Here is a 576,716-nt window from a genome sequence, read left to right as displayed (position 1 = left end):
CTATTTTTTTCTTATATGCATATGCACTATTTTTTTCTCGTATGCCTCAGACATGAATACATAGAATTACAAAGATGATATTTTTTCCAAACAAACAAAAAAAAATGGAAAGGGTACACTATAGAAAAATATATTCCATTATAAATGAATACAAGAATGTCAGATGGGGAGGAATGCAATTTAAACACCTGTATTGAAAAATAAAAAATTATTTCTCTTTTATCATATATAAGTTTATCCATTTAAAAAATATATTTTTTTCTGTAAATTATCATTTAGGCTATTCACAACTAGTGTAGTGAGACATTACCTCAAGGATGATTCAGCCCATCATATCTCTAATGTCTAAAATACATGAGATTAAATCACTTTTCAGATGTTTATCCCTCTCCACTGACTCTAGAGAGTGTCTAGATGACTAATCAAGACCTTTAACTTTTAGATAGCTAAAGTTACACTAAATAAAATATTTTTCCTTCTCACACTAAAATGAATCACTGGGGGGGAAAAAATCTTGAGATAACTCAAAATTAAAAGAAGGCTGTTATATGAAGTGGTTATAGATAACTGCCTGGATACCTATATTTATCTGAAGTAAGACAGCTGAAAACAGATGTTAAGGAGAAGAAAAAAAAAGAAAAAAATACTCTTCAACTTTCTACAGGAAAGTTATGAGACAGATAATTTCTAAGTTTCAGATTAATCTTAATAAAATCAACGGCAGCACCCTTTGCCAGCATTCAATAAAGTTTTATTTCCCAAAGGAGACTATGGAACACCTGGTGTAAAATCTTATAAATGCAAATTTTAAGATAGCTTTAGATTTCATTATCTGATATCTTAACAGATCAGATCTCATCTTTCTACCAGCAAACCTAGTCCTTTAATTCACATGCAGATTCCAGTAATGGAAGCTGAGCCCCACATACAGAACTGGGAATATAGCTCCAGAGATACACGCTGTCCTTGACACAAGAACTCAGGGTCTGTCCATATCAATATTAGGGCCCTGGGGTCATTCACAGGCTTCATCATCCCTTCCCAGCCTCCCCTGGGGCCTCTGCCACCCTGCCCATGGCCCAGGACCCCATTTTGGCTCATCCCAGAGCTGTCAGTCCCTGCTCTAGCAACACCGTAAGGAGCATGGGTCTCCAGCCCTGTCTCTGGCCCTGCCTCCTGGATGGGCCTCTGACCTACACCATAACTTTGTCTCGTGCCCACTCTCCTTTTGCTTCAGAATGGAGCCCCTGGGTGGACTCTGGACCTGGTGCACTACTCGCCATCCCAGGGGCTGTCAATGCACCCTTCTGTCACTACCTACGCTCTGCCTAACGTGCTCAGTCCCTGCTGGATAGCACCCCTTCAGTGGGGGCACTGCCCGTGCTGGGGTCACCCTCAGCTCCCAACTATCCAACTCATTGAGCAGCCCCACTCCTGTGGCTCCCAGAAAATCAGCAAGAAGGGCAGTAGGACAGGAGCAGATCTTAAAGAACAAATCTCGCTCCTTTGAGGGACAGAGCAAACAAAACATGGGAGGCTTGTCCTAGCTGGAAGAAGCAAACATTTAATGTTTTTCCGTCATGTGAGAGGAATATGACAGAGAAACCCGGTGCAAAAACCAGTTTTGCAAGCAAAAGCACTCAGAGGCAAGAAAAAAAGGTTTTGTCTTTAACTTTGATGGGATTCCTATGCTGACATAGCCAAATCCAGGAAGAGTGCAAGTACTGCACTTTGTATCTCAGAACTATGAGTCCATGCCAGAGACATAGACAAAAGAAAAAAAGTTTTGCAGAAATGCAAAAGTATTTCAGAAGAACATGCTGAACGACTAAAATTTTTATCAAATTACTATCTGATTTTTATCAATTTTATGATGCCTGATCTTCTGTTTATGCTAAACTCTTACCTTAACAAAACAAAACAAAACAAGTACTGTCATAATACCGTGACAGAAGCCTTGTTGTTGAATCCTTTATAGGAACAGAATAACATAAAGATAAGAAGGAGCCAATATATCCCTAATTTAACCCAAGACCAGATCATGGCCTGCAGGTCATTGACTGCAAGGAACAGGCTATGAAAATAAACACACACACACACATAATATGCCTGTCAGAGGGCTAGAGTAATGCATATGCATACACATACATATATATACATATTCAAGTAGGCTGCCTTTACTGCAAGTGTCTAGTAGGGAAAAAAGACAATTACTCAGGTACACTGACCACAAATAGCAAAACTGGGAGCAAACAAGGCAAGATTCCAAAGTACAAGTATTGTACAAAGATCCGTTTTCACTGAAATTATATACAGCCTGGTAATCCTCAGGCTCAAGAACTCTGTGAGCTGAGAATTTATTTAAATGATCAGAAGGTGAAAATTCTAATATATTAAAAAAAAAAAATCTCTTTGTAAACTGTAGTGGAATAAAAAAGAAAGTAGTCTATATAAAAAGTTCCAGAAAAACTCATTGGAAGTTTTCATTTTTAGTGTCAAAAATATGTATGACACAACATATATCATGTAATACACTAACCAAAATGAAATAAATGGAAAATATAGAATACAAAATAAAACACTCAGTTAGCAAAATAAGAAAAAAAAAAGTTTAAATTGTTTGTTCAGCCTCTTCCCCTCTTGAAATAGACATGTTCCAATTGAAAGATTCAGTTCCAACAAAGGTTCAGTTTCCAGTAAAAAGACTGCTTCATCAAAAATTTTCAATCACCTTTTGGTGATACAGCTCCAATACTGCCTGGCACCTACTCAAAGGCAGAGGAATTGCTTTTGTCTGGTGCAATAGCATATGGTCATCCAATCTGTCCTGCAACCCTTCTTTGGGAAGGACCTGGGGGTATTGGTTGACAGCCAGCTGAATATGAGCTGGCAGTGTGCCCAGGTGGCCAAGAAGGCCAACAGCATCCTGGCTTGTATCAGAAACAGTGTGGCCAGCAGGACTAGGGAAGTGATTGTCCACCTGTACTCAGCACTGGTGAGCCACACCTCAAATACTGTGTTCAGTTTTGGGCCCCTCACTACAAGAAAGATATTGAGGTGCTGGAGCATGTCCAAAGAAGAGCAATGAAGCTGGTGAAGGGTCTAGAGCATAAGTCTTATGAGGAGTGGCTGAGGGAACTGGGGTTGTTTAGCCTGGAGAAAAGGAGGCTGAGGGAGATCTCATCGCTCTCCACAGCTACCTGAAAGGAGGTTGTAGCAAGGTGGGTGTCAGTCTCTTCTCCCAAGTAACAAGTGATAGGACAAGAGGAAATGGCCTCAAGTTGCTCCAGGGGAGGTTTAGATTGGATATTAGGAAACATTTCTTCACCGAAAGGGTTGTCAAGCATTGGAACAGGCTGCCCAGGGAAGTGGTTGAGTGACCATCCCTGGAGGTATTCAAAAGACATGTAGATGTGGTGCTTAGGGACCTGGTTTAGTGGTGGACTTGGCAGTGCTAGGTGTACAGTTGGACTCAATGATCTTAAAGGTCTTTTCCAAGCTAAATGATTCTATGATTTTATAATTTGTTTACCAACAGCAGTTAACAATTAAATGTACCAATGTACCCCCTTGATAAATAACACAGGAGAACTAGTGACAACTGACAGAGAAGGCTGAGGTACTCAACAATTTTTTGCCTCAGTTTTCAATGGTAATCTCTTTTCCCACAAAAGTGAATGGCTCAATGTCCAAGTGGAAAGATGTAACAAGTGGTGTCCCTCAAGGGTCCATACTAGGACCAATACTATTTAATATCTTCATCAATGACATAGTGGGATTGAGTGCACTCTCAGCAAGTTTGCAGATGACACCAAGCTCAGTGGTGCAGTTGATTCACTTGAGAGAAGGGATGCTATCCAGAGAGACCTTGACAGGCTTGAGGAGTGATCCATGTGAACCTCATGAGGTTCAACAAGGCCAAGTGCAATGTCCTATACCTGGGTCGGGGCAATCCCCAATGGCAATACAGACTCAGGGATGAATGGATTGAGAACAGCCCTGCCGAGGAGGACTTGGGGATACTGGTGGATGAAAAGCTGGACATGAGCCAACAATGCGTGTTTGCAGCCTAGAAAGTCAACTGTATCCTGGGCTGCATCAAAAGAAGCGTGGCCAGCAGGTCGAGGGAGGTGATTCTGCCCCTCTACTCTGCTCTCGTGAGACCCCACCTGCAGTACTGCATCCAGCTCTGGGTCCTCAGTACAAGAAGGACATGGACCTGTTAGAGTGGGTCCAGAAGAGGGCCACAAAAATGATCAGAGGGATGGAACACTTCTCCTATGAAGAAAGGCTGGAGAGTTGGGGTTGTTCAGCCTGGGGGAGAGAAGGCTCCAGGGAGACCTTATTGTGGCCTTTCAGGACTTAAAGAGGGCTTCTAAGAAAGATGAAGACAGACGTTTTACCGGGGCCTGTAGTGACAGGACAAGGAGCAACAGTTTTAAACTGAAAGAGGGTAGATTTAGATTGGACATAAGGAAGAAATTTGTACAATGAGGGTGGTGAGACACTGGAACAGGTTACCCAGAGAAGTTACGGTGCCCCATCATTAGAAGCGTTCAAGGTCAGGTTGGACAGGGCTTTGAGCAACCTGATCTAGTGGAAGATGTCCCTGCTCACAGCAAGGGGGGTAGACTAGGTAATCTTTAATGGTCCCTTCCGACCCAAACCTTTCTATGATTCTATGACTAGTTTTGAAATTAAAAAGTCACTCTAATATTAGTAGATTCAAAATACTTTCTCAGCAAAAATGGGTAAGACTTGATCTGCACACATTAAGATAGAGCAATCAATGTGTCATATTATGACTTTGCAATAATTAAAACATTAAAGCTACAGGGGTAATAGTGTTCCTATGGTATTGGCTGTATTTTGTTCTTAGTGATCCAGGGGTACAATGGAATACTGCTGACAATTATGTAGTGACAATTAAAAGGATGCATTGAAAATGGCATAAATATAGTCGCATTAGTTATCATCACAGAACTAGATGTGTCCTCTCTGATTAAAAAAAAAAATCAAAAAGGACTAATTAATATTAATCTCACCAAAAAATCTTCATACATCCAGCCCAAATGGCAGCATATCGTGTAGCTAGAAAAAATAGGTAAACCTCAGAGGAATCAGCCATACACATCACATCTATCTATAAATGAAACTTTTGTGAGAACTTCTTGCTTTTATCTTATGACTCCCTATCCTTTTCCCCAGTGATCTGAATGCTTTCCCAACTCTGCCACTGAACTACATTAAAATGAAGCCCACAGTGCACAGCCTAGCCCTCATTTTAGCACAATAAAGATGTAAAACTTATTATATATGCATAAGGCAATCTAAATAAATCATGACTTAAATGTCTCCAATCTCCAAGTTAAATAACCTAATTTACTTGGAAACAATGTGTACAACTGAAATATAAATTATATAAATCCAGAATCAGGGATATAAAAAAATCATTTTCGTTTATTAGAGCAAATAGTCTTGCCCTTAAATCAAAGAAAATTAGACTAAACTTCACCCTTCGGCCTTTTTGTATCCAAAATTACTTCATATTTCTCTGATTCCTTTTCTGTCTAACTAAAACTTATTTCACCATTTATTTTCCTCAGTTAAAACTCGTCACAAACCAAGTGCACTTCCTGAAAACCTTCATACTTGCTTCTCATGCCTCATGTCTTACCAGTGATTCTATCAAATTTTAGTATACATGTGTTCTTTTATTTGCCAGCTATCTGAAACCGAGACTAAGGAGTCCAAGGAAAATGCTTACCTGAATTCTGCATTTTCTCATTAAAGACCCAGTTAAATCACATTCATTAACTTCAAAATGTCTTGCAGCCGATCCTCAGTGATACATGAGGTATACAGATTTGGTTTCCCTTTTTCACACCTAATTTTTTTTTCTTAATCTGTTCCTTCAGCTAGCTTTCAGTGTTACCTTCTCACGTTTCCCAACCTCTTTCCCAAACGATGCACTTGATCTTTTCTCCCATTCACTGTCATCTATCTCCATCATTTTCTTCACAGCACTTTCTTCCTGCCTGTGTTTCAAACTGTTTTGACATGCCATACCTTGCAGCTAGTCCTCCTGATGCTATCTATCGCTATCCTTATCTCCCCTCTGAAATCTGCTGCCCTTCCCGGAACGCAATGAACAGCAGATGCAGCATCCCAAAAGGACTGCAGACACAGCAGCCATGCAAAAAGAATAGGACCTGACAGCATTTGAGTGTAGTCATAACCAAATTATGGGGTGCGTTGCATCCATATTTGAAGCTACGTCCAGATTTCCACCCAGGGAATACATGATCTGTGCTATGGTATTGTGCACGGACATCCAAGAGTATGTTCACTCCCATTTCTGGGATACTGGGTTGGAAAGTCAACGCTGGTACTTCAGACTTGCTAGTAATGTAAACCATGATAACACCTAATATGAATACCAAAATATATTGCAATTTTTTTATAGTTCAAATAATAAATAAGAATATTGATAATCTTCCATAAACGAGGGACAGATAGCGTAGGTTATTGGTTTTTAGTATGAAACCTGTTTCATACTAACAGTACTAAGTATTTTGCATTTTCTTTCTCAGTAGAAAAATAAAAATACTATGCATATTAAATTCAACATATGCTTCAGTAAGATTTCACAGTGATTTTACACATTTCAATTATACACAAAGCATGAAATCCCCTTTGTGAAAATAAAAAGTTAAAAACATTATGTAAGCACTGACACTGCATATTTAAGCAATAAAATAAAAATGGAATCTTAGCAAGGTATTGTGTTTCTGGCTACAGAAGTGAAAAGACAGGTTTATCATTGGATTGTGTCACTCTTCATTTGTGTCTTAAAAAGCTTTCTCTCCTTTACTGTTTTCAGTTAGCGGCACTGATGTATCTCAAGCCCACTACAAGGGGAAAAAAAGACTAGGTGGCTTATAACTAAACCATGCCACACTGACCCTATCATGAACTTGGTCCAGTGCATGAAAATAAAAAAACCCATATGGCCGCCGTGGAAATGGTGAACACTGGATTGAATCCCGACCCTGGTTTTGACTGGCAACTTTGCACTTCCTTGCCAATGGAGTCTGTCCACAAAACTGGCATAATCTGCTGTAGGAGGATCATCTCAGGATAGAAACATACTTTGGTTGCATAGCACTTTGGTTGCATGGCACAGGAGGCATTGCTGGACCATCTCTGAGATATTCACCATATCCATTGACAGTGCAAACCTCTTTCATAGTTATTTTGTTTTTGCCAAATGGATATTATTTTTTTCCTAAAAATACTGAGTATAAACTGTACCCAGAGTCCGTGATACTGACATAAGTACCAGCTTCAAGCCTGCTTGTGCTTTAATACAGCTGGGTAGCTCTGCAGGGCACAGACAGGGCCACCTCCAGAATATAGACTTGTGCAAAAAATGACTTGTAACAGAGAGAAGAAAATGAAAATCATGGAACTGAAGTGTAACAGTTCAAAGGATACCCTAACTTCTGGGACATAGAAGATACATAGTTGGTTCTGAAGCTGCTAGTTCTGAGATTAGCATTCTAAGGTCCCTGTATAGTCAAAGGAAAGAGGTGACACTTGACTACATCTAAGGTGACAGGAGAGTGCAGTTACCAGGACCTAATGGAGCTCACCAGGGCTCCTGCCTTATCTATGTGCCTGGTTTCCTTCAGTGAGTTGACTAAAAGGGAATATCACCAGGTCTCGTCCCAAGACATAGTCAGGGTGTGACTGTATTACACACCTTGAGATGACAGCTGGGAAGAGCTTTTCTGTCACATCATGTAGATATAGCCTCTGAAACCTGGGGAGGACAACTCAGACCAACTAAATTAGGCATTCTTGTGCAGGAAGCCGAGCCCTTCTACAAGCAAACTGGACTGCTCTAGGTGACTACCTTTCTTGTTCATGAGTAAAACGTGGGGTATGAACAGGGGTTTATAAGGAACAAAAAAGGTATGCACATCTGTCTGTGCAGTCATACGAATATGTTACTCTCTTTTGAGTATAGATGTTGTTTGAAAAGATGGTAAAATCAGCATCCTCCACATTTTACATAATAGCCTAGATTACTGGCCCAAGAACTGCAAGACCTTGGTTCAGGCTCCTAACTTCCATGCTCAAGAGGAGGGCCATAACCACAGAGACCAGGGATTTCCAGGGAGGAGATGGCACTGTGCCTTCAAAATTGGACCACTGTGTAGCTAATGAAGCAAGAAAGCAGTCAAGAGGGAACCGCAGGTGGCTCTGACCTTGACAGATTAAAGCTAATACCACCTTCTGCTTCTTAATATACAATCCATACACAAGTTGTGACTTGTCACATGGTATTTACAGTTCAGAACTGCAATTTGTTATATTCAGTTCATTCCTGAGATAAGCCTTGGGTATGTAATGATAGTTCAGTTTCATAGTGGCAAACATGCTTCTTTTTTACTGTTAAACTGTTGAAAAAGTTTACTTTTAACATACAAAGCACTAATTCCCTTTCTTAACAATTTTTGGAGAAGCAACTTTTTTATTTTTGTTAGCTAAACTGTTTCACATTGCTATATAATTATTTATACCACAATTTAAATAAGCAGTCTCAACTGAGGTTTCTTATTTTAGAAACCAACAATACTATCAGGTAACTTTATTTATAAATTAACCATCCAACTATTTACAGAAATTGTCTGTTAAACTACAGATATTGCAAATAAACATACCCTAGAAGCTCTTCTATTTCTAAATATTTATGACATAACTAAAATATTTTAAACAAAGTATTTTCCAGCAAACCATATTTTCCTGAATTTTCCAAACACACTCTAAAGGGTTTGTAAAAAGGTCTTTTTCAGTAAGAATGTTCCTAAAACTTTCCATATCAGGTCAAAACAGAAGTTTTCTTTGTGAACAAAGAAGGGCACACAAAAAGGGAGAAGAGAGAAGTCTCTTGTCTCAGTGTTCTGTAGTTTTAGAAAACTCTGTGATGAACATTACTCCTCTCTGAGATCCTGTTAAAATAATGTCATTGCCTGGCCATTTAGTAATCCATTGCTCATGGAAATTTGATTTCTAACTAAGTAGTTTAAAAGGCAGCAATTAAAAGGCAGTTGTTTTACCATAACTCACTCTTAAAAGTTCTTATCAAGTAGTGCATACAAAATAAGTATGCATTCAAGTATTCAGTTCTACTACCCTGTAAAATAAATTGCACAAACTGCTTCAACTAAACAGAGGTTGTAGAACTGCATTCTTGCAACTGCAATTGGACCTACAAGTCAATAGTGTAGATTTATGGGCCAGGACGGCATATTCTTCTTAAAGCTCCACATGTCTTTATTTAACATTGCATGGGAGTTGCTTTTAATTAGGCAAAATACTCCCTTCACTGAAACAAACAGCTATAAATAAATATACCACTATTCTACATGCAGCCTGTATATTAGTTTATTCACTTTTAATAAAGGTTGCAAACAACCTAGGCATAATAGGTGTGACAGCCTAGCAAGATAATTAAAATAAGTTTTCTACTGTCCACGTCTGTCCATGCATGGGAGAATACTCCCCGCACTTCAATGATGTAAGCATTTAAATACACTTTTGATGGCAAGTCTATATTTTAGGGCATGTAATCAAGGCACAGACAACACACATCTGATACCATCACTAAGGAGAAAAGATCCCAGCAGTCACGAAACTTGCTGAAAATCTCTATATCAGTGTATCAAGAAATGGCTAGGGCACAGGCTGAGCACACACCTGTAGACGTCCATACTGCTTACCCTCTTGCTTTCGGTCTCTCACAGGTGTGGGTCCTGGCCCACAACACCTACCTCTTTCCCAGACAATGTCAGGCACAGTTCAAGGACAGCAGAAGACAAGGACTGCTCCATTAGGAGGTTTAGGTGTAGCCACCTTGCTTTGGTGTGATCTTTGGTGCGCAGTTACCACGGTGTGCCATGCCATTTGCATTTGGCCTCAGAGCTACACAAAGAGGGCCTGGACTCATTTATTTGCTGGTACAGGCATAAAGGAGTCAGTGTTTCTCCCTCCCCTCAGCCTTCCAGCAAATATAGGAATCCGAATTTGCTCATCTGTTGCAGACTACTTTGCTTGTCAAAGAAGGCTTGCCTGGTCTGTTTCTGTACCACATCTTCCATGGATGAGTGGTTTTCAATCACTGTTTGGCAGAAATCATATCTCTGAACACAGCTGTCCTATGTGCAGCCACCTGACAACAAGTTTCAGCAACATTAAAGCATTACTAGCCTGGGATCCACAGAAAATGTCCGTCTCCTGTTGCTGAGATGAAGTAATTGGCCCATCAGGGGATGCCTGCCATCAGGGAGATTCAGCTGATACAGCTTGATGGCTTCCATTCTCCCCTCTGCCTCCTTATTTACTCCGAGTTCTTTATCCCAATTCTCCCTCTTTCTCATCTCTGTTTCCCATCCCAGCATCTCACTCTGTTTCTACTCCAGAGTTGTCTCAGGCAAGTGCTCACCAGAAGAAATGGAACAGCTAGATTTCTCCCATCTCTGCACCAGGAGGGGAAGAGGCTGAAGAACTGCATCTGGACATCTCAAAACTCCCAAATGTGTGTTTTGAACCTAGCAGAAGGCTTCAAAAGAGAACAGAAAAGTTTTCTTTTGTCCAAATCAGTTTGTTCATCCTCAAAGTGGAAAAAAAGACATAATTTTATATTAATTATGAACTCTTATTTTTTAAAAGAACAACACCTCAGCTGGAGCACTTGGAAGCTCCTTAAAACTTATTGGATTACTTATTTGCAAAACTTAAACTAATTTGTGTCTACAAGGAGAAATATGATTAAAGCACAAAGCAGCATTAAGTCTTCTTAACAGCTGTCTGCAGAACAAATATATGAGGTGCAGGAGATGAGTTATTTAAAAGTGCCTACAAAGCATAAATATAATTCTTCATGAATCATGTTTAGAATTCTTCAAATTTCATTACTTGCAAGTATTAATCTTAGGCACCCATCTTATTTTTGCATATAAGGCATTGTGGCAAAAAACAGAACTCATATATACAAACATAAATTTTAACATTAAGGATTCTTTCCCTCTCCAAACTTGGTAACAGATATAGCGAGAATCTTACTGCACTTTCATTTCTATAACACAAAAATATTCCAGGCACTAAATTCATACTCACATGGGCTGCATTTTCACTCTACTGTGACAGCTCTGTAGGTACATGCAGAAACAAAATCCCTGGACAGCTCTCAGAAATTCAGGAGGAGGTGCAGATCTTAAGAGAAAATCTGAGAGACAGCAGTGGGTGACCCAGTATATGTATGTGCTGATGGCACATGGCTTTTCTTATATTTGATCTACATCCAGCCATATCTAAGGTCATCACATGGCTGGGAACAGTAGCATATCTGCCCTGTAGCCAACCTCTGAACAGATTAAAAAAGTGCACATCATGTTACAGTGACTTTCACAACTGTCTTGATCTCATAGGCAGCACTAGCAGGTCTTGAATCACCAGAAGGTACGTTTAACAGCTTGCAAGAAAGAATGGTTGAATTCCGTATGAATACTCTGGTCATCAAAGTAGAGACACAGACAACTTGGGTAGCTAGCTGACGTGATGATACAGGTATCCCTACTCAATGAATATTAACACTGTTTGCTGGGAACACAGTGTCATTTTTGCCCTGGAGACAGAGGCTGCAGTTCCAAAACACCTGGCCATCAGTAAGACTGGTGTCCGCAGCGTTTGTGCATAAATCAGCCACAGTCATCAGTGAGGTTTTGAAGTATGATATAATAATCAGAGTAAATCATGAACCCCTCTTAATGAGGATGGCTAAGAATATGTATCGCGCAATGGACCTGAGGAAAACAGGTCCAGTGGGACTGCTTCTAAAAGGTCTTTGCTGCAGATGTCACAAGTTTCATGGGCCATGTCCTGTGTCGAGACTGCTCCATGCCCATGGGCAATACTGGGACAGTCGGTATTGCAGGGTGGGCATGAAGGAAGCAGGCTAGCATACTCGCCCTCACTGCGCTGGCCTACAAGAGTGGCTGAACACAGCAGCACAGCCATGAGAGGCTTTTTTTTTTCTTTTTTAGTAGACTTATTGCCATCTCAATTTTAAATTTATAGGAGAGTGGCTATTGATTTCAATGAAATAGAGTAAATTTCTGACATGCAAATGCAAATCAGAGAACTATATTGTCAGGAACACAGAGAGAGAAATCAATAAGGCAGTGGTGTGGAATGGGCAAAAACATTGGACTGAATTTTGTCCAAATTAAAACCATGCGAGTGCATAGGCAGTGAAAGGCGTCTTAGTGAATTTCTGTTTAGTTGTCTCCAATAGCACATGAGAAAGAAAAATAGTGGCCCACGTCTCCACCAATTTCCACTGAACTAGGCAAATCGTGCATTCAGCAGTATTATACTCAACAGAAGAAGAAACAGGAGGGACGTGGTGACTAAATCATGGTCTCCCTTGAGGGTGCATAAAAGCTTATAGTCAGGGCAGATTATTATCACATACCCTGGCTATAAAAAAAAAACTATTAAAAAAAAAATCTCTCCTCTCTGCTCTTGACTAAATTACTTCCCATGAAAATTCAGCATAAATTCAAGCATTTAATTTCAAAAATCTTCAGAACAGGGTTCCACTCTCATCATGATTGTATGATGACACTAAGCTGAAAATACAAGCAGTACTCCACTAAAAAAAAATATTATAGTGTTTTTATATTCAGGATAATAAGGATCAGTATAACTGAAAAGGAGGCTAAGACATCCAGCAGAAGTGATATGAGGTGAACTCAAAGAGAAAACTGTCAGCGCTTAACTAAATACAGACCAGGTTCCTTACAACACACCACTGCCTCCTAAACCTATCCAGTAATGAGCTCTTTCCTACACTTCCCCTTTACCTTTTTATTTTGTTAACAAGCCCTCACAATTTTTCAGATTATGAAAACATCAAAATCTACATTTCCCTGGCTACTTCCTGTTTGGATATTGCAAAATTCACAGACTATAATCTTGCTCACATGATATTGATATTCTGCTGATATATATGCTGTTTGAAAGCTTTAAGTATACTCAGATGAATTCTTCCTAGAGGCCAGATGACACTTTAAAAAAATCTTTTCTTCCGATAAAACTATCTGTATGTCACAGGCTTTCTGCAATTTTCTTTTTCTGAATCTTTTTGTTATTAGAGGCATTTGCATGAGCTTTGTTTCTGGGAGTTTATGTGTTCGTTCCTCATGTTAAGCCATCATCTTCTAGTTATAACAGCATAATCCTGTCTGCTGAAATGAGGAGTGGTCACAAACATTGTATATCTATTTTACAAAAGAATAGACTTCAAGCATAGACAAACTCTTAAAAGTGGCAAGGAGGGACAGGGAGGGAGGCACTGCAGGGGTGGCTTCTGTGAGAAGATGCCAGACCCTTCCCCCATCCCAGACAGAGCCAATGCCAGCTGGCTCCAAGATGGACCTGCTGCTGTCCAAGGCCGAGCCCATCAGCAATGGTGGTAGCGCCTCTGGGATAACATAGTTAAGAAGGGAAAAAAAAAAAAACTGGGCAACGGCAACTTTAGCCAAGAGAGAGGAGTGAGAATATGTGAGAGCAACAACTCTGCAGACACCAACATCAGAGAAGGAGGCGGGGGAGGAGGTGCTCCAGGCACCAGAGCAGAGATTCCCCTGCAGCCCGTGGTGAAGACCATGGTGAGGCAGGCTGTCCCCCTGCAGCCCATGGAGGTCCATGGTGGAGCAGATATCCACCTGCAGCCCATGGATGACCCCACACCAGAGCAGGTGGACATGCCCTGAAGGAAGCTGTACCCCATGAAGATCCCATGCCAGAACAGACTCCTGGCAGGAGCTGCAGCCCACAGAGAGAAGCCCACACAAGAGCAAGTTTTCTGGTAGGACCTGTGCCCATGGGGGACTGACGCTCCAGCAGTCCGTTCCTGAAGGACTGCACCCCATGGAAGGGATCCATGCTGGAGCACTTCATGAAGAACTGCAGCCTGTGTTAAGGACCCATATTGGAGAAGTTCATGAAGGACTGTATCCCATGGGAGGGACTCCACACTGGAGTAGCGGAACAGCATGAAGAGGAAGGAGAGACAGAGACAAAATATTATGAACTGACTGCAACCTGCATTCCCCATCCTCTGTGCCACTCAAGGGGAGGAGGTAGAAGAGGCAGGAGTGAAGTTGAGCCCGGGAAGAAGAGAGCGGTGGGGGGAAGGTTTTTTTAGTTTTGTTTTTATTTCTCACTATCCTAATCTGTTACAAGTAATTGGCAATAAATTAAATTAATTTCCCCAAGTAGAGTCTGTTTTGCCTGTTAGATTAATTGCTGAGTGATCTCCTATCCTTATTTCGATCCACAAGTTTTTGTCATATTTTCTCCCCCTGTCCCGCTGATGGAGAGAGAGTGATAGAGCAGCTTGGTGGGCACCTGGCAGCCAGCCAAGGTCAACTCACCACAGCCATTTTGATGTCAATAAAAACTGTAAGCTCAAAAAATACAAACCTCACTATTAAAAATCCATTAAGGTTTTTTCATTCTTTAAAAAAAATATATGGAATCTAAACAATACCATGTGTATTGTGGGTACAGCCTTATAGGCTGTAGTTTCTACTTGTTCAAGATAAAACTACAACTCTGTTCATAGGCCTAATCTTTTTTATCACTCATAATTTATTTGTGGATAATAACCTTCTCCTACAACAAAAATATAGGCAAACACCTCTACATTTTGCCATCTTTTCAAACCTGATTTATAAGAAATTATTGAACCTAGCTATGAAATTTGTATCATCTCAGATTATTTTCTTGCTTGTTATACTCATAGTGTCATAATATGCCTGTTATGCTTAGTTTAGTAGCTTGATTTTCATAGAAGATTAGATATTCCCTGGTTCAAAATGTTTCCAGAACAAAATTGTAAAGGTTAGCATCATCCTTCTATACTCATAAGAATTTAGTCATTCCACATTATGAATAATTTTAAAATGTACACAAATTAAGGAAGGATTGTTGGCAGCAGAGGCACGTGAGGGAGAAGGAAGCGGATCTCAAGGAATTTCTTCCCTTTCTCTGCAGGCAGTTTTGCAAAAGTTTTGACCACCACACTTTTACAGGCAGATGGCAGAATGTTCAACAGATGCTTGAACAAATCACTAATGTTAAATGCATGATCAATCATTGGCTACATTTAGAGAACTCAGGACCTCAGGATTTTGCTTAGGAAGTTAGTTGAAGTGGGACTTAAATATTCTCTACATGCTCGGGGAATGGGTATCTGCCAGTGTCAATCCTATTTTTGAGAAAAGTGTTTACAGCTCATCAACTACCTGAACCTATACCCATGCTCAAAACAGAGACCTTTTACTGCTGACTACCTGATTGCTTTGAAACATGACCAAATTTTTTTTTAACCGATAGCCAGAAGTAGGATACTGCCACCAATATTACTCATGGTGATGTTTTATTAGAGAGAGGCTGTGGAAAATTAAATAAATAGAACATTACCACACCCTCCACAGATTGTCTGACCCCATCTGTTTGTCAAGTGTCTCCTTCTTCCTTCCTTTCCTACATAGGAATGTCACCCATTTTGTAACCCCTACCCTCTTTCCACCTTGCCTATTAATTCAGGAAATATTTTATGTAATGATACCTTGATTTTAGATTTCTGCTTTTATTATTGTGTCGAATTTGTTTTAACATTTCTCTGAGGTATTAAAATCTACAGGGTATGGTTATAGCTACTGATCTTCTCCTCACCTCCTATGACACTCATAGCACTTCAGTAACTTAACTAAACTCTTGCAAAGTCTCTGAAGGCTAATAAACATTTTCTCATTCTTCGGATTTATTTGTTTACACTATTCTAAATTTCTAGAGATCATAAAAGATAACCCTTCATCCTCCATACCATCATGACCTTTCTGAATGAGAACTGCCATAAAAGAAAACACTGCAGCATTTCAAATCTTTATGACAGTGTCTGGCTGACTGTTCTTTCAACAGCTTGCTGGCTTCCTAATGATCCCTCTTTCTGTTTTATTTCTTCAAACCCATTTATTTTCAGGTCAGTATTATCTGCCAAGGACATACGCTCTCTCTCAGTACAATATGCCTCCTTTCAAAAACTGAATAAAATTAAATGGTGAGATTTATTAAAATTACTTCTTACAATAAATATATTGATATGTATATGAGCACTTCCCTTGGTAACAGGCAGGGAAATACCCAACGTTATTGCCAAATATTATTGCCCAAGGAACTCAAATGTTCAACCACTTAGGTATAGCATATGTAATATTTCCTTTACAGCAGAGAAATTCAAGATGGACTATGATCCATATTCTCATCTAATAGTTGTAGTCAATGGTGGGACACATCAGGCTTGCTAAACTGAATCTACAGTTTGCAAAAGGAATGTATCTCTGACTTGGAAATTCAGTACAATACCTAGCCAAACCTGGGATATTTGAAGGAAATTATTAGCATGCTAAGAAACAATCTAGTAATGTTATCATAACTGTCTTTAAGCATATAAGTAAGGCCAGGTTTATAGGAAGAAATAACCTCTTTTATTAGACCAATTGACACAGTTAGAGAAAAAAGACACACAAGCTCTTCTTCAAATCCTGAAAATTTGCATGCTTGAAAGCATGTCTGTTTTTTTCCAGCTACATCATCTGGTTTATTAAAGTTTATTACCTTTCCCAAGACAAAATGAAGCATAGGTCAAAGACTGATAATATCTCAAGAGACGGCATTATATAGTTATGGAAGTGTTGCCTGTATTTATTATTTGTCTCTATATATGCATATTTTTCAACCAGCTTCCTGAACTATATTCCTGCAATCACTTATGCCTCTGTTCAACATTCAACACAGAAGTAACGTCAACAATGGCAAGAGCAGGGAAAATAAATGTTTTTGCATTGGAAATGCTACGATTGTCTTAATGAAAGAATCTTATTTCTAATTCTTTTCCTCTGATATCTGTGGGAAGAGAAGGTTCCTTTCTATGACTGCATTATTATTTTGTAATACATACCAAAATGAGGCCCTGATTTCCTTTGGAGTTTCTAACATTACTGTAAAGTAAACCCTAAAAATATAGAAATATATAGAAAGAAAGTATTTTCAAATTAAAAAAAATAAAAAACAGCAAAAAATGAGTACAATGATTCCTCAACCAGGGAGGACATACAATTGTACTGGGTGAAAGAAATAGGTATGCAAATTACACATACATAACTGGATGCCATTTACTTTGAATGTCTGACCTCTAATTTTCAAAAACAGTCCATTTAATTAAGGGATGTTATTGTTGTACTCCTCATTAGATCCACACTCCTAAAATAATGACTGTTCAGAACCTCATCTGTTAGACTGAGCTTCCCATTTGACTTCCTGCTTTTCAGAACTATTTGGTCTATTAGCTGTTCACAAAAATACCTGATCCATTTTGGCATACTGTCCTAAGGAAAGGTGGGCCCCTCTATAAGCATATAGAAAATTTCAACAGCTAACTTCCATCTTTTTTTTTCTTTTGCCTGATGAAATCCTCCAATAAATAGTACTAGCAACAGTAACAAGAGGATATTTTAAAATATGAAAGGAAGTCTTTATTTTAGAATAAAGTGACAGGTCCAAGTTTAACTTACTGTCAGTTACAAAAAACTACCTACAAATTTTGCCTTCATTATGTTTCCATGTCCTACATTTCTTCCTTTCTTAATTTTTTATCCTACTGTTTCTCTTCTGAGAAAATTCAGAAATTATGTCTGGGAGAACTTTGACTGGGAGAATTTTGACTTAGAGTTTTATTCCAATATGGGGTAAAACCTGAAAAAATTAAATTTCTTATTCATAAACTCAACAATTTGATTTGAAAACACGAGAGTTTCTTTTCTGACATTTCTAATAAAAATAAATCTCATCCCAAAATGAAAATGTTTCTTCTTTACTTCCTTTCTAGTCAGTTCAATATAAAACACTGTTTAAACATTCTGGTATATTTTCTCCTGAGAACTTTAGTACGGGAGCATAATTTCTCCATGCTCTTCTAAAAGCCAGGTTCAAAATGTACTAAGAACTTCATGGATCTCCTGACTTGCCCACTTGTGAAAGGGAAGTCTGCATTCATTATGGAGGGATACTCTTTTTCAGGGGCTACAGGTTCTTGAAAAGTACTCATGACCAAACTACAATGTGATTGAGATAAATACTGACAAAGAAATGCAGTTTAATGTTTTGATTAAGTGATTTGAAACAAAATGTTTTGCATCAATTCACAAATCATATTTTTCAGGCTGACATCAAATTGACTGAAAAGAAATATCTTCTAGCAACTCCTGCAGTAGAAAGTTGCAATTTGCTTACCATTTGTGTATGTGTATATGCAGAAACTTCATTTTCCACCAAAATACATTCCTGGCCACCTGCAATAATGAAACTATAAATTAGATAGCTTAACATTACAATGCTGGCAACAGCAACATGAATCTGCAAAAAATCACCTCTGTCATTGGTGCAGAATCCTCCGATGGATAACATTTCCATCAGATGTTCCCTTCCCACTACTGAATCATCACCTAAGAAAGAAATTGAATTACCAAGAGCTAAAGTTAGCAAAGTGAGCTTATATGTACAACAGCATATGCACATCACATTTGTATGGTCTCAGTGAGTCTTACATAAGATAACGAAACAAGGAGATCCTAGCACTGTAAAGCATTAATAATGAAAGCATTTCATTTCAACCAAGTTACTCATTATGTGACAAGCAGTAAATGCCCAAAATAGTACTTCAGAGTTGTCTTTTTTTTTCATATTCTGTGTGATGAGCAAGATAATATAAGTCATCATTACCTATTTAGTACATAGGTAAGCAAGAAAAGCCACCTGGAAATTTAATAAACCAAGAGATACATCATTGGCAGGGGGGGGAGGACATCAGCACCAAAACTGTTAATTATTGCATTGGGTTTCATATTAATTACTTTCTTCATTTTCAATGCAGATTTAGCTGTACTGGAAATTTACCTTTCCATCCTCATAATCTCCAATTATAGCCAACATTAAAAACTCTTAAAAACTATGTCTTTGTAGTAATTTCTGTCTGAGTTTCTGGGATGCAATTTTAGAAGCTGATCTCAAATTCCCACACCTACACTAGCTTAGATATAAGTAAAATGATAACATGAAGATAAATCATCCACTTTATTTTAGAGATTAGAGGGGTTTTTTCTATATTTAAATTTTCTCTGGAAGAGTTATTACTTTATGATCTAAACTACCAAGGCAAATCTCTATTCTTCCACATACCCATATAACCCCAACGGTTTCAGTGCCTGTAAACCCACAAGAGAAGTCTGTCCTTGTGTAATTTATTAGAAAATCTGTAGACTGGTTGATCTGTAGGAGTAAGACAGGTAGACCTCGAGTTCCTATTTCTAGGAAGAAATAGCAGACAGAGAGACTACACCATAGAAATATTCTGAAGAAGACAAGAGCCAGTGTTAGAGTTTTCCTTAAGCAAGGGAACCATAGTGGAACACACATATGGAGAATTCAACAGCCTAATGAGCAGGTGAAGAGCTTATCCAAATCATCAAAAACCACTAACAAATATCCAGCCATCAAAAGTGTTTGTGAAGTGTGAAGTACAGTCTGAAGAATGCTATCCCATCCCTTGAAAATGTGTTATATTATCATGAGTCTAATCAAAATTTATAGTTCATGTTGGATAACTCTAGTGTTTATATTTTTATTCACTGATTTCCAGTAGAGACGCACATTAGCAGAAATAACAATTCATTGCTTACAGTGGAAAGCTGAGCTGTAGGACCACAGGGATCTTCTGCTATTCCATATGCACCCATCTAAATATTTTGAAATTTCATCTAACGATGCACATCATTGCAAGTGTTGTACATCTTGGCAGCCTCCTTAGTAACAACTCACCCTTCTTCTGTACTCATAAGAATATCTTATTAGGGTCTTTTCATGTGCATGTAAAATCTTTAATTATGGATTAACACCAGAAAAATAACATTTTCCTTCTTCTGAATGGAGACATTTATAGCCTGAATCTGATAATACCCACCATCTTGTCTCAGTCTCAGTTCTAGTCACTGGTTTTGCAACTTCATCACATGAAAAAAGCAATTAAGATACATCCAAAATAAAACCATATACATTAAAACATGGCCTATAATGAGACATTATATAATTTCTCAGGAACAATTTCTCACATTCCTTTGGGAGTTGAATATGAACAGAATAGTGATGTTTAGGAAAATTCCCAAAATCAAAGATATATGTGCACTATAGCTCAGAGTTTTCTCCAGTCTGTTTTTCTCTTTGGTTCCAAAGGCCAGTGCCCACGTGCTCCTCAATAACAGACTGCACTGCTTTCCAGCATGATTCACCGATTGCATATGTAATTCAGCCTTGCTAATATATCATTCTTACAGTTGCAGCAGATATCTGTGTTTCTTTCTCTTTTCCTTAGAGGGAGAGAGTAAAGGCCTTTACTCCCATTTTCCAGCCAATTTTTGCGTAACCCATCTCAGAATATCAGTAAAATAGAACCTTTTTTCCTTTCAAGGACAGAAGAAGAAAAAGATGTTTTTGCATGTTTTCTCCATATGAAGGAGAATTTGTGCTCTGCCTCTACCTCTAAATTAATTAACATGCATCACTGGAAGTCCTGAAAAACACCCAAGCCTACATTTTTAAAAGTTGTCTAATACCGATGCCCAGGTAGCTTACTTGAGGCACCAAAAGATCCTGCTGTGTTCATTGCATGAACAGCTGAAGAAAGCCTGTGAGGTCTACAAAATATCCTATTCTAAAAGATACAAGGGAAGGCAGAGGCAATCCATCATGGCCCATAGCTTTGAAGATTTAATAATATTTGACGCTGAGATTATGACACTACAAGGGGATATTATCAAACATTTGGAAGAGTGTGATTTACCACAGCCCTAACAGCATCCCCACCCAGCACTCATTTGCACTTCTTAACTGCATCTCATGACATCTCTGATCATAAGTCATGAGTGAGTCAAATAAGAGCTCTGGAGACATCGAACATACTGAGATTAGAAAGACTAGAAGCAGCTGTGATGTACCAAGTATTGAGTAATACTGCATATTTGACTGATTGTGAAACTTTGTTCATTTACAGCCAAGTTTCTGTTGCATTTCCTTCTCCTCAAGATTTATGTCCTTATTTGCATGTTGATGCGCTTTGAGTCAGAGCAGAGACTCACTAAGCAGATATGGAATTACAGCCCCTTTAAAATGAGACTATGAAGTGCACTGTACACCTGCTTGTATAATCTGTAAAGGTAATGCTGCAGACTATACTCAGAATAAGATTGATTGCGTTTACATATTAAATATTCTTTGAACATGACAAAGTGATAATACGGAGGGCAGTTCAAGCTTTCTAATCTCGTTCTCCCCTTCTCAGTAAGAATCATGAAACTCAGACTTGGCCCTTCAATGGGTTATGTATACCTTATCTGAATATTCAAAGCACTCTGCCAAAGCCAAATTTAAGAGGCCAGGTGGCACTTCATGAAGAGAAATGACATAAAATGTAGCTGAATAAAAAAGGTCTTGACAAGGATATGTATCTTGTGGGAGAATATTAGATACATGGCAAGGACAAGAAAATGGGATGTTAGGAAAGCTTTTTTTTTTTTGTTTTCCTCTGTAGGATAAATTCTGAAGGCGTATCAAGAGCGTTTGATTTCTGCTTTTGAAAGGAAGAAGCATGGGGGGGCGGAAATGGTGGATTATCTCTTGGCTAACTGTAAAAATGGCTTCCAAAACAAATGGATTGCCTCAAATGCCAATCTGATAAATACACTGAAATTACTTTTTAGTTTAAACTTTTCAATGCTAATTTATTCCCCTTTCTCCTCTCACAGATCAATTGCATGTCTCGTTTTTCTCTGCTATTTAATTAGATTTGGGCTTCTCAGCCTGCACAGAAGAAAAAGCAAGATAGCTAAACTGGTCTGGCAGAACAGAAGAGGCATTCAGTACAGCTGTGTCAGAGTCTGGAGTTTCATTCCTTGTCAGATTTTCTCTCTGTGTACTTGTACAAACTGAGAGGTTGCCTTCTAAATGCTAAATTAGCTCTAGCAGAAGACAAAGCTGACTGTGGCCATAGCAGAACAAGAATTCCCAAGTTTTTTGAAATGGAAGTTTCTATTTGTGGAGGAGAGAATATTTTCTTGGAATTCTCTTGGGATTCTTACAATACTGGAAATAACAACAAAATGTAGTATAGCCTTTTGGAGGTAGGAAAATCTTTTTAAAGGGACAACACTTCAAAACACCACAAGAATATTGTGATGGATAAATCTTTCCAGACAGTAAAAGATATTCTACACAAAGATAAATCTGCAGGAATACTTAATCTATAGTCACTTTTGATCAAAAATATTAACAAAATAGTTTCTTTGGCACTGTGATGGAAAAGAAGTCTGATTCAGAAGATAGAAATAGGCTGAGAATTGCCAGGGCTTTTACAAAGAAACTTGGGTTCTTATTCAGAGAGAGTAAACATTTCTGAGCTTCTGGGAGATAAAAAGTCACCCAGAAAGCACAGTCTTAGGAGACATTTACTATTTACTTTGAAACAACCCACCCATATAGCGCAGCCAATAGCAGCTCAGATAAATTGACAGATAAGCACTTCTTTCCCATCCCATCAGGAAAACAATTCTGCCACTGGGTATCAGGTCCATAACACTCTCAGACACTGTTTTTGGTTTCTGTCAATAAGATCTTAAATAAGATAAACTTGTTCCATATGCCTAGGAAATAGCTGCCTTCAAGTTTTCTGATGAATGCTTTTATCAAGTTACATGTAAACAAAGGTTCAGTTTCAGCCTCAGGAAAGAAAAGTTCTCCTCATTTAGGTGCTTGGAGCTGTCAAGAAGGTAGATTAAGTGCAGCACATAAACTGAATTTTTGAAGGTATCACCAGCTAAGGACAAATGTTAGTCATTAGAAAAGCCTTCAGCCTGGTTCAAAGAATCACATTAGACCTTCTCTGCTGACAGCCTCATCAGCTGATGGCAAAGAAAAGTTGCTCACAAAAGAAGAAATCATAGCCTAATCATGAAGCAATGCCAGTAAGCCAAAAATTCCTGATGGCCTTATGGAAAGCCACACCTCTCATCCATCCTTAATGCAAGTTTCTAAGTATGATCTTAGTGGCAAGAATTTTGTGGACTGCAAGAGAGTGAACCCAAGAGTTGCTAGGTTTGATTTTCTTTACATCTGTGGCCAAGGTGCTCTTATCTTGCCTTAGCACTGTTGGAGCAGATTGATAGAGATCAGTCCCTCTAGGCATATAAACCTTGGGTTGCTGCTGGAGATGTTTCTAGTAAGTTTTCCACTGAGTGTGCTGGAACAGATGCACCAAAGACCACCCTTATAAACATGTTGACATACTTAGCTGTGTAATTAATTCACTGTATAACACTGTTATTTGACAAAGGCCCTATTGGGATAGCTGCTTCAGGCAGTATAACTTTCAAAACAATGGCTTTTGTACATTTTCTGCAACTGTATGTACCTTTTGCTGCTCGTGATTCATACATACATCAAATACGATGCCTAAAACGCTGTTCTGTTGACATTGCCAACTTGATTAATCAAGTCTTGTTGATTTTTCAGTCCTTCAAGTTCTGCCTTGAAAAGAAAAAATCAAGTTTAATCTTTCAATTATGGATGCTTGCTCTCTAAATGTCACAGCAACAACTTCTTCACACTGTCAGCAAGCCAGCACTTTAGAACACACTGCAAACTTTGATTTGAAACCAGAGAAAAATCATGAACTTTATATATGTTATATTTTTTCTCCACTTTTCAGATTTTTTTCACCATTCTACTATTTCTTTTTCTATTGTGATCCAGAAATTCCTTCTGGATCCTCTGAAGTGGAGTTCATATAGTATTGCCACTGCTAGCAACAGGCCACAGGCTTTATACTGGGTTTGCTGCTCCTTAGGGCTAAGGTTTGTCAGGCTTGCTTTGTCTGAAATTGTTTTGACCTGTCTGCCACTTTGTTCTAGTTTGTTCAGATACAGCAGATTTTTTTCTAATGAACAGGTGGCTAAGCCTAATTTATTTTACTTTTGTTAATCTCTGTATGGTATAACCATAATTTTATAAAGACAGTAATAACAAGTAGTTATTCTGTGCAGAATGAAATTTATGACACTGAGATAATGGTGGAGTATAGAGGACTATGGGCCTGGTATGGCAGCAGGGGCCTTGACCTGGGGACACAAGATGCACTGCAAAGGGGTTATGGGCACAGGGTGACAAGAAAATGGGCACAGGCTGTCACTGGAAATCCAGAAACTGGAAGGCTAAAAACAACTTGGCAATGGTCAGTTAAAGAAATGAAGACACGGAGCTGGGCAAAAACAGTTTTAGGGGTAACAAAGAGAAGAAAAACCAGCTATCTGACATATATAAAAAACAAGCATGGGATGCTGACAACTGACTGTACACCCCCCGCACATACCAGAATTAAATCATTCATCTTAGGATCCAGAAGAGCTTTGGAAGGGTGACCACACCACCAGTATAAAAACAAACAAACAGACAAACAAACAAAACTGGTGACACCACATCTGAAGTGCTGGGTTCAGTTCTGGGCTCCTCGGTACAAGAGGCACATGGACCGAGAGACAGGACTGAGTCCAGCAAAGGAGCCTGAAGATGATGGAGGGGCTGGAGCATCTCTCCTGTCAGGAAAGGCTGAGGGAGCTGGGACTGTTCAGCCCAGAGAAGGCTCAGGAGGATCTTATCAATATGCACAAATACCTCATAAGGGGAGTAAAGAAGACGAGCCAGAACCTTCTCAGTGGTGCCCATTGACAGGACAACAGACAACAGGCACAAATTGAAATACAGAAAATTGCAATTAAACATAAGAAAAAACTTCTTCACAATGATGGAGGGGAAACACTGGCACAAGTTGCTCAGAGAGGTTGTGGAGTCTCCATCCTTGGAGATATCCAAAACCCAACTGGACATGGCTCTGAGCAACCTGCTGTAGTTCACCCTGCTTTGAGCAGGGGGGTTGGACTAGGTGATCTTCAGGTGTGCTTTACTACCTCAGCTATCCCGTGATTCTGTAATTATGTGTGAATCTATAATGCTATGAAAAGGGGTAGTGTGTGTAAAAATTTTAACTCTTTTCCTTCTATTTTACTCTTTTTTTTTTTTTTGCTTTTTTAAGAGTTACATCTGGACTAATAATAATTCATTGATGAAACTGTTAAGATTTCAAATACACTAACAATAGATTTGTTTACATATGAGGTGTGTTTCTTTTCTGTCCATAACAAGATTTTAAGCATAATGCTCTCCATACTCAAAAAGTACTATCAACACATACCAAAGTGCATATGTAGTATATGTGTAGTGTAGTCAATGACCAGGCAGTGTATTCACCCAGATAGCTCATTTTGTCAGGGACTTCACTGCTTCACTTCTACAGAGTGATTAAATCTTCTTCTAAAAGGGTTACATTTTATTTTGTTGAAGGTCAGCCCAGTCACATACACTGTTCCAGCTCTAATACAATTTGACTAGCTGGCAAAGAGGTTTAGGAAGTTTGATACCCTCATTCACAACTAAGAGCAATCATGGTGATTATCAGGTTACAGCAATAACTGGAGCATACTTTATAAGGTTTCTGTTGCACGTGCAGTAGCCACAGCTTTCAGAGTGCTTGGGATTTTTTGTGGGAGGGTTTCTTTGGTTGGTTGGTTTTTTGTTTGTTTGGGGGGTTTCTTGGTTTTGTTTACTGGGCATGAAACATGTTATTTTCCACTTTATATTTTACAGGTTTTGTTTTGTTCCTGACTTTCTCCATTAGCAGTAATACTCCCCTGGTTTGGAAAACACAAATGTCGATTATTATGAAGCAGCTCTGAGTTGCTCTGATTGTTGCCTTTGGCCAGAAGGGTGGATGGCACCAAAAGATCTCATAGGATCCTCAATGAAAGAGTAAACACAGAAGAAAATGAGAACTTGTTAGTGCCACAGAAAGAACAGAGAGACCCCACTGAACAGGAAAAATAAAACAAAAATTTCCAAAGCCTCAGAACGAGAGGTAATTTTAATTAAAACTATTGCATCCTATGGAGTAGAAGTCAAAGATGTCCACCCAATTTCTTTTTCAGATTTACATAGAAACCAGATGGATTTTGTAGCACAGCAGATATCAGAAGACTGTGATTACAGATGGAAATCTTATAACAGCTCTCAGATACGAAAAGCTCTCTATGACAAGTTCTGGTCAACGGGTATTTTGTTGTGAACTAACTTTAGCCTCAAAGTCATCATCACATATAATTCTTGTGCCATACTGACACATATAACTCCCTTGGCAGAAAAAATAAGAGACAAGGTCAATGAGGATGAAAGAAGAGCTGCAAATACTTATATATCTTGGAAACAGTTTGGAATTGCTCCACTACTAAGCTCAACTGAACTGATCATAATTGGTAATTTCTGATTCAAACAGTAATGTCATCATTTTGTTGGCCTTTGCTTGTGTTGATGATTCCAAATTTAGATATGCCTGTAAACAAGGAACATAACATCAGGGAATTATTTATCAGTCTCAGAGCTTTCTCTTTTTTAATGTTTCATGCATGTATTTTAGATTACAGTTCACATTTTCTATTCAGCAGCAAAATGGGTATGTTTCTCTCTATATACCCATATAAGTGTACAGAACACATACAAAGGCTTGTAGAAGAAATATGGTGCCGTGTAACTTAGCACTGATTCTAAACCCTGGTGCTTCAGTCAGCAACCAAATACCAAAAATCTGTCTGACAAAGGAAGAATTGCAACATTTTCCTGGGGTTAAGTGGGCCAAGACCCACCTGGTTTTAAATACAGCAAGACAATAAAATTTGCTGCTTGTATTGTCATGGAAGTAAAAGCAGATGCAGTGGAAAATACAGGTAGAATATTTTGAGACAGAGAGATTAATCTGGTTGTACAGTGTTGCAGTGTTGCTGTTGAGTCTTCTGAGAATAAAATCAACATGCATGCAGAAGCAATTTCTGACTCTGTCAGTCAGTTTCACCCTGGATAAAGCCAAGCAACGTTCAGAATACTTGCTATTGCTTCTGTCAAAAAAACCCATTGAGACTCAGAATTAATTCTTGTGTTTAGTGACATATTACATGAGTACAGCTACTAGCAGCAATAGTCAAAGATATCAGCTTTGGTTTCTTTCACTGTTGGCATTTTTGTCACATCTCATTAAAGGGAGCACAGTGTCTTTGCTCCCCTGTCCTTCTGTTATAGCTATCATGCTGGATCTCCATGATGAGGATCATACTCTAATCAGTCAGTATCTGTTACTGCTGCTCCTAACTGCAGGAATAGTATATCACATCACCTGTCTTCCTAGTAATTAAAGTGGATCCTGCTTGTGACATTTATACAACAGCTTAAAAGATAATGTAAGAAGAAAAGACTTTTAATCTGCAGTGCTTTTAATCAAGCATTTTACACCTATAGAAGTCCTTCCATGGCTAATGTGCCTGATACTTTTCATGTTCTGGCAGTGAAGCACTAACCCCTTCTCATCTCAACCCAGAGGTGTCAGCATTCTCAAAAAGTTGGTAGATCCTCAACGTCCTGGATCAGTTAACAACCTATGCTGAAGACTTCTGACATTGCATTTCTTCAGATGACTAAAGTCTGCATTTGGAGCACTCTGAGAACTACTTATATTGTGACAGGTATTAAACAAGATTCTTCCCCATGTCAAGTGAGCACTGTAATCACTGAACTTGTGAAAAACAGGAGAGACACTTCTCCCAGGGGCATTTTATGAGCATACCTTGGTACAATCCTCAAGTCTCTGGCCTCCCTTTAAAAGGGATTCAAAGTGGTAAGTCCCAGTTGGAGACAGGCCCCGCTGGCAGTCTCAGAAAATGTGCTTAGTTTCTTGAAAACGAAGAACATATTATTTCAACCGCAAGTATTTCCTCTCTGCTTTCCCGTGGCTAATTAGGAAGTGTCTCATTGGGTGAAGTGAGGCTCCCATGCTTACGCATCTAATTCCTGAGAACTTCTCAGGCAGAAGTGCAATGTACCTAAAAGCTAGGTTTTGCTATCATAAATTCCCCTGGGGATCTTAACCTTAATGCCTGCAGCTGCCTGCTTCATGACACATCTTTGTGGAGACTCTTTGAATGTCAGCAGAACTTGCCCCCAGACAGCCTGGCAAACTATGGCTTCAGAGAGAAGCTCCATCCTGTGCCTCTCTTCAGGTTTGCAGTATCAAGTTCATAACAATGTTCCCAGATTTTTATTATATGATGCTTATTACAGACTGAAAAAAAAAAAAAAATACTAAACAATTTTTAGTAGAGCGGAGTGCAAGTATGGCCTGCCTCAGTTTGGGAGCACACTTGAACTATCCATTTGCAGTGGACAAATTGCAAATTTCTGATGCAGTATTGACTGATATAATTAAGCAGATCTGGTAGTGCTTTCCAATATTTCAGTCACAGTTGAGCTTTACTGAATTTTCTTAAGTATTCAAAAAAATTACTGAAAGCCTGAATGAATGCAAGAAAGCATGAGCATTCCCTAGCAGATGATTACTAACACTGTGACAGATATATTAAGTACAGATAATTACTGTTTCTAATCCAAGAGACAGGATTTTTTTTGTGCATATGTTCGTACATACAATGATTATCATGTATAAGAAAGAGGATACAAGAGAATAACAGATTTCTTCCCTTTGGGAACATTTGTGAGTCATATTACAATAAAAAAGGAGTTCTTTTTGCACATGTACATAAAAACGCCACTTATTATGTAAATTCAGTCTGCCCAGCATTAACTTACCTCTGTTATTCAAAAACACTTCAACAGAAGGCCCCCAAGTACATGCTGCAGGGATGCAGTTGTATGACTTTCCTATCACTTATATAAAAATAAGTAATTAATTAAAATGGGAGTGATCATGAATCAAGTTTATGAACAAATTATTATCCACATAAACTGTCTTAATCTAGCCTTATTTATGCAGAAAGTCTATCTAATTACCATAGCAAATTGAGATTTCTGAGTTGGCACAAACATTCAAAATAAAGCAGAGTGAATATCTAATTAATGTTTAATTCAAGTTACCAGTTACTGTCACCATTCCCAAGCCTCTGGGTGCATAAGCCTCCCTTTTTCTTGCCCAAGCATAAAAGTTCCAAAGTCCTACAAAAGGCTTTTTTTTTTTTTTTAAGAACACAAAGGAAGTCAAGCTCAGAGAAAAAGAAAACCCCTCTTTGTTCTGCTAATCCACAATTCAGTGACTTCTCAGATGTTTGGTTTTATGTTGTCTTTGGAGTGGAGCTGTGCTTTAAAATTTTTAAGTCCTCTTCCACAGGATTATTCTGTTCCTTCACCAAGAATTTCAAACTAAATTTTAACCTTTTATATTTATTTGTAGAACGTGATGTACTTTTTAACTCTAATTAAAACAACTTTATACTGTAATATTTAATTTTGCTGCTTTTTAAAATTCTGTTCTTTTAGCTGTAATTCTATTTCAGAATCCAGGTCTCTGTTGGAAGTAATGTTATCAACCTCCATCATTCAAAAATAACCACTTGGAAAACCCAGACCTCAGGTCCCCTAGGAAAAAAGACACAAGACTTAAAAAGTAAAAAAATTGCTTTCTTTGTAACTAGCCTTAAGATTCCAGTGTGATTATATTTTAGACGTTTCTCTGCAACTACAAGGAATACAGAAAATTCCACAAACTTACTTTTATAGAGTATAAACTGAGAGCATTATAACTCCAGAAACTAGGACTTCATAACAAACCAAACATCATGAAACATTAACTTAAGCAACTAGGACCATTTCAAAAAATATTAAATTTCACTGACTTTATTAACTATGTTTTTTATTTTAATTATTATCAAATATTTTATAAAGTAGAATTTGAAAATAATTTTGGTTTAATATATTATAAAATACATTTAGGTTGGTTTTAATTAATTAACTAATTATAATTAATAACATCAGTGGTTGAGCCAAAACTCTTGAGACTAACAGTGAAAAGAAACTCATGAGACAAAAGTAGAATTCAAGGTTCTATTCCTGGCAAGATCTTGGCTGGTTAATATTAATGCTTCCCAGGTGCACAAAGTTCTATTTCTTGTAAGTGTCTAGACACAGCTGAGCTGCTGTACAGTTATTTCAGGCTTGTACTTTAGGAGGATTTAAAACCTGCATTTTTGCCTGGTCATGCAGATCAGGCACCCTCTGCACAGACTTGCAGCTAGCACCACACTAAGGACATGGTGGCCACCACTTCATTTTAAAACAGTGCCAAGAGTGCACACACCAGTTGAAGGAGGTAAAGGTTTAACCCTCTTCTCTTTGAGAAGATTCATATCCATAGCTCCGTTCCACCAGAAGGAAAGCCCAATGCGTAAGCCCATGAGCTATTCTGGGTTAGGGTATTTTCCATACCCCTCTCATTATGTTCCACCCACGTACAACTGTTGGTTGATTTCTGAGGCATCTGTCCAAAGTGACCTCACGCTCCCCATGCTCATACAAATGGCTGCACCAGGTAGATTAAAAGTCCATCTAGCACAGGAGCCTGCTTTCTGTGGTAGCCACAAACTGCTACCCTGGGAAAAGTAACAACATGAAAAATGTGTAATACTTCTTTCTAATGCTTTCCCAGCTCCAAATATTTTTGACATTATAAAATGAATGTAGGCATTTAACACCTTTTAGATCATGATCAGGGCATTCACTCTTGTGGCTTTAGATCTCTTTAAGAAAAACTATGTAGTTTTTTAAAATATGTCTTACAGAACGAAGCCACTAAGACACTTGAAAATAAAACCCCAAGGGCTCAGTGGGCCCCTCTTTGCTATTCCGATACGTACATTTCCACGCTGCAATGCAAAATTATTGAAGAATGGAAGCAAGCAGTAATTATTCCTCTCATTAAATGAGTAGCTTGAAGTACATCATTAATTACTGATCCATTTCATATTTTACCTACAGCAGGTAAATTATGAGAAAGGTAAATTACTAGAATGCCTCCTCTATAATCAAGAAGAATATTCCTTGTTGACAGTGTTTATTATTATCAAAACCACCTTAATTGAACAACTACAGCACTAGTGACAAATTATATTCATATTGGTATTGATCACATTTATTATTAACCATGACAACAGTAATATTATTAGTGTTAATCACAGCTATTTTTATGCATTTGCATGGTGCTTTACAAACACATACTTAAATACCTTGGACCAGATTTATTCCTTTCAAAAATCCAGTAATATTCAAAATAATCAATCCAATATCTACTCCAAAGAACTCACCATTAGATGAAGCAAGACAAAAACTAGGCACAGAATGATAATTCAGACTAATGGGGGAATGAAAAATTAGGGAGAAGTCCTGAAAGAATTGTGAGATTTAATAGCGAACTGGAGGAAGAGAAACTCACCAAAAAAAAAAAAAAAAAGAAATAAGATAGAGGAAAGAGAATGGTAGAAGCAACAATATCAAAACAGGATGAAAAGGAAAAAAAAAAAAGAGACCATGCAGGAAAATGAAGGTGATAATTTGCCATGCCAGCTAGCCAGAAGCTAATTACTGCCACTGTCAGTGTAAACACTTAGCCCCAGCAAATAGTGGGTACTTTTAGTTCATTCATTCTTCAGTGTATTCACTATAAGCTGAATACACACACACACACACACACACATTGTTGACATGCAGCAGCTTGTAATTGCTGATTAGTTGTCCTGTATCTTGCATGTATGTCTGACCTTTCAGATGCTTCAGATGACCCTTCATGCTGTAGATGACCCTGCAGCATGAACTCAGTGGCCATACACAACTGGTTAATCGATTCATTAAGTAACATTTGGCTAAGATATCACTTACTGATTTCTCTACTGTAGACACGTTCTTAAATCGTTTATATAACCAAGGAACAAATATAGCATTTGTTCAAATAAAGCGTTTGTTTTTCTCAGTTCCCAGCAGGTTTTAGAATATAATACTTCCTAAGCAATTTCATATTTCTCCCCTATAGGATCACATAAGCATAAAGTATATTATATTGGAAGGGATTTCTAGAGGCCATCACCCTTCTGCTCAAAGCAGGGCAACTTAAGCAGGAGGCTCAGGGCCATGTTCAGTGAGGTTTTGAGTATCTCCATAGATGGAGACTCCACAACCCCTTTGCACATCCTGCTCCAGTGTTTGACCACCCTCACAGTAAGAAATTTGCCTCCTACCTAAAAAGATTTTTCTGTGTTCCAACTTGTGTCTGTTGCCCTTTGTCCTTCTGCTGTGCATCTCTGAGAAAAGTCTGACCCCACATTCTCTGTTCCCCCTATTAAGAAGTTATAGGCAACAATAAGGTCTCCCCTTGGCCTGTTCTGAACAGACCCAGCTCTCCCAGTCCCTCCTTGTACTCTAAGTGCTGCAGTCCACTGACCGGCTTGGTGACCTCAGTATGTCAATGTCTTTCTTGTACTGGAAAGCCCAAAATTGGACACCGTACTGAAATGTAGTTTCACGAGTGTTGAAACGATAGAAATAATCACTTGCCTTGACCTGCTGCCTACACTCTTGCTGCCTAATATGAGGTTGGCTGCCTTTGCTGCAAGGGCACACTGCTGGCTTATCTTAAACTTCCTGTCTGCTGGGACCTTCAGGTCCTTTTCTACAAAATAATTTTATTCCCCAGCTGCTCAGGTGCAGGACTTCACTTGCCTTGGTTGACCTTCATAAAGTTCCAGTTGGCTCATTCCTCTAGCCTGTAGACACCCCTCTGAATAGCAGCCCTGCCCACAAGTTTATGAACTGCTCCTCCCGGTTTGGTACCACACACAACCTTGTTGAGCATGTCTCTGCTTCTAGAAAGAGTGCTCCTGGTAGATATTTGTCCTGCTTGTTCTTAAAGGCACTGAATGGAGGAGATGCCACTGTTCTCCAGCTAATTTCTCCGGTGTTTTGACATTCTTTCTCTGGTTGATTATTCCTTGTTCATTTTTGCTTACACTCATCTCTGCAGAACTGCACTCTATATTTAAGGCCTCTTCTCCAGCACTGAAATGATTTGAATTCTAATCTTGTCCTCCAGTGCACCATAGATACTACCCAGGCTTCTATCTCCATAACTGTAATAAGCAGTCTCCACATTCTGCCATCCAGACCGTAAGGAAAATTTTGAACAGAAATGTCTGGGAAAAATTCCTTTCAAAACAGCCTCAATATACCTTTCCATTTTATTTAAATCCATTACAAATTACACTCTTATTAAATTTTTTTGATCTATTTTGCATGGATCCAGTATGTATGACAAAAGCATGCTTCCTTATGAAAATGTCATGACAGACAGTGTCCAAAGCTTTATTAAATTCAAAATAGAAGCTATCCATTCCCTTTCCCTTATTCGCAAAGCCCATTATGTTACCATGGAATAATATTAGTTTGATTTGGAAATATTAATTATTGACAGATTTCTCCTGAGTGTTACTTATCCTTTTAGTTATCTTCCAAATGTCTTGAAATAATTGATGATTTGTTACAGAATTTTCAACAGCGCAAGTTTAACTGATGTGCTTGTCATTCTTAGCTTCCTCTTTTTTTGAGCACTGGCACTACATTTACCCCATTTCCTTTCTTTCTCCATGACTTCTCAGATTTTAGTATTAATGATTCTGAAATTGCTTCAGCAATTATTTATTTTGGGATAAGGTGCATTCTCAAATGGGTTCTTTATTCAGTGCTCTACAGCTGGTTATGCTTTAATATTGTATGCATCAACAACATTCTCTATTCAGGGAACTTTAAGGTTTATACCTTTTTCTTTATGTCAGATTAATACCATTACTTTGTCCCAGTTTTATCAATGAAAGCTAGAACCAGACCATCATGGTAAGTCAAGAAAATTTCTATTGAAGACAGTGAAATTATACTGACCTGAATAATTGGACTCCTAGACTTCATTTCAATTTTGCAGGCTGACTCATGTCATACATAAAAAGACATTTTAATGTAAAGCAACCAAAAATTATTTTATTACAGCAGCTTAATTACCTCTATTCAAAAATTGAGTAATGCATGAAAAACATAGATGATTTACATTTTGTAAAAACTGAAAGTACATTCTATAACAAAAACAAACTGTTCAATTTTTAGGCCTCCTACACAATGTTTAGATAAATTGGTCTCTCAACAGTTAGCAAATGTCTGAGAGAAAATAGAAAACAAGTAATCATCCAAACTCAGCACAGAATTGGGTAAGTATTTCTAGGCAGTCATTTCATAGTGTTTCGAATTGAAAACTACACTGCCATGAGTAGAGTTCATAAGCTGGAAAGAAGAAGTATTTCTAAAGTACAATTTTCATGCCATTAAAAAGACCAGTGGGGTTTTAAGCATGTTTAAGGGAATATTTCGACTTAATTTTCTTTTCCTTTTAGCACTGTACTTAGAAATGAAACATCACAGATGATAAATGAGATCATTAGCTCACTGTACACTGCCATCATTGCCAAGGACTTTCATATCTGTATAAATATAAGTCAAGAAAAACAATGACTTCAGGTGTCTCCAGAACTAAGTCTCAAGCAGGAAAAAAAAAAAAAATCTGTCAGAGGAAAAAAAAAAATCGAAGTATATCACCTCCCCTTGCACACTACCAAAATTCCCAGGCCTGTCTGAGACATCTCTCATTTGCTCTGCTCACAAGATTCAAGATTCTGGTGCAACTTCTTGCAAATTCTTGAACTGGAAGTGGCATCTACATAGCACAGTAATGCTACCTTTCTAGTCTGGTTGTAGAAAAATGGACCAGAAAGTATGAGCTTGAACCAGTTGACCGCCGTGGCACAGATGAAGGCATGGTTTTATCCACAGGTAAATCACGGACATTGGTGACTATTTACTATGTACTGAGTAGCATGACCTAGATTATGGGCTTTGGAAGCAAATGGTTAAGCATTTACACTTCACGTAAGGAGATACTTGAATTTAAGAAGCACCGCTTAGAGACATGGAAAATCCTGCAGGTGCAGTACCCAGCTACAGAATCATAGAATCATAGAATAGTTTGGGTTAGAAGGGACCTTTAAAGGTCATCTAGTCCAACCCTCCCTGCAATGAGCAGGGACATCTTCCACTAGATCAGGTTGCTCAGAGCCCCATCCAACCTGACCTTGAATGTTTCCAGGGATGGGGCATCTACCACCTCTCTGGGCAACCTGTTCCAGTGTCTCACCACCCCCATCACAGAAAATTTCTTCCTTATGTCCAATCTAAATCTACCCTCTTTCAGTTTAAAACCATTACCCCTTGTCCTATTGCAACAGGCCCTACTAAAAAGTCTCTCCCCATCTTTCTTAGAAGCCCCCTTTAAGTACTGAAAGGCCACAATAAGGTCCCTCCAGAGCCTTCTCTTCTCCAGGCTGAACAACCCCAACTCTCCCAGCCTTTCTTCATAGGAGAAGTGTTCCAGCCCTCTGATCATTTTTGTGGCCCTCCTCTGGACCTGCTCCGATAGGTCCATGTCCTTCTTGTACTGAGGAGCCCAGAGCTGGATGCAGTACTCCAGGTGGGGTCTCACCAGAGCAGAGGAGAGGGGCAGAATCACCTCCCTCGACCTGCTGGCCATGCTTCTTTTGATGCAGCCCAGGATACGGTTGACTTTCTGGGCTGCAAGCACGCATTGTCGGCTCATGTCCAGCTTTTCATCCACCAGTACCCCCAAGTCCTCCTCAGCAGGGCTGCTCTCAGTCCCTTCATCCCTCAGCCTGTATTGATACCAGGGATTGCCCCGACCCACGTGCAGGACCTTGCACTTGGCCTTGTTGAACCTCATGAGGTTCACATGGGCCCACTTCTCAAGCTTATCCAGGTCCTAATCAGGTCCCAGGTTCTATATACAGCAGAATACGTCAAAAAATACAAACATAAGCTTAGAAATTTTAGAAGCCAAATACTCATTTCAGAAGGTACTCTGAACTCCATAAGCTATAAGCTTTTATATATTTCTAAGGTCACCCAGCCCTGACACTGTAAAGATCAATAGGTCTTGACTGAGTTATAAATTCACAAAGGTTGTGTACTTATGAGCCATGTAGTTCTTCTATGAAGAGTTAGCATGAGCAATTTCAATTCCTGAACCAGCAGTATAGTGGAACTAACAATAAATGTGCTCCCAGCTGAAGTTTTTTTGCTTTCTTATTGATATGCATTTATTGTAAAAACTCTTGAAGGTCTCCAGCTGGGAACTAATTCCATTCCCCCTCTGCCCCATCAAACCCCTAGCCTATATCTACACTATTCAACTTTTTTAACTCTCACACAGCATTTTTGCCTAAACTGTGACAGTGTCATAGCTGAAGATTCAAATGAGAGTCACAGAAAAGCATATAAATTCCTTTGACAAGCAAAAATAGTTCCTAGAGTGATAGGTATGTCACAAAAGGGTGCAAAAATATTGTATAGCCTTTACACCTCCCCAACATTCAAATGCTAAATTGGTTATAATTATCCGCCAAACACCTTTCTGTCCAGCATGAGTGAGTCATTATTTACCAAGCCAATAACAGATAAACATGCATGCCTATGTCCTCAGTTCCAAGCCTGAGCGTGAGCAAAAATGTAGAAGGCACAGTCGTTCATCCACCTACTAGGAATAAATCACTATAAGCAATGAAATTTCACTGCTATCTGCAGAACCACCACAAAAATTTTGCTCTAACCTTATTGAGATAAAGTTCGTTTTCATGTTCAGACACCTGAACATACATACATGGTATGTACATACCATGCATCTATTTCTACGGTGTCTAGGCTTCCATTATGGACAGTGAAAAGAGTGCTCTCGGAGCCCAGCCTAAAGAAGACATGTACATCTGCCCAGCTGAACGGCTGCCTCAGCTACACTAGCTGTATTAATTAGATCTCCCTTAACTGTATGGGATTTTATATATATGGCTCACATATAGATATCTGCACTGCAGAGACCTTGTAGTCGGGAGTCTGAACCTGGAACTGAACCCCACCTTTTGTCTTCTCTAGCTAATTTTTTCAAACAAGAATCAAACTCCAACTTGTTGGCACTCCTCTACATAAAAATGCTGTAGTACGGGAGCCAATCAACGTTTAAGCAACAGATTAGAGTAGGATTCACCTCACTTTTAATTTTAAATTTATGCTATTTAGATGTCAACAGATGAGCTATTCACCCTAGGCTCTCTTGGTACTCTTACAGCACCATTCACTTCATCTGTTTTAGATAGCCACTTTAGGATGAGATTATGACCTGGAAGTACTTATTTCTTTACATTAACCGTAAAAGAGTTTAGGATACCTAGCTCAAATCTGGCCACCTATAACAGCAGTCTGTCAATCACAAATATGAAATGGCAGAGACATGCTGTAAACATTTCCTCTGTTCTCTGAGAAGCAATGAAACTTTGAGAGCAAGGTCACGTAAAGCTCCTGTGTCTTCATTTTTACAACCCACAAAAGCGTTAATTGTAGCGTCATTGTCTTATTCATAGCGGAAAATAGCTAATCTGCAGCTCCCTGAGGATTTAACATAGGAGATAAAGTGGGATCAAGTCTTGATGTCCTTACCAGTGCTGAAGCACCAAGTGGAGTAGTACTGTGAAATGCTGAATAAGACATGGTTAGACATGCTTTGTGCTCTTGATGAGAGCTTTAAACCACAGTCCTTTAGTTCGGTAGCCAAGCAATTCAAAGCTAAAAGCCTTAATTTTAAAGTAGTACAGCATATATCTAACTAGGGAAGGGCAATACTCTCCCAGATAAGATAAAAGCTAGAAAGAAAGCACAGCAAACTCCCAGTCAACAAATCTTACGCAGGCAAGTCAGCACCCTGGAGCTGCTGAGGAGCCTTACAGAAGCTTACTCCAAAGTGCCCTTTGTGAGAGCTGTCACCTCGTCAGTTGCCAGCTCTGAGCCTTGTATAACTGCATGGGGTACTCCTGGGGGGCGGAAAAAAGTGCAAACCGAAAGCAACATTACTTCCAAGTCTCACAACTACTTTATTTTAGACAACCATAGAGAAAAAAGTCTCCTTGAAAGCTACAGTGCAGAGTGAAATGCAGGTGCCAGGCAGGCATAATTTCATCAGGGAGAGGCCAGAAAGATATCATCTGGAAAGCTGATCAGGTACTTGCCTAGAAATGGGAAAGCAGTTGGATCCTACTTTCTGCTGTGCCTGCCTTGCAGTGGGCACAGTCAGTAATAGGCATCAAAGATAAACTTCACAGCATCCTGACTCTGTTCCTGGGCCAAGCCCCAAATGTGGATCATAGAGAAGCCTGGAGGGAATTCTGGCAACAAGTTGAAAATTATCCCAACAGGGTGCCACCAGCTGAGTATTGCCAGCCTATACAGCATGCCTGTTACCTTTTCTTCTCCATCTTCGACATGCACCTTATGCTGAGTACTGCAGGAAGGAACAGGCTTATTTAGCAGTGTCTGGGCTGCAGCCAGAGTTTTTGTAGGGAAGCAAAATGGAGGAAGCATGACAGAAAAACTGCCACGATTCACCATGGATGGTGGACAGTCATGGCACTAAATGTACATTTAATGCTTTTTACTCGAAAGGTGCAACAATATCTGGATTCCTGGTACACAAGTGATCAAATTCTACTTTGCCGTGCACCTTATGTCCTTGATATGTCTTTGTCTTTTATGTCTTTGATGCTTGTCACAGGATGAGGCATGTCCAACATATTGTTTTAAAAGACTTAATGCATTGTGAGAGGCAGGAAAAAAATTGGTGGGCTAGGGATATATGTTTGGGAAGAGAATGTGAAGATCTGTGAATAAGTGTTATTTTTCGATCCACATCTTGTGCCTCCTCTTCAGCTGTTGAGTTGTGTGCCATTTAACAAAACATCAATGCTTCTGGGACCTGAAACAGTGTCAGTGGCTATAGACTAGTAAAAAAATTAACATATGAAAATAAGAGAGAAGAATAACTACCCTTGGTATGTTACTCTAGGATCTCAAATAAAGACTTGCTCCATGCATATTTTCTCCTCTTCCAATGCACTTTGTTTGACCTTTTGCTTTTCTGAACAAAAGCAGGAAATTAGATTCCTAGGTCACCGTCTTATAAGGATGTGGTCTTCTCAGCAAATACCGTCACATTTACTAAGTTACAAGCTTGAGTTTTGTTCTTGATTGATCCAGTCTTTAACTGTGACTTGATTATTTACTCCTTTCTGGAAAAAGAATAAACAACTGCTTTTGCAAGAACAGCAAAGCAATCACAAATGGTTGAGACAACTTCCTTTTAAATATATTTCAATTTAAATTTGAAATATTTTTACATAAGTGTATTCACAGGCATTAGTAGCAGCATATTTCTTAGGTCTGATATGTTAGATTAATGATGGATTTCCCAATGTTTTCAAGGAGAAATTCAGCTCCTTTCTATTTTACCTGAGCAAGCAATTCAGACATGTGATCACTTGTATATTTCCATTCTAATCTGTATTTAGTTATGTCTTTGAACTCAGGCATTCGTGTCAGAAAAATGTAGCTCAAAGTGACCACACCTCTCAAGCCAAAGACATGTAACTTTGCTTATTAATGTCACAGGGCTGTCCACTCATTTTTAGATGATTAAAGTAGAAAGAGGATTGGCTAATACAGACCTTCTTTTTGAGTATCTTGAGGTAATAACAGTCACACGTTTTGAAGACAAAGTGGAACATCACTGTCTTTTGTCAGTACAAATCACTGTGACATATAAGGTTTTCCCTGAGAATAATTATGCACAAAAAAATCCTTGTCATAGCTTTCTGGAAAATCTAGTTCAATCTCCTGGAGCATTTTTTCTCTGTCATATTTATCACCTTGGTTGGTATGGAATAGTATTTCTCAAGAGTACCCTATAGTTACTATTTGGTCCACTAACACTTTATAGGGAGTTTAAAAGGATACTGTAAATAGCAGATGAAATTTTGTCTTGATAAATGCAAAATTATGCCCATGGGAGAAAAACAATCTTAAATTGCATGTAGAGTGATGAGTTCTGAACTAGTTAATTACAACTGAGGAAAAAAATATATCTTTGAGCTATAATGGATAATCTAAGAAAATTATCAGTAGCTGTCAGACAGGAAAGCAAAATGCTAGACATTATTAGAAAAGGAACAGATAACACAACTGAGGACAAAATTATTTCACCATCCAATTCTGTGGTGCACCTGCATCTTGCAAACTGTATGCAGTTCTAGTTCTCATATCTCAAAAAGGAATATAGTAGCCCTAAAAGATTCATGAAGAAAGGTAGCAAACTTTGCAGAGATAGTTGTGGTGAGTTGCCCCAGCCAGCATCTAAGCACCCACCCAGTCACTCGCTCACCACCCACAGCGGGATGAGGGAGAAAATCAGAAGAGCAAAAGCTGAAAACTCATGGGTCAAGACAGACAGTTTAATAAGTGAAGCAAAGCTGCACGCACAAGCAAAGCAAAATAAGGAATTTATCCACAGGCAGGCAGGTGTTCAGCCATCTCCAGGAAAGCAGAACCTCTGCACACTTAATGGTTACTTGAGAAGACAAACACCATAACCATGAACGTCCCCCTTTGCTCCTTCTTTCTCCAAGCTTTTATTGCTGAGTACGACATCATATGGCATGGAATATCCCTTTGGTCAGTTTTGGTCAGTTGTCCTGGCTGTCCCCCCTCCCAACTTCTTTCCTGCACCCAGACTACTCACTGATGGGGCAGCTTGAGAAACAGAAAGGCCTTGACTGTGTAAGCACTGCTCAGCAATAGCTAAAGTGTTGGTGTGTTATCAACACTGTTTTATCACAAATCCAAAACACAGCACCATACATAAAGAAAATTAACTTTATCCTAGTCAGATCCAATAAAAAAAGAAAAGGCTTCAGTATAAGAAATGACCAATAAACTAGGCCATCAAGTTTAATGATCAAGTAGATGATTGAAAACAAATAAAGGAGGAATGCTTTCAGACAGTATGTAATTAATATGTGGCATTAGTTGCCCCAGGTTGTTGTGGATTCCAAACTTTACATTTATTCACGAAACAATTTTTAAAAAATCATAGAAGAAATATAAATCCAATAGTAGTCAGTAAATGCAAAGGTAACTTGACCAGGTACAGATTTCCCTATACTTGCAGATCTGCGGAGGCAAAGGGAATATACCTGGGAAGAAGAAATCCCACGTAATCTCCATGTTCATATGTTGTCACATAGGTATCTGCTTTTGACTACTTTTGGATACAAGATTCTTCTCACTTTTGCATACTGAAGACTTCAGATTCATTTAAAAATGTGAAGGAAGAATAATTTTTCAAACGAAGTAGTGAGATATCCATTGTCATGACCTTTTAAAACAGATGGGGGTGTTTTCTTTCTCACCTATTTAGCCCATTAGTCTGCAACCTGATCCAGAAACAAGAGTAAACACGTTCATGCCGTTCCCCTTTTACCTCATTCCTTTTCCTCTCCCTCCCTTTCTCTGTGGAAATATCAGCTTGCTATCACTTTTATTTTTACATAGTTACATAGTTACCTGGAGCTAATAGGAATTATGCTCTTGCAGAGCCCAGATGAGAAAGGGCACATGAGCTCCCTTTATAGCAGCATATGACATTGATGCAGTGGACTGCAAATAACATTGAAAAGTTCAAAGTGAATGAACTGAAAAATATCTTAAATTTCTTTCTGATCTGGTGATTTCAGCAGTTAAATGTAACAGGGAAAAGCCAAACAATAAAGGTCTTGGTCCCATAGAAGTCAATGCTAATTAATTCATGAAAGTCCTATGACCTATATTAACCAGGACTTCAAACAGTGACTTCTGATCTTAAAATATATGAAGTTCATGGCCTTTTTTTATTTTTATAAATTAAATTGGCATGATTGTTTTGTCCCACACTGTTTCACCATAGATCTAATTACAGCTACATTCCCTAAATACAGTTAATACATTCCCAATTGACTGACTTTTTAGCTGCCTGAAGTCCATCTATACTGACCTTGTTATTGATGGCACAGATTGAACCCTGGTTACTAGGACAAGTTTGGACACTGGCTCATATCAATGCTCTTTGTATAATGCAACCCTCCGCAACAAACTACTCTTTCTTCCATACCCAGATTTCTACTGCTCAGTTCACTACTTGGAATCCATGACTGAATTAACGTGTGCACTGTGCAGATTATTGGCAGAGCTATGTTACTGAAGTCAAACAAGAAGCAAACCAATTTGACAGTATATATGCACCTAGTGCAATCCCTTTCCTGCTCAGGCCAAGAATGTTGCTATTGATTTTAATAAAAGAAGCAGACTGTCTGATTGCTAGTGATTGTTTGACAGATCATAAGAACACTGACTTTTGAACACTAGCTCATTGGTTCAAGCGTAGCCTTGAGAAATAATGACCAAAAAAGACCGCCTGTATGTAATTTTTTAAACCGATATGCTAACTGCAGTGAATTGGGGCTACCAATCCAGTTCCATGCAAAGGAATGTTCATATCCTGTAAATCAACATTGCAAAGCATGCCTCTTCTACTAGACTCAGCATACAAGCGAAAAATTAAGCACTTACTTAATTCAGCTGTCTCACATCTCCAGGTCAGGCATAGAATATATGCTAAATAAAACCCAGCCAATCATAGCTGTTACCTTACCCTCACTGTAGGAAAAATCCTCTTTTTCGTTGCTGTCAAGTCACTGCTTTCCAAAAACATTAAATATCTTTTAAAATAAGTCCACACCTAGTGTTTTAAGGAGAACACAGTCATAATGCAAATAATGTATTGTCTACTTTATAGAATTATTTTTAGCTCTTCATATATTTAAATCTGTTTCACCTGTATTTAATTGTTATCTAGGCCAATGCAAAGTAAATATTACAGAACTTATTCACTCTACCTGATAATTTCCAATTAATATTAATACTTTGGCATACAGATCCATAGAAATAAAGGCCAAAACGGATCTGTTAGGTCATTTAAACTGGCTGTCTGCGTATGACTGGTGATTATATTTCAGCTGGTCGTTTTCATGACGGAACAAAAAGCTTGCATGTGACTACAGCATATCTTCTTGAAAAGTCTTGATCTGAAGCTACGAAAAGGTGAAAATTCAAGTACTTCCTTTGGCAAATATCAATCTACTCTTTGTTTCATCAGCTTACTATTAATAATTCATATCTTACTTAAAATCTGAGTTAGTTTGGCTTCACCTCCAATAACTGGTTCTTGCTGTGTCTTTTTTCACTTGTTTGTGAAGTCTTTTATACCAGTCTACTTTCCTTCTCTGGATATTTATGCATTATAATCACATAATTTTCTCACCCTCCTTTTTAAAAAGCCAAATAAACTAATTTTCTCAAGTGTTCCACTGATTTGTATCATTTCTGGCTTTCCAACTACTTGACACTTTTTATTAACTCTCTAGAATTATCCTGCACCTTCTTGAAAATATATGCACTAAAATGATCTCACTATTCTAATTAAGGTCTCAGCAGGTGCACCTATATACTGCATTACAGAAAAGAGGGCCAAGGAATGAGCTTGAACGCCAATCATCCACCCTGATGGCTAATTCCTTTCCTGTCTGTGCTCTCTACTGCTCCAATCAGCTTTCTTCAGGACAAACCTGCTGCAGAGAAGGTCCTAAGCATCACAGATGTGAACTTATCATCAGTTGTATTGTGTTTGCATGGCAAGGTTTTGGTAGCGGCAGGGGCTACAGGGGTGGCTTCCGTGAGAAGCTGCTAGAAGCTTCCCCTATGTCTGATAGAGCCAATGCCAGCCGGCTCCAAGTCAGACCCGCCGCTGGCCAAGGCCGAGCCCATCAGCGATGGTGGTAGAGCCTCTGGGATAACATATTTAAGAAGAGGGAAAAAACGTTGCTGTGCAACGGCAATTGCAGCCGGAGAGAGGAGTGAGAAGATGTGAGAGAAACAACTCTGCAGACACCAAGGTCAGTGAAGAAGGAAGGGGAGGAAGTGCTCCAGGCGCTGGAGCAGAGATTCCCCTGCAGCCCGTGGTGAAGACCATGGTGAGGCAGGCTGTCCCCCTGCAGCCCATGGAGGTCCACAGTGCAGCAGATATCCACCTGCAGCCCATGGAGGACCCCATATGGGAGCAGGTGGATGCCTGAAGAAGGCTGTGACCCTGTGGGAAGCCCACGCTGGAGCAGGCTCCTGGCAGGACCTGCGGACCCATGGAGAGAGAGGAGCCCATGCTGGAGCAGGTTTGCTGGCAGGACTTGTGACCCCGCAGGGGACCCACGCAGGAGCAGTCTGTTCCTGAAGGACTGCACCCCGTGGATGGGACCCACGCTGGAGCAGTTTGTGAAGAACTGCAGCCTGTAGGAAGGACTCATGTTGGAGAAGTTCATGGAGGACTGTCTCCCATGGGAGGGACCCCATGCTGGAGCAGGGGAAGAGTGTGAGGAGTCCTCCCCCTGAGGAGGAAGGAGTGGCAGAAACAACGTGTGATGAACTAACCGCAACCCCCATTCCCCGTCCCCCTGTGCCACCACTGGTGGGGAGGAGGTAGATAACTCGGGAGTAAAGTTAAGCCTGGGAAGAAGGGAGGGGTGGGGGAAAGCTGGTTTAAGATTTAGTTTTTATTTTTCTCATTATCCTACTCTGATTTGACTGGTAATAAATCAATTTTTTTTTTCCCCCAAGTTGAGTCTGTTTTGCCTGTGACAGTAATTGGTGAGTGATCTCTCCTTGTCTTTATCTCAACCCACAAGCCTTTTGTTATATTTTCTCTCCCCTGTCCAGCTGAGGAGGGGGAGTGACAGAGCAGCTTTGGTGGGCCCTTGGCATCCAGCCAGGGTCAACCCACCACATTAGTCCAGCTTGATCCCTGGGCACAGGCAAAATCACTGGCCCTCTTTTATTTATCTGCCTCAAGACAGAGGCATTAAAACCACAGACAGAAGTAAAAATCCCTAATTCATAGCATCCCAGGATTGTTGGCTTTTCTCTCCACAGCTTCATAATGGGAGATCAAACTCAGTTTTTTATTTATTATGATTGCTAGAAGACCTTTTAAAAGGTTATATTAGAAACCTTTCCAAAGTGCAGTCTACAGATTTTAGCTAAATTCTGTATTTGTCATTTTGAAAGGGCTACATTAGTATGTGGCTGTACTGAGGTACGTATTGATGGAGAGACCACAGATAAGAATCCAAAACTGTCGAATTTCTGTGTTTTGAGCTCTATTTTCTACTCTGGCAGTTGATTCTGCAAAGTTTATCAGTGGGACTTATATATTTCCTTTTAAATTATTGATGGAAATGTTGAAAACACTGGTCCTATTATTAACATCAATGAAGTAATTAAAACAATTCCTTTCAATGATCTTTCCCCACTGACTACAGCTTTATTGAAACTCAGAATCCACATATGGTGTATTTTGGTGGTTCTGGATAATGATGTTTATTTAATCAGCATGCCAATAATACTAAGTTAATAGTTATACACAACTCTAACTATATTCTATGTATGTAACTACAAATTTCAATCAAATATGTCCACCTGTTGGAACACGAAATAGCAAGACCTAATTTCTATCATCCATCATGTGGGGCTGGCATTAATAACTATTTCCCCTCTTCAATGTCTTATTGTTTTAACAGTTAAATATTTTATCCAATAACTGTTCCATGCAGGTATTTCACATGAAAATAGAGTTCACGATCTTCCTCTCTCCTTTGTAGCTTACAATCCCGACCATTAGATGATTGCTATGCTCTTCATCATAGGGTCATTATCTTTTGCACATCTTCAGTGTGATGGGTGGAAAGCATCTATAGCCTCCCACTTGAAGGGCAGAAGCAGTTGATTTGATCCCCTCAGGTACTACAATGAAATGAATCAGTCTCCTGTTCCCTTGATGTGTGTTCTCACCACAGATATTTGTTAGAGTAGCAGAATGCCACTGTTCCTGCCACCAAAAACGTGGATTTTTTAAAGAAAATTATGAGCTTTGTGTCATCATCATCTACCTGTGGCTCTTCAGTGGACAAAATTATCTTCCTGCGTTGTTATTGAGATATGCAGCAGGTGGCATTTGGGGCTTGTCCCTGTGCTTGGTGTTTAGGAGCTCTCTCAGGACAGCTTTCCCATTAGCAAGCTGACTTCAGGCTACAACCTGTTCAAGGTGCTGGCTGTGTGGATTTCCTTCCAAAGTGCCTCAGAGGGTGTGCACAGGGAGCCATGTTATCATGGGATGTGGGACTCTGTAGGACCATGTCCATAACACCTAGGCATTCCAGAGGTAAACTTGAAGACCAACAGCCCTGTACTGGATCTTGCATGGTGAGCCTTTGCAGTTCTGCACTTTTGTAAAAATAGGACATGCACAACTAAAGCTATGCTTGGACTAGGAAAAATTCAGTCCCGATGGTATTCTGTATCATCCTGCCAAGTCAGTGCCTCCACTAACGTGATCTCTTCCAGCCCTTTCAAGCAAAATCAGCTAATTCAGCAAAAGTTCAGTTTTGACAGTACAACTGTTTGTATAATGGAAGCTTCTGCTGTCAACCAAAGATCACGTTCTTGATGACAATCTCTATGCTGGCAGATGCTTTTATAACAGACACAGAATAAATCGCATACACTGTGAAGTGCTTTGACAAGCGTAAATGGGACTAAATGTCTGTATTGCTATTGAAAGAGTACTTGGGCTTGAAAGGCATTTAAACATTTTCAAAAATTTTACCTGGTATCTCATGACAGAGTAAACAATGAAAAACTGCTAACATTACATTTTCATTTTAATAACTTGTTAGAATATTCCAATTGATTTTCCTTGATTGATTTTCAGCCTGAGCTCACCAGGCACTCTTACCTGGGTAAAAAAGCCAGGGTTTCATTTATCTACTGCCCCGCGGCACTTGATGCTGATTCAGCTGCTGACTTACAACTGTGCAAAATGTAAGTAAAATGGTAGTCACAACACTTGCTGTTTGCACCTGCCTTAACTACGATAAATAACAGCATCAAACGGTAAGCAATAAAGAATCAGATTCGAAGCATCGTGAACTTTCTTTCTGAATGGCAGAATAAATGTGTTGAGTCTTGAGTGTTCTCCTAAGTTTGGGAAATCTTCTGTTCATTCTAATTACTCTAAAACTCCCTGGAGTTAAACATCATCAGTCCCACGGAATTTTGTGATTTCATGTAACACAGAAATTATTGACGGTTTTTCCCTCAAAGATGTTCTTCTAACCTCAGTTTTTATTACCATTTGATCCTAGTTATTTAATGGACTTAGCACGTGTTAGACATAGAGGAACAGACCTTTAAGACAACACTTACTTTACTGATTCTACAAAAGTAAAGGAGGAAAGAATGTGACTTATCACATAGACCCAGCAGACAATATAAACACAAGATCACAACAAGCCAACACATTCTCTTTACTACTGGAAAAAGCTATAGGCAAACATCTGGGAGACATTAAAGGATAAACACTTTATTAGTGTATAGTGCTATGTATACATTCCACGGCCTTACCACTTTATGATGTGATCAAACAAAATGTCACAAGCAGAGCAGAGACAAGCTAGTTTGGTACTTGGCCAAAAGAACTCCAAGGAGCCCATAGCTACGGCGGGAAGTGATGTTAGCAATTCATGGCATGGTATTTTTCTTTGAGCAAGCATCAGAATGTAATAAAAGGGGTGACTGCTTGCAAATTGTCATCAGTATATGAAGCAAAAATTTGTTTCTGAGAACTTACTCAAAGCAAAAGGCTTATCTTAGCACCAGCTTTGCTAATTATTTTCTACCTATGTAAACTTTCATGACTTTTCAAGCAGGCATCAGTTCACATCAGTTCTGATCAAACTGTTCATTTGCAATAGGACCAAATGAATCAAAATCATGCAAAAAAAATGAATGATAATGCTTTTTGGTGAGCTGAATTTATAAAATATTTTGCTGATGCACAGTGGAATCACTTTTCAAAAGTAATAAAATAAGGAAGAGTTGAGCGGCGGGTTACCATCTGCAAAAATTTTGATCACATGGAGGAAAAATGAGCCAATAGGTAGTCTATTCTGATTTAGTATTGCAATATTTCTGACTAATATCATTTTTTTTCATAATAACATTTTCTTCAGTCAAAAAATTTGTGCTTGATCATCTAGAAATTTGGGGGGAGGGAGGTTGGATTCACTGAAAAATGTCAATAGTCTTTTTTTTTTACCAAAAAATTATATATTTAAAGATACTGATATGATGGTTCTGGTCTTTTGTACAGTTACCCAATAACCAAAGCATTCAGCCAGTATATGCAAGATCAAGGTTCAGGATCTTTCCTTGCTTCTTGATGTTTGGACCCACTATTCAGATAAATGCTTTTATTCCTGCTTTTTGGAACATTCTGCAAAGGGTTGTGTTCAATTTTTCCCATGTACAAAATGCAATTGTGTCAATAGTAATTACATGTAGCCTGGAGCAGGAAAATGAATGTAATGCTTGTCCTGACAGGGGAATGTATAGTCTATAGAGTCACTTCTTGTGAGATCTCACTTAACATCTTGCTATAGAAGTAAATAGGGGAACCTCCACAGAGCAATTCATCCCATCTTAAAGTAGGAATGGGATGCAGTTCATCCTATTAGATTTAACTGTGTGTGATGAAAATACAGGATACAGTTCACCTACAATTCATTGTCTAAATACATATGTCAACGAATGAGCTAGGAACTTAAGTTCCCATTTAAGTCAAAGGAGATTATAGCCAATATAAAAAATGAACCTATGCTGTGGTTCAGAGCTAATTAAAGTAGACAAATAGTTTTATTTTGCCATGTTTTAAAATACATCCCCAATATAATAAAATAAGAATAAAAGAAACCATTGTATTCCACCTGAAATCTGTTAACCTTTACATTTTACTAAGAAAAGAGAAATTTTTTGCTTCCAATCAGACTAATTCTTTGATTACAAAACTAAAAATCAATTACTTATGAACCACTGTTCTTGACAGTCATTTATCTTCCAAGATCTCCCATTAGCATGTTATTTGCACCAATTCACTCAAAAGATTGGTGTATTTTGGTTTCAAGATCTTCAGCTTTGAATCTATTTGCAAAGGTAATTTGGATGAAATTCTTGTAATTCTTTAATGCTTCATTGCTAATTGCTATGGATTCACTTTTCACAACTAACTCAAAAGAATACAGATTAATATAACCCCAGCCTTGTAATGAGGTTTTTTTTTAACTTTCACTTTCTTCTAGAGATTGTAAGCAATGAGACTAATTTGATACAGTGCTTTATATGGTTAGTGGAAGTAAATGACAGCTTGCTAAGGCACTTTATGTTGGATTTGAGCTGCATTTGAATTAGGATTTCTTTTTATTAGTTTATTCACTGACATATTAACAAAAAGATGAAAAAAAGAGCTGAGAGATGAAAGACTGACTTAATTCCATGTTATCTGTCAACTATTTGGAGGATAAATCAGAGCTTTCTCATTATATGATATTTCTTTATTAGATGAAATAAACAGTGTTCAAACTTAAACAGTTCTGTTTGCAGAACAAACTTCAGCGATGATGAGCAACACATTGATCTTAGTGAGCACATTTCACCTCATGTTACTTATGGTTCTGTTAAAGACAATAATAGCTGAGTCTGATGATATCTTTTAATGTCAGTGCTATCAAAAAGAATCCTTTAACACACTTTGATTATATGGTAGCTGAGCAGTCTATCACTAGTAGGTTTAATGGTGCCTTTTGACAGTCTTATGTAACCATCTCATTTGTTTAGGACATATTCCCAAACTAAAACAATTTATAGAAAGACCTTTCCTCCTTGTTCCAGCTTGTTTACTTTCATTTAATCACAATTTCTTTCTCCTCAAATTGCATTTTTTCTGTCTTTAGGATCCTCATCATTTTTATTAATACTCAGTAAACATCTCAGCTCTTTTCTTTAGTTTCTTCTGACAGATACTGCTTTTGACATCATGTCACTGAGTACATTCAAAGTTCTGTTTTCTGTGTCTTTTAATAACTTTCTTTCTAATATTAAAATCCTTATTACCAGTATTCCACAGAATTTAGTTCTCTTCATAAACTGTTTTCTATTTTTATTATCTCAGCATAAGTTATTATTGTAGGGCATAGCCTTGTGTATTATGTGATGACACACTAATTCGTTGTTCTTTTTATGACTTGTTGACAAATCCTATTTCCACTTCATCATAGATGAATGCAAATCGCTTGGCCTTAATGCTTTGAAAACAAAATCATTACAGGTTGGCAATCCATTTGAAAATATTATTATTTTTTTTACTTTTCCATTTAAAAAGAAAAAAAAAAGATGATAGCATTTCAAGTTCAAATGCTCATATAAAACTGAAAGATTTGATTCCTCTTGTTTCTTAGTCAGGATATGGGGCACATGTGCATGGTTTCATTTGCTTCTTTGCTACAGCTTATCTCAGAAGTTTGATTCTTTGCTACATTGGCTTGGCCAATTCTTTTATCTTGTATATTGACTAGTAAGCGCTTTCTAATTTGTATTCCTAATTCTATCATTCAAAGACAGAAGCTTTTTCCACATGCAACCAAATGACTTGGCTAGGAAATTTCAATACTATGGTAAAAAAAAAAAAAAACTTACAAAAATATCTAATGACCTATGTTTAAAACTTCTCTTCTGAAATTAGAGATTCAAAATTACAAGTTTTTGATCAAGGCATAGTCAGAGAACACTCTTGTGGCCTCACTGAGAACACTACATGACGAGCGTTCCCAGGATTTGAGACCTGCTTCCTGTTGTTTGTGAACAGAGAAGAAGTTGTGGGTGATGTGATGGTTGGAGGCCATCTTGAGCCTAGCAATCACGAAATGATAGAGTTTTCGATTCTCGGAGAAGTAAGGAGGGGGGTTAACAGAACTGTTACCTTGGACTTCCAGAGGGCAGACTTTGGCCTGTTTAGGAGCCTGGTTGACAGAGTCCCTTGGGAGGCAGTCCTGAAGGGCAAAGGAGTCCAGGAAGGCTGGATATTCTTCAAGAAGGAAATCTTACAGGCACAGGAGCAGGCCATCCCCATGTGCTGAAAGACAAGCCAGAGGGAAAGAAGACTGGCCTGGCTGAACAGAGAGCTTTGGCTGGAACTCAGGAAAAAAAAAAAAGGAGTCTATGACCTTTGGAAGAAGGGGCAGGCAACTCAGGAGGACTACAAGGATGTCGTGAGGTTATGCAAGGAGAAAATTAGAAGGGCCAAAGCCCAACTAGAATTTAATCTGGCTACTACCATAAAAGACAATAAAAAATGTTTCTATAAATACATTAGCAACAAAAGGAGGGCTAAGGAGAATCTCCATCCTGTATTGGATGCAGGGGGAAACATAGTGACAAAGGATGAGGAAAAGGCTGAGGTACTTAATGCCTTCTTTGCCTCAGTCTTTAATAGTAAGACCAGTTGTTTTCCAGGCACCCAGCCTCCTGCACGCGAAGACAGGGAAGGGGAGAAGAATGAAACCCCCATAATCCAAGGGGAAATGTTTAGCGACCTGCTACACCACTGAGACACACAGAAGTCTATAGGGCTGGATGGGATCCACCCAAGGGTACTGAGGGAGCTGGCGGAAGTGCTCACAAAGCCACTTTCCATCATTTATCAGCAGTCCTGGCTAACCAGAGAGGTCCCAGTTGACTGGAAGTTAGCAAATGTGATGCCCATCTACAAGAAGGGCTGGAAGGAGGATCCAGGGAACAACAGGCCTGTCAGTCTGACCTTGGTGCCAGGAAAGGTTATGGAGCAGATCATCCTGAGTGCCGTCACGTGTCACGTACAGGACAACCAGGTGATCAGGCCCAGTCAGCATGGGTTTATGAAAGGCAGGTCCTGCTTGACTAACCTGATCTCCTTCTATGACAAGATGACCCGCTTAGTGGATGAGGGAAAGGCTGTGGATGTTGTCTACCTAGACTTTAGTAAAGCCTTTGACACCATTTCCCACAGCTTTCTCCAGGAGAAACTGGCTGCTCATGGCTTGGATGGGCGTACACTTTGCTGGGTAAAAAACTGGCTGGATGGCTGAGCCCAAAGAGTGGTGGTGAATGGAGTTAAATCCAGTTGGTGGCCAGTCACAAGTGATGTTCCCCAGGGCTCAATATTGGGGCCAGTTCTGTTTAATATCTTTTTCAATGATCTGGACAAGGGGAGCGAGTGCACCCTCAGTAAGTTTGCAGACAACACCATGTTGGGCGGGAGTGTTGATCCGCTTGAGGGTAGGATGGCTCTACAGAGGGATCTGGACAGGCTGGATTGATGGGCCAAGGCCAACTGTATGAGGTTCAAGAAGGCTAAGTGCCGGGTCCTGCACTTGGGTCACAACAACCCCATGCAGTGCTACAGGCTTGGGGAAGAGTGGCTGGGAAGTTGTCCAGCGGAAAAGGACCTGGGGGTGTTGGTCGACTGCTGGCTGAATATGAGCCAGCAGTGTGCCCAGGTGGCCAAGAAGGCCAATAGCATCCTGGCTTGGATCAGAAATCATGCGGCCAGCAGGACTAGGGAAGTGATTGTCCCCCTGTACTCGGCACTGGTGAGGCCACACCTCGAATACTGTGTTCAGTGTTGGGCCCCTCACAACAAGAAAGACATTGAGGTGCTGGAGCGTGTCCAAAGAAGAGCAATGAAGCTGGTGAAGGGTCTAGAGCATAAGTCTTACGAGGAGCAGCTGAGGGAACTGGGGAGACCTGGAGAAAAGGAGGTTGAGGGGAGACCTTATTGGTCTCTACAGCTACTGAAAGGAGGTTGTAGTGAGGTGGGTGTCGGTCTCTCCTCCCAAGTAACAAGCGATAGGACAAGAGGAAATGGCCTCAAGTTGCTCCAGGGAAGGTTTAGATTGAATATTAGGAAAAATTTCTTCACTGAAAGGGTTGTCAAGCATTGGAACAGGCTGCCCAGGGAAGTGGTTGAGTGACCATCCCTGGAGGTATTTAAAAGACATGTAGATGTGGTGATTAGGGACATGGTTTAGTGGTGGACTTGGCAGTGTTATGTTAACGGTTGGACTCAATGATCTTAGAGGTCCTTTCCAACCTAAATGATTCTATGATTTTGGATGCAACTTGCTGTCTATTACTGCTCTTGGAAAGGCACCTGGTCCAGGGTAGAAGTGCAGCTCTCTACTGACTTCCATCATACTCCCAATAACCTTACTTAGGGAGTGAAAAAGAGCAGATCATTTGATTCTATGTGCTATTGCTCTGCTTTGAGAATCTTGCAGCAGGGGATACACAGGAGAAAAGAAAGCATTGAATTCTCAGTTGACATCTTCTGTTTTTAGGGTCAGCTATACCTTCTTTTCTCTCTGATATAATCTGTTTCAGGATCTTCTGTTCTATTCTAGAATAAGGTGCCCTAGTCACAGCCATATGAAAATACTGCTACAAGCTTTGGAACAAACATTTTTTATATGCAAATCATCCCACCACATCTACACCACGTAAATCCATTCCTGCTACTCAGCACAGGAATTCTGGCTGTTTTGCTATGCTCTTTCAATGGCTCAATTCATAAAAAGGAAGGGTCCTGGGACAGAACATGACCCATCAGTGGGCTGTCAGCCCTCCTCACAACACTCCCCAGGAGCCTGCATTTCTGCACAGCAGCCCATACAAAGCAGAAGCGTCAAAACTTACACCCAAGGTTTCAGCCTCTCTTTTTTCCTCTAGACTCAGGGACCAAAGCAAATTGGCATGTGCTGTGGCCTCCCGCTGCCATGAATCTTGAATTTGTTATTGAATCAAGACCCCTGCCCTTGGAGGGAAGCTTCAGTGATGGTCTTGAATGCCCGCAGCCTGCCACTTCCCATGGACACAGAATCCTCAGCTGTGAGAGACAGAAAGGCCATTTCCAAATAATAGTGACAGGAACCTTGAAGTTAAGGCCCTTCTTCAGTGCAAGAACTCAGGAGGCAAGATACACGCCATAATGTCACCCACTTCATTTCCTAGCAAGTGCAACACAACTTACTGTTATCTCATACCATGCTCCTGCAACTCACCTCACCCACCAAGCTCCTGTATGAAAATCAGCACAACCATGATGCCTTGTGGCCATCTAAAAGCCACTCAACTGAGGGTACTCTATCCCAGTGTTGTTCAAGTAATTTGAGGCAGGGCATACAGTAAATGGAGAACAGTGCCTAGACTGCCTAGGCACTGAGAAAATACCCCTATAAAAGAAAGGCTACATCAAAAAAGTCCTTTCATCCATGTCTTTCTGAGGACAGCATCCCTATGGCAACAACATTTGACTTTAATCAACACAGAAACATCACTAGTTTCCCTCAAAATGCATGTGTATTGATGTAGTTGTTAGAGCTAGGCACAGTCTTCAAGAAGCTATAGAAGAAGACGGTAAAGCATTCAGTGTTTCAAATGCATCTGCACCATGTATTGTCTCTTTCATAACCAGTTACCCTCAAGAACTCCTGCAATGTAATTTTGCATTTAGAAAATTCAGCGCTTTCTTGTGTTTAAGTGAAATTTGAGTGATGAGTTTCATTTGACAATTTACAGAGAGCTTTCCAGCCAAATCCAGTTTACTATTTATCAGCTATACCAGTGATATTAATAGTGGTCTGGGAAATGCGTTGCAAAGAAGGAGGAAGCAAAAAATACACTTGTTTGTGGAGGAATTATGTATCAACCTCACAGCTGGCACCATTACACCATTAACTAACTTATTGTAAAATAGCTGTCTGGTTTTTTAATCATTCAGAAAGCATGAGATGAATCACACTCTGCCAGAGCTTATCTTCTTCCTTTGGATGCAGAGGATCAAAGAGTAATGATACTCCCATCTAGCTATTAGGTACTCAAAAGTGGCTGAGGTGAGCACAGCCTTAGTAAAGTCTCTCTAGATTGAAAAAAAATCAAAACCAGTGTCATTGTTTTTTATCATATTTTGTTCACTTTTCTTTAAAAACCATTGGTTTTACTTCTTTAATTTTACAAGTGCTACACTACAGAAGAGTTCATTATCTGCTGACTATTCTCTCCAACCATTTGCAGGAAGATTTATCTCACCTAACCTTTGCTGTCTAAACAGTACAATCTGGTATAAGTGATCATTTAAGCAATAGGGAAGAGATAGGTATCTTCAGACTATGATTCATCTCTATGGTAAGCAGAATGGACACCTACCTCTGCCCATGTGCTATACGAAGAACCTTATGTAGATGAATTCATGACTTACAAATTATTCTAAACCTCAGTGATCGCATCGTGGCTGTACCTTTGTCACCTGTGTCTATAGAGCATAGGTACACACCAGGTGTATTTATTTTACATTCCTACAAGAGAACCATTTCTGGAGGGAAAAACAAACAAATAACAAAACTCCCAAACCCCCAATATTCCATTGCTGTAAAGTTGTAAAGAAAATTTTTTCTCGCTGATGAGCTTCTTAAACTTTTCATATCATTAAATTCATTTAAAACTAAAAAGATTTGAAAAATAAGCCACCTATACCAAAATTTGCTGTCTGATGCTGTCTGTTTTTAAAAGGATTGGTTTAGATTTTGTGTGGGAGAGGGAGCTAAGTATTTTTTCTGCTGAATATAATTGAATAGGAATCATAGCTACAACAACATCTGCCTACTCCAAAGTCTCTTTAATATAAAGGAGACAGTCTTGTTTAAGATTCACTTTTGAACATTTTTCAAAAGTATGCCTTTAAATGATGATGGACTCTTTCAGTGATACATATTTAAGGCCAAATTTGCAAATGTGACTGTCTGTATCATTATATAAACATGCTTAAGTGCATCTTAATTTCAAATAGCTTTCATCTGCCAGTGCCAGTTTCCACTTAGAATTTGTTTGCTGGAGATTTGTATCTAGTTGTTCATGCACCTGAGAGATTTCAGCCAGCAAGAGATGCTTCTGCAGCTTTCAATGCGTAACACTGATTTTGCAGAAGTGACCCTTGCAATTTCTCTGACTTTTAAAAGACTCTTTCTCAGAGTGTCTCAGAATGACAACCTTTCACCAAACTCCCTCATCCCTCTAGAGGTCTCTGTGGTATGATAAATCACACCATTTTCTCGTGGTACAATGTTACTTTGGATTCTTGCTTTTTTGTTGGGACAACCGATTAAAACTACTGATAGCATAGGGTTAACACCAGATGCAAAAAGACATACAGAATAAAAGCAGAACTAACAGCTTCACTTGTCAGCTGCTGTAAATCACTTTCTACCTGTTTCTGTCACACCCTTATTGACTTAAACAAAAAAAAAAAGCTTCACCTTTTTTTCCACTTAGGGATTTTTTTTCCCAAACCCATCACATTCATGAACAAGTCAGTCAAGACTTCCAGTTACAGAAGACATATAGTACTGTAGCTGAAAAATTTGCTGCAATGACAGATTAATGTCAAGAAACTTACGTGCATTTAAAAAAACATAGTCATGAACTTTCTATTTTATCTCTATTCATACCATAGAGACATATATCTCCCATTTTTGATCCTGAAGCTTAGAGGATTAAAAATAACAAGGGAAAATGCCTTTATCTTTCTGCCTCTGAACTTCGTTATTTAAGATTATGGAACTATTTCTTCCACAGAGGTTACTATCTATAGTTCAGTTCTTGCTAACTGGGCCTGCTGCAGTATATTGTATGGGATTTTCAAGGAAATACTTAACAACATTATTTAAGTACACTAGTCTGCCAGCCTAAAAAGTCTAGAAAATGATTGGTGACTACTGAAGTTATTTACATCAATTATTCTGACCTTTACATCATCAAAATATTTAAATCCTAAAGCCAGCATCCTGCTTAACTCAAACTCCCACTGAAGCCAGCCAGTTGCACCTAAAGTGCAGGAGCAGGTTTCCACAGAAGTGCAATGCAGAACTGGAACAGAAGAAAAAGGTTTACTCATTCACCTGAAACGATTTCCCATGCTATGTGGCACTCAAGTACTCACTGATAACTTTTAAAATGTGGAACAGTCTTGAGGAATAGTTCAAAATATTAGTTAGTTGAAAGCTGTTAACATAGTTCCTGGAGGGCCAACCTTGATAATAGAGTGAAATTCATAGTAGCTTTAAAACAAGCAGTTCTGTGAGAACTAAAATAATGAATCCTGGTTACTATGTATGACTGTAGAAGATACCAATAGGATCAAATATTTAAGGATTGAAATAAAAAAAATATATATTTTAAGACCTCTATCTCTTCAAACTAATGAATCAACCAGCAGATTCACACAATGAACATGTATGCCTACCACAAAACTGAAGCATGAGCTTTATTTTTTAGAAAGTTTAGTAATAAAAAAAAGCCCAGAAGTAGCACCTTCCAGCGAAATTATTGTAAGCTTTTCATGCAAGTCATTGTTGGTGATTAAATGGGTGGTATATAATGCAGAGAGGAGAATGGTAGAAAAATGTGAATTGACTTTTCTGATTACCGCCAATTCAAAGGATATATGAAGATTCATTGGAGAAAGGGGAAAAAAAAGCATTTCTAAAATGGGAATGACTAGAGAATGGTTACCTATGAAGTTAATCAGCACAGACAATGCTTACTTGTTCCAGGAAGGTTGCACTTGCTTTCACTGTACCTGTACAGTTTTGGCAAAGTGCTTTACATAACAATAATTCTTTGAAGAGAATAATTTTGAAATATCATTTCTATTCAATAACAAAGCAGCAACTTCTGTTAAAATTGTAAAAAACAGATTTAGTAAACCATCAGCTGAACAAAAAACATATATGTATGTCAGAGTTCAACTACTGCCAATGAATTTTTCTATTTAAAAAAGAAAATAGCAAAATTTTTCTTTCATTCTTCTTTTTCTAGAAATTTTGATTATATTTTGTAACAACAGTTTTGAAAATATCAGATGAACACTCCTGAGGATACATGAGCACTTGTCAAAGAGATTTGCAAGAAAAATCCCATAATGCAGGACATTTTTTTACCACTTCATAGTGAAGTGCAACTTGGCCATCAAAATACTAAAATTGAACCTTCATGTGCACATTATGAGTTACTTGCAATAACTGAATTTTTCACCTACTGGCTAGAAACTATCAGTCAGTTTAATTTCAAAAGATAGGTGACACACTCAACAAATTTTTATTGTTCACTAGATTAGATGAACACACATACTGCTATACCTTTCTTTTTTTTGAACAAAGTAAATACATCTTAGAAGTGTAACTTTTCTGCTAGGCACTTACTGACAGAACACAGTTTTTCAGTTTTTCTAGAACTAGTGCCCTAGTCCATGTCCAGAAAGCTAGGAACAGCAACCACATTGTCTGGCCACCCAGTAAATATTTTGCACTTAACAAAAAATAAGCAAAACAAACAAAAAAAAGATTAAAATAAATAGAATTTATTGGAGGGGGAAAAGGGAAAGCGCAATAATATGACATTTTGGGAAATGTACATATTCTCTGAAAAGCAGAACACCTTTCAGAATACAGGGGGAATACTCCCAGATAAGCCCTTCTCCTTTAGCTGTATGTAACTGCTCTAGTAGCGAGCCGTCGCTGAATCTCAGGCTCTCAGGAGCCCAAATGACAGTGTGTTAATGACATTAAATACAATGTATTCTGGGTTCATGCTATTGGGTTAAGAGGTCACACTAGGGTCTGCTCAATTCGATCGTGTGTGGTACCGCCTGTTCTTCCCCACTGACCAGGTTGAGTAACTCACCCGTGTTTGTCGTATGTCAGCTGTGACTTTGATTAGCGAGGAAGTCTCTCACCATCTCGGCTTGCTGCTAGCTCCTGCTACTAACTGCTTTCTTTGCTAGTCCTTCTCATGACCAGTTTCCCCACCAGCTGTGAGTGTTGCCCAGGCCTGATGAACCGAACACGCTCGCCTTCACAGTGTTTTATTTCTTAACGGCAGTACAGCAGTGAAGGGGGGCCACAAGCAGCCCCTCCTAAGCAAATCTTTTCTTTCCTTTCAGAAAAAATTTACCAAGCTTTCCTTGCCTGAAATTTCTCACACACGGACTACAAAGCTGTGCCATCAGGTTAAGATATCTATTTCTACCATTATACATGGAGAGCAGTTGGCTTGTCTGCATTTCTCCAGCATAATTATAAATCTCACATTTTCTCCAGCTTTTTAACTAATTGGCTTTAACAAAAATGCCTCCAGATGTTTTGAGATCCATAAATCAACCTGTTTCAGTGTGCCTGTTGGATCGTTCTGGCCTGTTCTCCTAGCAGAGCCTGAAAGCCCTTACAGGCTTCCATCTCACTGGAGATCAGGGAAAGATCAACCTTTCTCCTCAGGCTTCAAGCTACCAGGTTTATGCAGGATTATTCTTGCACTCTGTGGGAAAAAATACAGACAATCATTTCAAAACTGGTACTTTCTATGGAGTGAAATGAATAGGTATCAGAAGGTGTTCTCAGCTCTATCCGTTGGCTAGAGATATGTGAGTACTGTCCTGATTCACAACTTGGGATGCATTTCACCATGGAAAAGCACAGGGAAGTACAGTTATGATGAAAGCTGCTCTGAAGTTTGATTTATATCAACTGGGACAAGTAATATGTTCACAAGCTGTGTGCTGTGAGACAAAGTCTTGTTAGGTAGCTGTTTTTTCTCACTGCCATCTTAAGAGTAAGCATGTGAATTTAAAGGCAGTCCAATTTAGTTTTACAAAAACAAACTGAAGGCTGTATAAAGCAATACAAAAAACATGCACAAAATATGAAATCAATTTCTTGCATGAAAGACGACTTACCTACCTCACAAGATGAGTAACACAGTGACTGAAGCAATGAAGCCATACCGTGTTGCTGAATGATGGCGAGAGTGGGAGAATTAACTTCATCATACAGTGTCACACTACCCGGATGGCACAGCAGAAAATTTTCTTCTCATCTTGCACTGAATCTAGACACTCCATGAACATAGTTGATGATGTTTTTCTTTTGGCTTACATGCATTTTTCTCTTGGTTTATGTTTATTATGTGTACAAAAATATTGTGCATGAAGTTTTTTCTTTTTCTCATCTCTTCCCTATCTGAATAGCTGTGAAAAAATAGATTTTACTGCTTCATAGCTTCATGAGCAAGAATATCATTACTACTCCTGCTGCACAGGAATTTGTGCTGAGGGAGTAAAATCAATAACAGGGGGAAAAAAGTGGACTCATGGCATGAAGCGTGCATTTAGGTCATAGCAACAGAAGCTAAAGGAGTACCCTGCAGTATCCACTCCGATACCCAGAACAGATGATTTAGGCATTTTTGTCTGTTTCAGTTAAAATGATTATCAATAGGGCGAGGCCTCTAAACTGAAGAATTGCTTTTGTCCTGTGTGGTAAAACAGGAAAAGGATCCATGCTCTGCTGTTATGCTTTGAGGATGCCTGCTGCACAGTGGGAAAATGTCCTCTTAATCCTCTCATGAGCTCATGCTTTTTCACACAGACCATGCTTCTAAATGTCATCTGCCTTGAAAGGCACTCCCTGACTTCAACATTTACCCTACTCGCTTTCATTTTGAGTTGTGCTTTGTGCAGTTTTTCAGGGTGAGGGAAGGATGGGTTGCCTAAATGAGTTAGGCCTTGAAGTCTTTTTTTTTTTTTTTTTTTTTTTAATACACAAATGGAATTGAATCAATGATTAAGAAACAATAGTTTTAAGCCAGTTGCCCTATGGAAACATGCTTGGCTACTTTTCAACACTACAAGAAATCCTTGCAGCAAAGACTATGCAGCTGGATGAAGACTCAAGCTGAGAGGATGAAGCTTTGAATCCACCAGCTTTAGGAGTACTATCCCAAAATCGGTGAGACAAATACTTGGCTGCACATTTGGTCTGCATCTTTCCCTCTCCCTCATCTGTCAAAGCACAAGCAGGCAAACCTTTTAAAGCTCTCTGCTGAAAGCTTAAATAAGTGCTTTGCCCAAGCCTTTGGCAACCTTTCAGTGAATTGGACAGAGGAGCACCTGCACAGGTTTTGTTGTCCTTTTCCACAATGTACCATTGGAATACTGTTTCTTTTTTACTTGACAATAAAACCAAGTGCCATTCATGATTGCAGGCAGAAAAATATCAGCAATAAAAACTGACTCCAGGTTTTCCTGCCATCTCAGGTATACAATAAATCTGAATAAATCCATGATCATACATTTAGAAAAAATATACCTCCTCATATTTTAATAGACTTACTATGATTCTGTGACCAATGGGATACATGGTAGAGTAGCTTATCTGCAAATGACCGAAGTTTGAAAAAGCACTACATTATAAATTTGATAATTCATCACTTGTCCTCTCAGAGGAAGAATAAGAAAAATATACAGAAGATAGCAAACCTCCATATCCCCTTCACTTTACTCTTTTTCTCCGAACTTCCAATTTTTGCTTTCTTCTTTCTCACTGAATTTCTGTTAGAGAATACTTTCACTGAAGTTTGAAAGCTAGTGACTCAACATTCTTTATCGGTCAGTTAAAGAGAGAAACTTCTCCAAATAGTAATATAAAAATACTTAAATTGGGGTTCCACTATAAATCCTCTGGATTTATGAATAACCACATAAATAAATAGATAAATAAGGTAAACTTGTGCAGAATATATACATCCTGCAAACACTATTTTCTTACCTGTCTCATCCTGCAAAAAAGAAAAGAACTGAAAAAAAAATAGTAATCAAAAACAAGCAGAGGAAGTAATTGCTGAGAAGAGACATTTGGTGTTAAGAGTTCCAAGTTAGACCAGGGCTTTGGGCAACGCTGTCTTCTCAGAGCTGATCTGTATTTACATGGCTTACAGAGGGGTTTGGTGTCCTGGATGCCTCAACAACAGAAATACAATCATTGTCTATACTTCCCTATTTTGTAGAAAAAAATACTGATACTTAGCTCTGGGAGACTTACTCACAAAAAGTTTCAGTAGACAAGATAATTCCCTGAGATTTCTGTTCTTATTCAAATGCAAGCTTTCTCTGATATTACCTAGAAGTATGAACTTCTACTTGCTAACAAAAGTGTCTTTGAAACCTTCCTGATTGCAAAGAGGCCCTAGAATTTGAAAAGGAAGTGCAATCAGCATTATTCCTTTCTCATGTCCTCTGTTTGTGTCACTTGTCTCTGGGTGGTCAGAGCCAGGCTATAACACCTTCTCATCTGAAGAGCATTACCCTCCATAAGGAGTTCCACCAGCTCCATTGTACCTGTTTGCAGAACACGTTCTACACAGCAGAAGTAAGAGCATCACACCTATGCAAGGAAAGCATTATTATTGTTATCTAAAAGATCATAGAACAATAGAATCATTTAGGTTGGAAAAGACCCTTGAGATCATCGAGTCCAACCATTAACCTAACACTGCCAAGTCCACCACTAAACCATGTCCCTAAGCACCACATCCACACATTTTTTAAATACCTCCAGGGATGGTGACTCAACCACTTCCCTGGGCAGCCTGTTCCAATGCTTGACAACCCTTTCAGTGAAGAAATTTTTCCTAATATTCAATCTAAACCTCCCCTGGTGCAACTTGAGGCCATTTCCTCTTGTCTTGTCACTTGTTACTTGGGAGAAGAGACCAACACCCACCTCGCTACAACCTTCTTTCAGTAGCTGTAGAGAGCAATAAGGTCTCCCCTCAGCCTCCTTTTCTCCAGGCTAAACAACCCCAGTTCCCTCAGCTGCTCCTCATAAGACTTATGCTCTAGACCCTTCACCAGCTTCATTGCTCTTCTTTGGACATGCTCCAGTACCTCAATGTCTTTCTTGTTGTGAGGGACCCAACACTGGACACAGTATGCGAGGTGTGGCCTCACCAGTGCCGAGTACAGGGGGACAATCACTTCCCTAGTCCTGCTGGCCACATGATTTCTGATCCAAGCCAGGATGCTATTGGCCTTCTTGGCCACCTGGGCACACTGCTGGCTCATATTCAGCCAGTGGTCGACCAACACCTCCAGGTCCTCCATGGATGGATGGCTCCATCCATGACACTCCCGGCATTGAAATGTGCTCTAAGACCATGTTTCACACTGGTTAATACTGGCTGAGACACCTATATTTCTTGACCAGCAGTGAAAAACCTACATGTAGCCATGTGGTCCTCAATCAGCTATTGAACCGATTCAAGTCCATTTAGTGCATAAGATATGGAACAACAGTGAGATAAGTTTAGGAAATTTTTAAGTTTTATCATTCCATATCAAGCTATGATATCTCTTCTGATACTGGTTAGAATGTGTTTGGTTCCCAGTTAATCCATCAATGACACTTGTACATCACACAGCTCTGTCTGATTAACTAATCATTGCTTCTCAGTCTTTGAACTGCAAGCCTGATTTTAGAGAATCATCAAGTGTGTCTTTCTTACATTCACAAAATAAAAGAAACATAAAGGACACCTGCACCTGTAAATTTCCATTTCTTTTCCTCAGTTGTCTCAGGTTTTAAAGGAAAGTAAGGGGAGAGGAGAGTTTTCTTTGATTGAGTTTTGTTATAGCAGTTGAGAATGTTTAAGAAAATCTGACTCCTGGGAAGATAAGAAAAACTTAATGTTCACAGCCCTTGCAAGAACATAATTACAGTTCCTTTCTGCTACTGTAAAATATGCACACCTTCCACTTCATGGCTGCAGATCAGACACAGAAATGGGCATATTTTAAAGTGACAGGAGTGGAAAATGTTCTTGTTCCATGCACGTTTGCTTCCATCCTTACCTGTTGATTGTCACTGTTGCTGGAAAAACTAAACCAGCCAGGAGATGCCAGCTTGTTTGCCCCAGAGCTTGAAGCTTAAGCTATTTTTTTTCTGAGTTTTAATTTAACTTGAGATGTGTTTAATACTTCTTCATCTCCCCTCATTTCATTACACCAACTTAGATTCTCAATGGTTTGCTAGTTACTCCAAGCTTTTTAAACAACTGTATCCAAAGAGCCCCACAAACAGAGAGTGTCACACCCTTTATAGTTTACACAAAGTTCTCTCCAAGAAGAAAGGAACTTTTATGTTATTGTACTGCATTGGCTCAGCAGTATTTTCTGCTGCTGAACAACAAAACAACTTTCTTGAATCTCTTACCCTGAGGCAAGGACAAAAAAGCTACTTAGACTATGGGATTCAGGTGTCACTGTGCCAGCAGAGCTTAGCAGAGCAGACGGTGGCTGAAGAAATGCTCCTTTATGCAAGGAGGGTTTCAAGCCACATGAAACATTTCTTCTTCTGTTACAAAAGCCTATCCAGTTCCAGAGGCTTTAAAAAGTCCACATGGGAAATTCAATTTATATAGAGGCGTTTCAATCAATTATGTTAAAAAAGATTCCGAAACAATGAAAACATATCCAAGTGAACAATATCCTACACAGAACAATGAAGGAAGCTAAGTACCTGTGGAGCTGCTGGGGCAGAGCTGAAGGTCAGGACTCCTTTGCTGTTGTGGGTATTATTTACACTGTTTACCTAATGCAGTTATGAATGCAGTCATCCAGGCATGATTTCTGAATTAACAGCAAAGAAAACTGGGGGCTAATTGAACGTTAGGTGTTTGAAACAGAATAATAAAAGCTTATCATTACATTCAAAATCTAGGTCATAGTTAATCCATCACAAGCTATACTCCAGTCACAGAAAGTAAAATTTATCAACACTTTATTCCAGTCTTTTCATTGGTCTAACAACAGTACCAAAAAGACTGACTGAGTCCTACTGTTGAAAGCCAGAAAACAAGTTGTACTGAAACTACACACAACAAAAGAGAACTTGGACAATAAGAATGAAGTTAACATCAGAAAAACAACCTAAATCCAGTGTAGAATTTTCTATTAATTGACTGTTAAAATAAATAGGTATTTTTGAATTATTGCTAAAGAGAATGAAAAGAATTGTGAGAGGATTTCTTGCCACAATAAGAATTGCAAATGGAGAGAAGATACAGCATTTTATCTTATATGCAGGCCAGAAGAGAGTATTGATAGACGTTTAAATCATCTCCAAGAAGATCAATAAATACTATGAGAGATGCATAGTTTATCATTCCTCTTGACCAACAGGAGTAATGAAATACACAATAGATAGGTGCAAACATTGAAATACTACTCTTTGAGGGCATAAATATGTCTCCTGAAAAAGAAGAGGTCCCCATTTTAACAAATGGAGTATCAGAAGCAAATCCATTCACTGCAGTGAGTCCATTTTAAGTAAATTATGCATTTTAAATGGGGAGAGGAAGCTAGCAGGCTTCATCTAAACAGGTATTTGAACTTGTATGGGCCACCAAAAGAGAGTCCAGATCTGCCATGGGTGCCTGCATATATGATATTTCACCTAATTAGTATAAATCTGAACCAAACACCAATCTCTGGTATAAAATGGCACATTGGAGTGACATTAATCTTAAGTCTTCTATAGTTATTCCCTTCCTAAGCCTCAGAAGAATCACTTGCACTGCATCAGGTATAGCCTTATCTCCAAAGGCTTGCAAATGCATATGAGCATTTACAAGCATAAAACAAGGATTTGTGCAAACAAATTATTCAGGATTTGTGTACATTTTTGAAATTGTACCAACCATTCTGGTTTCTGCTTTTGACCATTACATAAAGATTTAAATAATAAAAAGCAACCAACCAAAAAAAACCCAAAAAACCCACTATAAAATCCTGGTGTGGGAGCCAGTTACATGCTTTGGCAAAGTATGCAATGAGTCTTTTGAAATTTAATATCTTTTCAATCATCTCATATAAAGGCTTAATAGCACAAGAGATCATAAAGCCAAATTGATGCTGCCTTGGTGAGGTCAAGTTGCCACTGAGGTAGCAACGCAAACTGGCATAAAGTGTCTGAATACAGATGGGCTTAGTCAAGGAGAAAAAGGAGTCCAGGCCACCTTCCATAGCTGGTTTTCCAGTGACGAGAGGGACATCCTCTATAAGGTCTGTATGGCAGCACGGAGTATGTGCCAATAGGAGCTCCAGGCTCCTAGAAAATTCTCCCAGAGCTGGAAAGTGGTGAGGCAGAGCAGTGCAGGGCTGTGGCTGAGCTAGCAGCCTTGCTGGAAAGCGAGTTGTCTTAACCCACGCTCAGGGCTGCCTTGGCCCATGCAGGTATCACACCCAATGACAGGGTGCAGACACACTGTCACAACACCTGTGTCCTGAGCCGTTTGGTACAGAGGCCCAGAAACAGAGTCTTTAGCCCCGTTTCACTTCCAGTACCTGAAGCATATAAAGTAGGAGCTGTAACCATTCCAGCCAACTTTGACACAACCTCTTTGACCCACGGAGGACAGCAAGCATCTCCAGGAAACAATTCACTCACACATAAGAGCTGAACTGCCCTCTGAAGTCATCTCTCTCTCGCTCACTCTCTTTCTCTTCTCCTCCTCCTCAGCCTCTGGGAGACATGACCTCACTTCTAACAAAGATGCCTAGCTGAGGTGGGATAAATGTGCAACTTAGATTTTATTATCGAGTCTGGAAAAAAAACTCCATATTGTTAACTTCCAATCATGGAGGGAGGAGGCAATTCTTCATAATTTTAAAAAAATTCTGGGCTGTTGGCTGAAAGTACACACTGAGCAATGCTGGTCCACCAGGGCAGCAAGCAAACTGCCCTTAACTGACTGTCAAGCAGCAGCTACTGCCAGAGCCCATAAAACCAAAAAATCTTAATGTGCTTGTTATTTAATCAGCAGCCATACACCTTGTGTTGACTGTGTATCACTGATCAACAAATGAACGTTAGTTTTGCCCTGAAGAAAGCAATAAAGTGGGACATAAAATTAATAATGAATGTCAGTGCATATGAGTAATAAATAGATTTTAATGTTTTCAGCTCCTTAGAGGGGAAAAAAAAATCAATTTCTGTGTAAAAGTTTGATACTTTTACACAAAGCTCATTCCTACAAAACCACCCAAACATTTTAATCTAAACCCAAACAACAGCAATAGCTTTTCTATCTAAATTGGCCTAAAATCCTATTATAGACTTTTTTCTGGATTCTTTCTTATAACTTTAGTTTAGCAAAGAACTAACAGCCCTGTGATCAGATGACCTATAAATAAATTAATTAATTAGTAATGCATAATATTTTATTTCTTCAATGTACTGCCTAAATACAAAAGATGCAGGTGTGGGCTTGAGGTTGACTTGAATCGAAAAGCTTACAGATATGGAGCCAATTTACACTTGGAAAAAAAATGGCTTGGCAGATGAGAGTGTGCCCTGGCAGTACAGCCTTCCACCACAGCTCCCATCCCTCTGCTTCATCTTTTGTTTGCACTGCAAACTAAATCCATCTAATTTAGATCTGTCCTTCTCTCTAGCTTAGGTATTCGCAACACACCTATCGTCTTCGTATCCAAACTCCTCAGATCAGGAACTTTGTCCCACAGGGCATCTAATCCAGCAAAGTCATACAAGTATGCAGCTTCTGAATCACTGTAATTAAGCAAAGGCATCTGTTGACTGTGACCACTGGCATAAAGGGACTAGCAAATAGATGTAAGGCAATAGAGACCTACAAGGGGAACTGAACAGAAAAGATAAGGAGGCAAGTGAAATCCGCCTCCCAGAAACAGAAGAAGGGAGACGCCAGGCACTGGAGGCTGAAGTGTTCAGTTCTGAAGTTAATAAGCCGGAGGCAAAGAGCACTTCTCAGAGATGTTGCCTTGGGAAATCTGTGTAAACCCGGTGTTAAATCTAGTCAACAAAGGGCTTTGATAATTGAAGAAAATGTTTTAAAGCTATTATTTTCCTCACTGAGCAGCTGCCAATAGTTGTCAACAAAAGCTTTCCAGATCCATTTCTGTCTAATTTCTGTTAAGCCCCATGTTGCAGCAGAACTTCGGACCAAAATGAACTATTCTTGTCCTCTTCCTTTCTTTCCCAATTATAAACAAGGATGAAAAATCACTAGGAAAATACATGTATAATTGACATATTTGATGGATGTGTTACTCTGCGGTTCCTGATTATCTGTCCAAGAACACTGGTAGCTTATCATCGCGTTCAGTAGTTAAAAAATGCACTGAGGGCTGAGACAAAGACCCTGCAGGAAGAAAATAGAGGAAATGCTAGCACAGGAGAAGATTTTAAAAAACAAGGTAACAATCCTCATACATGATGCAAAATCTGGTCAATTGTAATGTCAAAACATATGTCCTTCAAAAAAATTTTTTTGAGAGCTATGGTTTCATAAACTCTTTGCAGAACAATGTGACATGACTTACCAAGCAGGGCTGCTCCATCCCCAACTTTTACGTAAACAGCTGGTTACAACGCACTTTCAAGGAAGGATCTGATCTGATCTCTTCCCATTTGATTATAGAATTTAAATGTGCCATTTAAAGTGCTTTGGCTTTGTCATGTGAAATTTGCTTAGGAAGGAAGATTAATTTTTGGTTTAGAAGGCTTTTTAGTAGTAACTTGTTTTACAGAACACTTACTTTTTTCCTGAAAAATCTGACTGAGTCTTTCCTCACCTCCTCTTCCTCCCCCCAATTCTTCCGTGTAAAAATAGCTAATAACTGTTCCATACAGCTACAACATTCAAAGACATGTTCAGGGAAACAGCACCTACAACAGAAGGAAAGGCTTGTAATTCTTACATGTTCAACCTTAATATATCCAACAGGCTGAACTCGTAGCAAAGGGGGAGACTTTGTATTTATAGTAACAGAGCTGTCCATCATATATTAGATTGAAACTGATTATTACTCATCCATTAAAGTCAGTGTATAATCTGTTCACTCCTTGCCCCTGGATATCTAAATACATCAGAATCCTTTCCTGGTAAGACAGCAATGAGCACAGTGATAGTTACAAACCCAATGACTAATCTAAATTTAATCAAAACCTTCCCCTCAGCTATCAAGGTAGCAGGAAATAACAGAACGAGCCACATGCTTCATCAATGAGGGCTAGTGACCAACACTTGTTTTCCCAGATGAAATGTCATCATAGGATGAGAAAAACTCAGTGCATACAGTTAGTAGCAAACACAGCAAAACCTTGACAGTATTTCTTTTTTCTTTTTTTCTTTTTTTTTAATGAAACGGTTATCAAAAAATACTGATAGTTGAGTATGCAAACAATAAAAGTTTTCTCATATAGATGATCCCCTGAATTTGTGAATACAATCAAAGAACTGATTTAACCTGATACTATTCTCATTTTGTATGTGTTGGAAGCAAAAAGGAAAGTCAACGTTCATAAGTTGTGTTTCTAATGCAGTTCTATATGTATATTTCCTTGGCTTAATGCTGTTGAAACTGTGATGAACTAGGTAAGATTCATCTGGAGAGGTAACATGTTTTATTAGGAATGGAAAAACAGGTCACTGGGTGAAGAATTTCTGCACAGAAGCATCTCTTCTTCTAGGCGCACCAATTGATCAAACAAAAAACATTACTTGTCTATGCAAATGTTCACCTCCCTGCAAAATCATCTCAAAACAACCTTGTTTGTGTGGCCTGTATTTTAATAATGCTTCTGCAAACTCACTTTTGCTCCAGAGGGCACATAACTTACTCTTACATAGTCCTTTGCTAAATACAGAACAAAGATTTAAACTGTGCTTTTCCAAAATACTTCACCATAAAGTCATAGAATCAGACACATCCATTTTTTTCTGGTAGACCTTCTCTACTTTGAAGAACCACTTGTAGAAATCTTCTTGACTCCTACAATATCTATTTTCCTCAGATCTTCCCTCAAATACATCTGGATACATCAAATCTGTAGCAGATGTGCCAGAAGATCAAATGACAACAATGCAAAAGAGGCTCAAAATATACTTTGTGAATATCAGTACTAACATTAACATGGAATTTTCTCTACTTTTGGAAAAATGCACTGAACTGTGAAGACTTGTTCATTGCTGCAGATTTCTTCTGCATTGTCTGTGGAAACACTTTGTTGAGTAGGAAAAGTAATTTTTCTTCACTCTGAAAGGCATGGTTTATATAGATCTTTGACTATGGTAAATTACCTAGGCTGTATCACCCAAATGAGCTCTTCATAAAAAACACATTTTAGGCATCTGCAATATAGTAAAAATACAAAAAGTTTCTGACAGCTTCCATTTTTAAGAGACATTTTAAAAAATCTATTCCAAAGAATAGCTCAACTACATATTTTGTTCAAACAATTCTTGCTTTAGATATTCATGCAGGACATAGCACTTAAAAGATAGAAAGAAAAAAAAAAGGATGACTATGCTTTTTGCTCATCCGAAACACATTAGCTTTACTTAGAAGATGCCAAATTAATCATTATATGAATTTTAGAAAGTACATATTTGTTCTGAAATTTAGCAATGTTGGGTCTGAGTAAAATTGATACAGATTTTTATAAATTAAACAATGCTCAACCAGTACTTGACTGGTTGTATTGGGTTTGTGTGGTAAGGTTTTGGTAGCGGGGAGCTACAGGGGTGGCTTCTGTGAGAAGCTGCTAGAAGCTTCCCCTATGTCTGACAGAGCCAATGCCAGCTGGCTCCAAGACGGACCCGCCGCTGGCCAAGGCCGAGCCCATCAGCGACAGTGGTAGTGCCTCTGGGATAACAGATTTAAGAAGGGGGAAAATACTGCGCAGCAGCAATTGCAGCCAGAGAGAGGAGTGAGAAGATGTGAGAGCAACGACTCTGCAGACACCAAGGTCAGTGAAGAAGGAAGGGGAGGAGGTGCTCCAGGCGCCAGAGCAGAGATTCCCCTGCAGCCCGTGGTGAAGACCATGGTGAGGCAGGCTGTGCCCCTGCAGCCCATGGAGGTCCACAGTGCAGCAGATATCCACCTGCAGCCCATGGAGGACCCCATATGCGGAGCAGGTGGAGGCCTGAAGGAGGCTGTGACCCTGTGGGAAGCCCAGGCTGGAGCAGGCTCCTGGCAGGACCTGTGGACCCATGGAGAGAGGAGCCTGCACTGGAGCAGGTTTGCTGCCAGGACTTGTGACCCGGTGGGGGACCCATGCTGGAACAGTCTGTTCCTGAAGGACTGCACCCCGTGGAAAGAACCCATGCTGGAGCAGTTTGTGAAGAACTGCAGCCGTGGGAAGGACTCATGTTGGAGAAGTTTGTGGAGGACTGTTTCCCATGGGAGGGACCCCATGCTGGAGCAGGGGAAGAGTGTGAGAGTCCTCCCCCTGAGGAGGAAGGAGCGGCAGAGACAACGTGTGATGAACTGACCGCAACCCCCATTCCCCATCCCCCTCTGCTGCCTTGGGGGAGGAGGTAGAGAATTCGGGAGTAAAGTTAAGCCCGGGAAGAAGGGAGGGGTGGAGGGAAGGTGTTTTTAAGATTTGGTTTTATTTCTCATTACCCTACTCTGATTGGACTGGTAATAAATTAAATTAATTTTTTTCCCCAAGTTGAGTCTGTTTTGCCCGTGATGGTAATTGGTGAGTGATCTCTCCCTGTCCTTATCTCGACCCAGGAGCCTTTCATTTTATTTTCTCTCCCCTGTCCAGCTGAGGAGGGGGAGTGATAGAGCGGATTTGGTGGGCACCTGGCATCCAGCCAGGGTTAACCCACCACACTGGTGCATCTGCTGCAAACTATAAACTTATACTGATGCCTCATTGGCATAGATTATACAACCAAGTAATCTAGGATGACACATCTATGTATTGTCCTTCCGTTCCACACTTTGATCTCTGCAGTAGCTGGCAGTTATGCAAGCTACAGACAGCTGAAAAATTCTGTGAAATCCTCTGGGACACTGATACTTGAGCGCACAACTAATTCTATTCAAAACTGAAACACCCCTGTTAAATCTGCCACATTTTTTTCTGATTCAGTTAACATTTTCCACAGATTTTACCCAGTTTGAGCCAAATATCCCTTCCATGAGGTGCTGAATGCAGGACAGTTCTGCAGATCCCTCTGTATGGGAAGACAACATTTAATTAGTGGGATCCTAAGCCAGACATGGTGCTAGCCTTTTAGCATGGAGATGACCCCATTTGCTCATTCTACAGGATCACACTAAAGTTATCACTAGATGCCTGTGATTTAGTACTGTACTCACCATACAGGATTTGGGTTCTCTGAGTTAATGAGAATGACCACAGAAAAAAAAGGTCATCCATGTATTTATTCAGGTCAGAGACATTTCAATAACTATCTTCTATTTTTTTTAATTTCCAAGAGAATATTACAAAGACTTTGTTTGTGTACTGAACAAAAAAAAAATCCTAACATGCTGAAAATCTCTAGAGTGAGGGGCAGAGTTGTTTGCTTGCTCATCTGCCCATTGGACTGAGAACGTATTACACAAATTTCTGTGCAAGTGGATCTTCAAATATTAGTCCACAGGCACTCCTTCGTTCCATGTTGACTGCATTTGATTGTTTTTACATGCTTTAGGCCAAAAATACAAACATCTTCCTACTAAGCACTGTGTAGCTCTAAGCAGATGTTGCTTTAACCCTGTTTCTAACATAGAAACTAACAGAAACTTCCCAGAATCCCTATGTTTTGCCTTATGGCTAACTTAAATGACTGCAATATAAATCTCTATGTAAGCTTTTTCCTGAGCTTAGTTATTCATTATTGTTTTTCTTACAGGAACCCTCTTTTCCCTTTCCTAATTCCCTTTACTATACAGTAATACTCCAACTCATCTTCTACCCCTGCTAATAAACTCCAGCTGACTACCTATCAGACTGAGTCAGAAAGGAGATGTTTGCTTTTCAAGCATCTTGTAACAAACTCAAATCCTATCATCCTATTATATAGCTCATTAACTCACATCTCTCACTCTTTGTTGTGGTTTAACCCCAGCTGGCAGCTAAGCACCACACAGCCACTCACTCACTCCCCCCTGGTGGGATGGGGGAGAGACTTGGAAGGGTAAAAGTGAGAAAACTCACGGGTTGAGATAAAGACAGTTTAATAGGTAAAGCAAAAGCAGTGTGCGCAAGCAAAGCAAAATAAGGAATTCATTCACTACTTCTCATCAGCAGGCAGGTGTTCAGCCATCTCCAGGAAAGCAGGGCTTCATCATCAGTAACAGTTACTTGGGAACACAAACGCCATCACTCTGAACATCCCCCCCTTCCTTCTTCTTCCCCCAGCTTTGTATGCTGAGCATCATGTCATATGGTATGGAATATCCCTTTGGTCAGCTGGGGTCAGCTGTCCCAGCTGTGTCCCCTCCCAGCTTCTTGTGCACCCCCAGTCTCCTCGCTGGTGGGGTGGGGTGAGAAGCAGCAAAGGCCTTGACTCTGTGTAAGCACTGCTCAGCAATAATGAAAACATCTCTGTATTATCAACACTGTTGTCAGCACAAATCCAAAATGTAGTCCCATACTAGCTACTATGAAGAAAATCAACTCCATCCCAGCCAAAACCAGCACACTCTTCAACTACACAAATTTGGCATCGTTAAAATTTGGTATTACCAAGTGCAATCACCATTCTGATAATTACATAGTATCTCCAGTGACTGAAGATACTTATATGGAAGGATAGGAATAACATATCTGTGGACATCCTACCAACTAGCAATCTCTTCAGTGTCTTCATTTTCATAACATTTTTCTTTCCCCTTTTTCCAGCTCAAAACGCTAGCCAACAGAAAGAACGATGGAAGTAACTTCCAGAGAGGTATTTGATAAAAGAATAATACAATTCATGACGCATTAAGAAAACATGCAGTTCAGAGTTATACAGAAATGTTATATTTGTACCTTCAACAAAGTTTACAATCCATCTAATCTCTTTTGGTAGTTAGATTCCAGACAAATACAAAGTGAGGTTTCCAAAGCAGAAAGATTTACTCTTAATATTCAATCTAATTTTGCCTTTAAGATGTGAACTGTACTGTGACAGGGAGTCATGACTATTGACAACATAGCACAACAGTGCTGACAATGGTGCTTGCAAGGGTCCACTGATCTGAAGAAAGCAGATAGACCTTGACATCATTTATGAAGCATGTGTAAAAACAAATTGATTACTCTTTTTTTTCTTACATATGTTTTATAGGGGGGGGTATTTTCTACTATTTAAAATTCAAAAAAGAAAAGTCACATCATGCATATAGGTTAAGGATAGGGTTTACAGAGTTCCTAAGCCTGCTTATGGATTAACACTGCACAGGAAAATCACAATATAGGTAAGGTTTAGTGTGAGCTCTTCAATCAAGTTAGTGTAATGGATCAATACACTGACCTCTTTTAATAGTACCTAATCTACAATGTCAGACAAAAATCAGATGGACTGATGAGATAACAAAAATGATTGACAGGGAAGTGACATAACCAGAAAAGATAACATACTGGATAAGATGTAGTAACTTATGTAAAGTTATGATTTAAACTGACTTAAAGCCATCTGTCATTTGCCCTCCCAGCCACAAAATCCAACATCCCATGAAGTGAGAAACAAGAAGTGTTTTATAGTCCAGAACCCCTTAATGATTGAGTCAGCAAGCCGCAATGCAATTCACCCATAAGAAAGGCAGAACAATTTGAAGCGGGCTGTTAATTAAGAGCAAAGCACCTGAAGATATGTGCTTTGAATCTCACCAGCACTGAGTGCTAAGAAAACTCTGAAGAGATGCTACTCAGTTGAAAATGTGGCAACTGAATTTACAAATAAACCTTTGGTACAACCACAGTGTGAGAGACAACAGAACTTTTCTAAAAAAGTTGAAAACAGCAGTAGCCAATGATGAATGGAAATTGAAAAAAAATTAAGATAATTAAAAAGGGTATGTTCCTAACTAGTCAAAGAAAGAAGCTAGTGGTTTGATGTAGGATTGATCTAATGAATACACAGAGTCCAATGTATATATGGAAACAGTCAGAGAAGGCTTGAAGTACTCAGAAGTACCACTACTATTTAAATGCTGCACATTCAAGCTTTATCTGGTCGATGTCTTCATATGTATCATCTCTCACTCCTGTAATTTCCCTGTTTCATTGCAAGTAGTATATTCGTAGACCTGTCCCAACTGCTGTTTGGTTTTGTGAAGATTCAAAAAGCCCCAGTCCAAACAGCTTAACCAGAGTGCAGTGCAGCAAGTTGCAAACAAAAGGCAGGCTGGATTATTACAGATAGTAAACTCAGAGAGGGTAACAGGCAAGTGTTGGAACAGGTTGCCCAGGGAGGTCATGGAGAGAGAGAGGTCATGTCCTTAGAGATTCAATAGCTGTCTGGACACGGCCCGGGGCTACCGGCTCTAGGTGGCCCTGCTTGAGCAGAAGAGTTGAACCAGATGACCTCCAGAGGTGCCTTCCAACCTCAACTATTCTGTGATTCTGTGATTCTATGAAATGAGGGGATACAATTACCCCCCAAAAATTGAAGAAGGTACATGAAGCCTACTAATAGCAAAGTGATAAACACTTCCATTAATACTTTGACTAACCTGACAAAAGTCCCTGCAAGCCTGTACACATCTGTTTCACCTCTACTTTACTAAATTTAGTAAGGCTCCTTATGTACATCAAGCTGTCGTATTGAAAACACATTACTGATAACTTCCTTTAACATACTGTACTTCTCAAGGCTGCATGACCATGTTTATGTAGCCTTGTTACCATTTTTCATGTGAATTGCAGAGCTCTTTTCACCATCCCCCTATGCCGTTTACAGCACTGACTGCTCCTGAAGATTTCCCAAGTGATGAGGTCATTTTCAGATTGAATGGGACCACATGCTCAAATGGTCAATCTGTCTGCTGAGGCAGACATAGATAAATCAAAAAGACTCAAGGCCAGTATCAATAAACTTATGTAAACCAAAAAAAGTATTAAAGCCTGATAGGTACCTCTCAGGTTAGCTATACATTCATTTTCATTACAAGCTGAGGAACACTGAGTAGAAACTCACCAAGAACAACATGACAGATGATAGCTCATCACAGTTAGAAAAGTAAGAGAAGGGGAAACAGAACACAGTTCCACTGTCACAGGAACAAACTGCTAGCACATTACATGTTTATGGCCATTTTTCTAATGAGATATAACTTGATTCAATATCCTAGTGAAATTCTATATAGGATATATAAGTATTTATTTAATTACTGGATCTCAGACTGATCTCCAGAAGCAGGACACTACTACATTTCTTTCTTGCAGTTAGTAAGCTAGCTAGAGAGTAATCAACTCAATACCATCCAGGCTTCACAGGACACTTCTCATTTTGAGGCCAATGAAACTGGTCATAAATTATTTCCAAAACCAGAGACACAACAACCACCATCCGTTTACCACTCCAAATACTCTTTTTCTTTCTTTATGTTATTAGTTTTTTTCTTAGGACAGAAGGGTGGAAATGAAGGTGGTTCAAAATAAGATATTATGGTTTGGGTTTTTTTTTAAATCAGTATTATAACTTTGAAATAAATATTATTCAAAGACAGTTCACAAATATTAGATACACTTTCACTGGTTATGGTCATTAGTCATGTATTTCACGATTACCAAGTGCCACCAAATAGCTTTTGGACATTGCTACTCAATTTTCATCCATATTTCTCATTCAGAAGACAACTCACCGAACTACCAAACTCACACCTTGGTAGTCAATATAACATGTTATCTGGCCATAGTTCATTAAATTGGGGAAGATCCGTACCACAAAACCAATCAGTCCTGTGGGGTCAGTTTCAACCCTGCATATAGCAAATTATATAGCACCTATCTCATCAAGAACTGGAGTCTTTTTATTGTTGTTTAGTCAGTGTGTTTCAAAGAACACTGCATTTTGAACTGCAATCTTGCAAGTATTGCATAATTACCTTTACTGTAAACCAAAGAGCATTAAGACAGAGGCCTGCAGGTCAGGGAAATCCATAAGTAAGGAGCACAACAGAGGATGACACACAGGACTAGCACAAAGTGGGGGAAAGTCCCCTTGCAACTGAGCATATAACCTGCAGAAAGGAACCATTCCAGTGAAGAAGCTCTTCAGACAGACATAGCAACCAAAGCCAGCTGTCCCTTTTCTGGGATGAGGTAATCACTAGGCTGTTATAGGAAAGACTGATAACTTCTTTTCCCTTTCCAAAATAAGGAGAGAATGTCTGATTTTTGCAAGGAAAAAAATTTGTGTTAGGCATCCTCAAGATATGACAAGTAGGTCTGGCCCTTTGGGGGACATAACAGGAATGTCTAGTTTCTGGATCTAAGGTAGGAGCTATACCACAAAATGCTATAAATAGAGCATGATGATGCAAGAAATCTGCTAAACTTTAAAATAAATTTTAAAAAAGGATGGCATATAATGACTATGTTTATTGTGAGGCAGTACCTGACAACAGGGTGTAAGGGAGGTGATAGAAATGGTGAGTCTCTGGTAAACAATTTTACATCTGTTCTCCTTCGTTCTAACAGCCTTGCTTTAGCCAGCAGTCCTTTTCTGGATCTACTCTATCATCAATGCAACAGAGGAAGCAGGAGACAGTAGAAAGCAATGCTTTGTCTGCCAGGAACTGAGTTGAAATATATTCATCATCTATGTTCGGATTATGCCTTTCCTTTTACCATTCCATCCTTTAATAAGAATGTCTACAGTTCATATAAATCAACAACATGAGCACCGTCTGAATTAGATAACAATACACTGTGTCTTTCACTGTCATCTGATAGTACCACTATTAATGAGCTGTGCATGTTAAATCCAATTAAAGACAGCAGCAGTCACAATGACCATGACCTCGATAAAGCTGATTTCACTGTACTAAATGAGTTAAAAATTCACACAAATAATTCTGTTTTAACCTAAACTCATCAAGTAATGAAAACCTGTTCAGAAAAGATGTTATCTCTTCTACCCTTACTGCACTATATCTAGAAACTATGCTACCTATAAAAGTGGGTAAATAGACTGGCTTTTCCTGGAACGTTAGTAATAGCAGAAATTGTAATCTCCTTTATGCTCTAGAACAATCTGCTATTATTCTCTCTCTGCTCCTTCCAGGTTCCCAAGGCACAATTGGCAGTCATGCACATTATCTGATGCTCAAAATAGCACACGAGAAAAACTCCCCTATTAATAACAGGTGTCACCTGCCAAGAAATTATGAGGACTTAATACAGACAAAACACTGCTACAAGCAAGACGTGTAGGACTACTGGGTTGAGCCCACCAGAAAAACCCGACAGTGCCCCATGGTGGGGTGAATAATGGACTAACAGAGCCCAGAAATAAAGGAATGACAGGAGGTGAGAAACTGAAAAATTAAAATTAGCCAAGCAGAACAGTGAAAATGCAGAGTCAAAACAAAGTATCAAGACTCATCAGCATTGGGCAGAGAATTCAAACTTACTCCCAGCTCTGGAGTGACCTAAAAAGCATGAGTGGGAGAAATGGGGGAAAAGTCCCCAAAACATCAGACAGCTGTCGTTCTAGCTTCATCCTCTTGGACTAGTTGATGATCATCTTTATTGGCACTAAGACGACGGTAAAGATCTTAAGCAGCTGCAGCCTCCATAAAAGACTACAGAGAAATAGGAAAGCTTCATTTAACAGGAGTGCCACTGAAGTGCCAGTGGCTTTTTGTTTGTTTTTAACCAATAATGCTTGATTTCTGGTCACACAGCTGTGTGCCACAAGAAAGCTCATATGCCTTCTGCTCAGGGCTAGCCTATCTCCCCACCTTCCCAAAAGCAGATTTGACCTGGACGAAGGTGGCCAAGGGAGTCCACAGTGGAGTGAGGGAATGAGCAGCATGGACAATCAGGATCCAAGCACCTGAACATGTTTCCAGCATGCCTTTTTTTATCAAAATGGATGTGCTCAAATGCATGGATAGGCAGGCGCAGAAAATAAAATACCTATTCATCCCTGAAGAGGGTCAGACAAGTACAGGGGAGTGAATGCTTCCCGTGCTTTTCTTCAATGTGTCTCAAATCCATTATGATGGGATCACTTCCAGGAGGATGTTGAAGCCATTCACTTTCAGAATTGCTCACAGAAGATCACTTTTCTCCACTCTGTACATGCAAGAACTTCAACAAACACACCCAGTAACAACTGTGGAGGTAGTTTTATGATGTGGATATCTGTCCCCTGGGAACAGGACTGAAGCTACCAACCCAATTTGCATGGACTACTGTGCAGTCGTCAGGTGGTAATAAATTAAGGTGACTACTGCCAGCTAAAGGCTTGGTATTCTTATCACAAAACCCCTGAGCAACACAGACAGTATATAGCTTTTGAGACTCTAAATCAAACCTGTAACATTTTGTGAACATAGGTCGTGGCATTTTGTATCTTGTGTTGTGTTGGAGAAAGAAAAGGCAGCAGCTTTTAGAAGCTGTTTTGGGGTGGGGAACATGTCAATCAGTATGTTAAAAATTAGCTGAGCATAACACATTATTCTTAATATGCATTCACAACACACACTGTAATGACTGAGAATGCTGCAAATACTGAATGTAAACTATTGCTAATGTGTTTTACAGACCCACACCACGGAGCACATTCGGTCATGTTTCAAGTTTCAGTTGACAGATTGACAGATACCAATTGACAGAATACACTGTAGTGGAATTCTTGACATTGCTATTATCAATCATAGAGTGTAGATGCATGATCACAGTAGGACACATTTCTATGTGAAAGATTAGTCATAGGAAGCGGTGCATTACTATGTTTCAGTAACGCTGACTGTATGGAAAATTAAGGATGATGAAGTTACAGTGACAGTTTTCGCTACCTTTTCATAAAATATTGCTTTAAATGTTGCAAGGAGTAATTAAAAGAAAAATACTGATATGAACTAATCAACTGAAATACTTGATTTACATAATCAATTTGTACCTGGAAAATCAATGGGATGAAAGCAGAAAAGTCAAAGGTATGTTTATACCTCAGATTTTAAAAGTACATGGTTCATTTTAAATTGCAAGGAAGCCACTCTGAGGCCCTATGGCTCCTCCTACTGAAACATAGTGACAAAATAAAAGTTTCATCATGAATTTGAATAGGAATAAGACAATCCTTTAAAATTATTTTCCTTTAAGATACACAGATACATACATTTATATATATGCAAATGTATGCATGCATATCTGAACAAAATGTCCTGAGAATAGAAGTTTACAACACAAACTTCACCATGGTGTAGGTTAGTGCTCTCACCAAAACATAAGACAAAATTCTTAAATGTTTGATTAAAAGTAACATTCAACAGGCAGCATGACAGCGTAAAATCCTAAAATATGCCTGTAAGAATTGTTACTCTCTTCACATATTTTACGTGCCATGTGGATTTTTCTTCTTTGTTAGATGACTCATTCATATTTGTTTACAAATTCTCAGAAACAAATGCCACAGGAATGAATCAAAAGACTAGCTCATGAAGTATAATGTTAGAGGCAAAATCAATAGATTCAAGCATGCACAGAACATGCAGTTCTCAAGAACATTCCCACAGGAATGTCACAAATACAGAGAAACTGAAGGCTTTTTGATTTGTAGGAGAATGAACCTCTAACAATGGAAAATTCAGATAGAACTAAATATATATATATTGCTTTAATAAATATTTCAGCAGATTGAAAAATCTGAATTACGAGACAAAAAATTTTTGAAATTTGAATTAGTGTCATTGTATTATCAATAGAATGATATTACCATAATGTAAATCAGTCAAAATAAACCATAGATTTCTTGTTATTTACCATATTTAAATAAAAATTGTTCTGTGATCTATACTTGTATAATTTCCTAGACCTCCTGTGGCTGCCAGTGACAGTCTACAGCTACAATAGGGAATCAGTTCATACAACAATGCATACTAATGAAGCAACTGATACAACATTCTCTGCCAGCGCAGGAGAAAATACAGAAATGTTTTTGCCTTAATTGTGCAGATCACTGGTAATTATAACAGGGCTTTTTTTTTCTGTACTATTAATATATACTTTAGCGTTCAGCTGCACAGTGTGCCACATCAATGTGTTAATTCCTTGATGCAAGTTTAATCACTTCTCATTGACAGAAAGCCAAAAGCTTCTAAGTTGCTTGCTCTGCTATAATATTATTTCTTTTTTTTCCTTTTCCTCCTGTCTTCTCTTTTCAGAGCACAGTTTAGCATACTCTAAACCTCTGCCAGTTACAGGGGAATTATAGATGTTGCTTTGAAGAAATAAGATTCCTTGAATCATTCTGGGGAACAAAAAAAAAAAAAAAAAAGTAGCTAGACATGTAGAACATTCTGTAAAAGGTCTTAACAATGAATTTACTGTCTGACAAAGAGATGATTCACTTACTACACCTCTGTTTCTTATTACCGTATGCACTTTCACTTCTGGCAGTTTCATATGATAAGGTGGCATCTTGTTTGTTATATATTGAGTATTAAGTACCACAAAAAATCCCCAAACACCTATCAACAAATGTTTCAGCTAAATGATCTTTTTCAGATTACCAGCTGCAGCACGTTGTCAATCAGGTGCTGGATATAAAGCAGTTTAAGGAGACAGAATTTAAATTTACAAAAACCAAAACTTTAAAAAGGAAAGTATAGATCTTCCTGCAATTTCTTGGCATGATGCCTGATGTTCTAGTTTGTCATTCAAATCGGACAGGTCAGTTCTGACCTCTTCCTAAAGTGTGCACAATCCAGCTGATTTAATACCTTTTTACATGAAAGCAAGAGACAACGGAAATGCATCTCTAGCAGCAACTAGATGTTCAAAGATGCAAAACAAATATGGTGTTTATGGACGATAATGTTTTGACAGATTCAGTCCTCATGGTAGTCTTAGTTGAGACGTAACAGTTCCTTATGTGCAGAGCCAATGCAGCAGAGCAGGGGTGACTGAAGTGTGGACAGCGGATCAAACTAGCCCATAAAGCAGTTTTAGATGGTCTCTGGGAAAGCTGCTGGCCAACCAGTCAGCTCACACTGACCAACCCAGAGACGAAGCTCATGAATCTTCAATAGTTCCCGGACAGGTTTTAACTCATCTTTGTTGGAAAATAAGAGCATTCTTCCTTCTGCTTCTGAAGGTTGTCTGTGAGGTCCTATGGAAAGCAAAAGGGCTAATAATGAGGCAAGTGATCGGATAGGAACCAAAGCCGGCCCAAACCTTGGCTCATATTCTTGTTGCTGCTCAACCCAGAAGAGGAGACCTGGCTGAGATAAAGACCACATCTTAGTTTGCTTCCCACTCAAAACCTGGAGTAGGAGGGGGAAGGAAATGCAGGTGTCTCTGTACAGAGTTAGCTTCTGCCTACCTGCACTCAACAGGTCTGGCTTAGCCCCGTACAATCACAAGGGCCACCCTTGTACTGTTAAGGGAAGTTAAGAGTGGTCACATCCTCCAGCCACCCCGGCCAAAGACCCCTCCTGCCCGGCCACTGGAGCCCAGCCCAGCACCCTGGGGACCCGGGGTCTCTGGCCAGGCTGAAGGATGCGGCTTCTGCTGTCCCCTTTGCAGGTTCAGCCAGCAGTGAAACTGAGCACATATCCCAGACACACACAGAGAACACTGACACGGCCGGTCACACAGACAAGGCGCTGCCCCCAGCAGCACCCACATTCAGGACTCACACCAGACACAGGCACAGACAGCCACGTCCCCTCCTCCTCTTGGGCTGGCAGAGGCAGAAGGTCACTAGTGCAGCACACACACCACACTCTCCAGGTTCACAAGCACACGCACATTCATGGGTGCCCCAAGCACCAGCATGGCCCCTCTGCCCACCCGGCACCCCTGCCTGGATCCCAGCCCCCCTCACCCGCCCCACGGGTCCACGACCCGACGGCTGGTCCAGCTGGGTGCTCGCTGCACACACGCAGCACTCACACACTCATCCCACGGGCACCCCACACTTGCAGGTCCCCCCGAATACCAGCATGGACCCTCTGCCCGCCTGATATCCCTGCCCAGACCCAGGGCCTCCTACTCCCCAGCAGGTCCAGCTTGGATTTTGCCAGTGAATCCACACACACAGCCCACACACATCCAGTTTGGGGAAGGTACAGACACTCACACCCAGCAGCCGGCAACCAGCACATGGGTTGTGACCCACGGTCCTGCTCCAGCCGCCGGTGCTGAGCACCTCACTCACCTCACTCATGCCTATACACCCATAACTCGTTTTTGGGACACACACCATTCCCGCCCCAGTGGCTGGAGGTTGAAGACACCCACTGGCTCCAGTAGCTAGCTTCTTCCTTTTCTTATTATCCCTTTTTATCCATTGAAAAAAAGTCCTTGACCAGATACCCTTAAAGGAGCAGACACTCTCTTTCTATATACCTTTACACAAACCAAGTGTGGGTTTTTTTGTGCCCAAAACAAGAGGCATCCTGCAACCCAGAATTCTGGGTTAACACAGAGGTTAGATCCACACGTGTAAATAAAACTGGCCTGTGACAATTCTCTGGCATTAAGGCAATCTGGCATGGAACAATCCACAACCTGATTTTGAAATTGCCTTGGCCTCCAAAATCCTGTGGTTGAATACAAACTGTCTATTGGGAATCGTCATTGGCCTATGCTAGCTCGCAGATTAGTTCAGACCATGCTAGTTGGCACAGGCAAAAAGCACACCACCTTCTCTGTAAAATTGTTATAACAGTTTCTAATGGATCCCCAGTGCTTGGGTATGTTCTTTGGCATTTTTTAATTTACTGGTGTAAACCTTGCCTATAAAGCTCTGCAAGAATTAACTAGGGTTCAGCAAAACCATCACAGAATTAGAAGTCATACAGCTAAATAGACAAAGGTGATGTAGCATGGTCAGACACCTCTCCACTGAGGCCCATAGTTTATCCCATTTTATTTGTATCATCCAAATTGCCACATTACTTCTGATGAAGAATCAACTTTATATTTACCCTGTTTTAGTGGTCAAACCCCCAAGTGTATACCTGAGAAAAAGGAGGACAGAGACATGTAGGCTTTGACCTTCCATGATATATGAAGTCTTTTCAGCTTTTGCTTACACAATTTCAGCAAGGGTTTTAAGAATGGTCAGAACCACAGGTCCAGATCAAATCAAATATAACAATAGCCTACATATATAGGGGTGGGGGGTGACAAATCTTGAGCTATTTTCTGAATATGTTGGTAGCACTTGATTAGTGATGGGGGAGCAGTCGAAATGTCCAGAGTATCAATGCAGTCAGGTTTAAACAGATTGATCTGTTTATTAGTATTGACAATGTTGGAGAACACTACCATGTCTTCTCACACCTAGAAGATCCAAAGTATTATCCAGTACTTATTGACACTAACATAGCAGTGACCAGAAATACCAGAGAGTCTAAGAGCACTAGTACAGCAGTAAGTAGAAAGTGCAAAGGGCTCAGTAGGACAAAGATAATGGTTTGCATAACTTGATAAAGAAATTGAACCAACCTATAGCTTGCTGCTGATAGCTTTTGAGTCATATTTTTCATCTATTGCATTTTATATATCACAAAATTACAAGCCACTTCTACTTCTTGTCTGTTTCCTAACTTTCTTCTCTTGACAGGAGAGCTTTTTTAGTGGAACACACATAGATGAACAGAGTTTAGTTTCTAGCTATTTAGAGAAAAGGTATAATTACCAAAGAAATAAGTTGCATATATCTTCTACTGCCAACACACCAGAATTATTGCCTTCTTGATTTGAGTATGCACCTCATTTCAAAGTTTTATTTCTCAGTGCCTTTCATCAGCTCATCCAAATAAAAATCTATCCCATTAAAAAAAGCCTGTCTGCGGGACTGAGTGTTCTTTTTGGTTTCCTACCAATTGCCCAGTGATTATAAAGGGCAACAAGAAAATTTAAGCTAAAGAGTAAAAATGTGACAATAAAAATAGCACATATACCATCTGCAGCATCACACAGCACAGCTAATTTATGGCACGATGTTGAAAGTCAGAACAAGGCTCAACTGTACTTGCCTAAACTTTTTGTCCTACACAGATTAATAGAGAACAATCAATCCAGTGTACTGCTCTTTCAGTAGACGTAATGTACAGTGAATGGATAGTAATTAAACTTTAAATTTCTATATTGTCATTGTGCTATGATCTCACTTTTTCTTTTTTTTTTTTTTTGGTACCACCTATAAATTACACCATAATGTATCATTAAGAGGATACAGGAGGCAGTATAGAGATTAGAATATCAAAGTACCACAGCAGCAAACAAGTAGGTCTCTGCTTTCAAAGAAATTTTTATCCTACAAGTGCAGTAAAAAAGAGCATATGATGTTTTGCTGGGAGCAGAGAAGAAAGTTATACATGATTAAAGTATTTCAAATGTATACTAACAAGACAGATCTCCTTCTGGACAGCATAACAGAACCAGATGAAGGACTTTAGACATGAAGTCATGAGTTTTTACAGAAGAAGCTGAAAGCCAGCTTTGGTCATTAACATATTAGTAGACTCACTTCCCATAACTAGCGACCTAGCTCAGATAATTAATGTATTTTATAGCTTCCCATTCACTGTCATGGTCAATAGTCCATGTCCTCCCTTGCCCACACTTATTTATGCCTAATTTTAGCTAACAGACTTTAATATCCAAGTTAGTTGTCCAGTTTCCTCACACTCCCTTTATTGTCAGTGGGAAAAGGCAAGCTTCTACAGAGTAATTTGGAACAGAAGCTTAAATATGGGAGAGGTCCAGATTTCCCTTGAGCAGATTATCTCACTCTGCTGACTGGGGAGAGGCCAGTGACAATACTCCTAGTTTAAGTATCTAAAACTAGGCAGCTCAATCCAAGTCAGTCTGGCCTAACACACCCGTACATTGTTTATTTTTGAAGTAACAAAAGGCAAATTCCATTTTAAGTTTCTCTGCTCACAGAGACAGTTTTGCACTGGGAAGGAAGTAACTGGCTTCAAATCACAGCGAAATAACCTGGTCTCTAACAGGGCAGGACCAGCAGCTGGCTCATTTCTCATTCAGCTACCCAGGAGAATTCATCCAGCAGCTGATAGACCAAGGCTTGCAATCTGATATGAACAGATTTGGACAGACAGAGCTGATTGAAATTGATTGCTGGCCACCAAAGCATGGTGAGTTTTGTGTGAAGAGTCCATGGGGAAGTGACGTGTGAGAGCATGTGTGTTTATACAAAGATTGCAGCAGTGGCACAGAGTGTTAAAACTGTACCAAAAGATGAGGTGCTAACCTCCTCAAGAGGAACCCAAGATGTCTGTCAAGAAAGAGAAAAGCTAGTTTAAACTGGAGGTGTCAGAATGAATAAACCACCTTCCTTTATCTCCTGCGTGTGGCCCCATAGTGTAGAATTTCTTGTTACTGAGGGTTGCCAATGCTAAAAGTCTAGGTAGGTTCAAAACTGACAGGACGACACCATGGGAAAAAAAAAAATCCACCAAAGGCTGTTAAATGCAAAGACACCCCTCAATCCATAAGTCTGTCAGTCAGGAACAACTGGAGGTTGGGAGAATATTCTGGAAAATACCAAATGCTGACTTTTTTCATGTACTCTTCCTTGGGCTATTGTTGGATAGCAGATATTCACTCTGACACAGTAGGGACATTTTATGTTCCTTGTCATATTCTTAGATACTCTTACCAGACTGGGGGTTCTCCCTCACTTCCTAGAAAATCTGTCACTGTCTCCCTCTAGAGTGAACATAGATAAAGATGGTGGGAAAACAGGAATGTCAGAAAGAAAAGTCTCACTTGATCAAGGTGCTTCAAAGAGAATAGAAGATGAAGCATTTTCTTCCTTTCATAGGCACAGAGAAGATGGAAAGAAAATTCTCCATGCAGCAAGCAAACAGATCAGCAGAAAGAGATTTAGTGTGTATCTCTTATGCTGACTTTTATAATATGAGTGAAGATACAAATGCAAACCTCTGGATTCAGGACTAGCTACCTAACCTGTTCAATTCCCTGTTAAGCCCTGTTCTTCATCCAGTCATCTAAAATATTTTAAGAAGTAAAAGCTCAGACATTCCAAGGAACTACCAAAAATGCCAAGAGATTCCCGCATCTGTTAATCTTCAGCTATTCTAACCTTTCTTATACAGTAGCTCAATAAAACATAAGCACATCCTTTCATCCTCCTTTATTCAGCAAGCATTCTACTATACGCACATGCTTTAGAGATTTGCAAAGTAAGGATGGTTGGTTGAATCAGGGTTCAAACAGCCACACTTCTTTATAAATCAGAGTTTTACATAAACTCTGAGATTGAGAGAAGGGTAAAAAAGGCACTATTGCTATAACAAAGTCTATTTTGCCGTGTAACTCAGGCCAGAGGTATTAAATTCTGCTTTGGGTCCAATAACTGTGGTTGAGCCACAGCATATCAAAAGGTTTTAGCAACAAAGAATTAAAAAGGAAATGGGGCTAAAATACTAAACTTTTCAAAGCTGCTGGGAAATAACAGTTCCTAGAGACACAGAAGACAATATATCCCAACAAAAAATTCTAGAACATGAGAGAAACAAAACTGAAGAGTTGTAAAGATAATTCAGTCTTATGTGTTCAATCAGACAGAAAGCAATAAAGTACACTAACTATGCTAGACCTAGATATTTCAGTTTAAATTATAACCCTAAATTGGAAATGTTAGTTTCCTTCCAAAGGCAACCAGAATATCCAAAGCATCTGGCTGCTTTGAATAATGCATGAAGAGGGAAAAAAAATATTTTAACTTCCTTAGAAAAAAAAGCAGAATTTTTGTTAGAATTCTAAACTTTACAGTCTCATTTCAGAAAAATAAAAATGCCTTGAGAGACATAAAATATTCTTAGACTAAAGCAATGTATACCAATTTAAACAATTCATTCTGGGTTTATTCAGAAATTATTCATACACCATATTTAATTAAGATGAACTGTAAACACGTGTTCATCAAAGGGTCAAGAGATCTAAAAGTTGATATTATAACATCACTTCTACTTTTAATCAAGATTCATTTTAATAAAAGCCTGATATCACAAACATTTGTATCTGTGCTTCAGTTTATGCACTCTGAGTAGTCCTATCCGACTCGATAGGAATAGTCACAAAGGATAAAACTGAGCAGCTGCATGAGTCTCTGTGTAGGATTGGAGTTTAATACATCTGGGAAAAATAATTTAACTATTAGCTTCTGGGTGAGAAGAACCTGAAAGGCACTGATCCCAAAAGAGATCTGGAGATTTTAATGGGGAATGAATTAGATTACTATGTAATATGACAGGAAAACAAAAAAGGCAATGCAATTCCAATTGAGGTATTGCATCACAAAAGTAGGGAGAAAATAATCCTCTCTGTTTTAGTCAGATAAGAAAAATAGTAGCTATAATTAGAAAAAAATACATATAATCGCATTATTGAAAATGAAAACCTTGAATAATTATTAGAAAAAAATATTCTGATAAGTGGAACTATTAAGCTGTGGCATAATCATTTGGAGAAAAGGATAAAAAGCAGAGCAGCACTTAGGAATTTTAAACTCCACCGGACATAATGTGGGCAGAGAAAAAAGTACTCCCAGGACAAGACTTCATAGGCTGGAAGGCAAGGCAAGCAGCTTCTTTTCTGTATTTCCATTGCTTCTCATTGCATGAGCTTCCAGCTGTGTGAACAGCACCAGTGACTCTGAGCCAGTTTTGGATGCAGTGGCTCACACAAGATATAGACACACTATGTCTGGGAGTCTTCCCTCTCCACGGGCAAGACACCAAACATGTCTCATAACTGAGTCTAACTGTGCTGAATGATGCCATAATTAATTATAATTACTTATATTAACCATAATTTAATATAATTACCTAAATGATCACTGTAAATTTGTGTCTCATATTAGCAACTTTTTCTCCCGTTCAAAGACAGATCTCTTTTGCAGTGACTGTCAGTGCTTTTTTCTTTTGTTTGTTACAACCCGTCTTCCCTTGCCACTTTAACTGAATAACAGGTACCTGCTCCTCGGAGAATTTACCTCATTAGTTAAAGAATTTTGAATCCAACTGAGTCTTAAATAGACATGGAATTACAGCTTCTGCAAGACTGTAACAATGCAGAGGACTCAGGTTTGCAACACTTTCTATTATAAAAATGTGGGGTTTGGTTTTTTATGACTTCAACAAATTGAACAATTCGGGCCAAAATTTTCTGTGTAGTGATTTCAATTTTGATGTTTAAAACCATGAAATACCCTATAAGCACTGAGAAAACTTTGTCACAGTTTCTAAGCCCAAACAGACTTTCCATTTGCCATCCATATGGAATCATTAACTCTTTCCACTCAGGAGATGCTGGAGGTCAAGACAGTTCCTTCCAGGGTGGTTTACGGCATTTGCTGAACAAGAAAGCAAAATTAAGAACAAAGAATCTGGCCCACCTCTAGTATCAGTGACAACCAGTTTCCCCTCGATGCAGGAAAGCATAATGGACAAGGAAACCATCTGATTTGACTGCAAAAGTAAGAAACCTAGAGGGGGCAGTGGAGGGAAAAGAATAGATTGCTGCCAAAAATCTGGTGAGGCTGGAGAAGAGAAACTGGGAGCTTAATGAGAGAAGACCGTGACTGCCTGGTTGATAACTTTATTTCAGCAGGAAGAGGCTAGGCGAGAGAGCTGTGACTAAAAAAATGCAAGGCTGAGGGAAGAGGCAACTATCTCAGCAGAGGTGGTTAAGCACACACACTGTGAAGCCCAGAGGGCAGTGCCATGCTTGCCAAGCTAACCAGCTTTCAGCAAGAGGTGGGCTGTGTTGGCCCAGCACAAGGCACTAGTGGAACAAACACACAACTGCGGAGCAGTTCATTCACATGAACCATTATAAATACTTCTGCCCTTTGAATTGGTGGGAACCAGCGTGCCACAGGGATGAGAAAGTGAGACATGATGGCTTTGACTTCTCATGCAAGGTAATTATTCCTACACAGAGAGATTTCATTAGGAAAGCATGTTGTCTTCAGACCTGTGATTGTGCAAAAGGGAAAAGGCATATTCCCCCAGGTGCCCCAAAGGAATCAGCCAAAAGGAAAAAACATGGTACACAACAATGGCATTCTGGAGGGGACCAAGGCAGGACATTTGAGAGGGGTGGGCAGGGCAGCACTGAAAGGAGAACAGGATCAGGACCTCCAGGCACTACTAGGAATGTTCTCATTTGGCCCTGTACTGTTTGGCAAAGCTTTCTTTGACATCCTGTTTTTCCTGGTTCATACGTTTTTGCTTAATAAACTAGATCAACTGGTCACATCATCTAACAAGCACTACATAGAGCAGATATCACGTACAGAATCATTGCAGATAAGATTTAGAAGCGCTTTGAAATTATATGAATTCACATCACCTGCAATGAATTTCTACATCACCACACTAAATAAAAATACATAGCTAATAGAATCCTCTATATCATGAACACAGCAAGTTTCTTTTACCTCTCTACAGGGGCCAGATCAATCTGCCTATGAAGCCAAGAAGAGGCACTGTCTTCAGCAGTCCTTGGATCAAGTACCTACTCTCTTTACCTGGTAATATCAGTGTCTGGGTGCAAGTAGAGGAAGGGATGTATAATTATACTTCAAATAGAAAAGTAACTTAACTTTTTTCTGTTTCATGGGAACATATGCTGCCTTTAGCCCCAGGAAACACGTAAACTAGCTCCTCCGATTTAGCGTGCAGCCTCCCACCCCATCCCCACCCCCCAAAAAATGAACCTCAGCTAGTAATTTCCCCAACGGCAGTACTAATTTGTAATAGCAAAGTGATCACTGCTATAATATCACACATAAAGAAGTTTTGTTTGTTCTGTTGTTCAAAAAAGGCAGTTTAATAAAGTGAGTTCCCCTATTCTTTATGTTTTATGACTTGTGATTCTTCTGCTTGTCAGCTCATTTTGAAGTCTCCTTATTCTATGAAAATAGCTTGTGACACAATCTTAAGAAAGGAAAGTCTCTAAGGATTACAGAGCAATGTCACTGGATATATGAATGAACCACCCTCTACAAGCAGGAGGTTCAAACCTCCTTGGCAGTAATAGATCCATCTCTAAAAATATGCTTGCACAAAAGGACTTTTTTTTTTTTTTTTTTTTTTTTTTTTAAAAAAGAGTCTCGGTTGCTTAGACTGGAGTTCTCTCTCAGAAGCTGCCAAATCCCATAGCCTAGTAGATGCAAGGTTGCTGCACCTCTGCGACTCTATCTCCAGGCAGTAGTGAGGTTGAGCATTCATTCCCAGTAAGAACACATACATATTATATAGTGTACGTATATAGATATATCCGTATTCACACACATCACACAGATCAACACAGACAGAAAACACACAGCACTCACACAAAGAGGCAGCCTGATCCCTGTTCCTCCTCTCCAGCTGATCAAGATTGAAGTCTGTCAGTAGAATGTAACACCGTAGGTGTCCATACACACAGTTATAAATATGTACATCTGTTTTATCTGCGTGTGCAATATCAATCCCTCTAGCAGCTGGCCTAGATACTCAGTCTATCCCGTAGCTGGTCCCTGATCCTCTGGTCTCCCCAGCTGTGGGCACACAGACCTGAGAGTCCCTGGAGGTTCATGGTCCCACTTCAGCTGCTGGTACTAAGACCTCTTCTCCTACTCACTGCCTAGTCCAGTTTTAAATTCATTAATGTTCACATACACACACAAACACTCAGGATGGAGAGCTCACCCACATAGACAGTAAAAACAGGGTTTAATAAGAAGATATGGCAAACAGTGGTAATTAAGCACAAGGCTCATTCAAACACGTGTACTGACCAGCAACCTGATTACACTCAACCAGGTCCTTTAACCCCTTCTTCTATTTTCCCACACCGTTCCTCCCCAGTCCACAGGTAAGTCTCACAGATTGCCACAATTCCCTTAAAATATCCCATAATAAGTTTTACGCAATCATCAAAATCAAGATCTGCCATCTGCATCCCACAATGGGTCCTATTAGCCCTGTAGACAGTAACATATAATTAAAGAGTAAAGGACAACATTTCCTAAGCCTTACATAACTTCCCCTTGTGCAGGCGACATATAATCCATTACTTTTTTTAAAGAAACCTGAAGCCTAACATAATACAGTAACTAGTACAAGCAAGGAAGGAAAAAAAAAGTTTTGGATTTGCTTATGCACAAGTCATTATATTAATATTAGCAATTCTGTACTCTGTGAGATGGATGAGACAGTGGCTACAAAGCATGTATTAAAATATCTAATGTAAAGAGTTAAACAATTTCCCCACTGAGGGCTAATTACAGACAATTCACCATGCAGCCATGAGGATTAAATGTTCACATTAGCCACAGAGAAATTAGCAGAGAAACTGTCTGTACCAGACCATAATCTTCCTACCTTTTTGCAAAAAGTATCTTGAAAATCTGGACTAATCATTAAGCATCCTCTTGTGAGCATCATGTTTAACTACACTAAAGATGATGTGTAAATGGTTGTTCTATCTGGAGCTACTTCTTTACACCCGAATGGCGGAATGGACAGGAACAGGTTTTTCTCCTGGAAAGAAGAGTATGTGGGCCTTTCAAAACAGAACTTGACTTGCCTCAGAACATGAGGCTAGTCTGAACCTGCAGGTAGTACAGATTACTGCAGTCTGTTTTAAGTGAACTCACTGCTTAGGAGCTCTGCTTTCCAATTTGTTTCTCAGTAAATCTGCTGGATTTTGATGTAAGATTTTTACTTTAATCTATAAGACTCTAAGTGATTACCTTCAAGTGATGATATGAAAGATAGGTTACAGCCACAGCAGAGAGTATCAAAAGGTCTTTATCTGAACCCCCCGTGCTGTTGCCAGGACTTTCTTTGGAAGACAGCCTTGTTTTTTTGAACTCGTTCACCTTTAATCTCTTCCTTTCTCCAGCACACAGATTTGTTTGTTTTCAGACATGTAGCAGAGCCCACCACTTCTCAGGCTATTTCTCTAGAGGAGATTGCAGTGATTAACTTCACGGCCCCTGCTTTTCTCTCTCCTTAACCCATGAGATTGAATACATTAGGTAAATAATAACCAAACTTCATGTTGCAAAGCAACCAGGCAGAGGGAGATTTCATAACCATGGCTACCTGAACCATTCATGCTGGGTACTCAGGAAAATGAAGCCATTTAGTTTTGAATGGAAAGAGAGAGATGCACTATGAGCAGAAATAATTAGTGCTCAATCTTTAATTTTCTTTTTTTTTTTTTTTTTTTAAAGCTCAGTTTTCTGAGCATATATACTGCATAATATTAAAGAGGAAGGAGAGATAAAACTTCCTTAGTCCATCATCTGAGCCCCCCTAGGAAATCATCCTTCAAGTCCATCAAGTGAAATGCATCAAATACATACTAGACTCTTGATCCTGAGAAGTTTACAATTCCGAAAGATCTCTCAGGATCTACTACGGGTACATAAAGCAATAACAGAGAATAAGATTTTTAAAAAGTCACTAAAAGTTAACATTAGGGAAAAATTTCATACTAGAATTTTAAGATTAAATCATAACAGTTCACATACAGATCTCAAATATAACCCTACCAAATACTGTATTATTGTATATGTACAGTAAGTGTCAAAGTATCTCTTTATTTTGAGGTGATAAAAGTCATGTCTCCTGAGTATTTTCCAAGAAATGCTGCTTCTCAAATAGTAAATAAGTCCTTAATTTCTGTTTTAAATTTTTATAGCTTCAACTTCAAAAGATTTAAATTTGTCTCGTTAAAAGATTTACAAAATATTTTTTTCAGGACAACAACTTTGACCATAATATGAAAGGGGAATATACACATTTCTATATATAGTGTGCATGTGTATATATATATACACACACACACAGGTATTTAGAAAATACACACTTACATATATGTGTGTGTATACATATATATACACACACATATACACACTTACACGTGTGTGTGTATACACATCTATACACATATACAAGGATCTCTCTAGTTCATATAGTTTATAATTCCCTCTTCCTTTATGGAAAGAGCCTATCAAAAGCTCCATGAAGCTGAATTATGAGACAATTTTTTAAAAGTAAACAAGCGAACCTTCAACTATTAAAACAATAAAGCTCTAACTGTTTCCCAGAAAAATGCTAAATCACTTTCATCATCATAATGGAATTTTTAATATACTATGGTTTTCTATGAATTTGCAATAAAGCAGTACATAGGACTGTCTTTTCCAAAGGCAGCTAACAAAACTTATCCAGAGTATTCATTGTTTTAATATTCCTTTCCAGACATTGCAGATAGAAGACGGCATCCATGGAAGAGCTGCATCCGTTGTTAGACCACAGATGACAGCTTCCAGCAATCATGGCTGGATTTATTCTTTTTCAATTCTTAAGACATCATGTTCACATAACTTCAGGAAAGCCTTTAGAGACCTTTGATACTTCCAGAATTATATCGTGAGAATCATTGCTTCCAAACACAGTTCTCCCCTTGATAATCTGCTCCCATAACGTTCTGAAGTGCAGTGTGTCTTTTGGAGGGCAGAGCAGAAAACTGAGTGACAAAAAAGACTGGGGCGGGGGGGGGGGGGGGGGGGGGGGGGGCAGGAGGAAGAGATGTGACTTTGAGGTGGGAGGTTGAAGCAAGAGGAACAGACAGATACATTAGAAGAGCCCTGATTTTTTTCCTGCACATCAGCAAGCTTTCAACAGTAGGAGAGGAAATATTGTCTCTTCAGATGCACTATTGCCTAATAGCTAAGGCAATTTGTGGGAGATGCAAATATGATTCCCATCAAATGGAGGAGGGATTTTCATGTTAACTGTGAATCCTCTCACATCATTACCACCTTCTCCTGCTTCTGTTCTCCAATGTTTTCAAAGGGGAACATAAGCAGAAAGAAAGTTAAGTGCCTGGAGTCCAGTCCTCCTTTGGCAAGTGGTAGGTACTAGTGTGAAAACCAAGACTAAGACATTTCTGGGCATTTTTGAAATTTAGGCACTGGCCGAAAAACAAAGCCCTTTCACATCAGGCAGCAGATGAATGAATTACAAGTTTGCACTTCAATGCTGAAATTTCACTGCAGCTTTAGCATAAAGGATCGAGGTTTTTCTCTGCATCTCAACCTTTGGGACTCTCCCACACACGAGCAAACCACAGCATTCAGCAGAACTCTACACTGAAATGCACAGCTTCAGGACAGGGCACCAGGACAGATAAAAGCTAACCATATTGTCAGCAAGTTTAGGTGGTCACTTTTTAAGTCGTTACCTTTCAGGGACATCACATATTAAATATCTGAGTATCCACTGCAACTGCCTAGAGTTTCTTCACAACACTTAAGTATATCGCATGTGTTGGCAACCCATCTGCTCTGTGGCAGCTGACCGGTGTTTTGCCATTCTGCTGCCCTGACAGTGCTGGCATTAAAATGTAATCAATATAATTCTGTATGCGATCTTGATCTAGCTTCAGAAAGGCATATAATTGGATTATCTGTTGAATTGTAACCTCACAACAACTGCAGATGGGGCTTCTTGTATCTTACTCAGTCAAGGACAGGTGAAGTATGAGAGCATGTTATTGAAAACAGGAAATTCTATTAATAAGTCTATGTTTAATACGTTTCAGTATGACCTGAATCTTCCCAAGTCTGGAATCTTAATCTTTCCTTTCCAATTTATTAGCACAGTAGCTTTGAGGATATGAATAAAGGAAAAGAATTAACAGAGAGAATGCAGTCTAGGAACAGTCCTCTTTTCGTACTCTCCCATCCCTATCTCCAGGAATTTGAGTTTTTCCCTCTGCACATCCTACTAAGGACTGAAGAGCTCACTAATTATCAGATAACAAAACCCAGTCATTTAGCCTTTGGCTAAATAAAAATTAGGAACTATGTTAGCACTACAGGTTACAAACTGGCTTTTGTGGATTTGTTGTATTAGTAGCACAAAGCAAAGCACCTAAATTTTATCTGAAGTTTACTTTACAGGCTTGCCAGTCAAACTATTTATGAAGTATTCCTGGCTCCTGGGCTGGGTACAATACCTAAAGTGTGACCAAGGAGTAAAACCTTGTATCTTGATTCAGAATGTTGCTATCCTTGTTTAGGGCTGGGGCAAAACAGAGATCTACTCTCTTTTGAAGGGCAATAGGAACTGCCATGCGATTCCACAGGGACATTGATTTTAACAGTAATATGTACATGAGCTAATTACATAGGACTGGAATTTTCCTGAGTGCTTTAACTAATGTGTTTCCAACTAGGAGAAAGGCAATAGCAGTGGAACTACTACAATTATTTTAAAAGAAAGGCCACACTCAAAGCATTATCCTCCCTTAACCTCAAGCAGCTGAGATTAAAAAAAAAAAAAGGGTTCAGAGCCCTTGATCTGGAGGGGAAGAAGGAGAGAAGTAAGGAGAGGCTTTTCATAGACCAGAAGACATCAGCTAAATGCAAAACAACTTCCCTTTCTTTTGCATCTTTGTTCCCTTCTAAAAAGTTGCTTAAGTTTTGAGAACCCCATTCTTAGGGGGCTGGTTGCACAACGTGTTGTACAGGGAAGCTTAGGTATCTGGTTTGGAACCAAGACTGTCTTTGAGTAGTTACGTGTGCATCTAGTCCAACATGCTCTCATTTCAAATAAGACATGGGCTAGAGGAGGAGGGGAAGAAAGGGGATTGTGCTCTTCTTTAAGCTTCACACTGTGACTTATTAGCACACAGCTAGGCACTGTCACAGCACCTCATGCTGACAAGCCTCAATATCACTGCACATCACAACCAGAGAACTACCTGTTTAGGTTTAATTTAACTATTGCCTTATCTCGTAGCCAGCTTGGGTTTTCTACATTTGTTCTGTTATAAAAGCAAGAGCAGTTAACATCCCAATGTACATTTTATTGCTGGGTTATGGCAGGAGCCTGTGGATGAATAACCGTAGCTTTTGGAATACCCCAGGAAGTATTGCTGTGAAATAGTCATGCAGGCAATTGGACAAGAAATGCAACAAAAGACTGAAATTCCAGGATGACATTCAAATCCACTCTGTTGTTATGTTGTTTATACCAAAGCCCATGGCTCTGCTGTTGTTAAGGGTCTTGTCAGCTTTTCCATTACATGTTCTTATTTTCAGGGATTTGCTGGTCACAGAGGTTCACTCCAGGCAGAGTGAAAACACTAGGAGACTAAAATCCGGCCAAAGGTAAAGAGCATTGTTTACAGTTGATAGATTCACAGCTGGACCAACTCTCTGCTTTAACAATGTCAAAAATAAATGAAGAAGTAAGCATGTCTTCCTATCAAATGAAACACTAATAAGAACAAAAATCTTTAACTTGTTTTTTATGATATCAGAACCTACTAAGCGCTAAAATGTTGGTGAACAAGATAAACTCTAGGCAGAGCTTTTCAACATGGTCACATGCAATTTCATACTCTTCCCCAACTCAGAATTACAGGGTAGGAGCAAGAGTACTTTGACATCTGCATCCATGGGGTAAGACTCTGCCTGCACACATAGGTTGGATTCAGTTACAGACCTGAAAGTACACTTTGACCACCTCTAAGAATCTGTTCCCAGGTCCTCTGAAGCAGCAATCTAGGTAAAATGGATTTTTACCTAAAAATTACAGTCCTAAGTGGTAAACAGAGATCCAAATACCCACAAGCTTTGGATATGGTCACACTTTGGTTCACATGTCATAACTGATATGTACGAAATCAGAAACACCTACAACGCACCTCCAAAAAAAAAAAAAAAGATGCATGATTTAAGCATCACCTAGGTATACCTGAAGATAATAATTCTCTACATTTTTAAACTTAATTCTCTCATTAAAAGGTGAGTATTAAAGTATCTGATAAACACAGATGTATGTTTTGCTTAATTTTTAATGACCATTGAAGAAAATTTTCAAAGAAAATTTAGACTTCCACTTTTTCAGAGAAACTCTTCCAACACTCTCATCATCTGATTCATATCTAGAAAATATGGAAATATTGATTCACATAATCAACATCTGAATCAAGTTTATTCAAAAATAAAAAATGAGAAATTAAGATATATAAAACCCAAATAGCTTTAAAAAAACGAGTGCACATTTCTGAATACCTTCTTACTTTCAGAGAAGTACATATAAACTTAAAAGTCACAGATATTTGGATTTAAGTAGCTTACCAAGATTTCTTTACTTACTCGTGTCCGCGGTACACTCAGCTTGCCAGCAGGGAAAAGAATGTAACACGGGGCTGGGAGCAAGGATGCCAGGTTCAGTTTCTGGCTGTGCTGTTCACTGCCTTTGTGACCCCAGAGAAGGTGCCCTGATGTCCTTCTACAGAATGGTGTCATGAGATGTTCAGAGACAACAGGCAAATCATGTTAAAGAAAAGAAAAGACAAAGCAATGCTAGCTTCTAACATGAAAAGACTTTTTCCCCACTTTGTTCTGTAAATTAAGTGACATCATCAACTCTTGGGGGGATACACAGAACCGTTCAAGCTCTGCAAAGTACATGTCCTTAGTCTGTAAGCACATTAACAAGCATTTGCCTGAATATTTTGATTACAGTCCATTTCTGCAATACTTACAAAGACAAGCCATCCCAAAGCTTTTCTAGAGAGTGGCAAATCCTCTTGGACAAGTGCAGCAGTATTAGAGCACCACAGTCATCCTGTTAGATTTGAAACCTGTGCAGTTATTTACAATATCTTTTCAGCTCACCTCCAACTCCTAAACCTTAAATCTCTGGTTACTGCAGAGATCTGCAAACAGTGGGAGGTCTCGTGTATCATGCTAATGCTTTTGCACAGCAGCAGGAGACACTATAATTGCCTCAGCAAAATTCCTTCATTTATGTGTCTACATCACTGAAGAATCTGCAATTATTTTTAAATATTTGCTGGTGGGTCTTTTAAAATATATTTATAGAGCTAACATTTTGTGCAGCTCAGAAACTATAAACCGTACAGTCTGTTCATTATTGTTTTGTACGTTACACTTCACTGACACTACAATGTCTCTAATGGAAAGGAATTCTGATACTTTTATTGCTGTGTGAATTTTAACAGGGTTTCCAGACCACACAGGTACTCCTCTCCAACTCTGTAAAGGGTCAACATGAGCTGTTGCATTTCTAGGGGCCTATTAGGATGAAATAGAAATTACAAAGCACATAGGGTATACAAACCAAAAAAAGTGCTCTAACCTCCTCAGATGATACCCATCAGACAAGCCACTGTGCTACAATTTCCTTCTGTTTAATACATAATCTTAGTACCTCCATGCTCAGAATAATTAGGGAATGTTCTCTACACTGCTGTCTCTTTCTAAGTGAAGAACATTAAACATTTTGATAGCTTTACTGTACCTCACTGTGCATATTTTCCTTTGTCAGGACAAACTGGAGATAAATAATATCAGCAGAGCATTAAGAAGGATGAACAAAAATTCATTCATATAAACTCACAAAATATCCCTTGGCTAAAAACTTCGCTGAATGGGAAAGTTTCACCAATAATAACAATTTTCCTCACAGCTGAACAACTCCCGGCACAAGTGGAAATTTCTTTAATTATGGTTTGAAGCCCCTTTCAAGTAACACACAATGAACTTAAAAAGGATAATTCTTTTTAAATCTCAGAATAAGCCTCAACATTTGCAGTGGGTTGGGGAGAGGGAAAGGCTGCAGAAAGTTGCTTTGGGAAGCAAGAAGAAAGATGTACCATTGATGGTTTAAAAGAAATTGTCAGTGTGGTTAAAAAGATGCATTTGAAAGCTTATTTCTGGATACCTACAGGCAAATCATAGTAGCGAATTTCTACAGGAAAGAATCATGACTTAGAGTCAACAGCCCCAGAAGAAGTCCTTTTCCATCAGCTGACAGTCAGTCAGCATGTACTGGGCTCAGGTGATTATTGCTATCTTAAAGACAAGACCAAAGACGACCTAGCATGCTATACCAACTCTTGAAGAAGTTGATATTTGCATCCAACTTAAAATATGAGACTTTTGAAACACTATGCAACTGATGCAGGAAAAAAACAATCATTAATTCGAAAGTAACTAGCTACCATCAACTAAATTACAAGATAAGCCAGTATAAAATCCAGTCTGAAAACAGAATAATGTATTTGTAAAGAAAATATAGAAATTGCCAAGAATTAACATTTTTTGAGAGCAGATGAAAAGTTAAAATAGTCATAAAAGTTCATTTACAATTATTGAAATTTTCCAACATGTCCTGCCATATCTAACTTGTTTCAGATGAAATGAAGGGCTCTAGAAAGCTATTCCATTGCTACACACGAAACAGACCACTAACTTGCCTTCATACACTTCCCTGCAAAATCACTTGAGCTTTCTAGTCATAGTATCTTTCTAAAGCACTTGACTCCAAGACTTAACAACCACCTGAAATCTCAACAGAAACTTAAAACTGTTCATGAATTAAATTGAGCAATGATTTTATTTTAACTCGAGATGAGATTAAAAGCAACTCGACTGAGAAAGAGCAAAGTAGCCAACTTCAAGGGTAGTCACTTTCCCTTTAGAGCACTTCTAAGTAGTCGGATTATACTGAAGACATCTATTAAAAATTGAAGTACAATAAAGGGAACAATTCCAGAATAATTGCCATTACCTTTCTAAAGCTGTAATCAGTTAAGAAAGAGTGACGGTGTTTAGCCAGCCTCACTCAGAAATCAACACAAAATTCAAAATATAATGAGCAACACTAAATTCCGCGTTGTATTTAGCACATCTTTTGCTTGATAACAATATTGAGGGCAGTGATTAAAAATACAAAGAGGGGAGTGCAGGAATGAGTCTTGCACGCCCCAACGTCTCTAAACCCATTTCTTCTGCTGCAAGGGAGCTGCTCTGCATTGCACTGCAGGCAAGAGACAGCCCTAAACCCGAGACAGTCATTAAAAAGGAGGGTGTTACTTCAAGTGCTGGGGAGCCCTCCAGTGGGATAGAGTTATTATAGCGATTTCTCCACTGCCTCTGGCTCCAACTTAGAGCGAAGTACATTGATGTTTGCTGTGCAGATGAACTCCCTGGGGAGTCAATCTCATCTGGAACAATAAATACTTTGTTCCAAATCACAGGGGGAATTGTCCAGCACATGTAGAAACCAGCATCGGAAAAAAATGAAACAAAACCACCCATTTACTTTAAAGCTGTGAGCCTGTCCACACGGAATGCAAGCTCTTCGGTTAGAGCACGTCTTTGCATTCATGAGAGCCAAGTTCAAGTCGCTGATCTATCACGGGGTTAAGCAAATCATTGTGTGATCTACCGCAGGGTTAGGCCAGAACCCCCCCTCTCTGCTGAAGGATGGAGATCCAGCTGTACAGGAGAGTTTTTAAAATAAATGCATTCAAGGCAGTTGAAGCTAGACTGCATACGTGTATAACTACATAAATACTACAGAAGTTTCAAAGAACAGACAGACAGCTCTCCTCTGGTTCATCTGTGAGTCTTTGCCTCATTTCTCAGTTACTCCTGCTGCATTTCTCAGTAAAGGCCATTAACTGTAGTGACCCAGAACAGCGTCACAGAAGCTAGAACCTTTTTGTTAGAAGTGCCTGTGGATTAATGCCAACATTGATCAGCATTGATCAAAGCATGGATCAGCTGCTACCCCTCCTGTGTCAGGGCACTTTATGAAGCCTAAGTTGAGGTCCTAAGCCACAAGAGAGATCTCCAGCAACAAGGGAGAACTCCACAAGAGATTCCAAGAGACCATATCGGTCAGCTGGCATTACCAGGTAAATTGACAGTGTTCACAGCCCAAGGGAAGAGCGCTCCTATGAGGATATTTCATCACAAAGCAAATTTGATACTTCTGGTTGCTCAGTCTGTTTCCACTCAACTTTGATTTTGCTTCATACTGACTTTGGGAGGGGGGGCTCTGTCTAAATATCCAAGGACAAACTAGGTCAAAGAAATAGAATTTGAGATTGTTTGCTTTTATGTGTTTGGAAGCATGCTATTTTCATGAAATAGTCCATGCAGTAGCATCAAGCTAGCTTTTTTGTGCTCCATTTCTTCTGTAATTCCACAGATTTCAGTTTGACCTCCAAGTTCTTTAGCCACTTCAGAACATAAACCCTTCCCCTAGTGTACATCACACAACTTTCAGTCCTCATGCAGGTATCCTCTTGACTTCAATGTAAAGTACAGGTATGTTCAAGTGGCAACAGAAGTAAACCTCCATTTTTGCAGTTTAAATAGCACAGTTTACAAAGTAGAGAAGCATATGAAATTATTCCTGAATGCTATATTTCTAAAATGCACAAATTATGAAGAAACTAGGCCTGGCTCAATCATTTGCAATTTTTTGTAAAGCATTGAAAATGTTGTTAAATTGTAAGAGCAAAGCGGCAGAACATTGGCATTTCAAAAAGGCAGCAAAGACTAATTACCAAGCCAAAGGAAAAATATGGTTTTGTTCTGCACTTTCATTCTTTTCCATTCAGCAAGAACTAGAGCTGATTGTATTAAAATATTTCATTAAGCCTTGATTTTTCAAAGGTTGAAACAAGCTGTTCAGTGTTTAAATGCTCACAATAAAGGAAAAATAAAAAATAGTGTAATCAGTATAATTACAGAGGAAGAAAAAAGCTTTTCTTCCACTGATGCCAAACAAAATCTAACTCATGCGAAATGAATGGTTGCATCATACGTTGTTTTAACACTGTATCAATTTACTAATATTAAACTAGAATACATTAAAAAAAATCATATTTATACAATTAATCTCTTCCAAACTATACCAAACCCCAAGGAAATACAAAAATGTAATTTATAGGGGGAAAAAAGAGCCTTATTTCACTGTACAACATGAACTTTCTATTTCTTATCATATTCTCACCACATGCATGCAACAACACTCCTGTCCATAGCTTTAATTTACAGAATAATTAATAGCTATTAATGGATGGTTATGCTGCATAGCTTCCCACTGTTACTCTAACAGAAGAGTACTCTAATATAGAGTAGACTCTTCTAATAGAAGATTATACTCTAATAGAAGAGTATTTAAAACAGAAATTAAGGTAAATATATGCATTATTTAAAGGAGAGATATGAACACACTGACTAGTTGATTTTTAAATTAATCTCACAATAAGAAGTGTCTGATTAGCTTTAAAGAGTGACGTCTCTGTTTGAGGAGGAAGGGGACTAGGGCAGCCTCATTCTGCTATCAGACCCAGCAGGAAAAGAGCACGCACACACAGATAGACTCTGTAGCCCTGGGGCAAAAACCATCACTGAAGCGTGGATGAAATATCAAAACTGTTTAACTTTATTAAGCTACTGAACACACCTGTCATGTGGGTAGAGATCAAGGAAGGGAGATGTGGCACATACTGGTTTGGTCCTTTAAGGACCAACCTGGCATTTCAACATCTTTCCTTCCAAAATTCAGCAGTACCTGGTGAAATCATGTTGTGACACATTCCTGAATGATATTTTGGCCTTACCTGTTGCAGGGTCTGTACACAGAGATGTCCTGCCCCTACAAAATGTAATTACCAGAAGGAAGTAGTTCACCACACACTTAAGGTTCAGACACTCTGCCTGCTGCAAACATAGGAAACAATCCACACTGAAACATTTCTTGCACTAAGTGGAGGAAACACAGGCCTAATTCAGGTAGGTATTTAAGTTTTATAAACTATTTACATGTAAATAATCATTAAAGTATGACTTGCTTTGAAAAAATGTTTCTAGAAGCTGATTTTATTTACCCAAAACCCACCACTCTTTTGGCAAATAGAACAGTTTTGTCAGACTTTGTATCATTAAGATTTAAATTTGAATGGAAGTTTGCAGCATCATTTTTTAAATGTTTTTCAGACATTTAAGAGAAAAATAATTTTGCTTTTTTTTTTTTTTAAACATCTTTATGTTTTAAACAAAGGCATAAAAACGCAACATTGAGTTGAACACTGAGGATGGCAGTCATCTGACAAAGCACAGCATTCCCCACTGGGAAATCTGATCAGGACTTAGTAGGAGCTAACTCACTTGCAGACTGAATGGTTACATCATATGTTGTCTTAATACTTCATCAATTTATTAATATTAAATTGCAGTCCTGTTAGTACAAGCATTTTGGAGATGCTGATGCTTTCACTGGATGAACTGCTCTCTGAAAGTGCTTTAAGGTAGATGAAATGATTCCTAGTCTTGAATACACCAAGTTTCCAACTTTTATTTGCTATACACAGTAATACCATATATGCTACAGTGATTCTGATTACAATTTAATTCCAGATCAGGGTCAGGCAGGAGCAGGAGGGAGGCTGCAGGGAATCGAGTTCTGGGAATGCACGAGGCCATGATTAGGGTATAACTCATGTGGAAAGAGCTCAGAGTTGATCTGTACTCTTATTTTATTCATGACCTACTCTGACCCCCAACAGAATAATTTGGTCAAAAAGTTCACTTGGAGTCCTCTCATTTCAAAATCAGCAACAAAACAAGAAAGAAATGCATAACCTGAGGGACTGTCAGTTGGTTAAACTGCTTTTGCTATACTCACTTCAGTGGAGTGATGCTAATTTACACCAGCTGAGAATCTGCCCTGATGTGTTTCACTTACTGTTCAAGTCCTTTAAAAAACATACCAAGTTCACCTGGTAATTTTGCCCCAAACTTTTGAGGTCAGTCACCCTTACCTACTTCTGAACATCTCTTTGAATCAGAATGGTAATAATACAATTTCTCTGCATTGAAAGAGATCGATTCTTCCTAATTTACACAGATTTCAGTGAACAAAGTGATGGTTCCATCTACTGTGATATCTCATAAATACATGTAGCAGCAGAATCAGTGCTGTTGCCAGCTATTCCACAGGAAGCTATCATCCTTACTAACAATATGTCAATATGCTTAATTAAGGACTAGAAAGCAGATGAAAGCTCAAGTTCATGGCAGGTTTTCAACCCAAAGATCACAAATGCATGTTTGCATCCCAGGAGACAAAGAAATTAATCAAAAGATGGCAAGCCACACACCAAGAAAAACTACTGTAAGACAAACAGTGATATGATCCATGCAAAACCATCTTAAAAATAGTAAGAAGTCATTCTACTAGTACATCCATGGAAAACATATTTCCCTATTGAAGGGCAAGGAGGCAAAAAGAAAAAGAGGATAATAAAAAAATTATAAGCTTAGAAACTCATACAAGCCCAGTGTCAGTGAGACTGACAAATAGAATTCTCTCTATGCTATAAAAATACTTTTAAAGTAATTTGAAATTTTCAGAAAAAAATAGGAAATTATCTTAGGCCTAGAGATAATGACTGATTTAGGCAAATGAACATACTGAAAAGCTTTCTGCCGAAAAAAAATACAATTTTGCATTTTGTATCACCTGTGGTGAATGGCATTTTTACTGCTTAAATCACATCCCCCATAAAACAAATAATGATCAGTGTATCAAAGGCAGGAAAAATCTCTCATATAGACTGAAACTTCTTTAAACTGCACAAGATTCTGGAGAGAGGTAAGAAATATCACACACTGCTCCATACCCTTCTGTAATTCCCCTGGATATGGATTAGAAGGACCTCTTGAATCAAGGCCAGTGTCTCCTAACGGAGCCAATCAAGCTATTTCACCTTTAGTAAATGCATCCAAAGCCTACGCCCTTCTGAAGGTTAGTAACTTTCTTCTAGTTGCTAACCTAACTTTACCCACGGAAAAATGAATACATCTGGCTCCTCTTCTACCATTCTCCTTTAACTCTTGTTTCCTAGCATTTACCCTGGATATGTTTCTACTGTGCAATCAGACCTTTTGCTAGACTAAACAAGCTTGTTTCTTTTAGCTTGTTCTAGAAAGATTGGCTCTCCATTCCCTGATCATGCTAGTACCACTTTCCTGCAGCTTTTGCATTTTGAAATAATTTGAAATCAAGAAGGTTATATGAGAGTAAACCTGTAGTAGAAAGAGATAGGAGATGGTCCATGGGATAGATTCAATGGTACCTGTGTGCCCTAGACTATATTTGTTGCTTATAAGGGGGGGAAATAACACTGGGTTAATAACTTGGCCTCTCTAGTCTCATTGCTTTCCTTTGTTTCCTCTCAAACTGCTTTATTATTAATTGCAAAGAGCAAATCATAATAAAATTGGAATGCAGAAACTCGGCTGTGCCAAAAGAACTCTCCCTAACCTCAAGGACATCTTGCCATTAGCAAATGCCTCATATAAAACTAAAAATAAATGCAAGGACTCAGCTTACAAGATTTTCTTTCTACAGCTTCTCCACACTGCCAAACCACAAAAACCAGACAAGGGCAACAGAGCCTAGGGTGCTCTGTTTCCTCTCTCCGAAGGTTATAATTGCTTATACATTAGCTTATGCTTCAAGAATTTACAGTGTAGAGTGATAAACTCATTATTGCATTATTTCTGCCTAGCTTCTTCATTTTTCAAATTATTCTTAGATTTAAATGGAAATTTATACCAACACATAATTTTATATTTTGTTGGACTGATCCCTGAAGCCTTATAATTTTATATGTGGAAACATATATGTGAAATAGCCTCAAATGTCACAGTCAAAGTCTCAAGTGTCCTTATTTTTCTTGTCTTTTAGAAGACTGAACTAAATTTTGCAGAAAATGCCAAAAAGATCTGAATTAGCTCTGTTACTAACTTGGGTTCCACTGCTAGATCAAAATTTACCATGGGAGAAAGGCAATTTCAACAGCAGAGGCAAAATATGGCAAGAAGACTTTACTGAATTCTTTAGTATTTTCATAGACTGAAGGACTCAGATTTTAACTAGTCTCAGGCTGAATCTTTCTTATTTGTTCCCACGAATATGTGACAGCACAGCCTAGATTCATCCAGTTGAAAAAAATACCATCTTTATCAGTTCCCTCACCACATAGTTGCAAAAAACAGATGTGGTAGGACAAAAACATTGATTTGCACATTAGTGGCAATGACTAAGGAGATAGGGACCACTTATATCAACTTAGACAGCCTTACTATGCAACAGGTAACAGCCCTAGACTTAGAAAAATGTTGCACATTTTTTCAGTTAAAGTAATTTGCTGACTGAAATAGTGGCAGTACAGCCTGAGAAGGACGGCTCTTAGTCAGCACAGGCATCTTGATTATTTCTTGGTGAGTATTTCAGAATCATATACTAATTTAAATTGAAAGGGACCTCAAGAGGTCATTTGGTCTGACCACAGAACAGGGGAAGCTTTGCCATTAGATAAGTAGCTCAGGGCCTTATCCAATTGAGTTCAGAGTATTTTCAAGCATCTTCCACAACTTTTTGAGGCAACCTGTTCCAATATCTGATTGCCTTTACTATCATTTTTTTTTCCTAAAGTCTAATTAGGATTTTCCCTGAGGCAGCTTGTGTCCGCTGCCCCCCATCCTTTACCTGTGTACTATTTAAAAGAGCTGGCTACATCTTCTCTACAGAAGGTAAAAATCCTTCTCCCATTAGATAGCTGAAGACATCAGTTTATGCATAGGAAAAGATGGGGAGAAAGGTAAACATCACTATTCTAACAGTCATGACACTTCAGAATATTGAAAGATTCTGTTGTACAAGAACTGAAAAAGACAGGTTCAACCTACGAATAAAAGCATGTGTTGGTGATTGCTAAGGTAACATCAGTAAGATTAACCTTCTCAAGAATGTGAAAACATTTTGTTGAGATAGGAAGCCCTGTAAAATGTGTTTTATAAATGGGTTTTCTGGTTTAGTCCTGCTGCCTTGCTCTCTGTCAACTCCAAAATGATATTTCCATCACATGAGAAGTGGAAAACAATGAGAAAGATTTAAATGATTCAGTGAACTTTGGCATGCACATTATTGAGATAAAACTCATACTCTTCTTTCAGGCAAGCCTTAATGAATTGCAAATTTTTCCCCTGAAGGAACAGTGATTGGATATTGATTTAGAAAAGGTAAAGGGATGTGATTAAAAAACAAACTACAACAGAATCAAATTACAACAAGGTGGAATCTCATTGTACGATGAAATGTAACCATCCTACACACACTACTCAGCATGGGAAGAAAAAAAGAACCTGCACAGTTCTTTATCTCAGAGGAAGCAAAGTACAGATAGAAAAATCATCATGCATTGCAGAACAGGTAAAATCCATCCCTGGGGTGAGCTACCTGAGCTCTTTCTCAGTCTCCAGATGGATTTTATTAAGACTTCTATTTCATTCTTTCAAACTTGTCTTCATTTTTCTCTTGCTCAAATGATGCAGGAAAAACTTATTTTTTATTCTTTTCAGAACAAGCATTATTCTAGAGGTTCCGCTGTACAAAGAGTAACGAGATTCAGTGTGTGTTGTGTGAGTGGCTTGAATACGACCTCTGTGTCTATATTTACAGATGGTTGGTTAAATGCACAGAGACTGCTAATTGGACTGTTAAATTATGGTGGTAATTTGGTTTTAAGGAAACAGGTAAATTGAGCTGAAGTGACATATGCAAATCTAAAAGAATTTAACTCCATTTTCCTATTTGATTTCAGCTCACCTGTCTCTTTAATGTCCCCCTATCCCTCAGGATACCTCAGTATTTCAGTAGACATGAGTTTTTATGCCATATTGTCCCTATCCCAAACCTGACCCTAATCTTAAAACAACATCCCAGAGCTAACTCTGCCTTACTAGAACATGACTCCATCTTAACCCTGCAAAGCTTGCAGAATCCACCAATAAATCAAGCTCTTCAGATTCTGGTATCCCTAAACTTAATCCCAACCCTGGCTGTTAAACTATTACACTGGCTCCTGTCCATCCCAGGTCTAGTCAGAGGTCATGTGCCCCCTATCCTAGCATTCTGAGTAGACCAAACTTCCAGGCCACCATGATCTCAGGAGGGAGTGAGTGCCACAGTTGGACTAGTCCTTTCCTACTCTTCACGTAATAGCTGCATTTCCCCCTTCCTTCACCCTACAGAGAAGACTCACATGTTCCCTTATTTAAAAAAAAAAAAAAATGTACATATACATCTACCTTTTGTAGAAGCCGAAAGTTGTGTGCACATGTAAACATATATACAAAGGTGAAGCCTACATTGCTGTGGAGAAAAGAGGTCTGGGGACTGATCCATAGTTCTGAAGTCGAACGGCACCGACTGTCTCACACCTACACGCTACACAGTGCTTGTGGAAGAGAGGGTCCACCCCTCTCTTTCTCACACCCATCCCTCCCTGTTATTGTTCCCACCACAAAACCTCATTCTAAGTCACTTGCTAGGTCTCCTCCTCTACAGTTTTCCTTCTCCTATATTCTACAGGTTTACTTCTGCTACCCACCTTCCTCTGTTCAGAGTCCTGTGTTGTTTTTCAAACGGTTTCCCTTCACCTACCCTAATCAGAGCTGATCTACTGAGCTTTAAATGTTTCACACATCCCCTTGATTCCTTTCTTGTTGATCCTTCCTCATTATCTCACCAGGTATCCTTGTCCCATCATTCCTCAGGGCAGCCAGAGGAGCCAGTATCCATTTTCCTTCTCCCTATACCTTCATGGTTATAACTACCTTAAATAATTCTTCATCATCAAACTGAATTATCTCACTAGTCACTCCTTTCTTCCAGATTATTTATGACTACGTTAAACAGTACAGATCTATTTGACAACACTTTATCAGTGACATTTCCCCTTTTGGAAAACTGATTATTCCTGTTCTTCACTTCATAATCTTTTAACCTCTCCCAAAGAGTAACTTCCATTTTATCTGATAGCAGCTTTGTTTTTTGAAAGAGTTTTCTGTTAACAATCAGGTCAAAAGTTTGTTTGAACTCCATGTACACTGTGTAACAGAATGATCTTTATGCATTTGTTGATTTTTTCAAAGTTACAGATGTAGAAGACAATACACTAAGGTAAAAGAGAAGAATTGCTCTGGATTTTGTAGAGGGAGGTTAAGGCTGGGGGAAAGAAAGAAGACAGGGAAAAAAGAGTGTGAAGAGAGATTTTTTTTGCAAATTTTTGAAGACTAGCAATGGATAATGCAAGACCTGCTGTCATAGAGATGCTGAGTTGCAGTTGATCCTGGGGCAGGTAGGGATGCGTAGGTAAGTACAGGGCTAGGGCTATCCAGGTCTTGAGACAGAAGAGTCTGGAAAACTAGCTTTAATGTTGACCATTTGTTGTAGTATCCTACATTGTCCATAGAAGTTGCATAAGGGTCGGAGCTGGTAAAAAGTAATGATTTTTGGTTATTTTTGAGGCAGACCACATTTGCTGGACTATGGCTTTAACTCTAGCCTTCAGCAGAAACTCAGTAATGGTTTGGGACAGGAGGAACTGGAGATCTGTTATTTGTTTGTGGGATATACACATCAGAGAATACAGAAGACCTGAATAGCATATTGATAGTTTTTGCCTTAATCCTAGCCAAGAAAACATGACATTGTTAGTCTGCGAGGTTAGGCTTTTGTAAGGCTGGAATGGAAGAATTAAATTTCCTAGTGAATCATCCACTGTACACAGAGCTAAGATGACTTACGGCACCAACAGGGACAACTAGCTCTGGGACAGGTCAGTCTGTCTGGTCATGGCAGTTGTACTCAAGGAACTGTTAGGAACCTGCTGCAACCTTCAAAAATAACCCAGATAGAAAGAAGGTAACAAATGCCTTATGCAAGGTTCTTCAGAGAATTGCAGAATTAGGATATAAAGATTACAAAATTAGGATATTCAGATTATGGTCAGGATTGTGGCTAGGATTTGTGTTTGGACCAGCAGAGGGAAAGCTGAACTTCCTGCACATCATTAATCTGAGCCAGGGAGCAGTCAGGAGTCTGTATAAGAGAGAGGTGTTCTAGCCAGAAATCTAGCTAGAATTAAGTAAAACTGGGATTAGGAATTGGGCCACTGAGTAAAAAAAGGTTAGGTCCTCCAAGACCAACGTGGCTAGGATGAAAAAAGGTACTGGCAGAAACAAGGCTATGGTTATCGATGTCCTCATCCGAGATTAGCAGATATGTCAAGTATGATTAGTCTAGGGGTTCAGCTGAATGAAGACGAGGGATAGAGACCAAACAGCTAGGTGTTTTACTGAATTGTGCAGATCTTGAAGCTGAAAGCTGCTGCCAGGGAGGGAGAATGGCTGAGATGATTCCTGAGGCAGGAAAGGCACAATAGACCCTAGTGTTAAGCCCTGGAGCCAAGATTAAGTGCATACTTAACCTTCAAGACATTTTGTGGTAGTTCTCGGCAAATTTCACAGGGGTCAGAATGAACTTGAGAACAGTATATTGCTGGGCTGTTTCAAACCTAATTTAGGTAACTCCTAATTTCCAGCCTACATGTATTCATAGCCAATTTATATTAATTTGTTGTTGCATTCAGTTAATGATCCCATGCTACAGGAATCACTATGCCCATGTTCAAATTATTATGCAATTAAAATCAGCTTCTCGCACAAATAACCCTGTCTAACTCTTCAAACCAGATAGAGGGTCTGTGTGGGTCTTACAGTCTGGGAAGGTTATTTTGCAACTGAGCCACAGAAAGCCCTGCACAAGAGTACCACTCACTGGTCACTATCAAAGGCTGCGGGCAAGAGCTCATATCCAGGAGCACAGTTTCTGCCTCGCTTTCTCTGATTGTCCCCATCCCATAGGTAACAAAGGAAGAATATGAAAGGACCTGACCTTGCACAGCCAGGCAAAGCAAACTGAATTGCCCTTCACTTCAGATCAACAGCAAAGAGAAAAGATATATATAGTTACTGAATCTGAGCCTTCTCCTAGCCCAAAAGCTAATACCTTAGGCACCATTCAGCTAAGTGGATCTTTCTTAAAAAAAACCAAATGAACAAACAACAAAAAAAAAAAACCCAAAAAGCGCTTCTTCAGTTCTTCTAAATTCCAACACAAGCAGAAAAAACATAGGGGTGAGTACCCACAACCAGGAACAGCTTCTGGGACAGTTCATTGAGAATGAAGTCCTCTCTGAGAAATGGAATACAGAATAAAGACCAGAACAGCTGGAAGATAAATACAGGACTCTGCCCAAACATGAGAGATTGAACTTGAGTCTGTACATGAGACTGACTCCTTGTTGAAAACTTTTTCTTTCCTAAATGGACAATTGAAACGTGTAAAATAAGTATTTATCCATCTATATTCTCTCCACTATCTATTATCAATTGTGCCTATTCATGTTATCCAGCAATTCCAGATATTTTCCTGGATTTTTAAAGGGCCATGTACCCTATTTATACATCCCAGAGGCTTCTTTCCCTCCCCTCAAATGGAACTGAAGCATACACTTCCTCATCTATGTTTGGACACGCAACATTGCATAACAGGGAGTATCTTGGGGGTATTTAAAGTTACACTGCAACATACAAGTAGGATATGCAGCTTCACAGACCAGGAATTTTTCCTCATGGTATTGATTAAAAGCTGACAAAAGCAATTATACACTTTCAGGTTCACTTTCATCAATAACATCTGAAGCGCTAATGTCCCGATGTGCTGGAACCACCTGGCCACAGCACACTTCACAAGTTTTCCAGGGTTTCATCATATAAATGTGACCTTTTCTCTTTCTCCATCTTGATCCATTCAAAAAGGGTATTTAGTAGTTGAAAAGAAACATAACCCGCAAGTGGGCTGAGTTCATCAACTGTCACTTTTGACTGAGCCAAAATAATTCTCTATGTCCAAAAAAAGGCTGCGCTCTCATGTTTTATTTGCAAACAGATGCCCATGCACAAATTGCCTGCCCCAACGCCTCTCAGCCTGCCTCAGGATTTTATCTACCAGGCCTCTGTCCACAGCTACAAGTTGTTGCTCTCACAGAGCCCCAAGATTAAGCTGTTCTTGAAAAAACACCTGCCTAGAGTTCGTCAACTGTAGAGCCTAAATTTCTCCTGCTACACTGGGCCACATCACCTTACAGCCTCACCACTCCTCCCCTGATTTCTGAGGTAGGAACAAAACCACGGCCAGGTTATGGCAGGCATAGCTTCTAAACTTCTAGCTCTCCTTACCAAAGGTAAGCAAATTATGGACCCTTCCTTTTCTGCCAGTGAATCTTGCCCTTCCTGATGAGAAGATATCTCTGAACTTGCTTCCAACAACCATATAGGAAAGAGATGGTTCAGCTTAGCTGTGAGAAAAAAAAGCAGATGAGAAGGAGTCAATGTGTAAATTTCCTCTTCTACAAGTGAAATGCCTTAGGGTCTGGAGTCTTCCGGTGGTCTGCTGCCTAGGTACACTCTCAGCTGAATTTCTACCAGTACTGCCACCATTTCTAGGCCCAGCATCCAGTTGTAATGGTCCCATTTCCAGACTCCCCTTGGGAACACCCAGAAGAATTGTTCTAGGGTCACTTGTTTTGCTGTCTCTTGAGAGAAAAGTAATCTCTGGTTTCAGCCATAGGGTTCAGGAACGCTCTGTCTCCTTAGCCACTCCTGTAGGGCTAAAATCTGAGATAACTATCTCCTGCTTAATCATCTCCAGCCTTCACAAAAGATTCTTATTTTAATTCAAACCAAACTAGAATAGTTATATAGTCCTAAGCATCTTACGCTTCTCATTAGTTAATGATGTATCCCCAGATGAATAATCCATTCCAGGGCTAGTTATAGATATCACAGCAGGAAAATTTTAAATTATTCACTGTTGTGAACACTCACCCATCTATTGCAGGTTCCTGTGTCCTTGCACCCACTTAAGGTCTCTCTTTTCCAGGAGTTGTTAGGCAGAACAAGAACGGCTGCTATAATTGTTATATAGGTCAAGAGCTGCTACTATTCCTGTCACCAGACACTCATTATTCACTACCTGGCCATTTTGATTGCATTTTACTCTGCATAAACTGGTGCTATTTCCTGTTAACCATCTCAATAAGAAAAGTTCCAAGATACTGTTTTTTCCACTCAAACAAAAAGAGAAAAAAAAAAAAAGAAGGAAAAAAAGGACATTTCTACCACTGTCATCTTGAGAGAAATGAGAAATGAAAAAAGAGAAAGAGAAACCACTTTCACAAAAATCACAGAATGACAGAATGGTTGAGGTTGGAAGGGACCTCTGGAGGTCATCTGGCCTAACATCCCTACTCAAGCAGGACTACCTAGAGCTGGTTGCCCAGGACAATGTACAGGCAGCTTTTTAATATCTCCAAGGATGGAGATTCCACAACTTCCCTGGGCAACTTGTGCCAGTGCTCAGTCACCCTCACAGGAAAAAAGTGTTTCCTGACATTCAGAGGGAGCCTCCTGTGTTTCAGTTTGTGCTCATTGCCTCTGGTCCTGTCACTGGGCACCACTGAAAACAGCCTGGCTCCATCCTTTTGGCACCCTCCCTTCAGGTATTTGCATACATTGATAAGATCCCCCTGAGCCTTCTCTTCTCCAGGCTGAACAGTCCCAGCTCTCTCAGCCTCTCCTCATATGTGAGATGCTCCAGTCCCTTCATCAGCTTCTTCACCCTTAGCTGGACTCTCTCCAGTATGCCCATGTCTCTCGTGTACTGGGGAGCCCAGAACTGGACCCAGCACTCCAGGTGTGGCCTCACCAGTGCTGAACACAGGGGAAGGATCACCTCCCTTGATCTGCTGGCAATGCTTTGCCTAATGCAGCCCAGGATACCATCAGCCTTCTTTGCAGCAAGGGCACATTGCTTTGCCTCAAATGACACAACAATGCACTTCAGATCTCCCTTCTCCACTGACAGCCTCCTTTATCTCAAGGATTATTTTATCCAAAGATTTCTTCACCTAACATGGAGAACTACAAAACTTCTAAATTGAAAATAAGCTCCTCTGGGCTGCTTGCCATCAGCTGTACCTATTTATGTTAGTCAGCAGAGCCATTCACCTTTCCGAGACTCATACAATAGGTTCATATACACTCTGTTCCATAACCCTAATTCCTTTCTGTCATATCTGCGAGGAACAGACCTATAACAATCTCCTCCCCAGCATCACCCCATTCTTACTAAAGGTCTGTACCTTCTGAGTAATTCAACAAGAACACACCTTCCTCTTCAATAGGCTGTTCCACTCATTACCATTTGCCATAGTTACATTAAAGTTGTCCTTGTCTCTCCATTAGAATTGGAAAACTTGACAAACTAGAAAAAAATAACTAGAAGAGAGTTCTAAGCCCTGCTGTACATCCAAAGGAAAAAACAACAACAAATCCACAGAGCTCCTAGCTTGCACCCAATCTACCGACTCACAGCCATGTTGGCTGAAACTGAAGGTCAGATCCAAAGCTGCAAGGGTTAAATGGTAAGGTTTTGCCCAGCCATGCCTAAAGGCATGCTCAGGCAGCAGCTGTTAACAATAAAGAAGAGTAGATGGGCTTGATCAGCAGTCAATCTCAAATGCTTCTGAATTAATTGGAGGCTTTCTGTGTTACGAATGGCAATACCTATGATGGACCTGGAATGGGAATGCATGATCATGCAATTTTCCTTCCAGGCATGATACTATAACCTCCTTTTGTGGACAACTGCCAGTACCTACAGAGAGCTGGGAAGAGCTGGTAGCTCTTGATGATCCTGCTCTGGAAAGAATTTCCAAGATAATGGCTCTCTGGAACCTCCCTTTTGTTCCCCGGTGGAAGAAGCCATATGCCACTCCTGACTCAACCCAGGACTGGCTTTTATTCTCTGCTGGTACTGTCTCAAACAGAGCTTGCAAGTTAGGAGCCCCTTTTTGTTAGCACAGGTGAATCTGACAAGACTCCATAAGAATCAGGGTAAGTTTTTTCACATAAATATGGAGTTTGCACACAGCAAAAGGGGCCGGGGGAGAGAGAGAGAGAAGCAGAAGAAAAGAAGAAAGGATGGAAAGCAAGCAGGTCCAAGCCCAGTGCCAGGGACCTTGACTCCACTCACCACAGAACTTAAGGCAGGTGTAATCCTCACTTTATTCATATAAGAAAGTGAACCTGTCTCTCTCGCACACTTACCCTCTTTCACACTATTTCTTTTTTCCGAATGCTCTCAGAAACTTCTGCCTTTAGTCAGTCATTCTTGCTGTAAGTCTCTTTAAATTGTAATTGCATCATCTCCCAATTCTGGGGGACTCCTTCATCGCAGGAATTCCTGGGGATATGGCTGCTATTTGATTAAATTATTTGTACAGTCATGTTCCTGTATTTTATTTTCTGTCAAATTAGACTCTGAATTTATGAATATTGTGATCTGTGTGTCACATTGCGAATTTGGATCTTAGCCTGCGCACTTGCCACTCTCAGCCTTAGATATCCCACATGTCTAGGCACTATTTCAACTAATTTCCAGAATCAGTTTCTTTTTTTCCACTCTCTTTGTGTACATATGACCCTTAGTCACACACAAAAGCCCTGCACATAACAAAACAACGCACTACTGAAGCCACCAGCACTGTATAAATCTGGGTAGTTTCAAACTAGTACAGCTGCATGGAGAAAATGCAAGATTACTGTAGTATTCTCACGGAACGTATACATTATTTGATTTTTCCCTGCTGAATCTTGCATTGTTATCTACCACAGCAGCAGGGGTGAACAGCTTTGCTGCAAGGTGTGTGGTCTAGTCCTTTCTGTGGTTGCCTCTATCAGGAAGAGACAATGTGTGCAAGGAGCTACTTTGGAGATGTGATATGGAGCAGCAATGGAGCCATTAACGTGTAGGAGTACTACTGAGCTAAAAACCCCACCTTTCTGCAGGTCCTCTCCTGTTCTTGAGAAGAGAGCACAGAAGTTATTCCCATGAACTCGCTGACATTTTGAGCCAAAGAGTGAAAGTAAGCATTAGTTGTGAGAAGTATAGTGCTGCCTGGGGCAAAGGAAACGAAATCACTTATGTCAGTGGTACGTTAAGCAGCAGGGGGATCAAAATGCATCTGTACATCTCGATTTTCTGTTCTACCCGAAGGACTCTATATACTGTGTTCCCCAGACTAACAAGTATTGCCATGTGCAGATTTATACACCTGCTGGTTGCCTTGCTCCCAAGACAACTGTGTTTCTGAAAAGAAACCAAATTATCTGGTAGTGGAGAACCCTGGTGAGAAAGAAAGGAGCTGAAGTTGAGCTCCATCTCATGGCAGTGGAGCTGCTATGGCCACTTTGCAGAGCAGAAGACTATGCCTAGAGCTGAAAAGAGTATGCTGCTAGAGGTACTAATTAAACATCTGGAAACTCATAGCAATTTGTGGTAGTCACATTAATACAATCAACTTAGCAAATCTTCTCTTAGGACTACGCATTTCCAGTCACATGACTTGGTTCTAACTCTAAAATTTATTAAATTCTCTTCCTTTGAATGCAGACAAAAAAAAGGCAAATTAAATAAAAGGTAAGGTTTTCCCTGCAATATAAAAGAAAATTTGAACAGAGAAACAATTTTTAGATGAAAACAAGAGAGACAATGGGAAAAGCAGTTCTTCACTGTTGAACTTCACTCTATTTTATAAACCAATAAAAACACAGATTAATAAGATTCCTTGTGCAATAAAAATGGAAATAGGACAGATATATTTCCTCCTTGCAACCCATTTAACCAGAAACTTCTGCACTGTTCTGTGAGAAGTACCTTCTCTCTAAGGACAGAAAGAGAAGGAATGTAGAGAAAGGCAAAATTTTGTGTAACAGAAAACCAGCAATTTATCCAAACTGTATATGGTTCCTGGAACTAATAATACCAAAGAAAGATAAACGTACTCTTGGAGTAAGAGGTACTGCTCTATTGCTAGAAAAGACAGTGATCTTAAATACAGGATTGATAAAGCAACTAGCAATTACATTGGACTACACTTCCTCTACATCACTTCACAAATAGAATCAGTGTTTAAAAAAAAAAAAACAACAAACAAACAAGGAAAATAAAATGTTCTATGAAAATACATAATGAGCACTCAAACTGAGACCCTAAAGCAGTATTATACACCTTAGCTGGACATAAAGACATTCCATCACAAGTATTTATTCACCATTTTGTCCCTTATTGCCTGCAACTATGGTCTTGCCTTAGTTGATATGTCTTGCCAGTAAGATATGTCACTTTAAGAGGTTAAACCATGCTGGAAAGTCAATTAGCCTCCACTGCTTCATCTTAGCTTTGAGGCTAACAACAGGCCCAGTCACATGAACATGGGGAGTGGGAAGCAGAAAATTCACAAAAATCTCTTGTAAGACCCGCCTCATGGACATCCACCAGGACATTCTGCCCCACAACAGAAATGGCCAGGGAATGTATGGCCTCCAAATGCAACCCACCTGTGAGTTCCCATAGTAACGTCTGGACCAGCAGCAGAAGTCACAAACCACCATACGCTTCTAGCATTCCTGGCTGGACAGTCAATGTAAACCACATTGCTAGAGCTTCTTCTACCTGGAAATTCACAGAACTCTGCTTTAAAAGTTCGAGCAATTCACTCAGTCAATATCAGGTTATGATAAATTTACCTGTGAAAATCCAAGCTCTTCTCCCAAAACTTACACACCCTACAATCAATCACCTTCATGTGGACGCTTTGAGGATTGTTTCTTTGTTGTTAGGAAGTTCTAAAACGCTGGCTTGCACTCTTAATTTTCCCTCCCTGGGATGGGAGGCAGGGAGGAAGAAGGGATGGCCCTCAAAGTAGCCATGCAGTCATGCTCTGTAGCTCAGTGATTCCAACTCATGTTTGCAAACAAACTGTTAAATTTGCCTACTAAATGCAGGTCTGTTAATCAACAACAATCTGTTTATTAATGACAAAAAAGGATACAAAATTTCCTTCAACATAAAACGTTGAAATCAAAACCAATTAAAAAGGACAACTACTGTATTTTAAGTGATGCAGTGAGGACAATGACTATGTTTAGATAAACCTTAAACATAGGCTACAAGGATTTGGGAGGAGCTTTCTAATACAGCAACAGACACAAGCCTACTAAGGTCACAAATTGAATCGTGAGCGTCACTGTTTAAAATATACTGCAGTGCAATTTTAGCCAGCATGGACAGCATAACATGTTGCATTTATTAATGAAGACAAACATAACTGAAATCGGAAATAAATCCAGTTGGGTTTTTTTCATGTTTTTGTACCATCCATTTCAAAGAAGTTTGCTCTAGAAGTCAGATGTTTTTACAGAAAGCCATTACAGAAACATAACAACTGAGGTAAAAAGGAAATTGCAGTTGTCACACATGTTCCTCTCCGTCGTTGTAAGTAACATCTGCTTGAAATTATCTGTTACTCTGAAATTTCTGCACAATCTGAAAAACTTTGATTTAGACATCTTTCATTCAGTACTGGAGGGATTCAGTTTGAAAGACTGCCTGGATGTTTCTCAAAGTAATTATCAGAGAATCTCAAAGCTCTGTCAAGAGGTGCTAAAAAGCCAAGTAATCAACATAAGCACTTTGAAGAACACACATCAGAGACAGAAGCTTAGATATTCTTAATGTGACTGTCACTGAAGAATTAAGATCCAGTTTTTACTGACTCCAGAAAATCCCTTAATTCCCCTTCCCTCAAAGACAGAAAAGTGAAGCATATTGTGTTGAGGAGTTTGAGGCAAAATCTGTGTATTTGCCTGAATATAAGTGCTTTCTGTCCAAATAAACATGATTATCCCTTTCTTTTACCCCTGAAAACATGGGCTACCCTAAGCTCTCACATTAATATGATTCAGCTGTCAAGGGCAAAGGGGTTTTCTCTTTACACGCAGATTCAATGGTATTCATTATGCAGCATTCAAGTGCTCTATTAGAAGGAATTTTAGGTCTGGATCTCTCAAAGGGATCCAGGACTACAATAATTCTTTGGCTTACGAAATCTTCCAATGTAATAGGGAATGATTAAGCATTTAAAAATGAAGCTTTGCTGAAGAAGCTTCCAAGTAATGAAACCTTAACCATGTGAGGAAAATAATTCATGCAACCTGTAAAAGACTTTGTGGTTAGCTTAACTCAGCTGTTTCAGGGGTGTTAACAGGAACAGGCAAGATTCCTTTTCAGTTCTTGGAAACCATACTTTCTAGCAGTAGGCAATGCATACATAAACGTATGTTTAGTCTTCTTAGCTATTCATAATTATTCTAGTCTTTAATACGTACTGACAGAGAATGGTTATTGAGAAATAGAATGAGCAACATTTTCTCAATTTCCCATGTATCTCAGGCAGAAAAAATAAAGGAATTTTGTATGTTTAGATTAAGCACTTCCTAATTAAATATTTAAAAAGAAATTGTCACACAGTGCTTCTCCTTATATCAACAGTAATTTTGAATATTATTCTGTAAGCAAAAGATTAGAAATAAAATATTTCTGTATTTTATAAGCTTATTTAGTGAATCTGTCAGCATTCATAATCAGTGATACCTTTTCACTGTGTTTTGAGCACAGCACAAACAGAAAGCTCATTTCAAATGTTTTACTAGAACACGTATTTTAAAAGCCACAAAGGCAAGGAGGAGCCACAAAAGGACAATGCAGGAAATTGTTTTGGTTTGGTTTTGGTTTTTGGGGGTGTTTCTTTTTTTTCTTTGTTTGTTTTAGGAAAAAAATTACCTACTTGTTACTGCATCATCGAAATGTGAGCTTTGACCTAATCTAGCTCAACATACAAATTCCATGAGCTTCCTGTCATTCAAGCTGACTTCTCAAGTTAAGGAATACAAAAGCCATTAAGATTTCCTTTCAGAATCAAGCCCTATTTTTTACTATACAAATAAGAAAATTTCTAATTAGTGTTTCTGTATATCCTGGACAGACCTAAATTTCTGCTACTTTTAACAGTTTTAAGCCTGAAATTTAGGGATATCAGCATGCAGAGAAATCTTACTCCCTAGGAAAAAAAAAAAGTATCCTATAAACCATAGTGAATATCAGAATTACTGTAACAGAGAAACAGAGAAGCCACAATTCAAAACAAAGGTATCAAACCAGAGCAAAAATAATGTTAAAACTGATGCTAGAACCCCCAAAAAATATTTCTGAAAGCAACAATTTTTATTCTCATGTAAGAAGTGACAATTTCAACAATATATTTGTAGAATTTTTAAACTGGTTTTGAGACCGATGCTTATTTGCAATTGTGACATTCTTTTTTAGTACGTTTTTACATCACACCATATAGCCTTCCAATACAGCAATTTTCCTGCACTACAAAAAAAATGTCTTTTGTACATTGACATAGTGTTCTAGGTATTCAAAACTCTGTTCTGTTTGTAGAGGTTTAAAACATGTTTCTAGTGCAAAAGTTAATCCTCAGTGCTAGTTAGAAGAAATGCAGTTCTGCATAGTTTTAAAAGAGCACTTAAACCCATTAATGCAAATCTAGATTCCTGTAAAATGACCAAGAAAAACGCAAAAAGTGGGCAAAGGCAAGGTACAGAAGTAGCGTAGCAAATCAAGAATATGCAGAGCACAGAGATGAATGACATTTCAGGTCTGGCTGCTCTAGATTTACCATTAATTGCTATAATAAAAGTAGCAGCAGTTTCTCTATTTTCTTTCTCAATTAGAAAATGACTGAAATGCAGCCAGCATTCACTCCTACTTGTTGCCAAGTTATACCCTAATTGCAATGGAAAATCATAACAATTACCAGGCAAAAGGCTTATTGATTACAATAGGCTCTGTTGACTGCAGGATTGTTTCCCTGTGTAGAAGAATTTAAAAAAACACAAAAAACAAAAAACAACATACTAGGTTAGTACAATCCGCACTATGAAACACAGTGTGGGTGGCACAAGACAGACAGAAGGAGGTCAGCTATTCTTAGACTGCTGTTACCATATAGCCAAAAACATGCGGGGTGATGTATGGGCAGAATTTTCACTGGAAAAGGGTATGGATTACTTTGCTTACACAGTAAGGAGGAAAAAGGGAGAGATTGAGATTTTCATTCACTTTCTGTGCGTTGCAGAGTAGCACAGACCCTTGTCTTTCCATAGGGCAGAGGCAGTCATACCCACCGTCTGGGGCAGGGTATCTTCTGTTGCTTCCTGAAGCTGGTGAGCCAGCCCGTTTCAAACATTGCCCAACAAGCTCTCGAGAGCAGGTCCTTACGCTGCTCCTATGACACAGGACATGGACACATGACACAAGGACACAAATAAAAAACATTCTGCTTTGGCTATACTGGTACAGTCATAGTGTTTATACTACTGTCATCTGTTTCCCTAAGGGAAAGGGAATGACTCTTTAAATGATCATAAATCTTTGCAATAGGAGGATTTCTACCAGCATAATTAGCTCAGGAAGGAAAAAGTATACCCTTACATGATCTCATTAGTAGGCAGAGAACACATTTCAATGTATTCTAGGCCCAGATTTACCTGTGCTAAGATATTTATAAAAGAACTATGTTCTATAAATAGCTCTTCTTTGAAAAGGTAAGCACTGCTAGGCCCTGAGTCATGCATTTCTCTAACAATGTAAATATTAAATGACAGGCCTTAGGTGAATGAACAATGATCTTAATCAGCCACGCTCAATGGACCACAGCATTATAATTTGATCTTGTTCATTACATATTACTTGGCATTAGGTAAGTTGGAAGTACTTTTTGAATTTGCCAACCACAGCTGAGGTCTCTCCTCCATAACTCCTTCAATTAATCACATGTAGATGTTGACTTTTATATCGTATTTTGGGCTATTTATCTTCACAGCATATCATAGCTCATAATAAATGAGCTCACAGTATAAATCTCCATGCAAAGGGAATTTTTAAATATGCTAACAACTTTCATATTTGGTACATTCAAATAAGCAGCTGGAGGAACTGGACCAAAAAAGGCTCAATAAGTGTAGACTCTTAAAATTTATTCTCGCATAAATCCTCAGATGATGCTTTAATTCTGCAGTCCATGGGCAAATATAGAGGAAGAGACGTACTTAAAGTGATGTGGTAATCTAATAGAAAAATAAGGTATTTCGATCTTTCAGATTACTCTGTGACCAGCGCAGTCTATTCCAAATTTTATGAGATAAACAGATATATGTTACAGCTCTTGCTAGTAACTGCTAGCAATAAAACATACCCATTGAGAACAAGTCCTGGAGGAAAAGACCATTTATTTTTCATTAAATGAACACTTCAGGATATGCCTACCCTGATGATTTGTACCGTTCCAAGTTTCTTTGGAGGCAGTTTGGAGACCATGCCAGGAGCTCCCTGTTCCTCTGGTCCTGCTGCTGGGAATAGACACATTAGTCCAGCTTCTCTGTTGCCAAGTCGATGCTCGTCAGACTTTGTTAATCTTGTGCCCAAGGCTAGCCCTGCTGCAGACATTGTCCAAGACACTCATTTCTATTCCACATTGGAAACACACGTAGCTAGCACAGAGATTTTACTCTGACAGCATTAGACTACTTTGCTTCCGGGTCCTACCATATCACATAATGTATCGCTGTCAGCAGATGGCTTCCCTGCACTACTTAAATATGCTGTTTGGAATGCTTTGAAGATAAAAAAGTTGCTTCATCCTGGTAATATCAACAACATAATAAGCAACCTCTTCTTCCCCAGGCTCAGTTACTACTGTCTGAGTTTGTGTCAGGTGCGCTCAACTCTTCACCTGTCTTTATATTCAGGGTGGAGTTTAACAACCAGTCAGGTCAACACCTTGTCAAGGAACATCAGCAGGTTGACACAAAACTCCAATATCTGCTAGCAGAGCATGGTTTTGTTCTGTTGAGCGACAGACATCCGGCATACAAGGAGTATGAGTCAAACTATTTTAGAAACACATTAGAGCAAATTCACAGTAGCAGCATTAGAGCAGCCTTCCCATAGGCAGATTTATCAAGATAGAGCCAGGCTCTTCACAGTGGTGCCTGGCAGGAGGACAAAAGACAACAAGCACACATTGAAATAGGACAGGTTCAGACTGTATGTAAGGAAAGACTTTTTTCCCCATGAGGGCAGACAAACACTGGAGCAGGTTGCACAGAAAGGTTATGCATCTGCATCCCTGAACGTTTTCAAGACCTGACTGGATAAAGCCCTCAGCAATCTTAATTGATCTCATAGCTTACCCTGTCTTGAGTAGGAGGTTGGCCTAGAGATACACTTCCTGAGGTCCCTTGTAACCTGCACTGTCCTGTAATACTATACAGTCTTTTTCCCTGATCACTAGAAGAAAGGCATGTGAAACTACAAGTTTAAAGAATTCATCAATTCAATGAAGGCATATACAACTGAACAGAAATTACTGCACACAATATAAGCACGAAGGACCATGTGAGTCATAGAACCTCCTGTGACAGCATGCTACCACACTGCAAATGGTTATTGAACAGGATTCACAGAATCTTGTTCTTCCATGCCCTCGTTCAGCACGGTTTAGAAATTGCCTACAAATACCTCAAGGGTCAGATGAGAGCTCTTTAAAGTGAAGGTCAATGGTGACACAAGTACAAGCGTGTATAACTGAACACGTTTAGGCTGTAATTAGAAGATTTTTAGCCTTCTGAGATATTAAATTCTGGAACAATCTGGTAATAGGAGTAATTGGCAATAACAGAGCTAAGTGCTTTCAAGAGCTAAGGAACTTTATCAAAGGGATAAGTTAATCAATGTCCACAAAACATTAACAAAGTCCTCATATGCAGAGGACTCAGGAGATTCCTATTTGCTATGCTGAAGCAATATTCGAATAAAAGTCTACAGCCTATGCGATGGAAGTCAAAATTGCCTTAAAAATGTGATATTAAAATGTAAAGTAATATTGATAAGCAGTCTTTGATGAAAGGATCCGAGACAAAAGTACATAGTAGTATTACTCCTACCTAGTTAATCCTGAACCAGAATACTTTTGCCTGTTTTACAACAGATTTTTTGCCAGGAAAAAACAACATACCAAAACCAAACATCACTATTATTCTGCATTACACTGGCTTCGAACTGTAGGTGTTACTTTACCTAGGGAAAAGTCACAAAAATGACTAATGCAATGGTTAACTGTTTACAGATTGCAGGTCAGAAACGGCCCAACTGAACAGTGTGGTCCAGACAAACACTCTGGACACACATTTTATTGAGATACATGGATCACCCCACGGGCACTTGTTGCCCAAACAGAACATCATTGTACATAACAAAGAAACAGTGTGACTCATCATTCATGAATGCTTTCTCTACAGTAAGAGGTACAAAAATTACAGGAGCAGACAACAATTCTTTGGTCAAATGAGGACATAAATTCAGTTATACAGACTGGCTGGGCTTCAGCATATGACCCACAATTCCTCTGTAAGAGGCTACACGGCCTGGTCTCACTAAAAGAGTGGCCTCCATTAGTATCAAGGCAACAACAATACGTATCTATCATTATTTCTAACCACCAATGAAAAGAGAAAACAAATGATCTAGTGGCAGACTGTTTTTATTGGCCTACTAGAAAATAACAGCATCTCACCTACACCTCAGGTAAACAGTGTTAAAGGTCTTCTTAACATCCACATCAAAATAATCACATTACTGCAAAACAGACAAGTCAAACAAATCGTGCCGATATGGAGGACACATTCAAAGGATCTTAAATTTGAGATTCTTTCTATAAATACTGTGCATTCTACCCATCAGTGGCTGCATTTCAGGATGCTAAGTACTTTCCAGACGGCATACTTTATTTGGCAAAATTGTTTCCATATCATCATTAAAATAGTTATTTTTTCCACCTGTCTTGTCCTTGTTCAACTATGCACAACTGCAGTTTGCAACACATTAATGACACAGCATTCAACCTTAACAACTATTTAATCACAGTGTCCCAGCTTCTTCCATATTTTCCAAGTATAGAGCACAGCTTCTCATGTTAAGTTGGGAGGAACTCTTAAACCAGCGTCAGTACCTTAACCCCTCTATCAACTTTCATCTGAGACTCCCAACTGTTGTCTGGCTTCTTGCAAAGTGCTGTGAGAAAGCTAGAGTGCCAGAGACAACTAAAGCCAGGTTCCTCATGGGGTATAGAGACTGAATGAAGTGCTAGGGTAAGTTGTTTTCAAATACGACTACTCTGTATCAGAATTGTTCAGATCTTCAATATTTTGGAAAAAAAAGCCAGATTCCACAGCCACAGAATGCAAAGGTTCTCGGCTGATGTGCATGGCACGCTTTCACATTTCACAGCTCTTGCAACTTCTTGTTTCTTTCTAAAGATGTAGTAGGCATCAGCTTCTTGTTTTAAATTCGGTCACATTTTCAGTGTTTTATGTACAGGAATTTATTCTTTATTTTTCCTTCTGAAAATGAGAGTTCAAAGTTAAAGCAACTAAGAAAAATGGAGCAGCACATGCTGAATTCTATTGTCAGTTCTGCAGCTGTAGTACACTGAAACTTAGCTATAGCTCCTACTCCTGATTAATGTCAGCATGACAACTTTGCCATGTACAATGCTAAATCAAGTTTTGATACACATTTTAATCCAACAAATTGGAGTAAAACACACACTTAGTACCTGGCCATCAAGCGTATCTGTTATTGGGACGATTTGATCATAATACACCCAAAGAGACTGATAAGGCAAAAGCAGTGAAATGCCAGAGTAGATCACCTGTCTTATCCTACCAATTAAACTGGGATGAAATCTTTTATAATTAGCAGGGGGAATCAATTTTCACATTAAAAAAAATTTCAATTTTGAGGAAAGCTATTTCACTCATTCAAATAGCACATGGAACACTGACTTTGTATATGCTATTCTAGTCCCACAGTACAAAAAACACTGTTTCATTTGTGGCATGTCAAAATGATAGAGCATCCCTTATTTATTCTGCTTTTTAGTTTTATTATTATTGTAAACAAACCAAGTTCCTTTGCTAAATAGCTACAGAAGAATAATCGGCACAAAATAGATGGTTAATTGAGACTTAAATCTGTGCACAGTCATGTAAGATTACAGCTATTTTAGCAGAGGCATGGCCATTTATTAATGACTAACAAAATATACTTGGGGTTAAGACTATTTTGACTATAAAACAAATATTAAATATTATTTATGTTCTTGAACCTTTGCAGTTTAGAAATATATGGTATCAAATCAAAGCATTCAAGATCCCATGACATACTAAACTGTCTGAAAATGACATGAATCAATACTTACCAATGAATCCATTTTAAGATAGAAATAGATCAGTGAAGTTGCATGAAATATTACAAGGCACTATAATATGACTGCAAACATTTTCCTTAGAAGCAGCTGCAGAATTTTTTTTAGACCATCTATAGTGCTCTGTTGCTATTATACACCTAACCATTTGCCTTCCCACAGTTCCTATTTATTTGAACACACGTAAGATTTATTGTTAATATATACTAGATTCTGGTTTCATTCATATCAGCATAATTTCCAGAATATAATTATGTCCATCAACAGCCCATGTGTTTGTACAGAAACTATTTATGGCCTCTTAATCTTGTGGGAAAATTAAATATTGATGCAATTTCTATCTTTACTTTTTAAACTATTTGGAATCATTCTCAAAACCCCAAAACAAAATTGTAATTTAAAGCCAGAACAGGCCAACATAAGCAACTGATACGAAATGAATATTGGGGGGAAAAAAAAAGTCATGATGAGTCTTTACCATTGCTTTGAAGGAAACCACTAATACACAAAGCTTTTCATATGCATATCATGCTATGAGAAGGTCAGCGCCTACACGTTTGGAGTACCTTCCACAGTTTAGCTGCTCTCCTGCAATAGGTTGCTCTAAAACATTTCAGAAAGGGGAAAAAAAAAAAAAAAAAAAAAGAAGAGAACACTTCAATAGTTGTATAGCAAGTAGAAAGCTAAACTGAGCTAGCTAAATTGTGCAATTAGCCATTCTTGAGGCTTATATAGCTCTCAAGAAAGTTACAGGATTTTAGTGGAGTTGGATCAAGCCATGTGATGAAAGGACAGTTGAACTAGGATTCTTCTTCAAGAAAGCATCTATAGACAATCATTCCGAACGATATGTTCCTGTGTGTGCAAAAAAGCACTGGAGATTTTTCTGTATGAAGTCCCCTCCAACCATAATGCTAGAAAGGGACTGTCTACCCCACGCTGCCAGATTCTTTCAGCTACCTGGCTAACATTAGATGAAACTTCATTAGCTAGTTTGGCTGTTTGGGAGTTCTCTTCCAAATGTCTCTTCAGATGTATCTCAGGCTAAATCTTTATCTTCCATTAAGCTTTTATTCATTCTGTATCTAATGCCAAGTGCATCTCATCGATAAGACTTGTCCTTCCTGTGATATCAACCTTTTGCCACCCAATGGAAATATGTGTTGTTAATACTGCCTTGGAAAGCCATATTCCCAACAAGTTTCATCTGCATAAGGCTCAAGTCATTACAGAGAGATTCTGCAGAGACGATTCCAGCAGTGTGTCCTGGAAGACTGACCTTGACAAGGGATCCTCAGAATGCTTTGTGCAGTTGTTGCCAAAGACTTCATAAGAGAGTACAAAAGGAAAAACTCTATTTATATATATATAAAATATATGTGAATATCTATCAGAAGATGTTAGTCCAAGGAAGAATTTTAAATGAAAACATTGCAACTTCAATCAGATTTTGTTACAAAATTCTGAAAACATCTAAGATAAAACCAGAACATTTCCACTCTCTGTTTCAAAATGATTTTATATCTCAACAATATAAAGGGGGGGAGGAAATTAAAGTTTTATTCAATGATAGTATTACCAACTTGGCATATAACTTTTAGAGTAATTTAAGTCATAAATTCTAACTTTTTTTAAATTTCTTTTAGGTAAAAATGTTTATACAAGTCCATGGCAAGGAAAACATCTCATTAGAATTGCATTCCTAAATTCAAGACAGAAGTTCTCATAAGCTGTATCTATAACCCTAGTAAAGGAGGGCCACGGACCAGGGACCTACTGGTTCACAGGTCAAGAGGCACAGATTGGCTCATGTCCAGCTCGCAAAGAGCAAAGTTTCTTTGTGACAGGTTTGTGTTAGAAACAGCTGGTCAAGAACACTCCAAAATAGAGTCAGAAATCAAGCTAGTAAACAGAGTGGATGATCAGGATCCAGTGCTCCTTATCAGCCTTTTTTGTTTAACTACACAGATGTTGCCCCACAAAGTTCAGGAGCTTGCTTTTGCTGCTGCTTTTCACAAATTAGAAGTTAACTTTTACATCAGCTTTGATAACTGTTTCTGAACATAAAAGCTAAATAAATTCATGTTGTTCCTGTGTATGTAAACTTTACTACATTATGACTGGCAAATTATTATATTTGTGGTTTTGATGGATTATGCAAATCAAGAAAATAATTTATATACATACCTAGTTTACCATCATGTTGTTTCCAGATAGAGGAATCAGTGAGCATGAATATAAGAATTCTTGCTTTTCAGAAGAGGCTGACGCAAATAGTTTTTATCTACTCAATCACTGGTTCTTCAGATCCTAAACAGGCAGAGCTTTCAAAAAAAGTTATTTCAGTCAAAACCAAAACAGACAAGAATCATAAACACACAAAGACAACACGTCTTTTCAAGGAGACTCTCCAGCTGTTTGCTTACTCTGGCTTTCCAGTTCCTTAGCACCAGTGAAAAGACCAGTACATGGTCTTTACTATTTTACAAACAAAAACAACATTCTCAAATATGTTTCATTTGCCTACAGACAGCTGCACATACATGTGGTAATTTCAGAATGCCACAACCACTACAGAGGAATGCTGCATTGCACTTCTAGTCTTCAAATTTTTGTAAGTAGGCTTTATTTTTTACAGTTCACTAAATCAGACTGCAGTTTTCTGAATTTTATGATTTAGTTCACAGCAAGAATGAAAGCTCAAAAGAACATAAAAGTTATTTTAATTTCAGAAATTGCTTTGGTACACCGATTGTAGGGCTCATTTAACGCACAGTCTATTTGTAAAGAAAAATCAAAACTGCTTTTTAAAATGATGATGTGGCTGCATTGCTTTATGAAGCTGAATAGCTGCTATCAGTGGTCTTAGCGATAATTCTGGAAGTAAAGCATCCAACATCCAATGTATCAGATCTACAATTTATTTATTTGCTGGTACAATTTAGCAGAACTGACCAGGATGATTCATAGTATTTGGAAAATGGTTTCTAACTTAAATCTAACAAACTTCATAAAATTTGTTGTGTGTCAGTTGATAGTGATGAACTTAAACATTGTACAGCTCATGTTTTAAGCTTCCAAATTTCTTTAGAATTATTAGTGAGTTGCATTATAATTCTCAAGAAGCTGCTTAGGATCCATTAAGGCAGCAAAACATTTGGTTCTTTACTATTCTGCAAATATTTATGTGATTGGTAAGATCTGACTTCATTTGGACAGTAATCCACATTACGTACTGCAAATACATTCAATTACATCATCAATATAAAACTTCTTTTCATCCAAATAAACCAGGTTCTATCCAAACAGAGTTTTGTATGAGCACTCAGAGAGAAATTCAGTATAATTAATTGTAAAATTTATACCATCAATACATCTCTCAGGTAAAATTCTGTCTTTACAGAACTACCTCAAAACATATGGGCTATTTCAATCTTAATTAAATGATCAGAATAAAGCTTAGAAGGGATTTGCATGGTACATAGATCTCGAGTGCTTCTCAGCTAAAGAAATAGTGAAATCTCAACTATTTGTCATAATCACATAAGATTCAAAGATACAGCTTAAAATGAAAAGTAGTCTGACATCAGATTCTCTCAAGCATCAATGACAACTGAAAAAATTCTAATAATATGAAGCAATAAAAGCAGAGTTTAAAGCTACAAGAAAGTTAGAACTTACTATTCAACAGGTTGCACATGTGTGCATGTATACACATATTGACGATTAAAATACTCATATGCATCTTTTGGTATTTTTTTTTTTAAACTACTTCCCTGTACCTTCTAGAAATGTTTCTATTTCTGTAATATAAATAATCCTAAAAAGAAAATATTTACCTAAAATTATTTAGAAAATGACTATTGAAACTGATGATTTTTTTTCTCTCTTTCAACCTTTTAGTCACAGATCATGAAACACATATAAGCAAATTCGTAATTTGGCCTTCAGCAACTTTGGAAAATAAACACAGAGAACAGTCAAAACCTATTCAGAATTTCACTGTAGAATCATTAGCTGAAAATTTTTAACATTTCACTAATGCTAGCCTAAAATCTAAATTAAAGGCCCAATTCTGTCTGCTTTTCAGAAAATATAAGTTTTACTTTTACTTTACTGGAAACAATATTAGAACCAAAATCAATTCAAAATGAATAAAAATCATGATACATTAGTATTATGTTAACTAACAATGGAGGCTCAGTAAAAAGAATACAAGGCAAAGAATAGAATAGTGCACTGTGGTTTTATTGATGGCAGCAATGACAATTTGCCTCTTTCATATGTAAAAAGTATTCAGCTTCATATAACTAAGAACTTTAAAAAAGTCTCTTGTGGTGTCAGGTCCAAATTCCTTCTGCTCACACGAGCTTTCTTTGTTCCATCCTGTTGCTTGGAAAAAGCCAGAATTTCTTCTAGAAGTCTTCAGCAAGTTGGAGCTGCCAGTGAATTTCCCCCCACCCCGAGAAGGTTTCTAAATGAAAAAAATAAAATACAATAGATAAGCATAAAAACTCTCTGCTCTTTGTGTAACATACACTTTACTGTTATGTCATTTTATTGCTCCAAAAGAGTGGTTATCTGCTTTTCAGTACCTACAGAGATATAAGTCTTTAAAAGAATAAATCAGAAGGTTGCACTTCAATGCAATAAATATGATTGGTATAATACAAGGAAAGAACACTTTCTGGCAATGACTTCTCACAAAAATGCAGTTTCTCCATAGACTTCAATACAGATTTTATAGCAAGTGTGACAAGGTGTAGATTAATTCTGTCACGGAGCAAAGGAAGACCCAAGAAACAGATAATGACCAAGCACTCATAGGTTCACACTCTTCGGTTCTTTCAAGCTCCTCCAAAAGCTATGATCCTTCAAAACACTTCTGATTACTTGTTCCCCTTCTTTTTTGTACTATCATGACATTCTATACAGGAAGTGTAAGCTCAGGATGTATTTTTATTATTGTTAGATTCTAATTCCTATATCTTGATTCTCTAGGAGGAATATCTTCTTTTACAGACCCGTTAAAGCTAGTATTTGACTCCTAACCTAAACAACCTAGAGTGGGTTCAAGGGCTCACAATGCACTGCCCTGATAAAATTCGGAGTGTTCTCTATCTCACACTGCTGGATATTACTATATGATCATTTCTAGGTCAACTGCAACCACAGTTAGGTACTGACTACCCCATACTTCTGTTACTTCACCTTAATATGACTACTCTATCGCTCTGTCTTCATAATAAACACCAAGTCAAGACTTCCTGCAAGTCTGCAGCAATTGTTCTTAATACCCGAAGCGCAGAACAACGTGGCAAGAACCTCTTCAGAAGGACAGAATCATAGAATGGTTTGGGTTGGAAGGGACCTTTAAAGGTCATCTAGTCCAACCCCTCTGCAATGAGCAGGGACATCTTCAACTTGGTCAGGTTGCTCAAAGCCCCATCCAACCTGACCTTGAATGTTTCCAGGGATGGGGCATCTACCACCTCTCTGGGCAACCTGTGCCAGTGTTTCACCACCCTCATTGTAAAAAATTTCTTCCTTATGTCTAGTCTGAATCAACCCTCTTTCAGTTTAAAACCATTACCCCTTGTCCTATCGCAACAGGCCCTACTAAAAAGTCTGTCCCCATCTTTCTTAGAAGCCCCCTTTAAGTATTGAAAGGCCACAATAAGGTCCCTCCAGAGCCTTCTCTTCTCCAGGCTAACAATCCCATGGATTCAAATTCCACTTTTAAAAAACAACTCAGGATTTTAAAGACTTAAGCCTCCTCACACTTAAGACCCCATTACACTGCAGGCATAGATTATGAACTGATATTTGTCAATACTAATTACAGATTCACAAAGGCAACTTCAACATCTAAATGAGTATGCTGAAAACTAATCCAGGAAGCAGTATAGCTTCATTTCTGCATTGTTGTACTGGTTGCTAGTAAGTCCTCCCTGTCAAGTGATGTAACTTTATACAGGTAGGTCTAAGAGCTTTTGGGTCTGAGGTGGTATGTCTACTGCATGGACCTAATGTTTCATCTTTGATACGTCCCTATCGTACTCAATACAAATATGGCCAGCAAACTTTACTTTTAGAATTGTCTAAGTTGCCTTTGAAAACAAGGCACCTTGGCATTTTAAATGTTAAATACTAAAATATCAAAATTCTACAGAATTTACCAATTTATAATATTAAATAATCATCAACAAGGGCTCTCCATCTCTTTTAAGAAAAAGAAAAATTAAGTTACTTTACATAATACAGAGGTACTCCCCCTCAGGGAGTAAAAGTGTCATTAATCACTAATCTGGTAAAGAAGTACAACATCCTTCAGTGGAAAGCTCTGGTAAAATTATGTCTCACTGGATCCCTTAAAACTTCCCCTGATAAATCATGTCTTCAGCTAACAGGTTATCAAAAACTTGAAATAAGAACAATATGTCATGTTCTCAAAAGCTCTAAGGAATAAAAAGGAGGAAAATACATGTAGAAAACCACTTCTAGGAACTGACATTCACTATTCCTGAACTTTTACTTAAGTTATTAAAGCTACACTGTTGTACGAGCCTGGGTAAGCTGAAAGCAATTTAGAAAAGGACTATGTTTGATTTTCTGCCTACATTTAAAATCAGAGAAGAACTGATTACATCTACCACTTATTTTTGGAAAAGCTTAATAGATTTTCATTACTGGTTTCTCTCTAATTCCACTGTCTTCATTCAGTACCTCATTAGGTCAGGTGTAATGCATTTCAAAATGTGACCTAAGTATAAGATATATGGTAGCATGAGATGTACTATGGGGAGCTATAAGCCATACCTGAGAAATACGTCCACCACAGTATCACAATAAATACCTCCTCACATCACTTTACCTATCAAACAAGGCAAATGAGGGCAGCTACCCTGGACTCTACATGAGCTTCAGAAAGCAAACCTAGCAGGCAAAAGCTTGTCTGTACCACACAGAAAAAGCTTGTGGATACAGCACTACAATATTTTTATCCTCAAAAAGATTGGCAATAGAGTGTTCATAAGAATACTGAGGAAGAATTTCTGCTTTTTGACACTATTCAGAGATGACCGCAAATGCTACACTCTTGAAGAGAAAGGAACAAGGTGTTCAGTTTTCCAAATATTCACTAGAACACAGTGGCAGAGGAAAAAATCCATATTACAAATTCTAGACAAAATAAAGAACTGTTTTGCCTGGAACTACTACAGGAGCTAACTATGCTTAAGTAGTACCACCCAACCTCTATATAGAAGGCATCTCTTGCCTCTCTTTTTTCTTTTTCTACCCAAGTGATCCTAGTGTTTCAAGAATCTAAGACCAATTTCATATCTTGACAACTTCTTTTTGGTGTTAACATCCAATAGCTGTTACATTATTTTGTGTTGAAATACAGTTCAGCTTAATACTGGCAATTTTCCAAATACAAACCTAAATCTGATAAAGTAGCTAATTAAAATAGCTAGATTTAGCAAAGCATTTTACTATAAAATACACAAATGTTCTAATTGACTACATTTTAGCCATTTAGAGATAGTTTCCACTTAAAGTTCCAGACAATTCAGTTACGGCAGCCAAAGAAGATGACATTGAATGTTTTGATCTAGAGGGAATGAATCTTCCTATCAAGCAGTAAATTGTATTTTCTCATAATGAATTGCTATGTACAGTGATGACTATTTAAGGTATGTATAACTCCTACAATATTTGCTATTTGTATTGTAGAAAATAAAGTGCATAATATTCCAACAGAGTCAGACTTACAAAAGTAGCCAAAATTTACCAGGTTTAAGCTGCCACTGATTGTACATTGCACTGGGTTAGTAGGTTGTTTTGGATGACAAATCGGCACTATCTATCAAACTTGAGCACATGTTGAAGTAAACAGTCCTGGGCCAAAAGAGGACACAGGAAATACCTCATTTCATGAACTCAGGAAGAGAGTTTTAAATTATGGTGAAGAAAGATATATCTGGAAGTGTTGTCAATAAAAGATGTACTTTTCAAAGCAAAGTAAGTAGTTGCTAAAAAATTATATTCAGCTTCATGACACATTTTCCAAAATATATCTTGATTCCCCCCCCCCCCCCCCCCCCCCCCCCCCCCCCCCCCCCCCCCCCCCCCCCCCCCCCCCCCCCCCCGGATGAGAAGAGTCCATTGCTACTTGTTGACAAATGCTTTTAGGTTTATTTAACTGACACTATTTACCACATGAATCTAACCCCTTTATTTAGAGATGTCTGACAGAAAACAATAGTATTTGAACTGGGGCAGAGGAAGGGCTGTAACTGTTTATTTTTTATGGTAGGTAGGTTTTGATACCAAGTCTGCTGTCCATTTAAATGAGGATCCTGTTAGAATCTTCAAAGCAAGGTGTAAGAAAACCTGCAGGGAACAACCACCTGTGCCTTAGAAAGATTGTTCCTTACTTGCCAACAATTCATTTGCTCTTCTTGAGATACCGGAGTTACTATCACTCTCTCTGGATGTCTGTTTTCTCCCTGCTCCCAGCTGACGAAAGCCAAATATGGTTTTCCAGATTTATACTGTAAAATTAGAGAAATACCAAAAATATTACCTAAAGACAAAAAAACCTCCCTGGGTTTGACTGCTGTCTACACTGAGTAGATTTCATTTGGCTGATCACACTGACACTCCTCTGAGCCAACTGAGCTGGTTTAGAACTCAGCTCAGTGTATGTGCCAGAATTATTTCTGCATAAATTATGTCATGGCATGTTTATTGATAGTGATTGATACACTTACTTAAAATAGAAATCAAATTATATGGGCAAAAATAGAATAATTATCACCTTGGCAAGAGTCAGGAATAGATTTTGCTCTTATATTGCCAGTACTCCCCCAAATGAAAAAGATAGTTTAGCGTATGATCAAAAAAGTAAAATCATACATTCTTGCACGTCAGAAATATCAAAAGCTGCAGAGATCAGCAGCACCGATTAAGCCAACTGAACGTGGAGGACTGGAGCAAGGAAAGGAATTAAAAAGAGCTCGGTAAAAATAAACTGGCTAGTGGGGGGGGGGAGGAAATCAGATTCCAGACAAAGACACATTGTAGAGGTACACCAAATAGCATGTGACTTTACAAAGCTTTCTTTATTCAGGATAGACTTTTAATAAACGTTTGAAAATTAAGGATTTAGAAGATCCACAAGTAAAATCAAAGCAGTACAGTATACTTGATTTCTTCAGTAAAAGAATTATAACTGTTTTATCTGGACGGCCTTTTTAGATTTCTGAACGTACATACCAGGTGTATTTTCTGAAAATTATATATAAACCCTTAATTTCTGCTAATTAATAAAGTAGAGGTGCAAGTATATCCTCAAGATTCAGAGTGTGGTAAATATGCTTAGGCCTTGTACCTCCCCATTCAATGGTGAGCTCACAGATTTTAGTGTTGCAAATTCTCCTTCCCATGCTAAGCAAAACAATAGAAAGAATATTTATTCACATAAATAGCTTATAAAAAAGTAGAATACAGGACTTTGGACAGAGACAGACAGTACTGAGTTCAGCAGGGACTGCAGCCACTTTCAGAGAAGTAGCTGGTCCAATGTATATGACTAAAACTTGCTGCTGCTCTCAGTGAAAAAGTATCAGGTAAAAGCTTCTTCAGATGACATGAGTCCTTACATAAAGCAAAGTTAAAAGGCTATTTGCCAAAGTGTCTTTATTGCCTTCCCTCTTCCCACAGGTATATTAAGTCTCTTCCTACAGCCACAAAATCCAGAGAAGAGATACCCAACTTCTATCATAAATATAACAATAGCCCTAAAAAAATTTAGAAGCAATATGCCAAACATATCTTTCATGTAGGTGATTGCAACAAGTGGTTTCTAAACTAGAAAGACACAACCATAAAACTTCCACTTAAATGGTAAGACACTGATTTAATACCAATAGTTTGTAGGTGTAGCAATCACTGCTCTGTGCTTGCTCCTTATAAACAGATTACCACTTTTAAACAAAGTAGGTCATACATGTGCTGTTGCTTAATACTTTTTTTTTTTAAAATGAGAAACAAGGTTTTTCTAGGAATTAAGTTGTCTATTTGCTTGTAAAATGCTGATTACAATAATTTATTTGTTCAAAATATTCATCATCTGCAACCCAATGCTGAGGGTTCTTATACAACCAACTACTGGCAAAGTTGTAGAAAGTTCTCTCAGGAACTTCACAAAGACTGAAGAACACTGAAGTATAGAACAATCCAGATCTACTTTTCTTGAAATCTAAACCCATAAATAAAATGTCAATATCATATATTTACCTTTTATTTCTTATTAATCAGTTTCTAGCTCTTGGGGGTTGATAAAATTGTTGAGTAGGTCGTGTGGATCGTCTTGGCTGACCATCACCTCCTCTGCGGAATTCTAGAGTCTGCTCATATGTTTCTTCCTCCTCCTCCTGCAGGTAAACAGCATTGTTTTAAATGGAAGAGTAGGAAAATGCATTATACATTAATAGGTATATGCATACATACATACACACAACACATACACGTACATGTATGAATTAATTCATGCACACATAGCAACTGCTGCTTCTGCACTGATGACCACTTAAAATAAGTGAGATAATGGGAGCGGGTTTTTCAAACCTAGGAAAGCTAACAAAAACAAGATGGAGAATCTCAAAACTCAATCCCCAGGGCAGCAGCAGAAGTTATTAAATATTTGCAGAAAAAAGCATATACATTAAAGCAAAATTATTTTCCAAGAGTCACACAGGCAACAAACTCAAGAAGCAAGATAACCTCGATAACCTGCCAGAACAAGAGAAATATCAGCTTTTGGGAGTTTAGAAATGTGTGTGGAATGAAAGAAAATAATTAGGAAATGGAAATGCAAGGAATAGCATCTGGCAATATGCATGCTAGAAACACAGCTCTGAAACAGTAGATAAAAATCTGTGATGCAATAATAATGAAAAAAGCCTACAAGTATAGTGGACAGCAATTTAGATACAAATTTGCTATGTGCAGCAATAATAAATATAACCTCTGAATAATGAGAGGAGAGGTAATTACATATTTCCAATATTGCACTCATTCCTAGGCATCTCAATACCAGAAAGATGTTGACAAATTACATGGAATTCAGAGAAAAAACCAACAAAAACAATGAAGAGACTAGAGAATGATTTACAAAGGAAGATTAAAATAGCTACATATTTACTTTTGTCAAGAAATAGTGAAAGGAGAAACATTCATCTGATGGAGTATTTGAAGGTGGTACACATTAAAGACAGAGAAGAATTTTAAGAGCATTAGAGTTGATAACAAAGAGAAATAGAAGAAAAAATTGTAGGTTAAAAAAATAAAAGTTTCGGAACATGAGTATGATTGTCAAACGGTGTCTCAGGGAAACAGTTATAATTTCATTTATTTAATATCCTAACAATACACTGTAGCAGACACCAGGTCTAGAGGGAACATGCTGCAAGAGATCCACTTTTGGGAAAAAGTACTGAGTATATAACTCTTAATCTCCTTTCATTCACAACACAGGAACATACAGGAACACACACCAAGAACACTGAATGATTCATTAAAAGTTCGTCAACAATTCCAACACCAAGAAACTGTCTTAGAGTGCAGCATGCATGTAACAGAGTAACTAAGTCACAGCAGTAAAATATTTCACTATAAGAGACAGAAAGACAAATCTACAGCCCAAGTTTCTTTCTATTGTGAAAAGTCAGATCTTACTCAAGAAACTTCTCTTTCTGAATCAGCTTGAATATCAATAAACATGCACTTTTAAAGTAACAGTTACAGACAACCACATTCCTCATGGTAAGGTCTCCTATTTACAGGGCACGTTTGTGGTCATAGCTGTATTTCCAGAACAACAGATTAAGCCCTACTACAGAGAGTCTGCAATAACTGTAGAAGAAAACAGATTTTCAACACAATTGAATACAGCATAATTGATTTATATCTTTTAGTTTCACCGTAGCCAAAGGCTGAGAACTATGTAATACTGCCATAAAACTTACTCTTCTGAGCGTACCTCTTCTACTGCTTGCAGCATTATTGATTCCCTCATATAAAGAGGTTCAGACACTGATTATCCGAAAGAAAAAAATAGAAAAGCAGATGTCTATCAAAAAAATCCACAGTTTGCAATACCGTTAGCCCTAGTACAAACTCTCAACTTAGTATATGAAGTAATCTCCCATCACTGACAACGCAAACTGTACTAGCATCAAAATGTTAAAAGATAAGCTAGATGCCTGAAGTGGTCTAAATACCTTTGGCTCTTTCAGTATAACTCAAAGAAACCTGAATAGCTGAAAATAGTTCCATATTATTTGCCAAAAGAGTAAAGAAAGACGCAACTGCAAATTTTCTTAAAATTTTTTGCTAAAGCTTCCACCTAACATAAAAGAGCTCACTCTTCATGAATAAATTGGTGAACTTCCATGTGCTCGATATTTGGATTTCTCCAAAACTGGAAAACTAAATGGCAAATATGCATGACTGAAAATTTAGCAATGCATACTGGTGTTTAAGAGACTGTAGCAAATTAGACATGAATCTTTTCTTTGTAACCTTGGTAGTCTTTGCTCAAAAAGAACAGAAATTAAATAGTTTAGTGCATCGCATCTCACCTGTAACAGCCAACCTCTTTCTGAGGATAAGTATATCAGAGTAAATTTCTAGAGCAGCAAATCTTCATCAGATCTCAAAGTTAATGTTGTTGATACTTTAAATTCAGTAAAATCAAATTAAAACTAGAATTTGTCTTACACATTTCTATTTTGGTGTAGTTGTCTTTACACATAGAATGAAAAGCTTCAGATGCATGCATTCCAATTCAAGTATTTTTATTACAATAGGCAAGAGTGAAATGTGAAATCACATTCACTTTCTTGAGGCTCTGAATGAAATGAAAGCAAGCAATGCAGCAAATGATAAGAAGAACGAATGAGCAACAGAACACCTTTCAAGTGTTCCCTCGTTCTTCTCTATGCACAGTGGCTCCCCAGAGTTACTGATCGTCTTGTTGAAGTCTGCCATCTTCACGTCAGATGACACACTGTCATTCTCACCTATTCACATTTGATCCCAATGGGATCCAACATTCTCCAAAATAACAGTTTGCCAAGTCATATCTTCATTAAACGTTGTTTCTTGTTTTGTAAGTAATTGCATTTCTTTTCTTCCACCATTTCTTGACCACTGACCCTCAATCCACCACTGCTGATCTTTCACCCTTTTTCTATTGCCATTTTATTTTATTTCCATCTTAAGGATTTTTTTTCTGGGTTCATCTTTATCTCAATTTACTTTAAAATCTCTCCACCCCACGCTCAAAACTGCCATCCCTCTTCTGGAACAGCATCTGGCCTTTGTAGGCAAAACTTAGTATCTCTAATGATCACTTCCTTGTTCTCTCTGTTCTTCAACCTAAAAACTTCAGCTGCCTACATTTCTTCCATTATAACTCTGCAGCCAATTAGGTCACACATCTTGCCACTAACTCTATTTTTCCAATCTTTCTTGCTGCTTGCTTCAATTTATCAGTTGCTTGTGACTCATTCTAAATTATTCCATTTCCTACTTACTTATCCATGTAAGATTTAGATTACCTTTTATAAAGCAAAGGTGGCCACAGATCTCTCTTAGAGCATTTTCATTCTCCTTCTATTATCAGTAGAGGTTTCATATTACTACACTACTCCAAAAACTTATTTATTATCCCCATCCTTCAGCTTATTATTAATTATTTATCTAATATTCCAGGATCCAGGACTGAGTTTTCTAATACTTGCACAATGCCTACCTAGGGCTATGTACCCTGAGATTAAATGATACCACTAAGTACAACTGCAAAAGACAGCAAAAACTGGCAGATCCATAGGAAAAAGCAAGGAAAGATTTACAATGCAAACAACGAAATGCACAAAGAAATTATTGCAGTAACAGGTTAGAATGACATGAGAGAGAGGGTGGATGATGTCGGCATTCTCTTTAGGTTCTTAGTGAATCAGCAAGTATCTTCAGTCCAGCCAACTGACTACCAGCATGCTTTTACATAAACAATTCAATGGATTTCATAGCTGCAGAATAAAGTTATAAATCCAGCATTTAAAATACTTTAACAACCCATTTACTCTTAAAATTAACAATATTAGAGCAGAGTAAATTTACATTTCATTAAAAGCTTTCTCACTGAATTTCAATTGCAAGGTTTCTTTCAGTGCATTCAAAACAACTGTTTAGAAACTTCTTTTTTAAATACAGTCCTTGAAGCAAATACTGTATAACTTCTGAGAACAATGAATAGGTGGATGACAGTAAAGAGCAGGGCAGAAGTTACACATTACGTGAAAGCTCTGCTGAATGTTCTGCTCACATATATTTAGGATGCAGTTGCAAGTCACAGCTGAGCAGCTCAGCAGTTTGCCACCTACAAACTGGTTACCTCCGTCTATTCCTGCTTATGAACAGCAAATTCTGCTCTATTCACTGGGCCCTTCTGCTAAGGCTTTTCAATTATAGCTTTCTGTGAGCTATTAAGGGATGAGCACCAGAGCCTGTGCAAGGATGCGTGAAGGAGCACCGTGGGGCCAGGAACCATGGCACAAACAAGAGACAGAAGGCAAAAAAAGCAGAAGACATTTTCCATTTCAGTAATGCCAAACCAGTGTTTCAGTTTAAGCTGTAGTTTTAACTTCACCCACATACTCAACGCATGGAAAACTTGCTGGACTCAGTACAAAGAAAGAGTGTTGGCTTCCTTACAAAATGAACTTTTCTCTCATGTGTATTTCAACTCCCATTTCCCAGTCCAGATTTAATGCCTCTTTGCATTGCCCACTATGCTGGCAACGGCTGTTTCCTGCTGTTAACACACCAAGCGATCTCTTGTTCTGCTGGTTAAATTCCTTTCTTAAAACTTGCTTCTTTTGCCTAATCATCCAGTGTTGACCTCCTTGAGTACTTTCATCTTTCATTTTTGCAGTTTCTACTTACCTGTGCTTGTATCAATCAAAAATAGACTGTAAGATTTTCCAGATGTATCAAAAAAAGAAACCAAACAGAAAACCCAACCACACTATGGAATATTGAAAAATTCATAAGTTTCCTAGAAAAAAACCTAAACTTAAATATTTAAATTGCAGTATATTACATATCCTATATTTGTAAGGAAAAAATCATTGGCCGAAGTGTCTACCGTATTCCCTTAAACTTTTACTTTATCTGAATACTTAAATGGATTCTTAGAACTCCATAATAACTAAGAATGAAAACAAGATTTTGTGGAAAAATAGGTTTTGTCATTTAATAAAAGCACAAGTTTTAAGTTATACGATCTTAGAGATGCTTTAGGGCATAATTTCAAAAATTACTATCAAATGAGGTGTGAAAATTCCAAGTAAAAGTGAAATTACCACTAATGTAGATTTTTCAAGGATCTTAACCAAGTACTGACTTTGTGACAAGAGCGTTTTTGAAGTGTCTATCACAGAATAATTCACAACATATTTGCTCTTGATCAATTTTCTTTGCAAGTTATGCTTGTTACTTAAAATATCAGTTCCTCTCACAGAGTAATCTTCTCACAGAGTAATCTCTGTGAGCCTGCATATGATCACAATTTTTTTTCCACAGTACACAACACATGTATATTAGACTGGGCCTACAGCCATACAAATTTCTGAGTTAAATTATGAGCGAGAAGGACAAGTGGGATTCAAGGTTATACTGCTAGACCTGCGTAGAGCTGACCCCTCACTGCTGTCAGTGTTGTCAATATAAACTCTTAGCCCTATTAATGTGCTTTTAAAGTAGTCAGGGTAGCATTACATTTTTAGAAAAATATACTTTAAGTATGCTCACATATATGATATAAGACATTGCAGGAATGTATCACTGATGACTAAAAGTACATATAACTAATTGTAAAGATATCAAAAATGTTACTTTTTAAAAAAATGTTATAACGTAGTAATCATATGACAAAGGGTTTTTTAAATTAACCTTTTGATAAACCATTTAGAATGTTAATGGTAAGATACACAATTATTATTGTTACTTAACTCTTGCCTGGGCCTTTTGAAGTGTATCAGCACACTTCAATTAAATCTTTTGTAACTAAACAAAGGAATCAACTATGTGACACCTTTAAATTTACAACCTAATTTCTGACATGCAGGCTGTAATGCCATAGACAGTTGCACCAACGTAATGTCTTGCTGCTGCTGAAACTGTTTTCCTTTCTCTTCTCCTGCACCTTTTTCATCACTCTTCTTTCCACTTTTCCTTTCCCTTTCTTGCTCAGATGTACAGTTGCAACCTTTAACTAATGCAGGTTCAAAAGGCAGGATGGTCAGGATTAGGGAGGAAGAACTGCTTCCTTCTCTCAGAGCTGACAGCTGGTCATCAGCTCAGTCCATGAAATCATACACCTAAGTCACTCTTAAATTCTTTTCCCATTAAAATAATCTTACAGAATGTGCAATTAGTCTGTTCTTATTCAAATGTTATGGGTATGTGAAAGATTTTGACACTAGAAGCAATTAATTAAGAAGAATTAAAAGTATCTCTGAGGAGGATAATGACTTATGAGCTGAAGTGGAACTTACACCTTCTTATCAGAGTGTGTGCATGTTTGAGTGCATGCATATCAGAGAGCAGTCCTGAACTTACTATTTAAACACAAAGAGTTAAAAAAAAACCTACTCAAGACTTTTTAAGTTAACCCCCACTATCATCCATGTCCTTCTAATGCAGAATCATTTTTATAGTATAAAAATTGGTTCTACATTTTATGGTTTTACTTTTCTTAGTGAACATGACCTGCTCCTATTTTTTAAAACTTAAACAGCATGACAGCTTTTAAAATTTAAAATAATTGCAATGGACTGTAAGCAAATTTAGAATTTAAAGTATCCTTTTTTAATCCTAAAGACCAAAATCATTAACGTCTAATAAAACTGGTAACTTTACATGGCACTTGTGAAAATAAAGTAAGAGAAAGGCAAAGACAACTCAAAAATAAAGAATCAGATATTTCTTCATGCTTGGATCACGAAAGAAAGAGAAAAAATTCACAAGCTATATGAGAGGCCACACACATTTTCTAACTCACAGAACCAGCACAATGACATTCAAGCTACATTCTTTCTTTCATTCTTCCCCTTTGTACCCATCTTTCTCCATATACATATTTCTAGGTATCCTGATATATTTTACTGACAGGTGACAAAAAGAGCTAAGATAAGCACTTTATCTTCTGTTTTGGATGAGAAAATTCTTGATATTTAGACTATTCTTAGAAAAGCAATAGAAAACCTATAGAACACCAAGAATACATCTTAAATTATTCAAATAAATGCAAAACAAAAATCCCAAAACAGAAAATGTTTACACGTGGTTTTTCAAATTTTTCTCTCTCACATTGAGAAAGTATTGTTTTAGTGTTGACTTCTGGATACAACCATCAAGTTGGTGAACTACAGGATATTTAATCAATAGACTAACCAGGATCTACTGTAATGTATGGACACAGTTGCATTGTTCTAAAACAACAACAACAACAAACAGAACAGGAAGAAAATGAAAGGATCACATATATTGGAAATGTTGGGCCTTATTATCTAAATGGATTTTTTTTATAAGCAATAGACTTATCCTGAATTGTTAAGAATCTGTAAGGTCTGCTCAAAAAGAAAAGATTTTCATTTTGAAGTAAATTTTATCAAGAACTTTTAATTCAATCTAATTTTAAATTTCTTTTAATAGTACATGCCTGAGGAAATTTGACTTTGGCCATTTCCAATAAGGAAGCTCAACTCCATCAGCAGTAGGGACTACACAGGACTTCAAAGATACTTCTTACCGATTGCATTGATACATTGGCATTATTTTCTGTCTGTAAAGGATATGCAGGATAAACAACTGTAAAGGATTTATAGAGTATACACGTTCTTCTCCTACGTGAAAGTCACAACCCCATAAGCATCTAGCTACATATGGGACTTTACAAGCTTTACATAATTAGTACAGATGACATACATGTGTATAAACACGTATACACTACATGTATAGCACTCCATATGTAACTCTGATTTGACTCTTACATCAAAACCATCAACAGCTTTGCTGAAGCTTTTAGCTTTAGCTTCACTATAGCAAAATAGTATATTATACTACACAATATAAGACAGTGGTGACAGAAATAGCAATGTTGAATGTATTATGGAAACTACTGAGAGATTTACTGCAAAATCTTAACATAACTTAAATTGTCCTTATCGGGATATAATTGACTTGCTGTATGGTACTGTATGATTTACTAAAAACCTCCTGAGACTTTGAATCGCAACTAAACAATTATTGTTTGTTGCCATTCTATATGCAGCCAGAATAATTCCTACCCATTTATATAACGTTTTAACCTACTATACTAGTGCCATCTTTCTCTCTTCTACTGTTTCTCAAATTGTATGAGATTTTGATGTATTATACAAATAAAACACTACATTCTACTTTCAAGCTCTGTACAAAGCCTTTTATGCAACAGAGAAATTCAGTTAATGGTTTCCCTAATGTGGGAGTAGTCAAATTCAAAAGTTACTGACAATTCATTAAAACAAACTTGCTGTAATGTCATTTAAAAAAAAACAAACAAAAAAAACCCAAAACAACCAAAACATATACAAACCATTTGTTTCACTTATTTACACTTAGAAAAAGGAATTGATCCTTATGATGGTATGTCTTTGTCTCTGTTGAACACACATGGGCCACAAGTATGTATGTTCCTAACTATTGTACATAAAACTAGGTGGCATGGAGCTACGCCGTAACATCTGTTGCTTTTCTGTTTTCAAAATAAAAACTTCAAGATGACCCTTCCCTGAGCAGTCCTTTCTTTAGCATCAGAAATAAATTCATGATGATAAATCTTTTCTGTTGACTTTCACTAACCAAACATCAGAAGTCAAGTAATTTTACATTTTCTCAGCCAGTTTTTGTAAAATTCTACAAAGCATTCTTCAGGGCCAGCAATTTATGAATCACAGCCTTATTACACATTAATTTAAGATACTAAATTTATAATAAATGATTCAGTAATCCTGAAAATGTTGGATATACACTGTTAACATTTAAAATTACATTTATCTCATTTTTCCTCTGCTAAAAATGTAAGTCGTGACAAAAGCAGCCGAGCTGCAACCACAGCTAATTTTTGAATTATTCTGTTAAGACAATATACATCCTGAGTTTTGAGTGAAACAATAGATACCAAGTGACAGAAAATTTCCAGATTCTTCAGAAAAAAAAAAAAATCAAGAAATGGAAAATAGATGGATGGACAAGGAAAAGAATTACATACTTAAATCTGAGACCGCTAAAAGCAACACAACAGTTAACTAGGAATCAGACATTTCTTTGTACTTTGTTGCTTTTCTTCAACTCTGAAAACAAAGCACTCATTTGTTTTCTAAACAGACTACATTCCAATTACATTTCCATAAAACTATGATAATGTAAGCCTGGGGCATGATTATCCCACAGACATTTTGCTAGCTTATCTGTTCCCCTTAAGGGTATTGCACAGGTTATTCATACTTGCAGTCATTCCCTGTAGCGCATATTAAAATAAATGTGCAACTCTTCTTGTGAGGTTTGTGCTTGAAACAAACATACTCTCCTGCAAGTTGTCACTATGTTCTCAATACAGAAAAAAGTAATGAATTTTAAAAGTTCCTCAGAAATACATATTTAAGCCATTCACACCATATCCCTTCTATTAGTAAAAGCTTCTTCACAGAGTAGTATCAATATCAAACTATAAATATTTAAAGGTTTATTTTCAATAATTTCTAAACGAAAAGTAGATACACTTAAGAGAAATCTGCTATATAAACAACACACAACCAGCAGACACATTGAGTTTTCTCAATTCAGCAAGAAGAAAGCCACAAACTAGAAGTGGAAATGTTTTCAACAAAACACATAAATTTAACAACATGAAATCAGTAACAGTAACCACTATAAGGAGTTATGTGCCATAAGGAGTAACGTTACTATAAGGAGTAATTGTGCCAGTTTTCGGAAAAGAGCAGCAAATTAAGGATCCATCTTCATCCCTTGTCCCACATAGAACTGTCAGCCCTTCCCTCTCCCCAACATTTTTGTTTTGTTTTGTTTTTGAATAAAGTATTCATCCAGTTTTTCAGAACATCAAGTTGAATGAAGACCTCTGGAAAGGTCTAGGTTTTGCTGGTAATACAGAAACAGTCCTAAACATACAGTGAAAAAGAATACTTGCATAGACTTGGAAAAAAAATTCAGTGCACTAAGTGCACTCGTAAGCAAAACCATATTTCCCCCCCCCCCCCGGAAGTGTATTTGCTGTATTGCTGGACTTATTTTAGTATGTAATCAGAAAACTCTGCCAACAAAAATTTCAGAAAGAAAACACTAAGTGATACTGTGAGAAATTATCTAATGCTTTCCTGTTAGGGCACAAAACCATTATCAAAACCTAAACAGGGAAGCAGTGAATTTTGGTGACATTTTAGGTGAAACAGAATGCTGTGTGTACACACTCATCCATGACAAAATTTGGCATACAAATCTCCAAAGTCAAACACATGTGTATATCCAGTAAATAAATGTCTGTGTTATTTTACTTGTGAATGACCAACTGCACAAAAAAAATTTCAAAGGTAGAACGTGGTAAAAGCTATTTAAGCAAATATACAGAAAAATTTTAATCAAACAAATATATCCCAACTCCTAGTTAAAAAACAAAACAAAACCTGCTTACAGGTGGTGCAGAGACACAGCAATTTAAGAAAGTCTTAAAAGTGAAACTGCCCATTAGGCAACTCAGAATAGCCCCATAAAAAAGAGAGTATCAGGACCTCTACATTATGTATATGCTGTATGCTTACCTTTTAGAATACAATATCCTGAATTGCACCTATTTTTTAACTATTAATCACTACTTTAAAAGAATAAATAGACCATGTCATCCTGCAAGTTCTACAACAGGATCAAAAGATTATGATGGGAAAAATATGCTTATAAACATTAGGAACTTTTTAAACTGCTACAGGATAGAACAGTTGGTGGCCAGTCACAAGTGGTGTTCCCCAGGGCTCAATATTAGGGCCAGTTCTGTTTAATATCTTTATCAATGATCTGGACGAGGGGAGCGAGCGCACCCTCAGTAAGTTTGCAAACGACACAGTCGGGCGGGAGTGTTGATCTGCTTGAGGGTAGGAAGGCTCTACAGAGGGATCTGGACAGGCTGGATCGATGGGCCAAGGCCAACTGTATGAGGTTCAAGAAGGCTAAGTGCTGGGTCCTGCACTTGGGTCACAACAACCCCATGCAGCACTACAGGCTTGGGGAAGAGTGGCTGGAAAGCTGCCTGGCAGAAAAAGGACCTGGGGGTATTGGTCAACAGCCAGCTGAATACGAGCCAGCAGCGTGCCCAGGTGGCCAAGAAGGCCAACAGCATCCTGGCTTGGATCAGAAATCATGTGGCCAGCAGGACTAGGGAAGTGATCATCCCCCTGTACTCGGCACTGGTGAGGTCACGCCTTGAAGACTGTGTTGAGTTTTGGGCCCCTCACTCCAAGAAAGACATGGAGGTGCTGGAGCATGTCCAAAGAAGGGCAATGAAGCTGGTGAAGGGTCTAGAGCATAAGTCTTATGAGGAGTGGCTGAGGGAACTGGGGTTGTTTAGCCTGGAGAAAAGGAGGCTGAGGGGAGATCTCATCGCACTCTACAACTACCTGAAAGGAGGCTGTAGCGAGGTGGGTGTCAGTCTCTTCTCCCAAGTAACAAGTGATAGGACAAGAGGAAATGGCCTCAAGTTGCGCCGGGGAGGTTTAGACTGGATATTAGGAAAAATTTCTTCACTGAAAGGGTTGTCAAGCATTGGAACGATCTGCCCAGGGACATGGTGGAGTCACCATCCCTGGAGGTATTTAAAAGACATATAGATGTGGTGCTTAGGGACATGGTTTAGTGGTGGACTTGGCAGTGTTAGGTTAATGGTTGGACTTGATGATCTTAAAGGTCTTTTCCAACCTAAACAATTCTATGATTCTAAAGCTCTAAAATCTGATCTTCAACAAATTTTCATGTCTACACATAATTAGTCAATAAGTTAGGAACAAAGTAAAAAAACAACCCAAACTTTTCCATGTGTAAGAAAAGCAAAAGTTCTACATTATAACCCCCCCACACCCCAGTTTACTCACGTTCACAGTACTTCCCTTCCCTCTTTGATATGGAGGGAAGTCCTTTTCCAGGTTGAGAGATCAACCTTTGTTAAGTAGCTCCCTCCTTTAACTGGCCTGTAACTCACGGGGGACTCAACTCTCTCATTGGGGACTCAACTTCTCTCCTCTCCCTGGACAGCGATGATGAAACTCAATGACTTATGATGCAATTTCCAATGGCTGGGCCTTGCAATGCCCAGCAGTGAGGATTGCTGACGTAACCTAATGGGTGTCAGACATCAAAAGGAGGCCGATTACATGCACAGTGAAAAGAAGTGAGACTGGAATGGGCCAAGAAGGAAAGCAAGCAAGAAGAGAAGCCCCATCAAGTCTGCATCCAATATCTTGTAAAATTTTACTTCCAGCCCTAGCACTCAAGATGGTTCATCATCACTGTCCTAGAGTGAAAAGGTACACTGAGGGAGCTCCATCAGGAAACGAACAAAGATTACTGCAATAGCTAAACACCACTGTTTTCATTTTCTCCTATATGCCATTTGACTCACAGTGGAAGTCCTATATGAGTAAATATAATGTAGGGAAAGAACCAAAATGCCCAGGAGATCAGAAACAGATCAACAAAAGGAACAAATGAAAAAAAGAAACAGGATAGTATGACATAACTACACAAACCATTTCAGCAAAATATTTCATACCTACTTTCATGTCCTTTAACATTTATGAAGAAAAAACAAATCACCTTTCTCCAAAAAATTGCCTTCACAGTCAACTTCCCCCCTCCCCCCCCCAGGTCTTACATTATGGAAGATTTCTTGTTTACACATATTATTACTGATAACACTTGCAAGTCATCAAACAAGGAAAAGAAACCCCAAGCATTCCAGACATTAACCACCCCTGTACAAGGAAACTTCAATACATTAAATAATGTGTCTATTCAACATGCACTGTATACATAAGGAGTAAGATCTGGAATCATACACCACTACAAACTAGGTTTGTCATAGCTTCTCTTCTACGATACCAAGCCAACAGTATCATGTCTCTTTTCCCTAGAAAGCAATCAGTCAGGAATACTATGCCAATTCCTCCAGTTTCCTCTTTAATTAAAATCCTTTGAATTAATCTATTAAATGTGGACAAACTCTGAACACTGAAACGTGAAGGAGACGGGGAAATCAGAAGAGAAATGGTGACGGCAGGGATAGTCCTGACATTTACACACATCAAAATTCTTTTACATACTCAACATGTTCAACCTCAACACAGGCCATACAGAGAAATCAGAGCATAAAATCCTTCAGAAGTCTCAAAACAATAATCTGAAGAACTTTCATCACATGACCACAGGATCAAACACAATACTTAAAACAGGTTAAGCTATGCTATCTCAAAACAAAATTGCAAGTCACTGTAAAGGCAGGTGTTTAGTGAGGAACAACCTCTCCCAAAATAAACAACTTAAGGAGCTCATATGCAGTCTCCAAATAATGAATCATCATCATATGTAATTACATTTAATAACAAGGGAGTGGGGGGAAGAAGAACAACAGTGTAATGCTCCAAGTATCCTGCTTTAACTGTCACAACTTTTTTCAATAACTACAAACTCCAAGAAGAATGTGTCCTTAATCTGATTTGTACAGCTGGCAATAATTCGCAATGATATTTCATAGTCTGATGAATATGAAATGTTCAAGTGGAAGATTCAAACATATTTTGCAATGCCTAATGATACAGACAGAAAATTGAAAGCCATTGTTTTATGCCCCCTTAGTATAAATTACCTACTCTCAACTGAAATTTGCCTTCTTTTAGTTTACTAAAAAGTAAAATGCAGTTCCTTAACCACCTTTAAATGTCAGTTACTACATTTCAGCTAAGGATCAGTAACTTTCAGAGGAATAGTTAAGTTGTGATCATCTGTCTATATTCCAACATGGATACACCAAGCTAAAGTCTGAAAAACTATGTAGTTTCTCAGAGGATAGAGATGCTAAAGAAAAATACTTACTAGTAGTTTATCAGGATAAATGGTTTCCACAACGCTTGTCTCTACTGCCTCTTAAAAGAAGGCTGGGGAAATAAATAAATTACATAAAGAATTATCCTGACAGAGCCTGAAGGTTAATTCTCTGTAAAGGCATGTATGACAACGCTCTGCAGAAGATGTGACGGAATTTAAGGCAACATTTTCAGTAAGTAAAAGAAGTCTCTGGTAAGAAAATAAAAAAAAAAAGTTTAGGATAGACTATGAAAAGTAATTCTTCAGCCTGGCAGGACAGAGGCAACTGAAATCACCACATGTTGATGAGATGGAAAATGAGGCACATCTCAACAAAATAACTGCCTAAATCTAAAGTGTTTTAATAAAGCAGAAAGATAGCCTTTTGTGGAAACTAAATCCACACTAGTAACTTTTTAGATTAAAATTAATTCATAAATATGCACCACCACTCAGGAAGAAGGGTAGTCCAAAATACTCAGCCTTCATTTAATTCATTTAGTCAGTGAGTAATTATGAACTGTCAAATTATTCTAGAGATTTTCCTAACAGCACAGAAACCAAAGAAATAAAGACATCATCAAATTCTTGTCTGATGCAATTATTTAGGGACATTTTTTTCTACAGTAATCTTGGAACTGGTTAAGTAGATTGTACAGTTCTCTTAACAGCCTTGGTTTTAGTGCAGTCAATGAGGACAGAAGCTAGATAAGAGATCCAACCAAGACACATTTATCTACTGCACCTACTTAATTATTCAATGGGAAAGACTTCCCGCTTGACACACAACACAAAAAGATCGTAGTGTGATGCTAAGGCCATCCAGGTCGAAGAGCCATAAAGAAACGGCACACAATCCTTCAAGTATTTGCCTGTCATCAATCAAGACACTGGAATGGGTTCAAGACCTCCATAAAACAGGTAAGGAAAAGTCTTCTCCAGTTTAAAGAGGCAGCTGTAAGCCTTCACCATTTAGTGGTTTTCAGTGTTGCTCTGTACATTGCTGCAGAGAGGTTCGAACACCTTCAGAAAACCCACAGGAGTTTACTTACTCGAAACAGGGAACAGGTACAAAAAAAGCCCTGAATTACAGTTTGCTTTAAGATAATTCAACACCTGCAGAAGCGTCTAGAGCTCTGTGAGGTACAAGACACAACATTACCAAATTTGAGCTCTCAAATGTCTGCTGGCATGAATTAACTGTAATCCAAGACCCTTTGCTATTTTCTTTCCTCAACTCATTCCTCACTGGAGGAATGAGTTGAGGAAAGCTGCAAAGTGGATTTTCAGTCTCCACAGAACAAAACAAATTACAGAAGAACTAGGATTATACATACCTTAATAACAATTTTTGCCTTCTTACCTCTTTAGGCAGAAATACAGTGCAAGAAGAGGAAACCAAGCTAAACTACAGACTTCATAATTAGTATTTTTAAGTGAATTACTGTAAGCAAAGAGTTCATATGAATTCTAGCTTGTTTTGAGAGCAATCAGAATAAGGCCGTAACATATACAGGTGGGAACACTACAATCTTTATTTCCTTCATATAATAATAGAAAACAAAAAAAAGAAGGGCAATTGTAGTGTAAATGGCGGAACAAGGCCTATCACGTGACTAAGGAAATGTAGAATGGAAAAGGGAAAGCAAGGACTAGGCTTTGGGGAAATATGTGACAAGATAAGCACTTAGGCTACACATTTTCATAATTTATTAAGGAAAAAAAATCCTACAAGTTAGAGAATAAAATTAAGACTTAAAGTTTAAAGTATTATCTTGACTTTATTTATTTTTTTTTTCCACAGAACAAACTATTAAGTGAGTCAGGAAGGCCCTTAATGTTCCATGCTTTTCAGTTGTTAGTATAATCTTACATATTTTACAAGAAAAACAAGCAGTTCTTATTTCTACAATGGCTTTTCAGTGAATTTTTTCATTGGGATTATAATATTTTCATTAAGTGACCCCTGCTACATAGAGGGAAATAGAAGGATACAATATTGTAGTGTTACATACAAGATACTTAGAAGTCTAAAACAGTGGAATCCAAATGTAATTTTATTATTAAAAATATTTATGAATTGCATACCCAAGACATATTTTGCAAGCACTAAGAAAAAAAAAACAGGTTTAGTGTTCTTACATATATTTATATGGCTATTGTACGTGATTATTGAAAAAAAATTCCCCACTAGCTTTTTGATTTACCTTATGTAAAACACAGCTTTATCTTCCATATGTCTAGCCATCAGAAAGATAAATAGCAGCATGTTAGGTGTCGGAGGGACTGAAAACTTAAAAGGACTCAAGGCAAACTGGGTGATGGACAGTATACAATCAATTAGTAAGGAGCCTTAAGATCATCTAGTAACACTGTTTCCATTAAAGTGGAAAGCACAATGTATCCTGAGAATATCAGGCAGATTTGATCTACAGTCAAGGAAAAAAAAAACAAAATGCAAAACCAACCAAACAAAAACCACCAAAACCACAAAACTTGTACTAACGCAGTGCAGTTCAGTATTAGAGAGACAGCAGGAATAGAGCGCAGAATGGTAACTAGCAGGGGGTGAAGAGAAAACAAAATTATATTAAACTTACTAACAACGTAAAGAATTTTCATTAATTTACTATTGTCGATAATTATAAAGGTTGCCAAAACTAGACCAGAAGCTCAGGTGCTTAAACAACAGGTCATGTAATCAAAATAAGGTCACTGTGATATTTTGGCTGTTTTTTCAAGTGACTAGTTGAGCAACTTTTTGCCCTTTTTTTTTTTCCCCCTTCCTCCCAGTGGTATACTTTCACCACTTCACATCTGTTGGAAAAAAAATTTAAATTCAATACACGAGAACCAAAAAGTGTGCTGGAGAAAACAGTAAAGAGTAATCAATCTAACACATAGACTAAATTTATGCCTTTAAGTCACTTCACTAAATCTTTTCTTAATATCAACAAGTCTTTCAAAAAGGAGTCTGGAAAACTTGCAATATTAGGACATCAGAACTCACATACTGTATATTTCTATATTAATAACAAGTCTTCAGTACAGACAGCTCAGAAAGACTTAGCTATCTGGAAGTTACATGGAAGGACTGAAATAAAACTCAGCATAACACTTCTAATAAAACAAGTTCATTGTTGCTGATAACATCGATCAGTGAAAGAACAGTAATTATTGAAGTCAGTTTAAAATCTGTTTTGTTCTCTTGTAAAGAGAAAATACCACAAAGTTACTTAAATCTTATGACAAAGAATTAAGTATTAAGCAGCATGAGAACTTCATTTTGCATTTGTGTGTGCTATCTAGATTTATATATTAATATGAACACTGAGACAAAGCAAAGTGACCAACAGTGTTCAGCTTAAAAGACAAACCTGAGTATCAGAGCATGACTCTAATGGGTGATTAAGAACTGCAAATGCATTATGAGGACTAGAGTTAGCATTGAAACACACAAAAAAGTGAAGAGCAAGGTCCTAATCAACTTTCTCCTGCAAAAATCCTATAGCTGCAAGGACCTTTTAGCAACAAAACAGTAAAACTTCAGAAAGAAACAATAAAAATTTTGTTTACTGTGAAGATGATGGTTGGCATTTGTCTTATATAACTATAATGATCTAAATTTAGTTGTTTGAATTTACACTATTCACCTAGGCTCCCTTGAGAGAAAAGAGAGCCTTGAGAAAGGTATCTTCCATTTCTGAATGGACTGACAGGTCCTTGGAAAATTGTTACTTCTCCCCAGTAACAGCTGAGGAAGCCTCAATGACTAGATCTGGATGCAGCATGATGTTACGATCATGCTACTTCAGCGGCAGAATCCCCTCTCCATACATTATCCCACCATCTTGTGTCAGCTTTAACAAACTAACTCTGAAATAAAACAAACCAACCTCAGCAGAGCAAAAAAGTGGTCCATCTATTCAACTCATCCTGTGACTACATAACTGACAATCCAACATGGGAGGAGAGGGAAGAGGAAGAACATGTGGTCAGACATAGGCAGAAGAGGCAGGAAGAATGACCACTACTTCAGGTTGGCACCTCACTACTAGATCAACTTAGTCTTAACACCAGGCCAAGTTCTTAGACTGTGAGAGCTAACTTTCAGAGGGTTAAAGTAAAATAAAAGCCACTCCTCAAGATTGTAATCAAAAGCATGAAGAAAAGGCTGATTATTAACCCAGAAAAAGGGTCAAAGTAAGTACAATCGTACAGTAAGAAACTAGCACCTTACAGCTCAGCTAGTGGGATAAAAAGAAGGAGGAAAAAAAAAAGGTAAGTTTTCATAGAAACAGCAATGCATCAGCTGGGAAGAGCTTCAGATATCTTTTTTAGTACAAAAAGGCCATCTCAGAGGCCATAAGGGCATCTGAGAGCTACAAGCAACAACACAAGCTAAAAGGCCACTGGCAGGAAACAGTAGTTGACTGTTCAGCCTCTGCAACAGCAGTAACATGGCTATATGATCCAGAGGTAAGAAATTAAAATAAGCACAGTCAACTCATCATTAAGGAATCAATATACAAATATGAATACTTTTTGTGCAGCTTTTTATAGTAAGAGTAAACAGCAACGAATTGTGCACTCTTGATACTCTTTTTTTTTTTTTTTTTTTTTTTTTTTTTTTTTTTAAATCAAAATGTACCTCTATGTCCATGACATTCACAAATAAAGCCTTTGGAAGTTTCCAACCTCCATAAGGCTAATACATTCTAAACCTCATAAAACAGATTTTGAAGCATGTACCTCCACCACAATATTTGGCAAAGAAGAAATCATTGAAACAAGAATAAAATCATGATACAAAATAAAGTGATACAGATGTCTATTTTTAGCCATACATACACACGTAGTAAAAACCGTCAGAATATATATTTTAAAAGACTGTTTCCTAACCTTTACAGAACAACATACAATGTACATGAAACAAAACAGAAAACTGTTTAATAGAGTAAGCAACAACTTTTAGAGAGAAAATATGCATAAAACTGTTTGGCTGACAGGTCAATTATTCATTTTCAAACAATACAATTGGAATTTATTATACAGGAAGAATATCACATGATAATACACTTTTATGAAGTTTCATATAGATAACTAAAAATTGAGATTTTGTTCGTGTATTCACTTAACTATTTTTCTACACATGCAATTAACACCCTTTGCATGAGTAGGCATTACTTTCTGAAGGGTTACATATTTTGTACAGACTATTCAGTTTATATTTTTTAATACAATTTGTTATCACATACCCATGTGTCTGCATGAACAGGCCTGATGTTGCTGAGAAGCACCTCTTCATAATTTCCATAATCACAGAATTTAACAACTGCAGTTGTCCCAGAAGAATGGAGAGCTTCAATTTCTGCCCGGTAGAACTTAAAAGAGAAATTTTCACAGGTCATAAAATACTACCTGAAATACCACAAACAGCTTAACAAGTACCTTTTCATATATGTGTGTGTGTGTGTATATAAATATATAGTCTTAGTCAGTTTTATATTTTGAATAAGATTCGTACCAGATATTAAACTAGATATATTAAACTTCTACATGGTAGACTGCAAGGACACGGTAGAATGTATTTAGAATACTCTTTGAGAAAATATGCAGCTTACGAAATTAGACTAACATTTAAAAGACTTGTTTTCATTCCTCTGAAATGTGAAACACACAAATGCTGTTGTATACAGAAGTGTTACTGTAAGACTTTTTCTTAAAAATACATGTATCAGTAAGTGCGTATCAGCCATATATACTGTACATACTAATATATACCTATTTTAACACATAATAAAATTATAAAAATACGGTAAAACTGCCCCTTCAAACAGTCCTTCTCCTAAACACAAAACTTGATTTTTTGACATTTAGGCAAACACAGATCAGCTTTCTTCAAGATATTCAATCACTTTTATCTTATTGAACACAAAGAAATCTCTGCCTCCTAACATGGTTAAGCTCAGTACTGTATTTTATCATCACATTTCAAAATTGTCCTAGATGTGAGCAGCAGCATTTATTATAACTACCAAAAAAACAATAACCCTCAAAAAAACCCCTTTCTAATGTGATGAATACTTTTCAGGTAACAGTCTGGGATTACCTCATATCTACTTATTTCGCAAGTTTCATGCTTGCCAGAATTTCAAAAACTCATCTCACAGTAATGCAAACATGCTTCTCAAAATAGGAAACAATTCCATAATATGCCATTATATTTCACACTAATCCATCCACCCAAGCTACATATTCCCATTTCAGAGAGTCAACTCACTATGTTGCCACTGCCAAAAATTTTGCATGCCTTGTCATCTGTTTCAGTCTTACAAACTAAAGAGAGAAAAATAAAGTCATGTTGCTGAGCTAACACTATCTACTTCCTGTAAAAAAGACAAAAAAAGGAAGAAAACTTAAATAACATAAAATAAACAACAACAAAAAAAAGACAGAAAATGGTGGGAATAAAACCTATTCACAGAACAGTAATATTTAAGGTAGTTCTTTTCTCAGATTAACAGAAAGGGTCAAAAACTGAAGAAACTACCCAAGAAGAGTGACAGAGAACTCTTGAACAGATAATAAAAAAATAGCCTAAAACTTTTTTAGCAAAGGAGAAGATGAAAGGAAAGTGTCTTGCTGCAAGAGAAAATCTCATTAATAGGAAAAACAGCTGACGAGGAAATATTTAAAAACTTTTAAAAATCAGTAAAACAGAACTATCATGCAGCATAACTCATTTGTTCCACAAATTCTTCAGCTGATAGTCTACTAGTGATAATAAAAAATAAGCCTTTTGCTGTTTCCTTTCTGTAATGACTGAAATAAAAGAGTTTTTTAAACAGCTCCGTTCCTGCAGACTCCAGTCTTCCCTTGCACTAGTAAAGGTCGCACACTGACTTACTCTAGAAAAAGTCACGACATATCTACCATTACAGACTCTTCTAGATAGCACAGCATCCTGTTTCTTGTTCCTTGGAAAAGAAGATGGGCACCTAGATCTATACTCATCCCTTCAAATTTCTGGCACTTAAGTCAAATGCTTCAGTTAGGAGCTTAGTCATCCTAAACTCCACCTAAATGAGAGAAACAATCACCTTCAGGATGACTTAATCTAAGCGCTTAAAGTTTCATGCAATGAATATAAGCGACATATCTCATAAATAAAAAAAAAAATTAGAACAAAAAGCTAGCCAAGAAGCGCACTACACACCTATGAACAAAGCCCATGTGTCTGTGCTAGCGTGCTAGATCTCCCACCTGTACGTAAGAAAGCATCAAAGGTACAATTTGAGGTACTTCTCATTTGGCAAAGGCATACCTTGTTGTCTTCCCAATAAAGAGCAAAACATTCATCCCCTGGTCTCCAACTTTTTCCGTACTCCATGTGAATTGATGGTTCTAATATTTTCTCTGGTTTGATGGGCCCAGATCTCCTTTTGGGACCAGTGTTGTAATACAACATTTTATCATCAAAACATGGGATCATAGTGGGTCCTGATGATTTGATAGGTCCTACTCGTCTTCCTTTCTGATGATGCTCAGTATCTCCATTTGGTACAGCATTAAAATTATCAGTTCTACCAGGATTTTGGTAATCGTTATTAACGCCAAAATGTTGCTCACTTTTTACCATAAACGCTTCGCTACTTATTGTTCGTGCCTTCCTATCACAAAAATTTTCAGAATTGTGTATTTGGTTTTCCCTTTTCCCACGTTTCTGGTTATTGTTGTCTGTAGTATCTTGAGCAGCAGAGTTCTCCTTGAATTCTGTGAAAGACACCCCTTTTCCTACTCTGTTTTGCATATTGTTATCCCTTCTTTTGAAAGTAATATCACTCTGGTGAGTGGCTACGGGATAACCCAAATCCTTTGGCCTATCATTTCTAGGATAATGTCTGTCACTTTTATTTTTTTCATCTGTCCAATGCTCTAAAGAGCTGTGCCTTTCAGGACCTCTGTTTCTTGGTAACCCACCACTTTCCAAAGACTGCCTTGAATTTTGAATATCCCTTTGAAAACGAGGGGGTTTCTCATTCCTTGGTTGTCTCATGTCATTGCGAGATATGTGTCTTGAATGATTCTCTTTGATGCCATTCTGTTCTGTATTCATAACTTTGTGCTGTACTTGATGTGGTGGCTGAAATGGCAATTTTGGTTCTACAAAGAAAAAAATTATTTCAATTATTAACATATTTCACACAAATATATTTTAGAAATAGTGTTTCAGACCCTAACTGATAAAGCAACAGTATTATTTAGAAAACTATGCAATATTTACCTTTGTGATACAGAAATGGAATGGTACACAGAAAATTTAGCAGAGACATTTGAACTGCAATTCTTAGTTATTGAAAAACATACACTACTCTGGGCTGTACTTAGAACCAAACCACCTACCAGTATGAGAAAAGTCGGGCATAAATTTCCAGGAGGTTACTAATTTCTCCCTACAGACAGCAATAATTCACTTGAGTAACAGCCATTTAAGACAGAAAAAAAGAATTCCAACATGCAGAAAGGAAGAGCAAGGAAAATGAGGAGAAAAAAAGGAATACTCTTAATCTGAATTGAAACTTTCTGTAAAAATAACTTGTTAACAGCTATTCAGCATAAAAGACAAAGGCAAGAAACAGAAGTGATAAAATGAACACAGCTGACAAACCATAGATAACGGGAATAGTAACAAAGCCCAGAACTCTGGAGACTCTGATCAATGAGCCGTAACAGGAACTGCTCAAGCATTACTTTCAAGAGATTCAACCAGAACTCTAACTGATGAGAAGAAAAACAAGATTATCATGATCTCATGAGAAAGAGCAAACTTGCTACGGGATGCTGGGGGGGAGGGGAATTGTGGGGATCTGTGAAACTTTTTATGGAATTTTTTTTTTTTTTAGGCAAACGTGGAATTTTTAATGGGATGTTTAGGTGTTTAATAGGATGTTTAAGAGCCAAAGGAGGGGAAAGATCAAGGTGAATCCAGGAGGAATAAGCATGAGAAAATAAAGAAGGAATGACATTAAACAGGACAGTTGCAAGTAAGCAAGCTTCTGGTCAATACACTTGCCAGACCAACTCCTGCACGTGATCACTGTAGCCTGTCTCATCTCCTTATTAAATTCTGTTTCTAAAAATCTTCTGTGTGATTAAGCTCTCTATTGTCTGTGTGAGGGAACACGTTTTTAAACCTGCTGGCGAACTTGAGACAGGATAAGCTGGTAAGTGGGACAAGAAAGACCTGGCAGCTGAACACTGGAGAGACCATGGGTCTGAAGGCCATCTACCAGAGACACCACGGGTCTGGGCTCAGATACTGGACAGACCTACGTAAGTACACTCGTGTAACCCTCCTGCAAACTTCAGGTTGTACTAGCCAGCAAGTTGGACAAGAGGTATCTGAGGTGGGTACCAGAGGTCAAGGGTCTAGGGGCCAGGAGAGACCCACGTGAGTGTGTGCATGTGGGTGGCTGGGTATGAGATCTGCTAGCACATTTTGAACCTGATTGAAAAGGAAAGCATAAACCCATTAGAGTGATTCATGTTTATGTGAGCAATTTTGTGTCATGTGGGTGCCTGCAAAGGTGTCTTCTCTTGCCTGTGTCCACCTATGGCAGTTGGCCACGTATGTATTGTGTGCATGAGTCTGGTGTGCGTGCATGGGCCTGGTGGGACTATGCACTAAGGCTCTGTGCTGCTGGCCCTGAACACACTCCTATGGGAAGGAAAAACTAAGAACGTCAGTTTACATGTTACCACTAGAAACAATGAATGCTGAAACCTGACAACAAATGTATCAGTTTTTGTAACTACTTGCTACATGGTAAGAGTTAAAATTAAAGTGTAAATTTTAGCTTTTTTTTTTTTTCTAAAAAATACTTCCAAGCATCACATTATTATTAATAGCTCACAGAATTTTTTATAAATTTAATTGACTAAATTGGCTAGTAAGAATCTAGTTTTACTTTTACACACACTTGATTCACCCTAACTTTCAGAAGTCAAAAAGGTTTGACTAAAATGACCTAGTGTTTTGGGTTTTTGTAAAGTGATATAAGCATACATGAGTGTCGTGGTTTAACCCCAGCCAGCAACTAAGCACCACGCAGCTGCTCCCTCACTCCCCCCCTGCTCCCAGTGGGATGGGGAGGAGAATTGGGAAAGAAGGTAAAACTCATGGGTTAAGAACAGTTTAATAACTAGAGTAAAATATAATACTAACAATAATAATAATGAAATATAATAATAGTAATGAAAAGGAACATAACAAAAAAAAGAAGAGGGGAAAAAAAGGCAAAAAAAAACCCCAAAAAAGTGATGCACAATGCAATTGCTCACCACCCGCTGACCGATGCCAGAGCCGCGATCCGCCCCTCCCGGCCAACTCCCCCTGTTTATATACTGGACATGACGTTCCATGGTATGGAATACCCCTTTGGCTAGTTCGGGTCAGCTGCCCCGGCTATGCTCCCTCCCAGCTTCTTGCACACCTGCTTGCTGGCAGAGCATGGGAAACTGAAAAGTCCTTAAGTTAGGATAAGCACTACTTAGCAACAACTAAAACATCAGCGTGTTATCAACATTATTCTCACACTAAATCCAAAACCCAGCACTGTACCAGCTACTAAGAAGAGAGTTAACTCTATCCCAGCCGAAACCAGGACAATGATGCTTAGCATGATCGTAATCTTGATAAAAATACGTCTTACTGCAAAATTTATGACTTAGAAACCAATGTTTTTAATGCATGAATATGTAAATATATATTACTGAGAAAGAACCAAGTTTCATAAATATTAATTTTCGTTTTAAAAAAGAAAATATGACTTTTTAAAATCTTGTCACATTTAAAATTTTATTTTTTTTTTAGATTAAATCCTTCAAGTTTAGAAGTACCTCTATCTCTCCTTTACAAATGGAACATGAAAATACCGGTTTTCTTTGTTTTATATCTGTAACTTTTCTGTATCTTCATTACACTTTCCTACTTCTGTATAATACATACCAATCTTCTAGATTTCCTATCATCTAGAAAGCTTTATCTTCCTAATTAATTAAACAGTCTTCCTTCATGACATTTTTAATTTATATCTCTTCTCTGGTAGTAAAATCCTTGGGCTTCCACTCTTCCTGTTCCCAACCTGAACTCTCATGTCTGTTCCTGATGTTAACTACACATGAAATGATTGAGCTGTTTGATGACCTCTGAATGTTTACTGCCTTGTATACACCATTAAAGAAAAATGTGTATAAAATTCTAAAATACTTCATTATAAATCATCTTATTTAATATTTTGTAACATGAAATTCATTAAACAAAGTCACTTGCACAGGGGAAAGTTGTTCTAATGGTAAAAGTAGAAATGGGCTAAAGACTAGATTGGGCATGTTAGTATTTTGCTAGTTGGCAGGGTTTTAGGATTGACTTAGAATTTAAATGTTTCCTCTCAAGGGCTGTCCTTTGACCTTTTTCTAAATGAAGAAATATTTTCTGCACTGAGATGGGTAGTCACCTCAGACAGCGTCTAGTACGTACAAGGACGCTGTACAACTGCAAGACTTGTCCCCAAAGCATGCAGAGCAGTTACAATACTTTAGTTAAAGCCTTGAGGAAAAACTGAAACATATACATATTCTTCTATAATTGGAAAGAGTTTACTGAAATTTCTGTTCAATTCCATAGCATGTAATAAGTCATTTTAGCTATTGTCTAGGTACCTTAATGAAAATAGCTAGTTTTACTAGACACCAAAAATCTGGATGTAATAGATCTCTGAGCAACCTACTTCTGTCACACAACTGCAGAGATCTTCCCTTTCTACCCTTCTTCCACCTCTTTAACCTGCTTTCCAATAAAGTTACAAGCATTCTCATGTGAGACAATATTTTCTGTCTTTAGAAAGGCAATATTAATTTTCAAAATCTAGAAAGAAATAATTCAGAACTCAAATGCTATTCATCTACTTAACAAGAATTACCTGTAAAATAGGACTTTAAGAAGTTTCATCTAGAGTTATAACCCACTATTCCACAAAGCAGCATGGAGATTTAAAACAGAGTAACTGCTAAGAAAAAATACCAACAGATTTAAACATTGGCATGAATAGCTCCACCCAAAACTAAGTAGTTAGGAAGAATTCCTATTATCTCCTTTTTTCAAGCAACAGAGATTTTTAGCAGTATGGTAATAGAAAAGGTCATCTATTGCAGATCTACTTAACAACAACAAATTTCTAATGTATCACTTGCGAAAGTAGGTCTATTGGATGATCAAATAAATTATTTCTACCCAACATAATGTGATCATGATATAAAAGCAACAAGCTGATTTCAAAGTGTGTTGGAACTTTCAGTTACAGAATTCTTTTAAATAGTATGGGAAAATTAAAATAATACTAAATGTCAGACAGCATGGAAAGAGACTAGAGAATTTCAAAACAGTGAACATAAGCATCTTTTTTCTAGGTCTATTTACTATGACATACAAAAGCTGCTCACAAAACACCTGACATTTTTCTACTCTAACCTTAAGATATGTAAAAGCTAATAAACTGATGTCTTCTACGAAGATGCAGTTTTTGTGCTAAAAGCTTCCCAGGGGACTACTTCATACCCAACAGCCTTGAATGAGCAGGACATGTTAACCAATTGTTTCACGTTCAAGCACAACCCATTCACAAACAGAAACTGCCAAATAACAGTAAATGTTACTTTGTCAATAGCAGTCAACAAAAAAAGCCTAGAGATGAGAATATTACAGGTTCTTCATGAATTTGTGCTGTCTGGCCTGATCACTAAAAAAACTGAAGGGCATCTAAAGCTTCTTTAACAGAAAAAGTTAAGCGATGAGCGATGTTATTCACAGATTGTCTATTGCAGCTGCTGTTCCTTGCTTCTACTTCTTCTTGCCCCACCTCCAACAGAATTTAGCTAATGTTCCCAGAAAACTAGTAGTTCCTACAGGGCAGTAACAACAATATTAATTTGGCATTTAACAAGAAGATTTGGTACGCTACTCTGTCAAACAGTGAGATACATCAGCCCAGTCATCATCATTGTAACTGGACGTTTGGGAACGTGATCTGGAAAAAAAAACATTTCAAAATTAATGACAAGGGTCTCGTCATCTACTGGATAAGTTTTAAGATGACAACCAGCATTTCTCAGTTTGAAACCATCACTCAGTTATTTTACTCATTTTAGCTTTTGTATGTGATGACCCAAGATGACCCTACAGAACCAATCACATTCCCTTGCTTACAAGAAACCAGTAGGACTTGCTGCAGTTGGAAATCCCAGCTAATGCAATTTAAAAAGCACTGCTCCATGCACAACGGAATTTAAGTAGTATGGTTTCCTGTGGCTCTGTCCCGCGGATTTTATCATGTTTAATAATGTGGTTAAACTCAAAGACAGAAGCCCTTCCCACACCGGTGGCAATGATTTGGGTTTCTCCTTCCAACCTGAATTGTATTTTTATGCAACTTTATGGAAGCATGTCTTTGAGACATCTACCCCCACAGCATGTTCTATCTCGTACTGGTCAAAAAACTAAAAAATTAGAAAGAAATTAATGAGACATTTGCACACACTTCATGTCACGGAGTAAAATTCCAGTTACTCAAGAGCTTTGTCAAGTTACATAAATATCAGTATCATTCTTTCTAAAATGTAGTAACACTGAGGAACTGGAACCTGAGTTCATGTTTCCGCTGAAACAAAATAAATACAAGCTGAGAGGAGGATGATAATAACAATGAAGTGGCAACAGAACCCCAAAACATTCTGCCATTGCTTTCACTACAAAGTTTAATTTATAGGATTAAAGGACTGAAACAAAAATTGATAATTTTTTTATTACTCTTTAAACGTATGAAATTTACTATATTTTTCTCTCATATATTTAAAGAGAAGTTACTGACAAAATAAAAATACAAAAGTGTCCTAACATATGTCACCAATGCTAACATAATACTACAACAAAAATAAGTTTGTTTTTCTTGATAGTCACAATTAACACTGACTGAAGTTCAATTTTTAGAAGTAAAGCTGCATAATGAACATGACTATTTTGCAATTTGGATCTCTTACTGTCAATAGGGCACCGTGTTTGTTGAAAACATGGCTACTAAATGGTAAATTCCAAAGGTTACAAATTCCCCTTAACTCCAAAAAGTCAGACTCTTTTTTTCCTCCCAGGTTCCCTCGCCCTCAGATATTCAAATAAATTGTGTGACCAGGAAATGAAACAAGTAATTTTTAATTGTATTCTATTGCATTACCAATGTATTTCAAACCTTTAACTTATTTTGGGAATATGTAAAGCATAATAGACTAAAACAAGAAAAAGACTGTTGAAATTAGACAAGATATACTAGCACCAAATTGTCCAAAGAATATGTTAGCATATAAAAACAAAACAGAAAAACCCCACATATCACACATCGTGGTTTACCTCAAGCATTAACAGTTACGTAGGAGGACAGAAATTCAAATATGAAAGTACAGAAATGCCCTGTCCCTTTGGAGATCTCTGGGGCTAAGTCCCGAAGAGTTTGGGTGTGTATCCTTCTGCTTGTGATAAAGGCTCGCTTTCCACTAAAGTCCTATTTCTTCTGAGGGACATTTGGGTGAAGAGTTAATATGAGACAGTAAGAAAATCTCTGCCAAAGGCAATTGTTTGCAAACCCTCCTACATGGTCAGTACCTCTTTTGTGACTTATCTCCTGCAGACAACACTGGCGGTGGAGAACGTAAGGGTAAGTGCAGCTAAATTAGGTGAGATACACAGTTGCAGAGTGAGCAGAGGCAAAAGTCCGCATGCTACTGATGTTACACAGCATCATTCAAACCACTACAAGAGGATGGTTTGTAGTTATGGGATGCATACTGGAAGAAGAAAACTGACAAACGAGTTTGTTGAGAAAAGAGAGAAAGCAGTCTAGAAAAAAAAGTCTTTGATGAGAGGCTAGAAAAGCTCAATCCACACAGTTAACACAGCTAATGGATAAAATACAGGTCAATTATGTCTTATAAACAGCTACTAGGAAAACAAATTTTGATAGCCCTCTATATGGCAAGAAAGGCATAATATTATACAGCAGTTAGAAGCTGAGTATAGAAAATTCAGATTAGAAATGAAAAATTCTTTTTTTAAAACGATCTTTAATTGCTGAAACAACCCTGGAGTAGAATCAATTCACCACCTTTAAATCCAAACTGCATGTCTAAATTTGTATTTCAGTCAAAGCCTAACTGTTGGAGCAAGAAACAGAGACAACAGTCTGTGACTTTCTCCCTTCTCCTGAAGTGGCCCTATTAATAGGCTACACAGACATGCCACCTCTCACTTGCTTTTTCTGTGATCCCATTAATGTTGTAGTTTGTTGCACAGGAGGTTCAGTTTAACATGAAGAGCTTGAAATGTCCACCCCAAGCACAGCCCGTCTCTTGGAAGGACTGAAGAGGCAATTCTGCGCAATCTGAAACTGAAAAGGTTTTGGCCTTCTGCATCCTGGGTCAATGCTCTAACCAAAACCATCGTTATGTTTCTCACCACCTAACCCATTTAATAACAAACAAACAAACAAACAAACAAACAAACAATTTAAAAGTTGATCTTTGCTTGAGTCTTTCAAAGACGCAGGTGTCTGCCAAAAGCTTTTGTGGCTTTGGAACCTGAGCAGACGGAAGCACCAACCTGTTCTCAGTCCCTAAGAACTGAAGAGAGAGAAAATATCTGAAACATGCCTGGTTCTCAGCATTTTGTTCATTATTCCTTAATTCTATAGTCAGAGTTTTTGGCACTGTTCTCCTCGATAATCCTTGTGTTTACTTATTTAAGCTGGCAAAGATGGATGAATTGTTCCTCATAACACAAGAAAAATAAGAAGATTAATGGAAAAATCTTTTGTGTTCAGTAGCAGAAATAATCCAAGTGCAAGCAAAGGCAGCTTGTTAACAGCAATTTTGTCTACTAGTTTTGTTATCTCTCTCAGTCAGCAGGTTTCTCTTGCCAACCAGAACTCAAACTACTTGATTTCAACACAGAAATATTTTCATAGGTGTCACCAACCATTCACAGTTAAAAATAAATAAATAAATATGCAGTATAAAACTACAGGTTTGTTTTATTTCTTTGCATTTCATTTAAATAAAGTATGTTTACTATATGCTATGTTTTACAATTAAAGAACTAGCAGATCATGGAGTCAGGTATTTAATACTTTTGACAGCTGTAATTACTTAAAACTGTATTTCATTAACTCTGAAAAAAGGAGATGAAATGTAAAAAAAACTCACAAGACATCCCTTACAGGGCATAAGATTAACATCTTACTTTCCTATAACTAATTTGTACTTCTTTAAAAAAACAACCGAACAACAAAAAGCTTAATGTGCTGTCTTAACTCTAAAAAGGAATAGAAGTACCTCCTAAACAAAATACAAAGGTATTTCAATTCATAAATGTTTTTCTACTTGGTCTAAATCCAACTATGAAAAGGTACCAAATCAAAGATAACAAATTAAACAACTGTTCTGCAGTTCCTGTTCATAAACTGAACCATCTAGCCTGGTTACTGCAAATGCAGAACTGAATTTAGAAATTCTCAACAGTACTGAGGTTTCAGGTGCAATTAGAAACACTAGATAAGAAAAACAAGGAGGGATGCACAGAGAAAAGCAAATCAATCCTCTGTGTATTTAAAAAGAAACAACTCTTCTTTTCAGACACTTCTTCCCCAGATCACATAAGCAATTTTTGAAGAAAATGTGGCATGGCACAGAATTAAAAGTTATTTATCTCAGTTCAGCGAAACTGCCTTTTGTTTTTGCTTCTACATAGACTCTCAGTCATTTAGAAGAAATTACAATCTGTCTGAAGTGTATAGAAGCCTAATGCTTGCAATAATGATAAATATGGCCATTCCAGGTAATCATATGCTCCTGATCATATACATTAGTAGAGGTGTGCTCATTTATTCAAAACCACTATCCCTATACAAAGGCTCGCTCTCTGAATATCTAAAAAACAAACTGGGATTTTAGAGACCATATGGGACAGCAAAGGGACAGAAATACTGCAGAACAATCAATCTTCTTTTATATTCAGTGGAGGCTGTACTATGCTACATATAAATGCAGAAAAACCTGCCTGCCTGGGCCCTCCTTAGTACAGTTACTGTGCAGGGAAAAAAAAAAAAAAAAAAAAAAAAAATCAATGAAGAGACCTCACTCTTGGCTATATAACATTACATATTTGAGTTGTTTCTAGCAGTTTCCCTGATGCACCTTTCATTTCTGATCACTACTTTTCTAATACTAAGAGAGAACGACATGTCTCTACCGCTAACAACTGACAGGATCAAATGAAATGAAAAAGGTGCTAGTAATACATATCCTGTTTTCTACTTGGATGCAGACTTCATCGTGAAAGAGTTCACAGTGGTAAGTATAATGACTGCAGATACATCATCACTCTGCAAACACTGTTAACACTCATTTCATCTCAGTTTGCATGGAACTTAAGACAACTAATAATTAAGAATTTAAATGAGATTATTTTCAACTACAGAGGCATAAAAATGGCAGAAAAATAACACTTTGAATAAATGATTTTTAAGATGTGTTTTAATTCATCAGATTGCACAGGTTCTCTCAAACTTGGCAAAGAAAAAAACACTTTTAAATAGACAAAAAGCCTGCAATTCAGCACATGCTTACGTATTTCTTGAAAAATCCATTTGAAGTAGACTTTGCAAAATAAAAATAAAACCTGGCATAGAAACAAAGGCACAATCCTATGGGCTAGACACATTCAGTAAGGAAAATAAAAACTAACGAAATGAAACTGAGCAACCGCTTTAAAGCCCACTGACTTCCAAATAACAGAAAGCACAACAACATGTATTATTATTTCTTCAGAAGGAAAAAAGGCAGAAATACTAAAAAAAACTTCAAAAAATAATCAGAACACTTTCTGAACTCTTCAAAAATGCTAACATGTTTGGGTTTTTTTCAGAAAAGCATGACTCAGGAATAGTACACCAGACCGTATATTGATCATTCAGATAATGCTAAAAAAAACCCCAACACAGCGTTAAAAAACACAGAACCAAAAACTGTGTCATGTTAGGAAATATGCCAGAACTTTGGCAATGAAGGAGTACAAAGCCTTTACAAAGTTTTCATAGAATTATGATTTTCTTATGAAGTGTATGGAATCTTTTTATTTTTATTTAAGAGGGAAAAAATACACAAAAGCAAAGCATATTTATCTTTAAAACACAACATTGAAGATTATAAACTGAAGTGTATAGGCATATATAACCTTTTTTTTTTTTTACTCACATAACACCATGCTTTATTACACTACAGTATGTTGGCTACATACATGTACTAAACCCAAAGGATCATAAAAGTCCCCCTAAGCAAACACCATCAATCAGAAATACCATTTTAAAAGAAGCAGTTCACTCATTTCACAATTCTTGGTAAATTACTATTACTTACTTACTATAAAATTACTGACAGTAAGGAAGGCATATATCCCACAGGGATTATTTCTATTATTTTCCTTTAAATGTCTGTCAGTCACACATAAAAGGCTTCTCTAATCTCTCAATATTAGCACAAAACTTATCCAAAGAAAAATCAATGTTCATAATGTGAGAGAAAAACACTACCACTGTTTTCATTTCTGTTCACTGTAAAAATCTAACTCATCTTTGGGAAGCAAAATGAGTTGCCAAAAGATATATCTCAAGCATAATTCCCTACACATGCTTTTGCAAATGTGATTATATTCATTACCTGAGCAGTTTACAAAATTGTATCGGCTAATGCAGAACGCTTGTGTATTTGAAAGGTATTTTCTTTAAATATTTTAAATTTCTGACAAATACAGTGAAGACTCATGATATACATGTTTGATCTACAAATAACTGCGTTTCATAACGAAAGCCATAAACTTGTTCATAGTTTGTTTATGGTGAGTAGCCACAACATACATAAGAAAAGGAACTCTACTATAACTTTTTTGTTCACCTTCTACAAACTGTTTTAGTAAGACCTAGATCCAACTAAAATATAAACCAATATTTAGCTATTTAAAATCACTTATTTTGCAGGCCAAAAAAGACACCGTTGCAACGAAACTCAACCTAGGTACAGCAACAATATAGTATTTGCTATCAAAAGAACTATAAGCTATCACATTCATAAGCAAATGCCTTTCTGTTCATAGTTAAACTTTACCACGTCATAAAAATGTTTAGTGAACTCTAAAACAGCTCACAGTGCATGTAATTCTACCAGCAGCAGCAAGAGACCCCTGGGTTTGCTAGCAGGTTCACTAACTCCTGAGCCCACCTGTTGAGGCAAGTTTTCTATGAAAAAACAGGTGTCCTTTTTCTTTGCTGCTCTTTCCTCTTTTTTTGGACAAAGGCATCCTCTGTACAGCTCCAAGAACTGAATTTCTAGACTTCTGTGTTTCCTTCCACCTGACTATTCTGACCTTTAGTTGCTACAGGCTGCAAAAAATATTCAAACACATTACTGCAAAATTCTACACTGCTTATGCAAGTAGCAACTGTAAATGTGCAGCTTCAAAGCTCCAAAAAGTCTAACAAAAATAACCCTTGAAAAAAATATGCCATGCATATAATGGAAAGCAGATAGTCCTAATAATTCTCACAGAACACTGGGGGTTTGATGCACCGACAGAGTCTACATGGCTTCATGTTTTCATTTCTAATTCAGTAATGACTCTCAAACACAACTAACCTTAAATTCACTGCTATAGCAAAAAAAGATAAATATTTACACATTTTTAATACATATAAGCTACAAACAAAAGTAATGCATTCAACAAAAGATCTCTCACTTGACTAACCAGAGCGATGGGGATGTTCTACTTGTATTTCAGATGCAGGTGTCTACTGACATTACAGCTGTTCGGACCTTTCCCAACAGAGGAACCTGTTCACTTTCATTTACTACAAGCTTGTTTTCCTTTTTTTTTTTTTTTTTTAAATCCCAAATCCAGTGAAAATACACAAAGCAAGAGTCCGTTATTAACAGTCAACAAAGACTATTTTGGAACTTAAGTTAAAAAAATAATTACATATAAATGCAGTCATTCCTTAAATGCACTCATTCCTTAGAAAACCCCAAAATATCAAACAATTCATATAAACTAGTATGACCTTTTTTTCACTCTTTATGAAGTGTCATTTCATAGGGAGAAAAAAATTACAACTCCATCACAAAACCTTCATGTTAAATAATGGAAGCAGATATTTTCCTTTCATGTTGGCCACTGAAACACCTCCAAGGCCATACCAAAAAGAAATAATGATCTCCATTTATTACTCAGCTTACTGCAAGTTTTACTCTAATATTACAGCAGCCTCTAGAGACCTCAGGATGTATCCAGTTTCCTCTTTTTTCTTTTAATGCATCTATCTGTTAAAGTTTCCAAATGATTTAGAATGATTTAGACCTAAACAGACATCCTGGTGCATAGACTACACTCTTGTATGGCTTCTTAAGAAAGAAAAGTAACTAAAAGGGCATTAAAGAAAAATCTCAGATCTTTTGCATTAAATCTGAGGGATTATTTGGCTTCCCTGTTTCTAAAATCCTACTGTTCCCTCAGTCCTTACAGTTATTAAACAGGAAAACCAGGAGAAAATAGTTGTTTAATATTTTACAGCAGCCAAAAAGATTTTTTTTTTTCCCCCTCCAGAAAGGGGGAATACAAAACCAATTAAGCTTACCACAATTACTAAACTCTTCACTGGGCAGCACACAAAACTTGCTGTTTATAAACTGAGGAAGGAGGGCTGCGGTTATGGCTTTTTTCTTTATTTACTTCTGAATAACACGGAAGTGCATTAAAGTTGCAAGAGCCTTTATCAAATCAGATTAACAAACTGGGATTTATGTCACCTTATTTCAAAATTACTGACTTTTAGACATCTAAGCCTGAAACAAACACCCTAAGCTCTTCCATAATCAAGACAGAAGTACAAACCACCACAGAGCGATTTATTTGACCTTTCTTCAAAGGAGAGGAATAGCTCTCTAGCACTCCTTGGTTTTTTTGGCTGGCTATAGAGGAAGTTTTAGGAACCACCTTTTAGATGACAAAGTTAGGAAAAAGAATTCCACCAACACTGTCCAATATTAGTTCCAGATACATTAAATTCAATAACTTACCCTCTACTGTTAAAGTACCCATTTTGGATTCCAAGAAATCAAACAGTGTGCTTGGTGCAGACGGTCTGGCGTTTCCTAGCTCTTCTTCATCTTCAGGTCTTATTCGGCCTCGGCCCTTCCCTTTACCTGTAAACATCAAAAGTTACTTTAAGTGGGGAATAAATAAAAAAAAAGTGTACACACTTTTTTATTTGATTTATAAAATGTTTGTATTTTCTACCTATAAAAAAAATATATCATGGACAAAATAGATATAGATATTTTCCATGTAAGGATATTCAAATCTGTGACTTCAAATTCAAAAATTTTGACAAGAATACAATACACAGAGGCCTTTTGTAAGTATTTCCTTTCAGGTCTGCAATGCATTCTAACTTGCAGGAAAAAAACATGCAGAGATGCCCTTCTATAACTACGTTAGTAATCCACCATACACAAATTCCTTTGCTTGTAAACATGGTTTTAAAGCATTTCTTTGCCAGTTTTACCTCTAGGTGGTGGTCCCTGAATGGGTTTCTGTTTACTGCTGTTCAGAAGAAAATTTAATGCCGCCTCTAGGCTGTTACTGTTATCCATAAGTGCCTGTCTTGCTGCTTCTTTGCTGAAACCCATCTCTGTTATGTGTTTTAGAGCCTTTTCATCAACCTGAAATAAAAGGTACACATAGAACTAATCATAAGATACAACAGAGACTCTATAAAAACACCAGATTTGACTTTAATTTTTCATTAATTTTTTAACTGAAACACTATTTCATATTTCACTGATGATAAATATTTCAGTTTTATATAAAATCTTCACATACGATCTCTCTTACGTCCAATCAATCAGCTAGTAGAGGGGTTTTTTATTATTACTATGATTTTTAATTCATCAGTTTTCAGTTCTAATATTATGTGGTTTCAAGCACAAATTCCCCTAGTCTACCTCTTCCTTTGCTGTACACTGGAATAGTATGACAGATTGTAATATACTTTCTCTGAGATGAAAACTAAAAGGAATCTCTCACAGTAATAGTGGTATAAAAACTAGCCATTTGTTCCTGTTTAAACCCTTTCACAACTTTTACAGACAATACAAAACCCAGTTATACACTTCTTAAAACATGGAGAAAGTATAATCACTAAAGGTTCTGTAGAAGAAAGCAAAGAAATACAAACAATTTACCACAGAAATACAACCTTTCTTATTCTAAACTGTATAGAGCATGATGACAAAAAGGCAAAGCAGAAATCACAGAGCATTAATTACAGAAAATAACCTTGCATCTGCACTGTACATCCAAGTGAGAACTGCCTCTTCCAGTGCGGACAGACCTACATGCACTTAACATGAAATGGGACTAGGCCCTCTGTCCTTTCTCATCCCATACCCAACCAAAGTGATGCCAGTTACCCATCTACTGCAACAGCTGTAACCAAATACCTTCTTAACTGCAGTCCCATGAATGTAACATTTTGTCTACAGATTCCAAAATAGCCATTTTGTGACCCTCCAAAAAAAAAAAAACCCTAACAAACCAACCCACCAGAATCTAACCTCTAAGATACACAACCCCTTCTTTCTCCCACTGCTTAAAAGAACATGAACCTTTATTGCCAGAATGATTTAAATTACAACTGTATGAGAGTTATATGACAAATAACATTTAACCCTTCCTCTCTCCTGTTTTCCAGTCTTATGATGTAATTTCTCCAATCCTCATTTCTCCTGATGTTTTAATACATTCATTTTTGGTCTTAATTGCAGCTACACACTGTGATGTGGGACAACAGATATGAACAGGTCTCCTTTTTCGGGGCAGACACACAAAATCAGTGTTTGTGGTTGCTATCTCAATACAGAGATATCTCAATACAGTAAGCCAGAAGATGTAACAACTCAAGTAACACTCATAACTATGCTTAGCCATGCAAAAATCACTGTAATGGGCAAGACACGACTTTGCAGCACTTGGCTACAACTCCCACATGCTCAGCAATGTAGCCAATGCTTTCATGTAGCCGCCTTCATTCCCAAACTCAACAATACTCTAAACTGTCCAAAGACTAAGTAAAGGAACAGCAATTTAAAAGGTCTTTGAAGACCAATGGGGCAGAAACATGACCTCAGTGTCTACAGGGACTCATCGTCCCACTTGAGTTTGACTTCAAATTGCCTAAATAATGTCTGATTTTTAATGACAGAATATAATAGTTCCTCCTCTGGGCCATTCTCCTAGATTCTTCTGCATGGCAACAAGGGTCCAATAGAGAGAAGTACTTCCTCAGCAAATCTGCTTCACCCTTCTCCCCTTTGTAGATAAGTAGTTGGTTTGGATGAGAAGAGAACATCTAGCCATTACTGCTGTGTCACCTTCTTTCAACAGTGGAAATTCTGTGGACGACAGCTATGTTCAAAGACCAGTAGGAAATGAAGACTCCTCTATACAGTACCTGTACTCTCAACTATGGATAAAAAAAAAAAAATCTTGGATAGGTCACAATTTGAGACCCAAAGGAACAGCAATTTCCCAGATACAAAGACTGTTTGAGAAAGGAGGTAGTATCTTAAGTATCTTTGGATGTCAAAAACTCTCCCTTCAACTTCATTTATACAGTACAAATATTGCTTCTCGTACACAAAACTGGAAAGACAAAGAAAATCGTAGGACATATCCTATGAGGACTATTAAGAGAGGAGGATGACTGGCCTCCACCATCTATTGTCTGTCTATGAATAAACAGGAAAAATGGCTTCTTTGTTTCTTGTTTTGTAGGTAAAGATACAGTGCTTCAGGTTTCTCAGAAGGTAACACACCAGATGGATTAAAAACCTTTAACCATTTCTAAATATACACACAAGTCAACAATATACATGAAAGTCAACAATGAAACCTACTTGACATCACAATTCTAAAAAGACAAAACAAATTCCTTATCCATTGCTTTAAGATCTAAAAATCATTACTTATAACCAAAGAAGGCTTTCTATATAGGCTTAGTGGGTTCATATTTGCTGCTTCTAAACAGCTCCTAGATATGTTAAATGACATAAAACTAAGTTTCGGTAAATTGGAAGTATTGCCATTTTACAGTGCAATGTAAGACAAATTTCTTGCGGTTCACAGAAAAAACAGAAAACACAATATTTTAAATAATTACCCAATTGAAAATTCGTGGTTTTTTTTTTTGTTGGGGTTTTTGTCTGTCTGTCTGGGGGTTTTTTAAAGTCTATTTAGGTCGAGACACAGTTGTCAAGAATGACAAGGTGTACCACTGGTGCTACACTGGGCAGAGGGATGACTAAATGACCTCTTGAAGTCCTTTCAGCCTGTGTTTCTACAGTTCTACACTGACATTTCTGAGTACAGTGCTGAAGGCAGCACTACTGGAGCTCTCCTTGCTGCAAGATGACGACACATACTACACAAACAAAACTGTAACAGGCAGTTACTGTTCCTAGATGTCTTTTCTTCTCATTGTTAAACCTTTGGTAAAAGTAAATAAGGTGGAAAATATTCAACAATAAGTGATATTTATAATCAATATAACCAATACTGGTTTACTGAGTTACTACATTGTTGCGATGCCTCTTTCAGTCTGCTTTCATCACTCAAATCAGAATCATTAATTGTTACTGCATACTTGGAAATTCCTCTCCAGACTTGTTCTTGATAACAAATACTTCCTCCATCATAAACTTTTAGATTGCTGAAGTAACCAAAACAGAAACTTCAATGACTGCTCATCTTATACCCGCTTAATTCCATGCAGTGATCCCAAAGGACACTTCTCAGTAAGTATAAAGTTATGAAATACATTGGAAGGTGATGTTTTGGATTAAGGGGCGCAGTTCAGATTCTCCAACGGTAATCCATCTTACTCAAAAGGAAACATTACTTGTGACCATGTAAGCAGGAAATTCCCATGTCACAACAAAAGTATTTCTACTTTGTTATTTTAAATACCAGAGTACCACTTAGTTTCCCTAATGTCAAAGAAATGGTTTAAAACAGATTCTTAAAATAAATATTACATTCAGAAGAAAAGCTACATTAAAATATTATTTGATGTGTTGAAATTGAAGGATGAAAGTCTTCCTACCTAAAATGAATTAATAAATGTTAACATGCAAAACTGTTAAGCTTATTTAGACAAGAAAATAAAACTATACTGCAATGTCCTATATCACATACACTACTACTTTTCTTTTGTGAGGACTTGGGTTTAAATTCTACAGGATAAGACAATCTTTTTTGTAAAAAAAAAAAAAAAAAAAAAAATCACATTGAAACTCATAACTATCTCAGTAAGGTACAAAAGCACCTTAAGTATTCTAAACAGACTTCAAAATAAATTGAAAGGAAAGTCCTTATTCCTCAGGGTCTTTTGGTTTTATTTTTGTTACATTTGGTTTTTGTTTTTTAATAGTACACATTTAAGGTTCCATTTAAGTCTTCCACCTTACCAGTTCTCGGTAGACACCTTCATTCTTTCCCTCAGGTTTTGTTATCTTCTCTTTCTGGAAGAGTTCCCTGTTTCGATTCCCTCCAGCACTCACACTGAGATTACTTCTGCTACTACCACCACCTCCTCCAAATGTCTTGGTCTTTAGATAAGCATGAAAATAACATTTCAGTAAACAGAACTTATGAAAATAAGCCTTAATATTTAGCTAGTAGAAAAAGTGCAGTAAATTTGATGCAGCCGCATTTTTTATGATTATGCTTTGCATCAACAAATAAAGCACTAATTTACACACACAAAAAAGATGAATTTATTAGGTAGGTATTTTTTTCCCCTATGCCCAAATGAGGCTGTAAAAAGGGTATATAATTCTAGTTTTTATGACTTACCAAGCAAATCTGAAAAATAAACTAAAAGAAAAACCAAGAGAGGACATAAAAACCTGACACATTAGAACTAAACTTCCTAGCTATTCTTTCAGACTGAATGCAGGGAATCATGGGTTTTTGAGAATTGAAAAAAGCAGATGAAAATTGAGAACTTGTATTCATTACTTAAATCTCATTAGCTAAATTGTAAAAAACACATTTTTTAATAGTGGTATCAAATCAAAATCATATCTACAATAAAACATTATGATACATTTATTAGCTTTATTAAAATAAGAACATACCCATCAATCCAAAAGGACTCTGGTTTTTATTCATCTTTTTAAAGATACATGAGTAGAATTATAAACAGGCAAATATCAGAAAGCATTTTTCATTTAAGAGAGAACTACTTAAAATAACAAGAAAAGATCAAAGTAAGTAAAATGCTGCAACACATGCATTCTAACCTCCTTGCTCTTTGCTACTTCTGCGATAGCAGCTGTTCTCTGCTTTTCAAATTCATCATTGTCCACGACAGTTTTTACAGTATTTGTCATTTGCAGAGTCTTTCTGCGATCAAGCTCTCTGCTGTCCACTTGCACATTAGATGCACATTTCTGAAAATGCAAAATAAAGTTTTAATTAACTCTTCTGCCTACTCTCATTTGAAAAAAATAAAGTATTATTCCATTAGAGTAGCACAACTTTAGATAAAGAATATGATTGTGAAAATGTACACCTAGGACATCTCAATGTCTTTGCTGAAAGCACACTCCTCTGGTCCACTAGAAAGGCCAAAAATAATGACTTTTACATTTTAAGTTTAGTTCATGATGTAGCTAGTATGATTCTTGTAAATACCTTTGGCATTTAAGAAGGGACTATGTTAGTGCATACAAGATCTGACCGGAAGAATCAAAGGCTCCACATACTAAATAAAGTATGAAATTGAGAGCAAAAATATAAATTGGCACAACAAAGTGACAGAATCAACGCAATTTTTTTTAAAACAGGCACATTTTTTAGATCCAAGTCATCATGATCTAAGGTGTTTTGATAGCCTTTATCTAACCGGAACCAGGTCCCCTAAATGTCATGATACAGGTTTTTTTTACAAAACGACAAAGAGAAGTACACTATACCTGCCCAAAAGGTACAAAAGGGGGAGGGCCACCTTCCGTTCCAATGTTACTCCTGTTGTGTTTTGCTAAACTCTGTAAGAGAAAATTGTTGAATAATAAATTGCAAACAGAAAACAGATTATATGATAAACGTCTCTATTTCAGAAAGTATATGAAACTTGCAAGATGAACATTTTAAGCATAAGAAATAATTATACACTTAAAATCCTGAGGCTCTTAACTTAAGGAGAAGGTTGGATGAGGGGCAGGGAGACGAAGAAAATTACGAAAATTTGCAAAATCATGAAGGCAACACATACAGCAAATGCAGAAAATTCAGTTATATACCAAAACCTACACTAACAGAACAAAGCAGCAGACAAATAGGCAGCAGATGTTTCTTTACATAGCACCCAGTGAACTTGCTGCCACTAGAGGCTGTAAAGGCATACAGCTTCAACATGTTTAAAAAGGGATAGGACCAATTAGCCTAGAGAAGATAATGTTCAGGGGGATCTTACCAATCTACACAAATACCTGAAGGGAGGGTGCCAAAAGGATGGAGCCAGGCTCTTTTCAGTGGTGCCCAGTGACAGGACAAGAAACAATGGGCACAAACTGAAACACAGGAAGTTCCCGCTGAACATCAGAAAACACTTCTTTTACCGTGAGGGTGACAGAGCACTGCACAGGTTGCCCAGGGAGGCTGTGGAGTCTCCATCCTTGGAAATATTAAAAAGCTGCCTGGACATTGACCTGGGCAACCGGCTCTAGGTGGCCCTGCTTGAGCAGGGGGGTTGCACCAGATGACCTCCAGAGGCCCCTTCCAACTTCAACCATTCTGCAAAATTTATGAACCCATGCATAAGCAAATACTGAAAGGATTAGTCAGGATTGTATCCCCTCATAAAACATAATACAATTCTGGATGCCAAAGCTGTATAAGAGCTCAGGCTGTGTGCTCTCCCTAAAAACCATCTCTTTTTGCCACTGTTGGAAACAAAATACTGTGCCACTAGGAAATTTTCCCTATGGCCTTATGAAAAGTACGGTACATATGCTAAATTGATCAGCAGATCTTTGGATTGCAAAGACGATAACAATAAGCATAACAATTACTGATACGCATTATCTATAGAAGTGCTCTAAACTCTTAGCCACCATCAGGCAATCAGTGACCTAGGCCTGAAAACAAAGCATTCTCAAATAATACAAATTACTAGTCACCAACAACAATAAAAAGATAGATTTGTAAAACATTGCATTAAAGTATCTGTTCACACTTGATACACTTTTTCTCCTTCTTTACAAATTGTGACAGCAGCAGCAACCTGCAAGAGAATGACAGTCACTGGAATCGACATTTGGTTATGTGTTAATTATTTCGTATGACACAAATATTTGGTTTCCGAAGTGGAAAAAGGAAGAACGGGTCCTTAATGCTGTTAAAATACTTCAAAATTGCATTTCCTATAATGCACCTGTTTTATCATCTTTATTTCTTATTGTCCCTTTTCTCCCACTAGGACAGTCATGCATGATTACATACCTCATTTACTACTCCCCACTGGCAGAGAAAGTTTTAATTACTTAAGGCTATATACGACATTTACCTATATATTTATTACCCTGATGTAAAACTGATTTAATTCCATCATGTGAGAACTGTAGTATAAACGTGAATATGCTTTAAGCTATTATACTACCAGAGAATTTCTTAAAATAAGAGATTAATTTAGCTAACTAATACCCAAATCAAAACTTTTGGTCCACTCTTTTCAAGTTAACTACTTTTATTCAGGAACCATCTAACGATGGTTCTAAATCATTTATGGTTATTAATTCCTTTCAAGGGTGAAAAAAAAAATATCATTTTCCTCATGCCTTGGAGCAAAAAACACTGATAAAGTATTCAAAAAATTATTCAAAACAAAGCACTTACGATTTCTGCACTTCTAAGATTTTTCTGCTTTAGTTTCAATCAGTTCACTTAAAGTGCTGCCTTGGAATTACGAGCTAACCAAGAGCTGATCACTGTAGCACGCTCATACCTTCCCATATCTATTAACTGAAGCAGCACAGTACAACAGTAATTTCATGGCCAAGCCACTTCACTTCCCCAGCGTAGGCACTCTAGGTCCAATAAACCCTACACTTTTTTTTGTTTGTTTGGATCTAGAGAAATGTAGGCAATTCTGGAATGAACTCCAGCACTGAATCAAATCATAATAAAAATACTTATATGATAGCCTACGAACTCGAGCATTTGATCATAGTTAATTCCTCATGTCCTATAATCAGGAAGAACATGCTTAAGTTTAAGGTCACACTTTTTTTTTTTTCCTTTTCTTTTCCCAAATCAGAATCAAGGAAACACATACAAGAAAAAGAGTGTTCCAAACTATTGCTCAAGCATGTAATTTGGCAAATAGCAAAAAAGCACTTAAAAATTGACTGCATATTTACTAACATTTAGCTACATGTATTTTGAATCATAACAATTTATTGCATAGAATTGTTATCCAGAATGAAAGAACTCTGCCTAATGGTAAATAACAGCCTTGACACTTTCTTCTCAGGTAGCACTGTCTGCTGAGAAGCAAGAACAACTGCTTTGGAAATTAAATTTCACTTTGCACTGAATAAAAAGCAAACTGGCAACAAGAACAATATTTTTTTAACGTAAAATTCAATTTGCTTGTAGCATAGCAGTAACTATCATTTATAATAAACTTTGTTATAAATACATTTTGTATGCTTCTTTTATCCTTTCTGCTGCATTTTGATTGTGACATTAAAAAATATTTCCTAGGGAATCTCTTCAGAAACAAAGGTCTACAATATGAGACTGAACTCCTAGATATTACATGCTATTATACTCTCACACTTCTGTCTAATATGAATTTTGAAGTATACATAAAACTACGCCCTCTTCCCCATCAGGTAACCTCAATGTTGAGCCTCACCTTCACCAAAATAGAAGAATCATTAAGTATACTAGAGAACTTTACTTTTAGATAATCCGTAATTTGACAGATTCTATGTTTTAAAAATATAAGGGCCTACCAAACAGTCTCACCAATCATCTCAGCAAAATTTGCTTCAGCCTTCACTTACTTACTGTCTGATATTTTGATTAATAGCAATAGAAAGTACTCTTCCTTCATAAGAAGGATACCAGCAATATCTTGAAGATACTGATCCTCACTGATTGAAACAGCAGTCACCACCAGAATATCAGGAACACTATGAAGCAATAATTATTTGGAACTGTATTCTCACCTAAAGAAGTCCATGACACATTACCTTATATTTCCAAATAGTCTAGAAAAAAGATTACACAGTAACATTCTCATTTACTCCTTATTTATTTACTGTCATTTAAAGTGACACTTAAAAATTGAAATTTCTAGGCAAGAACTACCTTATGATAAAATTGAATGCTACAAGGAATACCACATTTATTCCACATGCAGTGCAATAATACTGCATTCATTTCACGTACATTATATCTGTAGTGCGAGTCTTTCATTACTAAAACTTGATTCCTCCCAAAAGCAATTTCAAACATCGTTCTGAATGGAACAAAACAGTAATGCAGCTACCTAACTAGAAGCTGACAGGCAGGTGCAAGGGCAATAATTTAAGACTGGATAAACAACTTCAATTCTAAAGTTTTGTAATATTAAAAAAAGTTAGCGCTATGAAGTCAAATAATAAGTATAGAAGAAACTTATTTCATTGTCTACACAAGAAGCCCAATTAACACTTCTCAGACATTGTAGTGGAGAGACAAAAAAAATCTGGATTCAAAACAAGTAATTTGAAATAATTACACAAATACAAGTTTTCTGTCTTTTTATGCAAACACAGTTCAGCATTTGATTTAAGCTTCAGTGGCAAGATTAGACAAGGAGTGGCAATGTCCCCGCTCAGAAATCTTTGAGAGTTGACAATCTTGCTTATTTGTCAATCGTTCTCTTCTGTAAGGCTTTCTGAACAGGACAGAAACATTGACTTCATGAGGAAACTGCTATCAAAGTAGCATCTGGCTTCTATAGACTTGTTTCGGCCCTATCTGTCTAGCTGTCAGTCCAGATATAGAACTGGAACTACGATTTCCAGTGGTCATGGTTCACCTGTCCAAACTGATTTCTTGTCACCCACAGCTTTTCTGACATGGGCGCATTCATGCTGAGAACCTGATCATGTGCTGTGAGCTGGTCAACAAGAACATGAATACGATACTCTGGCAAATTGCAAGATGGAACCAGAGAATTGAGGGGATAGCAACAGGCAATAGTTAACTTTCTATACTTTATCTTACCAGATTAAATCAGTGAAAACTTAGTTACCTCTCTTTTAAACATATCACATAAAGCCAACAGAACTGGTTAACAATAAGTGCTGAAAGTTGTTGTAGTCAGCAGCACGCCAATGGTTATTAAATGGTTTGCTTTCTTGTAAACAGAATGTGTTCTGAGTTATTTCTTGATATTAACCTCAAAAATTAATATTTATAAAGCAACATTTATTTGTTGAAGCCCAGATAGAAGAAACATGAAAACAGACTGTCCAAAATATCACCAAGAAAGCTAACCGATTCTATTGATCCTTCTCTTACGAATTAGATGGCATTCTTAAGAACATGTTAGTTCTATGTGTCTCTCTTCTGTCCCCATCAATCTTAAAACTCAGTGTTTTTTAACTGGAGAGAGAACTCACAAGATTTCATACTAGATATGAATAAAAATGATAAAATGAGACGTTTCTGTTGTTGGCCCAGAATCTTCTTTTTAATCAAGCGGGCAGCTTCATTTAAAACCAGTAGTGTTTTTAAAAAACTACTTTCAACGATAAAAGCACAAAAAGGATGCCAAACAGAACCTACTAGAATGGACACTGTGTAACTCAAACGTTCAAATAAATTTTGGCCCAGTTTGCTCAAATATATAAAATGCAAGCAAACATCGAAGAAGGCTAGCCATAACAAAAACAACTGTGACAAACTTAGCATCAGCAACAATAAGAGAAGTACTTTACACAGAAATGACCATTGTGTTCATAAGCAGCTACTCTGTTTCAGAGACACGGATGTAAAAATATAGAGATGTGTGTGGTAGTAGTAGCGATAGTTGATCTGGCAAGTATTTGGGACTGTCGGTAGCAGGGTCACAACTTCCTGCCCTAGGAACTTCCACCATTTGTAAGGAAATGTATGAAAAAGTCTTCCTGCAGCAACTTTTGTTCTATTGGCACAGGAACCAGGCTAAAACAGAGTGAAGGGGCTTACAACTATTTATAGCTTGTTGAAAGATTTTAAAACCTCCAGTTTGTCTTTCTAATCACAAGTTTACCTAAAGCACTGATGAAATCCGCAATACAGAATTCATACTTAAACTTACCAACTTCAATGCTTTCTGTACACTTACTGTATTTTTTTTGCCTCAAAAATATACAGTCTGCAGATGGTAATTGTAAAAAGCATAATTCTATAATATTTTAGTACCAAACACACTGTTTAGGAAAGCAACCACCCATGACTGCACTAAAATAAATTTAATACATTTGATTAATGCTTTCAATCCCTGCAGACTACAAAAGGAATCAGTTCCCATACAAAGATCACTTATCATTTCTTCATTTGCAAGATTATACATAAGACCTATTTACATATATTTGGCTGCATCCCTGAAAATACAGGGACAGTAAAGTTCTAAAAGCTTATCATATGACAGTTCACAGTCAACACATCAAGCTTGATGTCATTAAATGTAATACGCATGCAGTAAGACAAGCATTTCCAGTGGTGTTACCTCACCCTTTGTAATTCCCACTTTTCTATAAGATGCTCCACTTCACCTCCGAGAACTGCTGTGTTACTGTCATCCAACAGCAAGAATCCATTTCTCACTTCAACAATCCCTGAAAGCTTAATTTTTGTTCCAGGTGGAGTGTTCAGGCTAGAAGTAGAAACAAAGCCAAATATTTCAAATACATTTATTAATATTCTGCCACCAAAACCATATAAAACTCTACTCTTATACTTCCAACATTGTCATATTTCATAATAAAAAATTAGCATCAAAAACCTTTACAAGAATTCTGTCAGTATGCATAGTACTTTTCAATAGCTTTATTGGAACGCTTCCCATTCATTACACAAAAATGCCATATTGCAAATTAGATTCTAACAGAGATGAACGTTTGCAAATTGTCTGTTTGGTTAAAATCCAATTTAACAATACCAAACTAAGGATGTGATCTGTTTAGACTAACAGAAGATACCTTGAAGTCAGTTGTCTAAGAAGTAGTCCCTCATCCTAGGATGTATTTATAGCTAATAAAAAGAGGATCTCCAGATGGTTAATCATCTCATTTGTTTTAGACATTTACCTCAGAGGAAAACAAAGAGCTGTTAGAAAAGAAGCTTTCTATACATTACTAACAGCCAGGACTGTACCAGAATAAATACAAAAAACATGCATCTTGTAGTCCTCCTTCTCTCATTATTCTATCATTTAAAAACATATAGATGCTCTCTGTGGCCACCTCCCACAAGGAGGTACTGTACCTTCTTTTCATATGAATATACCCTATGAAAAACAACAGAAGATGCATAAAAGAATCATGCATCTCCAACCCGTAATTGAAAGATATGACAAGCAGCACAATCTGGAAACTGTTGTTTCTTGGGAGAAACAGGACACAGTCAGTTATAACCCTTCAACTGAGAGACAATAATCTCTTTAAAATCTGCTAAAGCTATCGTTGCAATCACAGGACCATACCACACGGTGAGGAACATTCACAGTGGAGTCAGCCAATTTCAGCACTAGTGGCATTAACCTTAGCAATATTAATGGATTTTTGGTATTGTTCTGATAAAAGCAAAGAAAATGAGATCAGAAAAAATAGACAAGAAAGAAATACAGCAAAAAATGAAAATTATGCAAAGGGGGGGTGGGATAAATGGAAACCCTAGTCATGAAGAACTACTAATTTAAAAGAAAACTATGATTTTTATTTATTTAAAGAAGCACTATGTACTGAAACAGTGTATTTCCAGGTTAATAGTCCAACTTCAAACCTGAAACAACCACATACAACACAAATCACATTTTCATACAATGTTATTTGAAAAGAGCAGCTCACATCATTACTACAGAGTGATGAGTTCTCCAACATTTTTGAGGTTTTATCTAAAAGCTTTCAAATTATGTCTTCTACTGGGTGTTCTTTAAGTATTTTGTGTTCTAGAATCTACTTACACAGGAGCCTGTTTGCCTTCCTTTTCTGCTCTCTTTACATTCACGTTGGAATATGAATATTCCAAGTTCTGCTGGCTCAAGCTAAAATTAAAATACCAGTAAGTGTTCTACCTTTTAAGACAGCATCACTCTCAACTGCAAGCTGGCTCCTGCTCAGGGGCAGTTTAACAGTAAAAGATGACATTCAAAAATGAACTATATATCTATATCCAACTGTTGCAGTTAGCAGAGGAAGAGAGAGGAAGATTTTTTTTAAATCAAAGTAATCTGAACTAGAGTGAAGAGCAAAGCACGCCATGACTCCAGAGACTAAACACTAGAGATCATTTCCAGCATCTTCATAACCAAACACACAAAAAATCCCCATGTTCAACAGTAATTAGCTCTCTTACCCTTCATTTTTAACTGAAGAAACACTTACTAATTCAATCCAATTTAAAGCCTTGCCCACAGTAAAGCAGCACTAGTTGCGTTAACTTAAGAGTGTCAGGCCTGTGACATTCCTGCTACCAAAGTCAGGCAAAGGATCTGCTACTACTAAAAATTGGGAATTTGGCTCAAGTTTGCACACACCCAAAATGCTGCATGCCGTGTCAACTCCAACTCAGCAGATGCCTGCAAAAATCCACTTTCTTCCATTATGTACTTCAGCATAAACAGTATTGTAAATTACATTCATATACACCTTTGCATGCTGAATTTAAGGTTCTCCTTTATATACAAAATCCGAGAAGGAAGCCTGTTTTGTCAAGCAATTTTTCCATATATTACTAAGGACACTTCCACTATTTTAAGGACATTTAAGTATCAAAGCAAAACTTTGAAGAGAAAGTTGTTCACCTTATTTTTGACATGCTACTGTATTCTATAGCTGTACAGCTTGTGTGTCCGTCGGTCATCTGTAAACGTAACATTCTGGGAGCAGCCTGAGATTCTTCGTTATCCTTTGGTGCAGCAACATTGCGTATTTTCTGTATTTGCAGAACACACGGCCCTTCCAGCTATATATGCAAAACAGAAAAGACAAAACTGTTAACACCATTAAGCAAACACACTGTAATATCTAGACACACTAACAGATGCCCGCAGGCAAAGGAAAGTGTAATTTGATCAGGCAGTCATGTTCAATTTCTATCACTCATGTGCTGTATGTTCTAAAGCATGATAAAAATGGCTTTTTCAGAGAAACACTTGTGATGCTTCATACATCTCTGCGATATCGATTATGGAAAAGAAGTGAATGAAGCGGGGGGGGCAAACAAACAAACAAAAACACAAATATTGTCACTTCCAACATACTATGGAGTCCAGATAAGATTTCACATGCTGTATCGCAGGGTCTCATTGACAAAGTATTCTAAAGAAAGAAAAACACAGCTTTGAAGACTGTCTGGTTGTATCAAGAGTACATTTCAAGTACAACCGCTTTGTAAACACTAACTAGAAACACAGCTTCTTCAGACAGAGGTGCAATCAGGACATAACAACCTCAAGGGACATCACTATCTGTTGGTTACCTAAAAATGCAGCATATCCTCCTATACACACCACAGTTTATGTTACAAAAAAAAAACCAAACCAAAAACACCAAAAAACCAACCCACCACCAAAAAAACCAAACCAAAACCAACCAACCAAACCACATCATCACATTTCAGTTATAGCTGAGTACACAGTCATTCTGATCCCTCTGAGAAATAAGAAAAGAATAATCTGTTGCTGCTCAACTGATGTCTAGCACACAAGAGAAAGCAGAAAAGATGAAAAAGTGCACATTTCATCAGCTTCTTCCCTTTGAGAAAGAGAATAGGTAGCCCAGAAGAACACAAAATGAGAGCAGATAACCAGGAGGTAAATATATCTAAAGAAAAGAGAAATGAATAAATAAAAGAATAGAAGCAGTGAAACTAGATAAATTAGAAGATGAGGAAACAGGAATTTTATTTAGGATGAGAACAAAAGAGAAAGGAAAACACTTTGGAATACTAACAAAGCATGAAATTGTACTAAGAAGAGGAGGAAAACAGTCACTAAAAAGAGCAAAAGCAGCACCCTACAGAGTTCATTTCTTAAATGGTTTTGTGATCTTGAGACAATAGCCAGTAATATAAACTAAAATTTCTACGTAGTTTTCCTCCTCTTGACACTTTCAAATGAATTTCAAATTTGAGAGCACCTCCATTTTTTATGACTTCAAACTAAACCAAGGAAAATACAGTATTTGGGATGGAGGATTTCTCAAAAGCTGAAGAAGTTGTTTATTTGGAGTCTACTGAAACTTGAAGCTTTCTTATCTTTTTTCTTCAATACTGAATGTTTGAAGAAAAGAGCGTAACTAAGAACAACAGTATTTTTAGTAAATGCTGACTGAACCTTATTTCCTTCAATAACAATCAAAAGACCAATTCTGTTTCTCATACAAATGGAAATTTTTTTCCCCTTTATTTCAACAGAAGCAAAATTGGATAATCTAATGTATAGTATGAAAACAAGTTCCCCTCCTCTATCAGTTAACTACAGCAAAGAAGCCACAAAAAAAAAAAACTCTCTTCTAGATTTTTTGTATGGAATGATTCTTTCTATAGTAGTGAATGAACCAGAGTGCCACACTCATGGGTTGCTTCAACAAAAGTCCATGCTTGTCATAAATTAACGCTAACAGTTTTTAACATTATACAATGTTTTCAAAGTAAAGATGAAGAAACACTAGGCAACTGAGAAGCATTTCTGGTTAACCACAACTTAGGTTTGTCACTCAGCTGAATACTAGCTTTCCTGTGATAGCAGTTTCTTTCACAAATGTTGAGCAAACTGTAGTTCTAGGTACTTGCTTTTTGTTTTAAACAATTGTTTGGTAGATCCCTTAAAAAAATCTGGAGTGCAAAGAAATGAGGGCTAGGCTAACTATGAATATACATGCCAATATGTTCAGGGTTTTGTGTCTACAGTGTCAAGCATACACTACAATAAAGCAGAGCTGCACATTTGTTGAGCTTAGACAACAGTGTCTGCTTCTTTAACAAAGAAAATGACATGTCACTTCAGAAAACAGGTGCAAGAGAGGAATGGAAGTGTGTAGTTTTGTCCAATACACACCACATTAACACCACAATTATTTTTATGGACTTAATCAGGACCTTAGAGCATCCACATCTCCCAGTCCCAGTTCAGCTCTTCTCCCCTCCCATCACATAAAATGAGCACATAGTGACAGGAGAAAAGAAAGTCAGTCTTCCTGCAGAACAAGAACAACCATCACTGGATTCCAAGTGAATCCAGAAGAGAGAGAAAACATTTCAAGACATCAGCTAGATCAATTTAATTGTTTCTAAAAATGGACACTATGTTTGGCTTGTGATTAAAGCAAGTTCTTTCTTTCAACACTTCTACAACTTCTATCCTTTAAAAAAAGGGATTGCAATTTGACAAAACTGTAACAATATCTGGAATGAAAGGATACATGTTTTGTAAAGATTAATGGCTTTGTAATTTTGTACATTTTACAATGTTTTGTAAAGGTATGGCTATTCAGCATACGAAACAGATAAGAGGGCGAAAAAGTAATAAATTAAATACACAGATACAGAAACCCTAACAAACAGCCCATAATGGAGACAGTAGTGAGGTCCAGAACTCTTAAAACACTGACTAATGTGCCGCCGTAGTGTAACTGAACGGCCCATCAAGTCTAACCTTTCCATGGATCTCATCGAAAAGACAAAACTTATTACAGGATGGACACCAAGGTTGGACACGAAGGGCCACAGAAGTGATTAAAGGACTGGAACATCTCTCCTATGAGGAAAGGCTGAGAGAACTGGGACTGTTCAGCCTGCAGAATGACAATGGGAACAAAGTGAAACACAGGAGGCTCCCTCTGAACATCAGGAAACACTTTTTTACTGTGAGGGTGATTGAGCACTAGAACAGGCTGCCAAGGGAGGTTGTAGAGTCTCCATCTTAGAAGACACTGAAAAGCTGTCTGAACATGGTCCTGGGCAACCAACTCTAGGTGGCCCTGCTTGAGCAGGGTCACTGGACCAGATGAACTCATCAGGTCCCTTCCAACCTCAACCACTCTGTGATCCTGTGACTGTTTTCTTGTATACAATCCCATATTATTATTTAGGTAATGCTTTCATTCTTAAGTTCCAAATAGTACAGTTGTAGCTTGCTCTTTCCAGAAGTATTTACAAACTGGACAAGCAACTGTACACGTTAAGGCTGGAATGCTACAAAAAGTGGTTCAGATTAATTAAAAAAAAATAAAAGAAGAGAAAAAAGTAGAAAAATAAAGAAACTGCATTTTATGTGCCATAGTATAAACAGCTTTCAGTGATTAGAGTCTAAAGGACACAAGTAAGTTAAGAGTACAGAACATAACCTAAATGAGTTGAAGAATGAAGACTAGCTTTATCCATCATTAATCCCATAATTAATATTCTGCCTACTTTTTCAACGTGAAAAATATAATATCACCTTCTACTATATAATGTCATTATAATACTCATACTGTAGGTTTTACATTAATGGATGGGAAAACTACTGGGTAAGTCAGAATCTGAAATTTGAAACAGCAGAAAGAGGTATAAGAGGAATGACTGGAAATGGAAGTTTAATAAAAAGTCATTGAGACATACCACATTCCACTCCTTCCTCTTTACCGACAAAATCTATCAGTGCCAATTCAAGAACACACATGACTCTTGGAAAGAAAAAAAACAAATAAAAAATAAAAACAAACAAAAAAGCCTGTAGGAAACCAAAATCCACAATCAAAGAGACACTAAAGTGCAACAAAGCACAGTTAATTGTATTAAAGTAATTAGACAGAAATTGGGAAGCGTATGAGTAACCTTAAACAGGAATTAGAATCACTGGCAACTTAAGTTTTAACTGCTTACGATCAATCTGTCGGTACTCAGAAAGCATCTCTCTGAGCTCAGAAGTGAAATCCTTTCTGAATGCTGCTTCTGGAATGAATGTTTCCATTGTAATGGAACATAAATACTCAAAAGAAAACCAGTTATGCCTTAAACGTAGCATCATTACTGAATTATACGTTGTAGCTCTATAGTCTTCTTTGCATTTTTATTCCATTAAAAATACTTAACGTGTATTTATAGTATATAGTCATCTAGATGGAAAGGGGAGGGTTCAGCTTTTTCAAATCCTATGCAAATGTGGCCATCTTGTGGTTAATGCTGGTAATATTGATTTTTTAAAATCCATGCAAAACACAGATATAAATGAGTGAATAAAACATTTCTGTGTATTAAAGAATGAAGTTGATAACCACCTATAATGGTCAAATACCCATGTTGTTTCAAACTAGGACTCTATGCCAGCTTTTATGCAAATATTTGCCTATTACACTAATACCACAAAATAAAGTTATTTTCTATGCAGGATGGAAACACATCATATGTTGTCAAGATACAGATAAATAATACTGATCCTAGTCTTGGATGAGAGGAACAATAGTAGCATATAATTTCTATTGTTTCCTGAAGCATTTCTGAACCACAAATGACTACTTTCTACTGAGAGATTATACTAAGAAGTCACTCCTGTCCCAACCATATCCTTTACTTGCATAAAGCAAAAACTCTCCTTCATAAACACATAGTTCTGTAACACAAAATATTTGCATACATTGCAAGCTAAATAGCAGCGTTTACGTAGTCATATTTGCTTTATGTTACTCAAAAAAAGAGGAAACACTACAGTTAAGAAAGCAGAGATTCAGTACACTATCTAATAGTCTGGGCTAAAAACTATGAATAGGAGTCAAACACGGACTTTTTCTGTGCAATCATTACATTTTTTCAAAACCTGGAGGATTATCATCCTCCAGCAAATGGTTTGCAGGTATTTGTTTTGTTTTGGGTTTTTTTAGAATAATTTTCTACGATCTATGATTCAAATAAAGACAGTTGATTAAAGTAAGACCAAACTAAATTTTACTAGAAGTTCACATGTAAAAAAACCTGGCTCCTTAACAATACTGATAGAAGTATGTAAGTCCCTAGGATTTAACAAATACCATTTGTTACACAAACGTTTTTCTTTAACAAAGATGAGTAGGGGCCATATTTTTCTTCTGTCCTGCCTCTCTCCTCCAGCTTCTCAAAATTCCTGCTGCTGTTGTCAGGAGTCACTACCGAAGAGAAAAAAATACCCTTTTCCTCTGTATTTTTACTCTTTAACCATTAAAAATGGAAGGAGCCTGTAAGCACTGATCTCTCTCAACTATCTGACCATCTGGCAAACAGAAATACCTTGAATCAAACAAACTTTCAAAAAGAAAGTTTGGATTGGACTGGATTCCTGCAGCATTCAATCCTATTATCCTGTCCTCCATCTCCATCAACTGTAAGACAATCCCACGCAGAAATTTATCAGGCTCCATTCAGTAACTGTTCCTTTTTTTTTTTTATTTAGGATCCTACATATATACTGTTTTGTACTGCCAGTAACAAAAATGAGAACTCTCAAAAGGACAACACAAAGCAGAACATACACTGAGGGGAGAGCAGCAAGTTTAATAGGAATCCTTGAAAATTAAACTAGAACTAGATTTTTCCCACCTTTTCCACCTTTTCATTTTCTGACATGTTCAGTTTTACAAAATATAGATGTATTTGTGTGTGCACAGGTGCAGAAGGTTCTTCCCATGAAAGGGTAGCTGTTATCTCACAGGTATTTCAAAGCACTAACCACGACAGTTTTCAAGCACACATCCCTTGTTTTTCTGCAGAGGTTTTGTATTTTGTGGAAACAAGTGGGACAATTGCACCTTCACTAGTTTGAGCTGAGAAACTTGAAAAACCCAAATGGTGACTTGAGCAGCTAAACTAGAAGCAAGCATTTTAAAGCATGTAAGTAGATTCTCATATATAACATCCATCAAAGCTCTGAGGAAATTAATGACACTTTTATGTTTAATTGACCACTTGAACTACGTAATGACAACAGAAATTTAGAAAACATTCTCTCTAAAGGAAATAGAGAATTTACTAGGTATATTCTCAAGTGATGAATGAAAACTGAACAACTACCTCTAAAGAAAACCTACCATAATGCAACAAAACTCTGAAAAAAACAGTACTATTAAAGTCACTTCGAACTGAAATCGTGTTTCAACAGCAAAACGAAATAAGGCAAGCATTACCACACATACAACCTTAATACTCTGGAGAATTACATTTAACCAAATACATTTGGACCTTGTGAATATTACATGATCTGAAATGCAAAATTCAGTAATACTCCAATTAAGCAACTGAGAAACAAACAGTGCAAAAACAGATGATATAAAAAGCAATTATTTTGCTTTTTTCCCATATTTCAAAAACAGGATACTGAAGAGGATGAAAAATATTAAAATTATAGATATAAGAAACAGCTTCATCAAATTCTTTTAGATAGTAAAAAATTATTTAAGCACTGAAGTATTTTGAACAGCATGTTATCCAGAAACCTAAACAGGTAAACAATCAGTTTCATAAAATATCACCTTGATTTTTTTTTTTTTAAAGTAATACCTGCAAAAAACAGGTAAAGAAATAAAACTAATAAAACTTTTCCCAGAAAGTTAGTTTAGTAAGTAATACGTTGCATGCACAGACTGCTGCCTGGCTAAAAACTATGATCCTACAATACACCATCTCTCAAGTGTGGTTTTCATATCTGACATAATGTTCCTGCTGTTGTTCTTGTAGAAGCCAGTATTTACAGCAGTCACTGCTCCATTCAGACAATAGCATCAGCAGAAAAAACAAATCCGAACAGCTCTTAACAGCCTCTCTCATCAATCTTGTTTTCTTTAAACAAACCCGCCTTGAATGAAATAGGTTTCCCCAGAACTTTCACATCAGTGATACAGACTGTCAATATTTGGAAGATAGGGATAACGATTTGAATTGAGAACTACTACCAGGTTTAAAATAAAATTCCTTCATTTATCCACTCTCTTAACTGCATGTGAGGAAGAAAACCGGAAGGGTGTACTGAAGGGGCCAAATTTAATTTTTATCTAAACTTAAAACATATGTTAAAAATCTAGCACATCCAAGTTTCAAGTATAATACTATTCTGTAGCATATAAAGTGTTATACCATCTAACATGGTTTATCCACATAACCTACAGGATACAAAGTCATAGGAAAATTACATAAAATGTATAGCTATAATCATGTTGTCCTGGTTTCGGCTGGGACAGAGTTAACTCTCTTCTTAGTAGCTGGTACAGTGCTGGGTTTTGGATTTAGTGTGAGAATAATGTCGATAACACGCTGATGTTTTAGTTGTTGCTAAGTAGCACTTATCTTAAGTCAAGGAGTTTTCAGTTTCCCATGCTCTGCCAGCAAGCAGGTGTGCAAGAAGCTGGGAGGGAGCATAGCCGGGGCAGCTGACCTGAACTAGCCAAAGGGGTATTCCATACCATGGAACGTCATGCCCAGTATATAAACAGGGGGGAGTTGGCCGGGAGGCACGGATCGCGCCTCTGGCATCGGTCAGCGGGTGGTGAGCAATCGCACTGTGCATCACTGGGTTTTTTGCCTCCCCCCCTTCCTTTTTTTTTTTGTTATATTCCTTTTCATTACTATTATTATTATAATATTTCATTATTATTATTGTTAGTATTATATTTTACTTTAGTTATTAAACTGTTCTTATCTCAACCCACGAGTTCTGCCCTCTTTCCCGATTCTCCTCCCCATCCCACCGGGGGGGAGGCAGACGGGGAGTGAGGGAGCGGCTGTGTGGTGCTCGGCTGCTGACTGGGGTTAAACCACGACACATGTATATCAGTAAGTCAAGTAATACAGCATCAACATGTATCACTATGTATCATAATCATACAGCTGCTTTGCTTTATTCCTAACCTGCTTTGTTGCCCTCATAAGAATAAAGGGGGGGGGGGGAATCAATCTGAAACCATGTCAAGATCAAACAGGTTAAATGACTTTTGAGTGATAAGTTAAGTTGCTAGGATTGTTCACATTTATTCAAGCATTTCAAAGTTGAGAAATAAAAGAGTCCTCTCTTTATGAAGCCTAGTGGGCAAACTAATACATTCATATACTTACCCTATAATATACTCAAATATTGGGTTCTTTTGTATGTGAAATGATGATAAAATCAGACTAATGCACCGTAGAAGGCTGTCATCACATAGAAATCACAGAACACAGAAAAAGTGAAGTAAAAATATTGTCTACCTTTTCCACTTTTCCACCATTGATGTCACTGGGGAGGAATTTCTTGCCAATCGTTCTTAAATCTGTCTGAAATTAATACAGAAGACAAGAGAATATTAACCTAAAATATCCTGTTTAAAAAAAAATTATCATCATAAAATAGGAAAAAGAAGGGTATTTCTTCCATAATGTCGACTATTTATAGACTATAAAAAACCATCCCTCTAACTGCATATGATGAAAAAAATTCAACTAGAAGAGTTTACAAAAGAAATCCTTTTGCTTCTTAAATGATATTCTTGTTTTAAGCACATTTTCAAAGATGATTAAAATGCTTTTAATAGATGAAACAAAATGACTAAGTAATGTTTAATTACTAGACATAACTCAGGTTTAATAGAGGTAAACTTCTTTCTTGGCTCTCCATCTGGCACTTAGAGAAACGCATTTTTAGTTTGTGTGTTTTTACATGCACAAATCCTTCATAAAAGGTTGGAATGGTTTTTGCAATTATACCTGGAGTAAAAGCTCACATCATATTTCCATTAAATGCTTTTTAACTTAAATGTCTGATTACTTCTTTTGGAAGTAAGGTAGACAGCTGCATGACATCATTCAGCAACTGAGCAACATGGCCACCAACAACATTAAACTAAAGAATTCATATGATCAAAGGAACAAATCTCCACAAAAGCACTTTCCTCACCTAACACTGTTTGGACAAGCATATCAATCAGGGTGATGTGTGACAAAAGGATGCACCGGATGGCTAAAAGGTGCAGCATGTGAAAATCGGAAATTGAATGAAAACTAATTAAACTTTACACATTATGTTTTTAGCGCACTTACATGTGTTAAGAAAAAAAAATAAAGCACAGCAGTGCAGCCTTCAACACCTATGTTTTTTAAACTCTGTTGTTTGAAATAAGCCTGTTTTAAATAGAACATGCTGGTGCAGCTTACTGTACTGAAGCTGAAAACCCTCCCAATTTATTATGATCACAAACACTTCGAAAAGAAGAAGGGCTAAATGTAATTACTAGTAGTACTTGTACACTAACTTGCCATTAATATATGCCAATGGACTACTGTTCCAGCATCCTAATCTCGAACTGAGCAGCACTATAATTGAGTATCTAAAACATTGTAAACAAGTGGTTTATTCTGTTTTTCAGTGAGAAACACTGGTACCCTACAAACAGAAAACTAATTCTAGGGATGCTCTGTTAGGGTATTTACTCTGAATATCTGTAAAGTGGATAAATGCTCAACCCACTTTGTTGTACAACATAGCTATAAATAGTGATAAGAAAGCACATTCAGTTTTCAATCTGAGCCCACCTGAGGGAACTGATGTGTCATCTGTCAGTTAGTTATCTCTGAATAACACACAGGCTCCTATAAACTGTTCCCCCATGTTCCATATCCATATAATTGACAAGTCTCCAGCAAGGTGCTTTGCAATCACAGCAGCAGGAAGGGGACACAACTTTTACAAACTCTTTGCAAGATCTTATACAAAATAAAAACATTTGAAGGACTAAGGTACATTTATGTCTATTTCATACTTATTTAAGCAATTCACACACACACACAAAAAAAAAGGCGCGTTGACTTCTTGTTTTCTTCTGCCTGAAACGTGTCTCTAGCAGTCAAGGAAAGAATTTGTAAGAAGTGGAATCTAAATTCCCCGTTATCCTGTCATTCAAGCCACACTACTATTCCCTACTTACCCAACAAGCAACTTAATATTCTAGGCATCAAAACAACCAACTTAATGACAAAAATATTGATAAGCAATTAGAACTGGCTTTGGAGTACTTGCATAACATTTCTGGTTTATTATTATCTATCAAACAAACCAGAAATACAACACTTACATGCACAAATGATCATGTTAGTACTTGTTCAGCATATAATTACATGCAGCGTAATACCCAGCAACTTGGAAGTATTTTATTTAGTTTCTATAAAGCAGTAATGCATTCTCAGATATATATAGGCATGCTACTACAGTCCAGAAACCAAATGCTTACCCTCTGCATGTTTTGTATTACATTCTTCACATTTTTGCATTATAATTTTGCTTTACTTCTTTTCAAATTCATTACATGAATTGGTGCATGCATACATAGGAGTGACTGATATCATGACTTTGATAGAAGTAACACATACATGGATTAAGTAGCTGCCCTCTTTTCACTGTTACTAGAAGGGAGTAGACTTACTAGTGTTTACCAATAATGCATATACTAGAATCCTGACAAACAGGAATTCACATGCACACTTTTCTCAAGTCCTTAAAAGTATTACAGTTTATTGCTTCCAAGTTGTTTCTCTGTCTTGCATATTTTTGTATTTATTTGTTGGCAGCAATAACAACTACTAATCCAGATTTCTACAGTAAATAAAAAAGCCTGTTTGTAGTTACATAAATACGTACACATCACAGCAAAATTCACCATTGGTTTGAATATGCTTTAAGGAATATCATGTCCAGAAGTCAAACTAAGTAAGGGTGTTTTATTCATCCCAACCAACTAATATTTTGTACTACAATTTCATACTCGTACCAGTACACAGCACTTCTAATTTTATTACTGCTTGTACTTTGACTTTAGATTTACATTTCATAAACATAAAAATATTTTCCTACTGCAAATTATGTTCATTTTTCTCCTCCATGTTTCACAGTTTGGAATAGGTGTTATTGCCAAATAAAATTCACAACTTATACATGCAAGGAGAGAGATAGGTACTGTATCCTTTACGTAAATCACACAGACAACAGTACACTTAATTAGCCACACAAACCTACATTTGAGCCATTAGATATATAATTTTTAGCATGATTTGTCAGAAAAAAGTTTTCACAATCATAACTTACATTAAGGGCAACTAGGATAATGTCATTTGTATTAACTTTTTCAGAGGAACTTATGCAAGCTTCAATTCCTTCATCTGAAAGGTACCTGTTAAAGAAAAAAAAAATAATATTAGAATATCACAGGATGTATCTACTAGACAAATATTTTTTTCTGTACCTAAGATTATTGTCTTTAGTTTGTATCTTTTGTGCTGGTGAAGCATAGATTTAAAAATACTTGGAAAATGACTTCATGTAATCAGTTTCCTTACACTGAGATGAGATTGAGTAACAGATTTCTTCCTCCGCAATTTCTAAACAAAACAAAACAAAAATCTCTACTTACAAAGTAGTAACAGCCATCATCCCAATTATGTTGAACAGGGTTAACACTACGGTCCTCATGCCCGCCCCCCCAAATTACAGGAACCTGGTTTCAAAATCAACCATTTGGGCTTTACTTGATACAAGTGGCACACTTTCACTCATGCACGTGTAAGGAAAGAACAAAACAAAACAAGTAAAAAAAAACCCATCCCACACACAAACACAAAACACAACCATATCTGTTTCTAAAGAGCAAGACTATGGTTAAGCCCTCAAGGGCTGGGGCACATAACACTGTCATCCTATAAAATGTATTCTTGCTTGCCTGGGCTACAAAGAAACTGATAAAAATTGAAGCGCTTTACAGTGTATCAATAGTCAAATATGGTGAAAAAGTTTAAATAAGAATAGAAAATCTCCTCCACAATCACACTTGGAAATGGCATTTGTGACCCTCATGGTGATAGTCCAGGATCAGTATCTTTCCGCAAAAATACTGTGAGCATACAATAAATTTGCTCATCTGAAAACTAAGTTTTAAATGGACTCAGCTAATCAATTCAAAAGGGCTGACCTATTCTAATCTCCAAAAACACTCTAAAAAAAAAAAGATAATTTTAACTTGAGTGGTCAGAAGTTGTGACATTCATTATTCATTTTGCCTAATATTTCCTATTCAAAGCCCCAGTTTTAATTTTTATGTAGCTGGCAATCTGCCTTCTCTGCACAGCTCTTCATTTTATTTAAATACATCACAGCAACGATTAAATAATTGATATTTGCTAGATACTCAGTCTGAAACACAGTACTTGCCCAAATAACATTTAAATAACTACCTACCAAGAAAGCACCATTCCTCAAAGAAGAAAAGAATGATTTAAGAAAGCAAACTTAACATACATTAAGAAATATTAAAAATAAATATTCTTGAGTGCTTCAAGAAATACTTCTTTTTAAAGAAAACGACATACACAATGTAACATATAGACAAGGCAAAATATTTGTAAGAAAGTACGCTCGATAAGCCTTTTTGATTCTAGCCCAGGTAACATTAACATCACCCTCTACAGCCCTGCCAGTGTTCCCAGACTAATTAATGATCCCAGTTGTGCTCTAACCCAGACACTTGATGGGATCTAACTGTTCAAGTCGGACACTGACATCTAGTAAATCCTGAGGGACCAGACCACCATCACCAAAAAAAAAACCAACCAAAAAAACAAAAAAAAACCCCAAAACCAAACACCACCACCACCACCACCACCACCAAAACAAACCCAAAACCAACCCAAAACCCAGATGCACTGAATGGGGAAAAAAATGCATATATAAAACCACAAGAAGAAACAATCCTATTTTTTATATAAAAGCCAGACGCTTGAGAAGAATAAGGTGGCAAGATTTGGGGGCCTCCATGGGAATGCAAGATTTCCCAGCTGAGTGACTCTGAGTTCGAGTACTATGACCTGTGAAGATTCGGGTAACTACTGTGAATTAGCAGATCTCATTAGCTGGAGTCAGAAGGTAAAGTAGAACAGCATTCCCACTCTGTGCCAGAGGAAACTAGAACAGACACATCCTACAGGCACTAACCTACTCTCGAGGCTTCAACTGTGCTTTAATTACAGCAACAGACTTCCTAGAAAGAGCAGTATCATAAACTCTAGAAGTCTACCTTCTGTCATCTTCAGCATAAAATTGAACATAAGTTCAACACCAGCAGTTAGGGGGAGTACAAAATCCATAAGCTGAGTTTTAGACTGTTGGACAAGTCGTGGAAAGATTTCTCCTCTTCTGCTCCTAATGTAAATGAAGTCATTCTTCAATTCTACTGAAGCTAGCAGGACTCCAGTTCTCTTACAGAGTTACTTAGCCTAGTATTTAGATGTAAGCACTACCATTTTCCAGTAAGAAAAAAAAATGGGTTTAGAGAATAAATAAAGAAGAATCTGACCTAGAATTAAATTTTCTGTATATAGGACAAGATTAATTCTGCTATCACAAAATTCACTGCTGAGTCATGTTTTACTTTCTCACTTCAAAGTGAAGACTGAATCACAACTGTCAAAATCCCACTCTGCTTTAGTCAAAACTTTCAGTTTATAAATTTTTATATATAAATTCATATATAAATTTTCAGTTTAGTTTGTCTCATTACTTTGGAGGTTTTTTGAGACAGAAGGATAAAGAGAAACTCACTGGAAAAGACTATTCATTTTTGACTTCTGCTAATTTAAGCAACAGCACTTAGCAGAAACATTGCCCACCTGACCAAAATCTCTGCCAACCTAACAGAGGCACCAATCATGAAATGCCATTTGGGACATCTGTTAGTTAGATTTAAACAAACACTAAAGCTTTTCAGCAAAAGACTGATTAACATGGTTATTAAAATAGTCTTCAAAAAAGCAAAATCTGTGACCATCGAAGTGTGTGGGGGGGATATTTTATAGTTTGGGGTTGGTTTAGTTTTTATAGATATTACATGAAAGCGTAAATTACTTAAATGCATAAGATTAGGATCAAAATTACTTTCAAGAAAAAAGATCAAATCAACAACTATGTCAGCAAAACTATGCTGAAGAACTTCAGAGAAAAAAAAAAAAAACAAAATTAGCAGAGCTTTCCAGTAACACAACAGGTGTTGCTTCTGTGCAACAGGACGTAAAAGTGCAGATTTCATCAGAAATGGTCAGGAATCGGTCGGGGAACAAACCACAACCAGGAAACATTGTACACCAGAACTGGCCAAAGCACAGATTTCTCCTTCTTTAACAGAAGCTTGGAACTAGTGTATATCAAGTCAGTCTTTTCCATCAGTCTTTTCCATTTTGCCCTAATAACTCTCTTATACAGACTACTTTATACAGCAACGAGTACTCCAAATAAGTTTAGATTTTCTTTACAACCTTACAGAAAGTTCTTATTTAAAATAAATTATTTTATTTTCTCCTCGTTGTCTGTACAGTCTCCTATAAGAACTACCTAAGTTTTACTTTTGAATATTTCCTGCTACAGGCCCACAAATAATTTAAGGGGAGGGGGAAAAAAACAAACCAAAACAAAACAAAAAAAATCAGTATTTTTAGGAAGTTTTTGTTTTAAAATAAATGTACTTACACAGAAAAACATACATCTATATCTCTCAAGTATGAAAAGGAAGTTACAACAGGCAAAATTAACTCTTAAACTGGCATAATCCTTTCTCCCACAACATATGGATTATTAAGTCTGAAATTCTTTTTCCAGGCTCTGAAGGAAACAGAGTCCTCTTTTTCCACCTGCTCTTAATAAGGGCATGTGATGTGCTGAAGGTAGGACCTTTACAGCATAAGGCCACTCAATCTTTTTGTTCTTTTTATTAGATGAAGGAAAAAAAATCTGGCCCTGAACAAAACCAGAGACAGCAAAAACCTCCTCTGGAGTCAAAGAGAACAGCTCTGCAGCTCTGTGTTTCTATGATATTCGAGTGCCTCAACATCTACATTACCCGTTCTGCCCATTTTGCAAAATATCACAACCTATCGCAGCCTTAGATAATGAAAGGTGAACTACAAGGTGATCCTGTTACATTAATCCAACACATTTCCTATTGCCAAGGGGCAGGAAGCAATCCTAAACCACCCATGAACCAAACCACACTGCTGGAAGCAGCTCACGAGCTCCCAGTCCCCAGGAGGTACCTGGCAGTGCTGTACAAGCAGCGTCCTCGTCAATTCTTGCTCTCCATACCTCCATCCCAAGCTGTCCCCACCTTTTCTTTAAAAGGCAAAGGGGCACAGGGAATAACCTGGCACAGAAATGCTGCTGCCACAATCAACAAATTCCCCTTTGTCCTTCCTGTAAACAAACATTTCAGAATTATGCACTTCTGCTTAAGGTGAAGGAGTGAATATATAAATGGTAAAATACATGGGTGAGAAGCATAGAGTGAGAAGCAGCCGAGCTCCACAAAGCTCTCTAAGTCAAAGGCTAGCCAGTAGCTGACCACTGACATCTTACACTGACAGCAACGAGACAAATTATTTCCTTAACATGCAATGCAGATAACACTACCGTGTAAGATGAGGCTGAAAGACTTAAAAGGAGGCAACTATGTTCCAACTGGCAGCTTTAATTTTTGGCTTTATCCACCAAAATCTTAAGCATCCTAAAGAGATGCTTATATTTTCAAGGAAATTTAAAAAAAAAAAAAGTTTAACACCACCACAAAAAAACCCCAACACACACACGCCCAGACAAAACCACACTGAACTTTCCTCTGTGAAGACTGGTAACTAGAATAACATACATTGCAAGCACCTTTGGTTTCCAAGAAAAAAAAAAAAAAAAAGTACTCGCTAGACTTCTTTCTTGCACATGTTTTAAAACAATCTCAAAAGTTATAAATTGAAGTAATACAGACAATTCAATTGATTTCAAAGGAATTATAGCAAGTAATGCTGCATGAGTCACATAGGGATTTTGTGGCCTTGGAACATTAATACAAATTAAAAAAAAAAAAAAAAGAAATAAAATCAGTTTACGACCAAATGGGCACAAAGCGGCAGCAAATGGTTGAGACGGTTATTTGTGGAGCACTCTCTTGAGAGCGGAGACCAGAAGAGAGAGGAAAATAAACGCTTCTACTGCAGTTCTTCCACATTATGCTTGCTGAAACCTGAGGGATATCTCACCTATTCCTCCCCCCTCCCCCAGCCGTGTTTATCTGAGACATGTAGCAGTCCAATCCTCTTAGTAACAGCTTTTGTCAGAAGAACATCTCCTAGAAAATACCTAGATCCTTACCTTACCTTCAAATGAACCATTAAAACAAAGCCATTAGTAATGAATCAGCATTCTCTATGTGAATGACTCACATATAAATCCAAATCTGCAATTTTTCTGTCAAAATGTTCTCCATAAGCTTCTATGACAAACACATTTCAGTAATTCTTCCTTTGTAATACACAGAAAAACATCAGTGACAGAGCTGTTTTCCCACTGCTCCTTCATATCAAGTATGATATCAATTTAATAACCCACTTTTGCACATTATAGGTGTGCACATTCTCCTTGTCGGTATTTCCCATTGCTAAGGGCTATAACTCTGTAGTACCAATCTCACCTGCGCCTCTACTTATCTCATTTTATCTTCCACTTTACTTCATCAAGAACAGATTACAGCTGACGTGGCCTAAATAGACAGACTTCTGTACTGCTACACTATTACCATCTATGTCTGAAACATCGAAGAAATCGGCGGGATCAAAGGAAGATGCATTTTTGCTTGTCTGCTCTATACTGCTGGATCAAATACTTGATCTGCAGACAAACATACACATGTACACACATACACACTTAAAAAGGTTTAAAGAGCTTTATTCTAGAATTAAATTCACCAGGTACACAACTTTCATAATAATATTTATTTTTCACAAGCAGCTTTCTTGAAAAGCATGTTTTCTCTATTTGTAATTAACAGTTCACGTGCAAACACAAATCTTAATGTTCCATCCTTTTTCTACCCCACATTACATTTTTCCAGAAGTCCTCTGTAATTTTCTCCTATCATCTCAACAATTAACATTTTATTAAGGAGAAGCTTTCTTTAAGGACAGAAGTAAATAAGATAAATCAGTATTAATAAACATGCTCTATAAAATTTACATATTTCAGATTCACAACTCTTCACAGAATCACTGTAATATTAGCAGAAAACACAAACTGCACTAATAATACTTCTTGTAATTCAGTGCCAGCCACATGAAACAACGTTGATGTTTTACAGTAAAATTTATATAGCTATTTTCAATGTGTGTATGCAGAAATCAGAATGTTCCTCCCATTACTTCGCTAATAAAGTGGATTTATACAATCATACCATACAAAAGATAAGGTTTTGAAGGAAAAAAAAAAAATTCGCAGAGAGCTTTCAAACTTCTCATACTTTGTAACACCACAAAGGAAGAGAGAACAATTTTAACAATAAAGCAAAGTGCAACTTCAAAGAATGCACTAGTACGAGACCACCACTGGGTGCCAGTATTGTTCCGTAACAGAAGAACCATATCTCCTATATTAGCTATTTTTAAAACTTGGGAGTTCTCTTAATAGGGTTTCAAAATATTCTGCTGAATTTCAGTTGTATAAAGGAATTACACTGCAATGTTACAAATTTTACCGAGGGGCTATCATTAGAGCTGTTTAAAAAAAAAAAAAAACCAAAACATTTTAAAACATTATTATGCTAAATATGAAAATCAAATTTTAAACAAGGTTTCTTCATACTCTATAACCTGCATAACAATACTGGGAAGGTAACTGACACTGTTGTTCCCTTCAACTTCTGAACTTTTTATTTAAAGAATAATGTAGTATTATACAAACTACCAGACAAAATAAAATGGAACTTAAGGGTGAAAAAGAATAGAGAAGATTTTAGAAAGATTCAAAAGATATTAGAAAGATTCAAAAGCCCTGCCAAAATTCGGGCCAACTGTTCCTTTATCCACAAGGCAAATGTCTGTAAGGAATGACAAATGTAGATTCAGTGGCATTCTTGGCAATTTTACTATTACTATTCTCACACCCAGAAAAGTGACATTTTTCCTAACGTCTAACCTCCTTGCATTGCCTTCCGTTGCCTCTTGCTTTCTGCACATCTATGGAGAAGAGACCACGCCTTTTCTTTTTGCAATCACATTTAAAGACTTACTTCCCACATCTTGCTCTGTATCTTGTACATCTGGTATATCTTCCTCTGTATTGTGTACTTATACCTATGATTATTGCTATCCAAGTGTATTTTTGTTTTCCTATCACTTTTCCAATTTGTTAACATCACTTTGAACTCTGACCCTGAGCACTCACAGCTTCGCATTCTTAAGGAGCTTTATCTTGTGTCTAGGCTTAGTACTTCATGCTCCATCATCCAGGTGTTTAATGACAGTATCAAATAAAACTTGACATAGAAGATGCCTTCATGCAGCCTCATCTTTTGAAAGTGAACCATCTGTAGCCATTCTTTCTAGTATGGTCAAATCGGTTTTATAATTGCCTTACAGGAATTTAATCTAAACTGTTTCCCTATTTCACTCCTTAAAGATGCAAAACCAGTTAAAATGTTAAAATAACAGAATGTACTGTATTATATCACTATTAAAAACTCACTAAGTTTTAAGTGGAATTATGCTAGCAAAAACCTATTTGCACAATCCAGAAAGCACACAGAGAATTACAGAATTTTGGTTCCAACTAGGTAAGCATTTAGATGAACAGACACCAAGGTACTTAAGTCTATCTTTACAATATTACTGACATTCCTAAAACTGGTGCACAGCCACTACAGCACCTCAGTTGCCAAGGCAGTTAAACTTGCATCCCAGCTACCTAACTTCTCACTTGTAGGAATACACCACTTCCTTAAGTGCAGTCTCCAATCCAGGTCAAGCTGAAACCCCAGAAAGGAATTCATAAAATATGCATTCCCAAGCTCAAGTTCTCATACGTTTAGCTGACAAAATTTAAGGCCTAAATCTCTCTCAGATGTCTATGACACTTGACTTTCAATAAAAACACCAGCTAAGAAAGCCAATGTATTTTTAGAACAAAACAAACAAAAAACGGGTCTGGTTTTTTTTTTTTTTTACATTACTTAGTAAAAGCAGAATGTCTGTCATTACTGCCCCCCCTTTTTTTACATGTGGGGAAGCAAACACAAGTTAATTATCTAGCAGTAAAATCTATTTTGTCAGTGAAATCATGACCTAAGGAAAGCACAGCAAATGCTCAGAGCCAAGGAAAAGAGTTAAAAAAAAAAGTGCAGTGCTTTAAACAAAACTAATGCATTAGCTTCTTCCTAGGTTACTTCCACCTGGAACTTTCAGTAGGAATGGGATGAAGACCAATAATTTAGGAGCATTACAGTCCTAAACATATGCGATACTGAACACTACAAAAATTATTTCATTGCACAAGCAATGCTAGTCCGGCATCTGACAATGAGGCCCAACACAAACACCCACTGTGCTGCTCCTTCAGGAACCTCCTGCTCCCCACCCAGCCTACCTGATCCTGCTGCAGAGCCAGTTCCTTCCCCTCCTACCAACACCACAGAGGAGAAGGGTCTGGACGTAACTGCTCTCCCTAACCAGCAGCTTTCTTCCCCTCTCCTACAACAATATGGGAGAGGAGAGCTGCCTTATACCTGGGTCAGTAGGTCCCGAGACGGAATTTGGTGGTAAGGAGGTTTCTGCTAAGGGTCACCAAAGGCAGAGGGCACCCCAGCACTCCCTGCAATACTTAAGTGCTTCAAAGTCTGTATTTGTGTCACGATATTTTAGTCGCCTTTACTAACACAGCTTCTCATCCATTTCCAAAAGACAAGGACTATTTTTATACAAAAGCTTGAGTAACCAGTAATAGTTTTAGAATTATTCCTTAATACGTTTGACATGCAAACAGAAGTTTAAGTCTATTATTAGGTTAGCCTGACAGTCCATCATTCTCTCTCACACCTCCCTAGACCCACACACCACTCTTCTTTTTTTAATTACTGGCACATATATTGGTTTTTTTCCCCTCCAGCCTCCCTGAAACTACTCAGCTCCAAAAACTAAGCATCAAAAGCAAGTTTTCAGCATACTCTTCATCAAGTTCTTATACGGAGAACACGCATTTTAAGACATTTTAACACTTGCACTAGTGAGGTGTTTATAGTAGTACCTCCCATAGTGTGATACGTAGTGTGACGTATGCTTTTTGCAAGTCTATTTTCTTCTATAAAATTCCTACTGCTGGGAATGCAATTTTTTTTGTTTTAAAACACAAAAAGGTTTAAAACTGTATTATGAGACTGGCAGCACATCTTTCACAAGCATTTCACAACAGAAAAATTAAGAAAAACTTTGTGCTTGAACCAAACATAAAACTTTTAACACCTTTACAGCCACATTACCCATCTCCAATAATGCAACCATCAAAAACCTCAGACTCTATGCTTGCTCTTTCTCAAAGGTAATATATTTTACTCACCAAGTGCTTTATCTAAACTATGTAAGCAAAACTGAAAACCAGAACCAACTTTCCTTTATAATCTCAGTTCCCAACAGAAGAACGTAAAATAATCACTTGTAAAGCCCTGAACGAGTCAGAAATCCTAGAAATTAGAGAATGTCTCATCACACAGTTCTACAAGAGGCTGGTTTCAGGACACCCACCAATGTTCTCCAAGCAAGAGACTGGGAAAGGGAGGAATGCATGTAGAGAAGCCTCACTTGAAGAGACAAGAAACTACTAAGCAGGGTACTCTCTGAAAGAGCTGCGCAGCTGTTGAATTTACTTCCTTATGCTTTGAAAAGCTCAAATTAGACGGCCTTCACTGAATGCTGTAATGCTCATCTCTTTTCACTGGCATCTGTAAACAGGGTAAGAAATCACTGGAGGACAGGATAAGAGCTACAAATTAAGTTGTCAGATCTGCATGTGGTAGGTTTTAATAAATTGTACAGCTGCACTCTCAGGGTATTATTTGTGATATACTTTTAAATTGCATTAGCAGCACTGTGAGTACATGCAAAGGTAACTACCCTCAAGGCTTACATAAGTAAACAGCTATTTTATTTTCAACTTTAAAACAATTGCAAAAGTTACTGATAAATACTTTGACAGGTGGTTTACATCCAAAAATTATCTAACAAAGTATAAGTTTTTCATACTAAAGATGTCAAAATCTGAAGCACTTGTTAGGAAGTAGGGAATTAAGTGGATTGAAAGGATGAAAGAGAACAGAATTTTCCCCAAATAAAAGATTGCAATCACCAGCTGCTTAGCATCACTCTAGAAGGAACTTTTGTCTGTCTCACCCATGAGTATTTCCACTTCTTCAGTCCTGCATGAACACAGGAGACACAGAGCATAACTTTCTCTACTGGAAGTAACCAACCAAGTTCCATAACCCAGAGGTAATCATCAATCACACTGAAATGCAGACACAGAAATCACTTATTTCACCACCATCCATGTAAGACTAGGAGTATCTGAGTCAAACTGAGAACTCTATTCTGCTTCAGTGACTGCATACTATCCTTTTATTGTGAAGATTAAAAACGTATATAGCTCTCGCATCACCATGTAGATAGTTACATACAGAATCTTATAGATAGAGAGAATGAGTTGCTATCAAGTTCAAGAAAACGGCCAAAAGCTCAGGAAAAATCAGATACTTAAGATACTACAAAAAAAAAAAACTATTTTTAAACTGTGAGGAATTATTATTTCATGATAAAAAAAAGTTTCATGTTTTTGTGACTTCCCAGAGAACATTATTCCAAGGCCATTATTACTGATGGCTTAGGCAAAATGGTAAAGGGGTAGTGAATTTTGTATTTAAAACCCAAAAATCAATGGACATGCTTCAAAGGCAAAAGAGAGGTTAATTATACCAACCAAACAAAAAAAGAAGTCGAAAGAAAGACTGACCAAAAATATTCTGGAGGATTAATTTGATAAAAGCTAATAATAAAGACATTTCAAAGCAGATGCAAGAAACCTGACAGATGACAAGGCTGATAAATGACTGAGATACAAAAGGACTGATAACGAAAAAGCTATAATATGTAAGCTCTTTTTTTTTTTTAATTTATTTCTAAACTAAATTTCTACAACACAGATTTGGAAGGTTTCCAAACTAAAGTTATTGTTGAAATACGTATGTAAGCAAGTTTCTCAAACTGATATTACAATATAAAAGGTCTTAGATTAAATACAGCAATGACAACAAAACCCACCGGGACCAGCAAGTATTCACCCAAGAGCTCTACAAGAGCCAAGATACAAAACTGCTGACATGCTTTAAATCAACACCTCTACCAGAAGAACAGAAAACAGTAAAATATCACACAGTATTTTTAAAAGGAGCAATCACATGAAATCCTAGGAGTTATATAGACCCTTACGAGCAAAGTCACGTAAGCTGTAACACAGACTAGAATTTGTAGGCTCGTGAGAACCTTTTTGGGTGGCCAATACTTCTGGCAGATAGAAGATGTCCCACCCACAGCTATTAGACCCCTCTGAAACATGAAGAAAATGAGTGGAGGGGGAAGGAGGCAGGGAGGAGGGGGTGGAAAGACTGTTGTTGGAATAGCTTTGGTAAGATCCTTCACCCAAGGTTCTTAAAGAAACTGAATTGTTAAGGCACAAGAAGAAAGAAGAATCCTTTCTCACATACTGAAACACAGGAAAGGAAGGGTATGAATACAATGGTCCCTCTTCTAGAGGATTAGTTAACAGTGGATATATTCCATTGGTCTGCACTGCATATCACAAGTGTTAAGACAAAAGGACTGGATAGCAAGGTGGCAACTGGTGATGATGATACATAGTTCTAGGTGACTAGATTTAGACAAAATCTAAAGCTCACTGCGCTCTGTGACCACAGGATAAGACATCAGGTGAATTTCAACATTAATAAACACAAAGTACTGCACAAGGAGAAGAAAACAACCGTAACAGTCCTGAGCTCTAACTTAGTTATCATTCATGAAAAATATGCAGTCATGTGATTATTTTCTGGACACTAACTCATGGCTCAGTAGCAGTCCAAAACACACAAAGAATACTAGGATCTGTTTTCAAAACCACACAAGACACAACATTATAAAACAACGCAAATCAAATGAGAATTACTAAGCAACAGTGCTGCTGTACATAACTCTCGGTTATAAAAGCTGAAAATTATGAGTCGTTTAATTTTTAACACAGACTTTCACCACAGGTCACACACTGCAGCACAGAAACAGGTTCCCCAGAGTGGCTGCAGAACCTCCATCCTTGGTCAAGACACAGCTAGGCAAAGCTACAGCTGACCTGTCTAGAGTCCTTCTTAGAGCAAAAGCTTTAATTAAGATGACTTTCAGGGATGTCTTCTAATCAACCTTTCTGTTACTTCAAGAACTCAATCCAATTTGCAACTGTACCTGAACATTAAATTTTAAGACGCAAACATATAGGCTTAGTTTTAAATAACCTGAAGTTATGCATTAACTGAAGGCAGCATTTTACTCATATTTCCATGTTGGGTTTATACACATACATTTACTTCTATTTCCATGGTTTTAAATTCAACTGGAATTATGGCACAATTTCACAGATGTTGTCAGCCCTTCAGGTCAGTGTTTTGTTTCTTTGTCTTCTTTCACACCTTGGAGCAAAAGCTCTTTAGCTTCTATAAATTGATTTGGTAATCCTTTAGCAAATAACTTAATTAACATATACATTTTACATTTAAGTACAAGAGAAATTTAAAGTCAGTTGCTAATACTGGTAAAGAGAGATAAAGATACCAAAACCCAGCTCAGAATACATCTAATACTCTACGTGGTAGGTTTTCCATCTTTCTGAGAGCATGAAGTGTTGCAGTTTGTACTGCTGCCTCAGCATAGGTTCAAGGCATATACCTTCAAATGTTACAATTCTTTTATAATTTAATGTCCTAATTTACCAACATTTGTAAGACATACAGCAAACAGTTGATAGATATGTGGTCTCTGTGTAACCAAGCTGATTACATGACAGATTACAAAGCTCAGCTTTCTATAAAAAGCCGGACAAGAACTAACCAAGACCAGCTCTGAGCGTATACAACACAACTAATTAAGTGGTAATTTACTGTACAGGAACTTAGTACGTATTTTCATCAACTAATGACTTGGGAAGGAGTTGAGAATCAATAATGCCTCCAATACTGAAACAGATCTGTAAGAAACTATCACATAGATAAATGTAGGCAATTGAGTCTTTGTGTTACTGATATTGATTTGTTTTTTTCCCCCTAAATCAGTCACAACTACAAGTTCTAAGTGTTATATAACCACTTTTAAGAATCTGAATGCAATTTTGCAATTGATATTACAGATTTTATTTGGCTGGATTTTTTAAGGTCGCTTTGCTCAATACCTGGTGGGAACACAGCAATTCATTCCAGTCTACCAACACCATCAGTCATCCAAAGTTAAGATCCCACCACCACTTAGTTGACTAAATGATGGAAGTCTGCAGTTTTGTGACACAGAGCACCTCTAAAATCACCATCTTTGATGGCTCTAATTGGATGTCAGCACTGAAAAACTTGACCTGACACAAGCCCTTCACTCACAGAAGCCATTCTCTTATTCAAGACAGGCACAAAAGAAAGGCAGGATTAGAATTAAGATGTGGAGAAAGATGACAGTAAGGCTATGGAGTAATTAAGTATTACCAGCAGTAACCTGATGACATAAAAATGACAGTAAAAACTTTGGGCATAAACTAGCATGAATTTTAAGTCATTATCTTGCTGTCAAATTTCGGTTGCATCTTCATAATCATGTATTTGTCAATATGTAGTTTCAGAACCACCTTGGTTATTTCACTTTTTAATCAATTTAGTACTGTTTCTCTTTTCCTCCTGCACTCAAACTGATGTTACTGCCTTCTAAATTCATGTAATTTATAACTATGTTTTTCCAGCTTATAAAATGAAGGTAAATACAGCAATTACAGTGTTTATGCTAAATTATCGTTGCAAGGTACAAAGTGAGGCTGTGATGCTTCTGGCATTCCACTGCATAGAAAAGCCAAGTCTACCATCAGACAGCTAGTTCTCTGCCAAAACAAAAGGAAACATTTAAAAACTTGAAACACGAAACATGGCAGCAAAAAGTAAATTCCATTAGCCTCACCAAAATTCAGACAAAGGAAAAGCAGCTCTAACATAAACACAAACACGAGTTAATCACAGATTTTTTTTCCTCATAAAATAATCATTAAAGTTTTTGTTATTGCTAAAGCCCATGAATTGTTTTTAGAAAGACTTCCTAATCATCAAAATCAACATTTCTATTTCAGTCTTCTGAACCTTAAAGTTAATACTGGGAAAGTAATTGAGCTTCTCGTCAACACTGGATAAAAACTTCTGCAAAATCTTATTATATGTTTTGAGATTTCACCTTACCAATGACAGCTACAAAGGCAAGGATGGCTGCAAATGCTCTCCCTTCTAGCCTGCCTCTGTTTTGTTCATTTTGTCTTCAAATAGTGATGTTATAAGTATAGCCATTATTTGTCGACATTTTTAATTAACCCACGAGGATGATTCGTTTCCTCATTTATCTAAAATAACTGAAGCCGTAAGATAAGCATACATCGCACTTTTAATGGCGGAAGAGTTCATTGCTATTTCTTTCCCTTCCCTATCTTCCTCCTCCCCATGGATCTAAACAGTTCTTACTCTCAAACTGAAGAACTGCAGAAAAAAGTAAGCTGAACTCATGTAATAATATGCAAGAAGGCATGTAATATACCAGGGTTTTACGACTGAGATATGACAAGACAGCTTTCAAATGGGCAGTTCACAATGTTCTCAGAGAAGAGAAAAGATCAACGATATAAATACATTTCCTTTGAAGTACACCGTTCTCCATGTTACTGCAGTATTATTACACTCGCATATATGGGATTTATATGCTAGCCTATAAGTCATATAGTAATTTATCTACTCAACACTATTTTTATTTTCAGTATTGGTCACACATTAATCCTACAGGCAAAATAAACTTACCCAAGTATACTTTGTAAAGGTAGGTGCAGAAGTAGGTGTAGAAGTCAGGTGTACGTTCCTTGACCACACCTTGATCATTACTGCCCTTAAAGTATTATAGACAGCTATGAGACAAGAGCATAGCTTTTAAATATTTGAAGACTTGAATTTCCTAGGCTTCTCTTTTTAAACTAAACTACCCCAACTCTTTTAGCCTTTCCCTAAAAGGTCATGTTGTTTTCTAGTTCTCTACTTAGACTTCTTTTTCACCTCTTCCCTTCTCCCCACCCACATACCTTTCATACAGTGCTGTACCCAAACTGGACACTAACTCCAACTAATGCCTTACAGCGCTGACCAAAGTGAAAGAACATTTTCAGATCTTTTACAAACATCATACTTAATTAACAACCAGAACAGTTGCTTTGTATACCCCATTCAACAGCATGATACTGCATCATACTCTGGTGTTTAACAAAATAGAAAAAAACCCTCAAAATATTTTTCTGCACAACTGCTTCTTATGATCCCTATGATATGCAGGTGACTAATCCTACCTACACCCACAATATAATCTGCATTAAACCCACTGAAATACATTGCCTTTGCTTCCCTTCCATTCCATACCCTTTTCAAAGTTCATTTTAAATTCTAAAGACTTGCCACTGGAGTGCTTGCAACCCTTCAGGTTAGATATTGTCTCATACTGTAAGTAATCCCCCATCTTATAAGCAACTGTGTCTGCTGTACATAAACTACATTTTCTATTAAGTACCTAAAAAAACCCAAAAGCTTCATTAAAGATACAAGACAGTACTGCTTTTTCCTTGTCAAAACTTGCCATGCCTTGTTTCTTAAATTTCTGTTTGTGGTTGCTTGTCATCCTATTATGTTTGTTTATAAAAACATTGAAAAAGTATTAAACTGTTTACAGAACACAATGTTAGCCTGAGTGTTTTAAGATTCTCATTTTTACAGGAAAAAAATCTAAAGGAGCAGTAACAATGGCTAAAGCCCATTAATCTTTTCTACCAGTGTTTTTCTGCTGCTGCATTTACAAAAGTGTGAAGTCTGAATCATTCAATTTTACATATAGTAAAAAGCAGGCATTTTGGAGGTAATCTTGTTACTAAACTATAGGCCAACAATTTTAACCTAATCCTGGATGGAGATAATCCAGATGAATAGATCAAAGACATAAAATGAGAAATGAGGAGTACTTCATACAATAAGACCACTACCTTAACCTGTTCCTCGTGATACTTCTTTATTATAGATAAAGAATTATCTCCTGGAAGAAAAGTCTATTTCTCACCCCTAATGAAAGTGAGTTTAGACAAAGAATGAAAGAAAACCACACAAAACATTTACCAACTTTTTTCTCAAAAGATTTGTCCTACTGTTCAGATTTTGGAGAACACCTGGCCATTTAAACCTTCCTTCTGTGGTAATTGCTAGTGGGTGGACCATTACACTATGTTAAGTGCTAGCATTCAAATATGGCATCTGAAATTTAACTGATGTGAGCTTACAGTATGCCTTGTGGTGTTTACAGTCCTCGCATGACATCCTGGATCACAGGTCACAACATCTTTCACTTAAATGTTGCTAGTTACCACTCATGTCATATGTCAGATAAAAGTGAAGAGACATGAACTGTAACTTGTTCCTGCACAGGACACTATTTCAGCGATAGACACCTTACTGATACTTCCATATTCAATGACTCAGTCATGTGGAATCTTAAGGTGAAAAAAGGATTTACCTTCTACAAGTGTAGTTTCTCACAGACATTGCCTCACAGTGGGGAAGCTTATCAGCAACAACTGCTAGAGGCATTAATTGCATAGTTTGCATGCAAGCTATCTAATACAGGCAGAGTATTCCTATAAATAGGCCAGATTTGTTCCCCAGAGACAGAGCACGCTGATTTGAGATGGCTTACAAAGGTTAACCTACACATGATTTGGCATCAAACCTGGATGCGGGCTATTCTTGTTGTGGGATGGCAGCCAAGTAGTTGCTGGCAGCATCTTACAGCAAAATTTTTGCTATGACGAATTCAGGTGGCTGCACCAGTACAATAGAGAAGAATGAATATCTCCTTCCCGGAGGGGGGAAAAAAAAAAGGAAACTATGCCTATCTGTAGTAGTGAAATTCATGGCAAAGATTATCTGGAACCTCTCAGTGGCAGTTCCAATCCTTTCTATGAAGACGTGGTATGTTTTGCCATCAAAAGAGCAGCTTGCAGGTAGTTGAAGCAGCTACAACCACCTTTAGCTACAAAAGGTAAATCCATTCCCTTCCTTCATTTAACAAAGCTGCGTATTTCTGCTATAAAATACCTTTGTTTGTAAAAACACTTTTGTAAGCTTGTTAGGCAATTCAGCACATTTCCGCAATCCCAGTCCCTACAAACTCCCAGGAGGTGACTGTTTTTTACTGGAAGTACAGGGGCTTCACAACCTTCTTAAAGTACATTTGTCAAGCTTTTTAATCAAGATGTATGAAATATGCTGGTTCTAACCTGCCCTCTTACAGCCCATGAAGAAAAATGCTCACTTGTTAGCCCAAGCTGTGTTAGAGCAAAGGGCTATTCCTATTCTCATCCTACTAAAACAGGAAGAGAATAAACCAAAAGCAAGTTAATTTTCAGCATACTGCAACAGCTTTGCATTGCTGGAGATACGCACCTGTATACTAATGTTTATCTCCTTCTGCTAAGTACAAGATAACATCATGCCATGGCAAAACATTTCAGAACACAATTTCCCAATTTTACACACAGATGCAGCATTCATGAAGATTTATCAGATTCCTAAAGCCAAGCCACGCTAAGCATAGGAGTATTCATATTTGAGAGGCTCAACGCATAGAGAAAAAATTCCCAGACAAAACGAAGCTACTGCACCACAGAAGGAACTAAAACAATCCATAAGCAAAACTCCCAGACACCAAGAAAAACCCTTCTCATAAATCAAAAACCACACCTCAGTCTCAGGCACGATCTTCAAGGAAAGAGTGCCCCTGCTCCCACCTTTTCCTCCCTCTGCCTACTGGGTACTTAATTCCTCCCCCCCACCAAGGGATCTGAAGTATAAAAGCTTAGCTGCTGATCCAGAAAAACTGTATCTACATTGATCTGTGTTTACCTTACATTTTGCTCACTGTTAAAAACTGAAAGGATTCTGAGCCCAAAAGGTTTTCCACTTTTTCCAAATTCATTACCTTCCTTTTATCCTTGGCCCATCATAGCTACAGTAACACTACTACTGTAGATTAAAAAAAAAAAAAAAAAATCACTGTCAAAGAGTCCACTTGACAGTGATGCATACATTGTAGCATTTGTTTCTACACAGATGACCTGTTTCCAAAAAAGATTCTCACAGTACTTTTAAAGGTGTCTTAGCTTTATCCTCCTATTACATTGTTGTTTCACATACACTAGCTGCAGAATACAAACGACCAATGAAACAACAGTTAATGGCTACTGCAAATAAATTAAGTCACAACAAGCTGCAAATTAAGCAGCTAGTAGGTTCGTTCGTAATTTGCAAAAATGTCTTTGGGTTGACAGTAACATGCGATCCCTGAATTGGAAGCCAACACTACAAACAGCTGATCCCCTCCAACCATTTACAGGTTACTGTAACTGCTGTTGAAAAAACTTCATTTCTTTCGACAGTTCATTCCTCTTGATGAGAAAACACATCTATGAAGGCTACCATTACTACAGATAAAAGAGTAAAGTGAAAAAAAATAATATATATGGATGATAACAAAATATAAGGTTTCAGAGCATTGTAAAAATTATACAGGATGAAGGAAAAAAAAAACAAAACACAGAGCTCCTTTCTGCTCAGAACTGACACTAGGATGGATCCAAAACCAGGAGAAACAATTAGATAGCAAAAGGCCCTTACTGTTATTGACAGCCAGGAAGAAGAGTTTTCAATGACAGTACATAAGAAATAGTCCCCTCTTTACGAAGTGATGTACAGTATATAACAAACTTGATCCCTCAAAATGCAGAGACTGTAAAACCTCAGATATTTCTTAGCAAGAAAACAAAACTTTGGAAATTTAATTAAAGTTAACTCATCTTCACCGGAGTTCCCCTGGAAATATTCTGCTGTACGGGGAAGAGACAGAAATGGGTGTCCCAGCACCAGAGCAGCTTTCAAACGCCCCAACTACATTCCTCAGACTCTAATGCTTCTCTGATATTTTAATACTGCTAACTGTAACTTTCAGCTTCACATCCAGTATTCAATATGAAATCCAATTCATTTTTATACAAGTACAGCTGAGGTAATTCAGAGCATTGGTTGAAAACTACTACAGAATTGACAAAAAAAGATTTTTGCTCATTGTTGTGACCCTGCTTCCACCTGTCACAACCCCAATTCAGATAACAACCATAAGTTTTGGAATTGCTGTTTTATATCTCCCCATATAGAGGTTAAAATAGGAACTACACTGTCAAAGTATTTGCCGCAATATAATACAGATGACTTACTATTTCTCAGAATTTATGAATTAAGGTTTTGTAGCATCATTCGTAGCATCATTAGCATTTTCTGAGGTAGTCACAACGACAGCATACCTTTCCTCTACAAACTTTGACAGTGTAAACACATCCAGAAGGTTTACCAGTACAATTATGCCTGCTTAACTAGAAGTGAAACTTTCACATTTAGTTTAGTCTTATATTGTCTTCTATAACTACAGGAGAGAAAAAAACCCAAAATCTAAGCAGTGAAAATGAACTGCAATACACTCACATAAGTATTTATTTAATTTACAATTAAATATTCCTACATATTTGGTACTATATTAAGAGTGTAACATCACTCATGACAACTCACAGTATAGTGAGCTACAAACAATTTGGCGCCAAGCTGTCATACTTTAAGTCAAAACACACAAGAATTGCAACAGGGCATGCTGCATGGTTTTTACAAATGAGAAAAGCCTATGTTTGCAAAAAAAGTTATGTTTTCTTTCTATAAATAGCTTTAGTTTTAGAAGTTTCCTACTTTAAATAGAAATTAATTTACCAGCTAATAGTAATGAAGAAATCATGCAAAAATTTTCAGTTCAGACTGAAGATTTTATTTTCTCCAGGGAACTGGAGCATTCAAATGCTACGAGAATATGCTAGAAATTAAGGTATTCCAGTAACAGGGATCTTGAAATTCATGTGGTCCATTTAAAGAGCTCTCTATTAAGGTACCTCTTAGTACTACCTGAGACACCATCAGCTTCCAGCTCAGATGCATACCAGACTCCTGTAAGTTGTGTGTCATACCTGCCAACCCTTAGCCTCAACCAGCATTAGACAACCGCCTATTCAGGTAACATAAGAGAGCCCTCATGCCTACGGGACTTGGCACCTGGCTCACATGGGCACGCTGCCCTCTTCACTTACAATGAAAAAGCAAAGCCACAGCTGCCATCCATAAAAGAGTGATAACAACATTTCTCTACCTCACAAAAGCACTGAAGGGAAAATTGAATTTGAGGTAGGAAGCATTCAGAGACAAAAAGTGGACATTTTTATGAGCAAATTTGGAGTCTTTTTAATCAACAACTAAACATTTGAAGCAACACGGTTATTATACCTCATGTTCAGAAATACTGCAAAGATCACACACACAAAACCACACTCCTTCCTCTGTTATCTTCCTCCACGTCCTCCAAGGAAAAGGCACATGAAAAAGCACATTTATTTTATATACGGTGATTTATTACATCTGTTGCTATAATTAAAAAGCAAAAACAATTAATATTGTCTACCATGGTTAAAAAAAAAAAAAAAAAACCAACACTGGACTGTATTATACATTCATCTTAACTATGGCTAAACAACCCAGAAAACAAATACTCCTTTAAAAACAGCTCAGGTGAAAAGGAACTTTTTATGAACTACCCCTGACCCTCTGAACTGGGCTTCCAGAACCAAAAGGTGAAGCAAACAGCAGTAACTCATCCAAACCTCCAGAGCCTCAAAGGCAACCAGCAAGGGATGACTTACACTTAACACACGTACACACGCACACACACACAAAAAAAAATCATTTAGGTTGGAAAAGACCTTTGAGATCATCGAGTCAGTTAACATAACACTGCCAAGTCCACCACTAAACCATGTCCCTAAGCGCCACATCTACATGTCTTTTAAATACCTCCAGGGATGGTGACTCAACCACTTCCCTGGGCAGCCTGTTCCAATGCTTGACAACAACCCTTTCAATGAAGAAATCTCTCCTAATACACCAGGGGAGGTTTAGCTTGGGTAACTTGAGGCCATTTCCTCTCATCCTATCACTTGTTACTTGGGAGAAGAGACCAACACCCACCTCGCTACAACCTCCTTTCAGGTAGTTGTAGAGAGCAATAAGGTCTCCCCTCAGCCTCCTTTTCTCCAGGCTAAACAACCCCAGTTCCCTCAGCCGCTCCTCATAAGAGTTGTTCTCTAGACCCTTCACCAGCCTCATTGTTGTTCTTCGGACATGCTCCAGCATGTCTATATATATATATATACATAAAATCTACACAGCTAAAAACAGGAAAAAGCAATCTGCAACTGAACTAGTGCCATCTGAGCAGTTCTGATGAGATTCAGTGACCCTCATTGCAGAGGGTAAGCTAGATATTTGAATCTGAACGAGTCACTCTGCTCCATTTGTAATCACCACAGCAATTTATCTTTCTTATCTTGGACACCTAGCTTAGAAAGAGATGAATCGCCTTCTGGAGGTAATTATTTCTGTAAATTTAATGGAGACTTAAGAATAACCAGCTCAACACAGGCATCTAAATTTTAGACAACTAAATTTGGACAGAGAATTAAACTTGTGTCTACTGTTGGAGCATAACGCCTAGACTACACATTCTTGACAACAGGCATCAAGACAAGAGCTATACTTTCAGAAGCACGGGCTAAGATTTACCCAATATTTGAATGCAACTGCAAGATAGGCTTTCAGTATGTCAGAAAAGATAAAGCCTGTGCAAAATAGGCAGAATCACAACGCTAAAGAAAATTCTCTCCTCAGAAATAAAAATTAAAAATATGTACATACATAGTCAAAGTCTTCCGAGATTCCCAAGAAATCCCCTAGTTTCCTGAATACTGAAGAGAAAGTCCTTCTTAGGAGGAACTACACTTGTGCTTCCTACTCTTTCCTCTAACAGGAAGACAGAAACAGCTACTACAGAGTCAGTCTTGTAGAGGACTTGCCCAAGAAGTTAATGAATCATTTTACCATCGTCCACCGATGACTGAACTTGTTGGCTCACAGAAATGATACAGATTGATCTGGATGATTTCAGGGAAACTGCTACTTCAAACACTAAGTTACTTTTACACCTACAGATTCAATGGCTGCAAAAATTCCAGAAGCGTGCAGAAGGGAGACAGCGTAAGTCAGGATGACTGAATGACGTCCCTTCTGGAAATCACCATCGCCAAGCACACACGGCACCGCAACTCTCACAGCCAACAGCACAGCTATAGCCATAAACTGCTTGCATAGTCCAGTCTAGAATATTTTACCACCAGAAAGTATATGACTGCCTCAACATTAAAGAAAGAAACCCGTGACAGGCGAATAATGCACATGATTGCAATACCTCTGAACGTCTGCAAAAGCAGGTGTCTGTTTTCAGAAAAAAATGCTACTATTTTTTCACTGAAGAGACACCAACCTAAATTTCTACTTTGTGAAACTCAGATTTGCCACAAGTGGTATGCAGCCAGTGAACAGTAGCAATAATGCAAAATCTTACAATCTCTACTCTGCTTCATCCTATGAGCACCAGAAAAAAATTCTTCCATCTTGCACTGCCTCTCACAGTTTTCTCAAGTTGATTTTATAATCGTACTTTCACATGTAGATAGAAAATTCAGGAATAGAAAAATAAAGCTCTCAATAACTTATCCAATGGGTTACACTGAAAATCTACAGGTTGCTTTCAAAACCCAAGTATTACTACACAAAAACTATATTAAGGACACACTAAGGTTTCAAAGACAATACCAGAAGAGAGAGAAAATACAAACATTACAGGTCAAACTGAGGTTTCATAAACGGTCTTTTTATGTGTATTTACACACACCACTTCAGGCATAGGCAATACCATAATACGCAGTCACTCTTATTTTCAATAGCTACTATTTGCAGTCCACACCAAATACAAAATTATGCCACCGTTAAGATGATTTTTTTTTTTTGTTATTGTTAGGAGACTGTCATCAGAGAATCCAAGTGAACAATATGAAATAATTAAACCTGCCTTCAAGGGCTTCTGTAAGGTGAAATGACATTACCTTCCTTTCCCAATATGGAATTAAGTGCAATTCGATTTTCGTTAAAAGCATCAAAAAGACAAGCATTAACTTTGAATGCCCTGCTTGAAACAACTACACTTTTTTTTGTCTGAGTAGTTACCATTTTCATACGAATTTAGAGGTATGTACTGAATGTACGATAGTCACAAGCTCTGCACTTCTGAAAATCCCGACTCTAGCTCTTCTCATCACTCTGCTTCCATCCCCAGTCAGAATTCCCACCCTTTCACTTCTCAGCCTTCTGTATCTGATGCAAAGCAGTCTTATCTCAATCACTGTCCAAAAATAAGATCACCAGTAACATGTTAGAGAGAGACTCAGTAACATCTACGGGGAGGCAGGTAAAAGAGTACTTCACTAAGTATGCACAGACAAAGCAACATGGCATCTGGCTTGCCATTTTTCTGTTCTAGCAACACCAAGCTGAGTGGTGCAGTTGGCACCCCAGAGGGACGGGATGCCATCCAGAGGGACCTGGACAAGCTCAAGAAGTGGGCCCATGTGAACCTCATGAGGTTCAACAAGGCCAAGTGCAAGGTCCTGCACCTGGGTTGGGGCAACCCCTGGCATCAATACAGGCTGAGGGATGAAGGGATTGAGAGCAGCCCTGCCAAAAAGGACCTGGGGGCACGGGTGGATGAAAAACTGCATATGAGATGGCAATGTGCACTCACAGCCCAGAAAGCCAACTGTATCCTGGACTGCATCAAAAGAAGCATGGCCAGCAGGTCAAGGGAGATGATTCTGCCCCTCTACTCCGCTCTCGTGAGACCCCACCTGGAGTACTGCGTCCAGCTCTGGGCTCCTCAGTACAAGAAGGACATGGACCTATCGGAGCAGGTCCAGAGGAGGGCCACAAAAACGATCAGAGGGATGGAACACTTCTCCTATGAAGAAAGGCTGGGAGAGTTGGGGTTGTTCAGCCTGAAGAAGAGAAGGCTCCAGGGAGACCTTATTGCGGCCTTTCAGTACTTAAAGGGGGCTTCTAAGAAAGATGGGGAGAGACTTTTTAGTAGGGCCTGTTGCAATAGGACAAGGGGTAACGATTTTAAACTGAAAGAGGGTAGATTTAGACTAGATATAAGGAAGAAATTTTTTGCGATGAGGGTGGTGAAACATTGGAACAGGTTGCCCAGAGAGATGGTAGATGCCCCATCCCTGGAAATATTCAAGGTCAGGCTGGACAGGGCTCTGAGCAACCTGATCGAGTTGAAGATATCCCTGCACATTGCAGGGGGGTTGGAACTACATGACCTTTAAAGATCCTTTCCAACCCAAACTATTCTATGATTTTATTGATGTCATGATGTCCGATATACATGCTACAAAATTTCCTCATGACCTTAAAGGTTCAGAAATATTGATACACCAGAGCTCTTTAATTCACACAACACAGGAAAATATTTTTTATATAATCAACTAAGAGATTAAATAGAAAGCATTTCCCTTTTCCTCTCTCTGTATTCCACTGACAAGCTGTAAATGCCTATCTAAACAACTCAGTAAGGGCTTCTGTCTTGCTGTACACTCAGACTATGCTTACTCTTTATGGCCAACTATTTATTTTGTCTTTACAGATTTAAGGATCTAGCCAATGTCTGCTCAAAAATAAAATAAAATGTTCCTTATGAGACCATTTTCACATCCCTCTCCACAAATATGACCGCCCCCATCTCTTTGACATTACTGATAACTCTTCAAAAGATCAAGAGTCACTGCCTGCACTTGGCAAGACTATTACGCTATTTACTACTGAGAAGTTGAGAGAAGTTAATAGTTTGACAACAGAAAATTTGGCTTTCAGGAAGACTGGTCAAATAGCCCTATGACTCACAGTGCTGATCTCAAAGTTGCTTTGTCCATACAAATTTGATCAGAGAACTCCCTTTTTACTCACAGACTCTTTCCTGAACCAGGCATCATCTCGTTTTTCCACAGCCAGTACAAACCCTTTACTATGTGTTTTGCCTCACTCCACATGTGTAATCATACACCCCTATCTCCTCTGAAGTTTGACTGATGGATAGATATAATTCCTGATCTCCATGCTAAGAACAGCAATCACAAACTTCAGTGTGAAGTTTCACCTCACAATAAACTGTATAGTAACACACATATCACAAACTATTCTTGATACGAATTGAATTGATGCATTCTGCTCATAAGTCTGAAAATTTTAATGAGTCTGAATTAACTGAACTCCAGCTCCATCTTCTAGAGGCAACATCACAATATATCATCAAAACTTATATAACATTAAGTACAAGTATATTCACAGCTCCACCTATGTTTACCAATGAGGTGAGATGGGGTAATTTGTGAGCAAGCCGTGGGGTGTAGAGGGGTGCTGTACAGGGACTAAGACCTGAGGTGCTCAGCTCCAGCCATCAGCAGCATTTACACACTGCAGCTTTCCCTTGAACAAAAAAATCTCTTTAAACTGCTCATATGACTGAAAACTGCAAGCTTCGGTACAAAGAAATGCAAAGGACCCAGACAAAAAAGGGTGACAGAAGTGAAATATTAGGATGAAGAACAAAGCTAGAAAAACATTATAAAATAAGTAAACTTGTGTCGGCCTTTCAACCTAGACCACACAGTTTTCTGCAGTCTGATGTTCTTTCAGTAGTATTCAGAAACGATATCCAGAAAGAATGGAGGAACATGGAAGTCTGTCTGTATTGTTGTAAACAGGTAACTAGTATGACGGCCATTTTGTCAGATAACTTGCTGCTTTTTTTTTTAAATGCTTTTCTCTCCTTTCGTCCTCTTTGGTTTTTTATCTTCTTGCTTTAGAGTTATTGGACTGGAGTTAATATGTCAGCAAATGTGGAAACACAGTAACAGGAGACCCATGTTCTTGTTATCTATTCAGTGTACTGCTGATTAATTGAAACTTAGAATTACCTGCGATTTTGTCATCCTTCATTAATACCTCCCCACCCAGCTATTTCAGGTTCCATTTTCCTTATAAGTTTCACAGACACTTAAATTCCAGTCTACTTCTGTCTGAAGTATTAAAAGCTAAACACCTTAGTACGCACCTGCTCTTGATCTCTGCCAGGTAAGGGACGAGGTGACAGCGAGCAAAACTAATGCGTCAGGATAAATAGAGAAGTTAAATTCACAACTTCTGCTTTCTGATTCCCAGGGAGAAGAGAACAACATGACTAACTTAGGACAAGTCATGGTGCCTCATCATAGAGTGGGTAAAAAGTAAAATTTGCAAAGCAACACTTAGGACCATCGTCTTTCTTATTTTTAAGACATTGCCTCAAATCAAGATGAGATGCACTGAAACTTCCATTTTCTATGAAGAGAATCTCCTTCAAAAACTATTCTCTTATGCTTTGCAGGATAATTATCTGCGAATAACCATATAAGTGCTATAAACTAAATTGTAAGAGAACATCCCTCTCAGCCATTTTTATTTTGGACAAATTCTGATAAAATTTCAACAGGTGCAGAAAGGATTTTATCTACTCACAAGTCTTTCAGGAAATGTTCACTTCCAGCCTGTCTTGAATGATGAGCTTAGTTTCTGCTTCTAAAAACACGAAGGGATTAAAAACACTTTACCGCAGCCGCACATTTTCCTAGCAAAGAATAACTGCAGTGGATAATTGTACAACAAATAAGACTGTGCACAAAAATTAGAATTCAAATCATAGCACTGCATGAACATTAGCAGCTCTCCACAGTTTCAGCGCTAGGTATCTGAGCCTTTGTTGATTCCTTCTGTTGAAGTTGCTCCAAATGTTAAAATACACACAGAGACAAAGGAAAAAAAAAAACAAAACAAAACAGACTGACTCACTAAGCCTAAGGGGTAATTTGCCTGAGATGCTGAGGCAACTCTAAAGGAAGTTTGTTTATTTATAAAACATGGCATCAAAAAAGAAACACTATTTCACCACAGTGTATATTATGGATTCACAGACAAAGCACTCTCCTGCAGGAGGCAGAATACATGGTTCAAATCCCCAGGGCCTGAGCTGGTATCCATTTCACATACACTGAAACACTCCAGCTGCTGAATGAACGAGCATAAGGAAGAGACACACACTTCTGCCACATTTCTCCTCTCTCCTTTTGTATTCAATACTGGGAAAAAGCAAAGACTTCACAGATTAAATAGATAAGCCATTTCACATGAAGTCCAGTTTCTTCATTTTTGTTTTAGTGAACAAATCCAAAAGTTTTTAAAATGCAGCTGAATTCAATTACCCTTAGAAAACAATGATTATATATTATGCAGTCTGTCCAGCAGCCCTGTCACACCGACTAATTCTAATCACGCAGGCCAACTTCAGCCAAATTTGACAGAGAAACAGAGGTCTCAAAGATGCTGAGTTCCCCTAAGTTTCACAGAAATTGGCTGCCGGCTAGAAACAAGACATACAAATTAGCAGTTGCATTGTGGGAAAGGGAAACAGAACTTGGCTCTCATCCATTTCGAGCAGCAGCAATCAACTGGTCAATTGAAGCACTCGCCTAGCTCCAAACCAGCCATAACACATGCTGGTGCTTGCCAAATGGAGAGGGACGTGAGAGGAAGCCAAATGTGTTCTGGAATAGGACAGACCACAAGAAGGAAATGAAGGCATGATAGTACACAGGCGCTAGAGAGCACCAAGGGCACTGCAGCAGGCAGTCATGGGAGTCAAAGGGGAAAGTTTACAATAATGAGTTTAGTTTTAGGAGCGGAGGGCACAAGCTTGAAGACAGCTACACTTTCAGATTTCCATAGCTCTCAAAAGCTTATTTTCAGCTTGGTTTTCGTTTCATCAAGAGTCAAATAATCATACGATGCTATGACTCAAAACCAGACCGCTTTCTTTAATGCAAGTTACTTAACGGTTATGCCCTAATATTCCAACTAAGAAACAGTGAAATCAAGTGTGTGTCACAACATTTAGGAAATAATATTAAGCTAAAAAGTACAGTGAAATATACATCTGCATTCCGTAGAAAAATGTAATTCACAGTACATGATGGGGTCAAAACTCCAATGGATGCAGGCAGACAAGCAAGAACCAGCTGAGATAAGACAACTCAAGAAATAACCACCTCTCAGCTGAGTAGTAACTGATGACACTCTTCATTTGCCAAGTAGTAAATTAGGTATATCATCTTCACAGAGATGGCATGATAAAGCTAAACCTTTTTCATTCTGCATGTTTAACGACACAGGAACATACCCACATCCAGTCACCAAGTCTCACAGAAGCCTGTGCAAGCCAAGCCCTACCTCTTGCAACGGCAAATGACTGTTCACACTCTTACACTCACTCTTCCATCAAAACTCCTAAGTACATGACAGGCTAAAAGGCACCACCCGAAGGCCACACACTTGCAATTTTGAAACTTGCATGTAATTTATCATACATTATTTTTAGCTTAATAAGCTGTTAATTAACTTTTTTTGGGGGGTAGGGGATTGCATAATACCACATCTGCATCACGTCACATTTTCTCAGTCATTTGGTACTTTCCTCCATAATGACAAAGATTGAATGATACGTATCTATAAGGTCTCTCCCTTCATTTTCCTGTTTCTCCTTGTCCTCGTCAGATCACTTCTTTTCCTAAACTCTCCCTCCTTTCAGGATCCTCTGTCTTCTGTCTGCCCTTCTTTATTTGACAGTAACAAAGCGGATCAAACATACAGAACACCTTTCTTCTGAAGATTAACTACACAGAATAGGCTTCTTCACCATGAAAAAGACTGAAGAAGGGATTTAACGTATCTATATGGTTGCAAGTGACATTAAAGAGATAAAAAGGGATTGGTTATTCACTATCTCTAAATTAGCAAGTGGGAAATTCAGCAAACTTAGGAAAAGGGTGCTTCATACAGCATACAAAGTTGTTATTCACTATTCTGTAGCTGCTAAAATTTTACATAGGTTCAAAAAACAACTGCACAGATCCATGCAGAAGAAATTCATCAAAAGTCTATTTAATAGAAAGGAAACATCCAGCTGAGGAAATTGCTGAAAAAAACAATAGTTAAAAGCTGGGGAAACATTCTGAGACATCATCTCTGCATATTTGTCACACTCTCAGGCTTTTCTACAGACATCAGTTATTGGACTTGATTAGAGACAGTACTGGGACAGAAACTTTGATCGACACAGCAAAGGACAGCGCAAGATCATCCACTGTAGAGACTGAGCAAGGAAAGATGTGCATTGGGAACAGAACGATTCAAGTTTCTTGGATCTGTAGCAAAGTTAACTCAAAATACCACTTCTGCATAAAATGAAGAGATTTTTCATCTTTCTTGTTAGTCTCCAGTTCACAAATTTGAGAAATCAGAAGTTTAAGTAGCTGCCAAACCAAAAAAGGCGTTCTAGTAATGGTTCTCAAGTACTTACTGTCTATATATCACATTTTCTATAATCAAGTAGTACATTAGAGTTTTTTCACTACACATCAGCATAGCTCGTGCCAGCATAAGCATGTCAAAATTGTATTAACATAACCACTTTACAGTTTAAAAGAGATGCACAACTTTTCATCAAGAAAAATGTAACAGAGCTGATTTTCATTTTTTCTTTTTGGGAGGGAGGGTGCAGGGGATGACATGCTAGTAAAAACTGAACTATGTAAGAAGCACCACCGTAACAGTTCCTTGGCCAAAAGCAACATCACAGAGCTCAAAGATAAGCACCCTTGCAACCACTGAGGCTGGAAAGTGGCTGTGTGCATTGATGGTGAAGAACGATTTGAACACAAACTAGTGTGCCCGTAGAGCGGTAAAGACTAACGACATATTGGGCTGCATTAGCAAGACTGTAGCCAGCAAATCAAGAGATGCAATTACTCCCCTTCAGAGTTAGCCCTGCTTTTAGCAAAGAATGGGACCAGGATAGCGTCTCCAGAGGTTGTCCAAGCTAACTTTTTTTTTTAAATGATATTTTGAGTATCTCAAAACAAAGCAAAACCTAGCATCTTTATAAGAAGTAATTCCCAAAAACGCTTTCTCTAAGGAACATTTTGTGCATTTTTTCCAGTAAGGATACATAAGAGTTGGCTTATTGAGACTAGAATACGTAACATACAATATTCATACGTAAGTAACAAAAGGCTATATTTTTAGTAGATCAAGTACAATTTTGATCATTTTTGATCACCTAATTTAGCTTATCAGCTGTACTCATGAAGGACACTATTAATATTTCTCAATTCAAGCTGTAAAAATCTCACTTTATTACCACACAGAAACAGTACTGAACCATAAAACTATAAAATGAAACTTGGAAACATTATTAATTGGTATTTTGTTATTAAAGCATGTCTTCCATATCAGTGTCAAAGACCTGGACTGCTACTGCTTCAAGATGCTTCGTATTAATTTCGGAAATAACAGAAGCTTAACATCCCCAGTGTCTACTGACTCACAAAGCAAGATGCCAAGCAAATGCCTTCAGTTTTATTTGAAAAATTTAAACCAGAATTTTATCACCAATGCAAAGTCCCCAAGAATCGCTGCTGTTGTGGGTACTGTTCTTACAAAATTGGTTCTAGTGCTCTAACTAAAAAAAACCATAACTTTTGAAGACACCCCATGCACATCCCTCCCTTGTACATATCAAAACTGACAAAAACAAACAAAAAAATAAGTTACAACCTGCTCAAGACAAGGATGAAAGATGAGTACTCATTATCAAAACAAAGCAGTATAAGTTATATCTGAAAATACCAAGCAGAAAATAATTTCTTTTACAGCTGTGGTCATCAATACTAAATACACACATTCCTATTACTATGATTGCATAATTTTAACTCAGCATAGCAAATTTTTCTGCATAGGGACAAGTTATTTTCAACCCTGCAGAAGTGGAAGGTTTCCTTTTATTCTACTTTATGCTAAAAATAGCCACTTCTACAGATCTTTAGAACTAGATTAATAGTACATTTACAAAAAAAAAAAAATCACTCAAAATAAGAAATGTAAAGGCATGCATACTCATGCAATGTAAAAGACAACACACTAAACCTAAGACGTGTTTACAATTAATTATTTGAAAAAGCTCTACAGCTACAGAGTCATGTATTTCTAAAAGTGAAAAATACTACTGCATCTGTTAAAGGGCTTCCAAGAATTATTTCCAAGTTGCAGTTCATCAGCTGCACATGAGCTACAGAAGTCTCATTCAACCACTGACCTACAGACAAGTATAGGTCTGTAAAAAATACAAAGGTTATCAGCCAAACTACTGCAAAACCAAGTCAGGTATCCATACATGCAGTTTGAACATGCAACCACGAGCATACTTTTCCTAACAGGTACTATTTTTTATTAAAATGCTTGTAGCTATAGCAGCAAAGTTTTACAAGAGCAAACACTTTTTCAAAGTTCGTAAGACTTAAAAGACCAGTTTGCACAAGAGAAAACCTGCATTGCACTTCACTGCCACTGCTATAAACAAAGGACAAAAAAGAAACATAAGACACCAAATGATGTTCCCTTACATATGGTTTACTTAAACATTCTTTGAAATAACAGATAAAAATCAGGTGTTTAAGTAGTTCCTTCACTACTAGGCTTTATTTTCATATTCTCTGGTTTAATTAGTATTTTCAATTTAGTATTTTAGCATTGCAGGCTCAGGAAGAGGAAGGATTTAAACTAACGGCTCTAACACTCAAGAGATTCATCTAACCTCCCAGCCAGCAGATGTGAAACAGAAGAGCAACATACGGTCTTTATTCTCCCTGCTTTTTTGAATGATGCTCTAACTCAAGCTTTCACTTCCTCTCCTTCCTAAGGCGGTCACAGAAACATTTCATCTGACAGAAAATTACTTTTTTCTGGTCAACCAATAACTGGGGGGAGGGGGAAAGTCAGTTATTATTAACTCTTACTGGAAGATAAAACTGTTATTAATTTAAGAATCAAACAACAATGGAACACAGTAATTATTCTGCACAGAACAAAAAAATAAAATTACAAACTCAAACCTAAAGAAGAAACTGGAAAACATTTAAGAGTGGAATTCTGCAGTTATAAAGCACTAATTTCATCTCTCTACTGCAAAAGCATGAAGAAAAACATGATCATAGCTAGAACATAACAGCAATTACTGTTCTAGACTAAATTAAGCTTCTTCCATTTCTTCATGTTATTACTATACAGCAACATGGTTAGGTTAGGAACTGAAATGTAAACTAAGAAAACAGAAGAGACAGTGAGTAATGAAATGATTAGAAAGACGTTTCCTCTTCCCTTCTCTTCCCGATTCCCAAACTTAGAGAAAATTACAAGCTGGTAAACCCTTAGCAGGGTTTACCCAGGTCCAAGGAAATCCTTTTCCATCTCAAAAAACATGCAGAGAATCTTTTTGCCTAAGTGTCCAAGATCATAACGAGTATCAATCATGAATTTCTGTAATAGCTATCTATCAATGTCGAAAACTTGGTGGATTAACAAAACTCAACACCTCAAGCATAAAAAACACTCCAAGTTCTTGTTTCCTCATTTGCTCATTCCACAGGGATTTTCTCCAGTTTAGCCAATCCTTCAAAAGGAAATTCTGAAATGTATGCAAAAAAAGTTTCAGGCCAATTTGACAGTGAGAGACATCATCAGCCATCAAAAAAAAAAAACCAAAACCCACCACTAAAAATTGTTACATACTTAACTTTGTATTTAAAACTGTCTTGGATACAGGATCACAATTCAACAATTAAAAGAAGTATGTACTTGGAACCTCCCAGTAAACTTAACTGCCCTGATGTCTTTTAAAGTCTCTCCCACTCCCACTGTACAATGACCCTAACAGTAATTATGGTAACATCAGCCAAAAGAAAGAAGTGTAAACGTGCTTCCATAATAAATGGTATTTTTTTATTTCTATCATTCTATCAAGCAACACTACATAACAAGATGATCTAGCTGTTTAAAGTTGTATTTTCCCCATTCAGTATACTGCCATCAGCTAAATAAGTGATTTCATATCTTCATAAAATGGGAAAATAATGTTACTAATGCACTTGGTAAGGGTCCTGGATAGCATACAGTTTTAGCTCATGTTTTAATGGTATATCCTGATTTACATCTATTTAAGTATTTAAATATTGAGGTAACAACACACTGTATTTTACAACAGTAAAAGAATGTAACAGAGTGAAACTTCAGCAAATTGCAAAAAAATGTTAACATGAGTCTCTACAACTACTTAACAGAAGAGATTTAGTGATAAGTATACACACTGTTACCCAGCAGTAATAGCTGCGATGCAAAAGTGTCAAACTTTCCCAGGTAACACACAGAGATGTGCTCAAGATAACCTCACTAACTCCAAACTTTGATAAGATAAGCTTTCAGTAAGTGGCGCTGCTGTAATATAGCAGATGCTAGCAACAGCCCCTGCAGTCAGAAAGCACTGGACAAGAGCTCTTGCGTGCTTTGCTCCTTGAGAAGATTTGCTACTCCATGATTCACAACAGGCCACAGCCATTCGACACACAAAAGTCATCACAATGAGAAGGGTTTTCTTTCTTTGTCTAATGAAATTAATTATTTTTTTTGCTCAGATACAAGCTGTTAAGACTGTTTCTCACTCAGATTTCCCCAGGAAAACACTGGCAGCCACCCTAAAGCGTTAAACCAAACACAAATATTCTTAAGGCTGGGGCCATGCCAAAGACACAGCTGCCACGCCAGTGAGAGTATCTTGAAGCTGTCTGAACACACATAGCTTTTTCTCCTCTGGCCTTCCTCAACAGCTCTTTTTCAGACATGACACAGCACAAGAAGCTCCTAGCCATTCCTGGAGCACTACCAGACAAACAACAGGACAGAAAAAGCCAGTCTTGACCAGGCTCCCTAGACAGAGCGCTCTGTCAAAGAAGCAATTTCAGCAGTCTGTTCTCTAACTCAGAGTAAGTCTTCTCTTGCTGTCAGTTAATGCCATCACTCCCATTTCTAATACCGATGCTACATTTCTCAAAGTGAAGGGCTCAAAATGATGCCAATGCAAGAATGCCCATTGTGCTTCAATTACTTACCAGTGTTACAAAGATTATTTAAACTAGTAATTTTCTTTTTCCTTAAATGTGTGAAGCAGCTTTCTCAAAGGTTGTACGTCAGTCCTAGAGCTGTCCATCTTCCTAAATTCTGACACCTCACAACTATGCATTACATCAAGTACGTAAAATGTGATTAGAAACATTCAGATACCATTAAACCCCCAGAGAGCCTTTCCTTCTTTATGTCAGCTGTATTAGAATTATTTTTATTGGAATTAAATATCCTTCTTTTGCTCTAAAGAAGTAGAAAATGTACTACTCCTAAAAATATGAACAATATTCGCAGCTTGGAGAATCAGTCTTAAATTTATTTTAATTATATTGTTATGACTATCACAGAATAAGCAATCTATAAAAAAATTAACCAATGCATAGGATATTTAAAATCCAATGTTTCTAAGCATAATTCTATCTAAGTTAAGTTTCAGGGCAGCTTCATACTTCTACATACTCCTACATGTATTATTTACATTAAGTTGTACTTTATCCAGCAGTAACACTTATGTAAAATATGCACATATAAAAACTTACTATCAGTTTGTTATCAGTATGAAAGACAACAGCACCTCACTCCAAAATCGCCAGCTACCCTCCCACCAGCTTGTTGCTCAGGGATTCAGGGTCTGGGGAGTGTAAGTACACAGAGACTGAATAGAGAAAAAACAATCTCTCTCAAGAGTCCCATAACATGATTTCAGAATGCAAAATCTTTGCAAAGGGCTTTCTCCTGAGACCTGGTTCATCTATACCCAACATCTACTCCAAACGCCTCAAATTTCCGCTTTCTAGAAGGTACAGGCTTTCTGACTAATAATTTAAATCTCCAGGAACACACAAGTTTAAAACACACCTACTTTTACTTTTGCTTAAATTGCAAGAGATACTGACCATCAGGAAAATGTAGACTTCCTAAACACACTGCTGCTGTTATTAACTCACTCATCCATCGGGAAGTTCATTTGGGTTTGTTGGAAAAGGCAAATAATAATCAAGCATGCTGCTATTCCATCCTGCCCAAGTCCTTCTCTCAAATCCCTACCAAAATCACCTTTTTACATGCTCCACTTACAGTACATACAGAAGCAAAATTTGTGGGAGGGAAGAGGTAAATCAGCCCAAAACAGTGAATCACAATTGTGTAATAAGCTCCACCCAGTCATCTTATTTAGGTGATGACATCAACTAGTTTACCAACAGACAAATTGACAGAAAATATTATGAAACTCAGCAGACATTGCCATCTCAGAGATAATGTGCACTGCTCAACAGGAGGTCAGTCAAAGACCATAGGGACAAAAAGAGGCAGAAAGAAGGAAACTACTATGTCATTGAGTCAAACACATTAAGTGACACTTGTCCTAATAAAGTATTTGCATCTCAAAAAGACTGCAAAGCCTATGAATTATAAGGCTAAGGAAACAACTTCTGAAACAAGACTCAATATATTTGAAATCTCCAAGGACTCTAAAAAGGAGACTAGCTATGGAAAGCCTACACACTCCTACAGAACTCACTGATTGGAGAGACTCAACCCGAGGCACACTATATCTGGAAAAGTAAGGCCACTGAAAAGGTGGGTGTTAAAAAAAGGTCTGTAACAATTTAAAGGACTTCCAGCTGTAGAGGTGTTGCAAGTAGACTAAGCTTTTTTTCTTCTTTTTTTTTGTCTTTTTTCTAAGGGTTCACAGTAGCACCATCTTCACTTTAAGTTGCAACAATTCTATAAATCAAGGACATCTTATACCAGTGCTTCAGATTACTAGCAGATTATTCAGAGAAACTAGCAGGTGAAGTCTGTGTCCCCAAAGACGATGCATAAATCGATTTGAGAACTGGCATAACAAGATGAGAGAACGAGAGTCTCTCCCAGCAACTAATGAAAACCTGGAGGCTGAGTTGCAGTAAGGCAGTGGAAATCACAGATGAGACTGAATGCACAGAAGACTGTCACACTTGCTTTGTCTTTTCTCTCTGTCCCGTTTCCAACAGTCCTGTTCATTTCTCTCCAAATTCACACTCTGTCTCCCCCCACCTCCAATCAAGAGGAGAAAATCCTTTCTTCAGCAGACCTACAGGGTGAAGACATTACTTAACAATGTAAAAATAAGAACATAAATGGTGCTTTTACTTATGCAGTCTAGGTCTTTCTAACACAGTTCCCTTTTTTCAAGGGTGGCCAGAAGCAGATAATTCAGGTAAAGAACGTAAAACACAGCAAATATCTAGAAGTGTCTGGAATAATTCCTAGCTTTCACCCATTTTAGAGCTGGTAGTCCAACTCCACTGTAAAATTCAGTATTCAGTGCATCTATCTCTACCTGACTTTGCCTAATTACAATTTTAACCCACTTATATTTTTCTGCTCCACAATATCATGTGGCAATTAAGTTCCACAATTTAATTACACATTGCTTGAAAAGCTACTGTAGTTTTCATCAGGTAGCAGGTTTAATTCACTGGGTGGCCTAATTCTTGTCTTAAAAAAAATAGCTACTCTTGCTTTTTAGTCATCATTTCTGCATGATCTACAGATTTTATAGACCTCTGTCACCTCTCCTCTTATTGTTCTGTTTTCCAGACTAAAGATCTTCATCTTCCCAGCACATAGGATGTTCCACACCTCTCATCCACTTTTTCACTGTCTATGAAACTTTTGCTGTGCCGGGGTGATTACACCAACGCACACTGTTACTGATTTGGACACACTATTGATATACTTAATGACCTAACAATTATTTTATTCTTAGTGAACACTTCCCAACAGCTTTCCAACCACTGCCCTTCTCTGAGTAAGTAACATCAGCAAATTTAGAGCTCTTCACTGTGTAGATAAGTTTGCATTATTTTCCCCTGCATGAGCATCATTTCACGTTCACCAAAACTGAACTACATTTGTATGTGAAAGCACTGGGCAATGGTATAAGATTTTGCTGCAACTACCCAATCAGTTTAGATTTTACCAATCCTCATATATCAACAAACTGCTATGGTGCCACAACACTATCATTCCTTAAGACTATTTTTTAATATGATGAACCCCTAGATCCCAGCAGAAATCTACTGGTATGTTTTTCCATCGTGAAGCAATCATTGATTTACCTAGTTTCTCATCTTTTAACCAACTGTACTAATCCACAGGATAACCTTTTATCCTCGGCTAATAAGGATTTGGTTGAGGTCCTTGGTCAAATATTTAATCGATTTTCAAACCAGTCTGCTACTAGCTCTGGTAAATGCTCTCTAATTCTAGTGTTGCAGCATTCAGTGAGCAATAATCTTGCAGGATTTGGTGAGTAAGAGTTCTACTTTCATCTTACATACTGCCTGCAGATTACATAAACCTCACTAAGTTCTCCCCCTTCAGTTTTCTCTTCTGCAAATTGAGGGATTTCAAACACGTTAGTCCCCTACCTCCTTCCATCTCCTTATTTTAGCTATCCTTCTTTGTACCTTTTTAACTGTTAATTATAGCCCTAAATCTGTTCCTTGTAAAAGTTGGGACAATTCCATCCAATAACAATTATTTTTTACCACCTAGCATCTTCTTTAAAAAAAAAAAAAAAAAAAAAAAAAAAAAAAAAAAAGAGATATCTGTATTAGTTTTTTGGGCTTGTTTCCCTTAACAGGAGGTAAAACGCTGGACCTTTTCTACTCCTCCAGAGTGAAAATGACAAAGAATTCAGATTCTATCTACCCATTATTGATGATCCAGCAAGAGTGCAAACCGATCAGACCAGCCAGTAAGGGACATACCTGAACAAACAAAAAATGCAATGATGCGGCATTTTGTTTTGTACCAGCGCTTCGAGATTTCATAGTACCAACCAAACTTCACAAAAGGATGCACATCAAAAAAGGAGTGTGAAGAACCTCAAAACAGATGCATCTCTCCTGTGAATCACTGTGTTATCCCTGTGTCTAAGGAACACCTTGTATCCAGCCTGGGCTTGCTCCATATGCAGGGACCAATTTCAGCTGAGCTTTCCACAGACATTTCAGTGGAACAGCAAAAGAACCTGTAGCAAAAGCAGATCACCTTGCAGGATCCTGGAACTGACTACCTGGCCAAATTCCTGCTGCGCTCTTAGAAAGAGGTGTTAGAATCACCCCTGTGAGCACTTCCCTGCGTTTCCAGGTATGCACCTCCTTTTGCTTTAGAGCTTGGATCGCATCACATGATCAGTCCTACAAAGAACAAGTTTGAACAGACCAGTCTTAACTCTAAAGTTATCCAGTATGCAGCACATTATTTGCTGAAATACCTAAAATTCAGTTTAAAATAGTTTGGTATACACCAACCATATAGTTTTCACTTACAAAGTATATAAAACCAAAATTACATTGATATAAGGGTTTTCTCATGGATTACTAAGCACTATTCTTCTGTTTCCAAGCAACCAGTACAATTCTAATTCCTCTTCATCTCTGGGAATAACTTTTCATAGTCAGAACACTGTTTACATAATCTTCAAAATATGTGAAGTTTTACAAGACTATATATTTTTGCCATAGACTTACTAATTTTTATGGCATCACACACCGCAATTAAAAAGTCTGTACTACTTGACAAGAAACTCACATGTACATTTAGTTGGACTAAGAAATTCTTTAGTTATCCGTTTGCGTGCCTTGCTTTCCCACATTCAGAGATCAATCAGTCACCAGACCCAACATCTGTGGGACCACAGGCTAAACCTGCTGTAGGACATGGCATATTGTTCATTTTCGACAACGTATATGCATTTCCATGTAATAAATTCCCAAGTTCTGCAAAGATCTAGGACACTGAAGAGGTCCTGGCTTGTCATATTCTCTTGTGAAATGCCACCTGGGAGAATTCAAAAAAAACAAATAAAAAATTCTGTTGCAAGCCAGTGAGAAGTGTTCTGCAATTCACTGTTCACATAAGGAGGATGTATTCTCCAGTCCTTCTGGACTTCACTTCTAGTAAGAAAACTGGATTCAATAACTCAGGTTCCATTAAGGTCTATATTTTAATGGAAACACTGGAAGATCAGTTCCAAAATTCATGAATGTAACTATAACAACACAAAAAGGTAATTCTCTCTGCCCCTTAGCCTTCCTCCCCATAAGTGCCTGGTAATTAAATAAAAGGTTAACACAGAACTTCTATTCCAAGACAGAATATCTTTTTCACTGCAAAGTAATAGAAACACACCTTTTCTCATCTCTGAAGTCCAAGCCATTATCTCATTCCAAGGTACAGCGTAGTGCATAATGAAAAGAAGTAGCCTCAAAAAATGTATACTTTTAAAGACAGCTGCAAGGACATCTCTTCAGAAAAACTACAATTCTGCACACAAACTACAGGGGTCTTTTACCCATTTTCATGAAACACCACCACCAAAAAAAAAAAAAAAAAAGATTCTCAGCTTTAGCTACCACTGTTACATTTACTAGGTAGGGCTACTTCATCTCTCAAAAACTGATAAAAACATAGTTGATCTACTGAAACAAGCTTAAAAGGCAAACATTACAAATTTTCAGGCAATTTTACAATGGATGACTCTCTTACAACACCTAGTTGAAAAAAATATATATTACTACTATACTATATTAACTACACCATGTTACTGCTTTACTTGAAAAATTTTGTATTCAGAATCACAAAAAATAAAAATTAATTGCAGACAATCACATAAACAAGTGTCTGTATTAGCTCTTGTTACCTTTAAAGATTTAAGAAAGCTATAGCAAAATCCAGTCAGTACAGGCAGTATCTTACAAACTAGCAGATTGGCAACTATGGAAGAACAACAGGTTCTTACTTGGGTTGAAACGCCAAGTGGTGCTTCTGCAGTTTAAGTGGGGAAATATTTTAACGTATAAACTCAGCTTCATTTTTGTACTAGAAAACACACCATTCTGACACGAGGTGACGGCAACAGTGGCAACCAATTTGGTACAGAACATGATTTAACCACCAGTGTAGTCAAGTGTAGTCAGAAATATACTACATTAAATACCATGAAGGCGTACTCATACATGTGTTCAATAACTTGAAGATCTACTAATAATATGAGAAAAGTCATAAGCATAACAGCAACAGCAAAACCATTAAAAGCATGGATGTCTAGGTTATTATTTTTTTAAAAGTGCATGAACACTTAGCTAAACAAGATTTCTGAAGCATTACCTTTTTCCACTCCACCTCACATTCCTTGAAAGTATATGCATTCATTTCCCCCTCCTTCATACTACCCTTCCCAATGCAACTAGGTCAAGGCATAATTCCAGTGGACCTGATAATCAGCCCACTACTTGCCCGATCATCCTTCAGTCTCTGTCTTTGGCTCACACCCTGCAGTATTGCAAGAATAACAAGTATTTATAGCCATTCAAGAGTATATGCCCCCAAGGAGAGCGCCAAACACTGTGGAATAACAGATCATTTCAGAGGTGCCTCATATTTGTACTGCCAAAACCTGAAAGCCATTTAACAATGGCAGTCATTCAACTAACAAAGTAGTAAAACAACTAAGGACTTAAAACTGAGTGATAAAATGTTGAATATACAATAGAAAGCAAGAAAAGAAAACTATGAAAATAAAAACTACTTTTATGGAAAGCTTTCTCCTTTTTGGAGAGGAATAAGTATGGAAGAGGAGGGGGGTGAGTTTCCAGTTACAGTCAAAAGTTCCCTTTAAATAAGCTGATGTTATGAAAATTAGCATAGTTATAATTTTTTCAGTTCACTGATAGCCAGGAATCACAGGATTGTGCACTCTAGAACCGCTTAGAATAGTATTTTTGAAACATATGATATGCTTATCCAAGAAGCAGATCTAAAGACACTAATTTTTTCAATTTGGTTAGTATTATCACGAAGTAATACTGTAAAAGCTAGGTAAACGCTGTAAAAGCTAGGTTATCAAACACAGTATAACCAGCTGGTCAAAAGAGGTGATTATCCCACTGCATTTAGCGTTGGTGCAGCCTCAGATTGAGTACTGTGTGCAGTTCTGAGACCCACAATTTAAGAAGAATGTTAAGGTCCTTGAATGCATCCAGAGGAAGGCAACAAAGCTGGTGGAAGGGCTGGAAGGCATGTCCTATGAGGAGCGGCTAAGGACTTTGGGCTTGTCTAGTTTAGAGAAAAGGAGGCTGAGGGGCAACCTCATTGCTCTCTACAGCTTCCTGAGGAGGGGAAGTGGAGAGGGAGGTGCTGATCTCTTCTCCCTGGGATCCAGTGATAGGACGTGTGGGCATGGTTCAAAGTTGCACCAAGGGAGGTTCAGATTGGACATTAGGAAGCATTTCTTTACAGAGAAGGTGGTCAAATGCTGGAACAGGCTTCCTAGAGAGGTGATCGATGCCCCAAGCCTGTCAGTGTTTAAGAGGCATTTGGACAATACCCCTAATAACATTCTTTAATTTTCGGTCAGCCCTGAAGTGGTCAGGCAGTTGGACTAGATGATCGTTGTAGGTCCCTTCCAACTCAAATATTCTATTCTATGCTAAACCGTATAACGTCTGTTTTAATCTTTTACAACTTAGCCATACATGAAATCACAGCCCAGGAGAAACACTAAATTAAACAGCAGAATAGAAATATCCCCAAAATGCCATTGGAAATAACGATGCTTCCTGTAATTCGAGCAATTTTTCTCAATTGCAACCAAAGTAAGTTGCTTTGTGTTTTGGTAGTTAGCACTGAGCTTTTGTTTTGCTAAAAGACTTGTAAGTAGTTAAGAAAAAAAGACTAAGTGTTGACTAATAAGCGAATTACTTTGAACAATTAAAAAAAAAAAATCAACTTCCAGTCAGCGGTGCCAAAACACCTCTAAGCTAGCAAATGAGATGCAGTTTACACTAGGTATTTGAAAAGCACAACTCACTGAAAACAGTGTTCCAAAACAGATATGGTGTGCCCAACAATTAGTACTGACCAGAAAACACAAATACCTGGGTTCAAGCCTCACGTGTGTATTTACCCTACTTTAACTCCACTTTTTGCAGCTTATCTTCCTCACTGAAAGGGAGCACAGTGCAATTAAAAACAATAAAACTATCGGCAAGCGCCAGGCCTCCTAGCATTTGCTATCACCGACACCCAGCCGAGGCAGGCCTCGGGGAAAGGCAGTCAGGAGAAGGGGAGGCAGGCAGGCAGGCCGCAGCGCAGCCTCCGCCGGACCCCGCCGCTGCTCAGGCTCACCGGCCCCCGCAGGCCCCTCGGGAGGCTTACGGCCCCGCCGGCGGCCGCCTTACCCCGGGAGCGGGGCCGGGGGCGCCCCTCTCCCCAGGGCCACCAAAGAGGGGCCGAGAGCGGCTCCCCGCGACAAGCACAAGCCGCTCCAGCGACAGGCCACAACCGCACCGAGGGGGGGGGGGGGGGGGGGGGGGGGGGGGGGGGGGGGGGGGGGGGGGGGGGGGGGGGAGCAGCACCCCCTTCCCGTGGACACCGCGACTGGCTCCAAGCCGGAGCTCGGGCGGAGATGTCCCCTCACCGCTGCACGCTTCAAAAACACGAGAAACCCCCCCCCCCGCCCCCCCAAACCCCACACCGCTGCTCGGAGTTACCCGCAAAGATGTAGCTGCCCCCGGCCGTGGCCGGTGGCCAGCTCCCCAGGGGGTGGCGGTCAGGCTTCGGCGAGGCCTGGCGGCCCGGCCCCGGCAGCAGGGAAGGCCGCGGTGCAGCCGAGGACGCCCGCCACTTACCAGCCCGACTCGGAGAGCGCCACCCTCGCCCTGTCGGCCATGGCGCCTCCTGCCGCCTCTCACCCACAGAACTTGGGGCCGCCGGGGCGGGGCGGCGGGGCCGGGCAGGCGTGGGGCCGCCGGGCGCTGCGGGGAGCCCCGGCGCTCGGAGGAGGGACGCGGGGCCCGCTCGTTCCCCCGCCCCTCGGCCCTTTCCGGGCGCTCGGCCCGGCCAGCTCTCTGGCAGGGGGAGAGAGGAGAGGGGAGGGGAGCGGAGGGGAGCGGAAGGGAAGGAAGGAAGGAAGGAAAGAAGGAAGGAAGGAAGGAAAGGGTGGAGGCGGCGCAGGCAGAGACGAACAAAGACTGCGACCGGCTGCTACGGGGATGGAGGCGGCGGTGGGGGAGGGCGCCTTGCCGCTTGTCTGGAAGTCGCTGCCGCCATGGCGGAGAAGGGAAGGAGTGAGGGCAGAGGAGGAGGAGCCGGTGCCGCGGGGCTGGGAGGCGGTGGAGCGCGGGCCCTGCCTCCTGCCTGCGGCCGCCGGGCTCCCTCAGGCCGGGGCCGGCCCGGCCTCGCTGCGGAGGGCTTCGTACGCCTCTGATGGGCCTCTGCCGCCCGGAGCGTTGGCGGTGGTCAGCGGCCTGCCTCCTTGTAGCGGCGGGAAGAGTTTCTTTTAAACGCATGTCAGCTATAAATATTATTGCTCATAACATTGTGTAGGAGAAGAGTCTCCTCCATTTCCTCAAAATGGGTGTTGCGGATGAAGAGGGATTTTTAGCCTTTAGAGTGACAAGATGTAAAAGGCTGTTCCTGTGTTTCTTTAAGGTCCTTTTTTTTTTCCCTTTAATGCTGTGCCCTAAAATGCTGGGCACTGACATGAACATTCATTTTTGTGATCTGCCTTTTTAATGGGAATTATACTTTAAAAGAATAGCACTATTTCGTTACTGCTTCTGTAAGTGCGCAGTTACCTCAGGTGCCAGTAACGGGCGGGGTGGGTGTGCTGTCCTCCGGTTTCCTCAGTGCTCCAGTGTTCAGAGAAACTGCCAGAAGGTGAACGTGAGCAGGTCAGGAGTTAAGAAAATGCCTTCCCAAACCTTGGCGCTCAGGGTTTCTGCCTGCAGGTGAGGCAGCTACCTTCCAGAAGACACTGACAATTTGCATGAGTAAGTCAGTCACGTCAGCTACTTCTGTAACCCATTGGTGCCAAATGTTAATTCTTTTTTACTGCACTGAGGTTTCAGAACCTAACTACCTGCTATGTTTGTCTATTAAAGATGCACTTTTCTTCGTGGGTCATTCTCATCCTTGGGATGTTTCAGTTTTCGTGCAGCATCTTCAAGTCAAAGCTTGCTGGTTTTCTTTTTTTGGATCCACCTGAAAACCTCTCTTTGCTATATGGAGTAGAAATCACTGGAGTTTTACACACAACAAGCTGTGATTTCTGCTGTGCTGGTCAACGCTATTTGCCTTTTTTTTTTTTTTTTTTTTTTACTATGTGCTGCTCATTCATTGTATTCTCTTTTGTATCTATAGATTATATACTCTAGGACAAAGGTTTTGTCACCAGTGCGTATGGTGTCCTGCATGGCTGCTGTTTTTTAAGAAGGTACACATCTTTTTTTTTTTTTAAATCAATAATTATAAAAAGCTTGACACAGAAGAAGGAAACAAAACTTTATTTTTTAGATTAATCTGAGCATTGTCTAACATTACATATATCCTTAAAGCTTTTCTGATCTGGAGTCTTAATAGAAAGAATGTACTCTAGCCCTAAAATAATAAATTTCCACTTAAAATAGAAGACTGACATATGCGATCTCTGCCAGCAAAATCTCAAAACAATGATGAGCATCACACTCAGGGAAGTTTTAATCCTCGTGCTGGTCATTAAAAAAAAGAAAAATTGGCAGAGGGAGCATTATTAATTGGGAAAGTGCAATAATGCATTTTTGATGCAAGCTCAAAGAGAGCAATCGCCAGAGCCATCTACACAGAGTTCAATAAACTGAGCCAACCCAGCCAGCCATATAGTTCATGGATTGAGTAACGGTATCACTTGTTTGGATTTTCAGAGGTTGCACAGTGCAGTCCCGTATCATGACAAGACTCCGGGTGAATATGAGCTTCCAAAGGAATAACGTCAGGGAGAACTAACGTAAGAGCCCTGAAATAGACCAACTGTATGTCTGTACCAAAGAAACTCTTAAATTAGTGCTGGGGAATACCCTAAAGTTAAGCAGAAGAGTCATGCTGAAATGTTAGTGGCCAAGTCACACCCTTGCACACTTAACAACCGTAGCAGCTGCTGACATGGAAAAGCACCAAGAGATAAGTGGAAGTGTAGTGCCAGTTCAGACACTTATTATGGAAAAGAAATGGGAATAAAAGCACCTTGCATTTGGAGTCTGACCTGGCTGCACATTAGATTATCAAGAAAAGGTTGTAAACGTTATTGTGACTCGCAAAGGGGTGCCTGTAGAGCCAATTAGTAAGGGATGGAGTATGACCTAGGAGAAGATAATGAGAATTACGGACTTTATGTATTACCTCATGTTAGTTTAAGACATGGAAGCTTTTGCTTACTTAAATCTTCATCGAAATCACAAGGCAATTATACCAGCAATTTACGCCAGCATATGGCTAGCTGTTGCACCTCATAGCACAAAACACCATCTATAAAGAAAATGTAGTACTCAGCACTGTCCCTCTTAAAGGTCTGCAGACATCTGTTCTAACAAATTCATTATACACAAGCTGAGAAATATATATATATATACACACACACATCCTTTTGTACATGAGAAGTCCCCGTTAGTACGTTTCTCTGCTCATGGAGGGCACTGCCCAATCTTTGCTTTTTCTAGGTGCTGTTAGCTATGCTGCAGTGAGGTAAATAATTAGCTCCACTGTAAAACAGAAGGTGATACAATGCCTGCCAGGTAGTCAGAAAACCGCAAATTGGAGGGATAAGACCCTCTGTACCAACTGTTCATGATAAAACATTCTTAGAGCATATCTCCATATCCATTGCTTTTAGAATAAACGACATCATTGCTGAAGCTAACGAGCATCAGAGTACCTGGGGCTATACAGGGACCGAGCCTAGACTCCAGCACACCTGTAAGGGGCTCTGTGCTTCCATAGCTTTCTCTGAAAAATGCACATTACTCAAGATGAATCAGTGCCTCACTGTTCACAGAATTTACGTGGACTCCTGTCCAAACCATAATCTGGTTTGATACACTTCACTGAAGTCGAAAGGCTCATTCCAGTTTCTCTTTCCAAGCATCTGTTTCAAAGTGTTAGCCATGGAAAAGTGTGAGGTTAAAAAACAAGGTCTGTGAGGAACAGCTAACACTGCTAAGTTTCATATATAGCTTCAGGATAATTTGTGATACAAAATCACTTTTCGTAGTACCTTTGAAAGATGTCAGTAATGGCCAAGAAAAAAAGTAATTTTTAGTCATTGTGATGGTTTGCACAAATGCACCTCCATGCATGACTGGTTGACAGTCCTATTTAAAAATGCTACATGCGTAAATCAGCTAATTTTAAGAAATGCCTCAACCAGTTATTCTACAAATGACACAGAGAAGTGTCACAGAGCAGCGAGGGCTGGCTGCATCTCAAGGGAAGGCAAGCCAGGAGTGGGGCGCAGCAACATGGCAGGTAGGAGCAGTAATCTCACCATAAGGAGCCAGGATATAGAGCGGCAAGTCCAGGTCAGGATCAGGGCCAGAGACAGTGGCCGGGGTCAGACACAGCCCGGTGATCACCCAGCATGGCCACCGGGACGAGACAGGTCCGAGCTCAGCCAGGAAGCCAGGTCAGGAATGGAGGAGGTACATGCCCGAGCACAGACGTAGCTATGACACGGCTGTGATGTAGCCCAGGCGGCGGCTGGTGGTACGGCCACTGCTTAAATGTAGCTGCCATGGGAAAGGAGAGGCAGGGCCTCGGTTTTGCCTCTTTTCACAACAGCTCTTACTGGCAACAAAACTGACCGTGAACTCGGCCAGCTAAACTCATTGACTCAGCTAACTAATGTCCTAGAAGGGGGATGTGCTCCAGGCCCTGAGAACAAGACAGTTCTGCTGCTGTATCGATGTGTGAACAGGTCTGATGAGCAACATACTCATTTATCCACGATTTGTCTCTGAAGATGGGTTTCTCAGTGTTTTAAGCAGAAACAGGCTTAATAGTAACAGGATTCTGAATCATCCAAAAACAGAGCATGAGACTTAACAGCTTACTCTGGTACATTTTTACAAAGGATTTCAGCTTTCAAGGAAAACTTAAGAATTAACTGTATTGATCTTCTCCTTCAAAGAAATAAAATGTATCTAGTACTTCATATCTTCAAAGTGCTATGGATGAAGCTATTCACGTTTAAATAAGATCTTAAATCAATATGATTGTTTCATTGAGTTTTAGATCTATTAAATTTACCTTTTAATATATGTGTTCAAGTTATGACATGGCTATTTAAAAAGGTAGAGGGGGTAAATGGGGAAAAATTGCTTAATATATCATCTTAGGCATGCTAACTGCAAGTATGCAACAATGTCCCATAATGTAACTTAAGACCAAGGTAAGTAGTAAGGACCCTCATCTGTGCTGTGCTCTGCTTCTAAGCCATATTTAATTATGCAGTACAACTTGTTTTTCTATTACATTCAGATTATTAACCAACAAAGTTTAAAGTATTACTATTTAATGCTGTATGACTATCATTTTGCTTGCATATGCTGTATTTATATCTGCCTTATTTATTAGAAATGCAAGAGGCTAAGAGCAGAAATTGAATTCAGGCAGCAACTAGCTCTTATTGTTTATTTTAGCAAAGAATAACTAGATCCTGTGATTTCTTCACAAAATCCACAATGTGTACACCATGTCATCCGGTGACTGAGGGAGGCAGCCCCTCGTCTGGAGTACCAGGTAATGGTAGGCATGTAAAGATGTCTTCTTGACTGCTTGACAGTTCTTCTTGACTGCTGCCCATATGACCTGGGACAACTTAATCTATGACAAAGAGGTTATTTCCACAATGCTCTGTAATTGTAAGTACCTAAAATGTTTGGTCTACTTGAGCGCCTCCATTAGGGCACTGGTGGGGCAGAGAACAGACAGAACTAGCACACAGGGCAAGACAGCAAAAGCCAGTTTTTGCAGCAGCCCTGCAGGTTCTCACCTGTGGCTTGATTCATCCTTGTTGCCTTGATCTCCTGCCAACTCCAGCCCCGATCATCTTGGTTCTGCAGTGGGTTCACAGAACTGGGGAGCTGAAACTGTTGACCACACCTGCCAGAAACAGGCAAGAGCAGAAACCCGTTAACACTCGTTGTGAGTTGTGGCATCATGCACCCCAACCTGGTGTGCTGAAACCAACAACAGCAGGATGGAGACCCTGAATGCCAGGTTCAATGGGAGGTCCCCACAAGGACAAGAGTGCTGCTTTGGTCTCAATTTTTATTTCATCTTCTGTAGAATACACTTTCTTCATTACATTATCTGAAGGTAACAGGTCCTCTTACTGAGTGCAAGAGCAGATGATCCTTATCCTGGATCTGTAGCCAAAAGTAACTGGGCACTGAAGTTAAAGGGCCTTCACTTCTGGTCACTGTGTTTCTAGGAGTGTGCTGGGGTTTCAACAAAAGTGGCTGTCTCTCGGTGTCCTGTGATGGGCCAGGTCCTGATCTGATTTGGCTGCAGTCAGAAGGATCAGCTTTACTGCATGTATTGTTGCACTTCAACCAAAATATTGTGAATGTTTTCTCTGTTTTATCTGAAGGGGGAGGACAGCAGCCAGCACTGAGTCTTTCTCCTTCTTCTATCATGAACTTCCCTAAATTGTAGACAAAGAGCAAAGACGGCTGGTTACTACAAGTATTTCACACTGGGGAGGTGTTTGCTGGGGGTGAGGGACCAAGCCTGACCTGTTGTGTCTCAAGGCAATCAAGCGGCTGTCGTCTGTTAGGGCAACTGGAGAAGGAATTGACTTTTCACAGAGTAAAGAGAAGGGAAAATTACAGAAGTAATGATTTTTTAATGGAGGAGAGGAAGGAGAGAGGCTTGGAAAGGAGCAGGATGAAGGAAAGAGACAAACAGGAGGCACATTTTGAAGCCTGGAAATTGTTAAGAATTATGAAGTCTTGGACATAATACCACCACCTGTAGCTACAGACTGTAGTTAAGGTGGTGTTGCAAGGAGAGATAACTTCCACTAAGGCCAAGGCTAACATCTTTGTTAGGCTGCTCAAATTGACTTTGTCATCTGGCTGTCCGCTTCTGGAACCCTTCAGTTTGACAACACACGCCACTTTCTCCTGCACATCACTAAGTGCATGGCAGGCCATGGTGATCTTGAAGGTATAGTCCACGCTGGCATTATGTCAGTCGCAAACACAGCATCACTGCTGTCAAGACAATTACGGAGGTACTGTGGTTGTCAGGGTGGGGGCATTTATATATGGCAGCATGATGCTGTTGCCAGGTCTGTGCATGGCTGCTTATCAAAATGTGGACAGTTGAGATCTGAAAGCGCGGATGAACCACTGCAATGATCACTAGGGTACGATGGATCACTAAGTACAGCAGAATATAATCTCCTATAATTATGACACTGGCAGGGCCCCTCGAGGGCCAGCAGAAGGGCTTGTGTTTGTCAGTGATTCTGGCACAGCTCAACCTACTGGTCCTCTGGACACTGAATTGGTAAATAGCCAGGGAGCAGAGGATCAAACGGCATATGGCTCTGCAGACTTTCACTGGGCTGCAGTAAACATCCCAGCCCTGAACAGCTGTGCCTCATCTCTAACAAGATGACTTTTAAGAGACTGATACCTTCTGGACTGGATGGAAATCTGGAAATAAGCATGCTGCTGTCAGGGCTCTGAGTGCACCAAGAGGCTCTGCAGCCTCTTCCCCCCTCCTTGGGGTTTGGCTGCCTGTGCTCCATTCCAGCTCTGATATAGTGCAGCTGTAGCCTTGGATCAGACTGCTGGGGAAAGAGCTGTGTGAGAAGGAGCTATGGGAAGCCTCATGGGGGCCTCCTGCCCTTTGCTTGGGAGCTGCATCGAAGCTCAGGCCTCCATCCTTGAGACTTGCCTGAAGTATGCCTGTGCCTAGCCATGTGCCTTGCTGATCCTGAATCACTGATTTGACTTGCTGGCTTGACCTTGCCCCTGCTTCATCACTGCAGCCCTGTCTAGTAATCTGGAGTATTGGCTGACCCTGCTCACCAGCATGGTACCCGCTCAGGTACTGTGGGATTGTGCCTGCCTGGGTGGGATCATTGCCCTACCTGCCTTGCTGGTGCCCTCAGCTCCTGGCTTCCTTCCCTTGTGGGGCAGCCCGTGCTTGCTGCTTCCTGAGAGCTCCTACTCCAGAGCTATGAATGTGGTCTGTTACATCGAGAAATCAGTGTCCCATTGGCAGTCAGTTCACGTCTGAAATCGATACACATGATGTAACTGAACAGAACTCGGTAACAGCGGAGACACTGCTGAAGGCTAACTGCTATCCATAGAGTCACTCAATGTACAAGACAGCAACAGTGCCCTCAAATAGAAGGAGAGCAGGTAGGGAATGCCTGGTCCTCTCTGCAGACTTCTGCTTCCCTCATGCTTCCCCTGCCTTTCAAGTTGAATTTGTCATAGTTTGTCTCAGTGAAATTAAGGTCGATACTAATGAACACTGCTGGGCAGAACTGCTCCTGAAGGGCTGCATGGTGAAATCGTGGCATATATATGAGCAGACAAGTTAGGGAAGGCACTTGGAGGGCCTTCCCAGACGTGCTAAAGGCCTTGTGGAATAGGTGTCGTGCAAGAGGGTGCCTCACACAGTGTCAGGTAGCTCTCAAGGTGACATAAAATACCTGCAGTGTGGGCATGGATGGAACACCTTAGAGTTGCCTGTCCAGCCCCACGGATGTCCCTGTTAAAGCTAAGCCCATTCCTCCAGGGTAGGGCAGCAACACCCAAAACACTGCAGATGATGGAAGCCCGTACATCAGCCCATCAGAGCAATACAGGCATAGACACCATCATCCTGCATAGTACATGAACAGAATATGACCTTAACTATAAACATTGATTAGATTGGAGAGCACAGCTGCACAGCAAAACAGTGACTACCTATTATGCAGCAATATACATGGCTGTGCAGTAACTCTGTATATTGGGTTTGCTGTTATTACCATTAAAAGCCATACAGTTTTAATTTTGTATATCCACAATACCAGATGACATCATCTCTGTATGAACAGTTTGGGACATAAATGATCCAGCAATCTGTGTCAGCACTTGACTTAAGTGCAAGGTGGGAGAAAAAGACCGAATAAATAAATATTGTTTTCTCATGGAAATCTAAAAAGATTATTTTCAGATTATAAAAGATTCACTCTGTGATTTTCCTCAAGTGCTGTTGTATGTTTGTGCTTGAGGAAAAGCAAGTTATTGGAAATCTATGCCAGGCTCCAGCTAAGCAGTTGACTTTCTATCCATGATTGAATACACGCTAAACAGGCAAGAATGTTTCTGTGTTATTTCCTGGCAGTGAAAATACACTGTGTCATGCATCTTTCCTGTTCAGATGTGGCAACTTTTGCCTACCACTGCTTTTCCTCTGTAGTCTGCAGGCCCCAACCAGTGCAGTTTGGAAAAATAACTAAATTTCTTAAGAACTTTCAAGAAGCGGCAAAATCAACACTTCTAACAATTGAATGCAATAACTGGGCATGCTATTTGCTGACCTTCACTTATGAATTATTCCGTTCCTTTCTCTTCTGATTCTGCTTTTATTTATGTATCTTTTCTGTCTCTGTTGATTTTAGTTATTATTCTGTCCTCAGTGCTCCTTCTTTCCTGCCTGTTAGCAAAACACAAGAAACCAAAAGAATATCAAAGAATCATCTGATCTTCATAGTAGGTTTTTAACCTTTCAATAGAGAATTGGGCCCTATATTCTGAGTAACTGCAGAATTATGAAGAAATTACAGAATTATAGAATCATCCTTAAAGCAGCCTTACATATTTTAAGTTATTAAAAGCAAAATATTCTTTTTCCAACTATATGTTTCAGCTAACTTTTAGGTTAAATTCTGCTGTTCTCAAAGATGAAGAATGAAAAGAAACAGAAATGCTGGAGCCCTGAGCAACTTCTCATTATTTGCAAATACACACTTTGAACTTCCCTAGCTTGGATATTTATTCTGAGTGCCTAAGATATTTCAAATGGAGTCCATACAACAACAGAGCATAAGAGCGAAGGGAAGAGCTTCAGAGATCGAAAAAGCTGCATAGCCCCAAATCCACAAGTGGGCCTCCTGTTGTCACAATTGTTTTAAAAGCTCTAATTCCTTTAATTCAGTACAAAAGCAGAAGTTCACTTTTTCCACAGCCTACAAAAAAAATCCTGATTCAGTTCAGAAGCAAATATATGTGCTAATTCAGCAACTACTCTATGCAGAATCCAACAGTTGACAGCCTGGGGGACACAAATACACTCCAAAAAGCACAGTGCTGTCTGGCAAATTAGTGAACCATTGAGAACTGGCACTCACCATGAAAAATGAGCAAAAGGGGAAAAAGAGAGAAATGAGAGATCAGAAGAAAAAGTTCTAGAGGAAGACAATAAAAAATTGAGAGAAGAAAAGTTGGCAACAACTGGGCCACAGCCCAGAGCAACAACTTGGGCTACCTGCGTCAACTGGAATTCAGGCCAGTAAAATAAGATGCAATGAATGAAAATAATTTCTTATCATGAAACAGTAATACATAAAGTCACGCTGCTAGTAAGCAAACCAAAGTAGACACAACATAAAAAGGTACAGAGAGGTCATTAAGGACTCCCTTTTTTCTTCTCATACAAATTGCCTTTTGGCACGGAGGGTGAATACAGATTTTATAACTTTATATTTTTCCCTCATCTGGCCACAAAATCAGAAATAATCAGTACTCTGTTCCACCCTCTATAAAATTCACTGGGGCATTCCTTTAATTATGTTTACATATGCTTATGCTTGTGGTGCTACTGTGTGAACCAGGCACCGAGCTGAAAAAAGGGAAGTTGGAGAGAAGAGGTGCTGACGTTTTTACGTTAAAGTGGATCTCTTTTCTGATCTGATTCACATTGCAGTCCTGCACCACTTGTGTTGACATAGGGGTAGAAATTAATTAAGTCAGCACTGATGTTGGAGGCAGTATATCATCAGATCATTGCCTCTCTGGAAAAAAACAAACCCATTATTTGTGGAGCAGTGTAGCTGCAAATTAGAGGTGTGAGGAGAGCGCATAACTGAGGGGCATACGAAAGGCAAATGTGAGAGGGACAGGAAATGTGTGTGTGGGAAAAGCATATGGAAAACAACAGAGGGATGGGGAGAAGAGGGATAAAATGTGGTAGCAACACCTTGACCAATTCTTTGACCATTTTTATGGAGCCTAATTAAAAATTTCAAGTTTTGTTGGGTTTGACTACTTTCAGATTTTCTGCAATTACGGCTGTAAGTCTCAGGTTTACATCAGCAGAACACAAGCATGGGCTAACACACTTTTACTGCTAAAAATGAAACAGTTGTTTCCCATGAAAGCACAAAAAGCAAAGCAGCAGAGCAGAATCTACCAGCAGTTTGTTTTCTATTTCAGTGCTCGCAACCATGTTCACTTAGCCCTATAAACAGAGTGGCCTGCTGTTAACAAATATTGCCCAAAGCAAAACACTAAACAATCTGAAAGAACCTTTTATACCTATTTTACATATTTATTTCCAAACATTTCCTAACAGCTCCAGTTAATGCATTAAGGTGCCCAATCCTTACTGGCTGCACAAATCAGTCTTTCACACTGATGCCAGCAGTATTACCATGGTTACGTTATTAGAATGGCTTAACCTGGCAGGTGGCTTAGAAAAATGCCTACTGCTGAAACAATCCTAGCGCACAATCTATACTTTTCCATCAAACAAATTAGTATATTGCATGCTCTGTTGTCCAGATCGTGGCAGGGTGGGGGGTTTTTTGTTTGTTGGGGTTTTTTCCTGGGTAAAAATGCTATTCTCTTAATTTTACCACTTATCAAGTGCAAAATTGCTAACAAACTATTTTCTAAAAAACCCAGTTTCCTCTACTCACAGTTTTGTAGATCTAAACATCTCAGTAAAGTCAACAACCAAGGAAAAAAAAAAACCACCACCTTCCATAAATCACAAAAAGCCAATGTAAGGTTTATATTTATCACTGCATTTAAGGTTGGACTTTAAATCTGGAAAGATCCCATACCAGCTGGAAGCTAGCCAGCTTTTACTTGTTTGAGAGGATTCTTTGGAAGATGCAAAGCTCTGTATTATTATTTTTTAACTGACGGTTTCAAAGCTAAGATCGTGAAGCTTTGCAGATAGATTCAGCTGTAAACAGTTGTGGTTGACAATACCAGAATTACTCCATCATGGAATGAGAATATTTGGCTACCAGGTACCAGACCAAGTCATTCACATACAAATAGCAAAATGTTCCATAGGACTTAAAGCAACGTGCCTTCGTGAGAGGACAAAGAATTGGAGGAATATAGAAATGAAAGTGAAAACATAATGGACAGATCAAACTTTGGCATTTGAGCAAGGTACCGCTAGCAGTTTTTTGGATGGAAGCTACCAGCCATTGCAAATCGCAAACTAATACAAAGGCTTAATACCTCAGTTGGTATTATTTTAGTTTTAATTCTAAAGATATTATAATTGTTATATGTGCTACATACAAAAACCTTTTTTTGTTCCCTCCTATGTAGTGGGGTACAATGCTAAAGAGCAAAGAGGGAATTTTCATTCTTGACACTTTCACACTGCTTGCCAAGATGCATTTTCTGATCTGAATATACGACAATGTAGTAGCTTAAGTATAAATACTTAAGGTATAAAAACTCCCTGGAGTGTGTAGAAGTTTCATAGATGTTTTGTAGATTCATTCATACCGTTGCCCCATATATTTTCTGTTTCACCTCCAAAAACACTGATGCGTTGTGTTTCTCAGCTTGTGTGCATCTCTCCTTTCTCATGCTGATTTCACTGCTGCGTCGATGAAGCTCTAGTCCTCCGGTCTTGATACCACAGCACTCAAGTTTAGAGACTCTGAAGCCTTGCTTAGAAGTGACTCAAATAACTTTTCGCAATGGAGGAGAAAGCTGAAAAGCCTTCAATATTTAAATAGAAACATAAGTTTCAAGTGTAGTATAAAGGCCTCAGATCTCTTAACCTTATTCATCAATTAACATATCTGCAACAGCTGGGTTTTGATCCAGATTTTCAGAGAACAGTAATGCTGCTGATACAGCATTTCCAGTTCAGTCACAGGAATACTGAAGCGGTTTTCAGAAGATAATTTAAAAAGTACTCAGTTGACAGGATGTTTCTTCAGGGAACCATTGATCGCATTCTCAAATTGCAACAGAACCAGAGATAGTCTTCATTTTAATTTCAATATCAGGAATGCCTTAAGTGACGATCACAGCTAACCCATTTTAATGACAACCCTGAACATTTAGAAACTCCATCTATTCGATATACTTCTGTGCAGAGAAACAAGAACAGATGGATACTTCCTTAACACCTGCTGCTGTGGGAGTCTTTTGAAACACTTGCAAGTAAGAAATTATTACCGCTATAAAATGTCTCTCAGTTTTATTTGTTTAGAGGATTTCTATAGAACACGCATACAATTTATTTTAGGTTTCTCAAGTTAGGTTGTGCTTTTGGAAAGCTGAGGAAGTACCACTTACTGAAGGAGAGCTTATTTCTATGCCTCATAAAAAAGGTTTTAGGATATTAAATTGAAGATTTACTGCAATCTGTTGTGTAAGGAGGCTGAGGGATGCGCATGGTATGCTACTACGGAGCTGATGGAATAGCTCCAGGGATGAAGAGCCCAGTCCTGCAAAGCAGGAGGAGTCCCAGTGAAGAAGAGAGGGCTTTCTAGAGGAAATCACAGAAAATTGAAGCCTAATGCTTTTCTGACTAGGAACATTGCAGAAAGATGAAGTGTAGGGATTTTAGCTCATAATTATCTTAATAGCTTTCCTTGGGTGATTTAAATGTTTCTCTGCTTCCACATGTAGCCAAAAGGAGAGAGACAAATTATTTCCTAGGTTTGGAATGCTCTTCTCTGTTCTCTTCTGAAGTTATATGCATCGGGGTTTTTTGGGTTTTGTTTGTTTTATAGAATTTCATATGCAGTAGATTCAAGAAATAAAATGTAAGTTCAAAGGATCTGAAAGTGAAATGTTATTAGGGATTTTAATCCACCTAGATCATTTAATGGGTTTCATTTTCATTATGCTTAGTGGTCAGAAATTGCCCTAAAAAATCTACTTATTTGCAATAAGAGATACAACCTGTGTTACTTTAAATTTCAAAAGAAGACAGTCTAACGTATTTTCCTCCTGCCATCTTTTGGCACAGGTGTTGCAAAAATTCACGCAGGTGATTAGAAATTTGGAAAATGGAGAGCATGGTAGTATCTGACACAGAAGTAAGATGTTTTTCCCAGTCCAGGCAGCCATTGGGGATTAACCATGTAGCACATCACTCTGGTTCTACTTTATAGATCCACAGAGTTAAAAACTGAAATAACTGTGCAGACAATTTACTCTGAGCTTTTGCATAATAGAGGTCACAATACCTCACCCAGTAATTCCTGGCCTATAATTTCTGACTGGGCTGGAGGACATCTCTTAGAAGGACACACAATTGTAATTTAAAGGCTTCACATAGTGATAAATTCAGTAATTCCCAAGGTAAGTTGTTTTGATTGTAAATTGCCATCATGCTAAAATGATGTACATTATTTTAGCTTGAATTGATATGTTTGTCTTCCAACTACAGAACTTTTATATGTTGTCTTACTGATTCCACAGTTCTCTGATCTGAGTCTCATCCCAATGTACATACTGACAGCCTATGATCAAATAACCACTGACTTTCCTGTTGGCTAAACTTATTAAATGAAACTCATTAACTTATCCTCTGGCTTTAAGGTATGATTTCCAAACTTCACCAAATTAAACAAGATTCAGAAGAAAGCTACAAGTATTTGCTGTATATTTTTAAAGACTAGACAGAAGAAAATAACGTTATTTCTTACTCATCTCTACACTAATGCCATATATAAGCATACAAATACACCTTTCAGTTTTCTTGTTAATTTATCTAAGAATCACAGCAATTAATTCAGACATTTTAGATATTAGGTTATCCTGCCAATTTATATGCGTCTAGGATAAATCTTGTAATTTGTTTTGGCTCCTCTGTCTCCTGAACACAAAGATAAGTTTGTTATGTGTCTAGGACTTGAATTCCAAGAGCTGAACGCTATACGGTGTTTAATGTACAGGTTTAGATAAACTGTTTATCTGCTCTGGGTGATTAGGACCTGAAGTACATGACTTATGAGGAGAAGCTTAAAAGAACGGAGTTTGTTTAGCCTTGAGAAGGCTGGGGGGAGTTGTTGTCTACAAATGCCTATTGGGGGGTGTAGGCAAGATGAAGCTGGACTCTCCTTGAGGGTGCACAGTGAAAGCATGAGATGGAGTGAGCACAAACTGCTACAAAGGAAATTCTGATAAAATATTAAGAGAAAAAATTTACTCCTATTGAGAGTACGCAGCCACAGGTTGCCCAGGGAGGCCGAGGAATCTCCACCCTTAGAAATACTCAAAACTTGACTGGACAACCTGAGCAACCTGCCAGACCTACTCTGAATGGTGGATTGGACCAGGTTCCTTCCAGAGAGAGGTTCCTTCCAGTCTAAATGACTGACTCTATGACTAATTAATTAGCTCTGCTGGCCTTATTCAGTGGTGGAACTGAAGTGATGCTGTAATTTAGGCTCGAAATGCAGACTTTTCTCCTCAGACCTTACATGATACCTGACAGGAACAGGGATTTTTATCAGGGTGCTGATTCATACAAACAAAAGGCTATTCTGGGGACAAGAGCTGAACGTCCATCTCATCCATCCATCGTACTTCTCTTGGACCTCCCTGTCTCTCCTGTATGAACTAAACTACTTCACTTTACACCACAACCCGGTATGGTAAACTAGCATCAATTTCAGCTCTTCACAATAGACCAGTTTTAGTTCCTCATACTAGACCATGCTGTAATTTCCAGCAATGTAGCAGTAGCTGCTGCATAAAACACTGACTTCTCCCCACAGCAGGTGGAGGGCAGATGGTTGAGAGGAAAAGGAAGCACAGGCAAAACAGATTTCTGAATCAGGAGCCGCCTTTTTTGTTTTCATTGCAACTAAATATTGGTACGAAAAGGTACGTTCTTGACGAAACTACAAGATGTGCCAAAGCTAAATGTTATTGAGCTTGCTTATCAGACATGATAAGCAATGCAACGTATATAATACAGTTAACAACTTAATTTGTACCTGTTGTGTTCAAACGAATCATCCCATTATCTTTACTTAACATTCTTTTACACCCAGTTAAACTAATCCAGTGAAATACACATACATAAGAATTAGGCCTTTGATATGATCAGTAAATTAAATTAACTTGACTCCAGGAAGAAAAAGATAAGAAAATGGCTGTCCTTATGAGAAAGGTCACAAACAAAGAATGGGAAGAGCACACATTTAAAAAGTCCAGAATATAAAGAAATAATGGCCAGAGGGATAAGGGACCTGCATTTGCTGTAAGTTTCTGTCTTTCTGATGGAAATCTTTTTACTTGACACTTTACTGTATTCCAGAATAAGGTCCCTTTCTGATTTTATGTTCTGACTTGATATACCTAAAATGCTGCACTTTTATTGCAGAAACCAAACATACTGTATTGCAGCAAAAAGTCAGCAATAAACATGTTAATGGATTAAACTACAGCTACATTGGCCAGTGTGTTGTAAATATACGCATTTTCCTCCCCATTTTCCTCTCCAGTCTGAGGCTCACATCAAAGTCACATCCCTATTTTGACAGGAGAAAAAAAGACTTCAGAAGTCAATACTTAAAACATTGGGGAAAACAGAAGATGAAACCATGAATGTATGAGGACTGTGGGTTGCTCAGCTAAGGCTGTGGATATGGAAGAGATGTCTTGCACTGGGGTGACAGCCTGGGAAGCAGTTGTTTTCTGTAATATACCTTTTGCCTTAAAGAGTATGTCTTCTTCTGCTAATTACTCCAAGAGGAAATATAATTGAGGAGATGGATGTTCAAAACTCATCTCAGAGCTTTTTACACTTTCTCTTTCCAAAAGCAAGTGTTTTAGCTTAGCTTTCAAAAAGTCCAGTCTAACATGATCTGCTCACACAACCAGGAAGTTTTAAATGGTGTGGATACATCCTGGAAAGTGTACGGTTAAGTCAAAGTCAGGCAACTCCACTGGAAAAACAAACAAACATTTTCTGCAGAGGAAGAAATATCCACTAACCTTAAAGACTGTCAGCAGTGACTACAGTGAGGTTTGTCAAGTTAATTCCTTTGAAATATGTCTGCTTCAAAAAGAAACAAACAAAATGTCTTCCACTTTTTTGAGTGGATGCATGATTCATCTGCTGGCATCCAGCTTGAGCAGAAGACGACATAAACTTACTTAAACTCTTGTCTTTTCAAGTGTTTCTGTAGACTGTCTCAGGTGTTTCAGATTGCAAGTTTGTCTCCTTAACTGTGTAGAATAATTTGTTTTTCAGTCTTGGCAGATGATAAAGTGATCATGCTCAAACAGCATTACCAGGAACCTTCTTTTGCTACCACACCTCACCCACACCTTCTAACAGTCTTGTTCGTTGGCTCACTCGCCCTATTGCTACACAATTTCTCCCTTTCTCCTGAGAGCAGGGAACAGCAGTAGTTTCATCTTTGGTTGTTCATCAGAGAGCCCTTTGCAAGTCTATTGCTACTTGTCTGGTTCATCTCCATTTTCTTAATCGAAAACTGAGAGTTTTGTTCATACAATGCATAATAGTGTGTAGGCTTGCCTTTCAACTGTATTTGTCTGATGAAAAATGTATTTGCAAGTAGTTAGATCAAAAATTCTGCAGCCATAACAAGATTTGTGACTGCAGTACAACTGAAGGTGTGGAACGTGTGTGTGTGTGTGTGTATACTTGTCCCTGTCTTCTCTAACAATAATTTAATGTAAAACTTTGAGTGTTATTTATGTATCTACTCAAAGCTCTAGAGTAATTACTGTAGAGTAAAAGAAAAAAAAAGAGAGATGCAAATATTATAAATCTTGCTTTATGTTTGTGGGCTGTACCAAACATAGTTTGCCAGAAAGCTGCATCTTGTGTTTGCATAGTGTTTATCAGCCTTCACTATTTATAACAGATGGAACTAGGGCATTGTGAATGTTTCTATTAAACAGTAAATGACACTGCAACATAAACACAATATTGTGGAAGTTTGGTCTTGCAAATTAAATTCTACAACCTGGCAGATAGCTTACAAATTTAAAATCATCTTATCTTCTGTTCTGTAGAATATAACTATAGCAGATATCCATTGCCACATGCTCAGTGAGGGCAACATTATTGCTGCATACTCTGAAACACAGGAAATGGAGGATAATACTGGTAATTCTGCAAGGGCCATTGCATGGATTTCATGAGGCACTATCACTTATGAAAAGAAATGAATGGTCAAGCAACAAAGACAATCTCTCCTGGCAGGTAAAGAAACCTCAGTCTGATTCTGACTCTGAGGTGCTTACGCACCACCATATTTCTGGTTAAAATAATTTTCCAAACTGATTTTAAGTCAATAGGCAAAATAACAGCGTAATCACAACCGTCCCACATTGAACAAGTGGCCATTGCTGATCTAGCAGAAACATCCTTCCAATGAACAACATACGCTTCCAAACCTCTGACTTTGGCCGTCTTCGAAGGTCATGAGTAATTGTTTACTCCTGGGCATTTATGCAAGTCCTTCAGCTGGTAATCATCTCCTTATCCAGTTTCCAACATCTTCTTTTTTTTCTCACAGGCTGAAGTGTCTTTCCTCCTGGGTCTCCATAGTACTCGTCTTTGTTACAGGTCCACCCAAGACTAGAGGTAGACACTCACTCATTGCCTATAATTTCTGCCTTCATTTATTTAAAAAACCAACCAAACAAACCTTATGTGTGTGAATAAAACCATAGTACCATAGTATAAGAAATGCCAACTACCAGTGAGTCAATATGTTGAGATCCCCCCACCTCATTAGTTTATAACCTTTTTGACAACTAGAACCACACAGATGGCCACAAAATGGCACTATCATCTTGTAGCTTCACTCCCATAAAAAGTTATATGAGAGTTTCCATCTCCAAACTCTTGCAGAAGTATTAACCCAAGATCCTATTCACTGCAGAGTCCAGGCTTTTAATTACTGGGCTTACATAGGATTATGCTTTATCTTCTCTGGCCTATATGGGTAGAATGGTGACTCACATGGACCAGATGATATTGGGTGCAGGTGTCAAGGTTTTGGTAGCCAGGAGATGCAGGGCTGGCCTCACCTCCATGAAAACGTATTTAAGAAAGGCCAGAAAATGCCAGACAGGCAGAAGAGGAGGGTAGAAAAGAGAGAAACAGCCCTGCAGACACCAAGGTGAGAGAAGAAGGAGTGAGAGGAGGTGCTCCAGGCACCAGAGCAGAGATTCCCCTGCAGCCTCTGGAGGAGCCCACAGTGGAGCAGCCTCCAGACAGGAACTGCAGCTCCTGGAGAGCCCATGCAGAAGCAGGTTCACCCTGAAGGACTGCAGCCCGTGGAAGGACCCATGCTGGAGCAGGGGGAGAGTGTGAGGAGGAAGGAGCGACAGAGAGGAGCTGTTATGGACTGACCACAACCCCCATTCTTCGTGCACCACTCAGAGGTGGGGGCAGGAGGTAGAGGAGTTGGGAATGAAGGAATGATGTGGAGCCTGGGAAAAAGGGGGGTGAGGGTGGGGGGAAGGTGTTTTAATTTTTGCCTTTTTTCTTATCATCCTACTCTATTTTAATTGTCAATTAATTTTCCCCAAGTCAAGTCTGTTTTGCCCATGACAGTCATTGGTGAGCAATCTTCTTGTCCTCATCTTGACCCATGAGTTTTTTCATCTTATTTTTTCCTCCTGTCCTGCTGAGGAGGGGCAGTGAGAGAGCAGCTGGGTGGGAGTTTGACTGTTAGCCATGGCTAACCCACCACACCAGTATCATCTCTGTATCATCTCTAATTTGATCTCTATCAAGTGAGTCCATTCAAAAAGTCACAATTATAAAAAATATGTGCATGCAACTTTGTGTTCTCTAGCTAAGCCCATGAAAGATCTCACTTGCCATTTTGTGGGTAAAACTGGACACTCCAGCAAAAGACACAACTGTAAGCCTTATAATTTTTTAATTTCTCAAAGGTTATCCGCAGTAGTTTTCCTCATTTCTCATATTTCATTACAGGGCTGGGGTGGAAATGAATCGCTTTACCCTGAATAACTTTTGAAAAATAGTTCTTGTTCTTCGTACATGTTCAATCCATAAGATGTATGCATAAGCATTTGTCAAGATGTAAATACATAACCACAATGACATTAATATCTTGTCCATGAGTCCCTGAAACATTGTTGGAGCATCACACTTGCCAAGCAGAGCTAAGGCAGTCTTCTGTAGCTTTCTGTAGTTCTCTGCCATTATCTCCCGCGATTGAGCATGATTACATACACGGCTTCACCTGGCATTCTGACAATTCAAGACATCAGATAGTGATAAATTTAAACAGTGCTCTTTTAGATTCAGGAATCAATATGTAAAAGGTAATATGGTTGAACTTTGGAGCTAATACAAGCTATATCACTATAAGATAACACAAGGAATACCGCAAGTGGTATTAGACATTTCAACATCTAGCTTAAGTATCTTTAAACCTTCCAAAAATATTTACAGTATCTGGAAATGATTCTAATGGATCTGGGGCACATGCAGTGTTCAGTCACGTGGATTGCCCACGTAGTGGTTCTGAACACATCTGATCCATAAAACTCAGATTCCTAACTGACCTTATATGTGACCTGTGTTTTGCCTAGTGACACCTAATTATTTCAGCTATCAGATCTATAAAGCAGCTTAATAGATTTTTAATTTTATCTTGAGTGAAGAATCAGCTCCATCGAACTTTTATCCAATTTCAGAATAGCATTAAACAAATCTGGCAATTGAAAATCTGCCAAAATGTTTTTATTAAAACAGTTGGAGTTCATACTTTTGAAATTGCCTGTGGCTGTTTATAAGATTTTTTTGAAAAACAGTTCTTCTGTATTTATGATAGTGGCTCATCTATTGATATCAACCAAAGCCAGAAAGTTCAACATGATGCTAAAAATGAAGTTACAGTTTGTAGCTGGGCTTCTTCAAAAAGGTTCTGATTTTTGGATTAGAGCACTCCCCATGTCTTTATATTTCAGGTTTAAGAATTCATTTTTGTCTGTGAGAGTCTTTTCTTTCTGAAACTTGGCATGACATAACTATCATATTAATCTGCATTGTACACACTCAAGTCTCTATCTTTTCCATTGCCCCAAGTACCATAAAAACATAGGGGAGGTAAATATCTCAGGTGAAAAGCTTAAATTAAATGTTTTGTTCACAATTCAGCTATTATGCAGGAAGCTGAAAGGCTTATAACTGTTTGGTCTTTAACTGATATACGATCACAGATTTTCAAAAGCTGATGTGGTTAGCAAGGCCAGCTATTTCATTCAAGCCAAACAAGGAAACAGTTAAATTTCTGATTTTTTACTAACGGCAGACAGCAATGGAAACTTAGAATAGAATATTTCAGTTGGAAGGGACCTACAATGATCATCTAGTCCATCTGCCTGACCACTTCAGGGCTGACCAAAAGTTAAAGCATGTTATTAAGGGCATTGTCCAAATGCTTCTTAAACACTGACAGGCTTGGGGCATCGACCACCTCTCTAGGAAGCCTGTTCCAGCATTTGACCATCCTCTCAGTAAAGAAATGCTTCCTAATGTCCAGTCTAAACCTCCCCTGGTGCAGCTTTGAGCCATTCCTACGCGTCCTGTCACTGGATACCAGGGAGAAGAGATCAGCACCTCCCTCTCCACTTCCCCTCCTCAGGAAGCTGTAGAGAGCAATGAGGCTGCTCCTCAGCCTCCTTTTCTCCAAACCAGACAAGCCCAAAGTCCTTGGCCGCTCCTCATAGGACTTGTGTTCAAAGTTTAGATTAAGTGGTAATACATGACCTGAGTTGAAATTATTATGTATGCATCTGTGTATACCAGAAGGAAGACACTGGAAACAGCAAGAGAATTAATTGTGTATACATCAGAGAGCAATTCAAACCAGAGAAATCAGAGTAAAATGTTATCAGGTGAAAGATATGTCTCCTGTTTCTTATTTTCCACCATATTCAGGAAAAAAGGATTGCATGTACATTTTTCTAAAATAAACAAGGTTACAGCAAAGACATACCTGATTGCAAAATCAATTTCAGGGGAAAATAAAATCTGAAAAGTCTCAAACTGCTTAACTTCTCAAGTTACACCTACATGGAATTGCGTCTTGGTATTCTTCTTATTATAGACCTGTAAGAAAAAAAGTGTCATTTCCAAAATGTTACAGTTTGTGTGTTACAAACTGCAGGAAAAAAAAATATATTTGTGAGGCAGTGAGGGATTATTTCACGTTTCATTTAAAGCCAAAACATACAGTTTGTAACTTAGAAGTAAATCATTCTATACTTAAATGTTATATTTTTCTTATGGAGTGATTTACCCCAAGCAAAACAGCAATGCTGATTTGTCATAAGGAAGCCATTTTGCCATGCGGAAATGGAATATTTTTCATTTAGTATTATCTTGATTATTCTATGATATAGCTATTCCTTCTTACATGATTAATTTTTAATTGTTAAAATTACTCCTGTCAGAGGTAAAGGAATAGAATAACTTTTCAAAGTTTACATTTTCCTTCTTATCAAGAGAACATGTTAAAAAAGAAAAAAATACAAACTGCCCAAGCTCCTAACGGTAAAGCATGAAGTGCGCAGGGCACTCTGCTAGAATATGGGGAGGAAGCCTTGGTCCTTGCTCTCAAGGTTGCTGGTATTTTTAATCAAAGATGGTCTAACGTAAACTGCACGTGTTTGAGAAGTCTGGAAATCAGAGATCTGTTCCCTCTTGGGTCGTTGCCTTAACCACAAACCTTTATTTAGGCTTTGCTTGTCTGTTCTTCTACATGATCCTTGTATGCCTAGCTATACAATGGTGCATTAGTCATGACTTGACCACGTCTGAAAATCGGGGTATATTTAGGGGATTTGGGTTGAGTCAAAGGAATGCCTGCTTACGTGGGGATTGCAATGGAGCATGAAGTGACAGGCAGGAACCCACCATCAACAAATTTAAGTGCCTAAAGGATTAGACCAAGGTGGAATGGATTGCTGTGGGGTATGTAGCTGAGTTTTAGCCTGATTTAAAAAGGATTTAGCTAGACTGGATTCCTTCTGATCATGTCATCATCCTTCAAATGTACCTGTTGATGTAGGCAGCCGCTGCCCTCTTCCCATAGTTACAATCTTTTTATGATTTGTTGTACAATAACAGCAGCCAAAAAGCAAGAGTGCCCCAAAAAGCCAGGTGATGAGCTGCGTGGCTTAGAGGTGTTGGTGAGACAGATTAACGCTCCTGGAGTACAACTGACCCATCTTTTGACAAAGATTTTCCCTATGGAGTGTGGCGATGCAGCAGCCACAGCAAACAGTTGCGATACAGGAAAATAATACTGAGACATCATCGTTCAAATGTCACCAAGACAAATGTTGCCTGGTTTGGCATCAGGAGACCACAGAGCTCTGGATATGCTGTAGCAATATTTCTGTGCTTGCCCTGGCGGCACGAGAACAGCTCTTACCTTTCTCTCAGGGCAAAATTTACCACTGCGACTCCCAAGGCAACAGCACCCACGCATGCTGAGGCTGAGAAAATCCATGTTTCTTTACTGCTGCTTTATCAACTTTGCCCATCAGAGGTTTCCTTTTGCATCAACGGTGAAAGGTAGGAACCACATTTAGGTCTTCTGAGGTCTATTTGGAGCCACCCACCTCCTCCCTGTATCGGCAGCACAGACATCTCGCATGCCTCGCATCACTCTGCTCTAAGTAAAGGCTGGGCCTCTACTTTTCGAACACCACGAAGATGTAAAAGAAACAGTCTAAATCTGGCCCTAAGTTTCTCGATCAGTGAAACGGAGACTTCTGCATCACAGCACTGCTTTGGAATATGACAGTCAGGCTCAAATTGCTGTGCACTTTTGAAGATTCTTCAACTCAAAATTAACTGTGTCCAGCAAGTGAAAATTTGGTTTCTCTCCTATTGTACAGTAAATCACTACAAGCTGGTTTTTAGGGTCCAAAACTAAAATAGAGTTTGGTTTCAGATGCAAGATTGTAATGAAAATAAAATCCAGGGATATTCTTTCTGAAGACAGACAAATTTCAAAGAATGCAAAGTACAAACATTCCAAACATGCAATTACATAAACTATTTCATTTTGCAATAAAATTCAGTAAAATATTAAATTTTTAATGCTACTTTACCATAGAATATGCAAAGTAACATTTACAAGTTTACATTTTCCAACAATAGATGGCACTAGTAATTCCTGCATTCACCACAACATTAAATAATGTTATAGTGTTTTAACATATGCAAAACTAATCATAACTGCCTAAGTAATATACAATGATCAACTCTGCTCTAAAACACTTATATAGATTTTTTTCTCATAGCAAGACAGACAGTTATGATATCAGGAGCAACATCTCAAAAATATTTTACTACTTACAATGATTTATCTGAACTGGGAAGTAGGAAAATATTCCACTCTCAATTACATTGGTGTAAATCACAATGCTCAATGCCAAAGAATAAGAAGAGGATTCTGTCTATTATTACCCATAAAGCCTGTTGTGTACTTACATGGGAGCAGTAGGATTATTTTTACCTTTCATTTAAAAATTAGCAAAGTAATTTTAGACATAGGTCTCCCTTAGAACAGTGCAAAAGTCACTTTTAGATGGACACAAAGCTTGCTGATGGTTTTTTTATGCAACAGGAACATGCCTGCTTCTTCAGGAGAGATACCGCATAGGTTTTCCTTTACAGAATCCAGCCTCAAGAGCTAGTTAGCATGAGGAGTACTGCAAAAACACCACACTGTCTAAGAATGCTGCTACAGCAGATGAGGGATCTGGACTATAACATGCACACCTTAACACAGCCCTAGCTTAGACAACCAGGCTGTTATTTAGCAACTACAGAAGGCTATTAATCTTTGTATAAGATGATATATACACTACATTCCCTATGTTCTTCAGCAAGGTGAAGGTAGGATTGAAATCAGCTGACTAGCAGCTGGTGAGAGAAGACTAGGCACGAGATTTATAGGTCTGAAGTAGTGAACAGAGCACAGAGGACGATTTACTTATGGCATATAAGGATTCGTGTATTAGTAAATCAGTTTTCTTGTGTTTGTGGTTTCCACGGTAGAACAATTCTTTATTAGCATGTGGGTTGTTGAAGTGTCTTCGGCAGACCAAAAGAAAAGGAGGAGGGGGGCAGGAATGTGGACTTCACATCAAAGTGGGTATTCATGCTGATATAACAGAGGTGTAAGAAGAACATGGGGATGACTGACTTCTGTCTAAACTGGAATAGGCCACTCCACAGTCTGCTTGCTATCAAATGTCTTCCGTAGTGTAGACCAGCATCAGCTTAGATCTTCACAGTCACTACAGGGCATTATAATGAAAACTGTTTTTTAAGTCTTTAGGCAATAAAACCCATGACTTCAGAAATGGGAAAAGGTGTGAGGTAGCAGCGTCTGCTTTGGCATTTGTGGTAACTACAGTTTCAAGTTACTTTTGCCATTACCTCCCCACTCACCCATTATCAAAACACACTGTTGTGCATCACTACTTAATATCCGTTGAATCTCAGTGACAGCCCCTGGGAGGGAAGCGCCATCACATGAGTCAGGGACTCCTGCATGCACCTCTGAAATACAGTCCTCCTTTTCCAAGTAATATGGAGAGTTCACTGCATGTACTGTGGCAAACATCCAAGCTTCACGCAGGGTTGAACTTTAGATGAAGTCGGCATGTTTGTAACAGCCAGGCTTAATCAGTCCCATTGTTTGGAAAAATCAGCTCTAAACAGACCTTAGAAATAACCATTCAATTTCTCGTTTAATATCTTCATTTTTAATTGGCTTGTTGCATTCTTTATATGCATTGAAATCCTAGTACGCTAGCTCCTATAGGAAAATAGTACTCAGCAATTTGAAGTTGTTAGCTGCTCTGAACATAGGGGATCTGATTCTCATTTATGTTACAGTCGCTTTATATTGCTCAGGCAGTAAATTGCATTTACACCCAGTAAATGACCAACCGGAGTAGTGTAAAGTAACTTCAGCATGAATGAGAATTAGGCCCAAAGCCTTCCTAAGTTTTTATAGCAACTCTGTTATTCATCTCAATTGGTGAGATAGGGATTGATTGACAAGCAAATAGCAACACGGTATTACCTAGTTTGGAAGAAGAATTGAGCCAGGGATTAGAAAACCCCAATTCAGTGAAGGAAATCAGACTGGGTATTAAAAGTCTGAAGTCCAACAAAACACTAAGGCCAGATGGTTTCAGCATACATTTTTACAATCAGCTAAGTATAAAAGATGAAATAGCTCCCCTGCTAGTTAAAGTATTTCAAAATTATTTACAGATGGGAATTAATGTTAATGAGTCGTGTAGCTAACTCCCTACATACCATACTGAAAATTTACCGCCCTCGAGTTTAGTCCCAGCCAATGCACCAGAAAGTTTCATCTTTTGAAAATGGAAATAGATTTTCCTTGTTTTACCATGTACAACTAACCGTCTCAATTTCACATCTAAGAGGCTTAAACAGAAGTAGGATAATAAGGGACAGAGCTAATACCAGAAATGTCCTCAACGTGAAGGTTATTTTAATTGTAAATTCCCATGGCTGGAAGATTTACTCATAAAACATAATGTGCAGTAGAGGTGTATTATGAAAAGGAATGATATTAAAGATATATGCAAGAGTGGTTCAGGGGAATACAGAGCTCTGTCTCTAGGTGAGTGGCTCAAAACCATGTTAGGTCAAAATGCAGGTTTCAACATTTGATGTTCCTGTGAGGCAGCCACCCACATGATAAAAATACTAATGGGCCACCTAGCTCCACTTGTAGGTGAAAGACTGAGAATATTCTTCTCTTTTTATCTGAACATATTTATCAATTGTTTACCCAGACATAATTGAGTAGATCTAACCCAATCAGGAATTTATAATAAACAGTAAAGAAAACAGAAGATTCCCCCACTATGGGCTTTTAGTTAGCTTAGCCAACTCAGCTGGTAGAACCATGATCTTATAAGGATATTTTCTTGCCTATGTCTCCTAAAGGTATATTGTTACAGACTTTTTCTATTGCATGCATGCAAAGGAAGGAAAAATACAATGTATTCTGTAGCTATTAATTGAAGATTGGATAGTATTCCTGACCCTTCAAAAAAACATTGATTCGGGGTGGGGGATAGCAGATTAACATTTTTTTCAGAGGATCAATGAAAACAAGAAACTTGACTAACCAATTAGTAATTTGGGTGTTCTATCACACAAAGAAAAGGTGAGATAATTAATTTCTGAATCACATTTAGAGTGGGCTAGATATCTAATGAGTTAAATGAACAGCCTTGGGTGAGATGCTTCTTGACACAGATCTTAACTCAGATCCAGGCTATAAGCAAGTGGTGGTATTTCAAGACTCTCCTTTCCATTTGTTTCCATGGTATAGGAAAAATATTCACCCCAATCCTGGGCTGCTCTCCAGATGCTCAAATAGTGCAGTGACCTAACTCAACGTAAGGGGGTTTTGAGGTGGAATAGAGTCACCATAACTACCTTAGCTCAACTTTCTCCATGTGGCTCATAGAGGAGATGGGTTTGGAGAAGAGAGGATTTGGCAACAGGATTTGGATATAAGGTTGTCGTGGTCTAACCCCAGCCAGCAACTAAGTACCACGCAGCCGCTTGCTCACTCCCCCCACCCAGTGGGATGGGGGAGAGAACAGAAAAAAAAAAAACCTCGTGGGTTGAGATAAAGACCGTTTAATAGGACAGAAAGGAATGAAAAACAATGATAATGATAATAATAATAATATGACAATAATAATACTAAAAGAATTAGACTATACAAAACAAGTGATGCACAATGCAATTGCTCACCACTCGCCGACCAATGCCCAGTTAGTTCCTGAGCAGTGATCTGCCCCTCCCAGCCAACTCCCTCCATTATATATACTGGGCATGACGTCATATAGTATGGAATATCCCTTTGGCCAGTTTGGGTCAGCTGTGCTGGCGGTGTCCCCTCCCAACTTCTTGTGCCCCTCCAGCCTTCTTGCTGGCTGAGCATGAGAAGCTGAAAAATCCTTGACTTAGTATAAACACTACTTAGCAACACCTAAAAACATCAGTGTGTTATCAACATTATTTCCTACTAAATCCAAAACACAGCACTATACCAGCTACTAGGAAGAAAATTAACTCTGTCCTAGCCAAAACCAGGACGAAGGTATATTGGTTGTTACATCCTCTCACCCACCACATTTGGATCTAATGACCTAATCCTTTTCCTTCACCCTGGGAAGCTAAGTCAGTAAACTGCAGTTTCAAAGTAGAGTAAACACTCTCTCTTCTCCCATTTCACTGTTCCAGCGGCTCTTTTGCTACTGCTGCTTATTTGGTTCAATTAACAGAGGCTTAGAAACCCAAATTTTTACTTAAGTTTGAGCTACAGATATCCAAATAAGTAAGACTCGCACACGCTATTTGGCCTCAAAATGCCACATTGACTCAATTAATTTTCTTCAGATTTAACAACAAGCTTAGCATCAGTCTGAGAGCCTATTTGAGGGGTCTGGGGGTTTTTCGTTTCTTTGTTTGTTTTGATAAAACCTTCACTTCAAATCAAGTTTTTGGAGTACTAAATGTAGAAGTCCTAATGGGGCCCATTTTGCAACAGCCACTGTACAGATGTAGCTTCTACTACTACCTTCTAAATTGCTACAGTGCCTTTATTGGAAAAAATCAGCTACAGTTATGGGAGTGAATTCTAGCAAGTGGCAAAGGGTATCTACAAAACCACTTGTGTTGAAATGTCATCAGGTGCAACAGGAGAAGGCAGGAATGTGACATATTTATTGTTGTAATCACAGAAGTGTTTAAATGTAAATACAAAGTGTGTGTGTATAAACTTATACCTTTTTATACATCTATATGTATGGAAAAACTTTACACTAACTTTGCCTCCAAGCTGGTTTTGTTCAGAAAAATATTGAACAAGTCTTAAGGACAGGACAGGCAGCAATGCCTTAGTATGCATTCAGGGTTTTTTCCGCTGTCACTCACAAGGGGGTTATTACTTCTGTGAATGCATCAGCCCTGCCATTCCCAAGTCTCCAGCTAAAGATTGCTGTGAAGCTGCTGCCCAACCAGAGGGACTTGGTTTTGCATTTGGAAATGTGACCCATGCTAAATTAATGCAGATTTTCTCCTGTATACAAATTTAAAATTAAGCTTTTGTCTCACTAAGTGGCACAGGTAAAGTAGACTGGAATCTGAATGAACAGGTTTAGATTTCTCTCCTCTCCAGAGATAAAAATCTCACTAATCATTGCACTCCCTTAACTGATTCATTTCTCTTAGGTACAACTAGCTTATCGTTTGATCTCTGTTCTCTCTTCCATTAAACAGCAAACAATTTAAATATACTCCTTGATCAAGGTCCTTTCAATTGCTCATCTTACAAATAGGGATAATCCAAAATGAATGAGACCTAGAATGAATTTCTGCTATTAGTCATATATAATTACAGCCAGACAAATGCTACTTTTTTTGTAAGATACTGGATCTGGGCTAGCAAGGCAGGTTAATGTAGCACTCTCAACTTTCTGCTTTTCCTTTGTTTCAACTTGACTTTAATTACAATTCTTTGGTACATAATAGCAACTGACCTAACCACTTCTATATACAAAGAAAGTACTATCAGATACATCATTTTAATAGTCTGGATTTATAGGAAGGTGAAGGCAGATAAAGCTTCTGCAGAGATCATTAAATGATTGACCTTTAGCCTAGATGAGAGGAAGCAAACAAAAAACCTCAGTTGTACAGAGAAACAGTATTTTTAAAATACGTCTTCAGAGAAGGTAAGAGGTTTCCTTCTGGTCATTTCTTGAACAACCCTCTCCTGACTTTCCCTTCATTCAGTTATTCTCCTTGGCTTTTCAAACCCTTCTTCAATCTACTCAAATCTCCAATTTTGAAATAAGTCTGATGCTCTCTAATACCGGACAGCTGTGGGTTTTATTTCTTTTAGCACCAGCAGTGCCTAAAGTACAAAAAAAAAAAAAAAAAAAAGCAAAGGGCCATTGCTGAAGGAAACTGAAGTTACTTTTGGAGGGAACTCCTCATCATGAGAAGTTATAGCTCATGATGGCAGCTATGCTCAGTAATAGGTTTCTACCATTTCCATGACTTATGCATGGGCTGCTAAATGACCGAAGGCAGAACTGCGGGAGGTGCCAGTAAGTACTGAGCAGCACTCTTGTACCAATTATCGGTCCAAATTAGCAAAGCTCGGCTAACAGCTTATTCACTTGTGTTAGTAATAAGGAGAGTCATTGAAAAGCCTGGGGGCAATTCGCTAAAACCCGGTTTATAATCCAAAATGTGAGATGTAATTCCTGACACCAGCAGCATGCACAGAGCCGGCAATCAACTGGCACTAACTGCAAGGACGCGCGCATGTGCAGCCCCTTGCAAACAATAAATAAAGGTGCATTCCGCAGAGACATCCACCAACAATAACTGTCACTAATACTTACTGCCTAAGTTAATGATAACAAACTCATGCTAACTATTAGGAAAAGTCCATTTCCACTTCTATGTTTTCAGTGCACCTCAGCTTAAATATCTTAACTGCACGCAGCATTGAAACCCGTCAGATTCTGGTGCATCTTCTGGGACCTGGTTAATCAGAATCTTCCTTTGTATAAAAACCACAGTAAACTTGAAAGTAGCTGTTCAGGAAAATAAAACGTTCAGTATATGTTGCTTTCTGAATCATCTAGAGGAGGAAGAGGGGAGGAAAAGGCATTAATAGTCTTGACTACTGGAGCAGTTGCATTGGGGCTGTGAGCGATCAGGGGCTGATTCTGTTCACAGCAATATTTCAGGGTCCACAGAAGTAGAAGAATGAAGCCACCAGAGCAGTAACTTTTCAAAACTAAGACACGAGAGTTATGGGGTGAATTCACTCTTCATTCTGCACCATGGCAAATCAAGTACTGTCATCTCACCAGCCCCCAATATATTGTCTATTTTCCATGAGAGGGAATTTCCCCCAAAGCCATCTGTATTAACCATTTCTGTCTGCTGATCTCTTCATTTTCACTGGAAACTTTTTCTCTTTTCAACAGACAGAGGTTTCCTTCCTCACAGTACCTTTCTTTTTGAACACTTTCATTATAAGGATGAGAAATAACTGGTACACAAATACTATAGCTGATATTACTTTCACTCTTGACATGCTGAAACAGATACAGTTTGAAAGAACAAATTAGTCTGTACAGTTTTCCTTATTGCATATTAAAAGAAATGTAGGTGGCAAATATAAAGATTTATCAAACACATTAAGACTGAAAGACCATTACTTATTAAACTAAAACTGAGATAATACAACAATCAAATTAAAAATACTGTTGCAAAAAAAATCAGCAAGTCGTTGGTGGTTTGATTTAGATTATCAAATTAATCCAACTAGGAGTCAAACCCAGTTATGAGGCTGAGACAAGAAAAACCTATATAGTCCTGTATTGTGAAAGAAATTGTTATTGTATCTCAGTGTAATACAACTATGTTGTTCCCATTTTTTCCATAGTAATAGGGATTTTCTGACAGTGATTTAACTGTCATGACTGCTTTCACAGGGTTATGCATAGGCTGGATATTCTCAAGGAAGTACAGACACCAAATAGGCTTCCTTAGCTACAGTTTCACTGCTGTTTTCCCTTTTTGTTAAATGTCATAATTGTTCTAGTAGCTATTCTTTTGTTATTCTTATTACCTTCCCTATTGCACATAACAACATAAAAACTAAGCAACAGAAATAAAACAGAAGAGTGTTTACTGCAACAGGTTTCTACACACAACAGTTGCTCCAGAAAGCAAATCTGTAACTTTGGCAGCACTTACTAACATAAAAGACCAATTTGGGAACCCATTTTAAGGTTTCAGAAAGTATTATCAGAACTGCTTTTTCATAAGCACATAAATTCATTCTTTGCACTTTGATGCACTGGCAGAACAAGAAAGCAGTATTCCTTAACACGAAGCAGGAAAAAAAGAAATAGAAGGATACACTTTCATTTCTTGGTCTTGAGGTCTTTGATTTATGCAGGTGCAGCATAGAACAGCTGATACAGTAGCTTGCTTAAATTTTTTGACACCCGCATGCGTCTAATAGAAAGCAGCAGATTTGTTTAGCTGGCATAGCCAGGTCAGCCAGTTCTCACCTCCTCTTGCAGAGGGTGCAGTATCCAAAAGGAGGGAGGGACAATTCTTTTATCCGTTTTAGTTAACAGGCTACATATCCATCTTATGTGTGCCTTTGATCACCTCTGGAAGTGATTCTCTTGTATGCAGTCTTTGATAAAAGCGCTGGGCTTCTTAAATATCGGATTAAATATCTCAACCTTAATACTGGGTTGTATGCCCTACATACAGTTAACATAATCCAGTCATTTCCCAGTTGATAGGCTTTAGGGCTGAGATCACTGTGGGGTCACTAAGCCACACAGGAACCACCCTTGGAAAAACTCACTTTTCCATCTGCCAGTGAGGTTAGCTCCAAAAATGTTACAGATAAATTCTCCACTATCTGGGGTTTAACAAGCCAAACTAATGTCGAACCCCCAAAACATGGCTAGTAGGGAATACAGCGCAGAGATACTGAAGAAGCACCACAGGAGTCAGCCAGCGTTCGGTGTGAGATGGAGCTAAGAACAGAACAGCTTCAGTCTCCTCGCTGTGCTCTCGAGCACCCTCTGATCAACGCTTTCTGGCATGCAGCCCCACAGCCAAGCTGGCTCTGTCTGCTCCTGAAGTGCTGCTGAGGAAGTTAATAAACCTCCCGGAATTCACAGCCCTGGGAGGAATAATGCGACGCCGGGAGGGTAGCTCTGCGGTGCTCAGCGGGGTGCTGGGACCGAGCCAGAGCAAATGAGGCCAGCTGATTCTGCCGAGGGACAGTTAATTGCCTCTGAAACACGCACCCCAGGACTCACGGTTCACTGTAAGGAGCAGGCTCAGGCTTGTAGGAGTCATTAACTGATCAATCAGCCGTGGAGAAGTAGCTAAAACTGCTTTTGACTTACTAGCGCTGACCCTGGAGGCAGTGCAGTTGTGATCATGCAACGCTGTGCCTGACCCAACGGGCTCTGCAGATCTGACCGAGACCTACACGGAATCAGCTACCTTGCCCCTCTCTCCCTGTCAGGGTAACCCACCAGCTGGATACTCACCCATAATAATCAAGGGTTAAATATATCGGTTGCATGCAAAACCCAAGCAGAAGAGGTGGCATAAGTCTTTCTACCTTCTCTTAACAAATAAGCCATATTTGAATCATTCTTTAAAAATGACTAATGACCTTGTGAACACCCTACACTCACACTCATTCATCTTTTTACCAGCAGATGCCAGGTCATATATCCTTGCACGAAGGGAAATTAGGGAAATCTGTTGTAAGATCTTATCAATGGGTATTTTCATGATCTGTTCAGTAATTTTTAATCTAAGCAGACATTGCTTCTACACCTTCTTACACTAAATTCTATTTAACATCAGATAATTCCACTTAAATGTAAGGTATTTCTTTAACAGACAGCTTTTCCCCCGTTCCTCGTGGTCTCTCTAGCACTTGCATTTACTGCAACTGCTGGTAGCAAGTCTAATAAAATGCTAGCAGCAGTTATTCAACAGAAAGATACTTGCCTGCAAGATACCTCTTCCCCGTTTCCTTTCTGTTTTTTTTCTTATTTAAGAGGACAGGAATTTAGTAGCTTCCTCCATGCCTTGCAGTTCCTTCTCTAGACCACCTGCTGGAGGTTATTACAACTCCACCATTACATTTATGACATTTATTTCTGATGAATCTTCCTTAAAAACTGTGACTATGGTTCTGTTAGATGGGAGTCATTCCATATTTGCAGTCTCACTGACGTGAAATTCAATTAATTTTGTATTATGATCAGAAACATGGAATAGATTTGATTTTGCAGAAAGTTGACATTTCAGCCAAGAGAGATGTCTGTTATACTGATTTATCTGATTAGGGCAAAGTCCTCTGAAACATTTTTCTATTATGGTACTCATCTGCAGGAGAGAGGTTCCTTATTTATGTATGAGCAGAGGGAAAGTGATTTGACCTAGGAATGAAGAAACTTGATTGTCCTCTCTTCACATTGCTGTGTTATATGTCTGTATATCTCAGGAAGCTTATTGCGTAGCAAGACCTCAGTCTTTTCCTTAGAAAGCTGGCAACTGTCACTCCCCAATTCATCATAAAGTGGCACTCCACACTAACCCTTAGCTATCATTTTGGCAGAGCTGGACAGAATCCCTTTGTCTTTTACAGCAAACTGGAGCTTCACCTGGTCAGGCAGAGTCCTCCTGGAATGAACGTGGCAAATAGGAATTAGGATATTCGCTAGGAAGGCTGAAGAGAATTCAAACTCTGCTGATGGCCTGTGAAAATGAACCCTGTGGTCATATAATAGGGTTTCTTTTCCCCCTCCAGTTTTCTTTTAGAAAATGTGTTGTTTAATTTATATATCTCTTGGTATATGGCTTCTAATTAAAAAAGTATAATCTGTCAATGATGGCATCACATGCTAAGCATAGACACTTTTCTGTCATTGGGGGACATATTTTTTGATCTCGTTTATAAAATCTCTCACTTTTATCACTTTATTAACATTTCACACTTTATTGATAAGTCTTATGACGTAGTGGCAGTACTGGAAGTTGAGGAACATATATAGTGTATTGGTATTTGAATAACAAAGCAAACATTGTGAATCTCTGTCTGCCTTTTATGCCACCTTCCATTCAAAGATTATTTTATCTTGTTACAACACTTCCGCGAGTTTCCATGGGATTACACGAGTATCGCAGAGAAACGTGGTCTTTTGTTATTTTCCATTTTGGTTTGGTCAGTTTGGTCAGTTGGGGTCAGCTGTCCCAGCTGCGTCCCCCTCCCAGCCTCTTGCCCGCCCTTAGCCTACTGGCCTTTGGGGGAATGGGGAGGAGGTGAGAGACAAGAGAGAAGAGACAGCCTTGATGCTGTGGGAGCACTGCTCAGCAGTAGCCAACACACTGGTGTGTTATCATCAACACTGTTTTAGCCACACATGCAAAGCACAGTGCCACACGGGCTGCTGTGAAGAAAGTTAGCTCCATCCCAGCCAGACCCACTACAGTGAGCTTCTTCCTGACCTCTGTGGACGGGAAATCTCTTTCGGTACTTCCCAAAAGATCTGATGTTTCCTTCCCTCCGTTACAAGTTTACTAAGGCTGGCAAACGTTAAATCTCTGCATCTGGATTTTCTTATTCGCTATGCCATGAGGTGTAAATTACTTCATTCTAAAAAGAATGGCATATATTTTAAGCAATTTAATCTAAAGACAAAGATTTAAAATTTTTCCCCAAGCCAGGATTGTTTGCAAAGATCATAAAAGGATACTTCGGATCTAGAGCTCTTCATGCATTTTAGGAATTCAGTTTTAACAATCACCTGTCAAAGATAACCATTAAAAACTATAACATATTAAAAAAGAAAACTTCAGAGACAAATTTCTTTGATATGGCAAATAGTTCTTGGCAGTGAAAGAAAGAAGCTGTGATGTCAGCAGTTCTCTTATTTTACTTGTTATAATAAATGCCATCCTACAGATGGAATTCAAGCAGTAATTCCAAAAATATTAAATGATCTACTTTAAAAAATGAGTCAAGTGAGTCCTCCCTTTTTAACAGCTGTGAAAAAGAAATCGTCTTTTTTCAGACTTGCCAGTAGAGAAGGGGATAAGCGGGAAGTACAATTGATCTCATCTAAAATCTTACAGTCAAGAACATTTATTATGGCATAAGGCAGAAAGTGAGAGATGCTTATAAATGAAATCCAACTGTCTCTCCAGATGCATTTTGCTGAAATACTATTCAGAGTGAACCTTTAAAACCTGAATTTGGAAAGCATAAGCCATGCTAAAATAAATCTAAGCTGATATATTCATTTTTAACAAAATGAATGTGACACATCATGGCTGTGACGATATGTAATTTCACCCTGAGAATTCAGTTTTCAGAGGTGATTTAATTTTCTTTAAAACATTATTGAAAACTACAAGACATAGATTAGAATAAATATCCTTGTCTCATATGGATATTAATTTTGACAACGTTCACCCTACAACTGAAATACAATAGGCAAATCCACTATTTGCTAAGTCATCTATGATGGAAGGGGCTGATACATACTTATTTAAATGCTCAGTAGGATTATCACTCTAATGTTTAAAGACTCTGAGCAGGAGATAGGATAAAGGGTAGGAAAATTAGATGATTTATACATGCTTCATTAAATATTTTTTCAGGCATTAACAAAATCCAGAAGAAGGACGCTAACTCAACCTACTGCTCTCTGTAAAGTTTGTACATAAGGTGTAAGACATGGTAAAGTTAAACTGCAGTGAGAGATGTGTCCATGGTATGGAGCTGTTTGACAAATGCTGTTGCAGTATTTGTCTTAGTCCCCAAACTGTGCCTATTAAAGTCCATGGGAGTTTCTTATTGCATCTACAGGCAATGAATAGGGCCTAGATTCTTTACATTTGCTTTTACAATCTGCTTGATATTCCCAAATACAGTGCTGTCCTCCCTACAAGTGTGTATGTGTATGCAAATGCACACAGACACACACGCTATTAAGACCTAGACGTGGGACTGAATTCTCTGCCCTCACACTCCAATGTCTACCAGAATGAGTTCCTGTGCACCTTTCATATCACAGGGATGTATAGTCTTCATTAACCAAGCTGCATTAAAATCACAGCTCTAATATTTTGATTTAGCAAAGCGTTTAATCCTGTGCCAACTTTAAGCACGGAAGTAGTCCTGTTGAGTTAACGGTGCTCCTCACGTGATTGAACTTAAGCATGTACTTAGTTGCTTGATTTGGGGCCAGAGCGCTGAGAATGCTGCAGGAGGGAGCTGCGGGTGGGGGAATGCACTCTGCTAAGCCAGACACCGCTCAGGTTGTAATGGCTTAGTTCAAAACTCTTTCTTTCCGACAGGACGAAACTTTGAAGAAGGCAAAAGTTTTTGCGGTTGTTTGAAAGGATCATCATGGCTCAAAATTCGAGACAATAGGGGGAGTGAGGTGGCAGTATGGACTGGTTATAAACCAGAAAAAATAGGATCAGAAAGAACAAGAAGATTATGAGATATAGCAAAATGTCAAAACTAATAAGAGGAGATTTCAGCTACCCAGACACACAGGAACAGGGACGCAATGAGAGAAATAAATCAAGCAACAGTCATGTACTATATCCTCAATGTATTAAAAGGTGGCAAGAAAGACAAAAGTTCTGACTTTCAGCAGTGCAGCTGTTAGGAGACAGAGGTGGAGGACTCACTAATGACCATAATCCCGTTGGATTCATTACTGCAGACTGAACCTGCAAGAGGAATAAAAAACCCCCAAGGACTTTGAGCGTAGAAGAACGGGGAAGTGCTGGAGAGGATCCAGTGGGTTAAGCGTCTAATGGGAGGAGTGGGAGGAGGGAAGGACACAGAGGAAATGGAAACTGTTCAGAAAGCAATTACTGCATATCCAAGGGTGATGCGTATTATCCAACAATATGTACACTAGGAGGAGAAAAACAGCATAGCAAATAAACACAGAATTGAAAAAGATATTGAGAGATGAATAAAAAAGATACATAAGCAGCGTAAAATTTCAGGTGCAGAGGGAGAACAGAAAATGTATACAATTAATTTAAGATAAAAGAAAGCAAAGATACAAAAAGTGCAAGCAAATAATGAAATGAAGATGGTAGAAGATGATAGAAATAGACTAATATCAGAGTATACCCCTAGCATCTGTAAGAAAAACTCTCCAAAGAAAGCAGCAGGTTTTCAGGGTGAAACCAAGGCAGCATGATACTATGAGTTGGTTCAAGCTCCTTTCCTCATGGCTGATTTTACTATTACTGAAAGGTTTAAAACAATAAAGCAACTGGCAACACTTGTTTTTAGACAAAGTTTTCTCCATTTACAACATACTGGGAAAAAGACAATCCTGCTTTTCCCATCTCACAGCCCAGCTGACATCAAGATGGGTAAGTTCACAGAGTTTTCCCACAACCTTCCACCTTTCCCAGAGTGACCCAGGTGAATGAAAGTAACTACATATCATCCTTAGAAGTAACTACACATCATCCTTAGCAGGCACTGCAAGATACTCAGGCAGTTGCCTCTTCCACTGCCATTCCACCTCCATTTTGCACAAGCTGGAAATTGGAAAATATAGGAAGCACTGGGTTTGAAGAGATATTTACAGTTCTAGACAGGATACATTTGCACTTTCAGGCCAGGTCAGGCATTACAAATGTCAGTAAGATGGGAAATGTACTTTGGGTGTAATTATGCTTGGTTTGTCATGGATCTCAAGTCATTGCATCGGTGCCATTGAAATTATATTTCCACTGGGTTTGTTTCTTTACTATGGCTGACATTTTAGTGCCTTACTTCCAGTGGTGAATCTGTCCTATCAACTTACAGCCTTCATCACTCCTAAAATTCACATTGTTTGCTTCTACTCACGAGCTCTCAAACTTGACAGAAATCCTGCAATGAAGATGACTCTAGAGGCTTGTTCTTGCCCTGTGCTGCCATCACCATAGCTAAGCAGTATTACTTAAGTGATTTAACACTTCAGCTTTCAGATGCCTTTTATTTTGTCCAGGAGGCAACTTAGGCTACATCTATGTGAGCATATAATTTATCCTGGGAACATTTTTTGACGCTGAGACCTAGTGCCGAAGGGCCCACCTCCATGCTGTTAAACTCTTCGACCCTCAAAAACCGGACAGCTGCATGCAAACTCCATTGAAAATGGTCCCATAGCTTCTGAACTGTGCCTGGGAATTTTTGGAGAGGTAGTTTGCCTGGGCCAAAAACATTCCAAGAAGCATCCTGAAAAATGATGAATATCTACAGTTAAGCTGCCATGCCAGGGAGTGTTCCTTAATATTACTTGAAACTGTTGACATGGGCCCTTGTGAAGAACTTCCTTCTAAAGACGCTTCTCTTTCTGTCTTTCCACTAACAACTGAGAGAATCAATGGAGACCTTCCTCCCCAAGCCAGTCTTTGGCCTCTTCCCTTCTCCACTCCCCAGCTAACAATCTAAGCTCAAACTACCAAAATAAGGCAAGGCAGGATGGTTCAGGTCAGAGGACTTGTAATTTCTTGGAAGTATTATAGCTTACAGCATTAGGATCTACAGTCTTTCACATCTACTTGGCAGAGTCTTATAGCACTTTATTAACTCACTTCCTAGGAACAGAGCAATTGGCTTTTGAGCTGCCCAAAGTGATGTTCCTAGAGCCAACCCTTCCTGTGTAAACATGTTTTCTCCGTGGGAACATATTTCTGCCCCAAAACTACAGTTGTAATTTAAAAACAATTGGAAGAAGCATCAAAACAATAGACAAATAGCCAGCAAAATCACACTACCCCTATATTAATCAGTGAAGTCAACAACAGAAAATCTTTGAGTAAGAGCAGAAGGCTACATCTCCTAATTTACTCCTATATTTGAACCACAGTAATAAACTGTGTAGGACAGTGTTGTTACTTTAATGACTTCTGTTTAGAGGTCTCTGTTTCCTGAGCAGATTTTCTCCGAGTTTTTTCATTCAAGATTTTGTACTGTTTTTAAAGGCAAAATACAACATAGCCAAAGCCATAGCAACAACAATGTTAAATGACAGGTGGCAATAGGAGCAAGGCTGTATAATTTGAGAAACTGTTCCACTCAATCAAATGTTGCATTTGGAAACAACAGATAGGAGGGCAGGTACTTGCTTATCACCATTTGTAGTGGAAGTACAACTGCAGCTCCAGTTCTGTTTGAGATGGTGCAGCACACAGTGGGATACAGAAAAATAATAGTCAGAGACGCTGCTTAAAGCCACAAGAGAAATCATGGATTGGTTTAACAAACAAAGACACAAAAAGCCCTTGATATTAATGAGATTCAGTAAGCACTGATAAAAAACTTCTTCTCGTGCTTAACCCTTTATAACTTAGGGTTGTTTTTATTCTCGCTGTAGTATATGCACACGCTCTTGTGTGCAACAGAGCTAGTGGAAACATCCACTGGGGAAAAAGATGAGAACCATATACACCAGATATTATAATGTACCACTTCCCCTGTACAGTATAGTGCAATTAATTCCCTCATGACAACTTCTGAAATGAGGAAATATGTAAAATATGTATAAAATATTTGGATGTATTTTATTAGCTTTGTTTAGTATTTGTCACACTGGTCAAAGCTGCAACAACAGAATCCCTGTGATCAGACATCTCCAAGTTCACCCTGTTCTTTCAGAAAAATAAGCGTTTGTCTCAGATTGGAGTTCTCTTTAAGACAAAACAAAACTGAAAACAACCCAAATCTCTTCATTTTAAATTGCAATGTTAAGAAGAAATCCAAACTTGTACTTTATTGATGGTTATACTAAATTACTTTGTTCATTTGCTTACACGTAAAACGTGTTCACTGCAGTTTAACACATCAGGGCTATCTAATGTACAGAGAAGCTGTTGCCCTTTACACTACTTTAACCTGAAAAAATATAGATTTAATAGTATAACTTAAATCTCTTGATCTCACTTAATCAGCACAAAATACACTTGACTAAAGATATCTCTGTCCCTTCTGATGTGAGGCTGTAAACCAATGTGTGTGTGTACAGTCCTTTATAATTCCAGACAGTAGCACACATACTGTATATAAATGTGTCTTGATTTTATTTGCTGTTCTTTCAAGTTCTGCATCAGTGAGAATCTTCAATAACAGATGTAAAGCACTTAAAGCCTTCTGCTCTGCTCTGCACCTTTCAGCAATAAATAAGTAAGACCCCAGTCCTGAAGGTAAGGCTAAACCCTTGCTCTTGCAAGGAGACCTTCTGATTTCAGTAGTGTTTCACATAGATCAAGTTAAAGGATAAAGGTTTAAAACACTAATTGCCATAACTTGTCCATTATTTTGTTTACATAACTCTCTTTTTTCTACAAAGTATGCTGAATTTCAAGACATGGAAAACCAGGACATTTGGCATAAACTTTTCATTTCAGTTTTTTTTAAACAGCTGAACATATATTTTATTTCTTCAGAACAAAGTTAAAGGCATTTAAAAAAAAAATACTTTGCTAAAACTGTAATTAGAAAAAAAAAAAATTCCTGAAAGCTTTTTTAGGTGAACTAAATTATACTGGACATATATAAATAAAAAAGAAAAGAGCAAAGAAGAACATGAACATATATTACTAGTGTAATTCATCAAAAACAGTTGACACTTCAATCTAATCGAGAAAATGAAAACACAGAACTTTATAGAGTTATAGGAAGTAAGCAATTTAAACGTACCATGGCACAAGGTCATCTAACAATGAAGCCAGGAAGATGTTCTCTTTTTATTCGCTCTCCTTCACTCCTTTAATCCTTCTGAATCTATCAAGTACAGATTAATATAAATCTTTTTAACAGCCAGAGGTGATCTTCAAATCAGATAATTAATAGTAGCGGTCCAAGTGTTCTGTAACAGGTCCACCTTTCCATTTTAACATAAAATGAAAGAGCACTTTATGTAGATAAGCTATCACTCTGGGAAAGGTTTCTTTTTACATAATAAAGTAATCTTTGTCTTAACTGATTAGTTCATTATTTTAAAATGTAATTTTTGGTAAAACTCACTGAGATAGTTCATCTTCCTTAAAAGGGTGGTGATGTGGAAAAAAACAATTCTCAGAATACACTCACTGCTGCTCATTCAAAACACTCACTTGACGAATCATTCCCCAAGTAGTCAGAGCTAAATGTATGAGGCAGAGGAAATACACTCAATTTGTTTTGAAAGTAAACCTTCAAGGCCATTTCATAAGCAAAAATCATATTCATGTCATACAGATACTGTGGTGAAGTTTATGATTCCAATTAGGCCTGGAGAGCTTTCAATACTCTAGAAAAAATTACTTCACTAATCTATATGTAAATACTTCAGTAAAACCACTGAACAGTGATGAAGTTCAGTATTAATATCACAAATTAAAGATGGCATCTGAAAACATACTGTCTAGAAGAATGATCAGAGTTCATGCAGAAGAATAATCTGTGATTTCAGCAGCCTGTAAGCACCATGGAATCAACTGTGGTGTTGTATTCATTAAATCTCAGTGTTATATATAAGAAAAACACTAAATATTGAAATACAGCTAGTGGTCTGGTGGCAGCAGGGTGGGTAGTAGGCCATTACCTGGAAATGGCAGCCTGAAGAAACTCATGGTAGGACTGGCAGACACTATGTTGTACAGTTCAAATTGGCAATTAAAGATACTATCTGGACCTGCATTTCCATTATACACTGTTAAACAAGAAACAAAAACCAACAACCCAAATAACCCCTCTATTTCTAATTACTTGGTTGTCTTACTGAAAGTGTCTTTGTTTAAGCAGATATAACAGCACATTTGCTTGCCCCAGTGGAGAGTGGGAAGAATTAGCCAAATAGCTGGTTGAAGTCCTATCAAGAGGCAAAAATAGTTGTACTGGAGGAAGGCACAACCATCCCCATACTTTCCAACGTGTTTAGGGTTTTTGTAGCTCCAGGACACATGAACTGTCACTTGTTTACACCACTGCCTGCCTCCACGTAGACCAGCATTGCTCCGCCCCTGGACTCAGCCTTCACACAGCAATGATGTGGAGACAAGCCAGCTGGAATGGGCAAGTTCGTGGCAAGAGCTCATGACTGTTCTTGCTCCTGCTTCTCTCCCTTGGCTGCACTGTCTTATATTGAGCCTTCTGGAAGTGCAACACAGATTTAGACAGTATAATTTTTAAAGGCAATCACTCAATTGACATCTAAGTTAGCTACGAGACATATGGGGCAGGATTCAGGTCCAGACCATAGATACCTAAATACAGGTGACTACCTATGCACTAGGTACACAAGTTCTCACTTCAGTCAACAAAGGTTAGTTTGGTGCCCACACATAGTTGCTTAATTTCATTTTAGATGGATGCCCTAAGGTCTCAAAGACATCAGCCAAATGTTAGCAGATGTAATAACAGGACTTAAAAGGAGATCATCAATGGCAACTGGTATTAGGAATGGCAACTGGTATTAGAGCAGTACCTTACAGTGTCTCAAATGACATTGTATGCCTACATGTAAGCAAATGAATCAATCAATCCAGTTGGTGATGGCTGATCTATTTAACTCATCCTGTGGCAGGCACCTAAGCTTGACAACTTCCCTTCTACCTGCCCCTACTGCAAAATAATTAGAATATATTTTTGATGCTGTCTTATGTGCAGCTAACATGGGAATATTACTCCCTCTTCCACTCTCTGATTTCCAGCAGATGAACATTGTTTAAAGCCTCCTCACCTTAAAATGAAGTTAATTCTGGTAACAGGTCCCTAGTAATGTCTGATTTCCCTGCTGCCCCTCATAAACCTTGTCACTGTACAACCTATTACCTAAACTCTACTGCAGAAATAGCGTAAACACAAGAAGAAATGGCTCATCCATCCACAATTCATGATTGTTGGACCTTGTTGGACCACGCACAGCATAAAGAGCAGGAAGCACCTGAGTTCAATAAGTGTACTGCCCGATGAGGCAATTTTCACACAGGGACCTAGAAGGGAAAGGAGGATGCTCCACTGTTCAGTGCAAGCTCATTCTAAAACAGTTTCAAACTGCAAGGTACGAAGAGCCAGGGGCACTCTCCCCAAGAGCTGAGCTGCCCTGTCTCTCACTGCTGTGTCACTGTGGAGGCAGGCACACAGGGAAGAGCTCTGGGCAGCTCTGCCATTTGGACAGTCACAAGAGACCTTGACGCGCAGCAGGCACCAAACAGGGGCCAGGACGTATCTCTACAACAAAGATGAAGAACCAAAGATTAACGGACAAAAGTGAGTGGTGGAAAAAACTATTTTCTGTCACTTTTCTTAGCTTAAGTTAATGAATAAGATATTTCTCTAACTGCTGTTGTGTCTAGGCATGAGATATCTCCTAATTTTTGGTATGACCCATGGCAAAACTGAGCAGGAGGAAGAGAAGGTCATCACAGCCTTCTGACCCATTTCAAAAAAGGATTATTCTGTATGCTGTGAACGACATGGGATTTGCCGTGAAGTTAGGCTGAGAGGGAAGTAGGAAAATGGATACTGCAAATAGCAAAGCCAGAGGGAAAAAAGTAACATAAGAGCCAATAAATATGTGCATAGAAAGTTGTGAAGGTCCCTGAATGTGTAGAAAGGAAATCTAAACTTGATGCCTATGTCTAGTGCAGTCAAGTGTCAGATATCATGATAATTAGTTAACTGTAAGAGACTGGAGATAAGCAGGAACCAATTTACCTTGCTTAAATACTAACAGCATAGACGATCCCATTTGGAGGAGGACCAGTCAGCTGCAATCTCTTCTCTGTTTTTTCGCCGTTTCCCATGTGGCAAAGGAAAGGTAACAAACACAACTCAGACGGTAAAATAATTTTCACCCACAGATACAAGGAGACAGGAAGACCCACGTAGTCATCCTGTGATGTGGAAGAAGAGGTCTCTGTCCTCCCATAATTTGTATCTGATAAACAGAGACAGGAGAGATGGCAGCCAGGAAGCACACAAAAAGTATTTACCACAAAGTACAAATTCTATTTGCAACTATATTGTAACTGCTTTCAGCTGACTTCAATCTTTTCCAACTGGAATTCACCCAAACAATACATTACAGTACAAAGAATTTTATAGATGTCATCTAGAACTGGAAATTGTGGTACCTACCCATGGCCAGTATGCAAGGCTCTCTCACATGTGTTACGGGCATGATCATTTGTCTTCGTGAAAACCATTTGACCTCAATATGTTACAACAGGCTATGAAACTGCAAGTTTTTAATACTTTACATAATTGCCCAGATTTGCCTATGATTCCAGATCTTCATTTTTAACTCACTACTTTATAACAGCACAAAGGGAATTTGACTTGTCAAGTGGCTGGTAAAGCTGAAAATGAAATATCATAAGAAAAAATGTCTGGGGTAGACCTTTCTGACCCAAACTTCTCTTTTGCCAGCAGAACAATTTGTCTCACCAGTCACTGTATGGGCTCCATCAATTGTACAGCTGATGTTTTTTCTGGACTTGCATCGAACAACCTCAGCGCATCAATCAGGACATTCTTAAACCTCTGTCCTTTGACGCTACATCCAAAAGTTCCCTTTTCATGTGCACTCAACAAATAGACATTGATATCCTCAGAACAACAATATGATGGATTTTATCTTGAAGGACCTAGAATAATTAAATGTGACCAACTTGTTTCTGAAAGGTTTCCTTCAGCTCTGCCTCAAGGATGTGACATATTTGCTTGGTTTTTTCTCAGTTTTCGATTTCTTTTGCTGTGTCAGGGAAAGCAATGCTGTTATATATCACACAAAATAGTGATGCAGTGAGGAGTGATGAGTGACAGAATCCAGCAGAGGAAAAGAGTTCACATAAAAGTGTTTCATATCTTAAGCCATACAGCATTTTGCCAAGAACGTAAAAACTTTAAGACTTGGCAGATGCCGTTAACCAGGATCTGCTTTCCTAAAAGACTAGAAAGGATTTTTATTTCCTCAGAAAAGCAGGAGCAGTCAACAAAGCCCCTCGTCATCGCTAGCAATGCAAATACAGGGTAAATTTATCCAATGACCTTACTGAAGAAAAATTGTGAAAGTCAAAGTCTGGAAGTGAAAGACCCAAAATTCATCCTGTTGTCCATTTTTCATTTCATTTCGCCTTATGCATCTGTATAATTATGTGGCTTCTGTCGTCACTGTATCCAACAACCTCCTAAACACTTAAAATCTTCTTTTTTTATTTCCCAGCTTGTAGAAATAGCTTGACTGTTTTATGCACCTGCATGTACAAAAGATTATAACAGAAAAATTGTGTAAAGGACTTTTTAAAAAATGTTCTGCTCTAAACGCAGTAATCTCCATGGTCAGTCTCAGCCTAGGCGTGAATCCCATTGACGATCACACAAATGTTTTGCCTCCTCATGTATGTTCAAGTCTTGTTGCAGTGGACACAAGTTGTCATGGAAAGCATTGTTCCAAGGAAAGAAACTATTTCTTAGGCGGGTAAAGGGGCTTTGGGGGCTTGTGGGGCGAGGAGCAGCTCAGGGCACGGCTGTGGGAAAGGCAGGACTGGGCAGTGGTGCTGGGCACAGCTGAAGGCCATAGCTGAAGGCTGAGGAGGGATGGAGAGAACAGGCAGGGGCAGCAGCTGGCAGAGCAAGGTAAGGTTGGCTGAGAGCAGCTGGGGAGGAAAAAGTGGCAAGTACAGGGTGCTAGCAGCTAGCCTTGGCAGTGCCAGGCAAGCATGGCTAGCAAGCGCCTGGCAGCATGAGGCACAGATAGCAAAGAGGAGGTTAGCTAACACAAACAACATGTGCCACCACATCGGTTCATTCTGAATCAGCGCTACCCAGTAATCCCTAATAATTTCAAACTGTGAATGCAAATAATTGCAGGAAGATGAGCATTTTACACCCCACCCCACCCACCTCAGGGAAAAAGACTACAAATGGTTATTGTTGTTCTTTAGGAATTAATTACGGCTACTCTGTTTTTCTTATCTCCCTCAAATAGGAATATTATTTCTTCTGTCATTTGATTCATGTTTGTGCTTGTCAAGTCCAGGCAGATGCCAAAGCTAGTAAAAAGTCTGAATAACAAGTAGAATATATGCAATATCAGTTTCTAAAAGCTAGACTCCCTTCTTTCATAATAATTGCTCTAGTCATTATTTCATTTTGATACGCTGTAATAGCTGAATAAACAAAACTAACTAGATTAAAATTTGATTGTGCAGACACCACTAGATCATGAGTACATTGTTTTGCAAAGGAAGGATTATTTTAAAGAAGAATATGAAGACTTATCAGATACAAAACCCCAATGTCCATACTAAGTAAATGCTATCTGTAAATACAAAGTAAATATTTTTACAAAACAGCAAAGAGATCCATTTAATCATTGGCATATAGCAGCCTCTGTAAATCCTGCGTAAATTAAGATCATAAAATCAATTAAATTATATTACTACTAATCTCCCAATTCCCATAGTTATTTCTGATATTCCAATTTCTAACTGTCAGCCACACTGAAATTCAGAGGATATATAGATGACACCCATACTTAGTTCTTATTGTTGAATGGTGGCATTTGAAGCCAGGTCTTTTTTGTCACCGGAAGATGGAAAAGTCTGTGGAGACCAAAGATAAAGAGATGCTGCTAAGATGGACTCTCCAGATAACTGAATGAGGGGACAAAAGCAGTGTTAGGATTATGTTGATAATAGACCTCAACCAGATGTTCACTGACTTTTTCTGCCTTTTCAAAGCAGTGAAACTTGCCTAAAAGTGAGACACTTTCAATAGTACTACTGTACCTTGAGGACTCTGAATAAAATTGCTGCTTGCAAATGTTATGTACTTTTTTTTTTTCCCCTAAGAATGGCAAATTCAGTAGTTACTCGTTTTTATTTCTAGCCTGCATTTCACGTTTGGTTAGGTTCCTTATAACTACCTTCCATCTACTACAGCACTCTACATGTGCAATGAGCTCTCCCTGACCAGGAGGCAAATGATGTATCTCCTACCCTAGTAGGAGACACCGGAATTCACAGACACTGTCATGACTCAAGCTCGAGAAGTGGGCCCATGTGAACCTCATGAGGTTCAACAAGGCCAAGTGCAAGGTCCTGCACCTGGGTTGAGACAACCCCCAGTACCAATACAGGCTGAGGGATGAAGGGATTGAGAGCAGCCCTGCCGAGAGGACTTGGGGGTACTGGTGGATGAAAAACTGGACATGAGATGGCAATGTGCACTCACAGCCCAGAAAGCCAACCGTATCCTGGGCTGCATCAAAAGAAGCATGGCCAGCAGGTCGAGGGAGGTGATTCTGCCCCTCTACTCCGCTCTCGTGAGACCCCACCTGCAGTACTGCATCCAGCTCTGGAGCCACCAGCACAGGAAAGACATGGACCTGTTGGAGTGGGTCCAGAGGAGGGCCACAAAAATGATCAGAGGGATGGAACACTTCTCCTATGAGGAAAGGCTGGGAGAGTTGGGGTTGTTCAGCCTGGAGGAGAGAAGGCTCCGGGGAGACCTTATTGCGGCCTTTCAGGACTTAAAGGGGGCTTCTAAGAAAGATGGGGACAGACTGGACAAGGGGTAATAGTTTTAATCTAAAAGAGGGTAGATTCAGACTAGATATAAGGAAGAAATTTTTTACAATGAGGGTAGTGAAACACTGGCACAGGTTGCCCAGAGAGGTGGTAGATGCCCCATCCCTGGAAACTTTCAAGGTCAGGTTGGACAGGGCTTTGAGCAACCTGATCTAGCTGAAGATGTCCCAGCTCATTCCAGGGAGGGTTGGACTAGATGACCTTTAAAGGTCCCTTCCAACCCAAACTATTCTATGATTCTATGATTCTGTGATTCTATGACTCTATGACTTGAGTCATGCAGTCATCCTGATGGAAAGCACTGAGTTGACCTTCAAGAGAAGGTCTCAAAATTATGAAAAACATCTGTGGGTTTTTTTAATGTTATCAAAGCACATAGAAAAAATAATTTAGTTAGAGTGCAATGTTCACAGAGCTCTGTGTGGGGAACGGAGCAGAAATGGTGCTACTGAAAGAACGGACTGTTGTCTTCTACACTGTGTCAACGTTTACCTGTTGATACATGCTGTGACACACCACACGTCCTGTTTTTACTGATCATCTAGACTGATAAAATTTCTTTCTTTGTGTGGAAGCCAGGGCATGGAAGCAGGGAGCCCTCCACAGAAGCTTTGTTTGCCACTCATTTCCTTCACTTGTGTGGTCATGTTCAGCCTATTTTGTTCCACCAGTTTTTCAGTGTCCTGCTTCCACCCCTTCAAAGCAGGAACTTTCTTCTCTCACAGCAAGAGCTTTTACAGTGTGTATACTTCCATTGTCCAGACTCCTCCTCTTCCTCTCCTCTGCCTGCCAGGAGCTTGTTTGTTTCCCATTCTGCCCCTTATATCCACCACTGAGTTTGTGTGTTGCCCCTTCATTCCTTCCTCCCTCCTGTCAGTATCAGTGTCTATTTTTCCACAGCACAACGCCTCTGACAGTCTCATGCTGCAATTCTTTAGCAACTCCATGCTCCTTCTTCGAATTCGTCAGATGAATCTGCTGATGAATCTGCTGTACCTGCTACTCAACAGTGGTGAGGCCACATCTGGAGTATTGAGTTGCATTCTGGGATCCCCAGTGCAAGATACGAATTTGCTGGAGCAAGTCCAGCGAAGGGCCATGAATATGATTAAGGGACTGGAGCATCTTTCATACGAGGAGATGCTGGGAGAGGTGGGACTGTTCAGCCCAGAGAAAAGAAGGATCATAGGGGTCTTTTCAATGTATATAAATACTTGATGGGAGGGAATGAAGAAGAGAGAGGCCAATTCTTCTCAGTAGTGACCAGGACAAGAGGCAATGGGCACAAGCTGAAACACATGAAATCCCATCTGAACACAAGACTTTTTTTTACTGTGAGGGTGATCAAACACTGGCACAGGTGGCCCAGAGAGGTTGTGAGGTCTCTGTCTGTGGAGGTATTTACACTGCGACTGGACATGGACCTGGGCAACCTGCTGTAGCTGCCCCTGCCCTGAGCTGGGGGTTGGACTAGATGATCTCCAGAGGTCCCTTCCTACCCAAACAACCCTGTGACTCTCTGAATCAGTCAAGATCCTTGTGTTACAGGCTGACATACAGGAGAACTGACACTGAGTTAAATTAAAAGTTTTACAAACATAGGCAAAATTTATCTGAAATTCTATATTGTGTATTTTTTTAATATACAGGAAATTGTAACTGACATAAACAGAAATTTAACTTTTGTGGGTAAAGGTCTATGGCAGATAAAAACAACTCAACTTATGGTGAGAATCCTTTTCCTACGTAGGTGTCAATTTTCTGCCAGATATCCTAAATCTGTTTTTAAAATTGGCTATTATCAAATAGAAGCAATTTATCTCTTTTGTAAGGTTAGGCAAATAATCCATTCAGAATTAACATGCAGCTTCTATCCCCAAGAATATTTTGTAGGAAATTATCTTAAAATAAGATTCAAATCTTTATAATTAAGAAGGGCAAATATATTAATAAGGATAAAGGGATGCATTTCTAATCTCCAAGTTATGCAAATTACTCTGTGATTTTTGTCATTTACTTCAGAACCAGCAGAACAATGGAGTTTTTTCACATGTGTGACAATCCTTCTCATTTATGTGCTTGACACATTGCAACTGGCTATTTATTCTTACATGGCAAACTTTAATGGCATTGAGGCTATAGGTGCATATCTTTTATTTAAATACATTCTCACTTTTAAAACCACAATGTTTATAAATATTTTTCTTTACAAATAACCTTTACATAGCTCTCAGATCTCCGCCTATTATTGTTCGAATTATTCACTAGGCACATAATTACAGGTGATTAAGGGGACAACTTTGCTTCAGACAAAATTTCACGTTTCCTTTTTGCCTTTGCTTTTTTCTGTCCACATGCCAAATACTGAGCTAGCCAAATATCAAATAGGTTCGAACTCCGTTGTTAACAGACGTGTCAAATACGTTTTATGCCTAGAAGAGAGCTATACAAATTCAAACACTTTGTTGTTGCCTCTCTTCCTTTTCACTCAGCTAACGTAACACGGAAGAACCACTTGATAATACCAGGACTGGGCTAATCATCGCTATTGCACAGTGTGTATGCAGCACACTGAGACTCTCCCTGTGCTCAGTTGAAGGATTAGACAGAGTATGCCTAGATAATACAGTGCAGCAACATAGGGAGATTCCTAAGCTAGCTCAAAACAAGATGAGGGCAAGTAACTTGCTAATACAGCTTTACTGCTTTAAATAAGCAGTTCCTTTATAGTAGATAGGGGAGCTCTACATGCTCCCTGTTTCCCTGTTTTTCCACTCAAGAGTATGTTCTAGCACCTCTCATACCACCTACCTGATGGTTCTCACGCTGAGAGGCACATCCTGGAAAATGCTTCACAGGTTAAGAGATAGGGAAGAGGAGCTTTGCCAGGGGTTGTGGGTGGCAGAGCAAGGATTTCTGTAGGGCTGTGGCCAGGGCAATGGAATGGCAGTGGGGAGGGCTAAGTTGTGCAAGTAGATGATACGGAAGAAATGCACGGGTGCTAGGAATCCTTTTAGCCTTTCTGGAGAATCCTTAGATGTGAAACTGTCACAGTGGTGAACCATGGGCTTCTTCTGCATTTTCTTTTCGTGCTGTCTCCCTACCTTCAACCACTGTCTTCTCAGCGCCATGCTATTCCCCATCCTTGTCGTTTGTCTTTTGGGTGCCTTCACTGTGCTGCTTTTACAGGCTCCCTCCTAATAACATGTCCTCCTCAGATGTACTCTCTGTTTCCGAGAAAAGGGAGCACGTTTCCTATGCTGGTACTTCCTACACTTACCAAAACCCCACGTCAATAAGCTCACATCCATTTCTGTATTTGATGTCCAAAATTCCTTTGGCTTTAATAACTCTCCATTTTACATCCCCAAAACCACACCTACGTACTGGAGCAGCTGACTAATTTACACTTATAGGGAAACATGACAGCTCTTCAAATGTAACTGATCTTGTGTAAAGACAGAGAGAAATATTGGAAAGCTTGATCCCGGGAGGACTCCCAAATTTATAGACTGCATTCTGTCAGCAATATCACTTTCCTGTAGTCAGAGTCAGAAACCTTCATTACAGTCATGGCTAATAGGCAATATTTCTTCACACTGAAGGAGTACACAGTTCTGCTTGTTAAGGTATAGGGTGCAAGGGATGGTGGAAAGACAGAGAGAATCCCAAGTAAAGGAATATTTTCTATTCTTTGTCACAGAGCTTTGGAGAAACTTAAGACAGATATTGAAAAAAAGGTCTCACACAAAAAACAACTTGCTCTTAGTCATTTATTGCCCTTTGGTTTAAATCTCAGATAGTAAATGAAGAAATTCTCAGGTATTTGTACGGAAAAATGAAGGCAGGTCTGAAACAAAGACACTCTTAATGATACCTTTGTTAATGCTGCTGGTATTAGTGCCAGTGTACTCAGTTTCAGGATAGACTAGCAAACTCAGTAGGTCATCAGGGCATGTACTTCTACGTATGGCACACTAAAACTGTATAGTTCAACTGATGACAAGGGCAGCTGCTCCTTTGTGAAATAGAGTTAATGCAGCATATTACAGAAAACACATATGATTGTCTTAAAGGGAGACATTTTCCATTGTCATGTACTCATTCACCTGAAAGCCCTTCACTGAAGTCACTGAAAGCCCTGTGACTGTTCTGCATATGGATATAGGCGAGATCACAAGGCCCCAGTTCTATAAAAAGTTCACATAAATAACTGTAATGATGTGAACAGGCCCACTGAAATATATGGGCATTTTTCACGTGCAAAAAACCCTTGCTTTTATAAGTAAATAAATACCTGATCTACAAATAATGTGACTATGTACTTACATCAAATGATGAGAAGCATTTGACAAACAGATCTGAAAGCTCAGCTTTCCTTTCTTCCCACAGATTTTCTGGAGAACAGAGGAGTTATTTACTTAAAGTATATCACTCCAGTCAGCAATTTCCAGTAAAATCATGAAAACCACATTTTCAGGCATAACCACCTACCTAGATGGCCATATTCATCAGACCTTGTCTAGCTAGCTGACAGAACTTAAAAAAGCTACCAGGATTTCTGGTTAGCTTGCTTCTCAGCTCCCTTTTGAAGATCTGTTTGGGTCCATGCAGTTAACAAATTTCAAAATGTAAGCAGAGCTGCTGAATAACTTGCTGTCATTTGAAACCAGAAGCTTTTCTATATATCTGAGAGAAAAAAGATTCTTAGTTGTTGAACAAGAGTTTACAGGAGACACAGAAACCACAGCACCATTTGCAGAACTGTAAAACTACATGTAATATCCTACCATAAAGCTACATGTAATATCCTCTGCAAACTTACAAAACACTTAAATTCAAAAGTCAGTAAATGAAAAAATCAAGTATTTGTTACTTAAATAAGAGAGAAAGGCAGAAGTCATTGTACATGAGAAAATATTCCATATAATTTTTTTGTACTGACATATTTTGAGATAGATGATTTCAGAAAAATATATTAAAAAAATAAGTAAATTTGAAAATATACCATTTAAATTTTTAAAATTTTTAATGTTTTTTTTTCAGAAGAACTCTAACTTGGAGGAATTTTACAGTTGAGCAAGCCTCAGAGTAAAAAAGAAAGAAAGAAAAAAGAAATCTATCAATCAACCGTGCAGACGCATTGGGTCCATGTAGTACCTCATACATATTAGTGACTACAGAAGAAATCATCTCTATGCAAGAGTGGTTTTTACCTTGGGGAGAAGGATCCATCTCCACCAGAACTTTAAAACCTTCCATAAAATCTTTGAGGCTTACCTCCTTGCTGCACAAAGTGCAGAGAGCGCATGTGCCAGAACCAAGACCCACATGAGAACAGGATGAGAACCATAAACACTAAGACCAGAAATACATACTGGAAGAGGAAATATGTTGCCCTGGCATAGCAGCCCTCATCTGCCTATGCTTTTTCCAATCGCATGAATATAAAGGACTAGAGCGGCTGCTGCCTCCATTATTAATCTATCCCCACTCTTTTTTCAGAAACTGTCAATAAAAAAGGCTAACCTGATACTAATCAAGTAGTGGGTTAGTACTGTGTTCAAAGTAGACTGAGCTCTCCCTGTTTTGTTTCACAGAGGCTAATAAGGGAACACTGACCGGTAACTGCTTTTGTCTAATTCTGACTGCATAGAGCAAAGTAGCAAAGGTGAAGATATTTATGTCCCTCAAGACGTCAGTGTTTGTGGACTTACTTTACTCCAAATCCCCATTGATCTCATGTCATCATCTCAAAAAGTCAATAGGCCATTACTACTCAGAACAAATAGCAATTGCACCGAAATACAATTAATCTTGTGAGTGTCTTAAGATGCCTTGGAAATAATGGTTAAGTTGATCATTAAAAAGGAGTGGGATCATCAGAATTGTAATGGCATCATTAATTAGTATCAATGTCTGGTATTAATTCTTATTAACAAAATAATCATACTGCTCGTAAGTGGTTAATAATTTTGTCAATATTCAAATAAAAGACATTAACCAAGGGGCATATCCTGGCACATTTTACTTGAACTATTTTCTTCCTGAAGTCTGTATTTGTGATATTGCTGATTGTTTAACAAAATCCATTCAACTCACTATCTATTACACTCACTACATACTATTTACTCGCTGCATAATTATGAAGAGTAACAAGGAGGTATCACTTTATAGACAATAGCTACTTAATGCCTGTGGTACTCCTGCAAGAGAAGTATCATTGCATCTCTTTCACTCAGAGGAAAAAGTTATGGATAGTCAGTCAGTGACAGAACTAGAGACCATCTATAATTCTGTGTTGTAGGTGTGGTGGGTTAGCCGTGGCTAACAGCCAAATTCCCACCCAGCTGCTCACTCACCCCCCTCCTCAGCGGGACAGGGCAGAAAATAGGATGAAAAAGCTCATAGGTTGAGATGAGGACAGGGAGATCACTTACCAATTACTGTCACAGGCAAAACAGACTCAACTTGGGGAAAATTAATTTAATTTATTGACAATTAAAATAGAGTAGGATGGTGAGAAACAAAGACAAAAACTAAAAACACCTGCCCCCCCCCCCCAACCCTGCCTTCTTCCCAGGCTCCACATCACTCCTTCATTCCCAACTCCTCTACCTCCTCTGCCATGAGTGGTGCAGGGGGATGGGGAATGGAGGGGTTGGGGTTCAGTCCATAACAGGTCCTCTCTGCTGCTCCTTCCTCCTCACACCTTTCCCATGCCCACCATGGTCTCCTCCAGGGTCTGCAGGGGAATCTCTGCTCCCGCCCCTGGAGCACCTCCTCCCCCTCCTTCTTCTCTCACTTTGGTGTCTGCAGGGCTGTTTCTCTCACATTTCCCCCTCAATCCTCACTGCCTGTGCAGTCTTTGGCCCTTTTTAAAATACGTTTTCCCCAAGGTGCCATCATCTTGGCTGTGCCCTGTGGTGGGTCCATTGGAGCCAGCTGGAACTGGCTGTGTCTGGCACGGGGCAACCCCGGCCTCTCGTCACAGAGGCCGCTCCTGCAGCACCCCCTGCCAGCACCTCACCATGGACACCCAGTACAGAATGACACCAGCATGTGATGAGCATCTCTGCTCAAGTGGAAAGGAGAGGATCAGTCTCCCAGCTCCCATTCCCTGCTATGATCCATGGTATCTAATTGTACAGATAGGAGAAAAACAGAAGAGAGATTGAAAATGGAAAGCCTGTCCCAGCTAGATTCAGAACCTGGTCCTCAAAATACCCTTCTCAGAGGGTCATCCTAGTTCCACCTCTTTTTCTTGAGCACAAAAACTTTAGGGCAGGTTAAATTTATTTTCCCGTTTCAAAACTTCTAGCTAAACTGAGACAGAAACACAGCTTTGGTTCACACAAATTGAGGAGCAGCAGCTGCTCCAAGCTGATCCCAGAGGTCCACATGTGGCAGGAGTCAATTTGGAACCACATACAGACCAGACCGGTTCTGTCCTGTGGAGAGCAGCACCACCTCTAATGCTTTTCAGGTGGTGAGGATGCCCCTGCCTCCACTGAGAGCTACGGTGTAGACCTATACTTTTCCCCGTGTGTACGCTCTCTTGTAGTGTGATGCTTTGCCAGGGCTGGTGCTAGCCTGTCTACTACCACGCTTATTGCAGGAGAAAATTAAGACTTAGAAAGTTTTTCCTAGTTGTTGTAAAGTTCTGGTGGAGATGGACCCTAGTACCCCAAAGGTAAGAGCTCCCTCTGATGGAGACCACCTTACCAAAAAGCCCACCTTGTCATGTTCTCCTACTGAATCTGAAACACACTTACACCTGGGAGTACAAGAAATAGTTTTTCAATCTGTGTGGCTCAGGTCCTTCTTCAGGTTCCTCCTCCTTCAAGTAATTCTCCATATTTAGAATTTCCCCATCTCCGTTCTGCCCCTCACCCCACACTTGATGCTCACCAACTATTCTACTAATGAACTGCTGTAATTAATTTTACAGAAAGAAAAACTGCAGAAAACAGTTCAGAATTAGGGGATTTGCAACAACTGACTATGCTTATTACCTATGGAAATATAAATGCCCAAAGAAGATAAAATTCTCATCATAATAATGAAAAAATGTGAGAGGACATCAATTTAAAATTCCAGTACTTATTAACTAAACAATGCAAGTGGGGGAATCGAAATTTACATGAAATAATTAGAGATACTAAGTATTCTTGAAAGTCTCAAAACACATTTTAAGAGTGAAAAGTTCATGCTTCCCCATATAATATTATTATGAAAAATTGATTTCAATATTAAAATCCTATCAGTGCAATGCATATGTCATTTTTTGTTGCTGTAATACAGCTTTTTACAATGATCAATTCCCCATTATTAGCCTGAAAAGCATCTCAATGGACAGAAATAGAGATGAATACCTCATTGCTATACAGCCAACATCAAGTACTTTCATCATTTTTTCCTTTTTCTTTCAAAGGAGGAAATTAAACCTCTGCTTATAAGATTTAGTGGTCCTTCAAAAAACAAAGCCATTAGAATGAGTGGCACATGATCAGAAAAAGTGTATTCTGAGTGTCTGAGCAGTTAATAAGCTGTTGGACTTTGAGATATTAAAACAATAAATTCAAGATACAAATTCATGAACAAGAGAAGTTGTAAAGTGTGTAGGCAAATGCTCTATAGGATTCCATTTATTTGCTTCATGACAGTGAGTCCCTGTATATCATAGTTCAAATCAAAATCCATAATGAAGACAGAGAGAAAGAAGGTGGGGGAGCAGGACACTGCTTTAGAGGACAGGCTGTAAGAGGGACCAGATAAAGTGAGGAAAAAGAAAAAAAATGGAATTAAGGTGTCAGGCTTCACCTTGGTCATTTTGCTTGTATGTCTCTCCTCATCCTATCGACTTGTATTTAGCTGTTGGGATAAGGATTAATCTTTGAACTATACATAAAATCCACCAATTATTTTTATTACTTATTCTTGCATGTAAAAAGCATATATACAGAGCAGCATTAGTCAATCATGTTGCTTATATTATAAAAATCAGTTACCTGGCATTCTGTTTTTCTAATTCATTATTATTACACAGAGTCACAGATTACCATGGTATCATACTGGGAAAGGCACTATAGAAAAATATTAAACCAAAAAAATTCCTGAAGAAAATGTCATCAAAACCTTTTAAAAAAGAGACATGGGTGGATATGGGCAGTTTGTTGCATTAAAACTTTGAAACTAAAACAATGTTTGTCAACCAAACCAGTGGGGTTCTAAAATACAAGCTGTCCAACAATTTTCAAAAATGTGTAGACTTCACAGTAAAAGAAATAAGTCTTTGGAGGAATTAAGGAATGATAATGAGCTGAATTTGCAAGTGTTACTCAGAAGATATCCGTAGATGAGATGAGAGCATGAGAGAAAACACAAAGGTGCTTGTTTGAAAACTTTTAAAGTAAATAATGAACATAAGTATCATTAAAGATTAGAAGGAAACTCTGAGGGAGGATAACCAGTGTGATACAAAAGAAGATGCAATAACAAGTAAAATACATTTTCTGCAAAAAAATGAGTAGTCAATTCCAAACTTTTTCTCTTTTGCAGCTACATCCTTAATGCCAGAAATCCTTCCAGCAACACAGTAAGGGGAAGGAGGCTCTAAGAGCTGTATTGACCATGTGCAGATACCACTGCTTTAAAACTGGGGCTAGGAGGAAGATTAATGAATTGGTGACAACCACGCCTCAGTAATGAAGATGACAGTACTCAATTGCATAACACTGTCTCAGAAAAGGGCTTCAAATTTTCTTCTTCAGCTATGGGAATACAATTGCAGACTACAGAGTCCTTACTCTCTAATAAATAAAGCATCAAACAGAACACAATGAAAAATAAATCGGTCAATTGCTGTGTGAGGTCAAAAGCCTGCTTTACCCTTTGACTTAATAGTATTGCACTGGGTGCAAATTAGGATTAGTATTTGAATAATTCTGTACCAGACAGTCAATTTGTATGATGAAAATAGAACTTGCCTACTCAATACTCTATTTACAATTGCAAATGAAGGATGAGATTGATAAATCATCCAATTTCTGCCAACTTCTACACAAATAAGTTACCTATAGGCCAGAATTAATTTGTTGCAATGACATTGCAAGGTCAGGTCTTCTACGGAAGCATTGTGCTAACCTCTCCACAAAGGGATGATGGCACAGTCATCTATTTGTCCTCTTTGGGTTTAGCACTGATGTCTTTAGCAACTTTTTTTGACATGAAAAGGTGATGGCAGGCCAGAGGAGGAGCTTCTGAACCAGCAATTTTACAGTGACCTGCATACTGAATGGAGAAGAGCAGTAGTTGCATTCCCAGTGTTACTGCTGGTTCAAAGACTGTGAAAATGGAATTTAGTGAACAAATTTGCATCCCCACATAATCTCACATGCCAGGCTGTTGTGGGGAATAGCTGAATATAAAACTCCTATCTGCATTCTTCATATGTAATTTTAACATACACTTTTCACCTGAAAAGTCCAGCCCAATGAATCACTTGTCTTATCTAGACTCTTCTGCCTTAAAGGTTTGATGAAGAAGTATGAAAAACTACAAAATCTCCCTGCATGAAGAGGAAAGCAGAACAAAATAAAAAGTTAAAGAAGAAAGAAGTTTTTCCTTACCTACTGCCAAGTATCAAATTAGTTTCTGTTCATTTGAAGACTCACTTTGTATTAACTTTTCTTCTGACATTACAGGAAACAGAACTTGCCTGAGGCTTCATCCTTTAAAGACTATTTCTGAGATGTTTTGCCGGTAATTGTTAGTTGTCATGAGGTCACCTTGCTTTTGGATCACAGTTTGTGAAGAGAGAAATCTGAACAAACATATTATTTTCAAAACCATGATGATACACGATAGTAAAATGTCATTCATGTTCCATTTCTGCGTAGTGATCTTTTCTCTGCATACATGAGATATATACATAATGGTATGCTTAAAGGGAAAAATATGTATTTGAAAGAAAAAAAAAAAAACCTGTTCAACAGTTTAAAATGCAAAACAAAGCTTATTTACCCAAAAAAGAAATCCATATCAATCCCTATGATTCTCCTCGCCTCCAGATTGTGATGAAAAAATGAAGCAATTAAAACAAAAACAGGAGTTTTTTTTAAGCCTGCTTGGAGCTCTGAGACTGAAGGGCACTAGAGTGGTAAGACTTACCAATTAATCCTGATTCTGTTCCTTACTGGACACACTGGCAAGTCAGTGAGGATCTGTACACACAGCTCTTAACTGAATTTATGACCAGGTAATGAAATTGTTGACCCTGAATGCAGCTTCTTCTAAATACCGCTGAGGAGCAACTGTTAGTAACCATGAATAAGTAATTTTAGAAAACTATATTTCACACTGTGAAACAAACCTAAGTATGAGATTTACTTTCCACCTGTCACAACCTTAGAGTTAGAAGGAAGCATAACTAAAGCAAGTGCTCAGGTTCCTTCTATATTCAATGGAGAGAAGTGCGGGCTTCAAAACATCTCTAAAGAGAAATTTCAGGCACCTAATTTTGGTGTCTAAAACTAAGTGCTTAGGAGTATTTCCTCACTCTGTGTGGATTACATTATTATTGAAGGTAGGACCTTGTAACTCATTTTGCATAGTTTGAGAGATGCAAGAAGAGGAAGGCTGGCTTGCTTTCATTCCTTTTTCTGCAGGAGGACATCCCAAGGCAAACTGACTCATATGCAACTTACCATCCTTCTAGGAACATTTTCTCCAGAAACACATTCTCTGGTCGGCACCTATGAAACTGTATGAAAGAATATGAATACAAACACAACCAAATAGTTGTAGTTGCAAATACAGTCTCGAATGAAACCTTTATCTTCCTCCCACTGGAACAACCAACTAACCAATTGCGCAGGTGAGCCGTGTCACTCCCCGGGCTTCAAACCACAGCAAACTCACAGCTGTGTTGTTGACTGTTTCTTTAGGCAATTAGGGAAAAATACTCATTAGTTTCTCAGTAGTGCCAGAGATTCCTCACTTAGAAGATGGGTGTAATATTATGCTCTCTTATCTGACATAACAACTGATTAAATATTTGGCGATGGCTTTAGCTATCCTGCCCAATTAAGACCAATAGCTGAAAGTAATTCCTTTATGAGAGCTGTTAGGCCAGTGAAGATTATTAAATATATGATTTGTTTCTATAAAAAGCAGACCTCTATGAGTGGAAAAAATAGCTCTAAGTCTTGTATTTTTTTATCTTAAATAAGGTATCTGGGAAAGCACATTTGAGAATGCTAGGACTTGTGCAATATCATGTAACTTTTCAAATTACAAGTTATGAATTTATACTGCAAGGTTAAACATTTTTTGTAGCTTTTCAGTCTGACAGTACAAAGTGCTAGTTATACATGACATAATGAAGTCATACAAGACAGAAATGAATTATTCATGAAACTGGTCATACTTATTCTGAAAAATTTTGCATGTATTATTTTTCATGTATTATTCTACATGACTGGAAAGAAAAACTGGGAACAAAATCGGTGGAAGATCTTCACAGACAAATAACCCAAACCACATGAACTCTTCTAATTGTCACAGTTTCTCAGATTGGTGCGGCTCAATCTCACCCTGTCAAATTCACGTCTAATAATCTGCTGTTGTTTGGGATGGATAGAATGACAAAGTAGTCTCTTAGTGTGTTTGAGATGGATAGAATAGCAAAATAAACTCTTAGCATGCTGCAAGAACTTAAAAAAAGGACACAATAGATCTTTTTTTCAGAGCTACTGTATTGCAGAATATAGAGCATCTACTGAATCTAACCTTCACACTTGAATCTTATCATGACACTCTTCCCCCTTAAAATGATACTTTAATTAGGTGTGTCTCTATCTTTAAATTATTATAGAAGAAAAAGAATATGAAATAAATTATTCCCAAATTACTTTGCTTGGTGAAACTTGGTGGTTTTAAGGTAAGCAAACAATAAAGTTATCTTTTTCATATAATGTCATCATTTATTAAATCTACTTATTTCACTATTGAAAGTAAGAGTTTTTTTCCAAGAGGTGACTCTTCAGTGATTTCTGTGCACATATTCTTGCTCTGTTCCTGAAGAACGTTCCATTTATGAAACAAAAAAATAAAGAACTGTTTTATGAATTCAATTATAACAATGGAGGAAAGAATGAGCGAAGCAGAACGTTACAGTAGAAAAATTTCCTTGCAATGGGCAAGGCACGACAAATACACCTAGTGCACTTGAAAGTATGGGTTTTGTTCTCTGTGATGAACAAAAATGCATAAGGCAATTCAGTCCTTTAGGGGTCTGAATTTTGTCTGCTTTGATATGAATACTGAGACAACTGTTTGGAGTGCTGTTCCTGATAAGAAATAAAGTGAACTAGGAGAAGGCATTTGAACAGTATAGGGATAGTCACACTTGTAACGATTAAACACAGTTTCATGCAGAGTAATTTCAAAAGCAAAATCATTACAAAGGGAACAAAATGTACTTTTACAAGAGGTTTATCTGACATGACAACACTATTCTAATGTTAGTAACATATGCTAGTTTCATAGTCTCTGTTTTGATTATACAATCTATCTGTGACACAGTCCTAATAATTGCAAAACTAAGTATCACATGTTTCTGCATTCTTATCCTTTTCCTTTCTCATCTATATTCTCAATTTTTAAATGTTATGCTTTTACTATGTTTACTCTTAAGTTCCGAAGAGAAGGATCATGGATGGGTAGAAAGCAAGAGTGGGAAGGTGAACCTTAGTAGACTGAGAGGGAGGTATGGAAAGACAACAAACTGCAGATTTCCGAGGACCCAAAGAGGCTAAGACAGCACTCTAGGAAATAGTTTCAACATGGGCTTGTTTCAAAGTTTTCTGAATCACTTTGCTATTTCATCTCACACAATCACATGCTAGTGATCTGCAAGGTAAGAAGAAAAACTCCATGCAAGAGTACAGGCAGGGCTAGAAAACAGCTTTGCTGAAAAGGACTAGCGAGGAAGCTATCTTGATGGCCCATAAGTTCAACATGAGTCAGCGATGTACCCTGTTGTGACAAAGGTCAACCACGTACCAGGCTGCATTAGCAAAAGCTCAGCCAGCAGGTCAAGGAAGTCGATTACTTCCCTTTATTCAGCACTATGGAGGCTGCATTTGAAACACAGTGATCAGGTCAGGGCTCCCCAAGACGAGAGATGTTGTCAAAATAAACTCCAATTGGACATAAGGAAAAAAATATTTCCAAAGAGGGGTTAAGAATTGGAACAGGCTGCTCAAAGGGGCTGTGTCATCTCCACCATGGAAACATTCAAAATCCAACCGAGGAAGGCCCTGAGCAACTTCAACTACCATTGAAGCAAGCTCTGCTCTGATCAGGAGTTGGGACTAGGTAACCTTCAGAACGTTTTTCCAACCTGAATTATGCTACGAACTATGAGGAAATCCATTTTCCTACTTATCCACAGAGCAATCACAATGACATAATTCTGCAGTCATTTTTTATGCAGCATAGACCAGCTGAATAAAGAGATCCATTCCTATTCCCTTGCTAAGCCATTCATTTGCATCCTTGTATTACCTCCTCACTTGTGCCAACACAAAAGCTTGTGCTTCCAGGTGGTAAACTAGGCAGAGAAACTGGTCCAAGTTAAAAATGGAATATTTATTTTGTTTGCCCCTCTGCCATCACCTCCCTTTGTCCAGCACAACTGTTTGTGTGAGCATAGCAGCAGGAAAAGTAATCTGGGGAAGGCTGAAATGCCTCTTTTGGCAGCTTCAGGAGTTTAAAGTGATGGTTAAACTATGGCATAAATTTCTCTAGCTTATTCACAGCCAATGCCCTTCAGCTCTCTTGTAATAAACTGTTTCTGTGGATATAATCTCTCCTTGTGGTTTCTGCTTAGTTAGCTCACCTCAGCTGGTGAGCTGTGGCCTGTGTGGCATGTTACATCTGCTGTGTGATATTAACCACGTCACAAGCCAAATTTTCACAAATGTCAAACAGTTTTTCATTTCTCATTGTTTTGAATTCCTTATTTACAGGGCACAAAGGTCCTCACGTGCCCTAGAGGGACTCTAGCTTTATTAACTACAACATTATGACAAGATTCAAACCCACTGAAAGTGATTTAAGCTGGACATTTTTTTTTCTTTAAGTGGACGAACCTAAAAGGACTAGTCACTGAAAACGTTGCTCTTAATCACTGTGGTCCATGTCTCCATAAGCGTAATACCTTTGTAACTTTAAAGGACAGTATGAGAAAAAAAAATTGTTAGTTTTGGGAAGTACCCAGATAACACGGTGATACAAAAGCATAATGTTAAGAGCTGTTACAAGTGGCCACCACCTCCAGCAGCTCCAGGCCTGGGTCTTCTTCTGCTGGCCACTGGAGCCCAGCTTGGTGTCCAGGGACCTGGGGCTCTGGGCAGGTTGAGGGACACGGCTGATGCTTTCCCCTTTGCAGGTTCAACCAGCAGTGAAACTGAGCACATATCCCAGACACACACAGACACACACACACACAGAGGACACTGACACGGCCGGTCACACAGGCGGCCACAGACAAGGCGCTGCCCCCAGCAGCACCCACATTCAGGACTCACACCAGACACAGGCACAGACAGCCACGTCCCCTCCTCCTCTTGGGCTGGCAGAGGCAGAAGGTCACTAGTGCAGCACACACACCACACTCTCCAGGTTCACAAGCACACGCACATTCATGGGTCCCCAAGCACCAGCACAGCCCCTCTGCCCACCGGCACCCCTGCCTGGATCCCAGCCCCCCTTACCCGCCCCACAGGTCCCTGACTCGCCAGCTGGTCCAGCTGGGTGCTCGCTGCACACACACAGCACTCACACACTCATCCCACAGGCATCCCACACTCGCAGGTCCCCCCAAATACCAGCATGAACCCTCCGCCCGCCTGATATCCCTGCCCGGACCCGGGGCCTCCTACTCCCCAGCTGGTCCAGCTTGGAGTTTGCCAGTGAATCCACACGCACACCCGGCTGGGGGAAGGTATGGCATTTAGGACTGGGGTTTTTGCTCAGCCACAGAGTCAGTGTGCGGTTGCTGAGAAGTCATTTGAACTACTTCAGTCCTCAGTTCCTTTTTCTCTGAGACGGCGGTGAGTCTGCCCACTTTGCAGCACTGTTCTGAAGATCAGTGCACTTGAGTTTTGAGGTGGTCAGACATTCGAGTCATAAGGCCTAAAAAAAAAAGAGAATACCTTGATGAAGACACCGAATAAAAGCTCCCTTCAAAGCAAAAGGAAGGAATAGGGAAGATTAAAAAAGGCACCTCGCCTAAGAGGTTCAAAGCACAAAAGAGAAGGAGGGAATTCCTTTTACCCAGCCTTAGTCAAGTGCCCACATTAGCAGACTATCACAGAGGTAAAAGAGAATCAACTGACATAATGTTCAGAAAGCAATTTATGTTACGTGTCATTACTTGTTAGAGGCACTTCTTCGGCCACATCTACAGTAAGAAGCCTTCCCTGGTCCAGGCATACGCTGACTCTCTATCAGGGCTAGACTTAACGCACATACCAACCTCTCGTCTACCACTGGGCACTCACAGAAAAGGAATGCGTGTTTGGGGAGGACAGCCACAGCACATTTCAGTTGTTCCCTTATCTAGAAGGCTGGGAATGATATTAAAATGAACCACACTAGAGAAGTGTAAACGCAGCCTTCGTGACTGGTTTTTACAGCCTCCACTTGCTTTTTCATAGTCACCATGTATCTGTATCTGAGCAAAAACTGAACTTGGGTCCTAAATTCCATTTCAGTAACATATTTGTATCCTTCACACCATGAAAAACTAAGAAAATCAAAAACTTCTAAGAACTTCTGTTCTTAGTCTAGATTGCCTTGGTCTGTGCACATAGCTAAGCCTAAGTTACGATCACTGGGAAGAGCATGCAAACTACCTGCCTTTGAAGAATATGAGATGCACTATCACCCCTGGCTCTTAACCCTTCTCTAGTTCCCTTCTCATATGATTGCTGTTGGCTGACTGTTCAGTCTGGTGTCTGTTTTTCAGTTTGAGAGTTGTCTAGGATTTCTCTACCTCTTGAAAGAGATTTAAGGACTGCCTCATGAGAGCACAGGGGGCCTTGGTGATTAGCCTCCCAACTTCAGTAGTATGAATCTCCAAGCAGAAAGACAATTGACAAATAAGATGTATAACACTACAGGACTTCCTACTGTGGCTGCTACATAATGACTACCTGTCACTAAAAGCTGCTCAGAAGCTTTTAATAAACTCAGAGAAAATTGTTTGCAGTGGTTGGTGCCCCAGAAGGCACAATCAGTTTTATAAAGAATTTTTGCAGACTTTGGACACCTTGATGTTCATACAACACTCAGATATATTCTCATATTGATTTAGGCTAATTTCCGTTAAATCTAGCCCTTTATCAAGAAAAAAATAGAAAATTATTTTTTATTTGAGGAATAAAATATACAGAAACTTCACATTCCCTTACCATGTAAGATAATTAGATATTCTTTGTTTCTTTATTAAGACTGTTAAGGTTGGACATGTCCTCCCAGTAGGTATCTCTATTAAGATTATTCACCTACGCCCAACACTTATCAGCTCCATAGACTTTTAAAATGTGGCACTTGGCCAACATTGAAGGCTTTAAAGGAGAACATACCAACTCAAAGAAACACTTTATATTCTCAACCACTTGGTAATGCACAGGTGTAAAGATAGATTTAAACTTTTTAAGACTTTTTTTAGACTTTTTAAACTGCATTGCTAGTCTTCACTCTCTCTTTTATTGCTTTCAGCTAATTTTCTGCTGAACACTGAGAGTAAGCAGGTGTAATGAGAAGAAACAGAAGAGGGCTCATAAAACATATGGACTACATTTTTCAAAATTAGGCATAATCTAGTGTGTATTTCTAAATTACACATATAGAAATTAATAGTAGGTAACTGACCGTGTGCAACACCGATACTTGACTTGTACTGCACAGCAGGTATTGGATCCATGAATTAACTGCATATTTCAAGTTGTGAGTATCTAGTTTTGAAATTCTAGCCCATATATCCATTTACTACAACAAGTAACAGTAACAAGTAAACCATTTTTACTCTTGTTGCCTGTTTAAATGGTACTTACCCAAGGAAAATGGACAGACATTTTTAAATGGCTGGTTTAGCTCCTTTCCTCTCCAGCTACGGACATGTATTCCATAAATGCAAGAACAGAGGCTACAGAAGACATTTAACATACTTGAGTATGAAATGTTCTCTGTAGGAAAAAAAAAAAAGCTCACAGACAGCTTGTTTATGACTAGAAGAGTGTAAACACGCATCTATTTTATTTAACTCAGTAATCCTCTGACACAACTTGTGATGTGTTTGATCAGCAGGCTTCTTGTTCATCTTCCATCATAGAAATATCTCTGCTTTCCTCAGGGGTATTGACAGCTGGCAGCAATCAAAGCCATCTAACTGCCAGTATCTCATTTAAAGGGAATGACATTCAGCTACAAAACTCCAAAATGCCTTTAATTCACTGTACTGTACTGTGCATCTCAATGAAAAAATACATCCTCACTTAGAAAAGGAGACATTTAGACCCTTTTTTCTAGGAAGGGTTTTGTTCATGAATCAGTACTTCAGAGGTGCGTAGCACATGGCATCACTTGTTCTTGAGAAGACCTCAGCCATAAGGCAGCCTTGTCTATCATAATCCACTTTGGATATGTTGTCTTTGGGTTAAACAATATGAAGTCATCTTCTTCAGAATTAGTGTAATTGGTTTATCTGTGGCCTTTCAAACAGAAGAAGCATATTTCAGTAAATCACACTTTAAAAAAAACCACTCCACCTGTCTGGCTTTTCAGCCTGTTTATGGCAAGTCAAATGTAAGTTATCCCATAATGTGCTGGAGTAGAGTCCTGTGTAATTTTCCTTCTTACTTCTATCTCGTTTTCTAGGATTCTCAAAGAAAAAAAGTCAAACCAACAAGGTTTTTAATGACAGAGATAGAAGGTGGAAGAACTTTTTCTGAAAACTGCAAACAGTATCAAGCTCTGTCAGCATCTTGTCCTGACTTTGGAAAATGTTGGGAGTTTAGTCTCCTAACCTGGCGTATATTAAATAGCCTGGAACTCCAACGTGGCTTTCCAGCAATTCCCAGCCTGTCCCAGTGTCAGGTTTTGATATAGCGTGACTCTCTGGAAAAGCGAAAAGGCCAACCTGAATGCCCTATTACCCTAGAGAATTTTATATATTGCTGTACCGAGTGACTAACCGGGATCAGTGATGGGACTTGGCACGATCTTTTCTGTGATGTACGCACACTGTCATCACTTGTAACGTCTGCAGAGTAGTGGGGTCAATTTTGTTTTTTACTTAACATGCTGGTAGTTGTCCTGGCTACCAGAGCATGAACAGATCTGTATCCAAATTTGAACCCACGTGTCTCCCTATCATATGCCTATCATCTTTTTTGTCCTTCAAGCCTGTAGTGTCAGAGCACTGTTGACCATCCTTAAGCCTACTTTGGCCCTCCTGAATTCAGTTCCCAGGCAAATGCTACCTACGTCATGCTTTTATGTGTTAATTCTGTATCTTCAGTTGTGTATTCCAGCTTCCAGTTTCAATCTGGACTTTTATCTGATGTCCTTTCTTTCCTGGCATTATACATTTGGCTCCTGCATCACTCACAGACTCTTATATATTTTCAGATTTTTTTTTAAATGCATCCTTCATGCATTTCACATTTGTATGGAAGGCCCCATTCTCAGTCATGCTTCACAGTGTATTATCATGATGAAGTTATTTAACAATTAGCTTGAGTTAATTAAAAACTATGAAGCATAACAAGTGACACAGAACAAGATACAGTCAGAAATAAGGGACCTTCTGATTGTCTTCCTCCTCATTCAGAGCTTAGATGGCAAATGTAAGTGTTCCTTAAATTTTCTGTTTTCCTTTCACAATCCAGGTGAAAGTTCTAGTGATCTCTTACATGTACTATTTTTCAACTCAGAATATTTGCTCTACCATTTACTCATTGTACTTGTGTTCAGCAGCCACAGTAGGGCAAAGCGCTTAGGTGAGATCTTGTTTATTCAGTGACCAGTTCTAAATGCTTCTGCATAATAGAATACAAGTTATTGTAGTTCCTTCTTTGGCTCCCTAATTCAAAACCAGCCATTTATAATGACAGCTCCCAATTCCTCACATTTTTCTCTCTCTTTTAACATGACATATTTGCTATAGTCTGAAGCAATTGATTAAAAAAACCCCCACAAACAAAACCAAAAAACCCACCTGAATTTACAGGTCAGTTCAAAAAGCTGAATATATCCTCTATTTCATATTCATTGCATAAACTACTGGTCAGACTCACCCAACTGATGAACCATAAATTACGAGTCTTTTTTGTGCTAAAAGTCCACACTGAAAGAGATACACAACAGAATGAAACATCTGAAGCTATGAGTTGTCCAATATCAAAATGGACGAAAGACCAATTCTGGGGACTGCAGTCAAGGGCTACAGAAGTCACATTGACTCAGGTTGTTTCCATGGAATATTCTATGAAAGAATTTATCCAGCAAAACCTTGGAGTAGGGGAGTGCTGGTACTGCTACCTACTCACTCCCAGAATAAATAACTCCATTGATCCAGAAAACTGACTACATTTCTTGCAGCTATAAAAATTACTCAAAATCTTATCTGTATGCTTTTACAATACTCATTTTAAAATTGTGATTCCTCTGCCATTTTTACTTATATCTGTATGCTTTTCCAAACCTATTTTGCAACAAGTTAAATTTTGCACATAGGATTAGAAGGTGTGCATAGAGCAGTTGTTAGTTAAATAATAGTTACTCATTTTTTTCCAGTTCCATTTCTGATCCCCTTGTGCATTTTTATACCTTGGTATTGCAGAAGGTCTGTGCCTTTCTACAGTTATCCTAAGCTGACTATTGCATCAGTCAAAGCCTAGGTAAATCAAGATTAGAGAGATTAAAAAATGTCATTAGTGCAGCTGTTTATTATTTTTCCCTTGAGGTGACATCAGATATCAAACCCTTGCAGCTTAAAACTGAGCCAAGGTATATACTGCCGCAGATTGCCCATCTGGTGTGACTTCAGAATATTAAAATCTCCTGCAGGCTATCAGCACAAGGACCAGTCAAAATCTTTGCAATTGTCCAGACATCTTATTTCACACTACACAGAGTTGTGTGATCTCCAATTAAGATGTTCAAAATCATCGTTATTAGCTTGTGATGAATGTTGATCATATCACCCAACCACAACAACTCTGCATTTCATCTGTAACTGTCCAGCTAATATGTGGTTACTGAAACAAGGTTTTGTCTGCGATCCAAAATGTTACAGGAAATCAAGAACTGTCATTTACAAAGTGTAAAATCAAACAACTTTCTAGACTCTGTTGAACACTGTCACTGTAGATTAATGTGATACAACTCCTAAGTGATTGCAAAGCCATGATTTACATAAGACTGAATCTGAATGAATATAGCTTGTATAATCTCCCAATTTAAAAGAAATGGTTGTACAATGACAGACTTCGGTTCTAGATACACAGGCCAAGTTTTCCTCTGTATCCAGCTAAAACATAAATGGATAATTATATCCATCCCCAACCCCTCTCACAAGCCATACTAATAGACATGGGGATAAAACAGTCAGTTCTGAGACTGTGCACGTGTATAGTTCAAAGCTATAAAATACCACAAGTCTGAAAGCTTTATTGAACAATTTCAACTACAAAATATGGATAATTTAGTAAATATGGTGAACACTGACAAATTACAACAGGTACTTAGTGACTTTTTGTCCTATTTGATGAATGGAACATTAAGTTTGGAAAGCAAGTATTTTTTATTCTGATTTATCTGTTCTGGTGAATTTTCCCATGTAAATGCAAGCAGAAACTCAGAGAGAAAGTCTAGAAATCAAATAGAGTTTAGGTGTTCTAGTTTTTTGCACGTCACGCAAGTATCAAGCTCTGTATTAATCAAGATGTTTATTATTGTAAAATGCCAGGGTCCTAGAGCACTAAGTGTTTTGAATGAAAACAAGGCAATGCCCCAAATGCTTGCTGACTCTTTGTAGAAGAGAGACAGGACATAGAGACCAAATCAGAAGCAACACCTAACAGTGAGAGGGGCTGTAATTAAAATCTCCATTTCTGTGGGCATAGTGGCAAAGGAGAATCCTAAAGAAAGATTCAAAAAGGAATAATTAAGTTGCTCGTGGATGCTTACAGGTGACTTCTTCATAGAGTGAATGCCATCTGGGGAGAATGCACAAAGATACCTGTTTAGAAATCTAACAAATTAATGATGGAACTACTGTCATGCACTGATTAGAGAAGAGAGTTAATCTCTTCATATTCCCAAAGTTTCCAAGGTTGAAGGGGAAGTTTTGCAAGTGAGAAAAAACAATACATTGTAACAGAAAAGGGGGGTGGGGGGAGAAGCAGAAAGATGGAATAGATTTTGTCAAGAAAATGTGCTAGAACATTTAGGTTGGTAGCAGCATCAGTCCTTTTAATCACCGTCCAAGTAAGTCCGTACAACAGGAGAGTATATTTGCAACTTAGCACTTTGCACAGTTTTTGAAATTTAATATCCATAATGATAACAGACTGCAGCAAAAGGAGTAAGGGAAGTAGTCATTAATCCTTTTGGGAAAAAAAATGTGTCTTCAATTTTCAGACTATCAAAAACTATTGTCAAAGATGTGCAGATTATCTTGGAAGTATGATTATTCAAAGTTTTATTCTCTGAGGATCACAAGAGAATTTTCGTGTTAATTCCAAGGAGTTATTAACATTGCTATTTAAATATTTCTACGTTTTCTGAATTAATATGAATATGTCTAATAAAATCTAGTGAAAGGGAGTGAATTTATTGACTGCAAATTGCTGAAGTCCCCAGAATAGTTTGAGAAAATGAGATTTATCTCACCTACCTTCAGCATATAAAAGGTACTCATCTAGTCTAAGCCAGGTATTGAAGCATCTTCTATAGTCAGTGAAGACAGAGAAGGATCTCCAGAGGTTCTTCTTGCCATTTTTTTTAGATTCATATTTTAAGAGTGGATGAACTGCCTTTTGTAGGTGCTAGTTTCTCCTCACTAGCTGAAGTGAGAGCTTCAGGTAAGTGTTACTTCATTAATCATAGAAAGAGCTTAGCTTAGTTCTTTACCTTTTAGATCGCCCTAAGCTGGAGAATATGAATCTTCCCTATGTATAAATGCTACAAAACCCCCACATATTTTATTTATTTGTTGTATGGAACCATAGTACTTGGTTCATAGTACTTGGTTCACTTTCTCATTTCAGGTATACTGGCACTCATCCCCAATATCATTACTGACTTGTGACATGCAGGGCCACCGGAAAGTCACATCACCCAGGTAGAACTAGGAGTAATCATTACAGGGACCAAGGGTCTTACAGTGAATGACACTGCTGTCGGGGGGTGGAGGGTAAGTGAGTCAAGCTCACGATATGCATAAGCAATGCAGTTTTATTTGGGATCAGTACCTTTCAACGCTCAGTTCTCAGCACCATTCCATACATAAGCCTGCCTGCTGCTCTTGCTGCTGAGCTCTTTGCCCTGCATGCTGCTCTTGCTTCTGCACTTGCTGTTTTCAGAGAATCCTGTATCTGGGTGCTCTATTGTTATTTCCAGTGAAGAATGCGAAAGAGTTGATAAGGGTACTGCTCTTGATCATGTGTGCTTTGAAGCACCTTTGGGACAACATTCTTCCTTTTTCCATGTTGTAGTTCATATAAAGAAAGCTGTTTTGAAAGTACGTATCATCCATCCAAATCATGTATCTGGATTATCACAGCTTGGCTGCCTTTATTAATCCCCCAGTACAGTCAACGTTCTGCAAGCCTGTGCAGGTCTTCATATTCCCTCTCTTCTAATGGGACTAAAAGAGGTCTTTGTTGATGCTTTTCTAGCTGGAAAACATGCATCTATCTGACGTCCAGATTTGAAACTCACACAACATAATGGTAAATATCTTTATAGTGATTGACTCCCTGATGACTCCCTACTTGATTTTTAATCTTGCCAAAGGTTATCCTAACTTCTTTGAGGAGATTTCCTCTTCATTGGTACCAGCATGGTTGTTCAAAACAAGGGGAAAGGAATTCATGAATGAAAAGGAATGCAGTTTTGTGGACAGATGGGGATAAGGAATTACATCATTATTTTTCAGAGACTGATGGAGACATAATCATGGATTTTTTTCTTTCAGATTAATGGTGGTTGTTGAAGCAACAAAGATCTTGAGCCTCATGAGGCCACTCATGAGATACACAAACAGGATGGATTCTAGCGCGTATCATACCACATCACAGAAGAGGACAGACGTTCACTCTGCCAGATATGAATCATGTTGGTCCTGATCTGCAGTGTGACTTCCAAGCTTCACCTGTCTCATCACTGTGGACACATCTACTCATCACTAGACTGCGTCTGACCCTCGTTACCTTCACTGGACCTGATCCTGACCCTGACCTTTGGCCTGACTTCCTGGCTTGACCTCAGACCTGCCTGATCACCACAAAGCTGCCTGATGGTCTGGACTATTGGTTGAACCTGGCTACCATCCCTGGGCTGGTCTTGCTTGCCTCGCTTGGGGGCGGTGGGATGGGCCCTGGCTAGTGAGGCCCCTTGCCCTGCTGGCCGTGGTTATCTCCCTCAGCTCCCCATCCCTTAGGGAGAGCTGGCTCTCACCATGCCCTGACACTTACACAGAGGTTGAGATTTTGCGCTCTCTAAATTCTCCATTTATAGGGTAACAGAAACCACATCAACTGGCCTGTGTTTTTCTTGGAAAATACATTTTGGTTTCAGAAGTCATCATTCTGTCAGGTCATGGTACAATGCAGCGAAAATATCCTGAGAGGCTATTGTCAACTACTGCCAGCTGAGAGGCACTCCTGTAATGATTACAATACAAATTCTCTCGTCTGTCTTCCCCTCCAAACAAATACCTGAGAGGTAGTTACATCTCTAGGTCCTATAGGATAACCTCTATATCACAATTCAACATAATAATCTCCCTTGTTTCTGCAGAAATATTTTGTAAAAATAAGTGAAAGTATTCATTTTTCTTAACCAACAGCTTTCATTTATTATAACATAGGTGAAGGAAAATGGAAACTTATTAAATTTATTCTGATTCACACCTGTCATAAAACTGCCACTTAAGAAACTTCTTAGAAGAAACTTAGCTTAGTAGCTATGCTGCACTGGAGGAGTACTTGTGATACAAAATATGCCCTCCAATTACGTTCTTCATCTTCCTATGACAAGACATGAAGCTTCTATATAACGTAAGAAAGGTAGCACGTTGGACTCTGTTTGTAGAAGAGTACGACTATGTGTGCTAAAGAAAGAGCCAATAAAAATCAGATTGTTCACTGAAACATGCCAAGGAACAGAGGATCAAAAAGTAATATGCAGATTGGATAGCAACAGAGTGACTTCTGTTACCCACAAAATGGCTGATTATGTTTCATATAGAATATACTTCAAGAATTTCCCAAAATGATTTTTTTTTTTTTTAAATGACAGGAAGCATTTTTCTTAATGTACATGTACAGTACTTACTGTAGGTGAATATTAAGTTGCAGTAACCATGGTATGTTTATATCCATTATTCGTGCAAGAGGATAAACTAGAATGAGAAACTTAAAGATGGATTAGAATAAGAAAATCAATCAGAGAGAAATAAAAGCTATATAAACAAATTAGTTAATTTTGAGACTTCCTCAATACATAACTAACTCATAAAAAGCATTATATATGTACACGCATATATGTGGTTTTATATATATATCTCAAAATGATACATCTGTCAAAAGAAAATAAGGGATTTTTGAAAGCAGACAGTATCACACCCTATTAGAAAGTAATATAAACTATCACAAGTAAAAATGAAAGACAGAATCTTAGAAGGAAATTTGGAAAGTAAATCATAAAAAAAGACAGAAGTATATTAAAAAAGAAAAGCTATGAGGAATTCAGAGAGTTGTCAAGAAGTAATGGAAGATAATTACATGCCAGCATTCTGACATAAGCCTTAAAACTTTATAGTAAATGCCCTCAAAAATCTCCATGCTTGATCACACTACTATGGACTCTTATATTCACAAAAAAATTCATCACAATTTTCTCCTCTGGAAACGTGTTTATTTTCTTTTGGGAAAAATTCACTATTTGCAATAATTTTACTAGGAACATTTAATAGCATAACAGTAGAATAGACAAGGTTTGAGCAGCTCATTTAATTCTTTAGGAAGTATAAAATTATGTAACATAGCCTTTATTGCAGCCCATGACACTCAGACCACTTACAATTTATAATTTATATCAGCTGTCAGGCTTGGCCTAGTCACTTCGACTAAAGTTAGAACTGAAGATAATTTGCCCCATAATTAAATTACAAACCTGAACTTTATAATAATGTAGTATGCAATGTATCCTAAATAGTGCCACAAATCACATCTCCAATATCCTCATAAAGATCCATTTGATGAACTGTACAATGGACTTCTTTACTGATTTTTTCCCATCTAGGCAGTATCTTGAAGGAGGTGTATTAAATTTCCTCAGTTGAATGAGAGGCTAGCCTAAAATACTTTGTCAGAAATTATTAGCAACATGTAATCCACAATAAATTGATGAAGCAAACTACTTTCCTACTTCTTATATCCTCATCTTTAACAAGGTGACTTTGAAAGCTTCAAAAAGGAGAATGGTGCTATTCAGACTACAACTACTTCTGAAAGTCCCTAATTTAAATTCTAGCTAGAAAAGAGAGACAATAAATCCATTGCATGTACAATTTTGTTTGGCATTTCAAAAAGCTATGACTGATATAAAATCAATAACAGGACTGTGACATATGCTGTCTTCAGGGATGCCTTTCTCATCTGTACATTCTTCAGTAAAGACAGCTATACAGCTATACCTTCAGAATCTGCTAAAACAATTTGCTTTGTTGTTTTCTTCAGTAACACCTCCTCTGTAATAATTAAAAATGTATAAAGTATTTTAAAGACAAATCTCAGTGAAAGCTTCATTTCAGCTTGAGTCCTTTAATTACATCTTTTTTAAGTGCCTGGAATTTACTGCCATGGATAACTGAAAAAGAGCCCTGATGTCCTTTATGTTTCTCTAAAACCTGAATATTTTTTATAACTAGTGCAAGATACATATTGCATTGATACTTAACACTGATACGTACCATTATGCAGGTGTGACTGACCAAGATGCCTAGCAAAAAAGAATCAGGATCAAAGTGAACAAGATTCTGGTTTCCAAAAGTATTTCTGTTGGTAGCAGAAAGGAATGGGAAGAAATACGACCATAATATTCTTTTTTTTTTTACGAGAAAGGGAAGAAAACAACTGTTTTCAGAAGATACTAGTTCAGAGATTTTTAAGAGACAAGAAATATATGTGCCAAGAGGTCTGACTAGTTCAACTTTACCAAGTCTGTGATCCAAATGGCTCAAAGCTGCTTGTCTCTACAGAAAATTCAACATACCAGGTAAGACAGCATTTTCTTTACATATCTGTCCTGTCATAGGGCCCTACTTCCACCTAAAATATTCAAAAGTATTAGACAAATAGAAACTAGCACACACGTACTTGTCTGCCAGGGTGCCAGTGAATGATGATAAACAAGTGTTTTGAGTACTTCCAACTGTACATAGCGCACTGGGCAGTCAGACAGATGAGAGTAAGAGCAGGATTTTAAAAAGGAAGCATCTTAAGACAAGTAACATCATACATTCTTAAAGCATCGCATGAGTAAAACAATCTTGTTACCAAAAAGGAACCCAAGGAATCTCAAAGAAAATGATTATTTTTTTAGGGTTTAGCCTAAATTCAGTTCTCAGATTCCCTTTAAGCGGATTCATAACAAATAGAAGTTTTCTCGATGACGAGCTTAAGTAAAGGAAAAATTCAGTCCTTTTTGAAAGGACTATTAAACCGCAAACTCCTTTTTGTCATATTTTAGTAGACTTATAACTCTGTAACTGTTCATAACTAAGTTCATAACTATAACTGTACATCAGAAAATGTCTAACAGCTTTTTCCCTTGTAAGAACTTCAGGCTAATGTCTTATTAGGCTGCAAATTTCTAGTTGCGTCCTTTTTCTGATTGATAACCATAATCTTCCAGCACAGAGATCTAGCTATGGATTTTCATTTTTCCTAGTCTATGCCCTAAACAGACAGCAGAGATGACATATACTAGTATCGTGGCAGTGACACTGACTAAACGACAATCAAATGATGTCCAAAAAGCCACAAGAATTCTAGCTGTTTGTTTTACAGGAAAAAACATAGTAAATTTTCTTCAATAAAACTTTATTATTTGAACAGAGCATGAATTTTCTCGTAACTGTAACATAAATTTGTTCATTTATTAGTATGATAAACTTGTTAACAGCCAGGTTCCTTAGTAAAGTTAATAGACTAGACTAGATGAACAATTTGAGTTTTTATCTACCCATCATCTTAATAACGGAATAATATGCTTCGCGAACCACCTACGCTGTGAAAATTAAGTAACATTTTATCCATAGGCTACATTTAAGGATATTATATTGTAATACATTTATATTATTAAAGATTGCTGTTGCAATATGAAAATGCAACCGTTAAAAGAGTTCCTTAGATAAAACAGCATCAATTGTCTCTATAAGACAGGCAGACAGGCCGTGTTTTTCCAACGTAATTTTTATAGGCATTATGAGTTAACAATCCTATAACTTGGTGTAACTACTTTATTAACTGTTTGAATAAGATGCTAGGAAAGGTTTAAGATACATATTCAATTGGTATGACTTACAAATAGCTATGCAAGTTTGAGGGAATTGGGATAGAATGGCCTGTTTGGTGCTTTTCATGAGAGAAAGAAGAAACCGTTTTCCTGAAAAGGCATGTCTGTCTGCCATTTGCCTTGCTTCTGCCAAGCCACAGGAACTGTGGCTCTGGAAGGCTTTGCTTGTTAGAATACTTAAATAGTGTTAGTAATAAAGACAGTTAAACTTGTATGCTTGCTGTATAAAAACAACAACATTGCTCACAAAATCCTTCATAACTTTTATGTGACAGTTTAAGAGGATGAACCTAATTAAAGAACAGTTAATTAACTGTTTTATCTTCTTCTTACAGGAAAGAACTAGGCGTCTTCAAATGAAATATGGAGAACTGCCTAAACTCAGTCGAAAGCCAGCTTACAAACACTGTGCACAGGGATTTATTTGAAAAACTGCCTCCCTGGAACAATGAATATTAGGAGGGTATTCATTTTTGGGGTTTTTTTTGGTTTAAGACCCAAGTCACAGTATATAATAATAAAAAAAAAAGAGGCGGAAGAGAATGGGAAGAGCCTAATTAAATCTATCAATCTAAAGGACCAGTTTTGCAAATATCCGTATGTTTAACTTTACGCACTGACTTTGTCTCAGACTTTTATAATTGAAAAATTCTCATTACAGAACAAAAATAATGCAAAATTGCCAAGCTATATGCATGCCCCAGACAATATGCATGCTATGTCTAAGTATAATCTCTGCACAATTATAGTATTACTGATTCATTTCTTTCTCATAATTTTTTCCTCAGTGATGATTAATCTTGGCCAACTAAGCTGTTGGAAGAGTGTATTTGTTCTGTGAAGCACCTAACAAGCACAAGAGGGGTAGTATAAAATAATAATAATTGATCAAAAGTACTAACATTTACTTTTGGCCTAGTAAAACTGTCTGATAAATTATTCCCTTTAGTGTTTCTCTATTATTGCAATACAGTACCTTGAAAGTGATATATTGGCACAAGCCATTGTGTTCTACCACAGTGCAATTAGGAGGTCCATTTAAACTGCTTTATCATACGCATACATAGGCTGATTAATTTTCTAATCAAATGTTCCAGGAAATCATTAACCATGACATTAAACAGTGTTGTGCTAATTATACTCTGCACAAAGAATTCCAATATAAATTTACAAAACATCTATAGAAGTGTGCCAAAGGACAAACAGTTTAATGTATACAAATAATTCTAGCATCTACTCTACATAGCCCCACAGCTCCCTAGTGTTAAACCCCAGTCCTGCAAAGGCCCAGTTTGGGGCTGAATTCTGCTACATTTCACCAGAGCTCCATGTAGTGGTAATCATTACATTTTGTAGGTCACTGCCTGTGTAAGTCATGCGGAAGGATTGAGTTCTTTATTCTTTTGATGTCATTGCATTGGAATGAAAGCCCCTCAAATTATGTGGAAAAAGTGAACGCAATTGTTGGAGGGACCATTTTATTTTCACTGCATTCAGGACAACACAAACCGATAAAAACAATATGGAAACCTGAGCGTCTTTCTTACTGAATGACAGAAGAAAAAGGAAACTTGTTCTGTTTTAGAAAATGCTCTATAGAGATATGAATGCTGAATGTTAGCTGCCTTTTTCTTAATGATACCTAACATTGAGATTTGGAAATAGATTTGCCCCTATCTAAGTCTCTAGTTTGCATCATTATTCTAACTACTGTTAATTTAAGATAAATGCAAGATACTGATTGTAGTTATGAGAATCCAATTACTTTCTAAGGCATATACCATTTGCTAGTCTATAGTGTAATGAAATCTCTATTTATTTGTGTATTTCCCCATAAACCACGGAGTCTTGGAGATCTTTTTGTGACAGAAAACAACAGATTGTACTAAACAAATACAGAATGTAGGTACGCCTGTTTTTTTGGCCTTGCTAGTAGTTAACAGCTCCTCCACAAAGGCTGTGTTGGTCACAAAACAAAATCCTGGCCTGAACAGGTCAATGGAAATACTGCCATTGTTTTGAATAGGGCCTATGTCTCTCCTGTGTTACTCTGCTTTCTTAACCCAGTACCAGCAAAATGGTATAGAATTTATATTATAAAAATATTAAATACATATAAAATATATAAAATTGTGTATTTACATATAAAAATCAGGTCTCTAAATATATTAAAAAAGTTATACAGAAGTAGATGAACCAGTTTTCACCTGTCAAACAGTGGCTCTACGTATGAAATTGGAATTTTTAACAAAACCAGGTTCTGGAAATCCGCATGCTAGGCCAAACAGGTGAGGGACCCACCCCGTCCTTCGGCTGCGGGTCATCAGATCCTTCAGAAGAAAAGGCAGGACCTGGGAGACAACGAAATAAAACCTTCCTGAAGGGGTGAAGGTGTATCTTAACCCCTTAGATGGAGGCGGTCGTACCTCAAACCACGGGGATTCACCCATCTTCTGCCGGTATTTTCACAGAGCTGATGGGGGGGGGGGGGGGGGGGCACACCTCACTCTGCCAGAGGCGAATGACGGCCACCCCCCCCTCCCCCCCAAGGGACGTTACTTTGGCTGCGCGCCCGCTGTTCGCTGACAGGGGAACCGCCCTCTCAGGGCGGACCGTGGCCGCCGCGGTTACGTGGCAGCACAAAACTTCCTGGGGGGCCAAAACAAAACAGGGCGCCTCAAAACCCTGAGAAAAGCCTCTGTGCGCCCACAGACCCCGCACACAGACTGACCCCACTCCCGCACTGACCCCAGGGCTCCCCGCCGCCCCCTCTCCCGCTCGCGCCGCCCGCTCGGGACGACGCCTCCCGCCGCGCAGTTCGCTGCGCAGCCCCGTCTCCCTCCGCGGGCGCGGGCCGCGCTGCTCTCTGGGACATGTAGTCCGGAGGGATGGGCGGGGGGGGGGGGGAGAGGGGCGCGAGCAAACAGGTGCGGTCGCTGGGGCTCCTCGCCGGCGCTTTGCTGAGAACAGCTGATTCACCGGAGATTGGCAGGAGGCCAGCCAACCGAGAAACGACACTTCCATCCTGCCGCCGTGGATTGGCTAGCGCGGGGAGGCCGGGGGCGGGACCGGCAGTGGCGGGACGATTCGGACGGCGGGACATTCCTGGGCTCTGACAGGCGCCGGGGAGCGGCCGTTGGGAGCGCGCGCGCGCCCCTGCTCCTCTTCTCCGTCCTGGCGCTCCGGTGTGGCGGTGCCGCGGCCGGGGGCGGCCGGTGGCCGCCGTTGCCGGGATTAGAGGCTGCTCGCTAAATCCTTTGCTGCGTTGAGGCGGCGGCGGCGGCTTTAGCCGTGAGCCCCCCTCCTTCCCCCCGCGGCACCCTGCCCGGCCGAGCCCAGCTAAGCCGCGCTAATCGCAGGCGCCCAGCTCGGCCAGGGCCGCCGGGCCTGGGCCCGATCGCGGGCAGCGGTCTCCCCTCATCTCCTCTACTCCCCCGGGCGCGGCCATGGAGCCGCGGCGGCCGCGTTACTGTGCCCCGTCCTCGCCGCCGGGTCGCGGCGGGCGGGAGAACAAGGGGCTCCGTCGGAAGGGCCCGCCGGGGGCCGGGAGCGCCGGCGGCCCCGAGGAGACGGCGGACGGCAGGAAGCCCAAATTCGTAAGTACGAGTCTATCGCAGGGCGGCCGCGGGGGGACTGCCACTGGTGTGGGCCCGTCGGCGGCCCGGTCCGGCCTGGTCTGGCCCGGCCCAGCGGGGCGCCTCCCTGCCGGGTATGTGCCGATGGGCCCGACGGTGCGGTGGGCCTGTCCTCCCCCGCCCGGGGCCGGTCGCTGACCTGGAGCCCCCTGAGAGACCGGGGGGCCGGGTAGGAATACACGGGCTACAAAACGGCGCCGTCGACTTCAGCTGGGCTTCAAAGGGTGAGCTTGCCCGCTCCAGCTCGCCTCTTTCTTGCCTGCCTGGAAGGACCTGGCTTTATTTTGCAGCAAGTTTTCAGGTCTCTCCTCTTCATCATAAAGCTTTGTTGTCTTACTCGCTGTTTGACAGCTATAGGTGTAAGGGAAACAGAACAGACTTCTAGCTCTTAAATGATGTCACTTTTAATAGAAGTGGATTTTTGTTTTTTATTTTGGTGACGTAAACTGTATGGTGAAAAACTGTGCCTTTGAATTTGAGGGACATAGTAAAGTTCTCCTCCCTTGCCCTGGTTTTACAAGCTTTTGGCTAGCACACCAAGAAACTGGGAAACTCAAAATGGCTAATAATTGCCCACAAGATAACGTCTGTAAAATGTGCTCTAACTAAAAAGCACCCAGAAAGAGCCAGTTTTTGTTTGGGCATCATGAAATTTCCAAGTATTAAAGCTGGGACAAACATATATTCTACAAGTCTTGTATCCACCACATGCAGAGCAGATGCATCCCATGCTCATATTTAGGTGATGCACATATTAGTCTTTGTTCAGCTGGCTCTGAGCCCACCTGCTCTAAGCTGTATTATGTGCTTACAAAATAGATACTATAATACATAAGGTACAGTAGATTCTTGATTCTAAGGCGTTTTTGTGCAATATTCAGTACTTGAGTGTTTGGCACTTGAGCACAGATTCAAAAAAGTTAGCCAGTAAGCGATATCAAACTGTAGGCTGGCCAAACCTGTTCTGGAAGGTCACAACTTGCTCCCATTCCTGTTTCCTGGAATCCATTTTATATTGTGGCCGCACAGATTGCTGTTTGAACCAAGTCCTTGTGCCTGTTTTTGCATGTTAGAATGGGCATATATGAAACTGTGACCAAGAGCTGTTTGCTTGTCTTCATAACTGGCTATGTATTTACTGGAGGTGCATCCATTTTAGTCATGCAGGTGACATGGCTGGACATGCTTTAGTATAGGATCCCTGAGTAAAAACCTATATGGTCTGCCCAGTCTAAAAGGTTGGATACCGTTACTGGTATACGACTTGATGGTTGGATTATTCCTGAGTGAGAGACAGGGATTTGTGTGTGTCTGGGACTGACAAGAGCACTGAGTCAAGAGGTATTACTTATTATTGATACTTTAACTGCTAAGTTCTTATGTAAATAGGATATTGCAATAATTTTCACTCTTTCCCCTAGCTATGTGTTAAAACAGGAGTAGGGTGTTGCCGTCGTGTTCACTTTTTTCCTAACCATGTTAAAATAGAAATACAATAAGTTATAGGGAGTATAACTCTGCCAGATATGTGATACAAGCCATTGAGATTTTTTTTCTTAGATGAAGTCTGATTGGCTTTTCAGTGAAAGAAGGCCTTCTCTTTAGTGCAGATGAGCTTGTTTGATATATGTCTAGGCTTCCCTGGCTAGGCAAGGGTGGTTTTGAACATGTGCAGATGTGGGCATCAGCTGACTGGCTTTTTGAGGTCACAGTGTTGATTTTTGACCCAGCTACAGAAAATGAAGGGAGTTGAATTTGGGTATCTGACTTAGCTTTGTAGGGTATATGATCATCATGTGGGTGGGTTTTGTGGTTTTTTTTATTTTGTCAGGTCCCTGTTCCCCCCGCCCAGTTTCTGAAACTCTTTAAGCAGGGATGACTGAGAATATCCTTAATTCATGAGAACGCCTTGTCAAACTGCAACTTTCGAAAGCATTTGACCTTAGACAGTAGTCCTGTTTTTCATCTTTAAGTAATCTCTTAAAGCAAAGAGTGGGGTGTTGATAAGGGACTGAAGAATGATAGTTCTCCAAACCTGGACTGTGTTCTAGGTGTGCCATTAGCTCACTGGGTGACCTTAAGAAGAGTCAGAGGTGAATATTTCTTGAATAGAGTTTAGGACTTTGTCTCTGTCTTCATGTAAACTGCTGTGAGGGGTACAGTTTACAAATGTGATCTGTGGAATTTAGTGGTTACTAAAGAGCAGCAGGCTGTTCCATGCTACAAAACCTAAGGAGCTGCTGTAGCTGCTCTAACCTTTGAACTGTAGTCTCTAATCCCTGGCTTGTCCTGGCTAACAATTTCTGGTGAGGAAACATACACAGTGGTATAGGTAGAATTACTTTAATAGTTGTACACATCAACCAGCTTCTTTGATTGGGGTAGTTCACCTGAAGGGTACTATGAGATACGCTTTTCTTTCTATCGCTTCATAAATTTCTGCCCTAAGATAGTGCAATACAGAATATTTATCACTCAGCTATTAAATCTGAAATTGGTAAACTCTCCTTCCTGTCTGCCTCCTGTTGTCTTACAAGACTGATTTTTTTTTTTTTGAGGGGGAGATGGTATATCTCCCTCCCAAAAATGGAGGGGATGGATTGAGTGCACCCTCAGTAAGTTTGCAGACGACACCAAGTTGGGTGGGAGTGTTGATCTGCTTGAGGGTAGGAAGGCTCTACAGAGGGATCTGGACAGGCTGGATCGATGGGCCAAGGCCAATTGTATGAGACTCAACAAGGCTAAGTGCTGGGTCCTGCACTTGGGTCACAACAATCCCATGCAACACTACAGGCTTGGGGAAGAGTGGCTGGAAAGCTGCTTGGCAGAAAAGGACCTGGGGGTGTTGGTCAACAGGTGGCTGAATATGAGCCGGCAGTGTGCCCAGGAGGCCAAGAAGCCAATAGCATCCTGGCTTGTATCAGAAATCATGTGGCCAGCAGGACTAGGGAAGTGATCATCCCCCTGTACTTGGCACTGGTGAGGTCACGCCTTGAAGACTGTGTTGAGTTTTGGGCCCCTCACTACAAGAAAGACATGGAGGTGCTGGAGCATGTCCGAAGAAGGGCAACGAAGCTGGTGAAGGGTCTAGAGAACAAGTCTTATGAGGAGTGGCTGAGGGAACTGGGGTTGTTTAGCCTGGACAAAAGGAGGCTGAGGGGAGATCTTATCACTCTCTAGAACTACTTGAAAGGAGGTTGTAGCGAGGTGGGTGTCAGTCTCTTGTCCCAAATGACAAGCAATAGGACAAGAGGAAATGACCTCAAGTTGTGCCAGGGGAGGTTTAGATTGGATATTAGGAAAAATTTCTTCACTGAAAGGTTTGTCAAGCATTGGAACAGGCTGCCCAGGGAAGTGGTTGAGTGACCATCCCTGGAGGTATTTAAAAGACATGCAGATGTGGTGCTGTCATGGTTTAACCTCAGCTGGCAACTAAGCACCACACAGCTGCTCGCTCATTCCCCTCCGGTGGGATGGGGGAGAGAATCAGAAGAGTAAAAGTGAGAAAACTCATGGGCTGAGATAAAGACAGTTTAATAAGTAAAGCAAAAGCCACGCATGCAAGCAAAGCAAAACAAGGAATTCATTCACTACTTCCCATCGGCAGGCAGGTGTTCAGCCATCTCCGGGAAAGCAGGGCTTCATCACACGTAATGGTTACTTGGGAAGACAAATGGCATCACTCCGAACGTCCCCCCCCTTCCTTCTTCCCCCAGCTTTATATGCTGAGCATGACGTCATATGGTATGGAATACCCCTTTGGTCAGTTGGGGTCAGCTGTCCTGGCTGTGTCCCCTCCCACTTTCTTGTGCACCCCCAGCCTACTCACTGGTGGGGTAGTGAGAGAAGCAGAAAAGGCCTTGACTCTGTGTAAGCACTGCTCAGCAATATCGCAAACATCCCTGAATTATTGACACTGTTTCCAGCACAAATCCAAAACACAGCCCCATACTAGCTACTATGAAGAAAATTAACTCTACCCCAGCCAAAACCAGCACAAGTGCTTAGGGACATGGTTTAGTGGTGAACTTGGCAGTGTTGGGTTAACAGTTGGACTCAATGATCTTAAAGGTCTTTTCCAACCTAAATGATTCTGTTCTGTTCTGTGTTGACTTGTTCACATCTAACTCTTCCCCGTACACGTCTTCAATATATTTTTATTAGTTAAATTAGTTTTGTGTCAGAATACATAAAACTTCCCTCACCCCTTTGAATTCTCTGTAATCCAGTCTTAGATACAGGCTGTAGCCTTTTCTGTGTTTGGGATACTTAAAGTGCCATACTTCCTGCCACCTGAATTATGTTTCTGATCTCTTGTACGTTTGTCAAATGTGAGTGAAATTGGCTGTTAGATTCAGGGAACTCAAGTCATCCAGATTGTATTAGTCTAATTTTCCTCAGTGCGAAAGGCTTGAAAATAAGTTCCAGGTTGGACCCTTTCAATCAATGCAACATATTGATCTGTCACAGCAGATATGCTAATCTGAAAAATAATGTGATTCCCTGACAAACCTTGAGGTGAAATTGGATTGCTGGTTGACAAAGTTGACATCATTAACATATACCTCTTTTTTTTTTTTTTTTTTCTTCTTCTTCCAAAGAAAATTCTTGTTTAGCAGGAGGAAAATCTCTTTTTAAAACCCACTTCATTTGGAGAGGGGGAGAAAGAGTCTTTGGGCTAAACAGTTATAGTGGTTGATTCCAATCAAATGTCATCTTGAAGTACTGCCTTTCTGAATAAACTAGCTTCTCAGGAGAAGTGAATGAATTGTAAGCCTCAGTTTTCTGTTCTTTTACAGAATCGTTTAAAAAACCTTTTTTTTTTAGGGAGTGATGGTTAGTTTTGAAGCACATACCAGTTTGGCTTTGTTCAGCAGGTCCAAGGTTTTGGAAGAGTGGGACTCTTAAAAGGGTAAAAGATATTCTATGGTACTGTGATACTTCAGCTTATTGAAAGCTCTTACATTCACCCTTGAGATTTATGGCTTGGTAAAAAGAGGAAATGAATTGAAGGATGGCAGAGATTATACCTGTTTTCTATGTATATATTGACTGAGCAAGAAACTTTAGAAATTTACTGGGGGGGTGGGGTAAAAAGCAGTTGCTTGCCACTTCCTCTCCTTGATATTTTTTTTTTTCCTTAGAAATGGTTGGAAAACATAAAAGTGAGTGCTAGAGTACGTGACTTCAAATTGCACTTTACTGGGACTACATCTTGTAGACACTAGTCCTCAAAAGATCAACTTCAATTGCTAGCTCAAGTTACAGGTGTTTCTATTAATTTCAGTATACCATTGACCTGTCTTCAGTGACTTTCAGGTTATGTTTTTGATTAAGTTCTGTATGAAATTTATGTGAGTCAAGAAGGCTTTCTTGTTTGCATCAATCTGTTAAAAATAGAGAAATTAACACTTGCATTTAATAGTGTCTGTAAATCAAAGAAAGATGTAGTTAAGAGCAAAAACACTTCCATTTCTCTGGCATAGAGTAGAAAGGTAAGACTGATCTGTGTCAATACCTTTAATTACGAAGTGACTGAATTATTGCTGCAGTTATGCTGCAGTGTAAGACCTTGAATCTAAATTAGTCTTTTAAAGAAATGGTTGCTGAACAGATTTTACCTAAAACACTTTATTGCAGCTTTGCAAAATTGTAAATTCCTCATGCTGTTATTTTTGTTGGCATGAATTAACACTGTGGGTTATGAGATTAAATTTTAGTGCTGTGTTCTAGCACTTTGTTATATAATCTTACCTGTAAGCACCAATTTTGAGTTTAACTCATCAATGTCTAAAGAATATCACTGTGTAGAAACTGTCATGTTAAGATAGTTTTGCCCATGATTGCTTTTCAGACTGCTTTCCAAGCAACAGAGAGTGAGTGTGTGATAAAGCCATTAAATAAACGCTGAAGTAGTGTATTGGAAATTAAAAGTAGGAAATGCTGTGGGGTTATACAGCAGTTTCTAAATTGCGCTTACAGACTGAGGTAGCAAAATTATTGACGGAATATTGTGACAAAAGAGATCCTAAAGTAATGGCATTCACTGTAATCATCCAATTTACATCTCTAACTGAGTCTACACGTTTCCTTGCAATCCATGCTTCAGTCTTCTGGTGTGTTTCTGCTGGAGAATAGCCTTTGGGGAAAAAAAACAGCTAGTGTTGAATGTTTTTGGTGATAGAATTAATGGCAGCGTGTGAGTTCTTTCTCACTTTCTAATTTAAAAAGGTACAGAGGGCATTATGTGATTATATGTACATCCTTAGTCTTCGTTTATCTAGTTTCAGCATTCAGGCTTAAGTTGGCCAGTTCTTCTAGAACTCATTGCATCTTGCTTAAACCTCTTTTTTTTTTTTTTTTCCTTATAGCTACACGTAGGTGCTAAGCTCTTCTTAATGTATCAAAGAAGCTGTACGTGTGTGCAGTGGTTTGGAGGGGGTGTTATATGTGGTTTTGTTTCTTTGTTTTCTCCTGCAAGGAAGGCAAAAATTAAGATCACAAAATGAGTTAGATACCAGGCTGTGGGATTTCTTTATTTTTTGTAAATTGAAGTACTTCAGTGTGGTGGAGGGCATGCATGTTGAAATTCTTGTTTAGCTGCCTGAGATCCTGTTACTTTGCATGCCTAAAACTCCTCTCATATTGGCAGGGGTGTACGGCTGGGTGTTTGTCTGTCTTCTAATTTCATTTATGATCCACAAATCAGACTTTGTCTGCCGCTCTGGCATGCTAACAATGTCCATCCCTGCCAGGCATGATCTGAGTTCAAGTACCAAACATACTGTTTTTGAACATGCTGTTTTCATTCAGAAAGTCAATGAGCAATGTCACTCCGTGCTTATGTGATGGTGAAAAGAGCACTTGTGGAGAATGGAGATGCTGCCCTTTTGGTAGAGTGCCAAAACTTTTAGATGATACAGACTATACCTTATACTAGGGTATTCTTCATTGTTTCCAGGCCACACTGAGCTGTAGTGCTGGTGGAAAAAATGCTAAAGACATGAGACTGGAGTCCCATGTGAGAAGATGGCATTCTCCTGAATTCTGGTCTTGTTTGCCTGGACTGCTTGTACTGTGTTTAGATAGAATTCTATTTATAAATATGCATATGCAAAGATAGGGAAATAAATGTAATGACACAAAAGATTAAACTAGTACAGTTGATCCAATTAAGTGGCATTTCTCATTTCTGTGTTTCACTTCACTGTCTCTACCCAGAGTTGACTGGGGTAATTATATAGGCAATGACTCAACTTGTTAAACTCTGTCTTGCAGATTAACTTTCAGTATGTGCTACTGTTTGGGTATGCAACTGTTTGGGTAAGATCATGCTCTTCTGTATGACAGTAAGAGTCTTTACTGCGAATATATATGAAGCCAAATAGTATTTGGCTTACTTTCCCTAGCTGGGCGGTGCAGAAGTTGCAGCACACATGGCTTCATCATATATGACCTTTTCAAGAGACACAGTGCTCTTTCTGTTCTGTGAGTAGTCATCTTGTTGCTGTGCATGTGTTGTGGATGTCAGCTGTTGTGTCCTATTGTACCTTTCCGTTTCTGTCTAAGGTTCTCACTATCTTTGATGTTTTTGAGATCGGGCCCTTTGACAGCTTATCAAAAACACTGTACCATACACTGAATGTGTGTGTATATCCTGTGTCCAATGAAATCAGTTATTTACCAGTATGTCTGGGGGACATAATCTTCAATAAGGGGTAATTCTATGTCAGATTGCTTGCTTTATTCAAAAATGATACGTCTATACACTTCTTTTTAATTGTGACTTAGCTTTAACTAAACTGCTTCTACTCAATTGCAAAACAAAATGACCTCTTCCTCCATGTCCCAGACTAAAAACTAAGTTACCCTGGAAAATGTAATTTCAAAATGTTAGTTGTTTATAAATGTGTTTGTATAGCTGAAGACTAAGCAATGGTGATACTTCTACTTTTCCAACTGTAGGTGCTACTGATAAATTAACTTCTGAAGTATCCTAATTAACTCCTTAATCTCTTCATGGTTTTGTATGTCTTCGACGAGAAAACAGGATGTCAATGTACTTAAGATATTGTTAATTTGTTTTTCAATTTTGCATATCTACTTTCTACATGATAAACAGACTAGAGGAATACTTGTACATAGCTCCTATGTTCTCAAAAGCAATGATTTTATTATTCTGGAGTAGTTCATGGAAGGCACAGAATAGCATATTAGTATTTTCATCCATTGCAAAGCAGTATTGTGTAAGCTTATATCATGTTTTTAGCAGTAACTTAATATTATAGGAATATTATTTCAGCAAGATTTATTTACTTGCAGGCCTATGTTTAATGCAACCTGTTCACTTGAGCAGAATGTGTTTTTACTTCTGTGAGCTGATATATCCAGGCCTGAAAATAAAAATATGTTCCTGTGGTAGTAAAGCACTCCAACCTCTACCTAACTGTGGTCTAGCTATTTTTTCCCCTTACTAGAAATGTGTTTGTTTTGTTTGTTTGGCCAGGCAAGAATAAAAATATACTCCTGTTCTTGAGTCACAGCACTCCTCTAAACTTAAAGCTACTAAAAGATCCAGTGTGGTAAACTTTTTTTTTTTTTTTTTTTTTTTGTTAAGACCACATGTAATGTTCCACATCTCTGTATCCTTGAGTGCTACAGAAGACCAGGAAAGTTGGCAACTGGTTTTACTTTGAACAGCCTTGCCAGAAGAGAAGGGACTTGGTGAGGGAGAGGGGAAAAAAAGATCACCCTAGTTCTCATGTTTTAACCAGCTCCTCTGACTGACAAATATTATAAAATTCACAGAATAAGTCTTTTGAGATGTCTTACTGCAAGTCATTCAGCTCTTTAATATTAGCGTGCTAAAAGATCTGAACATTAAGTTGTAGCTCTCATGGGGTTTCTCCTCCTTTATAAAGAAATCTTCAAATACAATGACACCAGTGTTGATAGATGAGTGCTGGTTAAGTAGGTTCACTTCCTTGTAGCAGTTACTTTTGAACCAGACCCCACAGCATTGTCTGAAAGAGGTCTTATGCTGGTATTTTTAGACTCCTGTACTGTAGGTAGCCAGTAAGATGCAGACTTAGGAGACTCATATCTGTATATTGAGTCTCTTATACTGTTATGGTGTCCTTAATTGGTTGCATGGTTGTCTTTTTTCACTAATTAGTCAGATGACCTGGGTCAGTCTGGTGTTCTGATATAGAAAACAGGTAACTTTTCACGCTTTACCACAGTAAATGCCATTGCTGAATTTCACAGCTTAATTGAAAGGTACAACACTGACTTGAACTATCCCATTAACTTTTGCCTTTTTCAAAGAACAAAACCTGAATCTGAAAAATATTGCCGTGATTCCACGAATGATGATGGTGTCTTGTACAGAGCAGTTGCAGAACATGCAACACCTGTTCCTAAGTGGAAGTGAACCTGATGTTGTGCTTCCTGTGTCTGTTTAGTGTAATGTACGAGTTTGACATGAATCTTGAACTTCCACCTCACAGAATATACTGCAGAAGATTTTCATTCTAAGCAGGTTACTCAGTTTCCTAGCATGTTAGAGGAGCTTCACGATGGTATCTGTGCATTGCTTAAGGCTTAGCGATTTAAGTTGTGTGTATGAAAAAGGAATAAATTTTTATGTTCTTTGCTACCAAGTTGCAATGTAAGACCATATGTTAGTGTTTCTCCTGCAGTTTTGATCACTTAAGGATAGAGGTGGTATACTGACAACTTGCTAAATGTAAAGTCATGAGCTCTTGCAAATGACAGAAATTAACTCTCATGCTGTCTTTGTAGCTATTTAGCAGAATGGGAAGTACAAGTCATAAACCCCAGCTCCATAGCAGTGTGTGGGGCAAAAGTCTGATCTACCCCTGCAGCAGGAGAACACCAATGGGAAGACTGGGATACAGATCTTCAGTCTCCTGACTGAAGTATTTTCACTTTGGTTTTTTTCATTTATTAGAAATCTTCATCTATTAGAACATGGAATGAGATTGTCATAAGTTCAGTACTGACCTAGCTCCAATTTTTTTTTTTATTTTTGATGGTAGAACTTGCACTATGTCGCTGAGTACTGAGTGTTTCCTCATGCTTCACTTGCTTTTTATTTTTAACTTCACAGCTATTCATCAGACACTTCTTCCTCAGTTTCTTGACAATAATCAGAGTAGAGCTATCATGGGATAGTATTTGACTTAACACAAATTGTTCTTCAATTCTGAGGGAAGAGCCAGAGAAGTTGTCATAAGTAATGACGCCTAAGTATTGTTGACTTGGTGAAGACAAAGCAAGAGTTTCCAAATCTGATTAATTTGGATATAGCCATTGACAATTGCTGTAGCTGCTGCCAAGCTTTGTACACTAGGCAGTGAGGAGAGTCTAAGAATAGGGTAAGAGTCTATCTCACTAAGTATGCAACTTCACATTCTTCCCGTTTCCCTGCCAAGTCTGTTCTCAGCCTCTTCATAAAAACTATAAATGGCATCTCTGCAACACTGACTCATCAGTCGCCAATGTTCTTCAGTGGTGCTCTTTGGTTTTGTGCAAGAGCTGTGCATCCTAGCACTTGCTCTGTTTGTAAATGTGCAGTAGAGAGCAAAAGAGTTGGTTCAGGAACTGTTGTTTCACACAGCAGCGAGTGATTTTCTATAGATTTTTGGATGTTAATACTACTAAATGCTTATGTCAGTTTCTACTCATAACTTAATGCTCTGCTTGCCACATAGGCATTGCTTGAGAGTAGTCAACAGTCTTTAGTTGTTTGAGTGTTGCAGCTTGGCAGATAGTTTTGAACTGTTGAGGAACTCCATGTTCTTCTGTTGAGTTTAAAATCTCTGGACCGATTCCTTGGTGGTGGTCCCACAGCCATTTTGAGAAGACACAACTCTAGTAGCTGAATTATGAGCAGATTTTCTGTTCTAGTACATTTAGCTATAAAATATAATAAAACACAACTTGTTTCAAGCTGTGCTTGGCTTATATTCTTCTGGTGTTATTCTGTCTCAGGATCAGATGACAGATTTTTTGCATCTACATTGTATTCCCTGTATAACTTACTGTGTACTGTAAGCCAACAAAGTACAACTTGCCAAGAAAGTGTTACTTCAAGTGACATGATTCAGTACTGTTTAACTTGCATCTTATTTTGAATAACAGTAACTATAACTGAGACTTGCTGTTTTGTTTGGTTTTTTGTTGTTTTTTTTACTGCACAATTGTGATGTGACTGGTTTCCTGTTTGATTTACAGCACTTAAATATCAAGACACTGACAGATGATGTGGTAAGACAACTTAAGTTTTGCTTTGGCTATGCTAAGCTAATAACCTTATTGCTAATGCAATAGAAATAACCTTATTGATACAAGAACCTGTCTTAGTTGTGAAGTTAATTTAGTGAATTGGCAAAGTCTCACTAAACTGTTAATTATCTGTAACATACTCAGTGTGAGTTGCAAAAATCTACGGACAGCTTTGAAGTATGCTCTAATCACAGCTAAAAGAGCTTGACACAGGTAATTGTGCCAACTTACATGTGGTATAGTTAAGATATCTGTGGTTGCATGTTTAAAGTTACTTAAGTTGCATGGCCAGCTTAAAATACCATGTTTAACAAACTAACAGTTGCTTGTAAAACTTATTGACGCTTGTTTCAAACAATGTTAAGTATATTCAGTGTCATGCTAACACTGTGTTTCTCAAACTTCATCTGTCTCTTGAACAGCAGATGAGGTTCCGTATCACAAAGCAGATTTTTTTTTCTTGCTATTGTAGTTACCTATTTCACTGTCTGTACTATTCTTTTGTAGGTAAGAATAGTTTTTCTTGAAGTGGATCATTTTACAAAGTCTTTGAACTTACCTAGGAAGTAATGTTCTGTAGGCATCCAAAGATCAGCTGTTATGACTTCAGTGCTATACAGAGTTCTTGCTGAAGTACTTCTGTGCGTAGCTGAAAGCTTAAGTGTAGAGAGTTTTATGCTGGACAATGTACAACACACTTGTGCTGAGAAACACTGCTGTTTCCTAGCTTAGGAACCAATGGTCTGCTTATTGTTGGTTAGGTGTGCAAAGTTAGTAGTGTTGAGCATATTGCCTCCACCTATCATTCCTAGATTGACTTAAATCACCTGTTGCTATTTCTTTAGCAGAGTTTCATGGGCTGGAAATGGTTATTAAGAAATTTGAGTCTGACGGGTTGATAATACAAATTTGATTTATAAACTTGTGCTTTATCTTGGAGAGCTGAGGAAATGTTTACAGTTCTCTCAAAGCAAAACTATTTTTTGGTAACCAGAGCTTAATTTTGGTAGTGTCATGTAAGGGTTATAGTCTGGATGCACAAGATCTTGCTGTTTGTTTGTTTTTGTGGTGTGGGTTTTTTCTTTTTTGTTAAAGAGGCTAGCTTGCTGCCTTATTGCACTTGTCTTTCCGTTAGCCTATTGGACTTGTCTGACTTGTAATGGTAGCCACCATAAGTCAGCAAGTTTATTGTGTGTGTTTGGAATATGGACAAAGAACCTGATAGCTCTGTAGTAAGCACTCTCCTCCCCGACTCCTTAAATTTCTCAGAGCATACTGAAGACACCTTCACAGACTAAAGAAACATCACCTGCAAAGTAGTACCAAATTGTCCATATATTTTTTTTTTTTTAAAATGGGAAATGACACCTGTTTAGTAAAAGGCAAACAGTAAAAAAAAAAAAAAAAAATCTCAAATGTTGCAGTGGCATATGCTTTTAAAGGTGGGTATTTTGTTCATTTGCAACTTCATCTTGGAACATGGGTATGCTTTCCAGCTGACACTTTTTGTCCCTCTGTCTGAGTTTTCTGTTGGTTTAGTCTTTCTGTGTCTGATTCTGGGAAACAGCTAATAATGCTAAGTATCTAAGTCCTAGGCAGCTTAAACGTGGCTCAGAGCAGAGTGGTTGTGACATTTCATACCAAGCACGAAAACTGGCAAAGGTGTTTTCTCCAAATTCCTTTTGCGACAAGGGGGAAAATTGTAGTAAGAAAAGATTAAGAAGTTTAAGGTTACTTGATTTTGTAGCTTTCAGTGAAATAATATATTTCCTTTCTTCTCATGGGCAATCATTTGCATGTTAGCTTGCTCTCTGCTGCATCATGCTTAATAAAATATTTGTGTTTTGTTACTCCCAGTCTGTTTCTTACAAATACAGTGTTGTATAATGGTGACCAGGAGCTTTTTTTTTTAATTTAGGTAAAGTAGCAACATTTGGACAGTCTAAAATGCAGACTGCTTTTCAATATTTGAATTGTATTGGATTATTCCTGAGATGCTGATGAATCATCTACTTTTAGTGACAAATCCCCATTAAGTTCAGAAACACCTTGCTTTTTACATAATCAACACATGCTTCTATTAGCTTGTTTGTTTACAAACTATGAAGACAGAAATTTTATTCTTATTCCACAGAAGAGTGGCAAATAGGTATCTGACAAATTATTTACCTGCAAGATCACTGTGGAAGCAAGCCTGTTTTCTATCTCAAGTGCTCCACATTCCAACAAATGGTTTGTAAGGCTCATAAAGATTAAAAAACCTGCATATTAACGGGATTTTGTTAAAAAGATATCTTATGTAGACAAAAATGAAATATTTACTAAAATTCCTTATAACATAAAGTTAATATTGACTGATTTCATAGCAACAGCTGTAAAGATAAGAAAGGCTGCATAATTTCCAGTATATAGAGAAACAAGATTCAGAGTGAAATATGTTCTACACATTCAAGATGTGACTGTGCACAGGCCTCAACTCTGTAACTTTTAATTTTCTACCATTAGTTAAATGATTTGCTCTCAAGAAAGGTAAAATCATCCCTGGGAGATTGAGCGTATTAGGAATAAGAAGTCATCTAATGAAAGGGATTCTTCTGTGTATCTTGGTTTGTACAAGTCTTTGTCTTACTAAAAGCTCTCTTGCTACCAGTGGAATTTCTCATATAGTAAGAAGTTAATCTTGTAGAGCAATTTGGCTGTCAAAGAATATGTTTTTTTAATCTTCTGGAGCTTTGAGGACGAAAAAGATATTAAGAGGTCTTTGACTCAGAATCATTGGAAGTAACTTCTTTGATCTTATGTGAAGTATTTTTGCTGGTAAGTGAAAATAGTGGTTTGCTTTTACTTCCAAAGATACTGAAATAAATTGATGCAACCTGTATTCTGTGTGTTCTTCATCCACTAAGTATAATAATTATTTTGAATGAAGACATAGGATTTGTTCAACTTTGTATTCTCCCTCCTTCCTATGGTGTTAATGTTCTACTAATTATCATGTGTCAACATCAGGGTGTTACAGCAGACTTTCATGACTGAGCTGTTGGCTTCTGTGACTAAAATGGCTGGCAAAATGTCTGTGAGATTGAGCTATGCTGTAGTACTTGAGCAGATTTTCCAGATGTGAAATTGTGTTTACGGAGTACATAAATAGCAGGCAGTCAAAAACATGTGAACTTGAAAATTGAGGGTGACAGTAGTTTTTATCCTACAGATCTATAAGGCAGAGTGAGAAGGACACCTAGAGAAAGAGCAAAGCTATGAGCAATACTCATCTTTATGCCTTCAGCCGGGAAATGAAGATTTCGTACCTGTATATTTCATATCAGAACTCTCCTAATAAATTGTGCTTAGTGATTGTCATCAGTGTCTTGATGGTCCGTGTGTGTGTGTTTCTTCATGAGAATGAGAGTGGGAAGGGGAAGAGAGAAGACAGTTCAGTCCTCCTAGTAACGCAGTTTAGGCTAAACCGTAACAATTCTGTAATCCTGTCTCTTCATAATGAGGGATCAGAAGTCATGATACCTCATTTGTGGCAAACAACATATTTCATGTAGTCAGGACTTTTCTCCGATACTGGGTTGCCTACTCTTTTAGAATAAAGATTTTCCTGTAGTGCAGTGACATCCTCTAGTAATACATACTCCATAAACTTACCTTGGGTGGAAGTTTTGCTGTTCATGTGGTGAAGAAAACAAAGATCCAAGCCAATGGTTACTTTGTAGCATTTTGATCTGGAGCCTTTAGGTTCATTTTCTTCTCTAGGAACATCCCAGAGCTTTGCACAGGGATTTGGGATGGTAACAGAGGATAATATTTTACCATTTCTGTCTTATAAAATCAGTATAGATTGTGCTTTGTACAGCTGGAGAAACGGAATATGAAGAGATACAGTAGTGGTTCTTATTGTTGTTTCAAGGGCATCAAATCTGTTGGCCTCAACCTTAATGTGAGAGGATTTTGCATGACTTGATTTATATGCTTTACGTGTTCCAGGCATCACTGTTCTTTGTGCTAAACCAAAGTACAGGAATCACAGAGCTAGTGCCAGAAATGTCAAATCCACATGGTATGGTGCAGCTGTTGAGTCGATATGTTAGCTTGCATTCAAACCGATGCACTTCATGTCTAATCTGGTAAACCCTGTCTCCAAGAATGAAAAAGAAAGGAAAAGCCAAGGAATCAAAGGCTGTGGTGGATGAAGGAACTTTAGTCCTTTGTTTCTTTTTCAGTATATCATGAAGTGTATCTTCCATGGCAAAGCCACTGTACTGTGCTACTGCTTATCTTGAAAAAGGATAGCTTTTTTGTGAATTCTAAGATTTTTTTTTTCATAACTTCAGATAATGTTTCAGCTGTAAACTCCTTTTGCTGTTGGTTATGACAGGCCCGTTTTCATAACTTTCATATCCTGCATAAACATAATTAATTCTTCCATCAGCTACCTGCTAGTTTAGTACAGCTGCTATTTTTTTTCTAAATGCTGGGGCCCAATCACTGCAGTAAATACAGTCTAAACAGTGTTTATAAAGAAATACAGCTTATGTTCATAGTGCTTGTGTACTTAACAAAATTTAGGTTGGTCAGCCAGTGATGAGATATTTGATTAGGTCCACCACTTTAAGTATGGTTAGCATCCCTTTTTAGATAAAATCCTCCTGGCTAGATATGTGGACAGTGTGCATGGTAACTTTTAACTTTGGAGACCTACAAGATGTTGCATGCAAGCTTTTGCTCCCAATATGGGCAATAGGAAACACACTTTATATGCAAAGTCAAAAATAAATTTTTAGTCTCTTTTTATGAATCTAATCTGTATACAATAAACAGCTGTTGTTAGTTAATTTGCATTGATACCAACATTCATAGTCCAAATTATCTTGGTAAAAGTCTCATTAAACACTGTTGCAAGTTGTTCTTCAAAAACCTCCTAGTATTTATTCTTTTTTTTTCTGGCGTTGTGCTTACTGTTCCATTGCCTGTTTGGGTCTGAGGGCTTCAGTCTAGATATAGAGAAGAAAGGTAAGACCCAGATGTTGTAATGTTCTGTCCTCAATGTAGGTAACCTCTGCTGCTAAATCATTTCCCTTATTCCCTACTCGCTTCCTCTCTCTGATAGTAAATAAGACCGATCATGCTAGTTGATTCAGCTTCATTTGTTGGCTCCCAGCACATTCACAAAGCAGAGGTGTTAGTAACATCCCTCAGCAAATAACTGTTTTCTCCTGCTTGGGTTATTCTAGGAGTTATTGTCTGCAAATGGTTAATCACCTTCAACCTAAATTGTTTAGTTAACTGGAAACTGGAAAGCACTACAGTTTTGAGAGTTACGACAATAACTTGAAGTAAAATATGATTGAGAATCTATTGTGGTATTTGGTTTTTACACTTAGTTCAAATTCAACAATATAAAGCAATTAAAACTCTGCTTTTAAATAGAGCATCTGTGTTTATAAGAATGATACTGAATTTATTGGTTGACAAGGCATCCTGCATATGTCAGTTTTGTGTTAAATGATCTCCAGTTGTTAACAGCCTCAAAGGTGGTTAGTCATATGAGAATTCCCTTAGCAAGTCTTGTTCCCTCAGTAGCAGCTGATGCCATCGGGTTTTTCCATGGATGTCCCATTCTCATCTGACCGGCTGTCCTCTGTTACTGAGAAAGGCATTGAATGAAGGCTGGAGTGAAGCATTGGCAGAACTAGGGAATTGTTTCAGTGATCCTGAATGTGGTTACACATGCATGTTTTGGATTTTATTTTTGAGGAATTTCTTACTATGGCAATAGATGATCTGATGTGTTAATTAAGGCGGGGGGGGAGGGGGAGATAAGGGAGGCAGGATGTCAGGGAAGTAATGCCTTCCATTCCTGCATGCATAGCAGCTCTGTTAGGAGGAGATGTCTTGATAAGCTGTTGAGCCAGCAATTAGTCTAGGAATAACTAATCCATTGATTCCTGCATTACCAAGTGTGTAAGTTCAATAGACACTATTGTCTTACAGAGAATGGTATAAGAAGTCTTCACTAAGATCAAAACAAGAGCACAAATAGATGTACTTTCTAGGGACCTGATCAGAAAGTGTGATGAGCCAGAAGGTTTGTATTGTGGATCTCTTTGTAACTTTGATTTTTCAGGTCTGTGGTGTGTGCATAAAATCACTTTTGTATTTCATAGGCTCTCAGTGGAATAATAGAGAGCCTATGAAATAAGAACCAAATAAAACTTTGCCATTCATCCTGTGATGGTTGCTTCATTTTGGCTCTTACAGCTATTATTCTTGCTATCAGTGATTCAAATTCTGATACCCAATTTGCAGTCAGTCTGAAATCAACTCGGAGGGGGTAAATGCTGCTTATTTAGACTTGTCACTTTATCTCATTCCTTAGTACTATGTATTGTGTCTTTCTTTATATTATGAGAATGTCTAGAATACTGTTAATAGTTTCAAACAGTGAAGGAGATCATTGTATAACGCTTGATAGCAGGTTTGTGGGCTTTAAACCCATTTGGACTCGATGATCTTAAGGGTCTTTTCCAACCTAAGTGACTCTATGAATGATTCTAGTATTTTAAGTAGCAAAAATTGTTCCTGTGCTAAGAATATCTGATCTTAGTGGGAAGGGGGCTATGAATATGTGAGCCCTTGTGTTGGTGAATGTGTGTGTTGGGTAAAATAAATCCTTCGTTCTGTGAGGGAAGGAAAATGTAAGGGGGAAAATGAATCCTGTCACTCAGCAGAGGTGAGGCTGCTGTAGCTCCATGCCCCACAGGTCCAACCAGTAGTGAGGCTGAGTGTGTGTTCACAGTAGGCACCTGCACAAACACGTGCATGCAACATGTATGTATATGCATGCCGGGTCATACAGATCAACACAAACAGCACAGTGGGTGTCATCCTGGTACCCTCTTTGACTGATGAGGATGAAGATCCATTAGTGGGAGACATACAGTGTGAATCCCTCCACAAGCTCACTACCTGGTTGCTGGCCCCCAGATCCCAGACTTCCCTGTGGCTGGCACCTGGGTCCCATGAGACCCTGAGGCTGCGGGCTCACTCCAGTTGCTGATAGAGACCTCCTCACTCACGGAAAGACACACGTGTGCATGTGCACATACACACACAGAGCTCTTTGGCAGCTGGTGGGGCTCCCCTGGTCCCTCTGATAGGCAGCTCCCCTTGTGGCTTTGTCTTTAGAAACACATACGTGCACACACAGACAAAAATCTCCATCAGTTGGCCAGGATTCCCCTCACCCCTGTAGAAGCAAACTCCCTCAGTGCCCACCCCTTAGAGGCACTCGTGCACAGACACAGGTGCATTTCTGAATTGACAGCCCCCCCACCCCTGAGCCTATGGTCTCGCTGCCAGCTGTCCAGAACTTACTTCCCTTATCCCTCCTCTAGCCAGCCCCTCCTGTCGTCTTGCCCTTACAGATACGTGTTCCCCTGCTCCCAGGCCACTTCACCTTCTCACTGGCTAGTCCAGCTTGATAGTTGCTAGTCATCGTTCACTCACCACCCTCACTCATTCTAGTTGCTGGCACCGTGGACGCAACTGAGGTCTTACTCAAGTTGCTGGTACTTGTTCACTCACTCTGGTCTCCCCAGTTGCTGGTCTGTGGTCCCTCTGACTCAGGGTCTGATCCTATTGCTGACACATGGGCCTGCATACACACACGTGCATAAAAGTAGGGCATCTCACCCAGGAAAATAGTTTAAAAATAGAATTTCATAAGGTAGGACAGACTGTGCTGGTTGGGTACAGGGCATGGCCAGACAAGTGTACCAACTAGCAAACTATTTACACAAAACTGTCCCTATTTATCCCCTTATCCTATCATTTTCCCATGCTTGTTCCTCTCCAAATCACTGAGATCCATCCTTTTCCCTTCCTTTGGTTCTTCCCTTAAACATTGCAAAATAAGTCTTGAACAATCCCCAAATGTTTTTCCTCTTTGTTCCATAATGTGTCTTATACCCCTAAGCAGTAACACCCCTCAGTCTGAAAGGTGCTCTGGAGAGCTGATCATGTTGACTCATGGGATGGGTGTCAGACCTGGACATAGGGCAGAGGCTTTGCTGGGATAGCCTTGGGAGGAGCCTGGACAGCATGTCTCTTCCTCTGAATGAATAATTTGGGTTCCTCCTACCTGCTATTTTGTGCCTCTGTGTTCATCTGGGCTTGTGGAGATAAGCCTTCGATGGGCTAATGGTTCCTGTGATGAGTTTGGGAAGAGACAGGTGAAAGTATTATTTGGGTTCCTCCACCCACTATTGTTTTTCTGTGCTCTTCTGTTGGGGCTTTTTAGCACATAGCCTTAAGAGATAGTCCTTTCCTTTAGTCTTTATCTCACTGTATGCATCTCCTTTCCTCTTGTCCTTCATACAGATAACGGACATTGAAGAAATTTTTTTGATATATCCTACCTGTGTCAGTTGCTTTCTTTCAAGTAATTTCTTTAATGTGGCCGTGTTTAAAAATATTCATTAGAAATTAAATCCCTATGGGATTTGAATATTGCTCTGATGATACCACCTTTGAAAAAAGTGATCACGTTTTCTTGTACTACTACTAATAAAAAAGTGCAGCTTGGATCTTTTTGGCACTGCGTGCACAATTTTTTATATTTAAAGTCATGTGAGAACTTCATTATTCACTCACATATCTTGTCTGCCAAATGATTATTGAGACAACTTTTCCCTGTGCAGATGCTGTCAGCACTGTTACTATGTACATACAGTAACTTGCTTTGCACCTCATACACTGCTAGAGCTTGTCAGTAGGGTTTGGCTGTAGTACTGAAGCTGTAGTTTCACAGAGCTTTGTGATGGAGCAGAGCAGTGGAAGAAACACTACTGTAAGACAGTTTTAAACTCTATTACAGTGTAAGGGAGCCGTAATAGAGTTTCTACCAAGGCTCCCTGAGAATCTTCAGGCTGGTAAGTGCTACTGAAAAGCAGTCTCATGGTAACTCATGTTCACGTGTTGACCATGGTTTACTTTTCACTGTGTTTCAGTCCTGATGTTAAGATTTTGTTTCAATTGCCTTGCTGTTTTTGTCTCGCGGAGAATGCGAACTGGCAGAATAAAGTACATGGCTTTATAGATGTTCCAGTCTCTGGTGGTGGGAGGCATAAAGATGTAACAGCTAAAATATATGCAAACATCTCATTGCTTTAAATTCAAGTTTATGAGAAAAGACTCCTCATGCCTTTCGTGCTGAGGGATCTGGTCTTAGGATGAGAACTGCGTGAATTATATCTTTAATAGCTTCTCTGCTGTCCTAGTTAATTTTTGTTTGTCTTTTCCCTCCTCTTTCTCTTCTCTCCTACCTTAAAAAAACCTGAAAACCAACCAGACCAAAACCCCTGCCTTTTGACCAAAAAAGACTTAGGACTGTCTCAGTTAGTTTTTGTTGACAAAATAGTAGTGTATCTGTGTTATTTCTAGAATTAGGCTTACCTTTGGATAGGAAACTCTTCCAACCTTCAACGTTTTTTCCTTTCCAGAGTTAACTTTCCTTTTTAGTTACTTTCACTTCTCCTTTCAGTATCACATAATTTTTAAACTTAAGACCATAATGCAGCCTATATTGTGGTTACACGAGCAGTTCTTTTTTTTTTTTTTTTTTTGCAATTTAGAAGAGAATAGTTTTTAATGAATATTTCTGCAGTATTTTTGTACTCAGTATTTAATTATTTTACTATTGTTTCTTTTTAGATTATGTATCTGAAATATAGTTTTCCTCATCTTCAGTAACACTGTGGTATGACGATAGGAATAGATTGTTGTTTGAATTAATGAGCTGGTTAGAGATTCCCTGTTATGTTTTTGTATAGTGTATTAAAAAAATTCTGGCTCTCTCCTTTGAGTGCCCAAAAGTATTTGATTACACTCTTATTTTCTTCTCACTCCTTATTGCCTTTGAACTCTTAACTCTGGATAATCTACTCTGAGTTCCATCAGTGCATCAAAACAGATACTAGCATGGAGAATTTCAAACAGACTTTACTGTGGAAATACTTTGTATCAAGGCCATATGAAGCACCGTTTATTCTTTGGTTAATTTTAATGTTGGCCCTCCAAAGACCTTAAGGGAAAAGTTTGTCCCTTTCAGAAAATTATTGTCCTAAAGCACTGTTCCTGCATAAGTCTGTATGTGTTTATTGGTAAAATAAATACAAAAAGAGGGCAGACATGTTCAGAAAAGATAGAAGGTCAAACCTGCTTTAAACTGTAGTGACACTTTGTATCAAAGCTAACTTTAGATATTCCCCATTGGTTAGCCTGATTTAAAATGTTTTTCATGTAACATGGAAGATTATTGAACTATATTTTTGCCGTTTCCTCCTCTATGCACTTGGATCGCCGGCAGCATCAGTGGTAGATTTCATTACAACCAAGCAATGAAATTTCTATTCTTTCTGTATAGTGCTTTCTGTGGAGCGTGAAATTATTCGCCTGTATGGAATATTGAGAGGTATTAACTTTTTTGAAGCACTATCAATGTATAATTCAAAAGAGAAGTGTATGTAGAATACTCACACTGTACTGCTGTGCAGGTCTTGTTGTGAATTTCTTTTTTTTAAGATATGGAAATCTTATTTTTAGACTGCATTGTTTTAAATTATTTAAAGTAATTTTTTTGACACAAGTTTAAATGTGCTTATAATCCTAGTATCTCACTTTGTCTTACATGTTCTGCCTGATTAAATATATTCCAAGAGTGTGCTTCCCTCCTCTAGGACAAGTGGTGTAGGGTCTGGTGGTGAATATGGGGAATATGAATGTTATGGCCTAATCTGTGATGTTTCAAAACATCTACCATACAGTCTAACATTCAAGAGGAACTTAAAAACAAAGCATAAACTAAAAGTGTGAACAAGTGAAAGGAAGTGAAATATCCCTTTTCAAGGATGAATGGGCTCTCATGCCTGAGTTGCTGCTGCCTGTTCCTAGTGGAGCAAGAGTAGCTCCGGGACTGCAAGGGCTTTTTCATGGCAGAGACTAGGGTGTTTCTGCCTGGCCAGAACTGCAATTGCTGCTGCTGTGTGGAGGAGGGGACACTTGGGGAACACAGACTGTAAAGAAGGGGCTGACATTTTTCAGGGGAGATGGGATATGTAGGGCATACCTCTCTTAAACCTGATTTAGTCGATTCTCTGCTGACTGAACCATGGGATAAAATCTGTTATTTCAGCCAAAGCATCTTCCCTCTACCCCTGCTTCAAGTCTGTGTACGAAGAATCTTCAAATATAATGGTTTGTTTCTTAGGTTACGCACTTGATAATGAACAGTGGGGCACGGAGAAGCTACTGGCTAACTCATTCTTTGGAGCAGGTGTGCTGCCTTTCATCAGTGCTCTGTGAAAGCCATTGTTTGAGAAGAAAAATCTCATATAATACGATTTTTTTAAGATTCCAGTCTAGTCATTGCAGTTTGCAATCTGGCTTCATCCCCCCATGCTTACCATAGGCTTCTGATTTTAAAGACAGGAAGGGAAATTGCTGTCTGGTCAAGATATAAGACGGTTTTTGCCACTGATGACTCTATACTTCACTTCCAATGATGTTACCCTCCCTTTTGCTTTTGTTGCATTCTCTTTCTTCCTGGGTCTTGCCTATGTAATTATTCCTGTAGAGTGTGCTTTCCTCATTGCCTGCTGGTTTGATGTGACACGGAAGGGCCCCATCATCCATGCTGAGCTCTTTTATGTTTATGCTATGTTAATTTTCTGCTTTTGCATGTTCTACAACCATCTGTATGTGAGTGGCTTACAATCTATTTCTACGTTCCAAAAGCTGTTCCTTCTCAATTTTGAACAGGAAGAATTAAAGTCTTTTTGTTTTTCCTCTAAACCTCTCTTCATGGATGTCTAATAGTGAATTCTTGCTCTGACTAGAGTGGAACACTTGTACCCAATTTGTGCTACTAATTTTCTCTGCTCTCTCTGATCTTAATTCCACAGACGCTATAACAACTTTACTTGTCATTTAGTTTGGTAACTTTGATGTACTTATTAAGTGATATCTCAAGATACTTATCTTCAAGATATATTGAAGCCTCAGAATAATTTTGCATAGCATTTCAAAGATGTAAGTCTATTGATATGGTTGAAATCTTGTTCAAAATCTCTTATGCATCAAATGCTACTGTAATTTTCTTCTGTGTTGACAAGTGTAATATTGCTGTTCACATCTGTTCAAAAGCCTGCTACAAAGATGATCAAGATTTAGCGCATCTCATTGAGTATGTCAGCTGCTTTTGTGTTCTGTTGGTCCTTGCCCATATACATTAAAACACACAAGCTCTAACAATGACAGTGTTTAAAATTTCACTTAGTAAGTCTTTACTGAAACGTTGATAAATATCTAACCAGTAAAAAACCCCCACAACCCAAACCACTTTTCCAAAGAAATTTTTTTGGCTCTTGAAAGGGTAAAGTCAGAGCGATTGTCTTGTGTTGGTGATATCCTAAGGGTTATTTGTGAAACCATGAGTGTATCCTACTTAACTTTAATACAGGAGCTGATGGGTTTTATGCTTCTCCTAAATTAATTTCTAAATAATTGGAGCACAGAAAGGCACTGAGTTTTGGATAACATAATGCAAATAAAAAATAAATGGAACAGTGTCTTAGTTATGCTAACTTGTCTTTTAATAAAAGTAGTTTCTTTGCATATCTGTATATTCTATTACAATGTCAGGAGTACAGCTGTTTCAGAGTAACAAAAAACATTTTAAAACTATGCTTTTGGTAAACAAGCCTGCTTTTTCATATTCTACATGTAATGGTTGGGAAGAACTCTTCATAAATTGGTTTTGTAGATATCTTTTCTTCCAAACTTTCCGTAAAATTCTCATGTTCTGCATGATTTCTCCATAATGTAATGGGATTCTGGTCTGTTAACTCAAGTGCTAAGGCAACTGACCGTTATATGTATCTTGAGGAAAACCCTTTAAAATAAGACAGTTAAATAACAGGCAAGGTACCACAGAAAAATAAGGATGCTTAGCTTCCAAGAACACCCATCTTAATTAGGGTTACATAGAATGGAAATAGTATTTGATACGTTATACCTTTTCTGTTTTCAGTTGGATAGATTTGCCAGTATAAGAATTCCAGGAAGTAAAAAGGAAAGACCTCCTCTGCCGCATATGAAGCAGTCACATTCTACAGACTGGTCATCCATACCTATGGATGCAGAGGATTTTGCTCCAAAACCACTGTCGGAAAGAGAAATCATAGCACTGTTTGAAAAAATGATGGTAAGAGTCTTACGCTCATTTCTGTTACTTGAAGGACAACATGGCTAACTGGCAGGTGGAGCCTTCTTTTGTGCATGTGTTCTGATCTTTACCTGAGTTATTAATGTTGTTGTTGTTGTGAGTTGTAATTACATGTTTTTTACGGTGTTTCTCAGGGGATGAAGTCTTTGAATTATTTTGACAAGATTTTGCTCCAAATATATTTAAAAGGGAAACTAAAGGTTGCTGATTATTAGAAGGGAGATTATGCAACAGATTTTGAGGAGGAACAAGAATTGGGGAATCTTGCTTGCTTTGAAGACGACCTGAAACTTTTACAAAGGGATTTTATGCCTTTGAATGTCTCAGCAGGGTTTTGTTCTGAACTTATGTTCCATGTTACTCTTGCACAAAAAAGACTTAGGATTCTTGCCTCCAAAGCAGCATTTGTCTGCACATGCAGTCTCAAATTTGCTTCCTTCCTTAGCTGTCATCGTTACTGTGCTACAAAAGAGCAGTCACTTGCTGGAAAGATCATGTGGCATTGGCACCACCTCAATAGGTTGAGGTTTGTCATGATGATGACGACATTTTAGGCAATTGAAAACTAAACATGGAATGGCCATGAGAGAAGAGAGTGACTGCCATCTGAAGAGCACAAGAGGGCATTAATAAGGAGAGTGATGCTTAGATTATTATTTCCTTCTCTGCCTCACAGCAAGTAACAAGTAACTCTTGAAACACAAAGGGACTACCAGGGGCTGGGTTGTGGAGGAAATTAAATGTGCTATGAGAGAAGTTATGGAATTTCTAATTCCTCGTAGTCAGTAATGTTAGTTTAGTTTTGAAGATGCTTTTGTTGAGAGCTATGACTGAGAGATAGGATTCAGGATTTTCATGATTAAGCTGATGAAGGGGAGTACTAATTGTCGTGGTTTAACCCCACCCGGCAACTAAGCACCATGCATTCTTCTCGCTCACTCCCCCCACCCAGTGGGATGGGGGAGAGAATAAAAAAAAAACCCTTGTGGGTTGAGATAAAGACAGTTTAATAGGACAGAAAGGAAAGAAAAATAATGATGATAATAATAATAATAGTATGACAATAATAATGCTAAAAGAATTAGACTATACAAAACAAGTGATGCACAATGCAATTGCTCACCACTCGCCAACCGATGCCCAGTTAGTTCCAGAGCAGTGATCCGCCCCTCCCAGCCAGCTCCCCCCAGTTTGTATACTGGGCATGACATCATATGGTATGGAATATCCCTTTGGCCGGTTTGGGTCAGCTGTCCTGGCTGTGTCCCCTCCCAGCTTCTTGTGCCCCTCCAGCCTTCCTGCTGGCTGGGCATGAGAAGCTGAAAAATCCTTGACTTGGTATAAACACTACTTAGCAACACCTAAAAACATCAGTGTGTTATCAACATTGTTTTCCTACTAAATCCAAAACAGAGCACTATGCCAGCTTGTACTTGTTGTTCTCACATGGTCCATTTTTCTTGGTATACCTCAGTGTCTAGGATATTTTACTTCTGGTAAGAAATTTCACTGTGAATGGTAGTTGCTCAAATGTTAGGAAATGGGGGAGTTTTTTTATAAAACTTGAAGGTATGCCTCCCTGCACCCACCCCCTGCTACGTAAGTGTAGGTTGTATTTACCATCCCACAGAGATTCTGATACAGGATAGTGTGTGATGTTGAGACTATGCCATAAAAAATGGAAACTTTCAATAAATCCTCAGAAACCTACTACTGTGTGTCTAGGTAAACAGAAATGCTTATATCTGTGGATCCTGAAGCAATTAATTCCAGTTTTATAACTACTTTGCAAAAATATGTTAAAATAATGATGACTTCCTGGATAATTTGAATGCTTTCCTAGTTTTGTTGAATAACAAAGCACTTAAACTGGTCTTTGATAAACTACTTTATCAGTGTTATTTTAGCTATAACATGTAATACAGAAAGGATTCTTCAGATTATCCACACTTGAATGGAATGGAATAAAGCTAGTTTAGTCACAGTAGATTACATAGCTAATTATATATTGTAGCGTCTAGTTTGCTGTTCTGATCAAATTAAGTGATTTGGGGGGGTAGGGTGGTGAACAATTTGAATGTTGTAGCCAGGCTTTTAGAGCTAATTTTGCACAAAATAAAAATAGTCAATTGGTTAATACTGAAGGGAGTAGTTCCTAAATTCTGAAGTTTCACTGATTGCATTACATTATACTTTGAGTTTTTCTGGATGCATACTGCTTCCTTCTCCCAGTCTTTTATGCAGTGGCGTCCTGTGTGGTTTTGATGGCAAAAATAATGAAAGAGCTCATAAAACCAGACAGTTAAAGCTAATAATTAACTGTCATTTAGCTCCTTTCATTTCTGTTAGTGCTATTAGGAAAATATCCATGTGAAATGACTTCTTTTCCAAAGAGGTATTGCTCACCAGTAGAATAACTAAATGATTTAAGAAGAAATAAAAGAATGGAGTTGAAGTATTTTATAAACTAAGCCACATCTGACGTGCCCCTTGTACCGCTGAATACTTCTAATCTGTATAAATCAGTTACTTTAATGATGTTTCATGTGTTAAAAACAACAACAAAGAAGTTACTTTTTACTGCACACACAGACAGAATATCTCCTATAAATAAACCTGCTGTTACATCTAGGATTATGGAATACAGTTTGTACTGATAGGTGGTTTCTTTTTTAATTTTTTTTTTAAATGTGATTAGAAGGCAGATATTTTTTGCAGGAAAAACAAGCCCTTTTTTTTCTCTTTGTTATTTAAGTTCAGAAGTTATTTTTCAGAAAACTGAAAAGAGCAAGTCTGAAAGAAGTGCAAAACTGCTTTAAACAGAAGACTCAACTTTGCAGTAGCTACAGGCTAATGTGAAAAGCTTTTTTTGTTTGTTTGTTTTCCTTCCCCCTTAGGTAGGATATACATGCATTTCAATGTTGTTATGAAAAAAAAAACCTGTGACATATTGCAGGCAAGGTACTGAAGATGTGATAACTCTCAGAAAACATCGAGAAAGACCTAGCCATATTTTTTTGTGAAACTTAAAATGGAATACTTTAGTTTCCGTGTTCTTACATTTCTGTTTATGTAAGTTTTAAAAAAACAATTTAAGTATTAAATAAAATACAACTACCCTTATTAAATATACATGTAAAGTGTATTTTCAATTGAAGCCAGTATTGCTATACAATTGTATCCCTGTGGAAAGGAATCCTGAGGCACAGTGTTCCAAAGACATTTATTGGAACTTGCAGAAAAAAACAAATTTATCTGGTAATGTCAAGCTGGACTTGATTTTAGTAATTTATAGTATGGGTTGTCATGTGCGTATCTCAACAGATGTGTTGCCTGGTAATAAGAATAGTCATAAATATGTTATTGTCCATTTAATAGAAGGCAATGAATTAAACTGAAATATTACATAAAATGAGAAATGGCTATAACAAGATAAGATAACAAATGAAAGGCTAGAGGGAATACTAACACTGTAGTGTTTTTGGCAATCTGACTTGGTTTCAATTTCCCCCCGCCCCCATTTTTAAGCTAAGGAAATATCTTCGATAAGGCATAAAGATTTTTGAACACTTGCTGAGACTTTAAAGTTGTAGTATTTTTCTGGCTTTGAAAGAATTTGGTATTGAAAAAATATTTTAAAAAGTAAATTGAAAAGAACTTCCTTATCTTTTCTTATTTTAAATGCCTTTTAGCAGTCCCCAAATCTTTATGTCCAAAACCATATATCAATGTCAGGAATTCATTGATGAATTGTAAAAGTCCTGGGTAGTTAAGTAATTAACTGCTAAATGCTTGACCAGTAAATTAAAATATTTAGATTGATTTGTTGTGTAACTGGTTTAAATTTTTAGGTTTCCACCTCACCATTTAACAGCAGGCTTAACAGCCTTCATGTACCCTTCCTTTGAGCAGATGATTACTTTAGGTTTTTGATTTTGAAAACTAAAGACACGACTTTTTGTGGTTGATTATGTATTCTTTCTCATCTTAAAAAGGATGCAGTGACTTTTGTAAGCTTTGATAGAGGCAGGTAACTTTAAATATCTTTCACTTTTTTTTCCAAATGGTGCATACACACACAAAAAACTTTACACTTTTTTATGTGTCTTGGAAGAAAATGATCTCTTTGCATATAATATATGATCCCAACAGTGTTTTTAATGTACGTATATTTTAGCCTTTTTTTTTATTTTAGTATGGATATTTGAGTCCGTGCAGCATTTTTGGATCATGCTAGGTTTCCCATCATTAAGTAAATCACAGTAGTTTCCTGTTTTGCTTTCATCCAACAAAAGCTAGAAAATGCAGCATGCCCATTCAAGATAATGTCCCTGACATTTGATTTAGTATGAGGCAACTTGCAAAATATTCAGGAATATGTGTGTCCTTATGCACTGTTAGAATTTTTGTTTGGGCATAAGCAAATAGTTTCTCTATGAATTTTTTTGATCAAAGGAATGCAGTATTTTGCATGGAACTATGAGAAAAGATTGAAGTATGTGTGGTGTCCTTTCTTCCCGCTTGTTTAGACAAAGTTGTTTTGCATTTACTTTCAGATGTAGGAAGTAACACCAATATGCAAGCTAGCTGCCAAGGAGGCAAAAGATTATATTATTATTGCTTGAATGAAAGAACTTTTTACAACACGCACCGTGTACTTATTTGATACTAAAAATATCAAATAATAATATAGTGTATGTATAGTATCAAATATACAAATCTGATAGTATAAATACACTATATATTATCAAATAAATAATAAAAATACGAATTTAATAGTAATTAAATAAATAATAAGTAATAATTTAAATGCATACTAGACTGAAGTGAGGAACAACTTCTAGTCCTTAAGGAAACGAAACAGTAACATTTGTGGGGGGAAAAATCCAGAATCTACACAAAATTGCCCTAATTATACTTTGAAGAAGTTCAACTTAAGGGGTCAAGCATTTTCTGCAATGTCTTCTCACAGCTCAGATTTATACAAAACTCTAAAAGTTTCTAGGAACTGTGCTTGAGTCTATCCTATTCAATGTGAAAACTAGCAAAAGACAAGGAAACTTAGATTTCAGTGTAGTACAAAATTTTGGTCTTTAGGGTTTTTTTTTCCCTTAAAATTCTAAGGTTATGAATTTGCTTGCTGTTTGTCTTTGGTTTCTGACTAGGTGAAATAGCTTTGATATCAAGATGGTTGCCCACTGATTTTGTAGCATTGCTCCTGCCAAAGCTGGTGGGGATTCACCTCGTGAGTCTCAGCTGAAAATAACTGCAGTAATTCTTGCTAAGCTTGGGTAACCATAGTAATGCTGTATGTGCTCGTGTGTGTGTGTGTCTAAATTGTTTCTTAAAGCCTTTTTTTTTTTTTTTTTTTTTTTTATCTCCAGCATGATAGGAAATGTCATTTCTCACAGATGTGGAACTGATTGCAATGATCAGAGCATTTCTAGGCTGGAACAGTAGAAGTCCCTGTGTCAGAAATGTCAATGAATAGCTGCTGTGTGGCTTAGAATGTAGTTCTACATCTGCTCTTTTTGACCTCTGGAATGAATTTATGTTGGAATGAATGAATTGTGATGGGGTTTTGCTAACAGTTGAAGGTGTTGACTTAATGATCAAATCATCAAGAATTTGGGCCTTACCTATTGCAAAGCTGAATATTATTTTGTGAACTACTCTCAGTTCAAAGCAGATTCTGCTGCCCAGGATTATGTATTTGGAGGAAGAGAATTATAGAGCAAATGGATGTATCATTAGAAAGATCTTTCTAAGAGACTGATTTGAGTACATTTACAAATGTTTTAGGAAGTGTTAAATAATGCTTTTCTGTAGTTTAGTGTGTGTGTGTGTGTGTGTGAAACTGTAGGTGATTTCTAAGAAGAGATTATGCTAGTAACGGTTGTGATGCACTTGTTTATCCTGGGATAGTTGACTGGTTTTTTTAGTCTGAGTTGCTAGGGAAGAAGGATAAGGATTTTTATGGTTTTGAGTAACATCTAACTTATGAAAAGTTGTTTGTATAATAGCTTTCAGTTGCTTAAGTTCTTATTTTTATGTCTTTATTTTTTCAAATCAGCCTTTTATGGTTAAACAACTGTGGTGCTGGATGACATTTAAAACTTTTTTTTTCTTTTTTTTTTCTCCTCCCATTCTAGGAAGATATGAATTTAAATGAAGACAAGAAGATGCCATTGAGAGAAAAGGATTTTAATACCAAAAAAGAAATGGTGATGCAATATATTAGCACTGCTTCGAAGTCTGTAAGTAAATTTTTCTGATGTACACCAAAAATGACTTAATGTTTGCATTATTTCCTACTGGAGAGAACAAGTGATGCATGCACATTATTCTTTTGACTAACTTTTATTTCTCATAGATACAAACATTTTTAGAGGGCACTATCTCATTATTTTACAAGCCGCAATGAAAGATACTCACTTGTACTTGAGGTGTGTATTCTGTACACAGAACAGCATTTCTTTTTGGTAAAGGTATGGCTATTAGTGGAGATGGAAAGATTCTGCAGAAAACTTCTTGGAAAAGTTTGATGTGAACCTTTTTTCTTTTCTAGCACTGTTTAAAAAGAATTCCTGAACTGATTAGCCTTTTTCATACTTGACTTCAGTACAGAGTTCATGTTGTGATGCTGTGTGATAGTTGATAAAAGAAGTGTTGCACATGAACGCAATTAGTGTCTGGTTTTTCTTACAGGGATAATTACTAGTTGTTTTAGAGAAGTGCAAGGAGTTGTGTACTGGGCAGTTTAAGGATTAAATTGGCATAAGAAAAACTACTTAATTTTAGCAAAGTGGGGACTGACTCCAGTGCTAAATGCTGCAGTGCTAAGATTGTCCTCAGACCTTTTGATTGTTTTAGAATTCATATATTTGATTCTTGAATTCATATATATAGAATTCATATATTTGATTCATATATTTGACTCTCACTGCTCCATGCATGTAATCAGTAGAAATTGCCTCTGTGTAATTATAACGAAATACTAAGAAAAGAAGACATTAAATATAGTAATCTAAATGAGGTTTTTATCTTATTGTCTACTTTAAATGATGTACCTTATTAGTGTAATGCTCTAGCACTTTTAGGAAGGTAGATGCCTAGTGCAGGACCGAACTATCTGGAGATTGTTTTATTTAAGATGAGCTTATCAAAGCTACTAGTCCTTCTATAGCATAAAAGTTCCTTAGTACTGGAAGATTAGGAGGTCTAGCCTGTTCTTCTTTTTTAGAGATATTTCATGGGAAATCAGGAAACTTCAGGCTAGTAAATCTCACAACATTCTTGAAGTTTCTCAACCCAAAACAACATGTCAAGATTTATATGTTGTTGACACCCCTAGCCTCCGCACACATTGCAAGACCTCAGTTGTTTGATCTGAAAAGTAATGTGATAATAGGACATGGCTGGCTGTGCAGAGTTGCTGCATCCGCATCTGTTGCTGGAATCTTAGCATCCTGATGGTGGTGACCTTAGGACTCTCTTTCTCAAGAGAAGGTTTTCATGTTTTTACTTCCTGGCATTTAATACTTGCAAAGAACTGAAGCCTATAGCAGAGAAGGTTTCATTGGTCCTTCTTTCTGAGTGCCATTTGCAATAAACACTTTTTTGTCTTTGATTGTCATCACGCTTGTTTTTTGGCAATGGAGCTTCTTGCACTATGCCCAAAGCAGCCATACAAGGTACGTTATTGAACAGAGCAGGTCTGTTTCCTCCCCCAGCGTAGTGATTTGTTCCCACACACTGTCATCTTGCATGTTTTCATAAAGCCCTCAACAACATTTTTTCCTTGCCGTTCCCCTCCTCCACTGCCAGCCCATGTATCCCCCTTTATGCTGTGGGAGATCACTGAAGACCAATTCATGCAGGGAAACTCCTGTCTTTACTGAACTCTGTTTCTACTGTTGAGTCCTTACTGGAAAAGGCATTCACCCATTGTATAACTGGGAGGAGCTGTTTCTGTGATGCATAGATTCAGCTGTTTGATACAGTAGTGCTGCAGATGAGTTCAGCTTAGTGCTGGAGCTACTGGGATGGGAAACTCCTTCCCTTGCCCTTGCAAACTCTTTGTTCCTGGCATGCTCTTTCATGCCTCAAGTGCATTGGACTGTCCAAGTGCTTTCTCAGTCTAGAGAGATTAGTGCACTGCATGCCCAGGGTACTTGTCTAAATTTTGGTGTACCTTGACTTGATGAAAGTGTGTCATACGTCTTCAGAAAAGCTGAAGTGCCATATAGCTCCTGACTATGATGTACAACTAATCCCATCTCAGGTCTCTTTCTATGAGTGATACTGCAGTAACATCTTTTGATAGTTCATACTTCTCAAACTTTAAGGAGATAGGGACTAAGATATATTGTGCTGGGACAAATATCATCATTTGCCACTGCTATGCAGAGTACTGAGCAGCTTTCATTTAAAGCAGTTGTTATTATAAAAACCATTAAAATGAAGAACAGAGGCTGTGCCTCTAATGAGTTACTGAAAATGAAGCAGCTCTGGTGATCAAAGTGGACTCCACTATAGTCAAAGCTTCATCATTGATCTCAATATCAGGGTTTCTGTTCCTTAGAAATGCACAACTCCTTTCCAATATTCACAAAGCACATCTCTTGTTACTGATGCATCTAGAAATTATGCTGGATTTGGTGAGGCTGTGCTCAAGTGCTTATTTATGTATAGAATACTGTGACCTACCTCGGTATGCATGAGATGTTTAGAATGAATCCATCACTTAAGGACTCAAAGTTACTTAAAAGTATCTGGAGTTCTACTGACATGCATTGTCCAATACTCATTCATTTCACTCCACTTTGCTTAGAGACTTCTTAAACAGTTGGCTGAAAGCATGCTTCTGTATATATGTCTGTATATGTTTGTCTGTGAGTATGCTGTTACTATCACTCTTTATAACAAGTTCAGGGGCTCCCTGTAGAATTGCTAAGAATAATCAGTCTTTGGGTTTGGGATACTAATAGTACTTACTGAAAATTTGAATGATAGCAAAAATTGTATGCTTGAAAGAATTCTGCTCAAGTACTTCAGCATTCTGCTAGTACTTTCTTGTTTTCTTGTAATGTATGGTGTTTAGACAAAGCCTTATTTCTTCCCTTAAAAACATTATCTTAGGGATGTGTATCGCATATTGTTTAAACCATCATGGCTTGGAAATCTTGAATGAAATTTCTATCTGCTGTGGTGTCATGTCTTATTTATCAGGAAACAGTTGGAGAAGGGAACAACAGTTGCGTTTAAAGGCTATTATATGAGTGTGAATTCTCATCTACCAAAAGCAGTGTGGTTCTGTTTGTTGTTAGAGATTATGTGCAATGTATTTTCTGTGTTTTTGTAGCTGTTTGTATGTATTACGATGATCTGAGGTTAGAAACAGCATCCCATTTTTAAGTGCTATATAAACACATACAAAGATGTTCCAGCCCAGAAAAGTTTTAAAAATCAAATTCCATGTTATGGAGTTAATACTCAAGTGGAAATAAAAGCAGCATTGCTATAATGTTACTCTGCTATAAGTTTTGCTGTTCTCTATGTTGAACACACACAAACTGGGTTTTTAAAGTGAGTTTTCTTCACAAGATTTTGTTTTTGTTGTGCAGCTTACTCCCTTGTAATGTTTTAACTGAATTAATTAATGCTGACTTCATACTGCATCTGCTCACAGACCAGTTGTTCTTCAGTTGAGCAATTAAATTTCTAGAGGCACTGATGCCTCAAGATATTTCCTGTTTCTCAGTTAACTCGAGCATTTTGAACTTAAGCAGCTTTTCCCATGCTGAAATATAGCTAATTTAATCAGTTTCACAATTGGTACCAAATGCAGCTCTCATTTTATTTAAGCACTGGCAGATGTATCATATTCTTATTTTGTTGCAGAATCTTGGCGTAACTATGAATAAGTGGTACTTGGTACTATGGGTTTGTTGTACAGACATTCACAGTTTATTGGCATCTTTTGCATAGGGTAGTGTTCAAGTGGGCAACTGAGTCTGAAACGGGATGGCTGGTTACTGTCTGGATGTTGATGTGCGTGTTCATTGCTTGTGACACTGTCTTCACATGGGCCAGATGAGACTCTCTGAAATGTCATTCTAGTGAATTCTTATAGTCTGGCTGGGCTCTTGTCCCATGTGACCTTTCCACTGCACACATTGCTATTGATTATATTAAATTACTTCCAAAATATCTTCTAACCATCTTAACTATATGTCCTGTCCATATGACTGTCCTATATGACTGTTTCTGCATCAAAAGAAAGCAATTTTACTGACTATTTCTAAGTATCTTGGTTATATCCAGCTTGGTCAATTTTACAGCAGGAACTGCTGGGGGAAGTCACTGGAAATGACAGATTCTCCACCCAGGATATTAATCCATATGCTTAGACATACAAGAAGTGCTTATCAACTAGTCTATGGACAGCAGGAGCTGCCAGGAGAATTTCTGGGACTTTTTGAAATTTCTAACTGGAGAGCTCCTGTAACATGTAGTTAAATACTTTGTCATGAAGGCTGCTAGGAGTTTGTTTGGTCATCTTGTCTTTAGTCAGTCCATTATCTCATCTATGCAGAGAGCAGCTGGGAAGATCCAGGATCACACGGGGAACTGTATAGGCTGCATATGCATACAGGCATGGCTCTGATCCCCTGTTACACCACAGTTGTAACAATTTCCTCCTTATATCACAGCTGTAACTCAAATTCCCCTGATTGTGCCTCAAGGTATATATTGTCTAGTCTTAAAATGTTTGGGGATTATTGTAACAGGATGAATGTGCTCAGTATATAAGCTCTTGAATAACCAGACAGAAACCCTTGTCGCCAATTCCCATTAGCCAGTGAATTTGTAGTGGTTTGGGCAACTCATGGTGTAGTAGCTTTTACCTTTTATGTTTTACGAAGTCTGATATTTAGTTCTTAATTTTATGAATGCTTTTTTGTTTTGTTTAGGATCTTCTACATTTGGCTTGGAGATTCTCTCCAGTTTTCATTCCTCTTTAGATATAGCTGTGTCAAAGCTGTAGGGGAGCTGAGCTTTTTTGCCTTAAGGAAGTGCAAGCCATTATACGATCTTGGTGAGGAGTGTAAATTATTTATGGAGTAAGTTTGCCAACCAGATGTTTTTTGAGAAGGTGCTGTTCTTGGCATTACAATGCATACCGTTAACTCTTGGACCCAGAGAATATCTGAAGAGATTAAAGTTCCCTTGCTGTAGGGCCTTTCTGACTTGAGTATTTGTGGCTACAAACTAAACACAGAACATGAAAGAAAACTGAAAACACTGAGTTTCTTTTTGTCTGTGGGAACATTTATTGTTATGGATTATTTTTTTTTCTCTGGGTTTCCTAGATCTTGAGTTCTAAGGCTCCCTCAACCCTCATTCCTTCCTGGCCTTCTCATCTACTTTTTTGTGGAACATAGTTATTGGAAGTGACTCTCATATTTAAGCAAATAGGGATCTCCATGAATTCAGAGGCATGTTTGGAATGACATTGCATGTACTATGTGTGGTGTACCAAAATACAGTATGAGATGCTGTATTTTCAGGGTGGTTCCTGGCAGTAGTCTGTTCTTTGGCATCTGGAACATCTGTTTCTCAAGTCTGAGGAAATATAGTTGGAGCAGAGAGGTAGTATAGCCCCCAGTAGCCCCCCAATGTTCCCTTATCACAGAGTTATAGAATAGAATGATTGAGGCTGGAAGAAGCCTCTGGAGATTGTCTTGTCCAACTCCTTATCTAGTCCATTCTTTAATATCTCTGATAGAGGAGTTATTGCAGTAACATCCTGAGTACTGTTCTGGTGTGCTGGTTCTTCCCTCTGTATTCTCATATGACTGCAATCACCCTTCTGGACATGTGCCCTGTGATCTCTTCAGAGCACCTCAGAATTTTTTTTTTTTTCTGTTGAGTATTGAAAATTAAGATGTTTGCAATGCATAAACAGAATCCATTCGTTACAAAAAATGTATTTCACTGAGTGTGCATGATACATTTCTACATTTGATGCCTGCTGTTTTTGACTACTGATTATAAATTTGTTCATAAATTGACAAAAATTTAGTCAGCATTTAGCATATATAGTAGATGGACAACAAACAGTTACAGGTTTAGGACTAGATTATATCTTTTTTTGCCCTGTTTTTTCAAGGAACAGAAATGAAGGTTAGCCATTAATAATCTATTCAAGTTCTATATGTGCCAAAAAAAAATTAATGCATTTTCTGTATTTCAGAGAAGTCTCAAGAACAGTCGGAAGATTTCACCCCAAGAGTTTATTCAGGAATTAAAATCTGGGTCAACAGATGAAAGACTAGTCACTTGCTTAGAATCTCTCCGTGTGTCCTTGACTAGTAATCCTGTCAGGTAACATCATTAACACATATTGCCAAGATTAATTATATTCTTATTTCTTAATGGATTAAAATTAATGGATCTGTACATGTGCATGTTTCAAGGTTTTCCAATTAATGAATGTGTATGCATTAGTGAATGATTGTACCTTTTTTCTTTTTTTTATTGATTATGTATCTTCTATAGATCTATTTTTCAGTAGAGTTCACTGATCTGTACAAGGTAATCCTAAGAGAATGCACTAAGAAAAGTGTAGTGCAGAGCAGTTCACTTTGTCTTCTACTGCTAAATAGTAAAAAGTTTTTTTTCATTTTTATTTTTGAAATATTCACTTAACTCTTTAATCTTTTAACCTACTTTGTCAGGGTGATCAATAATGGGAGATAGGCACCTTGGTGTAAGTTTGTTAGCCAGAAAACATATATTTTTAATTGTGTGCTCCTCCTTCTGTCCAGTGTGCTTTAGGCTTTCTTCCTTGCTGCCTGCTGGTAATTTTTGCTGCATCTGTGGGGTTTATCTATACAGAAGAGAGCACAACATTAGTTTACCTGTGCTTTTTTTTAAAAAGGCTAACTCTTCAGTAATTGTAGCTCTAACACTGATATCAATCGTTATGTTTAATTTTGATTTGATCCGTGCAGCTTGATTTCTTGGATGCTGGCTTTATTTTATTAAATTATGTTTTTTTCTATTCTACTTTATTTACAGCCTTTTGGTTTAGAGTTCCTATTTAAGCTAATGGTTGAACACATGATTTTGGGAAACTATTTTGGGTTTAGTTCAAAATAATGCAAATGAAATGTTGAGGATGCTTATGATGGGACGTGATTAAAAAAGGAGTAGACAACTTTCTTGTTTCTGCATCTGGCTTGGCAGAGTTGTTGATGTGGGTCTTCTGTATGGGTGTTTGCTTCTTTCCTTCTATTTTCTTTTTGAACTGGATTGTCTTATTTAGAATAAGTAATGGTTCACATGGGAAGAAACATGCTTTACATTAACCTGAGTTCTTCTGACAGAGGGTTTTACAGAAGATATACTTCCTCCATGAATGTGAAGCTACTTTTTGATATAGTATCGCTTCCCCTTCTTTATTTAAAAAAAACCCCAACAACCCACAACTGCAGAGATTTTTTTTTGTTTACACTTACATTGATTTAACAAAGAAAACTTTGCTTGTTTGTATGCATCTGGAAATAGAAACACAAAATGTGTGAAATGTGTGACAACTTAAGTTTAGAGCAATCTCTCCTCTCTGTTCTTGATATGACTGGATAGTTTTGTCTTTTTGTGTGTGATCCCCTTTGCTGCCCCCTTCCCACACACCAAGAGAAAAGTTAATCCCCCTCCCCCAAAAAACCAAACCAAACCAAAACCCATGGTCTTGGTGAGGTGCTAGTTCTGCCTGACAGCACAGTACAATGTGATAGGACATGAAGGGGTGAGGAAGATGGAGAAGTGGTATCAGAATACGGAATGTGGAGGCCAGGTATGAGAGAATGGTGTTGGTCTATACTTGAGACATTTGATAGAGAATGCAAGTTGAATTGGACTATGATGTTGTAATAGAGCATCTGATCAATACCAGAAGTCTGGTGATCAATATTATCTGGAAGAACAAAGTACAGAAACTTAGAAGTTTTACAGCAACTAAATATTACGAAATTTTGGACTAAGTAGGTTTTCCCCAAACGTTTCACTTTGAGTAAGGAAAGGATTAGAAATCTGTAGATATATGTTATGGGTACAGGGAAAAGAGCAACTGCTTTTGTGCATGGAGAAATGGAAAAACGAATGTTTTCATTTTCATAAGCTTAGTGTATTTTATGTCAATCCTTCAAAGCATGCTAGAAGAGTGTGATGCATTGTAGATATCAAAGTATTGCATTGATACTTTTGAGAGATTAGTTTCTTTAACTTATTGGTACAAATAGTTCTAGGTTGCAACACTGGCTTTAACTTTGTTCAGTCAAACATAAACTATGGTAGGTAGAAAATTTGACAGCTGAATTGAAGTCCTAACTTGACCATAATTTATTAAAATTAACTTCAATTTGAAACATTAAGCAGAATGTAAGAGACAACATAAAAGAACTATAATGCTTGGATTGGAGTGAAACCCATTATTAAGTTAATGGATGTATGGCCTAAGAATAGGTCTGAATTTGAGAGGTTTGAATTGGAAGGAGAGTGCCTGTGTCTTGCAAAAACACCAGAGAAGAGGTATTTAAGTAGGCAGGTTTCATTAAAAAAAACCCAAAAAACTATGCTACTTGTCCATGAATGCGTTTTAGTCTACAAATCAGAAGAAGGATTACAACCAATAGAACATACAGGTCTGAAACAGTCTTCTGGTGTATTGAATGGTGCTGAAAAAGACTGTTAAGATAGACCTCACTAGGCTTAAACAGAGCATTTTAAAATAGCCTTAGTAAAAAACTAAGTTCTTCTGTAGGGCTTATATACAAAAATAGCAAAAATGTAACAGCGGCACACTGTTCTTCCTAAAAATTTGTGGAGTAAACATTTTTAAACCAAGTCCCCTTCTTTCTAATGAGTAACAACAGTTGATGTTCATTGGATGCAGATATTGGTGACCTTGATTTTCCTATCAGCAGCCAGATCTTTGAGTAAGAATTTGCTTTGACACATAAATACTGAACTCCAGTCCAGCTGCTATAAATCCATGATTATTTTTAACTCCAGCTTCATATGATATAGACAATGAGAAATAACTGATGAAACTTTGGGATTTTATTTTGTGCATGTATAATGCCTAAGAATAAATTTATGCTTTTTTAACAGGATAAGAATTAAATTTAGATTGGATCTAGCCTGGCAATCTTTACATTTGTGGGCTGTGATCTTTTTGACAATATATAATTTAGGGGTTTTTGCTGTTTTTCCAATTACTATACTTTAATCAACTTAACTTTTTAATCTTGTTGACATTTCAGTTTCTAATGCAAGAACTGATTCTACAACATTGTTTTCAATTAGTCATTTTTGTAAAATGTATTTTTAGTTCACAGAGAAAATCTGAATCAAGTGATACGGAGTAGTTTGATCCTGGTACTTAGAAAAATATATTGAAATCTATGGCTTACTGCAAAAAGTAGTATTTATTTTCCATCAGTATAAAAAGAAAGCCTCAAAAGGAAAATGTATCCACTGATGTTGGTCACTATTCTTCAGGTAAATAAATGGGGTGTTTTTGCCTCACAGTTGCCAACACAATTCATCAAAAGTGCTTCAGTGATCTGGCTGTACGTAGTATTACAGATAACTAGTTATCTACTATTATTTCCTCTTCTTTTGTATAATAGTTGCAACAGATTTAGCTCTTTTCATTAAGAGGACATTTTTAATAAATTGAAAATAGGGGCACTGATAGCTTGGTGTTTTGTCAGACTGACAAAAAGCTGAGTGTTTCCTCTGGATAGTGTAAGTAATCTTTGTTCTTTTGTGGAAGCAGAGGAAAGGGCAGTAATAACGCAACAATATTTTAGGCACTTGATCATTCTCATGGCTGTGCACAATTCTGTCTAATACAAAATATGCTAAGAAATGTCTAGTCGGATCATCTTTAGGTCAGATATGGCCAGTTATACCAAAAACAGTTATTTGCCTAATCTGTTTCAGAATGAAATATCTGTCCAGGAAGGAGAAAATCTATTTTCATGTATATTTACTTTTAGGGGAAAAACATATAAAAGCATCTTATCTGATTCTCTCTTCCTATAATTTTAAGTCCATTACAGTTCTGTATCCAGCAGGTACGAAGAACTGTTTAATCCCACTCTGTAATGGGATTGGAAGTACTATGTATTTTAAAAGAGCTATTGCATCTCCCTTGTGTTATTTCCAACAGAATAGCTTATTATTTGTCACTAGTAAGGTCCCACCATTCTAGGAGTATCTAAATATTCTAGTTACTATTGAAAAGTGGTGATAAATTTTACCCAATGTGTACAATGGTGTGTAAATAGACAAAACAGAGAAAACAATGGAGAGGCTGTAATACAAGTAAAGTGAACACTGTAATTTTTTTACTAATTCTGGTCAACATCTTGATGGTGAACTTCTGATGTTGCAGAATGGATGCTTCCTTTTTACATAAAAGACTTTATTTTGTTAATACACGACAAGAGATTTCCTCAGCTTAAGCTTTTTTTAAGTAATAATTTAAAGAATGCAGAGAAATGATTGGTGCTACACCCACAACAGAATCCATGTTTTGATGATGAAGATGGTGAAAAGTATTACATCTTCATCATGCTAACTGTATCTGTTCTAAATAGAGATGGTTTTGTAATCAGTTAATAGATAAAAGTAATACACTAATTTAAAAGTGGAAAAAGTATGGAAGAGATACCCATTATGAAATAATTTTCTGTCTTGTTGGCCAAAGACAATAATAAGAGATCCAAGGACTTGTCTTATGGCAGTAGCATGGGAAGTTGACTAAAGGTGTCAGGAAGTGTTCCTGCTTCTTATGGAAAGAGAAGAGTACTCAAATACTTGTGAATTCATTCCATAATCGAATATTATAACTTCACCCTTTATAAAAGGAATTTCCTGAGCAAATAGTCTGTACAGTTTCTCTGCTGTATATGCATTTTTGTTGCCTCTGCAGCCAACTTCTCCTTCCTCCGGTGGGATTTTGTTAGAAGTTTGAAGTTTAAACTATCTGTGCCTTACACAGACAATGAAGTCTAAAGAGCAAAATATTCCTTCTGTTATGCTTATGAGTGACAGCGTTGTCCATGAACTTTAGGATTAGGTAGTTGATCAAACATCATAGTTTCAGCAAGACCAACAGTTACTATCAAAGGGATGGCTGCAGTACTGCTGTCAGTCATGCAGTTACTTGTATTTGATATCAAGGGGTTTTGAGCAATGGTAAACAGGACTGTGAAGCAGCTGTCTCATGTAGAAACAACATGCCCGAGTTTAACCTCACCAAAAGGTAGCTTTGGCAATAGCTGAAATTTTAAATTTTTGTTGTGTTCACTTGGAGATACTCCTATAGATTAATATCTCAGGTAGCCACTTCTACAATTCCTTTAGGCTTTTCCTTCCTTCTCTGCCACTTACGGTTAGATTCTGACCTTTCCAGGAGACCCTAGAACAGTGTGTAGTAGAAATTTGTTGTTTTTCTTCCCTTCCTTTGCAGGGGTTTTTCAATTACAGTTCTGTGCCAAAGAATGTATAATTGTTAATTTAAAACTTAAAATTACTAAATTTAATGGCTACTGTAACTTTTTAATCTTTTTTAATTCAAGGTTATCTAATTGCGTCAATGAGTAAATTAAATGTCTCTTGATCTTCTGTTGAGTAAAGAGTCGATTTTGGGTTTTAAAATGATCCAGTTATACTGCTTTTATTTATGCTGACAATTTTAATTCATTGTAATTAGTCTTTGAAATGTCAATTTTTTTAATGTCTTTTTTCTTTCTCCCTAGCTGGGTTGAAAACTTTGGCCGAGAAGGTCTGGGGCTGCTGTTGGATGTTTTGGAAAGATTGGTTGAGACAAAAAAGTAAGGATAATTTAATGTAAAATTGCCAGCTTTTCTTAATATGTAAACAGCATTTAATTACACTAATTTTTTTATTTATTCAGCCAGGACAAAGTTGTGAAGAGGAGTCAGCATAAGGTTATACAGTGTTTGAGAGCCTTCATGAATAATAAGGTATGGGATTTTATTTAATCTGGAGATCTAAATTACTACAGTTCAGTCAGATGATGTACACGATCAGTGGGTATAAGCCTGTGCAATTTGGAGAAGCGGTGTGTTGGTCAGCTGTGGTTTGAAGTTCTCTCCACTGCCACTTCCTCTTTGCGGAAATATACTCAGAGAATAGTGTAAGCTTTTGATACTGATGTATGCCCTTATTACAGAATAAAAGTGACTCGTTTTGGACTTTTCTCTCATTTTATTTTTTTAATTAAGGATTTGACGGACTTAAATGTCATTTGAAATATTTACTTGAGGGAACTGTCACTGTCTTTTACTAGATAATCGATACAGTCATTTGGATTCCCTCCAACTCTCTTTACAACTGTTCTTCTGTTGTTTAGTATGGATTGGAAAGAATTTTGGGAGAAGAAAGGAGCCTTTTGTTGCTGATCAAAGCAATTGATCCCAAGCAAACTAACATGATGACGGATATAGTTAAACTCCTTTCTGCAATGTGCATTGTTGGAGAGGAAAACATGTAAGTACTGTATTTAGCCAGAAATAGTAGGGTAATTTTACAATATCCAAAATTATAGTTATACCTGAATGAAATGCTAAAATTTTCAACTTAGGTTTGAAAGTAATACCTGTACTATATTGCCAGTTTTCAGAATACCTTTGTCTATGATTTTTATTATGGTCATATCAATAAGAGTTTTCTTTTTGACATGTGGATGTACTGGTTAGATGGAAGTAGTTATGCAGCCATTCTTTTGCTTAGAATTTTTTAGCATTACTTTTAAGGTATCTTAACCTTTGTAATCCAGTAAGTCATTCTTTGGCTACAAAAGTCTCCAAAGGAAACAAGTAATGCTTAAACCTCCTAAATTTGTATGCAAGAAAGTGAGGCAGGTGAATACTTTGGAAACATGGCTCTTCAGAAAACAAATGAACAGCAAGGTTAAATATCTCTCCTGAGGGAAATGCTTTTCTTTTCCTCCAGCCTTGAAAAAATTTTGGAAGCTGTAACAGCAGCAGCAGAGGAAAGGAATGTTGATAGATTCTCTCCTATTGTAGAAGGTCTTCAGGATAACTCAGTTCAGCTGCAAGTAAGCAAATTTTTTTCACAAACCTCTGCAACAGGTAAAAATAAATCTACTTATTTTTCTGTATTGAACAAGTCATTACAATGAAGAGGAGAAGGGACAGTGTTTCAAATAAGGGTCAAATTTTGGAATGTTGTTTATAACGTTATGTTTTAAAATGCGTCGTGGGAAGATTCAGTGTTGAGAAACACAGGGGTATTGCAGGTTAATTTGTTGATTTCTATTCACCCACATCTTACAGACTTTGGGAGTTAAATTTGTACTGTGTTTTAAAATAAAGCATGAGTCATATATTCAGATGCAAAAAGATTATCTTACTTCTGGTGATATTTGTTGAAACTTAAAGATTAACAATAGTAAAAAAGCAATTTTTTAGGCAACTGCTTTTTACTATTAATGTTTAAATCAACAGGAAATCTGTCCCTCATGCCCACTTCCTGATTTCATAAAATTGTACCCAGAGAGTCTGAGGAAAGAAATCTTTCTCCTTATTTTCAATTTTCAATTTGCTTCAGTTGGATATAGAGTTTACTGCAGAAAGACACAAAGTATTATAGTGCATTTGAATGATCATTATAAATCATTGGTCTAAGAGTGTAAATATTAACTCATATTGATTTTCATGTAATTCAGTTAAACTGAACGCTGTTCATAATTGTCATTCTTTGTGAATATTACAAAAATGGTAAAAGATGAATCTCAAGTTTGAAAGAAATGATTGTGTTACTCCACTGTCACCTTTTGTATTAAATAGTCCATGTCTGACAGTAACGATTGCTGTTTGTTTCATCTGTTCCACGGAAAAGCTAACCATAAAGAAATATTTGAAGGTGGGGAAACATTTGTAGTTGAATTATGCCAGTACCAATGGGATTATCTTTTGAAAAAAAGTCCCTCTTTTCTTACTCTTTCTATCTTATAATGGTTTGGGTTGGAAGGGACTGTTTAAAGATCATCTAGTTCCAACCACCCTGCCATGAGGGGGGCATCTTTCACTAGATCAGGCTGTTCAAAGCCCCATCCAACTTGACCTTGAACACTTCCAGGGATAGGGCATCCACAACTTCTCAAGATACAATTGGCTCTCTGGGCTGCAAGCGCACATTGCTGGCTCATATCTGATTTTTCATCTATGAATATCCCCAAGGCCTTCTCTGAAGGGCTGCTCTCAATCTGTTCATCACTCAGCCTGCACTGATACTGGTGATTGCCCCAACCCAGGTGCAGGATGTTGCACTTGGCCTTGTTGAACATGAGGTTCACCTGGGCCCACTTATCCAGCTTGTCAAGGTCCCTCTGGATGGCATCCCTTGACGCTCGCGTCTTCAGCTTCCTATTATGTGATTTCATGCCTCTTCATTCTAGAATAGAGCTTTTTACAGTTACAATTACTTACCTTTTTTATTTGTAGTCTCTGAATAAGTTGCTTTCTAACCCTTTTTAGTAGTCTAGATATTAATTTGTAGTGTAACTTGTTGAGTAAACAAACTGTCTTTCTTTTTTTACCCAGTATTGTGAAAATCACTACCAAAATATTGTTTTGTGAAGTGCATTCGAAAATACGCATTCTAGGAGTGCTAGAGTTCAAGGGAATATCATACAAAACATGAAGGAGACAGAAAATTACTGTACAGCATAAAGTCAGTTAAATTCAGTTACTTTGATTTGACAAAGAAATGATTGCCTTCTGTTTCATTTGTTTGGTTGTTTTTTTTGTTGTAGTGTGCATAGGTATCTCCGTGTTCTCTGTCCTGAACAAGAGATCTGATAGCAAGATTTTTTTTTTTCTTTTTCTTTAAATCTTGCTGTCATAGCCACAGCGGGAATCAGTTTCTGTGATAGGACAAATTCAGCTTTGAATTACAGCTCAGTTTTCTGGCAGTAGGAATATGTAGCCATGGTGTAATTTGCCAGGTGAGGTGATAACTGAAGGAAAGGATGATCCTCTAATTTGAATTTTTTTTTTTTTTTAAATCTTGTAAATGTTTATCTCAGCATGGATTTATTACACTGAGTTAAAAATTTTTGAATGAAAACCAAATCAAAGAATTTATGAATTCTCTAGTTCCTTCACTTCAACCTTGAAGATTTCTAAATGCCTGTAATGCATATTGCCCTCCATTACTAATGATGATAGTCAAAATTGATTAGGAACCTCAGACAGTCAACTTCAGGGTCAAGTAGGCTTTCTCTCCAGCAATAATTTTTATTGGCTGGATATGTAGGATATTTTGTTTGTTCTTATATTTCATTTGGTTTTTGTTTTTAAAAGTGTATCAGGTTGGTATTGGCTTCATATAGATGAAGTTGACCCTGGCTTAATGCAGAAAGACTTGTCTTTTTTCCCTTCCCCCCCCAATTTGTGTATTTTGCTAATGTATTGAAAATCATAATAATTGCCTTTAAGGGTCAAAAAGGAGACCTTATACTGGCAAGGCTGGAGTGGGACTGGAAAGGGGCCATAAGGAGAACTGTAGAGTAATACATTTTTTCTTTGAGCAGTGGCTGAAGGGCTTTGTGTAAGGCTCAGCCTACAGTTAAGATTAGCAAGGAGAGGGGAAAAAAAGCTTTGAGCTCCACTTGTAGCGGGACTGGAAAGGGACTGCAGAAGGAGTGTAGACTGTAAGACAACAAATTTCCTGTTTTCCAAGGCTTTTGAGTCTGCATTTTCCAGATCGGACATAAATTTCTTGTAGTAGCGAATCCTTACCTTAGATTCACTGCAGAAGGATCATTGCAGTTCCTCAGTATTAAATTTAAATATATGATCTCATATATTTCTGTTCTCCTCTGGGGTCTCTGTTTCATTTAGATTTCAAGGTGAATGATGTTCAGTTAACAAGTTCCTATTCAGTATGATTTTTTTTTTCTCCATATTTTAGCATCCTTGAGATAGTAGGCACTATGAATTTGGGCCAGGTGTGCAAGCTTGGGCATGTCAGACTTTCAGGACAATATAACATTTGGCTAACTGCATCTGGGGCTTCTTTTGTTTGCATGTTTTTTTAGTCCGTCTTGGTTTACTTGTTTTACTTGCTTGGTTTACTTTGACATCAGGTCATGATATAAATAAAAAAATTTGTTCTTATTTGATCAACCTGAAAAACAAAAATATGAAAAGTTTGATTTTGTGTTATGCTTATTTCTATTGTTTTAGTACAATCAATAAGGTAAAAAATTTATATATAGTATATAGTAAGAAAAGTTTATTCATAAATATAATCAGTCAAGGAATTAAAAAAAAAAAAGGTCCAAATGCAGAAATTAGTTTTAATGTTGAATAATGGTAGTTCAGTGTCTCTTTATACTGACTGAGCAGCTTTCTTCTTTATTTGACATGAATATGGATATCCATACATTTTTAAATATATTTTGATTCAGTAGGGAGAAATGCTTCAGCTTATGGAAATTCTATTTTCCAATTTCAGGATATTGTATCTAACTTAAGAGAATTTAAGAGCCTGTATTCCCTATAGAGCATATAAGAGTTTGAGAACTTCCAGGTCCATCACAGCACTTACAAGATGCCTAAATTTTAATAGTATGAAGAGTGGTACTTCTCTGACTATTCTTTACTGGCTTATAGGTATTCAGAGTCCTGAAATTAACAGCATTTTGTTTTGAGTGTTAGGCTTCCAAATGTGATCCTGAATTTTCAGGAGTTGCATATATTTTCATGTGTGTAGATTTAGTAAGGGGAGAAAAGCTATCTATAACTCAGTTTTCTATACAGTTCAAAAAGCACGTGAAAACTCCCTTACTTTATTTGAAGCACAAGGTAAATGAAAGTAATCCGATGTACTTCTCCCTTTACCCATGATGGGTACCCAAAATGGCATTTTGCCCATTTCCCCCTTTTTAAAAATTAAAAAATAAATTTATAAGGGCCTCACTAAATCTATAAATATGCCTTGCAGGTTAAACTGAAGGTGAACAGATAGTAGCTCGTTTGGGTCAACATTTGGGAATAGGCTTCAGAAATTATAATCCCTTGTGAACAGTTGTTGGTAAGCAGCCCCTTTAAGAAATAGATAGATACCAATATTAATGGCAGTTGAGACAGTTGATATGCAGGGGAAAAAGGTCATAGCTGATTATCTCTAACAACATAGATCTTTCTTATAAACATGAGCACTTTCATACTCACTGTTTACAGCGATGCTCAACTCCGTTAGTGAGATACCACTGATGAGATAACCGAATCAGTGCAGAAAATGTCAGCTGAGTTGTGAACTGTGCACTAACAACTCTTATAGGACTACTCTTCAGGTACTAAACAAGTACTTTTCTACCAGTTATGCCTTCTCATTATTGTGCTATACTTCCATTTGGTACTTCGTTATCCTCTGATATAGAAGGTAGGAGCATTGTTAAAACTGAGAATTTACTCTAAAAGTTATAGTTGCTATACTTAAGCTAAATATATTAATTTGACTTTATTGAGAGTGTTATCCTAAAGTTCCTGAAAATAGATAACATTTTGCTGTTTCATTGCTGTATCTTATGTAGACACGGAAACTTTTAATGAAAGTTCTCTTCTTTTTTTTTTTTTTTTTGAGTTAAACTTCCATTTGAACACATTCTTTCCGCTAAAAGGCTTTTTTTCAGACTCCACAAATGATTGCTAGATTTCTTTTTTTAAGACCAGAAAAATCGAGGTTCCTCATGTGAATCAGTTGTAAACTTTTATAACAATGACATTGACCTGGTGGTTAATTTGACAGTGTTTTAATGAGACAGAAGTTTACAGTTGTCAGTTAGTTGGCATACTTGCCTTGATTATCTGCTTGATATATGTAGGCTTGCTTTGTGGCAGTTCAATTTGACACAAACAACTGACCTTTTCAATTTTGAATTGACTAACATTTCTGTTACTTGAAGGCTGAATATATAAAAGGCCTCAGTATGATGATTTTTCTATTGTTAGTGAAAGCTCTATGTATCTACTGTTTGCATTTGCTGAAAGCAAAGGATATTCTCCCTTTTATCTTTCATAAAATCCAAAATTATGGAAAGCATACTTAATTTTTTTTGGTTCAAGACAAGATGGGTGATCTTAGTTTGAGAATATGACTACAGCCAGGAGTAATATTGAGTTTCTGCGTTTGTTAAAGTAAATGTAGTTTAACATCTTAAGCCTGTGCTCAAGAAAATGCATACAAGGCAATCTAGTACCTTGTATACTTATGACAACAACTGAAAAAGTCTAATACTTTGGTTCAAGTCACAGAGGCAGGAAATACAGCTCTTCTGATACAACCCATTTTGATGTATTTAAGACAACGATGAAAACAACAACAACAAATTGTGTGTTGCCCAGTTCTTCTCATTCTTGTAGAATCAAATGAATGCTTCTACTCTCTAATCGTCATCTTTCATCACTGTTCCTCAAGCAGGCGGTTTAACTAACGGAAGAGTGCTGTTGTTCTTCTGTACAGTTGTAGTTGTAGATACCAGCTTCTTCTAATTTTCCAGTTAGAGCTGAGAAGAGGTACCAGCTTCTTCTAATTTTCCAGTTAGAGCTGAGAAGAGGTACAACATTGAAGCAAAGGTGCAATTCTTCCTTTTTCCAATTAAGTTCCTGAAAAACGAGCACTGATCATCCCTGTGGAAACCTGCAGGTGTTTCATGCCTGTCCTAGGAGAAGTGTTTTTGTGACAGAGTAAAAGGTCTTATCTATTCATCAGTAGCATTACCCTCTCAGTATTTTTAGTTGTCAGGGAATACCGTTTCATCTTTCTTTTTCATCTAATAATATGAGAATGTGAGATGGTATGGTCTGTGATATTTTGGTTAGCTGAATCACTTGATGATTCTTGGTTGTTCTGTGCTAATGAGATCCTTTCCATAACTGCATATGTAATAGGATGAATCAGAGCAAAGCTCACCTTATCTAAATGTGGAGACTGGTAATAAGTATTGAAGATCCGTGTAAATGTACATGCGTGTGGATGGTACATCTCAAAGTCATTACTAAGAATTTTTTGTCATTAGCAAGGGTAAATAATTGATGAACATCAAGATAGTGTCTGTACCAAAGCCAAATCTACAGCCAATTTAATACTGGCAAGCAGAATTCAACTAAATATGCATCATCTTGACAGCTTTTTCTGCAAATGTATACTTGCAGTAAGAGTGAGAAAAGTGAAGTAGAAAATCTCACTGCAGTTCTTTGTATTCAAATGGGCAAGATACGACATAAGATGATACTTACCACATAGTTAGTATTGATTGTCTTGTCTATGCAAGGAAAAAGCTGCTCTGAGCTACTGAGATGTACCTGACATTTTCCACCAGAAAATGACCAGGTATATTCTGTCTGGTCTTCAACTGGGAAAAATGCAATTTTAAAGCAGACTGTGGAATCCTCAGAAAATGCATCCTGTAGCTTGATAGACATCACTGGTTAGAATCGCAGAGGATTAGAATTTGAAGCTGTAACCTCTCAGTTAGAGGAATATATCTGGTCGTCTTGGTCTAGTTTGTCATGGAGGAAAGCATTCAAAATTTTAACTTTCCAGGTGAACTGTATCATCATCCATGCAAAGTTCTTCCCTACCAAAAATAATATGTGCATATCCATTAATATACGCCCATCTCTTAGATAAACACACAAAGTCAAGTATTGTAGATTTCCCTACCATGTGGCAGCAGGGCATTAAAAGCATTCCAGATGGAATATACTCGCAGACCTGAAAGCCCTCTGAAACTAACATGGTGGACTATACTTAGCTGCAGTTCCTTAGGGGTGAAGAAGGGAAGGAAGCATCTAATGACTGCCAGGTGAAGTGAAAGATTTGCTCTTGGCTTTTCTGTGAAGAAAGGAAGGTGCCTCTACATGCCTTCATTGCATGCCTGTTGTAAACATCAGGATACTCTCAAGATGTAATTACTATCTGGGTTAGAGGTGCCCCTCAGGAAAGAGTACTTAGAAATTGCAGTCCTCAGCACCACAACAAAATTTTAGAAGGTACACCAGAGAGCTGTGTATTACCACATGCCTTTCACTGTTAGAGCCTAAAATAATTTCACTTCTTCAGGCATCTTCTCAAGGGCAGACTGACAAAATACCTCCACCTACAGAATCTACAACTCTTCATGAATTGGTTTTAGATATAGACCGTTTCCCCAGAATGTTTTGCTCACAAAGAATTCTGCTTTCCTAGGAAGCTAATTTACCTGTCTTCACTAAACCTCATACTACCTCAGCAGTACCTCTTGATTTATTGAAGATGAGACATCTTTTTTGATATGGACACAGCTTTCTCACCTTGTGTCCATGGCTGAAAATTCAAAAGCTTGTCAGTCTGTTTACAGAATCTTATCCAAGATAACTGAGTGTAAAAGAATGCAGTTAGGGCCCACTCATCTGGAGTGCAAGCAGCGACTGATTGTTCTGTGTCCCAAGAGTTGACATGTATAGAGCTGTCAACTGGAGCGTCACAGGCATTTTCCTGAAGTGTTACGTACTTTGAGAATTGTCAAGGCATGATGTTACATTTGGGATAGTTGTTCTTCAATTTTTTCTTGATTAGGAACATTGAAGGCAAAAAATTATGAGTGGATACTCCTTGGAATTGTGTATAGTATGAATGCATGTAGACACAAGCACTTGAAGAAAATAATTACTTATCTGTAGGTTCCTTTCTCCATTAAGAAGTTCTTTCAACTCTTTGGACTCTGTTTTCTCTTTGGTGTGATCCTTTATTAGCAGCATTCGAGACTGGATGGTCTTTTTGTGGAGGAAATTACCATCTCTGTTATTTCTCCTGCATTTCTTTGATTAGTAGCCACACTCTAGAAGCAGGAAACAAACTCATTGTTCGACTGTTGTTAGATGTGAAGTCAGTAGTGCTTTCTGGTAATTTAATAATTCTATATATCAGTCTGTATTTGAATGTTCAGAATTTTTTAAGCATGTTGTTAAGCAGATTTAGCACTACTTTAAGATGAGAAAGTCATAATCTGGTATTTCTAAACAAAAGTCATGTACCTCTATCTTTGTAATTAAAAAAGAAAAAAGTCTTTTCTTTTTGTTTTTCTGAGGCATTTTTGTGGTTGAGACTTTCTTCCTAAACAAATAGACATGGAGGTAAAATATCAGACTTATTTAAAACTTTGTAGATTGGGAGCAAATGAGCTTTCTAAGTAAGTGGCAGATCTTTCTCTTTAGCAATGTAAGACACTGAATAGGATTTAGTCTGCAAGTAAGCCAACCCATCAAGCATTTGAGCTAGATGTCTAAACTCTTATGTAACCAGTGGAACTCCGAGGCTCAGTTTAGTTGCCCACGCATGAACTTCAAATGTCGTTTCAGATGCCTTTGTAGATACGACACGTTTCCTTTAGGAGATTCCTACCCTTCTGGATTGGCATTTGTAAGCCAGATGGGGCACGCTGCAGCAGCTTTAATGGTACTCTGTATACAATGTGTTCATATTTAAGTTGATGAATTGGGTCCCTAAGTCAGTAAAGACAATGGATCCTAGAGTGCCCTGGTCACTCCGTGTGTGTTGTAAAGAAATCTTTTAGAATCTAGAATCAAGAGCTTTAAAGAAGAATCTAGTAGACTACTCGTTAACAAGAATGGGAGTTTAGCTATGCATATAGCTACATATAGATATCTGTCTACATATAGGCATCTAAATGGAGGTATCTGAAGCTTGAACTGTGTTGTCTTGGAAAACTCTTGAGAATTCTGTTTGAGTTTATTCCTGTGCCTCATGCAGACACTAATTGAACTAAGCTTGCTAATTTTTTTTAATTGACCTACTGTCAAAACATAGGGTAATATTAATATATTGTTTTTCCAACTGCAAAGTTTAGGAGAGCAAAAAGTTTCTTTGCTCTTGAATCTTCGCTGGGTTATTGGTTAGAACTACCTTTTAATAAGCCACTTGGATGCTGTTCATCAAGTTTAAGAGGGGTGTTTTTCTCTTTCTCTTGGTTTTGGCATGTTCCCCCAAAACCTAACTTTCCAGGCTGCAGTGTTACTAAAATGTTCACAAGCTTGTTTCCTCTTCTTGATAGAATTTAACGCATTTTTTCCTTATGGGTTTTAGGTTCACTAAACAGATCTATCTTGCTGCAATCTACTTCTAAGTGAATGAACTAATTTCAAATTATTGCGATCATGTGTGATCTAACTATTATATGCTAACTGCTAGATATTGAATTATAGTTTCATTTGGAGCATGTTTTAAATGTTTGATCTAGTAACAAGTTCTTGCTGTTGTCTTTATCATTAGTCTTTTTTAAATTTTTTTTAATTTTTTTTTTTTTTAAGTTTTCATGAAGCAAATTACTCAAAGGTAGATGTCTAAGCAATGCCTTTTCTCATTCTGCTTTTTGTAGACATCTGTTTGGAACTTTCAGTATTACTTTGTCTTTGTATTCCTATAGAATAGTTTGCTAACATAATCCGGTAGATCTTTGTCTTGTTTATTCCAGGAAAGCTAAAGTATGTTCTGGTTATGAACTGCAGTCGAATTCCCACTTGATCAAATTTGACTATAGTACTAGAACAACAGTACTTTTTAATGATGTGTTTCTTGCTTTTCGTTGTCGTATCTTGTCTCTGTTCTATTCGAATAGCATGTGTGCACATGTACCTTGTTGATTTGGCAAATTAAAAGAAAATACCAATTTTTTTTGGCAGAAATTACATCTGTAGATGTCCTTTCATCTAAATTGCATTGCTATCTCAAAGATAAAACTGTAGTTTGCTCTTGATCAGGATTTTCACAGTAGCGTACTTTGTTCAGTCTCTGATTGCCTCTTCATTGATAGTTTAAATCAAGTGTGATAAATGCTGATTCCTTGCTTAGCAGTCCATTCACATAGTGTTGCATTAAAATATACTGTTTTAAACTGCTGATAACAATGACAAAGGTTCCAATTCTGATGTAATCAAACAACATGGAGTTTGACTTTATTTGAAATGTAAACGTAACCTTGCAGTACTGTACTTTATTACTGACTGTATGATAGTGTTGTCCAATGAAGTCTACAATCATTGAAATGCCTCACTGATGTTAACAGGAGTACAGGTGTTGGTGGCATCTGTCAATGTACTGAATTACTGGTTTTGAATGACAGAGCTAATTGAATCAATAAAATGCAATTGAATGAAAGACTCAGTACTCCAGAGAGATAAATTGGTGATGGTGTAACATGTTTCAACTAAATAAGCTCAAAATTAGGGGAAGCAAAAATTTTCATCACAGCTGCTGAAGAAAAATACAAATACTGATAAAGTGGATGATTTGGTAAAGTGGACTCATACCAAAACAAATACAAAAAGGTTTAAGAATAAAGAATACAGCCCATACTTAGATAATAAAAGAGTATATTCTGTAAGGTATTGTTGCACTAAATTTTAACTGTTTTGGTTGCCTGCATTTTCTGCCATTTGTTGCATCCAAATTACAGACGAGGCTGATCACGTTCTCCCCCACATTGTGACATTGCAACTTGTGCAGTTTGTGGGCCTAAAGAATACACCTTGTATTCAAAGCCAAGAATTTGTTGTTAGTCTAAATGAAGTCTTAATGGTCTAATCAAATTACTCTCAGTAGTGCTAACACATGCCTCTGCTCATATCCCATGCCTCTACCTTTCTATGCTGCATTTTATTTAGAGTCATATTGCTATCTGCTAGTTATAGAAATGTATGTAACAGTAAACTTTGTGCTGCAAACTTGTACAAGCCTAAGCAAAATCTAAAACTAGTGGGGTCGTAGTTATTCTGTTACTAGAGAAATCCTGTTGCAGCTAAATAAGCCAAAACAGAGCTCCGGGCAGGGAAGCCAAGTCTCGATAAGGCCTGACAAGTCTGGGAGCATGTGGTGTTAGCTTAATGCAAAGCCTGTAGCCTGTTACTAGCAAAAATAACTGGGCTACAAGGCCACATGTTTGAACAAGATTGTAAAGGACATGACAGACAAATATTGAATATGAGGAGCTTTTTAAGTGTCCAAAAATACTTGGTTGTGCAACAGGAGAGTCCTAATTGCTTCTCTGTTGGGTGCTGTTAAGACAATTACTGGAAGGTTTTATTCAGTCGACTTTTGAAAAGTGGACTAGGCACCTTAGGTGGTTTTAAAATTTTTGTTATTGTTGTATGGGATTCGGACATAGGTAAGTCTAAGGATTTTCTTTTTATTTATCTTTTGGTATTTATAGTTTCCTTTTTTGGGGTAAGCACCACTTTTTGTTACCTAGTATAGAGTGATGCTTCGGCAGTTATAAACAAACAAATATTAGAATAACTCTTAGAAACAGTACATGCACAGAAACAGGCTTCAGGAGTAATACAAAGGTTTTGTTTGGATTTATTTGATGAAAATAAATAAGTTAACTAAGTCATATTTTCCTTTAGGTTTCTAAAATACTATAGACATGTACAGAATCAAATTGCGTAGAATTAGGGAAATAACGGATTTCAGGGAGGAGAAGTGTCATAATAATTGTTCTGACAGGCACTACAAAGATGAAGAATCCACTGTGACAGTTAAAGCCCCAGATTGTTATGAATTTAACAGCTTTCCAAGTGGGTTGTTTAGAGAAGAATAACTGAGGATTGTTTCTTATTTATAACTTGAAAGAAGCCCCAAATCTGAAAGATCTTTCTGAAGGGAACATATTTTATTTAAGACAGAATGGTCAAGGTTGTGGTCCTGTTACCTATATTCCTATTTAACTGAGTTCTTTTAAAACTGACTGCTAGTAATGTAGTGCCAGTACCTTTCTGAAAGAAAATACACCATAGGTATATTCCTCTTTAATATGTGTGGGTTTTTTATTGTTACTCATTAGGTGATGGTCTATTTGATCTCACTGTAAAGAATATGGAGAAAGGACAGGAGGAGGCTTTCAGTGCCTTGCAGTTTCTAGCCTTTTAAGTGGTTTATTTTTTATTTTATTAATATTTTTATTAACGTTTTGTGTGCTACTTTGCTAGCATAAAATAAAAAGACGGACTTACAGCGAGGACAAAAAAGTAGCAAGGAAACATTACTTCAACAGACCTTAATACAGCAAAATAATTTTTAAGCCCTAAAAGTTTTGTTTTTTTTTTAAAAAGAAACTTTTAAACATCAAATTAATACTATTTCGTAGTATTTTGGAATTTGGATACTTAACATACTGTTTTCTAAATTTTTCTAAACGGTTTTGACATTTTACAAACTTTTTTATTTTTTGAAGTCCAGGCTTAGGCCAGTCAGAGCATTCTTGCCTGCTCCTTGAGTGTTTCAGACAACTTTCATGGGTTTATGAAGCAGGACTTTGCTTTACAAAGCCATGTTGCACTTATTCATACTGTCCATTTATTCATGTTGCATTTTTTTATGTTACTCATTAATTTTGTTCTCTATTATACTTTCAATATATTTGCACTGTAGAAAAGTCAAGCTTACCAGTCTGTAGTTGTCCAGATCTTCCCGAAAATGTCCTTATAAATAGGAATATAGTTTCTGCCATCTTCCTTTTTTTGGGTGTCAACGTGCTTTTCAGTAAGAACTTGAATGCAATAGCAAGTACTAAAGTTATTTTGTCCTCAATTTTCTTCAAAGCTTTGAATGTTTGAAGAGTGAATACTCTTTTGTGACTTCTCATTGTTGGTTTTGTTCTTTAAGTTCTTCTGTCAACCCCTGAACCTGTTTATGTCTCTGTTCTATTTTGGGAACTCCTTTTGCACACCAGTAGAACATTTGAAGTGTTGCTGTGGCCTTTGTTTTCTTTGGGTACTCTTTTTCACCTTGATCTTTTACTGACACTACAGATTCTCTGGTTGTCTTCCTTCTTTTGTTATCTTCGAGGAAAAAGATGTGTTAATCAAAGATGCTTTTTGCAAGTTGTCCCTCAAACTTTTTTTTTCTCTCTTTTTTTTTTTTTGTTTTGTTTCTGCTTTAATACAGCTTCATATTCAATCAGCTAAAGTTTTGATTCCCCCCCCGTGTTGTTTTATTTTGTTTAGATGTTGTAACTTGAATAATTATTCGTCTGAGACTGGAGTAAGTTACAGAAGTCTATCTTAACATTTTTATGCAGTTAATTTCAATAATTGAATTTAGTGTGCTTTGTCCTATTGATGTCTATAAAGTAAAAGCCATAGTTTCCTCTTTTATTATTATGCAAATGTAGGTATTTGCATGTACTGAGTTTCATAGAAGTTCTGAGGGAGTAGAACTTAATTTCAGCTCTTCATTCAAGTAAGAGGAAGGAGCAAAGCTTGTTCTCTCCTCCTATTACTGTTTTAAAGTTATTGTTGATGCAAGGTATGTTGTATGATGGAGTAATATAAGAATAGAAGCTGTCATGGCAGCTTTTCTCCAGGAGAGGTGTCGAATGGGTTAGTACAGTGGTTCCAACCACGCTGTGCCATGGCATCATCCCTTGAGCATCTTTGTCCTCTCAGGCATCTCCAGAAGTTGGAGAGATGGTCCTAACTCCTGGCGCAGAGTTGTGGGACCTTTGTGGGTGTCTCTCCAAGTGACTCCAAATACCATAATTTACGGGATTGAGTGGAGAATGACTGATGATTAATTGGGTCATTCTAACACTTGGTCCCTAATAACCTGCTGGAGCTCACAGTCTGCTTGGCTTGATTTTCTCAACAAGTTCACAGCTCTCACGTTGACTAACAGGTTGTTTACACTTGTTACATCTCTGTTCTTATAACTAAGCTATTCCCTTCTGCTATAGGGTTAACTAAAGTTCATCTACATATGCTACCATTGCTGTCAAGTAGGCCTAAATTATGCTGACTGCTATGCACCCCCATAATAGTTCAGCTAAAACAATATATAAACCTTGCATTTATATTCCTTGCAGTAGGATAAATGTAGGATCACGGTAGTAGTCTGTGTTATCATTTAATCTTAGGATGTTCTTCTTGGAAACCTAATGAGTGCTGTTGTTTCCTACAGTCTATATCAAAGTAGCTTGGCCATCCAGTTCTTCTGGTGACCATATGTAAATTCAGTATTTGGAATTATACGTACTTCGAAGATGACTGATACAGTATGTTCCCGGTATCACCTTTTGTCTGACCATGGCATAATAAGTCATCATTTTCTAGACGATAAAAGGCTTTACAACAGAGACAGTATTTGAACCAGATTGCTTTACTTGTTTACATAGCATATTAGGCCAGAAGACAATCCTAATTGACTTGTGCTTTTAAAACCCCCTTAAAATGCTGGAAATACAAGAATAACATATTTCCTGTGCAGTGAAGCAAGATGTGCAAACAATGAAGAGGGTAAAAAAAGGAAGTAATGGCTGTTGTCATCCTTATTTATGATTAGTAATAAGTTGCCATTGTTCTAAAGGCTTATGAATCTGGACAGTGAATTCCTGATGCTCCTGGCTATGGGTTTTCAAGAAGAATCTCTTGATTCTTCAGAAGAGAGACTACTCACTAGTTGACTTGATGCTTTCTTTTGAGCTGAAGTACGAGTTCCCATGAAGTATTCTATGACACTCAGTATGTTTAAAGAGGGAGGATTTTTAAAAAGAAGGGAAAAAAGCCTATTCTGTTCTTCAGGCTCAGTTTAGTTTAATCGGCATTTTGTCTTCTAATACGTTTTCCAGTGTTCACACAGACTTTAGCCTTTACCATTTCTATTATGTCACTAACTTTTTATATATATGTATAGATAAATGTATATTTACATTGATTTTTATATGTTGAGAATTATGCTTATCAAGGTATTTACTATCTGCTAAAGTTCATTTACTAAAGGAACTTACTAGTTGTATAAAATGACAGAATTCAATGGAGTGAGAAAATATTTCATTTTTATGGAAATTTGTGAACTAGTGTTTGGTATTTATAGCTCATGTGGCTGATAAGAAATTTAAGTATCTTAATTATAAGATTACAGTAGATTGATAATTAGACATGATGTAATGTTTAATTAATAGTTCATTATGTCTTTTTGACTGTGATGCATATTAAAATCTAAGAAATAAAATAGTTTAATATTTCCTCTGTTATAGGTAGCTTGCATGCAGCTCATCAATGCTCTTGTTACATCTCCTGATGACTTGGATTTTAGGCTTCATATCAGAAATGAATTTATGCGCAGTGGATTGAAAGAGATATTGCCAGTAAGTGTCTTGTAGTCTCTCTTTGCATTACTATTTAAATTATTGGACTATTTGAGCTAGAGAGGGGGAATGGGAGAACAAGTTCTAATAAGTTATTCTCAAAGGCATTTTATTAAGTGTGGGCATGAGCAGTTAGATATGAGAATCAGTCTTAAAATAAGAATGAAAAAGTGAATTGTGCTCTCTGAACTTTATGCTGATTCCTCAGCTTTTTAGGACTTCCATTTAGAACATGTGACAGACTGTTGTGCAGACACTTGTTAAGCCAGGTTGAAGCCATGTTTACCTTTTGAATATTTAACTTAACTCATGTGTTCTTGTAATTTTAAACTTTAAAATAACACAGACTTATGGAAGTTATTAAAAAGATAAGGTTTATTTACATATGGAAACGCTAATTTTGCAAGCCTTTCTACTGTTTCTTCTTTGCAGCAATTGAAATGTATAAAGAATGAAGCACTAGATATTCAGCTGAAAGTGTTCAATGAGCATAAGGAAGAAGACATGATCGAATTCTCTCATCGTTTAGAAGATATTAGATCTGAACTAGAATATCCTTTCGATATCAGCAAGAGAAACATGAACAAAATAAAGTGTATAATGGACATTTTTCTGGTATAATTTCTGTTTAAAAAAGTTATCAGTCAACATTTGACTGAAATATTGTTTTCCTTGCTTTTACTCTCCTTAACACTTTTACTGAAGTAAATGATGTTTACAACATGGTGTGGAATACAGTTAAGGACACTAGTGCTGAAGGGTATTTTCTTTCCATTCTCCAACATCTTTTGCTGATAAGAAATGATTATTTTATACGGTATGTTTAATGCTATGTTAAATGCTAATTATGGATTTTGTTGTCATTTAGTCATTAATAGAATATTTCTTCTATAAATTTAGTGATAAATACAGTTTAGTCTTTTTCTGTGGGGATTGCAATTTGTAAGTATTCCTTTGGCAACTCATCTTCAAAAGTATCAGCTCTGAATAAGAATGCCATCTATATGTTTTTGTCTCTTCTGCTTAGGATAAAATTTTATATATAAATATAGAAAACTATTTTTGTTGAGATCTGAACCTTATTGGCTGCAAGTATAAGTGATCAGGACAGGTCTCTTAATCAGTCATAAATCATGGTAGTAGCGTTGTAATTTTGTGGTATATTTGAGTCAAAGGACAAAACCAAGTATGCCCAGAAGTGCACTTTATACAGAAATCTGAACATATGTTTAATTCAGAGTAATTTTTGGTTGGGAATTGAGTAATGTCAGTATACATTATAGGTCAGTATGAACATTTTGGTGTCTCCTGGAAAATTCGTCAGATAAATTACAGGGAAATAGTTAAAAAAATCTTAGATGTTTGAAGCTGCCAAATACTTTCCTTTCTAAAATCTGCTTGTGTTATTTTTGAGGAAACACTGGAGGAACCAGATATGAACTGAACAGGGAAGGAAAGCTGTCTGTTTTCTGCATAGTGTTCTGGATAACCTTGCATTTCAGGCAAGGTCTAGCACAGATGTACCCTTAAAGGTTAAGAGTGCTTGCCTGACATGGGTACACCTGTGCTAGATCTCTTCCACCTGAATGGGTTTGAATTCACAGTTTGCATGTTCTGGGCAAGTGACCCAGCTGTCATACCCCCCTGGCATTTTAGAACAAGGTGTTTTTCATTCCTCTTACTGAAGCAGGGCTGCAATGCATCCATAGTTACAAAAGTCACAAAACCAGAAGGGATCAAGCTGAAGGAAGAGCCTTCTCTTCACCGGGAGGAAGCAGGAGGGAGTCCTTCCTTCCTGTATTTCCATAGGCAGAGAGATGCAGAGTTTATAATATAGGAATTGTTTATCTTTAGGTCTCCTGCTTTTTCAGGCTTTGTGTAAACTGTTTTTGTGTACTAAACTGCTAGATATATTTGTCCTTTGAGACTTTTGGGGTTTGCACCTACCCTTCTATGGAAATAAGTCAGCCCAAATCTTTTGACCTTACTGTGTTCATAGACAAGATTTTAAGTATACGTTGATAAATAAATATGCTGTAAAAGAACTCATCTCTGTCCTTAGTCCACAGTATTTCAAATTAATTGAAGAGTGTGTGTCCCAGATAGTGTTACATCGAAGTGGAACAGACCCTGATTTCACGTATCGTAAAAGATTAGATATAAACTTCAGCCACTTAATAGGTAAGTACTATGTTTGGAAATGATTACAGTATCGTACTTCTTTATGTTCCAAAAACCAAGTTAAAGTTATACATGTAATTAAGAATCTTGTGTTCCCTGTACATGTGCAACTGTGTTTGTTTATTTTTTCAAGATATTTGTGTAGATAAAGCAAGATTAGAAGAATGTGAAGAGAGGGCTTCTGAACTTTCCAGAAAAGTAAGTAATTTTTAAGTTATGTGATCATAAGATGGACACAGGGGATTACTTAATAGCTTCATGAATAATGTAACTGAACGTGGCATAGTTTTTAACTTCAAATTTCTGTTAGTTCTATGTTTAAGTGGGAATTTGGATGTTTCTTGTGGACTAGGAAGCAGAGAAAAGTGGTGTAAAGTAGTTAACTTTAGTTGAAAGTCTTTCTACTATTTATTTTAAGGTTTCATGTACAAATCTCCCAAAAATCAACTGAATACTTTATTTGAACATTTATCAGTTTCTTCAACAAGATAAACAGTGGGAGAATAAGAATTGACTCATTTGTATCTACAGATTCTGTATTACTGCACAGCAATTTTTTAAGCTACTCTGTCTAATTCCAACTTAAAATACATGAAGTACTTTATGCCATTTCATATAGTAAAGACTTGTAGTGGTAACAGAGATGGTACTTCCACTCAGTGGATACATGGAAGTTAGAATAGCAGATATGTTGTATGTGTCCTTAGTATTTTTAACACATTAGTTTTAACAAACACAAAAGGAAGAGTTGGAATCTAAAGAAACTATGCAGAACTGACTAGTATCAACAATTTTCTTTTTTTTTTTCTTTTTTTCTTAGTTTGAAAAAGATTTTGTAGTTCATCAGGAGACCCAGGCCCTACTGCAAAAAAAAGAAGAAAGAATCAATGAACTTGAAGCAGAACTGCAAGCTTTTAAATCACAGGTATAAGTCAGTTTAAATGAATTATTGTTTAAATGAAGTATTGTTTTTGAAAGGGACTTCATTTTGCATCTTTTGCAGATTCTGATAGTACAAGTTGAGGGTTTTTCGAAGAATCCTTGTTATTGATTATTATTGACTGTTAGTTTCCTTTATTTCTGTTTTATACAAAGAATTGTAGTGTGACATTAATTAGCTGTTTGAGTTCCCAGATGATCCTTTTTGTGCCTGAGCTCTGTTAATTAAACTAGTTTCTTATGTTTCATTTGGGTTTTGCTTTCAGTGTCATATATTTCCAAAGTAATTAACCACATAGGGTAGTAAGTCTTATGCTTTTAGATTAGCATTCATCACTGTGATCTTTATCCCTCCACAGGAAATTATTCATTACGCAGTTTGGTTTGCTGAAGCCTTACCATGGATATCCAGCAGTGAAAGAAATAACCTGTGGCTGGATAAGAACATTTCCTGATAATTTTTCAATTTTCAAGCATAAATAGATATTTTAAAATGTCATGGAGAGGAATAGTGCAGGTTTTTGAGAGTAATACCTGAGTTAACTTGTAACTGCTTCAGCTCTAAAATCTGTTTAAGGAGACCGTGTGACCAAGTGATTTTTCCTGTGTCTTATTTCCTGGAATAAGAAGCACAGTCTAAAAATGTCTAAAGAAAGACAGCATTGGGAAGACATGCATATAGGAAGGTGATAAAATATATATTTTGATCACAGAGGTTTTTTTATACTTTTGAGCTTGTTTAATTTTCTTAGTGAGGAATATTAGTTTAGCTGTGCTTTGGTCTGTTTGAAAATGTCATTCTAATTCAGGTTTGTGGTCAGAATTAACTGTTAATGTCAAAATCAAACAGACTTTAAAAAAAGCAATTACAAAAATTGTTGCATTCTAAAAAAATAATTTTAGTGAGAGCTGTATATCATTCATTATGAAAGTATTTTTATGTGTGTATCTTGAAAACATACTTAAATACTTTTTGTGAGTGAAATAGGTTTTCTCTCCTATTTTACTTTTTTCTTGTTCAGTGTATTAAATATAACTTTTTTTACATGCAGACAGTGAGCGTAAAATATGATTATACTCACTAATTATCGTACCATGAATTATCTCACTGTTAATGGGATACTTGGAATGTTTTGCAAATATCAAGTATTGATTACTGCAAGTTAGTACTCTTAAATCCGTCTTAAGAGGAATCTTTGGTTTCCATGTGGCATCAGTTGCTACTTAGCATGGCTGCTTCCATCTCTTATGGCTATTTTCCTCCTGATCTTGTTCCTTTACTCTTTTGTTGTATTTGGTATTTGTTCATGTATTTCTTTCGCTATTACAGCCTAATTGTTCCGTGTCTACTTGACAGTGTAAACAATGCATATGTTCTGAAATTCAAAACAATAATACTGTTGTGCATGTATTTATTTGTATTTATTGATATTCAGCTATTTCCTTTAAAAATATTAAATCCCTTGCATATTGTATTTCCCTCCATTTTTAAAAAATAAAAAGGACTGTTTCAGCTCAGAATTATCAGTTGAAAAGTTGATTAATACTATCACCAGTAGATAAATATTTCTTATTTATTCTTTTGTTGTTTTTGTCAGGTACCTATTTATTAATGTTTGAAGGCCTATGATAGAAGTTCGTTACATAGTAGAAACGAATATACTTTTTTAGACTTAGTGCAGTGCTAATAAGCCTATCTTGACACAATATAGATGTCCTTACTATAAAGAATAAGAAGTCAGTGTGTAAGGCAGCTGTATTTTTTGGAAGGAATTTTTTTCATCATTACTTTGTGCTTTCAATTCTGTAGAATGAGAATGCTCCTATATTGGAAAATATCTGTTTTTCAACAGAATTACTAATCTCTTCAGATTCTGCTATTATGTCCTTGGAATGTTTCTCTGTAATCTGTAGGATAAGTAAGAACACTAGAGACTAGGATGTTATTTTTTTTTTAATTTGAGCTAAACCTTGGTAGTCTAGATAAAATTTCATCAAGATACCTATCAGACCCTCCTTAGATCATGATCAGTGAAATATAACAAGTGGGATATAGCATTTCAGTTTGTCATTTTTGGTGTGCACCTGCTGGTCTGAATGTCTGCTTCAAATGTTGAGGCTTCCAATTATGAAATCAAAAGCACATTGGCCTCATTATAGTTCATATTTGTTTGTCATATACAAGAAAAATGGCACTGACTTTCAATTGGCTTGTTGGATTTAGTCTATAAACTGTGATTGTTATGGCATTTTGTTGATAAAAAAAGTGAAACTGAATATTTTCCTTATCAGTATGGCTCCTTGCCACCTGGTTTTCTACCATCAACACGTGGAGATGCATCTGTCGTTCCACTGGAAGCTGCAGGACCACATCAATTTCCGCCCCCTCCTCCTCCACCACTGCCTTCTAACGGAGCAATTCCACCACCACCACCTCCCCCTCCTCCTCCACCACTTTTGAATGGCTTGGGAATTCCTCTGGCTTTTGGTGGTGCTCCTCTGCCACCGCCTCTACCAGGCCTGCCTGGAGCACAGTGGTCTCCACCTTCATGTACTTTACCATTTGGAATGAAGCCTAAAAAAGAATTCAGACCTGAGGTTACCATGAAAAGACTCAACTGGTCCAAGGTAGTACTGATTAATGGCAAATACTTGATGTAAGATCTTACATAGAGCTTAGGGCAAATAGATTCTCAGGAGTAAGACTATATAGAGCAATTGATACATTAGTTAAAATTATGTAAGATACAAATACTTTCTGACTTTAGTTTTCATTGTTTTCTGAAAACTGTGTTTCATTGACTCATGAATTGTCTGGGCAATTATCTGTTAACTTTCTGACATGCCTGGAAAAGTCAGTTCTGGTCTAGAATAATACAACCTTGATACCAGCATGCTTCCTGGGTCCTACTATACCTTGTATTTTCGCAAACTGTTTACATTGGATCAGTCACTGCACTATACTGATAGCTATACAGTTTCCAAACGAGCATCTTGCATCTATCTAGCCTGAACTGTGGGAAGAAGCATTGCAGGTCTCTCCATTTGTCCTTAGTGTAAATGTACTTATGTAAATATAATGGTTGAAAAAAATAAAGAGTCCTCTTTTTTTTTTTTTTTTTGTTTTTTTTTTCTTTTTCTCCTTTGTGACAGAATCAAGTATACCAGGACTATCAATCTACTGAGTTTTGGACACTATAATTATTTAGACCAAAATGAGTCAGTAAAAAGATTTTCAGAGTTTTATGAAGCAATCAAAGCTACAATCTAAAAAGTAAGGTACTTAATATCTAGTTAAACCAGCTGCATTCAGAGACTATCTAAAGTTTACCCACGTTTTAAATCTAGACCAAAGATAATTTGCTACACTTAGACCTTGGATAACAGAGTATATTGTCTGTATTGTTAGAATCAGTTTGTCCAAAAACACACTGTAAGCATTATCATCTTCAATCAGAAATATCTTAACAATTCTAAAGGTGAGTTTATATAACAAAAGTTCATGTGTTTTACAGAGCTCTTATGTATTTCATTTGCTTTAGACTCTACAGAGCACAGTCTCTGCATAGTATCAAAGTAATTAATAAAATTTTGGTTTGTCTCTTGCTTGTAGATCAGGCCTCAGGAAATGACAGAATCCTGTTTTTGGGTTAAGGCAGAAGAGGACAAGTACGAGAACGCTGACATGCTTTGCAAATTGGAACTTACATTTTGTTGTCAAAAACGGGGTAAGTAATTGATTGCTTTAATTTTCAGCTTCTAGAGGTATCTTTAAAATTCTTGGGGCTTAAATATATATATGAAAAAATTCAGAATGTAACATGAATGTTCTGGGTTTTAAGTGGAATGTGTGAAGCAAAAAGTTCGAAAATCCTAGACTGCTTAAAGCAGTAATATTGAACTATTTTACTTAAAGGGTGATAAAAATTGTGTGACCTATAAGGAAAACCTTACCAAAAAAACGCAAGAAGTGCTTCCGGATAATACAGACTTTTATTCAGTCATGTTTGAAAAAATATTTGTAAAATTTTGTCAGAATGCCTTAATAAAATACTGTGACCTAATCTAGAGTCCAGAAGATGATGTGTTTACCCTCAGAAGGCATATGATAATTGATGTGTTTTGGTTCCACAAGGGAGGAGAGTCTTTTAATGAAACTTTCTTACTTTCTGATAAACCTGTAGCAACATAGATCTCTGATATTTTGCTTAGCTTCTTCAGCTTTTAAAGCCTTGTGGAAGAGCAAAATGTTTGACAGTATTCCTGGCTTTAAACCTTTTCTCCCTTTCTGGAAGTAAGTCATCTCACTAGTAGTTTAGGTTATTCTACCACATATATAAAATGCCTGTCTTTCCACTGTTATTTCTTGACATGTGTCCCACCCTCCCCCCCACACTGGTATCAGAGACTTAGTACTTTGGGGCAGCCAAAGGGGTGCAATGATTAATTCCCTTTTCAAATTAAAAAGGCATTATTGTATTTTTAGTTTGTTTTACAAATTTCACTTCGATATTTTTATTTAGTATAGTGCATGGCATTCTCAAGTTTCTGCTTTTTTTTTTTTTTGGTATGCTTTGATGTGTATTATTCAATTTTTTTTTTTTTTTTTACCATAACCAAGAACTTTATTCTGCTTTTGTCAAAGCAGGCTTTTTATGCTCTAGCAGTATTTCTGCTGAGTTGAGTATTACAGTTTATTACTGTTGATACTTAATAATAAGAATGTTGTACAAAGATAAAAAGGCAAGAAAACCTTACAGACCATAAACATTTTTGCTTGAATCTATTAGAATAAGTCTAAAAGATAATTCTGGTGCCTTTATAATGTTAAGAGAATTCCCAAGAATGTTCCCTGATTAATAGGTTGGAAGGTTTAAAAGCCACTGGAGGAAATACTGTTTCCTATGTGTAATTAAATGGTAAAATTTGGGAGACGATGATGTTCAGGCCAAACTTGTTAATGGCTCAGAAGGGGATTGTGAATCTCCACAGACAGTGAGAACACTAGAGTTAACAAGATTAACATCCCTTCGAAGTTTAACTGAATGGACTGAAAACATTGTTTTGACAAAACCTAATAGAAAAGAGTTATTGGATCTACAGTTGAAAAATCAGTGAAGTATACTCTTATACCAAATGGGGGGTGGGGAGAGGGGCTGTTAAAAGGCTATAGCTTGCAGGGACAAATTTAATTTTTTTTTTTTTACAGGTGGAGCTTACTGCTTAATTTCCTGCCCCCCGCCCCCCCCCCCCCCCCCCCCCCCCCCCCCCAAGTTTTGGAATCTCTCTTATCTCACATGGGTGATATGTGTGCGCCATCATCTTAATTTTTCAAAGGAAGCGAAGACACTAAAGATTTTATTTAGAACAGCAAGTACATGTCTAAAGGGCAACATGGAACTAAATTTCATCTTAGTTCAAATGAGTGGTTTACAGAAATTTGCATGAATGCTTAAACACATAAGTAGACAGCACCAGGCATCTCATTAACAGCATGAATTCTAGTACAAAGGGCAGCAAAGTAACTGCTTTTGTTCTCATGACCATGGAGAGAGGGGATGCTTCTTTGTAGCTTATACATAACTTACTGATCATAACAAAACTTGCCAAAGAAATTGGAGACATCCAGTTTTCTTTGCTTCTCAGTCTTGAAGAGATTTAACACCATGCTTTCTAAAGTAGAATCAGCAAGTTATTCACTAGACTCAAATTTGGGAACAGTCCTTGACTATTTCTAAAGCTTTGTCTCTAAAACCAGAAAGACGAGAAGTTGAAAATGATTCTGTAGCCAAATGACAGCATGCAAAGAATGAGCTGGTTTCCACTCTGTTGAAGGGTCTGCTTTATGCACTCTTTTCATTGAAGTCATTGTGTAAGAAGAGGTATCTAGTTGTGGAAGCAGGGACCAGAATGTTCAATGATGCTTTAAGTGAATCTTGTTCTGATTAAGTAAAATCAGATTGAAGTACTCAAATGTTCAGTTGGTGCACTTTGCCAGCTGATGTGCCAAAAGTGTTTCAGTGTTGATCCAGAAGAGGAAGTCTTATGTCTATGTAAATAATCCATTAGGAACACAGAACAGTATAGAATAGATTTGAAGCTTTAGCAGATGTTTGTATAGAAGTTATAAATTATTTTGATTCTGAATGGGTACTGAAGCAATTGAAATAACTGAAGATGTTACGGAGGTATGAAAGAAATATTACTGCAAGAATAAAAAAGTAAAAGAGTGTCTAGCTTCAGAGTGTTGGAAAAATAGTGAGTAGTAACATGGAACAAAGACTATACACGGAGAAAAAAAATCACTCTTGTTGAGGATGTCCAGAGACATGTCAGAGACATGTCTTTGAATCATGGAATTATTTACTTTGGAAGGCACCTCTGAAGGTCATCTGGTCCAGTCACCTTCATAAAAGGACCGGTCTAGTTCATGTTGCTTGGGGCTTTGTCCGGCTGAGTTTGAGAGATCCCTAAAGATGGAGATGTATGGATGGACAACCTGTTCCCATGTTTGTCACTGTTGCGGTGAAATTTCTTTCATAACATCTTGTTGGAATATCTCTTGTTGCAACTTGCGTCTGTTGCCTCTTGCTCATTGTGCACCTCCCAGAAGAATCTGGCTCCCTCTTATTTGTAGCCTTCTGTTAGGTAGTTCAAGACAGCAGTAACAGTTCCTTTGTCCTTTATCCTTCTCAAGACTGGCAGCTCTCTCAGCCTTTCTGTCTGCATCTTATGTTTCAGCCTTCCAATCATCTTGATGGTTTTCCGCTGTGCTCATTCCAATATATCTATATTTTTCTTGAAGTGGGGAACCCCAAACTGAAAAAGTACTCCAGATACTTCTCCCTGAGAGAGAAGGGGAGTAGAGGGAAATAATCACTTGTTTGACCTGCTGACAACAGTCTTGGTAACTTACCGGGGGAAGTGTTTTCACTATGCTGCTTGTTTAATAATAATAAAGATAGTGATAATGATGAGTCCATGTAAGGGCTATGAGTGGTATAGGGTATTTTCTCTTCATTCTTTTACTTGTTATAAAGCTGTTTTTGTCACTTTGCAGAAATTGAACCATTTTGTGAAAGCAACGTGTTTTATAAAAATTAAAACTTTGAGATGGAATCGTGAGAAGTATCAAAGCATCAATTGCTGATGGTATTCTTGTAGCAACTTACTGAAGACAAAGTGTAGTTTATTCTTGTCTCAGAATAAATTTGTAGTCTTAAAGAAATCTAAGATTATATATATGAAAGAAGTAGGCAAGGGTATAATGGAAAACCAACTCCTTTGTTATAAAACCATATAGATTTACTGCTACACAGGGAATGTGGGAGGAGAATATTAGTTCGGAATCTGGAAATACAGGTCAGTGTGTTGATGGAATATTGTCAATGTGAATACTTGAGAAAAGATTTCATTGTGACTGAAGAGTGTACATACATTTAAAATATTTGCAAGAAAACATGAGAGTTTATTGTGAGATGCCCCAAGAAACAAACAAACAAAAGATTCTGGAACCCTCAAATCTTTAGCTTTGTGTCAGCAGCTAAAAGAATAAAATTAAGGAGTAAAGTCACTGCCTTAAAGACATCAGCGTGGAAGTGAGGAGTGCTGCATGGCTCTCTCCTTGGCAGGGTGGGGTGGGGTGTGTGTGGTGTGTGTGTGGAGAAAAAGTAATTCAGAATTTCTGAAAATAAGGTGATGAATGTGAATAGTTTGCATGAATGATCTTTGGTTTTCTGATAACTTTTCTTTTTAAAGGCAAAATGAAGGATTGGTATGAAGGGTAGTTAGAGACTTGAAAGAGAAAGAAATAATAAGAAATATCAAGTGTTTAAGATTTATCAGGTTTATACTCATGGCTGCACATCAGTGAAGAAAATCTGAAAACCCTTTTTGGCAACAATGGTATCAAAGGAATGTCATACTATAATTCTTTGAAAACATTAAACTGAATATATGACTTAAAGTTAACTGGTATGTGAAATACTGAGTAGCAGAGCTGGAGCAAACCTTATATGTGCTTTTCTATTATCTTAAGCCTAAAAAATAAGATGAACAAACCAAAATGCTCATTATCGTATGACAACTGCTTTATAATAGGTGTGTTGGAAGTCTGATGGAAGGAGAATAATCACTGGTGTATGATGTTAATATGCTGCCAACTTTGCTGGAATGATTAGATGTACAGGCAGGGGAGTGGCACTTTGCATAAAAGATAGCATGAAGTGTAGCAGCATGAAAATCTTGTTGGGGGGAAGAAGCCTACTGTGCAAAACTTTGTGAATGGAAATTACTTCTAATAATGTAATATTATACTGTATTAATAGCTCTCGGATCAGATAATGTTTGTGATGAGAAAATGTTAAGTGAGATTAGAGAAGCTGCAAATTTTGTGGCAATAAAGTGGGATATTTAACTACCTGCATATGGGTTGAATTGGTTGCTCATCAGGATGTTATGACAAGATAAAAGCTTTGGATGCAAAAAAAAGACTGTTTCCAATATTCCTGTAACCAATGTGAAAAGGAACTGTTCTGGGAATGGGCTTGAGTCATGCACAGGGCCTAGGAGATCAGAGTAAGAGAGGAGGAAAGAATGATCACTATCTTAATGTTGTATCAGAAGAGAACAATCCAGGTAAATCTATTATACAAGTATTCAACTGTAGGACAGGGAACTGAATGAAAGATGCAGATGGTCAAGCAAGCAAGATACCCATGCCTACTAGCAACCCAGAGGCTATTCTGAAAATACTGTCTTAAAGATTTGAGTAAACTTTGTACTGTAATTCAGAAAAAGCCCAACTAAAGCTATGGGGTAAAAAATGTGTGTGACTCGATAGGAAAGTTAAAGACAGTATTGCAAGGAAAAGGATAGTATTAAAAATGTGGAAGGCCTGCCCAAACTCATTAAATGTAGCTAGATAATTGTAAACAGGACATTCTTCACATACTCTTTTAGAATTCTGAATTTCTTGCGAAGGATCCTTCAGCTGATATTGAAAAGTGTATTTAATTTTTTGAAAATGAGGTTAGCTAGGGAATTGGTGGGACCACTTGGTGACAACTTCAAAAGTTCAGCAGGTTCAAAGAACATCAGACAAATTCAGGTGTAATAGGTCCAAAAGTAATAGGAAAGAATGTATTTGTAGGAAGAGGAGCTTCCTCTTTTGGGAAGTGAGGAGAATGGATGATAAGTAATAATAATGCTGGCATAGTGTCTTTTTAAGTAACATCTCTTACTGCAGCTCTTGGAGAGAGAGAGTGCTGGGCTAGAGGGATCACTGGTCAGACCCAGTAGGGCATTTATTAGGTTCTTAATCATGGATATAAGAGTGCCTGTTTGCTTGGAGTACCTTCAAGCTACAATGTTTAAGACTTACAGTGCTGAAATACGGTAAGTTTTTATCTGCAAATGCTTGGTCTTATCACTTATAGAAGGGAGAAGAGTAATGAAGCACCTATAAGAAATGTACTTAGTTTGTGGAGATACTTTGAAGAGTACTGGTGTGGAGAAGATATAGTAATAAGTTGGTGGAAGGCTGTGAATAAGTGTAATTAATGTAGTGAGACTGTAGTAGTTAGGCTTAATGTGGGATATGTGTTCAGGATAACTCAAGAGACAACCAGCTACATGTTGCTCAAAGTCATCCTTTGGGTGCTTGATGTGGTTTGCCAAAGGTGATTCCAAGACTTAGGAGATTGTACGGAGTGTACAAGAAAGCAACTTCTAACCAAAAAGAAATCTTTGGAAGCATTTAATGATAAAATGACAATTTGTTTCATGTATGCAAAATATAAGAAAGGTAGTAGTTTTCTGAAATACATGCTTTATAATTAGTGTGCTGTGTTTATAAATATCCTATTAATAAGTTGATTTGACTTAATCCAATGAATGGTTTTTTTTTTACATAACTGTTATGTTTAAAGCGTTAAAGTCCAAGTGAGAATTAGAAATTGCAGATCAAACATACAAGAAACCACTCCTAAATTCTTCATGATGTTTACCAATATGCAGACAACTGCAGTTAACGGGAGATGGCATGGAAAATTAGAAATTTACTCTTCTTTCTTTTCTAGATATCAAAGGGAACTGATCTAGTAAACTTGAGAGAGGAAGATTGCTTGATCTCTCTTTTTTTTTTTTTTTTTTTTTTTTTAAATCAACTGGGACAGATTTTCATCCTAATCTTATTCAAGATGGCAGTGTCTGATTCCATCACACCAAAGCTCCTGCCAGACTTGACTATTCAGAAATAAAGCACTTCTATGGGAGTGCTATCTCTGTTGGCACTTGTCTTGAAAAGATCAATATAGTTCTCTCTCTTTTTTTTTCTTTTTTTTTTCTTTTTTCTTTCCCCCCCTTCCCTGTATACTCTGCAAGAAAAACCATCAAGGCCTAAACAGCTATGGTATCAACCAAGTCTCAAACATTTTAAACCAGAAAAGAGAGTAAATGCCAGCAAGAGGGTCAAATCAGCAACATAAATTAGTTTAGTGCTGTATTTGACACACCACAGCCTACCCAGCATAAGCCATAGAACTTGTCGTCAGGCACCTCAAGGGTTAGGTGGAGTCCAGTGTCCTCATACTTTCCTCCTCTGGAGGAGGATTTACACAGAAGTTGCTCCAAACTGTGCTTCTTACAGAATCTTATTATTAGAAACCTGTGAGACTGCCAACAATATAGTAACTTCTGCTAATAATATAGCACTAAGTAACTTGAGTTACCTTTTAATGTAGCTGTGTGCAAGTAGAAGTAAAGCCTGCTATGTGTTTAAGTTTGGCTGCCTTGCAGTATCACCCTAACTACCCTTTAAACAAAATTTATTCTAAAAGATTTTTGTATATAAAATGAAAAAGGAAAAAAAAAATCATTCTCAAGAATTCAGGAGTAAGTTATAGGCGTTTCCGAGGGACAGCAACCAATCACTTCTATAAAACACTGAAATGTCAATGGTATCTTGCAATTTCAGTATGTCATCTTTCCATGGAGGGAAGGGATGGTATATTTACTGTTGCATTGGTAGTAAATGTATTAGTTGTTTCTATTCTTAACAGATAGAATGATCTGTGCTCTTATCTTATTTAGATATTTGTATCAAATATATTTATGTACAGATTGATATATAAGAATCAGTGAATGAATATACTTCTGTGGTGGGTTGATCTTGGCTGGCTGCCAGATGCCCACCCAGCCGCTCTCTAATAAAATGGAAAAGCTCATGCATTGAGTTAAAGACAGGGAGATCACTCACCAATTACTGTCACAGACAAAACAGACCCAGTTTTCGGAAAATTAATTCAACTTACTTTCTCTAATGTTCTATCACAGATAGGAGAAACCTTCAGTTGTTTAGACTGTTAAATGTATTTAAAGAAGTGGGATGTGAATAACGCCTAAAACTTGACTTTCATATCCCGATAACTCCATGAATATGTGGCAAAAAAAATGGAAAACCCAAAGAGGACATTAACATACCAATGATTGGAATAGTCTGGCAATAGCATTTGCTTTGTAGTTTGATTCTTTTTGAAGCTATAAATTGTAGCATCTTTTTCTCTTTAATCTCTTTGGCAAATTCTTAGGATGAAGTCTCCCTTGAATTAATTATTAATTATTGAATGACTGTGTCATCAGTACCCTAATCTGAGTACGTCAGAATCATCAGTAACATCAGATCATTATTCTGGTAGGACTGTAGAAAAGAGGCAGTCTATCGGGAGATGTTATAAATAGTTTTAGAAAAACTTTTGTTGCTAGGAAGGGTACTTTGACTTGTATTTGCAGTTAGGAAATACTTTGTCAGATAGTGAAAGGGTATTGTTGAAGAGTTTGTTACAGCACTTGTAAGTAACTACCTAAGCACAGTGTTAATTTTACCTTAATTTTAACTTAACTTTAATTTTTTTGCTTTATGGCAGAGTTGCAGTATGTGTTGTTATTATTAGGTGATTGGTTCTTATGTTCTACACACAGACTATTTATTATTTCCTCTCAGCTTCAAAATGGATTGAGTGCTTTCCTTTCTCCTCAGTGAAGTGCCTTAAAGGAGTAGTTCCTGTAGTTCACCTTTACCTTTTTCTTTCAAAGTGATTTTTTTTTTTTGTAGTTGATTTCTACCCAAAATCCAATATTAGTCTGCAGTCAGCTCATGTTTGATGAAAATATAACAGTATATTCAGGCTAACAAAAGCACTCCACTCACATTTCACAACACTGTGGTAGGAAAAGCCTTCGAGGGCTTGATGTTTGAGAAGCAACAAGAGTGTTCCTTTATTGATTTCTAGTAGAGAATGTTTTTACAATGTGAATAAGTAAAATCTTAGAGGAGATAGATATTATTTTCATGTGTCCAGAGAGGAAAAAAGTCTGCTTGGTATCATAAGTCCTAAACCATAAATACCAATGGAATGAAAAAACAGGTTTGGAACTTAAAATGTAAGTTAAAGGAGGTCATCACACTGCCCCTGCTCAGTCTAATAATTTTGTTTATTTAATGGAAAACGCTCACTTTAACAACTTATATGTTTGTCCCTATACCAGCAAGGATCTTCCAAGAATTAATTTGCTAGTGTTTGTGTCACACACGAGGTATGAAACTCTATACACCTCTGTCGTGGTTTAACCCCAGCCGACAGCTAAGCACCACGCAGCCGGTTGCTCACTGTCCCCCCACCCCTGGGATGGGGGAGAGAATCAGGAAAAAAAACTCGTGAGTTGAGATAAAGACAGTTTAATAGGACAGAAAGGAATGAAAAACAATGATAATGATAATAATAATAATATGACAATAGCAATACTAAAAGAATTAAACTATACAAAGTAAGTGGTGCACAATGCAATTGCTCACCACTCGTTGACCGATGCCCAGTTAGTTCCCAAGCCGCGATCCCCCCTCCCAGTTAACTCCCCCCAGTTTATATACTGGGCATGATGTCATATGGTATGGAATAGCTCTTTGGCCAGTTTGGGTCACCTGTCCTGATGGTGTCCCCTCCCAGCTTCTTGTGCCCCTCCAGCCTTCTTGCTGGCTGGGCATGAGAAGCTGAAAAATCCTTGACTTAGTATAAACACTACTTAGCAACAACTAAAAACATCGGTGTGTTATCAACATTATTTTCCTACTAAATCCAAAACACAGCACTATACCAGCTACTAGGAAGAAAATTAACTCTGTCCTAGCCGAAACCAGGACAACCTCCTACAAACCATTTTCATGGATTTTACCTCCTTTTTAGTTTTGTTACATTTTTATGTACTAAGTGCTTTTGATGAATTTCTAATCTAATGTTACAAGCATTTATATCTGACTAAAGGTAACACTATATTTGAGTGCAATAAAATCTTCATTACAACAGTGCCTTTATTGTAGCCTTTTTTCATTGTGAGCTGACAAAAATAATTTAAATGCAAGAAATGTTTAACAAACCTTATTTGGCAAACCTTCAAAGTCACTGTTGATGAAAATTATTAGCATTTAAATTTCCATGAGCACTACTTTTTGTCCTTTAGAAACTCTACCATTTAGTTTCTCAGTGAATGGCTTGATTCAGAGAAAATTCATTTCAAGGAGAATTCATTTTTAAAAAACAAAAAAATCAAACAAGGAGATTATGTGTTAATGGAGCAGTGACTTCCAATTAGGCAACTGTTAGACAGTACTTGGGTAGACACTGGTATGCCATGCAGAATATAGCAGTATATTTGGCAGAGCCTTTGGTTCTGTTTGCATTTTATCTGGTTCTGCTGGAACAACATTTTAATTTATTCATGTGCAAAAGGTGGTTATAGACATCTTTTTTCCTTGCCCACTAAGATTACATATTCCTCTTTACCTACTAGCCCTGTGTAAATATGATCTGACCTTATCTAATATATAACTTCTTTTCTTAATTAAAGTGGGGTCTTACATAAAAAACAGTAAGTTGATTACTTCATGTGAACTTTTGAGAAACAGACTTCCATTGTAGGTTGCTGTTCTCCGTGTGATCTCTACACGATAAATCTCATACAGTTTCTCCATTCTAAATAGGTTCTTCTAGTCTGTAAATATCTTGCCTTGATAATTTCCTGACGGACTTTTTAATGAAACTCTCTCAATGCATTGTATGAAACAAACATCACCATAAAGGATGTGTATTCTGTAAATGTCCTGTAGATGGGGTTCCCCGCCCCCTCCATTAATAGCAATCAGTTTCTGAAGGTTATGTAAGAATGGAGAGAACTTAATTGATCTGAGATGGTAGGATTTTTTGGGGGGGGTTAAATCAGAGTTTTAACAAAACATTCTTTTACATAAGATAAAATCCAGTTCAGCATTCTGAAAACTTTCCTAATAGGACAGGATGTGTTTGCATGATTTATTATTGTTATTATTGTCTGGCACAATAATTAAGTATTTACAGTGAAACAGTAGTTGTGTTTTCAGATACTTTCTTCTTCTGGATCAGTTTGTTGCTTTCAGTTTCATTTAAATTAAGAGAATGAAGACACTGGACAACATATTCTGTAGCTTTTAACAACTTTGTATGTCTGTTTTACAGCTTTGCTTCCCCACTCTTCCTATTTTTACAAGTTAGTGGGGCATTGCTTTTCTTTTTAACTCACAAGATAGTTCTACAAACTTACTCACCTCTAACAGCACCTGAGTGTTGAAACTTAGAAACCTTATCTGCTCTATTACTCAACTTAACAGTTGTAAAGACTAAATGTTTCCTGCTGTGCAATCTGACTTGTCCTTTGATATAGAAATGCCTCTTTCTAAAATTGTAAATGCATATGTATAGCTGGCAAGGGTAACAAGCTAGAAAGAGCCTACTTAGGGTGACTGCTTATCTTTGCAGTTCCTTGATCGTGCGATGTAATGCCTTGTGGCACTTAAAATTTGGCTGCAATGTACTTGATATATGTGCAGCAAAATGTTGGGGTTTTTTTGTTGTTGTTGCTGGCATTTCAGTGTAAGATCTCAAAGTATTGGGTCATCTATTCGAAACAGTGGGAAGATTGAAAAAGCAACTAAGTGTTCAGCAAGATTGTTTGAATGAAAGCTGCTATCAAAGCTGACAAAATGGAGGGTAGATATAACTGGAATGCGTGAAGAGAAACTCAGATTCAAGGCTCAGTTGCACACTGCAGGAGAAATCTTGGCATGTGGAGTTCAACAGATCTATAATGCTGCTGTGAAAAGAAACAAACCTGGATAGATATAGCTAAAAACAAACTGAGTTAGATCATCCTAACTGCAAAAAGCCAAGAGAGGAAGTTTATTGTCAGTAGTAATCTAGTAGTATGAACTAAATTGCTCTTAATGCTTTGTAGAAGAGAAACAGTAGTGATAAATGGAGGACTGGACTTGGTCAAACTTAAAAAAGGGGAATATAGAATCCATTCGCTGCTACCGGTTGACTCTCAGAAGGCACCTGTGAGTCTTCCTTATTCAGCAAAATAATGGAAGAGATAGTGAGCAAGTGGGGACAAATGGTGAGTTAAGCTGTGCTGTGCAGATGCATGCTTTATAATAAATATAAAGAATCTGAACCACTTGAACAAAAATAGTTTTTCTGAGAACAGAATACCTGTATGCACTGGAAGGAGACAGTTCTGATCTTCAGATTACTGTTGCCGAGAGAACCTGGGAGTATGGACCAGAACTCAAAGTATGAAGCTTATTTGGGACTAAATAAAAGCCTTCCTGAAACAACAGTGGCAAAAATAAGTCAGTATGAAAACAGTAAGAGAAATTAAGGACAAAGGGTTTCTTGTGTCAAGGGGCTATTGTGCCTCTGATTTGTCAAGAAAATACTGTGATTCATTTTGCTAGAACTTTTGCCTACTTTTAGGGTGAAATGGAAATTATATTATGCTTAACTTCCTTAAAAATAATAACAAAAAATTGTTCATTTGTACCACTATCAATGTTTGTTCTGGACTGTCTATATAGCTCTTGGTACTTGTGAGACTCCAGTCTCTGAAGATAAGGCTTATTTTTTGATCACCAGTTGGATTTTTCAGTTTACTCAGGGAAATATTTGTATTCAGTCTTTGTTGGGGGGGGGAAAGTCATATAGATTTAATCCAAGTATAATTCTACTGCAAGAACCACATTTGTTGATAATGATGCTTCCAATAGTTGTATATTCAAGTCAATTAGAATTAATACTTTGTTGCTGTTTACAAGTAGAACTAATAAATAATTTTGATGCATATGAGATTAGGCTAATTCCTCAAAAGTCAGCGAGGTCTAGTGACTAGGTAGTCAACTGTTATGCATACATAAATGTAACGGGAAGAGAGGGATAAAATCCTATTCTACAGCATTGAGAGATGTTAATGTAATCAGTACAGAAAGGACTAAAACTGATGCAAAGCAGACTTACTTTTCCCTTCTTATCTTTCTCCAGCATTTAAAATTTGAGGCTAATACAAACATGTGTGACCAGATAGTAAAAAAATACTATTATTATTTTTGTTGTATGATAAATTATATTTTTCTTTGTAAAAGACGTGTAAAATAACAATCTGCATACTAGACTGATTATTCAGAATCTCTACAATAGAATGTACATCATCTTCAGTCTCTGTCGTGGTTTAACCCCAGCCAGCAGCTAAGCACCACGCAGCCGCTCGCTCACTGCCCCCCCACCCCTGGGATGGGGGAGAGAATCAGGAAAAAAACCCTCGTGAGCTGAGATAAAGACAGTTTAATAGGACAGAAAGGAATGAAAAACAATGATAATGATAATAATAATATGACAAGAGTAATACTAAAAGAATTAAACTATACAAAGCAAGTGGCGCACAATGCAATTGCTTACCACTCGTTGACCGATGCCCAGTTAGTTCCCGAGCCGCGATCCCCCCTCCCAGTTAACTCCCCCCAGTTTATATACTGGGCATGATGTCATATAGTATGGAATAGCTCTTTGGCCAGTTTGGGTCAGCTGTCCTGGCTGTGTCCCCTCCCAGCTTCTTGTGCCCCTCCAGCCTTCTTGCTGGCTGGGCACGAGAAGCTGAAAAATCCTTGACTTAGTATAAACACTACTTAGCAACACCTAAAAACATCAGTGCGTTATCAACATTATTTTCCTACTAAATCCAAAACACAGCACTATACCAGCTACTAGGAAGAAAATTAACTCTGTCCTAGCCGAAACCAGGACAGTCTCACAAAACTATGGCACAGACTTTGAAGAGCAGGAATTCAAGAAACTTTAATGATACGAATTTTGTTTGCCTGAATTGCTGAAGGAATGAGAAGTTTTCTGGACAGAGTTTTAAATGCATGCTAATTAGAAAGTCTTTTAATATTTAGCCTAAAACTATATTCACAGTATTTGTCTGATATGCCAGCTTTGGTAGGTATGTTATATTTTTTGTTATCTATTTTTAATGCAGAAATATGTATCCTCTTTTAACATAAGAGAAGATAACTTGCAGTGAAGTAACACTCAGTTTTGTAGTATGGAGTGGTATTTGTGTTCTCTAGCCAATAAAGGCAAGAATTCACTTGCAATTCCATCATCACCATCATTTAGTCTCTGTCAAATAGCGTGTGAGATACAACAGCATTTTAGTGAGAATGAGCGCTACGGTTCTCTCCGAGTTGCTTTTTAATATAATATTCTGAAATGCTGTATCTTAAAGCTTGCTTGCAGTGGATGCTTTCTCGGTTTGAATCTCTTTCTCTGTTTACGATTGGCTGATCACTTCATTCCTTAATGTACCACAAGAGTGTGTCATAGTACAGTAAATGATCTGTATTACTGAATATCTATTACAGATTTGGTGAAAGATGAGAGAAAACTCTAAGAAATACAAACTTTGGAAGTGACGTCTGGTGTACTTCTGTAATGATGTTGAAGAAATGTGGTTCTGTAATGGGAAGATACATAGGCATGCTTTCAACTAGAAGACTTTTTTGCAATTTTTTTGGAAAAGTGAGGTCAATATTATTTCCTGCAAGTTTGTATTTTCAGTGAAATTAGCAAGTGGCATCTTGTAACCCAGAACCTAGTTTCCTCGTTGATTCCTGTTTGTGTCAGTTTTTTATATTTGTCTTAGGGAAAGCTTTTAACAGAATATTTTTATTTAAAGAAAATTGTAGCATTTTGTTAGCTATTTATGAAGAATAGTACACTGAATATTAAATCTTTGAGTATATTTAAATATTTCTAAGTACTTAGGCTGTGAATTAATGGAAGAGGTTCTTTTGTGGGTTAGAAATCGTGTACCTAAATTACTAAATTTACTTCACTCTTTTCATTTTTTTTTTTATGGTAGTGATTAAAACCTTTTAATGTGCAAATTGTGAAATACTGTTCTAAGATCAGAATACTGATGTGTTCTTGAAAAATTGTGCTGTGGATTCCAATATAGTTTCCAGTTATACTCTCCAGTTCTGAGGAAAAAGTTAAGGTGATTTACACACGTTTAGTGTGCATCCTGTTTATTGGCTTACGGAAGTTGGAACTTTTTTGTCTCTCTCTCTCTTTTTTTTTTTTTTTTTTAAATAAATATATTTGTGTATTATCTAAACAAATGGGTTTTATTTCAGATTAGGATTTCAGGATTTATTTCAGATTTCAGAGTTGGGAACTACTACCCTCATTACATTTTTATTTAGTGCACATCTCGTGCCACTGAGTACAAGTAAATAGCATGTGCCTTTGTCTGGGGTTTATGGTGCTGTAACTGTTTTTCAATAAGGTAAGTAAATTTATTTGTTATTTTGAAAGGCTGTAGTTAGAGAATGTTTCATTGAAGTATCTATGGCGTTTCAGTGTTATTTAATTTGTTTTCAGTTTTCCCAGAAAACTTGCTCTTGGCTCCAGCTGTTGCTCATACCTGTGATGTTATGAGCAATCATGAAAAATATGCTCTAAAATATGGGGAAACTGATGCAAAGGGAAAGTACAGTACAAATGCAAACATGGAAAACAATGAAGTTTCTTGGAACTATTTTTACCAGGTGGTTTTGTATTTCTAAATACAACAAGTGAAGATAAGCAGTAGTTAGAAAAATCACATGAATATAGTATTTCATTTAGATTATAGAGTATTTTAATGTAGATTTCTGGAAAGAGACAGGAAGAAGAAAGGACTATTTGCACAAAATCAGCCTGTGGATGTATGACAGCAATGCTAGGCTAAGCTTCCTTTGAGAATGAAGTATATGCTTTTTGTTTCAATATCTTAGTTCTGGTACTACAGTATGTCAGATTTGCAGTAATCAAGGAAGTTTTACTGCTTTTAGTATATAACTGATTTTTCACACTGATGTCATTGGAGAAAAAAGATCTAAGCTGCTTGCATCTTTCAAAAAGTTGGAAAGGTGCACTGCTATCAGAAGCAGCACTGAGAACACTATATGTTACTTTTTTTTAATATATTTTTTTTTTAATCCAGAAAGAAGAGACGTTGGCTTTTTCTGTAATTAACTGTATCAACCTAAAACCCTCTTTCGGTGTTATGTTCAGATATACATTGGTAAATATATTAATATCAATCAGGGGAGTTCTAATGGCTTGTTTCCCTTATAGATTGCTATTGAAAAATATTGTTTTCTGGTATTTAATAAGTGTTTAACAATAAGAAGCTATAGCTCTTATTTACTGAGCATTGTACGTGAAAGCCCCTGTATCCCAAAGAAAACAATTTGGTACCTGAATAATCTGGTGTCTAGAGGTATGTGATGCAATTTCCTCATACGGTGGACACCGTCATGAGTATATTATGAATACAGAAATTTTACCAGTCATAGTTTGTAGTTTAATGATTTTCTGATAAATGTACTTGTGGCTACAGTTACTAGATGGTACTTGCTTTCTTTTTTGCTTTGTTAGTTTTCTTCTCTTTCAAGGCTTTCTTCAAGAGAAGCAGAACTTTAATAGACATTCCCTAAAGTCGTAAAATTAAATAAATGGTCAATGACTCATTTTGTATGTTTTTCTCAGTACTTTTTATTAGTTTTTTTCTGTAGTAGACTTGTTCAAAATCAGTAGTTAAAATGGGCACTCTTCTGAACAGCCTTGAATAATTGGCTTATTACAGGGTATATTAAAGCATATAATCTAAACGAAGGTATGCTCCATTTACCTTTACTTGCAGTCTCGTTATGGCTTGAGACTACGAGAGTTTAGTGTTTTATATGATGAGCACACGAATTCTTAACGGTATAACTCACATGCTTAGACAGTATACCCTATAATAGTGTAATCTTTTGCTTGACACAATGCATCGAAACTTCTAAAACCTCATTAAGTATTCCTAATGTCCTATTTCAACCACTGTTAATGGACTAGGCAACCTTTAAATGTGTCTAAAGTAATCTTACAATTTGATGTAAACTGTGGTGTGTTAAGTAGAAACTTCCTGAACTAGAATACGTTGGTAAATCCAGTTGTTTCCAGCTTGAGTGTATGAGGTCAGTCAGATCTCTTGGCCTATAGAAGGCTCATAGTAATACCTTTTTCTGAGCCGTTTAACATCCCCAACCCCCCAAGGAAAACAAAACAAACAACACCTTACACACACATGCACCACCTCACACACACCCCATCCCCCCCCCCCCCCCCCCCCCCCCCCCCCCCCCCCCCCCCCCCCCCCCCCCCCCAACAAAACAACCTGCCTTCCCTTACCTCTGGAATATTTAATCTCTTTCACTAGTTAATTTTCTAACATTATTTAAAGATGTACTTTGGAAGTAAGTTGAAATTATTTATCAGACATTCTAGCAAAAATTAAGACAGAAGTCCTTAAGATGAATTTCTGATGTTTTTGAACTTAAGCCAGCCTAGATTGTATGAACTGGCATCTAATTTTAAAAACATTTGCTTATTTGAATGTTTTTGGCAATATTACTCAACACATCAGGAACAGTGAGGAGGTCAAGGTGGGAAATCACGTTTGGGTGACTGAATTACCTTCTTGTTGTTTTCTGCCAAGATTCGACATACTTTTCAAGTCTGAGACAGTTTTGGTCATGCAAAACTGATGACTTAAATCTGAACATATTCACAAAACTGAGTTAAGATTATAATACTGGTGATTATGCTAGGCCCAAAAGCTGTGGCACGGTTTTGGGGTGTGAAACGTCAAGTCTGGAATTCATTCTGTATGTTAGATCACGGACTTGTTCTTCTCGGTTTTATAGTACAGGCCCTTCTAGAGTGAATATCTATCTTAACATCTTTTGCTAAATGCTGTAATTTACTTTTTAATTAAAAGCAAAGTAATACTCCCAGCCCCTCTCCCCCAATAACTGCCTGAATTGTTATTAAAGTGCTAATTATTACTTTAGCTAGTAAATGGTTTTAAATAGCTAAATAATTCTTAAGTATGCTTAAATGCTACTATATAAATAACCGCTAGATCAGGAAGAGGTTTTGTGGTAGCTACTAAGACCAAGAATTTTCTTGCTCTTTTTTTCTGAACATCTTGTGCGTTGTGATCAACGTTTGACCTTTACATCTAAATAAAAGTCTAAATTTGGACTCTTCATTTGTTACTTTTGTATTGTTCCCTTTTAGCTTTTGTTTATGGCTTGTTATAGGAATTGTTTTAATTTTTGCTGCTGGATGCTATTTTGATGTGAAGACACCGTGATTTGAGATCAGTTTGAGCCCCCCCTTCTTTTCAATAGTATCTTGCTTCTTCACATCATTCGATATGGTTTTTGGTGTGAATGTAATGTTGCTATGCTGTTTAAGAGAATAGAGACTCTGGTTCACCATACAGGCACCAAAATGTAATTTCAAAAGGAAATACTGAAATTTGGGAGAAAAATATAGCTTCCTATTAAAAAAAAAAAATAAAATGGATAGGATGAGTGACCCCTTTGATTTAAAGAACATCTCAGAAACTAATTGTTAGTGTTTGGTCTGAAGTCCTCAAGCTGTTGTCAGAAAGTTACTTTTGATATACAATGTATGACTGAAAGCCTAGTGTTCATGATAGTTAATAAATTCCCATTGCAAAATATGTAAAGCTATTAATCTAGCTTATTGAGGAGTTACAATACAGACTTGTGCAAGGCAGTTCTTTATTCTTAATTAACTTTTTTCTACAGAATGTGGACTAAGTTGTTTATATTCACCTATCAACAAGCTAATGCTGTTGATAATACCTGGATTTATTTATTAAATATGGCAACCCTATCCGCATGGGGATTTTGTGTGACCTTGATTGACACTGGCTTTATTTATAGAGCTGTATAACTTGTTTATCCTACAATCCATTGTGCTCTAGAGATTTGATGTTCATTAAGATTTGTTTATTAAACTTAAAAATGAATTAATCTGTTATTTGTTGGCTTCTGGCTAGTTTGAAAGATATATTAATGCTGCTTTCAGTAAGTAAGTATTCTGGTTTGTTCAACTTTTTCTCAGAAACTATTTTGACAGATTTTTATGAAGTGTAATGTTCCCTTGTGCAACTGGGAGCTCACCTGTAACGTGATTGCTACATATATATATTAAACTTCATATGCCAGATCAAGTTCCCTCACAGAGATTTTTCTCAGAAAACTGTACATGCATTCAAATATAACCTGGGTTTCAGAGAAAAAAGATCCTCCTCTCTTTCTTGGACATTCAAGACTGAATCTATAAGCTGCCCATGGTACAATAGCTATGCGCTTTGTGTGTTCCCATTGCAAACTGTCTGCTTTCTCCAGTTTGCATGGTATCTACTTCCACAGTGCTAAATAGTGTAGTCTAATTAAGGTGGAATATAGCTTTCTTTTAGTGAGGTAGGTATGGGAAATATGAACATTCCCTTATTAGAGCAAACCAAACTTTTTTCTGCTTTTAAATTTGCCTTAGTCATGTTTGTTTTTTTTCTCTAATTGCTGTTTTCAGTTTATATTGGGGGAGAGGGGGGAATTTCCTGAAGCAAAGTTTATGCTTTATGAAACCACATTCTGTGTGCTAGAATAAATCTCAGTACTTATATAGTTACTAAATTTGAACTATTACAATTGTAACTTCTATTGCTCATCTCTGTTTTCTTAATTCTAGCTTATTTTAAACCTCAGTCTCTTACTACGAGGAGATTATGTATACTTGTAAGAACAGGTAGATCAAAATTATAACTGTTGCTATTACTGGTGCTATTTGATCTGAAACTAATATGTATATATGGTAGTTCAGTTACTTAAGTCTAAGGTGGTCAATTTTCTGGGTTTTAGCATTTGTTTAAATCTGCCTGATCATTTAATGGCTGAGATCATTTGAGTTAAATCATAAAATAAAACGGTAAAACATGTTTGTCACCTTAGATCGTAAGGGGTTCAAAGTAAATGAAACACTAATTATTGATTAGTGATTATGTCATATCAATGTAATATGATTTTGTAAATTTTATGTAAGCAGTCCTTTTGTGGTCAACAAGATTACTCTCCTAACAAAAACTTCATGAAGATTAGGAATTATTGTTTGCACTGTCATTTTCTAATAGAAATAGTAAGGGTCATCTAAATGTCTCTGGCTCTGCACTACTTTAGATTTCTCAGTAAGTTTTCAATGTATATTTCTGTCTTTGTATACATTATTCTTTAATTTCACATATATTATGTGACATCGGTTTAAAGTCTCATGTTGCGTTCTTGCATCACATCTTTTTGTTCTGTATCCAAATACTTTTTTTAAACTATTTATGCATGCCATTTTGACTTTCTGCTTCCTCCTGTCTTCACCATAGCAACCAGATTCTTGGATCTTTTTTCAGCCTGTATTAAGTCTTATATTACTTTGACCTTTGTATATTTAAAAAAGATTCCAAACTTTACTCATCTTACATTCTTACTAGAAACAGATCTTAACGTCATATTGAATAACTTACTAATTCGTGCTTCTCTGTAAACCTTGCAACCTCTGCTTTTTTGATATATAGATATGAATGCTATGGTTTTAGAGGCTATGAAGCTAAGAATCTTTTTTTTTTTTCCCTCCTTCTTTGTGTTGCAGTTCAGAACTGTGATTTCAGACCTGTTTCAAATATTTGGTTAAAAATCTAATGTTTAGTATGTGTTGAAAGTAATGGCTACGCAGCTTTAGGTATAGATTTTTTTTTCCCAAGTCTGCAACAGTAACAGTTTTTTAAAATATATTTTCTGTTATAGTTAACTTGTGTTTTTAAATATACCTGTAGACAATTACAGAAATACTACCTTTATACTTCCTAATAAAGCAATGTCATCTTAAACCCAAGTATCAGTTCTTCTCAGAAAAGGCTTTTATCGTGGTAGTTCTCAGAATAAAATTATAATGTAATGTTTTGTAGATTTCTCTAATGCATAAATAAGGATTTTTTTTCTACAAACCTTCAGATAAAATACAGGTCATAATTTAGAAAAAATTATGCTTCTATATAAGTATAGTATTTTGTTGTTTACATTTACACTAGTAGCTTTGAATATCTGACAAAAGCAGAAATTATGTCTGTGAGTGCCATGTGTAGTCAGTCTAGATCTATGTGTTGGTTTAAAGTCAACTGGACAAAAAAAAAAGAATATTTTAAACATTGAACAGCCATGTTATTATTTGTAGCTTATGTGCTTGCATCTGTTTTCAGAAAGTAGATACAAGAAGGCAACTCTGTGGATCATTTTTATGGTGAGATTGCTTTAGTAAGTAGAATTATCATGTGAAGTCTCAGTGTATTCTAGATCTCATTCAAACTGAAAAAGTGGATTGATAGTAAGGCAAATTCTAGATGTAAAGTGCTTGTCCCAGCCACTTACTAATGAATGCATTATGTTGGTACTGATGATGAACAACAACAAAAAGATCAACGTTATAGAGCTAGAATAAGCTCGTGGATTTCTAGTCTCAATGTCCTATTTTTGCAAGTGGATAGTGTAGAAAAGCATCCTTTCTCAATGTTTGGTTTGAGATGGTACTGAATACAGTTCATTTTGGAAATTATAATGGCATAAACTCTTCAATATGTGGGGACCTAACTTTTGAAACATTAGTCTATCTTTTTGACCTATAACTTAGTGGCTATTTCAAATACTTGAAGCTTTATGAAAAGAAATACAGCTAAAAGAACTGAAAAGCTTTGGAAGTAGAATTTTACAGTTCTTCAGTGTCTAAGACAATACAGTCTCCATTCTTGCCTTACATTGGTCAGGTTAAACCAAAACAAAACAGCATGCTTGCAACCCATCCGTTGTGAGTGTGTCAAATTCTGGATTGTAGAGGCCTCAGAAAGCTTCATTTGCAGATGCATCAGGCAGTGTTACAAGGGAAATAGGTGGGATTTAGGATGAATAAGCATTGATTGCCATATGGAGAGATCTTTATGATAATAACGTAGTTGTTGGTTGCTTCAAGCTCATTTATGCTTTTATCAGCTACTCTGTTGCTGATACCTCTAAGCATCATATTGCTTTTGAAAGAGCAATATTTATTCTGTAAAACTCTAGGATGTTATTCCAGGTAAATGATGGTGTATGAGTAGAGCATCTCATTGCCCACAATATGAACGCCTATATAAACAGCTATTAGAGAGAGAGAGAGATTACTTGTCAGTAATTGTGTATGTATGTAACCTTTCTATTTCTGAATTTGCGAGGATGAAAGTAAAGATCATGCACCACATTTGTATGGCAACATGCCCAGCTTTGGGAATGATGTGTAGAAAGGAACATGGTGACTTACTATGTACCTCGGAGAAATGGCAGTGGCAAAAATACTATGGTATACTTGTGCTCTTATGCTGGAAACTATAACTGCGCATGTACGTCTGGATAACAGATCTTAAAGAATTTCAGTTACTGACGAATAACTTTTCTGTTTCCTCAAAGTAATACTAGCATCACAGTAGTGATGCGCTTTTTTACTCGGTGCTGCCTTTGGGAGGTGGATGCTACAGAAAACAATTCATTGATAAACAACTTGTTTTAAACTGTACCTGAAATCTTTCCTGCCTCCTGAAGGATGCTTACTACTGATTGTTTGATCCAGAAAACTAGGTCTTGTACTCTCTCTCTTTATTTTTGTTTGTTTTTAATGATACTTGTCCAACATTCTGTTTGGAATAGACACATTGTTGTGTCTCCCATGCTGTTGTTATGTATGCTCTTTCCTATGGCAGTGGGAAATTTTAATTTAAAACCAGTTTTTTTTTAACTAAAAAAGAAAATTATTTTTTTACCTAGATAATTACCTTCTGTATAAATTCACATCACTAGCTGTTGCTTCAGTCCCATGTTTTAACTTATTCCAAAGTGAAGAATTTGGGCAGGGTATAGGTTTCTAATGTACCTTCAACTGCAATTTTTTTCTGCATCTGAAGTCAGACTTGCTATTGAAAATCTGTTTTTATAGCTCTTCTTTCATCACCAAACTTCTTTATTTTTTTATCATAGTAAAAAAAAAAAATCTAGTAACTTCTGAAGATATCTGTCACTTAACAATAAAAAGAAAACACATTTTTGTCATGAAGGCAGCCTTCTAACTATGAATAATTTTTAAGAAAGAATGTTTCTCTAGATATGGAGATTTTTCAGTTGCTGAAATGGAGCACTTCCATTTCAACAACTTCCTCAGAAACTAGAAATAAATGTAGAGAAAGTTATCCTCTGACTTTCAAAAGGTTGAGTTTTGGGGCAGGAAAAGCAAGAGATAATGCAGCACTGAAGTGATTCTTGTAGAAGAGACAGGGAACATTATCAGCACACAACAGTTTGTTAACAGAGACAGACATCTGAAAGATTTTTAACATTTTTTTTATAAGTAATCTTGTTAGTTTTTTTTTTTACTATCAGTATATTATAATAACCATAATCTGGACTAGGTGGATATAGTATTTTGTCACAGGAAGGCAGATACATGTTGAATTTTCCGCTGATATTTCCTTTTTTCAATTACAGCAAATTATATTTGGAGTTTTGAGGGAGACTGGAAGATTGGGGATAGCTTTTTTTCCTTACTCCAGAGAATGAAAAATATTAAGAAAAAGAAAGGCTTTATCTTCCTTTAGCTTCTTATGGAATTCAAGTATACAACTATATATACAGTTGCTTTCCTTTGTGGTTTGTTTTAACATTGTGTACTTGATCTGAATTCTTTTGTTGTATTCCTAAATATAACACTGATTTTTCTTTCAAAGGAGTACAGTAAAGTCACCATGAGAGAGTTTTGTAAAGATGGTTTGTAATTTGGGAGTTGTATATATTATTCTTGTTATTTTATTAGCATTTAAATTAGATAATAATGAATGGCAAGCTAAGCTTCAGTTTATATCATGACAATTTCATAAATGTTACATCTACTGAGCTGTGAGTTCACACATTTCAATATTTGTCATGTGGTCTGGAGAAATTCCTATCTTAGAAAATACAATGCAATTGGGTCATTAAAGCCTAAAATATGTTAGGATATCTTTAGTTGCTAATGAAATGTCTTCTTTTCAAAGCTGCTGGACAGGACAGATGACTTTTTAAACTAATTGTAATTCACTGAGGCACCCTATAATCTATAAGAAAGTTCACCTCTGCACTGTTCCTGTCCAGCTGTTGTCTCGAACAATTATCAGCAAGTTATTGTTCTGGTATGAGCCATGTCATGCTTGAAAGTGAGATGAAAAAAATTAATGAGGGTGCATGAATGCTGGTTGATGAAGGTTAAGTAGATACAGTTACGCTCTCCTCATTCTTTACTATGACTGTTGAGATTGAGGCAATGTACTCTAATGAGACCACACAAACAAATGTGCTGATTGACAGCTCTTGATTTAGCAATGAAAAATGTTGGCTGAAGCCATATTTGTTTCAGCCTAATACTTGGGTTGCTTGTGCACATAAGGACCTTGAATTTAACTTCTACTATGGAGCATTATTGTTTTTTTTTCTTTATTCAATTATATAAATCCATTTCATTGCTTTTATTAGGAACGGTGTATATAATTTTTAGTGATGATTGCAAGGGAGTCATGCATCATTTAGTGGTTATAGCAAGGGAATACTGAGGGGTTTTTATATTTATTTTTGCTGGGAAAAAAGGCTTAGTACCTTTTCTATAAGTTAATTTCAAAAAATCACAGAGGACTTTGTGTTGTAGATTCCTTAGTCCAGTATCAATGATATGTGGAAATACTGAACAGTTTTTCTACAAAATTATAATCAAAGATATAGAGGTAGATTTAAAAAAAAAAAAGGGTGTGTGTCAGATTCAGCATATGAAAATTAAATTACGCCAGACAGTTGATAAAATTTGATTTCTTTTGAGAAGATGATAATTTTTTGAAGCAAAGTAAATGTGATAGATGTAACCTCTGGACTGCAGTAGGATTGCCACTGTGCCAATATTAATGAAAAGTGGGATTAGCTGCAGACTTGTAAAACAGGTGAGTTCAAGAGGAGGTGTGGAATATCAAAAAAAGGATGCATTGGACTATAAGGCTATTAGTAGATTTTCTGAAGGATCAGTTTTGGGTATAATTATTTATTAAATAGTCTCAATGATTTGTTGCATATGTTAAGAGAAGGCTGAATTTTTTGATGGCAGAATTTGGAGGCATTCTCAAGTTGAAGGAGGTTAAGATGTCACAGATAAGAAGCTGGATGAGTAGTAGAAACACAAATTAAATTTGGGAACAAAGGCACATACTTAAGTATGATTGGCAAATTTTGCTATTACTTTTCAGTCCATCAGTTCTGAAAGAATTTGTTCTAGTTAAGTGCATTTCAAGCCATCTGAAGATATTTATACTACATATGATCTACAAAGTAAGAACCATAGGACTCTCTTGTACAAACCTTAATCTGTAACTTCACTCATCTGTATTTAAACAGAACTTTTGGCTCATAACAAAGAAATTTCAATATGTTCAATTCCTTGTTCACGTTGCTAAATGCTACTATATTTGCCTAACTGGTATTTAAAAGCATGCTACTTAGTCCACGGTGTCTGTGTCTGATGTTGGGAGGAAGTAGGGGGATGCGGGAGGCGGGGAATACAGAGAGCTGGATAGGAAGAGCAACTAGTAACCTTTATGTTAAAGTTTTGTAGCAGTCACTGAAAGGTTTCTTACTATCTCTGTGTAGCCTTGCTAGTATCCATCTGCTAATACTCTATTATGGAGACTTATAGTAGCTGAGTGACTGCTTACAAAGTGGGAGAGTCCTGGTGGTGTTTGAGAACAGAGAGTGTGAGTGCAAGTGTACCTGTGTCACAAGAAAGCAAAAGAACCTGGTAATAAATCATCTGAGAAAGAAGCTGCCTGAAATAAACTAACACTTCTCCAGTCCATTCAAATGCATTTGATATTGTGTAAGAGCATAGCATAGAACTTGCCTTTCCTTGTGGTCAAGGTATCAGAGTCTAAACTAAGAGGTGCTTATGCCCCAAATTTAACAATGTGAATACAAACTTTAGGTTAACGCTAGAATCTGTGATTTGTACTTGGGTTTATGTACACGTATGTATGTATATGTATGTATCGGTTGTTTACAAAACAAAAAAAAAAAGAAAAAAGGTAAGGGAAGAAGAGCAGAACAAATCCTGGATTTCACAGAAGTGTTTCCAGTAGGGAAGCATTGTCGTTAATATGTTTACAAGTCACGCTTTGTAATGTGACTTTCAGTTCTACTGTCCCAGACTCAAGACAGATTAAATCACAGATGCATAGAAGCTGCTGGTATCATCAAATGAAGAGATTAAATGGATCTGAAATCTTTAATTAAGAAAAAGCAAAGATCATGTTGTAGCACTAAGATGTTTTCTTGTTCTTTTAGAAGAGTATTAGGAAGGGAAAAGAACTGTTTAAACCAAGAGAAATAGGTATAAACTAGTTATGAATAAATTTAAAGTGCAGATTGGTTCCAATCAACTAGATCAGAGAGGTTCAGGCACACTTACATTGTGAATGCATCTTTAAGTAAAAGAGCTCAGTATTTTGAAGGTAGACTTAACAAAAATATGAAAAATGTGTATGTTGTGCTTTCATATAGCAGTGACCTGGTCTTTGGACCATGAGAGTTCCTATTTTACATTTATTAGATGACACTATAGTTACTATTACTGTTGCAAAAATTTACAAGTAAGGGATAGACTTGCTTTCCTTCATCGTCTCTCCCCTGACCCTATACACCACATAAGGTAAATGTTTATGAGCAGCAGGTGCAGCAGCAGTGTGTGAGGAAGAGATTGGGCTGCAGATTGCAGGAAGGGAAATCCCCAGTGATGCGGCTGTTTCTTGGCTTGCCTCCCAGGTTTCCCAGCTTCCAGGGATTGTAACAGTGAGTGAGCAGTCTTACTCTGAAGGTTAAAACCCAAGCATTTCACCTGCAAGTCCACTGGTACTTTCAGGTTGCCATTCAACATAATGCCATCATCCTGGAGATCTAGAGATACTGCACTGCCTGGTTATGTACTGGTGTCTCATGCCTTAGGTTGGTAGAAGTGACCCATCCAGATCTCCAGGCATACTTCAAGGTATTTCAGGTGCTTTGAGGTACTTCAGGAACTGGTGTGAGGAAGTGCTATTTATTGTCTCTGATGTCCTTGGTCTCCTCCTGGCTGTGTAACTTGGCAGTCTGCTGCTGACCGTGGCTTCCTCATTGAGTTTCATTCAGGATATGTCAGCTCCTCCCTAGTAACCCCAGTTTGCTGTTCTCTCCTCTCTGCCCTTTCAGTTTGGAGTCCCATGTACTGCTGTTTCTTCCCACAAATTAATGATCAGTCCTTTTGTCAACTTAGTACTGCCCTCACCTTTTTGGTATGTGAGGCACTGACAGTGCTATGAGGTGACAGTGGTAGCTTAGTAAGTTTTTTGTCCCTCTTATGTCGGATCATTCATTCCTGCCCTTGCACTCCCCCATCTCTTTTGCTGCCGTGTCCTGTCTTTTTTGTGCAGTCACTTGATGAATTAGATTGAAAGCCTGATCCAGTGTTTCCCTGCTGGACAGATCTTGAATTGTTTTAAGTTGAGATCAGAGGTTAATAAAAGAATTAAAAATAACATCAGAACACATAGAGTACCCTTTGAAAATCTGTGTTCGGCAAAAGTACTTACAAAAGCATACTGTATAGTGCAATACGTGTTCTGCAGTGAAATGACTTTTGCATAATAACTAGTATAAATTGCTTTTTTTGTGAGTACCTTGAGGTATTGTTCATCTATAAGGATACGTAGTAAAACACTGATTTTGAGAGCTGAGTGCTGGTAAGACTACACAACACTGCATGAATTTATGAAGTGAAATTAAAACCATAGTTCGAAAGAAGGAGATGAGATTTTAATTAAATCATTTTTCTGTCAGAAGTATGTCTTCAACTTAGCTGTAGATATAGTTGGTACTTGTTGACTTTAAATCTTACAATAACAAAGATCAAATCAGTTATGAAAAATGTTTATCTTATTAAGGTGTTACAGTGTACTGTTCTGAGAGAAACAACCCTTAAGTAAAAAAAAAAAGTTTCATTGAAAATGTGTAACTTTTGTTTATATTTTAATGTGGTAGCCAATTTCGTGAATTTTTTTTGTGCCATGTTTCAGTGACAAGTGAATCAGGTGCTGCTAGATGGGGGGGTCCAATTCTCTTCCTTGTTTGACATGCATGTTACGTGGCTGTGCAGTGAACTGGGACAGGGAACTGGCACAATTGAAAACTATCTTCTGGCATTCACTATACAGATAAAAGTATGCTGGTCAGTATAAAGTGTCAGGAAAAAGGGTGGAACAGCCTCTTTCAGATGCAGTGCCAGCTTCTGCTCAACTGGGATCCACGGGATGGTGCTCTGTGAGCAACTGAACAGATGCGTCAGTTCGTTGATGATGAAGGGAAGAGGCCTGACTGATGTCCTCTGCCCTGCTCCAGGTTACATGGTCTGCCCTGCTCCGGGTTACATGCTCTGCCCCACTCTGGTGCTCGTTAGATTACTCCACAAGCTGATCAAACTTGCTACTTTGGTAGAAAACTACCCACTATTTTGTTTTTTTGCTTGATAATTTTTCTGCCATTTTAGTGAGTTGCAGAAGTTTTTGAAGCAGCCTGATTATTGTGCTGTCTTTTTCAGAAATGGTAGGAATATGCAGCCAAGAGAAAAGCTGAGTGTGTGAGAGGATGAATGGACTCCCATCTATTACCAGCAGTGCTCTGCTATGTCTGCATACTGTGATTTGTGGAATCATAGTGTTAAAGAAGCGCAGTTCAGTCCGGTGTTAGTCACTTCGCAGTTCAAGCTCTAGATTTCCTGAAGCAGAGTCTCAGGCATTGAATCTCATAAAAATAAATAATTTAATAGAGTGGTACAGCAACAGGATCAACTCAAGCTGGGTGCCTCTGGGGAGGGACCCCGAACAAAGAAATCTCTGGGCAATTATACCCTTACGGACTATGCATCGTCCCTTCGTGCGACCCCCACATGCCTTTCACGCGCCCTTTAGTCCAATAGTGATTCTGGCCTGAGATCTTCCAACACCTTCTGACTCCTTATTGGATTCCTTCACTGTCTCCAGGCAAGCCGTTATCTTGTCTAGTTGCAGCTGCTGTTGGCAGTTGTACCCTCCCTATCTTCTGGTTTGTGCTGGCTCTGAAGGCCTTGTCTTGCTTGCATAGATAGAAGTTCAGCAAATCTAGGTGAAAGTTTACAGCTTGCGGCCTAAGGCTTCAGCAAATCGAGCTACTCATGCTAAGCAAGTGAACAGCATACTAAATCACACAACATTACAAGTCTAAGCAATTCATTCTATTTAAAACTTATTTAAGCTGAACAACTAATATTTCTTAACACATAGAATCATAGAATAGTTTGGGTTGGAAGGGACCTTTAAAGGTCATCTAGTCCAACCCCCTGCAATGAGCAGGGACATCTTCAGCTAGATGAGGTTGCTCAGAGCCTCATCCAGCCTGACCTTGAATGTTTCCAGGGATGGGGCATCTACCACCTCTCTGGGCAACCTGTTCCACACCCTCATTGTAAAAAATTTCTTCCTTATATCTAGTCTGAATCTACCCTCTTTCAGTTTAAAACCATTACCCCTTGTCCTGTCACAACAGGCCCTGCTAAAAAGTCTCTCCCCATCTTTCTTAGAAGCCCCCTTTAAGTTCTGAAAGGCCGCAATAAGATTTCCCTGGCACCTTCTCTCCTCCAGGCTGAACAACCCCAACTCTCCCAGCCTTTCTTCATAGGAGAAGTGTTCCATCCCTCTGATCATTTTTGTGGCCCTCCTCTGGACCCGCTCCAACAGGTCCATGTCTTTCCTGTGCTGAGGACTCCCGAGCTGGATGCAGTAGTCCAGGTGGGGTCTCATGAGAGCAGAGGAGAGGGGCAGAATCACCTCCCTCGACCTGCTGGCCATGCTTCTTTTGGTGCAGCCCAGGATACAGTTGGCTTTCTGGGCTGTGAGCACTTATTGCTGGCTCATGTCCAGTTTTCATCCACCAGTATCCTCAAGTCCTCCTCGGCAGGGCTGCTCTCAGTCCCTTCATCCCTCAGCCTGTATTGATACCAGGGGTTGCCCTGCAGGACTCTGCACTTGGCCTTGTTGAACCTCATGAGGTTCACATGGGCCCACTTCTCGAGCCTGTCAAGGTTCCTCTGAATGGCATCCTGTCCCTCAGGCATGTCAACAGCACCACTCAGCTTGGTGTCATCTGCAAACTTGCTGAGGGTGCACTTGATCCCACTGTCTATGTCATTGAGGAAGATATTAAACAGTACTGGTCCCAATACGGACCCCTGAGGGACACCACTCATCACTGATCTCCATCTGGACATTGAACTGTTGACCACTACCCTCTGGATGTGACCATCCAACTAATTCCTTATCCACTGAACAATCCATTCATCAAATCCATCTCTCTCCAATTTAGAGAGAAGGTTGTTGTGGGGGACCATGTGAAAGGCCTTACAGAAGTCCAGATAGATGACACAGAGGTGAGGCTGACAGGGTCCTCCTTTCTACCCTTTTTAAAAAAGGGTGCAGTGTTTCCCTTTTTCCAGTCACCAGGGACTTCACCTGACTGCCATGACTTGTCAGATGTCTTGGAGAGTGGCTTGGCAACTACATCAGCTGATTCCCTCAGGACTCTGGGGTGCATCTTGTCAGGTCCCATAGACTTATGTATGTTCAGGTCCCTCAGGTGGTCACAAACCTGATCTTCTCTTACAGTGGGAGGGACTTTGCTCCCCCAGTCCCCGTCTTGTGGTCCATCCACTTGAGTGGTGTGGGAAGAGAGATTGCCAGCGAAGACTGAGGCAAAAAAATTGTTGAGTACCTCAGCCTTCTCCTCTTCTGTTGTTACCAGTTTGCCAGTTGTGTTCATCGAAGGGTGTACGCTTTCTTTGACCTTCCTTTTCTGGCTGACATACCTATAGAAGCCCCTCTTATTATTCTTTGTATCCCTTGCCAAATTCAGCTCCAGCTGCACCTTTGCCCTCCTGACCCCATCTTTACACAACTGGGCAGCGTCCCTATACTCTTCCCAGGATAATTGTCCCTGCTTCCACTGCCTGTGCATTTCCTTCTTGCCCTTTAGTTTGACCAGCAGGTCTCGACTCAGCCATGCCGGTCTCCTGCCTTCCTTTCCTGATTTCTTACACCTAGGGATCGAGAGCTCTTGTGCTCTATGGAAAGTGTCCTTAAAGACCTGCCAGCTCTGTTCTGCTCCTTGCCCCTGAGGGCAGTTTCCCAGGGAGTCCTGTTGACTAACTCCTTGAAGAGCTGGAATTTTGCTTTCCTAAAATTCACGGCCCTGACTTTACTCTTTGCCTGACCCATATCTCTTAGGATTGCAAATTCCACCAGTGCATGATCACTGCATCCCAGGCTGCCTCCAATCTTGACATCACCGATTAGCTCACTTGCATTGGTGACCAACAGGTCCAGTAACGCATTCCCTCTGGTAGGGCTGTCTATTACCTGGCTTAAGAAGTTATCCTCAGTGTACTACAGGAGTCTCCTGGATTGCCTACAGCTCGCTGTGCTACTCTTTCAGCAGATGTCAGGGTGGTTGAAGTCCCCCAGCAGGATGAAGCTCCTTCAGTGTTTCATTTGATGGTCTGTGTAGTTTTCTTAGTACAAACTAATGCTCAAAAATCTTTTTTTCTGATATGTAGACAGTTATACATTTGGTGTAAATACTTATTTTTAACTAAATGGGTGCGAAAATTTACACAAGTCCAATAATAATTTAGAACAAAGAAATTTGTGGTTAGGATAGCATTTTTTTCCTAATGTCTGATGGTCCAAGTATTTGGATTTAAAGTGAGATATGCTTAACATGGCTTAGATAAGAAAACAGTGTCTTTCTCAGTGTAAAACCTGGGTTTGTGTATTTCAACCAAAGGACTTTTTAGTTGATGCACACTGAACAGAGTATTCCACTTCTGTTATATAAAATATGCTCTTTGCTAGCAAACTCTTAAATCTCAAAACAGATCCTGTCTTTCAGCTTTGTCTGTCAGAGATTGCTATCTGAACAATAAATGTATTTCATATTTATAAAAAGGTATTTCAACTGTAAATATATAGTGAACTTCTTGAGTACCTTGCTGGAACTCACTCTAGAACTGTAATCCTCCAAATTTTTTTCATCTTAGGATGGAATAGCATATGACTTTAAAGACTGGCAGTAGTACAAAGAAGTGAATTTTTTTTGTCCTGTATATACTGCATAAAACCAAGACCAAAAAAAGGAGATCGATACATTTATGGACATAAAAATGTACATATTGTGTCTTAACTGGTAAGCATGCAGTATGGGCAGTAGTAGAAATATATCAGACAAGCTCTAGCTAAACCTCTGAGGGCAATTAGGTTATATGAAAGTAATGGAATCGATGATCATTGCATGTTCTCATTATTTATGTCTGAAGCCAGTCTATTTTTTTCAATTTTGCAAAGTATTCTGACTTGTCTTTCCTTTGTACTTCGCAGTATATGTATGAAGCACAATTACAACTTTCCTTGCTAATTAGATCCATTTAGTGAATAATTAAGATGTTTTCAGCGATGATTTTGCAGACTATTATAGTTTTTGATTTTTTGTTTAAGAATTGCAAATTTAAGGGGGGAGGTAGCTTTAAACAGGAAATGTAGGACAATTCCACTAACTTAATTGCCATACTCTGTGTTCTACGAAGTTGAGTTTTGGGGGTTCTTCTGGATTTGTGTTTGTGGTTTTGGTTTGTTTTTTTTTTTTTTTTTTCCTTCTCCCTTCCTTTACATTCTGTTTTGTGTGGTCCACAGATGAAAACTTGTAATATTGTAGACTTTAGGCACTTGAATTCTTGTATTATTTGAAATATTTATAGTGGAAAACTTGACACTGACTTTGAGGGGAATAAGCAAAAGAGGCTATGGCAAGAGTTAATTGCTCTAACAAGACAGTTAAGCAGAATAGAGAAGACTTTTGCAGAACTCAGGAGGAGGAGCTAGAGCTTTAAATATATTGCACTATATATCTTTTTCTGTATGGGGAATTGTTTTCTGGCCATAGGAAATGCCCTGGAAATTCTCTGTTTTCAAAATCCTGTTTGCTGGAGAAAATGACCTCGAGGATCTTATTGACCAGGCAGTGATGAAGTAATAATGACAGCAATAAAGTAATAATTTGCAAGTAACTTACAAAGTAAGTTTGTCCAATGAGTCTATAAGTATGCTCTTGCTTTCTTCTCATGAAATTACTTGTTACAGCCCGTTTTCTATTGGAGTGTTAACAGAAATGGGTAATAATGGGGGTATTTGAAAAACATGCCCTACTTTTTATCAGTTTCTGTGTTTTTAAGAATCTACAATGCATAAGCTTATACTTCAGTCTGTAAGACACTGAAAGTTGTTTTGTTAAGTGCAAGTCCTAAGGTCTGCTTAAAGGGAACTGTAACCATCAAGTCAACCTTGTTTAAGCGTGTGCTTTTGAATTAAAAGCCTAACTTGAACGAAGGTCGTTGTTGTATGAGGAACTGAAGGCAAAAAAACTTGAATAGCTTGATCCAGACTTTCAGCCTTTGAAACTCAAGGGCTGGAAAAATATGTATTAAATTGAAAGTAAAGATTATGATGAAACAATTTTGACAGTATAGTGAATTATAGTAGGAAGATCTAAAATTAGCTTGTACCTTGGACTTTGGTCTAGAAACAAGTCTTTGTCCAACTTTTAGAAGCTATTTAATGAAGTTGAAAGAGTTTTGATATCAAGCAAAGTAATGAATTGTTCATTAGAAGATTAAAAAAAAAGTTTAACTAGTAGTCTTACTTGTAAACAACAACAGAACATAGTCAGGGAAATACATGTAATACATAAAATCTATAAGCAGCAGAAACCACATTTTGGAGTGTGTCTCATTCAGATTTTACTTAAGAGTAACTTAAGAGTATATGCTTGTATTTAACTTTCAGGGACTTCAGTATGTTTCAAATGCTGTTCTAATTCTTACTGCTTTGCTGAGCTAGAGTGTGAATTTTGAGCATGGATAAAGACTTAATAAATATGCAATACCAAAAGTATGATTTACTGCTTCTTATATGTCTTCCAAAGAAAAAAAAAAAAGGAAGTTTGCGTAAGAACTCTCTTTCCTGCTTCCAAATGCTGAAGCTTAGAATTATTTCTGTTTGTCCAATAGTGAATTTGCCTCCAAACTGGTCTTTGGGGGGAGCACTGAGTTGGAGAATGAATCACAACTTGCATGGTCAGTAGAGAAAGTTTTAGAATAGGTCAATAAAGTGGACAGTAACAGATTGCTAAGACCAGCTGGTATTCACCCCAGACTTCTAAGGGAACTGAAGGATGAAACAGCTGAGCTATGAACTGTGCTGTGTAAACTATTATTTGAACCTATGCCAGCATCAGAGGAAAGGAAGCAAGGTGACAAATGTGACGACAGTTTTTAAAAAGGTTTCTGGGGTTTGAGGATCTACGATTAGCAAAGTTGATACCCATGGTGGACATATTGTAGATAATCATTAATAAAGGGTAGAATTAGTTAGCAATTTAATAAATTACTGATATACTGGCAAAATCTTCTCAGTCTCAGTAATGGTTGAAAGCAAATAGGATTTGGGGAACTGTTAGGAAAGAAAAACAAAATAGTAATAAATAAAAGTGTCACTGTACAAGTTCAAGCTGTGCCCACAACCTGCATACTTTGTGTGGTTTTGTTTACTCTCACTAATAAAAGGTATAGTAAAGGTACGGCAAAACTGATCAAGATTATGAAAACAAATAAAAGGAAATCTTTCTTTGTACAATGTATAATTAAGAGTGGGATCTCTGTGCTGAAGGACTCCATCAATTTTTAAAATTTACTAGGTGTAAAAAAACAATTATACAAATGCGTGGAAGAAAAATTTGTCGAGGATTATTAAATGAAAAGATTTTGCTCTGGAATTGGACAACTTCTGAAAGGCAAATATATGGAGACTTGCATAGAAGTGTATGCTTGACTTGTTCTTGTACTTTTTCCTATGCATCTTACTGATCCCTGGAAGAGGTTGACTTTTGATCCAACGGGGCGTAGTTATTCTTATGAAGAGGTTTCTGGAGGCAGCAGTTAGTTACGATTCTAACTGCTTTTTTAACTGGATCTTGCTCATTCAGTTGCCTCGTCCCACTTAATCTGACCCATGCTGGCTCCTTGTGCAATACTTTTGTGTGGTTCTCTATCTCCTTTCAGATATTGGACCCAAACAGCAGCTTTGAACAGTTGGCATTCCATTTCACAGGGTAATAAGTAACATTACGGTGCTTCTTGCATCAACTATGCCCACCTCGGGTGCAACTGCACTCGGGTCCTGTTATTCTGCTTTTGATAGCTTCTGTCAAGTGACAGATCAGCCTTTGAAAGCCCAAGCAGCTAAGTCTCGATGGTAGGAATATATCTTAAAATGGGGAGCTCTGAAAACCACAGAATTATGTGTCTACTGGAGCCAGACTCTAACTTTACTGCTGGGAACACCAGTATGTTTTGCTTTTCCCTGTTCAGCAAGCTCCATTGTAGCAGAAAGCTCATCTCAACACCTCTTTTTCCTTTCCCATCCCAGGAAAATTAGTGAAGTTTTAAATCCTTCCAGGAGTTGAATCAGTCTTGGTTAAAACTTTCAGTTCTAGTGTGGAGCCAAGCAGGTGTTCAGATTGTAACTAAGAAAAAGATTCTTCTGATTTGTATATGCCATATTTCTGAGAGTATTTTAGATAGGTACTTCTTAAGAAATAGAATTTCAGAGTTGATTTTTTTCTTCAGAATTTTATCAGCTGCCATTAAAAAACATGAGAGCTTAATGTCTTTGGTTTATGAATGAACTAACATTATTTAGAAACTATTTAGTCAGTATGATAACACTTAGGTTTTCAAAATAAAATGAAGATGGTATTTCTGCTTTAAAAAACTTAGTGACTTAGTTTAGCCACTCGGCTAATTTCCTAGAAGCAGTACTCTTTAAGTGTAAACTCCTGTGTTCATTGTTATAAAAGAGGAGGAAAAGGGTGGAAGCACAAACACAAGCCCATTTGGTTAATCACTTGCCAATGTACTAGTTTCTGTTATCGGTCGGCCTGTGCCTGTTATCACTATGTCTTCTTGCAAACAAGGACCTTTTATATCCATCTTAATTACCTGTTGTTTTTTTTTTTTATCTGGGTCCACCTATTCATGCCATGATGGTACAGTATTTCAATGGGCAAAGATGCATGTGCTGGCAACTGTAAAGGTTCTAAGCTGAAGTACTTATTTTTGTGCATGTAATGTGATGTACATACAGAAAATTAAATACTGTATTAAGTAATATAAAAGGTGCTAGGTGCTAAAACTGTCTGAAAAGATGCTCCAAAATTTTTTTTAATTTTTTACAGAGCTATAAGAAGAAGTATCAGTATATTACACTTATAAATATAATTACTCTCCAACTCTCATACATATTATATATGCTTCAGTTGTTTTCTCATGCAGATTATGTAATTATACAAGTTTAATAGATGGGTATTTTGTGGTAAATTAAAATACTTAAAAAATAGGTTGATTCATAGAGAAGCTTTGAGTGAAAGTATCTATAAAGTCAGTCATTGGATGTATTTAATAGCTGATTATAGAGGCATATTCTTCTGAATTACCTTGCAATAACCTGTCAGAGATAAAATGCCTGATTACCTTTGTACCTTTGCTGTTATCCATGATGCCAGTTCTTATTTACCCTTGAGAAATTATTTGTGATAAAATCCTGTATTTTGAATGAGTTATCATGATGCATGAATTTAAGTTATGAAGCATGACTGAGTTATGATGTATGCATGAATTGTGCCAATTCAACAACAGCATTGTCAATATAGGAACAACAGTGCATGTGTGCATGACTGAACACATGTTTGAGGGAGGTAAGAAGTGACAATCTCTTGCAAACTGCTCAGAAAACAAACGGTAGAACTTAAGAAATATTCACTATTGCAGCAACTACGGTTCCAAAGATATGAATTAGCAATGAATAGAAGTTGTCAAAAAGGACAGAGGCCTGAATAAACAGGAACTTGGAATACATCGGCACCTTTGCGTTATATTTTCCACATATCTGTTGTAGTGAACGTGAAGAAGAATAGCAAGTACCCATACTTTCTGGGAGTTTGCAGTCCAACTTGATGTAGAGTAATGGAAACATTTTCATTTTCAAAGTTGACAGGTAAAACTGTGAAACATTATTTATATTCCTACCATAGTTAATAGCTTCATACTGATTTTTCAAGTTTTAGATATATGTAGATGTAAAATAAGATGGAGAGTGAAAGCTTTTTCGTAGTACTTGAAACATAGTCTGTACCCCATAAAAGCGCTGGATTGGATTATTAGGAGAGATGAACAGTCCCTGAGGCTAACATTTGTGTTGATACAACCTTAGGTTGCTCTGTTTGGAAAGAAGAACCTTTACCAGCTTCCTGGCCTCTCAGCGTTCAGGCATTCTTTCTACTGCTGTGGGCTGTGCCCGGTATCCTCATTTTATCCTTGTTTTTATAAAAAAGCATATAGGTGTCTTCAATGATATTGCAGAATGATTTATATCTAGTTCATAATGTCTTTGGTGTTTTGAAGCGGATTGTCACAAATAACCATGCTGGCGAACCCTGCAGCTCAGTATGGAATCTGCAAATGGAGCTGATGGCACCTGTGTAGCATCACAGTCTAGGAAATAGGCTTGTCGGTGTCCTTTTTTAGAGACTAGATTTTCTTTGCTTTGTCACGTGTCATATTGTGGGACAGTAGTTGTGGAGCTGTTAAAACAATCCAAGTCTTCAAAAGGCTGTGTTCTGTCAGCCAAAAGACATGTATTCCTTGTCAGGCCTTTGATTTCAACACTGGTGAGGCCACACCTGGAGTACTGTGTCCAGCTTGAGGCTCCCCAGTAAAAGAGAGACATGGACATACTGGGGAAAGTCCAACAAAGGGTCACGAAGATGATGAAGGGACTGGAGCATCTCTCCTATGAGGAAAGGCTGAGGTGGCTGGGACTGTTTAACATGGAGAAGAGAAGGCTCAGGGGGATCTTATCAATTTATATTAATACCTGAAGGAAGGGTGCAAAGAGGACAGAGCCAGGCACTTTTCAGTGGTGCCTAGTGACAGGACAAGAGGCAATGGGCACAAACTGAAACACAGGAGGTTCCTCCTGAACATCACAAAAACCTTTTTTTACTGTGAGCGTGACTGAGCACTGGCACAGGTTGCCCACAGAGGTTGTGGACTCTCCCTCCATCCTTGGAGATATTAAAAAACTGCCTGAACACAGTCCTGGGCACCCAGCTCTAGGTGGCCCTGCTTGAGTAGGGGGGTTGGAGCAGATGACCTCCAGAGGTGCCTTCCAACCTCAATAGTTCTGTGATTTATAGCAAGTTATTCCACATTTTTGCTTTGAATAACTAAGAACTTTTGCAGCATTTGTTATTTAGCTACAACCTCATCTTCTATTAAAGATCTATTCCTTTGATTCCAGATAACTTTTTGGAGATTAAAAATACAGGTCTTTCAGTTGAATATCCTACTATATGGGGCACAAACTATCATTTACTTCTAAGAGTTAGACTTCTAAACAGATGAGGTAGGCATCTACTTTCATAATGAGACTCGATATGGGTACATCCTTTGAACCTGTGACCCCAGGCTCGTTCTTTCATTTTTCAGTGAAGACAGACTGCAAGATGACTGTTGTCTTAGCTAAGAGGGTAGGAAAGGTGCAAGTTCTTGTATAATTTTCTGTACGTTCTGTTACTTAGTGACAAAATAATGCCATTGAGTGTTCTGTAGATTTCTGTGTAATGTAGTTTTCAAGTTTCATCTGAACTAGGAATTCAGACTTTTTAAAATAAATGTTCGGATCTGCATGTTGCCTTTGAAGCCTGTATTTCAAGGTTATTTTGTTTTTATTCAGTAGGATGAAGTATTTTAGAAGTTTTTTTTTTTTTTTTATTTAGCATACAGATGCACAGACATGATTTTTCTTAAACAAAGAATGTGGGTAGCAGATTATATCAAGACCTGTGGCAGAAATGGAAATGTGGATAGCAATTCATGAATGTAGATTATTTCAGTGGCACCTACCAAGAATGTAATTGTTTAGGAGATCTGTGGAGTAGCTATGTAGGATTCAATCCACATTTTTATGAAAGGCTATTCTCTAAGTGTCCAACTGTGATGTTGTATTTGTAAAACAGTCCTGTTGCCACTCCCTTCAAGACTCTAATTTCAGTCAGGTCACTGCCACAGATGGAGGTAGCTGACTACAGTTGAATGTGTATATGAATGCATGTTTGAAGGAGACAGTAAAAGCAGTCTTTCCAATAGCTAAAACTCCCTTGAGGTATTTGTCCGTCTGTACAGTGGCAACCGCATCTGTTAATTTTGGAGTAGTGTTAATAAGGATGTGGGATTGTGGAGATAAGAGGAACTGTGAAGGGTGGGAGATGAATTCTGTGTGTTTTGAAGTGCTCTAGCACTTTGTTTCCCAGCTTGAGAGGGCAGAGCAGTTGGAGCATCAGATGAGGTACTACTAACTAAAAATTATCCAGTTCAGATGCAGGGGCCATGTGTATGCCCCCCCAGTGTGATAGATGTCGCATATAGACAGAACTTGAAAGGATGTGTGGTTCTTGATACCTATCATTCATTTTAGTTGTATAATAGCTGAAATAAGACATGTGATTTTGAAAAAGTTAATGGTTTAATATGATGGTCCAACTTCTGGAGCCATGAGAGCTGTCTGTGCATTTTGAGATCCCCTGGTTTGATTCTTCTCTCATTAGCACAACAATGTCTTGCATCTGTTTCCCTCGATAGTCACCTCCTTTCTGCAGCAGCTGCCCACCCTCACTGGGCTGCTTTCTGTTTTTCCAGTGTAAGCAGATGTTTGCCATTTTCCGTCTTCTGTATACTTTTCTCCCTGCTCCAGTGCCCTTCCCAAATAAAAATCTAATTGCTTATTTTCTTTGATTTTCTGTTAGTCTAGATACTTACTTCACCTGCTCAGATCTTTCTATTCAATTTTTTCTTCCCCCCCGTGGGCTTTTTCCCTTTTTTCATGTTGGAAATAGATAATAATTTTGTTTCTTGGCTTTTTTTTCTCCCTTATAAGTTAATAAGCAAATGAGGTAAAAATTTCTAGAGGCAGTAGGGAGGTATCAGAGTTTTCATTGGAAAGTGCAGCATTTCCAGTAGGGAAGACAAGTAATATGTATCCTCTGCTTCTTATTGCTGCCAACTACATAAGGATGTGACCTGAATTCTCCTGAAGAAGTATCACGTAAGTTTGCAGTAATTTAGTTTGTTGCATAATTGTATAACTCTGCATACAATTCCTGCATGAGTTCCTAGAGTAAACACATTCTATACTTATACACTTTTCCTTAGGGTTGTGATGCCTTAAGTATTGCTGTAACATTGTGCATAACCCCCTCCTGGGTGAAAATTCCAGAGGGAATTAGCCAGTTCATTTGCAGCATTGTTTCTTGATTTGAAAGTTGGGAGTTAAAATAGTGCTTATTTAACTGCTGATTTTTTTGTATGTATGTGTATCTGTGTATTATCTCTGTTATAAGACTTGTAATGCATAAATGCTTTCCAAAATTCCAGCTTTCTAGTGCTGGAAAAGGCAAACATATTGGTATTTTTTCTATTTCAGCCCCTATTAGTATCCAGTTCAAGGCTGTCAGGGCAAGTTTAAGTAAATTAATAAATTCAGATAATTTCATTTTTTTTTTATTGTGACTATTAAGGAAATCATTTCGTTTCCTGTAAAATGGTGATTTGCAAAGTTCCAAGATATCCATAAAGCATTACTGTATTTTCATTATGATTTAGATGAGTAAGGCATGAAGATGGCATGGAACCTGTGCTACAGAGATGTCTAGGTCTTCTAGTGGAATATGCAATTCTAGCATTGATAAGATGAGCAGTTCAAAATGATGCTTTTAAGAATGAGTGTTTTCAGCATGTAGCCAATAAGAAATTTGAGATGTCTGTTAAGGTGCATAACTGCAGGAGAAAACAGTTGCATGATCCTGAGATTCATAGCCTCTGACATGCCCTTCTGGGTTCAGTAAGGGCTGCTCTTAATGCATAACCAGAAAAAAGTAAGGCTTTAGTGGTAACCTCCTTTTTATCCAGTAGCTCAAATGTCATTCTGTTCCTTTTGAACATGGGGTATTAAGTTCTCACATTGGTGGTTAAAACCTACGTCTTTTGTTTTCACATGTGCATTAAGCAGAGTGTGTGGTTTTTCCTGGGACAGGAGAATGCTAACCTTTTCTTAAATCTGTGCTAAAAGAAGTTCAAGGCCAACTGGTTGGTGTGGGTAGGGTAGGGAGAAAGACAAAGAGGAGGGTTGTGACTTTGTAACCCATTTGCCGGGACCCTGGGTATCAGTCCTTCTTCCAAGGACTGCTTTATGTCTTAGCTCAGTAATTTCATTTTTCAGAATACCAGGTTCTTTTCTGCACTGTGGCATGTCCTCAAGAGGAGCATCATGCTGCCTAGCAGGTGCAGAGTATTAAAAGTGGTTTAGGAGATGATTCAAATTTGTGTCACCACCAACTCAGAAGGGGCTAGAATCTAGTTCCTTCAATCCCTATGTGGTCTTTAAGTTCTTATCTCTTTGGTAGTATCCTAGACAACAAAGCTCAAAGACCTCAAGAGGTCATTTAGTCTGTGTCCCAATCCTAGGCAAGGTTTATTGTGCTTAGAAAAAGATTTTTTTTAAGAATGACATAGCTCTCAAAGATCTCTCTTAAAATTTACAGAAGTAATTTCAACTTTAGGGAAATCCTCTTGATAATTCATGTTACATCTAGTTTTGTCAAGAATCGTCAGTAAGCTAGAAATTTTAATCCTATGTCTTCCTGACAAGACTTCTCATCTATATCCATCTCCTGAAGTCAGTAGTATATACTCTTATTACAACATATTTTCTACTCTCAAATATTTGAAGCATGTATAACTTAATTTGGAACAATCATGCTGTAAAAGCTTGGAAACTAATTTCATTTGTGAAATCGTGTAGAGAATTAGATAAACAATAGTAATACATTGGGTGAATAACATTTGACAGTGAAGATTTGCACTGGGGGGGAGAAAGAAAGAAAAAACAAAGGAAGAAAATAAAAAAGGACAACCAGACTGGATTTAAGGAAAGATTTGTGTGGTTTTGGTCTTTTCGTTTGTTTGCATAATAATTGGAATGGTTCCTACTAATACATTATCAAGCCTATGCTGTTATTTTAAGTGCAATTCTTATGACGACGTGAATAATGAGAAATAAATTCATCTTACATAATGCTTTTGGGAGATCCTATTTGTATGAATTATTTTCTGAAAAGAAAGAATAAGCCAAAATTTCCAGCAATATTAATGTACATTTACACAATCACTTTGTCTTTGTGGTATTTTATAATAAGGTGATTACATCATATATTTAAAAATACATCTTTTTGGAGGAGATAAGGAAAAGGGGTATATACTCATTTATATTCTAAGGTAATGTTAATTTTTTAATGAGCCCGTGGTCTTTGATAATTTTGGTGCATATATTTAGACAAAAGTGGTCACAAAAATACTTAAATTTTGGGTTGGCTCTTCATTGCTCAATGTTGAGACATAGTGACATATCTTCCTTAAGATTTGTTATTGTTAAAATCCAATTCAGAATGCTAACTTGGCCAGGCTGACTGAAGTATGTTGTATTATGTGTTATGAAGTATATGTTATTGTATTTTAAATATGACTTTCATGACCTCATTCATACAATTAACATTAGCATCTTTATTCAGTTTCTATACATTAAAAAACCCAAACTTGTTCTAGAAGGCTAACATGCTGACAAATTTGACTGAAGAGCAAAAATTTTGAGAATACAAGCAATAAATGCAAACCTTCTGTATTTTTTGTCTATATGTTCTATGTTATGTTCTTTTCTTTGTGAATTGACTATGCTTGATAGCAAATATGTTTTCTGAACTAATTAATGTTTTATCTAAATATTAAGAGTTAACAGTGAGTGTATTTGTGTTTACTTTGGCAGTAAAAAAAGAGGAGGAGGATTTTGAAGAAAAGAAATCCATTAAGAAACGAATTAAAGAATTAAAAGTTTTGGACCCAAAGATTGCACAGAATCTGTGTAAGTAGATTCTGTTTTTATGACAAAGTAATGTTGTATAAATGTTCCATAAAAATTTCTTTCTCTCTTGTCTGACTGCCTGGTAACCACTTTTTGTTTAAAGCATGTGAGAATATATGCATATTGGTGTTAAGCGCAAGCATGTGGGTTGATACAACTGAAACATGTTTAAAAAGACCCAGAAAACAGTTAAAGGTTATCCCTTGTTTAAGACTGAGGTTATTCTCTTCTGTATATATTGAAGTACAAGCATACAGCTATATATCTAATTATCTATCTATATTTTTAACATATTCATCAAGGAATACTGCCTGCACCTTACTCCACCACTTCCCCCCCATCCCCTCGGGCAAAAAAGACAATAATGTCTACAAGATGTCTGGCCATCTCTCATGTAATTTGTAGAAAGAAGGCAATATTCAGTATTATGCAATAATATGCAAATAAAGATGATAAAGTTTTGGCAGAAAGGAGTGCTATAAAAAATAGGTTCGTAAATGCCAGCAGAGATAAAATAAGAAATGATTGGATTATGGTGAATGAATAAACAATGTTTATAAGAGCATTTTGTTTTTTAACTCTTTATATGGTTTTGGTTTCTCATGGTGCTTTTTTTAAGAGAAAGCTCTGACAAGACCATTGAAGAAAAAAGTGTAATTGTCACCTCAGCACAAAACACTATAACAGCAATGATTATCCTGCAGAGTAGGCTGCAGCCTGCCACTGGCTGCTTATGGAGGTCTTCTGTGATGCTGGATGTTGTGCATAACAAATGAATGGAGAAGGCTGGAATTGTAGGAGAACAGTAATTAAAAATACATTTAAAATTGTTGTCTCATCTATATTACTTTGCATAGTGTTTGTTAACCTGTAGATGCTATAGCCTGTTTAATTGGTGTTTTGTAAGTAGAAAAAAGATTGCTGTTGTCTTGCTTTCTTCATTATGTGTTGAATCTTTGTTTTAGCAATTTTCCTTGGCTCTTTCCGAGTGCCTTATGAGGAAATCAAAATGATGATATTGGAAGTAGATGAAACACAGCTGTCCGAGTCCATGATTCAGGTAAGGAAAATGACACTTTAAATCCCAATATTTCAGGGTAAGCTTCTCATTAAATAGAAACCTGTAGCTAAAAAGCCTCTTAACATAAACTTTTGGCTAATAAATCACTGCAAGAATCTTTTTTTTTCTATAAACCATAGGGTTTTTATATTTATAATGCTAATTTTTTTTATGAAAGCAGCTGCATTCATATTATCCACACCTAAACTGAGATTTTTCTTTGGTATATATTCAAACAGCTTATGATATTCTATTTCTTCCCTAGTTACTGCTTTTTTCTTTAATTTGTTTCTACCTCTGTCTCATCTGCACAAATCTGTTGTTCTGGTCAAAAACTAGATGGAAAAAAGTTTGGGGTTTCTTTTGGGTTTTTTTTGGTTTTGTGTTGTTGTTGTTGTGGTGGTTGTTTTTACCCTGTCCTGTTAGAGGTGATACAATCCAGGATCTTGCCTTAGGACATCCACAGTGACCACTCTTCTTCCCTAGTTTATTTGGATAGTGTTTTCCCTTTCCGTATTATTTTATTCAAAGTACAAAATCAGTATGATTCTGTGTGGAAACAAAAGAAACTGGAAGCTCCTTGTGTTCTTCTATGCACAGTGTTATTTAAGGGTTGATAAGTTGAAAAATTTCATAAAACAATTTAAACACAAATACTTCATTATAGAACCATGGGAAAAAATAATTTGGAAGGGATGTCTGGAGGTCATTTGATCCAAGCCCCTGCTCAAAGCCAGGTCAACCAGAGCAGGTTGACCAGGACCTTTTCCCATTAAATTTTTAATATCTCCAAGGCTGGAGACTCCATAGCCTTCCTGGACACCTTTTCCAGTGTTGAACTACCCTCATGGTGAAAAACCTTTTTCTTGTTTATCTAACTGGAATTTTCATTGTTGCAACTTGTGACCTTGGCCTTCTGCTGCACACCTCCAAGAAGAACCAAATTGCATCTTCTCTGTACCCTCCAGTTGGGTACCTGAAGACCACATTAAGTTCCCCTGAGGCTTGTTTTCCTACAGTTCAACAAACCCGCTTCTCTCAACTCTCTTCTCCCTTGCTTGTTTTGTGCCGTGTTCCCCAGTCATCTTGATGGGCATTTGTTAGATCTGCACAGATATGTCTTTAGACCAAGATTGTCTGTCTTTTGGACAGGACTCTTACATACTGTGATTGTCATAGTTTAACCCCAGTCAGCAGCCAAGCACCATGCGGCCGCTCCCTCAGTCCCCATACCCCACCCCGCTCCAGGTGGGATGGGGAGGAGAATTGGGAAAGAAGGCAGAACTCGTGGGTTGAGATGAGAACAGTTTAATAACTAAAGTAAAATATAATGTTAACAATAGTAATAATGAAATATAATAGTAATGAAAAGAAATATAGCAAAAAAAAAAAAAAAAAAGGGGGGGGGGGAGGAAAAAAAACCCAGTGATGCACAATGCAGTTGCTCACCACCCACTGACCAATGCCAGAGCATCAATCTGCCCCTCCTGGCCAACTCCCCCCTGTTTATATACTGGGCATGACGTTCCATGGTATGGAATACCCTTTGGCTAGTTCGGGTCAGCTGCCCCGGCTATGCTCCCTCCCAGCTTCTTGCACACCTGCTTGCTGGCAGAGCATGGGAAACTGAAAAATCCTTAACTTAGGATAAGCGCTACTTAGCAACAACTAAAACATCAGCGTGTTATCGACATTATTCTCACACTAAACCCAAGACACAGCACTATACCAGCTAGTAAGAAGAGAGTTAACTCTGTCCCAGCTGAAACCAAGACGTGATAAACTTCAAAATATTGCTATTATGGCTTATAAATGTCAAATCATAATTATTATCAATCTACTTATAATGTGCCATAGGTTTCAGTTACAGAGGATTTAGATAGCCGATCTCTACAGCATACCTGAAAGTGTATTAGAGACATGGGTACCAGTCCCTACTGAAGCATAAAAGAAAGATAAAGCTAGATTTTTTTAGATACATATGCTTTTTGCAGGAATGTTGATTAGTGAAGGAATAAATACAGGTATTAGAGTCATAAAATGGGTTGTAACATTAAGGCTCTTTGATGTTCAAATGTGTGACTTGTACTGCAACACACAGCAATTTGTATTCAAAGGTCAAAACAAGGCAAATTTATATTTGTGCGCTTTGCTTGCAAAATAAATTTCCACCATATTGGAATGTCAAAATAAGGGCCTACTGAGGAGGCTGTACAATGTTCAGCATGCTCCTTTTCTTCCCGCATGCAGTTTGGCCCTCACTTCTTGTCACTTGGATTTCAAAGATCTTTAAACTCTGTTGAGCTATTTGGACTTCACTTTCTTTTCTTCATTGAAGAATGAAATGTTTGTCTTAGGAAATATTTGAAGGAACAAACATGAGCCATCATCTTCAGTGACAGTATATATAATCATTGTATAATTCTCTTTATTTCGTTCAATGATGCAGTTAATATTGGCACTGAAACTATTACTTTAAGGTTATTAGGATGAACAGAGCAGTTTACACCTTTAAGCTGTTTGTTTATTCCAGTTCACACTTATATCACTTTTCTTTTTCAAGGTTTTCTTCATGCTCAAAAGAAAAAAGATGTGCATCTTTATTTTATTTTATTTGGAATAATAGTAGAAGTTCTCTAAAATAGCATGAAAAGCTGAGAGATGGGGTATGCTATGCTGTTACGTTCAGCTTGAACTCATATAGTCCATGCTTGCTCTGAGACTCTCTCTCATGCTATTTGACCTTAGCACTGTATTTCGACAGTTAAAATTTAGCTCGTTAACAAAATTAGGTCCTCAACAATATCATGAAGCAACCTGTATATACTAAATAAATATTATATATCAAAATTATGAAAAACTGGCATCTTGATAATTTCTATATCTATTATTTAAAGAAGGCAAAACATTTTTTTGCATCTAGGCTCTGGGGAAGAAGATCATCAAACCATTAATGGGTAGTTAATTAATGGCATACTTTTAAGTGGTAGGTATTCCAGCAATTGCAATAAGCTAAGAAGAAAAACTTTACTTTCATTGAGAATTGTTTACTTCTCTTTTATTTTTCTTTTTAATTTCTTCTGTGGACTATTATTTCCATTTCAATGGTATATACCTTGGGATAAAAAATGCCTACTTTTCTGTATATTTAAAACAGCTAACACAACCTAGCCCCACTTTATTCTCTGTGCAATAGGCATGGTTAACAATAATAGGAGATACTTTTTTGACACTTTGCTGCTAATCTTGTGGCTCTTTTAATTGGCATTAACAGTAGAGTATATTGAAAGTCACTGTATCCTGTAACCTCTCTATATAGTTCTTGGCATCAGAATTGAGTCAGAAGTATTTTTGACAGTGTTTGAGTCTTTTTGTGCTTGCTTTTGGAGGGGAGGAGACTATTTTATTTAAGAAAAGGATAAGAGAAGTTGAAGAGCCAAATGTGAGGTGAAGAATAATGTCCTACAAGAGGACAGTGATGTTAGCAGCTGCTGTGATTGAGTTTAAGTCAGTGTAGTAGAATACCAGTGATAATGCTCACAGTATCCTGTATGAACACAGTCATATATATAACGAGGCATACTGTTAGAGGATGGCAGGTCCCACATATTGGCTTTTTTTAAGCATATAAATGATTCAAGAGTATAGATTGCTTTTTTTTTTTTTTTTTTTTTTTTGGAAAGTGATTAAACAATTGTAGGTCTAAATCAAATGGAAAGTTCAGTAGAACTTAGGCTCCAAACTTACTTTGCAAGTTTGGCAGTAATAATTTTTATCAAATGGTTTCATCCAAGTTTCTTGTTTCTGGGTAGAACAACCCTGTAATAACTTCGAAAAGGGGACCATCTGAGTTTAAACTCGAAAAAGCACTTAAGACACCCATCTTCCTTTGGAAGTGGTAGAATAATGTGCCTCATTGCTTTAAAAATTTGGTATCCACCTTCACATATGCTTAGGTTACTAAATAAATTTAACTATCCAGCTGTATGTCTCTATTTCTACCTTTAAAACCTTCACAAGTATGGGTTATGGCCATACTATGAAAATGTAGTCCTGTGTATTTCATGTTTCTGAGAAGAGGAAAAGCATACACAGATTTGCAAGCATATGGCTATTTTTATTTAGTTATATAAGATACCGTAGATATTATGGTACTTCTTCTTTCTAGAAATTTCTTGCCTTCATCAATTTTTTTTGTCTAGCTTTAAATGCTGTTCAGTGTAACCTAATGTCACAGTTTCTAAAGCTGGAAATTTGTCCTTAATCCTACTTTTGTTATGCTTAAGAAATAAAATGTATATTCTCCCTCCCCCTGCCCCCCCCCCCCATTGGATTATGTTGTAATCCAAATAGTCATTGACTAATTATTTGAATGTTTCTTGTGACTTAGTCAAAATTCTTTCTCCTGCTTATTTATTCTCTGTTTGATATTCAAAATGTGTTTCATCTCTAGCAGTTCAAAAGCTTTATCTGAACACCATAAAGCTGCTTTGATATCAGCTGGTCCTTCAGTTTTCTTTTTTTTTTTGTCTGATACTCAATATTGAAAACATTCATACAACGTGTGACTGTTTCTCTTTTTTGAAAGTTTTGTGGTCAGTTTTTCCACATGTGAAAATTATTTTAGCATCAAACAACATTTTAATTTCAGTAAAGATTAAGGAATTGTAGTATATTTAGAGCTGGTTATATGGATGTTGTACATCAAGGCAAGAAATAAGTGGGTTATGAATTTCTAATTTAAAATTTATCTTTTTACACTCTATACCCTTTCATTTTTGTTCAACATTACTGATTTAGTGCTGGACACCTTCATCCATTATTAATAAATGTAGTCTTTTTTACAAAAATATTTTCCAAATGTAATAATGGTAAGGATATATATGACTACTGTCATAAATTCTTCATGCTGAAAGTCAGTCTGATGATGTCCAAATCAAGCTCCATAAAATTTAAGTTTACATTATTATTTTAAGCATCATCATTCATGCATTTTTAATAGTTCTCTTTTTTCCTACCAAAATCCTTATTTGAGCATGGACACTCTGTTGAAGCAGTCTACTCTTTAACTATCATTTACTCTTCCTTTGGTTTATTTAGACCTTTCCTCGTAAGTCTAGCTTTTCTTATTTGCTGACTTTACTTTTTTGATAAACTACTTAATCCTTACTTTGGATATGACAAAATATTGTAAAACAAATTACTTACCATAGTCCTTAGAATCAAAGTAGGTTTTCAGTTCTTAAAATAGTAACTAGTTTTACACTAAAACAAAACAGTGATAAAGAACTGCCTAGGTCTTTTTATCCATTAGAAAAAAGGCTTAACTACCATAAAATGACAATTGTTACAAAAGTGAAGAAATTGAGTTATAAAAAATTAAGTAGTATTAAACAAAATATTCAAGCTGCTTTTAAAAAACTTTAACACTTTGGATACATCTGTTCTTTAGTTACAAATCTAGTATTTTCAGTCTTTAACAAGAGGAATAGCTATACTGCGATCCAAGGGTGCTATTGCAACTTGAATAAACACCTGGAGCTAGCTTTGAACTAGCTAATACAGGTTCTGAAGATAGCATAGAGCCACTGAGTTGACTACTGGTTTAGGGATATTTTTGTGGTACTAGTTAAAGAGTTGAATTCTTTCTTCTTAAATTAGGGAAGTATGTTAAGCAAAGCATAGCTATGACTTTTTATCTCTCGGCCCCAGAGAAATAATTTGTATATCCTAACTGGCTGAATTTCCTGTAGAAGAAGAAATTAGGATCTTTTGTGGATAGAATTAGGGTTTTTTTTAAGACTTTCAGATGGAAATCGCATTCACTAACTTAAGTAAATTATTTTCTGTTGATTGTATATCACCAAAGCTATTGACTTGCAGAGTAATAAAACAGATTTTGACTTAACCAAAATGTCTACCTTTTCCGTCGAGTAATGGGGAAATGCTAGAGTTAGTGTTTCTAATCCTTTCTTGAAATATAGTAGTAGGTAGTGGGGTAGCTGTGTTTGCTAGACCTGATTCAGAGTTAGAAGGATTGAATCTTTATTTCTGTTCAGAAGAGTGATTTTACCAGTAGACCAGGGAGTGTCTTAAGAAAGAACACAATCTCTCTCTTGTTTTCTTACTATGATGGAAGCTTAGCCACTGTGTAACCAGGAACACAAGAGTCATAAGCTGAGAAAGAGAGCTGGTTAGAGGGACCCTGATTATTGCCTAGTAGTTATAGTAGTCATCTTGGGAAGGGACAGAACTGAGCTGCTGACTGAAATTATATACCATAATTAAATGTTTGAGAAGCTCTCTACTTTCAGAATAGCCGTTTTTAGCCAACCTAGCTGATTGTAATTAGAGTGGGATTCAGGTGCCTAAATGTAAGTGTCTATACATAAATATAGGTGTCTGAGTGTTCAGGAAGCTCCAGGGAGTCTGAGGATTCTTCAGGTGATCAGATGAAGGTGACATGTTTAGATTCCCTTACCTGTGTTCACAAGACATTCACTTGTGTAAGTGCCCAAGCTCCTCATATGGACTCCTGAATTCAGCTCAAGCTGTCCCACATCTGAATTCCTACTTTGGCAGGTTTTCAGGCTAAGTAGTGTGTAATGGTTTTAAGCTTTTGTTTTGAAATAGTAGAAAATAAATTATCCATTTTCAAAATACTTTTTGTCTAGCATTAATAATTCTTGCCATTGTTTAGATGGATATGTTGCACTTGAAATTCTTGTTGTGTTTGCTTCTTAGTGTTCTGTTTGCATAGTGCCTATCAAGCATATTGTTTCTTTAAAAATGGTGTTTAAAAAAAGACTACAGAAATGTTTGTAGAATCAGCAAAAGATGCTAGCTTAGCAGTATTGAATCACTTGCTTTTTACACTCTCAGTTACGTTAATTTGTGTTGCCTATTTATATTCTGCTGTCTTCAGGGAGGAGTCTTGTATTTGGAGTATATGGTAATGATGCATGTGTAATACCATTTGCCTACAATAATACAAGCAACATACAATCTGAGATTTTTAAGCCTATTTTATTTTTCTTGATAGAATTTAATAAAACATCTTCCTGAACAAGAACAATTGAATGCATTGTCCAAGTTCAAGAGCGAGTATAATAATTTGTCTGAGCCGGAGCAGTTTGGAGTTGTGGTGAGTTCTGTTTTGTTATCACTTTTATTTTGTCCTTTCCTGAAATACAGTTTTAATATAATATTATAGAAACAATACCAGCTGCTTCTTCCTAAATGTGAAGAGGCTCCAGACTAGGAGAAGAGTACAAGTGCTGCCTTTTAATTGGACTTTTAGTGGACATATCCATGGATGTGGAAGGCCTGATTGTTGGAACATTACTGTTGGAATTAAAAAAAAAAAAAAAAAAAAAAAAAAATCAGTGGTATTTTCTGTGGCAAAGTTTCACTAGGAGTTACAGAGCTATTTTTGGATTCCCATAGCTAAAATAGTTTGGCTGTACTTTTGTTTGCATCAATAAATCTTAACTTCTTCAGTGAAGTTTTCTACACAGATGTTTTTCTCTCTATTCTCTATGTAAATGAGAAGAAAATACTGTAGTTATCATCATGTTAACCTATTCTGCCTCCTTCCTCCTATGTATTATAGTATGTTCTGTCAAGAGTAGTTGTAGTTACTTTTTCCATTCCCAGCGGGAAGATACGTTTATAATATCTCCCAGGCTGAATTAACAAAGGAAGACTGGAAGAGAGAAAAAAAAATACTGCTAGTTCAGTGCTGGCAGTTGATGCTTTTTGTGGAAATATAGTTTGGATATAATTTCTATATAGCTTATAATTGTTAACAATTTCATCCAGACAAACACAGAATAAGGCTAGTTCTTTTCCTGGGTGCATATATCTATGTAAGTCTTCAAGCGAAGATGGTCATTGTTAGCTTCATCTGGGAGGATTTCCCCGGGAGGGAATAATTCTTTTAGTTGTATCTGTGGGCTTCAGGAAAAGGAGTATCATGTCTTTGTAACAGTAGGCACTTGCTATTGGTAGTTATCTGTGTGGATGTCAAACACCTGTACTTAAATATTGGAACAGCTGGAGTACAGGTATAGGATATAAGAGCAGTGATCACTATTCTGAATCAACTGAAGAACGTTGGTCTGGTCAGAAAACACCACTGCATTGAATTGGTGCCAGTTACAGGTGTGACATAGGCAGTCTTCTTTGAGTATAGGTACTTGTAAAACAAAACTAGTTCTGAAGTGGTGCTTTTGGTGAAAACCGATGCCACTGTTCATTTTTGATCCATCTTTAACAAGAATAACAGTCATTGTACATCTAATGTAATGCTGGTTTCTGTGTTCTTGGGAGTCTTCTAACTACACTCTGGGAGCAAGAAAAAAAAGAGGAACACCACTGTTTTTGACACTTTTGTTTATTTTCCAAGATTGTCATATGTAGTTTTCTGATTGAAGCCAGATTATCAATCTCTCTTAGTCCAAATTTCTTAGTTACAAGAGCTAATGAAATCTTTTGCTTTTTATTTCTTGTTGAGGTTTTATCAGACATTCAGGGGATCTATTTATAGTTCATCCCTATCTTAACCTTACTTTATTTGATTAAATTATCACCACTTATCTCAAAAGGTCATTGAATAGGTCTCTGAGATCCTTTAAAAGCAGTATCCTCCCTCAACAAAAAATATCCAGTCAAAACATACTTTGTTGTTTTATGAGATGTGAAACCAATGCTTTCAGCACCTGTGTTGCTTGCAAAGAACACAAAAGGTCTAAAGTCAGAGAAATTGTTACTTTTTCACTTGTTTTGTTATATTTGTTTATTCAATTCAGAAAATAGCAGCAGTTTCACAACGGTAAGTTTTAGGTTTGTTTTCAGCCTAGTTTATATTACAGAGCTTTAGAAAGAGAGGAACAGGTTAGCAGTTAAATCTACCATGACCAACAGAATTTAACCTTTTGGTGGTGAGAATTGGGAGGAGGCTGTGATAATGATGATTATGTTTGAATCAGTTCTCCAGGTGGAAATTTTGGTTTAAATCTGTAATTTTATAAATGAGAGTTTCTACATTTATTTACTCAGTTGTGGTAATCAACGTAAAGTTAAGATGCATCAATATATTAATAGCTCTTAAAAAAAAAAAAAAAAAAAAAAGCAAAACCACAAACCACAACCAAAAAAAAAACCCCAAACCCTCAAAGGATCACTTTAATAATTTTTAAAAATAATTTACATTGACTTAAATTGTACCTTCTGACTTGTCAAATTCTCTTTAGATTTTCCATGGTTCTAGGCTTTGAACGTTTTTGTTTTCTCACTTGCATATTATTTCTGTTTCTTGAACATGGACTAATACTGCAACTGATATACAGTAGATGCTAATTGGACATCCTTGGAATATATAGCCATATCTATGGTATGGGAGGCTTTTTATCTGATGTAAGAGTTAGCTCCTTCCTCTTGCTTTCATCTTCCCTCCACAAATTTCTTCAAATCCTGTAGGGTGAAACAGCTGTGTTAGATTCTCCAAACTTCTTCCTTGTTCTTGAAATAAGTCTTCATCTTCAATGCCAGTAAAGAATCTGATGAAACTAGAAATCAGATGTACTAGGTTTAGTCTGGAGTCTCACATGTTCAAAATTTAAGTAATATATTGTAATACATGCATATCCTAAGAATATGTTTCTCCATAGGCCCATATTTCAATCAGTATATGAGATGGTGGTGCCCTAGGAATAAAATTCCCTTATGTAATGAACAAAAGCTGTTGGTAGAGTTCCTGGCTCATTTGATCTAGAAGTTGAAATGTTTAGAGAGGAGTTGATAAAGGACAAAAGGAAGGGGGAAAAAACACCTAGTTAGGAAGAGTGAGTATGATAAAGCAAACAAAACAATCTCTTGCATTTTTATCTCTAACATAGTATTTTAATATAAATCTGGCTGACCCAGAGATTTACATGACACTATGATAAGCAACACAGGAAAAGAGGAGAAAGCTAGTAATGGAATATTTTACAAATACTTTGTTGAGCTCCATTTTCTGGTTTTTTTTTTTTTTATTTGTTTGTTTGTTTTTTTTCTTCTTGTGCTGTTTGGTGCCACAGATGACAAGTCTTTCTGTGCTTGTCAGAATTGGACCCTTTTTATGTAAACATTTTTGCTTTTTATGTTTAAGTTTTATGTAAACATCAAACGTTAGTTTTTCTTTTTTAAAAAAAAAAAAGAGTCGATTCTGGAATTGAGCTGCACTTTTGTTCAATAATATTAAAAGTTCATGGGTTTCCAAAAAATTTAATATTAGAAAACTGAAAGGGTAGATTGTTGATGTAGAGGAGAGGTTCATACATATCAGTCTTACTGAGAAAAATTCAAGTGTCCTATGCTGAGTAAAGTAGACTGAGCACGATGCTTCTCCCTGATAACCTTGTTTCAAACTATGTCTGCCAGGATGACTGAGATAAGCACATGTCTAAACTTCAGCAGCTTCATTTGAGTCTGACAAATTATGGCAAAGTGCCAGTAAAGGTGGATTTACACCAGTAAATTTGACCATGAACTGGACTGGCTGAGGAGCAGACGCCTATTTGACCATGCCAAATCATTCCAACAATAATATGTATGTAACTGTCTCGTTGGGGAAGTACTTACATAGGACAGTTACATGCAAAGTTATGCATTTGAATTGAATTAGTAAAATACAAAGTTAAGTAGCAAACATATTTTTCAATCAATGTTTATTCTTGATATTAAAGTAAAAAATAAGACATTTAAAAATTAATTCCACATAGGTTAAAGCTTGCTTTGCTGTTTTTATTTCATATTTGAGCCTCACCCAACTGACAAGTCTGTCTTTTGCTGTGTAAAAATGTCAGACTTACTACAATTAGACATACTAACAACAGTAATAAATTTGAAATTTAATGTGTCAACATCTTCCAACTGATCAGGAGCCCTCTGATACTTAATATAAGATGTCTTCTGGAAAGAAACTTGCTTCATGGGGAAAAAATGTTTATTTTTTAATTTTTGCTGTCATCAGACCATCATAACAAGTGTGATTTTATATTTTAAAGAATAATCTCTAATTTTAATTCATTCAGAAAGATTTCTGTAGTATTTGAGCATTTATTGGCAGTGGGTTTAATACCATATTATTGTCTCTGTAATGCTAACAGTATCCTCACTATTGTACAACTATAGAATTGGCTATCCTGATCAGTTTTGTCTAAAAAGGTACTTTAGTTGGTAAGCAAAAAGCTGTCTGCTTAATAACCAGCGAACCTTCCCGGTATCAATATAGTATTCTATGGTCTAACTCTCTTCTGCTGCATGTATTGTTATGAGTAATAAAATATCTGAACACACTCTTACACACATTTGTGTTACTTAGTTCAGTCACATTAATCCTTTAATTACTCTCCTTGCAGCACTACCTATGTGTTATTTTGTAAACGAGGATATATTTTTAAAGCACCCTTGCAAGTTAATTCACAATTTTCTTAAATCTTAAGCAATAATTAATTTTATTCCACTGTCCTTTTGCTGTGTTTTTTGAAATCTGATAGTATTCAAGTATAAATAAATTTGAAGTGATCTGTTCTAAGATATTGATTGACTTGTATCAATTGACAAGATGCAACATTATTGATAGACGCTTTTAACTATTAGTTATTTCTTTCAGACATACCTATTCAGTTAGATAGGACTGTCAGTCTGATTAGAAGAGCTATACCAGTAGCACTATAGGTCAAGTTTTGTTGGATGTGGCCCAACTGATTTGATAAGTTTGTCTTAAAAAATTGAGGCAATGTGATAACTCAGAAAAATGTTGCGTTAAGAGTACCTATATCTCAACAGTTGGTGGAGTTTCTTTTCTGAAGGAAGAACCAGATTACCATTGAACAGTGCAAGTGTGTGCTTTTCCTAGTTTTCCATGCAAAGCACATAAAAAACAAACAAACAAAAAAACCCAAACACCACAACAAAAACACAAACAACCAAACCCCCTCATTAGGCACAATTTTTCTAGTGTCATACCTTTTATGCATCTAGTAGAGCTGACTTCAGAGAACAAGCTACAACCAGTTTTTAATATGAAACATTTTTCATTTCTCTTGAAGGGGGGAAGTTTTGAATAAGTCACTTTTTTCACTCTTTGAATATGGAATCTTATGCATTTGCTTTTCATCGAAGTTCTTCGATCTCCGTCAGTCTATCTTGTATCTTTTGTTTTATTTTGGCTGGGGAGCAGGCTGAGAACTTCTACTCATTTCGTTAAGAACCACTGTTGATACAAATATAAATCTTCTCAGTATAGCTGGTGTTGCGTTTTGTTTCTTAAAATTGCTGTTTTATGCCTCATTTTTTGCTATTCTTTTCAAATGAGGAGAATCAAACCTAAACACCGATACAAGACTTTCGGGTTTATCTTCTGGGTGAGTAGTGTCTTGTAGTTATGGTATTTCAGCGAATTCAGCGATCCTGTGTTAATTTGCTCTAAAGTTGTGATTAAGGAAACGACTAAACTATTTGACTCCCAAGGAAAAGCGTAAGTATTGAATAAACTGATAATTACTACTTGTGTGATAATAAAAAAATTTATAATGGAAACCTTCTTTTATCCTTCTGGCTTTGAATGCAAAGTCAAGATTTGGTACTCTGAAAGAAACAGCTAGACACTTACTGAGATACTGGCATGCTGTGACTATTACAGTATTTACGTTTTACTGCGACCAAAGTTAATTAACTTTTGTTGTTGGCTTAAAGACATTGAGGGCATGACTCTAAACGGTTCAGGTTCCCTTCATGAGTGTGGCTTGTGGTTTTGGTTTTTCTTTTTTGTAGTGACTCTATGGGTTGCTTTTGTGGTTTCTGCAATTATCCTCTACTTTTTAAGTTATTTTGCACTTTTATGTTTTCTGTTCATTCAGCAGTAAGTATAAAATAAATCCTTTATTATCCTTATCTTCTCTTCCAGACTTTAGGTTTTCATTAGATAAACTACTTTATTTTCCTGTATGTTCTTTCTTTCACTTACTCCAGGCTGATGTCTCAGAACATAGATATTATCACCTATTACTGTGGAGTTTGGTTTTTGGTGGGTTTTTTTGGCTTCATGCACACATGGCTGTGCGCATCCATGAACTATTTTATGAAAACTGTATTAAATCTGTTCATCTTATTAAGCACTTAAACTTAAGTTCGTAGTATTATCTTAAGCTGATGTTGTTTTGAATGCTGTATTTTGTTGCTCAAATTCTTGATGAAGTATGCTTGTGCTTGCTGAAATTTAAATGTTCAATTGCATTTTGTTTTACTGTAGTTCTTGTTTTGTACTTGGTTTTACTCAGTGCAATAAACTTCCTCCTAAAGTAATTTAACCTTCATATTTTCTTGGAGGTTTCATTGATTATGACTGATACTGGGGAATATATTCTATAAAACATGTTAATGATGAAGATTATCTTTGTGTTTAGAAATTATTAGTCATATGACAGCACACTTGCAATGTGAGACCCATCTGAGATGAATGGGCTTTCAGCTAGATGAACATCTTGGTGGGTGACTGTTGACAGAAGGTTGTTTTGTTTGATTTTTTTTTTTATTTATTTTTTTATTTTTTTCCTGGTGCTTTCTCCAATGGGCAGTATAAGTATTGTGTTGCTTTAGGACTTAAAACATTTAGCAGTGTTGATTTGCGTTGCAGGTAGTTCTTTCCTACTGAGAAAAAAAGTATTGATTTACAGAATATTTTTTTCTAATTTTGGGTGTAGTCTCTGTCATCATATCAAATAAACAATGTTTAAGGAATAGATCATTTAGTAATGTTGATCTTATTTGTTTTCAGTGAAGTTGATATAATAGTTACTAGTTAGATTTATTAATCATGACTGATACAGTAATCTGTTTAATAGATTTTCATTGACAAACTATTGCCATACCACAGTTCAAGCCTTGCTGCTGAGCACAGGTGTATATTTGCCTTTCATCTGAAACAAAACCCAATGTGTTTCCCATCAACAATGTTGCTTTGCATTTCAGACATCTTTCTCTAAAGGCTTTTGTTCTTACGTAATCTTATCCAGTCTTAGAAGATTGCATTATATCTAAGGCATACAATGTAGCCTATTTCTTTGAGTCTTCAGTGCCATAAAGGCACTGAAACAGTGAACTGTTTTGCTAAAATTTATTGGGCAAAGAAGAAATTGAGTTCTTGAAGTATACTGATTAAATACATTTCTACCACACAAACAAGATGACAAAACACTGGAGAACTGTTGCATTCCTTTTTTAATTTGTCTGTGGTTCTTCCTTTTTTTTGGTCCTCACAGTCAAGGAGTGAATTGGAAACCACTGGTAAGGTTTTGAATATTGTAAGAATGTGATAATTAAACTCACATCATGTATCTTATAAGTTTGAGTATTCTAGTGAAAGAAGAGTTGAAATCACAGAAATAATAAGTTAGAAATAAATATTGGAATGTCAAGCAATAGTTTAGAATTTTTTTTTTAGAAGAAAAATAAGAAGTATTGACTAAATGGTGATTTATCTCAGTTTAAGAAGATATTTTTACTAAGTAACGATTGAGACTTCTGAAATAAATAACTGGATTTTGGAAATAATTGTTACAAATAAAACCTTTTTTTAATCTCACATTTTTTGTTTGACATTTCTAAATCAGGCCTGGGCAGTTGTATGTTAGCTACAAAACTAATATTTATCTGACTGCACTTTTTGTGCTGAACTGTGCTATATACCTTTTTTTGCAAAAGGTTTGTAAAAGAGGATTAGGCATGTGTATAAAGAATTTCCTGCACTGTTAGAGGAGCGTAAGGTAATTCCTCCTCAGTCTTTGTCATACAAACAAAAGAAATTTTCGGTAGGACAAGTCTCATGCTTTAACCATCTGCAGTATTTTTCTGTCTGAAAGACCTAATATTTGACACTTATGTCCATTGATTCATATAGCAGTTGCTTTTCTTTTACTTTTTGTCATCTTCACTTTTTTGATGATCTTAGATTCTGTTGTCAGCCAGATTTAAAATTTTTAACTCTTTTTTTTTTTCTTCTTAATGCAAACAGTTTGGCATTTAGTTTGTCTGTCTTTGCCAAATATTTATCTCCTCAATTTTTTTGACAAGTAGAAACACTTGGCCATGTACTGTTATCACCATTCATGCTTGCAGAAACTTCTTTCTGAATTTTTTACTTCAAAACTCGGTCCATTGCATATTCTTTAGAATACATCTCACCTGTCATTTAGACATTCACTCTGCTGTGTCGATATATCCAATGACTCTTATCCAAATATAAGTTTAGCTACGTTCTTACTTATCTTCATCCCTGTTACAGCATTGATGGTTTATCTTTTCCTTGTATTCCACTGTTGATGATGAGCTCATTGCTGGTTTTTGTCCTTCTATCTTCCTCACATAAACTAATTTTCTACATTTTTTAAATATTTCGATTTCCTTCTCACTCTCTAGGTGGTAAGAGTTCCTTACCTTGATTGTGTGAAATTCTTAAAGGTTGGTCTCTTTCAAAACTGCATTGTACAAAGTGGTGCTGTCAGTGTATGAAATTCTCAATTGCTTCTTCCAAAGACTGAGGCCTACTAGCCTTGAGTGTATTTATCAGCCCTGTTACTGTGTCCTTTTATTGAAGCCCTGACAGCTTCACTGCCTCTGTTTTCTGTCATAGTTCTGTGAAATACTGGACAATTTCCTGCCAGAAGGTGAAGAGTTTCTCATATTGACTTGCACATAATTATATTGTCCCCTGTTCTAGCTGTTATTTGGTCATCTCGAGTTTCAGCTTCCTTTTGACTTTAATGGTTTTGCCTGGGTGGCATAGCACGATGTCTGTCTTGAACATTGATGGCCATGCAATATGTGTCCAGTTACAGCTGAGACAGAAACCAATATGCATAGCTGTTTTAGCTCTGTGGTTGGTCAGTTGTTTTTTATTTGTTTGTTTTTTCCCTCTTAGTATAACTCTCAGGGTATTGTGTGGCTTTCCAGGAGCAACAGGGCCTTTCTCTGGCTATGTGAGCTAAGCTAACATCTAACATTGCTTCAGTTCCACTCCATTAGTGTTTTTTCTTTGTACTCTAGGCACTGACAGTGTTCTGGCATGAGTCCGCTGTTGACTCACCTGGGGACAGCCCTGCTTTTCTTATCTCTTGCTTAGGCCATCTAAAGCCCCCATTTGGCTGCCAAGTGAAGATACTGATAACTTTAGAAAAAATAATGTTCATTTAGATATTCTCTTGAGAGAAACTTAAAAGGAGAAACACCACCATGAGTAATCTTAAGTAAAAAGAACAGGTGAAATAAAGGGATTTGGACCAGGGAGGTGCAATTCAACCTCACAGGAAAAGAACTTAGGGATGACAAAATAAAAGAAAAATGTAGTATGTTGCAGAAAGCAGAAGCTAAAAGTTTCTAGATCAGCTGGTTTATTGGGAAACATGACTTGTAGAGTACTTTTTCAAGAACTCCTCTTATGAACCTTTTTTAACGACAGATTATCTTGTAAATAAATAGTAAGTCCAAGTTAAATACTATTCTGAGTTATGGTTAACAGTTGTGTAGGACTTTGAAAATAAGAACAAAAAGTAGTAATGGAGATCACTTGCTCAAATACAGCATAATTAAGAATGTGATCCGATAATACAGTGATATTAATTGCAGGCAAGCAAGGTTAGGGCCTTTTAAGAAATATAGTGTGAGAAAAGAAATAATGTGTGCTTATTTGGGAGACTGCTGGAGAGTTGAAAAATAAACCATTGTTCATTATAATTGTTTTTAATAAAGCTGTAATATAGATGTGTGAGTCAACATTTTTTTCAGTGCTTTTTGAATGTAAAATATTCAAGTACTAAAGCTTATCTTCTATTGTTCATTTGTATTAATTAGATCTGAGTCTGAGGGTTTTTTTCTGAGCTATTAAAATTGTAAGGGTCATGAAGGAACTGATAAGGGCATCTTATTGCTTGCTTGTTTGAAGTAAACTTTCTGAACTTTCTTCTAAGTTGAAGGATAAATACAAAAGAGAAGTTTACAGTAACCTAAAGCTTTTAAGTTTCAGATTTGCATGGAAAAATGAGCATAAGAAAAAAACCTTTCCGTTTGAGATTTTATGGAGAAGAAAAAGTGATTTTTACTTACGAAATCTTGATGTGAATTGATTTTTACCTGCTTGGTCTCGTCTAGATTTAATTCACTTGTGCTGTCATACCCACATTCTTCTGAGCACCACCATGTGCATGTCCAAGCAGTCTGGCCAGGATTGCAGATGTGCAGCACAGAGGACAAGGGACTCTCTCAACACCATATTATGTCTCTGTGGTGGTTCTTGATTGGTGACAGCAAGCTTTTTTGAGCGTTCTTTTGTATGATCAGAAGTCATCAGTTGCCATGAGGTTGTCTGTCTCAGGATCTCCTAACTTCAACTTCTTGTAAATCTTGGCCAGGTTGCTGCCCACTGTTTTCTTTCCCTTGTTTGGAATCTATGTTTAAAATACATGCTTACAGTTTGCTGGTGGGCTAATAAGAAAAGGAATAATCATAGAATATCTTGAGTTGGAAGGGACCCATAAGGATCATCCAGTCCAACTCCCTGCTCCTCGCAGGACTACCTAAAACTAAACCATATGACTAAGAGCATCGTCCAGACGCTCCTTGAACTCTGACAGGCTTGGTGCCATGACCACTTCCCTGGGGAGCCTGTTCCAGTGACCAGCCACCCTCTCAATGAAGAATGTTTTCCTTATGTCCAGTCTGAACTTCCCCTGGCACAGCTTCATTCCATTTCCTCGTGTCCTATTGCTGGTCACCAGAGAGATCAGCACCTCCCCCTCTGCTGCCCCCCCTTGAGGAAGTCGTTGACTGCAATGAGGTCACCCCTCAGCCTTCTCTTTTCTAAGCTCAACAGACCAAGTGACCTCAGCTGCTCCTTGTAAGTCTTGCCCTCGAGACCTTTCACCGTCTTGGTCACCCTCCTCCGGACACACCGTAATAGTTTGATGTCGTTCTTATGTTGAGGTGCCCAAAATTCCACCAGTACTTGAGGTGTGGCCGCACCAGTGCAGTGTAGAGTGGGACAGTCACCTCCCTTGACCAGCTAGCTATGCTGTGCTTAATGCACCCCAGGACACGGTTGGCCCTTTTGGCTGCCAGGCCACACTGTTGACTCATATTCAACTTGCCACTGCAACCTGCTAGGAATGATGTCCTGAGAAGAAATACAGCTCATTCTGTTGACCCTTGTGCTGCTGTGTCTTCTGCTGCTTACATGCACATGTTTCTGTTCGTACCAACCTTAATATTTCTGTTAAAAAATGATACAGCAGGAAGAAATCACATCGACCTAATGATGTAGCCAGAGTAAAAAAGGCTTTCCTGTAGGCAGGAAGTGCTACTGAGAAAAAGACAACGTTGAACTCTTTTTACTCACTTCTGAAAATCTGTTCAGCAAGAAACATGCACTTGAAAAAGAACTTGTTGACAGACAACTCTACTTTTTATTTGTGGAGTAAATATGGTGTTTGAAAGAATCTGGGAATGATAAATACACATCTTAAGTATTTCAGATATGTTGACATAACTTACATTTCAAACAGTACTTTTTTTTTGCAGAGGGTGGTTGGATACACTATGCTTTCTTTGTGTTGGAAGCATCATAATTTAGATTACAGTAACCATTCTCTTGTTACGTTGCTCTGTTATGACTGACCCTTGAATAATTTCCTTTTTTGCTGAGTACCTCTTTTTACTAAAGAGTTTTTGACAAGTATAGGTTGCTTAATGAGAGTGAAAAATATTTTAGGAACTTCAGTGACTCAAGATTTAAGTGGCAGTGATTGTAGAGTTAAAGTCTATAGTTATCAGAGCAGTTCTGATAAAGAACAGTGGGTTGTAATGGATCGGAAGTCAGACACGAATCAGTTGCGTCCTCATTTTGCAGCCAATAAATGTACATGAAACTGAAATGTAGAAGTACAACTACAGCCTGTAAAACTTCTGAATTTTCCTCTGTTCACCACTGCTGAAGCCCCAGCTAGAATATTACATTCAGTTTAGAGGTGTTTATAAACACCTTTATAGGTGTTTATACCAACATTTATATTCAGTTATAAATGTGTGGACCAAAACAGAGACTCCAGAGACGACTAATGATGATAGCTATAGGAACATGTGATATGAAGAAATGTTGTTTGTAAATTCTTTAACTTAAGACTAAGGCACAGTGTTCTCTCAAAATACGTGTAGGAAAAATGGAAAAAGGAAGGGAATAATTTATTGTGAATACTGATGGTTGGTATGCCAGTGTGTAATAGGCTTACATTTTTAAGTGTAAGAGATTACATTTCTGTAATCTGTAAGAGATTACATTTTTGATAAAAAAGATGCAGGTTAGATAATGAGAATATTTTTCTAATACTGGGAATAACAAAACAATGGAATTGACTGACTAGGGAGACTACGGAGGCTGTAATCAGACATCTTTTACAAGCCGGCACCCTTTTTGGGTGACAGAAATAGTTGATTCTCCCATAGGAAAGCAGAATGGAGTGAAGGATGTTTCCCTGCTTATTCTATAGGTACACTAACCAAAATGTCCAAACACAGTAGTGTTTCGGATAGCTTATGGCATATAAAAATTGCAATTAGTATGATATCACTAGTTAATTACATATTTTTAAGAACACCTTTCTGATGAAAATAAACACTTTATACCTAGGATATCATATCACAAATCTCAGTTAAAGCCTAGGTCATAGCATAATTATCTGATCTCTGCCTTTACTAAGCAAGCCACCTGGAAATTTGTCTCAAACAGGTAAGGTGGATTTTATTAGGGGATTAATGGTAAGGAATTGGTTACACAGAATGATATCCCATTTTTTGAGTTATGCTTACCTCAGGTTTTGTGCACACAAGTTATAATTTTAAATTCGGAAAAAGAGACTCTGGAATGACAAAGATTTACTGAATTTATCTGCATTACTGTTTTGTGCTGAAAATACTTGAGGCAAATGTTGCATGGATTTGGTTTTTTTCTTACTTTTCAATATGTTTGTGTTTGAGAGGAAGCAAAATAATGGTTGATTAAAATAGCTTGTTGCAGGTGATGATTCAGAGAATCCGCATAGCTTTTACATTTTGTATGAGGTCCTGAAGTCCTTTTTTCTTTTTGATCTATAAGTGTTGTTTCGCATATGCAGTCCTTCATGTCCTTGGTGGCCTTTCCTTTTTTTGTACTAAAATCGTTCAGGGAATAATAGTGACCAAAACCATCCAAATTCAGTTCTCATCAATTTTTGTATTGGTTTTGAATATTATTCAATATTTTGAAAGCAACTTGCTGAACCATCTTGTATCCCACTATTTTTAGCAGTTGTGGGGATGATAAATCACTAGATGACATTTTAAGGCTGTGTCTATACTAATCAACTAAAAACCACTGGAGAATGCTTTTGGACATTGAACCTTAATTGTCCATAGTGCTAATTTGTTAGAATAGACACGGGTATGCTTTTGGCCTGGGCAGAGTTTCACTTTCCCAAACAATCTCAGGCCACAGTTTGGGAAATAGCAACCCAGAGTTGCAGTCAACGGCTCGATGTCCAAGTGGAGAGCAGTGACGAGTGGCGTTCCTCAGGGGTCAGTATTGGGACTGGCACTGTTTTACATCTTTGTTGGAGACAGGGACAGTGGGATTGAGTGCACCCTCAGCAAGTTTGCTGACGACACCAAGCTGTGTGGTGCGGTCGACATGCTGGAGAGAAGGGATGCCATCCAGAGGGACCTTGACAGGCTTGAGAGGTGGGCTCATGTGAACCTCATGAGGTTCAACAAGGCCAAGTGCAAGGTCCTATACCTGGATCGGGGCAATCCCAAGTACAAATACAGGCTGGGGGATGAGTGGATTGAGAGCAGCCCTGCAAAGAAGGACTTGAGGGTGTGGGTTGACAAGAAGCTCAACATGACCTAGCAGTGTGTACTCGCAGCCCAGAAAGCCAATCGCATCCTGGGCCGCATCAAAAGAAGCGTGGCCAGCAGGTCGAGGGAGGTGATTCTCCCCCTCTACTCCGCTCTTGTGAGACCCCACCTGGAGTGCTGCGTTCAGCTTTGGGGCCCCCAGCGTAAGAAGGACATGGACCTGTTGGAGCAAGTCCAGAGGAGGGCCACGAAGATGATCAGGGGGCTGGAGCACCTCTCCTATGAAGACAGGCTGAGAGAGTTGGGGTTGTTCAGCCTGGAGAAGAGAAGGCTCCAGGGAGACCTTGTAGCAGCCTTCCAGTACCTAAAGGGGGCCTACAGGAAAGCTGGAGAGGGACTTTTTACAAGGGCATGTAGTGACAGGAGAAGGGGTAATGGCTTTAAACTGAAAGAGGGTAGATATAAATTAGATATAAGGAAGAAATTCTTCCCTGGGAGGGTGGTAAGGCACTGGACCAGGTTGCCCAGAGAGGTTGTGGATGCCCCCTCCCTGGAAGTGTTCAAGGCCAGGTTGGATGGGGCTTTGAGCAACCTGGTCTAATGGAAGGTGTCCCTGCCCATGGCAGGGAGGTTGGAACTAGATGATCTTTAAGGTCCCTTCCAACCTGAACCTTTCTATGATTCTGTGATCTCACGAGCTGAGCATCCAGTCAAGATAGCTGAGGACTTAAGAATAAGACAGATGCAGATAGGTTTATTAGGGCAAGTTATAATGGTTACAAAGCATGTCTTCCCTTTGTCATCATGTGGAAGACAGAGCAGCACATCATGGGCAAGGTAGAGCAGTACGTCATAGGGAAGCTGGGTACAAGCATGTTCCAGCTGTTCAGAACTTGAGTGTCTAGCAGGTATCCCTGCACCTCTTGGGCCTGACATCTCAGGGCATTTTTTGGAGGCACGGAGGTGCATGGCAATGTTTGGTGCCATATCAGGTGGCTCCAGATCTTTGCCCCCACCCTCCCCAAGTTATTTGGGGATGCAGTTTATATAGTTGAGTACCAGAATACTCAAAATATAATTGATTCTTTAGAGTTGCATGTTGTTATGATAGGTTAGGCTTTCTTGCTGCTACAGCTAAGAATGTTCTGTAACTATAGTTCCCCACTCTCTTGCCCACAGAACAATGCTAAGGCTTCAGGCCTCTCTGTGACAACATTTGTTAACTGTCTGTTGCACCAGGAACCATTCCCAAAAGTAGTTCTGATTTGGTTATGCTGCACGGAGGGAGCTGAATCCAGTAGTAAGCAAGTAAACTCGTCAGTGCCTGTAATCCGTGGTGATATAAAATAGTCCTGGACATACTGAATTTATTAATATGGTTTTAAATCCGTAAATGCAATTCAATTTAAAAAAAAAAAATCATAGTTTTGGTGTTATTTATAAACACTTTTTATGTAAAAAGTTGCTAATACTTGTCAGGATGCTATTAGTGGACGTTTGACCTCGGGTGTAGACAACTGTACTAGCAGTCTCACACCTGAGAATAGTCTCTTAGGAGCCCCGTGTGATAGCTCCTTGAGACATTGGAGCTTGAGATATTTGGAAATACATTCCCATATTGTCTGGGAGTGAAAAAAAAAAAAGAAACAGATTTTTCCTTGATCACTTTTATTTACTCAAAGATAAAATTGAGGGAATTATGAAATATTGTTTCAGAAATAATTAATGCCCAGACCTTGTGAAATACACTGATAGCTAACCCAAATAGAATTTGGCAAGCAATCCTCGTGTGGCTTCACAGCTTGTTCGTTGATGGATGTGTTTTTAATGAGTTCGTACCAAAGGAAAAGATTTCACTAGAGTAAATTGACGATTAGAGTGAGGCCTGATGAAGGCTAGTTTGTCTTAAATAATTCAGCAGACACTTAAAATGATCAATTCCATATTCTGCTGATGGTTTCACCTGTATGTCCTCATTGAGGATAACTCAGAATGTATTAATGTTTTTCACTGTTGTCTGGAAAATATCATACTATCACTATATCTGCAGAGGTGTACTCTGCCTTTCCTAATACTTGGTGCTTGAGCACAGCCATACCTAGGGACATTTCAGTTTGGTTAAAATCCTGAAGTGGTGAGGTGTGTCTGTGCTGTGAGATGTTTTGATTGTGTTAATTTCTGTCTGTAAACCTTACCTTCTTTGTTGACTTCTAGAAGTCGTGTATCTGCTGCTCTGCCTTGTCAGTGTTCTCTGTCAGTAATTCCAGCCTTTCCAGGAGTGTTGCCAAAGATTAACTTGCTATTATATGCCATCTGTGACAGTTAAAAAATCTTTATGACAAATTACAGTCAAGTTACTTATGTTGTTTAGAGGGAGAACATCGTTAACTCCTGTAATGTTGATATCTTTCAAACCTTGAACCTGGATAGGATGGAGAACCAGGCTCCAGAAATATCTTCTGAAAGTGGCCATCATGATCTGCACTGATCTGAGTGTTTGCAATTGCCATTGGATTGGATTGGATTATGTTACTTCCTCTGTATCACTGAAAGACTGTGATGCTGAATCCTAGAGGAATGTTCCTGTAAAAGATTCAGTACCAGCAGGTCTCACACTTATCCCTGTTCAGTTCTGGTAAAACTATTTTGGGTAGCTAATCTAAAGAATAGGTTAAAAAAAATTGTCTTATTGTTGTCTGATGTTAATTCAGGTGGCTGGAAGTGGTTGGTGGTTGTTTCTTGTAGCACACACATAGGCTCTCTCTTTCAGTTTTCTGCTTGGCAGATATCTCTAAAACTTCAGATCAGTAAGGTTGTTTGTCTGAAGGGTCCTCATCTTTTGCCTCCAGCCATTCACTCTGCAGATTCCTCTAAATGTGTCAAGAGCCTGTCCTGAATCTGACTTGATGCTTTTGCTTCACTAGAAATGTAAACAATCTTCTAATATTCATGTTGTGATTTGAACATCTTAAGAAAAACACTTCTGTTTTGAGTAAGGACCATGATCAGTACATGATCCTGCCATTTTGACTCTCAGTGATTTCAAGGGTTTCTTGGAATTTAGCCACCTAAATTGAGCGAAGCATTGAAATGACTGGCTAATGTAGGGCAGTTGTGCTGAAAGAATCTTGAGGCTGGTCAGTACCTCTTATATCCCTAGAGGTTCAAATTACTATGCAGATATTTCAGCTGTTCCAGCTTTAGACTTTAGAGCTCAATGGAGCTCCTATGGAGCCCAAGTGCTTTAGAATTTACTTTCCCTGTGATCATTTTGTAGAACTGGGGAACTTTCTTCAAGATATGCAAGCTGTCTTCCACAGCATTCACTTATGTGACACTTCACGTCAGACTGTTTTTGCCACAGCTTGTCTGTGGTTCCAAATACACTCAATAACCATATGGATAAAAATTCCGCAGTCATTATTGAATTCTCTATTGACAGGACTACAGAAGATCTACAGTGGAATGCTTTTTCCTTACCAGTACTGTCATCATCATAGACACATACCTCCCTGTTTAGGAGATTAACTTGAACACCTTGTTGGGTCAGTAGAGAAGACTATACTAAATATGAATGTGCTAGAGATCTGAGCTTTTTTGAAACGAGTCATGTCTGTCACGTCAAAGACATCATAATTAGCTGCTATTGTGGTCTTACTGCTCTGTATAATTACTTACTGCTCTTAAATAATTAAGTAGCATCAAATTCCACATTTTTGTTGAAGTTACTGTGGTGGTTCAACCTGATGGAAAGTACTAAGCCTGCTGTCATGGTTTTCAGACATTCCAATCCCGACCTTGATCATCTGTCTGTACCTTCATGGCCTGTATGTTGGGAGAGTCAAAGTAATATTGTAGACTTACTTTTCATTAGGAGGTGGATTCCTGGTAGTAGCCAGAGAGATGATGAGGCATTTATTTTAGAACTAAGCTGATCAGATTTTTCCACCTGGAATACAGCTAGATCCGTTTTACTTTTAGAAACTTTTCTCCACTTGGTTTGATATTATAGTATTCTATTTTAAATTCCTCAATGACTTCTGCCCTTGACTTCTGGTATAAATTTATTTATTTTTACTATCTGGCTGAATTAGAGGTTTTACAGAGGATTTTTACCTATATTAAACTCTTGACTTGATTACCCATGGGGAAAGCTTTTCAGTCTAGTGGCATCTGCTCCATATGTACCTTTTAATGAAAATAGCTTTTCTGACATCTGTTAGGTCTGCTAAAAATAGAAGAATTTGGGAAATTCAGACCTTCCCACTCTTGGATGATTCCTTTTTAGGAAAGTTCCATTGTCTAAATTCAACTTGGAGAAACAAAAGCTGTCTCTGCATTCCATTCTGATCAAGATGTCAGTAAATCTAATTGTGTTTTTTGGATAGGACAAAAAAAAAAAAAATCTCTTTCTTTTCATAGTAGAACATACCTATCTGTGAGTTTCAGCATGAAGACTGTAAACTCAGCGTGTTTTGACAGCTGTGTTGTAGCCCCCGTTGGCAATTTGGATGTATTTCTTAAGACAGGTGACTTCTGGAGTATTCAAAAGGAATGTCCCAATTTCTGAGATCTGCAGACTGCTGGTCCATCTTTGTTGAACATAATGCCATCAAAAATAGTACCAGGGATTTTCTGCACTGTATATCAGTGCACTGTCATCCACAAGACAAGAGAAAGCTACCTGTGTGCAGCTAGGAGGTAATTGATACGCGTTGTCCCTGTGTCACTTACAGTACACTCCCTTCTCTTCTGTCCTGAATATCCTTTAGGAAAATCTTGGATTTTCAAGAAATTGAGTCAGTGGTGCAAATTCAAGCTGTTTATAATTCAAGCTGGAGAAATAGAGTAGCAGGACGTACCCTCTATCAGTGCTAGTAAGGCAGAAAAGTCATCAGTTCAATTGTTTGCATGTACACATATCCACATTGTAAGTATAAAGACTTTCTGATTTCTCATAAGTAATTTTAATTTTGAGTTGGCAGTTCTTGACTTTATTATCATTTATGTGGGAAAAAGAGTGTGTCAAAGGTGAAGAAAGATGTACTATTTCCACATAGCCATAAAAACATCTCAACAAAAATACTGTTTCATTGTCGTGGATTGACTTCCCATACACAGAAATAATGTTTGGTCTTTCCAGAATGCTGGTGGTCTTCACTAAGATTTGGGCATGTTGACTGCCCATTTCAAATTGAGCAGAGTGTTCTTTTTTGTTCTTTAAAAGTGATAAGAGGTCTGTTACGGTATCAGTTCTTTCTTACCTGAAAATTTTTTTCTGCTTTTCAAGTGCCTGAGTCTAAAGATAAGTGTTAGGAATTCACACTTTTTACCTATGCACTCTGTAGAGCTCACTGATGCTGCGGTGATGAAAACCATACATTTTCCACAGGGGATGCCCTTCCAGTTTACTCTTTTAGTCGGCTTGACTGTAACTGATATTTTACTTTTTGGATGGGAACACTTTCATGTGTCTGACAGCCTCGGCACTGTTGATCCTTTAAGGAAGGTATATTGTGAGACTGGAACCCTTGCAGTGTTTTTCTCTACGAGCTTGTGGTAAGAATGAATTACATTCTGTGATCAAAATGTAATGTCAGTGTAACTTCTGAGACATGTTCCTTTACTTGACATCAAAAAAGCAGACAGTGAAAGTACATGTTTACCAGATGGCACACTCTTGCAGGTGCCTTATGATTTATGCTATATGTGAGAGAAAAACTCCTCTTGGCTGTTGGATAAAGGGCTGTGAGAACTACTACTGGATAGCTCAACTCAGTTGTCAGTTCCCTTTTGGACTTGCACATAGTGAGAATATTGTGGACTATTACTTGAAAAATAGAACAATTCATTACCCATACACTGAGTTCTCTGACGTGTAGTCCACTCACTCTTGAGCTTTCTACTTCAACTTCCCTTTTTAGTTATTTGGATTGTCTGTTTTCAGGATTCCACTATAAGGACATACGTAGACTTACGTATTTATATGCTGAGTATAAAAAAGCACAGGGCATGAACATGAGCCTCTCAACATCGCAACACTTAAATTCTTAGCATCTCTTGTGATAAGGTGTATGGATTTTACAGTTTGAATATATTTGTAGACTACACGTCACAAAGAAAGCCATATATGGCTAAGGGAACTCTCCATCTCCTCCCTTCTCAATTATTGCCTTAGTAAACAGGTAAACGAATAGTACCAACAACATGCGTTGTACATGAACTATGGATTTCAGAGTGTTTAAAAAGAATAATAAAAAAAAGCCCAATGGCATTTCTGTTGCATTCCTGGCACGTGCTTCTGTTGCTGATTTTTCAGGTTACATACTTCTGCATCCATCCTTAAGACTTATGTACAGAACTTCTTAATTTGTTGTAGTTCAACTGGTTCTGATGAAAATTTTGCATCTTTCATGCATATGTGCTTGCTCATGTTTGTGCAACACATCTTTGTCATCTAAAGTACCTGATTATTTCGGTTTCAGGAATCTGCCTGTCTGACAAGCTAAGAGTCAATAAATGATGCATCATCTGCTGGTTCTGTAGTATCTTGAGTTTGGTACCATTTAAAATCAATGCAGCTTACACTTTATTGTGTTAGTTCCATGGTTTAATGTTAATGATCATCTCTATTACACTCTGAGTAGGGATAAATATTAAAAATCTGGATAATTTCAATGGAGTTTTGTAGTTTTTTTCTAGTCTAGTCTTAAATTTTTCCTGGCTGAATGGAGAACAAACCTTAAAAATATTATTTTCAATATGCTGAGAAGTAGTAGTACATATATAAATCTACTAAGGGAATTGTTTGAGGAAAAAGAGTTAATACTGATTCTTCCTGATGGAGCTGGGAGAATGACTTTGTGAAACGTACCTCTGTCCAGTACCTTAATGTTCTTTCAGGTATTTATCCTTAAATTAGGTGTAAAGTTGTAAGAGCACTACATTAATTTTAGGTATTTCCGTTTATTTTTCACTGTGAAATGCCCTATCTAAATTCAAGTCCCATTATCCTTGTTTGCCTGTTCTTAAGTAAGAATTTTGCCACACTATTGGATGCTATTTAGTGTATGATGAGTATATAATATCTGCCTACAGTTGATACTGAGCTAACGTTCAAACTATATACGTTTTAGTGCTTTACTTTAGGACCAGGCTGGAGGCAGTCTGTGAACTAAAGCTCAGTAGTGGAGTTGATTTTCAACCTAGTTTCCTTTGAAAGACATCCTGTTTGTGTGCTCTGCTGTGTGATGAAAAGTGTGGTTAGTGGAAAGGATTGCTTATTTTATTTCAAGATTTCTTATCTGAACTAAAATGCAAATGGTATGTTTACTTCAATGGGACATCCACACTGTATGTTCTACAGAAGCTACTGTTTTCCTGGGAGCATTCTGCTTTACCTAGTTAACTGTATAAGGTTACTATACAGGAGTATAGTGGGGTATGAATACTGGTATATATTAACGTATGCTATATTAAGTGTTTCATAGCTGAGATTTTTCAACACTGTTATTTTCCTGCAAGTTCATAGTAAGCTCTTACTGAAATCAGCTTTTAAATATTTGCACCAGAAAATCAGATTTGCCTTGTTTTGGTACATCCTGAGTTATACAAAATCTGTGAAGTACTTTTATTACTTTGCAACTACTGGGTCATAAACTTGGATTAGTTTTATAGGATTTGGTATATGAGTTGACAGATGTGATATATGATGACACTTTATCTTTTATTGCTTACACATACTAGTTACTGGGAAAGGACGGGGGCAGTTCGTATTAACCACAAGATGGGATTTCAGTTGCTTACCCAAGTGTCTCTCATTCATTCGTTCATTTGCTATCAGTTATAGCAGATATATTGCTTCTTCAAGCCTGTCACACCAATAAATCATTTCAGATTGTATGCATTTGTACAGTGCCAAAGTGTACCATGAATTTTAAAGGAAATCTCCTATTTTCTTTTCAATCAGATGAGCAACGTGAAGAGACTACGGCCACGGCTCAGTGCTATTCTTTTTAAGCTTCAGTTTGAGGAGCAGGTGAACAACATCAAACCTGACATCATGGCTGTCAGTGCTGCCTGTGAAGAGATAAAGAAGAGTAAAAGCTTTAGCAAGCTGCTGGAACTAGTATTGTTAATGGGAAACTACATGAATGCAGGTTCTCGGAATGCACAGACCTTTGGATATAATCTCAGCTCCCTATGTAAAGTGAGTTTTGAAATGTCCATGTTGAGTGTTACATTCACTTTTTAATTTGTTTTTATTACGCTACTTAATTACTTTGATGTTTTTCCTGCAGTTAATTCTGTTTTCTTTTTTTTTTCATAATTCTTAGCACCAGTTGATGGTTTGAACAATACCTCTAATCTGTGTACAGTCATCTTGAGACTGGCTTGCATTTAAACTTTTAGAAGAATCCATTTTGGGAGAATAATAAAAAAAAAACAACCTCAAACTAAATAAGGTTATGGAAGGACCATACAGGATCACTGTAATTGTAGTAGTGTTGCAGTCTTACATGTGTGAGCACTTCTAAGACTGTCACATTGTAATCTGTTTTAATACAGTTATGTTTTCTTTTACATAAATTTTCTCCTTATCTGATTCTCTTTTGTTGTTGCTCAGTTTCATCAGTTCCCTGTTTTTTCTAATTTTCCTTACATTTTCACTCTTTCAACTTTTATGTAAGGTATGTACAAGAAGACATCTATACTTTCCTGAGTGTTAATTTATAATCGATCCTAATCCTAATTGCCTTCCCCTTATTTAGTGGTGGTATTTTTTTCCCTGTGCCCTCTGGGAGGTCACTGCAAAATCTGCAGAGTGCACATGTAACAGTCCTTATGAGAAAGGAATTATTGGGAAGTTTGTATGTACTCTTTGTCTTCTCTCAGCTTCTTTGTCTTTTTACACAAGAGAAAATACAATATATTAACTTCTATATTCTTTAAAATAATCACCCTTACTCTGCCATGTTTCAGAATTCTTTCACTATGGTTCTCGAGTGTTGAATGCGATACCTATAACTTAAATATTCATAGAGAATGTTATATACCTTTCCTAGTCTAAAGTAAATATTTAAGCATGCATCAGCCACCTAGAGAAATACATCAGAGATGAAATTACTGAGTTAAAAGTACAATTTATTGAGAAACATATTCAGAAGGAAGATACTAAAGGTTGGTACGCAGTTGGGTGCATTTACTTCTTAGGTATGATTTTACAAGAATCTATCCTAGATCTGATTATATTCTCTGTATTTTTAATGCACAAGGCAACAAAAAAAGAAATATACTTATGAGAACAATATGAAGGTAATTGTTACAGGCACTTTGCAGAGCAGGATCAAAATTCAAAAATTATCTTGGAGAAATAATTTACGATCTAGAAGTTGAAAATTTTGAAGACTACCATGAAGTAGTACACATAGGAAAGGGAACTGATGTATGCAGATAATGAAAGTAAGGAGTGAATAGTGAATGGCTAGGCAGAATTCCAGAAAATGGTCTTTAAGTCCTGGCTAACTCTACAGTGCTCTGGCATTAAATGCATTTGATAATCTTAGGATCTCGTAGTTGCTTAGATTTGCACGCTTACAGGTCATTTAGCTTTGCAGGGGGTTACAACATTCTGTTGGAGAGGAAAAAATGTCTCTTACTGGACCTTCTATGTATTATAAAGATGGTAATTACTGTTTACTTGGTGCTGATAAGGTTTTAAGTGAAGTCTTGTCTGAATTACTGCAGAAAATATATAGACTGACTGGTGAGAATCCAGATGATAGCAACATGTAACACTTCTAAACTGAGAAAAAAGCATTTGGGTGTATTTAGTTTAGAAAAGAAGGGAGAGGAACATGAGGAGGACATAACAGTGTCCTTTTGTTATTAATTTATGATAAAGAAGGCATTTGAACTTTTTTTTTCTGTGTAGTTAAGGTAGGAGATGGAATAATTGGCTTTGCTGGTAACAAAAGAAGTTTGCTTAAAAGTTAAGAAAGCTTTCTAGCTTCAAAGATAGTTAAGAACTTGATAGTGAAGGAGATTGTGGAAAGCTTTTGAAATCCAGGTATACTGATAATTCTCAAAGAGTCTCCATGAGACCAAATTAAGAGCTAAAATAAGTAATATTTTGAATACAGTATTTAGTTAACTAGTTGGGAAGTGTGTGCATGTTTCTTAGAATCATGGAATAATTCAGGTGGGAAGGGATGTCAGTAGGCATCTAGTCCAACCTTCTGCTCAGGAGAAATGCTGATTACTACCAATAGCCTATAGATGAAGTAGATACAAAGCTATAAGGACCAAAAAAGGTAATTTACTCCCTATTATCAAAATGCTTAGTACAGTGTAATTTTGACATTGTATCATGTTGTATGATTAGAAGTGGTGATACTGGTTTACTCCTTTCAGGACTTCATTAATTTATGCATAAACATATATCATAGTACTCAGTATGTTTCGTTTACATAAGAAATGTGCAATTAAAAAAAAGACGTTCCAATGACAAAGATTTCATATATATTTGATTTGGCATCACTTCATGCTAGTTTGTAAATACCAGACCATGGTGCTTAAAAACTTTTCTAGGGGGAAGATAATGCAACCTTAATGAGTGTATTGATGTCCCTGCCCATGGCAGGGGGGTTGGACTAGATGCTCTTTAGAGGTCCCTTCCAAGCCAAACCATTCTATGATTAGGAGAGAAATACCAACTATTACAGATTTTGCTGGAAGGCAGAGCAACTATGGCCACCTTAGCGATAGTCTGTAAAATTTCAGATCTCTGCTGCTAGATATCCCAGGACAAGTGCAACCTACAGTCAAGTATTTGTTCTTTTGAAGGTTGAGAGATTTTCAGAGAGAGAAGCACTGGGAGTTTGCATTTACTATCCTATGTGTGTTAGGGTACTAGTCACCAATTCCTAATTTACCTCATCCAATTGTGGCCTCATTTAGGAAGTCCGTGAGTGCCAAGCCTTCACTGGTTATGAAATTGTGTCTTACACAGACAGATCACTTTGTCTGGAAACACAGAGGTAAAAAACTATGTATGTGTAATTTTTGGGATTTTCTTAACTATGTGTAGTGTCTTCGTTAATGCTTAATCTCCTCTGTTCTGAGAATAATAAAGTGGTTCAACTATTAAAAATATTAGTATTAAAACAGGAAAAAAACCACCCAAACCAATATTCCTTCAAGGCCCCAAACTAGAAAGCTGCAAATTGCAGACTACTTGGTTGTCTGCACAGCAGTTTTCAGTAGGGGGTGCGAGAATTTAAGAAACGTGCAGTGGCTTCTGTCTTTTGAAGTCGTTGGTTTCTGTAGTATTTGAAGAATATACAATTTATCTGCTCTTCTCCATTGGTGCCCAACTATGCATAGGAAACTATATGGACTATCCACTTTGCAGAAGACAATCCCATATCTTGCCTTCTCCCTGCATCATGTAGAATTGAACTGTAATAATTCTTCTGCATGAGAGAACATGTGTGCATATTCTCAGAAGAGAGATATGATGTTGGTATGCTAATACTCAATCGTTTATTAAATACCAATATATTAAAATTATATGCATGTTTATAACAGTGGTTTATTTTTAAAACTAACTTTTGTTAATTACATGTATTTTAAGCAGTGTCACATTGTAGAAATTGTGTGTGATGTTTCAGTTATGGAGACATTTCTCACTGAGATTCTGAGTGCAGTAGAAGTAACTTATTTTATAACATAACATACAGTAATGGCCCTACAATATATTTTTTGGTTTTGATATATATGTGTTCCATTTTCTGTTTATTTTGAAAATTATGTCTCACATTATTATTAATCCACTCATCTGAAGGAAAACATACATTCTGGAAGACTATATCATATCATCTTTATTAAGATAGTATCATTTTGATCTTTGAAAATAATCACTGACTTTTTACAGTGAAGTATGAAATATCAACCTCAGTGGTAACCACCATCCAAAATTCTCCCTTTTAATTTACATACAGTATGGAAAAAGCAAACAATATACTCTAATTTGGTTTTTGAATCAGATCAATAAAATGCGCTTTAAGTGACCTCTGAGGATATTGGGAAGCACAAGAGGAGTGAAAAAACATCTTTATAAGAAATTTGCAACCATGGGAAAACTGTGGTGTTATATATATATATATATATATATATATTATATATATATATATATAAAAAATAATAAATGTGTATGTATACTTAAATTGGGATTGATCTTGCTCTCAGTTCCTTATTCAGAAGTAATCCCCGTATAGCTCTGTGTTTGGACAGGGAGGTAATTTTTCCTTTCTGCCTTGTTGCTGTAGTTACTCTTATACCATTGAGCATTGCTGATCACTTGTATTTTTCATGGTAACCAAACTAAAGAACAGTCTTGAAGCTGAAACAAACTAACATGTGTATTCTACTTGTTTAGTACTAGTTACAATACTGTGCTAAAGACTTCCCCCCCGATATTCAGATGTACAAGTCTGCGTGCAATTGTGGCAGCCCTTTAGTATGTGTGCATACTTTGTACGTGCCTATGTATATATGTACTTCTTCTGTTAAATTGTTTTATGCAGAAATAGTTTTTAAGTAGTGAAGAAACACTTTCATATGAGAGTGATGGCCGGGCTTAAGATAATTTTGTATGTATAAAGGGTTCAGAAAGAAAAATTTGGGCTTAAGAATTTTTGAAGTCGAAGTTTTTAAACAATGAAGCCTATGAACTCATTTGCCCTATTGAGAATTGATAACAACAAGAGCTTGTGCAGGTTGAGGTTGTAGCTTCCACTGCATAAACATTGTTAGGCTAGAGCTAGCTTCACAGGAAGCTAAGGAAATCATGTCATGGAGTGGATATGTGCATCATGTATTGTTAGATTTTGCTGATTTAGCTCTGATTTTTACTTTTTCACACTTTCATGAGTCTATTCACAGTTTTGCCAATATTCCTATATTAGTTAAATAATTACATTTTAAAAAGAGAAATGTGTACTGGTTTTGAGTACAGAACTCAAATATTGCATAGAATTAAAAAATATTTAATGTGATCTTTCTAGGGATTTTTTAGCAAGGGGGGAAATGAAACAGACCATTACTTAGGGTTTTCTTTAAAAGAGCTGTACCAGTTCAACAGTTTGTTCTTACCTTTCTTGGGTTCACAATTAGTAATATATATTAATTATCAAAATAGTCAGAAGTAAACTTACTCTGTGTTTTAACATTTCTTTTTTTCCTCTCTAGCTGAAGGACACGAAGTCAGCAGATCAAAAAACAACATTGCTCCATTTTCTTGTAGACGTGTGTGAAGAAAGCTATCAGGATGTCCTGAATTTTGTTGAGGATTTTCAGCATTTAGATAAAGCTAGTAAAGGTTTGTATAACTAACTAAAAGTTTTGATTCTAAGTGCATTGCAGTGTCTTTTATGTGAGATGATGCTTGTTTTTTACTAATGTTATTTTAAAAATAAGCATTAATAGTCTATATCATAGATCAGTAATATGAGCTGCTGTGAGTGGTCTTGAAGATATTTTTTGTTCAGTCCTCTAATATTTACTACAGGATTTCCCATTACATTTCTTCTAACGTACCTTCTAGAATAATTGTCCAAAATAGATCCCTTTTAAAAGTTCTATTAACAGATGTTAAACTGTTTCCAACTTTCAATCTTTTATATGGTAAGTGTAGTACAATCACTCAGTGTCTTTTAATTCAGAAATGCAGAAAGGCTGTTGTACCATCACTTAATTTTATTTTTTTTTCTAAACATGAATCAGAACAGTTTTGTCGTCCCTGCGTGTATGTTTTTCATGCAACAGTAGCATTGGAAGTCTGGAAAAATAAATTCCTCTTTTTACTGCTTCATCATGCAGCATAGAATATGGTAAATCTCAGTATAAGCAGCAGCGTTTTTTTTGCAGTTAATTTCTTAATTAAGAGTGCCTTCTCCATATTTCATCACAGCTTAAGTAATTTAAACTGACTAAGCATGGAGTTAGAAATTGATGCCACCTCAGCACTGTCCTACTCTTGCAGGAAAAGAAGATTGGATGGGCTGTCTCAGTTAATCATTTTTTAGTTTATGTCAGTTTGGAGAATATCACTGTTTATCTGTATTGCTTTGTACAGTGTCGCTCTTATGCCTCAGTCAGTCTCCCTGCCACAAACTGCAGCTTTGCAAAACCTGCTCCTGATAGAGGACTTGAGATAGTGGTCACTCACATAGAGTTTGCTTTCTGTTGTCATGGTTCTTAAAGTTTCCCATTTTAGTTGGTGCATTATAACCACTTAGAAGTTCAAGTATTTTTAAATAGCTGTCAAACGCTTCAAGCCCTTCATCTAGCTGTTTGTACTGGTAATAGAAGGATTTTCCTCTGTATATAAATTTAGTATTTTATGCATTATTTTCAGTGTTAACTGGCCGCTGATTTTTTTTTTTATTACTAGCATGTTATTGGCTGTATTGTAGTCGAATTTTGTGTATCAGCCAGAAAAATTAACATGTTCCTAAATAGAAGCCATTACTTTCAGTGTAGACAGTCATCTTATATGAAGCTGCTGATTGTCTTCTGGAAAGCTTCTGAGATATAAACCACTGACCATTCAAAGAGTAGCCAGTAGAATTATCAGTTAGTCCAGGCTTTCTGTTCTTTTTTAGGTATCTGCTATTGACTAGATGAATCTTTGATCTCACTCAGTATGTTGTAGGATGGAAGTCAATGACCATGTTTTCAAGTTTATATATTGAATTTACTTCAGTGTATTATGAGATGTATTTTGCATTTCAGTTTTACTGTATGAAAAAGACAAAGGCTTAGGATGTCTTTAACAGATTAGTGTATTAGTGTGTGTGTTTATACTTGTTTCCCTACCTGCAAAACTCCAGTTTGTTTTGAAAGACTCTTCCTGCACTGAAATTTTGGAAAATCCAGCAGATCCCAAAGACTACAGCTCATGGGGTTTTTTTTAAACCTTTTAGTACTTTTGCAGAAGTGTATTTTTACAAAGCAAGTTGATTTAATATGCACCAACTTCTGCACAGTAATTTTTTAATGAAGTGGCTATTTTTGCTTGAGCTTACCAAAAGGTCAGTTCAAAAAAGTCTGTGAATCAGTGGTTATGATCAGCCATATCCAACATAATGGACTCACCTGGTCTGGTGTAACTTACTGATATGCTGATGAAGACGAACAAGTTCACCAAGAATGATTTGCATTGAGGCTTCTACAGTGAGCTGGGAAACACAGCAGATTTTACAAGGCTTCGTTATGGCTGCTAGAGAGAGTGATAGAGGGGAAGTCATCAAAAATCTTTTACCTTGATGATCATCTAGTCAAATATACTTATTTCAGAAGAAATACGGGTTGTGTTAGAACAGAATTTGGGTATTGAGGGCTTAGAGCATCTCCTCCATTCCAAGATACTGTACTTAGTGCTTAACAAGAATAATCCGTCCTGGGTTGTATTTATTGGAGGCAGTTCAGACTTCCAGTAAATTTGGAAAACCACTGGATCCAAAGGTTACATCTAAGGGTTACAGGCTGCTGATAGTACAGAAGGAAGGAAGTCAGCCTTGTTTTTCCTGTCATCTGATAGGAAGATTCTGTTTACTTATATGCTGCTTTGTTGGTCAAAGTTGTTGGGTGAGGAGATACAAAACCAGAAAAGAATGATGTGTCATACTAATATAATGTTCAGTTTTTCTGTGAACCATATAGGTTGTATTTTGTTCCAGTATTTGTTTGTAAATCCTTTTCTCTACCTTTTGTCCTAGCAAAGGTTAGGGTCTTGTAGAGGTGGTGGAATGCCATTCCCTTCATGGTTTCACTGAACTTTGTGCTCTGAAGTAATTTTTAAAAGTAATTCCCAGGAATAAATCAATGAAGTTTGATAAGAATATTCTTTTCTCCCATGCCTTTGCTGCAAGCTATTTTTTTTTATTGAGCTGTTCTTATTTCCTGTCTGCATATTCATTTCTTCAAATACAGTGATTTCACATTTTATATGTGGCATAAAAGTATTATTTGCAAGTGCCCTTTAAATTATAAATCAAAATTAATGTGGCAGAAAGATGTGTAAATGCTATTTGAACAATATTAATGGAAAACTTGAAGTTGACCACACTATATAAAAATGGAACTATACTATGCATTTATTGGTTTTGGTTTGATCACTATCAAGTGATTGTTGAGTCTTCTACAAGTTTCTTAAAACAAATTACTTAAAAGATGCTTTTTTAGAATTCTTCCTTGACATGACTGTCCTTGTATCAGCCACTCCATTTGTAGCATACCTTGTATCTTATTTTGTACTTGCTCATTCTTAAAACTTCTCTCTCAAGTTATTTCTGATTCAAAATGGTGAACATTAGAACATTACAATGTTTAGCGACTCATTTTCTTTTTATCCTTTTTAGAAGAAACATTCTTGCTCCTTTCATTTTACTAAATATTGTCCAGTAATTGTCGTACAGTAAGCTGTTAACATAGCTTGCAAGACTTTAAAAGCAGTGACAAGGTCTGTTAATTGTGAAGCTAACGTATTTTATAGTATTTTAGAAATGATAAAACATTCACAGTATGTAAATCAATTATTGCATTAGAAAAAAATAAATTTTAAATATAACTTTGACAGGCAAGCAGCAAGGGGCATATGACCTATGCAATTGTAGTTCACTTCAGGTATTTAATTTGTTTTTTTCTATTATGTGCTAAAGTTTTAGTTTCTACTTTTGTAATACTAGAAGTAGGCTTAATTCACTGTTACAGTACATGAATTAAAGATACCTTTTTGCTTTGAAGTATAACAAATCCTGGTTTTTAAGTACTCTTAGATCAGCAGGAGGAACTTTCATTGCAGCTAATGAGCTTACTGATATGACAGTTCCTGAAGATTCATATAATTAAAGCTGTCTCTTCTTTTAAACATAATGACTTTCCTGCTTTTCTATTAGTATTCCAGACAAGAAATATTTTGGTAATTTAGTGCACTTTACTAATTTCTTACTTTATGGTATTCTAAAGATTTATATTGCATTTATCCAGGCTGTTGTTTTATGTGATTGACTCTAATTTACACAGACGTTACAGGTAACACTGTATAGTGTGTTCCTTTCATATTGTAATAACAATATAAAACTGCAGGTTTTCCTTCCTCTAAAAGTCATTAACTCATTGTCGCTTTACAAGTAACTTATCCATTTTTTCATTTTTGAAACTTTATTCAGTTTTTTTCATACATAATTAATTTCACTTTTTTTTTTAAAGGTAGAAACCAAACTGTAAATGTGAAGTTTAATCTGTATTCATTGAAAAACAGAACACCCTCACCTACAATATTTAAAAACATTAGGACTGCATGAGAGAACAATATTAATATATATGCTATAAGCAATCTGTATGTCATAAGGAAAGGGTTTTTTTCCTATTACAGAATTTCTAAAAGTCTATGGCAAATTTCTCAGTACTATTAAATAACATACTTTCTGCTATGCATTGCTTGGGCTTTTGTTTTGTCTTAGGTGTGTTTTCAGATAGTCAGGATTGTGTTTGTTTGGGTGCAGTTTTTTTGTGCTTTCAGAAAACATTACAAACTTCATGAGCTACTCCATACTTTATTATACTCAATCAGTACCAAAATCAATAGATAGTTCGGCTACCTTGCAGATTATACAAGTTTCTAAATTCTTATAGCAGACTCATAGTGTGGAATGGTAGCCCATTCAGAGATTTACTTTGAAAAATGTTTGTAACTACCATGGTAGCAATTTTATCTTAATTACGTCTTTTTTTTTTAAATTCCTCTTTTAAATGCAAAGTTCATTTTCCACTATTTTTATGTTATGTATGGGATGTTTCTCTGTCTTAAATGATAGTTTTCAAGGATGATGGCTATGAAGAATAACCAGGAGACTTGCTACCAACCAGAGGTCCGTTTTTAGAGGTCCGTTTTTTTGTTCTGTATCTGTTACCTGAATTTTCTTTTTTTGTGGGTCTTCAGAAAAGAATAAAAAGAGTTCTTCAGAGTACTGAAAAAGGAACAGTATCCTTGTGCATTCTCAGATGTTAATTTAATTAATTCAGCTATTAGGTAGGCAGCTTTGCTTATGGTATACAATTCATCTGTGGTTTTGTTAGGTTTTTTTATATGTAGGTTTATGAAATGCAGTTGAAAGTAGCTATTCAGAGATTTCTATGAATGGCAGAGAATAATGTGACAAATGGTTTATGTTGCAACTTTCTGGTACACACAGGGCTGTAACTCAAAATCTAGTGGTAATAGTCGCAAAATTTCCAAAATCAACCTTACAGTGAAAACACTGGGTTTATCCTCTGAGTGAAAATCGCTCCATTACTTGTACCTATGAGAACTTCTGGTTTCTTGGTCGGTAATCCTGTTGGTTGCATATCAAGACAGGACCCAAGGGAGGTGTCAAACGAATCTTATGCCTTAGTTCATATGGAAAGAAGCCAATGTATGCTTTACAAGAGCTATTGAATACTCTTGGAAGTTAGTCTAGAGGTAGCTAAACAAACTAAACATTCCTTATATCAAGTGAAAAAAATCTTAAAAGAAATGTGGACTTAATTTCAGGAATTTTATCATAGTAAAAAATTTGATTTTACGCCCCATGGAGAATTGCTGTCAAAGTTGGACAAAATAAGAATTAGTGAAATAACTGTATAAACAAGAATGCAATACTTAATTTTGTAAAGGAACTTGCTCATTTGGGGAACCTTTGTACCTATTGTGATTTCTAAAGATTTACTGTTACTTCAGTAAAGATTTACTGTTACTAGGAGTAGAAATGTCCTAGTGAAATGAGATGATGAGACAAAATTAAGAGGTGTTGTTAGAGAAGGGTTAGAATGCCACAATCAGGAAGAGGACTAAAGTGTGGGTGTGGGGGTAATAAAGAAGAGAAAAATATTTCACTTGATTACATTACCACAAATACAAATTAGTTCAGAAATTAGATCAATGTACCTAACTATCAAAACAGTAAGGTGATTACAGAGTTGCCTTCTTGAGATGTATTTTCCTTGGTTGAAAAAAGCAACTATATGCTTTAAGATGGAGTTAGATTGCTTGTAACGATGATTATATAAATGTGGCACTCAAAATAGGAAATACTAAATTTTATGGCTCAAGGGATAAACAGTAATAGGAATTGAAGTTTTGGTTTAATTTGGCTTTCAAACAAGACTCCTATTAGCTGTAAACTAATGGTATTAGCCTTAAAATAAATACTGAAGTGTAACAAAGTAATGACAAAGAAATCCATGTGGAAAAAGGGTTTTGAGATACCATTGTTTAAAAAGAATAAAAACTTTTAAAAAGCTGTCTTTTTTCCTTGCTTTTTGTTGTCAAGACTGAGAAAACATTACATGTTTTTAGCAATTAATTTTACAATATTATAGAACACTAAGCAATAGAGGAAGTCATAAAGTAAATATTTGTCCATGAATGCAGTACTTAGATTAGAAAACTATTTCAAGCTCTAAATTGTGTGAAAGAGATTCTTATACAGGACTGAAAAAGCATGTTATTTTGTGGCTACTGTTTTTTGAAATTATTTGAAGAAGACTTGTTTTTTAATCTTGAAAATCTTAGGCTAAATATATATATCTATTTACCAGAAATGTACCATTTAAGACATAAAAATGTGCTACTCCAGCATTTAAGATACCATACCAGGGGCAATAAATATTTGCAAAGGGAAATTCATGGTGGGGTGGTTTAAGTACACCTTTAAATATTTCTACAATTTTGTGTTTATTGATGTTTTTTGCACCCCTGTCTATACCTGTAATGGATCAACAACTCTTACTCTATTGGGACACAAGTCCTACATCGGCACACTTACCATATTCCTGTCTGAACCATTTTATAATAAATTGAACTTACTGAAAATATGTAATTAAACACACCTTCTTGTGATTTTTTTGTTTGTTTGTTTTGTTTTCTCTTTTTTTTTTTTTTTGTTCTGAGTGCATTTCACAATATAAAAATTTTGGTTTTAAAAGCTGATGTCACATATGCAATACTGTTATGTATTTATTGCAAATAATCTCTTATTTCTTTTAATATTTGTGGCTTTAAGTTGTGCACAGTACTGTTATCTGGCAAGTAATTTTAAGATACGATTGTGCAATGAACTAAAATGTAAGTGAAATATTCTGTTTAGGGCATAGAAATATATGCATCTCTTACAAGTATGAATTAGCAAATCGAATATTAAGCAAGAGTTTGAGTATTTGCACATTTTTACCAAAACGGCACTTCAATTTCTAATATGATATTGAAGTATGTCAGTAGTCCATGAAAGTAGCTTGCTTTCTCTATCATCTTGCAGTGATCCAAGAGTTAAGTATCATGGCCAATCCCCAGTGCAGTCCTTGAGCCCCAAGTTATTTAAACATGTAGACAGTTTGATCTGTAGACAGGTCAGGATTCAGATAAAACCATTCAATACTTTTAATTTCATATTTATTCAACTGGGTATAAATATCTGGATGTTACGGAGAGATTTCATTGCTGTATAGCATTTTAAGCGATAGTGAGATTAAGACAAATAAAATAATATTGATACTCTATAGGGGAAAAATGTAGAGATCAGTTAAAACACAAAGAAAAAATATCAAATGGGTTATGCAGAAATCAGTTGCAAGAGGAACCTTAAAATGGCCGAAAGGGCAATGGAATAGAAAAGCTGAATACACTTTGCAGATGTATAGACCCTTGAAGGTGAGAAGGCTTAATTTTAATGAGTAGAGAAGTGTTGCAAGTGCATATATATGTATGTGTAGGCTTGTGTATCTCGCTACCTATATATCTGTCTCAGGGAGTTAGAGATTGCAGTGATGGGATTGTTTAGAAGACTGATAAATCTGGCCAGTTTTAAACTTTTTTTTTAAACTTTACTGGACTGATATTCATTAACATTTCCTGCTAATGGTTCATTCTTAATCATTATTAATCACTATCACTGTATTCAAAGCAGTTAGTTATTAACAGTTATATCCTAAATTAACTGTGAATATACAATACACTGCAGTCAGTGCAGTACTTCATGGTCTGGGTCCCCAAGGGTCGAGGTGATGAGGCTCAAGAGCTCTTCAGTGAGGGTAGCCGCAACTGATGCAAGGGTCTTCTTTCTCTTCCCTCCTCCAAATTTGATTTCTTCTTTTATAAGATGATTCGGTCTCTTGGCAGCTCTTAGTCCACCACTGCACCGTATCACTGTGTACTGTGCAACACTGGGGGATATTACTTCCCCGTGCCGGGGCAGGTGCCATATCCTGTTCCTGCGCCATTTTTTCCCCTTGCCTTAGCAGCTGCTGCGTTCTTTCAATAGCAATCCAGTGATGAATAACTGACCATCAGCGGTTTGTCATTCTGGGGTTTCTGTTTTCAACTTTTGCCCATATTTTCAAGTTCTGAGCTTAAACTGTACATTGTAAAAAGAGACATGTGGTGTCAGGCTGCATTTCACCCAGGAGGTTCTCAAAAGAAATTTGTAACAGGCCTAGTAGGCCAGGGCTCTTCTGTAGGTAGTATAGGGCATGGTTAGTATAAGGTCTGAGGCCTGTTCCTACTGATGATAGTACTATTATTACTAGGGAACTGGGTACAGAAATGCTCATGCGTTGTTTACCAATTACACTGCATTAGTGTGCTCATATTTGAATTCAAAATAGGAGAAAATGAATTAAATCCTGCTTAGAGAGCTACTGCTTTCATGTGTGCAACCGGAGTCTGCTTTGGCTACAGAAGGGAAGGTCTGAGGGCTCAAGAGGCAATGGCATTTTCAGAGCTTTGGGGAAAAAAGGATTTCAACAAAAGTATTGTATACGCCTGTTACACATACACAAAGAAGGAAAAAAAAAAAAGGCAAGAAAGCCAGAAAATGGCTGTAGAAGACAAGAGAAAATGTCATCTTGGGAGAAATAAAGCATAAATATTGTATTTTCAGTCTTCTGTGACACTGAGTATATCCAACTAGATCTTATTCCACTGTTAATGGATATTTCAGGCCTTTGCTGGTGTTTACGGAAACCTTCTAATGCTTTGCCTCTGGAATATTTCTTTTTTAGTACTCTAAACTCATCTGACAATACAGGGGGTTTTTTGGTTGTGTTGGGGGGGGGATTAGGCTATATTTTGTCATTTAGCTTTACTTTTAAATGCTGCATCAATAATACATTGGCAATTTTAGAGAATTATTCAGTAAACTCTGTCCATCAGTCCAGTATGAAGTTCAAATGGCAAAAACAATATTATATATTCAGAATTTTTTTTTTCTTTAATAATATATTATAGTTTTCTGCATCAGGCTAAAGATCAGCTTGTCACTGTCACTCTCTCCTCTCAGAATATAGGGGCTGGAATAGCACAAGGGAAGCAAAATATCTGTAGGCAAGAGGAAGATTCTTTTGATATGGAGATTGTGACCATCCAAGAAAATTGTCATACAGGGTGGGCAGCATGTAGGATTTCTGAAATATTAGCTGAAATATCTGTTGCAAAAAGTAGCAGAAGGTTTACAGCAATATAAATGAGAGAGCACACAAGTAGTATTGCTTTGCTTTGGAGAATTATTTCTAGGATTTAAGATAAAACAGGTATAGTCTCAAAACTAGATGAAATATTGCTTTAATTTTAAGCAAGAATAATGATCTGGGGATGGGGGAGAGGGGAGCAAAATGTCTCCATAGAAATTTGTTGAAAGAAAAAAATCAGAGTACTGTATTCTCATATTGTAAATACCAGTTTCCATTTCTACATTCTGAGATAACTGAGATATGGAACTAAAAGTTTAGTAAGTACATTTTTTTACCAAGTTTTGCTGTGGCTATAGTAATGTTGTATGACTACAGAATATTTAAGAAACTGAGGAGAAAAGAATGATTTATGCAATTACACATCTCTTTATCTGACCTTACTGATATGAAAGTTTATAGAGGAAAGAATAATCAAACGTGGAGGTTAATGAGAGTAGCATAGAGTGAAAATGAATTTATTGGTAGTAGGCTAATCTGCTAGCTTTGACTATTAATTTCTTTTTTTTTGACCCATGAAATCTATGTTGACTTCAGGAAAGCATTTAATATTATGTAAAATGGGAGAATATTCATTAGAATAAAAAGTGGAAGAAACAAAAAGTACTGTCTAAAAGGAATACGGCAAAAAAAAAAAAAAAATTGTGGTATTGAACCAGTGAGCGTATCTGACAAAGGATTAGACAGCTTTGCCAGTTGAGGGGGGATTGGGTTGTCATCACTGAATGATCCTGAGGAAGCAGAGTAAAAGAAATGAAAACCAATAGTATGAAGTACAAGATCATGCATCTTGATACTGTAATAAGAGCTTTGGTCAAGAAAAAAGGATATTTTATTGTAAGATAATCAGATAAGGTATTTCCAGTAGAACTGTAGAAGTAGTAATGCAAACATTAAAAGGGCCGGTGGGTCTTCACCTGAAATACTATGCAGAAAGGTGTTTTAAAACAAAAGCAGGTGAAGAGGCTTCTGGAATAATCATAGTATTAGAAAACCTGAATCAAGAGAGGAAACTTTAAGAACAAAGGTTTTGTTAACCATGAAAAGCAGAAGGTGAGGAAATCTAATTATTGCCTATAAAAGTATCAGGAGCCTTTTTGAAAAAGGGATATGAGAGTTCAGAGGGTGTAAGTGAGAGAGTGTTCAGGCACACGTGCCTTGTATTCAACAAACAACTTGGTTTTGTGGGCTCATTAACATTCAAAACCCCAGTCTTTGTTTCCAAACTATTATATGAGTTGCTTACTTCAGTTTAGCTTCGGTTTATATCTGAATCCTCCCAGGATTAGGGGTCAAAGTTAGGGATTTTTTTTTTCTCTTCTGCCATTCTTCTATGTCCCGTCAGATTTTATACCATGTCTTCCAGAGGGGCACAAGGGAAGATTGTCAGGTATTTCATGTGATCTTTTTGTTGAAAAGCTGCTTATATTTACAGATTTGATTTTTTTTCATCTGTTTTCACTAAATTGGAAGTTGCGAAAACAATAGTACCAAACTAATACCAGCATATTGTGAGCTAGCCTCTGCTTGAGGCTGTCACCAGAAATATAGTCTTAAAGAAAATTATTTCTAATAGTCGTGCACTGCTGAAATCAAAGGAATGCTGAATTTTTATATTCAAGAACAACTTAAGATCATGACAGAGGAAAAAAAAAACCTTCAGAACAAAATAGAGATGTAAAGATTCTTGACCAAATATGTAACTGTTCAGTGTCAAAAGAACTGAAGTAATAGAAATAAAAAATTGGCTTTGCTGGAAGCAAGAATTCGAAAATCTCTTGTATACAACCTGTTAATCAGGTCTAAGCACCGAGTTGTTTGTGGGTTTTTTTGTTTGTTTGTTTGTTTTAATCTGGGTAAAAGAATGTAGCTGTTACTCAGCTGCTACCTGCAATTGATGTAGAGGGGTTTTTGTGGGTTGTTTTTTTTGTTGTTTTTTTTTTTTTAAATTTTGTTTTGGTTTTTAAACCTGTGTACTTGCTGAGTCTCATCTTTCTGACATTTTGTAAGTGTCACTTTAATTTTATGCTGTGAACTCCTTTTATGCAAGACGAACTATATTGTGAAGAGTCCTATCGATAGTTATGTTAAGCACAAGGTATTATATTCTGTGTTTCTTAGCAGCTTTCTAAGTAAACCGGTGTCTTTAAAATTGTGTGTGCCTACCCTCAAAGGCTTCTTATGACAGCAGAAGTATGACTTTCTATTAAAATCAGGGTTGTTTCTGGAACCTGTGAAGACTGAAACACATCTGTAGTCAACATTGTCAGCTTCTAATTTTATCTCTGCTTCCTAAACAAGGCAGTTTCTTAACTACTGAAGCCGACTGACCTACCTGGTGATGATTTGGGCTTACCAATTGCTGAGTGAAAATCTGCCAAGTCTAACATACAATTAGAAAACAGTGTTTTTGAGTAAACAGAGGTTTAAAAAATTGTGATTATAAACCAAATGATGAATTATAAATTATAATATGAACATAAATTTATATTCCCTTGTTCTTTTTAGAAAAGTCGATTACGTTTGGAAAAATTATTTGGGTGGTTTGTTTTTTTTGGTTTGGTGTTTTGTTTTTTTTTTGGTTACATTAGCATTTTAACAGGTTGCCATTGATCATTTTATAGTTGTGTTAACCTTTCTGCTATGAATGGGATTGTAGTTGCTATGCAACATTTTACTCTAGTCATTTGGGGACTCTGTCAGGCTTTTATGAGAGAAAGATGTGTTCAGTGTGTGTATCTTATATTTTCCATCACATTACTCAGTGGATGAAATCATGGATCCACTACAGATCCTAGTAACATCACAGGGCCACAAACTTTCTCCAGGGATTTTTTAGATGAAGTTTAAGGTAGCTTTACTTTTATAGGTACAGTATATTATGAATGAAATAAATAATGAAAAAAAAGAAAAAAAAAAATCAAGTCATTAGACTAAATTTCAGAGTAGGTTCTTATCTATATATATTGTTCCTATGGAACATATTTAAATGTTAAGTTTACTTCATAAACAATCAGGAAATAAGTTTTAACTGATTGCAATAATATAAATCCAAGATAGAATACGTGATAACAGGAGTTATCCTCCGGTTACTCTTATGATCTTGATATTTTAATCGACTATTTACAGATCAAGTGTTCAACTTGCATGCATTGCTTCAAATGGATGAAAGTTGTATTTTTCTGATAAAGAAAATTTGCACTTTTTCTACATCCTTCTGTAAATCCCTGATATTTAATCTCTACTCTTTCCTTTTTCCTAAGTCCCTGTTTTGCTCTGCCGCACCCTCTCAAGTGCTTGCACTTCCCTCCAGCTTGGCAAGCACTTTCGCTCTGACAAATTCTGCTGTGTTTTTTACTAGGCGTCGTGCTTTCAAACTAGGGAATCGAGTCTTAGGTTTCATGTGTAGGTGTTTAATAGCCTCATTTTTTCTATGTTTTGAGGGTCTTATTTTCTTCATGATCTTCTATACAAATATTCGTATTTTCTGTTTTGAGATTGAAGAAAGCTTTGTTGTTCTTGGAGTAGCTTCAAAACTTGTCCTTTGGTTAATCAGAAGAGACAGACCTGCATATGTGTGTATCAGGTTATTTAAAACAGAGTGTTAATTGCAGTGCAAAACCTTAGGCATAAAAATAAAACAAAATGTAGTGTTCAAACAGGATACATCTAATCAGAATAAGGCAACTGCATAAGTGAGGGGAGCTGAACATTGTAGAGTGACCCCCTCATCTTTTATTGTAATTTGTTCAGTGTGCTTTTATTTCAGAATTAAAAACATAATATGCTGATTTGAGTAAGGTTTTAACTTGTGTATTTTACAAACAATATTTCCTGTTTAAGGTGTTAGCAGAATTAACGTTCTGTATTTTAGTCTCAGCAGAAAACCTGGAGAAGAGCCTGAAGCATATGGAGAGGCAACTCCAACAGCTTGAGAAGGATTTGCAGACTTTTCCAGCTCTTGAAGATAAGCACGATAAGTTTGTAGCAAAAATGTCAATATCCTTTGGAGTATTCTTTTTAAAAAAAAAAGCAGAAGTAATTTAAATGTATTACCTTAAACTTTAAATTTCTTTGCATAACTTCTGTCTAGTGTGTAGCATTTATTTTTGAAAAATATATTCCCTCAAAAACTAAATATATGAACAGTCCAATTAAAGGATTCATCTGTAGTGGATAGAATGAGAAGAATGCTTACTGTCAGGTTTTACACTGTGTGTAAGTTTCTTAACTTAGTGAAAAGCAGTTACAATAGGAATGTTAAGCACTTCACTTTAGTGTTAGATGTCTGTCTATGTGAGAATATCTTAGATGTCTGTCACCCTGTGTTTATTTGTTTTCTAGTGTATGCAATTACCACTGAATGTTTTTGTACATGCAACCACAGAACCAAAAAATTTCTCTTATTTCGGAAACGAGATTCATGGCATGTGAAAACTGGTTTCTGGTCTTATTTTTGCCAAAATTCCTTTTCTCACTATTTATTCCAAATCCTGCAGCCAACTTCACTACCTGTGTCTCTCATAAGAAAGCCTGTGACATAAAGATACTTAATTAAAACAGAAAAAAACATTCTTTCACTTAAACTTCCCTACCAGATGATGGTCATATATGCTTGACACTGAGACTAATCTGGAAGCAGAAATATCAGCACATAGAGAGACAGGTTGAAATTTCCTCTGAAGGCATGGTTAGGTTCTTACCTAGCTGGAAGACTACTTTGTTATGTACAAAGGCAGGGGGACTCAGGAGACAGTCCTCTTGATTAATCTCATACTATTAAATAAAAGATGGCAAGGGACCCTAAGGCCAAGCAGATATACTGGTTCTTGCTGCATTAGGGCCAGTTTCCTCTTCAGTAGACTAGCTGCAACCAAAGTGTTTACATCTTAGCTTTAGGCCTTCTCTGGACTCTGTGGGTTACCTGTAACCTTTCAATGTTGCTACTAATTTTTTGTAAGGTCGGGTATTTTGTTGGTGAGGTTGTTCTGGTTGTTGTTGTTGTTGTTGCTGGCTTTTTTTTTCCAGCTCAGTGTGTTTTTGAGAGAGATGTTGCAGCCCATCAGCATGGTGTCTCTATAGTACGAAACAGAAGTTTTGTCCCTGAAGAAGCCAATAGCATAATAGGAGAACTAGGAGAGGTGTCCTGAAGGCAAGAGTTAAACTATTGTCTAGGAAGTTAGAGGAAAACATATCCATGATAACACTCTCAGAAATATTGCTAGGACTATATAAAGTCTGTGCTTGGTTAAGAAAATGATGCGTAGTCTAGGAAGTTAGGAATGGGAAGCACTTATTAAGAAATTGAACCTATGAAAAAGGACAGACTCTTAATCCAAAATATTCATGATGCTGGCACTTAAACCTTTAAATTTAAAAAAAAAAATATATATATAAAAATAACCTTTTGCATTTTTAAGCTAAGGGCTAGGGTTTGAAGTAACAGATAATTTAGTATACAGCTTTCTTTGGAGATGCGGTTATAAAACTTCCATATCTATAAAACAGATATTAAAGAAACTAGCAAAGTTCAGTTGAGAATGAGTGAAGAATACCATGAAAAAACTAGCTTCACTTAAGAAGGAGAGCACAGGAAAAGTAAGTTGAGGAATAAATATGTACTTCTATGCTAATATCAAACATCTAAAATCAAAAAATGGTTATGTAGGATGCCTCATTTCCCTTTGTGTTACTGACATATTGGGCATTTCTGAAACTTGATGGCAGGAAGTGAGTGGAATACTGTGATATAAGGTTATAAATTATATTTAAGACAGAATAAGTCACAGTTGTAGAGAAATAGTGTGAAAAGTTAAAATATAATATAAGTCAGATAGGGTAAATAGGCAGACCTTGTTAATAAATACCATAACTTTTCTAGAGGTTGAAATTCCATCCCCATATATGAAGAGCATTAGAGCAGTTTACTGATCACTTAAAAAGGATAGCGATCATCTTAGGAAATGCAAAGGAGGGTCTACATGTCATCATCTTAAAGCATCTCAAAAGCTGTAATCCTGCCAGAGAAGACGTAGATTGTCAATGTGTGCCAAGAAGACAAGCCATAGCCATAAAGCTAAATTTGTTCTTTGCATCAGTTTTCTATAGGGAGAACTTCAGTTGACCCCACTGTGCAATATTTTGAATGGAAGGATGATCTCAAATGAAGGAGTCAGTAGAAGGTTTTTTTAAAGGAAAATATAAAATAAATAGCAATAAATCCCTAGGAGTAACCAGTGGTCACAAGAGACTTGAAAAGATTTTAAAATGAACTCAAATATAAACCTACTGGACTACAGTTTCTTACATGAACTAAGTTAGCCCAAGACACCAGAGGAATCAAAGCTGAAAAGAAGCACCTGAGTTTTTTAAAAGGGCTGCAAGGAGGATCTGCAAGTCTGGCTTCTCTATCAAGAAAACTGATGAACACTAAATAAAAACAGAACCAACATGTATATATGGGAGATATAGTATGATGAGGGAGAGTCAGTGTGGGTTTTGTAAAAAGAAACCATCCCTTGCAGATCTATTACAACATGCAGATAAAGGTAGGACAGTCGGTAGAGCATAAATGAATTTCCATGCACCTTTCAACAAGGTGTATTAACAAAGACGTCCAAGGAAAGAAATTTCTTAGGTCACAAGTGGAATGATTATTTTTTCTGGATTAATATCTAAAAATAAAACCCCCCAAAAACTCATGTCAAAAGGGAGATACTGGCAGAAGCTGACGAAAGAGCAAGTGAACTTCAATGATTATAGAGTAATAGATCTGGAGGAAAAACATTATATTAGAACAATTGAGATAATTGCAGTTAAAAGCAAGCAGAAAACATAAATAAGTTGCTGTAAAAATCAGTAATACTCATATCTTGAGTGCTTCCATCACCCCATCTCAAGGAGTATACTATATACCTACTGATGTGGCAGAGAACAATGACAATGATCAGCGGTAGGCAATAGTTTCTGCCTAAGGGATGTTTTAATAGATTAGGACTCTGAAGGTGAAAAATCAAAAAAATTAGAAAAATATAGTAAAAATACTTGTAATTTTGTATGCCATACAGGAGGAAAGCTAAGAACATACTCATTGTGTCTTATAAATAACCAGGGTTCATCCCATGTAAAATACTGTCCGGCACAACAGACAACTAAACTGTAGCATTTACTTTTAGGATGTTGTAGAGGCTGAAAATGTAAACAAATTTCATATAAGGCTTAGATAGTTAGCTAAAGATAGTACGTCTGGAGCTATTAAACACAGTAGTCCAGAGGTAGCTTTAGCTCAGAAAAATCACTAACCTGCAGACTGTTAGAAACTAAATACTACATCAGTTGAATTATCATGCTATACTTGCCAAGTTTCCTTCTTGTTTTCCCTAATCATTGGGTATTGACTTCTGTCAGAAACAGGTGAGGTGAATATTTGGTCTTACTTAGAATAAATCAGTACAGGTAAAACCAGCCATACTACATATTTCATTGTATTACACTATTCAAATACAGTATTTTGAACAGTAAATATTATGAACAGGAATAGTTTGCCCTCACCTACTACCTCTCCCAGCAGACAGGCAGTAATTTCAAAACAGTAAAGTTGCATATGGTTTCTAGTAATGTCTATGAACACACTAATTAAAGAAGCTCACTTTTAGAAATACAGGAACTTCAATAAATTACGAAGCAAAAAAGGTTTGATGTAAAGGTTAGATAATCCTGCACAGCATGATGAAGCCTGGACCTGTCTTTACTTTTATTCCTGTGACAAGGAAAGCTGAATGATGCTGATGTCTTGAAAAGCATGCAGCTCATAAAAAGAAACCAGCAGGAAATCTGAAAAAGGAAGGATGGTGCTTTGTTGGAAATAATTTTTCTTCCTGAGTACAATTAGGCTCCATGGACAAGCAGGCTTTTACATCCTGTCACTAAATATCACAACCCAAAGGCCCCTAATGATCTGATTAGCATTCTTGTTTCTTTAGGAAGTCAGATATATGCACAGTTGGTGCACTCTTTTATTGACAAAGTCTATAATTATGAATATTTCTCCTATATATTAGATTGTGCTAGTTTGTCGGTCATCTTATGTGTGCTAGCTGAAAAGAAATTATAGCTATTATTGCAGTTCTTCTGTTTGCTTTAATTAGGAAAGTCAAAGAATATTGAATTGATATTGATCTAGAGTATTAAATCCATTGAGTGAAATGTTCAATAAAAAGCACAGTGAAAAAAATACACTTATACGTTCAAAATAAAAATTCAGTGGGTTTATGGTGAGTGTTTAAATTACATATTAAAAGCTTAATTAAGTAATTTAATCAACATGCTCTTTATCAGTCCAGCTCGCATCTCATGATTTTCTAAGCAGCAGCTGAGAAACTCTTGACAAGTTTCAGCGTACCGCTGAACGTAGTGTTGATGGTGATTTTTACAGAAGATTATGGAACTAATACTTAAGAGACAGTGAGCTGGTTGACGCCTTTCAGCTAGGAACAGAGTCCTTTTTTGTTTATCAGTTCTCTATTCCTTTTTCCTTGTCGTTTAAGTTAATTTGTTGACATTGCGAAAAGAGAAGGAAGGAACAGTACTTACCCAAGTCAGAGCCTGATTCAAGTGAGGCAGAAGAAACCCATTTCAACTGCAAGGAAGAGACTACATGCTGCCTCTAAACTGTCGGTTACTTTAATCGACCTCATAGTTTGAACTTCTCTCTGTGCAACATAAACAAACTGAAGTCTGTAAGATGTCCTTGCATCCTAAGGACTTTGGAAGACTGCAGGACCTGAGCTCGTTAGGTGAAAAAAGATTGTATGTTGCTCTTTGGGAGAGGGTCAGGATGTTGACGTTGTGGACAGGTAATGAGAATAGGGCTTTGGCAAACAATGTAAATTTAGTTTAAGTACATAATTCCTTTATATAGGTCTTTAATATCTGGTTTGCGCTTCAGGTGTGTATTACAGCTAGCACTGGTTTTGCTTGTAATATATGGGATATACACACTGGATGCAGCAGCTGTGTGTGATACAAATACATGTCAATTTGTTTTAGTATTATAACATAGCGATAAGTAGGAGTGAGTGAGTCAAGGAAAAGGTATTATTTGACAAATACTCTTCAGAAGGTACTAATTTAAAAATCTAAACATTTCTGTGTGTTTCTTGAACTATTATATTCAGATACGGAATTTTACTGCTGAACCTTGCCATACGTATATAAAAGGAAGTCTCTATGACACATATTTTTCAGACAATTGCAACTATTTTCCCAAGAACTTGATGTCGGAAATCCTCAACAGAGCCCTACAACATTCACACCCTTTGGCCTTAGTAGAAAATCATTTGTTCAAATGCTGGTTTGAAGTGACCTCAAAGTCTTTTTGCACCAGTCTTTGAAAAGTTTGCTGTGTTTTTATGGAGACTGTTGCTGGCTAGTGCAGTGGCAGTCTCAGTTCCATTTTGAAGATTCTGCTAAAATATATGCAGCATCTATGCCCCTGTTAATCCTTTGTTCTTATGCAGAATAATATTCCTTTTTCAATTGTCTACACTTAATATGTAGGTTAGTTTGTGAAAAAATCAGAAGCAGTGAATGTGGGGTCTTTTAAAGAAATGTTTGGTACAGATTATGTTCTAGGATAACAGCTGCTTTTTGGTTTGATAATCTGCACTATATTAGTATTTTATATACCACAATATATTAGAATCAGTATAAACTTCAGACAAGCAATTTGCTATGAAAAGAGCTGCCATGAATGTGCAAGACCAAACATACAGCAGTTAGAAATTTTGCCACAGATATTACTCATCTCAGCCCTGCATTGCTTTCCTGTTCCATTAATGAGCAGAATGATGATCTGTAGTCCCGTGAGTCCAAAAAGGCAGTCTGTGCAGTGAAGCCACTTCAGAAAAAGTTAACAAATGCCTAACTTCTTGATTTCCTTTTCCTCCCACCTGTGTTGCAGCTCTGCTGTACTTCTGTCTTCATTCATCCAAAGCCAATGAATTGTGTAGCTGATAATGCATATATATCAACCTGTTCATAATAATTACAGTTGGGATTGCTGTACTCGGTAGTATTCCCTGTTGTCTCCAGTTTAGCTAGTGCTGGCTAACAAAAGCCATATTTGAGGAAAAAAGGAAGAAGACTTATTAAAAATACCTAAATTGAAGCACAGTCTCAGTAGAATGCCAGGAGCTTAGGGTATCCCATAATGCACCAGATGGAAAATAAAAAATCTCAGGATTCATCGTGTCTGGCATTGAAATACTGGATAGTAAAACATCTTCCCAGAGTGCTGTATTTTGAGTTTAAAAATGTGCATCACATATTCAAGGGGAGTCAGTTTTAACAGTATAAACTAAGCAGCCTATATGGACTTTATTAACATAGCTGTAACTTTAGCTATGTCTTGCAGAATATCACAGAAATTTCATGTGTCTCACCTCCCCACCCCCCAAGTTTCCTTTTCAGGATGTACTCTGGCAAATCATTCATTTACAAGATGAAGTATACATTTCATTGATAATTTTAACTTTTCGTTTTTGTCAGGTTTTTTTGTTCCTATAAAACTGAAGAAAGTTGCTGGAATGTTTGATGTATGGCATTTATACATAGTGACAACAAAACAAATTTGTCTAATTTTCCTTTACCCCTCCACTCTGTGGAAATAAAGAGCCTCATAATTGCAAAAAATAGTGTAGTTTTCCCTAAGTTCTGTTAATGATCTAAGAATCACAAATAATAAGTATCCTAAATTGTAGGATCAAAAATAAACAGGACGTAGAAATGCTTGTTTCTAGTTTCACTCAGCATTAATTTTACTGTTTTCCTTTATTACAGTTGTTGTTTTGGTTTGTTTGGGTTTTTTTGAACTACTGACATTTCTTTTGATGGTCCTAACTTGTGTTTTGTCATGTCTTGTTTCTCATAATCCTTTTTTTATTTAATATTTGGGCAGCTGTTGCATACTAACCTCTCATCAACTTTCCTGGCTGTCCCAACAATAGCTTTTTAGCATCCTTAATAATTTTAAAGAAACTCAACTCTGAAGGGAAGTTTCCTGTAAGCTTTGTGCATCTTGGGAGCTAAGTAAAGGAGAGAGATTCAAATTGATATGGAAGAAAAAGTGGGACAGCAACATCAATTCTCTTTGAGCTGTTGCTAGCCAGTCAGCACAGGCAGTCTGAAGCTGCTCACAAGCTGCATCTTTTGACATCAATAGAAACATGGAAAGAAGCTCATACTGGCTAAAGAGCCTTGTCAGAGAAAGAGAAAGTCTGAAATCAAGTGGTTGGGGGTGATGGAAGATGTATAATTTAAAATCTAGGCTTTAGTTAGTCCTTTTCTACAAGACTGTCATAGTGGAGACTGTTCTACCCTTACAGACCTAGCTAATAGCCATCATAGTGACTGATTTGAATGTTGTGAAAATGCATTATTTCTCCTTTCCTTCATGTGTCTGAGAAAATTATTGTATGACTTTCTGGCATGGATTCTAAATCACGAAAAGAAAAGCATTAACTGCTTACTTGGTATTTTAAAAGCAACATTAACAAACCAGAAGGACATTTAATAGTGAAAATCAAATAGGATTCAGCCTCTAAACAAAACTAAAAGAAGAGTGCATCACAAAAAAACCTGAAGAGTGAAAGCAGGCAGCCAGCAGTAAATTGTTACTGTGTATTTAAAACAGCATGGTGGACAAAAATTCTATTTGTCTAGATTTTAGTGCACTTGATTAAAAATCCTGTGCTTCATAAAGTGACCATAGTGTATCTGTAGTATAAAATATACAAATACAGTACATTCTCTTTTGCAATAGTTGTGGTGAGCAATTGGGAGTAAAGGTAAAATTGCCATTTCTTGTCTTTTGTAATCTTTCCTGCAGCAGGAAAATAATGGAACATAAATATTTGTTTAGCTACCGTTTCATTAAAGTAAACACTTTATGAAGTTGTCCTACATAAGGAAATGACTACACACAGTCTTTCTTCTTTGAGCTTCTTTGACAAACTATATTATCCAAAGTCTTTAATAAACATAAGGGTTTTTATTTCATTTATGTTATGCAGTATTTTGGTGCTGTTTATAAATTGTCTCTCTCTTGTAGAAGTAGTTCTATTGTTTTCACCTCTAATTTAATTAAGTTGTATTGACATTGCAAATAGCCTTAGAAAAAGCATAAATACCTGATGCAGCCACCAGGAACAGAAATGAATGTATTGCTGTTGCTACAACAGCATTTTAAAAAAAAGCTGTTAAGATGAAGTTTTTAATCTTGCATGGTTTTTACTTTTAATACTGTTGTTTATCAATATTTCCATTTTTACTCTAAGTTTAGTAGGAACTATACTATTTCTTGATCTGTTAAAGTATTCAGGGTAGTTATTGGTATCTGTACCTAAATTCCATGTAAATTCCATGTAAATTGTAATTTATATACCTAAACCTTTAGCTTCAGTAAGGAGACAGTGATACTAAATAAACTACATAGGTGCTTGAAGTTAGATTAGTCCCATACATTTTATTTCATACAAAATTATATGCTAATGGGATAATCTTTAAATTTAAAGTGGTTGAGAATATTTGATGAAAGCACCCTGATTTATTCACAGGCCTAATTTACACAGTAAATACTAGGAAGCATATATGACATGTAAGGAGTTCTTTTGATACTTCATTTGATGCAAATGAAAATGTGTATGAAATACTGTGGGTTTGACTGGATTCACTGAGTATTCTTGCAGCCTTAACAGCAGCGTACAGCTTTCTAGTCCATGCCAAAGAAGACTTTCAGAAACTTTCACGGATGCATGAGAACATGGAAAAACTCTATCAGAATGTGATGGGATATTATGCCATTGATCTGAAGAAAGTTTCTGTGGAAGAGTTTTTAACGGACTTAAACAACTTCAGGACAATGTTCATGGTACAATCTGTTTATTTTATGTGTAATGTTTCTTAGAAATTATTTTTGTAATCTTTCAGTTACTGAACAAACTGAAAATAATTTTCTAACTCCTCAAATGGTAGCTGATACTCATATCAGAAATTTTACTTTGCACATCCTAAATTCTTAGACTATCCTAAGGATAACGGAGTTTTGAATTATTATTTGTGGATTATTTCTTTCTGAAAAAATTGGAAATTCCTAATAACAATGAATGTAATTTAAAACTGAGCCTCTTATATGCATGTATAACCTGAAGGGGAAAAACCTGAAACTCTACCTTTTTTAAATACAGCTGCATTTTCTGTTTAAAGGATGCTTGTTATTTACTTAAAAATAAATATTCTAACAATTATTATATATTTATAATGCACACTCTTCCCATGCAAAATCCAGACCCAAGATTTTATTTTGTTTAATTTTTCATTTGCCTGCAGCACTTGGTCAGTGTCAAGGTTTGTGTCTGTAAGCAGGTTCCCTGCTATGGAAATTTAGAGCTCCTTATCCTGGCTTAAAAAACAGCATATTTTCCTCAAACTCAGTCTATTTCTAAGGACTTCTAATTTTTGTGACAATAGATTGTCTAGGATTTTAGATTTTATGCTTTTTTAAATGCTTAATTTCTTCTTTTCCCTTTAAAAAGGATGATCTTTGGGGGGAGGGGCTAAGAATTATTATTTTATTATTATTTTAAATATTTGAATTATATTTGAGAAGCAGGCATTAGGCTGATCCAGATTATTGTTTGGTAGCTCCTTTTGTATAGAGCTCAGAACATAGTTATAACCATAATTCAGACTCACTGTTAGTTAGCAGAGCTTTGCCTTAGAGTCATCTAAAATAGTCATAGATGTGGAGGTTAGCTCTGTCCTTGTATCACAGGGCAGCGTCTGCATTATGTATGCAAACATTTGCACATACTAGCTCATCATAAAAGGTTGAACTATTTTGAAAATCTAGTTTTATTTTTAAGTATTTTTTGAGTCCAAATGTGTTTTCATTATGCTTACAAATTTTAATAATAGGAGGGTTTGGGTTTTTTTTTTTTGTTGGTTTTAATTCTACCAAAATGTGATTTAAGAGTTTTAACAAAAGACCTTTCTGAAAAGTGAGGTAGAAATTTCTCACAAGGCTATTTTTTTATATGTTTGGAGCTGATTATATATGACTATAAACTGTCCTCTTGGCAAATTTCAGTGTAATCGGATGTTCTCCAAAATATTACAGGTTCTTTTACCATTGTCAATGTAGTCCTTCTGGAAGAAGGATGATTAACTTGATGATATACTTCAGAATACATACTCAAGACTGGTATACCCCTCAGTTTAAAATAACCAAACTTCGGGAAAGCTGATGGCTATATAAGTTCAAAATACTTTTATAGAGCTCTTATTTAGGATTAGTGGGAATTGCTATCTTAGTGATTTATAACTACATTCCAATTGGTAAAGTTAGGGGGGCGGGGAGAGGTTGTTGATTTTGTGTGGAGGTTGTGGTTGTTTTCAGTTGTTTTTTTTAAGCTTTCTTTGCAAAAATAGTTTTTTCTCTTGGATTCTGAACACTTGGCTAGTAAGCAACTCTTTCTCAATGAAGAAATGGAAGAATAAAAAGGCAGGTCCCCAATTGTGTATGAATTTATTAGTTTGGATAACTTGGAAAAGGTGACTCATGTCACATCTGGCTACCTATGATTACATAGCTTAACTTACTGGCTACACTCCTGCAGGAAGGTTATCTGAGCATGAGCTTTGTGACAAAATCTGGAGCAGTGATCCAACTTATGCCTATTGATCTGTAGAAAGATTCAATTAGTCATTTTACCATCTACTCATTGCAGCCTGACGCTTATCATTACAACACACTAAGTTGCTTGCATGTTTCCCGGTCTTGTTTGGTTTTGCTTGGTTGGTTGGGTTTTTTTAATGATTTCAGACATGTCTGAGGGTATAGATAGGGAAAAATACTTCTTTCGTAGATATTGAGAAAGGGTTTGAAATTCCTATGTCCCTCTATTTTGAGGAAAAGACTTAAAATGGAACCTATATTTGGCAAACATATAAGATTACCAAGCCTCTGCTACTTCAAAGTTTAACAGCTAAAAACCTAGAAGGCACAGTCTTCAATCAGAATAATTTTGCTTGGCAAGTTACATATGCCAGATTTTTCAACATGGGCATTGATTGCGTTTTCCTAACTTGATCAGTGCCTAATCTGAAACTCAGGAGTCTGATTTCAAAATTGCTAAATATTATAGTTGTATTACTTCAATTTCTGGTGTTTAAACCACACCTCCCATTTAAATGCTGTAGAATAAGAATTCTAAATGCTTAGATTCGTCTTGAATTGGAGACTCAAAGAAGTGGTTGTGCTTTACCTTAATTTCCCCATATTTCTTTTCTGTGTCTGTAAACTTAGCACTGATACTAACCCCTGCTTCACAGCAGTGTTACAAAGATAGATTAATTAATGCTTCAGAACAGTTAGATATTACTGATGAGCATGATAGAAGAAACCTTGAGGAAAATTAATAATTTTGTCTTGCAGAGCACAGTTTGAAGGCTATATGAAAAAGGTGTGTAGATAAGGCATGAAACCCCTTATCATTCAATGACACTAAACAAAATATTGAGTAGCTGCTCAGTTTAGAGACTTTTTGGGAAAGATTTTTGAGATGCCTATTGTGAGACACCCGAGGTCTGATTTTTCAGAATTGTTTAGCATTGGTCTTGATTACTGATGGAAACTGAAGGTGGTTGGCATCCTAGAAAACTTGGCTCAAAAGACTTTTAAATTTAGTGCTGAAAAATCATTGGATTCTTAAGAAGTCCAAAACTAAAAGACTACTTAAGTCACCAGTAGGTGTGGGAAAGTGAAGTTCAGTCATCCTTGTTGTCAAGCAAAGTTGATAATTTACATACAGTACTTACCTACTTATAATGCTTTTTTTTTGTTCTCAGTTAATGAAAATGTTTAAAACATTTTAAAAAACATGTTTAAATCTGGAGCCATAGACTTCAGGTTCATAGCTAACTTTGGACTGCACTTTGTACTTCAGTGTTATTTGGTGGCTGTGACAGCTATTATTCGCACTCTGTGAGTACCAAATCTAGAGCACAGTTAGTTGGCCGGATCCAAAAAATGGGTGAAGCACCTTACCTTCAGTGCTTTAACTCCCAAAGCTAAATTCCTGGTACAGTCAGTGGAACATCTTAGGTATCAGACATCTCTGTTAACCTCCTCCTGTGCTTTCACAGCATCAGAGGTACTGCTAACAGGCTCATTCCTTTCCTTGGAAGGATAGCTTTCTGAAATAAGATGAAGCAATTGTAGTATTTCCTCTTCTTGTGTTTGTGCAGGTTAGAATTTTCCTGCAGTTGTAGGAGAGGGAGGGAAGAGGCCTTGAGTCAACAACTCTTATGTCCAAGACAGTACGCTAATCATAGGACTATAGAAACCCCTTGCTCCTGTCAATACTAGGTTGCTCTGCAGCAGAAACATGACTTAAAGAACCAGAAGAAGAGCAACCAAATAAGAGTTTGTTCCCTAGACTCTAGAGTATTTTTCTTTTCTATTACGCAAATACTTGAATAAAAATCAGACACAATCCTGGAAAGCACAAGAGAGAACCCAAGAATACCTCCATCTTGGAAACTCTAGGCCTTGGCATGGTATGCAAAAGGTGTATACTTTGGTAATTCTTCTGAAAGTTAACTTTGCATACTGTGCCATATGCTGAATGCAATGCTACTCGTATATAGCAGATGAGGTCAGACCGTGTCTAACTTAGGCCTTTTGAGCAAGGAAGCATTAAGACATTTAATCTTTGAAATGCAAACAGTGTGAGAGACAAATATGTGTTCATCTCAGTCAAGTTTGTGACAATTCTTGGTATAAACATTTTGCAGAACTTTAGACACCTATGTTTTGTGTTGAAAACACACGGAACATGTAGGATAGGATTTGGTTCTAGGGCATAGACCTCTAAACGTCGGCATCTGTTTGTGAGCTTGAGTGTCTAATCTTGTGTTCTAGTCAAGGGAGATGCATACTCAATACAGTTAGTGGAATCTGGAGAGTTGTCTACCTGATGTCTCAAAGGAGACCTAACAAACAACAGAAGTGCTTAGTATCCTGGAGAGGTGTCTTAAATGGTATCCAAGACATCATCAGCCTGAAATTTTAAGTTATGACCCAGAACTTACGGAATACCAGTGTCCTGCTAGAGAAAGGCTGGAGGCAAGGTGTGATACTCCAAAGCATCCAATTTCCACTGAATATGAAGGTGTGAGCTACTAAGTCGAGCCCAGTTGATCAGTGTGATTAGAAAGGAATAGACACCTACATTTAGATGACTGCAGTCTGAGGCTGAGTCCTACTGGTATTATTTAGGGGAAAAAAGTAGATGCAGAGTAGAAATTTCCTTGGTCACTCTGTTAGGAAAGTGTGTAATTTCTGCCAAAATTGTACTTGTGCTTGAGTCCCATTTGAGTTTTGCCCAGCAGTTTATTTTACAGAATGCTCAGTCTGAAAACCAGCAAATAATTTGTTAAAATTCATTCAATCTAGAATTTTAGCATTTTGTGGTAGGCTTCTCCCCTCCTCCCCCAGTATCAAGAAAATTGACAGAGGCGACTCTGGAGAAGAAACTGGAAATACAGTTTTGCTTTGTTTAAAAAGTCCACTTCATTGTCATTTTTCATGATTGAAAGCTTATTCTTCTTCAGTTATCAAAGACAGATATTTCCTCACAAGATTTGTGTGATTCCCCCACCACCACCTTCCTTTGGTCATTATTTATTGCAGTGATGCTACAAACAGTGCCTGTGCAAATATTGCTGTAATCCACATTCATCCGTGCTTTATAGTACTCTTCAGTCCATTTTTACTTTTTTTTTTTTTCTGAGTGCAGGCTAGACGTTTTCCCGCTAAAAGCAACATGAGGCATTAATTATCCCTGCGAATGTGCAGCCTCTGCCTCAGACCTTGTGAAGATGTTAGCCATTTTGTAGGAGGGGACACTTTGATCTATTGTGAAAGACAAGATTTTGTGTAACTGCATTTTGAAAAGAGAAACTTTCTGCAATGAAGAATAGGTGTATGGCACTTTACATTTAATGCAAGCCACAGTAGAGCACTGAGCATTTACCAGTGTACATAGCTAACACTAAAATAATGAAAAGGTAATCCTAAAATAGCTTTGTTTAACAATTATTGAATGTGACACGGTTTCTTTGCTTAATGTCTGAATATGCAAAAAAATGATTTAAAAACTCTGAAACGATAGTTCTGTTTTGGCTTCATTGGAAGCTTTGGAGTACTTATTTATAATTCAAAATAAACAATATTGTACAGGTATTAACCAGAAGACAAGAATTTATAAACCCAGTGAATTAATGCATATGTGGATAAGAATAAGAAAAATGCACAGCTAAGTCACCCAAGCAGCCTTGTTTTGCTTGGTATAGTGGCAGCATGAGAAAGAATAAATGTTGCAACTATTCTAGAAATACAAATAGTAACATACTTACAGTTTTGTAAAACCAGGTGGTTTAGATATTTTGAGTTCTTCCTACATTAATGTGTGTATTCTTAAGATGTATTTCTTGCTGAATTTATAATCCCCATTTGGGGGCAATTAGTATGCTTTTAATGTATTTATTCTGAATTTTATTCTGAATCTTCTGAATAAAATGTACTAAATATGGAATGTAAAATATTTATTTGGCTTGATAAATTAAGGTTAGTTAGGAGATGTGATTTTAAAGCTTTTTTCTTTGTTTTTAAGATTCAGCTTTTTTTTGCTAAGACTTCAGGTTTAATGGAACTCTATATTAACTTTTTTTTCATAGCAAGCAGTAAAGGAGAATATGAGAAGAAGGGAAGCCGAAGAAAAACAGAGGCGTGCTAAAATAGCTAAGGAGAAAGCAGAAAAAGAAAAACAAGAGAGGCAACAAAAGAAAAAGCGCTTGTTAGAAATGAAAACAGGTAAGTAATGTAGAAAACACATTTTACCTAGCATTTTCCTGGAAATAAAGCTCCTATTTTTTAATTATCTGAATGTGCTATTAGAAAAGACATAATAAATGAGTGATTTTCACCGATTAAAGTTTACAGCAAAGTAGTTCTTAAATTTTGTATTGTTAATGAGCTTCTCTAATTACCTGTTTTCTTCAAGCTATTTTAGAACTCATAATGCTGCTTTGTATTTTTCCATTAGAATATATTGAACCTTGTGTGACCAAGTATAAGTTCAGTTATGCTCAGAACCCCTTACGTTACCTGAGAACAGACATTTTCCAAATCACAAAGCCATTTTCTTTCTTTTAACTAAAGTTACATATTCATTTTTGTTCTTTTATGAGAATAAACCCTTCCTGAAGTACTCTGGATTTTTCTTTGAGTATGTCAATTGTTATTTCAATAGGTCCCTATTGAAACACCTTAAAAGAAACCTCAGCCATGCATTTTTAAAGTTACTCATTTATGCTGTGTTGTCTTTTGTACTAAAAGAGATGGCAGACCCTGTGAGTTCTCTGTAACTAAAAAAGATGTCTGATCATCCCCTATACTGCTATATTTTATCCCAGACTGAGCTTCTGGAATCCTTCAGAATGATACATGACTTACTGTGTAAATTATCGTGAGGTACTCTCATTTTTTTTCTGAGCAGATCTTGTTAAACAGTTCCCCACTCAAACCCTGGTCGGCACCTTTGACATAAATGATTATCTGTCTCTTTCACGTTTCACTAATAGCCAGAGTAGGTGTGTTTAGTTTCAGAGATTCTTCAGACCAGAAGCCTTTGATTTATTTTCATATGAACATCCATGTCTTGAGATGCGAGACTAAAGCTTTCTCTTACGATGGGAAACCAGGCGGCTGCCCTCTGAACACAGAATTTCTAATTCTTTAGAAGTAAATTCAAAACCCAATCAGAAAACTACCAGTGACAATCTTTTTAAAGCTCACAGAAGATAGAGGAGGCTGCAGAAGACTAGGAAAGGGTAAAACTGGTATCTGTATTCATGCACGATTGGAAGTGTTTCAAAAGATGTTAGATATTCTTCTCTCAGACATGTTGTATGTATGACTGATAGTGCTTTGGATGGAAAACTGATAGTCTTTCAGGGAAAATTAAAGCTCCTCTCAAGTCCTGTTCTTCGTAATGTCATGTTCAGACTTTCCAGAATACAGGTGCCAATGTTACGGACTTCTGAGTCATATACCCACATGTGTATGTAGGCCTCTGGTAGTTAAACCTACTGCTTCGGCTAATGTAGCGGGTAACTATGTACTTGTTGTCTAGGTCATTGAGTAAATAGCTGCTTTGTCTCTTAATAGCTTGTGTTTTTTATTAAATCATATAAGTGTACAGAAAGAGGTTTCTTGCTCTTGTTAGCAGCCACTTAAGGTTCAGTGTGGAATGACTGATATAAACAACAGCAGATGGGAAAAGATGATGTTCGGATCACCTGAAGTTATAAATGTTTCAAGTCTGATATTCACTAAATTGGCTACTGATGAGGTTTTTTTTGTTCTGCAGAGCTCCTTGTAAGGTTTCTTGTGCTTGTTTGCAACATCATTTTAAAAGTCTATTGGAAAACCTGAATTCTGGCAGTGGACAGCACATGTGATAGATTTGTCAGGAAGAACAGCAACAACAATATGAAAAGTGGGGGTTGGTGGTTTTTTTTTTTTATTTTGGCAGTCTTATCAAAACTGTATTTACTAATTGAAGAGGCATAACGTTGCTCTGATTCTGATGGAATAGTAACATAGACATTCAAAAATTATTTTTTCCTTTTTTTCCCTTTTTTTTCCTAGCCATAACTAGTTTGTTGAAAGGCTGTCTTCTCATTAGGAATCTGTAAATCAGTCACAAAATGTTTACATCTGACCTGCTGACAAATTTCTAACCAGGTCCTCCCTCTGTCAAAATACCAAAACACTCTTACCTGGAGTGTGACTGTGGAGTGACTGATTTTTGCTGCATATCATTTCTTTATATGGTGACTAGATCAGATGTTGGATTTGTAGAAACATTATTTCAATTATTGCTTGAATGAAGTAGCTGAAAACTCACTGATGTCACCATCCTAGAAATTATTTTCTGGGATTCAAAAAGGTGCACACTTGAAGAAAAGAAAAGATTAGAGTATATGTACTAACTGGTTCTTCAAGATTCCCCCCCCCCCCCAGTGAACAGATCATAGTGTACTCTACCTCTCCACTCTTAATTTCTGAGTAACATTGCTTTTTACCTGAAAATTACCTGAAGGTTAGGGATGCCTGTGTATCACTGTGCTATATGCCACTTCACAGTTTCTTAATCGTTTCTCTTAAACTTTAAAACAAAACAAAACCAAAAGCCAAACCCCCCAAAAATTCCCCAGGCCACAGCAGAGCCTTCAGCTGAATGTTTTTCCCTTGCTTAGCTGCTGCTTCTTTTCTTAATGTAAAAGCAGTCTTTTCCCAGTGCTTGAGGTTGTGGGTTTTTTTCAGTGACTGTTAATTTGCGATTAGTTGACTAGTTTAGGGTTCTGGAGCTTCTGCTTTCAGCCTGTGCGCATACCTTTCAAGGCTTGAGCTGCTATCCAATGCTGCTTAAACAGGATTTATATCATCATCCTAAGATTGTTTTGTAAACCACTGGTCTCATTTACAACAGACATTTAACCTGCCCTAGATTCTCCTTTGTTCTTCAAGTCCTTTTCTTTGGATTTCTTCAGCTTTCATCTGCTTTTGGAGGTTATTTGAAGAGTAGGGGTTTGTTGCCTATGGTGCCACCTTCGGCTGCATAAGGTGGAGGAAAGAGTGATTCATTTCTTCACATGATTCATTTCTTCACATGAAAGTGACCTACATAATACTGCAAAAGTTTTTAGCTATTTGTGGGGTATTGCTGACTTTTTTTGCATTCACAAAAACTTAAGCTCTTAAAGAAATATGTACCAAAATACAGATTTTTATTAATATCTACCAAATATATGAGTAGAGTCAATAAGTTGCATACAGCACATTAGGACTATTATACCAGGTTTGACTGGCACTACATAGATCATATTAACCCAAAAGGAAATTTGATTCTGGATTTAAGGTAACTCCTGATTTTTAGCTTAAACTACTTTGGAGGGGGAACAGAATTCCTTCTGGGTGAAAACAACAGTTTCATCACTAGTAACTGACATTTACTGCAAACATGAGATCCAAGGTTGTCCTACAATAAACTAGCCTTCTCACGAACTGTAATAGTCTTTCTTAGCCTATGTTGTGCCTTTGATATACAGGTGACAACTTGGCCATCTAGATCACAGGTTGCACTCTGTCATGCATACCTCTCATCAAACTGCCTTTGAAATACTGTTACACCAAGTTCAGTGTTGATATTGTCATTTTCTAAAATTAGATAAATACGTATACTGTGTGATCTTCATAAAGTTTTCAGTTTGAATTTTTTTATATTTCAAATATAAATATTTATATCAATATATTGTAGATTGTGAAATGTGTAGTGTTTTGTGAATATGCAGTACAGCATCTTTCAGAAAAACTTAAAATTTCTGGTAGGCTTTATAATATAAATTTGGACCTCTGCTAATAAGACCATAGATTTTTGTTATTATATGAAATTGTTTGACTTACTCTCTTGCAAGTATTTTTTTGAGATTTGGACCTGAAGCCAATGTCAGATTTAGATCCCTCTAAATTGTAATTTGCTAAAATTCTCAATTGCTACTTTATATCTTAGATAGGGACATCTAACGTGTCCTATCACAGCTCAAATGGTTCACTGATACAAAAGGCTGAGTCTTAAGTTTTCATAATAAAGATATCAGCTCCATATTTTCCTTTCAGCTCCATCCTAACTTGAACAGTATGTGGAATTCAGTAAAAATTTTGAATGTCTAGGCAGTGAATGATATTTGGTATTTTGAAATTTATGATAATAAAATCTGTCCTCTAAATACTCTCTGGGCTACAAAATGATATTCATCATGAGATGCTTTGTCAATAGGATTGCTTTACTTGCTTCTGTGAAGCCAGTTCAAACTATCACATACTATGGTTCCAAAGGTAAATAGCCTTTGGAAGGGGATCTTTATGTAAATGCCACTTGTCTGCATACTATTAACATTCAGATACATACTTTCTCATGCTGTTCAGATTCTCAGTAGAAAGCACACCAATCAATTATTTTGATCTTATCACAGTGTAAAGAATTCTATAACTGTGATAACACCAGCTAAATTTATTGTAATATAATTGAGAACTCCATCATTGTGGCATCTTCACTGTGTCTTACTTTGAATACTATTTAAGTAACAAGCCACTTTAATCAGTGGTTATTTACAAAGGCTGCCCTTTCTTACGCAAAAGCAGTGAAGTGATGCCAAAATGATGTCTTAAACATCTGATTTCCAAGCTAGAATATTAGTTTGTTTTCAATTGTGTTACTCAGTTTCAGTTTTATCACAACTAAATGGTTTTAAATCCATGTTTCAGCTCATTTAGACAGTTATGGCCTTATTTGCAGTTAATTTTGCAACATTTGTTTTTGCAGAGGTTTTATATTGTTTATCTGGTTTTGGGAAAAAACATTCATGTCTCACAAACTTGCTAAGAATGTTTTAGATTTTGGGTCTTCAAATATTTACTACTTTATTACTGTCTGCTAAGTTGTGCAATATGAATATTTTCATTAGTTCTGTAGTGTTCTGCAAAACAAAAGGACACCATGGATCCCAGCACTGACAGTTTAAGCAATGAAAACAGTAAACATAATTAGGTAATTAAAATCCAGATTCCAACAGATAAAATGCTCGGCTTTGAAATAAATTAAAAAATCGTCAAAACGACATGTATTAGTAGGTACCCTCAAAGACCCTATTTTCCCTGCCTAGTTCGAGTTCGTAAGGCCTCCATTTTATTAATTTCTACTCACTGGGAGAGGAGAATCAATACTTCTTAATAGTATACCGTTCCTCTGAGGGGAGTGAAGGACTGCGAATGTCTCGGATTATAAAAATCTGTTCATGTTCCATTACAACTGAGATGACATCAGTAGTTTCTAACATATCTTGATAGTTTGTTGTTTTAAAATGTCTGCTGGGCTACTTTCCTGAAAAACAGAAGTTTTGGACAATAGTAGGTTTATTGCTAGATTTTGGGCATTTAGGTATATGTTTTGTGCAACTAAATTTACTGTGAAGGGAACAAAAGATCTGATAACGCTATATATGAAGAAATCCTGAGAGTATAAAATTAATATCCAACAACTATTTTGTGTAAGGGCTCTCTTCTCTAGGGAGTTTCCCCTTTTGGAATTTCAAGTGCTCCGTTCGTCTCTGTTCCTCCCTGGTGCTGATAACTCTTTCCAGTTGTCCCATGACTGCCTCCACTTATCCTCAAATTGGACCCTCTTCACCAAGAGGATTCAAGGTCACTTTTTGTTATTTCTTTGTTATATATTCTTAAGGATCACTTTTGTTATGAGGCCAGTGGGGAATAAATCTGTTCCATAACTGTGAGGAGTGTAAATTCTTCCTCTTACGTTAAATAACAACGAGCAGAAAGAACTGTGGGACTTTATAGAGTTGCCTACTCAGTATGTACTCATGTTAATACTTAGTGGGCGGTTGACAGTAAGCCCATGACAAGCTTGGAGAGTAGGTCTAATTTTGCTTTATGCCTGTTAAAAAAAAAAAAAAAAAAAGTCCTATATGTGAGGAACGAGTTGTGACAGACATTGACCACAAATCCACCGGAAAGGAGATGTCACCTGATATGTCACTAAGTATGGAGGCTGTTTTTCAGCTGCAATTGTATTGTTTTGACAGTAAGGTATAAATCTGGGTAAAATACTGAGAACAGATGTTGCCTCAAGAATAATTGTCACATTTGTACTTGAAAATGATACAGAGAATGATAAAATACAGGTATGTTCAATTAAAAAAAAAAAATCTGGCCTGAGAAACAATGTGTGATACATCTGCAGAAGCCACAGCAAAGGAATGAGATACAGCAAAACCTTATCAAGTCTCACACTGTAGGATGTTCAGGGAATTGGATGTTTTTAGTACAAAAAAAGTAGAACTGATCTGAATGTGTATTCATTAAAACCCAACAACTAATAGTCACAAGTCATGTTCTAACAAGATGTCAAAGGTGCTAAATCTGAAGCATGGAGGTGTAGTTCATGCACTTGTTGGCAACCTGTAGGCTCAGAATGCAGCAGCTGCTTTTCATTTGTACTAAGTAGTAGCTCCAAAAGAACAAGATGTTTAGAAGAAACAATTATTTTTCTTTCTGAAAATTTTACTTAGAAGTGGAACATTTGGAGATAGTAGCTGAAAGGCATTTGTGAAATTGAGGTTTACACAAAGCCCCTGAAAAAATAAATAGCAGCTGTATTTGGGAGAGAGAGAAATAGTCAAAACAAACAGAACTGTTGAAAAAATTAAGGGTCATTAAAGTAATGTCTGTAGATAAATATTCTCATAAGACTTGTTATTTATGTTGTAGCAGAAAAATTTCTAAACAAATTTGAAAAGAACGCTGCAAACTTAAAATGGCATTACCATGAAAAAAAATCACAATCTCTGGAGCCATCTTTGGGATTAAGAGCTCTAACATTTACGCGGATAGTAGGTTTTGGTTTGAGTAAGCATTTCCTACTCCAAATACTACCTCACATCTCCTCCATAAGGAGGTAGACATCAGAGTCCTCTTTAAACTCTCACTCCTGCTATGTGTAAATGCTTTTATTCTTTCTGTTTTTTCTGAATCATCAAAAGTTTCTTCTCTCAAGTTGCAGAGGAGGAGAGGAATAAATATCCTTACCAAAGCATTGGAGGGTATGCTTTATTTTTACTTTCCTTAGTCCAAGGTTGTAAAAGAGCCAACAACCTCCTCTGTCATTGTTGGAAAGCTAGCAGAAGAGAAGGTCATGTCTCTGACTCTTCCTTCAAACTGAGTCGCTGCTGCTTTTATTTCTATGCTGTTCACTATGACGCTTATCTTCACTCGGCAATACCTCAGTCATTGTACAGAAGTACAGTCTTGTTACTGCATACCAAAATATTCTTGCTCTGAAGCTTGCTGACAGAACTTACTTGATTTCTCTGGCAGCTTCTATCCATTGAAAGCTATTAAATGCAAATACAAAGTCTTTGAATCACAAACTGCTGAAGACCAAGAGACCATTCTAGAAATGTCATTACATATTTATCCTGTCCTTTTTATAGATGTTTGCTATTGGCTACTTGTGCACAAAGGATGCAGGGCTCGGTGGACCTTTGATCTGATCCTCCTGGGTGTTCTTGTGCATTTATAGCCACCCAGACAAAAAGGGTCTTGCCCACCCAAAGCTGTCTGGAAGCTTTCCTTTGACTAAGCTCAGTCATGTAATCCAGTCAGAACTTTATCAGTCCACAAGTGAGAAATTACGTAACTTTTAAATTTCCTTCAGCCCCTCATCTCTGTAGCACAACTGTCAGTATGAGTGATCGTTGTGTATATTTTCTGATTTATGGGTTGTTTATAAATTTGAATGGAAATAGTAATGTCTTTCCCTGTGCTCAATGAACTCCTTCAGAGGCACACGGTAACCAGGAGACAAGATGTTCACACACACTCACACACATATTATATTCAGCTACATATATTCTTATAAGAAGCTACGTTCAGTTAATGCTACTAGAGTGGTTCTAACTGCTTTCTAAATGAAATTGTAATTGATATGTCTCAATAATAGATGATTATTTTTTTTCCCTCTGTGAAACAACACTAATGAAAATACTAGGTTTTGGCTAGTCTGAAAAACAGATTGGTTGCATTCTTGTCAGTGTTGTTGGAGTTGGAGCTGTGATGTGTAAAGAAAACAGAAAAATTACTCATTAACAGTAAAACTTATTGACTGAATTCTTCATATGTAGCTGATAGTTCTCACTATTAGCTGTCCTATCAAATCTTAATCTTAGATAACAGTGCGTAAGATTGGTCTGGTTTAGTTATGAGTGATTAAATATAAGTAACTAAAACTTAGCATTCTGCTTAATTTACCAGTTTTATTTTTCCACTAAAAAGGCAGAGTATCCCTAGTGTATAGAAAAAGGGCTGTAAGAAGATTGTGTCTTTAGACTTGCTTTTTAAAAATATTATCAGGTAATGCAATACATAATGCATTACTAGAATATCCTGTATTGTTGAGTTGGTGAGAGAGTAGGTGTGTACGCAGACAAATCATTTCAATTTCAGACTGTTAGTTACTGTTTCTGTGGTCTTAGTTGAAAGGTAACCTGGTTTTTATTGTAGCCATGTTTAGAGTTTTGATGGTAGAGGGACAACCTGTTCTAGTGTTTGATCATTCTCAACAGGAAAAAAAAAAAATCTTACGTTTGAATGCAATTTTCTGTAATTCAATTTGTGCTCATCGTCTCCTATCCTGTCTCTGGGCATCTGAGATGAGTCTGGCTCAGTCATCTTTACACCCCACCCAGTCCCGCATCAGGTATTTATATATATTGATAAGATCCCCCTGAGCTTTCTCTTCTCTAGGCTGAACAGTCCCAGCTCTCTCAGCATGTTCTCATATGAGACATGCTTCAGTCCCTTGATTATCTTCGTGGCCCTTGACTGACTTTGCTTGGGTATGTTTGTGTCTCCCTTGTACCAGGGAGCCCAGACCTGGACCCAGCACTGCAGACGTGTCTCACCAGTGCTGAGTAGAGGGGAAGGATGACCTCTCTTGACCTGCTGGCAATGCTTTTCTTTAATCGTCTGTCCTGGTTCGGCTGGGACAGAGTTAACTCTCTTCTTAGTAGCTGGTACAGTGCTGGGTTTTGGATTTAGTGTGAGAATGATGTTGATAACACTCTGATGTTTTAGTTGTTGCTAAGGAGCGCTTATCTTAAGCCAAGGACTTTTCAGTTTCCCATGCTCTGCCAGCAAGCAGGTGTGCAAGAAGCTGGGAGGGAGCATAGCCGGGGCAGCTGACCTGAACTAGCCAAAGGGGTATTCCATACCATGGAACGTCATGCCCAGTATATAAACAGGGGGCAGTTGGCCGGGAGGGGTGGATCACGGCTCGGGAACTAACTGGGCATCAGTCAGCGGGTGGTGAGCAATTGCATTGTGCATCACTGGGGTTTTTTTCCTCCCCCCCCCCTTCCTTTTTTTGTTGTATTCCTTTTCATTACTATTACTATTATATTTCATTATTACTATTGTTAGTATTATATTTTACTTTAGTTATTAAACTGTTCTTATCTCAACCCACGAGTTTTACTTTTTTTTTTTTCTTTTCTTTCCTCCTCCTCACCCCACTGGGAGGGGGAGGGGGAGGCAGCTGCGTGGTGCTTAGTTGCTGGCTGGGGTTAAACCACGACATCATCTTTGCCACAAAGGCACAATACTGACTCGTGGTCAATATGTTGTCCACCAGAACCCCCAATTTTTTTTTTTTTTTGAAAAGCTGCTTTCTAGCCGGTTGTCGCCCACCTGCGCTAGTGTATGGGGTTACACCTCACCACATGCAGGTATTTTGTTGAATTTCATTAAGATTCCTGCCTGCCCATTTCTCCAACTTGTCAAAGTCCTTCTGAATGGCAGCACAACCGTCTGGTGTGTCAACCATTACTCTGAATTTTGCACCATATGCAAACTTGCTCAGGGTGCACTCTGTCCTGTCATCCAGGTCACGAAGGAAGATGTTACAAATATTGGCCCCAGTATCAAGTCCTGGGGTACACCACTTCAAAGGCTTGGCGTTCTGTTTATTCTTCTATAAATCCAGTTTATCTCAGGAAAACTTTTTGGGGATCTCTCTCAGAAAAGCTTGCTCTGGCAGACTCTTTACTGGATCTGGAATCAATATAATGATCCTGGATAATCTCTGTGGAAAGTGAGTTTACAGTGGTTTTCTTCTGTTGTCACAGAAAGAAAGGGATTTATAGACTCATGATGAACATCAGTAATTTATACATTATATTCAATGTTAAGTTCAATATTAAGTTCAATATTAAGATGATTTCACTATCAGTCCCATTACTTAAATGGGAAATTGTGATCCAGTTGAGATGCAGAAATAGGTACCTTACATCACTGAAGTATTTTAGTATCTCTGTGGTACAGAACCACCTCTAAAACCACAGTTTACCTTTTGGTTTTTATGGTATGAATTATCTTATGGAAGTTAAATTGGTGTAGTTATCAACCTTAATTTCAACATGATTTGAAAGGCACAGCTGTCTTCCAGAGTTTATGAAGGATGTATGCTTAGTTTGCATTTCACTTGTTTTGAGCTTTTTGGAACTTGAGGTACGCTTTCATTCATATGCTTAGAGTCAAAATCTATCTATTTCTGTACCATAAAAGCACTTTATGACAACTCAACGATGGAACAATTCCAGCAAGAGCAAGCAAGATGGCATGAAACCCACTCTCCTCAGCTAGAAGATTTATGGAATAGGTGCATCAGTCATTAGGGGAAATCATACCTTTTTATAGTACACTTGCCTAGGGCTCTGAAGCACTAGCAAAGGCTTACTACTTTGTGTTGGGCATCAGTAAGAAATGTAACTCTTCTGATTCTGGACTAGACTGTTTATGTGATTCCTATGAGGTACATACATGTGTTTTGCTTTTGGGAAGGGCTGGTATTTGTCTTTTGCCTGAAGTCACCACTGAGGAAAGACAAGTGAAGAGTGATATTTCTGGCTGAAGTTGGATTTAACACTTTTTAAATCTAAAAGGAACTGTCCTTTCAGCCAGTCCATCCAAGGCACACTTGGCAGCTATTTCTGCTTTGCATCTGTACATTGGAAATTTTCTTTTCCACGCTGGAATGTAACAAGGTTTTTGCAAGACTTGATCAGGGTCAAAGGAACCACTGTGTTCTGTTACCAGTCGTGGCTCTAGTCCGTGCACTGTTATTGAAACTTGAACTGATAGCCATGTATTCCTTCACTCACCTATCAATGAAGATTATCTGATTGATGCTATGGCTTTTACCAGAAAAAGTTCAAAGCCTTAGAGCAATTCAAGTTGAAGTCTGTATATGCTGTGCATTTTCTGGACAAAGATACCCTTAACATCCACCCACAATTTCTTTGTAAGATTGTATCTGAATTTCATTGGAGTGAAGAGTCTGAGTTTAGGCGGTCACATTGTTAAACATTTTGAAACCTTCACTTCTCTGGACATTAAAATTGCTTTGTATTTTTATGTTGACAATATAAGAGCCTTTAAAAAGTCTCCTGACCTGTTCATATATAAGGCTGAGAGGTCTAGAAGTTGTTATGTGTCAGCAGTATGAATACTTCACAGAATCTGGCTGCCTGAGACTCTGAGACTGAAAAGATGGAACCACTTCCAAAACATTGGAGCTCGCTCCTGCTTTGATGGCTTAAATTATCTCCCTCTCTGTGATCTGGTGTTCTGCTCCCTGGAGCTTAAGTCACTCAACACCATACTATTGTTAAAGCTTTCCTCTTGTGACGTTGTTGAGAGAATGGTCCTTCAGTTTTCACTGAGATGGAGACCTTTACTCAGCTGAGCATTGCTTTGTAGGCTGTACTGGTCAAAATCAATCATTATACAAACAAACATGCAGGACTTTTTATGATGTCTTGAAATTAAAGATACAACATTAACAAAATTAAAAGATATATCTTCTTTTTCTCCTTCTTCTCCTTGTGTGAATAGTCTGGAAAAATCTCTGCTGTCATTGTCCCAAGCCTGGTATTCACTTGCCTCAGAAATTCTTGTACATTAAGGCACAAGACATGATGTAGCTAAACCTGGAAGAAGGCTACAAAGGGATGAAATTTTGTGTGATCAAAAACTGGGTACAGTATATCTAACCTGAATTAGATCCTGAACTGAAGAGAAAACAAAGCAGTTTGTATTCTAGTCAAACAAGAATAAAAAAGTATTCATTCTGGTAATTACTGAATTGTGAGATCAGGACTTAATTCTTCAGACAAGAAAAACAAATCCAGTAGCTTCAGCACTCCAAGTTTGTTTTTAAATTATAGAAAAGCTTGAGTGCTGCCATGGAGTTACTTCGAAGATGATATAAAGATAATTAAAGTCTTTACTAATTCAGATAACTTGATGAGTAGCCCTTGAGTTTTTGCACACTTTTCCTTCTGTTACACTTATGAAATATTAAGGTCTGTTTTTAATGTATACATTTGTCCAAATTCTGCAGTTTTAATTTCAGGTGAGGCTTAGTATTCAGAGGTGGGCTTTAGGAGCTGATCCTTTCCATTACTTACAGTGTAACAAAAAGCTGTATGTAATTGCAATGCCATAAATAGATCCCAGTGGAAAATGACAGTTGAAGTCCTTGTAGATAAATCTCTTAAGTGTACAGACTGAGTAGGCAACATCGACAGAAACCATGCTAAAGAATTCTTGGTTTGATTTTTCTGAAGCTCCTTAGTATTGCCTTCATTTAAAAAAAAGCAGATTTTTTTTGAGTAGCAGCTGACTAAAGCTTTGATTCCTTGAAAGAGGAAATAGACATATTATTATATGTTTTTCTCCTGGTAAAGTGAATTTCTGGAGTCCTAGTGTTGAGTGTGATGGTTTAGTTTATATTGGACAGATGCAGGTGAACTGTAAAAATGAAACATTTTTCATCCAAAGTAATCTTGTTGCACTACTCTTAAAACCATATTACTAATGATATTTGTGATTCTGTCATGTCAGTGGACTACTGCTCCTGGAATTATGGTATATATCATTTGTTCCTTAATAAGTACATAAAATGCAGGAGTCATTACTAACTGCAGTATTTGTTGCTATCATCATAAGACATATTAAAGTTGTACTTTAAAGCTTATGATAGCGCACTAAAGGAGAAGGGTCTCTAATATTCTTAACATTTTTAAAGACATAATTATGAAATTAGGTAGTTTATATCTGACTTGGCACTGAAATGTCAAGGGCAAAACTTAGTAGCTATTTTGGCAAGTTTACTTCTGCTTTAGATGGTATTTAAAAGACAGTTGTATGAGTTTTAATTAGGTAAGATATTAAAAAGTATTTAAATCTCCTATTCTGCAATTGAAGGAAAAGAGATCATTTAGATCATAAAAGAGCATATTTCTCAAAGGAATTATTGTGGGGTATGTAGCTATCTGCAAGCCAACTGGAATTACTAGTTCTAGGATGTCAAAAGATTGATACACTTGACTAATTAGGAAGCCAGTTGGGACTGGTGACAGCAGTCTGCAGCAGCTTGTGAAAGCCGATTTAAAGGTCCCATAGGAAGTGTTAATATTGAACAATATTTGCAACTCTTATACTATCACTGTAGCAATGTTGTATGCAGTTCTCCCAGGGCAATTTAAAAGATTTCTGAAATACTGCACGATACACTTTCATTTCTTACACTTTCCGTCATATAAACTTGAACAATATTATAGATAGTATGGGTATTAATAGCTAGCTGTGTAACTTCATAGAAGGTATCACAGTCAACTGTTAATGTAGGCATCAAAAAACAGAATTTGGAGCCTAACTGAAGGTGTAGGAGTTTGAAAAAGAGGCTTTCTGCATGTTTTGGGTACATAGATTATTAAGTATGAATGTTTTTATTTGCAGTGGTTCACTTTTTTCAATACATCCATGCATACAGGAAAACCACTAGAGGAGTTTTTTAATTCAAGTTTCTATATAACCATTTATTCTTTTGTTGACGGTTTTGCATGTCAATGGAAGCACTAATCTATAATCCACTTTGTGACTACGGTGTGTTTCAGATAAGTATGAAAAATAGATAGTACCCATAAATATGTTACAGCTATGCTACAAAAGGTTGTGGTTTTGCAGTATTTCTATTCCACTATTTAAAATCTTTTTTTATTTATTTGATGGGTTTCTTTATAGTATAGCAGATTATGCACCAGGATTTTTTTCTACTGAAAACTGTTGAGTTTTTGAAATAACTATGAAATCCATAGTAGTCTTGGACAGGCTTAAAAAGAAAGAGATGACATGCTGAAATAGGATTCAAATTTTTCTTCTGTTGTTCCTACTTCCTAAAACAAAGCTTGTGAACTCTTTTCTATAAACATTTATGGGATCATTTTTGGGGACTTATTCAATCTGTTTTGAATTACTATTACCCAAAATGCTTATAAACTCTCCTCCAACGTTCATGTACCTTAATCTAACTAATGGCTTGGCCTCAAAATTTCTTCAAGCATCACTTTGGTTTGAAAGTATTCACTGAGTGTTTTCATTCCAGACATGAGTATTTTAAAGAGTAGCATGACATCAGATGGAGAAAGCAAAGTTAAAACAAACAAACAAACAAACAAACAAAAACAATTCCAAACCAACATCCCCCCCCAAAACAAAAAAAAAAACCAGGAAGCTGAATACATAATCTGAGTGATTTTTTTGTAACGTACATTCCAAGCCATATTAATAGCTGTGATAGTCCATTAGTCATAAGAGAGCAAACTTCAGCGTAATAAAGCATGTTATAACAAATGCAAATCAAGAGGAAAAAAAAAATCTGTATTTCAATCTTCATGTTTATTCTATATCTGCCATGTATTGTACAGAAAATAAATGTACTTAAATGTTACGCAAAATTGTAAAATACTTGCTAATTTTCCTTTCTTTCTTTTTGTGTATAGTACTTTTGTGTAAGGTTGTTAAGTTAAGTAGTCTGAGAATATAGAGAAAAGAGAAGAACTAAATGTTGCCATTCCCTGGGTAAAAAACTGGCTGGATGGCCGGGCCTAAAGAGCAGTGGTGAATGGAGTTAAATCCAGTTGGCGGCTGGTCACAAGCGGTGTTCCCCAGGGCTCAGTATTGGGGCCAGTTCTGTTTAATATCTTTATCAATGAGCTGGACAAGGGGATCGAGTGCACCCTCAGTAAGTTTGCAGACGACACCAAGTTGGGTGGGAGTGTTGATCTGCTTGAGGGTAGGAAGGCTCTACAGAGGGATCTGGACAGGCTGGATCGATGGGCCAAGGCCAACTGTATGAGACTCAACAAGGCTAAGTGCCGGGTCCTGCACTTGGGTCACAACAACCCCATGCAACACTACAGGCTTGGGGAAGAGTGGCTGGAAAGCTGCCCAGTGGAAAAGGACATGGGGGTGTCCCACGCTGGCTGAATATGAGCCAGCAGTGTGCCCAGGTGGCCAAGAAGGCCAATAGCATCCTGGCTTGTATCAGAAATCATGTGGCCAGCAGGACTAGGGAAGTGATCATCCCCCTGTACTTGGCACTGGTGAGGCCGCAATACTGTGTTGAGTTTTGGGCCCCTCACTCCAAGAAAGACATGGAGGTGCTGGAGCATGTCCAAAGAAGAGCAACAAAGCTGGTGAAGGGTCTAGAGCATAAGTCTTATGAGGAGCGGCTGAGGGACCTGGAGTTGTTTAGCCTGGAGAAAAGGAGGCTGAGGGGAGATCTTATCGCTCTCTACAACTACCTGAAAGGACGAGGTGGGTGTCAGTCTCTTCTCCCAGGTAACAAGCGATAGGACAAGAGGAAATGACCTCAGGGTGCACCAGGGGAGGTTTAGATTGGATCTTAGGAGACATTTCTTCACTGAAAGGGTTGTCAAGCATTGGAACAGGCTGCCCAGGGAAGTGGTTGAGTCACCATCCCTGGAGGTATTTAAAAGACATGTAGATGTGGTGCTTAGGGACATGGTTTAGTGGTGGACTTGGCAGTGTTAGGTTTACGATTGGACTCGATGATCTCAAGGGTCTTTTCCAACCTAAATGACTCTATGATTCTAAGGGTGTTCTCAGATTTCAGTTTTGTTGTTTTTAAGCTAAGGACCAGCATCTCGAGAGCAGCAAATCAAATACTACATGGAAGGAAGAGGGTTCTCCTTAAAGGATATTTTTCGGAAATTCCAAAAATTAAAACAAAATCACTTTCTAAACACAAATATACATGTTGAATTAGTAGAAATTAAAGAATGGGTAAAAATGCAAGCAAAAGGAACAGAAGTGCTAACTAAATGCAATTTGTAATACAGTTGCACAAAACTAGTTTTTAAAATAAATGATTTTGGTCTTTCTGTAAATAATAAAGTAGTTGCTGGTGTAATAGAGAAAATGACAAAAATGCTTATGAAAATCTAATTTAAATTTGAGTCAATGTTAGGGGACATCTGTTGTGAGCTTTACATATGTTTATATGTGTATTTCTATAGAATTTTTGAATATATAAAGTCGTAGTATTTTATGAGGCAATTACCACTATGTGACTTTAAGTTATATTTGAAGGTCATTTTTATTTAATTTGTGGACAGGAAAGCTCAAATTTTGAGACAATAAATGTTTTGTTTTGGTTTGGTTTGTTTGCTTGTTTAATGATTTGCATCTCAGTTCCCAAAATCTTGTGCCTCTTTTGTTATGCTTTCCTCTTCTGCTTTTAAATGATATGCAGTCTTAGGGTTCTCAGAAGCTAAATTAAATTCAACTCTTGACTTAGCGGTAGAATAATGAAAGTAAAAATGTTGTTTCTAGAATGTCATATTCATTATTTGGCCCATGCTGATTTGACAGTACTTTGCCAGACCTTCCTCTCTGCAACTTGGAGCTTTTTTTGCCTGAATTATTTTTGGTGCCCGTGAAACCACTTACCTTAGAAAGATGCTAGAAATCTTTAAAGCTTATTGAAAGATGGAATTTATTTAAAGGAGGGAAACAAATAGAAATAGTGTTGGAAAGCAACATTTCCCATAATAATTTTCCCCCATATTCAGGTCTAGAAGGTTGCCTTGCTTGCTGACTTCTAGTCTAACACTTTCAGAATTCCTTAGATTAGTGGTGTGGCATCTCGTTACACCCATCAGCTAGTTTAGATCCTGATTTGAATATTCACTGTTAGCAATAACTGCAGAATCATGTGATGTGTCTGACTGTATCCAAGGTGTGTGTTGACCTAGGGAGTTTTGCCCAGTGAAGCATAATGAGGTTTCTATCATGTCATTCTTTATTCCTCTGTGGTGATTTTTTGTCATATAGTAAATCCCTGGAGTTGTGTTGTTTGTCCTCTCAGGCATAGACAAAAGGGGTTAACAACGTTCAAAAATCTAACATTTTCTGATGTGTTTATTTGAGGAAATAAAAGTAGAGCATTTAATGCTTGCATTTAATTATAGTCTCACAGTAACATTCATAATTCTTTTGGGGGATATTATACATACCTGTGTAACACTGTGAATAGAATTTTCCTGAACTACATCAATTATTTAATATTGACCAGAGGTTATTAAATACAAAGGGAAAATGGCTTTTGATTAAAGCTAGCTATGGATATCACTCTGTATCCTATCCAGTCCAATATTGTTCACTCAGCTTCCTGCTGAGAAACAATTTCAACTTTTTATAACAATAACTGAAATGATCTCTTGCCTAATACAGCAAATCGTTTAAGGGACAGCTCTTGAAAGCTGACATGAGACTGATTATTTGCAGTTGCAAAAGGGTACTGAAATGAAAATATGAGAGAAATGACATTTCACTTAAAACTATGCTTGACTCTCAGTACAGAGAAAGGAATGTGAAATGAATGGAATAAAATTTGGCCTAGTTCAACGTATAGAAGACCAAATCTGTTGTGATTAATTGCAAGAGAGCAATTTCTGAATGTTAAAACCCTGGTCTAAGTTTGAAATAAATAGTTTTAATAATATCATTAATATCTTTTATTGCTGTTGTTTATTGTTATTATTATTTATGCTTTGATATTGCTATGGTAACCTAGAGGGTTCCTTCTCTCTCCTTTACAGAAGGTGAGGAGACCGGAGTGATGGATAGCCTGTTGGAGGCCTTGCAATCAGGTGCAGCTTTTCGAGACCGAAGGAAAAGGACACCAAGGTCTAAAGGTGAATATTCTATTTTACATTTTTATTTTCCAGAGAAAGTTAAAAGTGTTATGGGTCTAGCGCTCTAGAACTTAAACGCTATCAGGTTTAATTCTTTCTTGCAGTGACAACTTTCAGGGATGTTGAGGCTGTTTTGCTGATGTCAGTAGCACTTTGGAGATTAATTTACTAAACTCAGCATAGCGTGATTATTATGACAAGACTCTTCGATACAGCCACGTGTACTTTAACTTTTTAGGATTTATAGTTGAATGGGGGAAGTAAAAGTCATCGTGCCCCGTAAGTGAATCAATTTATTTCAGCAGTATATAACTGTCACTTTACTACTAGAAATACCTAACTTCTCAATAATTCTGCTTAGTAATGTTGTTACAATACTCGAGTAACTTTCAAAGATGTGTTTTATTTCCATTGTTTCCTTGCTTTTGCAGACATACCACAAAATCTCAGTCCAACCACACAGAGGCCTGTGCTGAAAGCTTGTAACCATGGTAATGAACCATATTCATGAATTGCATGCTCTTCTTAGCTTAGCTTATGAAGTTGATCTGTGCTTTCAAAAGACTGCTGTGATTTTTTCAGTTTTCTACATTAGTGGAATACTGAAACCATATTGGAACCTGCTTTTTAAGAATGACCTGAATATTACATCTTGAAACTATACTTATTGATTACTTTGCAAAGCTCTTCTATCTTTTATGGGTTTTTTATTTATTTAAAATTTGGTTGTTTTCAAATGTAGCACTTTTATAATCCTTAAGAACAATTATGCAAGGATTTTTAAATGGATTGTGGAACTGTAATAGAAAGCAGAGATTGCAGAACATTTTAAATGTTACTAAGTGTTTATGATACTGAATCAGAGAACTTTTTGCATTCATTGTTTTTCTTGTTCTTGGTTTTCTTGATACTATAGCTGGAATGGTTTAAGCTATCATTTACCAGTATAATTCAAAAGTGGTGTTGTATCAGCAAAGTAATGGTAAATTAATCAGTTACTTCATCTCAAAATATCTGAGCATGAGTCATGCATATGTTTAGTCATAAACTCCTGAACTGTCTCACTGTAATCAGTAGGACTTGCTCATATGTGAAAAGTTACAATGAGGGCGTGGGTTCTTGTTAGGTTTGTTTGTTAGACAATCTACAGAATATTATTATATTAGCTGTGTTTTAATTAAGCTTGAGGAGTGACTGTTTTCAGTGGCTCATAACTAGTGGTTTCAGCAAAAAGTTTATATATGTAGTACATCCGTTAAAGAAAAATTTTCATTGAAACTTAAAGAAAAAAAATCTCTTTTCTCAGTTTTTTGATATTTAAATGCACTGCAGAGTTTATAAAGCAGATGCCATCAAATTGACAATGTTAATTATACCTTATGTTTAAGTTTTAATTTCTTAACTGTCTATAGCAAAAAAAAGAACGTACAGAATTTGGCATTATTAAACACAAAATTAAAGAAAATAGAGCTGGAAGGACAGTTTAAAGATAATTAATTCACTTACAGGAATTGGCTCAGAGAAGAATCAAGTATATTTGACAGGTGCTTGTCTAGCACATAACATTGATATTTGAATAATGACTACAGAGCACATCTGAATTTATCCTGTAAGTGTTTCTGCTTGTAAGAACAATTACGTTGAATGTTTTCAACCCATTCCACCTATCCATCTATCTGTCTGTGGACAGACAGTGTAGTTTCCAGTTTTCAAACTAACTGCATTTGGACAAACATTCGGGCCATGTTTTATGTTTCAGGGTAAAAGCAAAACACCAAAAATAAACAAAAAAACCCCCAAGATTTTAATTCTGCAAAATCTTAGTCTAACCCGAGGACTGATTTGTACATCAGATGGGTATAATTTGGTACTGAAGTTTGAAGTTCAGACATTTGATTTGGAGAGAAGAGTAAAAGTAAACTCTTTGATTTTTTTTTTTTCTTTGTTGTTTTTACCGAAGTCAGTTTTTCCATAGAGCATTTTGAGACAATCTGATTCTAAGACATTTTAAAATGAATTCAGCTTTTCTTTCACTTGTCTTGTTAGCTCAGGTACAGGATAATACAACTCTGAGCTTGCTTTTAAGGAATTCATTAGTATGTTTTTGATTTGTTGACACTTGTCACAATATCTACATGTTACATCTTCCTATCTTGAGCCAAACAGAGCACTAAACTTGGTGTCGATTACGGTGAGTTCACTTATCAAAGCCTTTTTGGTGTTTTGATAGAAATATATGGTCATTGGTTGCTCCGAGTTCAGCTTTGAGGTGAACTTTTTTTGTTTTTGCTATTCAAAGTCTGTGTAGGTAAGTTGAGAATTTGCTTTTAATAATTTATTTTGTTATTGGGAAATCAGAAATTATGTAGGTTGCATACTATCTAGAATGAATACTAGACCCTGAGTTTTGAAGTTTATTTTTAGATAATAATAACCTCACTGAAGTTAACAAAGTGGCCAGTCAAAGCAAGAATTATAATGATAAAGTTTCTTTAATTTTCTGTTTCTGAGTTCAACAATGTATAATGTCAGGGTTTTTTCAGTATTATCCTCTGTATCATTTTTTCTTGCACTTTAATATAGATACATATGCAATAACCTATTCTTTCTATGTATATGTATATAATAAATGATGAATACTGTATATAATGGTTTATTACATATACACTGTATAAGCAAGAAGTCTGTGATTTCAGCCCACTTCAGAAAAACTGGGATATGTCATTAGATGGAAGTATTGGCTTGGTCTTTCATTGATTTGCTGTTTTTCCCAACCTAAAATTTCAAATGGATGCTAAATTTTGTATCGTGGCAAAAAAGCCACTGGCTTACTCTAAGCTTAAAATATGGAGAGACCAATAACAGTCCTCAAGCAGCAATTCAAGCACTTTCCTTATTTGCTTTTGTACTGGTTTTGGCTGTTTGGGTTAACTGGTAACTGGTTTGGCTACTGCTTATTCTGCTGAGACTAACAGATTCACTTATAGTAGATATACTTTATTAATATACACTGCAGATTCATACCTAGGATGAACTTCTTGGACTCATCATGCAGTCAAAAAGAATTACAAGCCATGACTTGAAATGTCTGTCCTCTGAATCATTCAGAGTGTAGCAACCTCTGTTGGGCAGACGCCATCAAGTTCTAGCTAGTCTCTTCTGTTTCAAAACAAAACAAAACCAAGCAAATTAATAAAAACTGTTTTAGTCTTTATGATTAAAGATATTTCTCTAAAAAAGTGGAATACAAGCATAGATGGGAACTAGAGAGTAGTGGCTCCATGTCTCACAGGGGATGGCAAGGGAGAGAAATACAGGCAGAATGCACACTTTCTCCATAGCTGTAATATAAATGGAAGGAGGAAGGAAATATCTCTAACCATTGCCATTGTCATCCTCAGTACGATACTGCTCAAGGTACCAAACTGTCACTTGCTCGTGAGGCTGAGCCAAGCCCTATAAAACAAAGTAATAGAGGAGCAAGCCAATGCTACTTAGCTCTAGAACTGAGAGCTGAAGTTATTTCCTTTAACTAAATGGTCTGCTTAAGAAAAAAAAGGAGGAAAAGTAAATTTAGTGGAATGCTAGCCATTGGTTGGCCATTTTTCTCTTCATGATCTGTTGAGCTCCCCAGAAAGCTCTGGTAGTATTCAGCTGATATTTCTGATTAAAAAGGAGTACTGCTTCTCGTGCTACATCCCAGGGTAGCCTCTTGGGTGTGTTATTTTATTTTCAGTCCTACTGCACTCTTCTTTTATTGAACAGATTGCCTCCTTCTAACATGGTATGTGGTTTTTGTCAAGTTTAAATCTACTCTATTTCTGTGATCAGAATTACCAGTTGTATTTTTTCTCCTTGTGACAAGGCCCATCAAGTCAGATAATTTCTTGCTGAGGAAAAGCCCTGCTGCATAACTAATAGAAATAATATACATTTGGAATCGCTAGAACTTGAAAATGTTCTAACACCTTAAGAATACAAATCATTTTCACTAGATTTTTGTTGACGTAGATATGATTGGTATATTTATTTCCTTTGTTTCCATTCATGGTGCTTTGTATTTTTAAATTAACAACTGAATTACATATATGTTCAAAACTACCTGTTAATGTTACAGTTTGCTTTAACTGCAGAGAGCGATAAACTGCAGTAAATATTGTCGTATATGCTTTTGCTGTAATTCCCATTCAGAGCACTGTATGACACAAGTAGAATATTAGTATAGCTTTAGTGTTGTACTTCGGTAAGGTTTTGGTTCAATAGCATCTAACAGGGGAGCTTTTTTATTTTATTTAGGGAGCAGAAGAAAGCACTTAATTTTCAATGATCAGGATTTTGCACATTAGAAGATCATTTCAAGCAGCTAATAGCTATGGCTGATCCGAGTTTATCAATTATTTACAACAACAGTCAAGGCATATTTGCAGCTTGCACATTTATTTCAAGCTAGTTAAGTTCAAATACACATAGCAGCATATCCAAGGCAGCACAGAGCCCGCTGCAGCACAGAAAGCTGCATTATTCACTAAGTTTTTGGTCAGTTCTCTGCATCAGGTTCTCTGCTGCTATGGCTACGCATTTACTTGCAGTAACATTAGCCAAGGTAATGTTATCTGAAATGCATGAATACAAATTCGAGGTGCAGCTTTGCATGTATATATACCTCAAATGCAGCAGAAAATGTTTTTCTTTACAAGTAGATTATATTCAAAATGCTGTGAGTAAAGAAAAGCTGTAATAAAATGGAAGTAAAAAAATACAGGTTGTTTTTTCTGACTGCAAAGGTTGAAAGAAATCTTTCTGTTGCAATCAGTAATTGGGTTGTGGACTATACTTCCAAAGGTAACAATAAGGTCTTGTTTCTATATTCAAATCAAACTTCCATGGTAAGAGGTAGTCGCAATTACTATAGCTGTTTGTTCAGTAGATCTATAAACAATAGAATAATTTTCATGTCACATTTAGTCTGAAGCATTTTAAACACCTCTGTTAAATAAAATCCTTGTCAAGCAATGTCATTCTGGTCCCAATTAAGCAGAAGAAAACCCTTTTTTTCATGTTCGTTGTTTTTTTTCATCTCTTACTTGTAATAGAACTGTCATCTGAGGTTCATATTAGTGTCTCTGCTACCTTATTTTTGACAATCATAGCTGACAATGAGCTCAGGCTCATCTTAATTCTTGAAACCGACAGAGCAACCACTTAGAGGTCACTATTTTATTTCATCATTGCTGTATATGACAGCAAACTATGATTTACATTTCAACCTAATTTTTCCTTGTTTTTTTCTTAAGTTTGTGTATGTTGGTGTCTTTTCCACAACTGTATGTAGTGAACATTAGGAAGTACCTAACACTGGAGAAAAAATGAAACCTGTGAAGATAACTTTTTATCCAGTACGTGTTAGTAGTAAAGATGCATTCTTGAGCACTACCAGTTCTTCATGGTAGATACTGTTTTGAAGGCACTATGCATGTTAGCCTATTCTTTTTTCTGTATGTGATCTAAAAACATCAGTGTTTGTACCTCTGGTGGAGAAAATTTTTGTAAGGTTTTGTGAAGTTTTACTCAATAGACAAGTTTCCTTGGTAGAAGACTTGGAATATCTGTAGATACTGTTATGAAATGAAAACGTCTAATAGGATTTCTATTAAAAAAAACCAAAACGTAGTTCTCGGTTGTTCCCATTTTAAGACCAAAGCTTCACTTCAATATTGACTACATAGGTCAAGTAAAATTGTTGCTTATTCTCACAGAAATTATTCCCCTGAAACCATCTGCACTGTTTATTATACAGAGTTTTTTCCTAGAGCAGACAGCAGAGTTCAAAGAAACTGTGACTGTAAGAGTCAATTTTACATATGTGGAAAAAAAATATCCAGACCAGGAAAGTGAATTTACTCATTTTTATTTGTTTGTTTAGAACTATTACTGCATTGCCATAGTTACATGCACATACAGTTTCTCACAGAGATGGCCCTGAAGAATTTACATTCCAAAATATCTAGGAATAAGATTAATTTTGATGCAAAGTTTTTAGGATCTTTTTCTAGCTATCTTCCTCTCTTATAATTTAATGTGGGAGTGGAGAAAGTATTCAAGTCAGAAGGGATGACAGCCAGCGAGAAGAGTTTTGGACAAAAAATGACAAATTCTGATTTTTTTTTTTTTTTCCCCAGAGCCTTTCCAACAAAGTTAATAAAATCAACCTTTATAATAAAGACTGACATAAAGAGAGGTATAAAACATTTATTCAATTATTTATTTATTTTTAAATGCCAAATGCTGCAAAATGGATGCAAGCTCTGTTAAGAATGGACAAGAGTACTTCAAATCAGTCATAAATGCATATTAGTACTGTGAAAATATTGGTAAAGACAGAAAAAAATAAATTTTGTTAACTTGCCCTTAGTATAAGCCAAACACACACTGTCAGCCTTAGCACTACCCGTATTTAGAAAAGGAGAGGAGGAATTGTAATCCTACAAAAAATGCCTGTGTCTATTTTATTACTCCTCTTAAAAAGTCTTGTGAGATTTCCCTTATCAACTCCCATGAGTAAAGTGAGATGCATATCCTCCATTCTGTGTCTTATCATAAAGAATTATATGTGAACATAATATAGACAAGAAGGAGAACCAAAGCTTTTTAAGAGTAAAAATTTTAGGTGCCACCTTGACACAAGGTTGACCTTATAACGGGGCTTATTCTCCAGAGGTTTGACAACTTCATTCCTCAAGTGAGACCCTCTGAAGATGTCAAATTAGGCACTCAGAAGAGCTAATTGCTTTTGTAAATATCTTGCCACTGTTCATTGGTACTAGTTGAATGAGACTGCTTCTTTCAAGGGAGGCAAGGACATTTTCTGCAAGATAAGAACTGTGGCAAAGAGGTGACATTTGAAAGCAGTGACACTGTATATCCCGTAATTGCACATACAGTAAATGTCAGCTTCATAATCGTCTAGCTAGGTAACCAGATTTCCAAAAGCTACGGCAGGCAAGTTATATATTCAAAGCAGTCTTCTGAATATGCATCAGTGGACAATCTTAAATCTGTGAAGGGAGCCGTAAATTACCAACAATTTACCCATATTTGTCTTTTCATTGTTTAGTCACGCAGAACTTCCCATTCAAAGACAATTACTGAGTTGATCTGTATAGCAAAGAGGTTCTGTCACTTCTCAGAGTACTTTTCAAGTCTCTTCCATATTTGTTAAACAAGATTTTAGGTATAAATTTACCAGACTCTTTCACTTCTGTTTTCTGAATGTTAAGAACAAGTAGTATCTAAACTCCTGCCTCTTTCTTCAAAGGCTTTAAAAACTCTGATCCAAATAGAATAAATGATGTATCTATTGACTGAACAATAGCCATAATGCTCTTTATATTGTTATATATGTGTATATATATCTATATATCTTCTTAAAGGGGTGATCTTTCTTTAAAAAAAAAAAGTTAAATATTGGGTAGGGAAATTTCATCAGCTAGACATTAAAATGAGTTTTCTCTGGTTAAAAGACTCCACTGGGGACAAAATCTCAGATGGAAACAAACAGTGTATCAGCCCTGACCTGAGTCTGTTTTGTGACTCAAGTGATGTCTGGTTAGTTGATGCAGATGTCTGCAACATTGTTTAGTCAGTAATTCAAAAGATGTAGAGAAAGCACAAAACATTACTCATGAAATTCTTTAAGCACACTTCTTAATTCATCTTTCTTTGCCGTGTAAGTGAATGTGTTACCTTAATGTTCTGGGGTTTTTTTCCTCCTTTGGGAGAATTTAGTTTCTTTTTTTTTCCTAAGTGGTTGTTGCAACAGAGCAAAAAAGTACCGTATAAAAGAAATACTGGAGTTATGTTTCTGCCTGATTTTTTCATTATAAGCCAATGCTCTGCAAAGGTACAAATAAAGGACATTAAATAGATGCAGGGAAAACAAAGGTATCCTGCAGCCTCTTCCCTTTGTTAGGGTAGGAACACTTGGAAGCATTACTTTCAAGTTTTGGAGTACTCTAAAGGGAAATTGGCATTTAAGTTGAACCAGAACTGGTGGTTGTGTCAGTAGTTGCTTGATAAATGCAGTATCATCTTTGTTTCATTCCAAAAATAGATGTCGCACGTATTTCCATCATACATGCCTAAGGCAAAATCTATATCAATCACCCAGCAAAATAATCAGAAGCCTCAAGAGACTTTTTCTTGGTGGCTCAAACTTAGAGATCATGAGCAGTAAAGGAAAGAAATATAGAGGGCAAAAGCAGCTTTTGCCTGAATGGCAGAAGGAAAGGTAATAGCCAGACTTACACTGAATAATCTGGAGTAGTGCGAGGTAGTTGGACTGTAACTCCTCTTTTCTTATATTGATGTAGCTTACAAATCCAAGATGAGAAGCTATAGTTTAAGTAATTTCAGGAAAGACTATTTGGATTTTGAAGGATATTGGGCTGATCAAGAATCTATTCACTTTCAGCATACTCTGTAAAGTAGTTTGACCCTTGTTCTTGGCATGGTAATGTTTTTTAAAAAAAAACTTTTTAAAGCAAGATCATTTTAACCAAACAGAAAAATTACTTGAAGTCCATGCAATTTCCTAGCAGATTTTACTTCCTCAAGATTTGCGAAAAACAGGATTGCTAATACATACTCTTTCTTTCTGTGAAAGACTATAACAATTCCTTGTTAGTAGCATGATCTTTCTGTTACAATATTTCATCATGGTATCTTAAAAAGAAGAGTTTTTTAAAATGGTGAAGTTTTTTTATTTTACTGGGGGAAAGAGTTTTTTCTCATGCTTTATTGTCTCATGATATTTATCTAACTCCATATAGAGGAATCAAAGAAAAACTGTTATCTAACCCTACAAGTTTAACCATATTTGCCTTAGGTTTTCAAAAATTGAAAAAATGAGGTTTAGAAAACTAAGAATGAATTTATTCTACATTGTAGTCAAACTTGCAGTCCTTGATTTTTCTCTCTCCTTGTGGCATAGAAAAATGATAAAATAAGAAATTGAAAAGATAACATCAAGAATACTTAGTGTCATAAACAGGGAAATGGAATGAAATCTCAGCAGATTTTCAGCATGGGCAAATAATTATTCCAGAGTTTTTTCTTTTTATCTGTTTTCTTAGGCTTTAAGCCTGTTTCTTTGTATTTGAACAGAGATGTACGTTACAGTACAGTCCACATACAGATACTTGAATTAGCTCTGGACAGACTACTTGTCTACTTGAAGCAGAATAGCTTTTAGGCCAGGAACAAATTTGGGTCTCAACCCAGTTTTGGGGTTTCAAAACAAATTTGGGTATCTGTGTACAGCACCTAATCAAGCTATGCAGTTTCAGGAGCTATGTCCAAGAATTTTAAGAAGCTTTGAACCATGGAATAGTAGGATGCACTGCCATAATAAATAATCTTTTCATAGGTTTCTTTTTGATTTCTAAAATCTGAATTAACTAATTTAATAGGTTATATATTTTTATATCTAGAATCACTTTGTCACTTGGGTTCTTCCCTGCCATTTGGGAACCTATACTGGCTAGAAAGACAGCATTTTCTGATAATTGCTTTTCATAAACAGAAAGAGGGAAACCATTTTAAATAATCTGAAAACAGGATATGCCTTCCGTTTTGCTCGATTTACTGACAGTTTATTTTATTTAAAATATGAGATTAATTTCTACTTCACCAAAAAATAAGTTGTAATAGTGGGAAATGGTGAAGATTGTATTAATATTAGATATTTGTTGCATGGAATGGAATGAAATCAGCACTGTTTTGGTATAAACATCTTGGATAAAAAAGCTTAATAGAACCACAGGTAAACTATTTGTTGGCAAAAGCCTGCCTAATGCAACACAAGTTGATAGGCTGGTATTTTCGTGGTTAGAGCTTCCAGATCATGGTATGCATTTTACTTCAGTCACTGGATTTTTGTGGCAGGAATCATCATCAGCCTTCCCCATTCAATATGAAAATTTGAATCAGTAGACTCGGTAACATTTGTTATTTATAGTGAAACTCTGTGAGCAGAGCGGCTAATGAACAGAACAGAACTTTCCAGGCATATGGAAAACATGTTTTAAGTCCTCTCCCTGAGGGAATAATGGAATCTGGATGAACCAGGCTTAAACGCAGCTGAGTGAGATTTTTCATTACCCAGGTTGACTTTGGCACCTAAATTTTACTGGTCTTTTAGTTTGGTAATTGAATTTATTAACAGCAGAAGACATTAGTATCAGAATTGTGTATGTCAACTGAGAGGCAGCAGTTTGAGATACTACAGGTGTGTTAGCCAGAGAAATAAGTCTTCAAGGTGGAGACTGATGGGGTACATTGATCTACCAATTGTTTTCTCTAGCCTCTGGAGAAGGGGTCAGAATATATACTCTATTAATACATAAAGGCTTCTACTGCTTTTATAGCTTTGTATAAGGTTGGGGTTTTGTTTGGTTTTTACTGTAGTCATAATTACATTTGGTAAAAAAATTACATTTTTTTTAATGTTTCCTTAGTTTCAAAAGTAGAGATTCATCCCCAAATACTTTACTTCAATTCCTTGCCAAATTTGCTTTCTCTTCCCATAAGAACTGTCTCTTGAGAAATTTATCTGAGGACCTATTCTTATTTCAGTGGGTGCATTTTATTGCTGTCATTACCAGAGAAGGGAGACTTAATATATTTTTTTCTTCCTAAGTTCTAAAATATAAATATTTTCTTTGATCCATCTTTTCCATGAGAAAGTAAACTTTATGATGTCTGATCTTTCACTCTACCATCATTAGCTCAAGAACTGGGTGAGTCAATCTAATGATTCCAAACCTACTGATAACTCATATGAACACGATGCCGAATTAGGCAATTAGGCCAATGGGGGAGCTTGGGGAGGACTCTGTTAAATTTTGGTCAGTAGTTAAAAATGAGGTAAGATTAAATGAGAACTACATGAAAAGAAATGCTAGAAGCTGGTAGAGTGCCCTATCCTTTTCTCTGGTCCTAAACCGTTCAGGGGCAGGGGGGCAGGGTTGTTGGCTTTGGTTTTGGGTTGTTTGGGTTTTTTCCCAGTTTACATTGTTTGATTCTTAAGCTGAGATCTACAGGGTCTGCTTTGCAGATGTACCAAACATCTACAACTGCAGTGAAAACAGTAGGATCAAAGCACTAAACACGTAAAGTGCTTTATAATGTTAATTACTCTGGGATATCAGGTATTAAGCATTTTTAACTGATCTCCCCAAATTAATGTATGTATTTAATCTCTTGAAGAGATAAAATACCTCATAAATATAGATACACAATTTAGGGAGCTTAGGCTCCTTATACTGGCTAGAGAGAGGGACATACCCATCTTACACAGGAGTTAGCTTACATAAATTGCTAATAGTCAATGAGTTCAGGCCTCTAATTTAAAGTGCTTGATGCTGAGAGACCTGAAGAGGTTTCTCCACGGTTTAGTTCTCTATAATAAAGTTAATAAAACATGGCACAGTGCATTCAATACTGAAGATAAAACAATAGCTTGAATAGCTGCTCTTTACATTAGTACATTCTGTCCTAGGCAATGAATGATACAAGTTCTTGTGAGGGGAAAAAAGAATAAAGTAATTCTCTTACGATGCATATATATGAAAATTACATTAAATTTGGATAGCTAACTTTGTCGTGCTTCCAAATTCTAGTACTTTGACACTCAGGTCTTTCCCTTTACTATAGAGTGTGTTTGTGTAATTTATATTATAATGCTAGCTGCAATGATAATATTTTTGAGTGTACTAATGTTTCATTAGACTAGTTGGATTAAAAGTAAACGAATCAGTACCGTGGCTTTAAGTTATGTAGCCTTCCTGGTGCGCACGATAAGTTCATAATTTCAGCATAAAAAGTAAATCAGGATTGATGCGTGAGTAGTAGCAAACTCAGTTCTGGCTATTCAGCACAGAATAAAAAGTACTTTGCTATCAGGTAATCCCTAGTTTTATAATTGTACTGTAGATGGTAGTCTTCCCCTTTCCCTAAGAAATATAAAATCGTTTTAATTCTGTGTGATCCATCATCAGGCAACTACTCAAAAAAGTAACGTTCTTAAATGCTCTCAAATGTCCAGTAGCAAAAATAAATGAAGGGCAGAGTGCATTAAGGAATTTCCAGTTGTGTCTCACAGGGCAGAGAAAACTGCTGTGAGAGAGCTCTTGGGATAGCTCCTACTCTTGCTGCCTTTAGCAATAGCTTCCTGACTAATCAGTCTCCAAGCTTACCCCGGTGCTTTAAGTCTGTTCTTTCTCTGTTGCCAGCTGCTGACTGAAAACAGGACACAGCCAATTACTCTCCGCTGAGTTTACCCAGTCTCTGTTTATCCACCTAACAGCAGTTGCTCTGAGATCATTTTATTGAAAACTTGTTATGTAGTGAGATCTCCTATTATAAAATGTTGGGTTTGTTTCAGTGGGGTCAAAAATATATGAATCTTACGGTCTAAGATTGGATATTGTATTATTTGGAATAGTTGCTTCCTACGGGATGGAAAACAAAGCATGAAGTGGAATTATTTTATTCCTTTTCCACGTTCCAGTGACAGTCAATTAAAAAAAGATTTGTCTTCATTATTAAAAGTTAAAAAATAAACTGTTAATGACTGTGTCTTTAATTGAGGATACTACTAGCTATATCCTAATTTCTTAGTCTGATCTTCCTTCATGGATCTTTTTTTCTTTCTTTCTAGTTATTTCTGAAGCCGTACGAGTGATAGCTAATGGTAGTTTTTCTTGTTCCCAACCACATCTTGTCGCTTCCTTATACTAAGCCCATCTTTCTTACTCATCTATCAGTGCTATAGTACATTAGCACATTCAACAGTACCACTTAACTGTAGTATATAAAACATTTTACTCCTACTTCAGTCTGTAACTGCAGATTTAGCCTAATAAAAAGGGCATTTTTGACCTGTACCAATAAACTATAAAATGCACTGTGGCCTAAATGAGAATATTACTTATTATAGAAATCTTCTACACTCACATTAGTCATAAAGCTTTGGTGAAATTGTGCATGTTGAAGGAACTAAGCAACCAGAAAGGCTGCAAAGGGATCTCCAGCTAATCTTTTCTGGGAAAGCTATAGTAACACAAAATACAGTATACGTTTGATTGTTATTTTTCTAATAACTGAAAGTACAAAGGGATACATGAAAAAGTTATGTTTTAGCTAGTTAAGCTAAATGAGAGGCAGGTCAGCAATTACTTAATGTACTGTCCAAACTTCATAAAATATTTTTAAATTAAATAGCCATACTGTTTACGTCCTTTTAAAGATCCGGGGGAAAGGTGGCAGGGCAGGGTTCAAACATTGTACACTCAGATCTCCCATCCAAAACTGCGTGTCACTCAGAATCTGGATTTGCTCAGAAATTACTATAAGATGCACTTTAAGAACTGCTAGCTCTGGTTGCACCATACAATCCAACAAGGTTTTCTTCATCTGTGCTTATACAATGCTAGTACATTGAGTAGTTGCAGAGTATTTTCTCTTATACTTAGTACTTCTCTGCTTTTAATTTAGCCCATTTTAAAAAAAAAACAACCAGGAGTTACTTCTTATTTTTAGTTTGCAAATCTTCATTCCCTTAGCCTGCGTTGACATAGTGAAAGTTATTTAAATGTTTGCAGTAAGTAATACATTTCTGCAAGTGATAAGAAAACTTATTTGGTCAAGAACACTTTTTAACAAGAATACTAACTGTATTCTATATGGAAATAAAGTTTGACTAAAATTAATCTTCCAAGGTCTGGTTTTGTCGAAGCTAAACTGAACAAGTTAGGGAGAACAATGGGAAAATATGAGAAATCGGTAAGCTCTTTTTAAGCTGCCAATGTGTATGTTAGTAAAGGACACACTCCACTGCCTTACGCTCTTGGCTTCAGTTGCATATTTCAGCCTTAATTTTTTTTTTTTTTTTTAGTTATTGATGTGGAATTCTCTTTACATCAAATTGTCCACCTTCAACAACAAAATTGAGTGCAGTAAAATTTTATAATCTGCTAGTTTTCTTGGAATATGATGAGCATGCTAGTGTGGAGAAGTCCACTTCAGGGTGCTTTATATTCAGAAAACACTGCAGCATTGCTGCCCTAAACAAGATTTTCAGATTTTGGAGCTAATGGTATACTTGGTACACTTGCATGAGGTATGCTGGCAAGAACTAGAAAAACTAAAAAAATATATTGCCTTGAATTGTTTTGTTCCATTGAAGCGCAGCGCTTTTCTAGCATGAACTTCTGTTGCATGTCTTTGGGACAAAAAGAGTTTGGTGGTTCTCACACCACGTAATATTAAAAGTATCATAATTGGTATTTCAAGTCCTTTTAACATGTTCTTGTTTGGTGTATCAAAGAAATTAAAGTTGAGCTTTGAACCTATGCCGTTTTCAGTACATGTTGAAATCCTTCCTTCTGCTTTTAATGAAAGTAACACATACTTTAACAGATGTTTTACCTGTCGCTTTTGAGGAGTTTCTTATCTTTGAGGTATATGAGCTGAGTAATGCAGTGCTGGATTAATATTAGTTCTTATACTTGTATAGAAGTGGTGTGTGGAAGTGAACAAATTCACCCAAAGAAAGTTGAAATATCTTTCAGTTTACTCAGTAAATCAGTCCAGGCTTATTAAGTTAGCCTAAGAATACCACTTCTATCAGTTAAACTTTCCACTGGGATTTATAATTGGAGTGCATATAATGCCTCATTACTGATCAATGCACAAGAGATGTTCTGTTGTAATTTGTATTCATGGGAAATATCTGTACTAGTTTTCATTTTAAATTTTTGTAAATAAAATTCCATTAATTATTAACCAAAAATTGAGTGAACCTTGAAACTCACTGGATCACAGTGCAACAATCAAACAGAAGCAGTGATTTTTCTGGGATAGTCTTTATTCCAAAGTTGGGTTTCCAATTAATATTACTTATTTCTTCCATGTTGACAAATTACATTTTCAGCAGTTTAAGGAAACCAGAAATACAATGGTCTAACCAATATTATTTGTCAAACTAAATTAAAGCTTAAAGCAAGTTAATAAGACTGTCTTCCAAAGCAGCAACAAGACAATATATAAATTATCCAAGTGCCATGACTGGCACTTATGATAAAAATTTGCATATTTCTTTATATATTTCTATATCAAAATCAGAGTTTACCTAAGAGTTTGATTCCTAATGCAATAGAAATAATTATCTTATAAGTAGAACTTGGGGCAAGGGGACTATTAGTTTAAAGAAAAAGTGTTTATAGTTTTTTGCTTGTTTTTAGAAATTGATTGGTTTGTGCCCATTCCTTTGCTACTTTTGAATATGAAAGGAAATAGAGAAATAAATTATTTCACAGAAACAGTGGTGCTGGAAATAAGATTGTGTTTTATCTTTTGGTAGTCACTTTTTTAAATCTACTCTGGTAATAGCCATTCTCTATGTGTTAAAAAAGAGAGAGAGAAAAGAAAGCACTTATTTTGCAGAAAGAAATCAGTAAAGTATCTTCATTTTTACTCGTTCCCTGCATATAGGAAGCTGTCAAAAAATGTGGCAGCTGACATCATAGCCAAACTGACTCTTGGAGACTTGAAGTGTACTGGTTTCTTGTGGGGAGTATTTAATTACTAGCCAGTTCATTGGCCCAGCTGCAATAACATGAGTCAGCTGAAGGACCATTTATAGCCATTATTCAGAGTAGAGTTTGCATTTGATAAATTCATAAGCATTATCAAAAAAGTAGTAAGTCTAAGATGTTTTAAAAGGTTTAAAAATTCACAGCAGCTTCCTGACTTAAATGTGTGGCCCAACAGGAAAAAGCAACATGAAGTTCTCTGTTTTGTTTGGGTTAAAAGTTTTGAAGAGTGCTTCTGAAACACTTTATTTACATGTTTTATTTTCTGGTACAATATTTTCAGTTAATTCAAATTCAGCTCAAATAAACAACTCCGTGTGCTTTGGGATAATTAAATTACAGTCTCCTCTTATCTTGGCTCACCATGCAGACTATTGCCCACCCCTATAGCTGCCTTTACTCCATTGCTATAGCAGCTCCATTATTTAGGAATAAATCTTTTCTTCTCCCCATCAGTTGTTGCGAAAGGAATGTAAACCACCTGTGAAAAAAAAATTAGCACATTTGAACAGACTTCTTGTGTTTGCTTGTCTGGCTGTATTCCAGGTGTTTTTATGGCTGTGTAAGGGAAGGATAAGAAAGGTATTTCAGCTGTTCCGGGTTATTAAAATTGACGTGCATGTACCGTGGGCTGGGGGGGGGGGGGGGGGGAAGGATGAAGAAAACCAGATTCTTATGAATTAAGGTGGGAGATAAAGGGGGAGGGATGTGAAGCGCGGGTGAACGAGTGTATTAGCCTGAGCCGCAGCACCGTGTTGGGGAGCATCAGCTGTGAGATGCTCCCGCGTCGTCCGGGCAACCCGGGTTGCCATGGCGACGGCGGCCGCGGGGCGAGTACCGATCGCTGCCCCTCCCGGGGCAGCAGATGCCAGCCGGGTGTTAGTGAGCTTCCAAACCTTTGGCTGGCAAAATGCATTCATTCCCGGCTGAAGAGAGGCCCAGCCGAAGGCTGCTGCCGGGTTTCAGAAGCTGTTGCACGTTTAGCAAAACTTTCTAGTCGTGGGTGTTTGTTTCTGCCGGTTAGCGAAAAGAAGTGATACGCACGGCTTAAAAGGCAAATTTGGAAGACCAGCTAACACTGCTACTACTCTAGGGAAACTAGTGATGATGCAATTAATTTATTTATTTTTTTATTTATGTAGGAACGCACATGGGTACTAGTAGCACAGGCACTCTAATTGCCTTCCCTGAAAATGGCATAAAAATGAAATTGTCCCTCTTATTTGTTAATATGTAGCAATGAGCTTTGATGGTAGTACCATGGTCACATAATTTTTCCTGCACAAGTGGGCATTATCTGTCGTTTCAAATGTGCATTGTACTTATTCACCTTTAAATGGAGTTTTTAAGCCATGTGTCTTTACATACCAGAAAGTATCCTTAAAATAGCCAATTACATTCAACCTTAAAAATTTCATCAAAGGAGGACATCATTTGTGTTTGTTTCTGAAGGTGAAAATTGGTTCACGGTTAAAACTGGTTACTGTATTTTCAGGCGACTGAGATTTGTATTACCATTGTACCACATGAAATGGCTTAAAAGGCAGAATGTTTGTCTTTCTGCTTTTCATTCCTGTCTATGCACACATATATATTTATAACATCCAATCCTCTCACTCAATTCTTTCCATCAACTCCAAGAAAATCATTGAAACTGCCTGTACAATGAGAGTTTTGTTGTTTCAGTTTGGGTTAGGGTGTTTTTTTTTCGGGGGAGGCATTGTTGTTAAAGTTGTAATGGGATACCCCAGAAACGTTTAGGAGAAATCCTAGGCTGAAGATAAACGTGGTAGCTCTTCCTTAAGCGAGTCTGTCACTGAACAGCAGGCTGACTGCCATCAAGAAGAAGCACTTCTGCCACTATAGGTGTATTTGGGGAAAGGGGGGAGTTATGGAATGGGTTACTCGGTGAGGAGTTTGTGAATGTATTACATGAGAGAAATGTCTGGAGCAGAGCTGTGCATACATACTGTTCTTTTTCTGGTGGGAAGACAAAGAGAAAGAGGAAAAAAAAAATTTACCAAAAAAGTACATTTTTCTGCATTATATTGAAAACTGAAATTTCTTTCCATTTGGCATGAAATATTGGCTTTTCTGAGAGAAAGGAAGAAAAGCAACAGAGAAAGGAGGAGATGGATGTTACTGCCTTTGCTCAATACCCAGATTACTTCATCATTTAGCCAGGATATGAGAAACCCAGATTCACTTTCTTCCTTTGCTTGAGAATATTTGTGAATTTACTAGAAATGAACAAGTCACCTACTCACCAGATTTGCTACTCTTTCCCAATCAGTGCATGCTCTGAATATCTATGAGTAGTGGAACAGTCCCCATGGGCTGAGAGTCTAACTTCAGTCTCAGTAAGAAATGAGTTTGACCGAGTTAATCAAGACATCCAGCCACTGCATTGGATCTTCAACTAACTTTTTAGGTGAAGTTGCAAGGTTTATGGCCTCAGTTATTACAATTTAGATAATCCTTAGGTTGGGACATAAAATCTAAGATGATTTAGATTGATCTGTGGGCCTGTTTTGTGAGGTACAGGATTTTCTGTGTGGATGATGTGCTAGTAAAATCAAAAGAAAACATGCCTGCAGCCTTTCTTTTCACAACTTTCATACATCTCTTCTTTTTGTTATAACCCATGAAAACATGCCACAATAAATGACAATTTTTTTATCTGTCTTTGGAGAAACGCAATCCCAAGGCACCTTTCCTGAATTCCGTGGGAATAAAAGATACTGTGTTTGACATAGTTCTGTAGATCATAGGACCAATGCTACTACTTTATGCTTTTTTTTCCCTTTCTTTTCTTTCTTTTCTTTTGGAGGTTCATGTTTTGCTACAGGATTCAAATGAACATAGTGACTTCTGAGGAAAGTTACTGTTCTAATTTCACTTCATATTTTTTCCAGATCATCTCCCTCATTGCCCTTTTCTGGGTCCTTCATGGGAGAAATCGTTTTAAAAAGATGATGCATCAATTTAGGCAGAAGCAAGATAAATTCTTCTGCAGTTTCAGAAAAATGTCTCTTGTATTTTTCTTTCAAATAATCATCAATATGAATTCAGCTCTGGTGTGCAAGTACTAACCAGTCATTTCCTGGATATTTTATTTATTTGTATTTTTTTCTTTATCTTTCTTAGCCATTAGTTATGGTTAAGATAAGCATTGAAGAGCACAGCATGTGTTTCTAATGTCCCTACCATATTTTCCTACACTAACAGAAGGATATAAAGTAGCATTTAGGTTAGGCTTTCATCCCCAACGAAAATGTCCTTCCTGTTCTATATATTTTATGAAAAAATGAATTCATTCTTTCTTGGGTTTTACATTGTAATGCTAGCATCTTCCATTACCTCATCAGCCCACTCATTTCTGGAACAAATTCTTAGGTTTTGATACATCTGTCACAGTGAAACATAAGGAAAAAAAAACCCTACTCTTTTGGACTGGCTACACATTACAGATTCAAGTAATTGGTTGGCAGTGGTAAGATAACACTTTAGGCATAAGTGTTCATTTGGGTAGCACATGAAGTTTTCTGACTTTCCATAATGTAAGAGAGCAGCCTCTTGTTTAATTCAGCTGTGGCATTCTACATTTGTACATCATTTGTTCCTTTAAAACCCATGGGTTCTCTGATGTCTTAGTCTGCCTGTTAAATACAAAATATCCGAGAAGGCTGTTAGTCGATATCATGTGCCCCAAGTACCCAGGGAAGGAAACTCGGAGAGACAAGTCATGTGGAAACTGGTTATAATCTCTTAGCCTTGCTATAAATACAAGTGGAAGATCCCAAAAGACGTTCAGTTCAGGGGGTGGGGGTGTTTGTAAAAAAAAAAAAAAAAAAAAAAAAAAAAGAAGGTAAAAAAAAAATAGTGGCAGCACTCAGGAACATCAGAAAGGGAGTTTCAGTCAGCCTGTGCGCATGACTTTGTTTTGATTCTTTTTTTGTAAAGTTGGATGTCCCAAAACTGCCAGGAACCAGTTTGAGTTACTTGGACTCATTTTTCTGTGTTCTTTCGTGAATCCTTTAAAGTTTAGCACAGGGAATCTTGTGAATGTCTGTGATAGTGTTAGTTTTTTTACAGAAGGAAGAACAGAATTATCTGTTGATCAATCAATATTCTCCCTCAGAAGAGTACATATTGTAGTGTTCTCTTATAGAAGAGTTAGGTGTTAATGGAGCTATTTTCTGCTGATTTAACTGCCTAATATTAATATTATGGATCAGAAATAAACTTTCTAAGTGATTTAAATAAGGACTTATTTTAGTCAATGCAAGCATTACTAATCCAAATACTAACATTACTATGAAGTACCACTATAGAAGTATGATTGTTATTCCAAGTGGAAATATAACATGGCTTGTGTCCCAAAATGCAGATATAAACCATTAAAACAGCATTGCCCCCAGCAACATCTGAACAGTGGTTTGCTGGAAAACCAAGTGCGAAAGAACTTTGTTTCTTAAGCGTACACTATAACCTGATAAATACCATGGTTCAGAGCTTCACACACTGCAATAAAGTTGAAACATTCACCAACTGCTTTAAGCAAGTGAAGACTGCAATTCATTTAGTGATACAATTCTTTTCAAATCAGCCCTGGAAACTTTGATGTGAAGCAGATCCATGTGTTAAGATGTGTAATGTCTCTGTTGCCACACAATTCATTGTGCGCCTTAGTAGATCAGTGAATTCTGTAATATAATACAAATTTATATTTGTAACTACTCATGATGTTTTCAAATATTATAATTATTCTTTTTCATGTTTGTAGAATATTGAAGATCTACTTCTTTCTTTTATAGTATTGACATCCCAGCTGAGCATGGTAGGAAGAATACAGAGCTTATCTATCACCTCATGCTTGAAAAGTCTGAGTTTCATTTAAATGATTCACTGTTCTAACTTGCACGTATAATTACTGTAAGGCCATAATAATGGGTCAGAAAAAGCAATTTCTTTTTGGATCAGATGATAATATTACCTAATAAAGAGAGAATTCCCAGCAAAGATAGGTGTAGATATATTGTTAAGATTACAGAGCATGATTCTCTTGGTTCCTCCTCCCATCTTTAAAAATGATTGATGCTTTATATTTTGTAAGTGTTGCTCTGGTGCCAATGTATAGGAAATTCTAAAAGAATCCAGTTTTATACATTAACCTTCCTGAATAGTTTATGCGTTGAAAATTATAACAGTGAAGTGAAACCAGATGGACTGAGTAGAGTTGACAGCACCTTTCTGAGTGATGAAATTGCTATTGATTTATGACAAATGCCAGTAAAAGCAGGCAGGGACTGTTTTGTTGCTGTCAGATGAGAACTGAAAGTAGGCAGGTTTTGTTATCAATCATTTGTTGTCGGTGTAAGACAGTGGCAGGCTGCTATAATTGATTTGATAGCTCTGTCTGACTTGAGCTCTAGTGGCCACGCAGATTGTGGCAATGCAGCAGTGCAGAGAATTGACATGAAAAGGAAGTGACATGACGACTCAGAGGCAAAGTTGTATGATTTAAAGGGGTATGTTTGTCAAAACATTTTATAAATCAGAATTTTCAGACTGAGATGCAATTTATTGATAGCATACAGTTTTGAGGTTAGTTTGGAAATGGGTTTATCATATATTATGGCATTAATTTAATAGATGTTTTAAGACCTAAAAGGATTTGCATGGGTAAAGAAACTTTTTTTTCTCTTTTCTTTGGCTTGAACAGCAGCTTACATGATTTCATTCAGTTTAGTCTTTTGATGAAACTTTTTCCCTGATATAGTATCTGTCCCAGTTATGCCTACTGTGACTGTAGAGTATCGCTATGACACTTTGATCCTCTGTAGTAGACTGGGGTTTGTGTTTAAAAAAAAAAAAAAAAAAAAAAGGTGGCTATTGGAGACCTAATAGGACTATTGGATAAGGCTTTTGGGACTCAGTTCTGAGGTAACCCCAGATTATTCTGTAGCGTAATATCCAGAAAACCTTACTTGTTTCTCTGTGAATTTTTGATTCCTGAACAATTTTGAAGTTTGAGGTTCCAGCTGAGCTAATTAACAAAGACAGATTGTCTTCTTCACCGTTCCCTACACGGCTAAGGATTATAGAATTAGAAAACACACTGCAGAGAATTATCTTAAGAAATATTCAAAACATATTTTGGTATAATTGCATGGAAGTCATGGATACATTCCCCCTCTTCCTCATTTATAAGTATGAAGTATACCAATTAGATACAGACTTTATTCCCAAACAGAACTACGTTTCAATAATTACTTTATGTATGTGGGAACTTGAGAGATGAGAAAGCATCATATACTTTCTATAAACTGGGCTTTCATGAGCTAGGAAGGACTAAGACAGGTAAGCAGGTGGAAAGATCAGACTTATTTTTTATTTCCACTGCAGTGTATCTGTAAGAAAAGTCAGCAATTCTCTGACTGGAGCAAGGAAAGTATTTTTGCAATTAAAAAAAGTGAAATATAGATGCCATTCACCAGTGTTCAAAAATAATTAATTCAACTAGAATAAATGTAGAGCAGGGCTGCTAGGATAACACAGAAAAATAGAGACTATTTAAAATGAAGTGATTGAAACAGCCTGGTTTGTTTAGTCTAACAGAACAAAGGCAAGAAGAAAGTGTATGTGTACATGTATACGTGTGTATGTATATAAAATACACACATATATAATATATACAATATAATTATATACAATTTTAATATATACTATATGTTGTATATGTTTGGGAGGGTAAATGTGGGAGAAGAAATGTTGAGTTAGCAGATAGCATAAACACAAGAGCAAGGGGAGATTAGTAACAAGTGAAGTTTTGAAAATAGCATTCTAGTAGGATGGGTGTTGGTCAAATGTTTTAAAATTTCATCTATTAATCAACAAGTGAAAGTACATTAGTATCATTGTTGAATATAATAGGGAACTGGAATCTCTTAAGACTTATACCCTTTATTTTTAACTGATTTTTCCACACTCATTTGTAATCTTTCCCAGTCCATGCATGTATGCTTACAAGGCTTATCTTCTTTTTTAGATAAAATACTCTCTCAAGAGATGGTCATTTGTTGAGTTTGTATTACAGAAAAAGAATTGTTTCTAAATTTTTTGCACTCCAAGCGTCAAATATAACTAGATCTTTTAAATATATATAGCTTCCCTAAATTCTTTCAATTTTATTAACATCTCCGTGTTAAAAAAAAAAAAAAAATTGTTCATTTTGGTTTATGCTGATGTATTGGTTTCAGAGTAACAGTATAGATAGGATGAAGAAAGAAAAGACAACTGATGGAGGTAAAGAGGGATAATACTTCATACTGCTTCTAAAAAATCCAGTTTAAAGAGAGTGTTAGGTGGATAAGAAGTGGAAATCTGCTTCAGTTACATGGGTGTTTTGATAAAACACTTGAAGCTAAGATTTAAAGAAGACACAAAAGGAGTATTGAAGTCTGCAAGGAACCTGGAGAGAGCAAGAAAATTGAAACAACTAGGATTAAGGATGTAGGTAAAGGCAATATTATGGGTGTAATTTTGAAGAACTTGAGTTTCTACAGCTGAAAAAACTTGTAGTGAGATCGCTGTTCCAGCTCCTAAATATGTTACTCTAGAAACAGATACCCAAAAAACCCTGTGAGAAGATAGAGTTTCTGAAGAACGGGGGTCTAAATTATTTGGACTTCATAAAGTCTGTTTATCATCTCACATTTTACCTAGACGCAACCACAGCAAGGCATCAGAGCACAGGTGTAGTACGCTACTTCAGATTACTGAGAGACTGCACTAAATCTAGAAATACTGATTGAAAACCCTACACAACTCACTCATAGAAAATGATGCATTTGGTTTCTCTACTTTTATGCCACGTTTACATTAAAGAGTAACACTGTAAATCCAGTCAATTTAAGCTGTAAAAAAACCCTGGAAGGTCTGTCCCACAAGAAACAGGTCTGGAACTTGCAGAAGACAATCTGGGTTAATTAGCTGCAACCTTTAAGACACCATTTCAACATGCTGAAGTTCATGGGTTTTGACATAGGTGGAGTACTGAAATATCAAAACTGCTTGTGTCAAAGGTGATTGTGCTTAATGATGCATCTAAACTCGTGGTGCTTCTGTGTCCTTGTCTCACTATTTTATCTGCTACACTTCATCATTAATGCTGATCTCTGTGCTTGTTTCCACAAGCAGTGTACTCTTATATCCTGTGATTTGTTTAATACGCTGAGTTCCCCAGTTGTGTAGAATGCTTGCTCATTATGGAGCACTGAGGACTCTTGCTGAGACTTAGAGCTAAAACTGGCTGCTTTGCGCTCATGGTATGCTCATTATGCTATCAGTTTTGTAACCCTTACCTCCCGCCTTCCTCCAGAAAAAATTCTGAAAAATCACTTCAGTTAGTAAACTGGTATTTCTCTCCCCCACTAATCCACAATTTTTGTTTTCTGCTTGCTGTTTTAGACTCCTATGTCCTCTTAACAAAATTTGAAGCAAGTCACTAGAATGCAACATTGACACTCCAGCCTCTGACCTTAAGGGTACAAATTCTAGCAATTCCTCATCTTTCCTTAGATATTGTGAGCCCTCTCTTCTTTGGGTGCAACTATTTAACATGAGCCATATAATAGTAATCATTTCCAAAACCAGTATTTATACTAAATAGATATGAAAGCATTAAAAGGTAAAATCTAAATTTACATATCCTGTAAGCTAAATAAGGTATGGCATTTAAGCTTAGTTACATATGGATAAAATGAATATCTTGTTTTCATTAATGTAATTTCACTACTTTGGCAACTTGTTATGAAGCTAATATGTAACTACTGATTTTTCTTAGTGTACTTATTCAGAGACTCTCCTTCTGGTCACCTGCATTAGACCATTAACATTTTGGAGAGCATTTCATTAACATTTACATAGTATCTCATCAGACTGTTCTTTGACTTGATATAGCTTGAGACCAAATCACCTCTGAGATTTCCCAAGGTGCTTTTTGCCTCTGAAGCTGGCATATCAAAAGCCCTAGGAACTTGCATGTTTTTTGATTAGAATATAGTGGTGGGACTGTGATTCAGGCAGAGTGTTGAAGAAAGTAAACCAAAAGACACCAAAGGCTCCCTATTTATCTTCCCATTATATAAGAATATAAAAAAGAATAAAATAATTATGTATGTAGTGAAAAATCAAAACTGGTGGGTGAGCCGGATGACCTTCAAAATTTCAGAACCCATTTGTGTCCTGCTCTCAGTGTCCTCTGAAAAAGTGCATCTCTCCTTCATCCCCGTCCATCCTGCATAAAGAAAGTTGGCTAAAGCTGAGCATGATTACTTCCTCAAGCAGGAAGCAAACTGCTCCGTCTCCAGAAGGTGCAAATTCACCTGCTCTGCAATGGTCAGGAGATGGTAAACAGGCAACCTTCCTCCCTGCTGGTATGGTCTTTTCACAAAATGGACATTATTGCACCCATGCAGCAAACTGTGAACAAACAAACTTTACAGCTATTTTCTATATAATGCTGTTACCTAGCAGTAAGTTGAGATAAATTGAATCACTTTAAGGTGTTTAAAAGTTATCTAACGCCTTGGTAGGGGAGGGGAGCAAAGAAAGCTTTCAGTGTTTGCCTTTGCAACATTGTCCATGAATCTTTAGGTTAAGTTTTATTTCTTTCTTATAAAAGATCTTTAGTTTTAGCTGCTTCTTTATTTTTTAATTTTACTCCCCCTTCTCCTGCCTTGAAGGGTAAGGCCACGCTATATTGCAGTAGATCATCCATTTACAGCTTAATACTTTGTGTTAGGAGTTTTCAGGGGACACGCTTTAGCTTGAAATTTTAATTGTATGCATTTATACCTAATCTAAGTATTCCATTTCTACTTTCTGTGTCTTTATTATTATATTTTTCATGGTTTTCTGTCCATTATTGCTTTGCAAAAGACCAATGCAAAGGAGGAAATTGGTAAGCTAAGTGAGGTAAATAATGCAGAATGTTCCCTTATAGAAGGAAAATTATTTCCTTTATTTTATTTCTTTGAATTGCAGTTGGGCAAATGTGATTTCTAAGTTGGCTGTGTCCTTTTTCTAAAGCACTTGATAACATTTAACCAGATACTGATGCCTAACTAAATCCTACCGAGGTACTGAACAATCTCCATCATTCTTTATCTTCCTAAAACCTTCCGATTTTCTCTTTCACCATTTTTTTTCTGTTTTCTTGAACAAAGAGGAGAATATAAACAATGCCTCTCCATTCTTAGAATGTTATTTAAGATTCTATGTTCTGAAACTTTGCAAACCTAAAAATGACAACATGGTGATCACCTATCACAGTAGTTTTATATTAAGACATTTTACTAGTACAGCCAATGGACTTTTATTCATCCGCTCATCATTTGTATGCATGCACACATATATGTGTATCCTTATAATGTGATAAGACCTGTAGCACTTCAAAATATACATTATTGCATTACAAATATGTACATATCTCAAAATCTGCCCTAGCCATGCCAAATTTTCTGTAGTTTGAGATGTCTCCTAATGAATACTTCAAGTATGTGACTGTAATATTAATTATCTGCTTCCACATCAGTTTCAGTATGTTAATGTAATGCATGTTGTTTCTGTGTGAAGATATAGTCCAAATGAAAAGAACTAGCTTTAGAAAAGTATTGTAGGTTGTGGTACCTAATACTGCTATGAGATTAGTGTATATAATGTGTATTTGTGTGTTGCTAGAAAAGGGTCTGAACGTACTCTGTGGACAGTAAAAAAGAGAGAAGGGCTGTTCCTCAGTAGGCTAGTACTCAGGCACCTGATCTATGGGTAACTTAAAATTAAGAGTCTTATCCTAATTCAGGGAGAAAAGCCAAGGGAAAACCTACCAGAAGGGGACAATAATTATTCCCAATCATCCTATTGGGAATTCTGGGCAGTTAAGAAAATAATCTGTAATTTTAGTTTGAGACTGGTAATTCTGATCTAGGATGGGTAATCCTAAACTATGGATCAGTCATAGAGATTTAAAGAATAACTATTTGGGAAACTAAACATTAAAGTATTATAGTTGGGAATGGAAGCAAGTATGTGGCCTGATCTGTAGATCTAAACGCCTGGGTGTTTAACTACCATTCTAATATTAAACCCTTTACTTCTACCAAAAGTTATATGAATACTTGCTTATTGTGTAGCTCACCAGCTCATTCACTGAGTTACTTCTTCTTAATTTCCATATTCATCACTACAGAACTTTACCTTTTAGAAATCTAATGAAACAGGTTGTTAAATATAGTACTTAGAAGGAAATTCAGTAGCCAAGAGGAAAACTGCAGGGAAAAAGGGAGAAGAGTTAGCATCAGCTCTGATAGAGCCTGACTGGCACAGTAGTACATTTTGTACTTCATTTTGCATATAAATACATTTTAAGCTTGTTCTGATAAAAATTCCTACATAGTTTTAATTTGTTTCCTTGTTTAAGCTCATTCAGACTTCTAATGTGACTATAGCAATCATTTCCAAATGAAATTAATATATTATTTTGTTCATGTGTAGCTCAAGTTGATTTGGAGTATTTATAAATTCTTAGAATATCACTGTGTATGTCTGTTCTACAATTTAAAAAAAAAACCACACCAAAAAAACCAACTTTGACTCTGTAGGAAGAAATAGACAAATACAAATGCTTCAATGTAGACTGCATTGACTATAAGGCTTAAGGAAAGTTCGATCGTGCTTTCACTAGGACGCTTCAATACAACTCTGTTCTTATGCCCTTGTTTTATATCTGTCCAACTTCCTAGGAAAATGAGTTTTAAGTAAGAGTTATTTGACTATTTTAGATACTTAAGGAATTAAATTTAGAGTTCTCTCAGCTCTATTTATTCTCACTGTGAAATTTCTGTTAATGAATGCCAGAAGGAAGTTTACTTTAAAACGCTGGTTCACAAACATAATTTAACTAGTAGCACATTGTCATCTTGTCATTGATGCTTTAACAAGAATTAAATGAAGTTTCATGTTCTGTGTGACAGATGAGCCACAGGTTTTTTTCAACAAATCCATATATATCTTATTAGTGGTCTTACTATACTGCTGTATTTTCCTTGACTTTGAATAAAACAATACGGTTATATTACTCAGGAGAAATAATAAATTCACTTTTTCTCATGGTAGATAGCTCTTCTTCCTTTCACTATACTTAAGAATCATAAAACTTATGGATAGTTAAGAGTTTATTTAATCTTTCACACAGTGAGTTCAAGGATGCAGATACCATTCTTGATGGAGCTTTCTAAGAAAAAATTAGACAAATACATCCACATTGGACAAAAAGAACAGCACATTTGTTTCTTGTTTGCATATTTGTTCCCTTCTTTTGCTTCTTTGTATATATTCGAAAAAATATTACTGAATGGAGTATCTCACTGTAGAAGAAGACAGACAACATTGATCTTGGGAACAGGAAAGAGGCTGAGATGGCCTTTTGAAGTACCTTTATTGTCCTGTGTTTTCCTTGGTATTTTGTTGTCTGAGGACTAAACAGCACAATATTTTTTTTGTGTCTGTTCTTGTAGATTAAGATTTTCAGATGTTCATTAGTTTTATTAGTCTCTTGATATCTAAAAGGAAAAAGTCAGCCTCTTTCTTGTGGTACAGCGTCTAAAACTGGACAAAGAGCTGAAGCTGATGAATGGGAGAACTAAAGCATGATTTCACATATCTTAAAAGATGATGCTCTTGTTCATACCTCCTAGAAACAGCCTGACATTTTGACTTGTGTTGAGCAATTCTCTGACACTTCTCTCCTTTGTTATTATGAGAGTCATGACTTTTGCATTCTTCCAGTTTTCTTAAATCAAATCTCTTCTAAAAAAGTTATCAAGTGTAGCTGCAATTTGCTTTGAGGTTACTTTAACTAATGCCCTGGGTCTGATTTTATCTGACTCAGGTTTTTGGGGGGGTTTCTTAGAAAATATCAGAGCTAGTTGTTTATTAGTGCTCTGTCACTGGTATTAATTATGTTCAAAATATAATTTTAGTGAACACAAGTAAAATAAGTCATTAAACATTTTGGCTTTGGTGGCCTCATCCACTCAAAGCTTTCCTTCCCTTTTGAGTAATGAAGTAAGTCTTTATTTGGTCTGCTCCTCCTTATCAGTATACTTATCGAGTGATTTTTTTTTTTTTTCCCCTTTCTTTGCTAGTTGTATCTCATTCTGTGCACTGATGTTATTATTTTGTTGGTAAACAATTGCATTAGTCTTTGTATATTCATCCTTACTAATTCTATCCAATTACTGTGGTTTGTGCTTTTCCTTTCTGAATTTCAAGTCATAGAAGGTTTTAGGAATTAATCAAGTCGATTTCTTACTACCTTATCTGTACTTTCTCTGCATTGAGATAATTGGATTTCATTACTTTTATATTGCATTCTTAAAAACATGCCAATATTTTTTGAGCCCCCTTTTTCCTAGTATTGCTTGCTATGAGAACTTTCTTCTGTGCAAAAAATAACGTGGGCTGTGTTTACAATGAAGCTAATAAAACCTGTATTTATTTCTCCTTTTCTAGAGCATTTTTTTGAGAATATAAAGTATTTATGGCAGTAATTTAAATTAAAATGTTGTTGTTCCAACCTATTTTTATTAATAAGTGGCACTAAGTAATAATTTCCTTCTTAAAGATTGAGGAAAGTGCTATATCCAATGACTTGAAAATGTTCTTTTTTAAAAAGAAAAATATACTCTTCTGGAGCAAACCGGTTTTTATTTTACTCCTTAATTACATCTAAGAAAAGAGAATATATAGGTTGTCTGACACCAGTTCAGACTTCTGGAGTATCTCAGAATCCGTTTTCTGGTAAGATTTCTGGTTGATAAAATTTCTGATATTCCACATTAAGCAGTTAAGGTAGGTAGCTGTTCATACCAACCTGTTTGGTCTTCAGCTAGACCAGCACTGAAGATGGATAGTATACTTTAAATTTTTTTTTAAAAAGATTTCAAATAGCAGAAGTGGAAAAAAGATGCATTTTTAGTGACATTTGGGAAATGCAGAACATTTCAGCTGACTTGAGTCTGAGACCACTTGATAGTTAATGATTAATGTGCACACCAAAAGACACTAAGCTCTCCTTGATTTTGACGTATTATAAACCTATCTTCAGCATGCTCTTCAACATATCAAATTCAACATATTTATTGAATATAGTGAAGAACTTCCCCATTCCTATGTTTTTTCTACCTTTCTACACTTATTGTCCTATGTATTCTAGAATATGTGCAGTACGTTGATGGACGGAGGTTGTTTGCCAGTTATTTTTCTGAGCTATATGTAATCTTCTGATGCTAGAGAATTAGTGATGCCAAACTGGTCTCATTGTTAGTGCAAAGTATTGGAATCTGTTATGCGATAACTACACAATAATTTCATTAGAGATGAAGACGTAATATTTTCCATTAAAGTTACCGTATGAGAGTTTGATAAATGAGCAGTTAACTAGCTTCACAGCCACAGCAGCTGACCAGCATTAACACTGTGTTCTTCATCTTCACTAGGTGGAAAATGATTCTAGCATTCAAGAGAAAGTCTGTAGATTGTGTCTAGGAGTTTACTGTTAGAAAAACATTTCAAATATTTAAAAGAATATAAAAATAGTGCTGAGAACAAGTTCTGCCATGGAATTAAGTAGTTATGTTGCCAAAGAGGTTACATAGATGTATTGTAGGTGCCACATTTGTGATGTATGGTTCATAATCAGTTACGAGGGGAAAGAAGCCCCTTCGAGGATTGTGTTGCCAACATGTAATTGGCAAGAAAAGCAGCCAGATGACAAACTTAATATACGTAATATCACATCCATCAATTAAAATTGTTTTCTACTTGCTGAAAGTTTATAGCCTGGAAAACCACAGTATGAGGTTTATCTTCAGCAGCAGTGTGGGTCAGGAGATGTTGAATACAGCCTGAATTTGAGGAGATTAATATAAACTTAGCTAGACAGAGAGGAACATGCTAAATACAAGATAATTTGTTTATCTGTTCATTGAAAAGATCTTAATATTTGAACAAAAGAAGTTTAATTCCTTATTTTAGGAAGGTTAAAAATGAATTTTAAAAATACCATTGTTCCTCTTTCAAAGGACTCTATTATCTTTTATTTTTCCTTTTTGTTGACTAAGCCTCATTTATAGATGTCTTTTCACGTCTTTGTACTTTTTCCCATTATATTATGTAAATATTATTTTGGAGTCCTTGTAATGCACTTGATAAATCTTTCTGTGGCAGAATAAGTTAGTTAAAAGGTGAAATGCCTTTTTGTAACTCAGTTTAGATTGCCAGATGGGATTTTGTAAAGTCACTGTTTCAAAGTATTGGTGTAGATTATTAATAAAACTTGTGTTGGCATTAATAGTTATTCTAAAGCCTGTTGAGTCAAAAAAGCTGAATGTAATGTATATGCACACATAATATCTGTGTGTGTAAATGTGTATAGACTTCATTATTTTTATAAGTATGTACATACGTATTCGTTAGTGTCAAGCATTCATTTTTCAGTAGTACCAAAGTCATGTGTTTGAAGGATACTAGTAGTGACAAATATTCTCTGTAATAGTTATTGTTCAATGTAGATACGGGTTTTGTTACTTGTATTTTTCAACTGTAGGAAAACAGTTTGATTTAAAAAAAAAAAAAGGCAAATGAAAGAAATTGTGAAATTTTTCACTTTTGGATGATGAACACACTGACTTTTGTACCTAAATCACACACTAGAATTCAGAGCAGGTCAGTTATGTCTGAAATTCATTGACTTCAGATTGACCTGGGTAAAATAATGTAGTTAATAAGAAACTATTTTACAAAGAATCTCTACCATCAGACAGTATTTTAGATTACAATTGTTGTCCTCTTTTTTGACTTGGTAAAGTGTTAAGAAGAAAATGAAGCCTTTTAATGAAATGTTACTGAAAATATCTAGAAAATAGTTGTATATTATGAAAACAATCCTATTACTGATTAATATTTATTATTGTTCATTTGTGATTCAGATTTTTCCTAAGCTCATTTTTATGCATATTTACAGTGCTAGTTCATTTTCAAGCAATAATCATATTTTAAGCTTTGAATATCAGTTTCCCCTTGTGACAGTTCTACCAGAAGAGAAACCCAGTTTGCAAAGTCTAATTACAGTAAAATTCTGATTCCCTTAGCCTTGGTATTGGCAAGAATTTTGGCCATGGTGGAATTATGCTGGTGACAAAGTTGTATCAAAAAAACCACAAACCCAAAAACTTAAAGATTTGGTTTCAGGTTCTTTAAGGTAGAATCATGTATTAGGCATTACCAGATTATTTTTCAGCAAGTGCAGAAATACCCTGAATTATTATAATATGAAGTTCTAGCTATTTGCAATAAGAATGTAAATAACGTGGCACAAAGCCGTATTTATAATGACTAATGAAAGCTGTTATACTGCAATCAGAGTGATGCAGAGCAACAGGGCAATTCATTAGGAGAAAAACAGCTAACAAACAGCTAAAACATGCCAGTTTGGACCTTTTCCTTTCAACTTCAAAATATATACACCAGTTTTGGTTTATTATGCTAAATAATTCTTTGTAAGGAAAAGTAGGTAGTAAGTAAGGTTATTGCTGCCTGCTGATTTCTGCTAACTCACAAAAATGCAAGGAGGAGATGTCATTTTCGGCTTTGTGATGGATAGATAAATATGCTTGCCATGTTACGCTTGTTAAACATACTGTACTTGTGATTTGCTGCAATGGGATGTTGATTCAGCACAGCATATAAGCACATACATAAGTCCCTCCTGACTTCAAGCACCTCTATTTAAATTCAGTGTTCAACTAAGCTAGATCCAGGGAGTCAGTAATGTAAATCAGGCAATCTGGACTTAAATTATATGCTTCTAAACTACGGCTTCTGTAATATTACCAATGTATATCTAAAAAAACAGTGCTGACATTTGTGATTGAATTTTCTTTCTGTTTTTGTATCTTTAAGACACGTTACAAGAAATAGAAATTATAAAAGCTGTATTAAATTTCTTTTTCTCTTTTGTACAAGCAAGATATATAGGGAAAAAGATGACTGTCACAGAAGCTAAATGATAAGCTTTATACTTTTGAAGACAGACTTCAGCTGATATTTTATTTTGGAAATAGTGAAACCAAAATAAAAAAATAATACTTTAAGAAACTGAGTTGACTGGTATAAAATATTCTCTTGAGAAGCCCCCTTCCTACTAAAGAAGGAATTCAGAGAGAGACGAGTACTTAAAAAGCAACTTCTTTTATTTCTTTTTGAAACAGCATTTTCTACAAAGTAATTTTACTCAATGCTACTGACAAAACTGTAAATGTCATTAATTTTAAACAATAAAAATATTACATAGTGAAATCTTACTGTCATTTTAATTGTATTTGCCCATACATCATCATTTCCTTTATGTTTTCATTGAATAGCATTTCAGGAAATGTAACTTATTAAAAGGTGAAACAGATTTAGCTATCAAAGCTGTGCTACCAAAGCTCAGATTTTCACAAAAACTAGTAAGGTAACAGTTGCAGGTTTTGGCTACAAAACATACCAAAGGCAACTTAAGTGGTGTGAAAACCAGGTACTTACAGGACATTCCCACTTACTTACACTGGATTGCAGCAAAATTTAATTAGGTTCCAGTCTAACTGGTTGCATGAGATAATCAGTTTGCTAGTAGTGTATTTTATGTTCTTACTAACATTTTCATGTTAGAATAAAAATACAGGGAATATGCAGCCAAGTAAAAATAGTATATTAAAAGAAGGAAGAGAATTGAGCTCCTGTAGTGAATTACAGGTGCAAGGATAGGGCTAGATGGTAGAATTTTGGCCGGTGGCCACAATTTCAAGCGGCAGTTATTCATGCAGTAGAGCAAAGATGTAGCATCGGAGCTGGGCTGTCACCATCCAAATGTTTTGTCATTCTCTAAAATCTGATCAGGCCTTGCAAAAAATAACTCCTCGTATTGTAATACTGCTTGTATAGATAGACCAAAGTCAGCGGTAAGGTCTTAAAGAAAAGCTTTATGGAACCTTTACTGAGATTTCTCGTCTGTTGCATGGTGTTTCCTATATGGTGTATTGGGTTTGCGTGGCAAGGTTTTGGTAGCGGGGGGGCTACAGGGGTGGCTTCTGTGAGAAGCTACTAGAAGCTTCCCCTATGTCCGATAAAGCCAATGCCAGCCAGGTCCAAGACGGACCCGCCGCTGGCCAAGGCCGAGCCGATCAGCGACGGTGGTAGCACCTCTGGGATAACATATTTATGGAGGGGAAAAAAACCTGCACAACGGCAATTACAGCTGGAGAGAGGAGTGAGAAGATGTGAGAGCAACAACTCTGCAGACACCAAGGTCAGTGAAGACGGAGGGGGAGGAGGTGCTCCAGGCGCCGGAGCAGAGATTCCCCTGCAGCCTGTGGTGAAGACCATGGTGAGGCAGGCTGTCCCCCTGCAGCCCATGGAGGTCCACGGTGCAGCAGATATCTACCTGCAGCCCATGGAGGATCCCACACTGGAGCAGGTGGATGCCCGAAGGAGGCTGTGACCCCGTGGGAAGCCCTGGCAGGACCTGTGGACCTGTGGAGAGAGGAGCCCACGCTGGAGCAGGTTTGGTGGCAGCACTTGTGACCCCGTGGGGGATCCACGCTGGAGCAGTCTGTTCCTGAAGGACTGCACCCCGTGGATGGGACCCACGCTGGAGCAGTTCATGAAGAACTGTAGCCCATGGGAAGGACTCACGTTGGAGAAGTTCGTGGAGGACTGACCCCTGTGGGAGGGACCCCACGCTGGAGCAGGGGAAGAGTGTGAGGAGTCCTCCCCCTGAGGAGGAAAGAGCGGCAGAAACAACGTGTGATGAACTGACCGCAACCCCCATTCCCCTTCTCCCTGCACCGCTGGGGCGGGAGGAGGTAGAAATGCAGGAGTAAGTTAAGCCCAGGAAGAAAGGAGGGGTGGGGGGAAGGTGTTTTAAGATTTAGTTTTTATTTCTCATTATCCTACTCTGATTTGTTTGGTAATAAATTAAACTAGTTTCCCCAAGTCGAGTCTGTTTTGCCTATGACAGTAATTGGTGAGTGATCCCTCCCTGTCCTTATCTCGACCCACAAGCCTTTCGTTATATTTTCTCTCCCCTGTCCAGCTGAGGAGGGGAGTGATAGAGCTGCTTTGGTGGGCACCTGGCATCCACCCAGTGTCAACCCACCACATATGGGAACATCATTATATAAGAATGCCATTCCTCTGCTTAGTGGTACAAAGTATTCATGGTACCATCTGCAGGTGCTTTCCCAAGTTTAGGATTCAGAAGGTGCCTTCTCAATTTAGCTTTATTTTAAAATTCCTTAAAGATGTATACACCTACAATTGCTTAACTGTCCCAGTTATTCTTTATCATTCCCTGTCCCTAATTAGCAACCTTTCGTCAGTGAATGCACTTGTACAGACTCTTAAGAGGGATGGGAGATGACTGTCTACACCCTTCTCCAGTTTCATATTCTGTAGATGATTTTTAACTGTAACATATCTAGGGGACAGGTAAAATTTAAGTGTTCGTTTCTGTGAAAGTAAATCTTCATATCTACTGCCTATTACAGAGTACTTTGGGAACTTATTTGCAGTGAATAATTATGGCAACAGACATGAAGCTATCTTATCTTAGTGCCATTTGGAGGACAAACTTGTTTCTTAACTATGGTGCGTTCATATGAATGTCTAAAGAAAAATCTCATTAATATTTCAGATTGATTCCACTATGGATAGACAGCAAAACTATAGTTTGCTTATACAGGAGAAGGAATAAAAGAAGGATCAAATGACCTGACTGCCGTATTTCCACCTCTTCTTCTAGACAAAGCAGGATCTTACAGTTATATGATACTGCTGTTCAAGAAAAGGCCCTTTTCTTGTTGACAGGTTAACTGAAAATTCAAAACTTCTTGGCAACTACAGTTCATTTATAATCTTGTTCTTTTTCTGTGATATACACGTAGGTGTATTTATGAAATACTCTGTCAAACTACTCTCTAGTTGTCCATGGCTATTTTTGTTAAGTATGTTCAAATTCTGCTCCAGATGAGTAAATCTGTTGTGTTATACGCATTATTCAATTTAGGTAATTTTAATTTCCACAGATTGCAAGTCAGCCAGGTTTATTACAGCTTAAGACAGTTTACTAGTAAGGAGTCTCTTTCTAGTGCATGGTAAGGTGGAGTTTCTGTAAGTCTAGTTCTACAGAAGTATGTATGGTCTGTCACATGCACATCAGCCTGCTAGAGCAGAGATGCTTATGCTTTCACAGAAGCAGCATTTTCTATTAAGTCATCCTCACTTTTGTACTTCAATAAGAAATCTAGCCTTCCAGAATCATGCTGCAAGTTGTGATCCATTAAATGACCAGCTAATTCTGACCCTCTATATAGTTTTCCATACTAGTAATAACTCCATCTTCAGTTGTTACCACTTTCATCATGCCTGCTATCCAAAATGCATGTCATCTTTACAGGCATATAGCTGTTCATTCTCCATCATCTCTTTTCCCTTAGGTTTTACAGGATGTTCTCATTACTTAATTTCTGCTTTTTTGCCATGAGTCAGCCTTCCAAAATGTGAGCATGTTTTTGTAACTGGGACTTTCATGGCCACTGTGTTTATTGGAAACCTGTGATCTACTAGATTAGATCTTAGCATGTCTGTAATTGTAATTGTTGAGTTCTTTCAAATGTTTTTATAAGCAGAACCATTCTAAGTTAGAAATCTGATTTCAATTTTAATTGTAGGGAGAAAAAAACCCCATGATTCTTGAAATATCTGAAGGATGCAATATGCACATTAGCTTGGGCTGAGTTGCACATCGTGAAGCCTTTCAGTCGTATTTAGGAATAGCTCACTCAGCCATATTTTGAAGTGCTATGTGGTAAATTTATTATAATACATCAAAGGGGACACTTCCTGTATCAACTTTCTCAACTTTGTGACTAAACGAAGGAGATATCACTCTCTCTAGGCTAAGGAAGGCTAAGTTTAATCTGAGTTAGTGTTCCAAATAATAGGATTACATATTTTCTGTAGTTTTCACAAATTATGAAACTGCCTTTTAAAATAAGTTATTTTTTGTTCAAATATAGTTTTAAAGAAATATTTTAGATGTTTGAAAATTTGAAAGGAACATTGTATAATGCAGTGTTGCAGAGCAGAACCTCTACTGAAATGGTAGACTTGAACAGAAACAGCTTTTGTGGTATTGCTGTGAAGGATGACAGTATTTGAAATAAGCAGGGCTGCTAAACTAGATGGCTTCTTTGGTTGTGTTTCAGAAATAACTACAAGTTGGGATGAAATGATACTTAACAGCATTTAGAAGATGCCCACTATTTATCTGAAGAAACATTTTTGTTCCTAAGAGGTTGTATTAGCTGATCTAATATAAGAAAATAATATTGGAGAATGACAGGTGTGCAGCAGATTTTCCTTTTTGTTAACCCTGCTCAAGCAAAATAATCACTTTTCTATAGAACCCATTCGTGTAATATTTTACTTAATTTGGTAGGGGAAGAAATTCCATTTGAAACTGCAATCAATACGGTACTTCTAAACAATCAGTGATAGCTTATAAGTGATGACTGTTCTCAGTACATTTTAAAGCAAATCCAGAAGTACCTTCTTATGATTCTGTCATCTGCTAAAATCATTCAGTCTTTACATACCAAGCTTTCATTTATTCTTTATGTTGCAGAATCCATAAGACTTATTCAGTAGCACTTAACTTTAATAGTTCTTCTTCATCTGAGTCAGTAAGAATTACAGAATTTAGCTCTTAAGCCTTTTTTTATTTTGAAAATGGAGAGGAGAAAACGTGAGCATTCAAGAAAGAAATAAGTCATATAGGAAAAAAAACACAAGAGAAATAAAATGCTCTGTGAGCTTTATTGTTCTTGAAGCCTGGTTACTATGTATCTGTGTCCCTTAGTTGACAGACTATTTAAGTGAATTTTACTGGCTAGTCTGCATAGACTAATCATACTGTCCTGCACGAAATGCTTGGGCATTTTTTGTGTTATGTTTGACTACTGAATTCAGCTGATGTGATTAAATGTCACCAAGGTTGAATTATGAAGTTTGAATCTTTGTATCTAACAGCCTATTTTTTTGAAAAATTTTATGATCCAATTTAAACAACTGTATCTCACCTTGAAGCTGGGTTTGAACCAGATGACCTTGAGAGACGTCTCCTCCAACCTAAATTATTCTATTATCTGAGAACTATGCCTCTTTATTAAATCTTGTAGAATTAAAACACATAAGCAAATTTTAAAGTTACTAGCCATGCAAATGTCTTGAATATAAAGGATTTCTTTCCAGAAGCCATGTAAAAGTTCTGTTCATTAATTTTTATTAATATTTTCATATTCATATAGAAAATTAGCAGCTCCTTGATTAACATAAAAAGATATTTTGTCTTGCATTCCTCAGGTTCAGGTTTTAATGAGACACTAGACATTTCAGATAAGTGTGTCAGGAATTTTTTTAGGGCACCTATTCTACAGTACCAAAGTCTTCTGTACTTCTGTTTCATATCAGCAGCAGCCTTGGTATTTCTTTGCGCCTTCTTTATCAGAGAAATTTGAAGCTTAAAAGGCTTTATTATTTTTTTCCGATTGACTTCCTTTTTAGAGTGGTAAACTAAAGTATATATTCTTTGGACTTCTTTATGACTGTCATTTCATTGGTCATGTAACTAAAACACTATCTTTACGTGTCTCCCTAAAATCCCACAGGAAAGTTATTTATTGGGAAATCATCTAATCCTAAATTTTATTTTGTGATTTTTAAGCAGAATCTGTTTACGTTCATGGCAAGCTGAGCAGTTCTGCAAGCTATACTACTGTGTTTTACCTGCTGAAGATTCACTTGCATAGCTTCAACAGATCACAAATTTGATTACAAAATTTAGCAATTCTGGCCCATGCTTTGGCCAAGAGATTTTCCCTAAAGTACGTATTGTGATCATTACAAGTTTTATCTATAACTTTTTTTTTCTCGCAATAATAGGCGAGATCAATTAATAAAGATGGAAAAATGTTTTGCATTGGTGGAATTAAGCTTACCATAAATTGAGTAGCCTACCTTGTCACATTCAAATTGGAAAAACAAAAAAAACACTGTCAAAAATTCAATTTAGCATTACAGAGATTACTGCAGTATAACAGCCCTTTATCTGTAGTAGTGTATGAAAGCACTTCTAACAGTGCATCAATTTTCACAGCCATTTAGTAGATTAGAAAGCAATTGTAAACAGAGTAAAACCCACATTAACTCCTGTCAACAGCCTGCCTTTTTCTCAGTTATGGATTTGTTTGAAATAACAGTGAAGTCTAAAGTGATTGCATCAACATCACAGATCGTATTATAAATATGAATGAACCCATTGTAATGGACTGCATAGTAATATATGGCAGGCATTTGTCCTCCTCATCAAAGTAACAGCTTTTGTAAAGGAAGAATAGCTGTGACATAAGGAAACATGTCACTCTACAAGAAATTATTCCTCCCGTTGTGAAACAGTAACTGCATCAAGCGACAGGTTTTTAAACTGTGCCTAATTTTATATTATAGTAAAGCACCATTAATAAGTGTCTGGTATTTCTTTTAACTGAAATCAGCTGAAAGCTATGTAGAAAAAAAAATCAAGTCTCTTTAAATAAGCAGTTATTTAAACAACATTACTGCTGTTTTGGGGGGAAAGAAAGAAAGAAAGCAGTTATGCATGGTTTTGTTTACTTTGGAAAATTATTTTTGCTTAGCACTGCTTAAAAGCAATAAATTGTAGAATCTTAGAATGGTTTGGGTTGGAAGGCACCTTAAAGATCACAGGCAGTGAGAATGAAAAGAATACTGGGTTTTTTTCTGAATAGGAAGTCATCAGGTAGCGCAGTGATGATTACAATAAACTGATTTACGGCCAGTGATGAAAGTTGATCTTCAAAGAATTCAAGATTCTTCCTATTCAATATCATCCAGAGCAGGGTGTGTTTTCCATTTTTTTCATTTCTCCAGAGGGTTATTTTCCACAAGAAGATGTCTAATGTCTTTAACTAACACTGGACACTAGACATTTCCCAACGCCTTTTTCTAAAAGGTGTACTAGTGCATATCTTTTTAATTGCCTCTGTCTATTAGAGTATTCCTTATAGTATTAAATAAGGACATTTTCTCTCCTACTACTCAAATGCTTTTGTTAGAAAACTCTGGCTACCAATGAATTGTGATACAGCTACCACAGTCTTACTTGCAACAGTATGCATCCTACTATAAACCAGTGTTTCTCTGTAGTAAAAAGGACAATACTGTATATTTGAGTTCCGAATTATCAAACACAGGATATTAAACACTGAACACCAAATTTTCAAATGAGGACAAACATAATGTTTCCTATTCATGGGAGTAAAACCTGTTAGTAGTTACAAAGATAAAAATACAATTTCCTTTAAATTGTGAGGATGAAATATGACAATATTTACCTTCAATCAGCTGTTGCATATCATTGTTATTTTTTGAAATATGGCAATTATTCAATGAAACATTTTACGTGAAGATTTTACAAAAAAAGACTTTAAATTTTGTCCGAGAAAGCTAATGGTTTTCTCCACAGAGTTCGTATATCTTCTTTGATAACCCAGGTATAATTGTAGCTTCTAACCTTCAGATATTTACATTTAAACAAAAACAGGTCCAGGAATGGTGATTTCACATTAGTGAACATTCTGCTTTACCCTGTAATAGGGGTTTTTTTAATGTTTTATTTATACTTTAATGAATATAGCAAGAAGATGTAATTAATATATTTTTGAGAATAAAATACTTAACTGATGCTATATCTAGATTTATGTTATTTCAACGCGATAAAAAAAATCTCATGCTTTGGTAATAACAAAGGACATTTAATTAGACTTAAAGAGAAGCAATATGAAGCATCAGTGAAAAAATATACATCAGAGAGGTTTTTTGTCATAGTCGTGTCATTTCTTCATTTGTATTTTTTTCTACAATGTTTCTTCAAACCTAGAAAATGCAGGTGATTGAGTGCTTTCTTAAATTGGACCCAGTATCCTACTGTATTGAAACTCCCTATTGTTAAATGCTCCTATTTAGTGGATTTCGTGTCTCCAAGTCAAATAAGTCTGCACAAAATTTAAGTGCTGTTCTGAGCCCTAGATTTATGTAGTCATAAATTAGGATATCTTGCCTTTCCCTATCCTTCCTTTCCCTATGTGCTATCAGGTGCAGCTGAAAATAATTTTCCAAAACTCTCTCATCCATCATAAGTGTTTAATTCTTTCCAAGACACTTTATCATCAAATGCAGATTCATAGATAGTCAATGTTTTATATAAATACATATAATTAACTGTATCTCACAGTAATTTCATTACAATTAGCTATCTTACTAATCTGTCTTTTTAAAGAAGTCTTAAACACCATTTAAAACCAAGTGAAACTACAAATGAAAACAGTTGGTTGAAACTAGAACTGGTGAAGGTCCCAGGGTTAGAAGGCAAGCTATCTTCTCATTATGACCTGATTTAGAATGAAATCCTCACAAAAAGAATTGCAGTTGAAACTAGTCTATTGTTACTGAACCAGTGCAAGTACAGTCTCCCAATGACGTTCACATCGCCCTTAAAGCAGCCAAGAATTGCTATTCTCTGAATAGCAGAAATGTCTTCCCATGGCAGGTGAGGACTCCCAGTCCAAGATTTATCAGTCTTTCTGGCTGGGAAGTCGTGTCAGTGCATCCTCTACAGCCAGCCAGCTATCATCCACAACGCTGCTCTCAATGGTGTCTGTCTGTCATATACTCCATTTAGCTACTTCAGCCCACTTCTCTATCTGACTGACTTACACTACTTCTGTTTGAAAAGACTTTTTTTAAAGAATATCGGTCAGAAATTGCCATTCAAAGCTGGCAGTTCTCAGGCAGGTTTAGACACATGTAAAGCAGGTAAATAAAGTTCACGGTCTGATGTAGGTATATTCTACTTAATTACACGGGATCTGATTTGCTTGCCCTCACTGTCTATTTAAAACTAATCTAAGCTAGGCTCTCTCTCTAATCAAAAGAAGGCAATAGATATCTAAAGTATGTGCTTTTAATTGTGCTCTGAAGATTGCCTTTTTCCCTTCACTAGTCCCTTGACAGTGCAATCTCTTTGCCATTATTGTCGTGCAGAGTCAGGCATAATGATTCTGCACCGGGGCTACCATACTCTACAACAATTTTATTTTAGTGAAATACAGCACTAGTGGGTGCATAGGATCTGTAGACAACATCCCACACTTTGTGTTACACTCAAAAATTATGTAGTTTGTGCAGTTAGTATAGTACAAAACAACCTCAGCCACCTACCAATAGTTTATGTACTTGCCTATAAAAGAGGTGTCTCCTAAATTTGAAATACATTTCAGCTGGATCTTTGTGTATCACAGTCATTCCTACATGCATGAAAGAATATGGAGCTGTGCATAATCTGATGAGCGAAATGGCATTTCTATTTTAATTCTGATGGGCATAGGTAATTTGGATTTGTTTCTGAATGAAAGATGGAATATATTGTTAAAGTCTATTAAACATAATGAAAAGACTAATCAAAATAGTCTTTTCAAAAGATTGAGTCCTAAGTAACTGCATGTGTTTGTTTCATACCAAAAATACCTCTGTGTTGGTTTTTTATTATTATTCTTGCCTTTCCCATGTTGAAACCGTAATGCTTTTCTTTATTAATTCTTTAGCTTTATGTTTTATGGAATAATTCAAATTTAACATCATATTTAGTATGTTTACAAGCGAGAGGCAAATAATCTTTAATATATGCGTAAAATATGATGATAAGATCCAATGAAAATATTTTGTTTACTGCTTATTTTGAATGGCAATGAGACTATATGAATTAAAGCAGTGTTGAATAACAGGTGCTGTTATAGTTTTTTTATCACTGCATACTATTTTTATCCTTTTTTTTTAACTTGCTGCATACTTTACAGAAGCACTGTTATGGGGTTTGGTGGGGGTTTTTTTGAGACTTCATAAAATATTTTCATGGGCATCAAATCACTTTTCCTTCAATTCTTTCATCTAATAAGCTAGCTATCTTACTTAACAAAAATTCAAACACACAGGACTGAGTAATATCTAAAAATCACAGAGTTGCCTTGCCATACAAAGCATCACATTTATATCTTCATGCCTAAAGACTAAACTTAAACACGTAGTCCTCTGTGGATGTGAGATTCTTAAGTTTGAAGGTACACTACTGGAGTTTACAAGTTTTGCATGGCCAGGACTAAATCTAAGCCAACTTCAGTTTAAGGCAGTGATGATTTTCCTGTGAAGGGTAGGATTCCATATACCAGTACAGAAGCAAGATTCATTTATTTTATAGGCTAATTTTAAATCTAGAATATGTTTCAAGCTTGTCCGAAGCTTGCAAAGCTACGCAAAAGTATGGGTATCACAAATCTGTAAGAGATAGGAACCTAAACAACTATAAGATCTATGTCTACTTAAGAAAAAGGTTAGTGAACATGAAGGATTTTTAAAAAGGAAAAAATTGTGATAGCTAATGGCTGAGCAGCATACTTAATAATGGCAACTTTCACATCTACAGTTCTCGTCAGTATTTATATACAAAACAGTTCCCCTGTTTATATCCAAACTGTTCACTGAAGCAACCAGAATATAATTTGTTTCAATTCTATTCTTTATGCAGCCAGAAAAAGCTTTGTGAAATTCTATAGCTTGTGTTAAATAGGTGGTGAGATCAATACCCATAATGTTCTATCAGGCCTTAAAATCACCAAATCTGCACCCTGTCCTCCCCCATAGAGAATGTATGATCTCTACAATCTGCTGTCACTGTCCAGACTAGGAAGTCCACCTTTTATGCAGACTTTGCTGCAGTCAAAAGTCGGAAGCTTCCAGATACAGAAGTTACCTTTAGATGTCTGGAGTGCAGGCATTCACATCCGAGTTAGTTACTGTAAGCTCTCTTGACCTGTTTGAAGTATCTACATTAGGGTGAAACGAAGCGCAGTTTAGAAGTGCTTGTTTCTCCTCATTGACTGTGAAGGGAGCCTAAGGCAACCAGCACAAACTCATTCAGTCCAGTGACTCTCACATTGGGATCAACGGCCTTTGGTTAGGCACAAGGACGCACAGGACTAAGCATGCTCTTGTTTCAAATAATTTTATACAACACTGAAGAAAAGAGCTGGGTTTGTTTCTGTAGCTGCAATACGTATGTATCCATAGTCAATGAATTATATGTATTTCATAGTTGTAATTATAATAAACCCAGTTAGATTTGTGGTTTCTGATTAGAAATTTAACTGAGAATATTTTAGAGTATTCATTACCACAATAAAAAAAGAGTTAGTTAATTTAAAGAAAAAGGAAATGCACCTACACAAATGTAATCAAACTTTTGGTTTAAGCTGTATACTCTTAGATAACAAATGAGTTTAAATTTATACATCCACTGCAGTTTATTGAAGCTGTCCTGATTTTAAGCTTAACTTACAGAAAAAATCTATGTGGTTAGTAAGCTCAGAAAAAGCAAACATTTTCAAGAGAAGATGTCAGATAAAGTCTCAATTGCAATAGCTGAATTCTTAGAGGTAGAGGACATTCTCCCTTCCCCAGTCCCTTTCCCATGGTTTTTCTCAGTTAAGATGGTTCTGGAGTAAAAATATATAAATATCTGGCCTACTATTTTTGCTCCAAAATTTTTACAAATGTCTTTGGAGTCTGCTGAATTGTTATTCTTAACACTGCTGGCTAATGTTGAGAATCTAGATTTGTAAATGGTATTATTTTAGTACACAAAACTGAAAATTATATTTCTTCTATAGGATGTTACTCTGAAATTAATACTGACGTGCTTGAGATCTGCGTTTTAATAAATTTTGCTTAGACCACAGTGAGCTACTGAACATTGGGAGATTTTTCAATAGCATTTGTTTTCCTTCTTAGCATTTAAAGCTATTTGGGTATAGCATTACTCTTTTGAAATGAGCACTAATGAAGATGCTAGAAAAGATTTGAGGATATAACTCTAGCATATTTAGTATAAGTGAGTAACTTAATTGATGAGCTAGCAATGTGTTTACAGAACATATTCATTCTAGAAAGAAGTGTCATTATGATAATTATTATATGTAGTATGTTTCCTAAAAGGTGGTTTTAGTGTCTCTTTAGAATATGGTAGGAGAAAAAGAATTTTCTTTTTTAGAATTGTGCAATGATCGTGCCTATATACAACGTGAGAGTAACCTGTGGACATTCTGGTCTGTATGAATTTATGTACATGTAAGCTGTATGCTTACCTTGTGTTCCAAAAAATCTTTTCAGGTATTCTCAGTGGTCTTAAATTTTTGAAGAGTATCCACAAAACTTCTCCTAATTGGCTGTCTTCCAGTATCTTCAGTTACATAGGGAATAACAGGGGGAAACAAAAGTGAGGATATTTCTGAATTTATTCTTCTTCAGAGCAATCGAGTGGTTTCCATGACAGACTAACTTGGTTCTGGAAATAGGTTGTTTTATGGGTTTTTTTTGTCTACACTGAGTAGGCATCTATAATCAATACAGTTGCAAAGTAGTAACCATCAGTGATTCCACACAATTGGCAAAGCTCACCCAAAAAGCAGGTTGAAGAGCACAGACAGTGCAAAGAATGTTTCTACCATGAACAAGAACTGACTATGGCTGGTTTAAAGGCAGTTCAAGTGTGTCTGCACATTTACACGTGAGAAGGAAATGCAGAATACATTGCTCGGATGTGATCATGGGGTATGTGCTTGGAGCTAAAGTCTAGGCTTGTAGAGGAGTGTATGCCGATATAAACTGATACAGTGAACAACTGAACAAAAGCCTAAAGAGAAAAAAATGTAATTGTGTTAAAGTCTGCCTTGAAAGTCTTAAATCTGTCATGTGAACAGCTTTGGTCAAATTTAGATATACAATGGCAGCTGAGTGAGTACAGAGTTGTTACAATATCTGCAGTTTTACTGGGTGTGCCTGGGGTGGAGTTAACTTTCTTCATGGCAGCCTATATGCTGCTGTGCTTTGTATTAGTGACTAAAACAGTGGTGATACCACACCAGCGTTTTGGCTATTGCTGAGCAGTGCTTGCACAGCATCAAGGTTTGCTCTCCCTCCATCCCCAGAACACACACAGCAAGGAGGCTGAGGGTGGGCACGAGGTTGGAAGGGACATAACCAGTACAGCTGACCCAAACTGATACTCCATACCATACGATGTTATCACGCTTAGCAATAAAAACTCAGAGAAAGGAGGAGAAAGGGGGAATGCTCGTGGTTATGGCATTTGTCTTCCCGAACAACTGAGGACCTGCTTTCCAGGAGGTGGCTGGACATCTGCCTGCCAATGGGAAATAGTGAAGGAACTCCTTATTTTGCTTTGCTAGCACACACAGCTTTTGCTATCTGTATTAAACTGTCATTATCTCTGTCCACAAGTCTTGTCGCCTTCCTTCTGTTTTCTCCTCACCCCATGGAAAAGGGGAGTGAGCAAGAGGCCAGATGGGTGTTCGGCTGTTGGCCAGGGTCAACCCAGCACAACAGTAATTCTTTTTTAACATATTACCTTACAACCTTAAACATATTTTGAGAGGATTGCATTTTTTTCCGACTTCCTTCAGAAAGTCAGTTCACAGGTTTTATGCTTTAATGTGTCATAGTATGAATAATATTTAGTTGAATGCCCAGAGGAACTGAAGAAAGAAAAACATTAATGCTAATTCAGATAAACTTCAGTGGTCTTTGCTGTAATCTGTTGTCCTCTGAATTCTTGCACTGTTCAAGCAATTACATTTAACATGAGAATACATTTGACCATGCATGCTACAGAGAAATAAGTTAAGCATGTGTTTTTCTCTTTGTGACTGACTGGACTTGTGTATTATTATTTTAATTATCCCTCAGGCCATCTTCTGATGTGTGATCGTGAGCAGGTCAATGTTCTGCAAGTCCTTCAGCATGACAGTTCATAGAATAATTATCCTGCCATCACACCTTGATTCATTGTTACGTTGTTTCTTGGGCTTTCTCTCTTACTCACATTTGCTTAGCAACCAGATCACACATCTCTTATACTTATTATTCAAGTAATCACCCTCTGCAGCACATAGATGCATCAATTCAAGCTTTACAATGAAGTATATTGTTCTATGTAGAATCCTCAGGTGTCAGGAATTAAAAATTGATTTTAAATGGTGCAGGCCTCCTTCAAATGGCTAATCTGTGTTTATATTAAGCAAACAAGCATGCTAACAATTCTAAACAAAAAAAGTGATAAGTCACAATCAATAGGAAATGGATGATAAAATTATATTCTGTTCTTAAAGTGCATAGACTTTTTTAGAGATTTACCAATTTACATGCAGCTCTGAAATGTCTGTGTGGCGAACATCTATTTTAGGTATGTTTTTTCAGATGCAAATCAATTTTGTATCTGCTTTATTTACTCTTACCTATATTCTTTGTAAACATTTTCTGGCTAATTTTCAGATTTGGGTAAATTTCACAGCAAATTATTATTGGAATGAAACTCCAGTACCCAGAAGCTGTCAAGATGGTTCAGTGATTTAATGTTGGCGTCCTGCAGCTTTGACTGTAATCAGCAGATGCTCTGGCATTACCATAAATGTTTTCTTAACCGTCTCTGTCAAAAAAAAAGAGATTTTTCCTGTTTGGAGTCTGCTGTTTCTGATTAAATTCGGTTTGGCTTCTTTTGCATAATTAATATACCATGATGATCTCTAACCATTTGTTTTTAATATCACTTTTGGGGATAAACACATTTGCAAGGCTGCTTCCTAAGTCAGAACAGAGAAAGGAAAACCAAGTCTATGTGTAAGAATCCTTTGTTTCAGTGGCTTGAGAGGTCTTACTGCCTTCTGCCTTGATTTCTCAGTGAGTGTAAAGGGTTCAGTTTTTCAGTCTCTCTTATTTTTTCATATTCTATGTAAAATTTTCTCTCTGAGTTCCTCTGTAAGCGAGTGTCGTAGTTTAAGCCCAGCCAGCAACTAAGCTGCATGCAGCTGCTCACTCACTCCTCTCCTCCCTGGTGGGATGAGGAGGAGAATTGGAAGAAAAAGGTAAAACCTCGTGGGTTGAGATAAGGACAGTTTAATAGGACAACACAAGGAGAGAAGTAGTAATAATAACAATAGTACTAATAAAAGAATGTATAAAGTGAGTGATGCACAATGCAATTGCTCACCACCCAGAACCCAATGCTGAGCCTGTTCCCAAGCCACAGTTTCTCCTCCTCCCCTCCCCCAGCCAGCTCCCCCAGTTATATACTGAACATGACGTCATATGGTATCAAATATACCGTATGGCTAGTTCAGGTCAGCTGTCCTGGCTGTGCCCACTCCCAGCTTCTTGTGAAAATTAACTCTATCCCAGCTGAACCCAGGACAGTGAGAAAGGTTTCTTCTGTAAGCACAAAGATGTGATGCGTCTTAGATTTCTTGACATTAAAAAAATCCCCTCTTACACAGCAAGATTAACTTCTGTTAGCTGGTTATAGCTAAACAGTAATTGCATGCAATTGATTCGGAAAAGAGGAAATGAAATGCTACAGTTGGCTTCTGATGTTTTTTACATACCAAAGTGGCTGCTAAGAGTCTAATTGTTAGAATATAGGGCAGTAAACATGTTCATCACGTGAAAAATGCATACCATTAATGATGTTAAACACAGCATTTTGAATTCACGACTGGATTAATTACCCATGACAATGTGTCTCAAATTTGTCTCATATGATAACTCAGTGATATATGGAAGAGTCAGTAAAAGCTATCTTTAACAAATAATTCATCTTTTCAACTCTGTTGAAATCCTGGTCCCTTCTCAAAGCAATTTGTCACACTTGCAAAGTACAGTTGTCGATGTCAAATACATGTATGGCTGGAGCATGTGCAGAGTAGAAACATTTTTTTGTATCCCATCTCTCTCCACACATGAGCAAGGCCCAATTACAGTCCATCCCAAAGAGAGGAAATAATTAAGTGAAAGCACATAGCATTAATTAGAGCTTCATATAAAGAGAGAGAGAAGAATTGTCAAAGGATTATGTATGCAATCTTGCAGAGCAAGGGGAAGATGAATCACTTTTCCTCTGCCTTCGTTTCCCAATATTTAGTTCTGTGTGAGGATCTTCTTGAAAATGTACTGTTTCCTGCTACACAGTTTCAATCTCCTTGATAGCATGCTTTTGACTGTTTTCTGCAGAGTTTTGTCAGAGGAAAGAAAGGACCATAATAATAATGCTTGAACAATTAAAATTACATGAACTAAGATGATTCAGCTTCATCCCATCTCCAATGTGTTCATGAAGGCAATCTTGGATGTTAGTTTATACATGTTAAACTTCGCAATCAGGTCTGCTTCTGTCTTGTTGAGAAGCACCCATGCTATAAAAAGCACAGATATCTTTAAGCTGACATCAATGTTGTGTAAATCTTTTTTCGATCTACTTAGGATTTGGAGTTCTCATAAATACTTTTCCAGGTTAGTAAATCACTACAGTCTCATCTGTCATAGCAACAACAGCATGCAGCGCTGTCTGTTGCCCTGCTTCCCTCCAGAGACTTGTTTTAAAAACATTTTAAAATGAGAGGAGCCTGAGAGCCGTATGCTATTCTTGCAATCTTTTGGATAATGGTGAACGACAGCCCACTGTGACTGTGACCTGTGTGGGCAAGAACTGCCCCAGGACATTGGTCCGGTACCTGTTACAGGAATGTGAGAAAATTGTGTTTCTACTCAACTGTTAAAACTAACACCCACCTAATTTACTTTCAGCTCTAGCCTTTCATCTTTATGCTGCTCCCAGAAACATTTGCAGGGCTCTGTAGATCCCCCTTTCCCTTAGAAGCAGATTGATTCCTTAGGAGAGAAGTGCAATAGGTGATGAGGGAAAAGCAATTTTTCCCATCGGTTTGATCTGACATTACAAAATATTTACGCTCTACCTTCAGGCAATGCAACCTACCAATACTCTGATTGCTGATATGAACTTGGGAACGGAAGTTTGGGCTAAAAATAAGAAATACAAATTGTATGGTTTTGTAGCAGTTATTAGAATAGTTAGGGAATAGCTTGTAAACATTTACTATCAAGAATAGTAGATAAGTAATAATTTAGTGTTAAATTCTTAAGGCAATTACTAGACATAGTTATATAGGTTTTTTTAAAAATGTTTATGCTAAATAGTAAATACTTAACAGAAACAACAACATTTCGCAGTGAGTGAAATGTCATAAATATCAGGTCAGTCTTTAAGACTTGCTTTGTTGTTTGGATTTGTTGGGTTTTTTATTTTCCAGAGGTAGGAGGCTTCCTACTGTGTTTTTTTTCCACAACAATTGGTAAAAGAAGACACAAATTGTGTGTTTATTTTCCATTTTGGTTATTTTCATCAGCATATTACTTATCATTACCCATTGCAGCTGCCAGTGTCTTTCCTTTGATGGCAGCAGTCTTTATGCATATTCCTGAAATTCTTTATCAAAGTGTACCTTGAAAGCAGTATTCACCTATAGGTAGATGCTACGCAGACAGGTTTGGAGACTAAATGGATCTACTGCTCAGAGGCATCAGTGGCAGTTTAGTATGTGGCATCTACATATATTATCATCAGCTGAACAGAGGATAGCTTTAGACTATGGACCTCTATGTATCTTGTCACAGATCACTAGCTTGTACAGTCATAATTTTTTTCTCTCTTTTAACTCTAACGAGGATTTGGAATGACAAGCTACACTATACTTGTGAACAAAGTAAAAAAACAAATAATAAACCACATTTCAGGAATTTAAAATAGTCTAAATATGTTAACTTCCAGTTTTATCACTGAAATTTCCTGATGATTTCCTGACTTAAAGAAGAGAAAAAGTTGATGTTTATCCTATTTGTGCCTTGGGAGAAATCCCATAAACACCTAGGCTGCATAACATTTCTGGCCGCTGCCTGAAGACCCACTGCCACTGGGTATCCATGTAGATCAATATTTATCTTTTTACTCCCGTCATCCCAACATAAATAAGAAGATTAATTTATTATTTATTAATACTAAAGTTATGCCAAATTATTTATCCATTTTGAAATTAAGAGACTTACACATTTAGTTTTTTAAGAATGATTCAAACCATGTGCTCTAAAAATCAATAATGACCACAAAGTAGGTTTCTATTTTGGAAGTTTCCATTTTGTAGTTTCCTAGAAACTCCCAAATGTGCCTTCATTTGGGGAAAGATGCGTGAGAAGACACAGAAGATCCACTGTAATTCAGAGTGAAATAGGGAGGATGCCAAACTCCTAAGTCTGAATTAGCCATCAGACACCTTCAGAGGTTTCTTCTCTCACTTACATAAAAACCTTGGGTGATTCCTGTCAGTAGTCTGATCCACACTTTTGTTTTCTTTTCATCTTGACAGGCACTCAAGACTTTCATTTAAATCCCAGTAACTTAAAGTTGCATTTCTTGTAACAAAAGTCATTGCTGTATTAGAGCTGAGAATATATTAGTTTAAACAGAGAAATTGGTCCCAACTCAATGCAGGTGCAAAGTACCTTTGGAAAAGATAGGAAAAAGATTGAATGGAGTGATCAACAGGAACGTAAAGTAGTCTTTGAGAAGATGTAGGTAGGTAAGGGATTAAAAGAATTTTTAAAGGCTTTGCTTTAGGGCCGAGTAAAAGGGAGCTGGTCCAGCATAGTTCCTCTCATCACAAATTAGTTTGCTCACAGTTTGTAATTGATTTTCTTTGAAATTTAGTTTCTATAAATCCTCTATGCTAGCCTCACTTAGTGCTGACATACTCTATTCTTGCTTTTGAAATGAACAAAAAAACCTATAATCACTGTTTCTGAAAACTTTGTCTCATATCAGTTGAATTTACTGATTAGTATTTATTCCTTGTGTTTCACACCTTTTTAACACAACGCTCAAGAACAGCAGCAACTATTGAATGAACTGTGCATAAAAATTATTTTTTTTAAATGTTCCAAAAATCAGTAACACTTTTCCATGCCTCATTAATTATTGTCTGCTTTAGATTAGTCAAGTTGTGAGCATTTAGCATGAAATACTAAGGTGTAAGAAGTTACTTATCAAGCAAAGATCATTTGAATACAGCTACCACTCCTTTAGGTGTTCGGGCTGGGGCTACAGGGTGTAACTGAAATAAGTCGTAACAACACACAGCACTCCTTTAACATTTCAGGGACATTCTCCAATCCTACCCTTGTCAGTCACAGAAATTGTTGAAAAAATATGAAACTAATAAAAAGTGCCAATAAAAAGTACTTAAAGTATTTTCCATTATACTATCCAGCAAGGAGCTATCCCATTTTTTATGAGTGATGTTATGTAATAGACATGAACCTTCTAGCTATAGCAGTCTTTCATATTATGTCTAAATTCTGCTTCTGGGTGGTAAGGCAGGCTTTCGAGAAAATAATTAGGTCTTGTTATGTTGTAACGCCAATGCCAAGGTCTGAGAATGGTATTCAGAAGGCCAACTTTGGGCTGTATAAATGACATTAAGGAAAGGTGGGTGCCTGAAAAAACTCAGGGCTCACAACTGTCCACTATCTTAGGCTCTAATAGGAATGGGGAGTCAGTGCAGGAAACGAGACCCTCATTTCATACTTGAGAGGAAAACAAGAATTAATTATTTTCTTGTTGCCATTTCTGATAGTAAAAAGCCAAGAGTTTGGAATCTGGAAGTTCAAAATGACAATTTTCAGAATTGGTGGGTTTTTTTAATTGGAAAATTTAAAATAGGGAATGCTAGAAGACAGATGGAGTCATCTTACCTCTAAGCTATTGTGGTGGGTCGGTCTTGGGTGGCAGCCAAACTCCCATCCAGCTGCTCATTCAGTCCCCCCTTTGGTGGGGTGGGACAGGGAGGGGAATAGGAAGAACAGGAGCAGGAAAGCTCATGGGTCAAGATAAAGACAGGGAGATCACTTACCAGTTACTGTCACAAGCAAAACAGTCTCGACTTGGGGAAAATTAATTTATTGCCCTTTTTTATATGTATTTATCTGTGTATCTACTGATTTGGGTATTGGGAAACAAAAACAAAAAAAGAATCAAAACACATAGGGAAAACACACTCCTTCTGCTTTCTTAGGCTCGGCCTCACTCCAGACCCCTCTCCTACCCCCTTATTATCACCGCAGGTTACACTCGGTCCCATCAGTGAGGCAACTAATGGCACAAAGGGGTGCGAGGCTCAGCCGTGCCCTGTGCTGGGTCCTTTGGAGCCATCTGGAACCAGCTGTGTCCAGCACGGGGCAGCCCCTGGCCTCTCCTCACAGAGGCCACCCCTGCATCCCCCCGCTACCAAAACTTTGCTACCTACACCTAATACAGCTATCTACTTTAGAGCTGAAGCTAGACGCAGCTGAAGTGGGAATTCAGAACCTCCACCTTGTCCTGAACTTAAAAACAGAGGTCCCTAAAATGTCTGCCAGCAGTGGTCATGTTCAGCCTTTCAAAATAAGAGTCTGTGTAAGTAAATCTCAACCATCTGAAACATAAGCCAGTATTGCCCAGTTTACATCAGAAAAAGTAGTTCACGCTTAGAAACTGTTTTGCCGGTTTCCTCATATCTTCAGCAGAGCACCAGGGATGCTTTATACTTTGTTATCGGCAAGGGAACCTGTTACGACCCAGACCGGACAGACCAGAGGGTCGTAGAGGTTCTGGGATCCCCCCGGGCTAAATTGAGGTGAAACGACACCAAACGATCACTTTGAACGCTTTATTTGAACAATCCAAACTGTGGAAGGCGTAAGGGTGGGCAGCGTGGGTTGCAGCAAAACGTTCACGACAAGGGAAAAAAGAGAGGAAAAAAAAGAGGGGGAAAAGAAAAGAGATAGTCACCACCCTTGGATCCCGCGGCGTCGGCGACGAGCGCGGCAATCCTCCGGTGATGGGCGCGCGCAACGTGGCTCTTTGCAGTTGTATCTTTCATAGTCTAAATCTCCGTCCACAGTCACGCCTCCTGAAGACTTATATGGGTCCATTCCAGACAGTTCTCGACATATATAGTAGTGTTCCAGAGGGTTCTTTATCTACTGAGTATGTGCGATTTATTGGGGTGGTGGTCTTAGGGACTTTCCAAGGAGCTACAAGCCCCCTCCTCAAATAAGCTTTGTGTGGCCTCTGGCCATATGTGGTGGGTTACCAGGCTGGTTCTGCCAGAACACAGGACTGCACACCCTCCGGCACACCCCCTGTGTCCATGCCAGCCAACTTCTTGCTAATGGCCCTCTTTGTTATGCAGACTGTACCTTGGTTGCTACAAGGTTTGAGACATTGACAGACATTAACTCTTCCAGTCCCTCACAGAACCCTTTAGGAACATCTCCAGGCTAACTTCTCAAGGTCTTCTGTTTATTTAGATGGAGCATATGGGGGTATACACTGATATCCTCAGAAGGCCCATGGTATGTGACCGTTGTCTAAATACACTTGGTAAGGTTGCCTTGGGACATGCGTGATGATGCAGTCAGTGTAATTTGCCGAAGACAGACGGGACTTCCAGACAGAGGCTGGACTGCGGCAAGCATTCCAGCTTGTGGGAATGCTGTACTGCTGCATCCAGCATCAGCACATCGCGCTGCCGTCAAAAACACATGCTCTTTCCCCTGGGAAAACACATGAGCGCAGCACCAACATGGTGTTGTAGCTTTTCCCTGACTTTCAGTTCCATGCGTCAGGGACAGGGAACCAGAGACAAACTATGGCACCACACTGGGGAGCCAGTGGTGAGGATTATGGCTAGGGCTGTTACTTTTTCCAAGCCAAAGCCATTTGGCATGGGGGCATGCCCTCAAAGTATCTTCTAGCACAGGCAAGTCATGACTTAGAATGTAAAAATCATTTGCATTTGTGGTAAGGTTTGTATGTGTGGGCTTTAGAAAATCTCAGCGTAGACATAGCTTCAGGAATATGATGTAGTGTGTGGAGCACAAGCCAGGAAATATTCCACTGGGTTTTTGAGCATTTTTCCCTGTTAACTTGGTAAAAAATGTAATGAGGTTGTAACTGCAATTGTTCTTTCTTATGTTATGATTTTGTCATGCCCCACATTGAGATGTATGACTGTAATACAAGCGTATAATGTCACGTAATGCAGTTCTCCTGATTGTATTTGCAACTTTATTTTTCAATCAATGTACAAGTATTTATGTAAAAACTAAATATGTCCTTAGTATCAAGACTTTTATTGAGAAACTATGCAATGAAATAAAGCTTTTCAAAGTCCTTCTTTATTTTAAATATTTATTAGCTGTTTTTAAAAAATCTGTATCTCTATTTTAGTGGGTCTCTTGAAATCATTTTTGTTCTCTATTAAAGATGATATATGTAAGTATTATGCAGGATTTAAAAATCTCTAACTGATCATATTTTGCTTCCCCAAGTTCAGAGCAGGCAGGTCTCATACTACTGATTTTTTTTGTTCACATATAGTGCACAATTTCCTTTTTCTGAATATGAAGTATGTAGCCTTTAATAGATTATAAGCATATCATTATAAGTTATTCTATGCTAGGACACCATTTAAACTATGGAAAGCTATTAAGCACAATTTTCTGTCAACTGAATTTCCTGAGCATTGCTGTTAATCAAAGTAATTTTAAAAGTCTTGTATCTAGATGATAGTAGCTATTTGGCTCTAGGTTATGTGAATATGATTTTGAAATGTTTTTGATTAACAGCAATGTTCAGGAAATTCATATCTGCAAAAACCGAATTTTAATAGGTCTGAAGGACCCACAAGAGTTAGATATTGAACAAGGAAAAGAAAAAGATTTAAATGTCATGGAACCTGGACACTGAGACTTTAGTAGTGTACAATGCGATCTCTGCCTCACCTGTGCCTGGAAGCATTCAGTAGCAGTAAAGTCAAAACTATTATGGGTAAATGTCTTCTGACCCCAGCGTTTAGAAAACTTAAACGTGAATTCAAAGTTTTTGCTTTTTTTTTCATCTGCATAGTGATTGTTATGATACAGGTGAATGACAGGTTTTGATTACTAAAAGTGACCGAACATTAGAAACTTGTCTCAACCACTTCCAATATATACAGCAAATTAATAAGTTCTGTCTTTATCCAGTGATTTTTAATGTCTGATTTCTTTTTGTCTTGCTACTACCGGAAGGTACACCTTGCTACAGTAGGTGGACAAATAGTGCATCTCCAGAAATGTAAGCTTTCTTCTTAACAAGACTTCATGTAGAAGTGCCTTTCCATGAGTAGTGTTCTATTAACCTTCTATAACTTTATTATATTCAATCCTTTAAAAGTGTATTTGAACTAAGGTGTGTGTGTAAATATATTCATTTTATTCTGCAATTTGTTTCAAATATAGTTTACTGCCAAAAGCACAAACCGAATTTATGTATGTCCATGATGTAATGGTTCAAAGTAGTTTAGGAAAAGTCTGTTAATATCTGTATGGTTTGTGGATTTTCTGTGGGTACCCTTGTTCTAGAAACGTAGATTTAAAATGGTGGCCAATGTCACTAAGCCATCTCCTTGCTGTTGCAGGCAGCCATATCAAATATTGTCTTCAGAAACAGATCACGTTCCTGCTTATAACTGGTTATGGTTTTTTGCTCTCACTTCTATATATGTACATTCCAAAACTTCATTACTCTGATGGTTCAAAAGGTTTTAATTTCTAATAGAAATATATTAATGGCTGTTTATTCTTGTGCTTACTTTGTCAGTTAATCTCGACTTGGGCTTTTCTTGAAAGTAAATAACTGTATGCTTTATAGCCTTTATCACACTGAACTAAGGAAGTCCAGCTCTTCTACTGTTGTGATCAAAGTTACATGCTAACCTGCAGCAGCTTGCAGCCTTGTAGTTATAAATTCATATGCAAGGTGCATTGGCTTTTTTAAACCACCCGCTTTGACAGTTACAGGTTGAAAATGCACTTCTTTGATTTTACCACCATAGCATAGGATTTGAAGAAGGTGTGGTAACAATCCAAAGTCATGACAGTGGAATGGACGGGGTACCAAATCACCAATGCATGCAAGTTTTGAATCAGTGTGTGAAGCAGTACAGGGTGTTTAAGAGTTTGGGGTTAACACAAATTAATTCCTGCTTGATTAAAATAAAAAATTGGCAGGGTAGACATTAATATTTCTGAGGAATTAGTGAGACTTTTTACCTTGCTAGTACCTAACTAATTTTAAACTTTGACTTAAATGGAAGTGATCTTTCACTCTGATAAGAAGAATGCCACCAGCAGCATATATACCTCAAGTATTACAGCAGTTAATTCTTTAGGTGCATATTTAACAAAGTGAAATCTAGGACTGTAAGTAAATACGTATGCTTTCTGAGCCAGGCTTAGCGAAGTTCAGTGTTTCTGAATGAGATTCACAACAGCCAGTTTGCTAAGCAGGGGACCACCTACCTATACATCTGCTAATACTGGGCATGCACTTAGACATAGCCATGCTCTATGGAGAAGTTCCTCCTTGACTGAAAGAACATACACAGTAAAGATGCCACCTGATTTAGGGAGCAGCTGAAATAACAACTTTGAGATGATAAAACTGGATTTAGATAAAATATGTGTATCCAAATCTTTTTTTTTTTTAATTGACACTAGCTGCTCAGTATTTTTTGTAGCATGGCTGAGACCAAAGTGTTTTCATTATTTAGGAAGTGCTGCTAATCACTAGCATAAAGTGTCATGTATTAAGAACATGACACTTTGTGATTTTTCCAGTGAATCGTGGCATCTTCACTGCACAGAAGTTACAACAGATGAAACAAGGACTACTCACATAAACTGGTCAGTGACTAAGGCACTTTCCTAATCCCATTTCCCATTGTTGCAGGACCCCTTAGACAGAAGGGAAAGACACAGGTCCTTCAAGTTGAATGCTCCACTCATTAGTCTGTGCCTAGAAAGTCACAATATCAACATGATTGCTGCTGTTTTAAGCGGGGAAAAAGACACAGCTGTACCCAGCTTTACTCAGTCACTATCCCCACGCAACAATTCCAGATTGTAGGAAGCAAGCTATGGGACACACCTTTCTGCAAGGCTAAATCACTTACTGAGTGTCAAAGCAGGACAAGAGTTTAGATAGATCCCAACATCTACTACTTCTTAATAGCTAATTTGCAGCAGTTCCCTGCTTAGACTCTTTGCTGTTCTAAATCTCACTCTAAGGCACCTTACTCTGCCCCTCGCACACTATGAGAAACTGGGGAAAATATTGCTGGATTTTACTTTGAGGCCTCAGTTCGTAACTGTTCACCACCTCTGTTATTCAGTCTAGTTCATCATACCTCATTGATCCTCATGCTTGAGTATTTTGGGGTGGAGACTCCGCTGAACTGCAAAGTAGTTAAAACTTGGTTGTTAGTACACTTGAGAAGCTTACTTTCAATGCCTAATTTATTTTTGCCTTTTATAAAGTCCAACACCTATACTTAATCTCTGATTATATGACAATATGTTTTCTTCTACTTCAAAAAAATGTATTGATTTTCAAAACACCAAGTAGTTTTCCGACTGTCCCTAGACTGAATGTAAACAAAAAGGGCTATGGTGCAGCTAGTATTTTGTATATTGATACAGGTAGCATGCTTTTTCAGCCTGCAAATATGTGTTCAGAATCAATAAATATAAACATTTAAGTAGAATGGGATATTTAACAGTGTACATACCAGGGATATTTTAATTATATATGATGGGTTTATTATATGTAATTATAAAGATGTGTTCATCCCCAATCTTTGGGCTCCTGTGATTCAGGAAGACCGAAATGTGTGCTGCTGCATCTTCAGGGTCAAATTATTTTCCATAGTATAAAATAGAAATTACATTTTTCAGCTAAGTGCAAAATTCAGCTATTATCAAATTTTAATTAAGAATTGTTTATCTGATTTAGAAGATGACAGAAAGAAGGTATTTATTTTCCCCCACTTGCCAAAAGGTGATTGTACTTACAAAATTTGCTGAGATTGTCCAAGAAAGTGTGTAAAATCCTCATCCATCACCGAGAGCCCCTGGTCAGGGAATGACAGTGCAGTAAATATCTTCAGCAGCTGCCTTTTAATGTACAAGCTGTTTTCGGTAGGAATTTTCAGCACTCACATAAAACACACTGTCATGAGTGACTGCCTGTGCTCCAAAGTCATTACTATTGGGATGATGGAACATCTTTCAGCGAATAACCAAAAAACTTTAAATGTCATGTCAAGTTTGTTGAAGCCATTTTCAAGCCTTGCTCAAGGTTACATGAATATTGAGTACACCTGTTTTTAAAAAGTTTGAGATCTATGAGAGGGACCACTTATATGCTGGTTTTGAGAACAGTCACTTGATTTGGGGGGGAGGAATAAAAAAAAAAAAAATCTGTCTATTAATACATGTCAATCCAGCAAAGCTCCTGGATATTAACTGAATGCAACTTCTTGTGACAGTCAATGCCAGTGACGTTTAGCAAGTTATGCAAATTCTTAAAATTACTTAGCTGCCTAAAAGATCACAAAGGAAAGAAAAATTATTACAACGGATAATTAAATTGAAATAAATTTTTTTAACACATTTTAAAATTTGAACAATTAAAAAAATATGTAGGAAATGTAATTAACCAGATAAAACTTTGGAATACACTGAGAGGTGCTGACTACTCTGTTTTCTCTTTGACTGCAGTAAGAAAGGAGGAGCCTGTCGGGCTCTATCTGTGATTTTGTAGGAAATATGGATGCTAATCTAATGAAGTTATGTAAAGTCTGTATCACTTCCAAGGGACTAAGCCCACTGCTTTTGAAGTGATAATATTTTTTTGTCTTGCCTCCTTGGCAATCATTACTCCTTCTAGCACATCGTCTGCATGTAAACTTTTGTCTGATCAAGAGGTCTTTTTGTATTACAAAATATTGAAACTGAGTATTTTAATAGTGAAACAAGGTTTGTTTGGTTTATCTTCTGCAGAGAACCAGAAAGGACAACTAGAGAAGTCATGTTCGCACCACAGTATCAGTTTAAACTTGACAAGAAGCCCGGTCACCAAAGAGGTTACTTCTGATGTGGAAACAAGTTCTACAGCGTGGAACAAGGCTGTTGGGAGAAAGGAAGCCTGTCACGGAGAAGGCAACAAAGAAAAGAAAATAAATCGTATCGGGTCTCCTTCTAAGGGAGAAGCCATTCCAGAAGTAGAAGCTCTCCTGGCAAGACTGCGAGCACTATAGAATAATCATATAAAGGATTAAATCAAAGCTTAAAAGCAAGCTATAATATCCTACATCTTTAAAGATACACTAATTTTCTGTTATTGACATTACATACTTCTAAGTTCCTAACTTCTCTATAGATGAATGATCTACTTCTAAACTCTGTTTGCAAGACTGTACAAAATGATACTATAGTTTTGCATAACTGCAAGATGATTTTTATTATACGTTTTTACCTACTGAGCATACAAAAACTATCAGAAGAATACAAATACTAAATTATTCCAATGCACAATCCTTTTAGTGGACAAACTGCTGACCACACGTTTTGAGAGCTTCTCAAAATAGGAATATCTTTTAAATATTGTTAAATCATCATGCCTGGGAATAAGGGTCAGTAAATAACAGAAAAGGTATTCTTATATTTTCTACTGCAATTTCTATACTTAAGAGGTTTTAGCACCTAAAAAGTAGTATTATAGCATCCTTTGCAATTATAGTAATAGGAAATATGTATCATATAAATCAACCATATTCCAGTTTGAGTTCATCAAAGAGCACCAAAGCTTGCTGAATTATATATATATTTACAAAATGGAAATCCATGGACAGTAAACAAAAAATCTATGCAAATAATATACTTTATATGTGATTAATATATCACTGCTGTTAAGCTTAGTTATGATTATTATATCAAAATAATATATACAATTTCTGTGATTGCAAGGTTTTGCAATTGTGTCCATAGTGGGGGAAAATGTCTTCACAGTTATTTACCAGTGTAATATTTTATCTTTTCACATGTGAGTTAAGATGTTTCTATAAAAGGAACATGTAATGGAAAAGGTTTTTACAATTGGTTTTTCACAAACTCATTTTCCAGTAGCCCGTAAAGTCTTATTTGCTGGCATAATAGGAATCTTGCACATAATTGCATCTCTTTTATCGCACTGTCATTGTACATTGTTACATGTTCGCTATCGTATTTATTAATTGCATATCATAAAGAATCGCTACCTATGTTACCGAGTAGGAAGCTACTATTAGTATCTTTGCTCCATTATTCAAAGCTTCGTTATTATAAGAGTGTATTAGGTATCTAATATCTTTCTTCTAAATTACTCTATTTTTCTTTACAAAATGCTGAAAAATATGTCTTTCAGTAAGAGTCAGTTACATGAAACCAGTGTTTCAATGCTCCAGTGCTTTTTATATCCTTGTTTAAGTTGCCTTCGTACTTCCTGCACTAAACATTAATAAAGTTAATTAGAACTCGGAAACTGGGCCTGTTTATACATACTGCATGGAGAATTTTTCAGCTGTCATGGGAATCAATCTCATGTTTCTGGGGCTGTTGTAACTGTCATTATACGCTCTAATTACATTTCCCGCCTTAGCTGAAAAAAATAAGAGGTGTAAACAGAAGTCAGGGAGAGGTTCAGAGAAAGCCTATCAGACAGTCATTTCTTCAGCTCTCCTTGCAAACAACTGGCAAAGCTGTCATACAAGGCCGCCTTTGGTAACTTGAAATTGCATAGAGTAACCACAGAATTGGGGCTTAATGCATCTTGAGTGGATAACTAGAAATACAGCTACGACTATTTGTTCCACTAAGGTCTTCTGCACCTCCACTGTTAAGACTTACTACCCCTGTTTACAGGGTGCAGTAAAAATTACTATCTATCTGCAAAGTACAATATGCTTGACTAAATAAAATGGTGTTTCAAACACAAAGAAAATGTATGTTGAAGAAAAAAAAAATTAACCATTCACTGCATGTTATGTTAGTTGCTGAGGACGTGCTAAAATAAAAGGGCTAGGAGTAGAGAACTGTCTCTGAAATATTAGCAGGATGACCTACCGAGTAAAAGTGGAAGTACCAATTCATTTTCCTGAACACGGTAAACTTGTTCGTTTGAGTTAGTGGGTAATAGTCCACAACAGAAAATTGACAGTTCAGGACACTACTGTGTAGTTTATCAAGCAAAGAAAAGTTACAAAACTATCTATCTACCTACTGAAATTTTCCATGAACAAAATGCTACTAGCAGCCTAGCATCTTCTGATTTTAAAATAAATATTTAAATTTAAAATTATAGATCTTAAGGTACCTTTTCTTACAGTTCCAGGGCTTTTAGTCCTTCTAAGATACTGTGTTTCTGACTTAATCCTTTCAAGCAGCCATCAAGTTAATTCACAGTTTCTTTGTATAACTAGGAGAATAAAAAAAGCTATACTTCTTAGAATCCGTGTAAATACAGTATGTAATTTTTTTCTCCTTCAGTATTTCTTTGTACCATCATAATTTGATGTATTCAGAGTTCAAGTACACAGTCCAGTTGAAGTATACAGTAAGTTTTCTTTTACATTTCATCTCTCTTTAACTTCCTTTAGAAGGAAAAAAATACAGAGGACATTTTTGATAGGAAAAAATGCTTGTATTGCCTAACAAGTTCAGGTAAAAATAACTTTGAAAGTATTATATCTGTATTCTTTTTCTATGCTTTTATGTTTTTATTAAAGTATAAAATTCAGCTTCTGAATTGTATGGAGTAAATTGCTTTAATTAAATTTAAAAATTAATTCATTTATTCAATTTAAAATTTAAAGTTAATTCAATCTAAAAATACTTAGGGTAGACCTTTAATGGTGTGTGCTAGTTACTTTTAGTAAGCCGTTTTTTAGTAAGTGTCAAGTCTATTCCTTGAACTAAGGGACTGAGCTATATACCACTTGTGCTAGATGTTGAAGAAGGTTTCACATACTGTGCAAAACCCTCTCTTTCTGTAATTCACACCTGAAAATTAAATCCTTGTAAAAAGAGCTTCCTGATTTCTTCAAACATGACTGTTCGGATAAAAGCATTTGAAGTAATCTTGCGAGGTACGTTCCACTGCTCCTTCTCTACCCGAGCAGCAGACAGAAGGCACAGACACCCATGGCTTTTCTTACCAGTAAAACTGTAAAGGTCTAACACATCTTTTTGATTCTTCACAGTCATTTTGGATGACTTTTCATTTCACTCAGTGTGCTGGTTTGGGCTGGGATAGAGTTAATTTTCTTCATAGTAGCTAGTATGGGGCTGTGTTTTGGATTTGTGCTGGAAACAGTGTTGATAATTCAGGGATGTTTTTGTTATTGCTGAGCAGCGCTTACACAGAGTCAAGGCCCTTTCTGCTTCTCACCCCACCCCACCAGTGAGTAGGCTGGGGGTGCACAAGAAGCTGGGAGGGAACACAGCTGGGACAGCTGACCCCAACTGACCAAAGCGATATTCCATACCATATGATGTCATGCTCAGCAGATAAAGCTGGGTGGAGAAGAAGGAAGGGGAGGACGTTCGGAGTGATGGCGTTTGTCTTCCCAAGTAACCATCAAGCGTGATGGAGCCCTGCTTTCCTGGAGATGGCTGAACACCTGCCTGCTGATGGGAAGTGGTGAATGAATTCCTTATTTTGCTTTGCTTGTGTGCACGGCTTTTGCTTTACCTATTAAACTGTCTTTATCTCAACCCATGAGTTTTCTCACTTTTACTCTTCCAATTCTCTTCCCCCATCCCACCAGGGGGGAGTGAGTGAGTGGCTGTGTGGTGCTTAGTTGCCGGCTGGGATTAAACCACAACACTCAGTAAAAGAATTTTGATTACTACATCAATTTTTACTTTATGTATACACCGTATTATTGATGGTGGTGGTCTAAATTCATATGTAATATTACAATGTTTTGACCTTATCAAGATATGGATGTTTGCGATCAGTCTCTTCAAGCTGCATGCAACCAAGCTTGACACCTGGCTTATGGACCGTAGGTAATATACTAGTCTGTGTAAACCCAGAAGGAAAAATGATGGTAGCAACTTTATTACAAAATAGTACAACAGCATCAGGAGGTGGTGGCTGCCATGAGACGTGATACTGCTCTGCATCAGGCACTTCGTTAAAGGAGCATGGACCAGCAACCTGAAAAAATTGTAGTTACTTTGGCTCCCCGTTAATTATGGCAATGCTACTGCTTAGGAGACTGAAAAGACCACATGTTGAAAAAAAAATCTCAGGTGCAGTTGTTGTAAACAGCTTTCCTCCAACACACAGTTTTCCTTTTTTTACCTCATATGACCAGTCCTTAGCCTGGCCCATCCAAAGTCACACTTTCCAGAACTGAACGAGTTAATGCTGAGCAGCCTGAGGTACTGCAGCCCTTTAGGCTTTTACAATAAAAGCTGAAAAAGAAGACATTTACTGCTAGCACTTTTTCCACATCCATTTCTAATGAACAGGACCAAATTATAATTTTTGCTCTAATCTTTCCAAGCCTTACAATACTCGGTAACTCTAAAACAAATGGGCAACAAGCAGTGGTCGATAAACCCTAAGTTATGGCACCTAAAACATTATAATAAGCAACCAGGGTCAAGTGAAAGAGCTCAGGAAAAAAAGCAATTACAAGACAACATTGTTTTCTCCAGAACAAAATAAAGCATTACTATACCATTTTCTATTTTTTTAATGTGATGTGTGGGTTTTACACAACTGAACTGCAGCAGAAAAATAACTTTGCTTAAAAGTTTGAGGACCTGTTTGTCTAGTTTATGAAATAAAAAGAATTAGACGAATTGCAGATTTTATCAATTTTCAGTCTAATTTTATGCCAACATTCCTATATGTAAGAAATTCTAAAATTACCATCTGCTATTAAATTAACTATGCCACCAACTAATCAATTTGATTTAAATTTTTTTGGCACATGAAGCAAGCACATTTTCTTCCTTTCCAAATACACTTTCTACATGGCACTAGTGTGAGTTTTACCTGAAGTATAGTATTAAGATCAGGGCTATACATCTCACTGTAAAACCATGCTGATAAAGCATTCTGGTCACTCTGACACCAGTGAAGAATAAACAAGAGGTGGTCCAGATGATGGAATTTTTCTCTCTCTCCCAGTTACAGAGATAGCCATTAAGTTTCATGCGTTAGCTGAGTACATTTTAAACTCCTCTGTACTTTTATTTCAGTAATGCAGCTTTTTCTTTTTGTGATCCATGCAACGGCAAACACTGAAGAATTATTAAGGGAAATATTTTCCGGCAGCATACCAAAAATACACTGAGCAGATGACTTGCATGCAACGTCAGTCTTATATACCGTAGGAGGCATAACACTTGAATGTCATCCAAACAGAGGCAGATACGGTATTTCACTCCACCAAAAGAAAATAGTTCCTTTCATCTAAATGAGCTTATTCCACTGCTGATACCAGAACTGTATGTATTTTGAGAGGGTAATATACCCCTATTTTTAAATCTCTGTTATATTAGCCAAAAAAATAAACTATGGAAAGACAGAAGTGCGGTGACTGAGAAGCAGAGTTCATTAATGTGCTGCCTGATTTCAATTCTGGGACCTGAAATTGCATCTAGTGCAGAATGAAGCAACTGGGGTGAAAAAAACCGGTCTCATCTGACGTCTTTAAAGGTCATGAAGGAAATGATGGTGGGTGATCCAGAATTGGTATGGCGACAGGTGTCTTGTCTATTCTAAGACATATATCAGAATACCCTCAGAATAGCAGTGCTGTTGGGCTGTTAGTTCTCAAAGCCCTCAAATGAATAAAAGGAAGGAAAAGTCTGACAGAGATAAATATGAG

At 37.5% G+C, this 576,716-nt stretch overlaps 2 protein-coding genes across 4 annotated transcripts; one reads left to right on the top strand and one right to left on the bottom strand.

Annotated features, from left to right (window-relative positions):
• Positions 1–131,339: 131,339 nt before the first annotated feature.
• On the bottom strand, positions 131,340–241,023 carry TDRD3 (tudor domain containing 3). Of its 3 annotated transcripts, none has more exons than XM_050894777.1 (14): positions 240,848–241,023; positions 197,906–197,990; positions 195,040–195,105; positions 186,653–186,813; positions 184,363–184,504; positions 178,563–178,634; positions 177,888–178,037; positions 177,051–177,191; positions 173,090–173,246; positions 172,602–172,727; positions 158,701–159,539; positions 156,632–156,757; positions 137,418–137,554; positions 131,340–131,586 (listed from the first exon to the last, which is right to left on the bottom strand). In XM_050894777.1, exons 1-13 carry the CDS (start codon positions 240,886–240,888, stop codon positions 137,435–137,437), a joined length of 2,226 nt encoding a protein of 741 aa, XP_050750734.1. In that variant the 5' UTR covers positions 240,889–241,023; the 3' UTR covers positions 131,340–131,586; positions 137,418–137,434. The 3 variants fall into 3 exon arrangements, with proteins under 3 accessions (XP_050750734.1, XP_050750751.1, XP_050750743.1); XM_050894794.1 differs by having other exon boundaries at positions 137,418–137,551; XM_050894786.1 differs by lacking the exon at positions 131,340–131,586 and adding an exon at positions 135,568–135,670.
• Positions 241,024–320,878: 79,855 nt separating this feature from the next.
• Positions 320,879–571,244, top strand: DIAPH3 (diaphanous related formin 3). The gene is made up of 29 exons (XM_050905747.1): positions 320,879–321,028; positions 332,327–332,359; positions 345,474–345,647; positions 351,821–351,925; positions 357,928–358,058; positions 363,509–363,583; positions 363,667–363,736; positions 364,126–364,262; positions 364,728–364,833; positions 379,837–379,947; positions 380,380–380,498; positions 380,648–380,764; positions 382,010–382,128; positions 382,262–382,326; positions 382,949–383,053; positions 385,360–385,695; positions 386,681–386,795; positions 426,763–426,795; positions 429,568–429,663; positions 430,629–430,723; positions 437,766–437,867; positions 459,618–459,857; positions 464,900–465,029; positions 478,092–478,216; positions 486,981–487,145; positions 493,016–493,151; positions 510,944–511,039; positions 511,471–511,530; positions 570,832–571,244. Exons 1-29 carry the CDS (start codon positions 320,879–320,881, stop codon positions 571,086–571,088), a joined length of 3,603 nt encoding a protein of 1,200 aa, XP_050761704.1. The 3' UTR covers positions 571,089–571,244.
• Positions 571,245–576,716: the final 5,472 nt, after the last annotated feature.

The sequence above is a fragment of the Gymnogyps californianus genome, chromosome 1, assembly GCF_018139145.2.
Source record: "Gymnogyps californianus isolate 813 chromosome 1, ASM1813914v2, whole genome shotgun sequence".
Lineage (NCBI taxonomy): Eukaryota > Metazoa > Chordata > Aves > Accipitriformes > Cathartidae > Gymnogyps > Gymnogyps californianus.
This window is presented reverse-complemented; position numbering and strand designations above follow the sequence as displayed.

Bases quoted from the DNA above. Each gene is read 5' to 3' on its own strand.
- TDRD3 (XM_050894777.1), bottom strand. From the start codon at position 240,888: ATGGCCGACAGGGCGAGGGTGGCGCTCTCCGAGTCGGGCTG. The intron at 186,814-195,039 runs GTAGACAATATT...TTGCATATATAG, and splicing joins ATGGTGGAAAAGTGGAAAAG to CTGGAAGGGCCGTGTGTTCT. The intron at 137,555-156,631 runs GTATGTGATAAC...GTTTACCTGCAG, and splicing joins CTGTTCATGCAGACACATGG to GAGGAGGAGGAAGAAACATA.
- DIAPH3 (XM_050905747.1), top strand. From the start codon at position 320,879: ATGGAGCCGCGGCGGCCGCGTTACTGTGCCCCGTCCTCGCCGCCGGGT. The intron at 364,263-364,727 runs GTAAGTACTGTA...CTTTTCCTCCAG, and splicing joins ATTGTTGGAGAGGAAAACAT to CCTTGAAAAAATTTTGGAAG. The intron at 386,796-426,762 runs GTAAGTAATTGA...CAACTACATAAG, and splicing joins ATTTTGTTGTCAAAAACGGG to GATGTGACCTGAATTCTCCT.